The 496,923-nt window shown below is 37.9% G+C and overlaps 21 protein-coding genes across 68 annotated transcripts; 10 read left to right on the top strand and 11 right to left on the bottom strand.

Annotated features, from left to right (window-relative positions):
- Nucleotides 1-2,689: 2,689 nt before the first annotated feature.
- On the bottom strand, nucleotides 2,690-27,201 carry LOC131932499 (serine/threonine-protein kinase Nek10). Of its 2 annotated transcripts, none has more exons than XM_059289420.1 (32): nucleotides 27,064-27,201; nucleotides 25,227-25,287; nucleotides 24,937-25,049; nucleotides 24,598-24,696; nucleotides 24,273-24,399; nucleotides 24,107-24,185; nucleotides 23,719-23,786; nucleotides 23,177-23,256; nucleotides 22,926-23,012; nucleotides 22,623-22,712; nucleotides 22,401-22,532; nucleotides 20,291-20,384; nucleotides 20,100-20,136; nucleotides 19,695-19,843; nucleotides 19,428-19,595; nucleotides 19,139-19,312; nucleotides 18,905-19,046; nucleotides 17,437-17,558; nucleotides 17,049-17,151; nucleotides 16,866-16,944; nucleotides 16,548-16,677; nucleotides 15,680-15,750; nucleotides 11,606-11,755; nucleotides 11,401-11,518; nucleotides 10,963-11,059; nucleotides 9,698-9,856; nucleotides 8,905-9,078; nucleotides 8,687-8,790; nucleotides 8,321-8,431; nucleotides 7,293-7,404; nucleotides 3,131-6,241; nucleotides 2,690-2,982 (listed from the first exon to the last, which is right to left on the bottom strand). In XM_059289420.1, the coding sequence occupies exons 1-31, from the start codon at nucleotides 27,105-27,107 to the stop codon at nucleotides 6,108-6,110; spliced, it is 3,408 nt and encodes a 1,135-aa protein (XP_059145403.1). In that variant the 5' UTR covers nucleotides 27,108-27,201; the 3' UTR covers nucleotides 2,690-2,982; nucleotides 3,131-6,107. The 2 variants fall into 2 exon arrangements, with proteins under 2 accessions (XP_059145403.1, XP_059145412.1); XM_059289429.1 differs by having other exon boundaries at nucleotides 3,158-6,241.
- A 6,169-nt stretch (nucleotides 27,202-33,370) lies between these two features.
- Nucleotides 33,371-41,704, bottom strand: LOC131932678 (cobalamin trafficking protein CblD). 5 transcript variants are annotated; one of them, XM_059289631.1, is made up of 8 exons: nucleotides 41,657-41,704; nucleotides 38,846-38,897; nucleotides 37,750-37,876; nucleotides 36,163-36,386; nucleotides 35,684-35,780; nucleotides 34,903-35,039; nucleotides 34,581-34,667; nucleotides 33,371-33,931 (listed from the first exon to the last, which is right to left on the bottom strand). In XM_059289631.1, exons 2-8 carry the CDS (start codon nucleotides 38,855-38,857, stop codon nucleotides 33,734-33,736), a joined length of 882 nt encoding a protein of 293 aa, XP_059145614.1. In that variant the 5' UTR covers nucleotides 38,858-38,897; nucleotides 41,657-41,704; the 3' UTR covers nucleotides 33,371-33,733. The 5 variants fall into 5 exon arrangements, with proteins under 5 accessions (XP_059145614.1, XP_059145607.1, XP_059145611.1 ...); XM_059289624.1 differs by lacking the exon at nucleotides 41,657-41,704 and adding an exon at nucleotides 41,498-41,629; XM_059289628.1 differs by lacking the exon at nucleotides 41,657-41,704 and adding an exon at nucleotides 41,481-41,627.
- A 10,670-nt stretch (nucleotides 41,705-52,374) lies between these two features.
- LOC131932647 (progranulin) lies at nucleotides 52,375-71,533 on the top strand. 4 transcript variants are annotated; one of them, XM_059289587.1, is made up of 16 exons: nucleotides 52,375-52,503; nucleotides 54,097-54,222; nucleotides 55,285-55,404; nucleotides 55,522-55,677; nucleotides 57,039-57,149; nucleotides 59,503-59,724; nucleotides 60,113-60,334; nucleotides 61,317-61,538; nucleotides 62,528-62,749; nucleotides 63,731-63,952; nucleotides 64,930-65,151; nucleotides 66,134-66,355; nucleotides 67,336-67,557; nucleotides 68,541-68,762; nucleotides 69,741-69,962; nucleotides 70,348-71,533. In XM_059289587.1, the coding sequence occupies exons 2-16, from the start codon at nucleotides 54,097-54,099 to the stop codon at nucleotides 70,468-70,470; spliced, it is 2,856 nt and encodes a 951-aa protein (XP_059145570.1). In that variant the 5' UTR covers nucleotides 52,375-52,503; the 3' UTR covers nucleotides 70,471-71,533. The 4 variants fall into 4 exon arrangements, with proteins under 4 accessions (XP_059145570.1, XP_059145584.1, XP_059145587.1 ...); XM_059289594.1 differs by lacking the exon at nucleotides 52,375-52,503 and adding an exon at nucleotides 52,592-52,607; XM_059289601.1 differs by lacking the exon at nucleotides 59,503-59,724.
- Nucleotides 71,534-75,293: 3,760 nt separating this feature from the next.
- LOC131932302 (uncharacterized protein C2orf42 homolog) lies at nucleotides 75,294-99,161 on the top strand. Of its 4 annotated transcripts, none has more exons than XM_059289183.1 (9): nucleotides 75,294-75,379; nucleotides 89,806-90,558; nucleotides 91,256-91,382; nucleotides 91,494-91,655; nucleotides 91,794-91,955; nucleotides 94,233-94,337; nucleotides 96,827-97,035; nucleotides 98,335-98,485; nucleotides 98,876-99,161. In XM_059289183.1, the coding sequence occupies exons 2-9, from the start codon at nucleotides 89,833-89,835 to the stop codon at nucleotides 99,088-99,090; spliced, it is 1,857 nt and encodes a 618-aa protein (XP_059145166.1). In that variant the 5' UTR covers nucleotides 75,294-75,379; nucleotides 89,806-89,832; the 3' UTR covers nucleotides 99,091-99,161. The 4 variants fall into 4 exon arrangements, with proteins under 4 accessions (XP_059145166.1, XP_059145182.1, XP_059145156.1 ...); XM_059289199.1 differs by having other exon boundaries at nucleotides 75,294-75,447; nucleotides 91,497-91,655; XM_059289173.1 differs by having other exon boundaries at nucleotides 75,294-75,447.
- A 5,376-nt stretch (nucleotides 99,162-104,537) lies between these two features.
- LOC131932274 (regulator of G-protein signaling 12) lies at nucleotides 104,538-150,924 on the bottom strand. 4 transcript variants are annotated; one of them, XM_059289151.1, is made up of 20 exons: nucleotides 150,791-150,924; nucleotides 145,164-145,217; nucleotides 144,628-144,934; nucleotides 142,484-143,410; nucleotides 142,090-142,350; nucleotides 141,730-141,901; nucleotides 140,874-141,556; nucleotides 123,403-123,498; nucleotides 114,327-114,506; nucleotides 114,007-114,093; nucleotides 112,706-112,852; nucleotides 112,496-112,633; nucleotides 112,301-112,358; nucleotides 110,085-110,248; nucleotides 109,805-109,981; nucleotides 109,437-109,634; nucleotides 109,181-109,271; nucleotides 108,501-108,691; nucleotides 106,826-106,973; nucleotides 104,539-106,665 (listed from the first exon to the last, which is right to left on the bottom strand). In XM_059289151.1, the coding sequence occupies exons 3-20, from the start codon at nucleotides 144,907-144,909 to the stop codon at nucleotides 105,359-105,361; spliced, it is 5,307 nt and encodes a 1,768-aa protein (XP_059145134.1). In that variant the 5' UTR covers nucleotides 144,910-144,934; nucleotides 145,164-145,217; nucleotides 150,791-150,924; the 3' UTR covers nucleotides 104,539-105,358. The 4 variants fall into 4 exon arrangements, with proteins under 4 accessions (XP_059145141.1, XP_059145134.1, XP_059145126.1 ...); XM_059289158.1 differs by lacking the exon at nucleotides 145,164-145,217 and having other exon boundaries at nucleotides 104,538-106,665; nucleotides 112,301-112,355; XM_059289143.1 differs by lacking the exon at nucleotides 145,164-145,217.
- Nucleotides 150,925-151,043: 119 nt separating this feature from the next.
- LOC131932320 (5-formyltetrahydrofolate cyclo-ligase) lies at nucleotides 151,044-162,118 on the top strand. 9 transcript variants are annotated; one of them, XM_059289251.1, is made up of 4 exons: nucleotides 151,044-151,062; nucleotides 160,852-161,005; nucleotides 161,357-161,612; nucleotides 161,866-162,118. In XM_059289251.1, exons 2-4 carry the CDS (start codon nucleotides 160,895-160,897, stop codon nucleotides 162,108-162,110), a joined length of 612 nt encoding a protein of 203 aa, XP_059145234.1. In that variant the 5' UTR covers nucleotides 151,044-151,062; nucleotides 160,852-160,894; the 3' UTR covers nucleotides 162,111-162,118. The 9 variants fall into 9 exon arrangements, with proteins under 9 accessions (XP_059145234.1, XP_059145241.1, XP_059145228.1 ...); XM_059289245.1 differs by lacking the exon at nucleotides 151,044-151,062 and adding an exon at nucleotides 159,846-159,985; XM_059289235.1 differs by lacking the exon at nucleotides 151,044-151,062 and adding an exon at nucleotides 160,139-160,414.
- A 3,169-nt stretch (nucleotides 162,119-165,287) lies between these two features.
- On the top strand, nucleotides 165,288-178,373 carry LOC131932426 (small ribosomal subunit protein mS26). 2 transcript variants are annotated; one of them, XM_059289341.1, is made up of 5 exons: nucleotides 165,288-165,640; nucleotides 175,058-175,189; nucleotides 175,398-175,521; nucleotides 175,647-175,818; nucleotides 178,262-178,373. In XM_059289341.1, the coding sequence occupies exons 1-4, from the start codon at nucleotides 165,414-165,416 to the stop codon at nucleotides 175,815-175,817; spliced, it is 654 nt and encodes a 217-aa protein (XP_059145324.1). In that variant the 5' UTR covers nucleotides 165,288-165,413; the 3' UTR covers nucleotide 175,818; nucleotides 178,262-178,373. The 2 variants fall into 2 exon arrangements, with proteins under 2 accessions (XP_059145324.1, XP_059145317.1); XM_059289334.1 differs by lacking the exon at nucleotides 178,262-178,373 and having other exon boundaries at nucleotides 175,647-175,886.
- On the bottom strand, nucleotides 176,949-183,578 carry LOC131932383 (O-phosphoseryl-tRNA(Sec) selenium transferase). 5 transcript variants are annotated; one of them, XM_059289319.1, is made up of 10 exons: nucleotides 183,477-183,578; nucleotides 181,632-181,776; nucleotides 181,362-181,516; nucleotides 181,104-181,222; nucleotides 180,494-180,652; nucleotides 179,876-180,029; nucleotides 179,460-179,692; nucleotides 178,231-178,416; nucleotides 177,734-177,824; nucleotides 176,949-177,461 (listed from the first exon to the last, which is right to left on the bottom strand). In XM_059289319.1, the coding sequence occupies exons 2-10, from the start codon at nucleotides 181,743-181,745 to the stop codon at nucleotides 177,179-177,181; spliced, it is 1,494 nt and encodes a 497-aa protein (XP_059145302.1). In that variant the 5' UTR covers nucleotides 181,746-181,776; nucleotides 183,477-183,578; the 3' UTR covers nucleotides 176,949-177,178. The 5 variants fall into 5 exon arrangements, with proteins under 5 accessions (XP_059145302.1, XP_059145309.1, XP_059145311.1 ...); XM_059289326.1 differs by having other exon boundaries at nucleotides 183,403-183,572; XM_059289328.1 differs by having other exon boundaries at nucleotides 183,435-183,572.
- A 50-nt stretch (nucleotides 183,579-183,628) lies between these two features.
- Nucleotides 183,629-192,312, top strand: LOC131933041 (6-pyruvoyl tetrahydrobiopterin synthase). Its single transcript, XM_059289894.1, has 7 exons — nucleotides 183,629-183,647; nucleotides 183,830-183,937; nucleotides 186,204-186,283; nucleotides 186,663-186,685; nucleotides 186,883-186,939; nucleotides 187,406-187,476; nucleotides 191,681-192,312. The coding sequence occupies exons 2-7, from the start codon at nucleotides 183,852-183,854 to the stop codon at nucleotides 191,805-191,807; spliced, it is 444 nt and encodes a 147-aa protein (XP_059145877.1). The 5' UTR covers nucleotides 183,629-183,647; nucleotides 183,830-183,851; the 3' UTR covers nucleotides 191,808-192,312.
- Nucleotides 192,313-193,417: 1,105 nt separating this feature from the next.
- Nucleotides 193,418-203,906, top strand: LOC131931915 (phosphomevalonate kinase). Its single transcript, XM_059288748.1, has 4 exons — nucleotides 193,418-193,538; nucleotides 201,089-201,152; nucleotides 202,107-202,395; nucleotides 203,033-203,906. Exons 1-4 carry the CDS (start codon nucleotides 193,429-193,431, stop codon nucleotides 203,161-203,163), a joined length of 594 nt encoding a protein of 197 aa, XP_059144731.1. The 5' UTR covers nucleotides 193,418-193,428; the 3' UTR covers nucleotides 203,164-203,906.
- A 1,732-nt stretch (nucleotides 203,907-205,638) lies between these two features.
- Nucleotides 205,639-215,484, bottom strand: LOC131931871 (uncharacterized). Its single transcript, XM_059288711.1, has 8 exons — nucleotides 215,401-215,484; nucleotides 211,332-211,541; nucleotides 211,126-211,194; nucleotides 210,178-210,262; nucleotides 208,841-208,941; nucleotides 208,641-208,711; nucleotides 207,452-207,510; nucleotides 205,639-206,855 (listed from the first exon to the last, which is right to left on the bottom strand). The coding sequence occupies exons 1-8, from the start codon at nucleotides 215,410-215,412 to the stop codon at nucleotides 206,728-206,730; spliced, it is 735 nt and encodes a 244-aa protein (XP_059144694.1). The 5' UTR covers nucleotides 215,413-215,484; the 3' UTR covers nucleotides 205,639-206,727.
- A 1,106-nt stretch (nucleotides 215,485-216,590) lies between these two features.
- On the top strand, nucleotides 216,591-227,724 carry LOC131931840 (maspardin). Its single transcript, XM_059288709.1, has 9 exons — nucleotides 216,591-216,748; nucleotides 218,723-218,794; nucleotides 218,877-219,038; nucleotides 220,227-220,307; nucleotides 220,589-220,734; nucleotides 221,004-221,112; nucleotides 222,356-222,463; nucleotides 222,612-222,752; nucleotides 223,619-227,724. Exons 2-9 carry the CDS (start codon nucleotides 218,732-218,734, stop codon nucleotides 223,721-223,723), a joined length of 915 nt encoding a protein of 304 aa, XP_059144692.1. The 5' UTR covers nucleotides 216,591-216,748; nucleotides 218,723-218,731; the 3' UTR covers nucleotides 223,724-227,724.
- On the bottom strand, nucleotides 226,697-290,138 carry LOC131931886 (zinc finger CCHC domain-containing protein 9). Of its 4 annotated transcripts, XM_059288725.1 has the most exons (8): nucleotides 290,132-290,138; nucleotides 232,733-232,750; nucleotides 230,053-230,148; nucleotides 229,578-229,651; nucleotides 229,324-229,462; nucleotides 228,487-228,579; nucleotides 227,453-227,524; nucleotides 226,697-226,874 (listed from the first exon to the last, which is right to left on the bottom strand). In XM_059288725.1, exons 3-8 carry the CDS (start codon nucleotides 230,138-230,140, stop codon nucleotides 226,741-226,743), a joined length of 600 nt encoding a protein of 199 aa, XP_059144708.1. In that variant the 5' UTR covers nucleotides 230,141-230,148; nucleotides 232,733-232,750; nucleotides 290,132-290,138; the 3' UTR covers nucleotides 226,697-226,740. The 4 variants fall into 4 exon arrangements, with proteins under 4 accessions (XP_059144708.1, XP_059144700.1, XP_059144717.1 ...); XM_059288717.1 differs by lacking the exon at nucleotides 290,132-290,138 and having other exon boundaries at nucleotides 232,672-232,761; XM_059288734.1 differs by lacking the exons at nucleotides 232,733-232,750; nucleotides 290,132-290,138 and adding an exon at nucleotides 232,708-232,732.
- On the bottom strand, nucleotides 237,800-262,201 carry LOC131931832 (acid phosphatase type 7). The gene is made up of 10 exons (XM_059288699.1): nucleotides 262,096-262,201; nucleotides 259,943-260,052; nucleotides 257,339-257,452; nucleotides 247,303-247,395; nucleotides 246,812-246,961; nucleotides 246,477-246,552; nucleotides 245,905-246,025; nucleotides 244,494-244,685; nucleotides 238,255-238,448; nucleotides 237,800-238,029 (listed from the first exon to the last, which is right to left on the bottom strand). Exons 1-10 carry the CDS (start codon nucleotides 262,130-262,132, stop codon nucleotides 237,875-237,877), a joined length of 1,242 nt encoding a protein of 413 aa, XP_059144682.1. The 5' UTR covers nucleotides 262,133-262,201; the 3' UTR covers nucleotides 237,800-237,874.
- On the bottom strand, nucleotides 272,305-290,804 carry LOC131931796 (acid phosphatase type 7). Of its 6 annotated transcripts, none has more exons than XM_059288663.1 (12): nucleotides 290,748-290,804; nucleotides 288,402-288,465; nucleotides 287,550-287,687; nucleotides 286,099-286,208; nucleotides 283,951-284,064; nucleotides 283,310-283,402; nucleotides 282,659-282,808; nucleotides 281,997-282,072; nucleotides 279,343-279,463; nucleotides 276,701-276,892; nucleotides 273,778-273,971; nucleotides 272,305-273,686 (listed from the first exon to the last, which is right to left on the bottom strand). In XM_059288663.1, exons 3-12 carry the CDS (start codon nucleotides 287,659-287,661, stop codon nucleotides 273,316-273,318), a joined length of 1,533 nt encoding a protein of 510 aa, XP_059144646.1. In that variant the 5' UTR covers nucleotides 287,662-287,687; nucleotides 288,402-288,465; nucleotides 290,748-290,804; the 3' UTR covers nucleotides 272,305-273,315. The 6 variants fall into 6 exon arrangements, with proteins under 6 accessions (XP_059144646.1, XP_059144659.1, XP_059144650.1 ...); XM_059288676.1 differs by having other exon boundaries at nucleotides 290,728-290,762; XM_059288667.1 differs by having other exon boundaries at nucleotides 290,739-290,759.
- A 184-nt stretch (nucleotides 290,805-290,988) lies between these two features.
- Nucleotides 290,989-306,198, top strand: LOC131931773 (DNA mismatch repair protein Mlh1). Of its 5 annotated transcripts, none has more exons than XM_059288612.1 (20): nucleotides 290,989-291,109; nucleotides 293,760-293,912; nucleotides 294,458-294,548; nucleotides 294,840-295,012; nucleotides 297,303-297,375; nucleotides 297,590-297,681; nucleotides 298,499-298,541; nucleotides 298,855-298,943; nucleotides 299,216-299,328; nucleotides 299,446-299,539; nucleotides 299,744-299,897; nucleotides 300,494-300,551; nucleotides 301,433-301,550; nucleotides 301,892-302,013; nucleotides 302,835-302,943; nucleotides 303,075-303,138; nucleotides 304,155-304,316; nucleotides 305,449-305,541; nucleotides 305,760-305,870; nucleotides 305,966-306,198. In XM_059288612.1, the coding sequence occupies exons 2-20, from the start codon at nucleotides 293,794-293,796 to the stop codon at nucleotides 306,143-306,145; spliced, it is 2,058 nt and encodes a 685-aa protein (XP_059144595.1). In that variant the 5' UTR covers nucleotides 290,989-291,109; nucleotides 293,760-293,793; the 3' UTR covers nucleotides 306,146-306,198. The 5 variants fall into 5 exon arrangements, with proteins under 5 accessions (XP_059144595.1, XP_059144588.1, XP_059144624.1 ...); XM_059288605.1 differs by having other exon boundaries at nucleotides 291,005-291,105; XM_059288631.1 differs by lacking the exon at nucleotides 290,989-291,109 and adding an exon at nucleotides 291,267-291,285.
- Nucleotides 305,641-311,910, bottom strand: LOC131931855 (hydroxyacylglutathione hydrolase, mitochondrial). The gene is made up of 9 exons (XM_059288710.1): nucleotides 311,651-311,910; nucleotides 310,903-311,054; nucleotides 310,725-310,789; nucleotides 309,756-309,873; nucleotides 309,579-309,684; nucleotides 308,357-308,460; nucleotides 307,889-307,990; nucleotides 306,483-306,562; nucleotides 305,641-306,333 (listed from the first exon to the last, which is right to left on the bottom strand). Exons 1-9 carry the CDS (start codon nucleotides 311,718-311,720, stop codon nucleotides 306,240-306,242), a joined length of 891 nt encoding a protein of 296 aa, XP_059144693.1. The 5' UTR covers nucleotides 311,721-311,910; the 3' UTR covers nucleotides 305,641-306,239.
- A 998-nt stretch (nucleotides 311,911-312,908) lies between these two features.
- On the bottom strand, nucleotides 312,909-421,066 carry LOC131932995 (dmX-like protein 2). Of its 5 annotated transcripts, none has more exons than XM_059289872.1 (54): nucleotides 420,857-421,066; nucleotides 419,711-419,836; nucleotides 418,365-418,433; nucleotides 416,119-416,145; nucleotides 397,122-397,200; nucleotides 396,432-396,657; nucleotides 393,279-393,345; nucleotides 393,114-393,153; nucleotides 392,077-392,212; nucleotides 391,533-391,718; nucleotides 389,799-389,971; nucleotides 388,694-388,915; nucleotides 387,649-387,779; nucleotides 386,979-387,106; nucleotides 385,628-385,892; nucleotides 384,402-384,582; nucleotides 383,459-383,633; nucleotides 376,652-376,778; nucleotides 374,132-374,287; nucleotides 372,533-372,755; nucleotides 371,947-372,068; nucleotides 371,483-371,497; nucleotides 370,729-371,080; nucleotides 370,305-370,445; nucleotides 369,322-369,668; nucleotides 368,660-368,923; nucleotides 366,275-367,250; nucleotides 365,219-365,394; nucleotides 364,298-364,515; nucleotides 362,808-362,973; nucleotides 360,214-360,444; nucleotides 359,326-360,099; nucleotides 358,492-358,657; nucleotides 357,878-358,179; nucleotides 357,156-357,296; nucleotides 354,173-354,351; nucleotides 350,358-350,470; nucleotides 349,836-350,075; nucleotides 348,570-348,733; nucleotides 348,332-348,459; nucleotides 347,571-347,704; nucleotides 346,127-346,322; nucleotides 344,028-344,148; nucleotides 343,723-343,830; nucleotides 342,964-343,088; nucleotides 337,610-337,766; nucleotides 336,419-336,451; nucleotides 327,687-327,747; nucleotides 326,600-326,730; nucleotides 319,872-319,949; nucleotides 318,742-318,886; nucleotides 316,905-316,994; nucleotides 316,586-316,713; nucleotides 312,909-316,129 (listed from the first exon to the last, which is right to left on the bottom strand). In XM_059289872.1, exons 1-54 carry the CDS (start codon nucleotides 420,938-420,940, stop codon nucleotides 315,923-315,925), a joined length of 9,750 nt encoding a protein of 3,249 aa, XP_059145855.1. In that variant the 5' UTR covers nucleotides 420,941-421,066; the 3' UTR covers nucleotides 312,909-315,922. The 5 variants fall into 5 exon arrangements, with proteins under 5 accessions (XP_059145855.1, XP_059145859.1, XP_059145856.1 ...); XM_059289876.1 differs by having other exon boundaries at nucleotides 357,878-358,176; XM_059289873.1 differs by lacking the exon at nucleotides 371,483-371,497 and having other exon boundaries at nucleotides 371,932-372,068.
- A 1,016-nt stretch (nucleotides 421,067-422,082) lies between these two features.
- On the top strand, nucleotides 422,083-437,488 carry LOC131932111 (protein TEX261). Its single transcript, XM_059289004.1, has 7 exons — nucleotides 422,083-422,286; nucleotides 432,319-432,398; nucleotides 432,513-432,666; nucleotides 432,873-432,940; nucleotides 433,198-433,312; nucleotides 434,240-436,193; nucleotides 437,233-437,488. The coding sequence occupies exons 1-6, from the start codon at nucleotides 422,217-422,219 to the stop codon at nucleotides 434,356-434,358; spliced, it is 606 nt and encodes a 201-aa protein (XP_059144987.1). The 5' UTR covers nucleotides 422,083-422,216; the 3' UTR covers nucleotides 434,359-436,193; nucleotides 437,233-437,488.
- An 11,207-nt stretch (nucleotides 437,489-448,695) lies between these two features.
- On the bottom strand, nucleotides 448,696-463,716 carry LOC131932787 (ankyrin repeat domain-containing protein 53). 2 transcript variants are annotated; one of them, XM_059289705.1, is made up of 5 exons: nucleotides 463,598-463,665; nucleotides 460,010-460,235; nucleotides 459,566-459,765; nucleotides 451,316-451,480; nucleotides 448,696-451,226 (listed from the first exon to the last, which is right to left on the bottom strand). In XM_059289705.1, the coding sequence occupies exons 2-5, from the start codon at nucleotides 460,211-460,213 to the stop codon at nucleotides 450,191-450,193; spliced, it is 1,605 nt and encodes a 534-aa protein (XP_059145688.1). In that variant the 5' UTR covers nucleotides 460,214-460,235; nucleotides 463,598-463,665; the 3' UTR covers nucleotides 448,696-450,190. The 2 variants fall into 2 exon arrangements, with proteins under 2 accessions (XP_059145688.1, XP_059145680.1); XM_059289697.1 differs by lacking the exon at nucleotides 463,598-463,665 and adding an exon at nucleotides 463,666-463,716 and having other exon boundaries at nucleotides 448,697-451,226.
- Nucleotides 463,717-463,803: 87 nt separating this feature from the next.
- Nucleotides 463,804-489,052, top strand: LOC131932539 (enolase 4). 4 transcript variants are annotated; one of them, XM_059289469.1, is made up of 14 exons: nucleotides 463,804-463,908; nucleotides 465,714-465,866; nucleotides 466,025-466,069; nucleotides 466,337-466,420; nucleotides 470,687-470,868; nucleotides 471,805-471,921; nucleotides 478,009-478,189; nucleotides 479,967-480,086; nucleotides 480,264-480,326; nucleotides 482,917-483,081; nucleotides 485,843-485,968; nucleotides 487,172-487,367; nucleotides 487,712-487,779; nucleotides 488,136-489,052. In XM_059289469.1, exons 2-14 carry the CDS (start codon nucleotides 465,717-465,719, stop codon nucleotides 488,454-488,456), a joined length of 1,818 nt encoding a protein of 605 aa, XP_059145452.1. In that variant the 5' UTR covers nucleotides 463,804-463,908; nucleotides 465,714-465,716; the 3' UTR covers nucleotides 488,457-489,052. The 4 variants fall into 4 exon arrangements, with proteins under 4 accessions (XP_059145452.1, XP_059145466.1, XP_059145458.1 ...); XM_059289483.1 differs by having other exon boundaries at nucleotides 463,820-463,889; XM_059289475.1 differs by having other exon boundaries at nucleotides 463,824-463,965.
- The last annotated feature ends 7,871 nt before the right edge of the window (nucleotides 489,053-496,923 follow it).

Here is a 496,923-nt window from a genome sequence, read left to right as displayed (position 1 = left end):
ATGCTTCATAACTTTTTGTCTTTTGTTTTCTAATAAAGCTTTCTTTTAATTAGGTTTTTTTTTTTAAAGTTTTGTTGCTCACTTTAAGAAATACCTCCATTTTGTGATATTTCTCTTACATTGAGATCAACTTTTTTGTCACACTACCTGATGTAGCGCATAATTTTTTAAACATTAGAATTTAACATCCAGGATTGTATATTTGAACAAAAATATCACGCTAGAGAATGCATCAATTGTAATCAGTAAAAACAGGATCAACACAATTTGACTAGACAAAAGCATGGCTTTATAATAATAAGTAACTTGTTTACATTGCTGGAAAAAATGGCTACTTAAAGTTTTGGATTTATTGGCTCTGATGTGTAGTTTATACCTTAAAAATGCAACATCTTTTTGAATAGTTTTTTTTAAAGTCAAATTCTCCTTCCAACATAATTTTAAAAAATTTAAACTATGACTATAGTTATAAATTGGTCAACTAGTGGTAACCGTGCTAGTATTCTCCATTTTATTGCAATCGTTCAATATGTGTTGACCTTAAGCAAAAAAACTGAAGACATTTTTTTCATTCAAATGAGTTCTAAAAATATCATTATTGCCTGTATTTTTATACATTATCAATCAGATGAAAGATGATGTTTATTAAATGTTTTGTTTGCACTTGTACATAATGATTTTGATAGACAGAATTTTTTTTATTTCTACAAGCATGTGTCTGGTTGATTCTCAGTATTTTTTATTTGCATAAATTTAAAAGGTTTTTAAATTTATTAATGCTGTGTCTCATTGAAGTGTACAATCATCTACTACTAATCAAGATTGATTTTGTAAAGGCTTAAAGGAAGGTTGTGTAAGAAGGCAGGAACATTTTGCAATGTTTTCATTAGTTTCAATTTGTTCTATTTTATTGGCCCTTACATTTTCTTCCTCAATTTTATGAGGCCGTATTTCCATTCACGTCCATATTTAAGTAATAAGTAAAATATACTAGAAAAAAATAATTAAAATATACAAATACTTGAGAGCAAATAAGTAAGCCCAGTTTTGTGTAGTACAAACCTTGTCAGTCCATGATGCTACACCTTGCAGTTTGAGCTACAAGTTCCTTAGTGATACCTTATAATAATAATAATTTAAAATGAAACTCGCCAACTTATTTTTTTATAAAGCAATATATTTTTCTAAGTGCCTAGTTAAGTGCCATGTCATTGTCTTATGTACAAATATTTTATAAATGTCTTCTGAAAACGTTTGCAAACTAAAATATTACTTTACGCGTGTCTGTTTTTTATGCAGTTTAAATTAGAAATATAGAATAATTCCCAAAACTTAGTCCAAATTTAATTTGGCTCTAAATAGCGGCCAACTTTTTAGCATTCCAATTGAAAGAAAAAATTGAGTGCTGCTTGTAAGCCCTGCTATAGCTGTGTGCTTTTATCAAAATAATTTTTTAAGGAACTATCACAGGGAGAAATATTTGTACACTCCATTTGCATCTCCTTTTGTAGTCTACTGACTGGACTGATGTACACATGTACCAGTCCACTGACTGGTGTACACATGTACCAGTCCACTGACTGGACTGATGTACACATGTACCAGTCCACTGACTGGTGTACACATGTACCAGTCCACTGACTGGTGTACACATGTACCAGTCCACTGACTGGTGTACACATGTACCAGTCCACTGACTGGTGTACACATGTACCAGTCCACTGACTGGTGTACACATGTACCAGTCCACTGACTGGTGTACACATGTACCAGTCCACTGACTTATGTACACATGTACCAGTCCACTGACTGATGTACACATGTACCAGTCCACTGACTGATGTACACATGTACCAGTCCACTGACTGATGTACACACGTACCAGTCCACTGTCTAGTGTACACATGTACCAGTCCACTGACTTATGTACACATGTACCAGTCCACTGACTGGTGTACACATGTACCAGTCCACTGACTGATGTACACATGTACCAGTCCACTGACTGATGTACACACGTACCAGTCCACTGACTGATGTACACACGTACCAGTCCACTGTCTAGTGTACACATGTACCAGTCCACTGTCTAGTGTACACATGTACCAGTCCACTGACTTGTGTACACATGTACCAGTCCACTGACTGGTGTACACATGTACCAGTCCACTGACTGATGTACACATGTACCAGTCCACTGACTGATGTACACAAATGTCTTGCTCCTGTTGTACTTCCTGCTACCTGTCTCATAAGGTGCCTGGGTGTTCTTTCATTGGTTTTGTGAGCATCAATTTTTGCATTGTTTTTTTTTAAATTAAAACTTTTTTATGGCAAAATTTCTTTTCCCTCAAATAAATGTTTTGAAACTTCATAGTTTACTTGTGATTGTAAGAATGCCCAAATGAAAATAAACATTGTAAGCCATAAAAAAATAGCCTCCATGATGACCATTGAAAAGAGCTAGAAGATCATCAGACACAAGGATCTGAATCTGTGGATAGAAAATAATAGTCTTTCACCTGTGATTCAAGGGATCAAAAGCTAGGGATTATTTGTAGGTCATCATACTAGAGTCAAATATTTTTTGTTTTATGCTGTAGTGAGCAATATGGTGGCTTCACATAGCTACCACAAGGTTTTAAGCATGTCTTTAGACTGAACAAAAAAAGAAAACATAACAAAAAAGGAATGTGACCTTTCAGAATGTATTTACATATTTGTTTTTAATATACACAGTCCTACCTATACTTAGAATATACACACAAACTGCCTATTTTAAAATGTATGAAAAATAAAAAACTTAAGACAAAAGAAAAAACAAAACAAAAATACACTTATATTAAAGTCACAGACAATTTAATGTTCCTTACTCCAAGTGACAACACACAGTACCCACACATCCATGTCACCACACACAGTACCCACACATCCATGTCACCACACACAGTACACACACATCCATGTCACCACACACAGTACCTACACATCCAGTCAACACACAGTACACACACATCCAGTCAACACACAGTACACACACATCCAGTCAACACACAGTACACACACATCCAGTCAACACACAGTACACACACATCCAGTCAACACACATCCTAGTGACAACACACAGTACCCACACATCCATGTCACCACACAGTACCCACACATCCATGTCACCAAACACATGAACAGCTAAAATCAGCCATATGTTTCAAGTGTTGCCACATGGATGCCGCACTACTCCCTCTTACATTGCCAGAACAAAACTTAATCCCAAAAACTTAACTACTCCCTCTTACATTGCCAGAACAAAACTTAATCCCAAAAACTTAACTACTCCCTCTTACATTGCCAAAACAAAACTTAATCCCAAAAACTTAACTACTCCCTCTAACATTGCCAGAACAAAACTTAATCCCAAAAACTTAACTACTCCCTCTAACATTGCCAGAACAAAACTTAATCCCAAAAACTTAACTACTCCCTCTAACATTGCCAGAACAAAACTTAATCCCAAAAACTTACTCTGACAAGCTTCAAATGATTATGCTGATTATATTAATATAATAACACGATTGAATGGACGGACTCAAATATAATTTATTTAATTAGTTTAGGACTGACATGTCAAAAATGGACGGACAGTAGAATTAGCTATCAGCTACCAAATTAACTCATTTGAAAACAAAAGGCAGGAAAAGCTAAAAATAAGATTCAAAAAACATCTTTTGAAAGCTTTCAGTTAAAAATATTTAGACACACACAAATTTTAAATACTTTAAAACAAAATAAAATCATTTATCAACAGTAAACATTTTGAATGTGACATTTTATTACAAATAATTTAAAACATTGGAATGTTACTGCTGTAAAATTGGACGGGTAATCAAAATGAATATTAGCTATAAAAAATACTATTTTATAAGCTGTAAAAAATACAACATAAATAAAAGATTAAGGCTAAATTTTCTGTTTTTTAACAGAATGGAATGTCTTGGACGGAAAATAAAAAAAAATTAAACAAATGGTGATATTTTTGGTTTGACTGACCAAAGCTTAAATTGTAAAAAGATAGTTAATCCTAATTAAAATAATTTTACATAGACTGATCAAGTTTTCAATTCTAAAAAAGATAGTTAATCCTAATTAAAATAATTTTAATTAGACTGATCAAGTTTTCAATTCTAAAAAAGATAGTTAATCCTAATTAAAATAATTTTAATTAGACTGATCAAGTTTTCAATTCTAAAAAAGATAGTTAAACCTAATTAAAAGGAATGCTTTAAAGTGAAGGTTATAAATAAAATTGTACATATTGACAAGTGATTGCACCAGTGACTTTGTACACAAGTAATACTGTAGTTTTGACCATCTATGGATACAATGTATTTTACAGCAAACAGTTTTTGATGATTTGTTCACACTCCATTTGTTTCCTCTATGGAGCCACATTTTTTTCTCTATACAAATATCCTTGAAAAGTTCAAGTTTTTGTAAGATAAAAGATGACAATTTACTAGATTAACATGTGACTCAATGAGATATTCTATTTGCTAAAGTTTAAAATGTGTAAAAATGTTGCACATTAACAATACTCATGAACAAAAAATTGACATGAAAAGATGACCATCCTCAAGTAAAGATGCTTAGAATAAATACAATATTAAATAGGTTATCTGACAAAGAAATATATGTTACACAATATTATAGATCAATTTTAACATTGAGGTTTTTAAAAAAACATGACTATAACAAAAATATTTAACATGAATAGGCCTACTAAAAAAAAAACAATAGCAGACTCAGAAATTTGCTTCTGAGCCCCATGACAAGTTGTTATTAAACCTTGCTGTGTGTTTCAAGTTTGTGGATGGACCAAGATATTAAACCTTGCTATGTGTTTGTGGATGTACTAAGTACTCAATGCTAAGCATTGAACAAGTTACACCAGCAACCTTGTACAGCTTAGTTCTTTTGGTTACAGTCAATTGTATAAGTAATGCCCAGCTTGCTTCAAATAATTACTTTTAAATGAATACTAGAAAAATAGAATCTACTTAATATATCACAGAAATATACAGAACTCCAGGTTTACACTTAGAATATGATAAGTTGTGGGTAAACAGGACACAAAATGTCCAGCTGGTGCACAAAATGTCCAGCCAGACACAAAATGTCCAGCCAGGCACAAAATGTCCAGCCAGGCACAAAATGCAATATTTTCTCCTCTGGACTGTTTAAACTGGCTTGGTGTAAACAGTTACACACCTAGTTTTAGCCTGACCAAACACACTTGGACATTACAATATTGTCCAGGTTCAAAAGATCAATTTCTTGTATAATACAAATTTCTTGTATAATATACATTTCTTGTGTAATACAAATCTATTGTATAATACAAATCTATTGTATAATACAAATCTATTGTATAATACAAATCTATTGTATAATACTAATCTATTGTATAATACAAATCTATTGTATAATACAAATCTATTGTATAATACCATCTTATAACTGAAGGAACAGGAAGAGTAGGATCCCAACCTAGCTTTATGATTGTCTCTTGTTTCGTCATTTATTTCATTACTTCTCAATAAATGTTCAAACAAACGACTACATGAATATAAAGACTGCAAACTGAAAATATACAATAGGAACTCAGCTCTATTCTTAGCTGGTTTTTAGACAACAGCTGTTGATAAAAACCTAAAATTAGCTGTTTAGATCAAATTTGATGCAGGACTGTGTTCTAGATTAGTAACATCAATCATGTTCTAAGTGTAAACCCAGTGTAACACTCAGTAGTACAAGTAAAAAGGTCAATTTTAAAACTATTTTGGATAATTATTTCACTGGTACTTTATAGTTCTGTTAAAAATGCATTTTACTTTTTATAAACATATAGAAAATTTTAAATTATATACATAATAAAATACATATGTAATAAATATGAAATGACTGCTTTAGAAAATAAAATTTTGTTGCTTTTAAATAATTATGGAATGGAGGTGACTATCACAGTTCATGTAGGTAAAATTCTTGTAAACAATCATTACATTCAATTAGTTAAAAAAAAATCATTGACTGCATAAAGCTGTACATGTCTTCTATGGGGTCCAGTAGCGTGGTAGGGAATCAACCTTGTAATATCCAGCCTCCTTTAATGCAGCTTCCAGTACTGTTTGCATATACTCATAGGTTATTCCTACTTCTTTGTAGTCAGGGTCATAAAAAGACATGACTACAAAAATAAAATAAAATGTTAAGTACATTTAAAGTACATATTTACAAAATTGTACATAATACAAGCAACCAGTGGTACAAAATGTTCTAGCAACCAATGGTACAAAATGTTCTAGCAACCAGTGGTATAAAATGTTCTAGCAACCAGTGGTATAAAATGTTCTAGCAACCAGTGGTACAAAATGTTCTAGCAACCAGTGGTACAAAATGTTCTAGCAACAAGTGGTACAAAATGTTCTAGCAACCAGTGGTACAAAATGTTCTAGCAACCAGTGGTACAAAATGTTCTAGCAACCAGTGGTACAAAATGTTCTAGCAAGCAACCAGTCGTACAAGAAGGTTGGCTTTAACTCTGGTATTTTAATTCTGAGGATGTGCAATTCAGGTTAACCTAAACAAGATAGGGGATGCAACTTCTCTTACAAACTGATTTTAGGGGATGCAACTTCTCTTACAAACTGATTTTAGGGGATGCAACTTCTCTTACAAACTGATTTTAGGGGATTCAATTTCTCTTACAAACTGATTTTAGGGGATGCAACTTCTCTTACAAACTGATTTTAGGGGATTCAACTTCTCTTACAAACTGATTTTAGGGGATGCAACTTCTCTTACAAACTGATTTTAGGGGATTCAACTTCTCTTACAAACTGATTTTAGGGGATTCAACTTCTCTTACAAACTGATTTTAGGGGATTCAACTTCTCTTACAAACTGATTTTAGGGGATTCAACTTCTCTTACAAACTGATTTTAGGGGATTCAACTTCACTTACAAACTGATTTTAGGGGATTCAACTTCTCTTACAAACTGATTTTAGGGGATTCAACTTCTCTTACAAACTGATTTTAGGGGATTCAACTTCACTTACAAACTGATTTTAGGGGATTCAACTTCTCTTACAAACTGATTTTAGGGGATTCAACTTCACTTACAAACTGATTTTAGGGGATTCAACTTCTCTTACAAACTGATTTTAGGGGATTCAACTTCTCTTACAAACTCATTTATGAAGACAAATGGTGTACAAAAGTAACAACTGATCTCACCTGGCTTGTCTGGGTCTAGGGGAGAGTCCAGCTCACCTGCCACGGAACTACGCTTCAAATACTCAGGATTTCCAAAGTTTAAGTCAATAATGTCTTTGGATCCTTGGATAAGCTAATGCAAGGAACAATAAGAGTCATTGTTTTAACCATTAATGTCCCATTCATTCTACCAAAACTCCACCCATGACGGCGCAATGTAAGGAGCATAACTCTGTATGATCAAGTGAATAGTTTCACAAAATATTTGTTTTTGTCTAAATGAAATTGCAAATTAAGATAAAAACTACTGCTTAATGTTGGGAATAAACCTGGCTTTCCAACAGTATTAAATTGAATATATTATATTCGGTAAAAGTACAGTAAAAAAATAAAAAATGTCAGAGAAAATTCAAAACAGGTCATTTTCGGTAGTCAACTTTATTTATTTTTGTCTAAACAACTATGCATCGAATTTAACAGTTAAATATCAATTTGGTTATGTTTAAGATAAATAATTCATAAAATACATGCCTAGATATGTTTAGAGGCATTATTTTATTATATTCTTAATTTTAAATCTACTAAAAAAACGACAGATGAGTCTAAAATTTCGAGATAGAAAGAAACTATTATTTTTTATCTTTCAAAAGCGCCATTGAAATTATAAGACCGGAAAAGGATGCTGAAACAATCTGACTTCCTGTTTAGTTAAAAATTAGGATTTGTAGGCCAAATTTTAATGAAACAAATTTAATTTTTCTATGCGTATTTTAAGCGGGCGGCAGCGGGCGTTACGGGACATTAACGGTGTCGGGCGGCAGCGGGCGTTACGGGACATTAATGGTTAAATAAGCTATTTCAAGACAAATAAAACAAAGTTATTTAATAAGACAATAAAAACTAACCTATTTTAAGAAACAATGAAGACATAATTTTTATAATTGCAGAGTAAAAAAAAAGGATACTGGATATTAACAAAGGTATTTTTCATGTTGTTTAATGCAATAGAGATGTGGAATTTAGGTGGATATGACCTAAAAACAACTAACCTTTTGGATTTCACTTTTTAAGTTTAGAGAGGTGCTGTTAGTGGAGAAAAGAGCTCTTTTGTATTGCTCGATGATTCTGCGATTAGGATTTGGACTAAGTGTTGGTGGTAACTGTAACGATGAAGTTAATATCTTTTATCGTAAAACAATAAGCTAATTATTTAAAAATTGTTTTGTACAAATATTTTATGCATAGCAAATTAAATTACCCCCCCCCCCCCCCCTAGTTGGAAACTGCCTCACTAACTTACAGCAATGATATTTATATACACATATCTTAAACATATACAGCGCCTGTAAGTGGAAAAACTAAAAAAAAAAACAACCCTTCCCTAGTGAGAAAATACTGCCAACATCTTCTCCTACCTGTGTGATGTATATTAACTTATGCAGTTGGTGAAGCATCTGTTGTACCGGGTCATTGATTTCTCTCAGTCGATTAGGGGATATTGTCAGCATTGCAGCACTTCCTTGATCAAACATTTCATTGATTATATAGCAAATCCTATATTTATGTATGATAGCAACCTTGTTAAAATATATCAACTTTCATATAGAGGTAAAAGTGAGAAAGAAGAACTTACTGGATCTCTTATCCAATCTGTGGGCTATACTGGCAGCAGCTACTTCATTGGTACTAATAGATCTTGAAATATTTAGTCTGCGGCCATTGAGTTGCATGTCTGTATAGTGGAGTATTGGTGTGGCATTTGGAGATGGGTCTCCTGAGCTTAGACCAGAATCACGACTTGTTTTGGCTGTTCAATTAAATAGCTCTTTATTCAAATTATACTTTAAAATTTGAGAAATACAGTTTTTAAATTTTAACCATATCTTGAACTTTTATTTGATATCCAAATAAATCAGTCAGATGTTGTTTACTATATTTTTATTTAATAAATAGGAATGTTATTTATTTGTTAGTAAATTACATTTTTTATATAAAAAGACAAATACATATCCCCCCCCCCCCCCCCCCCAAGAATCTAAAAATTTGTCTTGTATGACAATATAACAAACCTATGGCTAGTATGTCCAGTAAAATTTGTCTTGTATGACAATGTAACAAACCTATGGCTGGTATGTCCAGTAAAATTTGCCTTGTATGACAATATAACAAACCTATGGCTGGTATGTCCAGTAAAATTTGCCTTGTATGACAATATAACAAACCTATGGCTGGTATGTCCAGTAACATTTGCCTTATATGACAATATAACAAACCTATGGCTGGTATGTCCAGTAAAATTTGCCTTGTATGACAATATAACAAACCTATGGCTGGTATGTCCAGTAAAATTTGCCTTGTATGACAATATAACAAACCTATGGCTGGTATGTCCAGTAAAATTTGCCTTGTATGACAATATAACAAACCTATGGCTGGTATGTCCAGTTCCAGATTATCAGGCATCACCTGCCTCCTCCTGTTGAGCTGAGGTCTATTCAGTTTGGGCATGCAGTGCCTCTGTGAGCGCACACTCCCTGCACTACTCTCCCTGCTTTCACTGCTGCTGCTAGGGTAGCTGTCTTCATCTGGAGAAAAACATCTTTTTTTTTTAATGGACACTTCACTAAACCATGGACTGCCAGAACATCTCAAATCTAGCAGCTTTCTTTATGGTTATGTTAACTAGTTAATGAAGAGACAGTCAGCATTCTATTACTAAGGTTTACAGTGATATCTGTCAGCATTCTAGTACTAAGGTTTACAGTAATTACGGCCAGTATTCTAGTACTAAGGTTTACAGTAATACAGTCAGCATTCTAGTACTAAGGTTTACAGTGATACAGTCAGCATTCTAGTACTAATGTTTACAGTGATACAGTCAGCATTCTAGTACTAAGGTTTACAGTGATATCTGTCAGCATTCTAGTACTAAGGTTTACAGTGATATGGTCAGTATTCTAGTACTAAGGTTTACAGTGATACAGTCAGCATTCTAGTACTAAGGTTTACAGTGATATGGTCAGTATTCTAGTACTAAGGTTTACAGTAATATGGTCAGTATTCTAGTACTAAGGTTTACAGTGATACAGTCAGCATTCTAGTACTAAGGTTTACAGTGATATGGTCAGTATTCTAGTACTAATGTTTACAGTGATATGGTCAGTATTCTAGTACTAAGGTTTACAGTGATATCTGTCAGCATTCTAGTACTAAGGTTTACAGTGATATGGTCAGTATTCTAGTACTAAGGTTTACAGTGATATGGTCAGTATTCTAGTACTAATGTTTACAGTGATATGGTCAGTATTCTAGTACTAATGTTTACAGTGATATGGTCAGTATTCTAGTACTAATGTTTACAGTGATATGGTCAGTATTCTAGTACTAAGGTTTACAGTGATATCTGTCAACATTCTAGTACTAAGGTTTACAGTAATTACGGTCAACATTCTAGTACTAAGGTTTACAGTGATATCTGTCAGTATTCTAGTACTAAGGTTTACAGTGATACAGTCAGCATTCTAGTACTAATGTTTACAGTGATACAGTCAGCATTCTAGTACTAAGGTTTACAGTGATATCTGTCTACTCTTGACAGAAAGGTAGGTGAACCACGTAACAGGATATTTTATAAACATATAGTTAAAGAAGAAAAATGTTGAACTATATAATTATTGAAAACAATCATTACCAGAAATATCACCAAAATGAATGGAACTAATGGAAACTGCTACACTGGAGCCTATGCCAGCATCACTACAATCTGCATAGGAATCTTTTGTATCTGTCTGCAAAACAGGTTTGTGCATTAAATGTAATGTTCTGTAAGGTATTCACATTTTTCTCTTACTCTAGCAAACAAATGGTGTACCTTGAAACCCTCAGCACCATCACTTCCTGCTAAGTTTGTCAATTTGTCATAACTCTTACACTGACTCTAGCAAACAAATGGTGTACCTTGAAACCCTCAGCACCATCACTTCCTGCTAAGTTTGTCAATTTGTCATAACTCTTACACTGACTCTAGCAAACAAATGGTGTACCTTGAAACCCTCAGCACCATCACTTCCTGCTAAGTTTGTCAATTTGTCATAACTCTTACACTGACTCTAGCAAACAAATGGTGTACCTTGAAACCCTCAGCACCATCACTTCCTGCTAAGTTTGTCAATTTGTCATAACCTTCTTGAGATGCCAGGAACAAACGGTGATAGTTTTGCATATTTCGATTCGCCTCCAAAAAATGCCTGTAAATCCAAATAATGTATAAATTTTGATATTGAAAATAATATTGTGTCATTTTAAGAGTTCTAGTTTTTAAACAATCCACTTACTTTTGAGTTCTTTTTCTCTCCCTTTCAAGTTTCCTCTCAAGAGCAGTTTGTGATATCCTCAGCTGATCCATGTGAGTGAGTAAGATGTCCGCCAGCTGGCCACTTAGCTGTAGAATATCTGGCCTGTCCTCAGGGTTTACACACAGACAGCTGAAGCACAAGACATTCGTTCATTGTATTTTAAATTAGCTACATCTAAAGATCAGGGTTTACACACAGACAGCTGGGGCACAAGACATTCGTTCATTGTATTTTAAATTAGCTACATCTAAAGATCAGGGTTTACACACAGACAGCTGGAAGCGCAAGACATTCATTCATTGTATTTTAAATTAGCTACATCATCTAAAGATCAGGGTTTACACACAGACAGCTGGAGCACAAGACATTCGTTCATTGTATTTTAAATTAGCTACATCTAAAGATCAGGGTTTACACACAGACAGCTGGAAGCGCAAGACATTCATTCATTGTATTTTAAATTAGCTACATCTAAAGATCAGGGTTTACACACAGACAGCTGGAGCACAAGACATTCGTTCATTGTATTTTAAATTAGCTACATCTAAAGATCAGGGTTTACACACAGACAGCTGGGGCACAAGACATTCGTTCATTGTATTTTAAATTAGCTACATCTAAAGATCAGGGTTTACACACAGACAGCTGGAAGCGCAAGACATTCATTCATTGTATTTTAAATTAGCTACATCATCTAAAGATCAGGGTTTACACACAGACAGCTGGAGCACAAGACATTCGTTCATTGTATTTTAAATTAGCTACATCTAAAGATCAGGGTTTACACACAGACAGCTGGAGCACAAGACATTTGTTCATTGTATTTTAAATTAGCTACATCTAAAGATCAGGGTTTACACACAGACAGCTGGGGCACAAGACATTCGTTCATTGTATTTTAAATTAGCTACATCTAAAGATTAGGGTTTACACACAGACAGCTGGAAGCGCAAGACATTCATTCATTGTATTTTAAATTAGCTACATCATCTAAAGATCAGGGTTTACACACAGACAGCTGGAGCACAAGACATTCGTTCATTGTATTTTAAATTAGCTACATCTAAAGATCAGGGTTTACACACAGACAGCTGGAAGCGCAAGACATTCGTTCATTGTATTTTAAATTAGCTACATCTAAAGATCAGGGTTTACACACAGACAGCTGGAGCACAAGACATTCGTTCATTGTATTTTAAATTAGCTACATCTAAAGATCAGGGTTTACACACAGACAGCTGGGGCACAAGACATTCGTTCATTGTATTTTAAATTAGCTACATCTAAAGATCAGGGTTTACACACAGACAGCTGGAGCACAAGACATTCGTTCATTGTATTTTAAATTAGCTACATCTAAAGATCAGGGTTTACACACAGACAGCTGGGGCACAAGACATTCGTTCATTGTATTTTAAATTAGCTACATCTAAAGATCAGGGTTTACACACAGACAGCTGGGGCACAAGACATTCGTTCATTGTATTTTAAATTAGCTACATCTAAAGATCAGGGTTTACACACAGACAGCTAGAAGCCCAAGACATTCGTTCATTGTATTTTAAATTAGCTACATCTAAAGATCAGGGTTTACACACAGACAGCTGGGGCACAAGACATTCGTTCATTGTATTTTAAATTAGCTACATCTAAAGATCAGGGTTTACACACAGACAGCTGGGGCACAAGACATTCGTTCATTGTATTTTAAATTAGCTACATCTAAAGATCAGGGTTTACACACAGACAGCTGGAGCACAAGACATTCGTTCATTGTATTTTAAATTAGCTACATCTAAAGATCAGGGTTTACACACAGACAGCTGGAGCACAAGACATTCGTTCATTGTATTTTAAATTAGCTACATCTAAAGATCAGGGTTTACACACACTAGAAGCGCAAGACATTCGTTCATTGTATTTTAAATTAGCTGCATCTAAAGATCAGGGTTTACACACAGACAGCTGGAGCACAAGACATTCATTCATTGTATTTTAAATTAGCTACATCTAAAGATCAGGGTTTACACACAGACAGCTGGGGCACAAGACATTCGTTCATTGTATTTTAAATTAGCTACATCTAAAGATCAGGGTTTACACACACTAGAAGCGCAAGACATTCGTTCATTGTATTTTAAATTAGCTACATCTAAAGATCAGGGTTTACACACAGACAGCTGGAGCACAAGACATTCGTTCATTGTATTTTAAATTAGCTACATCTAAAGATCAGGGTTTACACACACTAGAAGCGCAAGACATTCGTTCATTGTATTTTAAATTAGCTACATCTAAAGATCAGGGTTTACACACAGACAGCTGGGGCACAAGACATTCGTTCATTGTATTTTAAATTAGCTACATCTAAAGATCAGGGTTTACACACAGACAGCTGGAAGCGCAAGACATTCATTCATTGTATTTTAAATTAGCTACATCTAAAGATCAGGGTTTACACACAGAAAGCTGGAGCACAAGACATTCGTTCATTGTATTTTAAATTAGCTACATCTAAAGATCAGGGTTTACACACAGACAGCTGGGGCACAAGACATTCGTTCATTGTATTTTAAATTAGCTACATCTAAAGATCAGGGTTTACACACAGACAGCTGGAGCACAAGACATTCGTTCATTGTATTTTAAATTAGCTACATCTAAAGATCAGGGTTTACACACAGACAGCTGGAGCACAAGACATTCGTTCATTGTATTTTAAATTAGCTACATCTAAAGATCAGGGTTTACACACACTAGAAGCGCAAGACATTCGTTCATTGTATTTTAAATTAGCTGCATCTAAAGATCAGGGTTTACACACAGACAGCTGGAGCACAAGACATTCATTCATTGTATTTTAAATTAGCTACATCTAAAGATCAGGGTTTACACACAGACAGCTGGGGCACAAGACATTCGTTCATTGTATTTTAAATTAGCTACATCTAAAGATCAGGGTTTACACACACTAGAAGCGCAAGACATTCGTTCATTGTATTTTAAATTAGCTGCATCTAAAGATCAGGGTTTACACACAGACAGCTGGGGCACAAGACATTCGTTCATTGTATTTTAAATTAGCTACATCTAAAGATCAGGGTTTACACACAGACAGCTGGAGCACAAGACATTCGTTCATTGTATTTTAAATTAGCTACACTGAAGATCAGGGTTTACACACACTAGAAGCGCAAGACATTCGTTCATTGTATTTTAAATTAGCTACATCTAAAGATCAGGGTTTACACACAGACAGCTGGGGCACAAGACATTCGTTCATTGTATTTTAAATTAGCTACATCTACAGATCAGGGTTTACACACACTAGAAGCGCAAGACATTCATTCATTGTATTTTAAATTAGCTACATCTAAAGATCAGGGTTTACACACAGACAGCTGGGGCACAAGACATTCGTTCATTGTATTTTAAATTAGCTACATCTAAAGATCAGGGTTTACACACAGACAGCTGGGGCACAAGACATTCGTTCATTGTATTTTAAATTAGCTACATCTAAAGATCAGGGTTTACACACAGACAGCTGGAAGCGCAAGACATTCATTCATTGTATTTTAAATTAGCTACATCTAAAGATCAGGGTTTACACACAGACAGCTGGGGCACAAGACATTTGTTCATTGTATTTTAAATTAGCTACATCTAAAGATCAGGGTTTACACACACTAGAAGCGCAAGACATTTGTTCATTGTATTTTAAATTAGCTACATCTAAAGATCAGGGTTTACACACACTAGAAGTGCAAGACATTCGTTCATTGTAGTTTAAATTAGCTACATGTAAAGACAGCACCAGAGATATCTCTCTTATTTGAAACTAAGTGCACCAAAGTCTGCATATTTGAAGGGAAACTGGAGGTGACATTGTAACTAATTAATTAGTCAAAACTCAATCATTGTTTTCAACAACTTTCCTAGTCTCATGAAAGAGTAATTGATATCACTATTTACAGAGGGGTATGTGTTCATAAAAGTACAACCTATTGAGTTTAAAAAATCTAAATATTTTTAACCTTAAGTATAATTTACCTTTTTATAGTCTGTAACAATCTTGGTGAATATTCCTTTTCTGGAATAGGCTTGTAATCAGCAGCTACAATCTGAGTGGTAAATATATTATTTTATATTCATGTAGAAGCTGACCAATATTTCTTTGTTTTTTAAAACAAATCGTTGCAGTAATTTATACAAGCTTTTACTTTGTTCACATGTTTGCTTTTTGTGAGTTTGTGGCAAATCTTGTAATTCAATTTTGACCCACTTCTAATGAAGCGATTTCGTTCAAACTTTCTAGATACCTTCTTCTTCTGTGTCAATGATTAGCATTGATTTTTTTATCTAACAATATATTGGCAATTAGTCATTAGATTTTAATTTTAAAAATGTCTAAATTGAGTAACATATTTCAAGTGCTGATTTAATCAGCCAGTTTACAACAGTCACAGCTGGTTGATTTCTAGTCTACGTGTAGACCTATTTAAGGGACAGATAACTATTTCAGGGAATACAAGCTACTGGTCAGGTTTTAACGCAAATATGTTTAGACGTAGCCTACATAATGTCACCTTCATAGAGAACATATGACTAGAAAGTGAAAAATAAAACAAATATAAAAACCTTTAAAATAACTAGCTTTTAAATGCACTGAAAATTGAAATAATTTATTTTCTTTAATAAAATCTTTGCTCACTTAACTATGTAAGAGATCTCATGAGCATTAAAGAAAGCAAGTTAGTTTTATTTTCAGTGTATTTAAAAGCTTGTTTTTATAAAAGTTTTTATATTTGTTTTATAAAAAGCATGACTCCGCTAAACACAATAATTTCTCAGTTATGATGGATCAATATCAAATGACTCTGAATGAAAACTTTGTGTATGAAAATAGAAAGTTGTCTACCTTATTGACCAATGTAAGCATGTTGGTACTGTTAAATGGTGGCTCTAATGCACACATTTGGTATAGAATACATCCAAGGGCCCAAATGTCAGCTTTTTCTCCATATGCCATGTTTTGTACTACCTCAGGGCTTGAAAAAATATTTCAAACAGATTTTGTAAGTAAAATATACCAACATCATTTCAATCAGATTTTGTAAGTAAGATATACCAATATTATTTCAACCAGATTTTGTAAGTAAAATATATCACTATAATTTCAAATAGATTTTGTAAGTGAAACAGTTCAACACAAAAAATAGTGAGTGAAGAATTTTACCATGAGTAAAGGATGGTGCCTACAACAGATGTCATCTTGCTACATTCACTTCTCTTTTGCTTGGCTAAACCAAAGTCAGCTAGACAAGTAGATATTTTATACACGTTAGAGAGATAGACAGGTCCTTTTTTATATCTAAACCAAACTAAAGAGAAAATGAAGAGACAACTATTATGTACATACTTATAGTAACTTTGTCATTTTCTCCTAACATAATATTGCTTGGTGTGAGATCCCTGTGTACAATTCCTTTCTCTTTGTGCAGATAACGTAATGCTAAAATAAGCTGTAAAGATTGTAAAACTTTTAATACTTGAATACACTGAATTTTATTGTATAGATAATGTAATGCTAAAATAAGCTGTAATAATTGTAAAACTTTTAATACTTGAATACACTGAATTGTATTGTGTTAATGACTGTAAAACTTTTAATACTTGAATACACTGAATTTTATTGTGTTAATGATTGTAAAACTTTTAATACTTGAATACACTGAATTTTATTGGAAATATACAAATGTGAACAGTTATTTTTAAATAAAAAAGTTTTCTGCTAATTACATACTAACCTGCAATAAAATATTCCATATTCTGGCTTGCTGAAACTTGTCATTTTTTTCTTTCAAAGAGTTGAAGTGCTCCCCCAGATGGGCTCCTTCTATGTACTCCATCACAATGTAAAGTTTATCATCTGAAAATATAAAGGTTCCATGTAAAGTTTATCATCTGAAAATATACATCACAATGTAAAGTTTATCATCTGAAAATATACATCACAATGTAAAGTTTATCATCTGAAAATATACATCACAATGTAAAGTTTATCATCTGAAAATATACATCACAATGTAAAGTTTATCATCTGAAAATATACAGGTTCTATGTACTCCATCACAATGTAAAGTTTATCATCTGAAAATATACAGTTTTTATGTACTCCATCACAATGTAAAGTTTATCATCTGAAAATATACAGGTTCTATGTAAAGTTTATCATCTGAAAATATACAGCTTCTATGTAAAGTTTATCATCTGAAAATATACAGCTTCTATGTAAAGTTTATCATCTGAAAATATACATCACAATGTAAAGTTTATCATCTGAAAATATACATCACAATGTAAAGTTTATCATCTGAAAATATACATCACAATGTAAAGTTTATCATCTGAAAATATACAGGTTCTATGTAAAGTTTATCATCTGAAAATATACAGTTTCTATGTAAAGTTTATCATCTGAAAATATACATCACAATGTAAAGTTTATCATCTGAAAATATAGAGGTTCTATGTACTCCATCACAATGTAAAGTTTATCATCTGAAAATATACAGTTTTTATGTACTCCATCACAATGTAAAGTTTATCATCTGAAAATATACAGGTTCTATGTAAAGTTTATCATCTGAAAATATACAGCTTCTATGTAAAGTTTATCATCTGAAAATATACAGCTTCTATGTAAAGTTTATCATCTGAAAATATACAGCTTCTATGTAAAGTTTATCATCTGAAAATATACAGCTTCTATGTACTCCATCACAATGTAAAGTTTATCATCTATTGTTCTGTATTAAGTAGTTACAAAGCAATAAAATTATGAATGAAAATATTTTTGATTAGAATGTTTATTAGATAAATAAATAAGGTTCTTAATTATAATAAAAATATTTTATGATTCATTTTATTAGATTATAATTAAATTTTATTTTTCAAATGAAGGCCTATAGTGATGTCACTTAAATGAAGGCATACACACTGATTAACTTAAATGACGGCCTATAGTGATGTCACTTAAATGAAGGCCTATAGTGATGTCACTTAAATGACGGCCTATAGTGATGTCACTTAAATGAAGGCCTATAGTGATGTCACTTAAATGACGGCCTATAGTGATGCCACTTAAATGAAGGCCTATAGTGATGTCACTTAAATGAAGGCCTATAGTGATGTCACTTAAATGACGGCCTATAGTGATGCCACTTAAATGAAGGCCTATAGTGATGTCACTTAAATGAAGGCCTAGTCACTTACTCAGCTCAAAAGTTCTGTAATATCTAACAACATTAGGGTGTCTCATCTCCTCTTTCATTATCTTCAGCTCATTGGTTATTTCTCCAACACTCATCTCTTTTTCTTTTGCACTTTTTCCAAAAACCATATTTTGGAGATTTACCTATAGGTTGGTGAAAAAATTTCAATAATAAACTATTTTATACACATGAATTTTAAAGTAAAATGTCAGAAGTGAAATATACAATTACAAACCTCTTTTAGAGCAAAGAAAGATTGTCTTCCTGCTTTCTTTCTCACTTTATATACAGATCCAAAGGCTCCAGAACCAAGAAGTTCAAACACTGCATAGTCACCAATATAATAGTTTGGCTCTTTGTTTTGGTTGGTATTGCTTATATTTTCAGCTATTTCATTGACATCTTCCTTCTGCATTAAAGGTAAGACAAGACCATATATGCGTTAAACTATATATGAATAAGTGCAATGTGTTTTTCTTTATTTATGCAATATCAAAGTGAAATTTAAATTCTAAGTGACTTACTGGAAGACTGTTGATCTTATCTGCAAGTGGCATGTATGCACTGAGGTCTCTGTTATAATGACCTACATCAATAAACATTTCAAAAAGGTCTGGTGGAAAAAGCTGTTTAAAAAGTCGTCTGTTCCTCTCCATGCTAAATAAAAATCGAAGTGCTCGAAAAGCATTTTGCTGTAAAATTAAAGGGAAAAATTAGCCATAAGAACAGTTTTTTTAAGTGTTTAAAATCTAGTACATAAACCTAAACTAAAAGAGTTTGTATGTCATTACCTGTAATTTAGTTGCTCTTTTTTTCTCTTTCTCTGAAGTCCATTTCTGTGGTAATATCAAGAGACCAAGAGAGTATATGCCATTAGCTTGAACTATTTGTTGTGCATTTGTGTCATTTAAAACCAGTTCAGTCAAGGCAGCACAGCAGGCTGTAGAGACAACAGGCTGTTTTAGTCATGGCAATATATTGGTACTGGAGTAAAGCTAGGGCTCATGAAACGTTCAGAAAAAAAAAACTGGATAGATGAGTTTATCTATTGCTGAGATGGCAGCATAGAGGCAACTCTGTCATCAAAGTGATAACCAACAGTTTATACCGGCCTGACGTGAGGATATCATAAGGATATCAATCACTCAGCCACAACACACGACTTAGAGTCTTTTAAAATTACTATTATCTCTTACCTTTCTTTAAGGAAAACTGATGCTCAAAAAATTCTTCCTAAAATATAAATAAATAAATACTTTGCATTACTAAATTATACAGTTTATAGAAACAGATTAAAAAGTTTTTTTAAAAATATTTTTAGGGCTAAATGTACCGTATCAAACTTTTTTCTTATCTTGAACTAAAAGATTGTAATTAAACAACTTACATGTTCTTCATTAGATACAGTTTTCCTACTAAGACCTGCACTGAGAACAGCATGTTTGCTAGTATCAGTCCGTTCACTCACAAACTTTCTGTCACTGAAAATGTTTTAAACACATTTACAACTGAACAGGTTGTCAAGCACAACTGAACAGGTTGTCAAGCACAACTGGACAGGTTGTCAAGCACAACTGGACAGGTTGTCAAGCACAACTGAACAGGTTGTCAAGCACAACTGGACAGGTTGTCAAGCACAACTGGACAGGTTGTCAAGCACAACTGGACAGGTTGTCAAGCACAACTGGACAGGTTGTCAAGCACAACTGGACAGGTTGTCAAGCACAACTGAACAGGTTGTCAAGCACAACTGGACAGGTTGTCAAGCACAACTGAACAGGTTGTCAAGCACAACTGAACAGGTTGTGAAGCCACCCTTTGATGTTTGTTATATAGAACTAAGAAATAGTTTTATTTCATGAGCTCAACTTCAGAAAAACTTTATCCACTTTGAAAGCTTTGTTGATGATTAATTTTTTTTACAAAGGCGTATTTGTTAAATCAGGTCAAATGTTTACAAATATATGTCACACTAAACATAACATTAATGCTAGTAGTATTCCAGTCTCTATAAATTAGATAAATAACGGATTTCTGACATCTAAAAATTACATAAGCCAGATTTAGATAAATAACACATTTCTGACAACTAAAAATTACATAAACCAGTTCTAAGCTTAAAAATATCAAATTACTGCAACAGTTAGGAGTATTTAAAAACCCTAATATTGTTCTTAAATAAAACAATGAAAAACCTACTGTAAGAGAGCTAATATAAGTGGAATGCCTTAAACTAAATAAAACAATGAAAAACCTACTGTAAGAGAGCTAATATAAGTGGAATGCCTTAAACTAAATAAAACAATGAAAAACCTACTGCAAGAGAGCTAATATAAGTGGAATGCCTTAAACTAAATAAAACAATGAAAAACCTACTGTAAGAGAGCTAATATAAGTGGAATGCCTTAAACTAAATAAAACTATGAAAAACCTACTGTAAGAGAGCTAATATAAGTGGAATGCCTTAAACTAAATAAAACAATGAAAAACCTACTGTAAGAGAGCTAATATAAGTGGAATGCCTTAAACTAAATAAAACTATGAAAAACCTATTGTAAGAGAGCTAATATAAGTGGAATGCCTTAAACTAAATAAAACTCTGAAAAACCTACTGTAAGAGAGCTAATATAAGTGGAATGCCTTAAACTAAATAAAACAATGAAAAACCTACTGTAAGAGAGCTAATATAAGTGGAATGCCTTAAACTAAATAAAACTCTGAAAAACCTACTGTAAGAGAGCTAATATAAGTGGAATGCCTTAAACTAAATAAAACAATGAAAAACCTACTGTAAGAGAGCTAATATAAGTGGAATGCCTTAAACTAAATAAAACAATGAAAAACCTACTGTAAGAGAGCTAATATAAGTGGAATGCCTTAAACTAAATAAAACAATGAAAAACCTACTGTAAGAGAGCTAATATAAGTGGAATGCCTTAAACTAAATAAAACTATGAAAAACCTATTGTAAGAGAGCCAATATAAGCGGAATGCCTTAAACTAAATAAAACAATGAAAAACCTACTGTAAGAGAGCTAATATAAGTGGAATGCCTTAAACTAAATAAAACAATGAAAAACCTACTGCAAGAGAGCTAATATAAGTGGAATGCCTTAAACTAAATAAAACAATGAAAAACCTACTGTAAGAGAGCTAATATAAGTGGAATGCCTTAAACTAAATAAAACTATGAAAAACCTACTGTAAGAGAGCTAATATAAGTGGAATGCCTTAAACTAAATAAAACAATGAAAAACCTACTGTAAGAGAGCTAATATAAGTGGAATGCCTTAAACTAAATAAAACTCTGAAAAACCTACTGTAAGAGAGCTAATATAAGTGGAATGCCTTAAACTAAATAAAACAATGAAAAACCTACTGTAAGAGAGCTAATATAAGTGGAATGCCTTAAACTAAATAAAACAATGAAAAACCTACTGTAAGAGAGCTAATATAAGCGGAATGCCTTAAACTAAATAAAACAATGAAAAACCTACTGTAAGAGAGCTAATATAAGCGGAATGCCCCCAAGTTGCCTGATATCATCTCTACAGTCAGCATCTTCACACAACAAGACCAAGCACCAGACTATATGCCACAGGAGACTCACATTCTCACTATGGAGCTGACTGAAAAAGGGTCAGAGGTTGTTTTAACATCCAGACATGTTATTTTCTTAATTCATGTGCTTGTGTAAATAAATACATGTTGAGAACTACCTCAGCAGTAAAGGGACACCATCTTCTATTTTGACTTGTTCTCTTGCTTGTGAATCAGCACACAGAAGGCGGAGTAAATTGGCAGCAAGCCTACAAATAGTTATGTCAGCATGCCTTACTTTATTATCAAAGATAAACTCAACTTTTTGCAAAGAATCAGAAAAAATATTAGATCTAGAGCAAATTAAACTAAGCAACAGTTTCACAAAGAGCTCTTTTTATATGTCAATTCAAAGTTAACACTTAATGATTGTATGGAACAAACATATAAACATACTTTACAAAAATGTATAATCTACTTACTTTTTTGAAATGGTGTCATATTCTTCAATAATCCTAAGCAAAATGTGTACAGCACTTAGTTCTGTAATTTGTAACCTGGGACTTTTGCTGCGGAACAGCAATTGTTTTTATATATGTTTTCAATAAGCTACATGTTTTTAATTTTTAATTAGCTGGGATATAAAATAAATATCAGTTCAGTAAATTAGGCTAATAAATAACATTCAATCTAAAATTGTTATATTTTAGAAAAAAAAAATTTTCCCTCTCACCTTTGTGCTAAACCTATTAGTGCATACAAGGAACAGTGAAGAACTATCACATCTGTAGCTTCAAGTAAGCGCACCAAAGGCTAAAAAACATTTAGTTAGATAATCATATACATCCTTAGATTTACTGTCAAGATAGCAGCTGAAGTTATGAAAAATAAATTTCCCATACATTTCATCTATTTTAATATATTTTACTTTAGTTCAAGTATGAATTGATGATTGTGTAGAAACCTAATATAAGTAATGATTAAATAATAAATAAATTAGTTAGCCAAAATAACAAATGTGTATTACATTGGTGATAGATACTTCATTATACAAAGATGTGTAGGTTTTTATTGTAGATTTGAACTGCTTGTAATCATCCTATTTTTGTGTGTATGAAGGACCTAAATAATGTATATACAACTGTTTTTTAATGCTTTCAAATTCTCAAACCTAATTCTGTATTGCTAATATTGTATCAATGATCCAGTCAACAAGTGTGTACAATCTAATCACCAGACGTGTAGCCTGAAAAGCACATTGATAAGTCAACTCACCTTATGAGCTTCATAAACCACTAGCTTTTCAAATCTATCAACAGAGGCTGACAGCTTCTGGAAGATATCTAGCAAGTAATAACAAAATATTTTAATACTTTGATACATAGATTTAATCTTGATATCAGTCTAATACTTAAAAAGATTTAAATACAAGAAACAGATGAAGCTTTAAATCTTAACACATGGCTTTTATAAATTATTTATATATATATAGATAAGAAAAATTAACAGACACTTAAAATCTGTACGCATGGCATTTTTATCATAAGAAGAAAAATTTATTGGAGCTTAAAAGCTAAACTCATGGACATTATAAATTAGAAAAATGAAAAGGAGTTTAACATGTAAGCCTATATCTTCAAGTTTTTTACTCTGGACTACTAACTTGTAATTTCTTTGAGAATGTCAACTGAATATGGTCCATCTGTGCTATTAAAATATTCCTCTGTAACTTTGTGGAAATACTGCAAATAAATGTGGATATTTTAATTAGTTTAAAAGAAAAAAAAACTTGTCTGCCTAAAGTTGATAAAGAGTAAAACATGTCTTACTTGTGCTAAAGATTTTAGACCATCTGTTTTAAAAAATTCTTTTTGGTAAGATGGATCTCTTAAAAGTATGCGAAGGCAAATAAGAACTCTCAAAACATGTTCTGCTGATGCATAATTTAGCCATTCCCTGCAACAAAAAACACTTAATTATCAAAAGAATATGAAGACAAATTTATTATAAGTGTAATTTAAAAATCTAACAACAAAGATTTTATAAATGTTTAACCACAAATTAAGTTAAAGGATGTTGCATGCCACAGCATACATGGTAGATTTTAAACAATATTGATTTAAACATTTGTAAATATAAGCAGATTAAACTTACTGTGAACATAATCTATTTTTGGTTAATGTTAGATGTATTTCAGCAAAATAGTTATGCAATGGATGGACACTAAATAGTCTTTCTTCTTTGTACTTTAAACTGGATTTAAAAACAAAATTTCAGTTATCAATAACAAAATAAATATATTTCCTATCCTATAAATTTATTTAATGCTAAATCAAGTTTTAACAGAAAAAACCCTCTGAAATCAACTTTCCTAAAATCTTATAAATATATATATATATATATGGGTGTATGATTTGTATGTATGTATACATCAAAACCCTACAGAGTAAAATTATAATCAAAGCAGCTAGAAACTTCTGTATATTTCCTTACCTAAAATTTTCCAACTGGACAGCTTCAGCACGCTGGGACTGGACTGAACCAGATTGTGAAATGTTTGAATGAACTGGTGAATTCTTTTGCACAGAATACTTAAGGGAGGGCAGCTTGATTTGAAACAAAATGATATTCAACAAACTTATACTTACATTATTACTCATTAGTAATATACAACAAACTTATACTTACATTATTACTCATTAGTGAGTCATTCATTTAAAATAAAAAACAATATTATTTTTTGTGTAATGTTAGTTTTTGTAAAGATGTTCAAAGTTTCCAACCTGTTGTGTACTGGCTGGGGTTTTAATCAATGCTATAAGCTTGTGCAACTGTTTAGATTCTCTAGAAAAAAATGTATAAAACTTGTATACATATTCAAGACAAAAAAAATAATAGAAATAATGAAGTAAAAAATGAGTACAAATTTCATGTTTAGATATTTTATGAGGAATTTTTATGTTTATGAATAGAAGTTTATAATATGCTCAAAATGTTATCAGCTAACCAATCCTACTCTATGAAATTCTCTAACATTGTTTGGATGTGATTATTTTATTAAATTAAATTAAATTACATTTTATTTTGTTCTCTTCAGATACTAGATTTATTATTACCCCCCCCCCCCTCCCCCCAATACACACAAATAATTCCCATTGGAATTTTATTTTTTAGCTAATATTTAAAAACATACTGAGGATATTGTACTTGACCTAAAAAAATTCTTAAAAAGGGCAAAGAAGATAATGTGGTTTTTAAAAGTTTTATCTTAAGTACTTTGAATCACTTTTTGTTGACTTAAATGAAAAAAACTAATACTGTCAGTACAGAGTAACTCTTACTTAAAAGTATTTCATTACAAAAATACAGGCTTCTTAAACATATTTTATTCAATCAACTGTGACTATAGAAAGATCTGCCATGTTTTCATAAATAAGCCAATTAAAACCCAGTGGCTTAAACCTTTATGGCTGGGGTGCAGGGTTTTGTTGCAGTCATCACTTGGCTCTGGTGTTTTATCTTGCAAACTGTCAAGTCAATTACTTAACTGTGGGGTGTGGGGAGGGGGGGGGGGGCTATGTTCTGTAGATGTTAAAACAACACATTCCAACATGTCTAGACATACAAATTGCCCTAAAATAACATGTTCAGAACAAGAAGTAAAAGACAACCTCTAAATAATGTAATATCATTATACAAGTTTTTTTATCACTTAGTGTAGACCCCTGGTATTTAACATTTCTGGTTTTTTAAAATATAGACATAACATTAAATACTAGAGAACATAAACAAAATCTTCCTATTTAAACTGATTAGTTGGAAGTGCATTTTGACTGTGTTGTTTAAATGTTATTTTACTGGAACACACATAATAATTGCATAAGGAAAATAAACCAATAATTACAATGGTGCTTAACATGCTTCTTATAGATTAACACTAATGAAAGATCAGCCCACCATGAGACTAATTATATTGATTAACCCTTGTACTTAAACCACAGAGGAAAAAATCAATAATCCTTTAACAGTCACACAACATCAGTTATATAGGGTCAAGGGTAATACTTAGGATGGATTACCTTTGTTCAATGCATAATAAATCAAGAGTAAATATAATCAAAAGCTAATATTAATATTTTAAAAATTATCTTTAAAGATTCAATTAGAATGATTTATTTAGAAACAAGCAGAGAATAAATTTAACAATTATTTGTGAGGTACCAATGACATTAGTATCACCAATGATAAAAATTACTTTTAATTTTTAAAACTTTTTTAATAAATAATGTAAAAAACAATTCAAAATACAGCAAAAGTAGACTTTTTTTTTTTAAATTTAATCACAGAAAATCTATAAACCCCCCCTCCCCCACTTTAAGTATAACATTATTTATGAATGACCCATGAATATAATTGCTGTCAAGAGCAATAAAAATCTGTGCCATACTTTTAAACTGATGATAACAAGTTGAACAGATAATGTGACACTAAGATAACACTCAAAAAGTGAACCTCATGCTACTTTAGAGAGTAAGTTAAAGAAATAAAATATTAAAACATTTTTACTACATGTTTAAAAGAAAATTATTTTAAAAAAAAGACAGTCAAAAACAATCTTACTTATTTGACTCAGGTGACTTGTTTTGTTTGTCTCCTGTAGGCATGGTATGAATGGGCTGACATTTATGTCATGTCCTGAGTGAGACTATCTTACAAGCTAGTTGACATCTCAGCTACATCTTTTTCAAGTTGGATCTACCTAAAAAAGGATAGACAGAGAAATGTGACAATAGGAGATACCCCATTCCAACATGACAGCCACCAAAACAGACATGTACAGATTAAAGGTTTAATTCCACTAGATTAACCACTTGTATTTTCTAACATCTTGAAATGCTGAAAATGACATTTTAAACCTTTAAAGCAAATGTCTCATGATGAATTTCACTTCTTAACAATGTGTGTAAATGTTAGTTATAAGAAGATGAGAGAGAGAGTGTTGGCACCAAAATCCCTTTGGTTGAGAATGTAACCAAGTCAGTGGTAACAAGCAATCAATAGCTGACAGTGCTGACCTACAATTACTGTATACAAGTTACACAGCACACCATTTGTTCAATCATTGATTTCTTCATGATCAATTCATGATTTTATTTGAACTTGTTAAAAATAATACTATGTACAAATACCTAACTTTTTTTGGCAGTACATAGATTAAAATTTAGAAAGTTTATTTGATTTAAAAAATGTAAATAATTGCTAAAAGATTATAAGCTTGATATATTATGTTACTAGTTAAATAATCCTATATGATGCAGTGAAACCTGTTAAACATTCTATGGACAATGAAAGAGTGGAGCTCACTACCCACCATAGATGAAGTAGACAAGTTACAAGTAATACTTATTTTAAGAATTATTATTTTAGGAATCAATGTAATACATTTGCAAAGGCAGAGAACCGGAAAATATTTTTGCCTTTAATATATATATATTTTTTTTTTAAATCAACCCATTTTCTTTACTTTAGTAAGACAAACTTTGATTGGCTATATCATTGGTTCATGTATTTCATGTCAGTAAACCCCAATTTTTACTCACAACTTCTCCAGTAAATATTTTTAATAAACTTATACTTTTGAGAACAGCATGGCCAAATTAATTAATTAATTAATTCTGTGCTTGTTTACACTTCTCCATGTGAAAATAATTTTGAAAAAGTATTTTTGCCCTTCAACAAATGTTGTTTAGATACTAAAAATATTAAGAGCATCACATGTCTAATCTTTAGTAAAGTCCTACAAAAACCACATGATCAAGATTTTATAACCATAGCTGTTTTAGTAACAATAACAAAATGTTTAAAACTATTAAATTAGGCCTTATAGATGGTAATCATTAATGGTTTATCTAGAGAGATTTGTTTGGGGTAGTGCTGCAGACAGGTAACTTTTCCAACCTGCAACCAGGTGTTCTAATGATATATCTATCATCTCATATGTTCTATAGGCCTAATAGGGCCAAATAAAAAAATAAAGCATTGAATCAATAAGTAAAAATAGACCAACAATATAAAAATAATGTTGTTGCTCATACGTGGGGTATGAACTACGAGTAGAATCACTAGATTTTAGACAAGAATTGTAAATTAATACTATTAAAACAGTTCTGTTCTACGGAATTTCCTGCAAAACAATTAATATTACCTGCTATGTGCCATATAGGCTGTTGACTCCTATTTCAACCTGCTTTTCATTTTGGATTTGCTTACATAACCTTCATCCATCTAAGAACAAACTACAAGGCAGTAGGTGTTTTCTCTACTAGATGGGTTGCTCTTCCCAGATATTGTGTCTCATCTGCCCAAGGGTTCAAACTTGGGCCTTTTCAGTTTAGCAACAATGAGCTTTACTGACCCAACCACACCTATTACAATGACCTTGGCATATGAAGGGATAGTGTGGTCAACACTTAACCCAACTGTCTTAATTTTCCTAACTAGAGACTCAAACCAGGGATTCAAACTAAAAATATTCAAGCTGGCAGACAAAAGCTCTACCATCCGACCATGTTTTTTAAGTTACTATTGTAGAATTCAGCTCATTCTGCTAGTGTGTCTACACTATTTTATTAGACACTATATTTGTAGGACAGTGTCAGCGTTGGAGGTAGATTCTATATTCTAATTTAAATCTATCTAACTCTTAGTCTAGAGCTGCTAGAGAGGGAAGTTGAAGTTAAGTTGGATTCATAAAAAAATTGTTGTTAACAATATTAAATAGGCCTAGATATATAGACCAGACTATAATTTTTTAAATAATAATAGTAAAGCAAAGGTTTGAGTGGGGCTGTCACCATAGGCACTGACCCTAAGGAGCGCCAAACGTTAGGAAAATAATAAAAAGCTACTTTTGGGACATTTAGAGCTGCCTTATAGTCAAAGCTAAAAGAATTGACTACACTCTACTGCTTTGATTCATGACTGGTTTAAAATAATTTGACACCATAATAAATAATAAATACGGTTAATGGACAGTGACTGGTAAAAGTAAAAGGCACCCCCAACCTTTTCAGAGTCCACATTTTAATTATTGCCCGGGTCTAATTAAATTATTACCTAATAATATTATAATAAGCCTACAACTTATCACTAGTAGTTAGTAGTTACTAGTTAGTAGGCCTGTTTTCACTTAGATTAGCAATAAATAATAGTACTAATAGTAATAGAATAGTACTAGCATTATTAACCCAGTTTCTGGTGTTAGGGTCCTGGCTTGCAGCTTGTAGATTAATGTATAGGCCATAGGCCTACTGTAGATATATAAGTATATAGAATATAATATAAGTATGTTCATTTGTATACTAATACCTGACACCCCTGCCTTGACTAGCTTTACAAGCAGGAGTGTAAACTCCTGGTAGTCAGGTAGGTTCAACAAAGCTGGGAAGATCTTATATCCAAAAAAGAACAGAGAGCTGTGGTCAAAGTAATTGCCACCTAAATAGTAAATATTACTAAAAAATAAAATTAAAATAAATAAGCTATGCTCGTATGCTGGGTTAGCCTGTCGCCCCTCCTGGAAATACTAAATATTACTAGATCTAAATCTAGATCTAAATAAATAAATATTTATATTATAAAAAATAATTGTATTATATTAATGAAATGTTGCAATTGTTCACTCACCTCCACAAATTACCAGATTCTAGCTCCTTTCATCATTTAATAGGCCTATTATTTCGTATTTAATAATATTTTATTTAACAATAACAATACGAAAGTCTTATTACTTTTTATTTGATCTTTTATATACTTTACTAGATAGATCTAGATCTAGATCTACTAGATCTCTAGATTCTAGTAGCACTAGTATACAGTAACTTCTCTTCACAAGACAGCAGACAAGAATTTATATCCTACCAATCAAATTTACAGTAACATTTAGAACCCAATTTTTAACCAACCACGACAGGTTTCTTTCATTCCTGCAAGCAGTACCAATAATGCTCAATAACAACAGCTGATCGTGAATGAACTTGAATCAAATATGACGCGATCGAACAAGCATGAAGGAAAACTAATGCATTGATCTAGATCTAGACTAGAATTCTAGATCTATTAGCAGGTCGCTTCATATGTCACTCTGCTTTAGTACATATAAATGTACGCAGCAGGTTGAAATAATTTAAATGGAAACAATTTCAGAAAAAACACCAAATAAAACAAGTAGCGGAGTAGCATTAAACTAGCCGTTTCGTCCAGCTTGAGTGAAAACAGATGTTATGGATCGTGGCTTGTGTGTTTATTATTATTAAGCAATATTTAACCGGCGCTGCCCGTGTTTTGGGGAATAATAACACATTTAATTTTTTTAATTGAGTATTTTTATAACTTGATACGTCAAACAACGAATGGTGGTGGTGGTGGGGTATACCATATTTAATATTTTACGTTGAAAACGATTCTTTTTCCACTTAAATTATTCTGTTTTAATCCTAACATTTCCTCTGGCATGGAAGGGGGGGGGGGGGGAAAGCTGGGGTTGTGTTGTATTAGTACACCACAAATTAAAGACAATTACAAATACTATGGATGTTTCGACCCAAGGTCTTCGTCAGCACACAACAATGTGGTTGTGTGGTGTGCCTACCAGTGTTTCTTCCAGACTTTTTTCTCCGGGGGGGGGGGGCACTTGAAATTTTCGGAAGGGGGCGGTAGACTTTCTTCGGGGGGGGGGGGGGGGGGGCGGACACTGTTAAAAGTAGGCCTATATATTTTCTATATAAATTATATAAATTTCATTTCGTTCGGGGGGGGGGGCGGTAGATTTTTTTTCGAGGGGGGGGGGGGGGCTTTGCCTGGAAGAAACTCTGGTGCCTACTGTTACCGTAATTGAATAAATTAAATTGAATAAATTGTGGATTTATTGACCATAATTCTGGTGTCCAGAAAACAAATGCCTCTCTGAAATCTCGACGAGCAGCTACGAACAGGCCTGGCAGTGGCAACAATGCATCGGCTCCCTCAAGTCACTGCTCAGATAGAGGCAAAGCAGATGGGGAAAGTTGTTTGACTTAAGAGGGAAGACGGAGTTGTAAATTCGGTAGGCCTATAGTTTCTGCAGCAGAACTCTAGATCTACGTGATTTACAGATGTACAAAGAGTGAGAGATGATTTTCAGTCAAGAAATATTTTTTTTTAAATGTGCGAAGCAAAAATGATCGTGTATGTGATTCTGTTAATATTTTGTCTCAAAGTGAATACGAGAGCGAGAATGAACACATATTTAGTCTGGATGAAGATACGGGTGTGAATGTTGGCGATTCTGAAGTGGAATTTAATATCTCATTCTCAAGAAGAAACATTTTTAGGGTTGCCAGGTGTCCAGTTTTGAACTGGACAGTCCAGTATTTGAGCAGACTGTACAGGATAAAATAAATATAAATACTGGACAAGTATTATACTTGTCCAGTATTTATATTTCTTCTTCTGCTTTGCGGCATACCTGAGAAGGGAAGGATGGAAAGGTGTCCAGTATTTTCGGAAAAGGTATCTGGCAACCCTAAGCATTTTGGTGAGATAGCTAGAGGAGTTATGAAACATTTTAATGCATATTTTGGAAAGCTAAATATTGGCTGATATCTGTCAAGTTTCAAAATAAATGCAATTATTAATTTAAAACTTTCGTTTGCCCAACGTTTCAATTGTAGTTATTACGTCTACTTGTTCATCGGGGTCGTCCATAAATGACGTCACACTCGTAGGGGGGGGGGCGTAATTTTGTGACGGTGTGTGATGAGGGGGGGGGGATGTTCAGATGGTGCGACGTCACACTTTTGCATTACAAAAAAGCAATGTTAGAAAACGAATTTTAGGCGTTGTTTCGCGTTTTAGAAAATTGTTTAAATAATTTGGAATTGATTAAAATACTCTATTTTGACAGAGTTCAGACAAGATTTTAGAAAAATATCGATGTTTAAAAAAAAATTCAACTGCATTTTCGAGGGGGATTGTAGGCTGAAGTGTGATGTCATTTTAGGGGGGGGGGTCTGGCTTTTTGTGACGGATGGGAGGCTGAGGTTAAAAATCGTCCAAAAAAGCGTGACGTCATTTATAGATGACCCCTCCATCCCACTGACTTTCCCTATTCTCCTTTAGCCTGTCCAACCCCTGTTCCACCAATGTGATGACTTTGTGTCAGTCTACATTTTCTACCCAGCGTCTTATGTGGCTCCTACACCTCGAAACAATGAAGATTAAGATGTCATACTTTCAGGCTCTGTTGTGGCTGATTATGCAATTCTGGAGTGGCAATTTGTACCACTTATTGCCGATCAATGTTGCTGGAACCATTTGGGCAGATGACGTGCTCCATTTCCTGCCTCACCTCTTGTGCAGTGGGTATGCAAGTGTATGTCTAACCTTAAACAATATATTGTTTCGTGATAGTTTAGGATTATTCTAGACAGATAAAAGGAAAAAAGTAAGTATTTGTTGAGTGGTAAAAGTAATATCCACATTCTCACTTTAACTAGATAGCTGGCCAATGTGCAGATGTCATCACTCTTAGCCAAAGTTTGAAGTGCTCAACATAGCATATTTCAAATGTTGACCATTTGCAGACAGCATATTTCAGAAGTTGACTGGCCAATAACTGATAGTGCATAAGTACATTTGCTGACTAATGCAAGCATTGGCTGGGATGCCCTGGCCAATGTCCACTGTAGGCTACAGTGTGATGGTGTTGTAATTATCCTAGCTGGGGTTTTATTGTAATGTATTGATTACTTGTGTTTGTATAACAATGAGTCTGTTGTTAGGAGGGCAGGCACGAATGTGTGGTATGAGTGTGAGTACAAGTTTGTGTATGTGTGAATGTCAAAAAATGACTGGTGTTCAGGGGTTAATGAAAGGAAACAAAAATATGTTCAAAAAGAAATTTATTCCGTTGTATCAACATGACCACAACAATGAGAAATTCACAGGTAAACGGTTCCATGTACTGACCGGGCACATTCTCAGATTCACTGAGTTCTTCAAAGGTAACTCACTACGTTCTACAAGCTGGATTGCTCACAAGTCAACACACAACTCCACTTGAAACTTGAATGACAACTTGATGATGTTACTTATACACCCACCGCAGGCTTAAGAATGAATGTTGGCATCATTTTATAACCAAACTCTTTTTCTATGTATCTTTGGAAATGGTTGCCAGCTTTGTAATAATTATTTATTAGCATTGCGCCTGATTATCTATAAATACATGTGACATTCTAACCAACTAAAGTTAATGAGGGTAGCTCAGGTTCATCAGTATCGGGTGATTTAAAGGTGCATTTGTAAACAAAGAGCCAATATAAGAACGTGTTCCCCACACTGGATGACTGATGACCTTACAGCAGCCCAAATCACGAATGTCAAAACCAAGTTTCCTGTAACGTTCGTCTGTTTCAAACAATGTGAAGTTGGTGTGGGGGCTTTTAAACTGTGGACACAAGTAAACCAGAGCATCAAGCTACATCAAACATGTGAACTGTGACATCAAACTACAGTTGGATACATAGAACATGTGACATCAGACTACAGTTGGATACATAGAACATGTGACATCAGACTACAGTTGGATACATAGAACATGTGACATCAGACTACAGTTGGATACATAGAACATGTGACATCAAACTACAGTTGGATACATACAACATGTGACATCAAACTACAGTTGGATACATACAACATGTGACATCAAACTACAGTTGGATACATTGAACATGTGACATCAAACTACAGTTGGATACATAGAACATGTGACATCAAACTACAGTTGGATACATAGAACATGTGACATCAAACTACAGTTGGATACATAGAACATGTGACATCTAACTACAGTTGGATACATAGAACATGTGAACTGTGACATCAAACATCTGGATCATAATATGTGGAATGTTAAACCCAGTTTAAAGAATGAAGGTTTGTTTTTATATGACTTAATGAAATTGAAAATGTTTGGATAATGTATTGGCTTTTTTAACAGGTGCTCTTTGCAGTCAGCGTTAGGAAAAACAATGGAAATTTTTTTAAGTATTTTAAAAAATATAAGCAAATAAATGTTCACTAGCAACACCTACAGGTTTTCCAGATGATGGGTCAATAAAATCAGCCCAGAAGCCAGAGTCATCAAAAGCTTGACAAAGCTCAACAGCACCTTGGATGAACTAGATCCAAAACAAGAGTTGACCAGATTTTTAGCATATTTAGTTTACAATTTGGAGATTCATTTTTGACAACTAATTACTTTTTCTTTGTTCATACACTTTCCAAAAAAATGTAATTAAAAACACATTAACATTCATAATAATATATAAAATGTAACATAAATTGGAAAGATTTTTAACAAACATGAATGTAATGTAGCCATGGCCAAAAAAGGTTAGGGCTAAACCAGCATACCATTTCCAGAAGCTTCTCTCGCTCTTGCTCCACCTCTGAGGACCATATTGTCATATCATTTTCTGTCTTAAGTGATATCGTTATGATAACCAAGGTACCATCCATAATATTTCTCTGAGGGAATAGCTCCTTGAATTCTACACAAACAATTGAACATGTATGAAGTTTATGACCCAAACAATTGAACATGTATGAAGTTTATGACCCAAACAATTGAACATGAAAACTACAATTTTCAAAGAAATTTGCCACAACATTTTATTAAAGATAGTTCTATTTTGTTGTGTACAGACATGTACAAAAAATATATTTGTGTACAATAACTTGTGATCTTGTTACTTAAAGACTACATTTTTTTTTAAAGCTATCTTGCTACATATACATTTTGGGAATTGATTTAAGCTTTTAACTAAGTAAAATGTGTGTAATTTTGAAAGATTTAATATTATACTCCACAACTGGTTTTGATGGTGTTATTTCCCTTTCCTAAAGGCTGAAATAATTGAAGCACCTGGTGAACTACTAGTACCTAGAGCTATACAACATTCTGGTGAACTACTAGTACCTAGAGCTATACAACATTCTGGTGAACTACTAGTACCTAGAGCTATACAACATTCTGGTGAACTACTAGTACCTAGAGCTATACAACATTCTGGTGAACTACTAGTACCTAGAGCTATACAACATTCTGGTGAACTTTTAGTACCTAGAGCTATACAACATTCTGGTGAACTACTAGTACCTAGAGCTATACAATATTCTGGTGAACTATTAGTACCTTTCCTCAGCAAGGTGGGACAGTTGTGTGCTCTGTATTCAAGTTTGTCTGTACAAGTTGGCCCAGACATCTCTCTGTCTATAAAGTCAACATCAATCTAAGAGACAAACAGAGCTGTCTATAAAGTCAACATCAATCTAAGAGACAAACAGAGCTGTCTATAAAGTCAACATCAATCTAAGAGACAAACAGAGCTGTCTATAAAGTCAACATCAATCTAAGAGACAAACAGAGCTGTCTATAAAATCAACATCAATCTAAGAGACAAACAGAGCTGTCTATAAAGTCAACATCAATCTAAGAGACAAACAGAGCTGTCTATAAAGTCAACATCAATCTAAGAGACAAACAGAGCTGTCTATAAAGTCAACATCAATCTAAGAGACAAACAGAGCTGTCTATAAAGTCAACATCAATCTAAGAGACAAACAAATCTCTTTTCTAAAACTGCTTAGGAAGGGACCAAACTATTAACTAACCTCATCAATAGATGTTAAGAACTGCTCAGCTATATCACTGTGATGTAGAAACAATGTTTCTGGTAAGGCTGTATCGAGATCCAACACTGGCGACTCAACGGCCTTAACCTTGAACTGGTCTGTGACTTTCTTAGGGTTGACACAAGGCCCTACCTGACCTGGCAATAAAAACCTTTTGTCCTGCGGGCCCAGTAGTCCAAGTTTTTTGTCTGGCCACACAGTCTCTGGGGACAAGGTGGAAGCAGATTGTCAAATAACTACATGTAGCTACACAAAGGAAATAAACATGTCTAATAGCTAAAAGAACAAAATAGAAATAAACCTACATAGTTTAGGAACACCATGGACAGATTCCCATCTATACTATAAATGTGCTGGCTCATTACATGTTATCTAGTGATACATTTAAAAAAAATATGTGTTGTGAGTTTCTGTGTGACTGGTGTTCATTGGTATTGTTAGTCAGAGTTCACCACAAACACTTGGGTAGGGTTGGTTGTTTAGGTGTCATTTTTTATGCTAGTTTAGTGCACTTGTGGAGTTTACCCACAACTTGAGTAGTTACCCAAAGGTTACATGTCAATAGTTTACACACAACTGTGAGTAGTTACTCAAAGGTTACATGTGAATTTAAAAGACGTGTCAATTAGAGTTAGAGATTTGCTAGAGGTATTGTGATGACCATTTGTAGGGCAAATGTTGGACCTCTTGGTGTCACCAATTCCTTGTCACAGTTAGCCTGATGCTGTCCTGTCGCAGTTAGCCTGATGCTGTCCTGTCGCAGTTAGCCTGATGCTGTCCTGTCACAGTTAGCCTGATGCTGTCCTGTCACAGTTAGCCTGATGCTGTCCTGTCACATTTAGCCTGATGCTGTCCTGTCACAGTTAGCCTGATGCTGTCCTGTCACAGTTAGCCTGATGCTGTCCTGTCACAGTTAGCCTGATGCTGTCCTGTCGCAGTTAGCCTGATGCTGTCCTGTCACATTTAGCCTGATGCTGTCCTGTCACAGTTAGCCTGATGCTGTCCTGTCGCAGTTAGCCTGATGCTGTCCTGTCACAGTTAGCCTGGTGCTGTCCTGTAACAGTTAGCCTGATGCTGTCCTGTCACAGTTAGCCTGATGCTGTCCTGTCACAGTTAGCCTGATGCTGTCCTGTCGCAGTTAGCCTGATGCTGTCCTGTCGCAGTTAGCCTGATGCTGTCCTGTCAGTGTATGTCTCAAATTATTACCATGTACCCAGACTGTGAGTAATGTAGAGATTTCATTGAGAATTGATATAAATAACTTTTATTGCAAACCACTGATGTGTAACATCTGGAAAATGTAAATAAATTTCAGTTTGTACTGTTTCATTTTGTTAGTTTAATTGAAATTGGTTAGTTCAGGTTTTGTAAACCTTGTCCCAACACTGAAACACGGATGAGTGAATAACAGTACCTTGGTCCCACTTACATGTGTGATAAATGTGATAAAATGGATTTAGACAGATTGTAACTTGTATTTAACTACAACACTCCTAAGACATGATGAATAGATGAGAACGGATAGTAAGTTATGTTCAACTACAACAACTCAGATGAGTGACATACTTGCTGTATCTTCAGTCAGTTCAGGAAAATGATCTCGTATATCAGATGCTGAGGAGAAGGTCCTCCATCTAATTCTTGCTGCGTGAAAGCTAGGTAAATAAGCTACGGTTCTAGAACATTTTACAATCTGGAAAAAGTAGAGAAAATTATTCCACCTAAATTTAATGGGAATAAGAAACCAAGATTACACAGACCCATTCAAATCAGAGAATAACTCTAAAATAATAATTTGTAAACTTCCTGGCACAATAATAAGACACAAACACAGCTTATTGTATAGTAATATAATTACTCAAATGCTTCTGATCCATCTAGACATATTTTTTTCTTAAAATAAAATTGTGAATATTATTTTGTTTTCCAAATTAGCTTGATTTATATAGCAGTGTAATAGATAAGAAGAGACCAGTTTAAAGTACATTAACACTATTCACTGGGAAGAGCGTATCTTAAACATTTGTACTTTATCTAAGACAACAGCTGAAAATCTTATCACAGATCTCTCAACAGGCAATTTGTATTGAAATCAAGGCTTAACTTGAATTTAAGCTCAATGGTAATACACGAGTTACAGCCCACTCATACTTGTGTTCCATTCAAATATTGTATTAAATTGAGCCTACATTTAGTCTACATATTGCAATTGGCTAACAATCTTTTAATTTGCCAAAGAGAATAATTATTTTATGATTGGTTTCATTATTCTAGTGCACACACAAAAACACCAGTGGACCTTCTGTAGCCAACACACTTGAATTTTTAATGTTTTCACAACATTTAATGTAATAAATGAAGCACATTTATATAATGTGAAGGAGGTATGGGGTTGTTAGAGTTGGATGAACAGGGAAATACAACTGGTGTACAGATAGTTTTCAATCTCTAAATGAGGCTATACAAATGGTTTTAAATGAAGATGTAAAAAGTTATCTCCTCGCACTGATTTCCATAATTGATAAGGAAAATTACTTTTGGTCTAGAGGGTAGCCCTAGAAACATGAGGGGTAGTGATTTATGAACATTACATTTAAATGGGGCAGGAACTGGTAAAATTGTCACAATTCAAGTCATTTGAGCATTGCATAGTTAAACTCACTTTTGTCGCCATTACCGGTAAGTGACAGCAAATAATTTGACAATTATGTGATCTGTAGATGATAAAAGTATCTGATAACTGTAGAGCACAAGTTGTATAAATTAACAATCAGTAGTTATAACAATAATATTGTTTTGGATAGCAAATTAAAAGTGTCAAAAACCAAAACATGACAAATATGTTTAGTATTTCTAAAATCTAAAGTTGGATTGTCCTATACAAATAAATCTGTTCATTCATTTTTTAAATTCTAAATTGTTACATTTTGTTATGGGCATCAGGCATCTTTGCCTACTACTTGTAGTAAATAGTTGATTAGGCCTAATGGACTACTTGTAGTAAATAGTTGATTAGGCCTAATGGACTACATTTTTAAAATCAATTTATAATTACCATTAGGCTAATTTATTTACATCTACAAGCTAGTAAAATCTTGAAATTGAAGGGCTAATTTTTAATGTTTTAACCTTATTTTTGGCACTGACTTAAATGAAACTGCTATACGTAGTGTGATTGACAAAAAGTTTGAAACTTTCTTACTTTGGCATTGAGAAAGGTGTGACTGTTTTACTTTAAGTGTGATTAACAAAAAGCTTGGATCATAACAACCAAATTGGTCTCAGAGTGTGTGCCATTATTAGAATATACTAAGTTGTTCAAAAAAATACCTATATTTTCAACACTTTCAGGGCTCTACTTTTAATACTTAGATAAAGCCTTGTAAAGATATTGCTGAAAATACCAAATTTTTAGCATAGTAAGGTGTACGTCCACATGGGGGGGTCGTCGTCAAAAGTGGACGTGTGCAGACATGTATAGACAGGGGTCTAAAATTCCAAATTTTTGTAGACATCATAAATGGATGACCCCTTCTCTCATTGACAAAACAGAGCGAGCAAGCAGTCTGCCAAAGGTGGCCCATGTATGAAATGCATTTTTCTTGCTCGCTGATGGTTAATTTTAAAGAGATGACAGTTTTATAAAGAAAAATCTATTAGATACAAATCTTGATAAATATTTTATAGGCTACTCCACATTTAAATATTAATTACTATTAATTAGAGCCTAAAAATACTAAAAATAGTGAAAATAGCTCTATGTATTCTTGTCTTTTAAATCAAATAACTCTGAGATATCGCTTGACTCTTAAACCAGCTTATGTGGCTCATAAACTTTAAAGTATTAATTTAACACACATCACAATTAACTGGTAATAATTTATGGGGTTAATGAGATATGTTCGTGGGCAAACGATCACCCCCAATAATGCCATTTTATTATAATCTTGTTTAGTGAAAACGAGGCGCGGGAAAATGTGTGCTGCGCAAGAATCCAATCATTTGGCTAGATTTATGACTGTTTTTTTATGTCACACCTAAAAATAGAATGTTTACACTTTCTTCGTTGATGATCGTTATTTTTTAAACTGAAAGTATGTTTGCGAGCAGGATTTGCTATATAAAAAGCGGCCATCTGTAAGAGTGGCTTCCCCAGAATCTTGCGCTATGAGTTTACAAAAAAAAAATAAACAAGATCGCTGCTATAGTAAATGAACATGGTTGCATCTGTTGGAAACATTGCTAGTCTTCATTTATTACTGAAAAGTTTTCATTGAATTGTTTAAGAACAGGTACATAAATGAAACAAGGAAACATTTTTGTATTTTTCAAAACATATATCCTCCTCAAAATGTAAAATAATTATTAAAATTTAAGGAGTCACCTGTTTTTCACATTACTAGTCGTGGTTGATTTTACGCACCTAAAATGATAAATCACCCAAGTTTTTTTTCCTTCTGTCAAGTTCAGTGAAGGGTGCCACAGGCTGACCTGACTTTGGAATTTTTTTCAGTAATAATGACTTTGCACAGAAAGTTAAAATATGCTAAATTGGCTTAGTTTACTAGTGTGCTAGCTATTACTACTATTAGTATTATTGATACATTTTTAATTAAAAAATCATTCTGTAATTCTCATCAAAAAGCCTAGTAGTAGAATCTAGGGTAATCTATCGTTTTAGGTACGTAAAATCGTCCGCGACTAGTAATGTGAAAAACAGGTGACTCCTCACATTTTAATAATTATTTCACATTTTGAGGAAGATTTATGTTTTGAAAAATACAAAAATGTTTCCTTGTTTCATTTATGTACCCTTTTTTAAACAATTGAATTAAAACTTTTCAGTAATAAATAAATGACAACCAGCGATGTTTCCAACAGATGCAACCATGCTCATTTACTATAGCAGCCATCTTGTTAAAGTTTTATTTTTATAGACTTATAGCGCGAGATTCAGGCGGAAGTCACTCTATTTTACAAATGGCTGCTGTTTATATAGCAAATCTTGCTTGCAGACACTGCTGTTTAAAGTTAATTTCTGGCCTATATAATATATTGATATATTTAGCCATTGATTTAGGTTTATTATTCATTTATCTATAATATTTGACACAAACATATCACAATATACGTCTATTACAGCCTTGACAATGAGGTAACGTTTTCGTACATTAATAGCCGCGGGCGATTTTACGTACCCAAAACGATAGATTACCGAATCTAGTAGTTACTCCTAGATCTAGACTAGTAATAATAGAAATGGAGAAACAAAATCAAATGGGCTGCCTTGTCCTTACCTACCTACATTACTTACTAGATCTACATTGACATTAGGCCTAAACCTCTTCAATTTTATTAAATAGAATCTAGACTAGATTAGATTTATTACACACAGGTTACTTCTAACTTCTAGATCTAGGATCTAGAATCTAGATTCTATCATATTAACAAAGTTGAGGGCACATAGAACGACCTGGAAGTATTTTTAGTTTTATTACAGCAAAGACTGTACTATACCAAAACAAAATAGACCACGTAAAGCGCGCAGTTGAATTGCGCTATAATAATTATATATTTAACGTTTTGTTTTGGATTGCATTTTTCCAAGGGTGTGGGGAAATTGCGAAACGCGAAAAGCGAAATGGCGAGGCGGGAAAATGCGAGAAGGTAATGCGAGACATACCTGCGGAATTATGGGGAAATAGCGAGACACTTTTTGCGAAAAAAAAATGTTTCTTTTTTTTTTCCATCTTTATTTATTTAAATTATTTTTTTTTGTTTTAAAATAAACAAGCATTTAGCCATACCCTTTAACACGAGTGTTGTATGTTGTTATTTTTTATCTAGATACTAAGAAGATAGATAGATCTATATCTAGATCTATTTAAAAATCCTAACATCGTTGCTGTGCTATCTGTCATCGCCCGCTCTTGTTAGCGAGAGGAAAATCCCGTCTCAGTCAGCAGGAGAGATATTTTGCAACATCTATTTATGGATTTTTGTACTTGCAAAAAGTGTAAAAGTATAAACAATTCTAAAAAGTGCAATTTTTTTTATTAAGTAATTTTAATTACAAACAAAATTTACAAACAAAATCTTCTGAAACACTCCTTAAACACACCTCGTGACACCATCTTTCACACATAGTACACCCAACCCAGTTCATTAGACTCCCATTTATACATTTTTCTTTTGCTACTTCTTCCAATCCACATTCACAACATTTCACATTCTCATCACAGTTGACCTCCTCGTTCATCACACAAACAACACTGGCACCCATGTTCTCATCATCATCATCCGCACGCTCAACTTCTGTTTTCCGTTTTTTATAATTTGTATTTTTTATCTGTAATTTTGGCAATGTCTTGCTCATTGTTGTCACCAGCAGTTGAGTTTTTTTGAAACATCGATATTTTCCCAAAATCTTGTCTAAGTTTGGTCAAAATAGAGAATTTTAATCAATTCATATTACAATGTATTAAAACAGTTTTCTAAAACGCGAAAAAACGTCTAAAATTATTTTTCTAACATTGCTTTTTTATAGTGTGACTTCACATCTAACCCCCCCCTCCTCCCCCTCATCACACATCGTCATAAAATTACAGACCCCCCCCCTACGAGTGTGACGTCATTTATGGAAAACCCCAAATAACACCACCACAAAAACCAAAAAATTCAGATAAGTTCAACTTGGTTTTAAAAATATTTGAAGTAGGCCCATAGCTTACGATATAGCACGAGCAACTGACGTGTGACGTCACTTTATTTTGTTGTATCCAAATGATGTAGGCATTTCCTTGTGCTTAGATTTATATGGTAAAAAAAGCTAGAAAAAAATCGTAGGCGGCGGCTATAATACAAAATTTCTATGCAACAATAGAAAATATGTTTGCGGCGGCAGCGGATCCGGGCACGGCGATCTTCAAAGACGGTAAATCAGGCGGCCTCGGCGTTCCACACAAAAGACAGAAGTTGATCTATCGTCGGCGGTATTCCGTCGGTTTCGAACAAGGTGGTATTCTAAGTCGACACAAAAGATGGGGGGAGTTGACAAATCATCAGTATGTCTAGCGACGGAAAAATCGGAAGTTTTAACAATGTAAACGAAACGTCTTTGAAGTCTGGACCAAATACCATTGAAAATCGGGTGCGGTAAATTTTTCGCAGAAATCTTCGCATTTCAACACCACCCAGCGTACGTATCGGCTTGTGGTAAAATGCGAGACAAAAAAGTCACGTGACCGACTGTTTTCGCGCCCTTCTCGCATTTTCCCGCCTCGCCATTTCGCTTTTCGCGTCTCGCAATTTCCCCACACCCTTTTTCTAAACAATCCTGTATACTAGCGATCCCGTCCCGCCCGCTGCTGCGGGCTGATGCAATACTTTAAGAAGATTGCAACAAATTCAATGCGTTAGGCTACCAAACGTAACCTTGTTTTCTAAAACTGAGTTATTTAAATTTAAAGAAAGCAGGCGCTATATTTCTTAGATCTGATATGTTTTGGCGCTGGTTTGTACACGCTACCTCCCAGATGCCCCATTACGTGCTGTATAAAAGTCCTCTCTGAGGTAGACAACCTTCGGCGACGCCCCATGTGTCAGGGGGGTCGGGGGGCGCTCAGGTGAGCCACCGATTTCACTACCGCAGGGGCTCCTGGTACGGCCCCTGGTTCGGATTAATCATTGAATGGCATGTGCCACCGAGTCCATATCGTATTTATTTAAAATAAATGTAGGCACCATAGTGCTTGCGGGGGACCCCAGGACGCCAAATCGCAGCCCCTCCAAAACAGAATTATTTTTTTCGCAGAAACCTTCCTGTAAGTATTCTCTTAATTTTTTAGAACTGTAGGCTTTATTTTTATTACAGACTTTTTATGGACAAAGGGAAAAAACCCAAGTTAATATATTTTGCAAAACAATCTAAGCACAGTTAATTCCCCTGATTTCTTAAAATTCAATAATATTCCTTTTTTTTATGGAGCCCTCGGCGGGTCCTTGTGAGTCAATGTGAGCCACCGGGAACCAAAATTGCCGGGAGTATTCTCATCAATTCCCCAAAGTTTGATGTTGATAATAATGCATTAAGGACACACACACACAAAACTACATACTTTCACACACACATACATATATACATATATTACTATTAAACATGCACTGTCTAAAAATACCGAGGGGGAGAAAAGGGGTGACAGCAACTACAAAATAAAAAGTTGTGTTGAATAATCAACAATCGGTGGAGGGGGGGGTGACACCAAATCTAATAATTTACTCTAAAAGCTATGTTCTTTTAACTTTGAATTAATGGGAGGATTCATGTAATATGTACACAAATTGAAGTCATTAGGAGAAAAAAAAATCTGAAAGAAAAACAGATGGGGGTGGCACCAATCGCAACGATCACAGACAAACAATTTACTGATGGGAACAAAATACACCCTCCACCCAAGTGGATTGGGGCGACACTATATTGGAAATTTGAAAATCAACCTATCATTTGATGCTTTGGCGTGACTGCAAAGTAACGTTTCGATACTTAATTCCTTATCATAGTCCTTTGTTTGCGAAAGTGTGTGTATAAATTTGATTGTGCAAGTTGACTTCAATAATGTCGCCTTATATCGATATTAGACATTATATTCATATTTTTAAAAATGGTGTCTAACGAACTAGTCACACCCAGAGGCGTAGCGACCCTTCCCAGCGCCCGGGGACAAACTTTTCGATTTGCACCCCCCCCCCCCCCATTCGAGATTTTGATTTGCAACCCCCCCCCCTCAAACTTTTGATTTGCACCCCCCCCCCCCTCGAGATTTTGATTTGGGCGGCCTACTAATGTGGTCCTACTTTGGGAAAGTATATTAGCGGCCTTAACTTTATAATTCAAGCTATTGTTAATTTTCCTGACAGCTGTGAAGGGTTTTAAGTTGTATGCAATTGTATTACAGGCATAGATGAAATCAGCTAGCACAAAACGACATAAGTCCACCTTTGAATATGCCCGAATATGCCCGATTCCCTGATAGGCTAATGATGGAGTTGAAAGCAAATATTTTACTGGGGATGGGAATGTCCACTCATTTTATTTAAAAACTATGTCAATGACCTAACTTAAAACGTAAGCCTAAAGCCTCTGCTTATTTCTTCTTCTTCGTTCTTAATTTTAGTGTTGGAAGAGATCCCCTCCAACACTACGTGTAAACTGTTTATGAGCCATTTGACTCAAATTTCAGCCTGCTTTTCTTTTTGGATTTGCTACCATAGCCTTTGTTCGCAGGATCGGCTGGTGGTTGTCCCCAGCTAATGAGCCTCATCTGCCCATGAACTTTACCGACTCGACCACGCCAACCCGTATCTGCTTACGAGTGGAACCTATTTTACAATGAAAACATGATTTTAAAATCATCGTTAAATCCTTTACATCGGTTAAAGTTCAGCTAGCAACCCTTTACTTTCACAGCAAAGCATATTTTTAAAATTTTATTTTTAGTGCATTTTATAAAGCTTGTTATAATTCAAGTGTTTATCATGTTGTAACTCGGTTAACACTAAAATCCAGCAGTATTGACGTTATTTATGGAGGCAGCCTAACCTGAAGCCTGCTATTTTTAAATGAATTGATCTCTACCCAGAGCAAGTCTACCGCCCCCCCCCCCCCTCCCTCACAAAATAAAAAATACACCAAATTAATGTAGACAATTTATAGCCAGCGTTAGCCCCCATCCACAGGTAATGTAGACAATTTATAGCCAGCGTTAGCCCCCATCCACAGGTAATGTAGACAATTTATAGCCAGCGTTAGCCCCCATCCTCAGGTAATGTAGACAATTTATAGCCAGCGTTAGCCCCCATCCACAGGTAATGTAGACAATTTATAGCCAGCGTTAGCCCCCATCCACAGGTAATGTAGACAATTTATAGCCAGCGTTAGCCCCCATCCACAGGTAATGTAGACAATTTATAGCCAGCGTTAGCCCCCATCCACAGGTAATGTAGACAATTTATAGCCAGCGTTAGCCCCCATCCACAGGTAATGTAAGGAGCGAAATTTCTTCTTGCTCTCCCCGAGTAAATTGTATGAAAGAAACCCTCACACATACACCCACATGCTGCAGACACACCCACATATTCCAATGTTCCAATCATAATCATAAAGCGACACGAACACATCCCCGCCAATGGCTGTAATTTAACCACTTTTATCTTGTGGGCCCATGTGTGTGTGTGAGGAGGGGGGGGGGGGGTAATACACTTAATGCCTCGGCCACAACATAGGCTACATTTAAAACTAGATGGTAATTTTATTTGATGTTAGCTTACGTTGTCAAGGGGGCTCACGTGAATTCGATTAGTTGATTTGCTACCATGGATTATTACTGAGTTTGGATCATAGCCAAGGGAATCTGCGAATAGCAGATACGTATCTGTAGAGAGCGGTCTGTTTTAATTATGCGACCATTTCCAGGAGATTGGCGATGTTTCTGAAAACAAATTCAACTAAAAATGTAAAACTGTTTCCACTACAAAACTTAATTCGGCTTTCAAAATTACAATCTTTAGCGTTCAATAGTCATATCTAGATGTATACTTGACTTGAAATATCACATATTACAATTAGACCTACATAACAAATCTTAATTGATACTGTATTATATCGATAATTGTTATGCCTATTGTATTCAGTAACATTCGAATCATTTCCTTTTGTGTGGTTCACTCCATCTCAGCATGTTGATCTCAGCTTATAACTAGTTTATAACTGACGAGCCGACCGGCGGCATATCATACGCGGCTATTTTATTTTCTACTTTTCAGTAATTCATAATTTGTGAATTCGACAGTACCAATGCTGCCACTGAATATATTTGCTTTCAAACACTATCAGTAGGTCGTTAAGGACGATACTACCCCCACCCTCCTTTCCCCCAACCACTACCCTACCCCCCCCCCCCCCCGTGAAAGCAGCCTCCTCTTAGTCACCTTCCCTAAGCAGTGTTTCTTCCAGACTTTTTTCTCCGGGGGGGGCACTTGAAATCTTCGGGGGGGCGGTAAACTTTCTTCGGGGGGGGGGGCGGACACTGTTAAAAGTATATATTTTCTATATAAATTATATAAATTTCATTTCGTTCGGGGGGGGGGCGGTAAAAAATTTTCGGGGGGGCTTAGCCCCCCCCCCGAAGAGATGCCTGGAAGAAACTCTGTCCCTAAGTTTAAAATCGTTTCAAACTAAATTATCTGCCCCTAATAGCCGTCACTAAACCCGGCTCTACGATTGTAAACCATTAGCGTGAACCACAGCTCACCAGACCATGTAGGGGAGGTAGGGAGCGCGCTTAAGCTTGGTGTTTTCTAGCGTCTCAACGAAGAGAATTATATATATATATATATATATATATATATATATATATATATATATATATATATATATATATATATATATATATATATATATATATATAGTGTAATATCTTCCACCGTGCGGCGTCAAAACATCTCGTGACAAAAGGGCCCCCGCCAATAGATTACCTACAATAAGTTTTCCGGTGAAGCGGCCCCATTTTGATCATTAGCCAACACCCCTATTTAATAAAACGTAAGTTGCTCTTGGTCGGCATACCTTATTACAAAACTTTTAATCAACTGGCTTCCTTGTCAAGTCTGTCGTTCTCATGGGTGGAAACTAGCGAGAGAAATTTCAATCACTGCTAAATGACCGATTTGTTTCAAACTTGGCACATAGGTCAAGATACAATGACAATGCAATGTGACATCAAATTTGACTTAATTGGATGTTTAATTAATTCATAATCTGTGAATTCAACACTACCAATGCTGCGACTGAAAATATTTTGCTTTAAAACACTATCAGTAGCTCTTGAAGGACGGTTTTCATTCATTATTTTTCTGAGGTACACGATATACCCACTAATAAGTAGGCCTATGGCTAATTTTTTGCTTTCGTCGCTCGCTTTACCGCGATATCTTTTCACAGTATGAAGAGAAAGCCTTTTGGTTATCAGCTAGACCTTCGATTACTCTAAATAATTAATGTTTGATTTTTACGAGCGATGGCGAAATAGGGTTTTCAGAAGAGCCCTTAACAGATGGAGAATGTAGACCCTAATTATATCTTAAAGCAGGCGGTCGATTTTTACTTAATTAGTAATTAGTTAACAATTTAAAAGGCAGTCGCTTGATAGCACATCATAGTGACAGTATGCCTATAAATAACATTTAGTTCAATTTAGCTAACTATTGAACTGTTATGCAAAAAAAAAAAAAACACATTTAAGCAAAAAGGTCGATTTTTATATCGTCACACCTCTACAGGAATGCAATGGTCGAACTGTGTCCAACTGTAACTGAACTGTTGTCTATTATAGCTGTAACGTCTAACTGTGGCGTAGCCAGGATCGTCTCGGAGGGGGGGGGGGGGGGGAGTGGGTAAAGAATTAGACGTGTGTGTGTGTGTGTAAAGCAGTGGCGGCTGATGACTCGTGGGTGCCTTCGGCTAACCAGGAAACCCAGTATTTTAATATATTGTCTTATATTATAACATGTAGCCAATGTACAACATCCTAAAAAAATTAGACTTTAAATTTTATTATAACATGTAACAAATTCAGAAAACGCAACAAACAGATTAAAGGACATTTAAAATTATTGAACTACAAACGAAGTTCCAGTCTTTTTGGACCTTTGGCTAATTTACCAAGAGTCTCATCCGACTGAATTACAAAGGATTTCTCGGTCACTATTTAATAATCCCACACCGGTGTGTCTATCCTCGCAGATAGCATTTCGCAGGTACGTTTTTTAGTCGGCGTAGAGGGAGTCAGAGTGAACTGAAACAAATATAAAAACCTTTATGGTAACAGGCTTTTAAATACTTTAAAGATAAGAAAATAAAGCAAACTGCTTTCTTTAATTAAAGCGTTTGTCGCTAAAATATGCATGAGAACTCATGAGTGACCACAGCTTTTATTAAAGAAAGCAACTTTGTTTAAAAGCGTGTTATGAAGTGTTAAGAATTTGGAGATAACTCTAAGAGAACCCTTAAACTAATTGCTCCTTAAGGTTGAATCTTTGTTGAAGAAGTTGTTTTACAATGCCAGGATGACATATTTTCCAGTACATCAACAATAGCTTTTTGAAGTTGTACAAAAACGTTGACGGACTCATGACGTTCAATACATCGTGTAGCGAGATGCTGAAGCTTAAAGGGTTAATTTCTCTGTTGAATATGAAAGCAAAGATTGTCGTTTTGGTGTGTTAAAAACCGTTGCATGCGCTATCAAGGATTCTCATACAGCAGGCAGTTCAATGGCATCAGAAAGAGCTAGATTTAGACTGTGAGATGCGCAATGCACGTAAATATCCAAATCAAATTTCTCAGCAACATATTGTTGTTCCCCATGAAGTCGACCACTCATTGCTGTGACACCATCATATCATAAAATTACAATATATACGCAAATTTGGAAGACTGTCTGTTAAACAGTTGCAAGTCATTTGCTCTATTTACACTATAAACTGTACTATATCTTACCTTATTTTCTTACCGTTATTAAAGTAGCGAACACATAACGAAAATTGCTCCGTGCCAGCTATATCACTAGTTTCATCGCCTAAGACAGGGGTCGGCAACCTTTTGAAGCGGAAGAGCCAAAAGTTACAATTTTCAAAATTTCCCTGGTTTTAAAGAGCCACTAACATTTTTTAAATTTCAAATATTTAATTTTTTATTAAGATTATTAGTATTTGTTCAAGGAGCTGGAGAGCCGCATCTTGATATCAAAAGAGCCGTATGCGGTTCGCGAGCCGCAGGTTGCAGACCCCTGGCCTAAGACAGACTTTAATTTGACAGAAATAATTTTCGCAACAATCTTTTGAATGATTAATTTGTTGCACACATTTATAATTTCAATTTTGAATTATGAGACGTATGTATCTTGCGTTTTAATGAATTTTCTAGATGATGTTGTCTCTGCCCATAGCTCTGTATTGCAAAAGAGCTCGAACATTTCCATTATTTTATCAGGATCCCTGTGCCCCTTAAGTGCAAGACCTTGTCGGCTAGAAAAAAATTATTTAAATTAATATAGCTAGCCTAAAACGAATTTCTAAATGTGTTGACTCGATGATAAGTTTGAGGCTATGTTAATCTATATACCATTCTCTACGTCGCCCAACCATGCTGGACACCACCCCTCCCTCGCTCTCCAGGCATGTGCAACAAACCATATCGCTATCACCCCAGCCCCACCATCCTGGTGAGCTGTGGTTCACGCCGCATGTTTACAATAGTAGAGGAGAGTCGAATTAGTGATGGCTATTAGGGGCAGATAATTTAATTTTTAAACGATTTGAAACTAAGGGGAGGTAACAAGTTCTCCTTGATCTTTTCATTGTCGTCTATAAACTGTAGTCACGGACGGCTACTTTCGCGGGAGCGGGGGGGGGGGGGGGGAGGATAATCGTGCTTCACTAAATAAATGCATATGCTAAGTCGCGGGTCGACTCGCATTTAATAATAGGTTCAGTTGTTTATTTCCATAAAACGGATTTACCATTTTTCGAAAGTAAAATTGCTATTTAATGATACTCACGTAATTTGGAGTTAGCCAACCAGTTCCACATATGCCACAATGAATACTGAAACTTCAAATTTCTTTGTCCGCTTGCTGGAAATTTCAAAAGTTCATCGGGACGCTTTTTATTTCATAAGAAATAAAATAAAATAGGCCTACATATATATATATATATATATATATATATATATATATATATATATATATATATATATATATATATATATATATATATATATATATATATATATATATATATATATAACTTAAGTAATGTTTCAGATATATAGACGAAATGTTACTAATTTTCTGCCTTCTGTAAAATTTTGAGTAATTTCCGTTGACCGGAAGTAGGGATCTTGTTTTACGATATTTCCGATTTCTCAAAAAAAAAAAACGCATATGAATATATAAAGTACTAATATTCCGCACTATTATATAATTATACACACATTGTTTGCTGTTCACTTGGTACGCAATTATTTTTTCTACGATATTATATTTTAAAAAGTTTGAGTAAATAAAACATTGTTAAAAAATCGTGCATATCCCGAGTTGCCAACCCTGTAGTGCAGTGGCGTAGTGAGGTTGGGTGTCACCCGGTGTCATACCGCCCCGCCCCCCCCCCCCCCCGAAAGAAAAAATCATATATATATATATATATATATATATGTGTGTGTGTGTATATATATATATATATATATATATATATATATATATATATATATATATATATATATATATATATATGTATATATATATATATATATATATATATATATATATATATATATATATATATATATATATATATATAATTTTATCTCTTTAATCTTTAACCGTGCGCTACACGAATGGCTTGAACGTCAAGAGTCCGACTGGATAATTCAGTAATCCAGCTCAGAATGTGCTTTATGTACATTTTTCGACCCCGCTTAGCGCCCCCTATGTTCGGGACCCGAGCGGCCGCCACGCCCGCCCTGCCCTCGAAACTCTGATATAATGGGACTTTCTTTACCATTTTCAGTTTAACTTTTCTTTGTAAAGAAATCCCTTGATAAAGTACTTTTCAATTTCAGTTTCCTCGCCCTATCTATATTTAACCTACCCAGTTTCTATCTATCCCAACCTAGTCACACCCACGTGTCAGGTTCAGCACAAATCCCCCCCCCCCCCCCCTTCGACATACTTTAACTGATTGGCCTATGGCTATAACCTTGATCAGCTTTCCTATGGCCTACTACGTTCCAGTTAATTATAAATTAATTTCCCGCGATATTAATGATCGCATCTAAGATCTATCTAGATCTACAGACAATTCTCAACTTTCAATAAATTAAAAAGTTATTGCAATTATTTTAATGCAATGCAAGGAAGAATACCGTTTCTTCTTAGTAAAAGCAGAACCCAGAGCTACGGGTCGTTGGGCAAGTAAAATCGCGAGTCATAAACTTTGGTACAGATCTAGATCTAGCTCAAGGTCGTGTCTCTATGTTCAAATCTTATAATAATCATAGATCTAATTATTGTTTTCCTATCTAGGAATATATATTTCTAGGAGAGGTCGCTTACATAGGTTGGCCTAACTCGGTCAATCTAGTCACATGACAGTCACGTTCATGTGACTCGTGAAATCTATAAAAAGCTTCGTTTCAAGCTTTCCTTGAAATCGCACTGTCTAGTCTAGCTACAGAACTAGGCATACAATCGCCTGTATTAAAAGGTAGTAGACTATATTTTGCACAGTACTAGACTATAGACGTACGCTAAACTATACACTAAACTTGTTCTATCAGGAAGTTAATCAGCTGCACAAAGTAAAATAAAGTAGATATCTAGTCTACTTCTAGATTAAATATTTAATTTCACTTTCAGTAGTCTAGATCTAGAATCTAGTAAAAGTAGTATTTAGTATTTACTATTATTATTACTATAATAATTTATTATAATATTATTAGCCTATCTACTACTAGTGACTTGAAGTTTAGTTATAGATCTAGAATCTAGCTAGAGTTAGTTATTAATAATTACTAGATCTACATCTAATTTAAATAAATAGTAGGCAGACTAGCCTAGGTGCCCTGGCCTAGGGGCAGTCCTAGGGCCTACCTTACTCCTAGAGATACAGAATAGATAGATCTAGTCTAGATAAAATATGAATGCATCTATTCAATTCTATTCAGACCCAGGTCCTAATAGTTAAACTTAATATAATAGCCTCGGCCGCTATTTGGACCAGCCAATAAAATTTTATAAAATTAAGATTTAGTTAGGCCTATACAATAATTCTTTTAAGATGCAGAATATATCTTTTCTGTTGTTGTGATTTTTTTCTTGTAATTCTAAATGATTTATTGGGATCTTGCTTTAAATAATCGATATCATTCCTGACAAATGTCATGGCAAGCGGGAGCCGTTGGGTCTATAATATATATGACATGGTATAAACTTCTCTGGCCGACCGAATGTTGAGCACGCATGTAAAAATGTGTTGTTTTTTTCTTCTGTTAAATGTAATTTGATTTCATAGGCCTATCAGTCCAAATACAAAAATAAATAAAAATATAATTGTTAAAACTTAAAAATAGCTCATTATAGGCTATAGACTACAGCTCCTGGGTCTGTTTTCTTGAACATGAATATCTCGCATGCGTTGTAGCAGTGGGCGTTGTGAGTTCGGGTGTTACCCGGTGCGGCAACTAATGGTGTCACACCCACACCCCCCCCCCCCCCCCCCGTAAGAAAAAAAAGTATTTATGACGCATGTGTAGGGCCTATATGTATTCAAAACCATTTTCTTCTGGATGCATTTAATTTTTACCCCCCCCCCCCCCATACATGGATTAACATATAGGTTATTACTATTCCCAAACAAACCGTTTTCCTCAGGCATATATATTGCAACGTTAAGTTGATGTAAACCCCCCCCCCCTAACGATTTGTTTCTATATTTGGTTATAAATTCAGCTGGATGTAGCATGTTGATATTTAAGTTAAAGAAAAGTGAATTATGTTTATTAATTTGAGGCCACTCAGAAGACAAAATTGTCACAAAACACAGAGCTCTATTAAAATGAATAGGGCCAACTAAAGATGGACTTACTAGCCCAGTAGTTTCTGAACTAACCCAGAGTGTTTCTGGTGTAAGGGAATCGCACATGACTGCACATAATTCCTTTCATTCACATAAGATTAACTGTTTATCTTCCATGTGAGCCTCAGTGTTCTGGTGTACATAATTTGATTCACAGTTTTAACTATTGAAATGTAGTATCTTGATTGTTTATTGTCATGCTAATGAACACAATGTTTTCAGATGTTTCTCAGGTGTTCACTCCTGCTGCTCTGTCTGAGCCACTTGGCTTTCTCTAGAAACCTCCAACAACAGAACAAAAATGTGCTATATTTTCAAGCTCATGGTGTAAGAGAAGCTGTTCATTTTGTAAGTTTGATGTGGTTGAAGTGTGGCAATTCTTTATTAACTTTGAGTTTTGTGGAACTCTTGCCAGCAGAAAATAGAAATTTAACTAATATCTATATATATAATTCTCTTCTTGGAGATGATAGAAAACACCAAGCTGTAAGCGCGCTCCCTACCACCCCCACCCCTACATGGTCTGGTGAGCTGTGGTTCATGCTTAATCTATATAATCGTAGAGCCGGGTTTAGTGACGGCTATTAGGGGCAGATAATTTACTTTGAAATTATTTTAAACTTAGGGGAGGTAACTAAGAGGAGGCTGCTTTCACGGGGGTGGGGTAGGGGCTGGGGAAAGGAGGGTGGGGGTAGTATTGTCCTTAACGAGCTACTGATAGTGTTTTAAAGCAAATATATTCAGTGGCAGCATTGGTACTGTCGAATTCACAAATTATGAATTACTGAAAAGTAGAAAATAAAACAATTAAATAGCGGTGTATGATAGGCAGTGGGTCAGCTCGTACTAATTAAAAATCCAATTAAATGAATTACAAATTTGATATGCTTACATGTTGCATAACTCCTGCATGCTTTGTTACACTTAGTAATTTTTTTTTTTTTTTATCAAAGTTGACCTTAACCATATTTACAAAACATATCCCTGAAGTTTTGATTTGAACATCACTTTTATATTAACAAATGATATAATTTTAACAAAAAAAAATGTGCCTTTAACCTTGTCACTTGTTCAGTTCTTTATTAACAAAAAATCATTACTAAACTTCCCTACTATGATAGAGTAATGGTGAGGAGGGGAAGAGAAACATCAATTAGGCAGTTTCTTGTTACTGATACATAATTAATGTAATAATTGTACAAGAAGCCTTAAGCTTTGCCAGATGAGCAGCAATAGCTTTTTTTAAATTAATTTTTTATGTTATTTTACTTTTTAAATAATTGCAACACTATTTTCAATTAATATCTGTAATATAAAAACAAAATTTTGGTAAAGCTAAATAACCATTTTGTTATCTAATTATAACTGAATTCTTTGTTAAATACTACCCTGTCCTTATGCTGCACACAGTCAGTGAACTTACCAAATGGTACATGTCCCAATAACACTGCTTACTTCTGTTCTGTGAACTACACTTGCTGTAAAACACCACAGCCAACAAATCCATATGCCTGCTGTCCATATTTGGAGGTGAGAAGTCATACTTTCTCATGCTTATGAATACTGGATTTTTAAAATTTTTGATAAATAGAACAGAATTTAAAGTAATCATTCTGCTTTTTGAAGAAATGCTACTAATTTTATCAGGGAGACTGTTGCCCTGATGGTATACATTGTTGTCCTCGTGGTACAAGGTGCGACATGGTCCGTAGAGGATGTGTTTATGCATCTGACAATGAAAATGAGTCAACATTTGTGGAATGGGATACAATGTCTCCAGTCCAACTATTAACTTCTGAAAAGGTTTTGTTTGGTTTGAAAATATCCTTTCAATAATATTTTTTTAAGTTTGATAACTCCCCCATCCCCCTTCACCACCCACCCTTTACTAAAATTAAAAAAAAAATGAGTGAGGCCTAACCCTTTGATATCAGTCTAATATGCTTTTTTCTCAGCCATTTGCAAAATTTATTGTGTAATTGAACACAATAGCTTTACATTGCTTTCTTATTTTTGCACTTTTTAGTATGATCTGTATCAACTCCTTTGTCCTGGATGGTTTTAGATATGGATATGTATACTAGAATAATTATCTTGTAATGTACAATAGCTATTTATAAATAGCTATTGGCTTGGTTTGGGTGACCCCTGTGTCACCATAAAGTTAATTAATATCTTATCAAAGTCACAAGTTGTGCTGGTTGATACCATTTCAAAATCAGCTGACAAAATCAAGGTCAGAGGGAAGATTAGATTTTTTTTCTCTCAAAAAGTAGGCCAACTTGTTGAATTAAAATTTAGTGAGATACACAAGTGATCACTACTGATATACAATAATTGAAAAATAAATTGTTCTCATATCATCCATTTAAATCCTAAAATAAGTATAAAGAAGTCACCATTTACTTTTCAAAAAACTAAATGAAACTTGACTCTGATACATCACTAATTAAAATCTTTAATGATTGAAACTTAATAATATGTATTAATTATGGAAGATTCAACAGCTATTTAAATATAATTTCTTATAAAGATAACTAATAAGTTTTAAATTTTATTTCTGTTTTTCAGAATATTAATTAACAATTATCCTCTGTACACTTGTGCAGGAGGAGTTTAGTTTTGTCTTCAATTACATAAAGCACACCATAATACAACAAACAGTGATCAGTTTAGTTGCAACTGCAGCTTTCTTAATCTGCACTAGCATGTTTATGTGATAGTTTTTTAATGTAATATTATAGTTATATTTGGGATGTACCAAATTTTACTAGAATCACATTAGTGATCTAATAAATATTTCTAATCAATATTGACTCTCTACAGACATTGAATCAACTGTTTTCATCTAGCCACATACCTGGCAGTGCTAACCATTTATGCTGATAGTATATACACAAAACATACATATATTCCTTTTGTTAGCCTCAAGACAAGCCCTATTCCCCTATTCCATTTAAATATTGAATGTGATCACAAATTTACCACCCAAAACCTTCTATGACTTAAAATCTGCTGGCAAGTTGTTCCTTTTGTAATTAAACAAATAACTTAAATGAGGTATTCAAATTATATTTACAGAATGCGTTTTTGATAAAGCATTCAATGTTTAATGCATCTAACTATTAAGAATCCTATCAATCATGTGAATATTTTGTATTTAGACTCCAGAGAATGTAAAAGTTGTGTGTCCAGGAGGTCAATCTCAATGCCCTGATGGAACTACCTGTTGTAAAATGCAGTCAGGAGACTATGGGTGCTGCCCATATTCTAAGGTAAGTAGAGCCTCAGTCAACTAACTTGTTATTTTGTCCAATTTAACTTCTTAAGGGCATGGGCGGGTGATGAGTACCAACTTCTTTATTTCCAAGTCTAAAGATGCAATACTTGGCTAATAGTTATAACTCAAAGAGTTAAGCATAAAAATATTTTTTAAAATTTTTAAAATCCTCCGTTGCCATGGTGATGGCGGCCATATTGGATTTTATTGACGATTTTTAAATGGAAATAACCCAAAAATGGTTTGTTCAAATTTCATGAAAACTTAATATAGTCTGCAGACACATGTGTTTAAGACTTCTTATTGATTACATTTTAAAAAAAGAAGATAGTTTTTTTTTTTACTTTTTTTTTTCGATACATCACTGTAAAAATGTCATTATTTTGTCCAATTTTTTCACTATTTAAACAATAAAAAAAAAATCTTTACAAAAATTCCAAAAGTGTTCAATAAGTTTTATTTGAACATATATACAGAGTAACTGGAGCAAATTTAGTTCAGTTCTGATAATTATTAACAAAGTTATTTCAACAATTGTACAAAAAAACATCAAACTGAGAAAAACGCAAAAAACCAACAAAAAGTTGCAAAAAATGAAAATTTACAGCTGTATGTCACTAAAATCGACCACATTCATAGCCTGAAGTATGGTGCTGCTGAATATATTCCTTCTGAGCTTGTTCAGCTGTTAGTTTTCTTTTTTTCTGGCGCTCTTTGTTTTACCTAGAGCTGTAGAAAAGCTGTTGTCAACGCGTCTTTTTTGGCGTCCTTCACTGAGTCTTCGACTATGGTTTCCTTCTTTTGACAGCAATGCCATAGCATGCCTGGGCCCAAAATTGAATTATGCTATCGCAGAAACAGCAGTATATTTTGCATGGTCTCATGTCTAAAGCCCAGTGGCGTAGCCAGGATCGTCTCAAGGGGGGGGGGGGGGTTCCAATTTTTACCCGGGGACAAACTTTCCATTTGCACCCCCCCCCCTCAAGCTTTTGATTTTCACCCCCCCCCCCCCCCCCTCAAACTTTCGATTTGCACCCCCTCATACTTGTTATATATATACCGAGGGGTCTATGGGGGGGGGTTATGACCCCCTAAACCCCCCCCCCCCCCCCCTGCCTACACCACTGCTAAAGCCAATTATGATAGATAAGACGATGTCTTTGTTTATTGTGAATGGCCTTGTTCTGGATTCTTTTGCAGTTGTATACTTACGGTTTACAACATTTTTATTACTGCCACACCATGCTTGAAGAAAACACTTTACACTGTTTTCATCAATAGTAGCCACTACATCACAGTGGGCGAGGAAATGTATTGATAACATCAAGAAGCAAATCACATTCGACAATAATTCTGCATGGCTGTGGTTTACAATTAGCACTACCAGTACTAGATGTAACAGTGCTTTCTTCTGTCTGTAAAAACTGTGTCTTACATTGTTGCAGTTTCTTAGTAAATGTGCATATTACATCTGCACCAGTGCTTGTCTGAATAGTGCTAGATTGAGAAGAGGTAGCTGCAATCAGTTGCATTCGGACGTGCCCTTGCTTTAGTAAATTAGTTAGATAATTGTGTGTATCTATTTTTAGCGAGTGTTTTGTACTACCCATTATTGAAAGAGAAACAAATTAAATCGTCTCACTGCTTATGATAATTCACACAAACTAATCTAAACTGTTAATAGTATATTTAATTGAAATAATTATATGTTAAAATAATGTAAGTATTTCACAGAAGCTTAGAGAAACAAAACTAGATCAAACTTAGCAACGCGCTGAAACTAAGGGAATGTTTACTTCCAAAGCGAAACGACCAATCGCTAACTAGCTTCCGCCGTTGAACGCCAATGAAAAAATTGAGGTCAAAAATTTGCATACCGGAAAAACCCGACTGAGTAAAATAAACAACTTTATGACGTAGAAAAATAATCACATTAAAATAAGTATTTTGATTGGTCCTTTAATTTTAGAACCAATAAAGAAAGGAGGTCCCAGCCTTTCCATTGATATGAAACACATTAGGTTTACGTGAAGCCTAATAGTACTTTTCTACTCTAGGTCGAAAAATGGCTATTTTTACCAAAAAATTAACAAATGACCCTGTACACACTACTTTGAACCCGGTTTTTTATAAATAAATACTGTTTTTAGGGTCATAACAATGTCATTTTTAGATTCAACGATGGTTATTCTGTATAGATCAAGTAAAAGTGGGAAATCGATGATTTAGTGGATTTATGACGAAAAGTACACTCGCCCATGTCCTTAAGCTAGAAATGGCTGCTAAATATTGGAACCCTCACTTCAGGAAGACATGTTTTATTTTTGAGCTACTGTTGTCTTCCCAAGGCTGTGTGCTGCTCTGATGGCCTCCACTGCTGTCCAGAAGGTTATCGCTGTGATGTTGCTGCTGGACAATGCAAAAGAGGTTTTGAAGTTGTCCCTTGGCAAATAAAACAAACTTCTGAGCCAATAAACAGTGTCAAATGTGATGGCAGTTCCTCATGTCCAGATGGCAACACCTGCTGTAAATTAGCCTCTGGTGAATATGGGTGCTGTCCTTTACCCAAGGTATGATCCATAAGATATTTACAAATAAATGATCAAATTAAGATTGACACCGCATTAGATACCCTAAAGCTTCTAAATTGCCAGTTATGAAAAAGGCAAGGATTGCTAGTGTAATAAAAAAAAATCCTGGGAAAATGGCCTATGTGTTAAATGCCAAAATAAAAAAGTTGTCTAAAAATAGTCAAAACTTTTTACTGATCAAATTAATCCATTGAATGGAACAGATATTTAGATTTTATTTGATACAGCTTCATTTAAAATGTCAAGCATTTAAAGTCCTTAAAAGCTGCTTATGGCGTGTTAAAAAGTTACTTTGTTAATTAAAAGAACATGAAATGATTTTAAGTGGATTTGTTTTAACATGAAAATAAAATGTATTGTTACTAAGGCTGTATGCTGCAGTGACCACACCCACTGCTGTCCCAATGGCTACACATGTGATGTCTCAGCTGGAACATGTAACAGGGGCAATGATGTTGTAGCATGGCTCACTAAACAACCAGCCAAAACTGTTGGGGAAGTTAAATGTGATGGCAGTTCCTCATGTCCAGATGGCAACACCTGCTGTAAATTAGCCTCTGGTGAATACGGGTGCTGTCCTTTACCCAAGGTATGATCCATAAGATATGTACAATTTAATAATCAAATTAAGATTTACACCTCATGAGATACCCTAAAGCTTCTAAATTGCCTGTTATAAAAAGGGCAAGGATTGCTAGTGTAATCCAAAAAAAAAAATCCTTGGAAAATGGCAAATGATTAAAATGCCAATATTAAAAGGTCCCTGACAGTAGAGTGTATGCAAATTAGGATCCTGATAAAATGGCACCTATCATTTTAATATGTTATACTCAATCAGTTCCTATGAATAGGGTTCCTATTCAACTAATTCTATCAGTGTGCTCTAGAACAAAAGACTGACTTTTTAATAAGTCTTCACTCTCCTTTCATTAAGATAAAAACACAAATTAATTAATCTCTGGCTGACCACTAATCTCCTGCTTACTAAAATCCTTTTGTCTGCAAACTAATATCCTTTTGTCTGCAAGGCTCTTGCCATTCAAAAATCACTAACCAAATACTAAAGAAATCCTGCACACTTAGTTCCCACTAAACACCAATCTCTGGCATACACTGAGCTCAGCAGTTTTTAAGTAAGCTGCTGAACATGCTAAGCCCTTATAGTTAGCTAAGCTCATGCTGTATATTAATGTCTAGATATTTTTGAGTTACACGTATTATGCAACCATATTGACTGGAGGCATATTGGTGTGAGACATGTAGGTGTTGAGCTGTAATGGTGTGATTCATGTTGGAGTCAGCCATGTAGTAATTTGCCATTTTGACAAAAGCCATTTCGTCTTGGGCTTTAAAAGTTGTCAAAAAATAGTCAAAACTTTTTACTGGTCCAATCAATCCATTGAATGGAGCAGATATATAGATTTTATTTGATACTTCTTCTTTTAAAATGTCAAGCAGTTATACTAGTTATAGTCCTTAAAAGCTGCTTATGGCGTGTTAATTGAAAAGAACATGAAATGATTTTAAGTGCATTTGTTTTAACATGAAAATACAAATGTATTGTTACTAAGGCTGTATGCTGCAGTGACCACACCCACTGCTGTCCCAATGGCTACACATGTGATGTCTCAGCTGGAACATGTAACAGGGGCAATGATGTTGTAGCATGGCTCACTAAACAACCAGCCAAAACTGTTGGGGAAGTTAAATGTGATGGCAGTTCCTCATGTCCAGATGGCAACACCTGCTGTAAATTAGCCTCTGGTGAATACGGGTGCTGTCCTTTACCCAAGGTATGATCCATAAGATATGTACAATTTAATAATCAAATTAAGATTGACACCGCATTAGATTCCCTAAAGCTTCTAAATTCTCTGTTATAAAAAGGGCAAGTATTGCTAGTGTAATCCAAAATAAAATCCTTGGAAAATGCAAATGTGTAAAATGCCAATATTAAAAGGTCCCTGACACTAGAGTGTATGCCAGTTAGGATCCTGATAAAATGGCACCTATCATTTTAATATGTGATACTCAATTAGTTCCTATGAATAGGGTTCCTATTCAACTAATTCTATCAGTGTGCTCTAAAACAAAAGACTGACTTTTTAATAAGTCTTCACTCTCCTTTCATTAAGAAAAAAAAACACAAATTAATTAATATCTGGCTGACCACTAATCTCCTGCTTACTAAAATCCTTTTGTCTTCAAACTAATGTCCTTTTGTCTGCAAGGCTCTTGCCATTCAAAAATCACTAACCAAATACTAAAGAAATCCTGCACACTTAGTTCCCACTGAACACTCATCTCTGGCATACACTTAGCTCAGCAGTTTTTAAGTAAGCTGCTGAACATGCTAATCCCTTATAGTTAGCTAAGCTCATGCTGTATATTAATGTCTGGGTATTTTTGGCGTTACACGTATTATGCAACCATATTGACTGGAGGCATATTGGTGTGAGACATGTAGGTGTTGAGCTGTAATGGCGTGATTCATGTTGGAGTCAGCCATGTAGTAATTTGCCATTTTGACAAAAGCCATTTCGTCTTGGGCTTTAAAAGTTGTCTAAAAAATAGTCAAAACTTTTTACTGGTCCAATCAATCCATTGAATGGAGCAGATATATAGATTTTATTTGATACTTCTTCTTTTAAAATGTCAAGCAGTTAAAGTCCTTAAAAGCTGCTTATGGAGTGTTAATAAGTTACTTTGTTAATTGAAAAGAACATGAAATGATTTTAAGTGGATTTTTTTTAACATGAAAATAAAATATATTGTTACTAAGGCTGTATGCTGCAGTGACCACACCCACTGCTGTCCCAATGGCTACACATGTGATGTCTCAGCTGGAACATGTAACAGGGGCAATGATGTTGTAGCATGGCTCACTAAACAACCAGCCAAAACTGTTGGGGAAGTTAAATGTGATGGCAGTTCCTCATGTCCAGATGGCAACACCTGCTGTAAATTAGCCTCTGGTGAATACGGGTGCTGTCCTTTACCCAAGGTATGATCCATAAGATATGTACAATTTAATAATCAAATTAAGATTTACACCTCATGAGATACCCTAAAGCTTCTAAATTGCCTGTTATAAAAAGGGCAAGGATTGCTAGTGTAATCCAAAAAAAAAAATCCTTGGAAAATGGCAAATGATTAAAATGCCAATATTAAAAGGTCCCTGACACTAGAGTGTATGCCATTTAGGATCCTGATAAAATGGCACCTATCATTTTAATATGTTATACTCAATCGGATCCTATGAATAGGGTTCCTATTCAACTAATTCTATCAGTGTGCTCTAGAACAAAAGACTGACTTTTTAATAAGTCTTCACTCTCCTTTCATTAAGAAAAAAACACAAATTAATTAATCTCTGGCTGACCACTAATCTCCTGCTTACTAAAATCCTTTTGTCTGCAAACTAATATCCTTTTGTCTGCAAGGCTCTTGCCATTAAAAATCAGTAACCAAATACTAAAGAAATCCTGCACACTTAGTTCCCACTGAACACTCATCTCTGGAATACACTTAGCTCAGCAGTTTTTAAGTAAGCTGCTGAACATGCTAAGCCCTTATAGTTAGCTAAGCTCATGCTGTATATTAATGTCTGGGTATTTTTGGCGTTACACGTATTATGCAACCATATTGACTGGAGGCATATTGGTGTGAGACATGTAGGTGTTGAGCTGTAATGGTGTGATTCATGTTGGAGTCAGCCATGTAGTAATTTGCCATTTTGACAAAAGCCATTTCGTCTTGGGCTTTAAAAGTTGTCAAAAAATAGTCAAAACTTTTTACTGGTCCAATCAATCCATTGAATGGAGCAGATATATAGATTTTATTTGATACTTCTTCTTTTAAAATGTCAAGCAGTTATACTAGTTATAGTCCTTAAAAGCTGCTTATGGCGTGGTAATTGAAAAGAACATGAAATGATTTTAAGTGGATTTGTTTTAACATGAAAATAAAATATATTGTTACTAAGGCTGTATGCTGCAGTGACCACACCCACTGCTGTCCCAATGGCTACACATGTGATGTCTCAGCTGGAACATGTAACAGGGGCAATGATGTTGTAGCATGGCTCACTAAACAACCAGCCAAAACTGTTGGGGAAGTTAAATGTGATGATAGTTCCTCATGTCCAGATGGCAACACCTGCTGTAAATTAGCCTCTGGTGAATACGGGTGCTGTCCTTTACCCAAGGTATGATCCATAAGATATTTACAAATGAATGATCAAATTAAGATTGACACCGCATTAGATTCCCTAAAGCTTCTAAATTGCCTGTTATAAAAAGGGCAAGGATTGCTAGTGTAATCCAAAAAAAAAATCCTTGGAAAATGGCAAATGATTAAAATGCCAATATTAAAAGGTCCCTGACAATAGAGTGTATGCAAATTAGGATCCTGATAAAATGGCACCTATCATTTTAATATGTTATACTCAATCAGTTCCTATGAATAGGGTTCCTATTCAACTAATTCTATCAGTGTGCTCTAGAACAAAAGACTGACTTTTTAATAAGTCTTCACTCTCCTTTCATTAAGATAAAAACACTAATTAATATCTGGCTGACCACTAATCTCCTGCTTACTAAAATCCTTTTGTCTGCAAACTAATATCCTTTTGTCTGCAAGGCTCTTGCCATTCAAAAATCACTAACCAAATACTAAAGAAATCCTGCACACTTAGTTCCCACTAAACACTCATCTCTGGCATACACTAAGCTCAGCAATTTTTAAGTAAGCTGCTGAACATACTAATCCCTTATAGTTAGCTAAGCTCATGCTGTATATTAATATCTAGATATTTTTGAGTTACACGTATTATGCAACCATATTGACTGGAGGCATATTGGTGTGAGACATGTAGGTGTTGAGCTGTAATGGCGTGATTCATGTTAGAGTCAGCCATGTAGTAATTTGCCATTTTGACAAAAGCCATTTCGTCTTGGGCTTTAAAAGTTGTCTAAAAAATAGTCAAAACTTTTTACTGGTCCAATTAATCCATTGAATGGAGCAGATATATAGATTTTATTTGATACTTCTTCTTTTAAAATGTCAAGCAGTTTTACTAGTTATAGTCCTTAAAAGCTGCTTATGGCGTGTTAATTGAAAAGAACATGAAATGATTTTAAGTGGATTTGTTTTAACATGAAAATAAAATATATTGTTACTAAGGCTGTATGCTGCAGTGACCACACCCACTGCTGTCCCAATGGCTACACATGTGATGTCTCAGCTGGAACATGTAACAGGGGCAATGATGTTGTAGCATGGCTCACTAAACAACCAGCCAAAACTGTTGGGGAAGTTAAATGTGATGATAGTTCCTCATGTCCAGATGGCAACACCTGCTGTAAATTAGCCTCTGGTGAATACGGGTGCTGTCCTTTACCCAAGGTATGATCCATAAGATATGTACAATTTAATAATCAAATTAAGATTTACACCTCATGAGATACCCTAAAGCTTCTAAATTGCCTGTTATAAAAAGGGCAAGGATTGCTAGTGTAATCCAAAAAAAAAATCCTTGGAAAATGGCAAATGATTAAAATGCCAATATTAAAAGGTCCCTGACAGTAGAGTGTATGCAAATTAGGATCCTGATAAAATGGCACCTATCATTTTAATATGTTATACTCAATCAGTTCCTATGAATAGGGTTCCTATTCAACTAATTCTATCAGTGTGCTCTAGAACAAAAGACTGACTTTTTAATAAGTCTTCACTCTCTTTCATTAAGATAAAAACACAAATTAATTAATATCTGGCTGACCACTAATCTCCTGCTTACTAAAATCCTTTTGTCTGCAAACTAATGTCCTTTTGTCTGCAAGGCTCTTGCCATTCAAAAATCAGTAACCAAATACTAAAGAAATCCTGCACACTTAGTTCCCACTAAACACCAATCTCTGGCATACACTAAGCTCAGCAATTTTTAAGTAAGCTGCTGAACATACTAAGCCCTTATAGTTAGCTAAGCTCATGCTGTATATTAATATCTAGATATTTTTGGCGTTACACGTATTATGCAACCATATTGACTGGAGGCATATTGGTGTGAGACATGTAGGTGTTGAGCTGTAATGGTGTGATTCATGTTGGAGTCAGCCATGTAGTAATTTGCCATTTTGACAAAAGCCATTTCGTCTTGGGCTTTAAAAGTTGTCTAAAAAATAGTCAAAACTTTTTATTGGTCCCATCAATCCATTGAATGGAGCAGATATATAGATTTTATTTGATACTTCTTCTTTTAAAATGTCAAGCAGTTATACTAGTTATAGTCCTTAAAAGCTGCTTATGGCGTGTTAATTGAAAAGAACATGAAATGATTTTAAGTGGATTTGTTTTAACATGAAAATACAAATGTATTGTTACTAAGGCTGTATGCTGCAGTGACCACACCCACTGCTGTCCCAATGGCTACACATGTGATGTCTCAGCTGGAACATGTAACAGGGGCAATGATGTTGTAGCATGGCTCACTAAACAACCAGCCAAAACTGTTGGGGAAGTTAAATGTGATGATAGTTCCTCATGTCCAGATGGCAACACCTGCTGTAAATTAGCCTCTGGTGAATACGGGTGCTGTCCTTTACCCAAGGTATGATCCATAAGATATGTACAATTTAATAATCAAATTAAGATTGACACCGCATTAGATTCCCTAAAGCTTCTAAATTCTCTGTTATAAAAAGGGCAAGTATTGCTAGTGTAATCCAAAATAAAATCCTTGGAAAATGCAAATGTGTAAAATGCCAATATTAAAAGGTCCCTGACACTAGAGTGTATGCCAGTTAGGATCCTGATAAAATGGCACCTATCATTTTAATATGTGATACTCAATTAGTTCCTATGAATAGGGTTCCTATTCAACTAATTCTATCAGTGTGCTCTAAAACAAAAGACTGACTTTTTAATAAGTCTTCACTCTCCTTTCATTAAGAAAAAAAAACACAAATTAATTAATATCTGGCTGACCACTAATCTCCTGCTTACTAAAATCCTTTTGTCTGCAAACTAATATCCTTTTGTCTGCAAGGCTCTTGCCATTAAAAATCAGTAACCAAATACTAAAGAAATCCTGCACACTTAGTTCCCACTGAACACTCATCTCTGGCATACACTTAGCTCAGCAGTTTTTAAGTAAGCTGCTGAACATGCTAAGCCCTTATAGTTAGCTAAGCTCATGCTGTATATTAATATCTAGATATTTTTGAGTTACACGTATTATGCAACCATATTGACTGGAGGCATATTGGTGTGAGACATGTAGGTGTTGAGCTGTAATGGCGTGATTCATGTTAGAGTCAGCCATGTAGTAATTTGCCATTTTGACAAAAGCCATTTCGTCTTGGGCTTTAAAAGTTGTCTAAAAAATAGTCAAAACTTTTTACTGGTCCAATTAATCCATTGAATGGAGCAGATATATAGATTTTATTTGATACTTCTTCTTTTAAAATGTCAAGCAGTTTTACTAGTTATAGTCCTTAAAAGCTGCTTATGGCGTGTTAATTGAAAAGAACATGAAATGATTTTAAGTGGATTTGTTTTAACATGAAAATAAAATACATTGTTACTAAGGCTGTATGCTGCAATGACCACACCCACTGCTGTCCCAATGGCTACACATGTGATGTCTCAGCTGGAACATGTAACAGGGGCAATGATGTTGTAGCATGGCTCACTAAACAACCAGCCAAAACTGTTGGGGAAGTTAAATGTGATGATAGTTCCTCATGTCCAGATGGCAACACCTGCTGTAAATTAGCCTCTGGTGAATACGGGTGCTGTCCTTTACCCAAGGTATGATCCATAAGATATGTACAATTTAATAATCAAATTAAGATTTACACCTCATGAGATACCCTAAAGCTTCTAAATTGCCTGTTATAAAAAGGGCAAGGATTGCTAGTGTAATCCAAAAAAAAAATCCTTGGAAAATGGCAAATGATTAAAATGCCAATATTAAAAGGTCCCTGACAGTAGAGTGTATGCAAATTAGGATCCTGATAAAATGGCACCTATCATTTTAATATGTTATACTCAATCAGTTCCTATGAATAGGGTTCCTATTCAACTAATTCTATCAGTGTGCTCTAGAACAAAAGACTGACTTTTTAATAAGTCTTCACTCTCCTTTCATTAAGATAAAAACACAAATTAATTAATATCTGGCTGACCACTAATCTCCTGCTTACTAAAATCCTTTTGTCTGCAAACTAATATCCTTTTGTCTGCAAGGCTCTTGCCATTCAAAAATCACTAACCAAATACTAAAGAAATCCTGCACACTTAGTTCCCACTGAACACTAATATCTGGCATACACTAAGCTCAGCAATTTTTAAGTAAGCTGCTGAACATACTAAGCCCTTATAGTTAGCTAAGCTCATGCTGTATATTAATATCTAGATATTTTTGGCGTTACACGTATTATGCAACCATATTGACTGGAGGCATATTGGTGTGAGCCATGTAGGTGTTGAGCTGTAATGGCGTGATTCATGTTGGAGTCAGCCATGTAGTAATTTGCCATTTTGACAAAAGCCATTTCGTCTTGGGCTTTAAAAGTTGTCTAAAAAATAGTCAAAACTTTTTACTGGTCCAATTAATCCATTGAATGGAGCAGATATATAGATTTTATTTGATACTTCTTCTTTTAAAATGTCAAGCAGTTATACTAGTTATAGTCCTTAAAAGCTGCTTATGGCGTGTTAATTGAAAAGAACATGAAATGATTTTAAGTGGATTTGTTTTAACATGAAAATACAAATGTATTGTTACTAAGGCTGTATGCTGCAGTGACCACACCCACTGCTGTCCCAATGGCTACACATGTGATGTCTCAGCTGGAACATGTAACAGGGGCAATGATGTTGTAGCATGGCTCACTAAACAACCAGCCAAAACTGTTGGGGAAGTTAAATGTGATGATAGTTCCTCATGTCCAGATGGCAACACCTGCTGTAAATTAGCCTCTGGTGAATACGGGTGCTGTCCTTTACCCAAGGTATGATCCATAAGAAATGTACAATTTAATAATCAAATTAAGATTTACACCTCATGAGATACCCTAAAGCTTCTAAATTCTCTGTTATAAAAAGGGCAAGGATTGCTAGTGTAATCCAAAATAAAATCCTTGGAAAATGCAAATGCGTAAAATGCCAATATTAAAAGGTCCCTGACACTAGAGTGTATGCCATTTAGGATCCTGATAAAATGGCACCTATCATTTTAATATGTTATACTCAATCGGATCCTATGAATAGGGTTCCTATTCAACTAATTCTATCAGTGTGCTCTAGAACAAAAGACTGACTTTTTAATAAGTCTTCACTCTCCTTTCATTAAGAAAAAAACACAAATTAATTAATCTCTGGCTGACCACTAATCTCCTGCTTACTAAAATCCTTTTGTCTGCAAACTAATATCCTTTTGTCTGCAAGGCTCTTGCCATTAAAAATCAGTAACCAAATACTAAAGGAATCCTGCACACTTAGTTCCCACTAAACACCAATCTCTGGCATACACTAAGCTCAGCAATTTTTAAGTAAGCTGCTGAACATACTAAGCCCTTATAGTTAGCTAAGCTCATGCTGTATATTAATGTCTGGGTATTTTTGGCGTTACACGTATTATGCAACCATATTGACTGGAGGCATATTGGTGTGAGACATGTAGGTGTTGAGCTGTAATGGTGTGATTCATGTTGGAGTCAGCCATGTAGTAATTTGCCATTTTGACAAAAGCCATTTCGTCTTGGGCTTTAAAAGTTGTCAAAAAATAGTCAAAACTTTTTACTGGTCCAATCAATCCATTGAATGGAGCAGATATATAGATTTTATTTGATACTTCTTCTTTTAAAATGTCAAGCAGTTATACTAGTTATAGTCCTTAAAAGCTGCTTATGGCGTGGTAATTGAAAAGAACATGAAATGATTTTAAGTGGATTTGTTTTAACATGAAAATAAAATATATTGTTACTAAGGCTGTATGCTGCAGTGACCACACCCACTGCTGTCCCAATGGCTACACATGTGATGTCTCAGCTGGAACATGTAACAGGGGCAATGATGTTGTAGCATGGCTCACTAAACAACCAGCCAAAACTGTTGGGGAAGTTAAATGTGATGATAGTTCCTCATGTCCAGATGGCAACACCTGCTGTAAATTAGCCTCTGGTGAATACGGGTGCTGTCCTTTACCCAAGGTATGATCCATAAGATATTTACAATTTAATGATCAAATTAAAATTAATGTTTTATTGGAGTTTCTGAAGCTATAATTTGCCCTTTTTTTAAGTCTAGAATTTCAAAATTTAAGTAGCACTTTTCCATAATAAATGGGACGGAGTTGTCTAGTGGTAGAGAGCTTGACTGCTAACCCGTAAGTTTGGGGTTCAAATCCGGGTTCAAGCCAGTAGACCTTCCCTGAGTCCACCCAACTCTGATGGGTACCTAACTCACGTTAGGGAAAGTAAAGTTGGCTTGGCATAGTTGCTTGTGATATTTTTATTTCACTATTTTGAAACTAATCAATAGATTTAGAGATTTTTTTTTTTTATACTGAAATGCAAAATGTTTTTTTTTACTAAGGCTGTATGCTGCAGTGACCACACCCACTGCTGTCCCAATGGCTACACATGTGATGTCTCAGCTGGAACATGTAACAGGGGCAACGAAGTTATTAGTTGGTTTGCTAAAAAGCTGGCTAATTGATTAAAATGATGATATTCATATTGCTTGTTTCATTTTAGGAATTTCATTCGAAATTGTATATTGATAGAAACAAACTTTAGTGTTTAACATTTAAATAACTGATTCTGCATTTCACTAATTGTAAAATTTGTTTTTATAAAAACAAAGCTATTGCCCTGACATATTTTTTTTTTAATATTACTATTACTTTTAAATATATCTATCCCAAAATTAAAATCCCTAATTTTAAATCTACAATCATAGAAGTATTAACTTCAGGTTTTGAGTTCTAAAGCTCTTTTTGGTAAATATCTTTATATATCATACACAGCTATTTTGTGGGTTATCTATTTTAAACCACATTTAAATATTTTTTAAATGCTAAAGATAAAAAGAAACTGTTTACATAGTTTGTTCATGAGGTTTGTAGAAAAAAATTACTTACTTAGTCTTTTGGGGTGTGTTTTAAAACATTTTTAACATTCCGTAATAAATGGTGTGAATGTGTGCAATAGACATAGTAACAAACACTGCTGAAATCAGCATCAAAATACACGGTGGTCGTGTATGTTGAGTAGATCGTATGTAATTAAGTAAATGCATGATGGATCAATCATGGATTTACATTCCTCATATTTTAACTATGCAATGTTGGTTTGAACAATTTATAACTTGTATTCCATCCATAAAATAAAGACGCTCTAAGTGTTTTGCTGCAGCAGTTGTTCAATCAAATTGGTATTTTGTTTCTGTGTACACTTATCAGGTATTTCTGTATGTCTACTCTACAATACAGCTGGTATTCAACAATTTCATGTATAATTTTGTAACCTGTTTAGTCAATGAGCTTATCTTAAATGCAGTATTTTTTTGACTGTGTTTAATGTATCATGAGATTCTATTTCATTTCAGATAATTAAATTTACTATTTTTAGATAGTAATGTAGGGTACTGTAGTTTAATAAGCCATGTTGTAAATTTCTATAATTTGACAATGTTATTTCAGTACTTTGTACTTGTAGTAAGGTTTAAAATTATGATTATTGTGTATAGGCCTACTAATTACATAAAAGTGTTTTACTAATTTTGAGTTTTTGTTTTTAACTGTATTGTCAACTCAAGACAAGTAAAAATAATTAGAACATTCTATTTGAAATTATAAACTGTGTTATGTGTAAGTGGCCTCTTGGCAATTTCTCCATTTGACTGATGGATAATATATATTGGCCATATCAACATTCCTTTGACAAAAGGGTCTCTACTTAAATCCTTCCCTTTAATATACCTCTGAGTATAAAAATCTTCAAACAAAAGGGCCCCATAAAATTGGCCTCAGTCTGGTATTTGGTCAATCACAAAGGTCCCATTACGTTAGCTTAATTATAATTAAATATCTCACACCCGAGGCTATACTATTTGCTCATAAAAATTCAGCCAAATTGTTCTCTAACAAACCATATAACAATTCAAACAAAAACTACAATCACTCTAGTCTAAATATTTTATGAGTCTGCAGTGCTAGATTAGTACATCTTTTCTTGAGTAGTGCTTATAAATAAATATGTATACTTTCCTCTTTATATATTCCTCATTATGCCTTAAATGAGGAACTCGAAAATTAAAAATTAGTATTTTAAGTAGTAGATAGAAATTGTCCTTAAAGTGGTGGTTTTTTATTTTACTGAAACCTCATATGTTTGACACTTAACTGAGGAATTATGCAAGAGACAACAGTAAAGAAACACATTACTAATCATGTTCATCTATACCCAGTATTAATACTAACTAGTGTTATAATTATACTGTGGTAACTATTTAGTTCTATAAGATACTGTCTTTGTGAACAGACCTACTACTAATCTTATGATAAGATAATGTCTTTGTGAACAGACCTACTACTAATCTTATGATAAGATAATGTCTTTGTGAACAGACCTACTACTAATCTTATGATAAGATAATGTCTTTGTGAACAGACCTACTACTAATCTTATGATAAGATAATGTCTTTGTGAACAGACCTACTACTAATCTTAAGATTTGGATTGATTTTGCCTACAAAATGTTAGTAGTATTATAAGTACAGTTGCCACTCTAACCTGATGGTCAATGTGGCAAGTGAAGTAGAGCTCACCTGTTTCTGTGACCTCTGCATATGAAGGGATAGTGTGGTCATCATTTACTTTCCCTGAGTCAGGTCCCCATCAGAGCTAGGTGGACTCAGAGACTTTCTACAGACTTGAACCTCTATTCAAACTGGAGACTTAGCACTTGTATGCTCTACCATTTAACAATGCCATCCCATTAGTAGTATAATTAGTAGAGAATGTAATGTTAGTTCTAAAGATTTGAACTAATATTACTTTCTAATGTAGTTACTAGCCTAAACCTCAGTAGGTCTACCATAAATTGTATACATATTAATATTAGAAAGTAATACTAGTTCATCTCTATAAAACTTACAAAGTTTTCCTTCAGATTATATTGCAATTGCTGCTTGCATTATCTACTGTGGTGTGGGACGGCTTGGTCGAATGGTAGAGCATTTTGCTGCTAGCTCAAAAGCCTCAAGTCCTCAAGTTGGATCTTATTTCAGACTTGTGACTGTAGGATGCCCCTGAGTCCACCCAGCTATGATGGGTACCTGACTTTCATTGAGGAAAGTAAAAGCGGCTGGGCATAATGCTGACCACACCATCTCTTCATATGCCGAGGTCAAGAAACACATGAACTCTTACTTTATCTGTCCAATGCACTGCTAGGTCTAACAAGGAATCTTTCCTTTTTTAATCTAATGTGATAATGTAATTTGTAAATAGAATAGTAAAGTTTAGCACAAAAACCATGGAGCACATCTTTTTTAGACTGACAACCTCTTCAACTCCACTCTGCCCCAATCCCACCCCCCCCCCCCCCCCCCCCAACCCCTCCTTATTTATTTAAAACTTAAATAAGAGGCCAATATGTTCAGAAATTTAAAAAAAAAAACAAGCTACAGAAACTGCCAATACCCCAACCTAAAGTGTCAGGCTTAAGTGGGCCCAAATAAAGAGATCTGCCCAAAACTGGGTGCAGTGGTGTGGGGTTGCAGACACTCTGGGGCCACAAAGGAATACATCACATCTAGGCTTAAACTTTAAAATATTTCATTTACAATTCTTAATTCTTGCTTTTAAAAATCATTGTAAATATATTCTTTGGCTAAACCCTAGCATTATACCATAACTTAGATACACTGTCTTGGTAATTTATATTATTAAGGTGTTTGTTTAAGCACCACAGTCATACTTAGTTGCCAACTTAAAGCCTTCTTGATAGCTACCACCAACACTTGAAAAATTATCTAAATCTATCTATCTATATATTAAGCAATGTATCACCATGAAAATTTAGGGAGTTGATTAGAACACTCCAGGGGAGGTTTCTGCAAAACAATATTTTTTTAATTTCCTAAGGGTGGTGCCACAGGAGGGTGTGATTTTTCTCTATAAACGGTATATGAAAAAGTTTTCTGTGGAAAAAATATTTTTATTTCTTATGGCCGAAGCATAGGAGGGTGTGATGTTTGTCAATACACGGTTCCAGAGCGGCTATCTTAGCACTTGGTATATGTTAATCAGGCATCCTGTAATTATATTCAGCGTTAAAACTTCAACAGGCGCAGCCGCCGGCTCCTGGCTGTTGCGTGACCCAAAGCAGCCCGGGCTCCCCTGTGAGCACTATGATGCCTATGTTCATTCATATAGTGCCTACTTTTGTTTTAAATGCAATAGACTATGCATAGATATAGATGGAGTTCTGGAATTGTTCACTAATCATAATCGGCAGGGTGAGGTTTGAGCACTATTGCACCCACGTTAGTTTTAAAGAGCACCCTATGGCATACAATATGCGATGATTAAACCCATGCACAGGCCTTACGCTGCGCCCCTGTGGTGGTGTAATCGGAGGATCTAGAGAGTGTCCCTCTACGTCCCTGACACCTAGGCAGTGAGTGATTTTACAGTGAGCGATTAACATACACTCAAGGCGGTAGAATAGGTAACGCATTGATGAAACCCTCCTAATATATTTCATCAGACTTTATTCTATCCTCGCGAGCACGCTAGTATAATAAATAGCATTATATAAAATAAGTCAAACTTCTGTTCACAAGTTCTAAAAATATTTGCTAAAAAACTATAGATCACTATTGACCAAAATAAGCATGTTGCTTATTTCGTCTACTGTTGACCGAAATAAGCACTTCCCACAATAACAATTAAAAAAATTATCATTATTGGACACTGTTGTTTGATATACCATATTTAGGTCTAGATATCTAGATCTGTAATCTCTATTTTATATTAGACTAGTAGTATATTCAATATTCATAACACCCCCAAAAAATGGTAAAATCTCAGTTCTGTAAAGATTCTAGCCCATATAACATTTATTTGCATTACCAATTTAAACAAATTGAGGTGTAAGGTTAAGTGTTACTCTTTCTGGCATCTAGTACACTTAACTTTTAAATCAATTTACATTTAAGAGGTTGGCTGAGAAGTTTTAATTTCATCTTAGAACCCTTGGGCCTATATGCCCCAAAAGCAAGTCTAGCATTTTATAATTATAGATCTCTAGTTATGTGCCAGTTGTACCGTAACTTGCATAAATAACTCAAAACAATCAATAACTGCATTCGCCCCTTACTGCATTACTTTAGGCCCATAGACATATGGAATTTTTAAACATTTTCAAATGTCTTACTGTAGACTAGATCTATAAAGTGTACACCATATCTAGAATAACAATATTATTATTCATTTTGACCTTCTAACTGGATATATTACGCTGGCCAACGTTCAATATGGCGAATATATAAACATGAAAATGGAAACAAATGTTTCGCAGCATTAAATCTCAATACTAATGAGATTGCTAAAAAATAGTAAAAAATATTAATTTAATGCTGACGGAAGTAAAAGCTGAAGGAAACGATTTAGAATATTTATTAAAGTTTGTTTTACTAATAGATCTAGTAATAACTTATTACTAATAAGTAGATAGTAGATCTAGGCCTAATAATACGAGAATAGCTAGATCTAGATTCTAAATCACTAAATCTAAAAACTAAAATATTCTAAATCAATAGGCCCTACTTTTAAATTTTAAAAGAAAATTAAAAAAAAAATAAGTTAAGACTTAAGGCATAAGAAGTAGATCTAAATCTCTATTAATATTTATTATTATTAAAGGTAATCTATCGTTTTAGGTACGTAAAATCGCCCGCGGCTAGTAATGTGCGAAAAAGTTACCTCATTGTCAAGGCTTTAACTTTAATTATTAATAGAAGTATAGAATCTAGTAGTATAAGTATATTGTGATGTATTTGTGTCAAATATTATAGATAAATGAATAATAACCTAAATCAATGGCTAAATAATAAATATATCAATATTGAATTGAATATAGCCTCAATATAGGCAAGAAATTAATTAACTTTAAACAGCAGTGTTAGCTAGCAGGATTTGCTATATAAAAAGCGTAAGTTAGAGTGGCTTCCCCTGAATTCTGAATCTTGCGCTATAAGATTATAATAAAAAAAATAAACAAGATGGCTGCTATAGTTAGGGACTTGGATGACGTAGATTTTGAGGCACTAAAAACGAGAGTTTTCTGCCCATACCGAGTTTCGTCGATTTAGCCGTGCGGTCGCGGGTGATGATCGAAAAAATTTTTTTTTTATTATAAATCGCCGATGCTACTAATAATTTGATGACTGATTCTGAAAAACAAATGGATTTCATATGTTACGGTATTTTTGTTTTGAGATTTTGTTGAAGGTGAAAATGGATTTTTGGAGCCAAACTTTGGCTACGTAAAACTCTTTGTACCATAAAAACTTACTAACCAAGAAGGCCAATAAAAAGCCCTCCGACCATAATCACCATTTTTCTTTATGTGTGTAAATTTTCATAATGTTAATCGATAGCAAAGTATTTTTTTATAAATAGTTTAGAAAGTATAGGCTTAAGCCATTTTACGACTACCGGGAAAGACAGAGGTTTAAACCGGAAGTGTACTTGTGTTGTTAATGACGCCATTGCTCTCAATTGAATTGATTTGTAAATCCAGCAACATCCACACGAATCTGACTTTAAAATCATTTTAAATTATAGAATTATATTTTATATTGATAAAACTATGATTTTTTGTTGACTTTGTGCGCATATTTTCTATTTAGATTTTTTTTTTTGTAATTTTGAGTTAGATCTAAAAATAGATTTCTGCGAAATTTTTCAAGTTGAATTATTGTTTCATTTTAATTGTATGGCCTAGATATAGATCTATATTGTTCTTGAATGAGTTCTGTATTTTATATTAGCTATCATTATAGTAACTTGTGTACTTTCCACATTTTTCTTAAATTTTAAAGCTTGATATAGGCCTAGATCTAGAATCTAATATAAAATTCCATTTGCCTATCATTTGGTCTATAAAATATAGGCCAATAGGGTAATTCTATATTAAACATATAGCCTTTTGATTGCTTTTCAAGCGAATTTTTATTACCAATATTACTAATATTCAAACATTTTAGGAGTCCTATATTTTCTTTATAGCTCTAGGACTTTGTTCGTTTTAGATTTATTACTAAATTACTACAATCCTTGTACAATGTTCTGTCTTCATCTGTAGGCCTATTTGAAGTACATATGATACTACTGTATTTTTGCTGTAGTATACATCTCAGTTGCTTTTTTACTAGTCTTGGCCCTAGATAAAATGTACCAGTTCACAAGGGGATAGAGAATCAAAGGATGTGGATCTACTCATAAGCAACTTCAATGAAGGAGAAATAGGTCCACTTAAGAATGGATGTTGCTGGTTTTTATTAGTTCTAAAAGCTATCAGCCAGAGGAGACACAGCTTCAGTAGATGTTTAATCAGATTTCATTTTTAAATCATTGATGGTGTTATTTTCCCACGTTTTCTTTAACTTGCTTTCTCTGTTTGTGTGTTTGTCTTTCCAATCAAATCTTGCGATCGAAATTTCTGGCACTTCCCAGTTAGCTAGCGCGCTGAAATTTTCAGGGAAGCTTTCTTTTGGATGACCATTGAATATTCAATTGTTATTATTACTAAATTGATCAATGGAAACATTTTATTGAGCATTTTAGACCGCTATATAATCTATATATATAATTCTCCTCTGCTAGCCATTAGAAAAAAAACCAGCGACGCGTACCTCGCGCGCAGTGAAGCGAACGATCACATGTCGCCACAGGCTTAGGGGCAGAGAATTTAGCTTGAACCGAGTTTAAACTTACAGGAGCGACGCGTACCTCGCGCGCAGTGAAGCGAACGATCCCACTTCGCCACAGGCTTAGGGACAGATAATTTAGTTTGAACCGAGTTTAAACTTACACGAGGTAGGCCAGTTTGGGGGAGACGATATGGTCGAGTGGTTGGGCACACGATTGCTATCCCACTCGACACGGGTTCAAATCTATGTGTTCTAGTCAGTAACGTATTCACACAACGTGTTTTTTACGAGTTGTCTTTTTACGAGTTGTCTTTTTACGAGTTGTCTTTTTACGAGTTGTCTTCGTTTACCCAAAAAAAAGTGAAAAGATAAAATCGATAGCAAGATTTTAATGCAAACAAACAAAGACTAAAAAGTAGAAAATAATAATCATTAAAAAAGTTTTAAAAAACCCACGTTTTCTGATTGAACTAAAAAGTAGAAAATAAACGCTATACATCACAATAATGCAAGCGATCACTCTACTATAAGCGATCAAAAACGTGGGGCGCCGTGATTTTCTTACAGTTTCTAATACTGTTGACTCTCTACAAGCTCCCTAATAAAAGTCAATAGTATTATCTAATCAATAGTAATATAACTTTTACTTCGGCGCCCCACGTTTTTCATCGCTTATAGTAGAGTGATCGCTTGCATTATTGTGATGTATAGCGTTTATTTTCTACTTTTTAGTTCAATCAGAAAACGTGGGTTTTTTAAAACTTTTTTAATGATTATTATTTTAAAGTAAAAAAGTGATACAAGCTAACAGACTTAAACATGTTATCCACACAGCATGAGATGTCACTTAAATATATGACACATGTTTCTAAATTATAAAACTTACCTTTAACATTAAATGGTGATCATTACTCCACCAATATAAAATCATTTCAATTATTAAATTATTTGTTCAACAATAATTGTAAATTAAATTATATCAATTCTATGTAACATAGACATAACATGGATGAAATATCAAGCATATTGACAACATTTAGATACCATTTTAGTTATCTAAAATCAGTTTAGCATTGTACTTCTTTCTTGCAAAAAAGTAGTTGCGCAGAACAAAAATGACTTTTTAAATTTGACCAACATTGTAACAAAACCACATAAGCTAAGTGAAATATTTTTACTTTGTGTGGATGTATACAATGTTGGCACCAATTAGGCCAATTTTCATTAAGATATTCCATATAATAAAAATTTGGCAACAGATTATGTGTTGCCTATAGCAGAATTTATTGTTTAAAATTAAGGGGGGTATATGAGTTTAAACCCCTTTTTCATTAAATAAAATATTTTTAAAATCAAATTTGAACAAAGGAAATATCAAAGTATATAATAATGTTCATGTTTACAATATTTCTTGCATATAAGCAAAGTAATCTAAAATCAGCTCAACATTATACTTCTTTCTTGCAAAAAAAGTAGTTGCGCAGAATAAAAATGACTTTTTTATTTTGTCCAACATTGTAATAAAACCACATAAGCTAAGTAAAATATTTTGACTTTCTGTTAATGTATACAGTGTTGGCACTATTCAGGCCAATTTTCAGTAAGATATTCCATATAATAAAAATTTGGCAACAGATTGTGTGTAGCCTATCAAAGACGCTTATTAAAATTTTTTAGGGGGGTGACCCTCTTTGTTAACATTATTTTTTATGATCATTCTCATCCAATTCAATTATTTTTATCTTACTCTTTTACTGATATCATAAGCTTGATCTTAGTGAATTTTCATTAAAAAATACCTGCTATTTAAAAAGTTACAGAGATTTTAGTTCGCATCCAAAAAAGTAGGGAAGCAAAAAATTGAGAAAACCCCATATTAAAAAAACCCGAAAATTAAATACATTAAAAATTCATAACTTCGTAACCGTTTTAGCTAAAATTAAAATAAAAGTATCTTTGTTCTTGTCTAAATGAGCTCTATAAACTGGTGCTACTACATTATTTATTTTTTTTAAAATGAAATTTCATCCAAGTCCCTAGCTATAGTAAATGAGCATGGTTGCATCTGTTGGAAACATCGCTAGTCTTTATTTATTACTGAAAATTTTTAATTCAATTGTTTAAAAACAGGTACATAAATGAAAGAAGGAAACATTTTTGTATTTTTCAAAACATAAATCCTCCTCAAAATGTGAAATAATTATTAAAATTTAAAGAGTCACCTGTTTTTCACATTACTAGTCGCGGGCGATTTTACGTACCTAAAACAATAGATTACCTTATTAAATATAAGGAACGTAAGAAGCAATAGGCTAAATTAAATTGTAAATATTAGGCCCTACTAAATATTCTGGACTGTTGGTACACTTTTTCCACTTCTGGTAGTTGAGTGTGTGTAGTCGTTGACTAGATCTAGATTTTAGATTCTACTAACAATTAACATTGAGTTGATTCTGTGAGTGAGTTGACTCAATTTGACTGACACTGTAGAACTTAAGAGTGTGGATCTAGATCTAGCTAGATATCTAGCGCTGTACTCAGTCAACAGTACTGTAATTTTTTCAGTGTCTTCACTACTAGAACTAGACGAGTTAATTTGAGTAACTTACATTGCAGTGAACACTTTACAACTTAATTGTTGTTTTTAATGCATAAATCACAATTTTTTTTCCCATTTTTTTTCAAAATATCAAACATGTGCACTTTCGTATAAATACTAGTGTTAGCAACAAGGACGTGGTGGGGTTTATCTCAAGAGTACCAAAATTGAAGCCTTGAGGCCTTAGCGTGTTCCCAAATTTTAGGGACTCCCCCCAAATTTTCACTTTTTAACAAGAATACACACAAGTTGTTGATTTTCCTGTTGATTTTTACTATCTCAATTAATGTTTTAACATTCAAATATTTTTTTTACAAAACCCATAAATTTGACATTTATTCTCCCATGATAATATACGTTTGTCCTTTAGACAGACACAAAAGCACAAGCTGTACAGTGCTGTCATCGCTTCCCGTAAGACAATGTTTATTAAAAAGAGCTGCCCTTAAAATAATAAAACATGTGACACTGGACTAAAAAAATTAGTTTTTCATTGACCTCGCTCATAAAACACAACCAGAGAGTAAATAACATTAGGCTAGGCCTAACCTACATTGTCAGATCCGCATGTGTTCAGTGGACAGATCACATAAACTAACATCATACAAACTTGACATATCTCTGCTTGATGCATAAGTATATTTTAACTCTCTTACCAAATTAATATCAGTGAACATTTATGATGGAAGGACTGACACACTACCAGCCGGCTTATATATGTATGTATGTATGTATATATATATATATATATATAAATATATATATATATATATAAATATATATATATATATATATATATATATATATGTGACCTAGGCTAGTTGCATCTTTCCTGTTCGCAACGCCCAATGTGACCTTCCCCGAGTCTATCCTGCCCGACAACGCCAATTGTAACGAGTTGAACCACTCATGCTACACAACATCGACCACAGTAGAAAGACTCGAAGATGCAGGTTCGCTATTGATCCTTTTATTACATGAATCAAGAAATGCTTCAATATAACACAATGAATCAACAGAAATGTTTCACAATAATAGTCTGAATCAACTGACCCCCTAACAGTCCTCACTAGGCTTCATATAACTGAATCCACATGTCTATTGTCCTTCTTAACACAATATAACCAACTTGAGTATGTCACACAGACTGACTGATCTAAAGCAAGCGACGACGACGGAAGAGAGAGAACGAGTTCAGTCGTCCCCTCCTATTTATGCCTTGTATCCGTACTTGTCTCCGTACTTGTATTCCTCCGTAATCGATACTTGTAATCGATGTATCCGAATACTAATGTCGCAGTTTCTGACGTACCGTCCGATTTACTAACACATCTGCATCCCATCCATCAAAGTTGACAGCTCGTCTGAAACTTCTCGTACCGTTTCCCAAAATAGCACGCGTTGGCTTTGAGGTTGTTATCAGACCGATCCAATAAGCCACCTGTTATAGTTGCATCAGATTTCATACTGCGTCTCGGCTTCTCGTTCGTTATCAGATTTGTAACTAGTGGCTAGGCCTACCCTAGTCACATCCACCCCTGCCTTTTTTTGTGTGTTTTCAACCACAAACAACGCCTGGCAGGTGCACTCCTCCAGAGTCAATCGCATAATCGTAAAAAAATTTTATTGTTCCACTCACTGTCCACGACGTCCCATTCGTATACGATTGACAGTTATACCTATTTCACATCTCAACTGTGTCTACATCGTCTTCCTGAGACACAAAACAGTTCTAGAATTCACATCCACCTTTTCCGTTTGGTGCTTTCACCAATTCACCTTTATGACTTTTTGAACAGTCTGTTCTCCTACCAGCGCGACCATGAAAGAATTGATGGTTGCTGACAAAAAATTTCGTATTCTTCCTGTTCCTCAAGCTTCTCCGCGGACCACTATTCTGATGGTCTATTGTCTCTTTGCTTCTGGAGGGACCGGGATCCTCATTGTTGCCGATATCCTCCCGTTGTGTAACGCTGTTGTTCTGTTGATGGTGACATTGTTCCGGGATGGGTATGTGAATTTCCGTTGTAACTTCCGGTTCCCTAATTCTCTTGGGTTTCTCTGTGTGTAACTGCTCTTCTTGCCTATTCCAATATTTCTTTAATTGAGCAATATTCGCCCACCGATCCGGTTTGGTGTGATCGATGGGTCTTATCTTAAAGGGGCCACCTGCTACTTTAGGCATCTCCACGACTTGCCATATCTCCTGTCCCCAGAGATCGTGGATTTTGTTTCTGCCTAACGGGTGGCTACGCAGTAATACCCTGTCCTTCAGTTTGAGTGGCGGGTCCTTTGTCTGTACCGGCGGTTCCCTTCGCCGTGCTTCATGTTCTAGTCTTTCCTGTACTACCCTGTACATTTCTCTAATTCTTCTCATATGTTCATTCACATATTCCAGTGCGGTGTATGAGCCAGTCATACTCTCCCTTTTTCCTAGGAACAAATCAAGAGGGAGTCGAGCCTCCCGTCCGAACAGCAACATGTATGGCGTAAAGCCGGTTGTGGCATGGGGTGTGCAGTTGTATAGATATACCAACTCTGGGAGAAAATCAGGCCAACGTTTTTTCTGTTCAGGTTCTAGCGTACGCAGCAAATCATGCATGCTGCGGTTGAACCGTTCACATTGTCCGTTTCCTTTCGGATTAAATGTGGTTGTTCTAGATTTGTTGATCCCGTAGTGGCTGCACAGTTGGTTAATTACTTCTGACTCGAAAGCCCTTCCTTGGTCAGAATGTAATTGTCTTGGTATGCCATATTTGATGAACCAATGTTCTATTAAGACCTTTGCCACTGTTTTGGCAGTCTGATCTCGCGTGGGCACCGCCACCGTCCATTTGGTGAATACATCAGTCATTACCAACACATGTTCCGTCCCATCCGATGATTGCTCCAACGACGTAAAGTCCATAGCCACAATCTCTAGTGGTTTTGTCGCTAGTAGGTGTCCTGATGGCTGTCTCATTTTGACAACTGGCATTTTCGCATGCTGACACCTCACACAAGCCTCACAATGGCGTTTGACCTCCATTTCCATATTGGGCCAGTAACACCTCCGTCGTAATATTTTGTGCGTCCTGTCCTGACCCTGGTGTCCTGCCCTGTCATGTGCCAACCTTAGCACTTCCTCTCGTAACTGTCCAGGCACCACCACCTGGTGTATTGTCCCATCAATTTGGTCATGAATTCTCCGCATGAGAACACCATCCTCTATACTGAGACGGTCCCACTGACTCAGTATTTTCTTTGTTTCTCGACCAAATTGTTCTCTTTCCCTTCTTCCTGGGAATTTTTGTTCCTGGACGTATTTCAATAGCGGTTGTAAGCCACTATCCGTTCTCTGGGCATCTCTTATCTTTTGGTGATTAAGGCAATTAAAATCACTATTGTCCATATGTCCGGGTTCCGTGGATATGTGCTCCACCCCGGTCTGCCCGTTCTGCATCACTTGTACCCCATGAGGGATATCTGTTGACGCTCTGACCTCACATATTCCTGTCAGTGTTTCTTCCTCATCACCCGGTCTCTCGTAAGGATTCCTTGATAAGGCGTCCGCATTGCCATTGGACCGCCCCGGGCGATACTTTATCTCTAGGTCAAAGAGTGCCAATTCTGCTGCCCATCGCTGTTCGATGGATCCCAACTTTGCTGTCTTTAGGTGGCTCAAGGGGTTATTGTCAGTGTATACCACACATTTAGCACCTAATAGATAGTCCCTGAATTTCTCAGTCACAGCCCATTTTAATGTCAAAAGTTCTAGTTTCATGGCGCTGTAATTTGTCATGTTCCTCTCTGATCCCTTCAGAGCTCGACTGGCATACGCAATAACCCTGAAACCTTGCTTTTGTTGTTGTGATAGCACAGCTCCCAGACCTTTAGAGCTGGCGTCAATTTCTAGCCGAAATGGTTTGTCAAAGTCTGCGTATCCCAATATCGGCGCCTCTGTCAAAGCCTTTTTCAATAGCTTAAACGAGTTCAGGCATTCATCAGTCCATAATTCACCTATCAGTTGTGTTTTACCTTTCTTTTTCTCCTTACTGTGTTTCTTTGTCATTTTGTTTACCAAGTCATGCAATGGTGCGGCAATTTTTGCAAAACCAGGCACAAATTTTCTATAATAGGAAGCAAAGCCCAAGAATGATCTGACCTCTACTGTAGTTGTTGGCTGTTTCCATTCTTTAACAGCTGCAATTTTATCTGGGTCAGTGGCGATGCCATCCGACGAAATCACGTAACCCAAAAAATGTACCGATTTCAAACCAAAGCAGCATTTGTCTGGGTTCAGCTTTACTCCTATCTCCCTAAGACGGAGAAACACTTGTTCTAATCTTTTTAGATGGTCCTCCCAAGTTTTTGAGTAAACTAGAATATCATCCAAATACACCAACATTATTTGAAATAGAAAGTCACTCATAGCACTCTGCATTACTCGCTGGAATGTAGCAGGTGCATTAGTTAGACCAAACGGCATACGGGTCCACTCGTACAGTCCCAGTGGAGAAATAAATGCAGTTTTATGTTGATCGTTGGGGTGCATGGCCACTTGGTGGTAGCCACTAGCCAAATCCAAGGTAGAAAAAAATCTTGCTCCCCCCAACGCATCAAGACATTCATCAATACGAGGCAAGGGGAATGCATCCCTTCTTGTGATATTGTTCAATTTCCGGTAATCACAACACAGTCTTATCTCCCCTGACTTCTTTTTTACCACTACTATCGGTGCCGCATACGGGCTCGTACTGGTTGTAATAATTCCCTTTTTTAGTAGGTCATTCAGGTGTGCTTTCACCGCCGAGTAGTGACTCGGTGGTAATCTTCGATAAGGTTGCGCCACCGGCTTGTCTTGTAGTAAGGGTATCTGGTGTTTGATTACTTCCGTGTACCCCAAATCACCCTCATACGAGGCAAATATATCACTGTATTTATTCAGCAATTCATTTAGTTTTGGGTCCTCAGTTTCCGGGAATGTATATGATCGGCCATCCTGTTTCTTCACCTCGGCCGTCACATTGACCGACCTAATTGTTACTTCATTACTGCTGGTATTGCTCAGTTCGATACACTGTGCCGACCTTAGTACCTCGACGTTCTGTGGTACTCCTACCAGAGTATTAGGTGGTATAAAAATTTCTTCATCCAAAACATTTGCCACTAATCCTTGAACTAGTCCATTTTCCGCTGATGTGTATGTCCGCAGTAACACGACGCCTGCCCTCAGTGCGGCGCCACATGGTTCTATCATCACATCACCATTCACGCTTCTATCACCAATTTGTAATGTGATTGCCTTGACCGTGTTTGCCGGGACTGCTGTCCTTCCTCTGGTCTTGGCAAACCTGGCCAACTTGGATCCCCGACCTGGTGTGGTCGATCCGACAATATTTGTAAGAAATTCTGGCAACTGGCCAAGAATATTCATGCCCAACAGGCAAGGTATATTTGACACATTTGTCTCTAGGTTGTGTTTCGTAACGAACACCCCAACCTGCTTCAACCTATGTCCTGCCACCACGACATCCGCCAGAAAATAACCACAGTATGGAATGGTTAGTCCATTAGCTGCCGTCAGGCGCATGCATGTGTCAGACCTCAACCTATGGTCTTTTCCTTTCATCCATTTGGTGTAAAAATTTTCCGTGATTGTCGTCACCTGGGAGCCTGTATCCACAATTGCCTTCACCGCGATGTCCCCAATCTTAATCACCATTTCGGGACAGACTCCCATCAATTTGCTTCTTGGGCCATACCCTCGCCCCTCTGTAGCCTGGCCCTGCCTTACAGAGGACGACCGTTTCCCTGGCAGTACCGTGCCATATGTCCGGGTTGTGAACAAGACAAACAAATTGGTCGACCGTCGGCCGTCCATTGGAGTGATGGCTTGGCAGGACGCGGCCGTCCAACCCGTCCCTGTTTTGTCCCGTTCTTTTCCTGATTCTCAGCTGTTGACCTGCTTTCTAACCTCTCCAAACGTTGGTCAACCTTATCTAGGTGGGCCAACAGTTGAGCCATCATGGTCTCCATCGTGTCGGCCCCTGTGGGTGGGGATTGTCTCTGTTCAGGTACAGAAACTTTGTCCACCGAACAGTTCGATTGGTCCTCATCCTCGGACCTGCGGATCGCTGAGTTCCTGACCTGAAGGAAGGTCAACTGCGGTTCTTTGTGGACCTCCACTTTCAACTCTCTTCTTAGGATCGGGGTTGCCAGCCCCTCAATGAAATGGTCCCTCAGTAGGCGTACATCAATGTCCGGTGTTTTGACCTTTACCGAATCAAAGGCACTGTTCATCCGGTGTGAGTACTCCATCACACTCTCCGCCATTCTCTGCCTTAAGCCTACGAACCCTGCCAGCAGTTGCGATCCCGACCGTCTCTCCCCAAAGGTCTCCATAATCAGATCCAGCACCTTATCCGGATCTGATTGGATGGTTTTATCAAGGCATTTGACCTCTGCCCTAACCGTCTCTCCTATGCTGCCCATCAGCAGTCTTAATCTTTCCTCTGGTGACATGCCTCTCGAGGCCCAGGCCGCTTTGACCTCTTCACTGAACCTGTTGGTTAAAGTGGGATCACCGTCCCCGTAAAATTTGTTAATGTGGGACTCTCTGGGTAGGACCACTATATGGGTCTGCTTCTCGTCCAGAGTAGACATTTTATCCCGTAAGTAAAACAAAAGAGTTCTTTCTTACCGTGTGTGTATGAAAAAATTTTCCTCGTTCCTCAATTTTCACAGTTCCTGAATGTCCGAATTCACATACACACAAAACACAGTTATGCACAAGGTTGACTATGGGTGCCTAAATCGGCAAGTCTAGTTGAATTCATCCTGCTCGCAGCGCCAAATGTGACCTAGGCTAGTTGCATCTTTCCTGTTCGCAACGCCCAATGTGACCTTCCCCGAGTCTATCCTGCCCGACAACGCCAATTGTAACGAGTTGAACCACTCATGCTACACAACATCGACCACAGTAGAAAGACTCGAAGATGCAGGTTCGCTATTGATCCTTTTATTACATGAATCAAGAAATGCTTCAATATAACACAATGAATCAACAGAAATGTTTCACAATAATAGTCTGAATCAACTGACCCCCTAACAGTCCTCACTAGGCTTCATATAACTGAATCCACATGTCTATTGTCCTTCTTAACACAATATAACCAACTTGAGTATGTCACACAGACTGACTGATCTAAAGCAAGCGACGACGACGGAAGAGAGAGAACGAGTTCAGTCGTCCCCTCCTATTTATGCCTTGTATCCGTACTCGTCTCCGTACTTGTATTCCTCCGTAATCGATACTTGTAATCGATGTATCCGAATACTAATGTCGCAGTTTCTGACGTACCGTCCGATTTACTAACACATCTGCATCCCATCCATCAAAGTTGACAGCTCGTCTGAAACTTCTCGTACCGTTTCCCAAAATAGCACGCGTTGGCTTTGAGGTTGTTATCAGACCGATCCAATAAGCCACCTGTTATAGTTGCATCAGATTTCATACTGCGTCTCGGCTTCTCGTTCGTTATCAGATTTGTAACTAGTGGCTAGGCCTACCCTAGTCACATATATATACATATATATATATATATATATATATATATATATATATATATATATATATATATATATATATATATATATATATTTCATTGTCAAAATAAGTTAAATACCTTTGGAGATATCATACCGCAAAGTTGAACTAAGTTTCCTGGTCTATTAATGGACCTATTAAATTTGGACCCTGAGCTGTATTCCTGAAATCACGACGTTTATTTAAATTACCTCCTAATAAAGCCATCCATACATTCTAAAATGAAATGAAAATAAAAAATTAACACATCAGCCGCCATCTGACTGAAACGCTCTGTAGTGGTTATCAACACATTGTTCTGCACAGCGGAGTATGTGGTAACGTGACGCTAGGTGATTGATCTTGTTGGATAATGCTATAAAATATTTTTTAAGATACAATTCTGATGTGATTTGCGAAATGTTTAATTATTTAAACCCAAAAAAATAAATTTTAATTATTAAATTACTGTACAACAACGAATAACACTATCTAAATGCATATAATGTATATATTTATTCATTCAATAAGCTTTAAATTATTGTAAATAAACTTAATTTTCTGTGTTTGCAAGCAAAGTACAGGTGTTGGCTAACTTGTAAAAATTTGGAAAAAAAAAAAGCATTCCTAGCATGTAAGCTATTAAAACAAGAATATCTTAAATTCTATGCATAGGAATACAAAATGAAACATATTATTACAGTAGAATAGTTGCGGAGTATTACTATACATTTCTTTTTTCTAAGTCAAATAGCTACAATTGAAATCAGGACTTCTGATTTTTTTCACTATGTGTGTTCGCTATGTGTTCTCTACTAGCTGTCTATATCTAGAATCCAGGTCTACCCTTTTTTTTAACCACAGCTGCCATTAGATCTAATCTACTAGGACCTGGCATATAAACCATGTCAGCATTTTTCTTCCACTGACAAGCAATGTCGAGCGCAGATCATTGGAGCAATGATGTTTTGAATTGGCATGTTTAAAAATCTAAATCTAGAAATGATATTTTTTAAAAAAACATTTAGTTGAAAAATTTTCATCTTGCACAACACATTCTTCTGGTTTTTCCTGGTAAAAATACAAAATTTCCAGTGCAGTTGGGTTGCAAATCTGTAACTTCAGGTTTTAATAGGCACAGGGTTCTCCACCTGGCTGTAATGCCTCACATTAAATGGGCAATATTTAATACTTTTGTTATTAATATTTATTTTGTTATGGTTGAAACTTTGGTTATTTTGAAATCATAGGTCTTAGTACTAGCAAATCCACAGGGCTATTTAGCTCACAAAAAACACCAACAAAATACTAGCAAGACAATTCAAATAAACATGAAAGTTATACATTTGAAAATGGGTTATGAGAGTGACCAAACTTAATGCCGGGTCCAAAAAGCATCCATGGCCACAAGGGCCCTGGTTCTAATAGCAGCTTAGAAATATCAAGTAAAATAGAAATATCAAGTAAAATAGAAATATCAAGTAAAATAGAAATATCAAGTAAAATAGAAATATCAAGTAAATAGAAATATCAAGTAAATAGAAATATCAAGCAAAATAGAAATATCAAGTAAATAGAAATATCAAGCAAAATAGAAATATCAAGTAAATAGAAATATCAAGTAAATAGAAATATCAAGTAAATAGAAATATCAAGTAAAATAGAAATATCAAGTAAAATATCTTAGTATTTATAAATACTGTTTTTTAAAATGTGCTCACATTGATCTTAATATTCCTAAATACTGCTTATCATCCATGTGATAGACTGTAAATACAGGAAAACTACATCAAAATATGTCCACACATCACTTGAAAACTCTTCTTGTATCATCCACATTGATTATAATTGAATCATTTGAAATTTAAATGTGTTTTGATGAATCAAATGTGCTGGCAACATTTTAATATTCCTTTCACTTTGATTCTGATCATTGTATAGAGTTTTGAAGCTGTCCTAATTGAGTCAATGGCTAATACTCAACCAAGTGCTGGAGTTGACAAGCGAAAACATCCATTTGGAGACTTAGGTAAACCAACCCTTCGAGGAGTTCGCAAGTGTCCTAAATGTGGAACTTTCAATGGTACACGCGGAATCAGCTGCAAGAATAAAGACTGTGACGTTGTGTTTAAAGAAAGGGAAAGGAAAAAAGGCCATAGTGCTGAGTCAGTGAAGATTTTAACTGGTTCAAATTACCAGCTGTTTTCTGTGCGCTTGAGAGACCGTGGGCCTGATTACAGAGGCTTTGTTCAACTCCCATATATACAAGATGTAGACGGGAACCCGGCCACTGTATATGACACCAGTCTCCTTATAGCCACATCAATGTGTTACGTTGAGAGTTGTAATCGACACGAAACCCCTGATTCTAGTACCAATTTGAAAATGGGAATGGAGACATGTGTTCATATTCGCTCAGCAATAGAATGCACTCAGCAAGCACAACCTATAGGTTTAAAGAATTCAATATTAAACAGTTTACAGGTATCTAATGAAATGAGACAAGCTATATGGCTCCTAGCCACAGAAACATCAGGGCCTGTTGTACAAAGGGTGACCAAAAATATCATGGTAGTCAAATGTAAAGTGACTGCTAAACAGCCTTTAGGATTTTTACATTGTGCTTTCTTTGAAACAATGCGGAATAGACAACATCCCTACTATAAGTTCCAGTGCACATGTAGAGCATTTAAGGTGAATATAATCTCACTCAATTCTCTATATAATCTCCTCACTCAATTCTCTATATAAATCTCCTCACTCAATTCTCTATATAATTTCCTCACTCAATTCTCTATATAATCTCCTCACTCAATTCTCTATATAATCTCCTCACTCAATTCTCTATATAATCTCCTCACTATTTTTTTTATATAATCTCCTCACTCAATTCTCTATATAATCTCCTCACTAATTTATTTTATATAATCTCCTCACTCAATTCTCCATTTAATCTCCTCACTCAATTCTCTATATAATCTCCTCACTCAATTCTCTATATAATCTCCTCATTCAATTCTCTTCACATTCATGGCATCAAAGATATTTTTTGTTACATTCATGTGATCTAATATCTCTTTTTGTTTTGAATTTTAATATATTTTTTTAATAGATTGCACTCACTAAACCAAGATTTCAGAGTTTCAGTAGTGATCATATCAAGAATTGATCCTTTCTTTAGCAAGGCTACATGTCTGAGAGACTTTGTGTTGGTCTATCAGTCCTCTTTCATTCATTCAATGCTCACTCAAATCTTCTTTGCCTGCAAAAACACCACCCAATATAAGAAAAACATCTTATTTCCTGTTACTTAATTGTAAACTTTATTAACTAGATAATGTATTTCTGTAATATAAGCAATTAAAATATTCTAAAATTGTTCCAATTAAAGGTTAGAAATTCACCAGCAAGAGAAGATGTATCTAAGCGTTGTGTGCATTTTTATGCCTGCATTTGTGCTTTTGCTAGTGATGAAAAATTGATGGAAGAATTTTCACATTATATAAATTTAGATCAAGGTATGTATTCTTGTATTATTTCATTTTAGTTATATACTTGTCATATTCTCCCTATTTATAAGTAATTTAAGTTTGATTCAGAACTTTTAAGTGTGATTTTGTTTTTTCTAGTAGCAACTCTTAGCCCAGAGCATCAAGTGCTAGCCATGTACCAACAAGTGGAAGATACCCTTACAGTCACTGCTGATACAGATGCCATAGAAGTTATTAAATCAGAGGAGGATTTACTGGTACCAGCGCCAGATAAAAAGTTGAAAAAAGAAGACTCCATTGGTATGCCTTTAGATTAAACCTGGTTAGACAAGGTTGCAGTATGAAAGTTAATTAGAAAGCCTTATTATACTCTTGTATCAATATTATTATTTCTGCTTTTTGAAATAACGGTTGAATTTTGAACATTGGTTCTTGTAGCCCAAGCAAGCAGTGCACTTCTGACATTACAAGAACAAAAACAGCCATTACCAGTGAGTTTGTTCTCTGCCCAACAAGCCAGTCCAGTGAAGGAAACAACCCACGCAGTACAGTTTCAGTTTCAGCAGCAGACAACTAAGTATCAAGCCCCCAAAAGAATGGGTGAGATCTTTGCTGCTAATGTCTGACTACTTGATCAAGCAATTTGTGTCTCAACTGTTATTTGTTAAAATGATTGAAAGAAATGAGAAATGAGCAAATATTTTGAGAACTGAGTGAGTGTGAAATGAGCAAATATTTTGAGAACTGAGTGAGTGTGAAATGAGCAAATATTTTGAGAACTGAGTGAGTGTGAAATGAGCAAATATTTTGAGACCTGAGTGAGTGTGAAATGAGAAAATATTTTGAGACCTGAGTGAGTGTGAAATGAGCAAATATTTTGAGACCTGAGTGAGTGTGAAATGAGCAAATATTTTGAGAACTGAGTGAGTGTGAAATGAGCAAATATTTTGAGAACTGAGTCAGTGAGATGTGAGCAAATATTTTGAGACCTGAGTGAGTGTGAAATGAGCAAATATTTTGAGAACTGAGTGAGTGTGAAATGAGCAAATATTTTGAGAACTGAGTGAGTGAAATGTGCAAATATTTTGAGAACTGAGTGAGTGTGAAATGAGCAAATATTTTGAGAACGGAGTGAGTGTGAAATGAGCAAATATTTTGAGAACGGAGTGAGTGTGAAATGAGCAAATATTTTGAGACCTGAGTGAGTGTGAAATGAGCAAATATTTTGAGAACGGAGTGAGTGTGAAATGAGCAAATATTTTGAGACCTGAGTGAGTGTGAAATGAGCAAATATTTTGAGAACTGAGTCAGTGAGATGTGAGCAAATATTTTGAGACCTGAGTGAGTGTGAAATGAGCAAATATTTTGAGAACTGAGTGAGTGTGAAATGAGAAAATATTTTGAGAACGGAGTTAGAGAAATGAGAAAATATTTTGAGACCTGAGTGAGTGTGAAATGAGCAAATATTTTGAGACCTGAGTGAGTGTGAAATGAGCAAATATTTTGAGAACTGAGTCAGTGAGATGTGAGCAAATATTTTGAGAACTGAGTGAGTGTGAAATGAGCAAATATTTTGAGAACTGAGTCAGTGAGATGTGAGCAAATATTTTGAGACCTGAGTGAGTGTGAAATGAGCAAATATTTTGAGAACTGAGTGAGTGTGAAATGAGCAAATATTTTGAGACCTGAGTGAGTGTGAAATGAGCAAATATTTTGAGAACTGAGTGAGTGTGAAATGAGAAAATATTTTGAGAACGGAGTTAGAGAAATGAGAAAATATTTTGAGACCTGAGTGAGTGTGAAATGAGCAAATATTTTGAGACCTGAGTGAGTGTGAAATGAGCAAATATTTTGAGAACTGAGTGAGTGTGAAATGAGCAAATATTTTGAGAACTTAGTCAGTGAGATGTGAGCAAATATTTTGAGACCTGAGTGAGTGTGAAATGAGCAAATATTTTGAGAACTGAGTGAGTGTGAAATGAGCAAATATTTTGAGACCTGAGTGAGTGTGAAATGAGCAAATATTTTGAGACCTGAGTGAGTGTGAAATGAGCAAATATTTTGAGAACTGAGTGAGTGTGAAATGAGCAAATATTTTGAGAACTGAGTGAGTGTGAAATGAGCAAATATTTTGAGAACGGAGTCAGTGTGAAATGAGCAAATATTTTGAGAACTGAGTGAGTGTGAAATGAGAAAATATTTTGAGAACTGAGTCAGTGAGATGTGAGCAAATATTTTGAGACCTGAGTGAGTGTGAAATGAGCAAATATTTTGAGAACTGAGTGAGTGTGAAATGAGCAAATATTTTGAGACCTGAGTGAGTGTGAAATGAGCAAATATTTTGAGACCTGAGTGAGTGTGAAATGAGCAAATATTTTGAGACCTGAGTGAGTGTGAAATGAGCAAATATTTTGAGAACTGAGTGAGTGTGAAATGTGCAAATATTTTGAGAACTGAGTGAGTGTGAAATGAGCAAATATTTTGAGAACTGAGTCAGTGAGATGTGAGCAAATATTTTGAGACCTGAGTGAGTGTGAAATGAGCAAATATTTTGAGAACTGAGTGAGTGTGAAATGTGCAAATATTTTGAGAACTGAGTCAGTGAGATGTGAGCAAATATTTTGAGACCTGAGTGAGTGTGAAATGAGCAAATATTTTGAGAACTGAGTGAGTGTGAAATGAGCAAATATTTTGAGACCTGAGTGAGTGTGAAATGAGCAAATATTTTGAGACCTGAGTGAGTGTGAAATGAGCAAATATTTTGAGAACTGAGTGAGTGTGAAATGTGCAAATATTTTGAGAACTGAGTGAGTGTGAAATGAGCAAATATTTTGAGAACTGAGTGCGTGTAATAAATGCTTCTCTTGTCTATTGCAGCCTATCCAGCAACCATAGATGAGTACTCAGCCTCTGTCAGTTTCCAGCAGTGGTTGGCTAGTGTGACAGAAAGAATCAACCAGACTATGCACTATGGTTTCTCTGGTAAGTCTCCAACAGCATGTGACAAGACAAACTATCAACACATCTCAGGGACTCAGCTTTAGTAGAACATCCAGGGGTGCCACCTTTCTCAGATATCCCATATTTACTCATTTGAGAATCTAATACTTTTTTCACTTTCTGGATTTGCATGATTGGAGTTTTTAAATTTCTGGGTTTGTAGTATGAAAAAAAACAACTAAGAACATTTTAAACTTGAAAATTTTGTCATTCAAGAAATTGTATTTATCATCAAGACTCAATAGCATTTTTACCATTTATGGACTTCCTGGCAGTCGCCCATTTGTAGATGGTACAATATCCACTGCTGTGTTAACCTAGAATTATCATCATTACTACGCCGCCAGTTTTCTTAGCTGACACTGGAAACTTGATTAACAGATAATCAGATTAGTATAAGATTTAAAATTTAAATGTAGTAGTCTTTATCAAGTAGACAATAATTTTTAGCAGGGTACAAATTTGCAGGACTAAACAAATATTTTATAAATGCACCTTTGACCGATACTTGCCTTTGTCTACCTGACATCACACCGACATTTTGGTCAGTGCGACCTGAGATTTTCTTGTGGGCCTGTCTGAACTTGCTGTGACCTCACAGGGCAGTCTAGTGGTGGATCTAGATCTGGAACCATTAACTTTGAGAGTAAACCAGAAAAAAAACAGGAAAATTTGCTAATGCCTGCATTCATTATCATAAAGAAAATTAATAGCTAAAGACATTACTGAAAATCTGGAATGTGCTATAGGCTAACATACAAATCAGTTTTATTAGATACTTAACTATTCCATTTTTGCCACTGAAATCCACTTTTTACAATATGATCCTGTTTGCTCAGTTATTACTTTTTTGGATGAGGGGAATGGGAAATTGTTAGTTATTCTACGGCATGTAAACTTTCTATGATCAGGTTATGCTACAACTATTTAAAATTGTTATTTATTGAGTGATTGTGCATGGACACTTCTCAATTTGACCCCAAACTATTTGTCACGTTGGATCAATTGGTCAGAGGTTGCAGGCAATCGTTAAAAAATATTTTTTGTCAGGGTGAGGGATAATTGGGGCTTTGGACGGAACTTTTTAATGTCCTTCATGGTGTGGCTGTCAGACTATTAATAATGACAATATGGGCTGGGGTACAGTTAGCATAATTTACGTGAAGTCATTAATGGACTACTGTGTGCAATAAAAGTAATTCTTCTGCTTTTTTACAAAATAATTGTGTCCTGTTCCGCCGTCCCGTTTTCATGAAAGATTTAATAATTAATAAAGAAAAGTAATAAATTGAATTGAAAAAAAGGCGGGGGAAAGCGATTATCTCCGCTTGGCACATGTTTCCCTTTCCTAGTTTACTTACACTATTTAAATTATGCTTCCAATAACAATTAGGGAGAAAAATACAATAAAATCATGACTAACAAACACGCTAATTTCTAGATCTAAATACTTAATAGTAGATCTACTAGATACTGAAATAGTGAGTACTGTGAGTACTAATATATAGCAGAAAAAAGTTTGAGTGGGTGGGTGGGTAGGGTGGATGAGTAAGTACAAAACAAACTCTAGATTTATATGTAAGCAATTTGAATTTTGTTTTTAAACCTGTTGAAACAGGTGCAGAGAAATGATGGCACATAACAGCCCAATGTTGGTTTTATTATGATGACATAACATCCCAATGTTGGTTTTATTATGATGACATAACAGCTCAATGTTGGTTTTATTATGATGACATAACATCCCAATGTTGGTTTTATTATGATGACATAACATCCCAATGTTGGTTTTATTATGATGACATAACCGCTCAATGTTGGTTTTATTATGATGACATAACACTTACAACCCAATGTTGGTTTTATTATGATGACATAACAGCCCAATATTGGTTTTATTATGATGACATAACAGCCCAATGTTGGTTTTATTATGATGACATAACATCCCAATGTTGGTTTTATTATGATGACATAACAGCCCAATGTTGGTTTTATTATGATGACATAACATCCCAATGTTGGTTTTATTATGATGACATAACAGCCCAATGTTGGTTTTATTATGATGACATAACAGCCCAATATTAGATTTATTATGATGACATAACAGCTCAATGTTGGTTTTATTATGATGACATAACAGCCCAATATTAGATTTATTATGATGACATAACAGCCCAATGTTGGTTTTATTATGATGACATAACAACCCAATGTTGGTTTTATTATGATGACATAACACTTACAACCCAATGTTGGTTTTATTATGATGACATTACAGCTCAATGTTGGTTTTATTATGATGACATAACAGCCCAATGTTGGTTTTATTATGATGACATAACAGCCCAATGTTGGTTTTATTTTGATGACATAACAACCTAATGTTGGTTTTATTATGATGACATAACATCTCAATCTTTGTTTTATTATGACATAACAGCCATATGTTGGTTTTATTCACACAGGTACACCTGATCCCCTAGTTTTTCATGCCCCGCAAGTGTTTTTTGACTGCTTGCAACAAAGGATTTCAGCTGGGACTAGAAAAAAACGGTTGCCCAATTTCACCACAGGTTTTGTTAGAAAAGAAGCATTACCACTGGGAACTTTTACAAAATATACATGGCATATTACAAACATTGCACAAGTCAAACAAATCTTTGATTCCCAGGAGGCAAGTTGAAGAGATTTCTTGTTTTGGTATTGCATCATAATGCCGTGTTTACACTTGCGACATGTATACTAAACACATCTAGAAAAAAGAACTTGCTGCAAGTTAGTATACATGTTCTGCTGGGAAAAATGTTTTCATATAATATTAACTTGCTGGAGTTTTTTCCTAGATATGATTAGTATACATGGCGTAAGTTTAAATGCTGCGCAAGTGTTACATTTGTTTAATGCCAGTTTTCAATTTATTGTATCAAGGGTAGCCTTCACTGGGTATCATGGGTAGCCTTCACTGGGTATCATGGGTAGCCTTCACTGGGTATCATGGGTAGCCTTCACTGGGTATCATGGGTAGCCTTCACTGGGTATCATGGGTAGCCTTCAATGGGTATCATGGGTAGCCTTCACTGGGTATCATGGGTAGCCTTCACTGGCCATTGTATCATGGGTAGCCTTCACTGGGTATCATGGGTAGCCTTCACTGGTCATTGTATCATGGGTAGCCTTCACTGGCCATTGTATCATGGGTAGCCTTCACTGGGTATCATGGGTAGCCTTCACTGGCCATTGTATCATGGGTAGCCTTCACTGGCCATTGTATCATGGGTAGCCTTCACTGGCCATTGTATCATGGGTAGCCTTCACTGGGTATCATGGGTAGCCTTCACTGACCGTTGTATCATGGGTAGCCTTCACTTGGTTGTTCCTCACTGACATCAAACCACCAACACTTTCTAAAGAAATTATTCATACTTATTGCAGTGTTATTAAATTATATGAGATCATTTTAATATTTTTTGTCACCTTTGCACAAATATAAGACAGTTGACTTGATTTGTTCGATTAACTTACATTTTTTAATGCTATTGATTATTCAACTAGCTAAAAATGTAATGTGGTTTGTAAGTTATGTAACTAAACAGGATTTAAAGAACAAAAAGCTATTTTAAAAAATCATAACCACTTAGTTATGTGAATAAAAGCAAAAAACATTTATGGGAATTACTGACTGACTGAAAAATTGATAACAAAAATAATGTTGTTCCTGATTCAATAGTCATTCAAAACTTTGATTTCAAAACAGATCTGCATACATTATTTAATCATTTTTTATTTCTGGTGATTATATTTTAAAAAATGTTTTTGAGAATAAGACTTAGACAAAATGAAAATGTTTTTGTATTGGTTAATAATGGAAGTCTAGTGGTTTGATGTCTTAAAACTGGAAAAAATCATTTTACAATTGCCAGATCCATTGCTTGAACCTATTTTTATTGGTCTCTTTGTTTCTCATTGCCCTCAGATAACACTGGATCTCACTCGTAGTTTTGTAGAAAATAGAGATGGTACTTATGATCCTTATGAAGCGCCAAGAGCTGATGCGTTCAATGAAACTAAATTAAAAAATCACACACCAATTCGGCCTTTTGAATTGAAAACATATTTGAAAGTTGGTACGTAAGTAGACTAGTCTGTACTGTTTAGTTAAAGTTATATTAGTTTGTACTTGCTTCTGAAATGCACCCCAATAATAGCAAATGATTGTAAAACAAAACAACAAACCGGCTATTCCACTCAGTGCCTTATGGTTGAGTTTGTGGAGCACAGACATAGTTTTTTAATACAATATTAATGGAGCAAGTTAGATTTTGTTCCTTTAGCTTCAATGGGAGAAATATAAAAACCATTCTTGACTACTCTTTTCATTAAATGAATGATAGGGGCCTCATTTATTCTCTTCTAGTTTTGATTGCAGACATTTGCCTTTCTCTTACAATTTTCAACCCATTTCTGTTGATGAAACTATTGATGAATTCACATCTATTGATCTATTCCTTTACCAGGCCCATCGAATGAGCAGAAAGAATCCACACCCTTTATTATTGAATGGATTCCTGACATTTTGCCTCGATGTCATATAGGTGAGCTCCGCATCAAATTTGAATATGGACATCAACGTAATGGTCAGATAGAGCAACGAAATCCAAGTGGTATGACATCAGCAGATATATCTCTACAGTCTCAAGCCATTCAACTTAGAGAAATAATGCCCAGCTAGCTTTAGCTCTGCCAGAGTGGATCATTATGTTGGTAGAAAATCTACCAGAGTGGATCATTATCAGGGGCGTAGCGAGGGGGGGGGGGGGGGCGGGGGGTGCAGGCCGCTCCGGGTGACACCATTTAGGGGGGTGACACCAAGGCAAAAAATAGCAAAATATATAGAGAAAAACTCGGGGGGGGGGGTGCAAATCGAATGTTTGAAAGCTTGTCCCTGGGAAGGGTCTCTATGCCTCTGGGGTGGGGGGGGGGGGGGTGACACCATTAAGTGCCGCACCGGGTGACACCCGACCTTGCTACGCCACTGATCATTATGTTGGTAGAAAATCTTTGACTAGTCATTAAGAAATTTGGTCTTGGCTTTTGAAATTAGAGACTTCAAATCTTCAGTATTCATTTTATGAGTTGAATATTAGGTTTAATATTCTCACTTGAGTTAGCTATTTTATCATAACAAATGTGATTGTAGCAGAGAAGTTTTACACACAAAAAATGTGAGTAGAATCGACCCGTAATATATGTATAGACACTAATATTTCAGAGCTGCAATATGGCATCAGTTTTTTTGTTAGGACCTATCTAAACTATTCATTTTGATAGGAACTAACTAAATTGGACAGATGGAAGAAAATTTGTAATATTCCATTATTCTAAAGGATTATCTGTTATGTGCGTGGCTTTAATTAACGAACATTGTGATATTTTTGAGAGTGTGTAACCTCATGACATATTGTGCCTTGAAGTAAAGGTCTCTATTTTTCCAAAGTTCACTGTTGACTGTAATAAAAAAAAACTGAGTTTTGTTAGAACCCAAGTCCCACCACCTGAGCTCTACATGAGCTGTCTTGTAGAACAGAATTCTTTACAGTTGTTTGGACTTTGTCAGCTTTTACAAAAGTACATTTAATGTATCTTTTAAAGACTGCTTTTAGTATTGTTGTTTATAAGAAACCTTTAAAAGATCTCCTTTGATTAGGAAACCTTCCATTATGTGTCAACTATTGTTGTATTGTTTGATGAAATTGTACTTCTATTACTTGATAAATGATTTTTTTAAATGCATAGTGATAAGAGTTCTTTTTTATTTAATACTTAACTTAGTTGATATCTATGTTTTCATTGTGTCAGAAGTATCTAGAATATTCAGAAATTATGGAAACATTTGACTGGAAAAGCAATAGTAGAAATGTTTGAAACAGTTGGTTGTCTCCCTTACTCAACAGCAGGTGGACTGTGTAGAGCCACAAACTTGTGTAGAAATGTTTGAAACAGTTGGTTGTCTCCCTTACTCAACAGCAGGTGGACTGTGTAGAGCCACAAACTTGTGTAGAAATGTTTGAAACAGTTGGTTGTCTCCCTTACTCAACAGCAGGTGGACTGTGTAGAGCCACAAACTTGTGTAGAAATGTTTGAAACAGTTGGTTGTCTCCCTTACTCAACAGCAGGTGGACTGTGTAGAGCCACAAACTTGTGTAGAAATGTTTGAAACAATTGGTTATCTCCCTTACTCAACAGCAGGTGGACTGTGTAGAGCCACAAACTTGTGTAGAAATGTTTGAAACTGTTGGTTGTCTCCCTTACTCAACAGCAGGTGGACTGTGTAGAGCCACAAACTTGTGTAGAAATGTTTGAAACAATTGGTTAGACAACTGACTGCCATGATGAATGGATTTGTTCTTAAGTAATGTCTTAGCAGTGACAGTATTAAAATGTATTAGAGTTAGACCTGTAGTGGTTTGCCTAATTGCTTTGAGATAACCAATGATAAAGATAAAATACATGAAATAGGTAGTCCAAACTGAAATTAAGTATTGATTGCAGACTTCTGTAGTGAGTATTTTCTGAAAGAACTTTTAATTGTAAGCTCTATGACACAAATTTTATAAAAATATCTCAAAAAATAAAAGTTATGCAATTTTTAAAAAGGCAAAATTTAGTAAAAAAGTTATTTTCAAAAAGTGCCATTTTTGACTTTGTAAGTCTTGTTTCCCTAAACCTTGATCTTGTGGGGCATCAAAAGTAATCGATATGTTTTGGGAACTGGGGGGGGGGTGTGGCCTTCTTCCCTTCCCTTGTAAGGAAAGTTCTGGATAAGCCATCATAAATGTCTCCAGCTGTGGAATAAACAATTGATTTAGTGATTAATAAAATATAATTCAATTTACTACTAGCCTATTGTGTAGGCCAGGCCTACTATTTGTCCTATATCTATAGCTGGAAACATGAAAAAGCCTGAAAACACCTTTTCGTTAAAAATAATTCATACTTGATAGTATATTCTTATAGTGGTAGTAGGTCTACTGAATGAAATATTCGTTCCTTGTGCCACACTGGTTGAGATATCTAATGATGAAGGTGCCATACTGTGGTTCTCAACATCCTATTGGACAACTTAACTGTCCTTCATTGTTACTTTATGCATATAAAATAAATAATGAGAAACATTACTAGTACTACTTACACTTACAACTAATATAACATTTAAAACTAAGTCACATGTACAATCTTCATAAATTGCACCACCATTTAAAAATTGATCTGGTACATTTTATTAAGGAGACTGGCGCAGACCATTTCACATTATTCAGCAGGGGAATCAGAATCTGAGTGCACAACAGAAAATAAAAAATGAATTACATTAGTCCTTAAAAATTTAGTGCCTTTAGTTTTAAATAAATGAATACAAATCTATTTACAAAAATAGTTATCATAATTATAAATTTCTTTTGTGAAAGTTATAAGTTTTTAACCTTCGTTCCCTGTAAATAATTGACTCCGTCCACATAATAACCAGGATTGTCTGGTGGCCATTTTGAATTTGTCGATTGATAATTTTGACGTGATGGTCCAGATAAACTTTTAACTTTAGTAATACGACCCTATCATTAATCCCATTCGATAGATTTTAAAGAATTAGAATCTAGATCTAAATAACAATACTTACAATAGCATCTAATAGTTAAGTCACTTAAGTGCATCCATATTTTAAGTCCCTAGAATGTCCTGAATTAAATAGTTAATAAATAGCTTCACGTCTAAACACATCGGTCATCATGTGTACAAGCGTAGTTCACACACTTTCACACTAAAACCGTGGACTATCGTTCAAATTTACATTAATAACTTGTACTAATTTAACCAAACTGACATTCAAACTTAAAATTTATTTATTAAAATGGAAATGAAACTTTAAAAATGGTACTTACAACTTGTTTGAAGGCTCTAGCAAGGGTAAAATAGTAAAATCCGTTTAGTTTATTACTAGTTTATTAAATATTTATATTAGTATTAGCATCATCGGTCGTCAACCTTTAAAACCGTTCAGCGAGCTACTCACTCCGGGCTGAAAGTCGACTAATCGTCATTTAAAGTTTAAAAACTTATTTTTTTAAATGAAGAAAACAGGTTATTTTTCCAATTTATTCATCAAACGATAGGCTAGAATTTGCTCTTTGAAATGACATTAAGATTATGCTTCTACGATGCTTAGTCACGACCAAATGAAACAGTGTGGGGTCGATCGGTACTTGCAAATCGGTGAAATTTGTTGACGTAACTGATACTTTTCAAACAAATATAAAACACATGTGTTACAGATATAAAAATACCAGATTTCGACAGATAAAGACTTAAACTTAATTGACATTTAATTTTTATTCTTATAGCACAACTAGAAGTAGTGAATTATTTTTTTTGAAAACCGCTAAAAATCACCCCAAAACGTACTTTTTCGCCAGTTTGGACTACCTACATGAAGTATTTACAGGTACATAATTCAAGGTTTCAAAATAGCATTGTCCAGATTTGTTAAATGAAGCAGTTAGAGCATGTAATCACAGTGTGTTATTTCCAGACTAGGCTACGCCCAGATTGTTTACTGTGTCAAGTAGGATCATTTGCGTGTGTTAGCTGGCATACATTGAACAGCTGGTCAATGTAAAGATCAAAGCCCACATTCCCACCAAATGGGATCTCTCTACCCATTAACATTGAGGATGGGTCATCAGTTTGGTTAAACTTGAGTACATCCAACACTCAAGTTGATGGCCATTGGTATTTTATTCTGTAGATATGACATTACATTACTGCTATCTGTGCAAATCGTTTAGATTAAAGCATTGAGTTAACTGGTTATAGAGGTTAATTAATTACTCAGGCTTAGTCTTTGCAACTAGATCTATTGCATTAATTACAAGTAATTCAAACCAGTGTGGGATCTGTCAGCACTTGTGTAAAGGAATCTCACTACAGTGGAAACACATTTTGTTAGTGATCATTTGTTGCTCCTCTATTATGCTGATCTTTAAAGGCAAATAAAACTTACTTGCTTTAAATAAGGACAATTAAACAATCTTATTTTACAATTTTATTTTTTGTCAAAAGTAGACATTTGGTCCCTTTTTATAAAATCTATATACATTTTCCAAATGACCTTTGGTCTAGATTTATACAATTTATATACATATTAACAGCAAACTTCTAAGGCACTTTTAATATCAGTGATAGGACAATCATCTGGGACACATCACAACCCATACAGGTGTTAGGGCACAACCCATACAGTCCTAGTCAAATAGTTTAGACAACCATAACACAACCCATACAGTCTTGGTCAAATAGTTTAGACAACCATAACACAACCCATACAGTCTTGGTCAAATAGTTTAGACAACCATAACACAACCCATACAGTCTTGGTCAAATAGTTTAGACAACCATAACACAGTCCTAGTCAAATAGTTTAGACAACCATAACACAACCCATACAGTCCTAGTCAAATAGTTTAGACAACCATAACACAGTCCTAGTCAAATAGTTTAGACAACCATAACACAACCCACAGTCCTAGTCAAATAGTTTAGACAACCATAACACAGTCCTAGTCAAATAGTTTAGACAACCATAACACAACCCACAGTCCTAGTCAAATAGTTTAGACAACCATAACACAACCCACAGTCCTAGTCAAATAGTTTAGACAACCATAACACAACCCACAGTCCTAGTCAAATAGTTTAGACAACCATAACACAACCCATACAGTCTTGGTCAAATAGTTTAGACAACCATAACACAGTCCTAGTTAAATAGTTTAGACAACCATAACACAACCCATACAGTCTTGGTCAAATAGTTTAGACAACCATAACACAACCCATACAGTCTTGGTCAAATAGTTTAGACAACCATAACACAGTCCTAGTCAAATAGTTTAGACAACCATAACACAACCCATACAGTCCTAGTCAAATAGTTTAGACAACCATAACACAACCCACAGTCCTAGTCAAATAGTTTAGACAACCATAACACAACCCATACAGTCTTGGTCAAATAGTTTAGACAACCATAACACAGTCCTAGTCAAATAGTTTAGACAACCATAACACAACCCATACAGTCCTAGTTAAATAGTTTAGACAACCATAACACAGTCCTAGTCAAATAGTTTAGACAACCATAACACAGTCCTAGTCAAATAGTTTAGACAACCATAATACAGTCCTAGTCAAATAGTTTAGACAACCATAACACAACCCATACAGTCCTAGTCAAATAGTTTAGACAACCATAACACAGTCCTAGTCAAATAGTTTAGACAACCATAACACAGTCCTAGTCAAATAGTTTAGACAACCATAACACAACCCATACAGTCCTAGTCAAATAGTTTAGACAACCATAACACAGTCCTAGTCAAATAGTTTAGACAACCATAACACAACCCACAGTCCTAGTCAAATAGTTTAGACAACCATAACACAACCCATACAGTCCAAGTCAAATAGTTTAGACAACCATAACACAACCCATACAGTCCTAGTCAAATAGTTTAGACAACCATAACACAACCCATACAGTCCAAGTCAAATAGTTTAGACAACCATAACACAACCCACAGTCCAAGTCAAATAGTTTAGACAACCATAACACAACCCATACAGTCTTGGTCAAATAGTTTAGACAACCATTACACAACCTAGTCCTGGTAAAACAGTTTAGACAACCATAACACAACCCACAGCCCTGGTCAAAATCTGGGTTAATATATATGTATCAAGAATATAAAGGTTTTGTTACATGAATGGGAAAATGTGTGTTAAGGGTTTTGACATTGGATCCTTTAAAATACTTTAAAATTCATCTAGACATCACCGGATTAGTTTTCTATTAACGAGCTGATCAAAACTGCTAGTCTAGGAGGCTTCAAGTTAGCCTGACACAAACTTAAATAATGCCACCAAGTTGACAAGGAACAAAAGGAGTTTCACACAAATGTAACCGTTTCATCTTCTGGGTCTACTAGTTGATATGGGAGGTGTAGGGAGCTGGGGTGTGGGCTTGAGTGATGATTCAACTGATTTCTTTTCTCCACAAACTCCAGTGCTGATGGTGTGTGGAGTGGACTCTTCATTCCACCATTTTGTGTGGGTGAGTAAAATGTTGACTTTGGTGGAGACAGCTGGTCCCAGGTGGGTGAGTTAAATGCTGACCTTGAACATGCGGGAGACATCTCAATTATCTGCTTTTCATTTTGGTGAAATGAATTTGCAATGAATACAGCTTTCCCACTGGAAGAATTTGTATTGATTGAGGACAGCGATGTTCGTTTTTTGTAAGGTGGAGGATCAAGTTGTCTGTAGCTGGGAGGCTGGTCAAGCCTGGGAGAAGCGCGGACAATGTTGCTGGCCACACAAGTCTCACCTGGAGATATCCTAGGTGAAACCAGCTGTACAGGTAATCCATTTGTAGAGTCAGAGAGTTGCTTGGGAGAGTTACTAGCTCCTAGAGGATGGCTAATGTTGGAGCTAGAGGGAGCCTTGAGGGTGACAGAATAATTCTTGTCAGACACGTTGGCAACTGGTGAAGCATTGCTTGAGTTTGTTCTGGAGGAGTGTGGTGTGGGGGAGTGTGGTGGCAGCGGTGTGGGGGAGTGTGATGGGAGCGATGTGGGGGAAACTGACAATTGTCTGTTTGGTACAGCAGAGTTTTTAACTTGTGGACAACTTTTGAGCTTTTTGCTTTCAGGAGAAAAGTTTTCAGGGGATGCCACAGGAGCCTGGACAACAAGCCTCTCTGATCTGTGGGCTCTGTTGGGCTCTGAGTCAATGATCAGGGGAGACTTTTCAAAGTAACTGTCAATGTGAGCAGCTAATGACAAGTGGCTGCCATTTACCCTCCACTTGTCATTGATATGAGGCGCCAAATCTTGGGTGCTGTCTGATGTCTTCTTGATATGAGGCGCCAAATCTTGGGTGCTGTCTGATGTCTTCTTGATAGGAGACGCCAAATCTTGGGTGCTGTCTGATGTCTTCTTGATATGAGGCGCCACCTCTTGGGTGCTGTCTGATGTCTTCTCCACCTTCTTGCCTCGAGACCTCAAGAATCCTGCCTTAGAGATCTCAGCTACATCATCAAACATGTTCCCAGCCAGTGTGGTGCTGACGTCATGCCCTGCCCTAGCGTCAGGCTGACACAAAAATGAGGGCAGCTCTCCTGTGGACACCTGCACGCCACGCTGTTCTTCCAGACGTAACCTCTGGGCACTTGAAAGCATTTCAAATAATCGCTCACCTGCGCAAATAGTACAGCTCTTTAAATAGTATTCAAACATTGGAAAAGTTATCTAATAAAGCATGCAACATTCAATTAAAAATTTGCAATAATATATGCAACGAAATATTTTGACACATGACAGTGGAATAATACATGAAAAAAACAATATTTTAAATACCTTCTCTGGTGCTTCCCTTTTTCTTGGCTTCATTCCGTGGGAGGGCAAAGGTCACCTTGCCTTTTGTTCTGCTGCTCTTGTCTTTTACTGACTCTTTTCTCAGGAGCGCGAATAAACCCAAAGAGCGCACCTCTTCGTTTTTGTAACCCTGTCACAAAACAATCAACATATCAATCTATATACATTTGTCTCAATCAACAAATCAGTCTCTAGACAATTGTCACAATCAACAAATCAGTCTCTAGACAATTGTCACAATCCATGCATGAGTCACAGAGTGAAGGAGCAGTGAGGAGAGATTGTGTGAGGATGTTAGAAGATTGAGCACAACATGCAATCAACAAAAGATGTTACAGAAAGCATCTCAAACTTCTCATACAACATGCAATCAACAAAAGATGTTACAGAAAGCATCTCAAACTTCTCATACAACATGCAATCAACAAAAGATGTTACAGAAAGCATCTCAAACTTCTCACATATCCTAGGCCAGAGCTGCTGGTTCCCTTATTCTCATCAACTTGGTTACAAGAAGATCATTCACGTTAAGACCAATGCTAATGGCCAGGCTATTATATTTCATTCTAATGTATTTGAGGATTCACAAGTATGAGATTTTTCTATTTTTTTATTACAGAATCAGCAACAGTTGAACTTAGTAGATTGGTAATGATCAAGACATAAAGTAGGAGTAAAGGAAATTCTAACCACATGAATAGTTTTCTATAAATACATACTCTCCTCTCCATTAAATAAAAACCTACTCTCCCCACATTGGCCTAAACCTCTACCTTGGCCTAAACCTCTACTCTCTACCTTGGCCTAAACCTCTACCTTGGCCTAAACCTCTACTCTCTACCTTGGCCTAAACCTCTACCTTGGCTAAACCTCTACCTTGGCCTAAACTTCTACTCTCTACCATGGCCTAAACCTCTACTCTCCCCACATTGGCCTAAACCTCTACCTTGGCCTAAACCTCTACCTTGGCCTAAACCTCTACTCTCTACCTTGGCCTAAACCTCTACCTTGGCCTAAACCTCTACTCTCTACCTTGGCCTAAACCTCTACCTTGGCCTAAACCTCTACTCTCTACCTTGGCCTAAACCTCTACCTTGGCCTAAACCTCTACTCTCTACCATGGCCTAAACCTCTACCTTGGCCTAAACCTCTACCTTGGCCTAAACCTCTACTCTCTACCATGGCCTAAACCTCTACTCTCCCCACATTGGCCTAAACCTCTACCTTGGCCTAAACCTCTACTCTCTACCTTGGCCTAAACCTCTACCTTGGCCTAAACCTCTACTCTCTACCTTGGCCTAAACCTCTACCTTGGCTAAACCTCTACCTTGGCCTAAACCTCTACTCTCTACCATGGCCTAAACCTCTACTCTCCCCACATTGGCCTAAACCTCTACCTTGGCCTAAACCTCTACCTTGGCCTAAACCTCTACTCTCTACCTTGGCCTAAACCTCTACCTTGGCCTAAACCTCTACTCTCTACCTTGGCCTAAACCTCTACCTTGGCCTAAACCTCTACTCTCTACCTTGGCCTAAACCTCTACCTTGGCCTAAACCTCTACTCTCTACCATGGCCTAAACCTCTACCTTGGCCTAAACCTCTACCTTGGCCTAAACCTCTACTCTCTACCATGGCCTAAACCTCTACTCTCCCTACCTTGGCCTTGTCTAACTCCAGAACACCCAGCTCATCAAAGCCATGGGCCAATTGGCTTTTCCCTCGCATTAAATCATCAAATATTTGATTGGTTATCTCTTCCAGTGAGCCACCAGAGCCACCACGCGAGCCATTGTGTCCTACCTTGTGGCGGCCCACAGGTGCGCGGGAGGCCAGTGACCCCTGCCTCTCTGTTAGAACAAATACAACAACACAGGATGCAATGCATGCAGGTTAGGTCAAAGTTCAACAATCTTAACTATGCAGGTTAGTTCAAAAATTATGTTAGAACATGAAACAAATGTTTTAAAAAACGTGTATGATATTATAACAGATTTTAAAATATGAAATAAAACTGGTGTTAAATTACAGAGTTAGTTGTCCAATATTCAAGAAACAAGTGTTAGAGTAGTATCAATGGTAGCGTGTTAATTCATGCATGAAAACCATGAGAACACAAGGGGAGAGAAGCAAATCAAGGTCAAGCTAGAGCAGCCATTAATTACAAGAGAGATTTTAAAAACTTAGGTGATAAATGGCTTTTTGCATTATCATACTCAACTTTACTCAATTGCTATCCACGCAGATAAGATGTTGCTTCAATTAGGTAGGCTATGATTTTAGACAGTTTTTGCAATTTTTTTGGCTTTGTTGAAAGATAACCCATATTAAAGAATTACCTTCCAGATCTACACCCAAGACAACCACAGCTCGCTGGTTGTCCAGTTCAGACACTGAACCATCTAAATCCAAAAGTTCTTGAGAGCCAATCTGTAACAAGGGTTGCAAAACAAATCACTGGTCATTTTAACAGAAAACAAAATAATTTGAGTTGATGAGAAAAAATAATTTGAATTGAACAGAAAACAAAATAATTTGAGTTGAAGAGAAAACAAAATAATTTGAGTTCAACTGTAATTGTTAAAAACGTCTTACCAAATGAACGCCAACATTATCCAGACGTAAGCCATATTTGTTGAGAATAGGTTTGAAGACATCACGTATAGTGCGGTTAGGCTTGGCTTTGACGCCTATAGACTTGCCGTTTGGTAGGTCCAGTCTAAACAGCACTCGTCTCTCTATGACGATCTCCTTGGATCCCAGGGTAGATATGTCCTCATTTAAATCTAAGGGCTAGAAACAGACAAGTTCACGTTACTATAGGGACAGGAAGACAAATGACATCTGGCAAGCCAAAACTGGCAAATGACATCTGGCAAACCAAAACTGGCAAATGACATCTGGCAAACCAAAACTGGCAAATGACATCTGGCAAACTGCCAACTAAAAAAAGCATGACTAACCTGATCAGATCCCAGCAGGAAGACATCAACAGAGGCGATGGAGACGGATCTTTTCTCACAAAGTTTGCTCAGCACAGAGCGTGATGTTTGCCCAGGTTTGGCGCACACTACAGTGGTGGACCCATCAGGCATAACAATACGACAAAACTTGAAGTGGGATTCTGGGGCATCACGGATCTACAATAGACAAGCACTTCATTGAAAGATCAAAACCATTTGAAAATTCCAAGAAAATTGTCCACAATGAGAATAATGTTGAAATAAAAAAGCAATGGCTTACATCTTTAGGGTGAAAAACTTCTTTTCTCATTGTACTGAGGTCAATGCCTGGGCCTGGAGCCTTCTTTAGCACCACGCTGGCACTGGCACTTGCTGGGGCTGGATCCACACCTTTATCCACATCCTCTTTACCCTTCTTGCCCAAACTTTTCACTGATTTCTTATCTGCGGAATCAAGTTCCAGCATAGTAAACAAGCCCTTGCAGTTTGATTACATAAAAAGAATATTTCCTGCCCTATATACACAGGATTTGTAAACCACTTACAATCAGAGTGACCAGAACAGAGTACAGTACCTTCACATTTTATTTGTCATTGCTCAAGTCATACAGACAAGTTTAGTACATTTTTAGCAATGTACTATAACTTTAGTTAAATGTGTGGGGGTCCTTGACTAGTTCAGGTTTGATATTTTACAAGCTGTTATGAGGGGCTTATGGGTGGGTGTGTTGATTTGAGGGTGGGTAGCTTGCTTGATTGGGTAGGTTGATTGAGTGATTGGGTAGGTTGATTGAGTGATTGGGTAGGTTGATTGAGTGATTAAGTTGGTCGATTAAGTGATTGGGTAGGTTGATGGAGTGATTGTGGGGGTTGATTGAGTGATTGTGGGGGTTGATTGAGTGATTGTGGGGGTTGATTGAGTGATTGGGTAGGTTGATTGAGTGATTGGGTAGGTTGATTGAGTGATTGGGTAGGGTGATTGAGTGATTGGGTAGGTTGATTGAGTGATTAGGGAGGTTGATTTAGTGATTGAGTAGGTTGATTAATTGGGTGTGTTAATTTGTGGGTGGGTGAATTCAATTCTGACCCTTATTCCTTATAAAGAAATTTCTTTCATACATATTGTAGATAAGTCCCAAATGACGACAAAAATCTCACTTTCATTCTAATGAGAGATTTAATTAAATAGAAAATATCCAATAACAATGAGGGAGATAACCATGCAGTAGTAATCATTAAATCAGTTTTGCTCACAAATATTAGCGCACAGGTTAAAAATGGGAGAAAACACTTGTGAAAGTTTTTTTATAAGGGAATATTTTCACTTCTGCGTTTCAAGTTATAGTTTTTTAGGTTCATAGAAAAAAGTGCAAACATAAAACTGCACCAATAGAAAAATGCACAAATAAAAACTAATTATGTCAATATACTTTAATTTTGTCGAATTTCATGTCAAAATCCTAATATATAAAGCCCATGTGCGCATTTCTCTCTCTCTCTCTCTCTCTATCCACAAAATATTTTTGCGGGATATCACGTCAGAATCTTCAGCGATATATGGAAAAATTGATACCGATTTTTGTTGAAAATAATATGGTAGATGTTTTAAATGTATAACCACAATTTTATTTAAAAAAGAAAAATAAAAAATAAAGGCATATTCAAATGTAGAAAACAGTTTTAATTATGCAACAGGAAAATTGTTTATAGTTGTGAAAAAGAACGCATAAAACAATGACGTCACTCGCCAAATGTTTACACAAAACTCATGGCGCCATCTTCCGATTTTAGAATATAAAGAAATAAACTATTTCATTCAAATTTGATTTAGATCTACGCACGCTATGAAATGTATATAATACAATTTTCTCGGCCTAAACTTATAAAATTTACTTTATCTATTTGGATTCTAGATCTAGAGATTCTAGATCTAGACTAGATCTACGGAAAAACTAGACTTAGGCGCTAAGATCTAGATTTATAATCTATACAATACTATACATAAAAACCTAATAAAAATAAATCACTTTAAAAACACGAAGAATACAATTGAATAGTTGAGTTTTTAACGGAATCATTTAAGTCACTTAATCAGTGTGTGCCTATGTTATGTTAAATGTGTCGGATTTTTAGCTAATTAGTTATTTTTTTGCTTTGTCACTAATATCGTTCAGCGTGTAGTAAAGCACATTGCGTTTTGACCAATAACTATTTTATAAATTATTTTCTCAAACACGTACAACATTTAAAAATATATAGGCCTATAATTCACGTGAAACGGGTACAAATGGCTAGTGTTTTATTATGCTACAACGTACATGTTTTATTATGTTTTTATTATTCTTTGTGTGTCTATCAATGCTTGATTTAATAAAACAAAAATGCCCATGAATGTTCAAGTGCACAGTTTTCTGTTGTGCATATTTCCAGTCACCAGTTGTTTAATGCCCTGACAAAAAAGGGTTACATATTTTTGTTTAATAAATATCAACTCACTTTGTTTCCATGGCAATATAGAGCGCCGCCTCTTGTCATTGTCCACATTTTTTACCTGCTAAATAAAATAATGTGTAGTGGCAAAGTTAGAAAAAATAAAATGTGTAGTAACAAAGTGAGAAAAAATAAAATAATGTGTAGTGGCAGAGTTAGAAAAAATAATGTCTCAGGTGTTTAAACAAGCTAAGAACAAACCTTTTTCTTTTTCTCCTGTTGCATCCCATTCACAGGGACTTCCAAAGGCTTTCCTTCCATTTCTTCCATCAACTTTGTTTTATAGATCTCTGACTTTAGAAATCTGGCGTAACTGTCCTGTCTCATGAGTTGAAATATCTGTTGAAACAAATCCTGTTGGTTACAAGAGCATGACTGTTTAGGAAAGCATCTTCTGTGCACTTGACCTACCTGTTGTTGGGCAATGTCAAACATGATGGATGTTGGGTTGTCCAAGAACTTCTCCGAATAGGACCTGGCTGTGCTGTCCACATTGACTGGGTCACTGGCCTTGGCAGATAAATACTTGCTGTAGATGGCCCTGGCCTCAGACTTCCTCTGGGGTAACAAAGGGAAACTTTTTACAGGGGAGCTCTTATGGCAATATTAAAGCAGTCAAAAGTAGCACAGGAGAATGATTGGCTCAAGTGAAAAAGTAGCACAGGAGAATGATTGGCTCAAGTGAAAAAGTAGCACAGGAGAATGATTGGCTCAAGTGAAAAAGTAGCACAGGAGAATGATTGGCTCAAGTGAAAAAGTAGCACAGGAGAATGATTGGCTCAAGTGAAAAAGTAGTACAGGAGGATTGGCTCAAGTGAAAAAGTAGCACAGGAGAATGAATGGCTCAAGTGAAAAAGTAGCACAGGAGAATGCTTGGCTCAAGTGAAAAAGTAGCACAGGAGAATGAATGGCTCAAGTGAAAAAGTAGCACAGGAGAATGATTGGCTCAAGTGAAAAAGTAGCACAGGAGAATGCTTGGCTCAAGTGAAAAAGTAGCACAGGAGAATGCTTGGCTCAAGTGAAAAAGTAGCACAGGAGAATGATTGGCTCAAGTGAAAAAGTAGCACAGGAGAATGGCTCAAGTGAAAAAGTAGCACAGGAGAATGCTTGGCTCAAGTGAAAAAGTAGCACAGGAGAATGAATGGCTCAAGTGAAAAAGTAGCACAGGAGAATGATTGGCTCAAGTGAAAAAGTAGCACAGGAGAATGCTTGGCTCAAGTGAAAAAGTAGCACAGGAGAATGCTTGGCTCAAGTGAAAAAGTAGCACAGGAGAATGATTGGCTCAAGTGAAAAAGTAGCACAGGAGAATGATTGGCTCAAGTGAAAAAGTAGCACAGGAGAATGATTGGCTCAAGTGAAAAAGTAGCACAGGAGAACGATTGGCTCAAGTGAAAAAGTAGCACAGGAGAATGCTTGGCTCAAGTGAAAAAGTAGCACAGGAGAATGCTTGGCTCAAGTGAAAAAGTAGCACAGGAGAATGATTGGCTCAAGTGAAAAAGTAGCACAGGAGAATGATTGGCTCAAGTGAAAAAGTAGCACAGGAGAATGATTGGCTCAAGTGAAAAAGTAGCACAGGAGAATGATTGGCTCAAGTGAAAAAGTAGCACAGGAGAATGATTGGCTCAAGTGAAAAAGTAGCACAGGAGAATGATTGGCTCAAGTGAAAAAGTAGCACAGGAGAATGAATGGCACAAGTTTGTACTACAACCTACCTCCTGGTCATCAACCAGCTGTCTGTATTGTTCACAAGCTTTCCAGAAGATTATGTTTTCTTCACTGAACTCTTTTCTTAAGAATTCCTACAAGAAATACAAGCCAAAAATATTTAAATTAAGATGTAAATTAAGTGAATAAAATTCTTACAGTAAATATCTCTCAACAGTTGATCAAAGTGAGTAAAATTCTTACAGTAAATATCCCAATCCCAATAGGATCTCTCAACAGTTGATCAAAGTGAGTAAAATTCTTACAGTAAATATCCCAATACCTATAGGATCTCTCAAGAGTTGATCAAAGTGAGTAAAATTCTTACAGTAAATATCCCAATCCCAATAGGATCTCTCAACAGTTGATCAAAGTGAACGGCCCAACTGGCCACCCTGCCAGCCTTGTCCATTTGTCCATGCTCCGTCTGACAGGCAATGTTGCTGACACTACACGCACTCAGCAGTTTATGGTTGCTAGGGACAACTTCCTCACCTACAGCCAGTGACTGGACACAGGGGAGAAGAAACAAATTATGTGATTAAACAGGTGGATTGATTCAAAGAAACAAATTATGTGATTAAACAGGTGGATTGATTCAAAGAAACAAATTATGTGATTAAACAGGTGGATTGATTCAAAGAAACAAATTGTGTGATTAAAAAGGTGGATTGATTCAAAGAAACAAATTATGTGATTAAACAGGTGGATTGATTCAAAGAAACAAATTATGTGATTAAACAGGTGGATTAATTCAAAGAAACAAATTGATTCAAAGAAACAGATTGATTCAAAGAAACAGATTGATTCAAAGAAACAGATTGATTCAAAGAAACAGATTGATTCACAGAAACAGATTCAGTATAGAAACAGACTGATTTAGTATAGAAACAGACTGATTAAGTATAGAAACAGACTGATTTAGTATAGAAAGAGACTGATTTAGTATAGAAACTGACTGATTTAGTATAGAAACAGAATGATTTAAAAGCCAGTATAGTTAGGACAGAATTAACTGTTGTGTGACCAACCCTTCCAAAACACACTAACAGCTGTCTAAATGACCTAACATCAACTTACTGATAAACACACTAACAGCTGTCTGAATGACCTAACATCTACTTACTGATAAACACACTAACAGCTGTCTGAATGACCTAACATCTACTTACTGATAAACACACTAACAGCTGTCTGAATTACCTAACATCTACTTACTGATAAACACACTAACAGCTGTCTGAATGACCTAACATCTACTTACTGAAAACACACTAACAGCTGTCTGAATGACCTAACATCTACTTACTGATAAACACAGTAACAGCTGTCTGAATGACCTAACATCTACTTACTGATAAACACACTAAAAGCTGTCTGAATGACCTAATATCTACTTACTGATGAATGCACTAACACAATCCCATGTGGATGTTTAGACAAACTGTCCTGACTAAATGAAAACAATTGTCTCCGAACTATTTTTAAACAAAGCATGACAAGTTTGAAATAGTCCCATCAGAAAGCGAACAGTTTTTTAACAAAGCATGACAAGTTTGAAATAGTCCGATCAGAATGCGGCCCAAGTCAGGCCATACAGGGTGAGATAAGATCTGACTACCCGGTCTACAGCTGACAAACTCAGAGCCTAATGTTTACCAAACACTTGCTTCAATCAAACAAAAAACTTGCACTCCATGGGGGTGGGGGGGTGTGGGGGGGAGGGTTTAGGATTAAGGTAAAGCGTCCAGTTCTAAGGATTAAGTTGAGCTGTGAAGTGGAGTGATTGACATGACACAAAAACTGACCACAAAAGGTGAGCTCATGTGTAATCAAAGCTGCAATAGCCCATCTCTATAGGTTTAAGGTAGCCCATCTCTACAGGTTTAAGGTAGCCCATCTCTACAGGTTTAAGGTAGCCCATCTCTACAGGTTTAAGGTAGCCCATCTCTACAGGTTTAAGGTAGCCCATCTCTACAGGTTTAAGGTAGCCCATCTCTACAGGTTTAAGGTAGCCCATCTCTACAGGTTTAAGGTAGCCCATCTCTACAGGTTTAAGGTAGCCCATCTCTACAGGTTTAAGGTAGCCCATCTCTACAGGTTTAAGGTAGCCCATCTCTACAGGTTTAAGGTAGCCCATCTCTACAGGTTTAAGGTAGCCCATCTGTAAAGGTTTAAGGTAGCCCATCTGTAAAGGTTTAAGGTAGCCCATCTCTACAGGTTTAAGGTAGCCCATCTCTACAGGTTTAAGGTAGCCCATCTCTACAGGTTTAAGGTAGCCCATCTGTAAAGGTTTAAGGTAGCCCATCTCTACAGGTTTAAGGTAGCCCATCTCTACAGGTTTAAGGTAGCCCATCTGTAAAGGTTTAAGGTAGCCCATCTGTAAAGGTTTAAGGTAGCCCATCTGTAAAGGTTTAAGGTAGCCCATCTCTACAGGTTTAAGGTAGCCCATCTCTACAGGTTTAAGGTAGCCCATCTCTACAGGTTTAAGGTAGCCCATCTCTACAGGTTTAAGGTAGCCCATCTCTACAGGTTTAAGGTAGCCCATCTCTACAGGTTTAAGGTAGCCCATCTCTACAGGTTTAAGGTCATGGACCTGTATGTCAACAGTTGTGTAGACATATGTCATCATTAGGTCATGGACCTGTATGTCAACAGTTGTGTAGACAAATGTCATCATTAGGTCATGGACCTGTATGTCAACAGTTGTGTAGACAAATGTCATCATTAGGTCATGGACCTGTATGTCAACAGTTGTGTAGACAAATGTCACCATTAGGTCATGGACCTGTATGTCAACAGTTGGGTAGACAAATGTCATCATTAGGTCATGGACCTGTATGTCAACAGTTGTGTAGACAAATATCATTAGGTCATGGACCTGTATGTCAACAGTTGTGTAGAGAAATGTCACCATTAGGTCATGGACCTGTATGTCAACAGTTGTGTAGACATTTAGGAGCTGGCAAGCAGAGACCAACAGTAGGACCTACCAGGTTAAAAACAGCTGATCGTGTTGCTGGTTCAAGTCACGGATTTCTCGGTCATCAACACGACACACGGGGCAACACGGTGAGCAGCACTCTGTCACGGCAGGTCACATGGTAAACATCATAACACGACGACACGGTCACACGACGACACACGACCACACACGGCAACAAGACGACACACGGCCACAAGATGACACAGTTCCTTTTATAAAACCGCTAAAATCTACAAGTTTGTGTGGTCAAGCTAAACTTACATGATATGCCCTGTCTGTTGCCAGTCTAAACTTACATGATATGCCCTGTCTGTTGCCAGTCTAAACTTACATGATATGCCCTGTGGTCAAGCTAAACTTACATGATATGCCCAGTGGTCAAGCTAAACTTACATGATATGCCCAGTGGTCAAGCTAAACTTATATGATATGCCCTGTCTGTTGCCAAACTAAACTTACATGATATGCCCAGTGGTCAAGCTAAACTTACATGATATGCCCAGTGGTCAAGCTAAACTTACATGATATGCCCAGTGGTCAAGCTAAACTTATATGATATGCCCTGTCTGTTGCCAAACTAAACTTACATGATATGCCCAGTGGTCAAGCTAAACTTACATGATATGCCCAGTGGTCAAGCAAAACTTACATGATATGCCCAGTGGTCAAGCTAAACTTACATGATATGCCCAGTGGTCAAGCTAAACTTACATGATATGCCCTGTCTGTTGCCAAGCTCAAGTTGTGCAACATGGCCTGGTTCAAACCCCGAGGGCGGGTGAGTGCGGCACACACGCTCAGGTTTAACCTGGCGTCGGTACACTGGCCTCGCGCTGACCGGTGCCGCTGGTCAGCCGGCGCTCCTTCAGGCTCAGGTCTGGCACCATGAGAGGTCTGGTGCTGGCCGGAGGTCTGGAGGTCCGTCTGGTCCAGCTGAAGGCTGAAGTTGAGGAGCGGCTGACACAGCGACCTTTGACGGCTCACACAGGCGACACTTTTGTTCAAGTTATCGAAATATCCTCCGCGGTGTGGGGGCGAGGACACGACTACGCTCCTGCCCCCAGTGACGCTCCTGTGTTTCCTGACTTTGAGTGAGCTGGTGATGGACCGGGAGAGACGGGACAGTGAGGGCCCCCTATGTCGCTTTGGTGGGGTCACCGTAACGTCTAGAACAGGCTCGATACACTTCCGTTTGAAAAGGCTGGAGTTGAGTGCTATATGCACGGCCATCTCGCTTGCAGGGAAACGATACACAACCCTGATACAAGTTCATCAGTTGAGGCGATCCCCCTTCTAGCTCAAGTCACAGTACTGACTAGCAAGGATGGCTCGACTGGCTAGTTCGCCCTCGCTAGTCGTCTTTATGTATGGAGAAGACGCCACGCCCCGTATCACAAGCGGTTGTTACGTATGCCCCGCCCAGCGCTTAGTTCCGTATGGCTGGCTAGGCTCCACCCACCACGTGATGTAACTCGAACCTGCGGTCATCGTGGGTCAGACTCATGGTCAACACAAACTGGACAATAGATCACCTCGTCCTACAGTGTCGTGCTGAGATCATCTGCTCACTTGCACTGATGACACAGGTAGACAGTGACACAGGTAGACAGTGACACAGGTGCTCACTTGCACTGATGACACAGGTAGACAGTGACAGAGGTAGACAATGACACAGGTGCTCACTTGCACTGATGACACAGGTAGACAGTGACAGAGGTAGACAATGACACAGGTGCTCACTTGCACTGATGACACAGGTAGACAATGACAGAGGTAGACAGTGACACAGGTAGACAGTGACACAGGTAGACAATGACGCAGTAGACGCACTAATGTGTGGGACCATCACACCACGACCTATGTCAGCAAACACACAACACAGGATGTAACATGACGTGTTGCGGGTCAACACGGGATGTAACATGACGTGTTATTGGTCAGCACGGGATGTAACATGACGTGTTGTTGGTCAACACAGGATGTAACATGACGTGTTATTGGTCAGCACAGGATGTAACATGACGTGTTGCGGGTCAACACGGGATGTAACATGACGTGTTGTGGGTCAGCCCAACTCACACATCGACACGTCTGCATCAAAATTTCACCTAGCTACACACATTTTTTTCCAAGAGAAATGGACGCTAGTGGGAGGGGGAGAATAGGAAAAGTCTGTGATGGTCAGGGTTCATAGTGTGGTGTGTGTGTGGGGGGGGGGGGGTAACAAGATCTACTTAAAATCCGGAGGGCAGACATTGCAAAACAACAAACACAAAATCCACCGAAGAACAAACACAAAATACACAGCCAAGAAGAAGGGAATCAGCCGCTACCGCAGTCAATAGACAATTATCTACACAGTTTAATAAATGAGTTGTCCGCATAAAACACTGTATCATTGTCACGCTGTATACAACATACATCACTACTATATCATTGTCAGTGTATATCAGCGACTTTATACAACATACATCACTACTATATCATTGTCAGTGTATATCAGCGACTTTATACAACATACATCACTACTATATCATTGTCAGTCTATATCAGCGACTTTATACAACATACATCACTACTATATCATTGTCAGTCTATATCAGCGACTTTATACAACATACATCACTACTATATCATTGTCAGTGTATATCAGCGACTTTATACAACATACATCACTACTATATCATTGTCAGTGTATATCAGCGACTTTATACAACATACATCACTACTATATCATTGTTAGTCTATATAAGCGACTTTATACAACATACATTACTACTATATCATTGTCAGTGTATATCAGCGACTTTATACATCTCTACTACTATATCATTCTATATCTGCGTGGTTACCTGATGCAATGAATGCTCATGACGAGATAGAAATTGAACTAATCTGACATGATTATCCTAACTATTTCATGTATTGTGTGTGTAGTAGACGTGTCATATTTGTCACATTTTTACCGTGAGTTCCCCCCCCCCCTCCCACCGATTTACTGGGGGGGGGGGAGTAAGGGTGTGGGGTTGAGGTGTAGAAAAAAGGGGAGATGAGGGGGGGGGGAGTGGTAAATCATTTTCACAAGACGAGCTCTTTAAACCTGAACAGCCACTAATCCCCTGCCACGGCAAGCGCGTTACGTCATGACATGACACTGTAGGCTAGCCGACACGTTAGGTGGGTGCTACCCGTGACAGACCCGTGCCCACTGGTGGACCGAGATACTAGACGGCTAACCTGCTGACAGAAGCACCTGACGAGCCATCAGAGGGCGGGGTGGCTGGGAAACATACCACTCCTGTCGTGAGAGTAAGCCGAGGACACTGACCATTGTCCGGCGAGCCACTTGGACAGAGCAGGGTAAACACGGGGAGTATAACACGCCCTGATACTCGCCAACTTCAAAGGCCAGCAACTCGCGTCGAGAGTCTCCTGACGTCCTAGCCGCCCACCTCACGAGGTGTCTAACAGGCACTTGAGGCGCATGTCATCAACCCTGATTGTCACGTGACCATATAGATGAAGTCTAGTGGGCCCTAATCGATAGGTACGACAGGGCTTTGATCACGTGACCAGATTAGCAACTCGAGGGGTTTGTTTCATGTATTGACGGGCCACAAAACACCAATCTCATTAACCCAGGGGCTCAGCGGGACGCCAGCTGACGAAGCATTCAAGCGTCCCGCGGGTCCTACAGGGATACCTACGTCAAGTGCTGGCCTGACAGACACGCGACTTGCTGACGTACACGGACACGTCTTTTGATCTTTGGCTGGAACTTTGGTGTTCAAAATATGTGGGGGGGGTGGGGTATTGGGCTGCTTGTTACTAATGGTCACTCTACAATGCGACACTTGCAAAGAGTGCGGTAACTGCTGATAGGGGAAAACAACTAGACAAACCACACGCAACATCATGTTACTAATTAAAAATAAATAAAACGGGAGTGATCTCACCATAACTTGCTCGTATATTCTTATATAACATGGGGGGGGGGGCACCCACAGGGCTATGGACATGTTTTTATTGATTTTACAAGATGTTATTTAACTTGCTTCCTGGTCATGTCTGTCTGTCTTTCTATCTGCATCGAAACGGGCGGGCGAAATTTCGGGCACTTCTAACGGACTAATTTTTCTGAAATTCGGCACGTGGAACAAGACCCGATGATAATGCAAGCGGACATCAAATTTGACTTAATAGCATGACTAAACATTTTTAAATGAATTAATGGACACCAGCGAGTTGACGAGATTCCTTCCGTAATGTTGTTGACATGGAATAAAAATGTGCTTTTTACTTTCTCGTATATACGAAGTATAGAGAAAGTCTTGTAATCGTGTAAAAAAAAATAGAGATTTTTACAAATCTCGACGTTTTATACCTCACTGATACGGAAAAACATAATTTTGCAATCTTGTCCGTATGTCTGTGTGTCTGTCTGTGTGTCCGTGTGTAAACACGATAACTTGAGTACCGTTACAGCTAGGTTGATGAAAATTCATATATAAGTATTTTATCAAAAGCGTAGATCCGTATCAACTTTTGAGCGATTTCCGATAACCGGAAGTGGTACATTTTCTACTTTGAATTTTTCAAAAGCCTATAACTTGAGTACTATTTTAGATAGATAAATGAAATTTGATATGTAAGTAAAAGATCTAATTCTCTACCTTCTGTCAAATTTTGAGTAATTTCCGTTGACCAGAAGTACTAATTTACGCTATTTCCGATTTCTCAAAAAACGCATGTAAATTTATAAAGTACTAATAATATTGCTCACTATTATGCACATCTTTATTTAGCGTTCACTTGGTGTGCAATTCTTTTTTCTACGAGATTATATTCTATTTTAAAAAGTTTGAGTATTTAAAATGGATTAAAAATCATGTCTAGAAGTCTATATCCCGAGTTGCCATCCCCCGTAGTGTTATATTAGAATATTCGAGAAAGTTTAGGGGAGATCACTCCCGGTTTATTTAGATTTAGGACCATAAAACTAATAAAAGATAAAAAATTTATTAAAAACTTAAGCCTAAAATTAATTCAGAAATGTAATATTTTTAGAATCAATGCTATAGAAGTTGCAGATCCAGAGAACTTGAAAATAATTTGTTGAGTTTAAGGCTACATTTCTATTTATTTTCATCAAGCCTAAGTTATAACCCGATGTTTCACTTTCGTAAGACAAACATTGATTGGCTGTAAAGGAACTCCGTGATCGATTTCTGACAGCCCCACTTTATAGTTATTTTGTTTACAAAACTTTGCAGATCAAGTTTTTAAATAACTATGCAAATTTAAACACCATGACCTATTTTTTTCTATTTTTAGCTTACAATGTGTACAATAAAATTTATGGCGGCCATTGTTTATGTCGCCATTACACGTGAAAACCAAATTGTTTTTGCTTTTTTTTTTTTTATTTTTATTTAGTTACCGAAAATTTTAAAAACATCAAATACACCCAATCTTTAGTAAAGTCCGAAAAAACCATACAGACAGGATTTTATAACCATATTAATTGTAACTACGCCGTGCATGATTTTAAAATTAATTTATGCACCTCTCAAATACCTTTGAGACTTTTCTCGCTGGTGTCCATTAAAATGTTTAAACTTAGTAGGCTGACCTAATATAATTCCGCACTATTAAACGGGCAATTATCATGTTCATTTGGTGCGCAATTGGTTTTAGTAATGAAACTATTTGTTATAAAAATGTTAAAGTACTGGGAAAAAAACATAAAAAACGTTTAAATAACAAGCTTATATGTAGTAATGCACTAAAAAGTAGAAAATAAATGACACACTACTATTGGAATAGCTATAAAGAAAAGCGTGGGTCACTTTATTATCAATTGGATACCTTTACAAATATTTAGGAAAAGACCCACAATTACTGTACGTGAAATTTTGTCTACCTAGTTTTACTGGTACTTAAGTTATCAGCTTTTAAGAGGGCGTTTAAAGTAGAGTATGTCTCACTTCCCGTTACCAGCAAGTTGACAGAAAACTTCCAATTTGATACAATACTTGTATCTTAAATTTGTTCAACATAACTGAAACGGTAGTCAAGTTATTGTGATTATAGACACACATACACACACACACAAAGACGAATGGGATTGCAAAAAAAGTTTTTCTGGTTGTAAAACGTCAAAAATTGTCAAAATCACTATTACAATAAAATTTTGACGATTTTCGCCGCTTTATAACTATATAGATCTATATATATTATGTTAATTTTGTTAACAATAATTCGTCCATTTGATCATTACACCTGTGTTATCTACTATATCACCATTTGATCATTACACCTGTGTTATCTACTATATCACCATTTGATGATTACACCTGTGTTATCTACACTGTTTATAGAGTAGCTGGTAGCTAGAAGAGAAAGTGCTGGCTGTTACCTCGTGAGACTGGCTGAAGGATTGTTTGTGCATGCTGTACTGAGCTCGTCTTGATCCCGTCCACTTGCCTGGGTTTGTTACGTCATGTTTCTCTCGCTGTGGAAAGTAGAAATGGTGGCATTTAAATAGTAGCAAAGGCAGCTTTTACAGGTAGCAATGGTAGCATTTAGCATATCGCTGACCCAAACATGCAATTATTTCAGCTCAGACTTGAGAGAAGCAATTAGCAACTGTGTGATTCACCATTATAAAAAATTCGCCCATATCCCATGAAGTGACTCGTCCATATCCCATGACGGGACTCGCCAATATCCCATGAAGTGACTCGTCCATATCCCATGATGGGACTCGCCCATATCCCATGTAGGGACTCACCAATATCCCATGATGGGATTCGCCCATATCCCATGACAGGATCCACACACAGCTGATGTCAGCTATACAATTACATATCAAACTAGCTGCATACCTGTGCTTCGCCACGGTGAATCTTTTTTAAACGTACCGAAAGAAAAAAAAACCCAAACACAAATAAAAGCAAACAAAAACACAAAAAACACAACGCAAACGCAATACGTAAACACAAACGCAAAGACAAATAACAACACAAAAGAAAACACAAATTCAATACTAACGCAAACTCAAACAAAATCGCAAACACAACTCGAACAATAAAGAAAAAGCAAACACAAACGCAACTCACAAACGTCAACACAAATGGAAACACAAATACAAACACAAAAGAAAACAAACGCAAACAAACGCAAACTCAAACAAAAACCAAAACACAAACGCTTTATCAAATGGCTTTATGAAACGACCGTGCATACACACGCACCGCCGAAAAACACGCTTTCCTGAGCGTCCGCGCCCAGTGACCGCCTTTCCCACACGAAAAAAAAAAACCAATAGTATGAAAAGGAGTAAAAGGAGTAGATACTTTGTCAACAACTAAAAAAAAATAGTAAAAAATTCGTTAACAATCAAAAATGTAAGTCACATAAATAGATCCTACTCCAAAACTTACAATAAGACAATGCGATGCAAGTAAATGTACGGCAAGTGGTGTTTACTTTTATGGTTATAAGAAAACACTTTGGCAATGTTATTAGAATCACCGCCGAACAACACGCTTTCCTGGGCGTCGGCGCCCAGAGAGAGCCTTTCCAGCATTCTCTAATTTCACCATCCGTTTAAATAACACCGAAATTTTTTTTTTAATTAGTGATTTTGAGAGATCATAGAAAGTTTTTTTTTAAAAATGTATAAAACCCTGTGCCGACTAATTAGAAAATAATATAAATAATCTTAACATATATCTATTTTAATTATGAACCTTAACATATGCTAATCAATGCGGTAGTCATTTAAAAAAAAAATTAAACTATTGAGAGTTGAATTTATTTGTAAATTACCTCCCCTGACATAACTATTAAAATTTTTAATTAATTAGTTTTTCGACCCTACTGTTATTAAAATGTATCCCCTTTTTCTAGGAATCTAAGCGATAGTATTATTTGACATTGATCCGTTTAATAAGTTTTAGCAATGTGCGTGTATTTAATATTTTCTTCGCGTTATGCGAAAGATTAAAAACTGGCAACTATAAAATAAATTTAAGTCGTTATATAAACAAACCCTTCTCTATGATTATAATAAGACTATGCATGCAATTTAAAAGCACTGCATGATTTGATGTTTACTTTTATGGTTCCAAAGTCTATAGCGATGGCAGAAGGACTGACACACTACCACCAGCATTATATTATAGATATTGGCTTGTCCACTCAATTCCGCCTCTCTAGATCGTGATGATACTAGAGCGAAAACTATGGTGTCATATCGGCTGCACTAATGCCACGTGTCAACCGGTGGACCAGACGGCGGCCATGTGGTCACCTCCACGTGCCGTACAGTGACGTAATGGCGACTAGGCTTCGCACACCTATGTGTATCAAATAACAAGAGTGAAATACTATCAAAAAAGCATTTGAAACAAACGGTCGGTGGTTATCATATCCCCTCTTCACAACCATCAACACCATCATTAACTGTCCACCATCATCACCATCATTATCTGTCCACCCCGCACTATACGGCATAGTCAGCTACGCACCACCCATTAGTGTCGCTAAACTGCCGTTCAGTGTTTCTTTCAGGCTTCTCTTCGGGGGGATATATATATATATATATATATATATATATATATATATATATATATATATATATATATATATATATATATATATATATATATATATATATATATATATGTAACGAGTCCCCGAGTCTATCCTGCCGACAACGCCAAATGTAACGAGTCTCTGGCTACCCTGCCGACAACGCCAAATGTGACCTTCCCGAGTCTAACCACTCATTCCACACAACATTGACCACAGCATAGATACTCGAAGATGCAGGTTCATTATTGATCCTTTTATTACATGAATCAAAGAATGCTTCACAATAATATAATGAATCAAGAGAGATGTTTCACAATAATAGTCTGAATCAACGGACCCCCAACAGTCCTCACTAGGCTTCATCTAACTGAATACACATGTCTAACGTCCGTCTTAACACAATACGGCTAACCCGTTCAATAACCAACTTGATACTGCCACACAGACTGACTGATCGAAAGCGAGCGAGAGAGAGAGAGAGACTGCGAGCTCAGCCGTCGCCTTCCTTATTTATCCCCTTCATAATCGTACTCATATTCGGTCCTATCATACTCGTAATCGTAATCGTTGCATTACGCCGCTTCTGTTGTACAGTCCGATTTAATAAGCCATCTGCATCCTGTCACATCAAAGTTGACAGACCGTCTTTCGTATCGCTTCCCGAGATACTACGCCCTGGCTTTCTGATCGTTATCAGCCACCACCTGTGTTATTACATCAGTCGTGTCAAAGTTGACAGCGCTGTACCGCTTTCTTATGTCTGGTAACTTCCCCTAGTTACATCCACCCCTGCCTTTTTTTGTGTGTTATCAACCACAAACAACGCTTGGCAGGTGCAGTCCTTCAAAGTCAATCGCACCACCGTAAAAAAAATCCATTGTTCCACTCACTGTCAATGTCGTCACATTCGTATAAGATTGACCGTTATCCCTATTTCACATATCAAATGTGTCTACATCATCCTCCTCAGATACAAAACAGTTCTAGAATTCACATCCACCTTTTTTCGTCTGGTGCCTTCACCAGTTCACTTTTATGACTTTTTGAACAGTCTGTTCTCATACCAGCGCGACCATGAAAGAATTGATGGTCGCCGTGCTTCATGTTCTAGTCTTTCCTGTACTACCCTGTACATTTCTCTAATTCGTCTCATATGTTCATTCACATATTCCAGTGCAGTGTATGAGCCAGTCATACTCTCCTTTTTTCCTAGGAACAAGTCAAGGGGGAGTCGAGCCTCCCGTCCGAACAGCAACATGTGTGGCGAAAGGCCGGTTGTGGCATGGGGGGTGCAGTTGTATAGATATACCAACTCTGGGAGAAAATCAGGCCAACGTTTTTTCTGTTCAGGTTCTAGGGTACGCAGCAAATCATGCATGCTGCGGTTGAACCGCTCGCACTGTCCGTTTCCTTTCGGATTAAATGTGGTTGTTCTAGATTTGTTGATCCCGTAGTGGCTGCACAGTTGGTTAATTACTTCTGACTCAAAGGCCCTTCCTTGGTCAGAGTGTAATTGTCTTGGTATGCCATATTTGATGAACCAATGTTCTATTAAGACCTTTGCCACTGTTTTGGCAGTCTGATCTCGTGTGGGCACCGCCACAGTCCATTTGGTGAAAACATCAGTCATTACCAACACATGTTCCGTCCCATCCGATGATTGCTCCAACGACGTAAAGTCCATAGCCACAATCTCTAGTGGTTTTGTCGCTAATAGGTGTCCCGATGGCTGTCTCATTTTGACAACTGGCATTTTCGCATGCTGACACCTCACACAAGCCTCACAATGGCGTTTGACCTCCATTTCCATATTGGGCCAGTAACACCTTCGTCGTAATATTTTGTGCGTCCTGTCCTGACCCTGGTGTCCTGCCCTGTCATGTGCCAACCTTAGCACTTCTTCTCGTAATTGTCCAGGCACCACCACCTGGTGTATTGTCACATCAATTTGGTCATGAATTCTCCGCATGAGAACACCATCCTGTATACTGAGACGGTCCCACTGACTCAGTATTTTCTTTGTTTCTCGACCAAATTGTTCTCTTTCCCTTCTTCCTGGGAATTTTTGTTCCTGGACGTGTTTCAACAGCGGCTGTAAGCCACTATCCGTTCTCTGGGCATCTCTTATCTCTTTGTGATTAAGGCAACTAAAATCACCAATGTCCATATGTCCGGGCTCTGTGGAAATGTGCTCCACCCCGGTCTGTCCGTTCTGCCTCACTTGCACCCCGTGAGGGATATCTGTTGACGCTCTGACCTCACATATTCCTGTCAGCGTTTCTTCCTCATCGCCCGGTCTCTCGTAAGGATTCCTTGATAAGGCGTCCGCATTGCCATTGGACCGCCCCGGGCGATATTTTATCTCTAGGTCAAAGAGTGCCAATTCTGCTGCCCATCGCTGTTCGATGGATCCCAACTTTGCTGTCTTTAGGTGACTCAAGGGGTTATTGTCAGTGTATACCACACATTTAGCACCTAATAAATAGTCCCTGAATTTTTCCGTCACAGCCCATTTTAATGTCAAAAGTTCTAGTTTCATGGCGCTGTAATTTGTCATGTTCTTCTCTGATTCCTTCAGAGCTCGACTGGCATAAGCAATAACCCTGAAGCCTTGCTTTTGTTGTTGTGATAGCACAGCTCCCAGACCTTTAGAGCTGGCGTCAATTTCTAGCCGAAATGGTTTGTCAAAGTCTGCGTATCCTAATATCGGCGCCTCTGTCAAAGCCTTTTTCAATAGCTTAAACGAGTTCAGGCATTCATCAGTCCATAATTCACCTATCAGTTGTGTTTTACCTTTCTTTTTCTCCTTACTGTGTTTCTTTGTCATTTTGTTTACCAAGTCATGCAATGGTGCGGCAATTTTTGCAAAACCAGGCACAAATTTTCTATAATAGGAAGCAAAGCCCAAGAATGATCTGACCTCTACTGTAGTTGTTGGCTGTTTCCATTCTTTAACAGCTGCAATTTTATCTGGGTCAGTGGCGATGCCATCCGACGAAATCACGTAACCCAAAAAATGTACCGATTTCAGACCGAAGCAGCATTTGTCTGGGTTCAGCTTTACTCCTATCTCCCTAAGACGGAGAAACACTTGTTCTAATCTTTCTAGATGGTCCTCCCAAGTTTTTGAATAAACTAGTATATCATCCAAGTACACCAACATTATTTGAAATAGAAAGTCACTCATAGCACTCTGCATTACTCGCTGGAATGTAGCAGGTGCATTAGTTAGACCAAACGGCATACGGGTCCACTCGTACAGTCCCAGTGGAGAAATAAATGCAGTCTTATGTTGATCGTTGGGGTGCATGGCCACTTGGTGGTAGCCACTAGCCAAATCCAAGGTAGAAAAAAATCTTGCTCCCCCCAACGCATCAAGACATTCATCAATACGAGGCAAGGGGAATGCATCCCTTCTTGTGATATTGTTCAATTTCCGGTAATCACAACACAGTCTTATCTCCCCTGACTTCTTTTTTACCACTACTATCGGTGCCGCATACGGGCTAGTGCTGGTTGTAATAATTCCCTTTTTTAGTAGATCGTTCAGGTGTGCCTTCACCGCAGAGTAGTGACTTGGTGGTAATCTTCGATAAGGTTGCGCCACCGGCTTGTCTTGTAGTAAGGGTATCTGGTGTTTTATTACTTCCGTGTAACCCAAATCACCCTCGTACGAGGCAAATATATCCCTGTACTTATTCAACAATTCATTTAGTTTTGGGTCCTCAGTTTCCGGGAATGTATATGATCGGCCATCCTCTTTCTTCACCTCGGCCGTCACATTGACCGACCTAATTGTTACTTCATTACTGCTGGTATTGCTCAGTTCGATGCACTGTGCCGACCTTTGTACCTCGACGTTCTGTGGTACTCCTACCAGAGTGTTAGGCGGTATAAAAATTTCCTCATCCAAAACATTTGCCACTAGTCCTTGAACTAGTCCATTTTCCGCTGATGTGTATGTCCGCAGTAACACGACGCCTGCCCTCAGTGCGGCGCCACATGGTTCTATCATCACATCACCATTCACGCTTCTATCACCAATTTGTAATGTGATTGCCTTGACCGTGTTTGCCGGGACTGATATCCTTCCTCTGGTCTTGGCAAACCTGGCCAACTTGGATCCCCGACAATATTTGTAAGAAATTCTGGCAACTGGCCAAGAATATTCATGCCCAACAGGCAAGGTATATTTGACACATTTGTCTCTAGGTTGTGTTTCGTAACGAACACCCCAACCTGCTTCAACCTATGTCCCGCCACCACGACATCCGCCAGAAAATAACCACAGTAAGGAATGGTTAGTCCATTAGCTGCCGTCAGGCGCATGCATGTGTCAGACCTCAACCTATGGTCTTTTCCTTTCATCCATTTGGTGTAAAAATTTTCCGTGATTGTCGTCACCTGGGAGCCTGTATCCACAATTGCCTTCACCGCGATGTCCCCAATCGTAATCACCATTTCGGGACAGACTCCCATCATTTTGCTTCTTGGGCCATAACCTCGCCCCTCTGTAGCCTGGCCCTGCCTTACAGAGGACGACCGTTTCCCTGGCAGTACCGTGCCATATGTCCGGGTTGTGAACAGGACAAGCAAATTGGTCGACCGTCAGCCGTCCACCGGAGCGATGGACCGGCGGGTCGCGGCCGTCCAACCTGTCTCTGTTTTGTCCCGTTCTTTTCCTGATTCTCAGCTGTTGACCTGCTTTCTAACCTCTCCAATCTTTGGTCAACCTTATCCAGGTGGGCCAACAGTTGAGCCATCATGGTTTCCACCGTGCCGGTCCCCGTGGGTGGGGATTGTTTCTGTTCCGGCACCGAGACTTTGTCCACCGAACAGTTCGATTGGTCCTCATCCTCGGACCTGCGGATCGCTGAGTTCCTGACCTGAAGGAAGGTCAACTGCGGGTCTTTGTGGACCTCCTCTTTCAACTCTCTCCTTAAGATCGGGGTTGCTAGCCCCTCGATGAACTGGTCCCTCAGTAGGCGTACATCAATGTCAGGTGTTTTGCCCTTTACCGAATCAAAGGCCCTGTTTATTCGGTGTGAATACTCCATCACACTCTCCGCCATTCTCTGCTTTAAGCCTACGAATCCCGATAGCAGTTGCGATCCCGACCGTCTCTCCCCAAAGGTCTCCATAATTAGATCCAGCACCTTATCTGGATCTGATTGGACGGTTTTATCGTGGCATTTGACCTCTGCCCTAACCGTCTCTCCTATACTGCCCATCAGCAGTCTTAATCTTTCCTCTGGTGACATGTTTCTCGAGGCCCAGGCCGCTTTGACCTCCTCACTGAACCTGTTGGTTAAAGTTGGATCACCGTCCCCGTAAAATTTGTTAATGTGGGACTCTCTGGGCAGGACCACAATATGGGTCTGCTTCTCGTCCAGAGTAGACATTTTATTCCTTTAGTAAAAAAAAAGAGTTCTTTCTTACCGTGTGTGTATGAAAAAATTTTCCTCGTTCCTCAATTTTCACTGTTCCTGAATGTCCGAATTCACACACACACTAAACACAGTTATGAACTAGGTTGACTATGGGTGCCTAAAGCGGCAAGTCTCGTTGAATTCATCCTGATCGCAGCGCCAAATGTAACGAGTCCCCGAGTCTATCCTGCCGACAACGCCAAATGTAACGAGTCTCTGGCTACCCTGCCGACAACGCCAAATGTGACCTTCCCGAGTCTAACCACTCATTCCACACAACATTGACCACAGCATAGATACTCGAAGATGCAGGTTCATTATTGATCCTTTTATTACATGAATCAAAGAATGCTTCACAATAATATAATGAATCAAGAGAGATGTTTCACAATAATAGTCTGAATCAACGGACCCCCAACAGTCCTCACTAGGCTTCATCTAACTGAATACACATGTCTAACGTCCGTCTTAACACAATACGGCTAACCCGTTCAATAACCAACTTGATACTGCCACACAGACTGACTGATCGAAAGCGAGCGAGAGAGAGAGAGAGACTGCGAGCTCAGCCGTCGCCTTCCTTATTTATCCCCTTCATAATCGTACTCATATTCGGTCCTATCATACTCGTAATCGTAATCGTTGCATTACGCCGCTTCTGTTGTACAGTCCGATTTAATAAGCCATCTGCATCCTGTCACATCAAAGTTGACAGACCGTCTTTCGTATCGCTTCCCGAGATACTACGCCCTGGCTTTCTGATCGTTATCAGCCACCACCTGTGTTATTACATCAGTCGTGTCAAAGTTGACAGCGCTGTACCGCTTTCTTATGTCTGGTAACTTCCCCTAGTTACATATATATATATATATATATATATATATATATATATATATATATATATATATATACCTCCGTCCGCCCCCCCCCGGACGAAATGGAATTTATATGGAAAATCTATACTTTCAGCAGAGTCCGCCCCCCCCCCCTTCGAAGAGATGCCTGGAAGAAACACTGTTTACTAGAATACCCGTTATCCTAGGATAACAGTGGGTTTCGGGGGATCATCCACAAAGGACGTCACGTTTATTTGAAGATTGTTATCTTTCCCCTCCCCTTCCTACTGTAACACATCATCACAAAAAGCCAGACCCCATGTTCAAAAAGACGTCACACTTCAGACATGTTTTTGTCATTTAAAAAAAAAACGATTTCGGCTGAGCATGGGTCTGACCACACTAGCCCTTCATATCCTGAGGTCACAGGTGACTTCTACTTCACGTGCCCGTTTGAATAATAAATTAATAAATTATTAAAACTGACGTCAAACTAATATTAACGAATTAGAACAAATCACGTGTGCATTTAGCTTTATAATGCGTTAAACTTTTGAATGGGCAACATGACGTTCCATGGAAGCCGCAGTGTTTGTTATGTAAATAAGTAAATAAATCAAGTGACCTCACTAAACCAGTGTAGGTTTTTAATTTTTTTCTGAAAATAAGGTTCTTGTTCTAAGCTTTTATAATTAAAGGAGTCTTTCTACAATTGAATATATCAATACATTAATTAACTTCTTTAAATAAAGGTGTGAATAACAGTTTGAGGAAAAAGCACATTCTCTAAATAAATACGTATTTTACAGTTCTACACACAATGCTCATCCTCTCATGTAACGGCAGACCAGAAAATAAAAAATAAATACATATTTCTAGCTTTTAGTAGTATATAGATAAAGGAATCATTTTATGATAAAATTGGAAATAGTACTACTTCCGGTCACCGGAAATCCATTAAAATTTGTGAGAATCAAGATAATAAGTACTTAAACCTATGTATAAAATGTGGTCTAACTTACTTAAACGGTAGTTGAATGATCGGTATTTTAGAAATCAAAAATAGAGTTAAGTACCACTTCCGGCTATTGGAGTTCACTCTTCTTCTTCTTCGTTAATTTTAGTGTTGGAAGGGATCCCCACCAACACAATTAAGTATACGTGTCAACTGGTTATGCGCCATTGAACCATTGACTACGATTACACTGAGGCCATTGATTCCTGCTTTTCTTTTTGAATTTGCTTCCACAGCCTTTGTCCAACCAAGAGCAAACTACAAGGCAGCAGTTGTTTAATTTTGGAGTTGTCTCTCCTAGAAGAGTGACTGTCCCCAGCAAACGAGCCTCATCTGCCCGAGGGTTCGAACTCGGGAATTTTCAGCTTAGCAAGCTAAAACTAAACGTTCTCCAGTTTTAAAATGTTATACATACATATGAAATGTCGTCTTTTTAACAGAAACAGTACTCAAATGGCGTTTCCACAAAAATACAGTAAAATACCGCTTCAAGTAACAGGAAATTTTCAAAATTTGAAAGAGATATGCGCATAGAAAGTAATAATTATATGTGTAATTTCATCCACCTACCCAAGTAACTGGCTTTTCAGAAACCGGAAGTAGAAACCGGTTATGAGAAATCGTTCAAAAGTTGGTTTTAAATTTGATATAATACCTATATATGAAATGTCATCAACATGATTGCATCGGTACTCAAGTTATCTTCCAACGGAAGAGCCCAACACAGTTTTTTCTTTACCACATTTAAAGTTTAGAAAGCCATTCCACCCCATCCAAACAATGGGGCGATAAAGACAAATACTTTCTTATATTTAATGGTGGTATTCACGTTTGTCTTACATACTGACGCAATTGCATCTATACTAATTCCATAATATTTTTTACTTTTAAAAAAATTATTTAAAGTTTGTTGTTTTTTGTTGTTTTTTTGTTGTTTTTTTTTTTTTGTAAAGAAAAAGTCAGCCACAAACAAAATGTGTGTAAAGACATTGAATCTAAAACTGATTGAACATACCCGAAGTTTCCATGGGAGACAATCTATGTGCACGTCTTTAGTCATTGTACTACACCATTAGCAGAAGTCTAGCAACTATGGCATAACTAGCTCCACACAACTTCACAGGCAACAGTTAATGGCCATTAAACATTGGGCCATGCATGAATGCGGATTTTGGTGAAATAATGTCAAGAAAAATAGGCCATGCATGAATGGGTTGTTGGGTAAAAATTGATTGTATTTTGATCCAGTCAATGATTTCATGACTGTGCTTTTTGAAACCACCGGAGACTCCAGCGGAGTAAGATGATACCTAGTAGTCTTATCACAGTCAGGGATCTGACTCGCCAGAAGATTTACACTAAGGGAGCAGGCTTTAGACTATGGGAGCAGGCTTTAGACTAAGGGAGCAGGCTTTACACTAAGGGAGCAGGCTTTACACTAAGGGAGCAGGCTTTAGGCTTTACACTAAGGCAGCAGGCTTTACACTAAGGGAGCAGGCTTTACACTAAGGGAGCAGGCTTTAGGCTTTACACTAAGGGAGCAGGCTTTAGGCTTTACACTAAGGGAGCAGGCTTTAGACTTTACACTAAGGGAGCAGGCTTTACACTAAGGGAGCAGGCTTTAGGCTTTACACTAAGGGAGCAGGCTTTAGGCTTTACACTAAGGGAGCAGGCTTTAGACTTTACACTAAGGGAGCAGGCTTTACACTAAGGGAGCAGGCTTTAGGCTTTACACTAAGGGAGCAGGCTTTAGGCTTTACACTAAGGGAGCAGGCTTTACACTAAGGGAGCAGGCTTTAGGCTTTACACTAAGGGAGCAGACTTTAGGCTTTACACTAAGGGAGCAGGCTTTACACTAAGGGAGCAGGCTTTAGGCTTTACACTAAGGGAGCAGGCTTTACACTAAGGGAGCAGGCTTTAGACTAAGGGAGCAGGCTTTAGGCTTTACACTAAGGGAGCAGGCTTTACACTAAGGGAGCAGGCTTTAGGCTTTACACTAAGGGAGCAGGCTTTACACTAAGGGAGCAGGCTTTACACTAAGGGAGCAGGCTTTAGGCTTTACACTAAGGGAGCAGGCTTTAGGCTTTACACTAAGGGAGCAGGCTTTAGGCTTTACACTAAGGGAGCAGGCTTTAGGCTTTACACTAAGGGAGCAGGCTTTAGGCTTTACACTAAGGGAGCAGGCTTTAGGCTTTACACTAAGGGAGCAGGCTTTACACTAAGGGAGCAAGCTTTACACTAAGGGAGCAGGCTTTACACTAAGGGAGCAGGCTTTACACTAAGGGAGCAGGCTTTAGGCTTTACACTAAGGGAGCAGGCTTTAGGCTTTACACTAAGGGAGCAGGCTTTACACTAAGGGAGCAGGCTTTACACTAAGGGAGCAGGCTTTAGGCTTTACACTAAGGGAGCAGGCTTTAGGCTTTACACTAAGGGAACAGGCTTTACACTAAGGGAGCAGGCTTTACACTAAGGGAGCAGGCTTTAGGCTTTACACTAAGGGAGCAGGCTTTAGGCTTTACACTAAGGGAGCAGGCTTTACACTAAGGGAGCAGGCTTTACACTAAGGGAGCAGGCTTTACACTAAGGGAGCAGGCTTTAGACTTTCCAAGTCAAGGGATCAGGGATCCAGCATTACATATTAACGAGGAACATGTTTTACAAAGAGTATGGAGAAAATCTGTGCAGTGTTAGGTAAAAGGCTTCAGACTGGGCTATGGTATAGGTTTTACACGAGTTTAGGGAACAAGATTTGCACATTTCGCATTGCTAGGGAACATGTTTTACGAGTTGTTAGGGTACAGGCTTTATATTGAGTTAGGGAACAGGCTTTATATTGGGTTAGGGAACAGGCTTTATATAGAGTTAGGGAACAGGCTTTATATGGGGTTATGGAACAGGCTTTATATAGTTAGGGAACAGGCTTTATATGGGGTTATGGAACAGGCTTTATATAGAGTTAGGGAACAGGCTTTATATAGAGTTAGGGAACAGGCTTTATATGGGGTTATGGAACAGGCTTTATATAGAGTTATGGAACAGGCTTTATATAGAGTTAGGGAACAGGCTTTATATAGTTAGGGAACAGGCTTTATATGGGGTTATGGAACAGGCTTTATATAGAGTTAGGGAACAGGCTTTATATAGAGTTAGGGAACAGGCTTTATATGGGGTTAGGGAACAGGCTTTATATAGAGTTAGGGAACAGGCTTTATATTGGGTTAGGGAACAGGCTTTATATAGAGTTAGGGAACAGGCTTTATATGGGGTTATGGAACAGGCTTTATATAGTTAGGGAACAGGCTTTATATGGGGTTATGGAACAGGCTTTATATAGAGTTAGGGAACAGGCTTTATATAGAGTTAGGGAACAGGCTTTATATGGGGTTATGGAACAGGCTTTATATAGAGTTATGGAACAGGCTTTATATAGAGTTAGGGAACAGGCTTTATATAGTTAGGGAACAGGCTTTATATGGGGTTATGGAACAGGCTTTATATAGAGTTAGGGAACAGGCTTTATATAGAGTTAGGGAACAGGCTTTATATGGGGTTAGGAAACAGGCTTTATATAGAGTTAGGGAACAGGCTTTATATAGAGTTAGGGAACAGGCTTTATATAGAGTTAGGGAACAGGCTTTATATAGAGTTAGGGAACAAAAGTTTAACACTTAAAATCGCCAGAATAAAACTAATGCCAACAGACAAGAAATCTTAACGTGGTTGAAGCTAAAAGACAGAATACCGCAACGAGGCTACCACTAACAGACAACATACGATAACGAGGCAACAACTAACAGACAACATACCATAACGAGGCAACAACTAACAGACAACATACCATAACGAGGCAACAACTAACAGACAACATACGATAACGAGGCAACAACTAACAGACAACATACGATAACGAGGCAACAACTAACAAACAACATACCATAACGAGGCAACAACTAACAGACAACATACGATAACGAGGCTACAACTAACATACAACACACCATAACGAGGGTTCTACAACTAGCATACCTACATTAAAAAGACAGCTTATAAGTTATCACCACATGGATCTCTAAAAGATACAAACATGTTATAGTCCATTAGCCGACGTGCCAGAATAAAAAAAAACGGTCGCAGTAAAACCAGTGGTAGCTCCAAGAGGTGCCAGTGTGGAGTCGCGTGTCACACAGCACGGGAATACACATCCATTCATGGTGTGGAGTCGCGTGTCACACAGCACGGGAATACACATCCATTCATGGTGTGGAGTCGCGTGTCACACAGCACGGGAACACACATCCATTCATGGTGTGGAGTCGCGTGTCACACAGCACGGGAACACACATCGCGTGTCACACAGCACGGGAACACACATCGCGTGTCACACAGCACGGGAACACACATCGCGTGTCACACAGCACGGGAATACACATCGCGTGTCACACAGCACGGGAACACACATCCATTCATGGCCCCATTCTTGTGCTGGAACAACGGCCGTGCTGGTACAGCCGAGCGTGACATCCTCGTGTAGCTCGATACATACACCAAGACACGCCCAGCACATATTTACATGGAGGACACGCCCAGCACATAGGTTTTGTCACAGCACCCAAACGAAAGAATTGACGAAGGAATTAGGTACAGGACAACATAAGGTCACAAATATTAGGACTGAAGGCTGTCATAAATTAAGTCAGTGATCGTTTGAAGGCCTCATGTCGTAAATAACCTTATCGCCTTGTCTGCTGCAAGAAATGGCCAGAACAAAAATAGAAGGACTAACGAGCGACTGGGATGACGACTGAGACATACTAGAGACAAATAGCACGACTAACGAGCGACTGGGATGACGACTGAGACATACTAGAGACAAACTGGCCAACATTGGAGGCAGTAGCGTACGCAGGGGGGGAGCAGGGGGAGCGGCCGCTCCCCCTCTGGCCATTTTCAGCAAAGTGGCGCCTTTTTGGAAACTTTTTAAACTCAAAGTTTTAAACAATGATATTTGTTTAAAAAATATTTTTGGTCGGCACATCTATGTAAATCACAAGATTTCTTTTCATGCAGCAATAAAGCATTATTGTACTAGTCTAGTAGTGTCTACGTTTACAACACGTATTAACAGCTGTATCAGTTTGCCATTCTAAAAATAACCATTAAGATGCATTGCAATGTTTAAAAAACCTCTATTGTAGTACCACTTTTATACCCATAAAAGTATGTTTAGTGTCGCGTGACTTTTTTTTATCCCCCCCCCACCCCTTTCTCGACACCAAGTTCACCCTCCATCATTTAACTGACCGCTTGACCGTGTGAGTAGCTATTGATCACCCTACCGGTCAGATAACAGTGTTACAAAGTGCGGTCTGTTTGTCCAACGCCAATGGTGTTTTATGCCTTGACGGTTCGCCGTCCATCTCCATTGAACCACTTATCATTATGTTAAAAAAATGATCTTTAAAGAACACAAAAAATCGGTTGATTACTTTACATGTATGATCTGAAATGCAAGTCCTATATATTGGTTATCTGTAGGCTATTTATCCGGATTTTTTACTTGTAATCTGAAAAGCTGGGTTTTATACCAACTCTTATTAAAAAAAAACTTTCATTATGCTGTAATACTTTAGCATTTATAATAACAATATATTTAATTCTGATTGTAGACAAAATATTTTTGTAAAACCGAATAACGTTAAGCTTCTATATTAGATTATTAAGTAATTATTGAGTTGTTTTGATATTTATAATTAAATGTGTAGACATATACATATTTATATTAAAAGAGTGATTATTTCCCCTTTTCGCTAGTCTTGATGTCCCAAGAATTATTATGTAATTTGTTTTACAAGGATTACAAAACAGATTATGTTGCGTTCATTGTTTTTGGTTGTAGTGTGTGTATATTTGTCTTTTGTTTAGAGTGATTTTTTTTGTTTTGCCAGCCTACATTTTTTTGTTTTCTCGGCCTACAATGTGCATGTTTTTTAAATTTCTTCAGAGTGCTACTTTCAATTTATTTTACATCATAGCGAAGCAACAACATACAGCTAATATATATATATATATATATATATATATATATATATAGGCCTATATATATATATATATATATATATAATACACGTATATAGAACGTGTTAAAAATTCGGCGCTTTTTTTGCTCTTTTCGCTCCCCCTACAACGAAAACCTGGATACGCCTCTGATTGGAGGACACAGTTAGCAGTCTTGTGATGCACAATCAAACCGTTGTGAGAGCCTATTTAAGCGGCATGTCTGCATATCGCGTGATTAGCCTCTATTCTAGCAGACGACAAAGGAACACGAATGTCATTCAGTCATTCTGCTGTTTGAGACCTAAGAACCGTAACTCCAACTACGTCTTTTGTCCACCAGACAATGGCAATTTAAAAATGGCACAGGGGTAGATCTATAGAGTTCTCGATAAACTAGAGGTTTCAACCCCTGTTCAAATATTTCTACACTTGAAGCTTTCTGTTGGTCTATAAAACTGTAATCATGTGTACGTCACGTGACTAGGTAGGTTAGCCCATTCGTCACGACAATAAGAATCAGCTATTTGATATTACATTTTATTATGAGCATGTCATTTAATATTACTTTTGTTGTTATATGGCCATAATAGCAGACCCCCCCCCCGCCTCCCCACACACCAATACTCTCAAAAGGCCAATTAATATTTTTTTAATTGCATGCCGTGTTGTTAAAATATGTGATCATAAAATATTTATGTGTGGTTTTGTAGGAATTTTCTAAAGACTGAAAAAAAAATTGAATATAGTTGTTTGGAATATTATCCGTGACAAAACGAAGTTTGGTTAAGAAGCAAATCCATTTTTTGTGTGCAAATGGCACTTTGAATTTTCAAACAGAGCATAAGTCTAGGTCAATAGGTTGTGCTGTTTAGTTAACATTTCTTCTAGAAAACTAAAGCCAATAAAAGTTGGTCTAACTCAAGTCAATCCAGGTTCAAATGACAGCTTCATTTCAGTAATTAGAAATGTAGCCTTAAAGGCAAAAAGTATTTTCAAGTTATCTGCATATCATTTGCACACTTATAACTTTGATTCTTAAAACTTTTTACTTTCTCGTATATACGAAGTATAGAGAAAGTCTTGTAATCGTGCAAAAAAAATAATTGAGATTTTTACAAATCTCGACGTTTTACACCTCACTGATACGGAAAAACATAATTTTACAATCTTGTCCGTATGTCTGTGTGTCTGTCTGTGTGTCTGTCTGTCTGTCCGTGTGTAAACACGATAACTTGAGTACCGTTACAGCTAGGTTGATGAAATTTCATATATAAGTATTTTATCAAAATCGTAGATCCGTATCAACTTTTGAGCGATTTCCGATAACCGGAAGTGGTACTTTTCCTACTTTGAATTTTTCAAAAGCCTATAACTTGAGTACTATTTCAGATAGATAAATGAAATTTCACATGTAAGTAAAAGATCTAATTCTCTACCTTCTGTTAAATTTTGAGTAATTTCCGTTGACTAGAAGTAGTAATTTACGCTACTTCCGATTTCTCAAAAAACTAATGTAAATTTTAAAAGTACTAATAATATTGCGCACTATTATGCGCTTTTTTATTTGGCGTTCACTTGGTGTGCAATTAATTCGTCTACGAGATTTTATTCTATTTTTAAAACTTTAAGTATTTAAAATGGATTACAAATCATGTCTGTAGCCCGAGTTCCCATCCCCTGTTATTTTATATAAGAATATTCGAGAAAGTTTAGGGGAGATCACTCCCGGTTTATTTAATTCCATTTTTTTAAAACATAGCTACCCAAAAGAGAAAATTAACACAAATGTTTTTTTCAGTTCATGTCAACAATAATAATCAAAGCCTCTGATTGAACTTTGGTGATGCCATTCATTCAGTTTTTTAAGTGCTTGTATGTCTAATATGCATTTAATTAGTTATTTCATTGTCAAATGAGGGCTATCTAACAAAGAAAATGATAGCTATCCTACCTTTTTTGAAAGAGCAAATCCTTCTGAAAATCTGCGACTTTCTCCTTCTAAGGCAGAGATCTTGTCTCGGCTGAATTGTTCTAAAATCTGGCGTATGTAAGGGTCATCTTCACTTTTATCACTTGCATCATCATCCTCATCCTCATCAGAATCTCGATGTGGGAAAAATGGGGCCGGAGGTGCGGATGGAGAGCGAAAAACTGCCATGGGTGAGGCGCTGGGGTAGGCCCTGGGGCTGAGCTTGCCCAGAGTCTCCAAGTCCACAGTTTCTGGCTGGGTGTGGAACCTGTGCTTGACAGGTGGGGCTGACACGGGTCTGGGCACTTGGAAGGCTGACCTGACGGAGGCAGTGGATGGCACGCTAACAGGGGCAGCAAACAACGCCTGCACCTTCTGCCCAACGCTGCCCTCAAGCACAGCGTGCCCATCTTCAGCCACAGAGAGGGAGAGAACTGGGTCCCCCACGTGGGACTCGCCATCACTACCCAGCATGCAGTTCTGCTCCTGCAGCTGCTGCTGGCGAGCCTGCAACAGGCGCTGCATGCTTTGTCTCAAGTTTTCTGTAGACTGGGGCAGTGGGCTGACACTCTGCGCCCCGGGGTAGGCGGGGTCTGGCATGGCCCTGGGGTTCAGCTTGTTGACATGGTGCCAGCACTCCTCACTGCTGCTGGAGTTGTTCAAACCTGACGAAGGCAAGCAGACATTTGTTAGGCCAGGAACCCACCCGCTGGGACTTACCCACTAATACAAGAACTTTCATTCTCTGAGAACAAAGGAGCAAAGACTCTAGGATTTTAGGCTAGTGCTAATCTGTTACCAAGGCAACCGGTTGTTTAATAATGACCATCCAGCTCACCTCTTCTGGGATCAAAAGCTGACAATGGCCTCCGAGGTGTGGCTGACCCCTGCGTGTGGTTGACCACGTCCACTTCTGGAGAGAGATGGCCTTGAGTAGACAAGACACTTGTGTCTACTGAGAAACAGCTGGCGTTTAACTGTCTGTCACATGGGAGGTCCACAACACAGATCTGGAAATAATTGCAGTCAAAGTACACACATGATAGACATGCAAATCTCTGAGGTCAAAGTACACACATGATAGACATGCAAATCTCTGAGGTCAAAGTACACACATGATAGACATGCAAATTTCTGAGGTCAAAGTACACACATGATATACATGCAAATCTTCAGTTCAGTGTCAGACTTGAGTTACCTGTTCATTCTGCTCCAGGGGGGCCTCCTCTCTAGCTAGTCCCAGCCCACTGTCACTGGTGCTGTTGTTCCCATTGCTGCTAGCAATACTATTGCTGCGCTCTGCTTGCCTCATGGGGTCAGCAAAAGCTTGAGACTGAACTATTTCGCTGTCAAATTTTCTGGGCGGTCCATGACGGTACAGGCTGGCTATAGACAGGATCAGTGAGGTGGCCGAGCTGGGAAACTCTTCACAGACCAAGGACTGTCTGCTACACTTGATCTGAGGAAATGCAAGGCGATATCACAGTAACACTTCCAATGGGCTCAACAGATAAGACTGGGAAAACATGCAGCAAAACATAATTCATAAGCTTAAACTGGCCAAGACCCTCCACATAGAGATTCAGACTTACGTGGAAGGCTTCAGCTTGTTGCAGGTGCATACTGTGGGGACTTAACTCTGGTTCAATCATAAAGACATGACAGGAAGAGTTAGGGAAGCTTGTGTTTCCTCCCCCCTCCAGCAAGCTGCTGGTGTCATCATCAGGTAAACTCAGGGTCACCAGCCCAAAGAAGCGCTCGTCATCTGGACAGATCCCACTGAAGGCGATACGGTCACTGGGGTACAGGGCTAGCTGCTTGCCCAGTGCATTGGTTAGGGTAACAGCCGTCTGGCTGACCTGGATCAGCACCAGGGTGTGAACCTTCTTCTCTACTCTCAGCCTTCTAACTGCATTGCGTAAGGCTTGGAGGCGCTGGTGTGGGCGAGTGTGAGAACTTGGAGTTTCTATTGAACCAATGTAGCCCACAACAGCTTTTAGAGGCTCCACCAACGGCAGCAGGACCTCTTCACCATCCTTCTCTGCCCTAACATTCAACTTTTCTATCTGGGGAGTTGGTACTGGATCAACAATTTTATTGTGTAAGACGGAGGGGTGTGTCTCAGCTGACTGTCCTGACATGGGAGGGACCTTCTTGACTACAGCAGAGGCAGAGGAGACTTTCTTGGCTGTAGAGATGACAGGGCCATCTTGTACGGCAGTATAGGTGAACCCTCGCCCTGCTTCTGGGGCCGCTCTCTGGTTGACCCTGGGCCAGCCCTGGGTCCAGCCGTGGTCCTCCTGGGATGTAAGGCTGGAGGACAAGTCTGACTCTGTACCCTGGGGGGCGTACTGGCGCTGATGAGCTGGCAAGTTGTCAGCTTGTCGTGAAGCCCGGTCATATTTAGAAACTCTATCCCCATGATTCTTGCGAGGCCGAACTCTATTTGGGTAGCGTGACTTGCTGCGAGGTGGGTAGTCATCATCAGAGGAATCGGAGCTGTTTACATTTTCTGCAACCTGATAGGAAGTAACAAAATAGCTCTTGTTATATGACAGACTGTTTTCTAAACCAGCTTACAAAGAGTCTGTAGAAATCTACACTGTGGCAATCATGGCAGTAGAATTTGAGTGATTTTAGGAAAGAAATGAAGAGATTGGTGGGAAAATTGAGACACTTAAAGTGTAGATGATTTGTAAAAGATTTATACTTCAAAATATAAAATCTCCATACCATAACATTATTGTATAATAAACCACCTCCATACCATAACATTGTTGTATAATAAACCACCTCCATACCATAACATTGTTGTATAATAAACCACCTCCATACCATAACACTTGTTGTATAATAAACCACCTCCAAACCATAACATTGTTGTATAATAAACCACCTCCATACCATAACATTGGTGTATTATAAACCACCTCCATACCATAACACTTGTATAATAAACCACCTCCATACCATAACACTTGTATAATAAACCACCTCCATACCATAACACTTGTTGTATAATAAACCACCTCCATACCATAACACTTGTTGTATAATAATCCACCTCCACACCATAACATTGTTGGATTATAAACCACCTCCATACCATAACATTGTTGTATTATAAACCACCTCAAACCAACATGTTGTATCATTTGTTTCTACTTCATGTACTTAGGGTAGGGGGAGCAATTCCAAACTTTCCAACAGTAACTCATTTTTATAGAAGAGTTATTTTGTGTAGAGCGAATGTTTCAAAAACTAACCTGCAAAACTAATGATCCTGTGTAGAGCGAATGTTTCAAAAACTAACCTGCAAAACTAATGATCCTGTGTAGAGCGAATGTTTCAAAAACTAACCTGCAAAACTAATGATCCTGTGTAGAGCGAATGTTTCAAAAACTAACCTGCAAAACTAATGATCCTGTGTAGAGCGAATGTTTCAAAAACTAACCTGCAAAACTAATGATCCTGTGTAGAGCGAATGTTTCAAAAACTAACCTGCAAAACTAATGATCCTGTGTAGAGCGAATGTTTCAAAAACTAACCTGCAAAACTAATGATCCTGTGTAGAGCGAATGTTTCAAAAACTAACCTGCAAAACTAATGATCCTGTGTAGAGCGAATGTTTCAAAAACTAACCTGCAAAACTAATGATCCTGTGTAGAGCGAATGTTTCAAAAACTAACCTGCAAAACTAATGATCCTGTGGAGAGCGAATGTTTCAAAAACTAACCTGCAAAACTAATGATCCTGTGGAGAGCCCTACCATGCGCACAACATCATCATGGAAGGCTCTGCTGACATTCTGTCCGTTGACAAAGTAGAGGAGATCCCCAGGCTTCAGCCCTGCTGCTTGTGCTGGGCTACCAGCAACAATAGAGCTCAACATGCAGGGGTTTTGGCCAGATATAGTGAAACCATAGCCCAACTTGCCACGAACTACTGTCACTGTTTTTGTTGCTTGTAGTAAACGCTTCTTGCGCCGTTTAGTCTGGGAGTTTGAACTTCCATACATGACTCAAATTTTATTTTATACAAGTCTGTAAATATAACAAATATGGATTCTATTTAGTCAGTCATTAATCAGTTAATTAAGAAGATTGATTAAGCTAAACCTAATTTCTTTATATTACAAAAGACACTGCGTGAAAGTCTGTATAACAATTTGTCTTACACAAGGAATGCAAGTAAATGTCTTTCAAATAATTTTATTACACGTAGCAATAGTGAACGAATCAGTTGTAGAAATGTATTTAAAGTCAGGCCAACCTTGTTCTCAGCTCTGAGAAGCCTGTGTTATTTATCATCTTGTGCCATACACAACTGGGAATGATAGTTTACTAGATCTATAACAATTCAGGTGATGGGGGGAGGGGGGGGGGCACATTTATTTGTGTTTGGGGTCTAGGTCTGGTTCAGAAAATATAAATTTAACAGCAGCAAATTTTTTGAATATTTCAACAGTTTGGAATAAATTCCCAAATAAAATCTTGGAACCTTCAATCAATCATAAATTAATAATTGTGTGGGTAAAATTGAGACGCCAAACGGCAAAGATGCTTGTGATTGTGTCGAAAATCAGAAGAAATAAAATACAATACTAAATACACAGTTTCATTGTGAAAAAAAAGGTAACATTATCCTATAAAAAAAACCCCAGCGATAAATGTGTGTCAAACTCCATAAAAAAGCCAGGACTTAAAGCAACACTGCACCATGTATCTTGTGATATTTTAATATTAGGCCTAAAGCTATTTACAATATTATTATATTATTATATGTCCTACTCAATACAGTAGCATAGGTATCTAAATTTAATTTAAAATTAAAGGTAAGGAACAATACTTTTTATTAGAATTCATTTAAATGGATTGTTTACATTAGGAAAGGTGACCCATCAAAAGAGCGCCCACATAAGAGCGCAGACAAAAGAGCGCAAACTAAAGATAGAAATACCATATTCAATAAATAGGAACAAGAAAATTAACTCAGATCAGAAGGCATTGTTTGATGTTAACTCTTTATTGTTTCATTAAAAAACTAATTGTTCAGTTAATTTAACTAAAAAACTGGTATTGACCATTGATATTATCTATTGTTACGAACATCATCAATCTGTAAACGTCAGCCGGTCCGGAATCCCACAAGACGAAATTTTGCCTTCTTGTTCTCGTTTGAAGAGGTTCAGGAATTGTTATAACTGCAACGTTCTGCAGATTTGGTTATGGCAGCTGCTTGCGTTTTCTCTGTCTTTCTATTGCACGTTGTGAAGCGATGTATGCCGGCAAATGAGGTGCTACTTCCATCAAATTTCCTTCCCTGGCTTGTTGTATAATCTGCCTTGTTTTTTCCAACCCTTGACAGAACAACATCGTTCAACATTTTCATCCGTCCTCGGCAGCCATCTTTCTTGCAGCATCTCCATGTCGTACTTCCATCAGCATTTGATCTGTTCTTTTGATGTCTGTAGCCTTCGACCAATATCTTCTCCATGTTACTTGGGTTAGAGATATTTTCAAATTGCAATTTGCATTCATAACATATTAACCATAATATATAAATAAACACATGTCGTTTTATCGTACCGCCGATTGTTTAATTAAAACAAGTGTTAACTATGTCATATTCGTTTAGCGTACAACATGTGTTTTTTTAATTGGCTGCGCTCTTACGTCGGTGCTCTTTTGTCTGCGCTCTTTTGTCGTGCGCTATTTTGACGAGGTGCCATTAGGAAATGAATGCTGTAAATAATAACTGTAAAAAAAGTTATTTTTAAGATTTTTAAAACTTTTATATGAATAAAACAAACGCATAGTAGTATGATACTTTAGTATTTTGAAAAATGCAGATTTGAATTAATTTTTTTCAGGAATAAAATAGCAGGTTTTACTTCATAATGTGTATTTTAGATCAGTTAAACCATTAGTCCATCTAGGAAAATCAATATTTACTAGAAGCATGCACACATTATAAAGCATGACTCACCATTAAAACATGGGAGCATTAATTACAATTAAGTTTACTTTTAACTTTAAGCCATTTGTTTTAAATCAAACTGATAATGTAACCATTTCATAAAAAATAATATAAAAAAAAAAACCTTAGAGCAACAAGCTTTTAAATGCACTGAAACAAAAAGAAAACTTGTTTGTTTTTCTTTAATAAAAGCTTTGGTTGCACATGAGGGATAAGATCTTTTACATATTTCAGCAACCAATATATTGCCTAAATACTGAATATAGATATAGAATCTAGGCTATGTCAATATTTATTATTTTGAAAAATTACCAAAATTGACCCTAATAAATAGTGGTAATCTATCGTTTTAGGTGCGTCAAATCTTCCGAGACTAGTAATGTGCGAAAAAGTTGCCTCATTGTTAAGGTACGTGAAATCGGTCGAGATTAGTCATGTGAAAAAAAGGTGACTCATTAAATTTTGATGCATCTGATGGAAACATCGCTAGTCTTTATTACTGAAAAGTTTCAATTCAATTGTTTAAAAACAGGTACATAAATCTAAATGAAACAATGAAACTGAAACAACTGTATTTTTCAAAACATAAATCCTCCTCAAAATGTGAAATAATTATTAAAATTTAAGGAGTCACATGTTTTTCACATCACTAGTCGCAGGCGATTTTACGTACCTAAATTCAAAATTGCCTGAAACGATAGAACTAGATTTATAGATTACTACTCATTACTAGAATTGATTCTAGTAATGAGTAGTAATCTAGGGTAAAACCTTAGTGTTTATTAGCGTCGTAAATTCGGCCAAAACTAGTAATGTGGGAGAGAGTGAACTAATGTATGTCTTTAAATATGAGTTTATTTTCGTATATTTTAATAAAATATTATATATAATTGAATAATAGATCATCATTGATGGTTAAATTAATTTGAATACCCTGAAATTAATTTTTATCAACCCTGTTCGAGATAGTATATTTGCTATTAAAAACAGCAGCCATCTTAAGAAAATGTTGTTTAGAATAGCTTCCCTTTCATTTCTATTAGTATGAAAATGTATTTAAATATGATTGTCTTGTTGTATAGTCCGTCGTACACATTTTTTTTTAAATTCTGCCCTTTAAAAACTGAATTTCCTAACAAACAACTTTATTAATTCTAGAAGTATTGTGAGATGTAACTTGTATCCATGTATAAAATCACGTTTTTCTTGTACTAATGTTTATTTGATCATTACTATTATAGTTTGAGTTTTTTCTTATTGTTTGAATGTTCACTATTTTCATTTCAGGTTTTTCTTTTCATCAATTAGTGATTCTATCGTAACTTATGACAGTTTTTTTTTTACTTCTCTTTACCTTAATTAAAACCCAACCTCAATCATATTTTTGTTGTCAATGTCACAAGTCATAATGTAAAAAAATTACGCTTCGCTCTGCCTTAACTAAGATCTCTAGCCATAATTTTGACAATAATAAATGTTTGTCATCATTTATATATACAGAGAGACAAAATGTATTATCCACCAGCTTCCCTCGTAAAACATCATCTAAAACAATCAGCCACTCCATCCCTCAAGTGTGTGTTGTCATGATTCCAAGTCTCCATTTTTCAGATACATTTTGGTTATCCTGTTGTCAAAATGTCAATATCAAATGCCCAAATGAGTGATATGGGGTTGTCCATAAATGATGTCACATATGATTTGCTACGGGAGTGAGTGAAGATTTTTTATGTCAACTCACGCGACTCCGCAAATTCTAGGTGTTTGATGGAGAACCTCTATAATGCTTTGTTCAATCAAAATAATGATAAATAAGCATTAGTATACATATACCTTGCACAAAATGAATCATCATAAATGTTGCAAGTCTTCTAGTTTGAGACGTTTGGCAAAACGACCTTAACACAAATTCCAGTTGAAAAGGCTTGCCACGAAATGCCTGCAGACGAATATGCCATCAGCATGGGGCCCAGGTCTGACGAACCAAGCGAGGCCACATTAGAGCACCAGTAGACTATCGCGCTTTGTAAGATGACGTGAATACTTTAATTCAATTTCGCTAAACTGCGCAAAAATTTTCCATCGTTTGAGGAAATTTTTTTTCTTGGACTTAAATTAGAATATCATGTTGACTGTCTGGCTCTTAATTTTCAAATATCATTTTTAATGTATCAAGATTCAGAATTATGATTTACTTAAACATAAGTGTCATCTTATCGTTTATTGTGCTTTTTATAAAGCGCAGAGCAGCTTCAAAATCGGACAGCCATCCTGTTTTCACCAAGCTTCTTTTGGTGCTTAATATGGGTAGTCTAGTTCTATACATTTTTAAAGGGCTGAAAGTCTCAAGACAGAAAACTTGCAGAAATAACCACGTATGTTTAAATGGAAGAGGGATAGATGTGGGGGGTGAAAAGGTGGGGGTTCAAGAAATGCGAATCAGCATGCATTTTACATTTCTTGACCCTTCTTAATAGTTCTAACGTCCCCACTAAGAAAATGGATCACCAATGAATGACACGTCATACTTCTACAGCTGGTCTTTCTCCCACAACCATCCCGTTTTCAGAAGAAAAAACCTGACCGTCTCAAAATTAGATCGCTGAGTTCTACTCAACCTCTCCCCACCACAAATCACAATTTCTATCTGAAACAATATGTTCATATGTTTGTTCTGTAATAATGCACGCTGTCATTACTATCTTAAGAGTGACGTCATTTATGGGCGATCTAATATTGATTTGATGTCTGCAAATAAAGTGTTTAAAAGTTCGACCTCCCAACAATTGTTGTGGTCTTGGATGCACACTTTTAAGTCTGAAAAGGTCTATTAGTCATTCATGTCAACTATATTTAAAAAAAAGAAAAATTACTATAAAGGCATACATTAAAACAATACAAAACACCCATATTAAACCACAAAATCAACACAACAGACATGCGAATAGACAATTTTTTAAGGGAAACTACTCTATTATTGTTTTTGAAACATGGCTGCTGCTTGTATTTACTCATTGTTGTCTCAAACGGGGTAGTTTAAAGTTTATTTCAGGATATTTTTTTACTGGTTTGGTCATGGATTGTGGGATGATTATAGATACCTGTGTCTGATAATAGAATCTTCTTTAAAAAAGGGGTGTTGGGTTGTTAGTAGTATTGTAATGTCGACTAATTTTATGGTTAGAAATTAGGGTTAGGCGTATGGTAGGACCAGGGTTGGGGTTAGGGACAGGGTTAGCATTGACATTAGATAGCCATGTGTGCATTTAGTTAACTACCAGTAACCTAACACCCCTTTTTTAAAGAAGATTCCATTATCAGACACTGGTATAAACATTCTCCCGGATTGTGATTTGTTATTCAATTATCTGTTATATTATGTAAAATATCTCATAAATATGGCCAAATGAAAGAAATATTCATTAGTTAGTTACCTCCATCGCACATTACTAGCTATGTTGGAATTTACGACGCAAAACTAAGGTTTTACTTAATCTATCTCTATTCTCTAGTATCTACTATCTACTCTATCGTTTTAGGCAATTTTGAATTTAGGTACGTAAAATCGCCAGAAACTAGATCTAGTAATGTGAAAAACAGGTGACTCCTTAAATTTTAATAATTATTTCAGATTTTGAGGAGGATTTGTAACTACTACTAGGTCTAGATCTAGATCTAGACTCTAGAGGTACTAACTAGAGGATCTAGAATCTAATTTAGATCTACCTCTTGAATTCAATCATCACAATCACATCATCATGATAAAATATAAAAAAGGGCCTACTAAAGTTAAAAGTGTAAAAGTTTAAAGAAAAAAAAAAGTAGCCAAGGCAAGGGCCCTAAAAATTAATAATAATCTAAAATCTAAACTAAATAAATACCATAAAGTTGGCCTAGAGTAACTTATTTATAATATTTACCGACTTGAAGGTCAATATCACTTTAGCAATAGTACATGGTCAAATTTTAGATATGCTGTAATATTTTAAAAATAAATATTAAATATGCATTCGGTGCATTGTTTTCAAACTAGATAAACATCAGTGACGGAAACTTCCGGTAAAGGTAGACTATCTATTCTTATTGGATACTTTCAAATCTCATAGTTACTAGTTATAAAATATATAGAAATAAAACTAGATCTATCTAGATTCTAGATCTTGATCTAATCTAATCTAGATATATTATCATTGTTAGTTGTTTAAGGATTAAATAAGATTAAGAAGGGCTATCCAAATCGCATTTTAAAGTTTCGCAATAAATTAATATCTAAAATTTAATCTATCAGTCATAGTCTATGAGCAATAAATTCGTTCTTTTTACAAGCTTTTTAAAAAACTTGCTCTACTGTCTGTTTCTCTGTCGTCTGTCATGATTACAAACTGCCGAGCGAAATTTCGAGCACTTCTAAGGGGTCCATAAATGACGTCACACTCGTAGGGGGAGGGGAGTCCGTAATTTTGTGACGGTGTTTGATGAGGGGAAGGGGGGGGGGCATTAGATGGTGTGACGTCACTTTTTTGCATAATAAAAAGGTAATGTTAGAAAACGAGTTTTAGACGTTATTTCGCGTTTTAGAAATCGGTTTTAATAAATTTTAATAGGAATTGATCAAAACACTCTATGTAGTATGTTGATCTCCCCTAAACTTTTTCGAATAATCCTAATATATAATTCCCCATGTGCGCACTTCTCTCTGTCCGCAAAATATTTTCGCCGGACATCACGTCAGAAACGGCAGCGATATATGGAGAACTTTATACGGACTTTTGTTGAAAATAATATGTTAGATGTTTTAAATGTATAACCACAATTTTATTTACAGAAGAAAAATAAAAAATAAAGGCGTATTCGAATGTAGAGAAACAGTATTATTTATGCAACCGGAAAAGCATTAATACATGTGAAAAAAGAACGCATAAAACTGTGACGTCACTATTGCTTATATATTAACTAATGACGTCATCTGCCGTGTTTAGAATAAAAAGAAATGAACTATTCCAGGGGTCGGCAACCTTTTGAAGCGGAAGAGCCAAAAGTTACAATTTTCAAAATTTCCCTGGTTTTAAAGAGCCACTAACATTTTTTTTATTTCAAATATTTTTATTTTTTATTAAGATTATTAGTATTTGTTCAAGGAGCTGGAGAGCCGCATCTTGATATCAAAAGAGCCGCAGGTTGCCGACCCCTGAACTATTCCATTCAAATTTGATTTACATCTACGTACACTATGAAATGTATACAATACAATTTTTCCGGCCTAAACTCATAAAATTTATTTTATTTATTTGGATTCTAGATCTAGAGATTCTAGATCTAGACTAGATCTAAATCTACAAATCTACGCAATAACTAGATCGAGACGTAGACGCTAAGATCTAGATTTAGACTCTAACTTCTCTAGAATCTATTCCAAAAATAAATTTCTATATTAGGACTAAACTTCTTCTTCTTCTTCTTCGTTCTTAATTTTTGAATATGGTGGAGGATTCAGACAACAAGTCCAACTTCGTGGATAAACCGGACTGTGGTTTCCAGTTTGTCAGGTGTCCCATATAATTTTTCCCTGAGTGGGGTGGGCTGGGGCCAGTGTCTGACTCTTGCCTGGCTATACAGAGTACATTCCTGGAGTACGTGCTCCGTGTTTTCCGGGGCCTTGCCACAAGGGCACATTTCGCTACACCCAACCTTCAGTTTTTTGTGCATGTGTTGATTTAGTCTGTTGTGGCCTGTTCTAAGTCGAAAGATTATGTATTGTTGTTTTCGTGTTAAATTGTAATAGCCGTCGTCTTTAATGTAGTGAGGGTGTGTGACAGACCACATTTGCGTTTGTTTGTTTTTAATTATTCTTTTTATTTCTTTTGGGTGTAGCGAAATTTCCGGTTGTGGTTTCTTTCCCCCAATTTTTGCCAGCTGGTCTGCGATCTCGTTACCCTGGATCTGGCAGTGGCCCGGGATCCACTGCAGCACAATTCTGCTGCAGGTATTTTTTAGCCTCTCTAGTGCTGTCATAAGTGTTTGAATATAGGACTCCGGATTTTGAAGGGATTGCAGGACTGATTTGGCATCTGTAAGAAATACAATCTGACTATTCGGTGATTCAGGGTGTTCTGACAGGAGGTTTGCTGCGTGTTCTAAAGCTTCTTTTTCTGCCCTAAAATTGTCGGATAGGCTGCCTGTGGCTATTGCCTTTTCCAGGCTTTCTCCGCTTGGCCATTCAATAAGGATGCCAGCCCCGCCATTTTTTGTGGCATCTTCAGCTGAGCCATCTGTGAAAACTCTAATCCAGATATTGCTGGGGTACTGATCCTTAATGTGTTTATTTGTTATTTTCTTAATTTCTTCTAGATCATAGTCAGATTTTTTTCCTATGGTGTCTATTGAGTCAATAATGGTTAAGTGACAGTGGGAGATCCAAGGCGGGGAGAGGTTTTGAGTTTTTATTGCTTCAGGAATGATATTTTCGATTTCATATTTCTTTTTCAGATTCTTTGCTTCTTTGATTAAACTTGTTCTTTGTAGTCTGGTTGATGGACTGGGTTTCTGGAGTTTTTGTTTTAGGTTATGGTTTTCCAGTGCCTCTAGCTTTGTGTATTGAGTGAGGATTTTTGATTCTCTTCTTTCTTCTATTGAGCTAAGAGCGGCTATTTCCTCCATAGCTTTTATGGGTGTTGTTTTCATGGCTCCTGTCATTATTCTCAAACCAATGTTCTGAACTTTGTCAATTTTGCTAATATTTGTTTTTGCTGCTGAGCCCCAAGCCGAAGCACCATATTCTAACGTAGGTCTCACATAGCTGGTGTAGGTTTTTTTCAGGATGTGGTGATTTGCTCCCCAGTCTGTTCCTGCCAGTTTCCTCATTAGATTAAGTCTTTTGATCCCATTTCTTTGTGTGTTTTCTATTTGTTTTCTCCAGGTAAGTCGTGTGTCAAAAGTGACTCCTAGGTATTTGGGGTGGTCATTTTTTTCTAGCTCTTGGTTTTCTAGGGTAAGTTTCATTTTTTGATGTTTAGTTGATAAGGTGAAGATTGAATAAGTTGTTTTCTTGGTATTGATGGATAAGCCCCAGTTTTTAGTCCATTTGCCGAGCTTGTCAAGTGTTTCTTGAAGACGAAATTTTGAGGTACCAATATATTCCTCTGTGCTGATTAGTGAAAGGTCGTCTGCAAACATGCTTCTTTTTACTCTCCTTGGGATGTTTTCATTTAAGTCATTTATATAAATGAGGAAGAGAGTAGGAGACAAGACTCCTCCTTGAGGGACTCCATTTTTTATAGTTACTGTGTGACTTCTTTTTCCTTGCATGGAGACTGATGCTTTTCGGTTGCTTAGGTAACCTTTTATCCAGTTTAGCATGTTATGAGATACTTGATGGTTTATTAGCTTTAGAATTAAGCCTTGCTCCCAAACCTTGTCAAAGGCTTTTTCAAAGTCGACCCACACTATTGAGGTTGGTTTTTTTTTCTTGAAAGCCATCTTCTATTTCCTGAGAAATGAAGGTGATTTGGTCTTCAGTAGATCTGCACTTCCTGAAGCCTGCCTGTTCGTCTGCTAGTAGATTGTTCGATTCTAGAAACCAGGTCAGTCTGTTGTTTACTACTCTTTCCATCAGTTTACAAACGCAGCTTGTTAAACTTATTGGGCGATAGCTATCGACTTTGTTCCTGGGTTTTCCTATTTTTAGAACAGGTATCATGATTGCTTTTTTCCAAATATTTGGGATTTTCCCAGATTTCCAGCTTGCATTAAATATTTGGAGCAGTTTTTTCTTAGCATTGGGGCCCAGGTGCATGAGCATATCATTTGAGATTTTGTCAGGGTCTGGAGCTTGCTTAAGTTTGAGGAGCTTCATTGCTTCTCCGAGCTCCTTCTTGCTAATTCGAGCTACCATTCCAGTGGAGGAGGGGGGAGAGACTTTCTGTAGTTTTTCTTTAACTTCAGTTTGATTTTTAACCTCTTCTACTCTTTGGTGGCTGATATTTATTTGTCCCACTTTGCTGAAGTGGGTTATAAATTCTTTTGCTGCATCCTTTTCTGTTTTGATCATGTTTTCAATGTCGATGACTGTGGGAGTAGCTCTGTTTTCTTTTTGGTTTAGCCTTTTTGCAATACTCCATAGTTTATGACCATCTCTATCTACATTGAGGTGTTCTGTTTTTTCTTGCCAGCTTTTCCTCAATGCAGTTAGATACTTTTTTCTAAAAACTGCGTTTGCTGATTTTAATTTTATGTTATTTTCTACAGTGGGATTTTCTTCAACAATGTTTCTAGCATCTATTGTCTCGTCATGGAGTATCTGGAGGTCTGGAGTCCAGTTTGGGATATAATTTTTCCTTGCTCCCCTTGGAATAGATTTTTTGGCTGCTAATGTAACACATATGGTTACCAGCCAAAGGGGGATAAAACTATGAAGTTTTTATTCATTGGGTTGCGGCCCCTGTGGGACCGCAACTGAACTGTTGACGTTTTTTTTATGCTTTTGTGAGCGAAATTACCTGTGTTCCATGCCATGTGACATGTGCCTAGCCGTGTCGCACACGCAAGGCTGCTGTCTGTGGACCAAGATGTAGACCTAATGAAGGTAGTTATATAAATTATGTTTGTTTAAATACTTATGTATTCCTGCTAGTGTTGCATGTGCACACTAGTTAGGGTGAGTGTTAATATAAGTATTTATTTGAAGTACTACGTATTGGTACTTGTTGGCAGTACTGTGTACTGGCCAAAACATATTTTATTGTTACCCGTGTATATTGTAGCCTACACATGGTGTTGTCAGGAATGTAACTTTTTTTATTTACATTTGTTTTAGGGCTACAGTTTTTTTCTCTTTTGGTCTATTGGTTTTGGATCTTTTGGTTTATCTTGGCTAGTTCGTTTTGTACTACTGTGTTGCATCGCCGTCATGGCTCGATGCTATAAATAAACGAGTACTGGACAACAACTGTCGGCGTCGGTGTGTACTTAATCTCAGGGTCAGCCCGTCTTAAACCACAACACCTCAGTGGGTAAAAGCATCCCCACTGAGTGAGGGTTACATTTGGCGCCCAACGTGGGGCTTGACCTTGGGAGGTAGGATGGAAAACAGCGACCCGACGTTGGAGAAGTTGGCTCAGCAGCTGGCCAAGTTGAGGGCTACGATGGCGGAGCTAGAACACGCAAGTGCGCAGCGGCCCGTGACGGTGAAGGTGTGTGCTCCAGTACACAGCGATGAGGACGAGTTCACCGGCTTTCTACCCACGGGCGGGGTTGCAGGGGAAGCTAGCCCGAAGATGGAGACCGTCCTGAAAGCTGTTAAAAGGCTGGACGGGACAACTGAGTCCCCAGTCGTAGCCACGGCAGCAGCTAACAGGACTATCCAGGTCGACGCAGTAACGACAGTTGTTCGCCAAGAGACGACGCCGCTGATACTCACGGAGGAACAACTTGACTGTCTGGCGGAGAAGGTGGCAGCAGCTATCCTAGCCCGGAGACAACGGCCTTACAGAGGAGCTTGTTACGGGTGCGGGTCCAGGAAGCACTTCGTCCGCGACTGTCCGAGGAAAGCAGCTAGGCAACGGAGTCAGCAGCAGGGGAAATGCCAGTCTATCAGCGTCGGGGAGCGGATGCTGATGCGTGTTCTGCCAAGCTCCCAGCCCAAGTTTACGCCACCGAGATCATCACAGTGTCGAGCAACCACAGCTCAGGTTACCTCGCCTAGCGGCTGGAGGTACGGCTGTCGGGTGTTCCGCCGTGGAGGAGGGTTGCAGCCGGAGGGTGCGCGTGAGAAGGGTAGACAGCCACACTATGAATGTCAGTCTCAGCGCGAGCAAGATCGTCGCTTGGGAGACAGACATGACACAAGCAGAGGTCGGAGACGCCGCCGGAGGAGAGGCCGACGACGTGGTGGACGCCGCCGTGGTTGGCAGCGACCCGACTATACAATGTCGAGTGCTGAACCCACTGTGGCGGAGGGGGAGCGACGGAGAGAGGTCATACCAACCAGTGAGGCAGATGAAGGTGAGGAACTGACAATCAAGGTAGTGGTCCCAACTAGACTTCGGCCGGAGGCAACGCCTTTCGTGCCAGAGGTTGTCGCCCGGGACGGACAAGACAAGGTGATGGTCAGGCCAGCCCCACATCTGGATGAGGTGAATGCGAGGGATGAGGCATCGGACGAGGATGACTCTTTGATCAACCCAGAACCACCAGTGGAGCTGCGGAGGTCAACCCGTCAACGACGACCCGTCGAGCGACTCAACCTGGCGCATCAAGTGGTGACCAGTACCAGCACTGGAGCCAGCACCGGTTTGCCGGGAATAATGTATTTGAGTTGAAAGGACTTAATGTCTGGGTACTAGTGTACTGAACTTTTTTAGCGCAATTTCCATTCTGGAGAATTGCGTTTATTAACTCGTCTTTTCTGGGAATGGATGGATGGATGAATGGATGGATGGATGTGTGTCCGCAGCTTTAAGTCGTATCTCCTCCTCAACGAAGCAATATCGAGGACTAGTTCCAAAAGCAAATATGTTAAGCAAGTTACCAGGATGAACATAGGCCATAAAAATTCCGGGTTTCTTTCATGTATTTCCCGGAAAAGCCAAAAACCTCGAAAAAATGCAGTTTTTTGCCCATATCTCGGCAACCAGACCACTTAGCGACTTGAAACATGTACCAATCGCTTTCTGCCATAATTTAGAACAATATTGCCGAAGAAAGTTTTCAAAAATATCCTTTCGTTTGGTCACAAAAATTTTTTTGAATTAATTAAAATTTGGACCCAATTAGTAGGCATTTTTTCCAACCACACCACACGCGTCATCACGTTCAATAACTGCGCCATCACGTTCCATGGCTGCGCCATCACGTTCAGTAGGCGCGCAATGGTTTTTAGTCATGTTACTCTATTGTAAATAAAACATGTAAAATACAGAAAAAAATTTAATAAAAAACGTTTTAATAACTAACCAATGGTTTTACTAACCCTGCTCTTGATTTACGCTACGACAGAGCTATTTTTAGATAACACAAGGAAATTGCGCTAAAATTGTCACTAGACTTTTTTAAATTACTTGTTTAAAGTACTATTATGTATGAGTTGTAAATGTAAATGTAAATGTGAATTCCATTGTACATTTATTTGTGAGGGGGGCTGTGTAACACATATGGTTACCAGCCAAAGGGGGATAAAACTATGAAGTTTTTATTCATTGGGTTGCGGCCCCTGTGGGACCGCAACTGAACTGTTGACGTTTTTTTTATGCTTTTGTGAGCGAAATTACCTGTGTTCCATGTCATGTGACATGTGCCTAGCCGTGTCGCACACGCAAGGCTGCTGTCTGTGGACCAAGATGTAGACCTAATGAAGGTAGTTATATAAATTATGTTTGTTTAAATACTTATGTATTCCTGCTAGTGTTGCATGTGCACACTAGTTAGGGTGAGTGTTAATATAAGTATTTATTTGAAGTACTACGTATTGGTACTTGTTGGCAGTACTGTGTACTGGCCAAAACATATTTTATTGTTACCCGTGTATATTGTAGCCTACACATGGTGTTGTCAGGAATGTAACTTTTTTTATTTACATTTGTTTTAGGGCTACAGTTTTTTTCTCTTTTGGTCTATTGGTTTTGGATCTTTTGGTTTATCTTGGCTAGTTCGTTTTGTACTACTGTGTTGCATCGCCGTCATGGCTCGATGCTATAAATAAACGAGTACTGGACAACAACTGTCGGCGTCGGTGTGTACTTAATCTCAGGGTCAGCCCGTCTTAAACCACAACACCTCAGTGGGTAAAAGCATCCCCACTGAGTGAGGGTTACACTAACAGAACTGCTTTTGAGAAGGCTGTGTATGACTTGTTCACCTGTTTGGTTTTACAGTTGATTGGTCTTGTGTAGGAGTCTGTGAGGGTAGTTCCATCTAGGGCGGGGGTTGGCTTCAATTGGCCTGTTTGATGTTTCTATCTGGATCAGGATTGGTCGGTGGTCGCTAGTGGCTAGTTAGGACTAAACTATTTCAAGACATAATTATTTTATACAAAGTCTTTGTTTTTAACTGGCTAATTTGGGATAAAAAAAATTAATTTGAAAGAATAGGCATATTCGCGTAAGTTAAGATTTTAAAATACGTCTTTTATTCTCCGTGTTTTCTAAGGTGCCTATATAGCGGAGATGATAGTGTACTTAAACTCACACAGGTGGTGCGGGTTCGAGACACACCAAGTCAACTTGGTTAATCTATTTTTTTTTATTTTGCTCGGGCTAAACTTTAAAAAAATTCTATTAGGATTCTAGATCTAAATGATCTAGATCTACGGAAAAACTAGACTTACACAGATGTAGACCCTACCTAGATCTAGAATCTATTCAAACAAAAAAATGTCTATACTAAAGTATTTCAGGCCTTAATTACTTTATTGAAATCTTTGTTTATCTTTGCAATTTGCTAATCTCTATAATATATAAAGCAAAGTTGTCGGGTGTCCGATAGGGCACTTCCCGGCGCCGCAGGCGCTTCAAATTTGGCAGGATCTTGCCTTGGGGCGACAGAACACGAGGGCCGGTTGGCCGAAAAGACTACGATGAGGGGGTCAAAACTGACCTCGACTGACCGGCGCCTTATATGAGCTATAAATCGAAAAAAAAATTGTCCACGTAGGAACCTCTTCATAACTCCTGAGGTCGTAGACCGACCCTCGGGCGAATTAATTAAGCATTCAAATTCTCAATGTTTTCGAAAGCCTAAGCGAAGCTGGGCAGCATGCCTAGTCTTATATAAAACAACAGGGTATGACAACTCGGGATATAGACATGATTTGTATTCCATTCTAAATACTTAAACCTTTTAAAATAGAATAGAATCTCGTAGGGAAAAGAATTGCACACCAAGTGAACGCCAAATAAAAATGTGCATAATAGTGCGAAATATTATTAGTACTTAATAAATTCACATGCGTTTTTTTTTTTTTTTTTTTTTTTAGAAATCGGAAATATGAAATAGTACTCAAGTTATAGGCTTTTGAATAATTCAAAGTAGAAAAAGTTCCACTTTCGGTTATCGGAAATCGCTCAAAGGTTGATACGGATTTACGTACTTAAATATGAAATTTCATCAACCTAGCTGTAACGGTACTCAAGTTATCGTGTTTACACAAACATTCACACACACACAGACATACGGACAAGACTGCAAAACCACGTTTTTCTGACTCAGGGAGTTGTAAAATGTCTTTTTTTTTTTTTTTTTTTTTTTTTTTTTTGCACGATTACAAGACTTTTTTTTTTATAGATCTACTTAGTTTATACGAGAAAGTAAAAAGTGAAAACAAATTATTGTCTGTGTAATGAGCTATTATTTAAATAACTAAAAATAAAAGCATGTGTCGCCTTTTAAATTTTAGTAAAGATATTTTTATTTAAAACATCTAGTTTATATAGATCTAGATCTCTAGATCTATTCATTCTTTGAAACAGAAATTGGGCCGTAAAGACGGTGGAGGCATTTTAGAACCCTATTTTACTAAATCCCCTGGTGGGAGGGGTTAAATTTAGTTGACGGTGCGCTTATTATATTGCTTAGCTATTAGTAAAAATTATTCAAGTTTATTTTGGCTAAACTCTATAGGTATGCTGCTGGTATGCTACAGAAATTACAGTAGATCTAGAATCTAGTATGATTAGGCCTACAGCCTACATTAAACTACATTTTCAAAGGGGTTATTTCTAAGGAAAATAGATCTAGAATCTAGTTATTTGGTAAAATCACGATATAGCGTCGGAAATTATTGGGTAAATGCGGTGTTATACTAGATCTAGATTTCTACTAGTATGATAAGAATGATAATGAAACTCTATTTTAGACTAAGAATGTCATCATAGTATCTTAGTAAAGTAATGAAAAAAAAACAACAATGTCAATGTTCGGCAATGAGTTTGGCCAGGACCTAGGCTAGAAGTTAAGAAGTAGATTTAGATGTTTTAGATCTCTATTCCAGATCTAAACCCTGAGCTAGGTGGACAATATTACTAATAACCAGCATGTCTTCCTTACTGCAAGCTAAGGCCCTTCTTCGGCAGCAAATAAAACATGCATTAAAGGAGTTAACCGAGCAAGAAAAAGAACTTCAATCCAAGATCATATTGCAAAAAGTAGTTATTTATACTTCTTACACTTAGGAAGACTTATTTATATTTAGTTATTAAATGAATAATTAAAGCATTAATTTGGTCTAATTAATTATAATTTATTATAATGATTAATGTCTCTTACTCTAGAGTTAGTTAGACTAGGTGTAATTAATATTTGATAGACCAGTTATGAGTTATGTTAAACTAAAAAAAAAAAACTATTTTATTAAAAAAAGCAAACTAAAACAGTATCAATGAATATCATGGGTTTCATTTCTAAAAATTGTTAACCATAATATTCAGTTAGTTAAAACTTTTGAAATTAAAATGTCTATTGCGCTGAGTTGTATGTATACATTTTTTTTATTGTAGGTGTTATCTTCAGAAATTTATAAAGCCAGCCAGAGGATTTCAATTTTTCTTCCAATGAAGGATGAAGTTAATACTCTACCAATTTTGAAGTCTATGTTTGATGCAGGCAAGCAGTGTTATATTCCCCATTATGAAGGTCAGAGTATGATCATGGTGCAACTAGAATCATGGGCCGCCTATGAAAACTTGCCTATAAACTCCTGGGGTATCAGGCAACCTTCAGTTTTTGATTCCAAATCTGATGCCAACTATACAGGTCAAATTATTAGCAGCTTTTTATTTCAATATGAATGTAAAAAAACTTTGCCTTTTATATAACAGGCTTTAAAATGTACTAAGCGAAATATACTCAATTTTCTTTCCCGATAACATTAGAAGTGTTGCTCACTAAAATGTAGTAGATCAGATGCAAGTTGTATTATTATCATTTGCAGTGTGGTTCAGTTGTTTTTTTTTACTTAGAACAAAAATAATTTATTTAAGGAGACAATTGTGCATTTTATTTTCAGGAGGACTTGATTTAATCTTCATGCCTGGACTTGCTTTTTCAAGAAACGGTGCTAGACTTGGAAGAGGAAAAGGTTATTATGACAAATATTTGCAGCAATGTCTGCAGGCAGGGACACACCCAAAAACTGTTGCACTGATTTTCAAAGAGCAGCTAGTCAATCACATCCCCACACTAGAACATGATAAGTTTGTTGACCAAGTCATCTTTCCTACATCCGAAGAAATCAATGCAATTAAAACTTGAATTTATTACTTTTATTTTTGTTGTCAATAAAGTCGTACATGTAATTTGTTATGGTACAAACATTTTCATTAGTATCATACTAAAGTGATTTTTGTGAGGAGAATTGGTATTGATTGATTGTGGAAGTGGGTGTTAAAATTAATCAAAGTTATTGGCTGATATTCTTGGACAACCCCTAGTACAATGGGGTTGTTTTATTTGATGACCCTCTGCTCCACATCCAGTCAATGGAAGTTATCGTCAGGCAGCACATAATCTCAGGCTCTCAATCAGTGTCTTCAAATAAGTATGTACTTCAATAGTAACCCAATTTTAAATCTTTTTCAAATTGTATAGGTATATTATACAATCCTAACAGGTTCTAAATCAGCAGATCTCGCATTGTTTATTCAATGATCAGCTCTGTTTTACCGCTTATTGAAGAAAATTCAATCCTAATGACCATTTTTATTCATACAGAAGACTCTTCTTACAAGCTTTTATTTACTTGCTTCCTTGTACTTGCTTAATTTTTCACTATAATATAATAACCTTTACCAAAATTCAAGAAGCAACTGCACTTTTATTTTTAGTTATTTAAACAAGTTAATAAAAAGTCTAGTGACAATTTAAGCGCAATTTCCTTATTTATCTAAAAATAGATTATAGTACTGTAGTGTATTATGTTCATAACCCGTAGCTCTGTCGTAGCGTAAAGCACACATGGGGACAAAACACAAGACGTATAATGCTGGGGTGCGTTCAAGCTAGGAGATCGATCGGTTTGTAGGTGTTTATGTAATTTTTTAAAAAATTTTGTGACTGAAGGAAAGGATATTTTTGAAAACTTTCTTCGGCAATATTGTTCTAAATTATGGCAGGAATCGATTGGTAAATGTTTCAAGTCGCTAAGTGGTCTGGTTGCCGAGATATGGGCCAAAAACTGCATTTTTTTTGAGGTTTTTTGGCTTTTCCTGGAAATCCAGAAAGGAATTCCGGGAATTTTTTTGGCCCACAAGCATTCTCAGAACTTGCTTAACATATTTGCTTTTGGAACTAGTCATCGATATTGCTTCGTTGAGGAGGAGATACGACTTAAAGCTGCGGACACACATCCATCCATCCAGAAATGACGAGTTAATAATCGCAATTCCTGTAAGGAAATTGCGCTAAAAAGTGGTTTAATATTTATATATATATTCGTTTTCTTTTTTAGTGCATAGTTATAAAATTATATAGATCTAAAAGCTTGTTATTAAAACATTTATTAATATTATTTTTATGACTTCATAAAATATTGCAAAATCTTAATAATAATAATTACAATTTATAGCTTACATAAACACACCATTTTTGTTGCATTTAATGTAACAGTAATTTCTATTTAATTGTCAGTTCGGTTAGAGTTAAAACTCTTTTGTCACATTTTTACTTTCTTGTATACAAAAAGTATAAAAAGTAAAGGAAGTTTTGTAATCGTGCGAAAAATCAAAATCGAGATTATTGCAGATCTCGACATTTTATCCCTCCCTGAGTCGAAAAAACATAGTTTTGCACTTTTGTCAGTGTGTGTATTTCTGTGAACACAATAACTTGAGTACCGTTACAGCTACGTTAATGAAATTTCATATATAAGTATTATATCAAATTTTTAGTTTTGAATCAACTTTTCATCCATTTCCGGAAGTGGAATTTATTCTACTTTCAATTTTTCAGAAGCCTATGACTTGAGTACTGTTTTTTTTTTTAGAGTACTGTTTTTGATAGATAAATGAAATTTCACATATAAGTAAAAGATCTAATTCTCTGCCTTCTTTCAAATTTTGAGTGATTTCCGGTGACCGGAAGTAGTAATTTAGGTTATTTCCGATTTATCAAAAAATGCATTGAATCATTGAATTTATAAAGTACTAATAATATACGACGCTAAAATTCCTAAACTTTGTGGACGTCATAAATGGATGACTCCTTAGCATTGTAAAAGTATAATACGTTCTCGATTGTAAAGGCAAGATTGAAGAAACAATTCCTTTTAAGAGCTATTCTCATGTGACGGGGCTCTTATGTCGGGGTCGTTTTGACGCGGCATTTTTTTTAAAGAGCTGCAACTAAATTTGTTACTGTGCTTGGGGGGGGGGGGTGGGTAAATGATCTTGCTGGCCGGAGAAGTGAGATACTGCTGTACAAACTGGACAGACGCAGATAGGAGTATTCTAGATTTTTAGAAATCTATTTTAAAAAAAACAATTTACACTAGTAATTTGTTTAAAAAAAATAACAAAGGGAGAAGTTTATATTTACCAATCGATTAAACTTATTTAAATTATTTGCTGTCTAAGGGAAATAACGATGAAAATAAGAGTGATTTTTAAAGTAGTAAGAGTTGCAACCCCTAATATTAAATTCATGCTTCTTCGTTCTTAATTTTAGTGTTGGAAGGGAGCCTCTCCAATACAATTAAGTATACGTGTCAACTGGTTATGCGCCATTGAGGCCATTGACTCCGATTAAAATTTCAGCCTGCTTTTCTTTTTAGATTTGCTTCCATAGACTTTGTCATGTGACCAGACCGCATTGAGTGTTTGTTTTAATGAGCGCCATACAGTGTGATCTTCTTCTTCTGCGTTCTTAATTTTAGTGCCTGATTCGATTTAGCGAATGATTGTGCTAGCCCAGCGTATCTGTACTGTATCGCACTCTTTAAAGCGAACACTGGTGCTATAGTGCTCACGGGGGATCCCGGTGAGCAAATAGCACCCTGCCGATTGAAATTGGATTTTTTTTCACAGAAACCTCGGGAATATTCTCACTTTTAGAACTGTAGGTTTGATTTTTGTTACATAGTTTTTTTTATGGACAAAGAGGAATAACCAATTAATATTTTTTGTTAAATAATCTAAGCATGATTAATTCATTTGATTATTGAAAATTAAATAATATTACTTATTATTATTATGAGGCCCGCTGAAACATCCCAAAGTGTATCAACTTCCCAATGCTACATGGCGATTGGATGAAAATGTAGTTTTGAAAATTTATACATTATTTATTTTTCTTAGATCTAGATCTATTATTTTACTTTTTTTAAAAACCGCATTTGTTGGCTTAAGTAGCCAGTAGATCTAATACTAATAATAATAATAGTGCAATAATTATTATTTATAAAGTTAGTCTTCCGGCCTTATTTGCCACCACCCGGGAACTAGTATAACCAATAGCAATACGCTTGTAAATATACATTCTCTGTCCAAGTTTTTTGCTTTTGACATTGTCAAAAAACTTGACTGAAATCTAGATTTTAGATCTAAATCTTTTTAAATAATAATGTCAACGCATTTATATTGTGTTTTGAATTTCACTGTTAAAAACAAAATTTTAAATGTATCCACACTGCATTTAATAAAAAGTGTCAGATTTCGAAAACCGAGATGGGTTCCAATTGCAAAGTCAAAAGAATTTTATGTACGCAAACCAACTCCCATCGATCCTGTTGAATATGATATGCTAAATACACGATACAACTTGTACAGAGCTGAAGTTCTTAGTATTAGGTATGTATAGTATAAAGTTTAATCAGTATTTGTTGCACTAGGCCTACCGAACCACAAATAAAGAAAGATGCCTAGAGCTAGAATTAGAATTAATAATAATAATAATAATAAATATAATATTTAATAGGCCTAGTAGGGCCTAATTATTACTAATTAATAATACTTTATTACATACTACTTAGGCCCTTACAAGTTATTATATTAGGTCCTAATAATGGTAATCTATCGTTTTAGCGTAATCAATTCGGCTGCAATAGTAATGTGCGGGAGAGGTAACTGATGAATATATTTGTTTAAATAAATATATTTAAGTCAAATTTTACAAAATATAACAGATAATTGATTAAAAATAACAATCAGTGACCAAAACAATTTAAAATATCATGAAACGAACTTTAAACTAGGTCTTTGAGATAAATATTAGTAGATAAAAACAGCGGCCATCTTACCAAATAAAATTTAGAGTAGTTTCCCTTGATACAAATGTCTATTCGTATGTATATTGTGTTGACTTTGTTGTTGAATATACATAGTTGTCTTGTTTAATATAAGTAGGACAGAGGGCCATCTTCTTATCTTTAATTTCAATTGAAATGAAGGCTATGTATGTATGTATGTATGTACATCCAAGATCTCAAAAACTTTTGGGAGGTCCATCATTTATTAAACCCTTTTGTACTGATGAACTTGTCAATTATTAGGTCGTCCATATTCTTCATAAATGACGTTGGACTCAAAATATGGGACGGGGTAAAATATTTAAAAAAAAAAAATGATGAAGAATATATTCGTTTTCGTTAGAAATTGTGATTACGCGTTCGGGTATAGTAGAACTGCGATATGATATTAAATCATCATCTTGCTTTTAGTGACGATTGGGGGAAAGGGAATTCATCGGGAAAAGTATGACGTCATTTATGGACAGGACCGGCGCTACCTATAATGCGAACTAGGCTGTCGCCTAGGGTGCTGTCCGTAGGCGGGGGGGGGGGGGGGGACGGGCGCCAAAATGGGTTGGAAAAACAAATTGAAAGTTTGAGGGGGGTACAAATCGTAAGCTTGTCCCCGGGAGCCGGGAAGGGTCGCTACGCATCTGATAATACGGGGGCATGAAAAAAATTGCAGATGGGGGGGGGGGGGGCGCTTTTATTAACTAAATAACCTGGCGCCGGCACTGTTTATGGGTGATCCATTTAAGCCTAGTTGTTTATTTTGTCTGTGGACATTAGTCTTTGGCCTACACTTTTTCAGAATTAAGATTATTGTGTTTATAAAAATAGTTTTAAATTTTAATTAGTTACATCTGAATACCACATGGTTTTTTTCTTTGCCTTCTGCTTTCATCAGTTTTTTTATTTGTTCAATAGTCGATGTTTACCCATCCCCACCATCCTTTATTACAAAAACAAAGAACACCCACTATGTAGTGATATCTCCCCCTAGAAAAAAAAAAAAACTAGATCAACCTATAGTTCGTAGGAAAATTAGAATCTATCACTTATTCGTCTGTTTAAAAAAAGAAATTCGTCATTTTTCTCGACCCCGCCGTTTCATCCCCCCACTAAGCACAACGTCACCAAGTTCTCGGCGCGCGTGACGTCATTTGTCATTAGGCTAATGTTAAAGAAAGAGATACCGCGTAATTAAAAAAGTCAAAACAGGCAGTATTGCGTTGAGACTTTAGCGACGTTTAGTCTGACGAATAGATCAAAATGACTTTAGTACGGTAAATTATATTGGTGTTTAATTTATTACAGAGGCATGATGTTCTCCCTCTACTATACGAATTCACGTGCTTTTAATTTCTGCAACATGCTGCCCTGAGACGATCGGCTGTAAAATGCCTGTGACACAGCGGCTTCCGTAAATACATTTAGACTCCCGGTCCCACATATAAACTTCGTCTGTCCATTTAGCTCCACGCAAAACTTGTGATTGATATGTGGACATAAGCAGCGCTAGTGGTGGTGTCAACAGAGACCCCCTCCCCAAGCTCAGCTCTTAAAGGTGCTCCGCACTTTATAAAAGACAAACTTGATGTTCAGACATCGTCGGACTCGGGCGTTTAGCCGACTGCCGTATTCCTAATGCACCGTCCACTGCTAACACTATTTCTATATTAAACTCAAGCCTATACTGAGTTCTGAATTTTTACATTAGCTGCTGTCGTATTAAGGGTTGATCTTTTTTCTATTTCCCATGTCGCGAAACTTGCTGTTTTGTCAAATTTTACCTGCAAGCCAATAATTGTCTTGGATTCTTGTCGAATATCGTTGCCAGGAGCTAGTTGGTTTGAGCCTTATTGTCAGAAGTTATTTCATTCGGAGTCAATGTAGTGCGGTCTATTTTCGTCGGTAGGCATTTAGTGGCAGGCCCTTTTTGGCGGGGATGGTGTGCTGAGGTTGTTTAACACCGCTTAGGACAACAGGCTTGCAATAGTTATGATCATTCGTTATGAGCAAAGGTATGCATGAAAACGAACGCTTTATGTTCCTCATTTTCATTGAGCACAGCTTTATAGAAGTCTTCCATAATTGACGTCACTCATCCCCCCCCGATCACCCCTTCATTATATGTCATATATTGCGGTCCTACGTAAGTTGACGTCACATTAGCATAGCATATGTGACATCGTTTATGGACAACCCCATATAACTCATTTTGGGTATTTGGTATCAACATTTTGACAACAAAGGTTGTACAAAATGAATATTGGAGGTTAGGACTTGATATCTACCATAAATGACATCGCACACTTAAGGGGTGGAGTAACTGGTTTTGAGACGACGTTTTACGCGGGAAAGGGGAGGGGTAAGAAACGTGAAACGTTATGTATTTCACCTAGTACAAAAATGCCAAAAGAATTCTTTTTCGTTCGAATTATGGCTTGACTTTTTAACAGTAATAACAGGCAGGGCAAAAAGGTAATTTTCGACATTACGACTATTTCGTGACGGTGTTAAGGTGAAGAGATGTCAAAAAACGTGACGTCATTTATGATTAAATCCCTAATTAAAGGAAAAAAGCATGAAAATATGAAATGAAAATAGTAAACAAACAATAACACAAACAATAACAATTAACTCAAACTAATATTTAAATAAACATTAGATATGTAGGTAGTGGTAGCTCTATAAAAATAGGGAGTTTCTTAAAGTATAAAAATTGCATCTCATAATATTATAATAATAATAATAATAATAAAAATTCTAGAACTGATGTTTATTGTCAGTCAATTAAAGTTTAAATTGTTTAAAGGGCAGAATTTAAAATAAAAAAAACGCATGCTTTGTATTTAAACACAAGACAAACGTATTTAATAGCAAACATCAATACATTTCCATACAAATAGAAATTAAAGGGAAATGACTCAAAATAATATTTTCTTAAGATGGCCGCTGTTTTTAATAGCAAATTTAGTATCTGGAACATCGTTGTTAAACCTTAATTTCATGACATTTTTATTGATTTAACCCTTAAATATGGTTTAATATTCAATTATCTTTAGTATTTTAGTAGAATATGCAAAAATATATTCATATTTAAGCCATATTTATTAGTTACCTTATCCCTACATTACTAGTGACGACCGAATTGATTACGCTAAAACGATAGATTACCCTAATAATAATATTATAGTATAGACGAATAGGCTATGCAGCGTTGTCGAGGTTAACCACTGGCCACAAATTGAATTCAATGCAGCTACTGTCGGCCAATAGTGAAGAAAAAAATCAATGTACTAGGCCTAATAAAATTACTAATACAATAAAAATGTCCATAATTTTACTTTTTCTGCACATGCTAAAATTGAATTATAATTAAAATACTAGACAGTTAATTCCGCAAAAAACAAAAACTATTTGTTTCTGTCAGGCAACTAGCATAACAATGACATAACGATACTAAAAATAGCGGATAGAAATCTCTGCGTGGGTACCTCATCTTCGAGTAAGATTTTGGAAAAAGTAATCAATAATAGTGTAAATATACATGGTAAATATACATGGTAAATATATCAATTATATATTTATTTTGAGTTAGTCGGGCTGTTTTCCTGTTAGTCTGTCGTTTTTAGCGGCGGTTCAGTTTTTACGGAGAGTGCTCCACTAGAAATCCTGTCATTATTTACAACCACAAATCTCGTGATTTTTTTCTGGCATTCTAAGGCATATTATCCATTTTATTAGCATCTTGTATTAAAATAATGATGAGAATAATGATGGATAGGACCCCTAAAATAAACGTAAAAACCGCCAGAAAACGATGCGTGATGTTTCAGGGTCAGAGGTCAATCTAAGAAACCAGCTGGACTACCTAATAGACCTATATCTCTATATGTAATTCTCTTCTTGGAGATGCTAGAAAACAAGCTGTAAGCGCGCTCCCTACCACCCCACCCCTACATGGTCTGGTGAGCTTTGGTTCACGCTAAATGTTTACAATCGTAGAGCCGGGTTTAGTGACGGCTACTAGGGGCAGATAATTTAGTTTGAAACGATTTTAAACTTAGGGAAGATAACTAAGAGGAGGCTGCTTTCACGGGGTGGGGGGGGGGGTGGTGTAGGGTTTGGGTTGGGGGAATGGAGGGTGGGGGTAGTATCGTCCTTAATGACCTACTGATAGTATTTTAAAGCAAATATTTTCAGTGGCAGCATTGGTACTGTCGAATTCACAAATTATGAATTACTGAAAAGTAGAAAATAAAGCAACTAAATAGTGGCGTATGATATGCCACGGGTCGGCTCGTTTATTATATTAGGCCTAACACTAACAAAATAACAAGTCAACAAGACCCGATAATAATCTATCATTTTAATTTTATGCATGTAAAATCATCAGAGGCTAGTAATGTGAAAAAAAGGAGACTTATTAAATTTTAGTCATTATTTTACATTTTTATGATGATTTAATAAAGTTTTAAAAGTTACAAAAATGTTTCGAGATCTACCTGTTTTTAAACAGTTTTATTAAAAATTTCAATTATTAAATAAAGGTTAGCGAAGTTTTTATCCAATGTAACCAAGCTCGTTTACGTCAGAAGCCATCCTGCTGCTATTGCTATCTAGCATGCGTGGTACTAGATCTAAGTCTATAGGCTTGGCCTAAGCTTAAAATGACCAAAAGTAGGCCTGTTTGCTTGGATGGAGGAGGATAAGTGATGTCAGCAACTATCTCCAATAGTGTTCATTCCATGATGTATGCTGAACTCTCAGTGACCCTGCGACCGTGGTGGGATTTTTCGCCAGCAGGCAAGAAAACATGAGCAGGCAATCATCCAAGTGACAATGTTTGGAAATTTTTGAATAATTTAATTTGTCTTTAAAATTTAATAGATTAAAATAAGATTTTAAAAAAAAATCATACTCAACATTTGCATTTATTTGCCACTTTAAAAAAAATAAAAAAGACACTGATTACCGGTGGTCAGGGGCGGATTATGCCTCAGCGGGGCCCATGGAAGAAACTTTTTCCGGGACCCCCTTCAACTATATATATATATATATATACATACATACATGTAGTTTATATAACGACATCACAAAAGAGAGGCCTTCCCAGAAATAAAGGTCGAATGGAATAAACTAAAGGTTAACAGAAGCCATGGCATAGACAAAATATGTTACATTTAATGTAATGTTAAATCACATTGAGACATAAGGGGTCGTCCATAAATGACGTCACACTTGGAGGGGGGTCGGTAATTTTGTGATGAGGGGGAGGGGGGTTCAGATAAGAAACGTTAGAAAACGAATTTTAGACATTATTTAGTGTTTTAGAAAACAGGTTTAATAAATTATAATAGGAATTGATTAAAATACTCTATTTAGACATATTTCAGACAAGATTTTGGAAAATTATTTATGTTAAAAAAAATTCAACTGCAATTTTGAGGGGGGTTTTAGGCTGAGGTGTGACGTCATTTTAGGGGGGGGGGGGTTCTGGCTGTTTGTGACGACGTGTGACAAAGGGGAGGGGGGAGGTAAAAATTGGCAAAAAAAGCGTGACGTCATTTATGGATGACCCCCTAAGAGCATTTAAAGGAACCATTATTATTATTTACTAATGCAAAATAAATTATGAATACATACATTTATTACATTTCTTTTTACTTAGAACCAAAGACCAAGTAACTTTTATATGGAACATTTTCGAGCTTTCCTTATAGCTAACTCTTCTATTAGTTCTGTATAATTCAGTGAGCTTACAATGTCATTCTCTATGCTCATAAGTGAGAGCATACTAAGTCTCTGCTGTCCCATAGTGCTTCTAAGATCGCTTTTAAACTTTTTCATTTTGGAAAATGAGCGCTTTCCGCTGCAGTTAGACGTCATCATACTCAGATAAATTCGAAGAACAATTTGCACATTTGGAAAGCTCTGAATGCACTTGAATCTATTAATAATAAATTATCTTGAAGATAAACACTTAAAATTTTTAGCTGCGTACCCCAAAATATGAAAGAAGATTATGAATTCATTATTTATTGGGCAAAAAATATAATATTTTATCAATGGTGGAAAACCTACGAGGGGGTTATTTTTCAAGATGGCCGCCGTTGTCATAGTTACCAAGATTTTTCCACCAATTTTTTTTAGTGGAAATGCATATGCGGATGTATCTTAATAAAGCTGTAAAGAAATAACTGTTTTCTACGGGTATTAAAAAAGTTTTTTTTTTTTACCCCTTAAAAATTTTTTTACTTAAAAAACATTGACTACGGCTAAATTCCAAGGAATTCACAACTCAAATGTTTTAATGGGTGAAACTTCGGGGTGGGGAGACAATTGGGGGACATGTCGAGTATGTGGGGGGGGGGGGGGGTAGATGCTATGCCCTGCAATAGAGTCTCATCCGGTTTTGTATTACCGTGCGCGACAGCGGTAACACCTTTATTTATAGGCTTCTTCTCTCTTGGCCTGTTTAGCAATTCCTATTGTGCAATTAATACGGGTGAGAGAGTGTGCCTTGGACTAGAGATGTTTCTCATTTTTTATCTCTAAGCCACTCGGTCAAAAGGTCAATACTAAAAAAAAAAACACTTCTACATCCGTCCGTGTCTAACCATCCACTTCGCTATATCAGACCCTCCCTACAACGTTTTTTCCCAAATTTAACACCCATGTAACACATACTCTCAAAACAAATCGTCTACCATCAATTTTACACCGTCCTTATTAGTCTCTACTAGTCTAGTCTTGTTTTTAACTATCTGCGCTATGACAATACGCAAACAGCCCTTCATACAAATACCTCCACCCCCACCCTCCCTCAGCCTCGACACTATGAGTTTTTACATGGTTTTCAAAACATTTTCTATCTGCTGTTTAAAGAAGGCAAAATTAAACATTCAAGATCAGAGAGTATCTGATGAATCTCGCTTGTCTTGGCACATTCACTGATAAAGCTATTATTTAAGTGATGCTTGTTAATACTTGGTGAAATTTTAACTTATACTTCGGACATTAAAAAAATAATTTAACAAAGCTATTAAAAAATCAATAATAAAGTAATATTTGCTGTAGTTGAGAAATCAAAATTTGGGGGCTCCTGGCTGCAGTCCTTTCAGCACCCCCCCCCCCCCCCCCCCCCCCCTTAATCCGCCACTGCCGGTGGTGATAACCTCGTATTCAAACTCGGCGCTCCAGGGCTATCAAAGTTAGCTGCAGCACTGTCGACTCTACCACGCCCAGTGTTTTAGCAAATAAATTATTAGGCAATTTTAATCAGTAGATTACTAAAACGAAATAAACAATGCTTCATTTTCTTACCACAGTAGATTATTAGTAGACCTATTTTAGTATATTAGAGTTTATTAGTTATGTATGAATAACTTGTGCAGCGTCATTCAGGCATTTATAAGAGGTTATAGTGGTAGTGGAGATAAGACAAAATGGTTACTTTTGTGCCAATAGTGGTCATACAATTCATTTGTCTGAATATATCGGGAGCCCATTTGTCCAATATGTCTGGAGTCTATATGTCGCGAGTCAATATGACAGGAGCCAATAAGTCGGGGCCCTTTTGACTGGGTTGTTTTGTCGGGGGTCGATTTGACTGGGTGATATTAACAGGGCCAATTTGTCCCATGCCGTTTTGACAGTGCACCGAATAGTTTTACCCGATATCTATTTTTAGGATGTGTTCTATGGATTTCAAAAATATTCTGATCACTCGCGTTCCGTTTAGTCACTTCGGCAAGAAATATAAATTTGGCATCAATGCTTAATGCTCTCTCATATGGTTTCGGGGTAAAAATAACTAGGGCTAACTAGGATTATATTTAGAATTGACCCTTTGAATCACTTAATTTGATTTATTTTGCAAATGAACATAAGCGCAATTGCGCTTTTGGGAGAAGCACCACCCCTCCAAAATTATCTCATCAACTTCCCAAAGTTTCATGCTGATCATATAAAAGGTGTAGTTAGGCATAAAAGACACAGGCATACTTTCATTTATATATTATAGTATAGATAACATACTTGTCTGAACAAATTAAAAAGGAATCACTTTGGTGGCCTAAAGTTTTTTAAAGGAAATAGTAATTTTATACCCACTAATTGAAGAAAATAATACTCCATCAATATAAATAGAACAGACACATACAGAAAACAATAAATAATTTTTTTTTAAAAATATATCAAGCTAAATTTAAAAAACTTTACATTTATCAAGCTAAATTAAATTATTTTTTTACATATATCAAGCTTTTATTTATAGGCCTACAAATTACTATTTAACTATTTAAACAAACCTTTCAAAGGCTATTCTAAAATCATAAATAGTGAAGTTGTTTGGTTTTCAAAATAGTTAATTTTGGTTCAATTATTTTTACAAGTATTAATTCCAAAACTACTTTTTAAAATAATAGGCCTATCACTATGACCCTTTCTTCCGCTGATTTTATTTTCCATCACATGAACTCAAACTTTCAAATTACAATTATTATACTAGATCTATGCTTTTTACTTGCATCTTTATTATGCCATCTTTAAAAGAATATAAGGCATAATTTAAAGTTGAAAACAAGAGTACAATTAGATAATTAATATAAGTTTGTTTAATGTTAAAATAAAGTTTCATTTTTACTTTAATTAAATTGTAAAAAATTTTAAATAGTTGTTTATATTTTAAAAGGTAAACATTGAATTGAAATTAAAGTAATTTAAAGTAATAAAATTGCAATTAGACTACATTTTCATTGTTATTTTAGAGTAACATAAACTTCTTTTATTTAGAATATAAGTAAAAGCTATAATTCATTAGTACAATAGTGGTGTGAGGCTGCTTTAACTGCCATAAAACATTTAAAAATTGAGTTCTTGGTCACATCCCTGGGCAAGTTTATTACTTTTGATTGGCATGTTGCATTTCCATAAATTGCTTATGATACTGGGCTCTTTTTTTCTGCAGGCAATTCCTTAAACAGCAGCTTTCAGAAAGTGCAGTTAATTTAAAAGCTCAACAAAAATCTGATGATGCAGCAGATGTTGCTTGGATGGCAGAACAAGTGAAAAGTTGGAACAAATTAGTTGCTGTCAACAGGCAAGTTTATAGCTAAGTTATGGAAATATCTGAAACCAGCAAGTTTTTAATCACAAATATTCTTTTAAAATGATTTTATGATTATAGACGCCAAGACAAGTAAAGTGTGGAAGCAGGGTTTAAAATATTTATCATATATGCTAAGACCGGTTAAACTAAAGCGTGATAGCATGATATAAAATGTTTTTACTGCTGTTTATTTGTACAGGGAAGCACGACAAGTCAAAGAAATGCAAAAAGAGGAAAAAAGAATTGCAGAATTTATGGCCAAAAAAGAAGAAAACAGGTTGAAAGTAGCTAAAAAAGCAGAAATATTATTATTAAAAAACAAAGTAAGCAATTCTTTTCTATTCTATAAGTATGACTATTAAATCAAATAGCTTGAGAATTTGTTTGGTTAAAGCTGCTTTCTTTGTCTTCTTGTACATGTAACATCATTAAACTTTGTACATCATAGGAAATATCATCCAACTTTATCACTGACATCACCAAAGATAAACTGGATGAAGAAATTGAGAGGCTTCTGGACAGTCGGAGTGACTATAACTTTGCTATTACAAAGACAGGACAAATTTTAAAAGGGGAATACCCAGACACCACTGTAACACAAGACTCTACAAAGAGCTAAGGTGTGTTAGTGTTTGGTATTTTTTTTTTACATTTTAGTCACTGTAATTAATTAAAACTTTAAAACAAAAAATCAGTGTTTGTTAATAATTTTAACTACCATTATTATTAATCATAAGATACCCGCAGACTAGTTTTCATGTGATTTAGGTCACATGTTAGCAAGGACTCCATGCAGTTACAACTAAACTAGTTATCAATAGAATGTGACAAGTGCAGTCTACCTAAGCTAGTGCAGGAGAATGGGTTAAAGCTTTAGTAAGGGTGTGGCATTAGTGGCTGCAGTCCAGTTTCTTCCAGGCATCTTTTTTTTGGGGGGGGGGGGGGGGGCAAGTCTACTGCCCTACCCCAACAAAATGGAATTTATTTAAACATACTTTTACCAGTGTCTCACGCCCCAGAGAAATAAAGTCTGGAAGAAACACTGCTGTTGTCTCATACTCAACCTTAGGAAGAATAATGTAAGATGCTCTAAAAACTAAATGGGGACTGTTGACATTATCTGGAACAATTGTAATACTAACTTATGTATCTAATGACTGTTACCATTATCTGAAGAACATTGTATTACTAACTTGTGTATCAGGCATTTTTTGTGTGGTTGACATGGAACAGTTTCTAGCAAGCTTGACCAAAGATTAATGGAATGATAAAATTAAAAAAAAAAAACCTTTATATGTATAAGCAAAAAGCGTAAACACAAAACCACAAATAAAAATTGTATGGATTAATATAGTTCATATTTATTTACAATAATTTTTTGTTACATTCAAAAGAAGGATACTCGAAGAAGTCATGGTATGCTCTCTCTGTTCATGAAAAATGTTCATTCCACTAAAGTAGCACATTAGCAAAAGCTGATATTATAAAATGACGCCACTCTTGATTAAAAAATATCAGTTAAAATTCTGAGAAAACAGTTTTCTGCTTCTTTTGAAGAATTTCCGTTTGAACAGCTTTTGTTTGTGCATTGCTATTTTTAGGTGTGGGGATTTTTTTCAGATTATTTACAATTGTTTGACCTTGCATTATTTGATTTTAGGCAAAAGTAATAATAAATGTGGTTTATAATTTTTTTTAACTGTTTTAAGACAAAAATCCAGTAACAATGTTCAGAAATAAGGCAAAAAGATGCACCTCTAAGCTTTTAGTATTATAAATGTTAACTTTTAAATAAACTATTCAAACTGGAGTTGAGATAAGATCAGCATAAAATGACATTCAATTCAGCCAACATCTTTTACTGCTGACACTTGTGTGGATGTATTTTTTCCCACTTTTTCCAAAGGAAATGGAATGTTCTAAAAGGAAATAACCAATTAATTATGGTACACTGAGAAGTTTGTAAAATAACTCAGTGGTTTACTTGTCTGCTAGTGAGAGGCAAATTAAATTATTTAAACCCTGCTCAGAATCATTTTTTTCAGCTGGTAGTTGAGTGGTTTCAGTATTCGTTTCAACTAGCTTGTGTTTCATTCTTGTAAAAATTTTATCCAATCGGCCAATGAACAAGTCCACGTCAGATTTGGTCATCCCTATGGCAGCAGCAGCTGTCAAATATGTACAAGGGTAATTGTTGCTGTGGGAACCAAAGTTCTTGAAGCTGTGTCCACAAACCTCACTTTCTTGACCAGGTGCTACAACTCTACAAACACAAAATAATTGTGGCAATACCATTTTAAAAAGTGAAATATAAAAGCAGAGATCAAAGGCTGACAACACAGAGGAAAGATGTCTGGTCAGTTCCAGCTGTGGAAGTTCCTGCCATGCAAAGTGAAACATTGCATTGGGGATTAGAATCAGGAATAATTTGACATCAGAGTTTGTCATCTTTTATTATTACTAGTCTGAAGGTAATCAAAAACAGTAATGGTAGTAATATGATGAGAATTAAAAAAAATAATTATTCTCAAATACCTTGTACCAGAAACAAATCTTGTAAATAACATTGATCCGATTTCAGTAGCTTTTTCACCTTTGACACCATCCTCTAGAGTCAGTGTTATGCCTATAATGAAAGTCATTAGTTGACTAAATGTTATACTATGGTAAAAATGTATACAGAAAAAATATACTATGTATATATAGCACTGACCACACCATACTTCAAATGCAGAGGTAAAGAAACACAAAAAAAAGATAAACTCTACTTCAACTGCCCTCTAGGTGAAAGGTGATCTTTTCTCTATATACTTTAGCCAGAGCCTTTTAAGTAGTAATAAAAGCTAAATAACTTAGTCCAATGAGCTACTAAGTGTGATTTCTTTTTTGGCTAAAGATAATATAACAATTGAATTCATTGAATAGCCTAAAACTTGCTGAATTTTTTAAAATTCTGAGATGTTTTACTCTAGATGGTAATAATTATGGTAACTGCTTTTGGTAAAAAAGTAATTATGGTTGAAATAGCAAACCTAAAGAGATTTGATTATTTTTTGTTTGCAGTAATCGTTCACCAAATTTAGCAGCACACTGAGCCAGTGATGTGGCAAGGTAGTTGTACATCTGTTTTCTTTCCTGGAGTAAACTTTTATATCCCTGGGCCCCAAGAGACAACAAGGTAATAAACAAATCCATTGATGGTGTTGCTGAGGCTCTGCCTGGGAACAAGATAATAAAGGTTATAAATAAATCTATTGATGTTGTTACTGAGGCTCTGCCTGGGAACAAGATAATAAAGGTTATAAATAAATCTATTGATGGTGTTGCTGAGGCTCTGCCTGGGAACAAGATAACAAAGGTTATAAATAAATTTATTGATGGTGTTGCTGAGGCTCTGCCTGGGAACAAGATAATAAAGGTTATAAATAAATCTATTGATGGTGTTGCTGAGGCTCTGCCTGGGAACAAGATAATAAAGGTTATAAATAAATCTATTGATGGTGTTGCTGAGGCTCTGCCTGGGAACAAGATAATAAAGGTTATAAATAAATCTATTGATGGTGTTGCTGAGGCTCTGCCTGGGAACAAGATAATAAAGGTTATAAATTTTAAAAAAGAATTGCGCACCAGGTGAACGCCAAACAAAATGTGTATAATGGTGCGAAATATTATTAGTACTTTATAAATTTACATGCGGTTTTTTTAGAAAACGGAAATAGCGTAAATTACTACTTTCAGTCAACGGAAATTACTCACAATTTGACAGAAGGCAGAGAATTAGATCTTTTACTAACATGGAAAATTTCATTTATCTATCTGAAATAGTACTTAAGTTATAGGCTTTTGAAAAATGGAAACTAGAAAGAGTTCCACGCCCAGTTATCGGAAATCACTGAAAAGTTGATACATATCTACAAATTTGACATAATACTTATATATGAAATTTGATCAACCTAGCTGTAACGGTACTCGTGCCCAAGACGCATCGGGCAGCTGAAGTGGAGCTCATCTGTTTCAGTGTCCTGGACATATGAAGGGATATGAAGCTACCTTTATATTCCCAACATGAGTTAAGCACCCATCAAAGCTGGGTGGACACAGGGATGTTATACTGACTTGAACCGGGTTTCGAACTCTAGCCTTTCAGGTGAAACCACTCTATCGCTAGGTCACGCCATCCCTTCAGCTACTTTCTCAACTAAATTCAATCTAAATAATTTTTACCTGCTATAGCTAGTGAGCAAATGATAAAAAAACTTACCTGGATAAGATTTCCCAATTTCATCCACAAACTTTTGATCAAAGCCAGCAATAATAGAGCCACCAACAGGGACCATAAAATTTTTGTCCAAGCTTTGGACAAAGGCATCCACCCTTCCCACGCGGGCTGCCTGCTGAATGAGATGGGTACACTTAGAAGATTGAAGTCCATAGGCATTGTTTACTAGGTGAGGTATATCATTTTCCTTGCATAAAACACCAATCTCTTCTAACCTGCAACATCATTTTGTCATGTTAAGGAACTACAAAATTCACTGAATTTTTTTCTGGACAATTTTTTAAAATCATTCTGATGGCTCTGTCTGAAATCCATCTTTTTGAAATAACAAAACTCAACAAATGTGTCTAAACATTGAGACAAATCACAAATTGATGGGATAAAAAAAAGAACTGCACCTGTCTGGCACTCTTGGAGCAAAGCAGCTGGTTGTTGACATGATGCACAATATGTTTTCAGGCCCTAACTCTTTCACTTTGCTCCTTAGTGTGACAATGTCAGTTCTCAATTCATCTCCTTCCAGAACATTTTCAACAACTATTGGTTTAAATCCTGTCAAAAGTATGAATAATTAATTTATTGATAGTTTAAAATATTTTCTTGTGTCTAATTTGTCAAAAGCATGAATTAATTGTTAGTTTAAAATTATTTCTGTTTGTGTAAAATATTAATGAAATAAACCTACCAGCAGTGAAACAAGCCTTCCCCGAGTGAAACAAACATACCCACAGTGACCATAAACCTAGCCACAGTGACCATAAACCTAGCCGCAGTGACCATAAACCTACCCACAGTGACCATAAACCTACCCACAGTGACCATAAACCTACCCACAGTACCATAAACCTACCCACAGTGACCATAAACCTACCAGCAGTGACCATAAACCTAACCGCAGTGACCATAAACCTACCCACAGTGACCATAAACCTACACAGTGACCATAAACCTACCCACAGTGACCATAAACCTACCTACAATGACCATAAACCTACCCACAGTGACCATAAACCTACCAGCAGTGACCATAGATTTGAAACAAGATTTCTGATCTATTCGTGGCCAGAGAACATATTTTGCACTTGGCCTTTGTAGCTTCATAGTAAGCATGCATAGGACCAATGACATTCCTGTGGCCATAGGAACCACAAAACAACTTGATGCAGAATGAATACCTGTAAATGATTTTTTAATGACATTTAATTGAAAAGTGGTACATTCATATTTTTAAGGCACAATCATTATCTCCCAACCATTACATTCCTACCAATTTAATATCTTTTCCTCACCTGCCTGTTTAATTATATCTTTGCTCATCTACCTGTTTAATTATATCTTTGCTCATCTACCTGTTTAATTATATCTTTGCTCACCTACCTGTTTAATTATATCTTTGCTCACCTACCTGTTTAATTATATCTTTGCTCACCTACCTGTTTAATTATATCTTTGCTCACCTACCTGTTTAATTATATCTTTGCTCACCTACCTGTTTAATTATATCTTTGCTCACCTACCTGTTTAATTATATCTTTGCTCACCTGCCTGGTAAATGATATCTTTAGCTCACTTGCCAATTAAATTATCTTTAGCTCACTTGCCAATTAAATGACATCTTTTGCTTACCTGCAAGTTTAATGATATCTAATGCTAAACAGTTGGTGAGCTTCATTAGAATACTAGAGCCTGCAGCCTTTGGTTGGACAGCAGTGATGTCCCCTGACCGTCCTATACCGTGACACAACCTTTAGAGTTAAAAAAAATATTCTTCTAATTTAAAAACTAAGTTGTATAGGCCTACTGTTGCAATAGAAAAGAAACTTTGCTTACTGAACAATCAATAAATCACTCATTAAAAATCTACATGATAAATCACTATTTTACCTGTAATGTCTTTGTGCTACTAGAGGGGAAGCTATCCTACCCTCTCTCTCTCCAACCCCACAGTTGCCGGGGAAGTTGTTGCTGTCCATAACTGCCAGTTCTTGTAGTAAAAGTTCTATGGTTTGATTATCCCATCCTGAATCTGGAAGTTTCCGCTAATAAACACATCCCATAAGAAAACGCATTCAAATAATTTTTTATCAAAAGGCATGTAAAACAATGGAAAAAGTATCTACCACTATAAGGGCACTGTAACCACTTATTACTTACATGTTGGAGTAATTGTTTGATTTTGTTTTCGTGTGAAACTCTTGCTTGAGATCCCTGGGAGACATAAGCCATGGGAATAAGTTTTCCACACAGTTCAAGGTTGTCAGTGTTCATGACTCTTTGGTTACAAAACTTGCCTGTGCTCCTATAATAAAATAATTAATATTAATTAAGCATAATTTAATTATATTATTTTTCTCCTCATCCTGGTTTTAACTGTGTGTTATGTATATAGGCCTATGGAAGATTCAATTATGGAAGCCTTTAGTTCAATGTTGAACTTGGAATTTTTTAAAGATATAAAACATAGTTTTTATATTTTTCTCATATTCTAGTAATTTGGCAATTTTATACTATAGTTCAGTATAGTTACATAGTAGTATAATAGTATGTAAAATAATGTATCATACTTTATTACTTATACATACTTATTACAGTATTACTACATACAGTACTAGATCTACATTCTACATAGTATGGTAAAATCACGATATAGCGTTGGTTATTATTCCGGAATCGTATAGCGGTAAAAAACAGTAAAACCATGGCATAGTCTGTCGAGCCGTTCCGGAAACCACAGGAAATACTGTAAAACATCATTTATTTGCCACCATATTTTTTTAAATATATAATTTTAAAAATTTGCTTGGATTGATTTTATTTGCATTTAAATATTGTTTTGCTAATTATTTTGTATTTCAAATAATTTTAATTTAAGTGTATGAGCTAATTATTAATTATTGCTGCTACTAAACATTAGCATTTTGTTCTAATTCTTCTTACTACTACTTTTAACTTTCGTAAATCTTATTTTACTAGATTTCTAGATCTCGATCTAGTTGTCGCAAATCTTCTGCAAGTCTGCAAGTTTTTTTTTCCGTTTCTTAAAAAAACATTAATTACTAATTTACTACACTGGACTTAATAATTATTTAGTTAGATTTAGGAATCTACTAATTGTAAATGTAATTGTTACTCATTTTATGTCAATTAAACTGTAAATTTAAGTAAATTAAGTTGAAACATTAATTTAATGCACCTGTCTTTATTTTTATTTCAACAGTCAAATAAACTATGGGTAATCCCTTAGTTTAGCGTCGGTTATTATTCCGGAATCGTATAGCAGTAAAAAACAGTGAAACAATAACAAAGTCTGTCACACACTTCCGGAATTCACCGGAAGTACCGTAAACCATACTTTATTTGGCGTCTTCTTTTATTTTTAAACAGAATGTTTAAAATTTGGATAGATTTATTTTTGTAATCATTTTTACATTTTGTAATCATTTTTACTATTTTCGTAATCTAGATTTTTTTACTTGGCCTAGCAGCTAGATATCTAGCTAGATCTAGATCTAATTAATTAATGGTCGCAAATCCGCTGCAAGCCAAAAACATTAAATTATTACATTTGATACATTATTTATATTTATAATAATATATGTTTTTATTTTTAGATCTACTAATTTAAATCTACTATTATATTTATTCTTTTTTCCTTTTGTCGATTAAACTTAAAAAAATTAAACATTAATTTACTACAATCGACTTTCAATTTATTTATATTTCAATGGTCAAATAAACCATGGTTTACCGTAACTCTAATTACCGAAACTCAACAAACATTACCCGATAATTTCCGACGCTAAACTAAGGGATTACCAAACTATGTTTTACATTTTACAGTTTAGTTTACAGTTTGAGTTTACACTCCAGTTTACTTGAGTTTACAGTACAGTGACGAATGTTACTGAAACTCAACAAACATTACCAGATAAATTCCGACGCTAAATCGTGAATTACCCATAGATTATAGAGTACTATTATCAAGGCAAGCTGTCATACTTTGTAGGCCTCTAACACTTTAAAATTTAAAATCAGTAAATCATGTTACTGATGTTACTTTTGTTTTGTTAGTTTAGCAGTTTAGCCTATCTTCAGTATCTAATTATTTTTCATAGTGACCTCCCTTGAGCATGTAAAATAAAATAATAATAATGCACAGATCTGCTAGGCCTATTTCACTATTTTTAACACAGTGTAATTGATGTTTATAATAAATTCGCATTTTTGTTATAGCTCTAGAGATACAATATAATTATACTGATATAGATCGAGATCTAGATCTATGTGTTATATAGTTATACACTATTATATATTTATAACAGTCTGAATTTAAATTACTGTTAGATTTAGGCCTAAAATTTTACGGGTTATGTCATGGCTGAACCTAAAGAAACAAAAACAAAGCCCATTGTTTACCTACAGCGTTCAGAAACATTCAGTGCTTGTCACCGATTGCACAGGCAGGTTTTTTTTTTAAATAATTATTATTATTAGGCCTAGATCTAGATCTAGATTCTAATTAATATTTCATATCTTTACATGGGTGAACAGAAAAAAGTCACACACAAAAATTTTTATCGGAAAAAAAAGTCACAGAAATAAAGACTAAAGTCACGGAAAAAAAAAATCACAAAAAAAATCTTCTTAATAAAATAATAACTAATAAATCAATACTAATAACTATTGATTTGATGATTGAGAATTGTAAAATTTTGGGTGTTTATTAATATGGGTGGTGTTTATATAATATAAGTAGGCCTATAATAGTATATTTATAAACTTAAAAAGCATTATAATGGTTTATATAGTGCAATAATAAGTAAGTATACTTTTTACTTACTATTTACTATTTAAATATGGGACGGAGTGGTCTAGCGGTAGAGAGCTGGACTGCTAACCCGTAAGTCTTGAGTTCGAATCCTGGTTCAAGTCAGTAGACCGTCCGTAAGTCCACCCAACTCTTATGGGTACCTAACTCACGTTAGGGAAAGTAAAGGCTGCTGGGCATAGTGCTGACCACACTATCTCTTCATATGCCAAGGTCACAGAAACAAGTGAATTATGAGAGTCTTTGTACTGTGTTGGCTTTCCAACAACGTCCGGGGACAAAACAGCCCCGTTAATATGACCCCGTCAAAATAGCCCCGTCAAAAGGCCCCGACTTATTGGCTCCCGTCAAATGGGCTCCCTTCATAGAGCTTATATAAACGGGAGCCTATTTGTCGGCAGGCTATATGACAGGGTCAATATGTCGCTGGCCCTTTTGACGGGGTCCATGTGACGGGGCTCTTTTATCTGGGTCGTATTGACAGGGCCGTTTTGTCATTGGCCGCTTTGACAGCGCGTGGTAATAAGCATAATAAATATGGGCAGTACAGGTGGCTTAATTATTATTGCGATGTTGAAGATAGAAAGTCACGTTAACTACATCTTATTGCCATTTCACTTTAATTTAAAGTTAGTATTTTAAAAACATGATGAAAACTGAGATGGTTGGAATATTCTATTTAATTATATTAAATATTATATGTATACCGCAGTTAAAACCTACTTACTTCATATTAAATATTTTTACCAGTGTTATAAATATCATTTTACTTATACAACCTATACACATATATGTAAAATATTTACATTACATTTAATTAATCGTAAGTTGATTTAATATTGTGACTTTTTTCCTGCATTTTTTTTCCTGTGACTATTTTTCCTATAATCTATACATACACTCTACTTATGATGTTTAGTTTTTCCAACAAGGATAGTGCTTCAATGTAAAAACAAAATTTAAATTATTCCCCCCCCCCCCTCCCCCAGGCTAACACTGAGCATCTCACAATAGATTCCTACATTATTTGCATTATGGTATTACTTGTTAATTTTGTAATTTGTAATATTAACAAAGAGATATACAAAGAATGAGTGGTAGAAATTATATTTCATAAGCTAAAAATGTCAGAAAAAGTTTTTAGCCCAATGAATTACTTTGAGAAAGGATTATAGCAGATTGGTGGATATTTTGCTATTAAATATAATTTAAAACAATAAACGTATTGTCCAACGCATTACCATAAGCCCCCATATGTCAGACATTAATTTAATATGTATAGAAAAAAATCCATTAATGATTAATTACTAAGAGTCACGTCCAAGCATATAATGATATGTTGATTTGCAATTTTCACATGTGGTGTCACCCCAATCCACTTTGGTGGATGGTGTATTTCATTCCAATCAGTACATTGTTTTTCTGTGAAAGTTGTGATTGGTTTCACCCCTTCCTCACATTTTTCCTAATGCTTTTTAATTGTGCACTCATTTTATTAATCTATCTATTAAGTCAAGGTGAACAACCATGGATTTCATGGTATATTATTTGATATGGTGTCACCCCTACCTTGGTCATTGATTAACATATCAGTTATTGAAAATTTTCAATAAAACTTTTTTTTCCTCTGTAAATTTTGCAGTTTTTGGTGTCATCCTTGGGAAATGGGTTAACTTAATATTCCAAGATAGGCGGAGCCACACATTTTTTATTTAGCTATTTATATTAACCTATTTAAACTATTTGTTACTGTGTTATGAAAGTGTACTAAAAGAGTATTTTAGAGGACTGTTGCACTTCCAACTAAGTAGGTCTACATCAAGTCACGTAAAAGGTTCTGGACTGCAATGAAATTGATTACATTTTAAAAATGTACAGTTCAGATCTTTATATTTCAGTCCATATTTAACAGACCATGAGAACTCTTCTGTTTTTGGGAAATGCAACAATCCCCATGGCCATGGCCACAATTATAAAGGTATACTTTTATTATTTAAAATTTGAAAACAAAATTGTTACTGTTTAGCTAGTTTATCTTCATCTCATGTATTAGGCTTAGGGTTTGCTTTTAACGGGCACACTATTAAGGCTGTATCAACTGAAAGATGTTGTTTAATTAAGAATAGTCTCATATCTAATGTTATTAGTTGAGGGGGGGGGGAATTGATAAATAAGTTAGTAGACCATAAAACAAGCAAAAGAGAATATTTAAAATTTCATTGTATGTTTTCTTCCTGTTACTTTTATTATCAGTTTGTGAGAAACTGGAAATTACACAAATTTAGTGTCCACTTGAGCAGTGGCAAACAAAGTTTTAAAATGAAGTTAACAAAAAATGCCACTATTATTTCTTGCAGTTGAAGTAACTCTCAGAGGTCCAGTAAGTAATGATTAATGTGCTGTTTTATGCAAAATAATTTCAGATAAAGTTAAATATGCATTTAAGCACAATCTTCATCAACAAAACTGATAAACTCCAAGATTTATAGCTTAATATTCTAATAAATATAACTCGTTATCTCTCTTTATAAATATAAAATCAGAGACAAAGATACATAACTCTTATTTCTTCTGTAGGTTGATCCTGTGACTGGAATGGTATTAAATGTTGTTGACCTGAAAAAATATATTGAGGTATACAGCTGTACTTTTGAATTAACTGTTTATGTTTAATCACTTTTTTCCTCTTGTGTATGGTACGATATTGAGTAAATACTAATTTTAAAGGAAAAATTATAGGCCTAGTCATATTCAAATTTCTAAATGAAATTACCTTTTTACCTCCTTTGCTACAAATAGTCCTTAGGTTTTAGGCTTTGTGTATTACTTTTAGTCTTTTCCCCTGCTGTTTTATTTTGCCCCTTTGCAGCTACATTTTGTAACAAAACTTTACTTTTACAAATTATTAGAAAGCTGGCTATTTCAAATGGGTCATTTTAAAAATAGTTTTGTTTTCAAATCATACCCTAAATGTAACCAGAGCGACGCAATAGCTACACCACCTTTAATTATGTTTTTATGTAGTTGTTCTGTTTCTTTTTTCAAAACCTAAAATTAGTATTAGCCAAGTCAAATAATGCTAAATTATTTTTCAAACTAGGAAGCAATAATGAGTATACTTGATCACAAAAATATAGACAAGGAGGTGCCATTTTTCAAAGACCATGTCAGGTAATTTATGGTCCATTTTGATCAGTTGAAAAAATAAATAGCATTTTTTATGATCCATGTTTATCCCTATGTTTACAAATACATAACGATGGTCTCGGTCGCAAACCGTCTAACTTAAAAAAATTCGATTTTCTTTTTTTTACATAAATCAAAAGCCAATACGATTCCCCATAATGCCTGAAAATATTATAGAAATCTGTAGAATGATTATTGAGATATAATCATTTGAACAAACCGCCTATTATTTCTAGCGCTAAAAATCTTGGCGCAAAACGAATATCGCTATATTTGTCAGTAACCTTTTGCTCGGGAACGCAGTCGCACGCCGTAATCACACAATTTTACTGCACAGCAGTCACAGTACTTATAGGTAAGGATATTTGATTAATTATGTTCAACTATTTTATTACATTTTATCATTTTAAAGAATAATAAACAAATAGTATTTGTTTAATATAGCCTATTTCTAGATTGTCAATAACCAAACTGATTTGTTTACAATTTTTTGGGCTAACACAATGCTTTGAAACTAGATCTTCATTCTAGAATCTAAATACCAATCAAAACAATATAATTCGAATTATATTTCCACAAGAATGTGCAATTAATTTAATAATTGTTAATTCACTACTAGCATTAGATTGAGGGTTTAGATACGTGTTAAGAAATCTTTATATGGTAGGTTACAAAATGTTTGGCGTACATGTTCTACGACATGGTAAGTTGTCTTTAGTAAATGCTTTTATGATTAATTTTTCAACAGACAAGCCTATCTTAACATACCAGATTCTCTCAACAGACCAGCCTCTCTCAACATACCAGCCTCTCTCAACATACCAGCCTCTCTCAGCATACCAGCCGCTCAACATATCAGCCTCTATCAACAGACAAGACTTACCACAGAACAGACCAGCTTCTCTCACAGACCAGTCTCTCTCAACATACCAGCCTCTCTCAACATACCAGCTTCTCTCAACAGACCAGCCTCTCTTAACAGATCAGCCTCTCTCAAAAGACCAGCCTCTTGACATACCAGCCTCTCCCAACATATCAGTCTCTCTCAACAGACCAGCCTCTCTCAACAGACCAGCCTCTCTCAACATAGCAGCCTCTCTCAACAGACCAGTCTCTATCAACAGAACAGCCTCTCTTAACAGATCAGTCTCTCTCGACAGACCAGCCTCTCTCAACAGACCAGCCTCTCTTAACAGATCAGCCTCTCTCAGCATACCAGCCGCTCAACATATCAGCCTCTATCAACAGACAAGACTTACCACATAACAGACCAGCCTCTCTTACAGACCAGTCTCTCTCAACATACCAGCTTCTCTCAACAGACCAGCCTCTCTTAACAGATCAGTCTCTCTCGACAGACCAGCCTCTCTCAACAGACCAGCCTCTCTTAACAGATCAGCCTCTCTTATCAGACTAGCCTCTCTCAACATACCAGCCTTACTCGACAGACCAGCCTCTCTCAACATACCAGCTTCTCTCAACAGACCAGCCTCTCTTAACAGAGTAGCCTCTCTCAACAGACCAGCCTCTCGACATACCAGCCTCTCTCAACAGATTAGCCTCTCTCAACAGACCAGCCTCTCTCAACATACCAGCCTCTCTCAACAGACCAGTCTCTCTTTACAGACCAGCCTCTCAACATATCAGCCTCTCTCAACAGACCAGACTTACCACATAACAGACCAGCCTCTCTCAACAGACCAGCCTTTCTCAACAGACCAGACTTACCACATAACAGATCAGCCTCTCTCAACAGACCAGCCTCTCTCAACAGACCAGCCTTTCTCAACAGACCAGACTTACCACATAACAGACCAGCCTCTCTCAACAGACCAGCCTCTCTCAACAGACCAGACTTACCACATAACAGACCAGCCTCTCTCAACAGACCAGCCTCTCTCAACAGACCACTTACCACATAACAGACCAGCCTCTCTCAACAGACCAGCCTTTCTCAACATATCAGCCTCTCTCAACAGACCAGCTTCTCTCAACAGACCAGACTTACCACATAACAGACCAGCCTCTCTCAACAGACCAGCCTCTCTCAACAGACCAGCCTCTCTTAACAGATCAGCCTCTCTCAACATACCAGCTTCTCTCAACAGACCAGCCTCTCTTAACAGAGTAGCCTCTCTCAACAGACCAGCCTCTCGAAATACCAGCCTCTCTCAACAGATTAGCCTCTCTCAACAGACCAGCCTCTCTCAACATACCAGCCTCTCTCAACAGACCAGTCTCTCTTTACAGACCAGCCTCTTAACAGATCAGCCTCTCTCAACAGACCAGCCTCTCAACATACCAGCCTCTCTCAACATTCTATTCTCTCTCAACAGACCAGTCTCTATCAACAGACCAGCCTCTCTCAACAGATCAGCCTCTCTTAACATACTAGTCTCTCTCAACAGACCAGTCTCTATCAACAGACCAGCCTCTCTCAACAGACCAGCCTCTCTCAACAGACCAGCCTCTCTCAACAGACCAACCTCTCTCAACAGACCAGTCTTACCATACAAGACACCAGCATCTGTCAACTGACAAATCGTAAAGGCACCAGCCTTTCAAAACAGACCAGTCGTAACATTAAGGCACCAGTAACTCACAAGAGACCAGTCTCTCTCAGCAGACCAGTCGTAATATACAAAAGACCAATCTCTCTCAACTGACCAATCTTACCATACAAGAGACCAGCCTCTCTCAAAAGATTAGTCTTATCCTACAGTAGACACGCCTCTCTCAACACACCAGTCTTACCATACAAGACACCAGCCTCTCTCAACATACCAGTCGTAACATACAATAGACCAGCCTCACATAACAGACATTAGACACCAACCTCTCAAAAAGACCAGCCTTACCATACAAGAGACCAGCCGATCTCAAAAGACAAGTCAGACCTATCAAGAATTCAAAGCGACAGATATTCGTGCACTGCAGTACAAGCCTGATGCTACTGTCTACTTAAAAGTGAATTAGCAGATAGATGGCAATTGCTAAGCTAGGGTCGTAAGATTATGATCTCATTTGTAGCCCCTGTCAAGTTGTACAAGAGCAGAAAAAAAAAGATAAAAGCTGTCTTATTTGAGCACCTAAAAGAAAGTCATAAACACACCTTTTTATGATGATTTCCCTGAATTTAAAAATATGTTGCCATTTTAATTTTTCTTTATGTGACGTTTATTCAAAGAATAAATTTTAAAAATAAACACATTTTTTTGTGTTACATTTTTGTAAAATAAGTAAACATTAAGTCAGTATTAATGTGATTAGTGTGTTATGTCTCATTCATAATATATCTGACAATACGGTTTCTGTTTTTACTATTATCATTCTACAAACCCAGCACCCACCCGATTTAGTAAAATAAACTGTGAGAATAGAAAGATGTAATAAATAAAGCATAACCTTCAACAGTTAACCAGTCTAGTGCTAAATACAGACATAATGAATACAGTCGAAAGCGATAAAGCCACACTTAAACATCTCTACTAAAAATTAAACTGACCCCATAATGTAGAATAAACTCAAATAATTAAAATATGAGCCCAAAACTATAATCTAAATATTATGAAGTGTTAATTATAACTTAAAAACATAAACATAAGTAAATCACGTTCATTGGACAAAACGAACGAACGCGACTGAGACCGAAATTCTCGGCTCAAAACAGCTAAGTCTGCGCGCGCACAGATAGACGGTTTGCACCGAGAATTTTAGACCGAGCAAACCGTCTATCTTTTTAAACCTGCTATAATTTTGTAAATATCAACAAAACCCATTTTATAACGCTACAGTATAGTCGGTAGAGAGTTTCTTCGGAGATATCTTTAAAAAAAAATTGTATTAGAGCGATCGAGAAGGAAATAATCAGTTTTTTGTCTCTCCTGTAAAATTTACATTTTCGGAGTTAGACGGTTTGCGACCGAGACCATCGATAAGCTTTCCACACAATACTAATTGAATAATTTTATAATAGTATTTCTGTAATGTACGAGACTGTTGTGTTTTGGTGTGAGATGCACCATTAACAGCTCAAAAATATCAGATTTGGATCAGTGGCATAGCTAGGATTTTCGGGCCCCGATGCAAAAATTATCAGTGGTCCCCTTTGTCAGTTTTCTTCTATTTTTTGTTTTATTAAACTTTTAATGAAAGTATGCATTTGATCCATTGTCTCTTTATGTTTCAGTTCCTTGGAGAATATTGCAGTGTTTATCTGGCAGGGTATGAAGGAAAAGGTTGGAGAACTGCTATATGAAATCAGAGTCCATGAAACTGAGAAAAACGTTGGCTGGTACAGAGGAGAGAATGAGTAGCTGTCAGAAAAATTTATTCTTTTATTTTCTCAGGTTATTGCATACAGCTTTGTATAAATTAGCATACAACAACTATCAAATGAATGCACATTTAGCAACATAAGATTATAAGATTCAATTTTTCTTGTACATTCCTTTCCTATGCATTTACAAGTTGTTTGTAAGGAAATAAACAAAGTAGGAACTTAGGGGGAAAAACTAGTTAAGCTGATTTTCAGAGGCTATGTGAATCACATTGTGATCTTGATGTGAATGTGTGTATAAAATTGATTACAAGTGGTAAGTATGAAAATAAATGTCATGGCACCTTGCTTATACAGAGCCATGCCCCTAACACTTTTATAGACTTTTTTTCTTGTATCTTTCACTTTTAGTATTTAACATTTGTCTGTGATTCATTTTACAATGTAGTTAATAAAAATTTTTTTTCTTACACTGCTTTTCTAATTTATTTTGTCTTGTAATACATTTCCATTCATACACAAACCATTGATTAAAATCCACCAGCCAAACACATTTAGGCCAATGAAATAAAAATACTGAAATCGCATTCATTCATGTCCACCTATCAGAACATTGAAAGTAATTAGTAAGCTGCATCTATTCAAAAATTATTTGCTCTGTACAGCCAAGTATTCATTACTCTGTAACCTGTTTTTCCATTTTAAACCTGAAAAATAGAAATAATCATGCATCTTTTTTTTTTATAATTAGTATTAATTCGATCTGTCAGTAAAATTTGAATTAAAGAATAAGTTTGGAGAATTACATGTCAAAATAATGCCAATGTAGTATTGACCTTAATAGAAATTATTTTAATGTTTATTGCAACATAGAAGATATATTCTAATATACAGTTACTTGTTTAAATAAACCGGGAGTAATCTCCCCTAAACTTTCTCGAATATTCTTATATAACTTGGAATATAAACATGATTTTTAATTACTTAAACTTTTAAAAATAGAATAGAATCTCATAGAAAAAAGAATTGCGCACCAAGCGAACACAAAAAAAAATGTGCATAATAGTGCGCAATATTATTAGTACTTTATAATTTACATGCGTTTTTTGAGAAATCGGAAATAGCGTAAAATAGTACTTCCAGTTAACGGAAATTACTCAAAATTTGACAGAAGGTAGAGAATTAGATCTTTTACTTAAATGTGAAATTTCATTTATCTATCTGAAATAGTACTCAAGTTATAGGCTTTTGAAAAATTCAAAGTAGAAAAAGTACCACTTCCGGTTATCGGAAATCGCTCAAAAGTTGATACGGATCTACGATTTTGATAAAATACTTATATATGAAATTTCAGCAACCTAGCTGTAACGGTACTCAAGTAATCGTGTTTATAGACAGACATACGGACAAGATTGCAAAATTATGTTTTTCCGTATCAGTGAGATGTAAAACGTCGAGATTTGTAAAAATCTCGATTTTTTTTTTTTTTTTTTTTTTTTTGCACGATTACAAGACTTTCTCTATACTTCGTATATACGAGAAAGTAAAAATTAAAATGTTTTATACTTTTATTAGGCCTAATTAAATGGCGAAAATCAGCTCTTCAATTTCTGAAAACAATAAATTAGTCAATAGAACTAAATCTGATTCCACATCAAATGTCAACAACAATGGATGCCTCCATCAGTCGACAGCCGAAGGCTATAATTATACTCAGTGGTAAAAGAAAATCGGGGAAAGATTTCATTAGCCATTTATTACTTCAAAGGTGAATCCATCTAGTGTCTCATTTTAATATTATTGGTACCTAATGTGATTAATATTTAAAAAAAAGAAAGTGGCTATTTCTGAAATGGGAGGAAATCTGGGTAAAACTCGGCGTAATCTATCGTTTTGCCTTTGGGTACGTAAAATCGCCCGCGATTTGTAATGTGAAAAACAGGTGACTCCTTAGATTTTAATAATTATTTCACATTTTGAGGAGGATTTATGTTTTAAAAATTCAAAAATGTTTCCTTGATTTATTTATTTTTTCTTACTAAATCTAGAATTTACCCAAATTTCAAATTAAACATGACTACTGAATGATAGACATCCATATTTAATCCATTAGGCACTAATTTTGATGTTTTAGTTCGTTTTAAACAAAATTACTTAATTTAATATTTATTGACACTCACAAAAATGCACAACACACCTCTCCATGACAACTCTTCTTACGCTTGAAGCTAAAGAAAACCACAAATAGGTTAGACTTTTTAAGTGGCCATGTACCGGAAGTTCCCCACTAGTGATCATCAAATAGCGGTCACGTGGTTTAAAAAAATAAATAAATTTGGTTGTCATTCAAAAGTCGTGTCTTATTTTAAAAAGCTCATGCAATATTTGATTTATTTCTTCATATAATGATAAACCTAATAGTTCTACAACCTCCAATTCATTTTTGTGACCTCCGGGCTGATATTTTAGAAGTTCTATTAATTTTAATGAGACCGACTTTTAAATTTAGCCTTCATTCTCCAAAGCAAATTTTAAAATGCTTTTCTGGCATATTTAGCCTTGCCACCTATAGCATGTTTTTATAGCGTGAAAACCCGCCATTTTACTCGTGATAAACATTTTTAAAAGTAATTCTAAGAAGGTCTCTGGAACTAAGACGAAAAATCGTCGGAAGTCATGCATCCGGTCCCTACGCCATATTGTTGTTAGCAACCGGCCACGCCTCCGGGTTAGCGAGAAATACTATTATTTATGTACCTGTTTTTAAACAATTGAATTAAAACTTTTCCGTAATAAATGAAGACTAGCGACGTTTCCAACAGATGCAACCATGCTCATTTACTATAGCAGCCATCTTGTCTAAGTTTTATTTTTATAAGCTTTTAGCGCCAGATTCAGGGGGAAGCCACTCTATTTTACAAATGGCTGCTGTTTATATATATAGCAAATCTTGCTCTCAGACACTCCTGTTTAAAGTTAATTTCTGGCCTATATCGATATATTTAGCCATTGATTTATGTTTATTATTCATTTATCTATAACATTTGACACAAAAGTATGACAATATTTTTCTATTAAAGCCTTGACAATGAGGTAACGTTTTCGTACATAAATAGCCGCGGGCGATTTTACGTACCCAAAACGATAGATTACCAAACTCGGTAATCTATCGGTTTAGAGTTTAGGTACGTAAAATCGCCCGCGACTTGTAATGTGAAAAACAGGTGACTCCTTAAATTTTAATAATTATTTCACATTTTGAGGAGGATTTATGTTTTTTAAAATACAAACATGTTTCCTTGTTTCATTTATATTTTTATGTACCTGTTTTTAAACAATGGACACCAGCGAGAAAAGTCTCAAAGCCGGAAAGATATTTGAGAGGTCCATAAATTAATTTTAAAATCTTGCACGGCGTAGTTACAATTAATATGGTTATAAAATCCTGTTTGTCTGGTTTTTTCGGACTTTACTAAAGATTGGATGTATCTGATGTTTTTAATATTTTCGGTAGGCCTAATTAAATAAAATTTAAAAAAAAAGCAAAAACAATTTGGTTTTCACATGTAATGGCGACATAAACAATGGCATCCTGCTATTCGATAGGCCGCCATAAATTTTATTGTACACATTGTAAGCTAAAAATAGAAAAACTAGGTCATGGTGTATAAATTTGCAATGTTATTTAAAAACTTGATCTGCAAAGTTTTGTAAACAAAATAACTATAAAGTGGGGCTGCCAGAAATCGATCACGGAGTTCCTTTACAGCCAATCAATGTTTGTCTTACGAAAGTGAATCATCGGGTTATAACTTAGGCTTGATGAAAATAAATAGAAATGTATCCTTAAACTCAACAAATTATTTTCAAGTTCTCTGGATCTGCAACTTGTATAGAATCTAGCATTGATTCTAAAAATATTAAATTTCTGAATTAATTTTAGGCTTAAGTTTTTAATAAAATTTTATCTTTTATTATTTTTATGGTCCTAAATCTAAAAAAGCACATTTTTATTCCATGTCAACAACATTACGGAAGGATTTTGGTCAACTCACTGGTGTCCATTGAATTTAAACTTTTCCGTAATAAATGAAGACTAGCGATGTTTACAACAGATGCAACCATGCTCATTTAGTATAGCAGCCATCTTGTTTAAGTTGTTTTTTATAAGCTTATAGCGCGAGATTTAGGGGGAAGCCACTCTATTTTACAAATGGCTGCTGTTTATATAGCAAATCTTGCTCTCAGACACTGCTGTTTAAAGTTAATTTCTGGCCTATATCGATATATTTAGCCATTGATTTATGTTTATTATTCATTTATCTATAATATTTGACACAAACAAATGACAATACACTTCTATTAAAGTCTTGACAATGAGGTAACGTTTTCGTACATTAATAGCCGCGGGCGATTTTACGTACCCAAAACGATAGATTACCTAAAACTCCATCCATTTTGATAAGAATTTTAGAATGATTTTTTTATTAAAAATGTATCAATGATAGCTAGCACACTAGTAAACTAAGCAAATTTAGCATATTTTAACGTTCTGTGCAAAGTCATTATTACTGAAAAAAAGTCCAAAGTCAGGTCAGCCTGTGGCACCCTCCACTGAAATGTCTGAAGGAAAAAATACTTGACTTGTGACCTTCTTTAAAACAGAATTTACTTTTTTTTTAAATTATTAGTTTCACTATTAGTTATTAGTGCTTAATCTTACCCAATAAATAATAAAAATTTGAAAATTAATTTTAATTACTGTTGTAAAGTGAGATAAACAGCTTAATAAAAACATGCTTTCTTGAGGGGGTGTGGCCCGGGTGTGGCACATTGCAATTATAACTAAATGTTTCTGTGTTTTATGACTATATTTGTACACAATCAGCATGCTATACTTTTAAAATTGATAAATGGTGAGTATACCAAGTTACACAACCTGCAATAAATAATAAAAACGATCATCAATGAAGAAAGTGTAAACATTCTATGGATGCATCTATTCGGACCTGGGTCCTAATAGCCTCGGCCGCTATTGGGACCAGCCAATAGAATTGTTTAGATTTAGTTATACAAAAGTTCTTTTAAGATGCAGAATATTGCTTTTCTGTTGTGATTACCCGATATCATTACTGACAAATTTTATGATGAGCGGGTGTCGTTAGGTCTATAATATAATTATGGCCTATGGTATGAACTTCTATGGCCGAGCTAATCTTGAGCGCGCATTTTTCAAATTGTATATTCTGCATCTTAACCCTTTGAGCCTGACAAGCCGAAAACAGCTTCAAAATTTGGCATATACTAGACTACCCGTCATCCTTTGGATAACTGTGTGTTTTGGGGGTCATCCATAAATGACATCATGCCTGTCACTTATCGTCACACAAAAAACAGACCCCATATTCAAAAAGACGTCACACCTCAGATGTTTTTGTCTTTTAAAAAAACCGATTTTGGCTGAGCATGGGTCTGGCCACACTATCCCTTCATATGCTGACGTCACAGGTTAACTATACACCTACCCAACTCTACTTCACCTGCCCAGCGTCCCGCCAAGTCTCAGACAACATGTTTTTATCTTTTAGATAGATCTATCCCATGAATTCTCAAATTAAGATGATCATTGAAGCTAAAAAGCAAAGATTTATATAAAATATTTAAGGACTAACTTAGTTTTATAAAGAAACAATAATTTATTGTGATTTTATAATAGTTTTTATTTTTAACAAATTAATTTTGGCTTGACCTAGATTCTAGAATTTAGATCTAGGTTTGACTTTCTCACTAATTTGCATTTTAATCTCTGGAAACCTCGCTCTTAACGAGATAGTAATTTGTACTCAAAACTTTACCAAAAAATATTTTTTAAAGTTAGCTTTTTTAAACCTCATGACCTAGTTATGCCATGTTTATTTACATTTTCAGTAACAAAAATTTAAAAAAAAATTGTTTTTGGCTTTTAAAATTTTGTCTAGTTACAGGAAGTACTAAAAACATCAAATATGTCATCCAATACAGTATGTCAAAAACCACACAATCAAAATTATTTTAATAGCATCACACCCAATTTAAAAAATATGTAATAGAAACTTTTAGTCTTTTCCCGCTTTGGTCTATTGTCAAAGTGAGGGGCAAGCTAGCAAGTTCTCTAATCTTGATCACTCTGTGTTTGTCATTAATCAGTCAAGTGGTATTACTGTAATATGATTACTAGCCACATAATTAGCCTAACTTTAGTAGGTAGTAGCATTTGATTGTACTGTAGCAAGTTATCAAGCTTGATACACAACTTTTAAAAAAATGTAATTATATTTATTATTATCTATAATAATAGTTTCGCTGTCTGTGTATCTATCTGTGTATCTATCTTTGTATGTATCTATCTGACAAGAACGCTCTAGAGAAAACACAAGCAATTTAAAAAAGTTTAAACAAAAACCCACGTTTTCTGATTGAACTAAAAAGTAGAAAATAAATGCTATACATCACAATAATGCAAGCGATCACTCTACTATAAGCGATGAAAAACGTGGGGCGCCGAAGTAAAAGTTTTTTATCGGTCATTGTTATTATAAGATGTAAAAGTTATATTACTATTGATTTGATAATACTATTGACTTTTATTAGGGAGCTTGTAGAGAGTCAACAGTATTAGAAACTGTAAGAAAATCACGGCGCCCCACGTTTTTCATCGCTTATAGTAGAGTGATCGCTTGCATTATTGTGATGTATAGCATTTATTTTCTACTTTTTAGTTCAATCAGAAAACGTGGGTTTTTTTTTAACTTTTTTAATGATAATTATTTTCTACTTTTTAGTCTTTGTCTGTTTGTTTGCTTTAAAATCTTGCTATCTATTTTATCTTTTCGCATTCACTTTTTTTTTTGGGTAAATGAAGACAACTCGTAAAAAACACGTGCCTTGAACCCGTGTCGAGTGGGTTAGCAATCGTGTGCCCAACCACTCGACCATATCGTCTCCCCCATACTGGCCACCAGTTGTTACGTTCTGGTTGTTTGTACACAAACACCGCGTGACAACTACTCAGTAAGCAAAAAGAGGGAGAGTACCGAACCTTGTTTTCATCAAATTAAAATTACTGGGTTATGTCCCTTTTCCCCCACATTTTTTGTACAATTATATAGCGGTCTAAAATGATCAATAAAATGTTTCCATGGATCAATTTAGTAATAATAACAATTGAATATTCTATTGTCATCGGAAACAAAGCTTCCCTGAAAATTTCAGCGCGCTAGCTAACTGGGAAGTGCCCGAAATTTCGATCGCAAGATTTGATTGGAAAGACGCGAAAGCAAGTTAAAGAAAACGTGGGAAAATAATCTCAAGCCGGAGAGTGCACACAGTAATATGACGTCATTGATTCTCGAGTAAACATTGAATAAAAAGGCAATTTTGTCTAATCTAAATGGTTTGCGTGAAGAGTTTCTTTCATACAATTCTTCGGGTAGGGGCGAAGCCCCACCCCCGCATAAGAACGTCTGAGCCCCCTCCCCAACTCAAAAGAAATTTCTTCATCGATACTCTATAATAAAATTAACGCCTAAATAATGTGTCTAATCTAAAAAGTGGTTTTCTTGCAATTTCTTTAATGCAATTCTTCGGGTAGTGGCTAAGTGCGACACCAGTGTTTCTTTCAGGCTTTTTCCTCCGAGGAGAGGGGAACTTTAAATTTTCTAATCTAAAAAGTGTTATGTGTGCACAGTTTCTACCGTTAGTTTGAATGATCTACAAATGCGACCAGTGTTTCTTTCATTTTTTTATCCCCGGAGAGGGGAGGGGGGGGGGGTACTTGAAAATATTCGGGGGCAGGGGTGGAATTTTCTGGGAGTGGGCGGAAACTGGAAAATTTATATAATTTTATTTCGTTGAATGGGACAGTAGACGTGCTGTGGGGGGGGGGGGGAGCCCCCAATCCCCAAGTAGAGTCGCCTGAAAGAAACTCCAAATACGACTTTTGTCATGATTGAGATCAGGTGCATGGCTTAGGGGTGTGGCTACGACTGTATTTAGTATCAATGCGCGGTAACTAAGTGTAGATCAAGCTTAAATGACGATTCTTGCTAAAAATCCGTTTTCAAAGAAATTTTTCGTTTCCGATTCAATTTGAGGTTAAGGTGGTGGCTTTGGTTTTGGTTTAGAGAAAATAGACAGCACTATCAACCTAGCGCCCGTTGTATCCTTCCTCAATGGGCCATTTTTCTCGTTTATTATAGTTATAAAATGCATTTTACAATATGATTAAAAATGTGCTTGGGGTGATTTTGCCAAAATACAAATAAATATAGTTTATATAGTCCTTAGTCAATCTGTAAAAAATACAATAGTTATAAATTAAGTTATACTCACTTTTATTTTATTGCCAATTATTTCCGTTCCCTCCCCTTTGGTAAATTGATTCTTTTAAAAGGCAACTTTGGTGGTGGACTCTGTGGTTGTTGTATTTGATTATAAGGAATCTATCACTGATAATAATTATTTTATTGTGTTAGGCCTTTTTACTGTTTTGAAGTGTTTATTTTATCCTGAGAAATTTAAATCTTGTTCACAATAAAATTAGTCCAATTTATTTGCCTTGGAATACTTTTTAAAGATGTATGACCTCCTTTTGCTCAAGCAGCTCTCATGGAACAAAGAAATTTAGTTGAGTGTGAATCCAGGTCTTAATTAACAAAATATATTATAAACTTGCAGGTCGGGTTACTACTATAAAATCCCTACTGTTAAACATCAAATAGTTAATGAAATAGAAGATTAATGCCATTTTTACAACTGCTTTCAAAACTGTATGTAAACTGCATGTAAACAATGAAATGGATGAACACAATTACAATATTTGTCTACCTGAAGTAGACTAACAATTATTCACTATATTAGATAGTCAAAAAGAATTGAAGGGGAGCAGAGAATAGCTGACAGTAATCTGTTATCATTTATCATCAATTCAGCCAAACTTAGTTATCAGCATTTTAAGTAAATAGATGTAGCTATCATATGGATATATTTAAGGCAGATTTTACAACATGTAGACTAATTAAATATGCTATCCATACAACAATTATTACAGCAAAAATTATTTAACACAATAGAAGTGAGCAGTGCCAGCTCATTATCTATGAAACCAGCTGTATTAAAAGCATTTTTATCTGTTGTTAAATGTGTTTAGAATTTCAGTTAAAATTGACTTATCTGTAATTTTACTCTATTTTAAAATGCTCTTAAATGTGTGCTTGTTTGTTTTACACACTTGAATGAAACCAATATACCTGAACTTGCTTTAAAAATATGTATTTTTAGACTAGGAAGCAACAAATGTGGAGTTCTTCATTTATCAGGACCACTTAAAAAACAGTATGCCAAGGTATTACAACAATTATTAACACGTTTTTATTAACTCAGCTTCGCGTGTGTTTGTTGTTAAAATTGACATCGAAAATTAGCCCACTTCTGATTGCTCTACAGATCTGAAATTTGGCATACAGGCTACTTTCGCCTAACAATTTCAGATGCAATCATAAAAACTAGCAATTAGAGACCGTAATTAGCTTAATTTAATTACGCCCCAAGGACCATAAAATTGAGGACATGATTTCTAAAGATACCGACAAGACTGGAGGCTTATAGACACAGTTACTTCGGCCCCAATCGATGTGAGCGCGCTGGCCGTGATCGTATAGTGGTTAGTACTTCGCGTTGTGGCCGCGACAACCCAGGTTCGAATCCTGGTCGCTCAAGATTTTTTTAGTCCGTGTATTTATAAACACTTAGTCAAGTCATACTTAATCAAGTCATTAGATAAAGTAGAAAATAAACTATATAAACAACTTTTTTAAAAACCACGTTTTTCATGTGTAGCAACGGACTAAAAAGGAGAAAATAAAATACTTAAAAAAAACTTTTTAAAAAACCACGTTTTTCTTGTGGACTAAAAAGTAGAAAATAAATTTTTCTTTTGTGCTTCCTCGAGCTGTGCAGGTTCTTGTGATGACTGACAAAAAACGTGGGTCGGGCAGATGGGTCGGGAAATTTGATGGTGAACGTACCCACGTTTTTTGTCAGTCATCACAAGAACCTGCACAGCTCGAGGAAGCACAAAAGAAAAATTTATTTTCTACTTTTTAGTCCACAAGAAAAACGTGGTTTTTTAAAAAGTTTTTTTTAAGTATTTTATTTTAATTATTCTTTATAACATTCCATTTTCCGGAACGATAAAATTACATACTTAAATTTAAATGAATAGTAATTTATAATAGGGCTTTAAATGTATATAAAATATAACCATGTAAGTTTAAACCTTAATTAATTTGCTTTTTAGGAACACAACCTTGACTATGAAAAGCTGCTTGACGCATCAGATTATAAGGAGCAATACAGGCTGGATATGATACAATGGGGAGAAGAGAGAAGAAACAAAGATCCTGGATTTTTTTGTCGGTTAGCAACAGATGATAAAGGTTCTGAAAAAGATATATGGATAATCAGTGACGCTAGAAGAAAATCTGACATTTGTTACTTTAAGGATCACTTTAGTAAAGCTACAATCACAGTAAGGGTGCAGTCTGATCTAGCTGTAAGAAATAACCGAGGATTTGTTTTTACAGAAGGTAAATCTTTTACCATCAATTCATATTAGGATTTGTTTGAATTCTGAATTTGTGTATACATTCAACAGGTTTAAAATGATATTTGCAAAAAATAATTGTTTATATCCATATAGTATATTGAGAAAATAATTTGCTGTTAACAAATGAAATGAGTGTTTACACTCTGCAAAGCCAGTTCATCATGAACTGTTCCCCTTAGAGTTCTAACCTGCTTGTAACTAACTCTTCATAAACTGAGCACTCTGACAAGATTTGCAGAAAGAAGATTTTAAGTCTGAACGTTGAGCAACTGCTTATTTGTAGCAGTAGCAGTTGTCAGTTTTTTTTAGCAGAATGAAGTAGCAAAAAAATTTAAAATACATTTGTTTTTTTGTGGCTCGTATTTATGACCACCAGCTAACATCATCTATCTGTATTTATGTGTTTCGGCAAAATCCAATATTTTTGCTCAAGATGAAGAACCAGACATGTGGAGAATTATAGCGATATAATAGAGTTTTATATTGTTTTCAGCCACTAAAATTGAAAAACACTTCATGAATTACCAAACCCTACTTTTCCCCTCTTTCTTGTTCTCAAGCTAATAATAGTTTGGTGAATATACTCATGTTATTTAGCTGCAGAATTTATTTTCCAGGTATTGATGATGCAGAGTCTGAATGTGGATTGGATACAGGCATAGACTGGGATATTATTATAAAAAACAATGACAGTCAACAAGAACTTGAGCAAGGGTTGAATACACTTTTAAGTCTGATCCCCTTATAGTTATAGGTTGTTCTTTTTTTTTAAATTACTCAGAATTTATCAGTCACACCAATTATTGCAATTGTATAGCTTCAGGTTTTCTAAAGTACACTCGTTTTTCCAGTTCAAGGGCATTGATCTGCTGAAAAAATTGATTGGTATCTGATGCCCACCAAAAATTTGAAAGCTTATTGTCTATCAATTTTCTTGACTTTTTTCCTGCGCATTTTCAAAGAGATGATTTTTAATAGAAAATGTATTTTTTGCCATTAATAATTTTTTGCATTAATTAGTAAATAATTACTTTCCAATATATTTTTGTCACACATTTCTCTATAACATAGGCCACACCTCTCCCATATCACTGCTGAACTGTGAATGTAGGGCCTTAGTGACCTTACAGATATAATTGTGTTGCGGCTAGGTCTCAGATCTTGCAACGCCAATATTTAAATATAAAATTTTAACATGGCTAATTTAAGTTCAATTAGTTGTTTAGATTAAATAATAGGAGTCAGCGAGGGACTGCGTGGCCTAGCGGTAGAGAGCTAGACTGCTTACCCAAGAGTCTCGAGTTCAAATCCAGGTTCAATTCAGTAGAGCGTCCCTGAGTCTACCCAGATCTGATTGGTATTTCGCTGACCACTTTATCCCACATATACAGAGGTCTTTGAAGCAGATCATCTCTACTTCATCTGTCCCAATTTTAGCCACACTTCTAGTCATCAATCGTCTCCCTCACTCCCCCCGAAAAAATTCTACCCCCCCCCCCCCCCGAACTAAATGAAATTTATATAATTTATATAGAAAATATATACTTTTAACAGTGTCTCCCCCCCCCCCCCCCCCCCGAAAATTTCAAGTGCCCTCCCCCCCCCCCCCCCCCCCCCGAAAATTTCAAGTGCCCTCCCCCCCCCCCCCCCCCCCCCCCCCCCCGGAGAAAAATGTCTGGAAGAAACACTGAGAACCACTAATCATAACCATGGCATGTCACGTAGTTGGGCAGTTAGTGATGTTGGATTGTTTTTAATCTTCACAATTTTAAATGTATATGCAACATTTTATTTATGTTTTTTGAATAAATTTGTTCTATTGACAACAAATCAGCTACTGTGTTCTTGTTGGTGGTGGTGGATTGATTTTTGTGGCAGGTGAGTAACTTAACATTATTTTTTACTTGAACTCAGGCAGTTCACATGTCACCTGTTGTCATCATATTGAACTCAGGCAGTTCACCTGTTGTCATCTCATTGAACTCAGGCAGTTCACATGTAACCTGTTGTCATCATATTGAACTCAGGCAGTTCACATGTAACCTGTTGTCATCATATTGAACTCAGGCAGGTCACCTGTTGTCATCTCATGAACTCAGGCAGTTCACATGTAACCTGTTGTCATCATATTGAACTCAGGCAGTTCACATGTAACCTGTTGTCATCTCATTGAACTCGGGCAGTTGACATGTAACCTGTTGTCATCATATTGAACTCAGGCAGTTCACATGTAACCTGTTGTCATCATATTGAACTCAGGCAGTTCACATGTAACCTGTTGTCATCATATTGAACTCAGGCAGTTCACATGTAACCTGTTGTCATCTCATTGAACTCAGGCAGTTCACATGTAACCTGTTGTCATCATATTGAACTCAGGCAGTTCACATGTAACCTGTTGTCATCTCATTGAACTCGGGCAGTTGACATGTAACCTGTTGTCATCATATTGAACTCAGGCAGGTCACCTGTTGTCATCTCATTGAACTCAGGCAGTTCACATGTAACCTGTTGTCATCTCATTGAACTCAGGCAGTTCACCTGTTGTCATCTCATTGAACTCAGGCAGTTCACATGTAACCTGTTGTCATCTCATTGAACTCAGGCAGGTCACCTGTTGTCATCTCATTGAACTCAGGCAGTTCACATGTAACCTGTTGTCATCTCATTGAACTCAGGCAGTTCCCATGTAACCTGTTGTCATCTCATTGAACTCAGGCAGTTCACCTGTTGTCATCTCATTGAACTCGGGCAGTTCACATGTAACCTGTTGTCATCTCATTGAACTCAGGCAGGTCACCTGTTGTCATCTCCTTGAACTCGGGCAGTTCACATGTAACCTGTTGTCATCATATTGAACTCAGGCAGTTCACATGTAACCTGTTGTCATCATATTGAACTCAGGCAGGTCACCTGTTGTCATCTCATTGAACTCAGGCAGGTCACCTGTTACCTGTTGTCATCTCATTGAACTCAGGCAGGTCACATGTTGTCATCTCATTGAACTTGGGCAGGTCACCTGTTATCTCATCTCTGAGGCAACCAACTAAATTCTAAGAGATAAGTAACTGGTGGAAACTATGCTTGGTGTGACAAGAGCAAGTCTATAGCTTGTGACATAGCTATCAGCTCTACTAAAAGTTGTATTTGATGTAAAAGTTTTGATATTGACAGTTTAAACAACTATTTACCACACAAAAAGATACTAAACTTTCTGTTGATTGATGCAAGTAATTTATTTGTTAATATTCAAAACAAATGCCTCAAAAAACTGACAAAAGCTGCGTTATAAATAGATTTCGTGCAGACTTTCACATTCAGATATTCAAGCAAAAATCATACATCACTAAATGTCTCATATTAATTCATTTAAAATTAGTCTCATTCACTTTTTCCCAACAGTTTTATACAATATATCTCAGCACTCATTTAAAAAATGCCAATATCATTAACTAGTCTAAATTCTAATCTTCATTAATGCCTGTGAAAATTTTTCTTTTAAAATGAGTTTTATAAATAAAAATCCTAACTTAACTCTAAAAGTATGTTAGTGTTATTACAACAATTTTTTTAATTGAGATTTTTAAAAAAGCCCGGAAGATATTTTATAAAATCAAACTGTTTTATTTTAATAATAAATTAAAAATGTATTGAACAGTTTAATTCTTTAATCACTTAATTCCTTAAATAAATCTTAGTACCTATTTTACAAAGTTTTATCTATTTAATATAAAACTAAAAAAAAAATAATTTAAAAAATGTATCAAAGCCAAGAGCTAATTTAGCCATTTCTTTGAAATCAACTGTTGAGGCAAAACACTTTTTTTCTGGCTTGACATTTAACTGAGATTTACAGCAGGAATTACTGTTAAACTTATACATACTTATTATTAACTGCAGGCCATTCATTAAAGAACTTTTTCTGACTAGACTAGTAATAAAAAATGCAAGTCTGAATATATAAAAAAAAATCTCTAAGAAAACACACAGTGATCTCTGTATTGTAGAATAGTAAACATCTGTCACAGTAACTTTGACATGACTTTAAAAAGCTATGGCCACTAGCCCGGCCTAATACAGTCTTTACTGTAATCATTATTTTAAAACACCTCACCAGTTAGGAAGAATATTAGTTATAAAGATCCGAATATGAAGTGCTCTGCTAAATTAAATTACTTAACTAAAATCCAATAAATGAAAGAATAGCATTATACTAAGTGAAAATAATTTAAAATGTTAACTTGAAGTACTTGGTTTTTATACAAATGAGTCAAAATGTGTTTGGTAATGAAATAAACAAATATGCATCAGGCTAAGATTTTCCTTTCCTCATACGTTGCCTTCCTGCTGACTGACTATGTTTATTTGTTGATGATGTGGTTGATGATGTGGTTGATGATTTATTGTTATTTTTTTCCTCTCTTGGTACATCTCCCATCTCTGTAATGATTGAAAACATTGGAGGAATTCAGGAGACATTTTTTTAAATAATCAGTCATTTGAATTTTAGGAATAACAAATTACTTAGCCTAGCAGTGTAGTCATGAAAAAAAGGTTACACTTTATTAAAAGTGTCAACTTAAATTTTCCATTTGTGCCTTTTTTAATGACAACAAAAAAATATTTGTATGGGTAAATGAACAAAAAAAAAACTGGGAAGAAAAACATCTTGTAAATTTTTTTATGTAACTGTAACATAATTTACATTAAAATTAAAGATAAAATTTTAGGCACATTCAGAAATGTATCTGTTATGTACATGATAAAACATGTTTATAACCCATTTTCTTCTCCAGAAAAAACACTGATATGGTGAACATATTTTATTGCAAAACAGAACAGGTAACATAATTAAATAAAGAACATTTTTATCACAGAACAAAATATTATATTACAACAAAATAAAGAACATATCAAAAGAGAATCTGGCCATTATCCTACCGGCATAGATATAAAACTACATTATATCTGTTCATGTCTAATGATACAATAGTTCTATAAGAAAAATCAAATTATCTTTTCTTTATTTGACTTGCCTTTGAGCAGATCTAGTGGTTCTTCAAGAAGAGCTTCACGCTGGCTAGTTACTAAATACCTACAAATAGATAAACAAATAGAAATATATATGTGATTTTAAGCAATCAACAAGGTTAGTGTTGGATACCATTTTCTACATTGTACACATTTTTACAATAGGCTTTACAGCTGTGGGTTCTGATGCTAGCTATATATCAAAAGATACTTCAACTATCTAAAAACCAAATCAATCATGACAGCATCACAACAGAAATGGTAGATAAGTAAAGACAGATGGGCTTGTCTAGGCCATAGAACCCATGCAGTGGATAAAGAAAGACAGATGGGCTTGTCTAGGCCATAGAACCCATGCAGTGGATAAAGAAAGACAGATGGGCTTGTCTAGGCCATAGAACCCATGCAGTGGATAAAGAAAGACAGATGGGCTTGTCTAGGCCATAGAAACCATGCAGTGGATAAAGAAAGACAGATGGGCTTGTCTAGGCCATAGAAACCATGCAGTGGATAAAGAAAGACAGATGGGCTTGTCTAGGCCATAGAAACCATGCAGTGGATAAAGAAAGACAGATGGGCTTGTCTAGGCCATAGAACCCATGCAGTGGATAAAGAAAGACAGATGGGCTTGTCTAGGCCATAGAAACCATGCAGTGGATAAAGAAAGACAGATGGGCTTGTCTAGGCCATAGAAACCATGCAGTGGATAAAGAAAGACAGATGGGCTTGTCTAGGCCATAGAAACCATGCAGTGGATAAAGAAAGACAGATGGGCTTGTCTAGGCCATAGAAACCATGCAGTGGATAAAGAAAGACAGATGGGCTTGTCTAGGCCATAGAAACCATGCAGTGGATAAAGAAAAAGAACAGAATATAGTGTATAGAGCTTTCAACCAGACCACTAAAGAACGTGTTGGCCAAACTACCCTGAGATGGGCTGAGGTTGGCCAAACTACCCTGAGATGGGATGAGGTTGGCCAAACTACCCTAAAATGGGCTGAGGTGCACTAACATTTTTATATTATATTCAACAATTAATTATTTCAGTAAAGAACAATACAATGCATGTATTGTAAATGTAAAGAGACATGGAGAAGCTTTGTGTTGTATAGGGTTAAAGAATAATAGCATTATCAACAGTGTTATTTCAACACCCTAACGTAGACAGATGGTTTACTTGATCAAACAACTAACCTTTGAACTTTAGATGCAATAAAACCAACACCCCCACAACTGGCCACTAATAAAACTTGTAAAATAGCAAACTGGGGAGGAAAACAAGGCATTTCAAATAGAAATAGTGTAAACGTTTGTTTTCTTGTTTTTTATTATATAAAACAACTAAAAAAGAAATAAGCATACTATATTACTAATGCTGCCATTTAATTCTATACCTGGATGGATGGCTTAGTTGTTAACAACTGATCTGCAGCTACTACCATGACTCCAACTGCAAGACCTAGGCAGGTATACATTACTGGTTGGCGAACAGCATCTAGTTAAAAAAAACATGGGATATTCTAAATCAGGTTGAATCTGCCTTGTTTATTGCAATCAAATACTATTATATAAAAAGTAAGGTACTCTTTTGGTCAATGGGCAGGTGAAGTAGTGTTCAAAACTTTACTTTCTGTTATTTTAACATGACTACCGGTTCATTCATTCACTAACTGTCACCCCTTCTGGGGTACAGGCCATCAACCAAAGATCTCCAGTGTCCTCTAACCTGGGCCATTTTATCTATTACATTCCAGGTGTAGCCCATCTTTGAGATGTCTGTCCCAAGGTGGATTGCCTGGCGTAGTCGGGTTGGTAAAGCGCATGGTTGCTATGCCCAAAAGAACAGAGCATTAGGTTTGATAAGGCAGGCTGCCAACCAGTATCACCAGACCGTACTTAGCTGGAACCCCCAAGAAAAGCACAAAAGATTTCAACTTTCTTCTTTGACTCTGATTTTAGCTGCTTTACTTTTTGGATTTGCTTCCATAACCTTAGTCCAACCAAGAGCAAACAGTTGATTGATTTTGGAATTTTCCCTCCTTTAGTTTGAACCCTGGGGAGATGAGGTTCAATAGCTGGGTAGATGAGGCTCAATAGCTGGGGAGATGAGGTTCAATAGCTGGGGAGATGAGTTTCAATAGCTGGGGAGATGAGGTTCAATAGCTGGGGAGATGAGGCTCAATAGCTGGGGAGATGAGGTTCAATAGCTGGGGAGATGAGGCTCAATAGTTGGGGAGATGAGGCTCAATAGCTGGGGAGATGAGGCTCAATAGCTGGGGAGATGAGGTTCAATAGCTGGGGAGATGAGGTTCAATAGCTGGGGAGATGAGGCTCAATAGCCGGGGAGATGAGTTTCAATAGCTGGGGAGATGAGGTTCAATAGCTGGGGAGATGAGGCTCAATAGCTGGGGAGATGAGGCTCAATAGCTGGGGAGATGAGGTTCAATAGCTGGGGAGATGAGGCTCAATAGCTGGGGAGATGAGGCTCAATAGCTGGGGAGATGAGGCTCAATAGCTGGGGAGATGAGGTTCAATAGCTGGGGAGATGAGGCTCTATAGCTGGGGAGATGAGGCTCAATAGCTGGGGAGATGAGGTTAAATAGCTGGGTACAGCAACCCATCAGGTGACACTGGTTGGCAGCTTGCCTTATCCAACTAGCACTGACTTGAGACAGTAGATCTGTGTAAAGCAGGGACGACTAGCACTGACATTAAAAAAGCTAATGCTCACCTTGTTTCTCTTTTGCTATTTCTTTATTTGTTTTGGCTATTGCTGCTAGAATACCCTGGTCTGTAGGACCAAGAATCAAAGCTTGCTGGAATAAGGGTACAAAACTAGTGAATTAATGCTGAGTAGTTGCTTTTTTTTTATAAAGTAAATTCAACATTAATTATTATGGCTTCAATCAGTATTACTAACATACATAACAATGCTGGACAAGACTAAGCTAGGAGCTTTTTAAACATACAAAAAAAAACAAGCTAGGGCATGTACCATTAGAAGTTTTGCTGAGCTGTGAGTTAACCAAACAGGAAACTCAAGTTTTGTGCGTTTAAAAAACTGGAATGGTACTTCGGTAGCATGTTTTATTTCTATGATAAAAGCCATAGATTATTCCAGTATGACATTAGGAATCAACTTTTAAAAATTTGATATCCAAAGATGTGTGTGAGCTTGTCACAAAGAGAGGTGTGTATGTGGGGAAGGGGGGGGGGTGTCATAGCGTAGATATATACAATTAGACTAGACTAGTAGAGGTTACTAAGGACGGTGCGAACATGACGGTAGGCGATTTGGTGCAGTGTATTGTTAGCGTGTTCAATAAAATATTTGTGGTGTGAGTGTGACGTGAGCATGACGCGACAATGTACCGCTGACGTAAGACACAGCAGTGACGTTAGTTGGGGGTTAGCTATAGTTGAAGACTGACGTATTCTTTGATATTGTGTAAATGATCTTTAAGTGTATGTTAATAAAGTTAATGTTATTTCATAAACGAAGTTGTTGACATTGTTAATTAGTGTCTGCGGAAAATAAGAGTGATTCCCGTCCTCCTTCACAAGTGTAATAGTTCTAGTGTTAATAGCAGTATTCAGAACGTATAGAGATTATATATAACCCCCCCCCCCCCATCACAGGGGGAAGGGTAGAATGTAAATAGTATTGATTTCAACATACCTTGTAAGAAATTAAGGCTTTATTAAAATGCCCAGCCTTAAATTCTATTTCAGCCTTTCTAAAGAAACCCTGGAAAATAAAAAGTAGAATTTCTCACTCTGCATGTTTCAAAGATTAATAAATAGATAAAAAAGTAATAATAATAATTCTATACTTGAGCAATGACCAGATCAATATTTGACACTAAATTTCATATGAAGATGTACCTTAGGCCAACTTGGCTCTAACTGAACTGCTTTCTTAGCATCTTCCATGGCCAAATAGAGCTGGTCAATCTTGAGAAATGCCAGAGATCTATTGCTGTACAGGGCTGCCGTGTGGGGTTCATGTTTGATGGCCTCTGTGTAGTGGATCACGGCTTCTGTATATTTACCCTCTTTTATGCATTTGTTACCTTCGTCCTTGCATTGCTCTGCCTGATTTAATTTAAGCTTAATACATTATATCGTCAATGAATATGAATTGCTATTTTTAATCTAATGGGGCTCTATATACAAAGAAAAGTATGTCTGTCTTTTATGCATTACGACACAATTCATCTGATTGCCATGAAACTTTGGAAAGTTGTTGAGATTACTCCTGGGAAGGTATCTGCAAACTGCAATAAAAAAGAAATTGGGGACTGGGGGCGCCACTGTAGTCTGGTGCAGTTTGGGGCCCTATATCCCCCAGCAGCTGTCTTAGCATCTGGGATCTGTTGTTTGGTCTTCCTGCACAGGCGGTCAGGGTACCAGTTGACTCAAGAACCAAACTGCATCAGATATAGCCTGAGACACTCCAGCTGTCAAATAACCCAGAGCATTGGCCCCCACCACTATGGCAACAACGTTTGTCTTAAAGAGCGTCATAGATTGCAGATACAGTAGGCCACTAAAATCATTGACTACATTAACCAGGAGGTCCTCCAGGCAGACATATGAACTGTGAACACTATGATGCCAAACACCATCAATATGGTGGACTATGTCGTTGACTAATTAATTAACCGCATCGCCTGTGCCTCAATGACCAGAAGCGCCCTTTAGAGTAATATGGCATCTATAATCATTTTAATAAGCAACCTGACACCTGAATGGTCGCCGAGATGTGTTCAAACTCACTATTTGGGAGGGTGATTAATGTAGATTCAAGGTGTTCACACAGTACACCCGGGAGCATATGGGCAGGTGTGTGGACAACCCACATTCCAACAACCAAGATCCGATATAGAACAAGCATTTAGTGAACAACTATGATACCCATCTTATCCATTAATCTATCGCACTGTTTAAACCAATAGTGCTCACTGGAAAACCCGGGCCACCAAATAGCACCCTGCTAGTGCTAAGTATAAGTCAACCCACTAGGTCTAGAATTATTTAACTCATTTTGCTACTAATGAATCTGAATGCAACATGACAAGACCGCCATATCTTTATTTTACCTATTGTATTTCTGTTGCATTATTTCAAGCAAAAAGCTTCTACGCTATTTACACTTACTAAATATAGCACCAAAAAAAAAATGTGCAAGATTTTTTCCCAAATTTTTTAAATTATTTTTCTAATAAGTTTACTAAGTAGAGTTTCAGACACATTTTTACACTTGTTTTTTTTTGTAAATGGTCGCTTCTGCATTATCAATTAGTTTTAAAGAATCAGATAGTTACGTAGATTCTATCATATGTTAGATATTTAAGGTATTAAAATTAGCAATCAGAATCTATTGTAATTTTTTAAATATTAGAAATAATATTGAGGCACTCAGAGATGGTCTCAGATAACATGGTTGCATCACAAAATTCACTCTAAACAATAAATACTATTAGAAAAACATAGGCTATTAAATTATATATTTTCTTTGAGATAATACCTTGCTTTATTTAATAAGTAGCCTATACTTTGTGCCTTATTAATAATTAAATAAACAATAGACTTATTTTAAAACATTTTCAAAGAAAAGTTGTGGGGGGGGGGGGGGGCTTACCTCCTTTTGCTTAGTCTTAGGGACTAGGTAAGGGGTCATCAATTTATGACATCCACATGGGGAGGGTGGGGGTCCGAAAAAATTGACTTTTGCGGACATGTGTGGACTTTTATGAAGGAATTAAGTGGACTTTTGTGGACGGGGAGGGGGTCCAAAATAAAAAAAAATTGTGGACATCATAAATGGATGACCCCTAAGGGTTTTGTGAAAGGCTTAGGTAACAAATTTATAGGTATAGACTACTGTTATAGGCTGTAGACCCTATTTTAGTAGGCCTATCTTTATGTAATTGCAAATCCTACTTCTAATTCTATGTAGTAGTATGTAGGCTATCATGTGATAATCAGAAACATAGTTTTTTTTGTTGGTTGTAAGTGTGTTCCTGTGGTAGTGTTGGTTTCGTTTAGTCTAAAGTAAAGTCTAATTTTACTATATAAAAATTAAGCCTAAAATTTAGGCCGCCTAAATATTAGTAGTAAGTTTAGTAGACTAAATAAATAAATAGTAGAACTCTAAATAGGCCCTTGTGTTTTTTTTTGTAGGCCTAGAAAATCCTCTGCTGAACAATCAATCAATTAGGCCCGAGCTACTATAGCTAGTTAAAAACATATTAGAATTAGCAATAGGCAATTTGTTAGAATAGGCCCTAAGCCCTAATCTAGTATGTAGCATCACAACAAAGGGAGATAATTTTCAAACAAAAACCTGCCAGGAGCTCTTGACTGATTTTTCAATTTTTGTTTTTACCACTGTCTCTTATTAATTTGAAATCAATATCATATTAATTTCCAATAAACAAAGCAATTGAAATCAAATTTCAAAATCTACTGAGGTTCAGTTATAACCTAGTGAATTACTTTTCATTTTCTTTCATTTTTGCCTTTAAAAAAATTAATTTGAAAACAAGATAGGCCTATGCATTAAATAAACTTTATTTTAATATTTAAACACTTGCCTGCACAAAAAACGATACAAAATGAGTTAAATACACCACTTGTGGTTCTTACTTTATAAAGTACTTTATAAAGAAATTGTGATTTAGTTTTATAGGCCTAAATATATTTTTAATGAATATTTTAAGATTCAGACCTTCATCTGCTATGTGGTTTTTTTCCAATATACTATATAATCAGGGCGTCGCCTAATAATAATATTTTAAAATTCATTATTGTTCAAGATGACTTAAACAATTAGAAACTACATTTGTTTACCAATTTCATTAATCAAATATGATTGGTAGCCTAGAAAATGATTTGTGAAAAAATGCGTTTGTTTTTTAATAGCTACGATGATATGTTTAAAACAATATTAAATATAGCAATTCACGTTTTGCTTGTTTTTATTATGTTCTGCTGAATATTCTCAAAGATTAGCTAGACCAAAAAATGTACCACTGATGCGTGACCAAAATCGTTAATCGGGTGCCTTCACGTGGTTTGACACGTGTTGACATGGGCCTTTGTTTACATCAAAACATAACTCAAAACGGCCTTTTTTTAAAAATTAATTCTTCAAAAAAATGGCTGTCCATTTTTAAAAGGGTCATTTTTATTTTTAGGACCCAATTTAAAAACGTAAAAAAAAGGGTAATCTATCGTTTTGGGTACGTAAAATCGCCCGCGGCTATTAATGTACGAAAACGTTACATCATTCTCAAGGCTTTAATAGAAGTATATAGGCCCTAGAGTATATTGTCATATGTTTGTGTCAAATATTATAATAAATGAATAATAAACCTAAATCAATGGCTAAATAAAGTAAATATATCGATATAGGCCAGAAATTATCTTTAAACAGCAGTGTCTGAGAGCAAGATTTGCTATATAAGCAGTAGCCATTTGTAAAATAGAGTGGCTTCCCCTTGAATCTTGCGCTATAAGCTTATAAAAATAAAACTTAAACAAGATGGCTGCTATAGTAAATGAGCATGGTTGCATCTGTTGGAAACATCGCTAGTCTTCATTTATTACGGAAAAGTTTTAATTCAATTATTTAAAAACAGGTACATAAATGAAACAATGAAGCATTTTTATATTTTAAAAAACATAAATCCTCCTCAAAATGTGAAATAATTATTAAAATTTAAGGAGTCACCTGTTTTTCACATTACAAGTCGCGGGCGATTTTTACGTACCCAAAACGATAGATTACCAAAAAAAGTTTAATGTAGCCTAGGCTATTTTTTTATAATTATTTTAACTTGTTTTTCTGATGACTTTTTCATATTTTTTTAAAGAGATCATTATCGAGTGTTTTTCGAGTACTCAAGTCTCAGTTGGCTGTCAGATTGATGCCTCAAGTCAAACTCACCCTAGTTTTCATCTCTCAGCACCAAGATTGTTTATTATTTATTTTACGCAGGCATTAAACTTGGTTAGCCAGGTGCTTTGCCAGTTTTATTTTTTGCAAAGAGAGCCAAATATTATTTCAAACCAAAGTATTTTTTTTTCTATCGTTTCATCATTTTTACTGGGCCTACTGTTAGTGTTACAGACAATGATAAAATATAAATTTTAGCCTAATGAAAAAAAAACTAAAATTTCTAAATGGTAGGCCTATCTACTAATCTAGATGAAAGTAGTTGTTGATCCTACCACACCTATATTTTTCTTTAACTCTAGGGCTTAGACTTAGTTGCCTTAATTAACTAATACAGAGTAATGAATTATTACTAATAAGCCTAAAGTTTAAATAACGTCGGCCTGAAAGTAGAAGAAAACTTAAATAAACATAACACATGCCCAGGATAAGTGGCGTAGCTAGGAAGGGCGCACCCCCCCCCCCACCTGAGGTATTGAGCTGTACACAGTCAAAGTGTCGCACCAAAACAATAAAAGCAGTGACTGGTAAAAAGCCGGGGTGGGGGGACTTTTCACTAACATGAATAAATATAATTTAAATGGGAGGGGCACAAAATTAATAATTCGCCCTAGGCATCGGAATGGATCACTACGCCTCTACCCAAGAGGCGTAGTGACCCAATCTGATGTCTGGAGCTACTTTCTCTTTTTATCACGTTAAAAACAGTTAAATAAGTCCGTAAAGGCAGTTAGCAGTCTATTTTCTTAACCTCGACAGTGGATCATTCAGTAATGAGGCTTAGAATGAGCTTTTATTATATATTTTTCTACCCTTTTTTGCGCCCACTTAGTGTCGGCGCCCGGGGCGGCCGCCCCACCCACCCTCCGCTCGCTACGCCTTTGCTTTGTCCAGGATCAGATTAAAAAAACTGACCATATTAAATTATGCCCCTTTTTATATTACCTTTTGCGTCAACGCTAATTTTTAATTTTCAAAACTAGTTTTAAATGTTTCCCGGTATATTAGTGCAAATCTAGGCCTAGATCTAGTTCTAAATAAAACCAAAGGCTATATTTAAATTCAAGGGTCACATAATTTATTTTTCTAGAACTTGTTTCAGCAGTAGAAAATAAAGCTTATATCAAAACAGGTCCAAATTTACATTAAACTGAGCGATCTAATTATAGATTTGAGTGCAAATCAAATGACTTCCGGTTACTTGCAAAATGTAATCACTAGACTAGATTCTTAACTAGTCTAGATCTAGGTCTAGAATTCTACATCTACATAATGCTGTACAGTAATGAATCTAAATGAGTGTCAACTTTCAGAACTTACGCTTACTTTAGTATAGAGTGTAGGTTATCATATTATAAAATAATAAATGTGTGCATAAAATTATTGAGTATTATTTTATTGATCTATCATTCTTCTATCATTGACTGAAGTGTGAAGTCTGAGACTGTAGAACTACTACTACTATAGAATATAGATCTAGTATCTCAGTCTGACTCTTGAGTGTATCTGTATGACAGTTATGTATCATCTATCACAAATTGACAAATCTATGTCAATCTGAGATCTAAAAATCTAGATCTAGTCCTGATCTAGTCAGATCTAGATTAGATCTAGGGGCTATTCCAAGGCCATTCAGCTATCATTTCATGCAAAATAGTATACAACTGGGAATTAGATAAATTTAAAATATATTATAAATATATTTATAGATTAGGGCCTATTGAATGTATAACGAGCCGACCCGCGATGTAGCATACGCAGCTATTTAGTTGTTTTATTTTTTACTTTCAGTAGGCCCTAATTAATAATTTGACACTACCAATGCTGCGCCTGAATTTTTGTGTGCTTTAAAACACTATAAGTAGCTCGTGAAGGATGATTATCCTCACCCTCACTTTCCATCCCCACCCCCCTCCATTAAAGCAGCTGCCATGACAACAGTTTACAGACGACAATGAAAAGATCAAGCAGAATGTGTTATTACCTCCCCTTAGTTTCAAATCGTTTAAAAACTTATCTGCCCCTAATAGTAGTCACTAATTTGACCCGGCTCTACGATTGTAAACATTTAGTGTTAACCACAGCTCACCAAACTATTAGAGGATCAATGAGCACCCCCGAGTTAATGAGAATCCTGCAATCATATTGACAAAATTAAAAAAAAATTTTTTTGACTCCATCGCTTTTTTCCTGCAAATAAGAAGGCATTTGATGAGTTCAAACCCGCAACATCCAGCATGACAGCCACACACATATCCACTCGACCTCAATGTTTACAATCTTAGAGCTGGGTTAGTGACGGCTATTAGGGGCAAATAATTTAGTATAAAACAATTTGAGACGAAGGGGAGGTAACAATTTCTGATTCAGATTGATCTTTTCATTGTATGTAAACGGCTGTTTTCAATGGGGCGGGAGGGGGTAGTGTTATATTCACAAGTTATGAATTGCTGATAAGCAGAAAATAAAACAACTAGATGGCGGCATATGCTATGTTGCGGGTTTATACTAATTGTTAGACATATTAATTAAAATTAATGGATATGACCGAGAATAGTCTCAAAATTTTTTGAAAGGACAATTTTGTATATTTTAAAAATCATACATGATTTTATTAATGGATGTAGCCTTTGTGATGTTTTTAGTATTTTTGGTAAAGAAACAAAATTAAAAAAAAACCTAAAACTGTTTGTTTATATTTTTATCACAGAAAATGTAGGCCTATACAAAAATAGCAAAACTATGTCATGTGGTTTAAAAAAAATTATTTATTTTAAAAACTTTACCTGCAAAGTTTTGAGAACAAATTACTATGAAGTGGGGTTTTCAAAATGTTTACTATTTGCTGACACACATGACCAAAGCTTGAATTCCATCAGGCCTAGTTTTCTTACATTTTGATAATGATAATCTGAAAATTTACAAGTATTGTCAATAGGCCCTAAATAATAAAATTTAATAATAAAAGTAGTCGGCCTAATGACTTCATCTAAAGGTTGCTGTGGTAAAGATGTCTATTATCTCATTTAGTTACTACAAAATTGAAGTAGTATTAGTGTTAACTAATATAGCTTATTAATATACTATCAGTAGTATTGTGTATGTTAGTATTTGTACACTTGAAAATTTAATTTTTACCTGTCTTACATTATTATTCTGTATGCTTTATAGTTCAGTACTAAATTAGGTAATAATAATAATATTTTAGGTAATGATAATATTTTAATACTCAAATGGTAAAAAGTATACCATACAACATATTTACTTTCTACCAAAAAAATTAAATGATTAATAACTTCAATTTCTCATATAGATATTGATAATGGGTGAAATAGCAAGATCTCCTGAGTATTTGAGTTTCAGAAGTACCATTCCTCAAAGAAAAGTAAGTTATTTCTTCTTTTGCAATAACTCACAATTTTCTTGTGCTTCATTTCAGTTTTTATTTTCTCCTTTAATTTTTGCAGATTATTGTTGACGATGATAATAGTAAAGAATGGACGCTTTATGAAGCTGGTCCAAAGACAGTAAAAAGTCCTTTAATATGTTTTCCACCAGCAAGTGGAACAGCAGATGTTTATTTCCGTCAAATCCTTGGATTGTCTGCTTTGGGTTATAGAGTCATAGCAGTAAGTTTTATAATTTTCTCAATAAACTTTGTAGACAAAATTGTTGTTTTTATATTTATGATAATTTTTAGTTTTTTCTTTAAAGGAATGAGCGGGTGATTAATACCAATTAGCCAAAGTGCTTATTTCAAAACCTAATGCTATCACATCTAACATATAGTCATTACTCAAAGAGTTAAGTCTAAAAATTTAGAAATGGCTGAAAATGTCCTCTTGTTGCCATGGTGATGGTGTCCATCATGGATTTCTTTTTACCATTTTAACATGTTACTATGTTACTATGGTTTTTCTTTTACAGTTAAAATGGTGAATTTTTTGCTCAAATTTAGATTTCTTTAAAGTTTAAAGTGATTTTCCAAAAAAATAACTGTAAAATCAATGTATTTGAAAATGTAATCCATCAGGATTGCTACAAGCATGTGCCTCTATAATCCTGTAAGTTTTTATTGAATTCGCATAAGCCGTCTTTGAGTTATTTGATGTTGAAAAGGTAGAAAAAAAATTAAGAGAACTTGAAAATAATTTGTTGAGTTTAAGGCTACATTTCTATTTATTTTCATCAAACCTAAGTTATAACCGGATGTTTCACTTTCGTAAGACAAATATTGATTGGCTGTACAGTAACTTAGTGATCGATAACTATTTGTTTACAAAACTTTGCAGATCAAGTTTTTAAATAACAATGCAAATTTAAAACCCCATGACCTAGTTTTCTATTTTTAGCTTACAATGTGTACAATAAAGTCAATGGCGGCCTATCCAATAGCAGGATGCCATTGTTTATGTCGCCATTACACGTGAAAACCAAATTGTTTTTGCTTTTTTTTTAAATTTTTATTTAGTTACCGAAAATATAAACATCAAATACATCCAATCTTTAGTAAAGTCCGAAAAAACCCATACAGACAGGATTTTATAACCATATTAATTGTAACTACGCTGTGCATGATTTTTAAATGAATTTATACACCTCTCAAATACCTTTGAGACTTTTCTCGCTGGTGTCCATTAAGTATTCATCACCTGCCCATGCCCATAATAATCCTATACATTACATGTATGTCATTTTTAACTGATTTATGCAGCTAATTTAATTTGGTTAATATTTAGAAAAAGTATGTTATTACTTAACATTGGTTATTAGAAGAAATAACAACAAAACATTTTTCAAAAAATGATTGCTTACAGGTTGAATATCCCATATATTGGACCATGAAAGAATTTGTTGAAGGATTCAGAAAGCTTTTGGACCATTTAGTATTAGATAAGGTAAGTTATTTAATTTTCAATATTTTAAAACCAGCATTTAAAAGCATTGGTATCATCTTTTTGTTTCTCTGAAAATCACAGCATGTCTTTATAGAATTAGCAAAATACAATTAATACAATTCTTAAAAAATGGACTGGTATTTAATTTTAAGTGATTTTTTTTTTTTCTACATTCCTGCTTCAACTTCTTGTACTTGATATCAGCAGCTATCACACATAACCCAATCACCTCATTCAATTTCAATACCTTATCTAATAAGTACATTATTGTTTGTCTGTAGGTTCATATCTTTGGAGCATCACTTGGAGGATTCTTAGCCCAAAAATTTGCGGAACACAGTGCTAGATCTCCTCGAGTGGCATCATTAATTCTATGCAATGCTTTTTATGATACTACAATATTTCAGCAAACAAACTCTGCCCCAACGTAAGTTGATATTGTTTTATTTTTGTATGTCGGTCGTGTTTCTATCAAACTCTCCTCTATATTGCTGTAGTTTTGTTGTATTAAACACTTCTTGATACTAGTTTATCATAGCACAAGTAATTTTTTTTTAAAAACAACCTTTACTACAGTACAATCAATTATAAGCTTTTAAAAAAATGTAAATAATAATAACTAAATAGTATCTCAGAGATCAGCAAGTTTCAGGTTTCAGGAAGGTGGCTTGCATTTGTTCCAATTTTATTTTACAGATTCTGGATGATGCCTGCAGTATACCTTAAGAAAATGGTGATGGGGAGCTTTGAAAGAAAAACTTCGGATTCTGATATTGTTGACTCCATTGATTTCATGGTGGAAAAGGTAATCTGATTATTTATAAAACATTGAGTGTATCCAGAATGAGGCTTAGATGACTTAAACAATTTCATTGGTCTTGTCAGTTCTGGTCAGCTGTGGACTGGGTCTGGTTAGTGGTCAGCTGTGGACTGGGTCTGGTCAGCTGTGGACTGGGCCTGGTCAGCTGTGGACTGGGTCTGGTCAGCTGTGGACTGGGTCTGGTCAGCTGTGGACTGGGCCTGGTCAGCTGTGGACTGGGTCTGGTCAGCTGTGGACTGGGTCTGGTCAGCTGTGGACTGGGTCTGGTCAGCTGTGGACTGGGCCTGGTTAGTGGTCAGCTGTGGACTGGGTCTGGTCAGCTGTGGACTGGGTCTGGTCAGCTGTGGACTGGGTCTGGTCAGCTGTGGACTGGGCCTGGTCAGCTGTGGACTGGGTCTGGTCAGCTGTGGTCTGGGTCTGGTTAGTGGTCAGCTGTGGACTGGGTCTGGTCAGCTGTGGACTGGGTCTGGTCAGCTGTGGTCTGGGTCTGGTCAGCTGTGGTCTGGGTCTGTTCAGCTGTGGACTGGGCCTGGTTAGTGGTCAGCTGTGGTCTGGGTCTGGTCAGCTGTGGACTGGGTCTGGTTAGTGGTCAGCTGTGGACTGGGTCTGGTCAGCTGTGGTCTGGGTCTGGTCAGCTGTGGACTGGGCCTGGTCAACTTTGGACTGGGTCTGGTTAGTGGTCAGCTGTGGTCTGGGTCTGGTCAGCTGTGGATTGGGCCTGGTCAGCTGTGGATTGGGCCTGATTAGTGGTCAGCTGTGGACTGGGCTCAAAACCAAACCAGACTGAACTATACTGCCATGCCTTTTATGAACTATGAATTTTATTTTAGAGATTATAAAGCAGATTCTTACAGCAAAGCTATATGCATAATTGAAAAATGCAATTCTGTGAAAACAACACTGTATACACATAGATGAACAGTATTGAAAAGATGTAAACATTAGGGAGTGTCTGTAAATGATCATGTGACACAACTTTAGGTGATCTTCCCACCCAGCAACATCTTGTAAAGCCGATCGCACCGCTGAAAGGATATCACAAAGTTCCAACCACCTACCACTCATTAATTAATGAAATTATAATGAAAATTAACCTTTTTTTTTAGCATCTTTATTTTCAAGGACAAAGTGGTAAATAACAACTTAGGGTGAGGGTTAAGCAATAATTTTTATGTTGTATAATAATTGGAAGAACAATGAATGTTGTAAGCAATGAACTTTATTTCAGCTAGATGGTATGTCTCAACAAGCTATAGCATCTAGGTTAACCTTGAACTGTATGAACTGCTATGTTGAACCACAAAAGCTTAGAGATGTGGATATAACATTAATGGATGTAAGTAATTTCACATTACATTTTTGTAATTACAGACCTAGTGGCAAAAGAAGTACAGTTCATAATATGTGAATGACATCATCAAAGTATCTTTCATCATGATTCTTTTTGTTGCTCTTACTTATCTAGACCTAATATTTTGCCACAGGTTTTTGATGAATGTGCCTTGTCAGCCAGTGTAAGAGATGAAATGTGTAAATGTTACCCAGAAGCCAAAAGGGCACATTTAAAAAATGGTGGAAACTTTCCGTATCTTAGCAAGAGTTCAGATGTTAATGTTTTTCTTCAGGTAAACCAGTAGTCACTATTCATTTTTACAAGCTTTTATTTAACTTGTTACCTCTGTCTGTCATGCTATTGTTTATCTGTCATCATAGATCAAAACAGGCAAGCCAAATTTCAAGTAATTCTAACTGACAGAATCATTTCAAAGTTAGCACGTCGGTCTAGACTTGAAGACAATGCAATATAACATTAAATTTGACATAATTGGATGCCTAATTATTTTTTTTATGAATTTATTAAAATTTTCTGAAAATAGTAGGCAGTCCTGCTACTACTATTCCACACTATTGTACACACAATTTATATCATGTTCATTTGATGCACAATTGTTTTTAGTCATGAAACTATCATATTAAAATTTTTAAAGTACTGAAAAAAAAAATGCATTAAAAATATTTTAATAACAAGCTTTTATGTAAGAATGCAATAAAAAGGGTAAAATAAGTGATTTTCTTTAAATATATAATAATGCACTACTATTTAAGTTCAAATAACAGTAAAGAAAATCATTGATAGCAGTTAAGGTATTCAATAGATAATGTAGTTACCCAACGCTTTTCCTTACAGTTATTTAAATATATTTAAAATAATTTATTTTCTCCTTTTCAGTGCATTATTAATATTACATAAAAGCTTGTTATTAAAATGTTTTTTTATGGATTTTTTTTCACAGTTGAAAACTACATTTCTAACTAACAAGCTTTTGAATTAGCCAAGAATAATAAATGCTTCAGTATTGCTAACTTTATTTCATTCTTCTGTTCGTTATTTTGCCACTTTGTACTAATGTATTTTTATTTTTAAAAATCAAAATAACACAATAACTTTTTCTGGTATAATATTACTGATGGCGACTTGTTCTATTTTTAGATTCACCTTAGAAAGTATGACCTAGGCCCATTACGAGCCAGAGAGCTGACAGAGAGTGAACTTTCAATATTAACTGAGGCAGATGCAGGCTTAGCACAATCCTAGTATCAACAAATATTTTACTCTATTTTTTATTTGTAAAACAATCTGTGTTAAAGCTGGAAGAATTTACTTATGTAGGAAAGTAATTTCACAGCATTTGTACCTTGCAAAAATAAATCTTGTGTTTAGTTTCTAATCCTTCTGATTCTTTCAACCATGTATTTCTAACTTCCCAATTTTGTTATTGCCTTCATTATAAAAGTTACTCAGTATTATTTAAATCTCTTTGAAAATTAAACTTTATGTTGTACTATACATATAATTGTACTAAACATTTTCTAATCTTTGCAGCTAAGGAAACTATACAGATGTTAGCAAACAAAAGAAAATAAATTGTATGTGTTTAACTTCATTCCTCCTGAGATTTCATGTGCAACCCTAAGATGCAATATGATGTATTTTCAATATCAGCTATTTTGAGCATAATAAAATGGTGTGGGCTCTAAGGTTTGCTACAATCAATATCTTGACGGTCAAAGTTATGAGGAATTTTTAAGTGGTTTAAAAACTACTGGTCGTAATAGAAGTTATAGAATAAAGTGTGTTTAAACTTTAAAAAATAATAAAAAGTGACACACTTTGATATAAATCAAGTAATTATTAGATAGTGTAGTGCTTTTCTCTCTGTGTACATGATGCGTATCTTTATCCTGCAATCCTAATTTCAATAGATTTTTATATGCAAAACTTACTTTGTATTGTTATGAATTTTATGTGATTTATTGATCCATTTGTATTGATTTTTAATTTTATCATGCAGAAATCATTTAAGATTTGTATTTGATGACAATTGTAAAAAAAGAAAAAGTCTGACTGCATTTAAATGTGTACAAAAATTCCTTTTGTGTCATCCACTGTTGCTCTCTACGCTTGTCTTTCCTAAATGTATCTTCAGTTTTTAAATTTAACCTGGGGACAAGCCATGCACACAGCAAGGTGTATGGTGTGTCTGGGCTTTGAATGTGGCTGTTTATTTTCACTTAGATATGAAAGATGTTACATACATTAGTCTTCAAAAGAGAATCACATCTTAATTGTACCTTAAAACAGGTATCTTTTACTTCACCTTCATTTTTTTTTACTTCCCCTTGGTCAAACTTTGGCTCAATTAATAGTAAATACTAATTATTCTTTAAAAAAATTACATAATTATTTGAATTTTACATTTATTGATGGTTGTTTTGGTATTATATGTGATAATACTCTATTGTCTTTACATGATTACTTTTAGGTTATATAGCTGAGGTTTCATTCAAGTTTTAATATTACAATAACCGCACTAATTTTAACATTCGTTATGTCATCTACCAGTACATCATACAAGATTTTACGAAACAAGATGACTTATGAATATTTTTAAAATAAGGTTTCATTTATATTTGCTATTCATTTGCATTGGGAAATGACTTTTAAACTGTTGGTCATATCACCTATAGAGAACAGACCTGGATGAACTCCGACAGCAAGTTATCTCAAGTATTTACTTATAGGCTCAGGTGTGATAACAAGATTAGTGGACTAAAGTACTAGCTGGGAGATACCTGATTGCCCAAACATTATTAACACTCAACAGCTAGTCTAAAAGTTTTTAAGTAAAGGCACTCATTTCATTACAGTTTATATTGCAGTCGGAGGCTTGAGAACACTTGCTTTATAATAATTATAACTGAGAAAAAAACAGCTCATTCTGAATTGCTGTTGAAGACATTATTAGTACAGTGTAATCCAATGGTCACAGTGGGGGCCTCTTGTGTTAAGATAATAAAAACAGATAACACATACTTGCTTCTTCAGGCGGACTCTGGTCATGAAAGTACAGCTTTAGTTTGTTAGATGTTATTAGTATAGGTGGGTTTTTTAAAAATGAATTCTGTAGCCATAGTACCTTGTTTTGATACCACATTGGTCTCAGCACACAAGGACTGGTTTACTATTTCTTTTTACATTTTCATTTGTTAAATACAGTAACTTGAACAAAGATACATTTTAAAGGAAAATCTGTCAAGTTCGCAAATTATTCCTTAGTCTGTATGAAAGAGTTGTTTTTTTTTCTTGTCAAAATTTGTAACTCCATTTTGATTTAGTTCTGATGGAGCAGCTTCTTTCAAACATTCCAGATTTGTTTGTGTCCATGACAATAAGAGTATTCTGGATGTTAAATTAATCATAAAATATGAACATAATCATTAAGAGTACCATACTCAAAAAAGGGTGATGATTAAATAGGAAGTGGTGTCAGGCTGGTGTTCATCTCAAACAATTACAAATCTTAGACACAAGTTCACATCTGAGAGGTCATTCAATAGAACTACTCATCTTCTTCATCCTCAATTGTAATGTTGCGTTTTGCTGTAACACAATTATTACGTGTAAACTTGTTAAAAGATTTCAACCTGCTTTTCTTACTGGATTTGCTTCCACAACCTATGTCCATTCAAGGACAAACTACATGGCAGCAGTTGCTTGATTTTGAAGTTGTCTTTCCTAGAGGGTTGCGGCCCCCAAGTATCAAGTTTCATGTGCCCAATTTTTCAACTCAGGACTTTTTGGTTTCGAAACCATGAGCTTTACCAACCCAATAGAATTACTGAAGTTAGGATTATTAGCTACATTGATTCAATTTAGAGAGAAACGGTTTAGCCATGAGGGGTGTTGTCTCATGAATCATCAGCTAGCAAAGGATAATTAAAATATGGTAAATGAACTCTTATAAATCTTCAAAATACTTTAGTACAGAATATGAAACATGCCTAAAAACCTTTAGAATAGCATCTCTTTTAATGCAAATAAGAAAATAATCATACATAATTTTTAGCCAGAATACTAACAGTTAATGACTTACGATTTAAGCACTGATCACTAAATTTATAGAAATAGATTTTTTTATAATTGTTTACTTTCTTTAAAATTGTGTTAGTGATTTAATAAATTGTTATTTATTTCTTACTTTATTTGTAAAAACAAAAATCCTCAAAGTAAGTGTAATACTTTAAATTTTATTCCATTTACCAAATATAAACTTAAAACTTGACAACTTTGGCTGTTTTCTTTATACTGGTGCCTGTGTCACTGTGGGATTTTGAATGTGACGAGGAAGGTTGGTCATCAGCACTTTGACCCATCTCTATTGTGTCAACTGTCATCTCTGTATTCACTAAAATATAACAAAAGAGAAACTTTACAACATATTCATATTTGTCAGGTACTGTACACAAAGTCATTTCATCAATCCAATATATTTATTTAGTAATGGAAGTCTAGCAAATAACGAGATTTTTTTATATACCAGTTGGAGCAGGAAATGTTCTATTACTAGCAGTCCATTTTCTACAATTTTTTTATAGTTTTGAATTATTTTTTTTTATTATACTGTACCGTGACTAATATAGTGATATTACTAAAGAAAGTAGTTTAAAAGGCTACTTTGTGTTGAATTTTTGTTATTTCACTATAAATAACTGCTATTGTTAAAATAATAGTAGTTAATGAGGGTTTTTAATGGTTTTTTGGGACTGATATTATTTTTTAAATTATTTGTTAATTTAGATTATTTACCTTCATATTGCTTTTTGTTTTACTTCTAAAAATATATGTGGATTGGATATTTTTAAATAAATTTTTTGAAGTGTCATAGTCGGAGAAAAATATGCTGTCTCTTTGCCAGGCCATACAGGACTGTAAAATGTTAATAGAAGGAAGTACTAAGAGGTCTTTTTATAAAATTATTCTTACCTCTTTTTTGTAAAAATTCTGGACAATCTCTTTTCAGATGTTCCACAGATCCACACTGTTTACAACATCCACCTTTAAAACAAAAAGTTTAATCTGCTATATATCTTGTAAACACACAAAGTAAAACAAAAAGTTTAATCTGCTATATATCTTGTAAACACACAAAGTAAAACAAAAAGTTTAATCTGCTATATATCTTGTAAACACACAAAGTAAAACAAAAAAATCATCATACTTCCTGGAAGTTTAAAGTAAATGATTGCAATTGCTTTGGTGCTTGTCTTGTTTTTCTTTTGTTATCTAAAGATTAGTTTTATTATATACTAGTGTGTGCACCACTGCGATATCAGAAAAAGGCTGTTGCTAAATCATAAGAGGATTTCATCCAAGTGTATTTTTAGACACTTGACCATGTTTTTTAAAATTGAAAGTTTTAAATGTCGGCACCATATTTTTTGGATCTGAGTTGTTTGGGCCAGTTTTGTCCCCACTAGCCCCCAGGACGTGCTGTATCAAAGCCTCAGTGTGTTAATCAGCCTCAGTATTAGTGAGGTTACAATACCGCAGTGGTAGGGTGCATCCTCTGCTTCAGTTTAGTCATCAAATATAGTGGCTCATCATGTCCTATTGTAGGGTGTTCTTTAAAACAAATGTAGGCGACTAAGGAGCTCAGTGTGCTCTGGGTTACCCGATCCCCAGGCACACACCTGGTGCATTTTGACCACTGAATCAATCCCTAACCCCATGTGCAGGACGCCCAATCTACCGATCCCTGGTGCTTAGATAGCCACTGGAGAACTCTGGGGTCCTAATCATATCCCGCAAGGGCTCCACAAGACAAATTAAAGGAGGGATATTTAAGTCTTAGTCATTTTAGTGACTATCAGATGAATTGTAAAGTATTTGATCTGCATGCCTCCCAGATAAATAAAAGCTAAAATATTACATCTAGGTTGAGCATCGCCGCCAAATGTAGTTGCAGCCATCATGCATCAAACAACTGCCTTAACTGACCAGTGTAACAATAACACTACCTTTTGGATACAAGCCTCTAGGGTTGTCTGGACACTGCTTTGAAATGTGACCTTTTTCTCCACAAACAAAACATTGTGCAAATGGAAAAGAACCTGCAACATAATAAAAAGTTGTGACATGAAGAGGTATCTCAGATCAAATTTTAATATAATTTAAAGGCTTTTATATTGTATATCAAGTGTGTGTGTAGCTCAGCAAATCTTGGAATGTTGATTTAACCCTCTTCAGATTTAGCTGACATTAGACACGTGATAGATTTTAGATGACAATGCAAAAATATCTAATTTTTAATCTAATTAGATAGACAATTAGTCATTCAATTTTAAAATACTAGATTCGATAATAAAAAAGGGAGATAACAAGATAAAATACTAGCAATCACTTAATGCCAGGGTGAACTGTTTTCACTGTCAGCTGATTTCATGCCCTATCATTAACCAGTTATTAAATAGGGGCAGATAACAAAATTTTAGAGATCACAAGCTACTGGGTGGATTTAAACAAATATTTTTAGTTGTAGTCTAAGCAAAGTCAACCTAATTTTAAACAAATGACTAAAAAGTAGAAATAATCCTTTCATAATTTTTTTTACAGGAAAAAGGCTTCTATTATATTCACAATTGATGAAATCCCTCTCATAGGGAGTTCAGTGATAATTTTACATTCTATAACTAAAGACCTATGTTCAATTTACATCAAATGAAACAGGACAACACACACCTTAGTGTGTATATGAAACAGGACAACACAGAATAATCTTACTGTGTATAGTATATGAAACAGGACAACACAGAATACATCTTACTGTGTATAGTATATGAAACAGGACAACAGACCTTTGGGTATTTTGGCAGCACAAACAGAAGAGGAGTGTTCAGTTGAACCACACTTGAAACAAATGCCCTGCTGGTTTGTTTCTGATAAAAATGGACACTCTGACATCTGATGTCCAGGGCCTCGACAGTTAAAGCACACCTAACAAAGTTTATGCAAAAAAATTTTTTTTTTAAATTCTAAATATGAAAATCAATGAGCTAGAAAAAACAGCTATGGTAGTATTGATAGACAAAACAGAATGTTAAATACTTACTTTTGCAGCTTTACGATCTTCTTGCCTCTTTAACCGCCTATCTTCTCGTCTCTGGTCTTTAAAATTTGATTTACCTAAATTACCAATCAAATGTCTTTATCAGAAGATAAATTACAATATACTGATGTCAGTAATGTTTAAAAAACTGTATAACCAAAGCAACACTCTAGTGCCTTTTTAGAATTGTAAGCGAGCCATCCAGACACTATCTATAGGAAAAAAAAATGTTTTCCTGTATATGAAACTAGAGAAAAATGCACAAATAATGAAATTTTATTTGAAGATCTTTGCTTTTTGATTTTGATCACTTTGCCATGTAAGTACAACTATGTAAAGCAGGTTTTCAGGGTGTTCATTAAGCTGAGCTAGAGAAGCAACCAGGCTATCCATCTATGTATCATATGCATAGATTAGTGTTCAATATTGTGCATACACATCCAAATTCATGGCATTTTCTACAAGTTACTATTATTACCTTGTCTTTTTGTTTTTTTTAGTTCTGACCAAGGTGTTGCTTCATTTAATTTTCTGTTGTCAAAACCACGTTTTGCAAATCTAGTCATTCTGAGTTCTGAAATGAAAATACAAATGAAAGAGTTCAAACAGGCATACTGTTGAAATGAATAAATTACAAATTAGGAGATCTAACCCTGAAATTATCATGAGTCAATCATCTTTGTTGATGTTATTACTAGATTTCTACATTCTAATGTGTTGCTAGTAAATTTTATAACTAGGGCTAAAAAAAAATAACTGATGTGAAAGATGTGACACTTTTTTAAAATAATTAAAAAAAACACATTTACAACCTCAGCTACTCTGCTAGGTAATGAATATTAATATTATTAGCCTAATATAATAATAGTTGATGATTAAGGGTACTGATGTCCGATACTATAATAGTCTTGCTATTCTGTCTAGAGAAAACACAAGCAAAATAAAAACTTTCACAGTCAAACAAAAAGTAATTCTTCCATCGGCCGTGACATCACATGGAAAAAATAGGAAATTTTCAAAACGAAACGCCACAAAAATAATGTCATGGATACTTGATAATAATAATAATTTATTGGTCCAATAAAAGTTAAAAGTGGTCTGCATGTTGTTTCTTTCAGGCATCTCTTTGGGGGTGGGGGCAATAATTATTTTATAAATTATTTTTCTCAAACAAGTATAACATTAAAATATACAGGCCTATTTTAATAGTTCTGGCCTATAGTAAAGTAATTCTTCTTCTTCTTTGTTCTTAATTTTAGTGTTGGAAGGGATCACCCTCCAACACAATTAAGGATACGTGTCAACTGGTTATGCGCCACTGAGGCCATTGACTCCGATTTCAGCCTGCTTTTCTTTTTTGATTTGCTTTCATAGCCTTTGTCCAACCAAGAACAAACTACAAGGCAGCAGTTGTTTGATTTTGGAGTTGTCTCTCCTAGAAGAGTGGCTGTCCCCAGCTAACGAGCCTCATCTGCCCGAGGGTTCGAACTAGAGACTTTTCGGTTTAGCAACGAAGAGCTTTACCCACTCGACCACGCCGACACCCTAGTAAGTAAAGTAATTAATAAATAATTATTATTAAGGCCTATGGGCCCTATGCCGTATTACAGTAGTATTCATTTAGGTTATCTATCGTTTTAGGGATGGAAAATTGGCTGAGACTAGTAATGTGAAAACAAAGGTGACTCATTAAATTTTAGTCATCATTATTTCGCATTTTTAGGAGGATTTATATTTTGAAAGTTACAAAAATGTTTAAAAGTTTTAGGCTAAAACTATAGATTACCTTCATTTCTAATGGACCCTTGCGAGTAAAGTCTCAAAGGTATTCGATAGGCCCATTAAATATTTAGTAGTTAAATTTAATATGGTTATAAAATCCTGTCTGTTGGGTTTTTTATCGGAATTTACCAAAGATTGGATGTATTTGATGTTTTTAATATTTTCGGCAACTAAATAAAAATTTTAAAATATACAAATTTGGTTTTCAAGTGTAATGGCGACATAAACAATGGCATCCTGCTATTTGATACCAGCTACCACAAATTTTATTGTACAAATTGTACGCGAAAAAAAGGGAGAACTAGGTCATGGGGTTTAAATTTGCATTGTAATTTAAAAACTTTATCTGCAAAGTTTTGTAAACAAAAAAGCCAAAAACAAATAAAACGATAGATTACCCTGTTTTTAGTATTTAGGGTAATCTATCGTTTAGGTACGTAAAATCGCCCGTGACTAGTAATGTGAAAAACAGGTGACTCCTTAAATTTTAATAATTATTTCATATTTTGAGGAGAATTTAATAATTTAATAAGTGGGAAATCTATCGTTTTGGGTACGTAAAATCGCCCGCGGCTATTAATGTACGAAAACCTTACCTCATTGTCAAGGCTTTAAAAGAAGTTAATTGTCATATATATTATAATGGTAATCTATCGTTTTGGGTACGTAAAATCGCCCGCGGCTATTAATGTACGAAAACGTTACCTCATTGTCAAGGCTGTAATAGAAGTATATTGTGATATGTTTGTGTCAAATATTATAGATAAATGAATAATAAACCTAATTCAATGGCTAAATATATCAATATAGGCCAGAAATTAACTTTAAACAGCAGTGTCTGCAATCAAGATTTGCTATATAAACAGCAGCCATTTGTAAAATAGAGTGACTTCCCCCTGAATCTCCCGCTAAAAGCTTATAAAAATAAAACTTTAACAAGATGGCTGCTATAGTAAATGAGCATGGTTGCATCTGTTGGAAACATCGCTGGTGTTCATTTATTACTGAAAAGTTTTAATTCAATTGTTTAAAAACAGGTACATAAATGAAACAAGGAAACATTTTTGTATTTTTCAAAACATAAATCCTCCTCAAAATGTGAAATAATTATTAAAATGTAAGGAGTCACCTGTTTTTCACATTACTAGTCGCGGGCGATTTTACGTACCCAAAACGATAGATTACCTATTATAATATATATTTTACTATACACTACAGTTAGGCTAATACTAATGAGTTATCTATAATATTTGACACAAATATTTCACAATATATTTTATACAAGACAGATCTACTTCTTAACTTATTAACCAACCAGTCTGGTGTAATAAATTATTATTAGTAGGCCTACAGTGTTACACTGGAAAGTAGCCTACCGGTTGAGAATGGGTAGACTCTAGATCTAGATCTAGAATCTAGATTCTAATCTTTGATTCGTGTAGGCAATCGAAGTTAAATTTCATGTTTTTGTTTTTTTATAATACTTTATTAGTGTCGCATTTTTATTGTTTTATTTTTTTTTCTACAACAAACTTGCATTGTATTTTTAAATAATTATTATTTTTAAAAATATCTGTAGCCTGCTTATAAATGGCATACTGTTGTCTCGAGATAAAGTGTAATTAATAAATATTTGTTTAAATATAGATCTAGAATCTAGATCTAGTCTTTGACAATTAGAATCTAATATTAGACTAGTGTATATAGCATAACTCTCGAAAAAAGTTCATCTGGTGCTGGGCCTTGCCGTGGTTTGACAGCTTGTGTAGGCTACCTCGACGACCTCCCAGAGCTATACCAGCGGGAGTTTTAACTCCTGACAGGTTCAACCAAGCTGGGAAGGTCTGCGCGGGTATGGGTTCTGACGAAATCTAGCACCCCGGTCCTCCAGGTAGGGGGTTGAGCATAAGGTCAGCAACCTTATATCGTAAAAAACAACTCGCTACAGAAACGCAGACAAAGAGAAATACAGACAGCTCGGACCAGGGGAAGAATGGATCTCCCGATGGAGAATTTATGAAGCAGGGTGGTGAAAACCAATATGTATTGGAAACTAACATTAATCCACAGGGCAGGAGGAGGAGAGGAAGACCTGGAGACGTGACCTGGAAGAAGACACCTGGGAACAGTTGAAGACTAGCCCAGGACAGACGCGCCTGGAAAGCTCTTGTCAGCGGCCTATGTCCCAGGAGGGGCGACAGGCAAACCTAACCTAACCCTAAGAGTTAGATTTCCCCCCCCCCCCCCTCCGCATCTGGTGAGGTTTAAGGACAAAGCTGCTTAGATTTGCATGGGATCCGGACAAAAGGCCGACAAGGACAAAAGGTCGACACGGACTAAAGGCCGATATGGACAAAAAGGCGACAAGAAAAGGCAGACGGGAAATAAGGCCGACATCCAAAAGGCCGACAGGAAATAAGGCCGATAGCTAAAAGGCCGACAAGACAAAAGCCCGACAAGTTTTAAAAAGCAACAAACTACTATTACTACAGACATGCTAATTTTTAAAAATTAAAAACTAGTTACATAATGATAAGTTAAAGTACAACGTAGAACATAGAAACAAAATAGGGTCTAGTATGATAAATTGTATGCTATAGCACGAGGAAAATCAAGTCTGTTTTCACGTTCTGCAATGAATTTGCTATTCTGTCCTCTTTCTGTAAATATTGTTGTTTTTTTTCGTTCTTTTTGTGGCTCACCAAGCAATACTACATCCACCCTAACTTCCATTCTCCCATGTTCTTGGCACACTTGTATCACAATCACAACAGAATCAATCAACCCAATTAATTTAGTATACAATTTGTTTTACACAATCTGCAATGGACGAAACTGAAATATAATTCACATTTTTCGTTGTATTAACACATAGTATGGCCAAGGCACGTGATCGGTCAACTTCATTTTTTTTTTTTCATTTCTTTGCGAAATATGTAGGTAACGCCACCTATGTGTTTATCCTTTGTAAACTCCCGTCATCCCTAGTTGCATGGACCCCATTGTTCACCTTATAAGGATAGCTACTAGCATTGTCTCTTTGCGTTCAGACTTGTTGCATGTGGGCGGCTTTTGACTTTGTTCTTTGATGGTCGTCTCACCTTATTGACATAGAAGGAGCTATGAAAGACAGCTGTGACTGCAGTTCGCAATATTTAGGTGTTGATCCTGAGTGTTTAAGACTCACCCGTAATCTCCAGCCATGTGGACCTGATGGTTCACATTATAAGTATAGTAACTAGCATCGTCTCTTCTTTTGACATTTCCTCCTTTTTACATGCCTTATTTCTATGATTGTATAGATAGGAGCTATGTAGTAACACATATTTTGCGATATTAGTATTTTTAAGTTTGTGTGCATTATGTTGTGTCAGCCTGATGGTCAGTCAGCCTTTTGACTGTCAGTCTTTTGGCTGTCGGCCTTATAATTTGTAGGCCTTTTGTCCATGTCGGCCTTTTGTCTTGTCGGCCTTTTGTTCTTCACCCGATTTGCATTACTATCTATCTATATATATAATACTCTTCTTGGAGACGTTAGAAAACAAGCTGTAAGCGCGCCTTGCAGTCCCCTCTCTTCCTCTCTAGGAAGTCAGGTGCAGTGTTTCTTCCAGACTTTTTTCTCCGGGGGGGGGGGGGGCACTTGATATTTTCGGGGGGGGGGGGGGGGGCGGACACTGTTAAAAGTATATATTTTCTATATACATATATATTTTCGGGGAGGCTTCGCCCCCCCCCCCCCCTCCCACCCCGAAGAGATGCCTGGAAGAAACTCTGGTCAGGTGAGCTGTGGTTCACGCTAAATGTTTACATTCGTAGAGCGGGGTTTAGTGACGGCTATTAGGGGCAGATAATTTAGTTTGAAACGATTTTAAACTTAGGTGAGGTAGCTAATAGGAGGCTGCTTTCACGGGGGGGGGGGGGGGTATCGTCCTTACCGACTTACTGATAGTGTTTTAAAGCAAATATTTTCAGTGACAGCAGCGGTACTGTCGAATTCACAAATTATGAATTACTGAACAGTAGAAAATAAAACAACTAAATAGCGGCGTATGATACGCCGCGGGTCGGCTCGTTTGTTTTAATTAACGAAAGTTTAGAACTATGTACATTTATAAAGAAACAAGTAGTAATAGATCCCACAGAGAAGAGGCACTTTTTTCCGGCACTTGAAACTTCCGGGGAACGGACAAATTATAAGTAGGCTCATATATTTTATTTCGCCAATTCCTCACTGGGGAGTTGCATGGGATATATGAGCCTTATTAGAGGGGGCATTGTATTTGTAGCGTAAGGGCATAAGATGCTTTATCGCACTAGGGTCACAAAGGGGTTAGGGAGCGGCCTACACCAGGCGACACGTTATATTTTATTGGGGTGACATCAAGTCGAAAAATACCAAAATCTACTGAGAAAACAATTTGAAACCCATTTATATCAATAATTGACTGGACCTTTCCTCATAACAGAGGCGTAGCGACCCTTCCCGGCGCCCGGGGACAAACTTTTCGATTTGCACCCCCCTCAAACTTTCGATTTGCACCCCCCTCAAACTTTCGATTTGCACCCCCCCCCCCCGAGAATTGCCATTTGCACACCCCCCCCCCCCCCCTCAAACTTTCGATTTGCACCCCCTCAACCTTTCAATTTATTTTTCCAACCTATTTTGGCGCCCCCTAAGGTCGGCGCCCGGGGACATATGTCACCCCCCCCCTCGCTACGCTACTGGCAAGGCCCTAACACCAGATGAACTTTTTTTCAAGAGTTATGCTATATACACCCGGGGACATATGCCCCCCCCCCCCCCCCCCTCGCTACGCTACTGCCTCATAACCAACACAGATCAACATCATTTGCCAGCGGATTAGATTTAAAAACAGAATTTTATATTTAAAAAGTGTTTCAGCCCTGGCTAAGTAGCAGGTCTCATATCCAGCACATTCTGCAGCATACGAGAGCAGCAGCCATTTTTCTCCGGGATGGGGGCACTGCCCTAATAGATATAAGAAGATATAGCACCAGACCAGTGGCGTAGCTACCCGCTTCGCCACCCGGTTAACTTTCTATCTGGCATAATATATGTAACGATGAAGTCGACCAATACACGCACTGGTCAATATCAGATCCCATTGACCGCTCACTTTTTCTTGTTTTTAGCGCAATTTCCATTCTGTTTATTAACTCGTCTTTTCTGGGAATGGATGTCCGCAGCTTTAAGTCGTATCTCCTCCTCAACGAAGCAATATCGAGGACTAGTTCCAAAGCAAATATGTTAAGCAAGTTCCGAGGATGATTGTGGGCCAAAAAAATTCCGGAATTCCTTCCTGGATTTCCCGGAAAAGCCAAAAAACCTTTAAAAAAAATTCATAAAAAACGTTTTAATAACAAGCTTTTATGTAATAACGCACCAAAAAGTAGAAAATAAATTATAGACTACTATTTAAATTACTATAAAGAAAAGCGTGGGTCACTTTAGTACCGATTGGATACCTTTACTAATATTTGAGAAGAGACCCACGCTTTTCTTTATAGTAATTTAAATAGTAGTCTATAATTTATTTTCTACTTTTTAGTGCATTATTACATAAAAGCTTGTTATTAAAACATTTTTTATGAATTACAGTACTATATAGCAAAGAAGGCAGTGAAATGCGAAGGAGTAGGAGGGTAAATCATGTGACCTGGCTGGCTTAGCGGCGAACTGCGCGAACCGCAGGCGAAGGAGGGGTCGTGGAGGATAAGAATTCATTTTTTTTTTCAATCTCGTGTTTTGTCCCCGTGTGTGCTTTACGCTACGACAGAGCTATTTTTAGATAACATAAGGAAATAAATTGCGCTTAAATTGTCACTAGACTTTTTATTAACTTGTTTTTAACATTGGCCAGCCAGTTTGCGAACTGGCTAGGTCAAATTTGGATGAATATGTGCGCCGCATCTTGTTCAGCCTTTTAGTATTCTGAAGGGCTCAGGTAATTTTTTTTTTAAAGTGTAATATTTCCACCTACCTGGATATATTTGTTACCCTAAGTTGACAAAACATGAATCAACAACCCGTAAAGAGATTTTAAACTATGCATTTTAATGATGGAAATACAAGTTAGAATTTACAAGTTAATCAGCTGAAAATTAAGATAAAATTAACCATAGCCATAGGTCTATTATCACCGATTCTTCTAACTGTTGCTCCTCATCTACAATGTTTATATTTGAATATACTATTTATTTTCAACACTCAATGAAACGATCTTGTAATATAACTGTTTAATGCGACTGGATCGTCCGGATGTTTCAATTTTATGAGGGTATATTGTATATCTATGGTCACCTTAGGCCTCCCCCCCCCCACCCAAATAGGAAAAAATCCCCAAGGTAGCTCATTTATATATATATATATATATATATATATATATATATATATATATATATATATATATATATATATATATATATATATATATGTTTATCATAGCATTTTATTCTTTATGTGTTTGTGTACTCCATGCACATTTTCAACTTTAGGCTTAAACCTTTGGGTCCTTTATAATCCAGATGCTGTCCAGTTTAGCGTGGTTATAAATAGAACGTTGTTCCCAGTACAAGTGGCTAGCATTTTTAACTAACAAACGTCCATAACTATTGAAAGCATCTTTATCCAGACGAAACGCTGACCATTCATCTAAGGAAAAAAACAATGACACATGAAGCTTTAAAGACGTTATTGTACAATCGAAAATATGAAACTATTATTAATTAATCTATGTTGAATTTTTAAATTTAGAAATATTATCAACATTCCCGTCAATTTCAAACATGGGAAAGTCTCAGGCAAATCGAAGCACCAAGTTTGCAGGAAAAACAGAAATCGTTTCACCGAGTTTCAGAGATAAAAAAAAAAGCGTACTTGCGTTTCTCAGAAACTTATCCGTTCTCTCTATGCTGCCGGCGGCCCCTGTTATGATTTGAACTGGCAGAGGGGGGTTGATGTAGGACTTTGGCCCAACCTCCCAATTGTAAACTGGCCATAGCCGCTCATAGTTGTGTTCATGAGCTTGAATGATTAGGTCCACTTGAAACTCAACAAATATATCTTCTAGGCTGATGGAACCAATGGGGAAGAAAGAAATGTATCAACAAATATATCTTATAGACTGTAATAGATTGAGATAATTGTGAGGTCAAGGGAACTCACTCTTCTGTATTAGTATTATATTTATATTGTTATCTTGAGTGATGTCCCTTGTGCATTGTACTTCCTTCCTCTCTCTGATTGTCAACATGTAGTTAGACCCAATAAACGTTATATACAACCACATGCTTCTATCGTCAATCTATCACATTTTGGCGACGAGGATAAAGATCTACTAGAAAGAGCACCTACTTACGCAAAAAAGAGGTTTGCTAGAGCTTATTGGCTAATTATTTCTAGAATAATGGCGCTGTATGGCCAAATAAAGCAATTTGATTCGAATGATGAAATCATTCAGGATTACCTAGATAGGTTAAGCTTTTACCTTGAAGCAAACGACGTGACGATAGAAGCCAAAAAGAGAGCTGTGTTGTTAACAGTCATAGGGCCTCAACAATTTAGGCTACTAAAGGACTTATGCGCACCAGCTAGTCTAACTACCAAGAGCTTTAACGAGCTGAGCAAATTGCTAACAGACCACCATGCGCCTACCCCATCAAAGTTTCTATGTAGAGCTAGATTTGACAGTAGGACTCGTCAACCAAACGAGTCAATATCAGAATATGTTGCTGCTTTACGTCATTTAAGTAGATTTTGTGAATTTGGAGACACGCTGTCTGACAGATTATGTGAAAAGTTTGTGACAGGTGTAAACAGCCCTGATGTTCAAAGAAAGTTGCTGCTTGAGTCAGATCTAACATTAGAAAAAGCAATACAACTCGCAACTTTATTCCAGCAGTCATCCGAGGCGGCAAAATCTCTAGCACCTTCAGAGATCCATGCAGTAAACAGCAGGTTAGTCAATAAACATCAACCCCATCAGAGCATTCCAACTTATGTTAAACAGCCTGCTCATTCAAATCCTAGATCTAAATCTAGTAATAATTATCAAAAATGTCATCGATGCAAAGGTCCCCATGCATCTCATCGGTGCAAGTTCAAGTCTGCAACTTGTTATAAGTGCAGTAAGCAAGGTCACATTGCCAAGGCCTGCTTTGCAAAGTCTTCGTCTGTTGCTAAATCTAGCCAGTCAAGACAGTACCGCAACCAAAAGCAGCACTATGTTAACTCTCACCAAGACTACCTAACCCAACCAATGAACCACTCTACCTGTGAAAATGCTCAAACTGATTCGCAGCCGGATTTCAACCTGTTCTCTGTGAAATCAATAAGTCATGCTCCCATCAATGTACTAGTTAATATCAACGGTAAGAGCATCAGCTTCCAACTTGACACTGGAGCATCTCTAACAGTCATAACAAAGAAAGATTTTGACGCTGTCACAGGAGGATCAGTGCCTCTACAGCCATGTCACAAGTGTCTAACAACATACACTGGTGACAATGTTCCGGTAATAGGAGAGTGTATGGTTCATGTAAGTTATAATGGTCAAAGTGTTAAACTTCCTCTTCTTGTGGTTGAAGGAAATGGACCGCCATTACTAGGTAGGAACTGGTTAAGTGATCTTAAGTTAAATTGGGAGAGTATTTGTTCATTGAACAATGGAAAAGAATCTAGCCTTACTTCACTAGATAAAGTTATATCTGAAAATAAATGTGTTTTTGGTAACTCTGGATTACTAAATGATAGAACAGTGAAGTTAAGCATTAAAGACACAAATCCAAGATACTGCAAAGCTAGAGTTCCACCTTATGCAATGAGGAATAAAATTGAAAATGAGCTAAGTAGATTGGAATCTAATGGCATCATAAAGAAGGTAGACTATTCCGATTGGGCGTCGCCCATTGTGCCAGTGTTAAAGAAGGATGGTTCTATAAGAATTTGTGGAGATTATAAAACTACACTGAATAAGCAAATAGAGCTAAATAGGTACCCTATACCTAACATTGAGGAAATCTCTTTGAATTTGGCAGGAGGAGACAAATTCACTGAATTAGACTTTAGTCATGCTTACACTCAACTAGAACTGCATCCAGATTCAAAAGTCTATACGACAATAAACACACATAAAGGACTCTACCAATATGAAAGACTATGTTTTGGCATATCATCCAGCCCTGGAATTTTCCAAGCTGTCATGGACAGTATTTTTAAGGACATTCCAAATGTTTGTGTGTACTTTGACAATGTGTACATAACTGGTAAGAATGACACTGAACATCTTAAAACACTTGATAAAGTATTGAAAATTGTTGGTGAAAAAGGTTTAAAGATAAACAAAGATAAATGTCAATTCATGCTGACAGAAATTAGTTTTCTTGGTTATATATTAAGCAAGCAAGGTCTCAGACCTCAACCTGAGAAAACAAAAGCCATTAAAGAAGCACCCAAACCTGAAAATACCCAACAACTAAGAGCTTTTTTGGGCTTGATAAATTACTATGCAAAGTTCATAGGAAATCTGTCTGGTAAACTATCACCACTGTACAAGCTGCTACAGAAAAATGCAACTTGGCACTGGGGTAAACAACAAGAAGCTGCTTTTAATACAGCAAAAGAGGCTTTGTCTGCTGACACCTTACTAACTCACTATGACCCAGGGAAAAGACTTATATTAACATGTGATGCTTCACCAGATGGTGTAGGAGCAGTCTTGTCCCACATGGATGAGAAGGGTGACAGACCCATTGCTTTTGCCAGTAGATCTTTGAACCAGGCTGAGAAAAATTATTCTCAGTTAGATAGGGAAGGCTTAGGCATCATTTTTGGTGTTAAGAAATTTCATAAGTTTCTGTTTGGTAGGAAGTTCACCATCTTTACAGATCATAAACCATTGCTAGGTTTATTTGGAGAAAACAAAACCCTACCTGAGCATGCCTCACCAAGAATTCAAAGATGGGATATCACACTAACTGCATACAATTATGAATTGAAATACAAACCTGGATCTGAGAATAGTGCAGATAGTCTTAGTAGATTACCTTTAAAAAACCAAAGCCTGAGCTATGTACCAGAAGATGTATTTGTTCTCTTCACTATCATGGATAACTCCAATATAAATGTGAATGATATTAAAAGAGAAACACAAAAAGATGAGTGCTTAATAAAAGTATATGAGTATTGTAAGAATGGTTGGCCTGAAGAGTCTGTGAATGATGACTTAAGGCCATATTAAATAAGAAATAAAAACCTTTGTGAAGATAATATAAAAGATGGAGAAGATGCAGTCCATTATCAGTCAGAGTTGCCTAAACAAAGTATTTGTAACTTAATAAATGATTATGGTGTTATGGCAATTTCAAATGTTTTAAAGAGAATACATTAGTAAGAAGGAATGTGATCATCAAACAACTTTGCTAACATCTTTAGCACTTACAGAAACTAAAAGGGTAACATCAAAAGAAGAAAAAGATTTTTGCCATTTAATACACCCACTTCAAATACTGGATCACAGTTGCAAAGTGATATGGTCCAGAATATTACTCATAAACAGTATTTTTGGTTACCAGGAAAGCACTATCAGATTACCTGAGAAAATTGATCAATCAAAGAAATCTATGTCAATTAAGGATCTGAATAATAGCATAATACTTTCAGATGCCAATTCAAAAATAGTTCCATTAAATCATGACAAACATTCATTGAAAGAGAATTTGGTGTTAATGAGAATGTGTATCTAAGAAATTATGGGAGAAAGGAAAAATGGATACCAGGTCAAATTGTTCAATGTACAGGACCTGTGCCTTATAAAGTTAAAAATAACTTGTGCAGATAATAAGTGTGAATCTGTCAATCCCACCAAATCTGAACAGTTCACACCAACTCAGTTTGTTCCACAACCAAGTTCTGTTGATATGAGTGAACCAAGTTGTCTGGAGTCAGAAAATGTAAATTCTGGAGTTAATGATTTAAATCCTAGACCTCCTGAGATAGAGAATCCAGATGGTCAGAATTTTGAGTCACCAAATCAAAAGCCACTGAGAAGGTCAAGCAGGACAATCAAAGTCCCAAATAAGTTAGACCTATGATTTTAAAGGTCAAAAGGACTTTGACATCATTGTTTTGTATCTTGATTATGTTGTAGCATATTGTGCATTGTTTGTAAGGATGTAATCTACCATAGTGTTCATGTTACAATATAATTGGTGATTTTAGGATACTATCATTATTGTTCTATTGAGAGATGTGTTATTGTGTTCTAAGGATAAAGGGATGTAATAGATTGAGATAATTGTGAGGTCAAGGGAACTCACTCTTCTGTATTAGTATTATATTTATATTGTTATCTTGAGTGATGTCCCTTGTGCATTGTACTTCCTTCCTCTCTCTGATTGTCAACATGTAGTTAGACCCAATAAACGTTATATACAACCACATGCTTCTATCGTCAATCTATCACATAGACTGATGAAACCGATGGGGAAGAAAGAAATTTAACAACAAATATATCTTCTAGACTGATAGAGCCGATGGGGAAGAAAAAAAAATTGAATACATTTTAGTGAGACCAGAAAATGCGTAACTGAAAACATCGTCGAAAAAATGTGCTTGGTATTTTTATTTTTATAATTTGAAGTCGTAAAACCAAATAATGAGCCCATGTACATTGTAGTAGACTCTGTAATTAAACAATTTTCCACGATAGATGACCCAATGTAAGTCTGATTTGTATAGTGGGTTTGAATGTGCGCACTTTTCTGTATTTGCATTTTCGGCTACGCATTTTTTCGATGCGCATTTTTTTCTGGGAACCCACCAGTACTACCAAAATTGTTTAAGCATATTCTTGGCAAAGGTTCTTCATTGGCAAAGATAAGAACAAAGTTTGTCTTCATCAGTAAAAATTTTACGTGCAGTGATTTTTTCCACGGACGTCACACTTCTGTGTGTGGGATGGATCTCGTGAAGGGGGAAGGAGTGGAAAGATTAGCCAGTTTTGTAGCCTTAGAGGGTTCCGATGTCCCAAGTTCCAATTCTGTTTTTTTTCACTTGGTCGTCAGAAAATGTGTCGTTGTGCCAGCTTCTTGTGTCGGTGTGCCAGCTTCTTGTGTCGGTGTGCCAGCTTCTTGTGTCGGTGTGCCAGCTTCTTGTGTCGGTGTGCCAGCTTCTTGTGTCGGTGTGCCAGCTTCTTGTGTCGGTGTGCCAGCTTCTTGTGTCGGTGTGCCAGCTTCTTGTGTCGGTGTGCCAGCTTCTTGTGTCGGTGTGCCAGCTTCTTGTGTCGTTGTGCCAGCTTCTTGTGTCGGTGTGCCAGCTTCTTGTGTCGGTGTGCCAGCTTCTTGTGTCGGCTGTGCCAGCTTCTTGTGTCGGTGTGCCAGCTTCTTGTGTCGGTGTGCCAGCTTCTTGTGTCGGCTGTGCCAGCTTCTTGTGTCGGTGTGCCAGCTTCTTGTGTCGGTGTGCCAGCTTCTTGTGTCGGTGTGTCAGCTTCTTGTGTCGTTGTGCCAGCTTCTTAAATGTTTTCGCTCGAGGTAAGTCTTCTCGTTGGTTTTCTGTAGCGGGTTGTTGTTTTATAGGCTTGTTAAATCCAGCTCCAATCCTCCCTCTGTAGCAGGTTTTACGATTACAATACTTTCTCTATACTTCGTATATACGAGAAAGTAAAAAGACGATGTAGACAACAGATAAAATTCCATCCACGATTAAACACCAACCCACTTCTGATGAAGATATGCCAAATTAAAATTAAAATAGACACAATGAACACTAACTCTCTTTATTTGAAGGTAATTACACCAACCCTCTTCATGTGAAGGTAATTACAATAACCCACTTCATGCGAAGGTAATTACACTTACCATCTTCATGTGAAGGTAATTACACTTACCATCTTCATGTGAAGGTAATTAGACCATTCCACTTCATGTGAAGGTAATTACACTAACCCTCTTCATGTGAAGGTAATTACACTAACCCACTTCATGTGAAGGTGATTACACTAACCCTCTTCATGTAAAGGTAATTAGACTAACCCTCTTCGTGTGAAGGTAATTAGACTAACCCTATTCATGTGAAGGTAATTAGACTAACCCTATTCATGTGAAGGTAATTAGACTAACCCTCTTCTCACTCTGGAGTTTGGATACGCGCAGTCAGACCCGCGGCTACCACTGCAGTACATGGGCCTGTGGCCAAACGCTATCACCCACGGCGTCCGCTCACGGTTCACTCCCCGCAGGTTGTTCACCAGCCACCGTTTCTGGAGCTCAGCATTTCTACCCGAGCTTGCAAAAAACACCTCCGATGAATAACTGCATTCAAAGTGATAATGTTAGCATTATTACAAGCTACAATTATAATGGGTTTTTTTTTTTGGTGGGGTGGTGGTGAGGTTGGCGTGGTAACATGATCTAAATCGGGTGTTGGGGCGTAGTAGCATGATCTGATTCAATACTAACAACTGTATTGGGAGGGGGGAAGGGTAAAAAACAAATGCTCAAAACTTCTAATTTACTAAACACAACCATGGTTATTTTATCCGTTTTTAAAGGTCTAGGGCCTAGGCCTATAGCAATCCTTACTGAGGTTAATATTAAAAATTATGTTATTTGACAAGTTTATGTGAGTGTGAACGAAATGTTTAAAAAATGCTGTCGTGATTTTGTATCACGAAATCTTCAAATTTTCGTAAAATTTCAGATATTTTTTCATAAAAAGGAAATAGGAATTGCCCAAATGCCCCGTTAACATCAAAATACGGAGTTTCCCAGGAATATCAAAATTAGGAGTTTCCCTAAAATATTAAAATGAGGGGTTGCCCCGTTTCAAAATCACAATTAAAATATGAAAACTATAAATTGCATGTTATAATATCAAAATGAGGAGATAGCCCGTTATAATATCAACATTTGGAAGATAATAAAGAACACCCTAATGAAATTATGTTTCCTGAGACTGACCTGAAAACATGTATGACAGATGTCAGTACAGTACCACTGACCTGACAAAGTGCACAGGGCCGATGTCAATGCTGTACCACTGACCTGACAAAGTGCACAGGGCCGATGTCAATGCTGTACCACTGACCTGACACGATGTCAATGTTGTACCACTGACCTGACAAAGTGCACAGGGCCGATGTCAATGCTGTACCACTGACCTGACAAAGTGCACAGGGCCGATGTCAATGTTGTACCACTGACCTGACAAAGTGCACATGGCCGATGTCAATGTTGTACCACTGACCTGACACGATGTCAATGTTGTACCACTGACCTGACAAAGTGTACAGGGCCGATGTCAATGTTGTACCACTGACCTGACACGATGTCAATGCTGTACCACTGACCTGACAAAGTGCACAGGGCCGATGTCAATGTTGTACCACTGACCTGACACGATGTCAATCACTGACCTGACAAAGTGTACAGGGCCGATGTCAATACTATACCACTGACCTGACAAAGTGTACAGGGCCGATGTCAATGTTGTACCACTGACCTGACACAATGTCAATGCTGTACCACTGACCTGACAAAGTGCACAGGGCCGATGTCAATGCTGTACCACATCTTATGTACGGGAGTTGGCCAGTCCGAGCCCGGCATGGAAAAACGGTGTCTGTAGTGTTCGAAACTTTCTCTCTCACTTTCTGGAGAAAGGTCAAGGCTGATAGGCACTCTGTCCATACTGACCCACATGGGTCTAGCCCATACTGACCCACATGGGTCTAGCCCATACTGACCCACATGGGTCTAGTCCATACTGACCCACATGGGTCTAGTACAAACTGACCCACGTGGGTTTAGTACAAACTGACAAACATGGGTCTAGTCCATACTGACCCACATGGGTTTAGTACAAACTGACCCACATGGGTCTAGTCCATACTAACAAACATGGGTCTAGTACATACTGACAAACGTGGGTCTACTCCATACTGACAAATGTGGGTCTAGTCCATTTGTTGGCAGTGTGTAATTGTGTAAATTATGCTGTGTAGATGAAGATGAGTGAAGTAAAGTAGATTTATATTGTGTAAATGATTAAGAGTAAAGAAGATTTATACTGTGTGTAAACGGTTGATTGTAAAGTGGTTTTACCGTGGTTTCCTGGACACGTCATGTAAGGGATGAAGGCCGCCACAGGTTCTATCAGCTCCATGAAGTAGTCACCAACCTGCGAGTTCAAACTTACGTCATTAGATCTTTTGCTTTGGGGTCCAAGAAAACGCATTTAAAAATATTCTCTTAGATAAACAAAAATATAGCTGGTTAAGGTTAAAAAAAAATAACAGTTCACCTGAGAAACATAAGCAAGGCACCAAGAAAAAAGTACACAAATGTTAACTCGGGCACCAATGTATTCACCAAACCATTCTGAGCGTCCATAAAACTTACTTTAGGTAAGTCATGAATGAATTTAAAAAGGTATTCACCAAACCATTCTGATGATGCAAGTCGTAAGCAAAGTCCCCCACATGAAAGAGAGCTGTGTAGTTGCCAGAAAAAGCTTCGTTGATCAGGGATGGGGTGGTGTTGGAGTGGATGCCTAAATCTCCAAACATCAAAAAGTCAGGAGACCATTTCTGAAAGTTTTTATAAAAACATCGGAGGTCATGTAAGAGAAATATTGGACTGTATCAAGATTTCAAACAAAAACATCAGAGGTCATGTCAGAGAAATATTGGACTGTATCAAGATTTCAAACAAAAACATCAGAGGTCATGTCAGAGAAATATTGGACTGTATCAAGATTTCAAACAAAAACATCAGAGGTCATGTCAGAGAAATATATTGGACTGTATCAAGATTTCAAACAAAAACATCAGAGGTCATGTCAGAGAAATATTGGACTGTATCAAGATTTCAAACAAAAGGTTCAGAGGTCATGTCAGAGAAATATTGGAATGTATCTAGGATTTCCTACATTGCCTGCAGGTGGTGTCTGGAAGTAAAAGATTCTTGAATAGCTCTCATTGCTCACAGCCATGTAGTAGTACATTGTTTCTGGTAACAGATGCTGAAAAAATTGGGGGAAAAACACATTTTCAGCAACATGGTTTGAGAACAAATACATGTTAAAAATAAAATCCTACCATTAGGTGCGTGCAAAGGAAATTCTTTTCCACTAAACTTGGCACATAAAAACAACAAAGTTATGAGACAAGTCCTTTTATACAATGTGCAAAGCCACTACAGACTTTCTTCTGTGTCCTCCCTCCCCGAAGAAAGTCTACCCCCCCCCCCCCCAACAAAATGGACTTTATATCTTAGTTTGAGAACAATCACATGTTACAAATAAAATTGTACCATCAGGTGCGTACAGAGGAAGTAGTTTTCCACTAAAATAGTCACATAAATACAACTCAAGCCCCCAGCAACGAATGCAGAACAAAACTTATGAACTGGTCAGAACAAAACTTATGAACTGGTCAGAACAAAACTTATGAACTGGTCAGAACAAAACTTATGAACTGGTCAGAACGACAAATTTGATACAATATTTATATATGAAATTTTATCAACCTAGCTGTAACGGTACTCAAATTATCGTGTTCACAGGCATATACACACACATACACACACATACAAACGGACACATTTGGAAAACTTTGTTTTTCCGACTCGGGGAGGTGTAAAACGGCGAGATTTGTGAAAATCTCGGTTTCGATTTTTTGCACGATTATAATACTTCCTCTATAGGCCTACTTCGTATACGAGAAAGTACAAATTAAGTATTTGAAAATTTATTTTAAAAAATGTCTAGATATATCCCGACTGCACTGGAGTTACCATCTAAGAATATTCGAGAAAGTTTAGGGGAGATAACTACTGCTTTATTAGTTACTAATTTGATATCGTATTAGATTAAAAACTTGTTATTATAGCGTTGTTTTTGGAGACAAAATGATGTATCGGGGAAGTTGTATCAGTCTAAATAGTTACAACATTTGCCATAAACCCACTTGCGGGTGCCGGGTGAGTAAAAACAGTAATTTCAGTCCAACCCGTTAATAAGATTCCCGACCATTTGGCCTATGACAAAAAGGCTCCCGAAAAGAAAAAAATGGCCGATAACAAAATGAGATTTGCAAAGTATGCACGCCATGTACGTGCAATATGAGGTAAGTGCACGGCGGGTGCACCAAGCTATGACATGAACGTGACACGTGACCAGTCAGGATAGTGACGTCACGAGTCATGCACTTGGTCAGGATAGTGATATCATGAGTCATGCACTTGGTCAGGATAGTGATATCATGAGTCATGCACTTGGTCAGGATAGTGATATCATGAGTCATGCACTTGGTCAGGATAGTGATATCATGAGTCATGCACTTGGTCAGGATAGTGATATCATGAGTCATGCACTTGGTCAGGATAGTGAAATCATGAGTCATGCACTTGGTCAGGATAGTGATATCATGAGTCATGCACTTGGTCAGGATAGTGATATCATGAGTGATGCACTTGTCGCAGTGGCGGAACTAGAAAAAATGGGCCACCCCGCAAAAAGTTTTTTGGGCCCCCCATATATGTATATATATATATATATATATATATATATATATATATATATATATATATATATATATATATATATATATATATATATATATATATATATATATATATATATATATATATATATATATATATATATGTATATATATATATATATATATATATGTATATATATATATATATATATATATATATATATATATATATATATATATATATATATATATATATATATATATATATTAACACACAATACAAACATAGGATACTCATTTCTGGCCTGATCGGGTTTTGAAAAAAAAAATTCAATTAAATCTAATCACAACAACATGTCATGTGTATCAGTGGCGGAACTAGAAAAAAGGCCCCCCCCCCGCAGAATTTTTTTGGGCCCCTATATATATATATATATATATATATATATATATATATATATATATATATATATATATATATATATATATAGAGAGAGAGAGAGAGAGAGAGAGATAGATAGATAGATAGATAGATATATAGATAGATATATTATATATATATAGATAGATAGATATATTATATATATATATGTAACTAGGGTAGGCCTAACTACTAGTTACAATCTGATGCAACTGATAACGAACGATAAGCCGCGACGCAGTATTACAGTCTGATGCAACTGATAGCAGGTGGCTTATTAAATCGGACTGATAACAATCTCAAAGCCAACGCGTGCTATTTTGGGAAACGGTACGAGGGGATTCAGACGGCCTGTCAACTTTGAGTGATAGGATGCAGATGTTTTATTAATCGGGCTGTACGTTAGAACTGCGCAACTAGTAGTCGGAGACATCGATTACAAATATCGATTACGGATGAATACAAGTACGAATACGAGTACGAATACAAGGGATAAATAGGAGGGGACGGCGGAGCTCGCTCTCTTTCGATCGCTCGCTTTAGATCAGTCAGTCTGTGTGACAGTTGGTTATAGAACGGGTTAGCCGTCTTGGGTTAAGAAGGACGATAGACATGTGGATTCAGTTATATGAAGCCTAGTGAGGACTGTTAGGGGTCAGTTGATTCAGACTATTATTGTGAAGCATTCCTGTTGATTCATTGTGTTATTTTGAAGCATTTCTTGATTCATGTAATAAAAGGATCAATAGCGAACCTGCATCTTCGAGTATTTCTACTGTGGTCGATGTTGTGTAGAATGAGTGGTTAAACTCGTTACATTTGGCACTACAGGCAAATAATCTCGTAACATGTGGCGTTGCGAGCAGGGTAACTGTTCGCTCGTTACAATTGGCGTCGTCGGACAGGATGAATTCAACGAGACTTGCCGCGTTAGGCACCCATAGTCAACCTAGTTCATAACTGTGTTTTGTGTGTGTGTGAATTCGAACATTCAGGGACAGTGAAAATTGAGGAACGAGGAAAATTTTTTCATACACACACGGTAAGAAATGTCTTTTTTATTTGAAGGGAATAAATAAAAGGGAAGACTGAAATCAGAATTGAGGAAATTGAAAAGAACAGAGATGAGACACCTTTCATTATCATTCTGGCTTGGTGTCACATGCTCTTTTGCTGCTGCAAGCATGTGGCTCAGTATACCCCTAGTTGTAGCACCAACTACCCTGGGGACAGCTATGGGGCTGACCACCAGCATCCAGATAATTGGCATTGGTATCTCCAACTGGGTTGTTGGACAAATACTAGGCAAAGATGACAACCAAGAGATAGATGTAACCCTTAGACACTGGAAATGTGTCATGATCTCCCTTTTGGGCAACACTATCTGCTGCATAGCTGCAACATTTTTCCTTGGTGTGAGGGGCAGACGCGGGAGTGGTATTTTAGATATCGGAAAGGGACAGAGACTCCTGCTGGCCCAACAATCTGAGCCAGATGAAGAAAGCCCAGAGATAGGCAACGGTGAAGATGACCCTTTGCCTCCAGAGGGACCAGGACAAAATTTGGACAAAAAGCCGATCCATATTGTGGTCCTGCCCAGTGAGTCCCACATCAACAAATTTTACGGGGACGGTAATCCAACTTTAACCAACAGGTTCAGTGAAGAGGTCAGGGCTGCCTGGGCCTCAAGATACATGTCACCAGAGGAAAGATTAAGACTGCTGATGGGAAGTATAGGAGAGACTGTCAGGGCAGAGGTCAAATGCCACGATAAAACCATCCAATCAGATCCAGATAAGGTGCTGGATCTAATTATGGAGACCTTTGGGGAGAGACGGTCGGGATCGCAACTGCTGTCGGTGTTTGTAGGTATAAAGCAGAGAATGGCGGAGAGTGTGATGGAGTATTCACACCGAATAAACAGGGCCTTTGATTCGGTAAAGGGCAAAACACCTGACATTGATGTACGCCTACTGAGGGACCAGTTCATCGAGGGGCTAGCAACCCCGATCTTAAGGAGAGAGTTGAAAGAGGAGGTCCACAAAGACCCGCAGTTGACCTTCCTTCAGGTCAGGAACTCAGCGATCCGCAGGTCCGAGGATGAGGACCAATCGAACTGTTCGGTAGACAAAGTCTCTGTGCCGGAACAGCAACAATCCCCACCCACAGGGACCGGCACGGTGGAAACCATGATGGCTCAACTGTTGGCTCACCTGGATAAGGTTGACCAACGATTGGAGAGTTTGGAAAGCAGGTCAACAGCTGAGAATCAGGAAAAGAACGGGCCAAAACAGAGACAGGTTGGACGGCCGCGACCCGCCGGTCCATCGCTCCGGTGGACGGCCGATGGTCGACCAATTTGCCTGTCCCGCTCACAACCCGGACATATGGCACAATACTGTCCGGTGAAACGATCGCCCTCTGTAAGGCAAGGCAAGGCTACAGAGAGGCGAGGTTATGGCTTAAGAAACAAAATGGGACAAACAATGAAAGAGTCTCAAACAAGACTTGAAGAGAAATTATCAGATATCGAAAAAGAACTTCAAATCACAGCAAGGCTGGGATCCATCGAACAGCGATGGGCAGCAGAATTGGCACTCTTTGACCTGGAGAGAAAATATCGCCCAGGGCAGTCCAATGGTAATGCTGACGCGTTATCAAGGAATCCTTACGAGAGACCGGGCGATGAGGAAGAAACGCTGACAGGAATATGTGAGGTCAGAGCGTCAACAGATATCCCTCACGGGGTGCAAGTGAACAATTTGTTGGTAGAGAAAAATGATGATAAGCAGAAAATTGGTAGACTTAATAAAGGAATTCAAAGTCTAACCAGGAAACTGGATAGGAAAAGTTCATGCAAATCAAAAGCACAGGAGAAATGTTCATCTTTAAAGTGTCTGTTATCGGAAGAAGTAAATAAAAATATTAGACAACAGAACAGTGTTGGCAAACTAGAAGAAATGATAGACAAAGAAAGGCTAGTGATGCAAAACGGACAGACCGGGGTGGAGCACATTTCCACAGAGCCCGGACATATGGACATTAGTGATTTTAATTGCCTTAATCACAAAGAGATAAGAGATGCCCAGAGAACGGATAGTGGCTTACAGCCGCTGTTGAAACACGTCCAGGAACAAAAATTCCCAGGAAGAAGGGAAAGAGAACAATTTGGTCGAGAAACAAAGAAAATACTGAGTCAGTGGGACCGTCTCAGTATAAAGGATGGTGTTCTCATGCGGAGAATTCATGACCAAATTGATGGGACAATACACCAGGTGGTGGTGCCTGGACAATTACGAGAAGAAGTGCTAAGGTTGGCACATGACAGGGCAGGACACCAGGGTCAGGACAGGACGCACAAAATATTACGACGGAGGTGTTACTGGCCCAATATGGAAATGGAGGTCAAACGCCATTGTGAGGCTTGTGTGAGGTGTCAGCATGCGAAAATGCCAGTTGTCAAAATGAGACAGCCATCAGGACACCTACTAGCGACAAAACCACTAGAGATTGTGGCTATGGACTTTACGTCGTTGGAGCAATCATCGGATGGGACGGAACATGTGTTGGTAATGACTGATGTATTCACCAAATGGACGGTGGCGGTGCCCACACGAGATCAGACTGCCAAAACAGTGGCAAAGGTATTAATAGAACATTGGTTCATCAAATATGGCATACCAAGACAATTACACTCTGACCAAGGAAGGGCCTTCGAGTCAGAAGTAATCAACCAACTGTGCAGCCACTACGGGATCAACAAATCTAGAACAACCACATTTAATCCGAAAGAAAACGGACAGTGTGAGCGGTTCAACCGCAGCATGCATGATTTGCTGCGTACCCTAGAACCTGAACAGAAAAAACGTTGGCCGGATTTTCTCCCAGAGTTGGTATATCTATACAACTGCACCCCCCATGCCACAACGGGCCTTGCGCCACACATGTTGCTGTTCGGACGGGAGGCTCGACTCCCTCTTGATTTGTTCCTAGGAAAAAGGGAGAGTATGACTGGCTCATACACCGCACTGGAATATGTGAATGAACATATGAGAAGAATTAGAGAAATGTACAGGGTAGTACAGGAAAGACTAGAACATGAATCTCGGCGAAGGGAACCGCCGGTACAGACAAAGGACCCGCCACTCAAACTGAACGACAGGGTATTACTGCGTAGCCACCCGTTAGGCAGAAATAAGATCCACGACCTCTGGGGACAGGAGATATGGCAAGTCGTGGAGATGCCTAAAGTAGCAGGTGGCCCCTTTAAGATAAGACCCATCGATCACGCCAAACCGGATCGGTGGGCGAACATTGCTCAATTAAAGAAATATTGGAATAGGCAAGAAGAGCAGTTACACACAGAGAAACCTAAGACAATTAGGGAACCGGAAGTTACAACGGAAATTCACATACCCATCCCGGAACCATATCACCATCAACAGAACAACAGCGATACACAAGTGGAGGATAACGGCAACAAAGAGGATCCCGTTCCTCCCAGAAGCAGAGAGACAGTAGACCATCAGATAAGTGGTCCGCGGAGAAGTTTGAGGAACAGAAGGAAGACGAAATTTTTTGTCAGCAACCATCAATTCTTTCATGGTCGCGCTGGTATGAGAACAGACTGTTCAAAAAGCTATAAAAGTGAACTGGTGAAGGCACCAAATGGAAAGGGTGGATGTGAATTCTAGAACTGTTTTGTGTCTCAGGAAGATGATGTAGACACAGTTGATATGTGAAATAGGTATAACTGTCAATCGTATACGAATGGGACGACGTGGACAGTGAGTGGAACAATAAATTTTTTTTACGATGGTGCGATTGACTTTGGAGGAATGCACCTGCCAAGCGTTGTTTGTGGTTGAAAACACACAAAAAAAGGCAGGGGTGGATGTAACTAGGGTAGGCCTAACTACTAGTTACAATCTGATGCAACTGATAACGAACGATAAGCCGCGACGCAGTATTACAGTCTGATGCAACTGATAGCAGGTGGCTTATTAAATCGGACTGATAACAATCTCAAAGCCAACGCGTGCTATTTTGGGAAACGGTACGAGGGGATTCAGACGGCCTGTCAACTTTGAGTGATAGGATGCAGATGTTTTATTAATCGGGCTGTACGTTAGAACTGCGCAACTAGTAGTCGGAGACATCGATTACAAATATCGATTACGGATGAATACAAGTACGAATACGAGTACGAATACAAGGGATAAATAGGAGGGGACGGCGGAGCTCGCTCTCTTTCGATCGCTCGCTTTAGATCAGTCAGTCTGTGTGACAGTTGGTTATAGAACGGGTTAGCCGTCTTGGGTTAAGAAGGACGATAGACATGTGGATTCAGTTATATGAAGCCTAGTGAGGACTGTTAGGGGTCAGTTGATTCAGACTATTATTGTGAAGCATTCCTGTTGATTCATTGTGTTATTTTGAAGCATTTCTTGATTCATGTAATAAAAGGATCAATAGCGAACCTGCATCTTCGAGTATTTCTACTGTGGTCGATGTTGTGTAGAATGAGTGGTTAAACTCGTTACATTTGGCACTACAGGCAAATAATCTCGTAACATGTGGCGTTGCGAGCAGGGTAACTGTTCGCTCGTTACATATATATATATATATATATATATATATATATATATATATATATATATATATATATATATATATATATATATATATATATACCGAGGGGTCTATGGGGGGGGGGGGTTATGACCCCCCCTAACCCCCCCCCCCTGCCTACGCCACTGGCTAAATCACATATTTCCGTTAGGAGTCCCCACTCAAATATGTACAAATGTTAGGCCTATGACAGAAACCTTTGCGGGGTTGTACTCAACAGTTTTCTAAGTTTTCATGGCGATTGGGTGTATGATGCAGTAATGCATAATAATAATAGAGAGAAAAATGTTTTTCACATGTACAACTGTATGTGGCCAGGTCACGCGTTGGATAACCTTCTGATTTAGGGGAGGGGGGGATTAACAAAAAGCCAGACCCTCACACACCCCCACCTCAATGACTATTAATAATGTTCAATTAATTCTAAAAGTTCTAATTAATTTCTAAATAATTATATAAAAAATAATCTTACCTGCCCTGTTTTGTGAATTAGATGTGCCTAATACTATGAAAGTAAATTAATATGTGTTTACTAGATCTAGTGCTGTCTAGTGTCTGACAAAATGTGCTGAAGTGGTGAATCGTATGGTTAGGAAGTAGTTCATAAACGATACATTTATCTCCTCGATACTTGTGAGGTTGAGAAAGAGGGATGGGATAGGGGTCGGCTCGGGAAAAAACTTGAAAGGGACAACAAAACGCCTTGATCTATGTACGTCAGCATCGCCCATTGTAAAACTTACTCAGGGGAGATAATTTGAAGTATAGGCCTTAAAAGGTTACTATATTTCTTGTAAAATCAAAAACAAGTAAACGTATATAAAACTGAAGTTTCTAGTATTATATTATTTTTTAAAAATTATTTGTACGATACAAGATAGTACCGGATACAAATTCAACCACTATCACAAACACATATTAACATTGAAAAATGTACAATGGATTTCGGGTCCCTTACCAATGCCGCAAATAAGAACCGCGCATCATGAAAGCCCACTTCATATGTAGCGGCTTTTCGTGCTATGGACTTTGTTGTTTTTTTAAAAAGAATTTTGCCGGCGACATCGTGTGTTTGATTGTAGGGAAATAGAAATCGGCCTTGACGATGGTTAAAAAATACAACTATAAATAACTGTTTTAAATATGTAAAAAAATTGTCGACAATTTTTTAACCCCCTTTTTGGTCCCCATCCCCTGCCCCATCCGCCACAGTACACTTTGGAGGATCGGTCAAACAGTTACGTGTCCTCTTTTTAGCTATCAAAGGGAGGGGGGGGGGGCAACGAGTCAAAGAAGTCATTCAAAATTTGAAGAGTTGCCTGTATTTTACACTGTAGTTTGTGTAATGGATTTTATCTTTTGCGGAAGAGCGTGGTATAGTGACTGTAAAATAAAAATAATCGTACCGCAGCTACAGTGTTTTTCTTTTACAAACCAAATATTAAGGCAAAAATTAAATTCAAAATTTAAAAAAATATATTAATTTTGGTCAGCCGTGGGCCCCTAAAGGGCCTGCCCCCCCCCCCTTCCCGCGCATTGCAGGGTCTGGCGGGACTGTAGTTCCGCCCCTGTTCATCAGGTAAATGAACAACTACTGACTAGTGTCTTTAACAAAATGTGTGAACTGGTCAGTTTACAGTTCATAGACGGTTCGTTAATCAATGCATTACATCTTATTGTAAGAGTAAGGGTGTGGTGAGAGGTAGAGGTGAGGGGTAGGGGGCAGGGGGGGGGGAGAGAGTTGGGAAGGGAAGGGGACAAGAAAGCGTGCCGGCACAGTCAAATTTCAGATGCTTTGTCTTTGAAGTTGTTTATATGTCTGGCGGTCTCTCGAGCTATAGTCTTTGCATTTTTCTCAAAGACGTTTGCCGACTATCGTGTTTGTTTGTAACTGTAGAAGAAAGATAACTCGACTTCCACCTAATTTTTTTTTAAAAATAATTTTGCCAGGTTTTTTGGGCCCCCAATTGGTCTGCCCCCCCCCCCCCGCATTGCGGGGTCTGGCGGCACTGTAGTTCCGCCCCTGACTTGTCGGGGTCGGTGTGGTCGAGTCGGGTAGATGAGGCTCGTTAGCTGGGGACAGCCACTTTTCTAGGAGAGACAACTCCAAAATGAAACAACTGCTGCCTGGTAGTTTGTTCTTGGTTGGACAAAGGCTATGGAAGTAAATCCAAAAAGAAAAGCAGGCTGAAATCTGACTCAATGGCTCTATGGCACATAACCAGTTGACACATACACGTAATTGTAATTAAGAACGAAGAAGAAGAAGCACAATCTGTATGTGTAAGTAACCAGACACGTTTACTGCATAAGCCAAGTCATCTGTAAGGCATGGGATATCTTCGTACGTTGTATACTATTAAGATTAAAAAATCTAGGACGATTGAATGTCACAAATAAATTAGATTGACCTGAACTTTGACTCGATGCAAATGTTTAAGGCCGTGTTTGTTTCTTTTATTGAAGAAAACATTTTCCGCTTGAATTTCCTGCTCCAGTTTCCAAGGAAACTTGCCAAGCTTCGCCTGGAACAGTATTTCATTATTATGTAGTTTCTCGCTTACAGTAAATTCGATCTAGATTTATATAATACAGTGATTAGTGGAACCACCCCATTACTACCACTGTACCACCCCATGTCTCTAGGCCCTACAACAAAACAAACTTCACTAGAACTAGTTGATTCCCCCATTACCCTCTATGTCTCTAGGCCCTACAACAAAACAAACTTCACTAGAACTAGTTGATTCCCCCATTACCCTCTATGTCTCTAGGCCCTACGCCTACAACAAAACAAACTTCACTAGAACTAGTTGATTCCCCCATTACCCTCTATGTCTCTAGGCCCTACGCCTACAACAAAACAAACTTCACTAGAATTAGTTGATTCCTCCATTAACCTCCGTGTCTCTGGGTCATACACTGAGAGAAGTCAATCTAAAATGCGTTACCTTTTCCTGTTCATTTTCTTTTCTCCTGTTTGTTTTTGTCGTGCATTTGTGTATGTGACAAAAGGCAGAGATTGTCGGATAACACCACGTCTTCATTTGTTTCCATAGTAACGCTGTGTCTACATACATCAATTTTCTAAATCTCTAAGAAGTTGGCCTATATAATTATGACAGCTTTTGCCCTTTAATAATTCTCAATGCTGCATTATGTTCAGTTCCTGAATGCCTTTTGTTTTCTAAAACCAATCGCTGTTTCAATTTCAAGGAAAAAGGTTCACCTAGAGAGCTGCATGGGTATTTAGTATCTATAGCTTACATACATATGTATGTCTTGATGATTTGATTGCTTTTGCAAGTTTCATTGAATGTCATAACGTCCCAGGTCCTTCATAGAGGGAAGATGTTTCTTTTGTTGGCCTCCACTAGTGTCCATCTCGTTACTGATGGGTGTGTCCATCTCCTGCTACTGATGGCTGGGTCCATCTCTTGTTACTGATGGGTGTGTCTCTTGCTACTGATGGGTGTTTCCATCTCTTGCTACTGATGGGTGTGTCCATCTCCTGCTACTGATGGGTGTTTCCATCTCTTGCTACTGATGGGTGTGTCCATCTCCTGCTACTGATGGGTGTTTCCATCTCTTGCTACTGATGGGTGTGTCCATCTCTTGCTACTGATGGGTGTGTCCATCTCTTGCTACTGATGGGTGTGTCCATCTCTTGCTACTGATGGGTGTGTCCATCTCTTGTTACTGATGGGTGTGTCCATCTCTTGCTACTGATGGGTGTGTCTCTTGTTACTGATGGGTGTGTCCATCTCTTGTTACTGATGGGTGTGTCCATCTCCTGCTACTGATGGGTGTGTCCATCTCTTGCTACTGATGGGTGTGTCCATCTCCTGCTACTGATGGGTGTGTCCATCTCTTGTTACTGATGGGTGTGTCCATCTCTTGCTACTGATGGGTGTGTCCATCTCTTGTTACTGATGGGTGTGTCTCTTGCTACTGATGGGTGTGTCCATCTCCTGCTACTGATGGGTGTGTCCATCTCCTGCTACTGATGGGTGTGTCTCTTGCTACTGATGGGTGTGTCCATCTCTTGCTACTGATGGGTGTGTCCATCTCTTGTTACTGATGGGTGTGTCCATCTCTTGTTACTGATGGGTGTGTCTCTTGCTACTGATGGGTGTGTCCATCTCCTGCTACTGATGGGTGTGTCCATCTCTTGCTACTGATGGGTGTGTCTCTTGCTACTGATGGGTGTGTCCATCTCTTGCTACTGATGGGTGTGTCCATCTCTTGCTACTGATGGGTGTGTCCATCTCCTGCTACTGATGGGTGTGTCTCTTGCTACTGATGGGTGTGTCCATCTCTTGCTACTGATGGGTGTGTCCATCTCTTGTTACTGATGGGTGTGTCCATCTCTTGTTACTGATGGGTGTGTCCATCTCTTGTTACTGATGGGTGTGTCCATCTCTTGCTACTGATGGGTGTGTCGGTCAGTGTCGGGATAGGTCCGGGGTGGACGGCTGTCCTAACGGCCCGGTGGAAGACCCACACTACACTCTGCCCTACCCCAGCAACCCCCTACAGCAAACTCCCATGAAGAGATTTGAGAAATGATAACAAAGTTACCGAACTTAATTCATTTGTTAAATTCCTTATTTAATTAATACCTTTTTTTATTTTCCTTACTTTATGGACACCAAGTTACCTTAATTTATTGACATCAAATTGCCTTACTTTATTGACATCAAATTACCTTACTTTATTGACATCAAATTACCTTACTTTATTGACATCAAATTACCTTACTTTATTGACATCAAATTACCTTACTTTATTGACATCAAATTACCTTACTTTATTGACATAAAATTACCTTACTTTATTGACATCAAATTACCTTACTTTATTGACATCAAATTACCTTATTATTGACATCAAACTACCTTACTTTATTGACATCAAATTACCTTACTTTATTGACATCAAATTACCTTACTTTATTGACATCAGATTACCTTACTTATTGACATCAAATTACCTTACTTATTAACATCAGTTACCTTACTATTACATAAACCATGCGTGGCCCACATTATAGTGACGTCATGAACGCTTGTCCCAAAAGACAAGTGCACGTGTTGTGGCTTGCATTGAGCCGCAGGGAATTGGGCTGGGGAATAATTAATGATCAACTTAATTGATCAACTAAATGACACGGTTTTTGTCAAGGTACAATATTTGCTCAGCAGTGATTGCACGTGCATGCGTGACTTACTAATCTAATACATTCGTAATATGTCTATAGGCTTATATATATATATATATATATATATATATATATATATATATATATATATATATATATATATATATATATATATACTAGTTGCATACCCGTGCTTCGCCACTGTGAATCTTTTTTAAATGTACCAGCTGGGGAGCAGAAACAGATCAAACACAAACGCAAACAAAAACCAAAAACACAATACAAACGTACACACACACGCAAACATAAACTCAAACACAAAAGAAAACACAACGCAAACAAACGAAAACTCAAACAAAACGCAAACACAACACAAACACAAAAGAAAACACAAACACAACGCAACACGCAAACACAAACATAAATGCAAACACAAAATAAACCGGGAGTGATCTCCCCAAAACTTTCTCGAATATTCTTATATAAAAAAACAGGGGATGGGAACTCGGGATATAGACATGAATTTGAATCCATTTTAAATACTTAAACTTTTTAAAATAGAATAAAATCTCGTAGAAAAAAGAATTGCACACCAGTGAACGCCAAATAAAATGTGCATAATAGTGCGGAATATTATTAGTACATTATAAATTTACACTAGTTTTTTTGAGAAATCGGAAATAGCGTAAATTAGTACTTCCGGTCGATGGAAATTATTCAAAATTTGAAAGAAGGCAAAGAATTAGGTCTTTTTCTTACATGTGAAATTTCATTTATCTATCTGAAATAGTACTCAAGTTATATTCTTTTGAAAAAATCAAAGTAGAAAAAGTACCACTTCCGGTTATCGTAAATCGCTCAAAAGTTGATATGGATCTACGATTTTGATAAAATTCTTATATATGAAATTTCATCAACCTAGCTGTAACGGTACTCAAGTTATCGTGTTTACACACACAGACACACACACGCAGACACACAGACATACGGACAAGATTGCAAAATTATGTTTTTCCGTATCAGTGAGGTGTAAAACGTCGAGATTTATAAAAATCTCGATTTTTTTTTGCACGATTACAAGACTTTCTCTATACTTCGTATATACGAGAAAGTAAAAACACAACGCAAACAAAAAACGCAAACAAACACAAAAGAAAACGCAAACACAACACAATATAAACACAAACGCAAAAAACACAAACAAAAAACACAAACGCTAACGCAAACACAAAAGAAAACGCAAACGCAAACTTGACATGCAAACACAAAACGCTTTATCATATGGCTTTGTCAAACAAACGGCAATGTATAATGTATTCCAATAATAATACTCTCACGGATGTCCAATTTGCATTCACTTTGTACGTAAATAACAATATTTAGCGTGAGTTGAATTTCTTTTTCAATTACCTCCCATAGCAAAATCATAAAACATTTTAATTAATTAGTTTTTTTTTCGCCATTACTATTATTATTATTTTTCTAGGCAAATAAACAAAAATATTATTTGACATTGATGTTTTTAATATTTTTTTAGCAGCAATGTGCGTATATTTAATATATTCTTCGCGTTCTTTTATTGACGTATGTGAAATAGTAAACATTCTGCCGACTATCAAAAAAATTATCCAAAAGATTTTTTTTTTTACCTGAGTCTGCCCCTTTAAGTCGTAAACATAAACATCCCTACTCCAATTTTCGTAATAAGACAATGCGATGCAAGTAAAATCAAGGCATGTGGTGTTTACTTTTATGGTTCCAAAATCTATAGCAATGACGGAATGACTGACTGACACACTACCATCCCGCTTATAATATATATATATATATATATATATATATATATATATATATATATATATATATATATATATATATATATATATATATATATATATATATATATATATATATGTATATATAATTTCTGTATAGATGAAAATGTGGTACATCCATACTCTCGACTAGCATCCAATGTACGAGTTATAGATTAAGGTGATGGCTTACAGATCAGCTGGAGGTTGTTTTGAAAGTCGGAGCTCATTCCAGGCAAAATAGCTAGGCATCTTGCCAAAACGAAGGCATCTAAAACCAGACAAAACAGGTTCCTTAGCATCGTCTGCAAATGGAATTCAAATTCATGTTGTTAAATGCCATACATGGTTTTCTAAAAACTAACAGGAACAGTAGCGTACGCAGGGGGAGCGGCCGCTCTCCCTACGACCATTTCAAGGATAGTGGCGCCCTTTTCGGAAAATAATAAAATAACATTTTAAACAAGTTCCTCAAAACACAAAAAAAAAAAAACAACAACAACAGCAGCAAACACAAAGTGAAACTATGAATCAAAGAATTCAAAAATGTCATGTTTTGTACTTTTTTAAGAACTCATCGCAAGTATATGTACAGCCTACTTCTTGGCTTACTTATCACAAGTATATGTACAGCCTACTTCTTGGCTTACTTATCACAAGTATATGTACAGCCTACTTCTTGGCTTACTTATCACAAGTATATTATGTACATCCTACTTCTTGACTTACTTATCACAAGTATATGTACAGCCTACTTCTTGGCTTACTTATCACAAGTATATTATGTACATCCTACTTCTTGGCTTACTTATCACAAGTATATGTACAGCCTACTTCTTGGCTTACTTATCACAAGTATATGTTCAGCCTACTTCTTGGCTTACTTATCACAAGTATATGTACAGCCTACTTCTTGGCTTACTTATCACAAGTATATGTACAGCCTACTTCTTGGCTTACTTATCACAAGTATATGTACAGCCTACTTCGTGACTTACTTATCACAAGTATATGTACAGCCTACTTCTTGGCTTACTTATCACAAGTATATGTACAGCCTACTTCTTGGCTTACTTATCACAAGTATATGTTCAGCCTACTTCTTGGCTTACTTATCACAAGTATATGTACATCCTACTTCTTGGCTTACTTATCACAAGTATATGTACAGCCTACTTCTTGGCTTACTTATCACAAGTATATGTTCAGCCTACTTTTTGGCTTACTTATCATCTTTGGTTTGTGTTATTCCTGCTGTATATAGAACATCAACCACATACAGATTGATCTCAACTCACAAGTGTAGTTTTTGCTTGAGTTGTCAGGCTAAATTCAGCCATCTTTTTTTAATGCGGAAGGCCTATTATCTTAAAAGAAATTTAGTTAAAACAATATAAAAAACCCTGAGGATAAGAGTATAACTGCCTCCAACTATTGGTGTTTATTTTACTATCAGAATCATAGCTTTTGAAACCGGTCAAACTGTGTGACTAAAGTTTAAAAAAAAAACAGTAAAGATTTGCATGAGCAATAAAGTGATAAAAACCCATACCTTATCATCATGTTAAAAAATAATCTTTATAGAACATTTAAAGCAGTAGCTAATTAAAAAAGTAAATGTCTGAAATTCAAAACCAATTAATGTTTTTAGTTTGTTTTATTACTGTATCCAATAAACGGAATTATTCTGTATAATTTGCATAAATTAAATTTTTTACGATTTTATATCGACTCCTCTTTTAAAAACTTTTTAAAAATTCTGTATGGTTTTAGCATTTATAATAAAAGTATAATTAATTCGGATTGTAGACAGCTCTTGTTTATAAAAACGAATAGAAATAAAAATACTATCTATCTATATATATATATATATATATATATATATATATAATTCTCTTCTTGAAGACGTTAGAAAACAAGCTGTAAGCGCGCCTTGCAGTCACCTCTCTTCCTCTCTAGGCATATCGCAACCTCCCCCACCCCCACATGGTCTGGTGACCTGTGGTTCACGCTAAATGTTTACAATCATAGAGCCGGGTTTAGTGACGCCTATTAGGGGCAGATAATTTAGTTTGAAACTATTTTAAACTTAGGGGAGGTAACTAAGAGGAGGCTACTTTCACGGGGTTGGGGGGGGGGGGTTGTAGGGTAGGGGTTGGGGAAAAGGAGGGTGGGGGTATCGTCCTGAACGGCCTACTGATAGTGTTTTAAAGCAAATATTTTCAGTGACAGCGTTGATACTGTCGAATTCACACATTATGAATGACTGAAAAGTAGAAAATAAAACAACTAAATATCGGCGTATGATACGCCGCGGGTCGGCTCGTATTGTATAATAAAGAAACTATTGACGTGGTTGATTTGGACAGCGACAATCAAACGTGTATGCCTTTACATATCTATATTAACTTAAGAGAGTGATTATTTCCCCTACTTTAATTCGATTTTCTTATAAATTAATATTCTACTATGGTAGATGTTTTTTTACAAGGTTTACAGAATAGATTGTGTTGCGTTTATTGTTTTTGTCGTATTGTGTAGTGTATATATATATATATATATATATATATATATATATATATATATATATATATATATATATATATATATATAGTTTTTGTTTTGTGTGATAAATTGTTTGTAATGTCGGCCTACATTGTGTTTTGTTCTTTTGTTTTCTAAAGAGGGTTCTTTGAATGTTTACACTGTAGCGAAGCAATGACATTCAGCAATACAGTCTGACGCAACGATGTGGATTGATAACGAACACAAAGCCGCTGCGTAGTTCATAGTTCTGATGCAACGAATGGAAAGTATTACGAATACGTGGGTTATAATAGGACGGCACGACGATAAGGCGCAGAATCGAGTTGGAGACTGAACTGTGTAGACCTGTTGTGATTTGTGAGAATAGGAACGATGGACACGTGCATTCTGATATGTGAGGACTAGTGAGGACAGTGGGGGTCAGTTGGTTCATTGTATTCTTGTGGAACATTGATGCATTGTTATGTGGAGCATTTCTATTGATTCATGTAATAAAGAGATCAATGTAAACCTGCACTTCCGAGTATCTGTATTGTGGTCGATGTTGTGTGCTGGTCAAAGATAGCACGAGTGAATACATTCGGTAACATTTGGCACTACAAGTAAATAGACTCGGTAACATATATATATATATATATATAGGCCAATATATATATATATATATATATGGCGCCTTTTTCTCGACTCGCCGCTCCTCCTAATCCAGAGGCGTAGCGACCCTTACCGGCGCCCGGGGACAAACTTTCAATTTGCACCCCCTTCAAACTTTTAATTTGCGCCCCCGTCAAACTTTCGATTTCCACCCCCCCCCCCTCAAACTTTTGATTTGCACCCCCCCCCCCTCAAACTTTCGATTAATTTTTCCAACACATTTTGGCGCCCCCTAAAGGTCGGCACCCGGGGACATGTCCCCCCTGCCCCCCCCCCCCCCCCCCCCCCGCCATCGCTACGCCTCTGCCCTAACCCGAAAACCTAGTCTATATACGCCTCTGAACGGGACCCAACTTTTACTATCCTACAAGGTAAGTTGGTGGACAGACAACAGCACATGGATGCACGCAAGTCACGGCTAACTAGGTCTGACTGACTGAATCCCTTACCTAGACCATGGATCTTGTCAGGTGGGTGTTGTTGTGTGAGAACGATGGTGGAAAGTTTCGATGGATCCCAACTTCCTGTTCACAGTTGGTGCTGACAGGCACCGTTATAATGTTAGCATCATTTTCCCCACACTAGCGGAGGTCTACAAACTGTGCGCACTTTGTTTTCCCCACACTAGCGGAGGTCTACAAACTGTGCGCACTTTGTTTTCCCCACACTAGCGGAGGTCTACAAACTGTGCGCACTTTGTTTTCCCCACACTAGCGGAGGTCTACAAACTGTGCGCACTTTGTTAGACTGCAGCAGCCTTCCCTCTATTGGCTTTGTCAGTACAGAGGCGTCGCAAGATGGGTGCATGCGGATCGTACCGGGTGACCCCATTTTAGGGGCTGACGTCAAGGCAAAACAAAAATAGACTGAAGAAAATATGTTTTAAAGTTCAATTAATAATTAATACAAGTTAAATAATGTTTAAAGTACAAATTGACGATCCCAATGAGGAAGGGGGGGGGGGGGTGATGACACAATGAAGTAAATTTGCTAGAGAAAACATTGCTACCCCAGCTGTATGTCTAACCGACTGTAGGTAAACCTTGGCACAGTTTTGAAAGCTATCACAAATATTTTATACAGACGGAGAAAAGTTTTGTTGAACATTTACAATCAAAATCTGGGGGGTGTGACACCAAAGGACGGCATTAGGCAAAATTAGACGGCTGGGGTGACACCAAAGGACGGCATTAGGCAAAATTAGACGGAGGGGGTGGGGGTGACACCAATGGCAACTAACAGAACAAGCCATGTGCTGATCAGAACGTAATACATCGTCCACCATAGCAAACTAAGTTTTTTAGTTTTACATTATAATTAATGGCAAAATATATATTTTCGTGTCTGGTCTGCCTTGATCCTTTTTAAAGTAGTTTGGATGAACACACCATTCTGCCGTTTTTTGGCTTATGAATGACGTTTTTTTATTTTCTCGTAAACAGAGTATAGAGCAATTATTGTAATCGTGCACAAAAATCACATGAAATTTTGAGTTTTCACCGTTTTACACCGCAATACTTCATCATATACTAAGTATAGGGGACTTATTTTAATCGGGCAAAAATAATAAATCCATATTTATCAAAATTTAGGCGTTTTATGCGTAATCGAGTCGGAAAAACTGGGTTTTGCAACTCTGCCCGTATGTCTGTGTGTGTATGTGTATCTTTAAATGATAACTTGGGTACCGTTACAGCTAGGTTGATGACATTTCATAACATTTTTAAAAATTACTCAAAATTTGATAGAAGGCAGAGAATTCAATCTTTTACTTCAATGTGAAATTTTGTTTATCTATGTGAAACAGTACTCAAGTTACAGACATTTGAAAAAACCAAAAGTAGAATAATGTCCACTTCCGGTTACCGGAAATCGAGGAAAAGTTTATATAGAACTACAAATTTGATATCATACTTATACATATCGTGTTCACAGACATACACATACAAATTTGCAAAACTATTTTTTTCCGACTCTGGGAAAATTTTGTGATTTCGATTTTTTGCATGATTACAATAATTCCTCTATACTTTGTATACTAGAAAGTAAAAAGCAATAGTAATCTATCTTTTTGCATGATTACAATAATTCCTCTATACTTTGTATACTAGAAAGTAAAAAGCAATAGTAATCTATCTTTTTGCATGATTACAATAATTCCTCTATACTTTGTATACTAGAAAGTAAAAAGCAATAGTAATCTATCTTTTGTTCAGAGTACGGTCTGGATAATAAATATATTCTTTGGGGAAGGCGGGACAGTGAGGTGCCGCACCGGGTACCGCTGGACAAGTACATAGACAAGTGTATGTTGACTGGACAAGTACCAGAGATGTGACCAGACCAGTAAAAAAAATTAGGAAATTTTCTTCGGCCAAGAACTCAATATGTTTTATCTATTTTTTTATCGCAGTAAGCAGTCTCACGCCATTACTGTTCTAATTAATCGTTTAATATAGCTAATATTATAAATAAAAGAAGTTTATGTTACTCTAAGTTGACATTGAAAGTCTTGGCTAATTGCAATTTAATGTTTAACTTATAAACAACTTTTTAAAAAAAATTTACATTTGCAATGTAACAAAAGTGGCAAATAAGTTCAACATTTAGTTAATTTAAAGTGTACTAATCTAGTCTAGTTACACTTTTGTTTTCAATTTTAAATTATGCCTTATATTCTTTTTAAAGATTGGCGTGGTCAAAATGTTAGTCTTCAACTGTAAAATGCCTAGATTCAGATTAATTGTAATTTGTAAGTTTTGGGTTCAGGTGATGGAAAATGAAATTGACCAGATTAGCTGAAATTAGAAAGGGTCTGATATGTGAACCAAAGTTAACCATTTGGATAGCCAAACCACATGGTTATTTTTGTTTTTGGAATGGCTGTAAATTGTTTGAGGTCATCCATAAATGACGTCACGTTTTTTTTTTTACGATTTTTACCTCCCCTCTCCTCTCCATCACAAAAGACAGACCCCCCCTCCTAAAATGACGTCACACCTCAGCCAACAACCGCTCCCCCCCCCCCCTCCTCAAAATTGAATTTGAATTTTTTTTTTTTTAAACATCGATTTTTTTTCTAAAATATTGACTGAGCTCAACCAACATAGGGTATTTTAATTAATTTATATTACAATTTTAAAAAGTTTTCTAAAACGCGTAATAGCGGCTAAAATTCAGTTTCTAACATAACTTTTTTAATATAAAAAATATGACGTCACACTATCTGACCCCCTCCCCCTCATTAGCCTACACGTTACAAAATTACGGACCCCCCCCCCCCCCCCCCGAGTGTGACGTTATTTATGGAAGACCCCTTATTAAAAACAGTCCATATCGTATTTTTTTCTTCTGAGTCACGTTGAGTTCAGTTTTTTTTAAAATCTGTAGGCCTATAGCATAGGTATTACAGGAACAGCTATTTGAAATTACTGTGACGTCATTTTAATTTTTTCCCCACAAGCAGTACCAAACACGTACTTGGGGGTCAAGGTGAGGTCACAAGAGCCACGGTTGCTACAGGGGAGGGGGTGGCCGGAAAGAACCGCAACGGAAAAAAGCGCAACGGAAAAAAGCGCAAATCAAAAAGCGCAACGGAAATAAGCGCACACGGAAAAAAGCGCAAAGAGAAAAAAGCGCACACAGAAAAAAGCGCAAAGAGAAAAAAGCGCAAACGGAAAAAAGCGCAAAGAGAAAAAAGCGCACACGGAAAAAAGCGCAAAGAGAAAAAAGCGCAAACAGAAAAAAGCGCAAAGAGAAAAAAGCGCACACAGAAAAAAGCGCAAACAGAAAAAAGCGCAAACGGAAAAAAAGCGCAAACAGAAAAAAGCGCAAACGGAAAAAAGCGCAAACAGAAAAAAGCGCACACGGAAAAAAGCGCAAACGGAAAAAAGCGCAAACGGAAAAAAGCGCAAACAGAAAAAAGCGCACACAGAAAAAAGCGCAAACAGAAAAAAGCGCAAACGGAAAAAAGCGCAAAGAGAAAAAAGCGCACACGGAAAAAAGCGCAAAGAGAAAAAAGCGCAAACAGAAAAAAGCGCAAAGAGAAAAAAGCGCACACAGAAAAAAGCGCAAACAGAAAAAAGCGCAAACGGAAAAAAGCGCAAACAGAAAAAAGCGCAAACGGAAAAAACACAACGAAAAATGTGCAAAAGAGAAATTTAGCACAAAGACCGTATGGACTAGATGACACATTTATACATGACTGTTAGGGCTGCTGTGAGAGTGTCGTGTTTGATCACGTGATCTACTACCATTTAAAGCGTACCACTACCATCTGCATTCCCATCACCACGATACAGGCGATAATCACTTTACACAATGCCTATTATTTTCTTGGTCAATAATTATTCAACTACTATTCTCGTATAAACATAAAACTATCGACATTACACGAAGTATCTTTCACATTCTCCCTAGTCCGAACTACCTAGCTTGCATACTGTAACAACCCGTTCCTATGGCAAAACTTCACTCCCTTTCATCCGCGTCATCAAACATGCATTCGTCATATCTCTCGTAACAACATTCATTCGCACCAAAATAACAATTTTGTATTTAATATTTTTTCACATCATGACGCACCTACCTACCTACTACCCACCTACCCACCTACCTACCTACCTACCTAACTACCCACCTACCCACTTACCCACCTACCCACCTACCGCCTACATACTTACCAAACTACCCACCAAAAAAGTATCGGCGAAGTTCGTAAGCTTCGTAAACTGTACTAAACATCTTTTTTTAAATGAAAATTCATTGACATCATTGACATATGTTACATATATGTTACATTTTGCGACAACCTTAAATAGTGCGTTGGGCTTGTATGAAAACTCACTTCGAACTAACTCAATTACATGCTATTTATTTTAACATTAAACGGTAAGCGTCACCCAACTGTTGTGATGTGAGGCGAGGACAGGTTCGACAATAAACCAACACGAAAGTACGAAAGAGACAAAGATTGCCTATTAGAGAATGGACCCCTTAACTTTCCTAACCCCACCATTTATTATACCCTACCTAACCTCTAAATTTACTGCGCTAAATGTCACTTCCCTCCCAATCGTTCCTATTCTACAGAATTGTGTATACTATTTATTTACATTCTTTAATCTCAATATAACTAAAATAGACTTTTGTTTGAAGGGTAATGAAAACATGTAAACAAAAGGGACGCTACTCTAAATCTATGCGAATACTTATATGCAGTGTGGGTGGGTGGATGGATGTGTCGGTGGATGGATGTGTCGGTGGGTGGATGGATGTGTGGGTGGGTGGGTGGATGGATGTGTCGGTGGGTGGATGGATGTGTGGGTGGGTGGATGGATGGGTGTGTGGGTGGGTGGGTGGATGGGTGTGTGGGTGGGTGGGTGGATGGATGTGTCGGTGGGTGGATGGATGTGTGGGTGGGTGGGTGGGTGGATGGATGTGTCGGTGGGTGGATGGATGTTTGGGTGGATGGATGGGTGTGTGGGTGGGTGGATGGATGTGTGGGTGAGTGGTACGCTTTAAATGGTAGTAGATCACGTGATCAAACACGACACTCTCACAGCAGCCCTAACAGTCATGTATAAATGTGTCATCTAGTCCATATGGTCTTTGTGCTAAATTTCTCTTTTGCACATTTTTCGTTGTTTTTTTCTGGTTGCGCATTTTTCTGTTTCTGTTTGCGCTTTTTTTCCGTTTGCGCTTTTTTCTGTGTGCGCTTTTTTCTGTTTGCGCTTTTTTCCGTTTGCGCTTTTCTCTGTTTGCGCTTTTTTCTGTGTGCGCTTTTTTCTGTTTGCGCTTTTTTCCGTTTGCGCTTTTTTCTGTTTGCGCTTTTTTCCGTTTGCGCTTTTTTCCGTTTGCGCTTTTTTCCGTGTGCGCTTTTTTCTGTTTGCGCTTTTTTCCGTTTGCGCTTTTTTCTGTTTGCGCTTTTTTCCGTTTGCGCTTTTTTCTGTTTGCGCTTTTTTCTGTGTGCGCTTTTTTCTCTTTGCGCTTTTTTCTGTTTGCGCTTTTTTCTCTTTGCGCTTTTTTCCGTGTGCGCTTTTTTCTCTTTGCGCTTTTTTCCGTTTGCGCTTTTTTCTGTTTGCGCTTTTTTCTGTGTGCGCTTTTTTCTCTTTGCGCTTTTTTCCGTTTGCGCTTTTTTCTCTTTGCGCTTTTTTCTGTGTGCGCTTTTTTCTCTTTGCGCTTTTTTCCGTGTGCGCTTATTTCCGTTGCGCTTTTTGATTTGCGCTTTTTTCCGTTGCGCTTTTTTCCGTTGCGGTTCTTTCTGGGAACCAGGGGAGGGGGGGGGGGTTAGTCTAGTCTTCATAGTCACCTTTTGCTAGGATTTTAATATTAATTTTAGATAGCTAAATAAAATAAAATCAGAGAGAGACTGTAGATTTGGGTGGGTTAAAATACAGAAAGGTAAATTAGGCTATATTGATAGCTAGAATACCAGGCTTGTGAGATGCGAGTTTCATTTGAAGAAAGGCATTATTTTAGATTACTTTTCCCGCGTTTTTGATAAATATTCAACTGATTTCAGCGGAAAATTTGGACCAAAAATTTGCGTTCTGAAAAATACTGAAATTCTGAATCTTGACCTAGATCAATTTTTTATACTAAATTTAGCACCGTCAGACCTAGCGCAATCGTCTAATTAAAAAGAAATGTGCATATTTGACCTAAGTACTGTAATTCTCGATTAATATACGAATATATGGAATGCGCAAGTCGGCCGTTTCCGTAGATAACATTTTCGTTTTTTTTTCCCTAATTTTTTAAAACTTCGGAAAAAATCGAAGATCGGCGGAAAAATTCGGCAAAAATTAAATCAGCGGAGGAAAATTGCAGCTGAAACGGAAAAATCGGATTTCCGCTAAAATTCGGAAAAGTCACATCCCTGAAGTACATAGACAAGTGTATGTTGACTGGACAAGTACATAGACAAGTGTATGTTGACTGGACAAGTACATAGACAAGTGTATGTTGACTGGACAAGTACATAGACAAGTGTATGTTGACTGGACAAGTACATAGACAAGTGTATGTTGACTGGAGTGTAGAGATAAACTTCCAAATTTTGTTGTTCTTGGCCAGAAAAAACTTTTTTTTTGCCTGGTTATAGAAGAATGCATGTTATAGCCTGTCTTGTATGACTAATAAGATGACATCAGTAACCCTCCCCCACATTAAAAATAAATCAATTCTAGCAATGTTTTTATACTATAAATGCTTTAATTTTAATCTAATAAAAACATGGCAAAAGCTTGGAATGTAAAATGTATTTAAAATTAACAAAACAATTTGAACCTTTATTTAAATATGTACATACATATAAATAATTAAAACAAGATCACAGACCAGCCAAGATCATGCTTGATCACAGACCAGACAAGATCATGCTTGATCACAGACCAGACAAGATCATGCTTGATCACAGACCAGCCAAGATCATGCTTGATCACAGACCAGCCAAGATCATGCTTGATCACAGACCAGCCAAAGTTGGTAGTCAAAATGATAAATGCAAATTAGCTGGATAAAATGACTCATGACAAAAAGCTCTCAACAAAATGACCAGTGACCTGATAAACTGACATAAGCCAAGGGCTCTCTGCATATTGGCTTCACACGAACAGCTCGAAATCTTTAAACCAATTTTGATAGACTTCACCAATCTATTTAACAACCACACACTTTTACGGAAGTTTAACTGTAAGCTACACACTGTGTTTACAGGATGTACATTGTGTACTGGTCACGACAAGAATAATAATCAAAACGGACGTCTACCCCAACTCTTCCAACATGTGTACAGCCTGCTGCTGGCTTGTTTCACTGGACATTATAACTGGATGATACTTACATTTAAAACTATTTGATATACAAGATTGAATATTGTAATAATAAGGCCTGCCAACCAAAAGTGACATACATTATTTGAGGCTGTTGACTAAGCTATCTGTGAAGTGCATTGATGAAATAGTACTACTGGAAGGGGCCTTATTGAATCGGCCAGTTTGGCAGGAAACTTAGGGAGCAGTAGAGACAGGGGCCCTTTTGTCTGGAGTTCTAATGACTGGATCCTTTGAGGTGGGGACATATTTGTTGAAAGCTGTGATGACAGGAGTTGTTTAGGCAGGAGTCATAATGATGAGAGCAGCTTTGTTAGGAGTCTAATTGTCACTGTTCCTTTTGTCATGGGCCATTTTAATGCCACATAGCCACAATGAGATCATGTTTGATCAGCTACAGACATACCACCATGAGAGGGACCAGTCTCAAGGGAAGTGAGCCTAGTGTAGGGAGTCAACCTTGGGAACATACACGTATGTTTATTATATTGCTTGAGGAGAAGGCCAATGTACAAGGCACAGTTAATCAACAAGAGCGCAGCTAAAACAGTGCAGCTGACAACAACGACAACAACAAACTTGTAGGAGGGCGGGCTGGTAGTCTTTGTGTTTTTAACAATCCAAATGCTGTCTAGTATAGTGTGGTTGTCAATAGACCGTTGTTCCCAGTATAAATGGCTCAAGTTTTTCACAAGCAGACGACCATAGCTGTTGAGGGCAGCTTCATCTAGACGAAATGCTGACCATTCAGCTAAAAATATATAAAAAATTTCAGTACTTTGATTTTTTTGTACTCTCTTCACAACACAATCTATAAAAGCAAAAGTAAAGAAATGACTGACGTTTCAAAGTTGGAAAATGGTCTGTCCTCTCTATGCTGCCGGCGGCCCCTGTTATGATTTGAACTGGCAGAGGGGGGTTGATGTAGGACTTTGGCCCAACCTTCCACTTGTAAACTGGCCACAGCCGCTCATAGTTGTGTTCATGAGCTTGAATTATTAGGTCCACTTGAAACTCAACAAATATATCTTCTAGGCTGATGGAACCAATGGGGAAGAAAGAAATTTATCAACAAATATATCTTCTAGACTGATGGAACCGATGGGGAAGAAAGAAATGTATCAACAAATATATCTTCTAGGCTGATGGAACCAATGGGGAAGAAAGAAATTTATCAACAAATATATCTTCTAGGCTGATGAAAGGAAAAAGCATGAAGAGATAAATTCAGTGATGTGACCAGAGAACACACAAAAAGGACATTTTTTTTCTGACTTCTCAGTACACTTATTGCTTTTTCCTTTATCAAATTTGTTAAAAATGTATAATTTAACAAAGATAAAAAGTTCAACACCAAACAATGTTATTATCTATTTTTGTTTTCAAGTTATGGGTGACATCTTTTGAAAGACAGAGATGTGGTATCTGTATTTTAGAAATGTAAATCTCCAACAGTAAAGAGCCTTGTTTTAAATGTAACTATTTAGTTATAGGGATAATCAGATGTACCAAAATAGCTGACTTGAATAAGGCCTACTATTTATTATAGAAAAAAGTGTTTTTGGAAATATTGCTTTAAGAAAATCACGTGAGCCCTTATTGGATTTGATTCTCCCCCTTCACCCCAAACCTTTGTACAGCCAAAGGCTACACAAGTACTGGCCATACAAGAACAGGCCACGCAAGTACAGGCCACACAAGTATAGGCCACACAAGTACTGGCCACACAAGTACTGGCCACACAAGTACAGGCCACACAAGTACAGGCCACGCAAGTACAGGCCACACAAGTATAGGCCACACAAGTACAGGCCACACAAGTACAGGCCACACAAGTACAGGCCACACAAGTACAGTCAAAGGCCACACAAGTACAGTCAAAGGCCACACAAGTATAGGCCACACAAGTACAGGCCACACAAGTATAGGCCACACAAGTACAGGCCACACAAGTACAGGCCACACAAGTACAGGCCACACAAGTACAGGCCACACAAGTACAGGCCACGCAAGTACAGGCCACGCAAGTACAGGCCACACAAGTACAGGCCACACAAGTACAGGCCACACAAGTACAGGCCACACAAGTACAGGCCACACAAGTACAGGCCACACAAGTACAGGCCACACAAGTACAGGCCACACAAGTATAGGCCACACAAGTAGAGGCCACACAAGTACAGGCCACACAAGTATAGGCCACACAAGTACAGGCCACACAAGTACAGGCCACACAAGTACAGTCAAAGGCCACATAAGTACAGGCCACACAAGTACAGGCCACACAAGTACAGGCCACACAAGTACAGGCCACACAAGTACAGGCCACACAAGTACAGGCCACACAAGTACAGGCCACACAAGTACAGGCCACACAAGTACAGGCCACACAAGTACTGGACTTGCAAGTACAGGCCACACAAGTACAGGCCACACAAGTACAGGCCACACAAGTACAGGCCACACATGTACAGGCCATACAAGTACAGGCCACACAAGTACAGGCCACACAAGTACAGGCCACACAAGTACAGGCCACACAAGTACAGGCCACACAAGTACAGGCCACACAAGTACAGGCCACACAAGTACAGGCCACACAAGTACAGGCCACACAAGTACAGGCCACACAAGTACAGGCCACACAAGTACAGGCCACACAAGTACAGGCCACACAAGTACAGTCAAAGGCTACACAAGTACAGGCCACGCAAGTAATGGCCACACAAGTACAGGCCACGCAAGTACAGGCCACGCAAGTAATGGCTACACAAGTACAGTCAAAGGCTACACAAGTACAGGCCACGCAAGTAATGGCCACACTAGTACAGGCCACGCAAGTAATGGCCACACAAGTACAGGCCACACAAGTATAGGCCACACAAGTACAGGCCATGCAAGTACAGGCCATGCAAGTACAGGCCACACAAGTACAGGCCACACAAGTACAGGCCACACAAGTACAGGCCACACAAGTACAGGCCACACAAGTACAGGCCACGCAAGTACAGGCCACACAAGTATAGGCCACACAAGTACAGGCCACACAAGTATAGGCCACACAAGTACAGGCCACGCAAGTACAGGCCACGCAAGTACAGGCCATGCAAGTACAGGCCACACAAGTACAGGCCACACAAGTACAGGCCACACAAGTACAGGCCACGCAAGTACAGGCCATGCAAGTACAGGCCACACAAGTACAGGCCACACAAGTACAGTCAAAGGCAACACAATTAGTCTACCATCCACCATATGGAGTCTACCATCCACCATATGGAGTCTACCATCCACCATATGGAGTCTACCATCCACCATATGGAGTCTACCATCCACCATATGGAGTCTACCATCCACCATATGGAGTCTACCATCCACCATATGGAGTCTACCATCCACCATATGGAGTCTACCATCCACCATATGTAGTCTATCATCCACCATATGGAGTCTACCATCCACTATATGGAGTCTACCATCCACCATATGGAGTCTACCATCCACCATATGGAGTCTACCATCCACTATATGGAGTCTACCATCCACCATATGGAGTCTACTATCCACCATAAAGAGTCTACCATCCACCATATGTAGTCTACCATCCACCATATGGAGTCTACCATCCACCATATGGAGTCTACCATCCACCATATGGAGTCTACTATCCACCATATGGAGTACTATGTACTATATGGGCAGACCTTCATCAAAGCTAAAACCTGCTTATTATTATGAAAGAAATGTGAAGAAGATTCCTCTTACCCTGCTCTAACTCTGGAAAACCTCAAAGAACAATCATCTCCAATTTTGGTGCTGCAGTACATAGGCCTGTGGCCATACGCCACAACCCAGGGTGTCTTTTCACGACTGACATTCCCCAAATCACTGACTAGCCACTGACGTTGGACATCCACGTACTGGCCAAAGTGAGTAAAAAATACTTCGGACGAATAGCTAAAATACAACAGAGAATAGATTGTTAGCAACCAGCAAACACAAAGTGCTAGACCAACCACCCACCTGACAAGGTCAACTAGACCAACTACCTGACAAGATCAACTAGACCAACCACCCACCTGACAAGGTCAACTAGACCAACCACCCACATGTCAAGGTCAACTAGACCACCCACCTGACAAGGTCAACTAGACCAACCACCCACATGTCAAGGTCAACTAGACTACCCACCCACCTGAAAAGGTCAACTAGACTACCCACCCACCTGACAAGGTCAACTAGACCAACCACCTGACAAGGTCAACTAGACCAACCACCCACCTGAGAAGGTCAACTAGACTACCCACCCACCTGACAAGGTCAACTAGACCAACCACCTGACAAGGTCAACTAGACCAACCACCCACATGTCAAGGTCAACTAGACCAACCACCCACCTGACAAGGTCAACTAGACCAACCACCTGACAAGGTCAACTAGACCAACCACCCACCTGACAAGGTCAACTAGACCAACTACCCACCTGACAAGGTCAACTAGACCAACCACCCACATGTCAAGGTCAACTAGACCAACCACCTGACAAGGTCAACTAGACCAACCACCCACCTGACAAGGTCAACTAGACCAACCACCCACATGTCAAGGTCAACTAGACCAACCACCTGACAAGGTCAACTAGACCAACCACCCGACAAGGTCAACTAGACCACCCACCTGACAAGGTCAAGTAGACCAACTACCTGACAAGGTCAAGTAGACCAACCACCCACCTGACAAGGTCAACTAGACCAACCACCTGACAAGGTCAACTAGACCAACCACCCACCTGAGAAGGTCAACTAGACTACCCACCCACCTGACAAGGTCAACTAGACCAACCACCTGACAAGGTCAACTAGACCAACCACCCACATGTCAAGGTCAACTAGACCAACCACCCACCTGACAAGGTCAACTAGACCAACCACCCACCTGACAAGGTCAACTAGACCAACCACCTGACAAGGTCAACTAGACCAACCACCCACCTGAGAAGGTCAACTAGACCAACCACCCACCTGACAAGGTTAACTAGACCAACCACCTGACAAGGTCAACTAGACCACCCACCCACCTGACAAGGTCAACTAGACCAACCACCCACCTGAGAAGGTCAACTAGACCAACCACCTGACAAGGTCAACTAGACCAACCACCCACCTGAGAAGGTCAACTAGACCAACCACCCACCTGACAAGGTCAACTAGACCAACCACCTGACAAGGTCAACTAGACCACCCACCCACCTGACAAGGTCAACTAGACTACCCACCCACCTGACAAGGTCAACTAGACCAACCACCTGACAAGGTCAACTAGACCAACCACCCACATGTCAAGGTCAACTAGACCACCCACCTGACAAGGTCAACTAGACCAACCACCTGACAAGGTCAACTAGACCAACCACCCACCTGACAAGGTCAACTAGACCAACTACCCACCTGACAAGGTCAACTAGACCAACCACCCACATGTCAAGGTCAACTAGACCAACCACCTGACAAGGTCAACTAGACCAACCACCCACCTGACAAGGTCAACTAGACCAACCACCCACATGTCAAGGTCAACTAGACCAACCACCTGACAAGGTCAACTAGACCAACCACCCGACAAGGTCAACTAGACCACCCACCTGACAAGGTCAAGTAGACCAACTACCTGACAAGGTCAAGTAGACCAACCACCCACCTGACAAGGTCAACTAGACCAACCACCTGACAAGGTCAACTAGACCAACCACCCACCTGAGAAGGTCAACTAGACTACCCACCCACCTGACAAGGTCAACTAGACCAACCACCTGACAAGGTCAACTAGACCAACCACCCACATGTCAAGGTCAACTAGACCAACCACCCACCTGACAAGGTCAACTAGACCAACCACCCACCTGACAAGGTCAACTAGACCAACCACCCACCTGACAAGGTCAACTAGACCAACCACCCACATGTCAAGGTCAACTAGACCAACTAACCACATGTCAAGGTCAACTAGACCACCCACATTTCAAGGTCAACTAGACCAACCACCTGACAAGGTCAACTAGACCAACTACCCACCTGACAAGGTCAACTAGACCAACCACCCGACAAGGTCAACTAGACCAACCACCTGACAAGGTCAACTAGACCAACCACCCACCTGACAAGGTCAATTAGACCAACCACCTGACAAGGTCAACTAGACCAACCACCCGACAAGGTCAACTAGACCACCCACCTGACAAGGTCAAGTAGACCAACTACCTGACAAGGTCAAGTAGACCAACCACCCACCTGACAAGGTCAAGTAGACCAACCACCCACCTGACAAGGTCAACTAGACCAACTACCCACCTGACAAGGTCAAGTAGACCAACCACCCACCTGACAAGGTCAAGTAGACCAACCACCCACCTGACAAAGTGAACAGGACCAATATCCATACTGTACCACATTCCATCCAAAGGAATTGGCCAATTAGATCCTGGCATGGCAAAACGATTTCTGTAGTGTGCAAATGTACCCTGGTTAATCTCTGTGTGAGCAAGTAAGACATCACATATCAGATAACTTTACTGAAACTTCTGTCAGATCAGCTAGACTTTAGTGAAACTTCTTTTTTACATTTTATGCCATCTATAACAAAAATTTGTGCAAAAGTTTATTGTATCAGTATATTGTCCAACAACTCATAACATCAGTATATTTTCCAACAATTTATAACATGTTTGTTATCCTATCCTACTATATAAAAGCCCATGTGTGCACTTCACTCTCTCTGTCTCTCTCTCTCTATGTCTGCAATATTTTTGGCAACATGATCAGTATGTTCAGCAATATATGGAGAACTTAAAGATACGGACTTTTGTTGAAAATAATATGGTGGATGTTATAAATGTATAAACTAAATTTTATTTAAAGAAGGAAAATAAAAATAAAGGCACATTCAAACAAGAATGCAATGAACAATGATGTCACCTGCCACATGTTTAAACTAAGGAAAGAACACAAAACTAATTTCATTTAAATTTGATTTAGATCTACTTATCAAGACTTGTGCTATGAAATGTGTACAATTTTCTCGGCCTAAACTTATAAAATTTACTTTATCTATTTAGATTCTAGATCTAGAGCTATGGAAAAACTATTCTAGATCTAGACTTTATCTAAATCTAGAATCTATGCCAATAATGAGTTTCTATACTAAACTATTTCAGGCCTTAATTATTTTATATAAATCTATGTTTGTTTAGCTATGGAATTGGCTAATTTGGGATAAAATTTGATTTGAAATAATGGGGCCTCTTCACGTAGTCAAGTTTCTTACGCTGACTCTAAATCCAAGTAAAGTACCCCACTTATTCTGCACCTATACTGAAGTGCCTAAATAGCTGAGATGATAGTGTAATAGTTACCATGCTGGTGGTTTGGGGTCAAGACACACCGCGTCAATTTTGAATTTTTATTTTTCAATTTTTCTTTTAAAGATGTGAATGATAAAGTTGCCTATCGGGACTTGGCGGGACATGGGGCAGGTGAAGTAGTGTTTACCTGTTTCTGTCTTATCAGCATATGAAGGGATAGTGGGGTCAGACCCATGCTCAGCCAAAAACAACATAACTACCATTGAACAGCCGGGTTTTTAACTAAATCATCTCAGTTTCTTAATTCTAAGTCTCTTAATCAGGGTGTGCATTTAATATTGTGTTGTGCTGACTAATAATGTATATAATTTGGTTTTAATTTTTCTAATAGGTATTGGTAGTCTATGTTATTTTAAATGTGTCGGATTTTTTAGCTATTTAGTTATTTCTTTGCTTTGTCACCAATATCGTTCAACGTGTAGTAAATTACATAGTGTTTTGACCAATAACTTTTTATAAAATATTTTTCTCAAACAAGTATAACATTAAAATATATAGGCCTATAATTCATGTGTAACGGGTACCGACGGCTAGTTTTACTCTATGGAGCTGAGACATGGAGAATAACTGTCACAAGAAAGAAAAAGTACTATCATTTATAAACTCATGACTCAGAAAGATCCTAACATCAGATACGCCTAACATCATCAGAACTGAAGTACTACGGCAACAGACAAACCAACTCCCAGCTGAAGATGAGATCCTCCAGAGAAAATGGAGATGGATTAGCCACACACTCAGGCAGCCTGTATCCAGCATAACAAGACAGGCCCTCACCTGGAATCCACAGGGCAAAAGAAAATAGGCCAACCAATGAAGATCTGGAGACGTGACCTGAAGAAGATGGGATACACCTGGGGACAGTTGGAGACTAGCCCAGGACAGATGCCTGGAAAACAACAAAAGCTTAACCTGAAGCTTCAGGGAAAATGAACCAATATTATCACTTTCCATGATAGTCTCGGGGCATTTTTATCAAAGCTGCAAAATTGGCAAAGAAAATAAATCTTGGAAATATTGAAAATTTGAAAAAAAATCTGCAGTGTGGTAGATGAATTTAATTGTGAGATAATTAAAATTTAGCAAGAAGCGATTTCTGGGCATCTTGAATCTTTTGGAAATGAACTGCGGCGCTATTTCTCTGAGCTGACGCATTACACATTCTCTTCTTCCCTTGATGTTGCCAGCATTCTCGACAAATTACAAGAAGAATTCTTTGATTTGCAGAATGATTTCGCGTCAGATGAAAAGCTGCACACACAATTTTGGTGTAGTATTCACCATTCATACCCAAACGTAAAATTGATTGCCTTTCGAGAATAGATTTTCAACACTATTCTCCAATTTAAAAAAATTGAAATAAATTGAATATTGATAATGACATAGGTTGGCATTAACAAAAACGTAACAGAGAATGTTTAGTAAATAGCGTGCAATTTTACTCATCGTATTAAAACAGTTATCAAGATAAGTTCATATTGAAAGTCTACTAGAGAATTTTATTTTAGTGCTTATTAATTTCCATACTAATTTCGGCTTTTTAATTCTATGGGGGTCGCGGGTCACTTACTTTTTATAAAAGGGGGTCGCCACTTGAAAAAGTTTGGGAATTACTGTCCTAGAATATGTATGTAAGTTATCTACCATGATTTCCTGGACACGTCATGTACGGGATGTAAGCAGCCACAGGTTCTATCAGCTCCATGAAGTAGTCACCAAGCTAGGGAATCAAAGGGCACTGCTACAGCACCAGATTATAGGAATATATGCATCGGGGTCTAGTGCATGTCCTGGTCCTATTAAAGTCTGTAGTTCATGTCCTGGTCCTATTAAAGTCTGTAGTGCATGTCCTGGTCCTATTAAAGTCTGTAGTGCATGTCCTGGTCCTATTAAAGTCTGTAGTTCATGTCCTGGTCCTATTAAAGTCTGTAGTGCATGTCCTGGTCCTATTAAAGTCTGTAGTGCATGTCCTGGTCCTATTAAAGTCTGTAGTGCATGTCCTGGTCCTATTAAAGTCTGTAGTGCATGTCCTGGTCCTATTAAAGTCTGTAGTGCATGTCCTGGTCCTATTAAAGTCTGTAGTGCATGTCCTGGTCCTATTAAAGTCTGTAGTGCATGTCCTGGTCCTATTAAAGTCTCTAGTGCATGTCCTGGTCCTATTAAAGTGTGTAGTGCATGTCCTGGTCCTATTAAAGTCTGTATTGCATGTCCTGGTCCTATTAAAGTCTGTAGTGCATGTCCTGGTCCTATCAAAGTGTCTAGTGCATTTAAAATAACATCCATAATGAATTAAAAAAGGTATTCACCAAACCATTCTGAGCATGCAAGTCGTAAGCAAAGTCCCCCACATGAAAGAGAGCTGTGTAGTTGCCAGAAAAAGCTTCGTTGATCAGGGATGGGGTGGTGTTGGAGTGGATGCCTAAATCTCCAAACATCAAAAAGTCAGGAGACCATTTCTGAAAGTTTTTATAAAAACATCGGAGGTCATGTCAGAGAAATATTGGACTGTATCAAGATTTCAAACAAAAACGTCAGAGGTCATGTCAGGGAAATATTGGACTGTATCAAGATTTCAAACAAAAAGGACAGAGGCCATGTCAGAGAAATATTGGACTGTATCAAGATTTCAAACAAAAACGTCAGAGGTCATGTCAGGGAAATATTGGACTGTATCAAGATTTCAAACAAAAACATCAGAGGTCATGTCAGAGAAATATTGGACTGTATCAAGATTTCAAACAAAAAGGACAGAGGCCATGTCAGAGAAATATTGGACTGTATCAAGATTTCAAACAAAAACGTCAGAGGTCATGTCAGGGAAATATTGGACTGTATCAAGATTTCAAACAAAAACATCAGAGGTCATGTCAGGGAAATATTGGACTGTATCAAGATTTCAAACAAAAACATCAGAGGTCATGTCAGAGAAATATTGGAATGTATCTAGGATTTCCTACATTGCCTGCAGGTGGTGTCTGGAAGTAAAAGATTCTTGAATAGCTCTCATTGCTCACAGCCATGTAGTAGTACATTGTTTCTGGTAACAGATGCTGAAAAAAATTGGGGAAAAAAACACATTTTCAGCAACATGGTTTGAGAACAAATACATGTTAAAAATAAAATCCTACCATTAGGTGCGTGCAAAGGAAATTCTTTTCCACTAAACTTGTCACATAAAAACAACAAAGTTATGAGACAAGTCCTTTTATACAACGTTCACAACCATTACAGACTTTCTTCCAGGCATCTCTTCAGGGGGGTGAAGTGGTGGTGGAGGGGTGTCTGTGTTGTGCCCCCAAAAGAAAGACTAACACTCCCCCTCCCCCCCCCCCCCCCCGGCAAAAAAAAAGGAAGAAACACTGGCCATGTGGTAGTGCATTGTTTTTGGTACCAGATTCTACAGGATTGTTTTCTCAATTTATTTTTTTCACTCTGAAAAATGGAAGTGCTTATACAGATACAGGAATACAAAATCACCAACATGATTATTTTGGTGAATGATGATCAATATTTTTAAATTTTTAAACAAAAGTTTGGCTAGTTTCAGAAAGTGCTACTTGAAATGTTGGCAGACTTTTGGACAAAACAAAATGGCTACCTGCAGCTTGGCTCTATACAAATGTTGTTGACCAAAATAGTTCTGCTCCAGAAAATTGTTGTAGCTTGCTGGCACTTCACTATGTAGTTGCCATGCAGTTGGGCCAAATTTAACCTTTGACAAAATTCAGTTTTAACAGGTATTATTTTTAGATCATTTTAACAAAGTATACACTAATGTTTTAATTAAGACCAGGAAAAATAATTGGAAGACAATGACATAGGATATAGGCTCAATTAACTGCAGCAACAACTACATGAGAGCCACACAACCAACTGTGGGTCACACAACCACCTGTGGGAAACACAACCACCTGTGGGCCACACAACCAACTGTGGGTCACACAACCACCTGTGGGAAACACAACCACCTGTGGGCCACACAACCACCTGTCGGCCACACAACCAACTGTGGGTCACACAACCACCTGTGGGAAACACAACCACCTGTGGGCCACACAACCACCTGTCGGCCACACAACCAACTGTGGGCCACACAACCACCTGTGGGCCACACAAACACCTGTGGGCCACACAAACACCTGTGGGCCACACAACCAACTGTGGGCTACACAACCACCTGTGGGCCACACAACCACCTGTGGGCCACACAACCACCTATGGGAAACACAACCACCTGTGGGAAACACAACCACCTGTGGGCCACACAACCACCTGTAGGCCACACAACCAGGGCCACACAACCACCTGTGGGAAACACAACCACCTGTGGGCCACACAACCACCTGTGGGAAACACAACCACCTGTGGAAAACACAACCACCTGTGGGAAACACAACCACCTGTGGGCCACACAACCACCTGTGGGCCACACAACCACCTGTGGGAAACACAACCACCTGTGGGCCACACAACCATCTGTGGGCCACACAACCACCTGTGGGCCACACAACCACCTGTGGGAAACACAACCACCTGTGGGCCACACAACCACCTGTGGGCCACACAACCACCTGTGGGAAATACAACCACCTGTGGGCCACACAACCAGGGCCACACAACCACCTGTGGGAAACACAACCACCTGTGGGCCACACAACCATCTGTGTGCTACACAACCACATCTAATAAAAGCAAGTTGTCAAAGCATGAGATCATATACATTTAGACTGGTTTTTTTAAATGTATTGTTGGCTATAAACATTTTAGGAAACTGAACAATTTAAGAAATAAAACAAGTAAAAATAAAACAAACATGCTTTCTTTAGTCAAAAGCCTTAGTCTATACTGAAATCTCTACTTTCTTTTACACTGTAGCAACCAATGCTTCTTTTAAAGAAAACAAGTTGTTCTTTAATCCTCTGAGCTTTTGAAAGACCATAAATATAAAAGTATTACACATTTGTTTCATTTTATAGTTTATGAATTTAAAAACTGAAACTGTTAATTATGAATTAAGGTTTTAAAAGGTTTTTAAGGTTTAAAAAAAAACAGGCCTAATTTATTTTTAATTAATTTGTTTAATGAGGCTGACACCACACATGACTTAAAATATTTGCCTAAAAAGCTGATGGTATCTTAACTCAGACAATCATCTGCCCTTTATGTATGGCTGTGGTAGGCTCTCTGACCTGATCCAGCAGCATCTAGTACTTAATCCTGTTTTCTCCTTTTTTATCACTGAACATAATAACCTTAACATTTGATTTAAAAATATGTAATTAAACTTTAAAAAATTGATATTCTTGTGTTGTCATTGAAGTCACAAATACATGTAAAGTTTGAACCACAAACTAACAGACAGACAAGACACTATGACCCAAATCAAAGCTTATAAAAAACGAGCCGACCCGCGGCGTATCATACGCTGCTATATAGTTGTTTTATTTTCTACTTTTCAGTAATTCATAATTTGTGAATTCGACAGTAACAATGCTGCCACTGAATATATATGCTTTAAAACACTGTCTGTCAGTAGCTCGTTAAGGAGAGGGGACTGTTAGGCGCGCTTGCAGCTTGTTTTCTAACGTCTCCCAGAAGAGAATTATATATATAGATAATATTTTGTTGCCACATTGTTGGATTAAATAAAAATGTAATCCAACAAGCTTCACATATGTCATGCTGACATTTAAGTGTCTTAGAAGTTAATTGACCTCAGTCATTTAAGGAATCAACTCTAATTTACCTGGCTAATACACTTTTCAGCTGTTGCCCACACAATGTTGAAGTCATGAATGCTGTTGCCAAAAGATAAATGGACTTGGTGGGGCTTGCATGGAGCAGCTGGTTGTTCAGCTGTTGAAAAAGGTAATTTTATGTCTAGTTTTGTGTTAGAAGATTCACACATACACCTAGCTATGTTAGAATATTCACACATACACCCAGCTATGTTAGAATATTCACACATACACCTAGCTATGTTAGAATATTCACACATACACCTAGCTATGTTAGAATATTCACACATACACCTAGCTATGTTAGAATATTCACTCATACACCTAGCTATGTTAGAAGATTCACACATACACCTATCTATGTTAGAATATTCACACACACACACCTAGCTATGTTAGAATATTCACACATACACCTAGCTATGTTAGAATATTCACACATACACCTAGCTATGTTAGAATATTCACACATACACCTAGCTATGTTAGAATATTCACACATACACCTAGCTATGTTAGAAGATTCACACATACACCTAGCTATGTTAGAAGATTCACACATACACCTAGCTATGTTAGAATATTCACACCTACACCTAGCTATGTTAGAATATTCACACATACACCTAGCTATGTTAGAATATTCACACATACACCTAGCTATGTTAGAATATTCACTCATACACCTAGCTATGTTAGAATATTCACACATACACCTAGCTATGTTAGAATATTCACACATACACCTAGCTATGTTAGAATATTCACACACACACACCTAGCTATGTTAGAATATTCACACATACACCTAGCTATGTTAGAATATTCACACATACACCTAGCTATGTTAGAATATTCACTCATACACCTAGCTGTGTTAGAATATTCACACATACACCTAGCTATGTTAGAATATTCACACATACACCTAGCTATGTTAGAATATTCACACATACACCTAGCTATGTTAGAATATTCACACATACACACAACTTACCTGTGGGGGTCAGACAACTTACATGTGGGGGTCAGACAACTTACATGTGGGGGTCAGACAACTTACCTGTGGGGGTCAGACAACTTACCTGTGGGGGTCAGACAACTTACCTGTGGGGGTCAGACAACTTACCTGTGGGGGTCAGACAACTTACATGTGGGGGTCAGACAACTTACATGTGGGGGTCAGACAACTTACCTGTGGGGGTCAGACAACTTACCTGTGGGGGTCAGACAACTTACATGTGGGGGTCAGACAACTTACCTGTGGGGGTCAGACAACTTACCTGTGGGGGTCAGACAACTTACCTGTGGGGGTCAGACAACTTACATGTGGGGGTCAGACAACTTACATGTGGGGGTCAGACAACTTACATGTGGGGGTCAGACAACTTACATGTGGGGGTCAGACAACTTACCTGTGGGGGTCAGACAACTTACATGTGGGGGTCAGACAACTTACCTCTGTGGTTGGGTTCATGGTAATAATCATACAAAGCTGAAGCCTGAGGGTTAAGTGCTAGACAAGTGCAGCATGCCAGGATTGTTAGGACATGAGACAAGAAACATGGCATCTCCAAGCCTAGGCGCTGACATGCATCTGTGGTCAAAAAACCATCAGGTTTATAACTGTCACTAGATATGTACAAAACATTTGATATAATGTACCCTGTCAGACAAACTTACCTATCTACAGTGAAGATTCTGTTTTCATTGTCTTCAGCTATTACTGGATATGTTTTCACACAGTATTTCCTAAGATGTGTGTGGTGTGCCCAGTGCACATGTTGCTAACTACGTGAAAACAAAGTATGACCCACATGTTCTCCAGCTTAGTGTGTGTTCACACAGGGCTAATTTTATGTTTATATTATTGATTGCAATTCCCAATAACTGCATGTCATATATCATTACTGTGTATGACAGCAAACAGGATGTGATCAATTCACAGTGCAGCTGTTACAATTGGAGTTGGAATTTAAAGGCTCTCCTCTATACAGGATCCACACAAGCTGGTTCTAGTGCTCAACTACAGCTGCATGCAAGGAAACACTTCTCCCAATCTGTGGGGTCATTGGAGCAATCAACCAACAAACTTGTGGGGTCCTTAGACATCTAGACCTACTATTTTGTGGGGTCCTTAGACATCTAGACCTACTATTTTGTGGGGTCCTTAGACATCTAGACCTACTATTTTGTGGTTTTTTTTTTTTACATTTTTACAAATCTAGACATACTTATTTGTGGGGTTGTTAGAAGTAAATCCAATAAAAGAAACTGATAATAACAAAACAAGCTGCTTTTTTTTACCCACCTTCTAACTATCCTTTATAAGTTGCCCATTCTGAATTATGTCTTGTGCATTTTGAGGCAGGTATCTGAGGATAAATTATCCTAATCAGTATTGAATTCAATAAAGTAAAATTGATTGCACTCAACTAAATGAAAGCACTACTAGGCTTAACTTTAACACTTAAAGCATTAAATATATGCAGCCCCTACTATTTTTTGGAAGTGAAATTTCAGACGTTTTTGGAAAATTCCAGATTTTTATACAGAAGTTTTACGACTAATTTATAAATTGATGCAACATTATACAGTAATGACTTTGAGCTAGACTAATGTTTATATTATTATACTATATTGAACGTTCTCTAGCCAAATTGACAGAAAATAAGGTTGCCTTCCCCATGTCCTTTAAAGTTTAAATGATTAAAATAATGGATCAATATGATGAAACTATAAACTTTTATTTTGTTTCCAACATTACACTCATGTATTATTCTGTTCATGTTGAGTCAGTAAAGCTCATAGTTGCTAAACCGAAAAGTCTCGAGTTCAAACCCTCGGGCAGATTAGGCTCGTTAGCTAGGGACAGACAATCTTCTAGGAGAGACAACTCCAAAATCAAACAACTGCTGCCTTGTAGTTTGTTCTTGGTTAGACATGGTGGCGTAGCGAGGTTGGGTGTCAACCGGTGCGGCACTTAATGGTGTCACCCCCCCCCCCGAAAAAAATTATATATAAATATATATAGGCCCTATATATATATATATATATATATATATATATATATATATAGGCCCTATATATATAGGCCCTATATATATATATATATATATATATATATATATATATATATATACATACACTCAAAGATTTACTAGGCATACTGCCGACCTTCGCTATTGCCCCAAGGCAGGAGCCTGCCAAATTTATATATATATATATATATATATATATATATAAGTGAAGCGATTCTCAGGCATATTTTGCAACATTGAGTTAATGTAACTTCCCCCCCCCCCCCCCCCCCCACGGCGATTGCTTTAAACTGTGCTCAGATATAATACTAACGATTTTTATCTATAGTCGGTTAAAAATACAGCTTGATGTTACATGTTTTCTTTATCATTACCAGTTTTACGTCTACTCTAGGTGTCATCCCCCCCCCCCTACTCCACCCTTGTCGGATTTGTCAAATTTGCTCTTAAAAGATTATTTAACACTCTAATTAATCACTTAATAAAGTGGAAATCATTTTTCTGTATATATTTTGATATTTTTTGCCTTGGTGTCACCTCATTAATTGGTGTCACCCAGTGCGGTCCGCACCCCCCCTCGCTACACCCCTGGTTAGACAAAGGCTATGAAAGCAAATCCCCCCAAAAAAAGCAGGCTGAAATTGGAGTCAATCTAAATCTAGATTGCATTGTTAATTTCTCATTATGTTCCTACCACTACTAAAAAGAATAATAAAGTTAAACTTAATTAGTTTAGTAGGCCCTCTAATAATATATTTATTAATTTTTCATAGACTCTAATTAATTACTAATTAGTATAATTATTAATTAGGCCTAAGCCTAGTAATTTATTAGGCCTAGCCTAATTATTACTATATTAGCCTACATATTAATAATTGAATAATTGGCATACTGGCTTATACACTATTGATTGACTATACTACTATAACAAATCTAGTCTAGAGTAGTCTAGACTCTAAAAATACTAAAATCAATCTCAATCTAGACTACTAGATTCTAGTTCTAGATTCTAAATTTAATTAATTTAATAATTAGGCCTAATAGATAGATCTAGATATCGTACAGTAGTAGATCTGATATTAAATTTAATATAGATTATCTACTAAGTTATTACTAAATAGTAATAATAGTTAAATTAGTTATTACTTTACTAACTATCAGAATAGATCTAGATCTAGATTCTATATTTCTAGATCTACTAACTCATCTTAGTATTTTAGATCTCGATCTATTCGGACTATTCTCTAGACTAGAGAATCCACCCCCAGAATAGAATCGATTCTAGGCTAGATCTAGATTCATTTGGACTGATTGATATAGATTAGGCCTATATTCCATTATAATAATAATATTTATATAAATCTAGGCCTAAGTAGTTATTAATTATTTAATATTTCTAGATTCTAGAAATTATAGACTCGAGAATCCACCCCCAGAATAGAATCGATTCTAGAATGTAGGCTAGATCTAGATTGAGATTCTAGATCCATCTGGGCTGATTGATATAGATTATAATTAGATCTATATTCCATTATAATATTATAAAATAATAATATTAGTAATTTTATAGAGATCTATTTCAATATCTAATCTAACTTTAACAGTACAGTCAGTACAGTCAACAGTGGTAGTCTGCTATGGCACCCTTGCCTAGGCCTATGGGCCAAAAATCATGTAGTTTTCTATATTATTGTAGATTCCTAGATAGATCTAGATTCTAGATCTAGATCTAGATCTATCTAAAATCTATAGACTTAGAATCTAGATCTAGGCTACGTATAACAATAACTGACTAGATCTAGATCTAGATTCTAGGCCTAATTCTTCAACAGTGGATCAACAACTAGACTCTAGATCTAGATTCTAGATATCTAGACACTCAGTCATTTTCGTTCTAAAAATTCACCTGTAGTTTTTTAAAATCTGGCTTACCCGCGCAAAAAATGTTTGTAAACAAAAACTGAGATTTAGAATGTATGTAGATCTACTAAGTATGTAGTATGTAGTGTATGTAGATAATATGTCATTTGATGGTCTTTTTTTCCTTCTTGAGCCCTAATCTTTAATTCCTAATGATAAAAAAGTAAAACTAAATGAATGTTGAATGTTAAGTCGTTAAGTCAAAATAGCTTAGAGGGTAATCTATCGTTTTAGGTACGTAAAATCGCCCGTGACTTGTAATGTGAAAAACAGGTGACTCCTTAGAAATCTTTATTATCTTATTAGTGACTTAGTCCTTCCTTAACTATTAAATTTTAATAATTACTCAATAATTAGTTCACATTGTGAGGAGGATTTATGTTTTTTAAAATACAAACATGTTTCCTTGTTTCATTTAGATTTATGTATTATGTACCTGTTTGTAAACAATTGAATTAAAACTTTTCCGTAATAAATGAAGACTAGCGATGTTTCCAACAGATGCAACCATGCTCATTTACTATACTATAGTATAGTTGCCATCTTGTTAAAGTTTTATTTTTATAAGCTTTTAGCGCGAGATTCAGAGGGAAGCCACTCTATTTTACAAATGGCTGCTGTTTATATAGCAAATCTTGCTCTCAGACACTGCTGTTTAAAGTTAATTTCTGGCCTATAGACCTATCGATATATTTTTTTATTTAGCCATTAATTTAGGTTTATTATTCATTTATCCTAATTTATAAAAGGCCATGTGCGCTCTTCTCTCTCTCTCTCTCTTTCTCTGTCCGCAAAAAATTTTCGCCGGACATCACGTCAGAATCGGCAGCGATATATCGAGAACTTTTTACGGACTTTTGTTGAAAATAATATGTTAGATGTTTTAAATGTATAACCACAATTTTACTTAAAGAAGAAAAATAAAAATTAAAGGCGTATTCGAATGTAGAGAAACAGTATTATTTATGCAACCGGAAAAGCATTAATACATGTGAAAAAGAACGCATAAAACTGTGACGTCGCTATTGCTTATACATTAACTAATGACGTCATCTGCTGTGTTTTGAATAAAAAGAAATGAACTATTTCATTCAAATTTGATTTAGATCTACGTACACTATGAAATGTATACAATACAGTTTTTCCGGCCTAAACTCATAAAATTTATTTTATTTATTTGGATTCTAGATCTAGAGATTCTAGATCTAGACTAAATCTAAATCTAAATCTACGCAATAACTAGATCTATAATCTAGACGTAGACGCTAAGATCTAGATTTAGACTCTAACTTCTCTAAAATCTATTCCAAAAATAAATTTCTATATTAGGACTAAACTATTTCAAGACTTATTTATTTTATACAAAATCTTTGTTATGAACTGGCTAATTTGGGATAAAAAAATAATTTGAAAGAATAGGCATATTCGTGTAAGTTAAGATTTTAAAATACGTGTTTCATTCTCCGTATTTTATAAGGTGCCTAAATAGCGGAGATGTTAGTGTACATTAAACCACGCAGGTGGTGCGGGTTCGAGACACAGCAAGTCAACTTGGTTAATGTATTCTTTTTTATTATGCTCGGGCTAAACTTAAAAAAAAAATTCTTTTAGGAATCTAGATCTAGATCTAGATTCTAGATTGTCGGGTGTCCGATAGGGCACTTCCCGGCGCCGCAGGCGCTTCAAATTTGGCATGATCTTGCCTTGGTGCGACAGAACACGGGGGCCGGTTGGCCGAAAAGTCTACGATGTGGGGGTCAAAACTGACCTCGACTGACCGGTACCTTATATGAGCTATAAATCGAAAAAAAATGTCCACGGAGGAACCTCTTCATAACTCTTGAGGTCGTAGACCGACCTTCGGGCGAATTAATTAAGCATTCAAATTCTCAATGTTTTCGAAAGCCTAAGCGAAGCTGGGCAGCATGCCTAGTCTTATAATATTTGACACAAACATATGACGATATGCTTCAATTAAAGCCTTGACAATGAGGTAACGTTTTTGTACATTAATAGCCGCTGGCGATTTTACGTACCCAAAACGATAGATTACCTCCATTTGTTTTATCAACTTGCTTAACTTACATTTTAAAAAAAAAGCTTATATTTTAAATTTTATTTTTAAGGTTCCCTGTTTTTTGTCTCTTTGTTTTTCTCTGTTTTATTAAGTTAAAATCCACTCCTTCAACAGTTAACTGTGCTAATTAAATTAACAAGAAGTACCAGCTGTGTATCGGATACAGTATTTCTTCCAGACTTTATTCTCCGGGGGGGGGGGGGGGGGGGTTACTAGTAAAAGTGTATGCTTACTATATAAAATCCATCTCGTTCAGGGGGGGGGGGTGGTAGACTTTTTTTGGGGGGGGGGGTCTGTGCCCCCCCCCCCCCCCCCCCCCCCCCAAAGAGATGACTGGAAGAAACTCTGATCGGATACATAGCTGGTACATTGTATCCTGCAAACATATTATTATAGTGTACTATTGGTGATGGAGGGGGGGGGGGGGGGTTTGTATACAACATGGGTTGATATTTCTGTCAGTGAAAGCAAGCCTCTGCTTTTGTGGTCTTCAAAGTGATTGGCAATCTGAATCATTTACACTTCATGTACAAATACATGTTTCTTGTAATTTGTTTTAGAATAGATCTCTATAGATCTAGTCAGTGCTTGTCCACAATAGACTGGTATTAATTCACTTGTTTGTTACTAGGTGACTTTGATGAGGAGGAGAGCACAGTGTTAAGATGGGCGAGGAGAGTGCCCCAAAAATCAGACGGCTGGATGAAGTGGTTGTCAACAGGATAGCAGCAGGAGAGGTCATCCAGAGACCAGCTAATGCGCTGAAGGAAATGATTGAAAACAGGTACCCAATCAGCAGGATCATGATGGCAGCTGGTAGCCAATCAAATGCTAGTGTTCATACTGCTGTGGTTGACTCATAAAATCAAGAAAAATAGACATAAACAAAGCAGTTTTTAATGGAATTTTTAGGGGCTGCAAATAGACCTACATTAGTTATTAATTAATAATAGTTACCTATGGTTTTTATTTTGTCTACACACATCATAATATTTGTGGCCTGACCATTTGTAGTCCTACATTCTGGCATGAACTCACCATCATATTTTCCAGTTCGTGGGGCGGATGAAGTAGAGTTCATCTGGTACAGTGACCTCGGCATATGAAGGGATAGTGTGGTCATCACTATTTTTGCTAACGTGAGTTAGGTACTTATCAGAGCTGGGTGGACTCAGGGAATTTCTACTAACTTGAATCCAGATTTGAACTCAAGACTTTTAGGTTAGCAGTCTACTGCTCTACTACTAGGCCACGCTGTTCCTCACCTGATGTAGTGCGCTGAAAAAACATTTGTAGGCCAACATTTAAAATTTTTGAATTTTTATTTAGTATTGATGCAGGAGCTACCAATATCCAAGTAACAGTGAAACAAGGGGGGCTTAAAATGCTCCAAATTCAAGATAATGGATGTGGTATTAGAGTAAGTTGCTTCCCTTTTCTTGTTGAGACTTTATTTGACATCACTACTGTAGCGCTTAACACAAGACTGCAGCTCTCATGCTGGAAATTAATGCACACACACACATCCTAAAATTTTTATGTGTAACCAGCAAATATATATGCACCAAATTAATTCATAAAAATGATGAAAAGTGCATGCTAAGTAGTATTTCGATCTATAAATCAACTGTACACCTGAAACCACACACACACACACACACACACACACACACACACATAAATAAAAGCAATGGTTGTGTCTATTGTTTAGAAAGAGGATATGGAGATAGTGTGTGAACGTTTTACCACCAGTAAACTGCGCCAGTTTGAGGACCTGGCAAGTATCAACACATATGGTTTCAGAGGGGAAGCTCTGGCTAGCATCAGTCATGTGGCTCATGTCACCATCATCACCAAGACTGTCTCATCCAAGTGTGCTTTTAGGTCACTCCTTTTTTCTAGTATTGTTTCATGGGTGTTGTTACATGAGTGTTGTTACATGGGTGTTGTTACATGGGTGTTGTTACATGGGTGTTGTTACATGGGTGTTGTTACATGGGTTTGTTACATGGGTATTGTTACATGGGTGTTGTTACATGGGTGTTGTTACATGAGTTGTTACATGGGTTTGTTACATGAGTGTTGTTACATGGGTGTTGTTACATGGGTGTTGTTACATGAGTTGTTAAATGGGTGTCTGCTTACTGTTACATGGGTATTGTTACATGGGTGTTGTTACATGGGTTTGTTACATGGGTGTCTGCTTACTGTTACATGGGTGTTGTTACATGGGTGTTGTTACATGAGTGTTGTTACATGGGTGTTGTTACATGGGTGTCTGCTTACTGTTACATGGGTATTGTTACATGGGTGTTGTTACATGAGTTGTTACATGGGTGTCTGCTTACTGTTACATGGGTGTTGTTACATGGGTGTTGTTACATGGGTGATGTTACATGGGTGTTGTTACATGGGTGTTGTTACATGGGTGTCTGTTACATGGGTGTTGTTACATGAGTGTTGTTACATGAGTTGTTACATGGGTGTTGTTACATGGGTGTTGTTACATGGGTGTTGTTACATGAGTGTTGTTACATGAGTGTCTGCTTACTGTTACATGGGTGTTGTTACATGGGTGTTGTTACATGGGTGTTGTTACATGAGTGTCTGCTTACTGTTACATGGGTGTTGTTACATGGGTGTTGTTACATGGGTGTTGTTACATGGGTGTTGTTACATGGGTGTTGTTACATGGGTGTTGTTACATGGGTGTTGTTACATGGGTTTGTTACATGGGTGTTGTTACATGGGTATTGTTACATGGGTGTTGTTACATGAGTGTTGTTACATGAGTTGTTACATGGGTGTTGTTACATGGGTGTTGTTACATGGGTGTTGTTACATGGGTGTTGTTACATGGGTGTTGTTACATGAGTTGTTACATGGGTGTCTGCTTACTGTTACATGGGTGTTGTTACATGGGTGTTGTTACATGAGTTGTTACATGGGTGTTGTTACATGGGTGTTGTTACATGAGTTGTTACATGGGTGTCTGCTTACTGTTACATGGGTGTTGTTACATGGGTGTTGTTACATGGGTGTCTGTTACATGGGTGTTGTTACATGGGTGTTGATTCATGAGTTGTTACATGGGTGTCTGCTTACTGTTACATGGGTGTTGTTACATGGGTGTTGTTACATGGGTGTCTGTTACATGGGTTTGTTACATGGGTGTTGTTACATGAGTTGTTACATGGGTGTTGTTACATGGGTGTTGTTACATGGGTATTGTTACATGGGTGTTGTTACATGAGTTGTTACATGGGTTTGTTACATGAGTGTTGTTACATGGGTGTTGTTACATGGGTGTTGTTACATGAGTTGTTACATGGGTGTCTGCTTACTGTTACATGGGTATTGTTACATGGGTGTTGTTACATGGGTGTTGTTACATGAGTGTTGTTACATGAGTTGTTACATGGGTGTCTGCTTACTGTTACATGGGTATTGTTACATGGGTGTTGTTACATGAGTTGTTACATGGGTGTCTGCTTACTGTTACATGGGTGTTGTTACATGGGTGTTGTTACATGGGTGTCTGTTACATGGGTGTTGTTACATGCGTGTTGTTACATGGGTGTTGTTACATGGGTGTTGTTACATGAGTTGTTACATGGGTGTTGTTACATGGGTGTCTGTTACATGGGTTTGTTACATGGGTGTTGTTACATGGGTGTTGTTACATGGGTGTCTGTTACATGGGTGTTGTTACATGAGTGTTGTTACATGAGTTGTTACATGGGTGTTGTTACATGGGTGTTGTTACATGGGTGTTGTTACATGAGTGTTGTTACATGAGTGTCTGCTTACTGTTACATGGGTGTTGTTACATGGGTGTTGTTACATGGGTGTTGTTACATGGGTGTTGTTACATGGGTTTGTTACATGGGTGTTGTTACATGAGTTGTTACATGAGTGTCTGCTTACTGTTACATTGGTGTTGTTACATGGGTGTTGTTACATGGGTGTTGTTACATGGGTGTTGTTACATGGGTGTCTGCTTACTGTTACATGAGTGTCTGTTGTTTTAGGGGTGTTTCGTGGGTGTCTGTTTATTGTTTCAGGGGTGTCTGTTTATTGTTTCAGGGGTGTCTGTTTATTGTTTCAGGGGTGTCTGTTTATTGTTTCAGGGGTGTCTGTTTATTGTTTCAGGGGTGTCTGTTTATTGTTTCAGGGGTGTGTATTCTGATGGGAAGTTGAAAGAACCAGTTAAACCTTGTGCAGGCAACTTGGGAACTCAGATTACAGTAAGCAGATTTGAATGTTGTTTGTTCCCATCTCAACTGATAGCATTGAAATAGATGTCTTGTGTTCTCATTACATCTTACATTCCATAACTAACCCATACCTAAACCCAATTCCCCCTAGCCATCACCTTTAATCCTAACCCTCTATATGATCCAATTGATAAGAAAAACCCATTGAAAGTACCAAAAGTCTAATAAATGCTTTACCCTTGAGGCTGAAGATTTGTTCTACAACATATCAACACGGCGAAAAGCTTTGAAGAGCCCTTCAGAGGAGCACAGCAAGATTGTGGATGTTGTTAGCAAGTACGTACAACTCAAAGTTTAGGTGATATAACAGTAGGTACAGTGTACAACTCAAAGTTTAGGTAATATAACAGTAGGTACAGCGTACAACTCAAATAAAGTTTAGGTAATATAACAGTAGGTACAGCGTACAACTCAAATAAAGTTTAGGTAATATAACAGTAGGTACAGCGTACAACTCAAATAAAGTTTAGGTGATATAACAGTAGGTACAGCGTACAACTCAAATAAAGTTTAGGTGATATAACAGTAGGTACAGCGTACAACTCAAATAAAGTTTAGGTGATATAACAGTAGGTACAGTGTACAACTCAAATAAAGTTTAGGTAATATAACAGTAGGTACAGCGTACAACTCAAATATAGTGTATGTAATATAACAGTAGGTACAGCGTACAACTCAAATAAAATTTAGGTAATATAACAGTAGGTACAGTATACAACTCAAGTATAGCTTAGGTAATTTAAAAGTAAGTACACTATCTACAGGGAAGGAGTTGTCTAGCGGTAGAGAGCTGGACTGCTAACCCGTAAGTCTCGAGTTCGAATCCGGGTTCAAGTCAGTAGACCGTCCCTGAGTCCACCCAACTCTGATGGGTACCTAACTCACGTTAGGGAGAGTAAAGGCGGCGGGGCATAGTTCTGACCACACTATCTCTTCATATGCCGAGGTCACAGAAACAAGTGAACTCTACTTCACTTGCCCCATAGACCGTCAGGTGTGAAAGAGAAACTTACTTTATACTATCTACAATTACAACCAAACTTTAAAAAAAGTTTGTTACTCAAATAAAAAAACACGGCCAAATCTGTTTTAGGTATTCTATTCACAACAGCAAGATTGGATTTACTTTAAAAAAGGTATGTATTAGATAACGAAACTTTTTTCTGATGCCAGCCCTGCATCATACATTCACTATCAGTTGTGCTTCATATTATAATTTGCTGCTGTATTCAAGATAAAGGCAAACTCATTGATACACCACATTTTCTACCTGTTCACATTTTTTACTGGTTCACATTTTCTACCGGTTCACATTTTCTACTGGTTCACATTTTCTACTTTGTTCACATTTTCTACTGGTTCACATTTTCTACTGGTTCACATTTTCTACTTGTTCACATTTTCTACTGGTTCACATTTTCTACTTACCACATTTTTTATTTTGTCCAGCAAGGGGAGAGCATGGCTGATGTGCGTACATTGCCAGGATCTTCATGTGCTGATAACATACGAGCCATATATGGTGTCACTGTTAGCAGGTAGCATCTTGTCTTTGTTAGCAGGTAGCATTTTGTCTCCATTTCATTAGCAGGTAGCATTTTGTCTTCATTTCATTAGCAGGTAGCATTTTGTCTCAGTTTCAACTCAGTTTTTTAATGTTGCTGCAAAAGTTGTCAAGTCTTTGTTAACAATGATAGATATGCTTGCTGTAGCCATCTATGATTTAAGGAAAACACTTATGCATGCAAGATTGTTTCATGTTGATGATAAACTGTAGCCAAGTGTACATAATATGACAAATGTTTTTCAGAGAACTTTTAGAAGTGAAACATGAGGACAGTAAGCTGGGATTCCATCTTTCAGCACAAATTAGCAACGCTAACTACTCTGTAAAAAAAGCCATATTTTTACTCTTTATAAATCGTAAGTTATTGTAATTTTTGAATAAAAACTGGATTCTGCTAGTTAAGTTTACTGGTCAAGTTCTAACATTTTATTTATTTTAAAATACAAACCTTGATATTTGAAAATATTCATCAGACAGATTGGTGGATTCCTCGTCGATTCGAAAGGCTTTAGACACTGTATACCAAGCTTACTTACCCAAAGGTTCACACCCATTTATTTACTTGAGGTATACTTTATTTTATATCTAGTTATTTCAAAATCCCCACAAAAATATGTGGACCTTTATTTTTATGAACAATTTTACTTTGGCATTTGTTGCTAGGTTTAGTTGTTTTAAAATCCTAGTGTACATGCTACTGTGTTTTCTCCTTGGTTTCAAAAGATCTCAAAATGTGGAAGTGAATTTATATCCTTCTGAATTTTTTCTCAGTTTAGAAATATCTCCTCAAAATGTGGATGTAAATGTACATCCTACTAAGCATGAAGTTCATTTCCTCCATGAAGATTCCATAATAGCCTCAATACAGTCTGTGGTGGAGGCCAGGCTATTGGGATCAAACGCCTCAAGGACATTTTTTACACAGGTATGTCTATAGAGTAGCTAGGTGCACGACATTTGTTAACTAATTCAAATTTAGCTAAAAATTGAACCAAAAATCGCAGTCTCTCTAATCAAAGCTATTGTCATTATTTTTAGTTTTAAGTCTTCCTTTTTATAACAAACACTAATTTCTACTTTCTGTTGAGTTATTGTTTGCCTAATTGAGTCATTAGTAGCACCTTGCACACATTTTTTTGTACTATTTTAAAAAGGTTCATTTATTATCTTTGAATTTACTTTTTTAGTAGTTAAATTTTACATTTTCAATTCCAAATTATCAAAATTCTATGAGAATTTCTTAAAAATTAAATTTGGTGACCTATAAATATAAAACAAAGGAACATGAAAATGGGTTATTGATACTGCTAATATAGTGCCTAGTTTGTTAGACATTTTTCATAATCTTCTAAACTGATTAGGTCATATTGAAAAATGTTTTTTTTTTTTACATTTGTCTTGTACATACTATGTTAGTGGCTTAGTGTTGGGTTGATATTTGCTCACAAAATATTTGGTTGCTGTCTGCTCTCAAAATGTTTGTTTCTTGTTTTATTCACCTGTTGAGCTTTTCACCCCCAGAAAATGCTGCCTGGCCCAATTGTTCAAGAGACTAAACACAAGCAGGACAGTGAAACTGGTATTATGCTAATATTTAATAAAAAAATAATAATACCAATCAATTCTTAAAATGGGGCCTGCACCTTTTTTTGATTTCTTGAAATTTTTGTATACAAAATGTTAGTTTATTTCTGAATTTAATTAATAAAAAATAAAAAATTTATAAAAGTAGGTTTTCCAACACTTAAAAATGACATAACAAATTTTAAAAATTTACATAATAAAAAATATCCAGGGATAATCAAAATAGGTTATTTTGGGTCAGTCTTCCATTATTATTTTTGTTTAAATAAACAAATATTACACAAGTTAACAGTTCACATCAGAATGGCCATGTCCAATAAATATACATCTAGATGTGTTTTATTAGTTTTAAAAAACAAAATATTTCAGTTTTAAAGTAGCTTTAAAATCATTGGATGGGTAAAAATGAATGGAATTGTAAAATGGGTAAAAATGGATGGAATGGTAAAATTGATGGAATGGTAAAATGGGTGGGTAAAAATGGATGGAAGGGTAAAATGGATGGGTAAAAATGGATGGAAGGGTAAAATGGGTGGGTAAAAATGGATGGAATGGTAAAATGGGTGGGTAAAAATGATCAATATGGAAAGCATCTAGTGTTAGAAATAGTTGAACTTGATTATTGTTTGTAAACCATCAGAATTGGTTTGATACTGGTAACATGAGGCAAATTATACATTAAAAATTCAATGGAAAAGAATAGAAAAAGTAATGAAAGCTGGTAATCTTTGGTATTAGAGTGTGCTAGAGAAAATAAACATTTTGACAAAGCCAAGCAAAGTTTTTAAATTGAGATTGTTAAAAAAGTAAACAACAGCTAAAAAATATCACAATTATGTAAGTATCAGCAAAAACTAAAACTAACATTTGTTTCAGCAACGCCGTCAGTGCGGGCACAAGACATGGTAAGAACAGATAGCAGAGATCAAAAGCTTGACGCCTTCATGTGCCAGCCTGTGTCAGTCACGTCTGCTAGAGCTGGACACAAGCCTGGGTAAGTGGACACAGATCTGCCTTGCTATCTCACTCTGTAGCTAGAGCGGGACTCCCAGCTCTAATGGGTACCTGACTTTCATTGGGGAAAGTAAAGGAGACTTGGCATAGTGCTCACTATCCCTTAGTATGCTGAGGTCAATAAGCAAACTACTTCATCTGCCCAATGGATGGCCAGGTCTATAGACTCAGAAGAATCTTTAACTTTTTTTTTCAGTATTGTACTCTGCATGACAAAGCACAAAAAATTTCTTCAACTCATTCAGTATTCTACTCTGCATAACATTCTGTATTCTACATTACAAGAGCCATGACTAAAGTTTTTAACTGCTGTGCTTACAGACCAAGTGTAGAAAATGAAGCAGAAAACTCTGCCAGACCAGGTGTGAAATCAAAAAGGAATGAAGTCCATTTAACCAGCATTCTGGAGCTACGTCAGGACATCAAAGATAGTTGCAGCAGTAGTAAGAATTTTCATCAGATTGACTGTTTGTTTGACTTGACTGCTGTGACAAAGATTCACATCTTGTTTGACTTAACTGTTGTATCAAAGATTAACCTCTTGTTTGACTTGACTACTATATTTAATTTTATTACTATATTATTATCTCATTTGCAACAAATGCCTTTCCACAAAACCTAATTAAGGTAATAAACAAAAAATGATAACACCATTATAAATTTAAAAAATATGTTTATCATTTGCCCAATTATTATAAATCATGAAACCGATGCTACTTGATAAAATAAAAATATTTAAACTAAAAAAACTGTAGTTAAATATGTTATTATAGCAGCATTGATAAGTGAGGGCTCTGCTGGTGGTGCAAGAATGTGGTCCCAAGTCTTCCTCAGTAACATTACTAACAATATCATTCTAACATGGGGTCCCAAGTCTTCCTTGGTACGCCTCAGTAACATTACTAACAATATCATTCTAACATGTGGTTGCAAGACTTCCATGGTATGCCTCAGTAACATTACTAACAATATCATTCTAACATGGGGTCCCAAGACTTCCATGGTATGCCTCAGTAACATTACTAACAGTGTCAAGAAGTGTCTGTAAGGTTCAGTAAAAGTAATATGAAGTCATGCCCCACCTCCCTTCATGTCCCACCTCCCTCCATGTCCTACCTTCCTTCATGGTCCGTCCCACACCCCCCCCCCCCCCCCCACTTCCTTGCCATGGCCTACCTTCCTCCATGATCTAATCACTTATTAAGTGCCTCCTTTTAAGAGATTTTATTCAAGACAGCTTGCTTGAAATTGCCAATCCCTGCAGGTATGCAAGAGATTTTCCAGAACCATTCCTTTGTTGGTTGTGTCAGTGAAACACATGCCTTGTTGCAGCACAGCACACGCCTATTTTTAGCAAACACAACAGTCTTAAGGTACAATCTTCTGGCTCTCAACTCTACCATTGATCATTTCATGTGATAGAAAGATGCATTTTTTTCTAATTCTTTTTGTAAGGGCCAGTAGTTATGTTCTGTTTTATAAAAATGTGATTTCATTTTTCCAGTAAACATTTGTTTTATCAAATTCTTCTGGAAGACTTCAGTAATTTTGGAATTTTAAGACTTTCAGTAAGTGCTTTTGCTACATTTTAATGTTATAAGCTTTTACTTAAGTCAGTGTTTGTGGTCAAATCTTTCTTTTACTTAGGTCAGTGTTTGTGGTCAAATCTTTCTTTTACTTAGGTCAGTGTTTGTGGTCAAATCTTTCTTTTACTTAGGTCAGTGTTTGTGGTCAAATCTTTCTTTTACTTAGGTCAGTGTTTGTGGTCAAATCTTTCTTTTACTTAAGTCAGTGTTTGTGGTCAAATCTTTCTTTTACTTAGGTCAGTGTTTGTGGTCAAATCTTTCTTTTACTTAGGTCAGTGTTTGTGGTCAAATCTTTCTTTTACTTAGGTCAGTGTTTGTGGTCAAATCTTTCTTTTACTTAGGTCAGTGTTTGTGGTCAAATCTTTCTTTTACTTAGGTCAGTGTTTGTGGTCAAATCTTTCTTTTGCTCCAACTTTCCAGATTAAATATTTCCATTGAACTTGAAATAATATCAAATTTTCCATCTAATTGTATGTATATTTAGTCATTGTTAAAAACCTATCAAGTTTTCAATCTAATTGGATGTATGTTTAGTCATTGTTAAAAACCTATCAAATTTTCAATCTAATTGGATGACCTTTCACACAACAACAGCACAGATGACCTTTCACACAACAGCACAGATGACCTTTCACACAACAGCACAGATGACCTTTCACACAACAGCACAGATGACCTTTCACACAACAGCACAGATGACCTTTCACACAACAGCACAAATGACCTTTCACACAACAACAGCACAGATGACCTTTCACACAACAGCACAGATGACCTTTCACACAACAGCACAGATGACTTTTCACACAACAACAGCACAGATGACCTTTCACACAACAGCACAGATTACCTTTCACACAACAACACAGATGACCTTTCACACAACAGCACAGATGACCTTTCACACAACAGCACAAATGACCTTTCACCTGACTGGATGTGTAATAAGTTGAGTGTTGTAAAAATGTCACCAAACAATGTACTGCCCACCCTGACAGGAGCCTGCACCTATAGGAACTCTGGCCTTGTTGGCTTTAGACTGTCCAGACTCAGGATGGACACCAGCTCACGGCCCTAAAGAAGAAATGGCTGACTACGTGCTCACATTTTTAACTTCTAAAGCAGAAATGCTGCAAGATTATTTCAGCATTGAAATAGAGGTACATTTTCACACAACTACTTCATAGTAAAACCATTGCTTGCCCCATTTTCACACAACTACTTCATAGTAAAACCATTGCTTGCCCCATTTTCACACAACTACTGCATAGTAAAACCATTGCTTGTCCTACCTTGGTTACCCCACCTGCCTTTTTCACACACTGACATGAAGGGGGACAACACAGGAGATTGACTCATACAATTTATCACGGTGTGGGTTTTCTGCAGTGATGTTGTGTCCCTTGTGGGACTGCATTATTGTATCATCCGCACATTATATTTTACATTTGTCTACTTGCACAAATACATTCTTACATCCCCCTATACACACATTATATTTTACATTTCTCTGCTTGCACAAATATACCCTTACATCCCCCTATTCTACTGTACACATTCTATTCTTACATCCCCCTATTCTACTGTACACTTCTTACATCCCCCTATTCTACTGTACACATTCTATTCTTACATCCCCCTATTTATACCCTTACATCCCCCTATTCTACTGTACACATTCTATTCTTACATCCCCCTGTTCTACTGTACACATTCTATTCTTACATCCCCCTATTCTACTGTACACTTCTTACATCCCCCTATTCTACTGTACACATTCTATTCTTACATCCCCCTATTCTACTGTACACATTCTATTCTTACATCCCCCTATTCTACTGTACACATTCTATTCTTACATCCCCCTGTTCTACTGTACACATTCTATTCTTACATCCCCCTATTCTACTGTACACTTCTTACATCCCCCTATTCTACTGTACACATTCTATTCTTACATCCCCCTATTCTACTGTACACATTCTATTCTTACATCCCCCTATTCTACTGTACACATTCTATTCTTACATCCCCCTGTTCTACTGTACACATTCTATTCTTACATCCCCCTATTCTACTGTACACATTCTATTCTTACATCCCCCTATTCTACTGTACACATCTTATTCTTACATCCCCCTATTCTACTGTACACATTCTATTCTTACATCCCCCTATTCGACTGTACACATTCCATCTCCTACCATGCACAAAATCCCTCAAGAAAAGAATTGAACTGTATCTACTGGATGCACCTCATGATATAATTCATGTGTTACATGTCTTCATCAGAATGGCAACTTGTTAACTCTACCCATGTTGCTGGAGAATTATGTTCCACCCTTAGATGAACTCCCTTTATATTTGCTGCGACTTGCTACGGAGGTTGAGTTCATTAGCTTACTCGCATCACACACAATAAAAATAAATAAAGTACACCTGAATGTAATCTCACCACATACAATAAAAATAAATGAAGTGCACTTTAATTTTTTATTTATTTTAATTTCAAAATCTTACAATTATAAAGTTATCCATGCCCAACAATGCTCAAATTATGAATTAAAATGATAATTATTTTTCTACTCCATCTACTTGTATAGGTGGACTGGGAATCAGAGAAAGAATGTTTTCAGTCCTTCTGTGAGGAAACAGCTCAATTTTATGCTCTGAAGAAATCAATGTTTGATTCTTTACAAGACAATGATGGCATGGTAACAAATGAAAAAATCCTTTAGCAATCTTTAAACTTTTCCAATATTTCTGTAAAGCTAATTATAATAAAAGGTGAAACTTTTGATATTTTTAGAGTAACTTGGACGAAGCTGCTTCACAAACTACAAATCATGATTGGAAATGGACCACAGAGCACGTCATTTACCCAGCCATGAAACAACACCTGCTGCCACCATCTTGCAGTGAGAGTGACAGGAGTCTGATACAGCTGGCCAACTTGCCAGATCTGTACAAAGTTTTTGAGAGATGTTGACAGCTTGTTTTCAGTTACAATAATAAAGTATTCCTGGCTTGTGAGTAAATAAACATCCTCGTGATTTTTTCCTTGTAGCAAGCAGCCTTGTAGTTTAACTGGCTCTAAATACATCCTTGGCTGCCCTCAGCGCTCCCATAGTCTGGACTGGATCAGATTTTTCAACATGTTTTTGTACAGAAGATTCTCTGAAATGGAATGTGCCAGGCATTCAATGGCTAAACAAAAACAAGTGTACAAAGACAATTTTGTTAATGAAAGTACAACAAAATTAGGTTCAGCTGTGGCCCACAAACAAAACATTTGCAAGAAATAAAGATGGATCAATTGAATGTACCTGACTCTCATGAAAGGGTTAAACAGAAGCTCATCTTTGATTGTAGATGGAATGGTAGGCTCTCCATTCTGGCGCTGTTTCTGGACATACAAAAAAAAAAACAACAACCGATGACTAAAGTTTCTTCTAGTAAACTGAACGTACAAAGAAAAACAAATGACTAAAAATCAGACTTGCTTTAACTAAGATGACTAATTTTAAGCTCTCTAATAATGCGTAATTTTTATGGTTGTTGATATTACACAATATATATCCCATTTATCGATTGAAAACTATCACAGAGATGATTTTTTATATAGCAGTTGAGCAATGGATTTTGACGCCCCCCCCCCCTCACATTGAACTCAAGGGCCTTTTTAGATGATCATTCAACATATTTCTTTACAAATACCTTTAAAATGTGCAGAACTGAATAGCCTTTGTGGGATACTAAACAAAATAAACCGGGAGTGATCTCCCCTAAACTTTCTCAAATATTCTAATATTACACTACGTGGAATGGAAACTCAGGACAAAGACAATATTTTTAATCCATTTTTAATTACTTAAACTTTTTATTATAGAATAGAATCTCTTAAAAGAAAGAATTGCACACCAAGTGAATGCCAAATAAAATGTGCATAATAGTGGGGGATATTATTAGTACTTTATAAAATCACATGCGTTTTTTGAGAAATCGGAAATAGCAAAAATTACTACATCCGGTCGACGGAAATTACTCAAAATTTTGATAGAAGGCAGAGAATTAGAACTTTTACTTACTTATGAAATTTCATTTATCTATCAGAAATAGTACTCAAGTTATAGGCTTTTGAAAAAAATCCACTTCCGGTTATTGGAAAACGTTCAAAAGTTGATCAGGATCTACTATTTTGATAAAATACTTATATATGAAATTCATCAACCTAGCTGTAACGGTACTCAAATTATCATGTTTACACATATACATACACAGACATACGGACAAGATTGCAAAATTATGTTTTTCCAACTCAGGGAACCCTAAAACGTCGAGATTTGCAAAAATCTTGATTTCTTTTTTTTTTGCACAATTACAAGACTTTCTCTATACTTCGTATATACGAGAAAGTAAAAATTCTTATGATACACCGCTATTTTGTTGTTTTATTTTCTACTATTCAGTACTTCATAGTTAGTGAATTCGACACTAGCCTCCCTACCATTGAGCTTAATTGATGGTGCCACCTGTGCTGAGTTTTATTGATGGTGCCACCTGTGCTGAGTTTTATTGATGGTGCCACCTGTGCTGAGTTTTATTGATGGTGCCACCTGTGCTGAGTTTTATTGATGGTGCCACCTGTGCTGAGTTTTATTGATGGTGCCACCTGTGCTGAGTTTTATTGATGGTGCCACCTGTGCTGAGTTTTATTGATGGTGCCACTCACCTGTGCCAGGTCAAATCTTTTGGCCAGGTCAACATTTCCTGGCTCAACTGTTGCAGCAAACTTGAGGTTGTTCACAGTGTACTCATGCCCACAGTACACTTTCTACATACAGCAGCGGCAAGACATTAGTGGTTCATACATTAGAGGTACATACATTAGTGGTACATACATTAGTTTTTCCTCCCAGGCAACACAATACTTTTAAAACTGCTTTTGAAATATTCTATTTAGGAACTTTTTGTTTTGGATTAAAGACATTCTTGAATATCTTTTAGAAACTATATTGTAAAATAACGTTGAATGACACTTATTGTAAGAGTAAAATTTTTTTTTATGTTTTCTTTAAAGTAAGTAAAATAAATTGCTTTTACTTTAGTGACTTAGTTAGTAATGTTGATAATTTAATAAAAAAAATTGTGATTGAAGATGAAGTGTAATTGAGGTTGGCTAAAAATAGAAATGACCTACAGTTTCAGGTGGGAGGTGACTCAGAATGTCAATCAAAGCTTTGTACATCTGGTCTGGGGTGCCTTCAAAGAATTTTCCACATCCTGCTACAAACAAGGTGTCTCCTGGGGTGAACATGAGAAATCAGTGAACGTGTTGAGCTTAATACACAGCAATATTGAACATGTTGAGCTCAATACACAGCAATATTGAACATGCTGAGCTCAATAGACAGCAATGCTGAGCTCAATACACAGCAATATTGAACATGTTGAACTCAATACACAGCAATATTGAACATGTTGAGCTCAATAGACAGCAATGCTGAGCTCAATACACAGCAATATTGAACATGTTGAACTCAATACACAGCAATATTGAACATGTTGAGCTCAATACACAGCAATATTGAACATGCTGAGCTCAATACACAGCATTATTGAACATGTTGAGCTCAATACACAGCAATGCTGAGCTCAATACACAGCAATGCTGAGCTCAATACACAGCAATATTGAACATGTTGAACTCAATACACAGCAATATTGAACATGTTTAGCTCAATACACCGCAATGTTGAGCTCAATACACAGCAATATTGAACATGTTGAGCTCAATACACAGCAATATTGAGCTCAATACTCAGCAATATTGAGCTCAATACACAGCAATGTTGAGCTCAATACACAGCAATATTGAGCTCAATACACAGCAATATTGAACATGCTGAGCTCAATACACAGCAATATTGAACATGCTGAGCTCAATACACAGCAATATTGAACATGCTGAGCTCAATACACAGCATTATTGAACATGCTGAGCTCAATACACAGCAATATTGAACAAGCTGAGCTTAATACACAGCAATATTGAACATGTTGAGCTCAATACACAGCAATATTGAACATGCTGAGCTCAATACACGGCAATGTTGAGCTCAATACACAGCAATATTGAACATGCTGAGCTTAATACACAGCAATATTGAACATGCTGAGCTCAACACAGCAATATTGAACATGCTGAGCTCAACACAGCAATATTGAACAAGCTGAGCTCAATACACAGCAATATGGAACAAGCTGAGCTCAATACACAGCAATATTGAACAAGCTGAGCTCAACACAGCAATATTGAACATGCTGAGCTCAATACAGCAATATTGAACATGCTGAGCTTAATACACAGCAATATAGAACAAGCTGAGCTCAATACACAGACCACCACTGTGCAGACCTACCTGTAAAAACAGCAGGATCAGTGCCAGACGGACCAGTCACAAAGTAACAAATATGGCCTGAGGTGTGGCAGGGTGTGAACAAACACTTGACATCCAGGCTGCCAATCTGGAACCAAATTCAGGAATTAAACTTTTGGCCAATTATAGTCACATGTATCTGGGCCCATGTTAACACACCTTGATATGATCTCCATGCGTAACCTGATGGTTGAGTGCACCGATCCTTGAATCCCCGCCAACAACTGTCAAAGGTCCAACATTTTTTACCAGCTGCTCGTTGCCTCCTGCATGATCCCTAGTAAAAACATTTGGAAAAAAATGACATGTACAGCATGTACAGCATAGAGAATAGCTTTCTCATTTCTATTTCTTTTTTTGCAGACGTTACTTTTTTAACAACAAAAAATTGAAAGAGTTCCAGCTGATACTAATACTTTTTCAAAAAATTTTGGCACTTTCTCTGCAGATGATTTTTAACTGATGAACTAATAATTATTTTGTATTTGTAAGTAAAAATTATTCTTGTACCACTTTCGAGAACCTTTGCTATATGCGTCTCCGTAACCTAAACATCTCTAAATCTAAACGCTTCACATGGCTATGATGATGGTTTAGGTTGCCTTGATTCTACTCTATACACTATTTAACATGGTTATTTTGAGTTGATTGGTGAAATGTCATATTATTAAGGAGGGGGTTACTAAGACATGTATGTAGCATAAGCTTTACAGAGTAATAAGACTAACTTGGGTACCAACATTTCTTGCTAATAAGTTGACTGAGCTAAGTCAACATATAGCATATAAATCAATTACAATTTTAAAAAGTTTCTAGCATTACTTTTTTAAAATGAAAAAGTGTTATGTCACACTATCTGAACCCCTCTCCACACACTGTCACAAAATGACATATCCCCCCCTTCCCCCATGGGAGTGTGTTGTTATTTATGCATGACCCCTTAGGTTGTTGGTTACATCTTGCAATGTGTACAGGATGGGACAAAGCTAAGAGTAGTCCTACATGAGGAATGTGTACAATGATGGTGGGTGGTGAGTACATTACCAATGATGGTGGGTGGTGAGTACATTACCAATGATGGTGGGTGGTGAGTACATTACCAATGATGGTGGGTGGTGAGTACATTACCAATGATGGTGGGTGGTGAGTACAGTCTCTAGGTGCACACCTTCCTCTCTAACAGCTGCTTGAACCTTGGTTAAATCAAAACTTAAGATCAATAAAAGAAACAATTTGTGTCATAAAGCGAATATCTCTCGCACATTTTTTCTTCATATTTCACTAAACTGCAACTTATCTGTATAACCTTGTCTGGCTCAACTGGGTCAACCACAGCACACTTCCTGGTTGATTCATCAATGATCAGGTACATGTAGTTGTCCTCAAGAGCGGGCAGAAGCTTCACCTTCATGTCTCTGTGTAATGTGCTGCTAGTCCACAAGGTTCTCACATACAACACTAGACAAAATTGTATCAACTGTGTAATGTGGTGCTAGTTCACAAGGTTCTCACATAATACTTTATAGTACATAGAATCTAGATCTACATTTTTACACTTTCTGTGTGATTACTAATACTAGTTTTGGCCGAATTTACGACGCTAAAATAAGGTTTTAACGAATCTAGATTTAGAATTTAGACTCTTAAAAACTCTAAACTAAATCTGAAAACTAGATCTGGATCTTTATTCTATTTCTGATCTAGATTATAGACTAGCGACTAGATCTAATTCTAATCTTAGGAGAATCTAGATTTCTACTTCTAGACCTAGGGTCTACTTTAAAGTAAAGTTTACACTGATTTAATACTAGATCTAGAGAATCTAGATTAGATCTATAATTAGTAAATTACTAGACTATACATACAGTGTATAGTAGTATACACTAGTATAGTTTATAGTTAAGTGTAAGTAAAGTATACACTATACACTAAGTGTATTATTACACTAAGTGTAATAATAGTAATAGATATAGTATTACTATTATTACACTTAGTGTAATTAAGTGTAATAATACACTTTTTACTTACTAACTATTACACACACTTTCACTTACCTTCTCTTGAAAGTGAAACTAAATGCAGAAATGTAGATCTAGATCTAAGTGACTTTCGGAGGTATTGCATTAATTTTGAGCGCACACTAGATCTAGATCTACTAAGTAACTGCACTTAACTTGTGTTTAATAATAAAAGTCAGTTCCACTAGATTTAGATTCCGTGACTTAAGTCTAAAATGTTGAAACAAACTGTGAATGTTTATACTTCGTGACTTGTCCTATAGCATACAAAAATTGTTGTAGTAGTCTCCCCTGTCTGTGTAACGAAAAAAAACAAACAATAACAGACCCTTACTAGCCCAGCTCTTAGTAGTGTCTGAAGTACATTATTAGATTTTTTTTTGCTAAGAAAATTCTGCGTTTCTTCGAATGATATTCCTTTGTTAATTATCTAGATTCTAGATCTATAATATCGAATGCATTGAGGGTTGGAAATCGAGTTTCTTTCAGGCATCTTAGGAGTCATCCATAAATGACGTCACGCTAATTTGGACGATTTTTACCTTCCCCTCCCCTCCAGAGTTTCTTCCAGGCATCTCTTCGGGAGGGGGGGGGGGGAAAGAAGCCCCCCCGAAAATTTTTTACCGTCCCCCGAACGAAATGATAATATATATAATTTATATAGAAAATATATACTTTTAACAGTACCCCCCCCCCCCCCGGAGAAAAAAGTCTGGAAGAAACACTGCTCCCCTCCGTCACACATCGTCACAAAAAGCCAGACCCCCCCACCTAAAATGACGTCACACCTCAGCCAACAACCCCCCTCAAAACTGCAGTTGAATTTTTTTTTTTTTAAAAACGATATTTTTCCAAAATCTTGTCTGAACTCTGTCAAAATAGAGTATTTTAATTAATTCCTATATTACAATTTATTAAAACAGTTTTCTAAAGCGCGAAATAATGTTTAAAATTCGTTTTCTAACATTGCTTTTTTATAATGCAAAAGTGTGACGTCGCACCATCTGACCCCGCCCCCCCCTCATCACACACCGTCACAAAATTAAGGACCCCCCTCCCCCCTACGAGTGTGACGTCATTTATGTGATGGAAGGATTCTCATCAACTCGCTGGTCTCCATAAAAAAAAAAAAAAATTGAACTTATGCTAACTAAAACTCCCTCTGCTAGGTAACTTTTCTTTATAGTAATTTAAATAGTACTTTTTTTATTTTATGTTTAAAGAAAATGATTTATTTTCTTAGTACATTTTTACCTAAAAGCTTGTTATTAAAACGTTTTTTATGCATTTATTTTTTTTCAGTACTTTTTATTTACAATAGTTTCATGACTAAAAACAATTGCGCACCAAATCAACATGATAAGGCACATATAATAGTGTGGAATACTATTTCAGAAATTTAAATTAATTCTAATTAGTCAAGTCTTGACCCACTTGCCAACTTTGAAACGAATCTGTCAGCCAGAAATTTTGCTCGCATGTTTCTATCTATGTGGACAGACAGACAGAGGAAGCAAGTTAAATAAACGCTTGTAAAATGACACATTTTCAGACAATAAATTTTATTTGTTTAAAAAGAAATTAAAATTTTACTCCCCCCCCTCCCAATAATGAATAAAATAAAATGTAATACTAATGAACATGACTACATCTCATGAAGTAAACTCCAGCTACATTCTATACAATTATTTTATGTACAAATTAAATTGATTGAAAGACACATATGTGAAAAAAGGAGTTACAAAATGGTTGAATGAATATTGCTAAACACTCACACAATGTTACCAGAAACAGTTTAAAAATGGAATTAATTGATGGAGCTACTCAAACACTTTGCCCTGTAGAATCGTCTTTGCTAAAACAAAGTTTTGTTAAGTAAAACAAAAACATTTTCAAATGTATCTTAGTTATTGCATAATTTAAGGTAAATTAAAATAAAATGTACCTTAACAATAAGAGTGAATTAAATGTTTAAAATATTTGATACAAAACGAAAAAAAAAAGCCAAAACTTGATGTAAAGCTCTATGAAATGAAAGTATTCAAAAATGCGTAACACTTTTCAACACTGAAAAAAAGATAATGTAGGTACACTTTAAACAGTTCTTAATCTACAAGCAATTAGATGACAGAGATCACTTTATGCATAGCAGTTACCATTCACAAAATAAGAATACACCAACATTCCTTTCTCTGCCAAAAAAAGCCCACATGTCTGATGACTGAAACAGTCTCTCTTTAATCTCTACCAAAAACACTTTTGAAAGGATACAATTTATGAAAGGTTTTTAGCCAAACTTGTTTAAAGGTACTATTTTTAATCACTTGAATCTTAAGAAAATTAGCAAACAGATCAAATTAATCCAGTTAAGAATATAACTAAAAATTAAAAAAATAATTTTTACAGAGGTACAAAGCCTTTAAACAAATGAAAAGTTTCCAACAGGCCTATACAAAAAACCCAATAATATAATATATTAATTCAAACTCAAAAACATAGGTAAATTAAGGATCTTGCACATACAGCAGAAATAAAAACATTTTTTGACCAAACTAGCTCCCCCATAGTATGTATGCCTTGTACACCCTACCTTGGTATTTGAAAATACTTTCAAAATAAAATTTTGACAATCTCATCCCCCATTATTTTTAAAAAAAAGTTGTAAAAGCTTTTTGTCTTTCCAATGGAGTAATATTATGTGCATGATCCCCAGTACTCATTTAGTTAATGACAATTATTCCAATAGAGGTCAAGAAGTATTGACCTTAAATAATTGTTTTGCCAAATCCACCATATAACTACCCTCACTCTCCCCATGTTTTTGACAAAATAAAAAAAATTCTTGAGTACAATTGTTGGTGATACTATTTTCAAGAAACACTCTTAGAAATGATTTTTTTTTACACATATCACATTCTAAAGCTGTACAAATATTTAACATGCGTATGAATGAGCCTTTTGGTTATCACAAGTTGGCTCATCAGATAGAGCCTATTACAGTCAGTATGCAGGGACAACTGAGGATTCTTCCATTTAGACAGCCTTTATCATACAGAATAAACAACTGGCAAAGTTAAATCCTCAAGTCCCACTAGCCTCAAGCTAATAATTACATTTCAGCTCAAATATTAAGTACACTAAGAACTTCAAACAGCTGCAGCAAAAAATCTTTTCAGTAACACAGTTACATTATTTATGCCTCCCATGTATTAACTAATAAACATTTTTTTATGCTAAGTTTGTATACATCAAATAACTTCTACATCCAATTGTACAAGTTTGTATACATCAAATAACTTCTATGTCCAATTGTACTCTTTATGGTTATCTCTAAAAATTAATAGTGCAAATAAAAAAAAAAATAAAAACTTTTTATTGAATTGTATGACTAATTCTTCAGATAAACATAAATAAATTAAAAATAAAATCAAGTTACGTAAGCTTTTTCCTACAGACATTTATATAATTATTTTTTTAATTAATCTAATCCTATAAATGAGAAATCTTTGAGCTGACCACAACCAAGATTGGCATCACAGCAGGCAGTGAGCAAGATCCCACTTTGGTCCCAGATCAAAACAAATTCATATAATGACCAGATACACAGCATTTACACATAAGAAAATCTCATGCAGGCCACACTCTTCTAGCACAAGAAAAACAGACAGATATCATAGGGTGGACTGACCCAACCCACCCACTACAGATATCATAGGGTGGACTGACCCAACCCACCCGCTACAGATGTCTTAGGGTGGACTGACCCAACCCACCCACTACAGATATCAGAGTGGACTGACCCAACCCACCCACTACAGATATCATAGGGTGGACTGACCCAACCCACCCGCTACAGATGTCTTAGGGTGGACTGACTCAACCCACCCACTACACAAGTACATGTTCAGCACTAATTCTACTCTTAGAATTAAATACTAAACTCATCAAAGATGAACTAGGCATGCAAAAAAAAAAATAATTTACTCACAAGTTACATGATTTGAAACAGATATTATGTCTTAGGAATGTACACATCAGTATGAAAAACATTTAATTCATCAAATAATGCAACTGCCAGTTTCTATTGCACATCAAGGGAACACAAATCTGTTTATAATATTTTAAAATAAAAGATATCAACTTTACATTTCTATCAAATATTTAACCATGCATAAATCAAAATTATCTAGAGACAAGTTTTAAAAGTTTGGAAATAAAGTTTTAAAAATGTGAATGAACTGCTACAATGACTGGCTCTAAACTCTAGATTCAATAAGCTAATCTGGTGTATACCAGCACTAAGGGGACTTAAGCCCAGTGATGTACAACAAGCTCCCTTTCCTTGAGCTGTCTGAACTTCATGGAGCCATCCACCCCACACGAGTACATGTGATTTAATGGGCCGATCTGCACCTGAGCCACACCTGATGTTGAGCCAACATTCTTGAAGAAAGTGTTCTTGCTGTGTTCCATGGGAAAAGAGAAGATTAACTGGTGGATCTTGAGGCCCCAGACCTGAATGTAGAGGACAGTTATATCAGTGTAACGTGGAGGTAGACGTCAGACATAAAGTATTGTTTGACCACCTCCCCTACAAACCTTGATATCCCCATCAGCTGAGCCTGTTATAAAGTAGTTTGACCCCCACCCCCCTACAAACCTTGATATCCCCATCAGCTGAGCCTGTTATAAAGTAGTTTGACCCCCACCCCCCCTACAAACCATGATATCCCCATCAGCTGAGCCTGTTATAAAGTAGTTTGACCCCCACCCCCCCTACAAACCTTGATATCCCCATCAGCTGAGCCTGTTATAAAGTAGTTTGACCCCCACCCCCCCCCTACAAACCTTGATATCCCCATCAGCTGAGCCTGTTATAAAGTAGTTTGACCCTCACCCCCCCTACAAACCTTGATATCCCCATCAGCTGAGCCTGTTATAAAGTAGTTTGACCCCCACCCCCCTACAAACCTTGATATCCCCATCAGCTGAGCCTGTTATAAAGTAATCCTCATCTGGATCTATAGCCAAACATTTGATGGGAGCTTCGTGGGCCTGGAATGTGTGCTTCAATATGCGCTGACGTAGATCAAATATACCTGGTGCTTTCTTAAAGAAATTTTACTTTTTTCATGAAATAATGCCAACAAACAGAACAGGACAGTCAACAAGAATTCATTGAACCTCACAACTCAATGAATTTTTTTCTAGACTTGATATTTGTTGAAAGTCACATTAGTTTGTGAGTTAAAGTGGTGTCGACACCTGTACAAATAAAAGTCAAGGATACATATTTCTCCTTTCCTGCCCCCACTAATCAGCAAATGTTGGCGTGAAGCGTAGACAAGAGCTGGGCTGCCCTGTTCATGGCACTGGAATGCTACAAGAATTACAGGGACAAATTCAAAAACTTGCTCAAAGTCAGGCTGAGAAATTATTCAGGAAAAACAAGCATACATTTAAAAACTAATAGTTGGGGAATTGAGAATCCATGTGTGTCAGCAAGGTGTCCCAGATGATTGTGTGAGACTTACCATGGACCATAGAACTCATGCAAGGTGTCCCAGATGATTGTGTGAGACTTACCATGGACCAGAGAACTCCTATGGGGCAGCAAGGTGTCCAGATGATTGTGTGAGACTTACCATGGACCAGAGATCTCCTATGGGGCAGCAAGGTGTCCAGATGATTGTGTGAGACTTACCATGGACCAGAGAACTCATGCAAGGTGTCCCAGATGATTGTGTGAGACTTACCATGGACCAGAGAACTCATGCAAGGTGTCCCAGATGATTGTGTGAGACTTACCATGGACCAGAGAACTCCTGCAAGGTGTCCCAGATGATTGTGTGAGACTTACCATGGACCAGAGAACTCATGCAAGGTGTCCCAGATGATTGTGTGAGACTTACCATGGACCAGAGAACTCCTGCAAGGTGTCCCAGATGATTGTGTGAGACTTACCATGGACCAGAGAACTCATGCAAGGTGTCCCAGATGATTGTGTGAGACTTACCATGGACCAGAGAACTCCTGTGGGGCAGCAAGGTGTCCCAGATGATTGCATGAGACTTACCATGGACCAGAGAACTCCTGCAAGGTGTCCCAGATGATTGTGTGAGACTTACCATGGACCAGAGAACTCCTATGTGGCAGCAAGGTGTCCAGATGATTGTGTGAGACTTACCATGGACCAGAGAACTCATGCAAGGTGTCCCAGATGATTGTGTGAGACTTACCATGGACCAGAGAACTCCTGCAAGGTGTCCCAGATGATTGTGTGAGACTTACCATGGACCAGAGAACTCCTATGTGGCAGCAAGGTGTCCCAGATGATTGTGTGAGACTTACCATGGACCAGAGAACTCCTGCAAGGTGTCCCAGATGATTGTGTGAGACTTACCATGGACCAGAGAACTCCTATGGGGCAGCAAGGTGTCCCAGATGATTGTGTGAGACTTACCATGGACCAGAGAACTCCTGCAAGGTGCCCCAGATGATTGTGTGAGACTTACCATGGACCAGAGAACTCCTATGGGGCAGCAAGGTGTCCCAGATGATTGTGTGAGACTTACCATGGACCAGAGAACTCATGCAAGGTGTCCCAGATGATTGTGTGAGACTTACCATGGACCAGAGAACTCCTGCAAGGTGTCCCAGATGATTGTGTGAGACTTACCATGGACCAGAGAACTCCTATGTGGCAGCAAGGTGTCCCAGATGATTGTGTGAGACTTACCATGGACCAGAGAACTCCTGCAAGGTGTCCCAGATGATTGTGTGAGACTTACCATGGACCAGAGAACTCCTATGGGGCAGCAAGGTGTCCCAGATGATTGTGTGAGACTTACCATGGACCAGAGAACTCCTGCAAGGTGCCCCAGATGATTGTGTGAGACTTACCATGGACCAGAGAACTCCTATGGGGCAGCAAGGTGTCCCAGATGATTGTGTGAGACTTACCATGGACCAGAGAACTCCTGCAAGGTGTCCCAGATGATTGTGTGAGACTTACCATGGACCAGAGAACTCCTATGGGGCAGCAAGGTGTCCCAGATGATTGTGTGAGACTTACCATGGACCAGAGAACTCATGCAAGGTGTCCCAGATGATTGTGTGAGACTTACCATGGACCAGAGAACTCCTATGGGGCAGCAAGGTGTCCCAGATGCAAACATTCTTGTGCTCAGATGACTGTCCTGCTGTGGCTATCAGACTGGAGGAGCCAACAAACTGGAAGTCACTTGTGGTTTTGTTGTGGCACTGAAGGCTCTATAGGTGGACAAAGTCATTTGGTCAGACAATGGCACAATGTGGGGGGGGGGGGGGGGGGGAAGGGTCAAACAATGGCACACCTGGGGGGAAGAGGGGAGGGTCAAACAATGGCACACCTGGGGGGGGGGGTCAGACAATGGCACAATGTGGGGGGGGGGGGGAAGGGTCAAACAATGGCACCATGTGGGGGGGGGGGGGGAGGGGGGAGAGGGTCAGACACTGGCACAATGTGGGGGGGGGGGATCAGACACTGGCACAATGTGGGGGGGGTGGGGTCAGACAATAGCACAATGTGGGGGGGGGAAGGGTCAGACACTGGCACAATGTGGGGGGGGGGGGTCAGACAATGGCACACCTGGGGGGGGGGAGGGTCAAACAATGGCACACCTGAGAAGGGGGGGGGGGGGTTCAGACAATAGCACACCTGGGGGGGGAGGGTCAGACAATGGCACACCTGGGGGGGGGGGAGGGTCAAACAATGGCACACCTGGGGGGGGGGGGAGGGTCAAACAATGGCACACCTGGGGGGGGAAGGGTTAGACAATGGCACACCTGGGGGGGGGAGGGAGGGTCAGACAATGGCACACCTAGGGGGGGGGGGGGAGGAAGGGTCAGACAATGGCACACCTGGGGCGGGGGGAGGGTCAAACAATGGCACACCTGGGGGGGGGGGGAGGGAGGGTCAGACAATGGCACACCTGGGGGGTCAGACAATGGTACACCTGGGGGGTGTTGTCAGATTGAATGAAACAACTACACCTGCTACTGTTAAACTGTATTATAAAAAAATAAAAGTATAAAAAAAAACTACATTCCAGATGAACACCAGCTCAAATTGAAAATAATTTTTTTATAGAAGTTAAAGTGTGGACTCACCATAATGGGTTTATTGTAGTTGCTGCCAACTATAAGTTAAAGTGTGGACTCACCATAATGGGTTTATTGTAGTTGTTGCCAACTATAAGTTAAAGTGTGGACTCACCATAATGGGTTTGTTGTAGTTGCTGCCAACTCCCACTTGCCACAGACAGACACTGCCCTCTGTGTCACTCACACAACACTGGGGGAGGAAAGTCAACAGTAGGGGAGGTAAGTCATTTCAACAGTAGGGGAGGTAAGTCATTTCAACAGTAGGGGAGGAAAGTCATTTCAACAGTAGGGGAGGTAAGTCATTTCAACAGTAGGGGAGGAAAGTCATTTCAACAGTAGGGGAGGTAAGTCAACAGTAGGGGAGGTAAGTCATTTCAACAGTAGGGGAGGTAAGTCATTTCAACAGTAGGGGAGGTAAGTCATTTCAACAGCAGGGGAGGTAAGTCATTTCAACAGTAGGGGAGGTAAGTCATTTCAACAGTAGGGGAGGAAAGTCAACAGTAGGGGAGGTAAGTCAACAGAAGGGGAGGAAAGTCATTTCAACAGTAGGGGAGGTAAGTCATTTCAACAGTAGGGGAGGAAAGTCATTTCAACAGTAGGGGAGGTAAGTCAACAGTAGGGGAGGAAAGTCATTTCAACAGTAGGGGAGGTAAGTCATTTCAACAGTAGGGGAGGTAAGTCATTTCAACAGTAGGGGAGGTAAGTCATTTCAACAGTAGGGGAGGAAAGTCATTTCAACAGTAGGGGAGGAAAGTCAACAGTAGGGGAGGAAAGTCATTTCAACAGTAGGGGAGGAAAGTCATTTCAACAGTAGGGGAGGTAAGTCATTTCAACAGTAGGGGAGGAAAGTCATTTCAACAGTAGGGGAGGAAAGTCAACAGTAGGGGAGGAAAGTCAACAGTAGGGGAGGAAAGTCAACAGTAGGGGAGGAAAGTCATTTCAACAGTAGGGGAGGAAAGTCATTTCAACAGTAGGGGAGGAAAGTCAACAGTAGGGGAGGAAAGTCAACAGTAGGGGAGGAAAGTCATTTCAACAGTAGTGGAGGAAAGTCATTTCAACAGTAGGGGAGGTAAGTCATTTCAACAGTAGGGGAGGTAAGTCAACAGTAGGGGAGGAAAGTCATTTCAACAGTAGGGGAGGAAAGTCATTTCAACAGTAGGGGAGGTAAGTCATTTCAACAGTAGGGGAGGAAAGTCATTTCAACAGTAGGGGAGGAAAGTCAACAGTAGGGGAGGAAAGTCAACAGTAGGGGAGGAAAGTCAACAGTAGGGGAGGAAAGTCATTTCAACAGTAGGGGAGGAAAGTCATTTCAACAGTAGGGGAGGAAAGTCAACAGTAGGGGAGGAAAGTCAACAGTAGGGGAGGAAAGTCATTTCAACAGTAGTGGAGGAAAGTCATTTCAACAGTAGGGGAGGTAAGTCATTTCAACAGTAGGGGAGGAAAGTCAACAGTAGGGGAGGAAAGTCAACAGTAGGGGAGGTAAGTCAACAGTAGGGGAGGAAAGTCAACAGTAGGGGAGGAAAGTCAACAGTAGGGGAGGAAAGTCAACAGGTCAACAGTAGGGGAGGTAAGTCATTTCAACAGTAGGGGAGGAAAGTCATTTCAACAGTAGGGGAGGTAAGTCATTTCAACAGTAGGGGAGGAAAGTCAACAGTAGGGGAGGTAAGTCATTTCAACAGTAGTGGAGGAAAGTCATTTCAACAGTAGGGGAGGTAAGTCATTTCAACAGTAGGGGAGGAAAGTCAACAGTAGGGGAGGAAAGTCAACAGTAGGGGAGGAAAGTCATTTCAACAGTAGGGGAGGAAAGTCATTTCAACAGTAGGGGAGGAAAGTCAACAGTAGGGGAGGAAAGTCATTTCAACAGTAGTGGAGGAAAGTCATTTCAACAGTAGGGGAGGTAAGTCATTTCAACAGTAGGGGAGGAAAGTCAACAGTAGGGGAGGAAAGTCAACAGTAGGGGAGGAAAGTCAACAGTAGGGGAGGAAAGTCATTTCAACAGTAGGGGAGGAAAGTCAACAGTAGGGGAGGTAAGTCATTTCAACAGTAGGGGAGGTAAGTCATTTCAACAGTAGGGGAGGTAAGTCATTTCAACAGTAGGGGAGGTAAGTCATTTCAACAGTAGGGGAGGTAAGTCATTTCAACAGTAGGGGAGGAAAGTCATTTCAACAGTAGGGGAGGAAAGTCAACAGTAGGGGAGGAAAGTCATTTCAACAGTAGGGGAGGAAAGTCATTTCAACAGTAGGGGAGGTAAGTCATTTCAACAGTAGGGGAGGAAAGTCATTTCAACAGTAGGGGAGGAAAGTCAACAGTAGGGGAGGAAAGTCAACAGTAGGGGAGGAAAGTCAACAGTAGGGGAGGAAAGTCATTTCAACAGTAGGGGAGGAAAGTCATTTCAACAGTAGGGGAGGAAAGTCAACAGTAGGGGAGGAAAGTCAACAGTAGGGGAGGAAAGTCATTTCAACAGTAGTGGAGGAAAGTCATTTCAACAGTAGGGGAGGTAAGTCATTTCAACAGTAGGGGAGGAAAGTCAACAGTAGGGGAGGAAAGTCAACAGTAGGGGAGGTAAGTCAACAGTAGGGGAGGAAAGTCAACAGTAGGGGAGGAAAGTCAACAGTAGGGGAGGAAAGTCAACAGTAGGGGAGGAAAGTCAACAGTAGGGGAGGAAAGTCAACAGGTCAACAGTAGGGGAGGTAAGTCATTTCAACAGTAGGGGAGGAAAGTCATTTCAACAGTAGGGGAGGTAAGTCATTTCAACAGTAGGGGAGGAAAGTCAACAGTAGGGGAGGTAAGTCATTTCAACAGTAGTGGAGGAAAGTCATTTCAACAGTAGGGGAGGTAAGTCATTTCAACAGTAGGGGAGGAAAGTCAACAGTAGGGGAGGAAAGTCAACAGTAGGGGAGGAAAGTCATTTCAACAGTAGGGGAGGAAAGTCATTTCAACAGTAGGGGAGGAAAGTCAACAGTAGGGGAGGAAAGTCATTTCAACAGTAGTGGAGGAAAGTCATTTCAACAGTAGGGGAGGTAAGTCATTTCAACAGTAGGGGAGGAAAGTCAACAGTAGGGGAGGAAAGTCAACAGTAGGGGAGGAAAGTCAACAGTAGGGGAGGAAAGTCATTTCAACAGTAGGGGAGGAAAGTCAACAGTAGGGGAGGTAAGTCATTTCAACAGTAGGGGAGGTAAGTCATTTCAACAGTAGGGGAGGAAAGTCATTTCAACAGTAGGGGAGGTAAGTCAACAGTAGGGGAGGAAAGTCATTTCAACAGTAGGGGAGGAAAGTCATTTCAACAGTAGGGGAGGAAAGTCATTTCAACAGTAGGGGAGGAAAGTCATTTCAACAGTAGGGGAGGAAAGTCAACAGTAGGGGAGGAAAGTCATTTCAACAGTAGTGGAGGAAAGTCATTTCAACAGTAGGGGAGGAAAGTCATTTCAACAGTAGGGGAGGTAAGTCATTTCAACAGTAGGGGAGGAAAGTCATTTCAACAGTAGGGGAGGTAAGTCATTTCAACAGTAGGGGAGGAAAGTCATTTCAACAGTAGGGGAGGAAAGTCATTTCAACAGTAGGGGAGGAAAGTCAACAGTAGGGGAGGTAAGTCATTTCAACAGTAGGGGAGGTAAGTCATTTCAACAGTAGGGGAGGAAAGTCATTTCAACAGTAGGGGAGGAAAGTCATTTCAACAGTAGGGGAGGAAAGTCAACAGTAGGGGAGGAAAGTCATTTCAACAGTAGGGGAGGTAAGTCATTTCAACAGTAGGGGAGGTAAGTCAACAGTAGGGGAGGTAAGTCATTTCAACAGTAGGGGAGGTAAGTCAACAGTAGGGGAGGTAAGTCAACAGTAGGGGAGGAAAGTCAACAGTAGGGGAGGAAAGTCAACAGTAGGGGAGGAAAGTCAACAGTAGGGGAGGTAAGTCAACAGTAGGGGAGGAAAGTCAACAGTAGGGGAGGAAAGTCAACAGTAGGGGAGGAAAGTCAACAGTAGGGGAGGAAAGTCATTTCAACAGTAGGGGAGGAAAGTCAACAGTAGGGGAGGTAAGTCATTTCAACAGTAGGGGAGGTAAGTCATTTCAACAGTAGGGGAGGAAAGTCATTTCAACAGTAGTGGAGGAAAGTCATTTCAACAGTAGGGGAGGTAAGTCAACAGTAGGGGAGGAAAGTCATTTCAACAGTAGGGGAGGAAAGTCATTTCAACAGTAGGGGAGGAAAGTCATTTCAACAGTAGGGGAGGAAAGTCATTTCAACAGTAGGGGAGGAAAGTCAACAGTAGGGGAGGAAAGTCAACAGTAGGGGAGGAAAGTCATTTCAACAGTAGGGGAGGAAAGTCATTTCAACAGTAGGGGAGGAAAGTCAACAGTAGGGGAGGAAAGTCATTTCAACAGTAGGGGAGGAAAGTCAACAGTAGGGGAGGAAAGTCAACAGTAGGGGAGGAAAGTCAACAGTAGGGGAGGTAAGTCAACAGTAGGGGAGGAAAGTCAACAGTAGGGGAGGAAAGTCAACAGTAGGGGAGGTAAGTCATTTCAACAGTAGGGGAGGTAAGTCATTTCAACAGTAGGGGAGGAAAGTCATTTCAACAGTAGGGGAGGTAAGTCAACAGTAGGGGAGGAAAGTCAACAGTAGGGGAGGAAAGTCATTTCAACAGTAGGGGAGGAAAGTCAACAGTAGGGGAGGAAAGTCAACAGTAGGGGAGGAAAGTCATTTCAACAGTAGGGGAGGTAAGTCATTTCAACAGTAGGGGAGGAAAGTCATTTCAACAGTAGGGGAGGAAAGTCAACAGTAGGGGAGGTAAGTCAACAGTAGGGGAGGAAAGTCAACAGTAGGGGAGGAAAGTCAACAGTAGGGGAGGTAAGTCATTTCAACAGTAGGGGAGGTAAGTCATTTCAACAGCAGGGGAGGTAAGTCATTTCAACAGTAGGGGAGGTAAGTCAACAGTAGGGGAGGAAAGTCAACAGTAGGGGAGGTAAGTCATTTCAACAGTAGGGGAGGTAAGTCATTTCAACAGTAGGGGAGGAAAGTCATTTCAACAGTAGGGGAGGAAAGTCAACAGTAGGGGAGGTAAGTCATTTCAACAGTAGGGGAGGTAAGTCATTTCAACAGTAGGGGAGGAAAGTCATTTCAACAGTAGGGGAGGTAAGTCATTTCAACAGTAGGGGAGGAAAGTCAACAGTAGGGGAGGAAAGTCATTTCAACAGTAGGGGAGGAAAGTCATTTCAACAGTAGGGGAGGAAAGTCAACAGTAGGGGAGGAAAGTCAACAGTAGGGGAGGAAAGTCAACAGTAGGGGAGGTAAGTCATTTCAACAGTAGGGGAGATAAGTCAACAGTAGGGGAGGAAAGTCAACAGTAGGGGAGGAAAGTCAACAGTTGGGGAGGAAAGTCAACAGTAGGGGAGGAAAGTCATTTCAACAGTAGGGGAGGAAAGTCAACAGTAGGGGAGGAAAGTCATTTCAACAGTAGGGGAGGTAAGTCAACAGTAGGGGAGGAAAGTCAACAGTAGGGGAGGAAAGTCAACAGTAGGGGAGGTAAGTCATTTCAACAGTAGGGGAGGAAAGTCATTTCAACAGTAGGGGAGGTAAGTCATTTCAACAGTAGGGGAGGTAAGTCAACAGTAGGGGAGGAAAGTCAACAGTAGGGGAGGTAAGTCATTTCAACAGTAGGGGAGGTAAGTCATTTCAACAGTAGGGGAGGAAAGTCATTTCAACAGTAGGGGAGGAAAGTCAACAGTAGGGGAGGTAAGTCATTTCAACAGTAGGGGAGGTAAGTCATTTCAACAGTAGGGGAGGAAAGTCATTTCAACAGTAGGGGAGGAAAGTCATTTCAACAGTAGGGGAGGAAAGTCATTTCAACAGTAGGGGAGGAAAGTCATTTCAACAGTAGGGGAGGTAAGTCATTTCAACAGTAGGGGAGGTAAGTCATTTCAACAGTAGGGGAGGAAAGTCAACAGTAGGGGAGGTAAGTCAACAGTAGGGGAGGTAAGTCAACAGTAGGGGAGGAAAGTCAACAGTAGGGGAGGTAAGTCATTTCAACAGTAGGGGAGGTAAGTCATTTCAACAATAGGGGAGGAAAGTCAACAGTAGGGGAGGTAAGTCAACAGTAGGGGAGGAAAGTCAACAGTAGGGGAGGTAAGTCATTTCAACAGTAGGGGAGGAAAGTCAACAGTAGGGGAGGTAAGTCATTTCAACAGTAGGGGAGGTAAGTCAACAGTAGGGGAGGTAAGTCATTTCAACAGTAGGGGAGGTAAGTCATTTCAACAGTAGGGGAGGAAAGTCAACAGTAGGGGAGGTAAGTCATTTCAACAGTAGGGGAGGTAAGTCAACAGTAGGGGAGGAAAGTCAACAGTAGGGGAGGAAAGTCAACAGTAGGGGAGGTAAGTAATTTCAACAGTAGGGGAGGTAAGTCAACAGTAGGGGAGGAAAGTCAACAGTAGGGGAGGAAAGTCAACAGGTCAACAGTAGGGGAGGTAAGTCATTTCAACAGTAGGGGAGGAAAGTCATTTCAACAGTAGGGGAGGTAAGTCATTTCAACAGTAGGGGAGGAAAGTCATTTCAACAGTAGGGGAGGTAAGTCAACAGTAGGGGAGGTAAGTCATTTCAACAGTAGGGGAGGAAAGTCAACAGTAGGGGAGGTAAGTCATTTCAACAGTAGGGGAGGAAAGTCATTTCAACAGTAGGGGAGGTAAGTCATTTCAACAGTAGGGGAGGAAAGTCATTTCAACAGTAGGGGAGGTAAGTCAACAGTAGGGGAGGTAAGTCATTTCAACAGTAGGGGAGGTAAGTCAACAGTAGGGGAGGAAAGTCAAGTTTGAACTATGACTAGACAGTACCTTGATACCCAAGAAGAAATCAAGCTTACCTTGTTACCCTGTGCATTGAAAAGTACTTTGGTGACTTTAGGAAAGGAACCAGATTGTCTCAGTGTGGTGATAGGCTGGCCATGGCCCCACTCCCACAGGCGCACCGCCCCATCAGCACCCCCAGTCAAGTCTTAAAATTGATGGGAGATAAAGTCAACATGGGATGGTGGTGAGATAAACTTAGTCAACATGGGATGGTGGTGAGATAAACTTAGTCAACATGGGATGGTGGTGAGATAAACTTAGTCAACATGGGATGGTGGTGAGATAAACTTAGTCAACATGGGATGGTGGTGAGATAAACTTAGTCAACATGGGATGGTGGTGAGATAAACTTAGTCAACATGGGATGGTGGTGAGATAAACTTTGTCAACATGCGATGGTGGTGAGATAAACTTAGTCAACATGGGATGGTGGTGAGATAAACTTAGTCAACATGCGATGGTGGTGAGATAAACTTAGTCAACATCGGATGGTGGTGAGATAAACTTAGTCAACATGGGATGGTGGTGAGATAAACTTAGTTAACATGGGATGGTGGTGAGATAAACTTAGTCAACATGGGATGGTGGTGAGATAAACTTAGTCAACATGGGATGGTGGTGAGATAAACTTAGTCAACATGGGATGGTGGTGAGATAAACTTAGTCAACATGGGATGGTGGTGAGATAAACTTAGTCAACATGGGATGGTGGTGAGATAAACTTAGTCAACATGGGATGGTGGTGAGATAAACTTAGTCAACATGGGATGGTGGTGAGATAAACTTAGTCAACATGGGATGGTGGTGAGATAAACTTAGTCAACATGGGATGGTGGTGAGATAAACTTAGTCAACATGGGATGGTGGTGAGATAAACTTAGTCAACATGGGATGGTGGTGAGATAAACTTAGTCAACATGGGATGGTGGTGAGATAAACTTAGTCAACATGGGATGGTGGTGAGATAAACTTAGTCAACATGGGATGGTGGTGAGATAAACTTAGTCAACATGCGATGGTGGTGAGATAAACTTAGTCAACATGGGATGGTGGTGAGATAAACTTAGTCAACATGGGATGGTGGTGAGATAATGAACTTACAGTGAGGTAACACTGGATGAGAGCCTATTCGTCTGACACCCATCACAGGTCTTCTAAGTATCTGAGATGACAAATTTCATTTTTTTTAAAGATCCAACACTGTAAGTTACTGAAAGCCTGACACACTTATTATGTTCAAAAACCTATGTTAGTCTTAGCCCTAAACTTGCCAAACATTATGTTCAAAAACCTATGTTAGTCTTAGCCCTAAACTTGCCAAACATTATGTTCAAAAACCTATGTTAGTCTTAGCCCTAAACTTGCCAAACATTATTTTCAAAAACCTATGTTAGTCTTAACCCTAAACTTTAAAAATTGTTATATACTGCTCCCCCCCCCCCCCCCCCCACCATACAATCACTCACTCAAAATTGTTTGGGAGTGAAAAATATTAACAGAATACCATTCTTTCAACACTTATTATCTAAAATAGCTACAAACAATGAGTACACAGTTCTATTTTTCAACACTGATTCTCTAAAATCTACCAGTCTACACATTTATTTCTTATCTTTCAAAACCAGTTATCTAAAAATACACTCATTCAATGGTACATTGTAAGACATGCTTAGAAAATGTGTTCTAAGACTACACGATTTAATGAACACATAATATGTGAAGAGAAGAAATAACAGAAGAAAGGAAATTACTGGGGTTATCTTCATGGTTGTACCTAACCCAAGGCTGTACCTAACCCTAACCCAAGGCTATACCTAACCCTAACCCAAGGCTATACCTAACCCTAACTCAAGGCTGTACCTAACCCTAACCCAAGGCTGTACCTAACCCAAGGCTGTACCTAACCCTAACCCAAGGCTGTACCTAACCCTAACCCAAGGCTGTACCTAACCCTAACCCAAGGCTGTACCTAACCCTAACCCAAGGCTGTACCTAACCCTAACCCAAGGCTGTACCTAACCCTAACCCAAGGCTGTACCTAACACTAACCCAAGGCTGTACCTAACACTAACCCAAGGCTGTACCTAACCCTAACCCAAGGCTGTACCTAACCCTAACCCAAGGCTGTATCTAACCCAAGGCTGTACCTAACCCTAACCCAAGGCTGTACCTAACCCTAACCCAAGGCTGTATCTAACCCAAGGCTGTACCTAACCCAAGGCTGTACCTAACCCAAGGCTGTACCTAACCCTAACCCAAGGCTGTATCTAACCCAAGGCTGTACCTAACCCTAACCCAAGGCTGTACCTAACCCTAACCCAAGGCTGTACCTAACCCTAACCCAAGGCTGTACCTAACCCTAACCCAAGGCTGTACCTAACCCAAGGCTGTACCTAACCCTAACCCAAGGCTGTATCTAACCCAAGGCTGTACCTAACCCAAGGCTGTACCTAACCCTAACCCAAGGCTGTATCTAACCCAAGGCTGTACCTAACCCAAGGCTGTACCTAACACTAACCCAAGGCTGTACCTAACACTAACCCAAGGCTGTACCTAACCCAAGGCTGTACCTAACCCTAACCCAAGGCTGTACCTAACCCTAACCCAAGGCTGTACCTAACCCTAACCCAAGGCTGTACCTAACCCTAACCCAAGGCTGTACCTAACCCTAACCCAAGGCTGTACCTAACACTAACCCAAGGCTGTACCTAACACTAACCCAAGGCTGTACCTAACCCTAACCCAAGGCTGTACCTAACACTAACCCAAGGCTGTACCTAACCCTAACCCAAGGCTGTACCTAACCCTCACCCAAGGCTGTACCTAACCCAAAGCTGTACCTAACCCTAACCCAAGGCTGTACCTAACTCTAACCCAAGGCTGTACCTAACCCAAGGCTGTACCTAACCCAAGGCTGTACCTAACCCTAACCCAAGGCTATACTTAACCCTTACCTATATATATATATATATATATATATATATATATATATATATATATATATATATATATATATATATATATATATATATATATATATATATATATATAGGTCTATAGTTCAAAATATCAGACATACAAAAAGAGAAAAATTTGACAACTGTTAATTAATTGTGACACAGCTATATACCGCTACAAATAGAAAACAAGTTAATTAAAAAGTCTAGTGACAATTTTAGCGCAATTTCCTTATGTTATCTAAAAATAGCTCTGTCGTAGCGTAAATCAAGAGCAGGGTTAGTAAAACCATTGGTTAGTTATTAAAACGTTTTTTATTAAATAAACCTAACTACTAACTAAACTAAGCACCTTGAAATCAAGAGGAGGGTTATTAAAACCATTGGTTAGTTGAACTTGATTATCAACATGATAATCATTAAGATGATAGATCTCTACTTCCGGCATGTATATACAACCACACCACACGCGTCATCACGTTCAATAGATGCGTCATCGCGTTCCATGGCTGCGCCATCACGTTCAGTAGGCGCGCAAGTTAATTAAAAAAGTCTAGTGACATTTATGCGCAATTTCCTTATGTTATCTAAAAATAGCTCTGACGTATAATGATGGGGTGCGTTCAAGCTAGAAGAGCGATCGGTTTGTAGGTGTTTATGTAATTTTAAAATTTGTGACCGAACCAGAGGATATTTTTGAAAACTTTCTTCGGCAATATTGTTCTAAATTATGGCAGGAATCGATTGGTACATGTTTCAAGTCGCTAAGTGGTCTGGTTGCCGAGATATGGGCCAAAAACTGCATTTTTTCGAGGTTTTTTGGCTTTTACGGGAAATACATGAAAGAAACCCGGAATTTTTATGGCCTATGCTCATTCTCGTAACTTGCTTAACATAATTGCTTTTGGAACTAGTCATCGATATTGCTTCGTTGAGGAGGAGATACGACTTAAAGCCCGGACACACATTCATCCATTCATTCATCCATCCATCCATTCCCAGAAATGACGAGTTAATAAACGCAATTCTCCAGAATGGAAATTGCGCTAAAAATAATAAGAATAAACTGCTTATGATTTTTTTGCCTAATTGAGCCATGTATACTATATTTTGAATCATGTATATTATAATCTCTAAGTGAAAAGTATATGAAATTATGTTTATAGCTTAACCAATCATTTTAACTCTAGAAGTTTTTTGGTGAGTCAATCTCAGGGGTTTAGTGAGTCAATCTCAGGGGTTTGGTGAGTCAATCTCAGGGGTTTAGTGAGTCAATCTCAGGGGTTTGGTGAGTCAATCTCAGGGGTTTAGTGAGTCAATCTCAGGGGTTTGGTGAGTCAATCTCAGGGGTTTAGTGAGTCAATCTCAGGGGTTTAGTGAGTCAATCTCAGGGGTTTGGTGAGTCAATCTCAGGGGTTTAGTGAGTCAATCTCAGGGGTTTAGTGAGTCAATCTCAGGGGTTTAGTGAGTCAATCTCAGGGGTTTGGTGAGTCAATCTCAGGGGTTTGGTGAGTCAATCTCAGGGGTTTGGTGAGTCAATCTCAGGGGTTTAGTGAGTCAATCTCAGGGGTTTAGTGAGTCAATCTCAGGGGTTTGGTGAGTCAATCTCAGGGGTTTGGTGAGTCAATCTCAGGGGTTTAGTGAGTCAATCTCAGGGGTTTGGTGAGTCAATCTCAGGGGTTTAGTGAGTCAATCTCAGGGGTTTGGTGAGTCAATCTCAGGGGGTTTGGTGAGTCAATCTCAGGGGTTTAGTGAGTCAATCTCAGGGGTTTGGTGAGTCAATCTCAGGGGTTTAGTGAGTCAATCTCAGGGGTTTGGCCTAGGTCTAGACACAAACCAGACTCATATGATTTACAATGGGATACAAGTACTAAGAAGAATTCAATACGCATATGAAACTGGTGGGGTTTTGATATCTTAAAAAAGGTTCAGAACCACCAAATTTTATAATTTATTAATTTAACAGTTAAGGCTTACAATTATTAGGTCACAAATAATTTAAAAACAATAAAACTTGTTAACCTATACATTATACACGCTAGACTAACAAAAAGTATAACTTGTTAACCTATAAATTATAAATCCTAGACTAACAAGCAGTATAGTTTATTAAACCAATTTTAAAAAATATTGGAAACTTAAAATATGATGAAGTCATAAGAAAAAAAAATCTAAAAAAAGTACTGGTACACAGAGGTCCTTTATGTACTGGTACACACAGGTCCTTTATGTACTGGTACATAGAGGTCCTTTATGTACTGGTACACACAGGTCCTTTATGTACTGGTACACAGAGGTCCTTTATGTACTGGTACACAGAGGTCCTTTATGTACTGGTACACAGAGGTCCTTTATGTACTGGTACACAGAGGTCCTTTATGTACTGGTACACAGAGGTCCTTTATGTACTGGTACACAGAGGTCCTTTATGTACTGGTACATAGAGGTCCTTTATGTACTGGTACACAGAGGTCCTTTATGTACTGGTACACAGAGGTCCTTTATGTACTGGTACATAGAGGTCCTTTATGTACTGGTACACAGAGGTCCTTTATGTACTGGTACACAGAGGTCCTTTATGTACTGGTACACAGAGGTCCTTTATGTACTGGTACACAGAGGTCCTTTATGTACTGGTACACACAGGTCCTTTATGTACTGGTACACAGAGGTCCTTTATGTACTGGTACACAGAGGTCCTTTATGTACTGGTACATAGAGGTCCTTTATGTACTGGTACACAGAGGTCCTTTATGTACTGGTACACAGAGGTCCTTTATGTACTGGTACACACAGGTCCTTTATGTACTGGTACACACAGGTCCTTTATGTACTGGTACACAGAGGTCCTTTATGTACTGGTACACACAGGTCCTTTATGTACTGGTACACAGAGGTCCTTTATGTACTGGTACACAGAGGTCCTTTATGTACTGGTACACAAAGGTCCTTTATGTACTGGTACATAGAGGTCCTTTATGTACTGGTACACAGAGGTCCTTTATGTACTGGTACATAGAGGTCCTTTATGTACTGGTACACAGAGGTCCTTTATGTACTGGTACATAGAGGTCCTTTATGTACTGGTACACAGAGGTCCTTTATGTACTGGTACACAGAGGTCCTTTATGTACTGGTACACAGAGGTCCTTTATGTACTGGTACACAGAGGTCCTTTATGTACTGGTACACAGAGGTCCTTTATGTACTGGTACACACAGGTCCTTTATGTTCTGGTACACAGAGGTCCTTTATGTACTGGTACACACAGGTCCTTTATGTACTGGTACACAGAGGTCCTTTATGTACTGGTACACACAGGTCCTTTATGTACTGGTACACAGAGGTCCTTTATGTACTGGTACACACAGGTCCTTTATGTACTGGTACACAGAGGTCCTTTATGTACTGTTAGATTGATGACCTATAAGTACTGGTACACAGAGGTCCTTTATGTACTGGTACACAGAGGTCCTTTATGTACTGGTACACAGAGGTCCTTTATGTACTGGTACACAGAGGTCCTTTATGTACTGGTACATAGAGGTCCTTTATGTACTGGTACACACAGGTCCTTTATGTACTGGTACACACAGGTCCTTTATGTACTGGTACACAGAGGTCCTTTATGTACTGGTACACAGAGGTCCTTTATGTACTGGTACACAGAGGTCCTTTATGTACTGGTACACAGAGGTCCTTTATGTACTGGTACACAGAGGTCCTTTATGTACTGGTACACAGAGGTCCTTTATGTGAGCAGAGAGTGCTTGTGACATGGATACACCTAGAACAACAGGCTGACATGGATTGAAAACAATAGCAACAATCCAGGCACGTCCCAACACTGGCTACATCTGTCTGCTCAAGCCCCTAGCCTACAAAAATATATGGGCTACTCTGGTGGAGTTGACAAGTGATGTCTGGTGGAGTTGACAAGTGATGTGTGCTGTCTGGTGGAGTTGACAAGTGATGTGTGCTGTCTGGTGGAGTTGACAAGTGATGTGTGCTGTCTAATGAAGACAAGTGATGTGTGCTGTCTGGTGGAGTTGACAAGTGATGTCTGCTGTCTGGTGGAGTTGACAAGTGATGTGTGCTGTCTGGTGGAGTTGACAAGTGATGTGTGCTGTCTGGTGGAGTTGACAAGTGATGTGTGCTGTCTGGTGGAGTTGACAAGTGATGTGTGCTGTCTGGTGGAGTTGACAAGTGATGTGTGCTGTCTAGTGGAGACAAGTGATGTGTGCTGTCTGGTGGAGTTGACAAGTGATGTGTGCTGTCTGGTGGAGTTGACAAGTGATGTGTGCTGTCTGGTGGAGTTGACAAGTGATGTGTGCTGTCTGGTGGAGTTGACAAGTGATGTGTGCTGTCTGGTGGAGTTGACAAGTGATGTGTGCTGTCTGGTGGAGTTGACAAGTGATGTGTGCTGTCTAGTGTGCTGTCTGGTGGAGTTGACAAGTGATGTGTGCTGTCTGGTGGAGTTGACAAGTGATGTGTGCTGTCTAGTGGAGACAAGTGATGTGTGCTGTCTGGTGGAGTTGACAAGTGATGTGTGCTGTCTGGTGGAGTTGACAAGTGATGTCTGGTGGAGTTGACAAGTGATGTGTGCTGTCTAGTGGAGACAAGTGATGTGTGCTGTCTGGTGGAGTTGACAAGTGATGTGTGCTGTCTGGTGGAGTTGACAAGTGATGTGTGCTGTCTGGTGGAGTTGACAAGTGATGTGTGCTGTCTAGTGTGCTGTCTGGTGGAGTTGACAAGTGATGTGTGCTGTCTGGTGGAGTTGACAAGTGATGTGTGCTGTCTAGTGTGCTGTCTGGTGGAGTTGACAAGTGATGTGTGCTGTCTGGTGGAGTTGACAAGTGCTGTCTGGTGGAGTTGACAAGTGATGTGTGCTGTCTAGTGTGCTGTCTGGTGGAGTTGACAAGTGATGTGTGCTGTCTGGTGGAGTTGACAAGTGATGTCTGGTGGAGTTGACAAGTGATGTGTGCTGTCTAGTGTGCTGTCTGGTGGAGTTGACAAGTGATGTGTGCTGTCTGGTGGAGTTGACAAGTGATGTCTGGTGGAGTTGACAAGTGATGTGTGCTGTCTGGTGGAGTTGACAAGTGATGTGTGCTGTCTGGTGGAGTTGACAAGTGATGTGTGCTGTCTGGTGGAGTTGACAAGTGATGTGTGCTGTCTGGTGGAGTTGACAAGTGATGTGTGCTGTCTGGTGGAGTTGACAAGTGATGTGTGCTGTCTGGTGGAGTTGACAAGTGCTGTCTGGTGGAGTTGACAAGTGATGTGTGCTGTCTGGTGGAGTTGACAAGTGATGTCTGCTGTCTGGTGGAGTTGACAAGTGATGTGTGCTGTCTGGTGGAGTTGACAAGTGATGTGTGCTGTCTGGTGGAGTTGACAAGTGATGTGTGCTGTCTGGTGGAGTTGACAAGTGATGTGTGCTGTCTGGTGGAGTTGACAAGTGATGTGTGCTGTCTGGTGGAGTTGACTAGTGATGTGTGCTGTCTGGTGGAGTTGACAAGTGATGTGTGCTGTCTGGTGGAGTTGACAAGTGATGTGTGCTCTCTGGTGGAGTGGACAAGTGATGTGTGCTGTCTGGTGGAGTTGACAAGCGATGTGTGCTGTCTGGTGGAGTTGACAAGCGATGTGTGCTGTCTAGTGGAGTTGACAAGTGATGTGTGCTGTCTGGTGGAGTTGACAAGTGATGTGTGCTGTCTGGTGGAGTTGACAAGTGATGTGTGCTGTCTGGTGGAGTTGACAAGTGATGTGTGCTGTCTGGTGGAGTTGACAAGTGATGTGTGCTGTCTGGTGGAGTTGACAAGTGATGTGTGCTGTCTGGTGGAGTTGCCATTGTTTTCTCTAAGCTACACAGTGCCAGCTACAACTTACCATCCTGATGAGCCCCAGCTACAACTTACCATCCTGATGAGCCTCCTACTATGATCAATTACACAGTGATTATAACTAGGATTGTTCACACCTAAGCTACTCAAACTTTTCACCTGTTAGCCCAAGCACAGCATTTCAAGAAAAAAATAAGGAAGGAACAAGAAATGGGTTAATGAAGGTTTTAAAAGGATAAAAAAGCAAAGCATGATAACAACCAATCCTGCAGCTTTTACATGGGCAATACAAGTGACCTCCACCAGGGGGGTTAGTTAGCCATGCATCCGCCATGACAGTAGATGGACAGACAGCCATGACAGTAATGGACGAACAAAACAAATATTGTGCCATCACCTTGGATGCACCTCCAATGCACGATATGAGTCAAGTTAGGTCAAGTTGAACTAAAGTAACACAAGCAGACTATGACCAAGTGTTAGCTTACTTGAGTGGGTACCATTCAAATTGGTCAGAGTTTAGCTATTCAAACATCTTGATCAGATAGTGTGCACAAAGCTTATTATAGCTTGGCTATTCAAACACATCTAGTGTGCACAAGGTACAGTGTTAGTTTGAGTCTGCTACTAAAACATCTGTTGTGTGAACAAAGTGTATCTTAGTTTGGCTATTAAAACAGCTGGTGTGTGTCTTAGTTTGGCTATTAAAACATCTGTAGTATGTACAAAGTATATCTTAATTTGGCTATTAAAACATCTGGTGTGTGTCTTAGTTTGGCTATTAAAACATCTGGTGTGTGTACAGTGTGTTTTAGTTTGGCTATTAAAACATCTGGTGTGTGTCTTAGTTTGGCTATTAAAGCATCTGTTGTATGTACAAAGTATATCTTAGTTTGGCTATTAAAACATCTGGTGTGTGTTTTAGTTTGGCTATTAAAACATCTGTACTAATGTGTAGGGATAAGAAGAAAAGCACAAACAACAAAAGAGGATAAATATAAAAATATCTGGAATATTGCAACTGAATCATAGCACATCTCACCGTTTTTGTATGAGTTCTAGCTTGGTATAAAGGCTGAAATAAAGATAAGATTACCCCAATCAAATAAAAGGGAAGGAAATCTTCTAAGTTTTTTTAGGTTTGGTATAAAGGCTGGAATAAAGGTTGCCCCAATCAAACAAAGGGGAAGGAACTGACTGAAATTTTTAGTGGGCTTAAGCCTGGGCTGCTGCATGGGACTTTTCTTTTTTCAAGTAGACTGAATTTAATTACTTAAAAACTGAATTTTGTTTTGTCATTTGGTAGGTCAGAAGTTAAATGTCAGTATCTCTAGCTGTCATGTAAGCAGGTCTGAACTTAAGACAGCTGTCATGTAAGCAGGCCTGAACTTAAGACAGCTGTCATGTAAGCAGGCCTGAACTTAAGACAGCTGTCATGTAAGCAGGCCTGAACTTAAGACAGCTGTCATGTAAGCAGGCCTGAACTTAAGACAGCTGTCATGTAAGCAGGCCTGAACTTAAGACAGCTGTCATGTAAGCAGACCTGAACTTAAGACAGCTGTCATGTAAGCAGGCCTGAACTTAAGACAGCTGTCATGTAAGCAGGCCTGAACTTAAGACAGCTGTCATGTAAGCAGGCCTGAACTTAAGACAGCTGTCATGTAAGCAGGCCTGAACTTAAGACAGCTGTCATGTAAGCAGACCTGAACTTAAGACAGCTGTCATGTAAGCAGGCCTGAACTTAAGACAGCTGTCATGTAAGCAGGCCTGAACTTAAGACAGCTGTCATGTAAGCAGGCCTGAACTTAAGACAGCTGTCATGTAAGCAGGCCTGAACTTATTAAGTCAACTGTCATGTCATCATGTCATGAGGTAAAAAGCCAAATGCCAGCAAATGCGACTAGAGGGGGAAGCCACTCCACCAACCAGAGGCCACTACTACCAAGAAAGCTTAATGATGCTGTTAGTGCTTTCAATAGTTCTTCACACAAAGCAGAAAAATGGAATTCATTGTCAAAAGGAAAGCGCTAGTTAAAGAAAGCTGGAAATGTCTAATCATACAAACTTGTGCATGTGTACAAACCAAAGCTTGGACAAGAATGGAAATATTCTCTTGCTGCCATACTTGGTGTAGACTAAAAATTTTTCTTCTAGTTCCAGCATTAGTCAGCTGAACAGGTGAGGTAGAGCCACACCCCTAAGAGAGCCAAGAGGAAGAAGGGTCGTCACTTACCACAGTGGAGCCCCGCCCTGTCTGCAGGTTGAACTGGCTGGAACTGGGGGAGGGCATGTAGGAGGTGCTGGGTGTCTGGGTGCCACTCATGGGCTGCAGGGTGTCCATTGGCGTCTGGACCACCAGGAAGTCTGGGTTCTCTGAGCCTGGGTTGGGGCTAGACATAGACAGAGGTACAGCGTCAACGTTCTGACACAGATACAACATTCTGACACAGATACAACATTCTGACACAGGTACAACATTCTGACACAGGTACAACTCTGACACAGATACAACATTCTGACACAGATACAACATTCTGACACAGATACAACATTCTGACACAGATACAACATTCTGACACAGATACAACATTCTGACACAGGTACAACATTCTGACACAGATACAACATTCTGACACAGGTACAACATTCTGACACAGATACAACATTCTGACACAGATACAACATTCTGAAGCAGCACAAGACAGTAACAAACTCAGGTTAACCAGTTCACATTTTTGTTAAATTAAATTTAAATGATTTTCTCATTACATAAATAGATTGTTCAACGCAATAGTTTACTACAGAGGACCATTTCATTGAATCCCCCATCTTGTGTTACTGGCATTGAAATGAAAATTATGTTTAGCAAACAGCACACTGAAATAATGACAAACCAGAAGCTATCTGGCACAACTGCACAGACTAAATTATAGTTCCAGTTAAAATTGGCCATGACATTAAAACAAGTCCCAGTTAAAATTGGCCATGACATTAAAAAAAGTCCCAGTTAAAATTGGCCATGACATTAAAACAAGTCCCAGTTAAAATTGGCCATGACATTAAAACAAGTCCCAGTTAAAATTGGCCATGACATTAAAACAAGTCCCAGTTAAAATTGGCCATGACATTAGAACAAGTCCAGTTAAAATTGGCCATGACATTAGAACAAGTCCAGTTAAAATTGGCTCTTCTTTTAGCTTGATGTAAATGAACATTTGATTTCATTTCTTAAAGTTTGTTAGTAAAGCTGTGATAGGGTTACAAGCTAGACTGATCCAGCAGTAGAGATGTTATTAAAACCTGCAGCATTAGTGCCATACAAGGTAAAGAATAGACATGCTTGTTAGTGTTACCTCCCTTGTATTATGTATATGTTAGTGATGTCCCTTGAGTGTGTAATCTCTGTGTAGTGTGTAAGCTGTGTGTTTACATCAGGCTGTACTATGAACCTGATCTATTGATTGTAATTGCTGTCAGAGACTGATCTGTTAAATGAAACTTGATGGCTTCTATTGTTGCCTTCTAAATACTACCAGTTAGTGCTACTGTTTGACCAGTTGAGTAATGGAACAGTTAGTGCTACTGTTTGACCAGTTGAGTAATGGAACAGTTAGTGCTACTGTTTGACCAGTTGAGTAATGGAACAGTTAGTGCTACTGTTTGACCAGTTGAGTAATGGAACAGTTAGTGCTACTGTTTGACCAGTTGAGTAATGGAACAGTTAGTGCTACTGTTTGACCAGTTGAGTAATGGAACAGTTAGTGCTACTGTTTGACCAGTTGAGTAATGGAACAGTTAGTGCAGCTGTTTGACCAGTTGAGTAATGGAACAGTTAGTGCTACTGTTTGATCAGTTGAGTAATGGAACAGTTAGTGCTACTGTTTGACCAGTTGAGTAATGGAACAGTTAGTGCTACTGTTTGACCAGTTGAGTAATGGAACAGTTAGTGCTACTGTTTGACCAGTTGAGTAATGGAACAGTTAGTGCTACTGTTTGACCAGTTGAGTAATGGAACAGTTAGTGCTACTGTTTGACCAGTTGAGTAATGGAACAGTTAGTGCTACTGTTTGACCAGTTGAGTAATGGAACAGTTAGTGCTACTGTTTGACCAGTTGAGTAATGGAACAGTTAGTGCTACTGTTTGACCAGTTGAGTAATGGAACAGTTAGTGCTACTGTTTGACCAGTTGAGTAATGGAACAGTTAGTGCTACTGTTTGACCAGTTGAGTAATGGAACAGTTAGTGCTACTGTTTGACCAGTTGAGTAATGGAACAGTTAGTGCAGCTGTTTGACCAGTTGAGTAATGGAACAGTTAGTGCTACTGTTTGATCAGTTGAGTAATGGAACAGTTAGTGCTACTGTTTGACCAGTTGAGTAATGGAACAGTTAGTGCTACTGTTTGACCAGTTGAGTAATGGAACAGTTAGTGCTACTGTTTGACCAGTTGAGTAATGGAACAGTTAGTGCTACTGTTTGACCAGTTGAGTAATGGAACAGTTAGTGCTACTGTTTGACCAGTTGAGTAATGGAACAGTTAGTGCTACTGTTTGACCAGTTGAGTAATGGAACAGTTAGTGCTACTGTTTGACCAGTTGAGTAATGGAACAGTTAGTGCAGCTGTTTGACCAGTTGAGTAATGGAACAGTTAGTGCTACTGTTTGATCAGTTGAGTAATGGAACAGTTAGTGCTACTGTTTGACCAGTTGAGTAATGGAACAGTTAGTGCTACTGTTTGACCAGTTGAGTAATGGAACAGTTAGTGCTACTGTTTGACCAGTTGAGTAATGGAACAGTTAGTGCTACTGTTTGACCAGTTGAGTAATGGAACAGTTAGTGCTACTGTTTGACCAGTTGAGTAATGGAACAGTTAGTGCTACTGTTTGACCAGTTGAGTAATGGAACAGTTAGTGCTACTGTTTGACCAGTTGAGTAATGGAACAGTTAGTGCTACTGTTTGACCAGTTGAGTAATGGAACAGTTAGTGCTACTGTTTGACCAGTTGAGTAATGGAACAGTTAGTGCTACTGTTTGACCAGTTGAGTAATGGAACAGTTAGTGCTACTGTTTGACCAGTTGAGTAATGGAACAGTTAGTGCAGCTGTTTGACCAGTTGAGTAATGGAACAGTTAGTGCTACTGTTTGATCAGTTGAGTAATGGAACAGTTAGTGCTACTGTTTGACCAGTTGAGTAATGGAACAGTTAGTGCTACTGTTTGACCAGTTGAGTAATGGAACAGTTAGTGCTACTGTTTGACCAGTTGAGTAATGGAACAGTTAGTGCTACTGTTTGACCAGTTGAGTAATGGAACAGTTAGTGCTACTGTTTGACCAGTTGAGTAATGGAACAGTTAGTGCTACTGTTTGACCAGTTGAGTAATGGAACAGTTAGTGCTACTGTTTGACCAGTTGAGTAATGGAACAGTTAGTGCTACTGTTTGACCAGTTGAGTAATGGAACAGTTAGTGCTACTGTTTGACCAGTTGAGTAATGGAACAGTTAGTGCTGCTGTTTCATGCTTGAGTTACTTTGATTACATCATAGGGTATGGGTGTATACACAGTTAACCATGCAGTTAAAGGTAAGAAGTTCAGAGCCTAACAGCCAAAGGTAGGGAGCTCAGAATTCAGTTTGACGTTAGGTGGTCAACAGTTCAACAGCCAAAGGTATTGAGTTAAAAAAAGAATGAGTGAAAGAATGTAATCAATCCAGAGACCCACACTAAGTTACAGCCAAACACTTGAAGTTCTAGTGTAAAACAATCCAGAGACCCACACTAAGTTACAGCCAAACACTTGAAGTTCTAGTGTAAAACAATCCAGAGACCCACACTAAGTTACAGCCAAACCACTTCAAGTTCTAGTGTAAAACAATCCAGAGACCCACACTAAGTTACAGCCAAACACTTGAAGTTCTAGTGTAAAACAATCCAGAGACCCACACTAAGTTACAGCCAAACCACTTCAAGTTCTAGTGTAAAACAATCCAGAGACCCACACTAAGTTACAGCCAAACACTTGAAGTTCTAGTGTAAAACAATCCAGAGACCCTCACTAAGTTACAGCCAAACCACCTGAAGTTCTAGTGTAAAACAATCCAGAGACCCACACTAAGTTACAGCCAAACCACTTCAAGTTCTAGTGTAAAACAATCCAGAGACCCACACTAAGTTACAGCCAAACCACTTCAAGTTCTAGTGTAAAACAATCCAGAGACCCACACTAAGTTACAGCCAAACCACCTGAAGTTCTAGTGTAAAACAATCCAGAGACCCACACTAAGTTACAGCCAAACCACTTCAAGTTCTAGTGTAAAACAATCCAGAGACCCACACTAAGTTACAGCCAAACACTTGAAGTTCTAGTGTAAAACAATCCAGAGACCCACACTAAGTTACAGCCAAACCACTTCAAGTTCTAGTGTAAAACAATCCAGAGACCCACACTAAGTTACAGCCAAACACTTGAAGTTCTAGTGTAAAACAATCCAGAGACCCTCACTAAGTTACAGCCAAACCACCTGAAGTTCTAGTGTAAAACAATCCAGAGACCCACACTAAGTTACAGCCAAACCACTTCAAGTTCTAGTGTAAAACAATCCAGAGACCCACACTAAGTTACAGCCAAACCACTTCAAGTTCTAGTGTAAAACAATCCAGAGACCCACACTAAGTTACAGCCAAACCACCTGAAGTTCTAGTGTAAAACAATCCAGAGACCCACACTAAGTTACAGCCAAACCACTTCAAGTTCTAGTGTAAAACAATCCAGAGACCCACACTAAGTTACAGCCAAACCACTTCAAGTTCTAGTGTAAAACAAAAGCTCAGTTACTTACAAAATCCTGCACAGCAACCACAACACAATGATGGAAAGGGAGAAGTGATCATTTGACAAGCACATACAAGAAACACTTTGTTACAGGATTTTATTATGGGACATTTTATTATGGGACATTTTATTATGGGACATTTTATTATGGGACATTTTATTATGGGACATTTTATTATGGGACATTTTATTATGGGACATTTTATTATGGGACATTTTATTATGGGACATTTTATTATGGGACATTTTATTATGGGACATTTTATTATGGGACATTTTATTATGGGACATTTTATTATGGGACAGCCCAGAAGCTCTGGTGCTAGGTGAACCTGCTGACCTGTGTGTTAGCTTACAACAGTGCTCACATAGAAGCTAGCTAACATCCCTAGCTAACACCAGGTACCCACCAGAGCTGAGAGGACTCAAGGCTAACCAACCAAACATATACATCACATATTTTGATATTTTGTAAGTGTTAGTTTCATTTAAGTTAAATGGTTGCAGTAAATCTGTGCATGTAAGCTAATTATATATCAACGTCAAGGATATATTACAATAAACAAATGAGAATTTCAATTTAGAAAACCATTACAATCTGATTGTAAAGAAATTAAAATGCAGAGTTTATAATAAGTGTCAGAAAAGTCAGTCTTAGATAACTAACATCATACACACAATTCATTTAAGTCAGTCTTTGATAACTAACATCTCAATATCATACACACAATTCATTTAAGTCAGTCTTTGATAACTTACTTCTTTAACATCTCAATGTCGTATTCATTTTCATCCTCCAACCATACTGGTGGCTGCAGCAAGTAGCCGATGTCTAATTCAACAATTTCTTTTTGTGTAGCTAAGGTCAGCAGGTTGGTGTTAGCCTGGGAAAATTGAAGGAAAATCTCAACCATTCGCCGTGACGCTATTTATCTCATCCATTCATGTCATAGGAACCCAATGAATGGCATCAAGTCATACAATAAATCTTTCTTTAGGGAACCCAATGAATGGCATCAAGTCATACAATAAATCTTTCTTTAGGGAACCCAATGAATGGCATCAAGTCATACAATAAATCTTTCTTTAGGGAACCCAATGAATGGCATCAAGTCATACAATAAATCTTTCTTTAGGGAACCCAATGAATGGCACCAAGTCATACAATAAATCTTTCTTTAGGGAACCCAATGAATGGCAAGTCATACAATAAATCTTTCTTTAGGGAACCCAATGAATGGCACCAAGTCATACAATAAATCTTTCTTTAGGGAACCCAATGAATGGCAAGTCATACAATAAATCTTTCTTTAGGGAACCCAATGAATGGCACCAAGTCATACAATAAATCTTTCTTTAGGGAACCCAATGAATGGCATCAAGTCATACAATAAATCTTTCTTTAGGGAACCCAATGAATGGCAAGTCATACAATAAATCTTTCTTTAGGGAACCCAATGAATGGCATCAAGTCATACAATAAATCTTGAAATGACTGGCAAAAGAAAACAACGGCACCTGGTTAATGGCAAACGATGTAATGATATCTTGTTCTTTGTGGATAATTTTCATTGGATCTCTGATTTGTTGTTCATTGTCACTGCTAGATGTTCTCATGGAGGCCATCTGAGGCGTTGGGTGAAAACAAATTTAGTTTACGCATCTAATTTAATTCATAGTAAATAGCTAATTGAGTTGACAGTAAACATTTAATTTAGTTGACAGTAAACATCTAATTGAGTTGACAGTAAACATCTTATTGAGTTAACAATACACATCTAATCTATTGAGTTGACAGTAAAAATGTAACAGAAAGAACTAACTTCACTATCCTCTGGTTCCTTCTTCCTTTTGTAAACAAATCTGAGGAAAATTTCCTTCAGGTTTTCCTGTTGTAGCAAGTAGAACCAGAGTCTTCTGATGGGGAGAGTCGAGCGGTTGGAGCTGAAAATATTTCATTTAAAAAAAAAAAAAGCTTTACATGGTCGTCCATAAACTGATTCAATATTTGATCTATGGACTTATGACCATTGTATTTTGGGTGGACTCAAGACCATTGTATTTTGGGTGGACTCATGACCATTTTGGGTACGGTCAAAACAAAACTGACATGGACTTAATGGAGGCCATAACTCACATGAATGGGCCGTTATACAAAACTCACATGAATGGGCCGTTATACAAAACTCACATGAATGGGATGTTATACAAAACTCACATGAATGGGATGTTATACAAAACTCACATGAATGGGCCGTTATACAAAACTCACATGAATGGGATGTTATACAAAACTCACATGAATGGGCCGTTATACAAAACTCACATGAATGGGCTGTTATACAAAACTCACATGAATGGGCCGTTATACAAAACTGACATGAATGGGCTGTTATACAAAACTCACATGAATGGGCCATTATACAAAACTCACATGAATGGGATGTTATACAAAACTCACATGAATGGGCCGTTATACAAAACTGACATGAATGGGCCGTTATACAAAACTCACATGAATGGGCCATTATACAAAACTCACATGTATGGGCCGTTATACAAAACTCATGAATGGGCCGTTATACAAAACACATGAATGGGCTGTTATACAAAACACATGAATGGGCCGTTATACAAAACTGACATGAATGGGCTGTTATACAAAACTCACATGAATGGGCCGTTATACAAAACTCACATGAATGGGATGTTATACAAAACTCACATGAATGGGATGTTATACAAAACTCACATGAATGGGCCGTTATACAAAACTCACATGAATGGGATGTTATACAAAACTCACATGAATGGGCCATTATACAAAACTCACATGAATGGGATGTTATACAAAACTCACATGAATGGGCCGTTATACAAAACTGACATGAATGGGCCGTTATACAAAACTCACATGAATGGGCCATTATACAAAACTCACATGTATGGGCCGTTATACAAAACTCATGAATGGGCCGTTATACAAAACACATGAATGGGCTGTTATACAAAACACATGAATGGGCCGTTATACAAAACTGACATGAATGGGCTGTTATACAAAACTCACATGAATGGGCCGTTATACAAAACTCACATGAATGGGCCGTTATACAAAACTCATGAATGGGCCGTTATACAAAACATACATGAATGGGCTGTTATACAAAACTCACATGAATGGGCCGTTATACAAAACTCACATGAATGGGCCGTTATACAAAACTCATGAATGGGCCGTTATACAAAACTGACATGAATGGGCTGTTATACAAAACTCACATGAATGGGCCGTTATACAAAACTCACATGAATGGGCCGTTATACAAAACTGACATGAATGGGCCGTTATACAAAACTCATGAATGGGCCGTTATACAAAACTCACATGAATGGGCCGTTATACAAAACTGACATGAATGGGCTGTTATACAAAACTCACATGAATGGGCCGTTATACAAAACTCACATGAATGGGCCGTTATACAAAACTCATGAATGGGCCGTTATACAAAACTGACATGAATGGGCCGTTATACAAAACTCACATGAATGGGCTGTTATACAAAACTCACATGAATGGGCCGTTATACAAAACTCACATGAATGGGCTGTTATACAAAACTCACATGAATGGGCCGTTATACAAAACTCACATGAATGGGCCGTTATACAAAACTCATGAATGGGCCGTTATACAAAACTGACATGAATGGGCTGTTATACAAAACTCACATGAATGGGCCGTTATACAAAACTCATGAATGGGCCGTTATACAAAACTGACATGAATGGGATGTTATACAAAACTGACATGAATGGGATGTTATACAAAACTCACATGAATGGGCTGTTATACAAAACTCACATGAATGGGCTGTTATACAAAATTGACATGAATGGGCTGTTATACAAAACTCACATGAATGGGCTGTTGTCTGGGCTGTACAAGGCTTGCAGCTTGGACTGAGGCTGACCATTAGCCAGGTCCCCCATGATGTTGGGGATGTAATTGTCTGGAGCCCCCCCATACTGGTTCAGCTGGGACTGGAGCAGCTGGTCCCACTGTTCCAGGACTTTGATCAGCGCATGCAGTGCTGGGGATGCATTGGGCAGCTCTGTCAAAGAGAAACCCAAGCATTTAGCTGTGCTATCAAACAAGTGCTGGAACCTTTTAACTTGCTCCAAGCATCAAGCAGGGGAAACAAACTGAACTTTGCTAGTGAGTAAAGTAACCTGAACTTTGCTAGTGAGTAAAGTAACCTGAACTTTGCTAGTGAGTAAAGTAACCTGAACTTTGCTAGTGAGTAAAGTAACCTGAACTTTGCTAGTGAGTAAAGTAACCTGAACTTTGCTAGTGAGTAAAGTAACCTGAACTTTGCTAGTGAGTAAAGTAACCTGAACTTTGCTAGTGAGTTAAGTAACCTGAACTTTGCTAGTGAGTAAAGTAACCTGAACTTTGCTAGTGAGTAAAGTAACCTGAACTTTGCTAGTGAGTAAAGTAACCTGAACTTTGCTAGTGAGTAAAGTAACCTGAACTTTGCTAGTGAGTAAAGTAACCCACCTGACAGTTCAATGCCAATCTCAGGCAAGTAACCTGAACTTTGCTAGTGAGTAAAGTAACCTGAACTTTGCTAGTGAGTAAAGTAACCCACCTGACAGTTCAATGCCAATCTCAGGCAAGTAACCTGAACTTTGCTAGTGAGTAAAGTAACCCACCTGACAGTTCAATGCCAATCTCAGGCAAGTAACCTGAACTTTGCTAGTGAGTAAAGTAACCTGAACTTTGCTAGTGAGTAAAGTAACCCACCTGACAGTTCAATGCCAATCTCAGGCAAGTAACCTGAACTTTGCTAGTGAGTAAAGTAACCTGAACTTTGCTAGTGAGTAAAGTAACCCACCTGACAGTTCAATGCCAATCTCAGGCAAGTAACCTGAACTTTGCTAGTGAGTAAAGTAACCCACCTGACAGTTCAATGCCAATCTCAGGCAAGTAACCTGAACTTTGCTAGTGAGTAAAGTAACCTGAACTTTGCTAGTGAGTAAAGTAACCCACCTGACAGTTCAATGCCAATCTCAGGCAAGTAACCTGAACTTTGCTAGTGAGTAAAGTAACCCACCTGACAGTTCAATGCCAATCTCAGGCAAGTAACCTGAACTTTGCTAGTGAGTAAAGTAACCTGAACTTTGCTAGTGAGTAAAGTAACCCACCTGACAGTTCAATGCCAATCTCAGGCAAGTAACCTGAACTTTGCTAGTGAGTAAAGTAACCCACCTGACAGTTCAATGCCAATCTCAGGCAAGTAACCTGAACTTTGCTAGTGAGTAAAGTAACCTGAACTTTGCTAGTGAGTAAAGTAACCCACCTGACAGTTCAATGCCAATCTCTGGCAAGAATTTGGAAAGGTTGCTGATGACAGACTTGAGGACAGCATGACGGATGATGCACCAGCTGAAGGAACCTGAGTCACAGTGCTCACTGTTGGCGGCCTTCTTACCTCTGTAAACACAAGAGGGCTTTGTTACATGATTCAAACACATCCTTCTTACAATCTTTGACCATTTCAACCCTATCTTTCTTACAATCTTTGAACGGATCAACCCTATCTTTCTTACAATCTTTGAACGGATCAACCCTATCTTTCTTACAATCTTTGAACGGATCAACCCTATCTTTCTTACAATCTTTGAACGGATCAACCCTATCTTTCTTACAATCTTTGAACGGATCAACCCTATCTTTCTTACAATCTTTGAACGGATCAACCCTATCTTTCTTACAATCTTTGAACGGATCAACCCTATCTTTCTTACAATCTTTGAACGGATCAACCCTATCTTTCTTACAATCTTTGAACGGATCAACCCTATCTTTCTTACAATCTTTGAACGGATTAACCCTATCTTTCTCACAATCATTCTTCTAGGGTGAGTTGGTACAAATGTTTACAGTTGAGTCAGGACCACATAAAAATGTGAGTTGGTACAAATGTTTACAGTTGAGTCAGGACCACATAAAAATGTGAGTTGGTACAAATGTTTACAGTTGAGTCAGGACCACACAAAAATGTGAGTTGGTACAAATGTTTACAGTTGAGTCAGGACCACACAAAAATGTGTCACTCACAGAGAAGTTGGAGGTTTTTTATAAGGAATATCTTCATCATCGTCCTCATCTGTAGATGACCAGTCCTCCTCTGACTCAACAGAATCATCTGAGTCGTAGTCCAAGATGGTGTCAGAAGACACAAATGGCTGTTGATGAAACAATGATGGGGGGAGGGGGGTTTATTGGATTTGCTAATTGAGTGCAATTAGAGGTTTGTAAGTAGCTGTGTCTAGTTTCAGGCAAATGTCATGCTGACCTTGGTCATGAAGTAGTTGACCATGCTTAATTCCGGTGGGATAAACTTCTCCCTGTAAGTTTCCTTGACCTCAATAGGTGAGCTGGTGGGCGGGGCCACCCCACTGCTGGACATGACTTTATAGTTGAAGTTCATTCGGTGCTTGCTGACTTCATCCTGAGACCCTGCTCAAAGAAAACATTCAAACATGACTTCATCCTGAGACCCTGCTCAAAGAAAACATTCAAACATGACTTCATCCTGAGACCCTGCTCAAAGAAAACATTCAAACATGACTTCATCCTGAGACCCTGCTCAAAGAAAACATTCAAACGTGACTTCATCCTGAGACCCTGCTCAAAGAAAACATTCAAACGTGACTTCATCCTGAGACCCTGCTCAAAGAAAACATTCAAACATGACTTCATCCTGAGACCCTGCTCAAAGAAAACATTCAAACATGACTTCATCCTGAGACCCTGCTCAAAGAAAACATTCAAACATGACTTCATCCTGAGACCCTGCTCAAAGAAAACATTCAAACGTGACTTCATCCTGAGACCCTGCTCAAAGAAAACATTCAAACATGACTTCATCGTGAGACCCTGCTCAAAGAAAACATTCAAACATGACTTCATCCTGAGACCCTGCTCAAAGAAAACATTCAAACGTGACTTCATCCTGAGACCCTGCTCAAAGAAAACATTCAAACATGACTTCATCCTGAGACCCTGCTCAAAGAAAACATTCAAACGTGACTTCATCCTGAGACCCTGCTCAAAGAAAACATTCAAACATGACTTCATCCTGAGACCCTGCTCACACCACATACAAAAAAAAAAAATCTTTAAATCTCTTATACATACATTTAACATTTTTAAAAAAAAATTGTTTTTCAAGTTTTTAAAAAACATTTGCTATTTCCCAACAAAATTAAAAAATGTATTCACATCCTTTACAATGTAAAATAATCACATTTTTGTCAAAGTTTTATTGTTATCCAACTGAATAAAAAAATAATATATAACCAAATATTTTGAGGCAACCGCACAGAATAAACATAAAAAATCATTTGAAAAAGTGAGCGGCCCACAAGTGCTTGCCCCCCCCCCCCCCCATACCACTCTATAAAACTGATAACTGAGGCTACTTCCTACTTGGGATAGTTTTCTCTGACTTGATGGCTGTTTTGTTGGCCCCACCAAAGTGAGCGTCCCGCAAGTGCTTGCCCCCCCCCCCCCCCACCCATACCACTCTATAAAACTGATAACTGAGGCTACTTCCTACTTGGGATAGTTTTCTCTGACTTGATGGCTGTTTTGTTGCCCCCACCAAAGAGAGCGGCCCAGGTTCGCCTGTCCAACTTGTTGGCCACCAGCCTGTAGATCATCTGAGGGTCGTACATGCTGAGTGCTGAGACCAGCAGACTTGTGTACACTGCCAGCAGGGACTCTGTCAGCAGCACTGTCAACTTGGGGGCGTCTTCGTCTCTCTCTCTGGCTAACAGAACCTTCAGAGATGCCACACCTGAAAATATGACATTTGTAGAGATGCCACACCTGAAAATATGACATTTGTAGGGATGTGACACCTGAAAATATGACATTTGTAGAGATGCCACACCTGAAAATATGACATTTGTAGGGATGTCACACCTGAAAATGACATTTGTAGAGATGTCACACATGAAAATATGACATCAGTAAAGATGTCACACCTGAGAATATGACATTTGAAGAGATAGCACACCTGAGAATATTTGTTTTAACAAAAGCTCTTTATCCATTAGAATAAGATTGTAATAAGTACCTGGCCACTTCCCCGGGGGTGTGTTGACAACTTCCTCCCCACTGCTGACACTACGCTGACGTATACGCTTGACACCTGCCATCAGATGGCTTGACGGGTAGGAGAACTCAGGGCTAAAACACACAAGTACATCAGTTCAATATTTCAGATCAGAGGGTAGGAGAACTCAGGGCTAAAACACACAAGTACATCAGTTCAATATTTCAGATCAGAGGGTAGGAGAACTCAGGGCTAAAACACACAAGTACATCAGTTCAATATTTCAGATCAGAGGGTAGGAGAACTCAGGGCTAAAACACACAAGTACATCAGTTCAATATTTCAGATCAGAGGGTAGGAGAACTCAGGGCTAAAACACACAAGTACATCAGTTCAATATTTCAGATCAGAGGGTAGGAGAACTCAGGGCTAAAACACACAAGTACATCAGTTCAATATTTCAGATCAGAGGGTAGGAGAACTCAGGGCTAAAACACACAAGTACATCAGTTCAATATTTCAGATCAGAGGGTAGGAGAACTCAGGGCTAAAACACACAAGTACATCAGTTCAATATTTCAGATCAGAGGGTAGGAGAACTCAGGGCTAAAACACACAAGTACATCAGTTCAATATTTCAGATCAGAGGGTAGGAGAACTCAGGGCTAAAACACACAAGTACATCAGTTTAGATCAGAGGGTAGGAGAACTCAGGGCTAAAACACACAAGTACATCAGTTCAATATTTCAGATCAGAGGGTAGGAGAACTCAGGGCTAAAACACACAAGTACATCAGTTCAATATTTCAGATCAGAGGGTAGGAGAACTCAGGGCTAAAACACACAAGTACATCAGTTTAGATCAGAGGGTAGGAGAACTCAGGGCTAAAACACACAAGTACATCAGTTTAGATCAGAGGGTAGGAGAACTCAGGGCTAAAACACACAAGTACATCAGTTCAATATTTCAGATCAGAGGGTAGGAGAACTCAGGGCTAAAACACACAAGTACATCAGTTCAATATTTCAGATCAGAGGGTAGGAGAACTCAGGGCTAAAACACACAAGTACATCAGTTCAATATTTCAGATCAGAGGGTAGGAGAACTCAGAACTAAAACACACAAGTACATCAGTTCAACATTTCAGATCAGAGGGTAGGAGAACTCAGGGCTAAAACACACAAGTACATCAGTTTAGATCAGAGGGTAGGAGAACTCAGGGCTAAAACACACAAGTACATCAGTTCAACATTTCAGATCAGAGGGTAGGAGAACTCAGAACTAAAACACACAAGTACATCAGTTCAACATTTCAGATCAGAGGGTAGGAGAACTCAGGGCTAAAACACACAAGTACATCAGTTCAGATCAGAGGGTAGGAGAACTCAGGGCTAAAACACACAAGTACATCAGCTCAATATTTCAGATCAGAGGGTAGGAGAACTCAGGGCTAAAACACACAAGTACATCAGTTCAATATTTCAGATCAGAGGGTAGGAGAACTCAGGGCTAAAACACACAAGTACATCAGTTTAGATCAGAGGGTAGGAGAACTCAGGGCTAAAACACACAAGTACATCAGTTTAGATCAGAGGGTAGGAGAACTCAGAACTAAAACACACAAGTACATCAGTTCAATATTTCAGATCAGAGGGTAGGAGAACTCAGGGCTAAAGCACACAAGTACATCAGTTCAATATTTCAGATCAGAGGGTAGGAGAACTCAGGGCTAAAACACACAAGTACATCAGTTCAACATTTCAGATCAGAGGGTAGGAGAACTCAGGGCTAAAACACACAAGTACATCAGTTCAATATTTCAGATCAGAGGGTAGGAGAACTCAGGGCTAAAACACACAAGTACATCAGTTTAGATCAGAGGGTAGGAGAACTCAGAACTAAAACACACAAGTACATCAGTTCAATATTTCAGATCAGAGGGTAGGAGAACTCAGGGCTAAAACACACAAGTACATCAGTTCTATATTTCAGATCAGAGGGTAGGAGAACTCAGAACTAAAACACACAAGTACATCAGTTCAACATTTCAGATCAGAGGGTAGGAGAACTCAGGGCTAAAACACACAAGTACATCAGTTTAGATCAGAGGGTAGGAGAACTCAGGGCTAAAACACACAAGTACATCAGTTCAACATTTCAGATCAGAGGGTAGGAGAACTCAGAACTAAAACACACAAGTACATCAGTTCAACATTTCAGATCAGAGGGTAGGAGAACTCAGGGCTAAAACACACAAGTACATCAGTTCAGATCAGAGGGTAGGAGAACTCAGGGCTAAAACACACAAGTACATCAGTTCAACATTTCAGATCAGAGGGTAGGAGAACTCAGGGCTAAAACACACAAGTACATCAGTTCAATATTTCAGATCAGAGGGTAGGAGAACTCAGGGCTAAAACACACAAGTACATCAGTTCAATATTTCAGATCAGAGGGTAGGAGAACTCAGGGCTAAAACACACAAGTACATCAGTTCAATATTTCAGATCAGAGGGTAGGAGAACTCAGGGCTAAAACACACAAGTACATCAGTTTAGATCAGAGGGTAGGAGAACTCAGGGCTAAAACACACAAGTACATCAGTTCAATATTTCAGATCAGAGGGTAGGAGAACTCAGGGCTAAAACACACAAGTACATCAGTTCAATATTTCAGATCAGAGGGTAGGAGAACTCAGGGCTAAAACACACAAGTACATCAGTTCAATATTTCAGATCAGAGGGTAGGAGAACTCAGGGCTAAAACACACAAGTACATCAGTTTAGATCAGAGGGTAGGAGAACTCAGGGCTAAAACACACAAGTACATCAGTTCAATATTTCAGATCAGAGGGTAGGAGAACTCAGGGCTAAAACACACAAGTACATCAGTTCAATATTTCAGATCAGAGGGTAGGAGAACTCAGGGCTAAAACACACAAGTACATCAGTTCAATATTTCAGATCAGAGGGTAGGAGAACTCAGGGCTAAAACACACAAGTACATCAGTTCAATATTTCAGATCAGAGGGTAGGAGAACTCAGGGCTAAAACACTCAAGTACATCAGTTTAGATCAGAGGGTAGGAGAACTCAGGGCTAAAACACACAAGTACATCAGTTCAATATTTCAGATCAGAGGGTAGGAGAACTCAGGGCTAAAACACACAAGTACATCAGTTTAGATCAGAGGGTAGGAGAACTCAGGGCTAAAACACACAAGTACATCAGTTCAATATTTCAGATCAGAGGGTAGGAGAACTCAGGGCTAAAACACACAAGTACATCAGTTCAATATTTCAGATCAGAGGGTAGGAGAACTCAGGGCTAAAACACACAAGTACATCAGTTCAATATTTCAGATCAGAGGGTAGGAGAACTCAGGGCTAAAACACACAAGTACATCAGTTTAGATCAGAGGGTAGGAGAACTCAGGGCTAAAACACACAAGTACATCAGTTTAGATCAGAGGGTAGGAGAACTCAGAACTAAAACACACAAGTACATCAGTTCAATATTTCAGATCAGAGGGTAGGAGAACTCAGGGCTAAAACACACAAGTACATCAGTTCAATATTTCAGATCAGAGGGTAGGAGAACTCAGAACTAAAACACACAAGTACATCAGTTCAACATTTCAGATCAGAGGGTAGGAGAACTCAGGGCTAAAACACACAAGTACATCAGTTCAATATTTCAGATCAGAGGGTAGGAGAACTCAGAGCTAAAACACACAAGTACATCAGTTTAGATCAGAGGGTAGGAGAACTCAGGGCTAAAACACACAAGTACATCACATCAATATTTCAGATCCAAAAGGAGACAGACAAAACTTACTTTATAAAACCATCAATGCCAACATGAGTGACGTCGACATTGAAAGTGTCACTGTCACACAGACTCTGGTAGATGCATGAGGACAGTGCCACTGCCAGGTCCCTGACCGTGCTGACCAGCACAATGTCCGTGTTGATGTCTGGTGGCTGGGCCATCTCAATCACAGCCTGCAACAGGTCCTGTAGTGGTGGACAGTCAGGGTTAAACTTTGGGGGCTGGTGGGGGTTTAACTGTGTGGGCTGGTGAGGGTTAAACTGTGGGGGCTGGTGAGGGTGAAACTGTGGGGGGCTGGTGAGGGTTTAACTGTGTGGGCTGGTGAGGGTTAAACTGTGGGGGCTGGTGAGGGTTTAACTGTGTGGGCTGGTGAGGGTTAAACTGTGGGGGGCTGGTGAGGGTTAAACTGTGTGGGCTGGTGAGGGTTTAACTGTGTGGGCTGGTGAGGGTTAAACTATGGGGGCTGGTGAGGGTTTAACTGTGTGGGCTGGTGAGGGTTAAACTGTGGGGGGCTGGTGAGGGTTAAACTGTGTGGGCTGGTGAGGGTTAAACTGTGGGGGGCTGGTGAGGGTTAAACTGTGTGGGCTGGTGAGGGTTTAACTGTGTGGGCTGGTGAGGGTTAAACTATGGGGGCTGGTGAGGGTTTAACTGTGTGGGCTGGTGAGGGTTAAACTGTGGGGGCTGGTGAGGGTGCAACTGTGGGGGGCTGGTGAGGGTTAAACTGTGTGGGCTGGTGGGGGTTTAACTGTGTGGGCTGGTGAGGGTTAAACTGAATAGATTTTCAATTCTTTAAACATGCCATAATTTATTAATTTATACTGTTATTTCACCTTAGATTTGAACCTAAAGCAGAAATAAAAGGTGACAAAACATAACTTTTTTGTTCCAGTTGTCATAAACAAAAACTATCAAAGGATGAAACATATCCAGAGAATGAAAACACAGATTTTTTCATTGACTGGTTGAGTACAGGCAACACTCATGTGAAAATCTTGTTATGTTAAAGAGCCATAAAGTTTTCTCAAAAAATTATAATTTAATATTTATGTTAACAAAAAAACAAAAATAATTTCCTCTCAATCACAAAATAAAATTAACTTGAAACTACTCCATTTACCCTAGTCGTAAAACTCCACCACACCGCAGAATAATGTCCCCCTCCTCCCGAACAAATACAATTTATATATAAAATATATACTTTACCAGTGTCAGCATTCCCCTCCCTGGAGAATTTAAACCCCCCCACCACCCAAAACAAAAATTTAAAATGCCCCCCCCCCCCCCCCGAAAAAAAGTCTGAACGAAACACTATCTGCATGATAGAGGGAGACTAAATTTTCTGGGGAGGGGGTGGACACTAGTAAAAGTATATTTTTTATATAAATTCAATATCGTTATTGAAGAGCTGCCTGAAAGAAACTCAATATGCTACTTTTTTCAAGCTTAGGAGCAAGATTTAGGGGTATGACTACGACTATATTATGATTATATTTATGACTATATGAATGTGCAGTAACCCAAATGTACCAACATGTGGATCAATTATATCAGTTTAAAATGCTGATTCTGGACAAAAATCTGTTTTCAATTACATTTTTGTTTCCGGTTAAATTTGAAGATGAGGTGGTGATTATGGTTCCGGTTTTGAGAAAACGACAACACTATCAACCTAGCCATTTATCTAGCTAATTAAAATTTTTAATATGCTCACATTTTCAAAGTATACTGATATATATATATATATATATATATATATATATATATATATATATATATATATATATGAATTAAAAACTAATCAAGCACCCAAATACTAAAGGGAAAATACCACCTAGTTACTAAGGTAAAATAAAAAGGTATCAAAAGTCAAGTGTCAAATCACGGATGGTAGGAAAACGTTGGGTGAAATGAATTAATGGCTCAGTAAGTTTCTTATTCAAATGACCAGCTTTATGCATACCCGTATGCTGCTTTACCCTACCCATATGCTGCCCATACATACCTGTATGCTGCCCTACCCTACCTGTATGCTGCCCTACCCTACCCGTATGCTGCCCTACCCTACCTGTATGCTGCCCTACCCTACCCATATGCTGCCCATACATACCTGTATGCTGCCCTACCCTACCCATATGCTGCCCTACCCTACCCGTATGCTGCCCTACCCTACCTGTATGCTGCCCTACCCTACCTGTATGCTGCCCTACCCTACCTGTATGCTGCCCTACCCTACCCGTATGCTGCCCTACCCTACCCGTATGCTGCCCTACCCTACCCGTATGCTGCCCTACCCTACCTGCATGCTGCCCTACCCTACCTGCATGCTGCCCTACCCTACCTGCATGCTGCCCTACCCTACCTGTATGCTGCCCTACCCTACCCGTATGCTGCCCTACCCTACCCGTATGCTGCCCTACCCTACCTGTATGCTGCCCTACCCTACCCGTATGCTGCCCTACCCTACCCGTATGCTGCCCTATCCTACTCGTATGCTGCCCTACCCTACCTGTATGCTGCCCTACCCTACCTGTATGCTGCCCTACCCTACCTGTATGCTGCCCTACCCTACCTGTATGCTGCCCTAACATACCTGTATGCTGCCCTAACATACCTGTATGCTGCCCTAACATACCTGTATGCTGCCCTAACATACCTGTATGCTGCCCTACCCTACCTGTATGCTGCCCTACCCTACCAGTATGCTGCCCTAACATACCAGTATGCTGCCCTACCCTACCTGTATGCTGCCCTACCCTACCAGTATGCTGCCCTACCCTACCAGTATGCTGCCCTACCCTACCTGTATGCTGCCCTACCCTACCCGTATGCTGCCCTACCCTAGCCGTATGCTGCCCTACCCTACCTGTATGCTGCCCTACCCTACCTGTATGCTGCCCTAAAATACCTGTATGCTACCCTAACATACCTGTATGCTGCCCTAACATACCTGTATGCTGCCCTAACATACCTGTATGCAGCCCTAACATACCTGTATGCTGCCCTGCAGGTACTGGATGGGGTCAGCTATGACACTGCGACTGCTGGTAATGCTGGCTGAGAGGAGGGGCAGGGTTGTGGGATAGGGCAATGGTGACAGCAGCTGTTGCTGGGGCCTCTCTTGTTGGAGCTCCTGATGTCAGATACATTCTTGTTTAATTCATGGGTACACACATCTAACCTAGTGTATGTGTACACACATCTAACCTAGTGTATGTGTACACACATCTAACCTAGTGTATGTGTACACACATCTAACCTAGTGTATGTGTACACACATCTAACCTAGTGTATGTGTACACACATCTAACCTAGTGTATGTGTACACACATCTAACCTAGTGTATGTGTACACACATCTAACCTAGTGTATGTGTACACACATCTAACCTAGTGTATGTGTACACACATCTAACCTAGTGTATGTGTACACACATCTAACCTAGTGTATGTGTACACACATCTAACCTAGTGTATGTGTACACACATCTAACCTAGTGTATGTGTACACACATCTAACCTAGTGTATGTGTACACACATCTAACCTAGTGTATGTGTACACACATCTAACCTAGTGTATGTGTACACACATCTAACCTAGTGTATGTGTACATATCTAACCTAGTGTATGTGTACATATCTAACCTAGTGTATGTGTACAAGCCTAGCTAAGGTAACATGCACTATTGCCGTATATCAAGTGAGTTGACTGACCTGCAGCAAGAGCAGGATCTCCATGCGTACTGAGGCCAGGCCGCCACCACCAGAGCCTTGAAGGATGCAGTAGGATGCCAGTGTACGCAGCAGATGCTGGTTGGCCCGCAGCCACGCCTTCCTCCTGGCCACACGGGCCACCTTACTCTGGAGGTCCTGCTTCTCTGCTTTCATCACTTCATACAAAGATGCTTTCCCTACAGAAGCATCAGACCTGATGGAAACAGTTCGACCGCGCTTGGCTGAGCTGAAATAGTCTTCACTCTCATCAAAACTTGGTTCATCTAAGAAACTTTCATCTGCTGTGTGGGATAAAAGAAATTGTCAACACATAGAGGAATATGATACATAGGCTAATGAGTTAGACAATATCCAGTGGGATCCAGTAGGAGACTAGACATTGGGGGGGGGGGGGGGGGGGGGGTGAGATGTAGGAGATTAGACATTGGGGGGGGGGGTGAGATGTAGGAGACAAGATATTGGTGGGTGAGATGTAGGAGACTAGACACTGGGGGGGGGGGGGGCGGTGAGATGTAGGAGACTAGACATTGGAGGGGGGGGAGGTGAGATGTAGGAGACTAGACACTGGTAGGTAAAAAAAATAATCAATTTACTTGTGTCAGGTAGAGGTAAAGGTGTGCTGTCCAAACTTTTCCCATAGTTACATAAAACTCTGAGTATCTCAACCTCCTTCTCAAGCCATATGTACAACTGTTGGCGGAGTTGTCCCCCATCAACTTCAAACCCTGTTGCTAGGTTACCCAGTTCTTCACTCAACACCTGATCAAATGTACACAAACTTTTTTAAGGGGATGACAATAGCTCACCCAAATGTAGCTTTAATGCCCTCATTACAAACACACAAAAAAACCTTATAATTACATGCTTTATCAGCTCAATCTGAAGTGCTCACACAGATTCAAGCTATTCTATTGTGCTACACAGATTCAAGCTATTCTATTGTGCTACACAGATTCAAGCTATTCTATTGTGCTAACACAGATTCAAGCTATTCTATTGTGCTCACACAGATTCAAGCTACTCTATTGTGCTACACAGATTCAAGCTATTCTATTGTGCTACACAGATTCAATCTATTCTATTGTGCTCGCACCGACCTTCCAGCTACTAACAACCACTTTCAACATATTCAAATTTGAGACCACACCCACCTTCAAGTTATAAATACAAGACCACACCCACCTTCAAGTTATAAATACAAGACCACACCCACCTTCAAGTTATAAATACAAGACCACACCCACCTTCAAGTTATAAATACAAGACCACACCCACCCTGAAATGACGATGAAACATTGTAAAAAAAAAAAAAGGAATCACGGTATTGTTGTTTTCGGCTGCCATCATTACCATGACGACGGTAAAAAAAAGTAGGTCAAGCGACAGACTACTTCTAAGCAAGCTATAAAACTTAAGACCCCACCCACCTTCAAGCAAGCTATAAACTTGTACTGTTGTGACATAATATCAATGTGGTTTCCTTCCTCTGTCATTTCCTCATCCTCATCGTGGCCATTGACAAGTGAACTTTGACCTTTAGACTTGACCTCTTCAGATATATTCTCAGCTGGCTCATTCTCGTCCTCATCATCCTCACCTAGTCCCAAGTCCAACTCAAGGTCAAGGTCATCTTGAAAATGGACACGACTTGGAGTGCTCCAGTCCATGGAGACAGCTGTCTGTTTGAGCTGTCCAAAGCTGTCTGCCCTGCTGTCTTGAAGTTCAGCAAATGGGTCAGGAGACTTGAGAGGTGAGAGTTTTTCTTGCGCCATGATGTTCAGGTCCTGGAAGGTTCCAGTGGTGTTGTCTATCTCATAGAGTGACTGGCGCCTCCTGTTGGCGAAGTATGCCATCTTCTGGAGATCCTCCTCCACTAGCAGCGGACACTTGGGCAGCTTTCTCATCACCTCAATGGACACCAGCGGGCAGCCATTCTGGAAGTGAGCATGGGCTGTGGCAAAGAAGAGCTGGCGCTCCGAGGGTGTGACCTGGTCCAAGGTGGTGATGCCCTCAGAGACAAGCGAGTCTGTGTGTGTGAAGCCAGTGATGAGCTTGGTTCGTCTCTTGAGTGAAGAGGATGCCAGGCGTAGACGAGTTATCAGGGGATGTGTCCTTAAATAATTGTAGAAGTTAAACACTTTGGTTATCTGCAACAGCTTGTCCATGTCACCATACTCTGCATGGGATTTACCAACATTTTTCTACAGAAAAAAAAGAAAGCAAAAATTACAATTGCTAGAACAACCAATGATTTCATTTAAATAATAAATACACCCTTTGTAGTGAGTGATCCAAATTTAAAGAAGAAAAATGACCTCAAGCAAAGTTTGGAGGGACGACTCGTAGTCTTTGATTTGCCAGAGTGCCATGGAGCGCAGGAAGGGATCTGGAGAAGCTTTCCTGGCATCATAGTTGTGGCCATCTTTGTCCAGTCCCAGAATTCTCTCATAATACAAGTTTCTGACAGTGTCAGGCAGCAGAGTGTCGTCAAACAGACGACACAAGACAATGGCCAGCTGGACATCTTCTAGTTTGTCCAAAATTACCTGCACAAAAGTAAACATTCAAGTACAACCTGCGCAAAAGGAAACATTCAAGTACAACCTGCACAAAAGTAAACATTCAAGTACAACCTGCGCAAGAGGAAACATTTTCACCCCTGCGCAAAAGGAAACATTTTCACTCAAGTACAGCATGCACAAAAGGAAACATTTTCACTCAAGTACAGCATGTACAAAAGGAAACATTTTCACTCAAGTACAGCATGCACAAAAGGAAATCTTCACTCAAGTACAGCCTGCACAAAAGGAAACATTTTCACTCAAGTACAGCATGCACAAAAGGAAACATTTTCACTCAAGTACAGCATGCACAAAAGGAAACATTTTCACTCAAGTACAGCCTGCACAAAAGGAAATCACTCAAGTACAGCATGCACAAAAGGAAACATTTTCACTCAAGTACAGCCTGCACAAAAGGAAATCACTCAAGTACAGCATGCACAAAAGGAAATCACTCAAGTACAGCCTGCACAAAAGGAAACATTTTCACTCAAGTACAGCCTGCACAAAAGGAAATCACTCAAGTACAGCATGTACAAAAGGAAATCACTCAAGTACAGCCTGCACAAAAGGAAACATTTTCACTCAAGTACAGCCTGCACAAAAGGAAACATTTTCACTCAAGTACAGCATGCACAAAAGGAAATCACTCAAGTACAGCATGTACAAAAGGAAATCACTCAAGTACAGCCTGCACAAAAGGAAACATTTTCACTCAAGTACAGCATGCACAAAAGGAAGTATTTTCACTCAAGTACAGCCTGCACAAAAGGAAATCACTCAAGTACAGCCTGCACAAAAGGAAACATTTTCAATCAAGTACAGCCTGCACAAAAGGAAACATTTTCACTCAAGTACAGCCTGCACAAAAGGAAACATTTTCAATCAAGTACAGCCTGCACAAAAGGAAACATTTTCACTCAAGTACAGCCTGCACAAAAGGAAACATTTTCAATCAAGTACAGCCTGCACAAAAGGAAACATTTTCACTCAAGTACAGCATGCACAAAAGGAAACATTTTCACTCAAGTACAGCCTGCACAAAAGGAAACATTTTCAATCAAGTACAGCCTGCACAAAAGGAAACATTTTCACTCAAGTACAGCCTGCACAAAAGGAAACATTTTCACTCAAGTACAGCATGCACAAAAGGAAATCTTCACTCAAGTACAGCCTGCACAAAAGGAAATCACTCAAGTACAGCATGCATAAAAGGAAACATTTTCACTCAAGTACAGCATGCACAAAAGGAAATATTTTCACTCAAGTACAGCCTGCACAAAAGGAAACATTTTCACTCAAGTACAGCCTGCACAAAAGGAAACATTTTCACTCAAGTACAGCATGCACAAAAGGAAACATTTTCACTCAAGTACAGCATGCACAAAAGGAAATCACTCAAGTACAGCATGCACAAAAGGAAACATTTTCACTCAAGTACAGCCTGCACAAAAGGAAACATTTTCACTCAAGTACAGCCTGCACAAAAGGAAACATTTTCACTCAAGTACAGCCTGCACAAAAGGAAACATTTTCACTCAAGTACAGCATGCACAAAAGGAAATCACTCAAGTACAGCCTGCACAAAAGGAAACATTTTCACTCGAGTACAGCATGCATAAAAGGAAACATTTTCACTCAAGTACAGCATGCACAAAAGGAAATCACTCAAGTACAGCATGCACAAAAGGAAACATTTTCACTCAAGTACAGCCTGCACAAAAGGAAACATTTTCACTCAAGTACAGCCTGCACAAAAGGAAACATTTTCACTCAAGTACAGCCTGCACAAAAGGAAACATTTTCACTCAAGTACAGCATGCACAAAAGGAAACATTTTCACTCAAGTACAGCCTGCACAAAAGTAAATCACTCAAGTACAGCCTGCACAAAAGGAAACATTTTCACTCAAGTACAGCATGCACAAAAGGAAACATTTTCACTCAAGTACAGCCTGCACAAAAGGAAATATTTTCACTCAAGTACAGCCTGCACAAAAGGAAACATTTTCACTCAAGCATTTGAAATGGCCCTGACAAAACAAAAACAGACATGGTGCGCAATTAAAGGTCCAATAAAAATAAGGTCCCCAAAAATAAGGCTCTTAACTTTTGGCTGCCAATAATATATATCTTTTTGAGGTCCCTTAATGTAGGGTCTGTGATAAAGTGGTGGTAGACTTAATGGCAGCTACTGTTGTGTTCTACATGCTAGATAAAGTGGTGGTAGACTTGGCAGCTACTGTTGTGTTAGAGAACTACAGGTTGATTCATGGAAAATCTAATGCTGGTCTACAACACTGACCCCCCCCCCCTCCCAGCCCATTACCAGCCCCCAGGAAATCTTACATTGATGGCGTTGTCCACTTGTCCAGCCAGAAAAAACAGAGCAGCTGCGTGCTGGTACTGACCCTTGGACAGCAAATGGAAAGCATTTTTCATGGCCACACGGCGGTGAGTTTCTGTGCTGAAGTCTTGGCCAAAAAATGATTCCATTTTACTATCCTGAACTGTCCTGTGGGGTGAAAAAATAATGGGACATTTTAACATGGGAGCAAACATATTGCCAAAAGTGGTCACCTAACCCTAACAACTGACATGAACATGACCTAACCATAACAACTGACATGAACATGACCTAACCTTAAGGGGATATGCTATGTTTTTTTCTATTTTTTACAGTTTAAGATCTAAAGCCTTTTGAATACTTTAATCATATTTGTCATATAAAAGTAAGTATTAAACAGCAAAAAAAAAGGATCGAAAATAATTTTGGTTGTCATGGAAACCAAAAAACCTCCGCCATTTTGAATTTTTCGGTACTTTTAAAAATGCTAAGGCTTTTTTATTTATCCATGTATAGCAATCAAATTTAAACTGCTTATATTTCAGTATATATTAAAACTTTTGTCATGACAACTTTTTGAAATAATTACTAGTAAGAATTTTACAAGGTCTAAAAAATCGTACCCTTTTTAGTATTCAAAAGTTTCAAAATGTGCATATTAATTACCAAATACTTTTTTTCTATGAAAGCAATCACAATTCCCTCGTGACAAAAGTTGAATTTTCGCATCAAGAACATTTACTGAAAATATGGTTGGCATTGTTTAATAAATAAAAAAGTAGTAGGCTTTTTAGTGTTAAGAACCTGCGAACTGAGAAAAACAGCCAAAAGTAACTAAAACTGGGTCAGGAAAGTACCATATCTGTGTAAACTGCAAAGCCGATTGTAAGCTTTGTGTGTTTCCGAGATGTAGGAAATTAAGTTTATTAAATACATGAGAAATCCAGCTTTCCAATGATGGTAAATATAATATAATGACGGATATAAAACTTTTCATAGAGAGCTTGTAAGATTGGGAAAAATTGATTATTTTTTAATTAATAGGGTCATAAAAATCGTAATTCAAACTCATAAAATATTTTTTTCTCTTTAAAGTTATTATTTTCTATATACAAAAATGGACAAAGTATCCAAAAGTGCAAGAAACCCATCATGACAAAAAACAAGAAATTTTGTGATTTTTTTCCGCGCATATCCCCTTAACAACTGACTTATATATGACCTAACCATAACAACTGACTTGAACATGACCTAACCCTAACAACTGACTTGAACATGACCTAACCATAACAACTGACATGAACGTGACCTAACCATAACAACTGACATGAACGTGACCTAAGCATAACTAACATGAACGTGACCTAACCATAACAACTGACATGAACATGACCTAAGCATAACTGACATGAATGTGACCTAACCATAACAATTGAAATGAACGTGACCTAAGTATAACTAGCATGAACGTGACCTAACCATAACAACTCACTTGAACATGCTTTTAACAATTGTTTTCTTTTTCATGGCCAGATAGTAGATAGCAGCATCCATAGGTTTTTTACTTTTCTTAAAGGCTGTGTTTGCCACCTTGACCATCAGAGTTTTCAGCTGGGTGATGTTGTTGAGCCACCAGCCTATGCCATACAGTTTCAGCTCTTCCCACACAGGTTCTTCTGCCTTCACACAGGGGATAGCTGACAGCAGTTCCTGAAATTATAAGTTTTGTCAAGTTTACTGGGGATAGCTTTGTCAAGTGTACTGGGGATAGCTGACAGCAGTTCCTGAAATTATAAGCTGTGTCAAGTTTACTGGGGATAGCTGACAGCAGTTCCTGAAATTATAAGCTGTGTCAAGTTTACTGGGGATAGCTGTGTCAAGTTTACTGGGGATAGCTGACAGCAGTTCCTGAAATTATAAGCTGTGTCAAGTTTACTGGGGATAGCTGACAGCAGTTCCTGAAATTATAAGTTTTGTCAAGTTTACTGGGGATAGCTGTGTCAAGTTTACTGGGGATAGATGACAGCAAGTCCTGAAATTATAAATTTGTCAAGTTTAATGGGGATAGCTGTGTCAAGTTTACTGGGGATAGCTGACAGCAGTTCCTGAAATTATAAGCTTTGTATAAGAGAGTTAAATTATAAGAGAGTTAAATAGTGTGACTTCAGTACATGTTTCATATGTAGGTATAAAATGTGAAATAGTCATGTCATAGATCTTTCTGTCATGTGACTGATATGGCATGTGACTGATATGGCATGTGACTGATATGGCATGTGACTGATATGGCATGTGACTGATATGGCATGTGACTGATATGGCATGTGACTGATATGGCATGTGACTGATATGGCATGTGACTGATATGGCATGTGACTGATATGGCATGTGACTGATATGGCATGTGACTGACCTGGATGGACTCTGAATGGAAAGCCCAAACCAAATGGAATGTTCTGATGCCTTTCTCTAACAAAGGAACCCGCTGTATAGGAGGCAGAGTCTTGACCAGACACTGGTACTGTCGTATGGCCAACAGGAACCTCAGGCCACATTCATCAACACTGTCCTGCTGTTCTTTCTTCTCAGCTGCAAGACACAACACAGCTCAAGTTTGGTGACTAAAGTCGATACAAGTGGTCAAATTTGGTGTCAAAAGTTGATACAAGTGGTCAAGTTTGGTGACAAAAGTTGATACAAGTGATCAAGTTTAGTGACAAAAGTTGATACAAGTGATCAAGTTTAGTGACAAAAGTTGATACAAGTGGTCAAGTTTGGTGACAAAAGTTGATACAAATGGTCAAGTTTGGTGACTAAAGTTGATACAAATGGTTAAGTTTGGTGACTAAAGTTGATACAAATGGTCAAGTTTGGTGACTAAAGTTGACACAAATGGTCAAGTTTGGTGACTAAAGTTGATACAAATGGTCAAGTTTGGTGACAAAAGTTGATACAAGTGATCAAGTTTAGTGACAAAAGTTGATACAAGTGGTCAAGTTTGGTGACAAAAGTTGATACAAGTGGTCAAGTTTGGTGACAAAAGTTGATACAAATGGTCAAGTTTGGTGACAAAAGTTGATACAAGTGGTCAAGTTTGGTGTCAAGTGATTAGACAAGTAGAAAAATATGAGGTTAACAAAGTTGATTTCTGGATTTGAATAGATGACCCAGAGTTTACCCATCCCATCAATAGATGGCCCAGAGTTTACCCATCCCATCCATAGATGGCCCAGAGTTTACCCATCCCATGAATAGATGGCCCAGAGTTTACCCATCCCATCAATAGATGGCCCAGAGTTTACCCATCCATAGATGGCCCAGAGTTTACCCATCCCATCAATAGATGGCCCAGAGTTTACCCATCCCATCAATAAATGGCCCAGAGTTTAGTGAGAAATTATCAGATCAAGTTTGTCATTTGGAAGAGATAAGATACAAATACTTAGAAGTTATTAGACAGCATCGTTACCATGTGTGGCATCTCTGAAGTCTAAGGTTGTTGATCCCACGACCTCGGCTAGTGCAGCCAAATAGAACTGGTCGTTGCCAGATAGGCCAGGCAGGTTGAGCTTGAAGAGATACTCCCTGAGCACCGCAGCCTGCGCCAGGTTAAAGCTGTACGGGTCTGTGTGGGGCTTGCTGCCACTGGAGGGCAGGCGAGGACGGCGGGCGCTACCTGTGCTCTCTGCTGATGTAGAGAGGAGCTGCTCATCCAGATCATCTTCAGTTTTCTTCATGTTGCTTTCTAGAATCTCAGAGTAGTCTTTCTCTGTGTTGGCGTGGCCAGCTTTGATGTCAGAGTGGAAGGACGAGGTGTCTCTGTCAGCAGCTATCAGGGCATACAGCGGCAGGGGGGGGATGGATTTGATCTCCACATAATTGATGGAAGCCGCGTCGCCATCTCCCAAGTCTTGCTCACTGCGCACTGATGAACTTCTTTGTCTTGGCAACTTGACTGACAAATGGCCGTTGTCCAAGTGTTCTTCAGAGTACATGGTCTGCACACCACTGGAGCAGCTGATGCAGCGCACCAGGTGAGCCAGGATGGCCTTGACCCTCTTGGTCTTGCCAAAGTTGAGCAGCTCCATCAGCAGCTTGGGGTGATATTGGGGCAGGACAGGGTTGGCAAACCTGCCAGCCTCAAACAAACCGGTGTCAAAGAGCACCGGCAGGTTGGAGATGTTTTGAGGCTGGCTTGGCTTTACAGCTCCCACTGGCATTTTCTTGGCTACTGGCAGCTGGGCACTGCTGGCAGAGACGTGCTTGAAGTTGGACATGGACAAGGAGGTTTTGAAGTTGGACTTGGACTTAAAGTTGCTACACAAGTTCAGGCTGGAGGCTGCGGTCACAAGTTTGGCCTCAGTCAAGGTGCGCCAGTCATCTGTCGCCACTTCTTCTACCTGCTCTTCAAGGTCAAGGTTGGTGGGCTTCCACTGGGTGAACACCTGAAATAGGAGAGTCAAACAACACCTGACATGGGAGAGTCAAACAACACCTGACATGGGAGAGTCAAACAACACCTGACATGGGAGAGTCAAACAACACCTGACATGGGAGAGTCAAACAACACCTGACATGGGAGAGTCAAACAACATCTGACATGGGAGAGTCAAACAACACCTGACATGGGAGAGTCAAACAACATCTGACATGGGAGAGTCAAACAACACCTGACATGGGAGAGTCAAACAACACCTGACATGGGAGATTCAAACAACTGACATGGGAGAGTCAAACAACACCTGACATGGGAGAGTCAAACAACACCTGACATGGGAGAGTCAAACAACTGACATGGGAGAGTCAAACAACATCTGACATGGGAGAGTCAAACAACATCTGACATGGGAGAGTCAAACAACACCTGAAATAGGAGAGTCAAACAACACCTGACATGGGAGAGTCAAACAACACCTGACATGGGAGAGTCAAACAACACCTGACATGGGAGAGTCAAACAACTGACATGGGAGAGTCAAACAACACCTGACATGGGAGAGTCAAACAACACCTGACATGTGAGAGTCAAACAACTGACATGGGAGAGTCAAACAACATCTGACATGGGAGAGTCAAACAACACCTGACATGTGAGAGTCAAACAACAACTGAAATAGGATTTTTAATATTTTTAAATATTCTACTTGGGATATTTTGTCCTGCAACCGCCCCAGCCACTACCTATGACTTCTATCTACCAGCAACTGACACTACCTATGACTTCTATCTACCAGCAACTGACACTACCTATGACTTCTATCTATCAGCAACTGACACTACCTATGACTTCTATCTATCAGCAACTGACACTACCTATGACTTCTATCTACCAGCAACTGCCACTACCTATGACTTCTATCTACCAGCAACTGACACTACCTATGACTTCTATTTACCAGCAACTGACACTACCTATGACTTCTATCTATCAGCAACTGACACTACCTATGACTCCCATCTACCAGCAACCAACCCAGCCACTACCTATGACTCCTATCTACCAGCAACTGACACTACCTATGACTCCTATCTACCACCAACCAACCCAGCCACTACCTATGACTCCTATCTACCAGCAACCAAACTAGCCACTACCTATGACTCCTATCTACCAGCAACCAACCCAGCCACTACCTATGACTCCTATCTACCAGCAACTGACACTACCTATGACTCCTATCTACCAGCAACCAACCCAGCCACTACCTATGACTCCTATCTACCAGCAACCAACTCAGCCACTACCTATGACTCCTATCTACCAGCAACCAACCCAGCCACTACCTATGACTCCTATCTAGCAGCCAATACTACAGATGAGAATGAATCAGCTGGTCAAGTCAATCAAACAAACCTGCATCTCGTTGTCCATGCCCACCACCAAGATTCCTGCCCGCACCCAACTCATGTGCATGGGTAGGGGAGGTAAGCCATCAGCCGTGGAGAGTTCTATCCCCTTGAGCTGCATCCATCGGATCTCCTCCTGCACCTCCTCTGCCACCATGGACTTGTTGATGGTCAGCAGTTTGCTGCTGGCAAAGGCTGACCTCTTGTCCTCCTTGGTGCTCTCACTCTCATGGTTCAGTGACCTCAGGGATCTGGCAATCTCATACGACACCTGGTTTTTACAAAGGTCAACCATTTAGGTAGCGATATAAGATACTTTTATTGAATCATTTGACCATTTAGGCAGCGATATAAGATACTTTTATTGAATCATTTGACCATTTTGGCAGCGATACAAGATACTTTTATATAATAATTTGACCATTTTGGCAGCGATACAAGATACTTTTATCTGCCATGATGTCATTAGAATGGCCTGAGGTAAGAGCAAGTTGTACCTGTCCATAAATGAAGATCTGTGAAACAAGATACTTTTATCTGCCATGATGGCATTAGAATGGCCTGAGGTAAGAGCAAGTTGTACCTGTCCATAAATGAAGATCTGTGAAACAAGATACTTTTATCTGCCATGATGGCATTAGAATGGCCTGAGATAAGAGCAAGTTGTACCTGTCCATAAATGAAGATCTTGGATCCCACGCCAACAGTGAGCAGGTGAGAGCCATCTTCAGTGGAGACCCAGTCAAGCTGCACCAGACACTTCTGCTGGAGGAGTCCCTTCTTGTTACCAGCCTGGGAGATGGACTTCCTGACCGACTGGATGGTGCTCAGGCTGGGCACGGACTTGGTCCTGGTCATGAAGGCTGTGGCTGTTTGCACAGCGGGCTTGTCCAGGGGGTCGGCCATCTGGGGGGTGTCGTAGCTGTGGAGCAGGCACAGGTCAATCTCATGTTTGGGGTCCGGGATTTTGGTGTTGTTCAGCTCTATGATGTCTTCTTGAACCCACTCAGATCCACCTGGGGAAACAAAATTTGTTCAGCTACATCACAAGCAATGTAACATGACAAGCTATGTGACATCACAAGCTATGTGACATGACAAGCTATGTGACATGACAAGCTATGTGACATCACAAGCTATGTGACATGACAAGCTATGTGACATCACAAGCTATGTGACATGACAAGCTATGTGACATGACAAGCTATGTGACATCACAAGCTATGTGACATGACAAGCTATGTGACATGACAAGCTATGTGACATGACAAGCACATATACAGACACCAATGTGACATCACAAGCACATATTCAGACACCAATGTGACATCACAAGCTATGTGACATCACAAGCACATATTCAGACACCAATGTGACATCACAAGCTATGTGACAACACAAGCACATATTCAGACATCAATGTGACATGACAAGCAAATATACAGACATCAATGTGACATGACAAGCAAATATACAGACATCAATGTGACATGACAAGCAAATATTCACACATGGCTGGAGCTCTACAACTTAGAGCTTCTGGCTGGACTAGGATAAATCATTCATTTATTGAAGTGTAAAAATAGATGACAAGTCAATTCATAGGGTGCATGGTAGTCATTGGGTTAATGTTAGTAAAGAGAAATACTGACCGGTAGATTCACATTCGTAGATGATGACGCGCAGGTTGACAAACTTGTTCTCTGGATGTTGGGGCTGACTTCTGACTGGCCCAGACCTGAAGGCCACAGCCAGGCGACCACTGTAGGCACAACATACAGCGATGGGCTTGCCTGGGGGAAACAGACAACAGGGGTCAGACAACAGGGGTCAGACGGCCGGGGTCAGAGAGCAGGGGTCAGACAGCAGGGGTCAGACAGCAGGGGTCAGACAACAGGGGTCAGACAACAGGGGTCAGACAGCTAGGTCCCCATGTTCAATGAATGCAGTTGTCAGCAGGAGAAATGACATTACAGCTAAACATGTCTAGGACATGTCAAAATGTGCTAAACCTGACATGTACAAAGTGACCTGCACTGACCTTGTGCTAAACCTGACATGTACAAAGTGACTGACCTTCCACCTTGACAGCGCTGGACTTGTTGAGGGAGGAGGTGGTCAGCTCCCACTGGCTCCAGCTGTAGCTGTGCTCTCTCCTCATCTCCTCCCTCCTGGACCTGACCTGGGGCTGGACCTGGGTCTCATCCATGGAGAACTCGTAGCTGGTCACGCTGCAGCTGCTGGTCTCTGCAGGCATGCTGGCCACGCTGCACCTCCAGAAGCGCACCTTCCCATCTGAACAGGCCGTGACAAACTGGTAGGGGGCCAAGCAGGCCGGGTAGATGGAGGCAGAGCTCAGATGGCCACCTGACACAGCGGCAGACACCACCTCCACATCAGTGGGCAGTGAGAGCTTTTGGGTGCACACCTGACAGGATCAAGTGGACACGGTATCAAACTAGTGGACACAACTAGTGGACACAACTAGTGGACACAACTAGTGGACACATCTAGTGGACACAACTAGTGGACACAACTAGTGGACACAACTAGTGGACACAACTAGTGGACACAACTAGTGGACACAACTAGTGGACACAACTAGTGGACACAACTAGTGGACACAACTAGTGGACACAACTAGTGGACACAACTAGTGGACACAACTAGTGGACACAACTAGTGGACACAACTAGTGGACACAACTAGTGGACACAACTAGTGGACACAACTAGTGGACACAACTAGTGGACAGGGCATCAATCTAGTGGGCACAGCATTAGACTAGTGCAGGTAAACATTTGACTAGTGGTCCTAACCTTACGCCTACTTTAGTGGTCCTAACCTAACCACCTACTTTAGTGGTCCTAACCTAACCACCTACTTTAGTGGTCCTAACCTAACCACCTACTTTAGTGGTCCTAACCTAACCACCTACTTTAGTGGTCCTAACCTAACCACCTACTTTAGTGGTCCTAACCTAACCACCTACTTTAGTGGTCCTAACCTAACCACCTACTTTAGTGGTCCTAACCTAACCACCTACTTTAGTGGTCCTAACCTAACCACCTACTTTAGTGGTCCTAACCTAACCACCTACTTTAGTGGTCCTAACCTAACCACCTACTTTAGTGGTCCTAACCACCTACTTTAGTGGTCCTAACCTAACCACCTACTTTAGTGGTCCTAACCTAACCACCTACTTTAGTGGTCCTAACCTAACCACCTACATTAGTGGTCCTAACCTAACCACCTACTTTAGTGGTCCTAACCACCTACTTTAGTGGTCCTGACAGACATGGTCATGACGTGGCTGGATGAAGACTTGGGGAAGACAGCGCTGTAGTCCACTCCATTGGGACTGAGTTCATCGTTGTAGCTGTCCACAAGAGACTTGTATTGGTCCCACTCACCAGCTAACCAGACAAATGAGGTCATGGCAAGTTTACAGCAAACCAAACTCATCATGTGTTACATGCTATTAAAATGTGTTACCATTGCCTGTCATAGAGTGCTATGTCATAGAGTGGTATTAAAATGTGTTACCATTGCCTGTCATGTCATAGAGTGGTATTAAAATGTGTTACCATTGCCTGTCATGTCATAGAGTGCTATTCAAATGTGTTACCATTGCCTGTCATAAAGTGCTATTAAAATGTGTTACCATTGCCTGTCATAAAGTGCTATTAAAATGTGTTACCATTGCCTGTCATAAAGTGCTATTAAAATGTGTTACCATTGCCTGTCATAGAGTGGTATTAAAATGTGTTACCATTGCCTGTCATAGAGTGGTATTAAAATGTGTTACCATTGCCTGTCATAGAGTGCTATTAAAATGTGTTACCATCGCCTGTCATAGAGTGCTATTAAAATGTGTTACCATTGCCTGTCTTGTCAGCAGAGGGCTGGGAGTCGATGGTGATTTTCCACATGTGCAACAGACTGCCATTTGTCTCCACCTTCTCCAGCACAAGCAGGTAAAAGTTCTCATCAAAGGTGTGCTGGGAGCTCAGGTCAACGACCGCCTCGATGGAGCCTTCAGCGTCCTCACCAGTGATCAGCTGTTCCTGGTACACGTGAAGCAGCTCAATGTTCTGCCAATCCTGCACAAAACATCAACAGCTACAATCTTCACAAGAATTCTCATTTAGGGCATCACTGATGGCATCTAACTTTAGCACACAGGTACAAAAACTGACCTGTGGGGCATCTAACACAAGAACTGACCCGTAGGGCATCTAACACAAGAACTGACCTGTAGGGCATCTAACACAAGAACTGACCTGTAGGGCACAAGAACTGACCTGTGGGGCATCTAACACAAGAACTGACCTGTAGGGCATCTAACACAAGAACTGACCTGTAGGGCATCTAACACAAGAACTGACCTGTAGGGCATCTAACACAAGAACTGACCTGTAGGGCATCTAACACAAGAACTGACCTGTAGGGCATCTAACACAAGAACTGACCCGTAGGGCATCTAACACAAGAACTGACCTGTAGGCATCTAGCACAAGAACTGACCTGTAGAGCATCTAACACAAGAACTGACCCTTAGGGCATCTAGCACAAGAACTGACCTGTAGGGCATCTAACACAAGAACTGACCTGTAGGGCATCTAACACAAGAACTGACATGTAGAGCATCTAACACAAGAACTGACCTGTAGGGCATCTAACACAAGAACTGACCTGTAGGGCATCTAACACAAGAACTGACCTGTAGGGCATCTAACACAAGAACTGACCTGTAGAGCATCTAACACAAGAACTGACCTGTAGAGCATCTAACACAAGAACTGACCTGTAGGGCATCTAGCACAAGAACTGACCTGTAGGGCATCTAACACAAGAACTGACCCGTAGGGCATCTAACACAAGAACTGACCCGTAGGGCATCTAACACAAGAACTGACCTGTAGGGCATCTAACACAAGAACTGACCTGTAGGGCATCTAACACAAGAACTGACCTGTAGAGCATCTAACACAAGAACTGACCTGTAGAGCATCTAACACAAGAACTGACCTGTAGGGCATCTAACACAAGAACTGACCCGTAGGGCATCTAACACAAGAACTGACCTGTAGGGCATCTAACACAAGAACTGACCTGTAGGGCATCTAACACAAGAACTGACCCGTAGGGCATCTAACACAAGAACTGACCCGTAGGGCATCTAACACAAGAACTGACCTGTAGAGCATCTAACACAAGAACTGACCTGTAGGGCATCTAACACAAGAACTGACCTGTAGAGCATCTAACACAAGAACTGACCTGTAGGGCATCTAACACAAGAACTGACCTGTAGAGCATCTAACACAAGAACTGACCTGTAGAGCATCTAACACAAGAACTGACCTGTAGGGCATCTAGCACAAGAACTGACCTGTAGGGCATCTAACACAAGAACTGACCCGTAGGGCATCTAACACAAGAACTGACCTGTAGGGCATCTAGCACAAGAACTGACCTGTAGAGCATCACTAATGGCATCCAACTCCAGCACACAGCCAGGTCTGGCGGAGGACTGCAGGGACACAATGTTGAAGAGGTCTAGACATGTTTTTTTAGGCAGCTCATGGTAGCTGGAGCCTGAGCTAGTACTGGCATTAGACAGGCTGGCTTTCTGTAACACAAATACTGGCATTAGACAGGCTGGCTTTCTGTAACACAAATACTGGCATTAGACAGGCTGGCTTTCTGTAACACAAATACTGGCATTAGGCTGGCTGGCTTTCTGTAACACAAATACTGGCATTAGGCTGGCTTTCTGTAACACAAATACTGGCATTAGACAGGCTGGCTTTCTGTAACACAAATACTGGCATTAGGCTGGCTGGCTTTCTGTAACACAAATACTGGCATTAGACTGGCTTTCTGTAACACAAATACTGGCATTAGACAGGGTGGCTTTCTGTAACACAAATACTGGCATTAGGCTGGCTGGCTTTCTGTAACACAAATACTGGCATTAGGCTGGCTTTCTGTAACACAAATACTGGCATTAGGCTGGCTGGCTTTCTGTAACACAAATACTGGCATTAGGCTGGCTTTCTGTAACACAAATACTGGCATTAGGCTGGCTTTCTGTAACACAAATACTGGCATTAGACAGGCTGGCTTTCTGTAACACAAATACTGGCATTAGGCTGGCTGGCTTTCTGTAACACAAATACTGGCATTAGACTGGCTTTCTGTAACACAAATACTGGCATTAGACAGGCTGGCTTTCTGTAACACAAATACTGGCATTAGGCTGGCTGGCTTTCTGTAACACAAATACTGGCATTAGGCTGGCTGGCTTTCTGTAACACAAATACTGGCATTAGGCTGGCTTTCTGTAACACAAATACTGGCATTAGACTGGCTTTCTGTAACACAAATACTGGCATTAGGCTGGCTGGCTTTCTGTAACACAAATACTGGCATTAGACAGGCTGGCTTTCTGTAACACAAATATTGGCATTAGACAGGCTGGCTTTCTGTAACACAAATACTGGCATTAGGCTGGCTGGCTTTCTGTAACACAAATACTGGCATTAGACTGGCTTTCTGTAACACAAATACTGGCATTAGACAGGCTGGCTTTCTGTAACACAAATACTGGCATTAGGCTGGCTGGCTTTCTGTAACACAAATACTGGCATTAGACAGGCTGGCTTTCTGTAACACAAATACTGGCATTAGGCTGGCTGGCTTTCTGTAACACAAATACTGGCATTAGGCTGGCTGGCTTTCTGTAACATAAATACTGGCATTAGACTGGCTTTCTGTAATACAAATACTGGCATTAGACAGGATTTCTGTAACACAAATACTGGCATTAGGCTGGCTTTCTGTAACACAAATACTGGCATTAGACTGGCTGGCTTTCTGTAACATAAATACTGGCATTAGACTGGCTTTCTGTAACATAAATACTGGCATTAGACTGGCTTTCTGTAACACAAATACTGGCATTAGACTGGCTGGCTTTCTGTAACACAAATACTGGCATTAGACAGGCTGGCTTTCTGTAACACAAATACTGGCATTAGGCTGGCTTTCTGTAACACAAATACTGGCATTAGGCTGGCTGGCTTTCTGTAACACAAATACTGGCATTAGACAGGCTGGCTTTCTGTAACACAAATACTGGCATTAGGCTGGCTTTCTGTAACACAAATACTGGCATTAGGCTGGCTGGCTTTCTGTAACACAAATACTGGCATTAGGCTGGCTGGCTTTCTGTAACATAAATACTGGCATTAGACTGGCTTTCTGTAATACAAATACTGGCATTAGACAGGATTTCTGTAACACAAATACTGGCATTAGGCTGGCTTTCTGTAACACAAATACTGGCATTAGACTGGCTGGCTTTCTGTAACATAAATACTGGCATTAGACTGGCTTTCTGTAACATAAATACTGGCATTAGACTGGCTTTCTGTAACACAAATACTGGCATTAGACTGGCTGGCTTTCTGTAACACAAATACTGGCATTAGACAGGCTGGCTTTCTGTAACACAAATACTGGCATTAGGCTGGCTTTCTGTAACACAAATACTGGCATTAGGCTGGCTGGCTTTCTGTAACACAAATACTGGCATTAGACAGGCTGGCTTTCTGTAACACAAATACTGGCATTAGGCTGGCTTTCTGTAACACAAATACTGGCATTAGGCTGGCTGGCTTTCTGTAACACAAATACTGGCATTAGGCTGGCTTTCTGTAACACAAATACTGGCATTAGGCTGGCTTTCTGTAACACAAATACTGGCATTAGGCTGGCTTTCTGTAACACAAATACTGGCATTAGACAGGCTTTCTGTAACACAAATACTGGCATTAGGCTGGCTTTCTGTAACACAAATACTGGCATTAGACTGGCTTTCTGTAACACAAATACTGGCATTAGACAGGCTGGCTTTCTGTAACACAAATACTGGCATTATTGTCCAAAGTGAACAAGTAAATAAATAGAGCAGTGCAGACAAAAGACTTACTGTTGGTTGTGTCTTGTCTAGCAGAAGTGACCTGGCGTCTATGACAGCCTGGAAGAGCCGCAGACAGTTTCCATCTGATGCCACAAACAGAGCACTGGGACTGTTGCTGTAAGAACCCAAACTGGTGCTGCAAGCATCAGACATCACCACATTATTAGAGGACACACAAACAGGGGACACAAACTGGGATAGGACACACAACCACACAAACTGGGATAGGACACACAACCACACAAACTGGGATAGGACACACAACCAGGGGACACAAGCTGGGTAGGACACACAACCACACAAAAACTACGACAATTCAATAGAGAAAAGATCAAACTAAAATCTAAAATTTTTAGCACGCTTAATCAGGATTTATTGCTTAAAAAAGAAAAGAATATACAACCAACAATTAAAATAACATAAGGGATAACATACAAAAATTCAAAGATAATTTGATCAATTTACCACCCTATTTGGTGTCAGAGGTCAATTGTAAAAATAAAAGATACATTTGAAAATAAATATCTATTGCTTAAACTAATTTTTAAAAATTTAATTAAGCAGTTGAAATAATTGGATGTAGTACAAAGCTTTTTGGTAATGTTCCACAAACAAAATGTCAGACACTACAAACTAGCTTAGATACAAGTTGGTACTGTTCCACAAACAAAATGTCAGACACTACAAACTAGTTTAGATACAAGTTGCTGCAACCCCATAAAGCTACGAGATAAAACCAGCAGAGAGCAGGTACAAATCTGGACCACTCAATGAAAAAAAAATCTGGACCACTCAATAAAAAAAAATCTGGACCACTCAATAAAAAAAAAATCTGGACCACTCAATTAAAAAAAATGGATTATAGAGCCTAGTATTTTTGTGGAGCCAATTCTAAACAAACATTTTATAATGCTTGTGTACAACATGCAATGAAGGCAATAACAATTTGATGAACTACAGCAGTTCTCAAACAAGTGATCCCAGCACAGTCTAGCTTCTGAGTCTTTAAATGGTTGAGTTTTTTTTAGAGAAACTAATAAAACATGCTGAACATATGGGCTAATACAAGATTGTGCTGATATGGGCTAATACAACATTGTCCTGATATGGGCTAATACAACATTGTGCTGATATGGGCTAATACAACATTGTGCTGATATGGGCTAATACAACATTGTGCTGATATGGGCTAATACAACATTGTCCTGATATGGGCTAATACAAGATTGTCCTGATATGGGCTAATACAACATTGTCCTGATATGGGCTAATACAACATTGTCCTGATATGGGCTAATACAACATTGTCCTGATATGGGCTAATACAACATTGTGCTGATATGGGCTAATACAAGATTGTCCTGATATGGGCTAATACAACATTGTCCTGATATGGGCTAATACAAGATTGTGCTGATATGGGCTAATACAACATTGTCCTGATATGGGCTAATACAACATTGTGCTGATATGGGCTAATACAACATTGTGCTGATATGGGCTAATACAACATTGTGCTGATATGGGCTAATACAACATTGTCCTGATATGGGCTAATACAAGATTGTCCTGATATGGGCTAATACAACATTGTCCTGATATGGGCTAATACAACATTGTCCTGATATGGGCTAATACAACATTGTCCTGATATGGGCTAATACAACATTGTGCTGATATGGGCTAATACAAGATTGTCCTGATATGGGCTAATACAACATTGTCCTGATATGGGCTAATACAACATTGTGCTGATATGGGCTAATACAACATTGTCCTGATATGGGCTAATACAACATTGTGCTGATATGGGCTAATACAACATTGTGCTGATATGGGCTAATACAAGATTGTGCTGATATGGGCTAATACAACATTGTCCTGATATGGGCTAATACAACATTGTCCTGATATGGGCTAATACAACATTGTGCTGATATGGGCTAATACAACATTTTCCTGATATGGGCTAATACAACATTGTGCTGATATGGGCTAATACAACATTGTGCTGATATGGGCTAATACAACATTGTCCTGATATGGGCTAATACAACATTGTGCTGATATGGGCTAATACAACATTGTGCTGATATGGGCTAATACAACATTGTCCTGATATGGGCTAATACAACATTGTGCTGATATGGGCTAATACAACATTGTCCTGATATGGGCTAATACAACATTGTCCTGATATGGGCTAATACAACATTGTGCTGATATGGGCTAATACAACATTGTGCTGATATGGGCTAATACAACATTGTGCTGATATGGGCTAATACAACATTGTGCTGATATGGGCTAATACAACATTGTCCTGATATGGGCTAATACAACATTGTCCTGATATGGGCTAATACAACATTGTCCTGATATGGGCTAATACAACATTGTGCTGATATGGGCTAATACAACATTGTGCTGATATGGGCTAATACAACATTGTGCTGATATGGGCTAATACAACATTGTCCTGATATGGGCTAATACAACATTGTGCTGATATGGGCTAATACAACATTGTCCTGATATGGGCTAATACAACATTGTCCTGATATGGGCTAATACAACATTGTCCTGATATGGGCTAATACAACATTGTCCTGATATGGGCTAATACAACATTGTCCTGATATGGGCTAATACAACATTGTGCTGATATGGGCTAATACAACATTGTGCTGATATGGGCTAATACAACATTGTCCTGATATGGGCTAATACAACATTGTGCTGATATGGGCTAATACAATATTGTGCTGATATGGGCTAATACAACATTGTCCTGATATGGGCTAATACAATATTGTGCTGATATGGGCTAATACAATATTGTGCTGATATGGGCTAATACAAGATTGTGCTGATATGGGCTAATACAACATTGTGCTGATATGGGCTAATACAACATTGTCCTGATATGGGCTAACAAAACTTGCCAGCAATAAAGCTACAGCCTGCTGGTTGGGGACACTTGTTTGACAGCAGCCAATGGTGTGGTGCACACAGTAAACACAACAACACATGACACACGTGTAGTGTGGGACTGACACACGTGTAGTGTGGGACTGACACACGTGTAGTGTGGGACATGACACACATGTAGTGTGGGACTGACACACGTGTAGTGTGGGACTGACACACGTGTAGTGTGGGACATGACACATGTGTAGTGTGGGACATGACACACGTGTAGTGTGGGACTGACACACGTGTAGTGTGGGACTGACACACGTGTAGTGTGGGACATGACACACGTGTAGTGTGGGACATGACACACGTGTAGTGTGGGACTGACACACGTGTAGTGTGGGACATGACACACGTGTAGTGTGGGACTGACACACCTCATATAACAGTGTGGGACTGACACACTTAAGGTGGACCTGGTTGGGCTATGTTAGACTATATTGGACTACGGTGGATCTGGTTGGGCTATGTTAGGCTATCACTGTATTGGACTAAGGTGGATCTGGTTGGGCTATGTTAGACTATCACTGTATTGGACTAAGGTGGATCTGGTTGGGCTATGTTAGACTATCACTGTATTGGACTAAGGTGGATCTGGTTGGGCTATGTTAGGCTATCACTGTATTGGACTAAGGTGGATCTGGTTGGGCTATGTTAGACTATCACTGTATTGGACTAAGGTGGATCTGGTTGGGCTATGTTAGACTATCACTGTATTGGACTAAGGTGGATCTGGTTGGGCTATGTTAGACTATCACTGTATTGGACTAAGGTGGATCTGGTTGGGCTATGTTAGGCTATCACTGTATTGGACTAAGGTGGATCTGGTTGGGCTATGTTAGACTATCACTGTATTGGACTAAGGTGGATCTGGTTGGGCTATGTTAGGCTATCACTGTATTGGACTAAGGTGGATCTGGTTGGGCTATGTTAGGCTATCACTGTATTGGACTAAGGTGGATCTTGTTGGGCTATCACTGTATTGGACTAAGATGGATCTGGTTGGGCTATGTTAGGCTATCACTGTATTGGACTAAGGTGGATCTGGTTGGGCTATCACTGTATGAGACTACGGTGGATCTGGATGGGCTATGTTGGGCTATGACTGTATTGGACTGAGGTGGATCTGGTTGGGCTATAACTGTATTGGACTAAGGTGGATCTGGTTGGGCTATGTTGGGCTATGACTGTATTGGACTGAGGTGGATCTGGTTGGGCTATAACTGTATGAGACTACGGTGGATCTGGTTGGGCTATGTTAGGCTATCACTGTATTGGACTACGGTGGATCTGGTTGGGCTATTACTGTATTGGACTACAGTGGATCTGGTTCATAAATAGTGTTTAAAATGAGAGGATGCCAATGTCATCCACTTGTGCACCAGTCAACAGTTTTGTCAGACATTTTCAATAGCACAACGGATGTTACGGATAGCATTTGTTGTTCCATGTTAAGTCATGTGACCATCTCTGTCACTCCATGTTCAGTCATGTGACTATCATGTGGAGCAACTCAGTGTTTTAGCAACTTGTTGCAGTAAACAACTCAAAAAAGGGATGTTAAAAAATGTTTATCAATGTTTTCTAGTGATATTGTGTTGGCAGTTTTAAATATTTGAATAAACAAACACAAATGTTTAATTGTGCAAAAAATAAATTTAAAAATTAGGCAAAATAAATGGGATTTAGAATGTTAACCTTTATAATTTACCTCCAGTCAAAGTATCTGAAACAATCAACACATTTGACACTAAGATTGAAACAATTGCATTTCACACTAACACGTTAACAACCATGTTAACAGAAAACAAAATCACATTTCACGTAATGACCATGTTAACTGAAGAAAACAAATTCACATTTCACATAACTAACATGTTAACTGGAAAAACCAAATTCACATTTCACATGTTCTAAGTGAAAATATTTCAAGCAGAGCAGGGGAATTTCTTACACCTGTTTTTGGGTCACAGCAAACTTTTGTCAGTTTTTTGGGCTCAAGTTTCAGATACTGAGCTCCATTATTTAATCAGTTTGTCAGGGGATGTATAATCAGCTAAAAGTAATTCTGCAAGGGAATGTGAACTCAGCTGTGAGCCAGCAAGGGAATGTGTAATCAGCTGTAAGGGGCCAATCTTAACTTAGCAAGGGAATGTGTAATCAGCTGTAAGGGGCCAATCTTAACTTAGCAAGGGAATGTGTAATCAGCTGTAAGGGGCCAATCTTAACTTAGCAAGGGAATGTGTAATCAGCTGTAAGGGGCCAATCTTAACTTAGCAAGGGAATGTGTAATCAGCTGTAAGGGGCCAATCTTAACTTAGCAAGGGAATGTGTAATCAGCTGTAAGGGGCCAAACTTAACTTAGCAAGGGAATGTGTAATCAACTGTAAGGGGCCAATCTTAACTTAGCAAGGGAATGTGTAATCAGCTGTAAGGAGCCAATCTTACATAGCAAGGGAGGTAAGAGCAAATGGAAGGTGTGAAGACCCAGACCAAGCTTTACAAACCTTTGATTAGGCAATGATGTGAAGAGAACAAAACTGAAAATAAGATATCATGTAATGTCATACAGATGTCGTGTAATGTCAATTAATGTCTTACAGATGTCATTCAGCACATGTAGGTATGCTGCTAGCTACTATGTAGCTGCGTATTTTTAAACCTAATGCTATCATATCTAGCATGTAGTTATAACTTATAAAGAGTTAAGTCTAAAAATAAAAAAGTGGCCGAAAATTCCTACCGTTGCCACGGTGATGGCGGCCATCTTTTTTAAAAACAATTTTAACATTGAAATAACTTTCTTAATAATTATTGAAATTGATCACAATTTACTTTAGTTATTCTGTTTACATATAGATCTACCAATTAAACTGACAAAACAAATTTTTTAAAATTTGTATGGTTTTCTTATACAGTTAAAATGGTGTATTTTTTGCACAAATTTCGATTTTTAAAAGTGTTTTTTTAGGAAAAAAAATGAAAAAAACTAAAGTATTTTAAAATTTGAAAATGAAATCACGATTGTTACCAACATGTATCTCTATAATCCTGTAAATTTTTATTGAATTCACATAAGCCATCTTTGAGTTATTTCAATGTTAAAAAGGTAAATAAAATCAAAGATGACCACCATCACATATCAACGGCATACAATTTTCTGCCATTTTTGTATTTTTAGACTTAACTCTTCGAGTAAATATTATAGCATTAAGTTTAGAAATAAGCATTTTGGTTACTTTGGTTTTCATCACCCATCCATGCCTTTAAAGACAAGCTTAATAGTCAAATAATTTTTTTTGTACAATTTATATAAAACAAAATAGCTGAATATATGAAGAACGTTTGGTTCTTATAATTTTTTTCTTTTTGATGTTATGAATAGTTGAGCTATTAATTTACTGAAGATAAAAGCCTTGACAGAAACAGATAAAACTAGAGCTATTGATCAACTAGAGATTCAAGGGAAAACAAACATTTGTGTACCTATAAAACTAGAGCTATTGATCAACTAGAGATTGAAGAGAAAACAAACATTTGTGTACCTATAAAACTAGAGCTATTGATCAACTAGAGATTGAAGAGAAAACAAACATTTGTGTACCTATAAAACTAGAGCTATTGATCAACTAGAGATTCAAGAGAAAACAAACATTTGTGTACCTATAAAACTAGAGCTATTGATCAACTAGAGATTCAAGGGAAAACAAACATTTGTGTACCTATAAAACTAGAGCTATTGATCAACTAGAGATTCAAGAGAAAACAAACATTTGTGTACCTATAAAACTAGAGCTATTGATCAACTAGAGATTCAAGAGAAAACAAACATTTGTGTACCTGGGCAGCAAGGTGGGCACCCAGGCAACACTGGTGAAAGCTGAGGGGCAGGAGTTGTTGATGCGACACAGTTCCGTCAGCCCACCTGACTTGGACAGTGGCCCCACAGGCACCACCTGCCAGAGTATCAGCTCACTGCAGAAGGTTGGGCCAGTCTGTCTCCAGTCTTCAGCGTCTGAAACATTCAGGTCAAACATCTTTCAAGGGCTGAAACATTCAGGTCAAACATCTTTCAAGGGCTGCCTCAAATCTTTTTATCATTACAACTGAAACATTCAGGACAAACATCTTTCAAGGGCTGCCTCAAATCTTTTTATCATTACAACTGAAACATTCAGGACAAACATCTTTCAAGGGCTGCCTCAAATCTTTTTATCATTACAACTGAAACATTCAGGTCAAACATCTTTCAAGGGCTGAAACATTCAGGTCAAACATCTTTCAAGGGCTGCCTCAAATCTTTTTATCATTACAACTGAAACATTCAGGTCAAACATCTTTCAAGGGCTGAAACATTCAGGTCAAACATCTTTCAAGGGCTGCCTCAAATCTTTTTATCATTACAACTGAAACATTCAGGTCAAACATCGTTCAAGGGCTGCCTCAAATAGTTTCATCATTACAATTATTTTATTGGAAGCTGTTTGCTGTTTTACCATTCCCCTGTTTAGACAAGTGCATAAAGTTTACCATTCTCCTGTTTAGACAACAAGTGTATAAAAATTACCATTCTCCTGTTTAGACAAGTGCATAAAGTTTACCAATCTCCTGATTAGACAACATTTGTATAAAGTTTACCATTCTCCTGATTAGACAACATGTGTATAAAGTTTACCATTCTCCTGATTAGACAAGTGTATAAAGTTTACCATTCTCCTGATTAGACAACATGTGTATAAAGTTTACCATTCCCCTGTTTAGACAACATGTGTATAAAGTTTACCATTCTCCTGTTTGGATGTTGGCTCGTCACTTCCAGGCAGGTTGTGGTGGGATGTGGTCAGCATCAGTGGCAGGACTGGGTGGCAGGCGGCCGAGTTGGTGCGGAAGCGGTGACCACATGCACGTGACACGTGGGAAACACTGACAATATTTTGGAACTTGGTTTTTTCAGCAAAACTGACCTGAAATGGACAAAAAAATTAGGTCAAAGAAACAAGTCAGAATACTACATGTGAGTCACTTGCCACTGTTTGAGTGAGTGAGTGAATGAGTGAGAATACAACCTGTGAGTCACCTGTCAATGGTTGAGTGAGTGAGTGAATGAGTGAGTGAGTGGGTGAGTGAGTGAGAATACAATGTGTGAGTCACTTGCCACTGTTTGAGTGAGTGAGTGAATGAGTGAGTGAGTGAGTGAATGAGTGAGTGAGTGAGTGAGTGAGAATACAACGTGTGAGTCACCTGCCACTGGTTGAGTAAGTGAGTGAGTGAGTAAGTGAGAATACAACGTGTGAGTCACCTGCCACTGGGTGAGTGAGTGAGTGAGTGAGTGAGTGGGTGAGTGAGTGAGAATACAACGTGTGAGTCACCTGCCACTGGGTGAGTGAGTGAGTGAGTGAGTGAGTGGGTGAGTGAGTGAGAATACAACGTGTGAGTCACCTGCCACTGGTTGAGTGAGTGAGTGAATGAGTGAGTGAGTGAGTGAGTGGGTGAGTGAGTGAGTGAATGAGTGAGTGAGTGAGTGGGTGAGTGAGTGAGAATACAATGTGTGAGTCACTTGCCACTGTTTGAGTGAGTGAGTGAGTGAGTGAGTGAGTGAGTGAGTGAGTGAGTGGGTGAGTGAGTGAGTGAGTGAGTGAGTGAATAAGTGAGAATACAACGTGTGAGTCACCTGCCACTGGTTGAGTGAGTGAGTGAGAGAATGAATGAGTGAGTGAGTGAGTGAATTAGTGAGAATACAACGTGTGTCACCTGCCACTGGTTGAGTGAGTGAGTGAGTGAGTGAGTGATTGAGTTATTGAGTGAGTGAGTGAGAATACAACATGTGAGTCACCTGCCACTGGTTGAGTGAGTGAGTGAGTGAGTGAGTGAGTGAGTGAGTGAGTGAGTGAGTGAGTGAGTGAGTGAGTGAACAAGTGAGAATACAACGTGTGAGTCACCTGCCACTGGTTGAGTGAGTGAGTGAGTGAGTGAATGAATGAGTGAGTGAGAATACAACGTGAGAGTCACCTGCCACTGGTTGAGTGAGCCGTTGCTGTGTTTGGTCACCATATGGATGCTGGGGACCAACATGGTGCCCAGCTTATGGCCAGAGCTTGTCTTGTCTCCCACTGGACTCTTGCTGTCCATCTTGCTGTAGTTGCAGTACATCAACAACTTGCTGGACATGCTCCGCGCATCAGGGATGGGGACGGCACGCGGCAGACGGGAGGAAAAACTGGCTTGTGCTTGATGGAAGGTGAAGGGTGTGCTTTCATCAAGGTGGTCAATTAGCCTAGAGTAAACACAGTTAATTAGCCTAGAGTAAACACAGTAGGTGGTCATTTAGCCTAGAGTAAACACAGTAGGTGGTCAATTAGCCTAGAGTAAACACAGTAGGTGGTCATTTAGACTAGAGTAAACACAGTAGGTGGTCAATTAGCCTAGAGTAAACACAGTAGGTGGTCAATTAGCCTAGAGTAAACACAGTAGGTGGTCAATTAGCCTAAACACAGTAGGTGGTCAATTAGCCTAGAGTAAACACAGTAGGTGGTCAATTAGCCTAGAGTAAACACAGTAGGTGGTCATTTAGACTAGAGTAAACACAGTAGGTGGTCAATTAGCCTAGAGTAAACACAGTAGGTGGTCAATTAGCCTAGAGTAAACACAGTAGACGGTTAATTAGCATAGCCTAAACACAGTAGGTGGTCAATTAGCCTAGCCTAAACACAGTAGGTGGTCAATTAGCCTCAAGTAAACACTGTTCTGATGAAAGCAATCAATGTTTACTGTTTGTTATACATTTCCACCTGCTGAGTAATTGTTCAATCATTTCAGCATAATGGCGTTCAAGATATAAGCAATACACCCTCACTATATTTAAATCTTTGCTATGAGATGATAAAACTTTGCAAAAAGTAAATAAATGCCCTAGCGGAATAATTTGTATCATTAAAAAAAATTTGAAGAAAATTTCAAAACAGAAGATCTTTTGTGTTGAGTGACAGAAACAGCCTATTGGCTCACATTAACATTGTACCCAATTTCTAAACAATTTTTTTTTTCAGAACTGCATTTTCAAGGCTACTGATTTATTATGGTATTTGAAATCAATATCAAATTAAAGGTAAACAAAAGTAATTTTTTTACAGTTTAATTCATTTTAAACAACTTTGGCCACACCTCCCTGATATGCCAGCATTAGGTATGGGCTTAGACGTAATATTTAGGCCCCACCCCCCATGATATGCCAGCATTAGGTATAGGTTTAGATGTAATATTTAGGCCCCACCCCCCATGATATGCCAGCATTAGGTATGGGTTTAACGTAATATTTAGGCCCCACCCCCATGATATGCCACCATAGGTTCTACCAGTTTACCAGACAAGAAAGCTGCCATCCACAGGGTGAATACAGAAGACATAGTCGGGGTTACTGTGCCAGTCCAGGAGGAGAGCATCAATTTTACGGTCCAGGCGGTCAATCAGGCCAGACTGTAGCAGGTGGATCTGGGGGGTAAACAATAGCATTCAGAGACAACCCAGCAACCACATGCTGTAAGACTAGATCCTGACAACCCAACAACCACATGCTGTAAGACTAGATCCTGACAACCCAACAACCACATGCTGTAAGACCAAACTAGATCCTGACAACCCAACAACCACATGCTGTAAGACCAAACTAGATCCTGACAACCCAACAACCACATGCTGTAAGACTAGATCCTGACAACCCAACAACCACATGCTGTAAGATTAGATCCTGACAACCCAACAACCACATGCTGTAAGACCAAACTAGATCCTGACAACCCAACAACCACATGCTGTAAGACTAGATCCTGACAACCCAACAACCACATGCTGTAAGACCAAACTAGATCCTGACAACCCAACAACCACATGCTGTAAGACTAGATCCTGACAACCCAACAACCACATGATGTTAGACTAGATCCTGACAACCCAACAACCACATGCTGTAAGACTAGATCCTGACAACCCAACAACCACATGATGTAAGACCTGACAACCCAGCAACCACTTACAGGAAACTCAGGAGGATGGTCTCCGTCTGGGTTGATGTCCTCATTGGATGAGAAGCTGGAGTGATGTGAGGAGATGCCATTCTCCTTCACTCTGTTTCTCTCTGTCTTTAGCTTGGCTGGTCTGTGTGAACCTGGGGAGAACAGTGACACAACACTAGCACATCAGTGGGGACGGGGGCATGTCTGATAAGGGAGGGGGTGTGAAGAGGGGCTGGGTAATGGGAGGGGGGGGGGGGACTGAAGAGGGGGGAGCTGGGTCTGGGGGGGGGGGGGGACTGAAAAGGAGGGAGCTGGGTCTGGGGTGGGGACTGAGGGGGGTGGGGAGCTGGGTCTGGGGACTGAAGAGGGGGGGGGGAGAGCTGGGTCATGGGGTGGGGACTGAGGGGGGGGGAGCAGCTGGGTCATGGGGTGGGGACTGAGGGGGGGAGCTGGGTCTGGGGGGGGGGGGACTGAAAAGGAGGGAGCTGGGTCTGGGGTGGGGACTGAAGGGGGTGGGGAGCTGGGTCTGGGGTGGGGACTGAAGGGGGTGGGGAGCTGGGTCTGGGGTGGGGACTGAAGGGGGTGGGGGGGGAGAGCTGGGTCATGGGGTGGGGACTGAAGAGGGGGGGGGGGGAGCTGGGTCTGGGGGGGGGGGACTGAAAAGGAGGGAGCTGGGTCTGGGGTGGGGACTGAAGGGGGTGGGGACTGAAGGGGGTGGGGAGCTGGGTCTGGGGTGGGGACTGAAGGGGGTGGGGAGCTGGGTCTGGGGTGGGGACTGAAGGGGGTGGGGGGGGAGAGCTGGGTCATGGGGTGGGGACTGAAGAGGGGGGGGAGCTGGGTCTGGGGGGGGGGGGGGGGGAGAGCTGGGTCTGGGGACTGAAGAGGGGGGGGGGGAGAGCTGGGTCATGGGGTGGGGACTGAGGGGGGGAGCAGCTGGGTCTGGGGGGGGGGGACTGAGGGGGGGGGGGAGAGCTGGGTCATGGGGTGGGGACTGAAGGGGGTGGGGTCTGAATCATGGGGTGTGTTGTTGTATGACAACATGTTTATACAGCTTAATGCGACTCACTGTCTGCATCCAGCTGCTCATCTTCATCCTCCACATCACTGAGCAGCTGGTTGGGTGTGGATGACTGCTGGTCACCTTCTTCTGCTATCAACCTCTGGTGTAACTCCTGCAGAAGCTTCTCAGCCTCCATGGTGAACTCCAGCTCTTTGTTGTTCAGCCAGTGCAGCCTGAAGTTGTTGTCTACATCCTCCTTGTTGCCAACTATGGGCAGTAGGGGGATATCTGTGGGAGACAACAAGTTGACTCAATGGGCAGTAGGGGGATATCTGTGGGAGACAACAAGTTGACTCAATGGGCAGTAGGGGGATATCTGTGGGAGACAACAAGTTGACTCAGTGGGCAGTAGGGGGATATCTGTGGGAGACAACAAGTTGACTCAATGGACAGTAGGGGGATATCTGTGGGAGACAACAAGTTGACTCAATGGACAGTAGGGGGATATCTGTGGGAGACAACAAGTTGACTCAATGGGCAGTAGGGGGATATCTGTGGGAGACAACAAGTTGACTCAATGGGCAGTAGGGGGATATCTGTGGGAGACAACAAGTTGACTCAGTGGGCAGTAGGGGGATATCTGTGGGAGACAACAAGTTGACTCAATGGGCAGTAGGGGGATATCTGTGGGAGACAACAAGTTGACTCAGTGGGCAGTAGGGGGATATCTGTGGGAGACAACAAGTTGACTCAATGGGCAGTAGGGGGATATCTGTGGGAGACAACAAGTTGACTCAATGGGCAGTAGGGGGATATCTGTGGGAGACAACAAGTTGACTCAATGGGCAGTAGGGGGATATCTGGTTAGGTGACATGACATCATCTCCTGTGTGAGACTAACATACCTGTGTGAGACTAACATACCTGTGTGAGACTAACATACCTGTGTGAGACTAACATACCTGTGTGAGACTAACATACCTGTGTGAGGCTAACATACCTGTGTGAGACTAACATACCTGTGTGAGACTAACATACCTGTGTGAGACTAACATACCTGTGTGAGACTAACATACCTGTGTGAGACTAACATACCTGTGTGAGACTAACATACCTGTGTGAGACTAACACACCTGTGTGAGACTAACACACCTGTGTGAGACTAACATACCTGTATCAGGATTAATACTGCAGGCGAGATGGAAATGTAGTACAGGTGAGACACCATTGTGATGAATGGCAAACTTGTGGAAGTCGTGTACACTGGAGGAGTTCTGTAGAGTTTGGCCATTCAACAAGTTATCTGAGCCCAACTTGGACTGTTTTCTGCGCTTGTGAAACACCCTGATGGTACACACATTAATTAGAATAATTTAAACACTGATGGTACACACATTAATTAGAATAATTTAAACACTGATGGTACACACATTAATTAGAATAATTTAAACACTCTGATGGTACACACATTAATTAGAATAATTTAAACACTCTGATGGTACACACATTAATTAGAATAATTTAAACACTGATGGTACACACATTAATTAGAATAATTTAAACACTGATGGTACACACATTAATTAGAATAATTTAAACACTGATGGTACACACATTAATTAGAATAATTTAAACACTCTGATGGTACACACATTAATTAGAATAATTTAAACACTGATGGTACACACATTAATTAGAATAATTGAAACACTCTGATGGTACACACATTAATTAGAATAATTTAAACACTGATGGTACACACATTAATTAGAATAATTTAAACACTGATGGTACACACATTAATTAGAATAATTTAAACACTGATGGTACACACATTAATTAGAATAATTTAAACACTCTGATGGTACACACATTAATTAGAATAATTTAAACACTCTGATGGTACACACATTAATTAGAATAATTTAAACACTCTGATGGTACACACATTAATTAGAATAATTTAAACACTGATGGTACACACATTAGAATAATTTAAACACCCTGATGGTACACACATTAATTAGAATAATTTAAACACTGATGGTACACACATTAATTAGAATAATTTAAACACTGATGGTACACACATTAATTAGAATAATTTAAACACTGATGGTACACACATTAATTAGAATAATTTAAACACTCTGATGGTACACACATTAATTAGAATAATTTAAACACTGATGGTACACACATTAGAATAATTTAAACACTGATGGTACACACATTAATTAGAATAATTTAAACACTGATGGTACACACATTAATTTGAATAATTTAAACACTGATGGTACACAAAAAGATAAGAATAATTAACATCCAGTAGTAAAAAAGAATTGAAAAAATAAACGACTGAATGTGTATCTTTGTCTGTGGGAGAAAGGTTGCCTGAAAGTTGTGTTTACAGTGAGATTAAGATTTACTTTAAGTTCTTGAGCTTGTGAGATAAAGGTTGCCTGAAGGTTGTGTTTACAGTGAGAGTAAGATTTACTTTAAGTTCTTGAGCTTGTGAGATAAAGGTTGCCTGAAGGTTGTGTTTACAGTGAGAGTAAGATTTACTTTAAGTTCTTGAGCTTGTGAGATAAAGGTTGCCTGAAGGTTGTGTTTACAGTGAGAGTAAGATTTACTTTAAGTTCTTGAGCTTGTGAGATAAAGGTTGCCTGAAGGTTGTGTTTACAGTGAGAGTAAGATTTACTTTAAGTTCTTGAGCTTGTGAGATAAAGGTTGCCTGAAGGTTGTGTTTACAGTGAGAGTAAGATTTACTTTAAGTTCTTGAGCTTGTGAGATAAAGGTTGCCTGAAGGTTGTGTTTACAGTGAGATTAAGATTTACTTTAAGTTCTTGAGCTTGTGAGATAAAGGTTGCCTGAAGGTTGTGTTTACAGTGAGATTAAGATTTACTTTAAGTTCTTGAGCCTCTGAACAAATCTTTTCTTGTGTCTTTGTGTGTGGTACTTGGGGTCTGACGACATGGCCGGGTCAAACTGCTCCAGGTCCAGCAAGCCGGCGTCAGGCAGGATGGTCTCAACAAATATGCGACAGACATTATCCTCACAAGACGTCACCATCATGTTGGCCACAGAACCCCTGAAATGGCACAGCAGTTGACCAGTTTATTCTGCTGACCAAGTTTGAACTGAATACAATGAGCTATGTTTGACCTATGCTGACCAAGTTTGAACTGAATACAATGAGCTATGTTTGACCTATGCTGACCAAGTTTGAACTGAATACAATGAGCTATGTTTGACCTATGCTGACCAAGTTTGAACTGAATACAATGAGCTATGTTTGACCTATGCTGACCAAGTTTGAACTGAATACAATGAGCTATGTTTGACCTATGCTGACCAAGTTTGAAGTGAATAATTAATGAGCTATGTTTGACCTATGCTGACCAAGTTTGAACTGAATACTTTATGTTTGACCTCTGGTCATGTTTTACCTTGGCATGTATTTGCTGGTCTGTCTCCACTCAAAGCCTGTGACAGCCCGCGGGTGGCTTATGTAAACAAACGTGTAGTGGATGGAGCACTTCTTGGGGCTCAGCACACTGTCATGGCGCATCAGTCCTTGGGATACTGGGTGGAACAGCACATAACCATACAAAGTACAGCCACAAATTACAGACAACCCACAAATTACAGACACACAAACCACAAATTACAGACAACCCACAAATTACAGACAACCCACAAATTACAGACACACAAACCACAAATTACAGACAACCCACAAATTACAGACACACAAACCACAAATTACAGACACACAAACCACAAATTACAGACACACAACCCACAAATTACAGACACACAACCCACAAATTACAGACACACAACCCACAAATTACAGACACACAAACCACAAATTACAGACAACCCACAAATTACAGACACACAACCCACAAATTACAGACACACAAACCACAAATTACAGACAACCCACAAATTACAGACACACAACCCACAAATTACAGACAACCCACAAATTACAGACACACAACCCACAAATTACAGACACACAAACCACAAATTACAGACACACAACCCACAAATTACAGACACACAACCCACAAATTACAGACACACAACCCACAAATTACAGACACACAAACCACAAATTACAGACACACAACCCACAAATTACAGACACACAAACCACAAATTACAGACACACAACCCACAAATTACAGACACACAACCCACAAATTACAGACACACAACCCACAAATTACACACAACCCACAAATTACAGACACACAACCCACAAATTACAGACACAACCCACAAATTACAGACACACAACCCACAAATTACAGACACAACCCACAAATTACAGACACACAACCCACAAATTACAGACACAACCCACAAATTACAGACACACAACCCACAAATTACAGACACACAACCCACAAATTACAGACACACAAACTTCAAAATGTAGGTTATAACCATAAAGTTAATAACTACAAAGTACCTTTTTGGTCCTCATACCAGATTTTCACAAGTCGTTCATTCTGTGGTGTAAAAAAATCATTTTAATTTCTGCTTACAGTATCTAAAACTAAATGTATGGTATTACCTTGCCTAATGAATAAATGTATGGTATTACCTTGCCTAATAACTAAATGTATGGTATTACCTTGCCTAATGAAGCAAACACAAAACTGTCAGGAGAATATTCTAGATGAGTCACAGGAGACGCAGGTCTGAGGATAACATCCAGTTTATACAGTGGAATTAGTGCTACATTTTACACAGTGGAATTAGTAGTACAGTTTACACAGTGGAATTAGTGGTACATTTTACACAGTGGAATTAGTGGTACATTTTACACAGTGGAATTAGTGGTACATTTTACAAAGTGGAATTAGTGCTACATTTTACACAGTGGAATTAGTGGTACATTTTACACAGTGGAATTAGTGGTACATTTTACACAGTGGAACTAGTGGTACATTTTACACAGTGGAATTAGTGGTACATTTTACACAGTGGAATTAGTAGTACATTTTACACAGTGGAATTAGTGCTACATTTTACACAGTGGAATTAGTGGTACATTATACACAGTGGAATTATTGCTACATTTTACACAGTGGAATTAGTGCTACATTTTACACAGTGGAATTAGTAGTACATTTTACACAGTGGAATTAGTAGTGCATTTTACACAGTGGAATTAGTGCTACATTTTACACAGTGGAATTAGTGCTACATTTTACACAGTGGAATTAGTGGTACATTATACACAGTGGAATTATTGCTACATTTTACACAGTGGAATTAGTGCTACATTTTACACAGTGGAATTAGAAGTGCATTTTACACAGTGGAATTAGTAGTGCATTTTACACAGTGGAATTAGTGCTACATTTTACACAGTGGAATTAGTGCTACATTTTACACAGTGGAATTAGTGCTACATTTTACACAGTGGAATTAGTAGTACATTTTACACAGTGGAATTAGTGCTACATTTTACACAGTGGAATTAGTGGTACATTATACACAGTGGAATTAGTGCTACATTTTACACAGTGGAATTAGTAGTGCAGTTTACACAGTGGAATTAGTAGTGCATTTTACACAGTGGAATTAGTAGTGCATTTTACACAGTGGAATTAGTAGTGCATTTTACACAGTGGAGTTAGTGGTACATTTTACACAGTGGAATTAGTGGTACATTTTACACAGTGGAATTAGTAGTGCATTTTACACAGTGGAATTAGAAGTGCATTTTACACAGTGGAATTAGTAGTGCATTTTAAACAGTGGAATTAGTAGTACATTGTACACATTGGAATTAGTAGTACATTTTACACATTGGAATTAGTAGTACATTTTACACAGTGGAATTAGTAGTGCATTTTACACAGTGGAATTAGTAGTGCATTTTACACAGTGGAGTTAGTGGTACATTTTACACAGTGGAATTAGTGCTACATTTTACACAGTGGAATTAGTGGTACATTTTACACAGTGGAATTAGTGGTACATTTTACACAGTGGAATTAGTGGTACATTTTACACAGTGGAATTAGTGCTACATTTTACACAGTGGAATTAGTAGTACATTTTACACAGTGGAATTAGTGCTACATTTTACACAGTGGAATTAGTGGTACATTATACACAGTGGAATTATTGCTACATTTTACACAGTGGAATTAGTGCTACATTTTACACAGTGGAATTAGTAGTACATTTTACACAGTGGAATTAGTAGTGCATTTTACACAGTGGAATTAGTGCTACATTTTACACAGTGGAATTAGTGCTACATTTTACACAGTGGAATTAGTGCTACATTTTACACAGTGGAATTAGTAGTACATTTTACACAGTGGAATTAGTGCTACATTTTACACAGTGGAATTAGTGGTACATTATACACAGTGGAATTATTGCTACATTTTACACAGTGGAATTAGTGCTACATTTTACACAGTGGAATTAGTAGTACATTTTACACAGTGGAATTAGTAGTGCATTTTACACAGTGGAATTAGTGCTACATTTTACACAGTGGAATTAGTGCTACATTTTACACAGTGGAATTAGTGCTACATTTTACACAGTGGAATTAGTGCTACATTTTACACAGTGGAATTAGTAGTACATTTTACACAGTGGAATTAGTGCTACATTTTACACAGTGGAATTAGTGGTACATTATACACAGTGGAATTAGTGCTACATTTTACACAGTGGAATTAGTAGTGCAGTTTACACAGTGGAATTAGTAGTGCAGTTTACACAGTGGAATTAGTAGTGCAGTTTAGACAGTGGAATTAGTAGTGCAGTTTAGACAGTGGAATTAGTAGTGCAGTTTACACAGTGGAATTAGTAGTGCAGTTTACACAGTGGAATTAGTAGTGCAGTTTAGACAGTGGAATTAGTAGTGCAGTTTACACAGTGGAATTAGTAGTGCATTTTACACAGTGGAATTAGTAGTGCATTTTACACAGTGGAATTAGTAGTGCATTTTACACAGTGGAATTAGAAGTGCATTTTACACAGTGGAATTAGTAGTGCATTTTAAACAGTGGAATTAGTAGTACATTTTACACATTGGAATTAGTAGTACATTTTACACATTGGAATTAGTAGTACATTTTACACAGTGGAATTAGTAGTGCATTTTACACAGTGGAATTAGTAGTGCATTTTACACAGTGGAGTTAGTGGTACATTTTACACAGTGGAATTAGTGGTACATTTTACACAGTGGAATTAGTAGTGCATTTTACACAGTGGAATTAGAAGTGCATTTTACACAGTGGAATTAGTAGTGTATTTTAAACAGTGGAATTAGTAGTACATTTTACACATTGGAATTAGTAGTACATTTTACACATTGGAATTAGTAGTACATTTTACACATTGGAATTAGTAGTACATTTTACACATTGGAATTAGTAGTACAGTTTACACAGTGGAATTAGTAGTACAGTTCACAGTGGAATTAATAGTACAGTTTACACAGTGGAATTAGTAGTACAGTTTACACAGTGGAATTTTACAAAGCTTAGTAAGGATTATTCATTTAAACCCACCAGATCTTTACAAAATGTGTACATACATGAAGGCCTAGCCAATGTTTATGTGTACATACATGAAGGCCTAGCCAATGTTTATGTGTACGTACATGAAGGCCTAGCCAATGTTTATGTGTACATACATGAAGGCCTAGCCAATGTTTATGTGTACGTACATGAAGGCCTAGCCAATGTTTATGTGTACGTACATGAAGGCCTAGCCAATGTTTATGTGTACGTGATGAAAGACTCACTTTGTTTTCCAAACACATTCCCAGGAGCCAGGGTCAGGCTGGAGGTCAGTGACATGGTCAGGGTCTGCTATAGCCTGCACCAGCCTGTGGGTCACTGGGTCGTCATCATCACAGTGGCCAACACCCAGGGTGAAGGACACCTTCTGTGGGGTGGCTGGTGGGGGTGGGGCATTGTGCACAAACTCCCACATTTGGATGTACTCACCACCAGTCAGGAGACGGGAGCCTGAAACACAAGTAGACAAAAACATTTAGGGAGCCTGAAACACAAGTAGACAAAAACATTTAGGGAACACAAGTAGACAAAAACATTTAGGGAGCCTGAAACACAAGTAGACAAAAACATTTAGGGAGCCTGAAACACAAGTAGACAAAAACATTTAGGGAGCCTGAAACACAAGTAGACAAAAACATTTAGGGAACACAAGTAGACAAAAACATTTAGGGAGCCTGAAACACAAGTAGACAAAAACATTTAGGGAACACAAGTAGACAAAAACATTTAGGGAGCCTGAAACACAAGTAGACTAAACATTTAGGGAGCCTGAAACACAAGTAGACAAAAACATTTAGGGAACACAAGTAGACAAAAACATTTAGGGAGCTTTAAATACATATCCACAAAAACAGTACACTTTCACTGACATAGCCACACAATGTGACAATTGAAAGAGGTGAATGAAGCCCTACCTTCCACATTCCAACTCAAACAATCCACATAACAGTCAGCATCCAGCTCAGCAGTAGGAAACCATCTATAGTCTAGCTTCTGCAACAATGCAAAGGGAACAAATTTAGTCAACCTTTTTTTTTCTTACATTTTGTTCAAACTTCAAAATAAATTTCAGTTTAAAAGCTTTTTTCTTCCACATTAAAAAAAATTCTAAATGTGATCAAGCATGCGCACAATAAACAGCAGCCAAGAAGACAAGAATCAACCACTGCCACAGGATATTGACTTCAATATCATCTACTTAGAAGCAAACTATCAGATGACAACATTATGTGCTATTTCATGAAATTTAATTCCACCGTATCTGAGCTAGACTATTGATTACTTAATAAAACCTGCCACATATCAAGGAAATGTCAACTTAATAAAACCTGCCACATATCAAGGAAATGTCAACTTAATAAAACCTGCTACATATCAAGGAAATGTCAACTTAATAAAACCTGCCACATATCAAGGAAATGTCAACTTAATAAAACCTGCTACATATCAAGGAAATGTCAAAGACAAATTGCAGTTTAAACTAGACGACTGATTACTTAATAAAACCTGCCACATATCAAGGAAATGTCAACTTAATAAAACCTGCCACATATCAAGGAAATGTCAACTTAATAAAACCTGCCACATATCAAGGAAATGTCAACTTAATAAAACCTGCTACATATCAAGGAAATGTCAAAGACAAATTGCAGTTTAAACTAGACGACTGATTACTTAATAAAACCTGCCACATATCAAGGAAATGTCAACTTAATAAAACCTGCCACATATCAAGGAAATGTCAACTTAATAAAACCTGCCACATATCAAGGAAATGTCAACTTAATAAAACCTGCCACATATCAAGGAAATGTCAAAGACAAATTGCAGTTTAAACTAGACGACTGATTACTTAATAAAACCTGCCACATATCAAGGAAATGTCAACTTAATAAAACCTGCCACATATCAAGGAAATGTCAACTTAATAAAACCTGCTACATATCAAGGAAATGTCAACTTAATAAAACCTGCCACATATCAAGGAAATGTCAACTTATTAAAACCTGCCACATATCAAGGAAATGTCAATGACAAATTGCAGTTTAAAAAATTGTCAATGTGAAAATACTATAAGTATTTAGAGAATTATTAAAAATCAAACAATGCTGCTAAAAAAGACAATACACTGGTCAAATTAAAAATTGAAGGAACTATAATTTCATGAACAACAACAAATGAAATTGTGTTTCATTCAATGTGAGAAGCCTTGATTGAATCAGTTTGAAGAAGCTCAACAGCAGACTAGTTCTAGTGACAGATTCAACTCAGTGTAAGGTAGGATACCCTGAGCAACACTAAAGGGATATGGCCAACTAACAGACAAATGGCCAACTATAGGGCCAACTATCTGACAAGTGGCCAACTATCAGACAAATGGCCAACTATCAGACAAATGGCCAACTATTAGCCAAGTGGCCAACTATCAGACAAATGGCTAACTATCAGACAAATGGCTAACTATCAGACAAATGGCCAACTATCAGACAAATGGCCAACTATCAGACAAATGGCCAACTATCGGACAAATGGCCAACTATCAGACAAATGGCCAACTATCAGACAAATGGCCAACTATCAGACAAATGGCCAACTATCAGACAAGTGGCCAACTATCAGACAAATGGCCAACTATCAGACAAGTGGCCAACTATCAGACAAGTGGCCAACTATCAGACAAGTGGCCAACTATCAGACAAGTGGCCAACTATTAGACAAGTGGCCAACTATCAGACAAATGGCCACTTATCAGACAAGTGGCCACTATCAGACAAATGGCCAACTATATGGCCAACTATCAGACAAATGGCCAACTATTAGACAAGTGTACCCCAGTACTTAGTGCTCATAGAAAAAGGTATAGAATAAAAAAAGATGTATAATGGTGGCACAGCTGAATACATGGAAGCTGTTGACAAGACAGTGTGCAGTATACAGGTGCAGGAGTGGCTGAGGCACAGAAGCAGGGGGCAACAGAGGGGTGGGCCAAGCTTGGAGACTTAAGTGGGCCTGTTTGATAGGGTACCTGGCCAACCTTGGAGACCTAGGTGGGCCTGTTTGATGGGGTACCTGGCCAACCTTGGAGACCTAAGTGGGCCTGTTTGATGGGGTACCTGGCCAACCTTGGAGACCTAAGTGGGCCTGTTTGATGGGGTACCTGGCCAAGTATGGACAGATGGGCCTGTTTGATGGGGTACCTGGCCAACCTTGGAGACCTAAGTGGGCCTGTTTGATGGGGTACCTGGCCAAGTATGGACAGATGGGCCTGTTTGATGGGGTACCTGGCCAAGCTTGGAGACCTAAGTGGGCCTGTTTGATGGGGTACCTGGCCAAGTATGGACAGATGGGCCTGTTTGATGGGGTACCTGGCCAACCTTGGAGACCTAAGTGGGCCTGTTTGATGGGGTACCTGGCCAACCTTGGAGACCTAAGTGGGCCTGTTTGATAGGGTACCTGGCCAAGCTTGGAGACCTAAGTGGGACTGTTTGATAGGGTACCTGGCCAACCTTGGAGACCTAGGTGGGCCTGTTTGATGGGGTACCTGGCCAAGCTTGGAGACCTAGGTGGGCCTGTTTGATGGGGTACCTGGCCAAGTATGGACAGATGGGCCTGTTTGATGGGGTACCTGGCCAACCTTGGAGACCTAAGTGGGCCTGTTTGATGGGGTACCTGGCCAAGTATGGACAGATGGGCCTGTTTGATGGGGTACCTGGCCAACCTTGGAGACCTAAGTGGGCCTGTTTGATGGGGTACCTGGCCAACCTTGGAGACCTAAGTGGGCCTGTTTGATAGGGTACCTGGCCAAGCTTGGAGACCTAAGTGGGACTGTTTGATAGGGTACCTGGCCAAGCTTGGAGACCTAAGTGGGCCTGTTTGATAGGGTACCTGGCCAAGTTTGGAGACCTAAGTGGGACTGTTTGATGGGGTACCTGGCCAAGCTTGGAGACCTAAGTGGGACTGTTTGATGGGGTACCTGGCCAAGCTTGGAGACCTAGGTGGGCCTGTTTGATGGGGTACCTGGCCAACCTTGGAGACCTAAGTGGGCCTGTTTGATGGGGTACCTGGCCAACCTTGGAGACCTAAGTGGGCCTGTTTGATGGGGTACCTGGCCAACCTTGGAGACCTAAGTGGGCCTGTTTGATGGGGTACCTGGCCAACCTTGGAGACCTAAGTGGGCCTGTTTGATAGGGTACCTGGCCAAGCTTGGAGACCTAGGTGGGCCTGTTTGATGGGGTACCTGGCCAAGTATGGACAGATGGGCCTGTTTGATGGGGTACCTGGCCAACCTTGGAGACCTAAGTGGGCCTGTTTGATGGGGTACCTGGCCAAGCTTGGAGACCTAAGTGGGACTGTTTGATGGGGTACCTGGCCAACCTTGGAGACCTAAGTGGGCCTGTTTGATGGGGTACCTGGCCAAGTATGGACAGATGGGCCTGTTTGATGGGGTACCTGGCCAACCTTGGAGACCTAAGTGGGCCTGTTTGATGGGGTACCTGGCCAAGTATGGACAGATGGGCCTGTTTGATGGGGTACCTGGCCAACCTTGGAGACCTAAGTGGGCCTGTTTGATAGGGTACCTGGCCAAGCTTGGAGACCTAAGTGGGACTGTTTGATAGGGTACCTGGCCAAGCTTGGAGACCTAAGTGGGCCTGTTTGATAGGGTACCTGGCCAAGCTTGGAGACCTAAGTGGGCCTGTTTGATGGGGTACCTGGCCAACCTTGGAGACCTAGGTGGGCCTGTTTGATGGGGTACCTGGCCAAGCTTGGAGACCTAAGTGGGCCTGTTTGATGGGGTACCTGGCCAAGCTTGGAGACCTAAGTGGGCCTGTTTGATGGGGTACCTGGCCAAGTATGGACAGATGGGCCTGTTTGATGGGGTACCTGGCCAACCTTGGAGACCTAAGTGGGCCTGTTTGATGGGGTACCTGGCCAACCTTGGAGACCTAAGTGGGCCTGTTTGATGGGGTACCTGGCCAACCTTGGAGACCTAAGTGGGCCTGTTTGATGGGGTACCTGGCCAACCTTGGAGACCTAAGTGGGCCTGTTTGATGGGGTACCTGGCCAAGTATGGACAGATGGGCCTGTTTGATGGGGTACCTGGCCAACCTTGGAGACCTAAGTGGGCCTGTTTGATGGGGTACCTGGCCAAGTATGGACAGATGGGCCTGTTTGATGGGGTACCTGGCCAACCTTGGAGACCTAAGTGGGCCTGTTTGATGGGGTACCTGGCCAAGTATGGACAGATGGGCCTGTTTGATGGGGTACCTGGCCAACCTTGGAGACCTAAGTGGGCCTGTTTGATGGGGTACCTGGCCAACCTTGGAGACCTAAGTGGGCCTGTTTGATAGGGTACCTGGCCAAGCTTGGAGACCTAAGTGGGACTGTTTGATAGGGTACCTGGCCAACCTTGGAGACCTAGGTGGGCCTGTTTGATGGGGTACCTGGCCAACCTTGGAGACCTAAGTGGGCCTGTTTGATGGGGTACCTGGCCAAGTATGGACAGATGGGCCTGTTTGATGGGGTACCTGGCCAACCTTGGAGACCTAAGTGGGCCTGTTTGATGGGGTACCTGGCCAAGTATGGACAGATGGGCCTGTTTGATGGGGTACCTGGCCAACCTTGGAGACCTAAGGGGCCTGTTTGATGGGGTACCTGGCCAAGTATGGACAGATGGGCCTGTTTGATGGGGTACCTGGCCAACCTTGGAGACCTAAGTGGGCCTGTTTGATGGGGTACCTGGCCAACCTTGGAGACCTAAGTGGGCCTGTTTGATAGGGTACCTGGCCAAGCTTGGAGACCTAAGTGGGACTGTTTGATAGGGTACCTGGCCAACCTTGGAGACCTAGGTGGGCCTGTTTGATGGGGTACCTGGCCAAGCTTGGAGACCTAGGTGGGCCTGTTTGATGGGGTACCTGGCCAAGTATGGACAGATGGGCCTGTTTGATGGGGTACCTGGCCAACCTTGGAGACCTAATTGGGCCTGTTTGATGGGGTACCTGGCCAAGTATGGACAGATGGGCCTGTTTGATGGGGTACCTGGCCAACCTTGGAGACCTAAGTGGGCCTGTTTGATGGGGTACCTGGCCAACCTTGGAGACCTAAGTGGGCCTGTTTGATAGGGTACCTGGCCAAGCTTGGAGACCTAAGTGGGACTGTTTGATAGGGTACCTGGCCAAGCTTGGAGACCTAAGTGGGCCTGTTTGATAGGGTACCTGGCCAAGTTTGGAGACCTAAGTGGGACTGTTTGATGGGGTACCTGGCCAAGCTTGGAGACCTAAGTGGGACTGTTTGATGGGGTACCTGGCCAAGCTTGGAGACCTAGGTGGGCCTGTTTGATGGGGTACCTGGCCAACCTTGGAGACCTAAGTGGGCCTGTTTGATGGGGTACCTGGCCAACCTTGGAGACCTAAGTGGGCCTGTTTGATGGGGTACCTGGCCAACCTTGGAGACCTAAGTGGGCCTGTTTGATGGGGTACCTGGCCAACCTTGGAGACCTAAGTGGGCCTGTTTGATAGGGTACCTGGCCAAGCTTGGAGACCTAGGTGGGCCTGTTTGATGGGGTACCTGGCCAAGTATGGACAGATGGGCCTGTTTGATGGGGTACCTGGCCAACCTTGGAGACCTAAGTGGGCCTGTTTGATGGGGTACCTGGCCAAGCTTGGAGACCTAAGTGGGACTGTTTGATGGGGTACCTGGCCAACCTTGGAGACCTAAGTGGGCCTGTTTGATGGGGTACCTGGCCAAGTATGGACAGATGGGCCTGTTTGATGGGGTACCTGGCCAACCTTGGAGACCTAAGTGGGCCTGTTTGATGGGGTACCTGGCCAACCTTGGAGACCTAAGTGGGCCTGTTTGATGGGGTACCTGGCCAAGTATGGACAGATGGGCCTGTTTGATGGGGTACCTGGCCAACCTTGGAGACCTAAGTGGGCCTGTTTGATGGGGTACCTGGCCAAGTATGGACAGATGGGCCTGTTTGATGGGGTACCTGGCCAACCTTGGAGACCTAAGTGGGCCTGTTTGATAGGGTACCTGGCCAAGCTTGGAGACCTAAGTGGGACTGTTTGATAGGGTACCTGGCCAAGCTTGGAGACCTAAGTGGGCCTGTTTGATAGGGTACCTGGCCAAGCTTGGAGACCTAAGTGGGCCTGTTTGATGGGGTACCTGGCCAACCTTGGAGACCTAGGTGGGCCTGTTTGATGGGGTACCTGGCCAAGCTTGGAGACCTAAGTGGGCCTGTTTGATGGGGTACCTGGCCAAGCTTGGAGACCTAAGTGGGCCTGTTTGATGGGGTACCTGGCCAAGTATGGACAGATGGGCCTGTTTGATGGGGTACCTGGCCAAGCTTGGAGACCTAAGTGGGCCTGTTTGATGGGGTACCTGGCCAACCTTGGAGACCTAAGTGGGCCTGTTTGATAGGGTACCTGGCCAAGCTTGGAGACCTAAGTGGGACTGTTTGATAGGGTACCTGGCCAAGCTTGGAGACCTAAGTGGGCCTGTTTGATAGGGTACCTGGCCAAGCTTGGAGACCTAAGTGGGCCTGTTTGATGGGGTACCTGGCCAAGTATGGACAGATGGGCCTGTTTGATGGGGTACCTGGCCAACCTTGGAGACCTAAGTGGGCCTGTTTGATGGGGTACCTGGCCAAGTATGGACAGATGGGCCTGTTTGATGGGGTACCTGGCCAACCTTGGAGACCTAAGTGGGCCTGTTTGATGGGGTACCTGGCCAAGTATGGACAGATGGGCCTGTTTGATGGGGTACCTGGCCAACCTTGGAGACCTAGGTGGGCCTGTTTGATGGGGTACCTGGCCAACCTTGGAGACCTAAGTGGGCCTGTTTGATAGGGTACCTGGCCAAGCTTGGAGACCTAAGTGGGACTGTTTGAAAGGGTACCTGGCCAAGCTTGGAGACCTAAGTGGGCCTGTTTGATAGGGTACCTGGCCAAGCTTGGAGACCTAAGTGGGACTGTTTGATGGGGTACCTGGCCAAGCTTGGAGACCTAGGTGGGCCTGTTTGATGGGGTACCTGGCCAACCTTGGAGACCTAGGTGGGCCTGTTTGATGGGGTACCTGGCCAACCTTGGAGACCTAGGTGGGCCTGTTTGATGGGGTACCTGGCCAAGCTTGGAGACCTAAGTGGGCCTGTTTGATGGGGTACCTGGCCAAGCTTGGAGACCTGAGTGGGCCTGTTTGATGGGGTACCTGGCCAACCTTGGAGACCTAGGTGGGCTTGTTTGATGGGGTACCTGGCCAAGCTTGGAGACCTAAGTGGGCCTGTTTGATGGGGTACCTGGCCAAGTATGGACAGATGGGCCTGTTTGATGGGGTACCTGGCCAACCTTGGAGACCTAAGTGGGCCTGTTTGATGGGGTACCTGGCCAAGCTTGGAGACCTAAGTGGGACTGTTTGATGGGGTACCTGGCCAACCTTGGAGACCTAAGCGGGCCAAGTATGGACAGATGAGCCTGTTTGATGAAAGGATTTAATACTATAAATGCCATGCATATTTTAATAGGATGTACTGCCCTCTAGGTGTGATACCTCTAAATATTCCTTAAGTTTAAAATAAGATCTGCTCAGTTAAACTTCTGTAGCTTTGTTATGATGTAGTGTTTCAACAAATAAAGCAAGGACAAAAATTGGTTGGTCAATCATAACATCCCAGGAAGATGAGCAGTTATGAGAGGTTGGTCATTTGATGAGGTCATGAGAGGTTGGTCATTTGATGAGCAGTCATGAGAGGTTGGTCATTTGATGAGCAGTCATGAGAGGTTGGTCATTTGATGAGGTCATGAGAGGTTGGTCATTTGATGAGGTAATGAGAGGTTGGTCATTTGATGAGCAGTCATGAGAGGTTGGTCATTTGATGAGCAGTCATGAGAGGTTGGTCATTTGATGAGCAGTCATGAGAGGTTGGTCATTTGATGAGGTAATGAGAGGTTGGTCATTTGATGAGCAGTCATGAGAGGTTGGTCATTTGATGAGGTCATGAGAGGTTGGTCATTTGATGAGGTCATGAGAGGTTGGTCATTTGATGAGGTCATGAGAGGTTGGTCATTTGATGAGCAGTCATGAGAGGTTGGTCATTTGATGAGCAGTCATGAGAGGTTGGTCATTTGATGAGCAGTCATGAGAGGTTGGTCATTTGATGAGCAGTCATGAGAGGTTGGTCATTTGATGAGGTCATGAGAGGTTGGTCATTTGATGAGCAGTCATGAGAGGTTGGTCATTTGATGAGGTCATGAGAGGTTGGTCATTTGATGAGGTCATGAGAGGTTGGTCATTTGATGAGGTCATGAGAGGTTGGTCATTTGATGAGCAGTCATGAGAGGTTGGTCATTTGATGAGCAGTCATGAGAGGTTGGTCATTTGATGAGCAGTCATGAGAGGTTGGTCATTTGATGAGCAGTCATGAGAGGTTGGTCATTTGATGAGCAGTCATGAGAGGTTGGTCATTTGATGAGCAGTCATGAGAGGTTGGTCATTTGATGAGCAGTCATGAGAGGTTGGTCATTTGATGAGCAGTCATGAGAGGTTGGTCATTTGATGAGGTCATGAGAGGTTGGTCATTTGATGAGGTCATGAGAGGTTGGTCATTTGATGAGCAGTCATGAGAGGTTGGTCATTTGATGAGGTCATGAGAGGTTGGTCATTTGATGAGCAGTCATGAGAGGTTGGTCATTTGATGAGCAGTCATGAGAGGTTGGTCATTTGATGAGGTCATGAGAGGTTGGTCATTTGATGAGGTCATGAGAGGTTGGTCATTTGATGAGCAGTCATGAGAGGTTGGTCATTTGATGAGCAGTCATGAGAGGTTGGTCATTTGATGAGCAGTCATGAGAGGTTGGTCATTTGATGAGCAGTCATGAGAGGTTGGTCATTTGATGAGGTCATGAGAGGTTGGTCATTTGATGAGCAGTCATGAGAGGTTGGTCATTTGATAAGGTCATGAGAGGTTGGTCATTTGATGAGCAGTCATGAGAGGTTGGTCATTTGATGAGCAGTCATGAGAGGTTGGTCATTTGATGAGCAGTCATGAGAGGTTGGTCATTTGATGAGCAGTCATGAGAGGTTGGTCATTTGATGAGGTCATGAGAGGTTGGTCATTTGATGAGCAGTCATGAGAGGTTGGTCATTTGATAAGGTCATGAGAGGTTGGTCATTTGATGAGCAGTCATGAGAGGTTGGTCATTTGATGAGCAGTCATGAGAGGTTGGTCATTTGATGAGCAGTCATGAGAGGTTGGTCATTTGATGAGCAGTCATGAGAGGTTGGTCATTTGATGAGCAGTCATGAGAGGTTGGTCATTTGATGAGCAGTCATGAGAGGTTGGTCATTTGATGAGGTAATGAGAGGTTGGTCATTTGATGAGCAGTCATGAGAGGTTGGTCATTTGATGAGCAGTCATGAGAGGTTGGTCATTTGATGAGCAGTCATGAGAGGTTGGTCATTTGATGAGGTCATGAGAGGTTGGTCATTTGATGAGGTCATGAGAGGTTGGTCATTTGATGAGGTCATGAGAGGTTGGTCATTTGATGAGGTCATGAGAGGTTGGTCATTTGATGAGCAGTCATGAGAGGTTGGTCATTTGATGAGCAGTCATGAGAGGTTGGTCATTTGATGAGCAGTCATGAGAGGTTGGTCATTTGATGAGCAGTCATGAGAGGTTGGTCATTTGATGAGGTCATGAGAGGTTGGTCATTTGATGAGCAGTCATGAGAGGTTGGTCATTTGATGAGCAGTCATGAGAGGTTGGTCATTTGATGAGCAGTCATGAGAGGTTGGTCATTTGATGAGCAGTCATGAGAGGTTGGTCATTTGATGAGCAGTCATGAGAGGTTGGTCATTTGATGAGCAGTCATGAGAGGTTGGTCATTTGATGAGCAGTCATGAGAGGTTGGTCATTTGATGAGGTAATGAGAGGTTGGTCATTTGATGAGCAGTCATGAGAGGTTGGTCATTTGATGAGCAGTCATGAGAGGTTGGTCATTTGATGAGCAGTCATGAGAGGTTGGTCATTTGATGAGGTCATGAGAGGTTGGTCATTTGATGAGGTCATGAGAGGTTGGTCATTTGATGAGGTCATGAGAGGTTGGTCATTTGATGAGGTCATGAGAGGTTGGTCATTTGATGAGCAGTCATGAGAGGTTGGTCATTTGATGAGCAGTCATGAGAGGTTGGTCATTTGATGAGCAGTCATGAGAGGTTGGTCATTTGATGAGCAGTCATGAGAGGTTGGTCATTTGATGAGGTCATGAGAGGTTGGTCATTTGATGAGCAGTCATGAGAGGTTGGTCATTTGATGAGCAGTCATGAGAGGTTGGTCATTTGATGAGCAGTCATGAGAGGTTGGTCATTTGATAAGGTCATGAGAGGTTGGTCATTTGATGAGCAGTCATGAGAGGTTGGTCATTTGATGAGCAGTCATGAGAGGTTGGTCATTTGATGAGCAGTCATGAGAGGTTGGTCATTTGATGAGCAGTCATGAGAGGTTGGTCATTTGATGAGCAGTCATGAGAGGTTGGTCATTTGATGAGCAGTCATGAGAGGTTGGTCATTTGATGAGGTCATGAGAGGTTGGTCATTTGATGAGGTCATGAGAGGTTGGTCATTTGATGAGGTCATGAGAGGTTGGTCATTTGATGAGGTCATGAGAGGTTGGTCATTTGATGAGCAGTCATGAGAGGTTGGTCATTTGATGAGCAGTCATGAGAGGTTGGTCATTTGATGAGCAGTCATGAGAGGTTGGTCATTTGATGAGCAGTCATGAGAGGTTGGTCATTTGATGAGGTCATGAGAGGTTGGTCATTTGATGAGCAGTCATGAGAGGTTGGTCATTTGATAAGGTCATGAGATGTTGGTCATTTGATGAGGTCATGAGATGTTGGTCATTTGATGAGGTCATGAGAGGTTGGTAATTTGATGAGGTCATGAGAGGTTGGTCATTTGATGAGCAGTCATGAGAGGTTGGTCATTTGATGAGCAGTCATGGGAGGTTGGTCATTTGATGAGCAGTCATGGGAGGTTGGTCATTTGATGAGCAGTCATGAGAGGTTGGTCATTTGATGAGCAGTCATGAGAGGTTGGTCATTTGATGAGCAGTCATGGGAGGTTGGTCATTTGATGAGCAGTCATGAGAGGTTGGTCATTTGATGAGGTCATGAGAGGTTGGTCATTTGATGAGGTCATGAGAGGTTGGTCATTTGATGAGGTCATGAGAGGTTGGTCATTTGATGAGCAGTCATGAGAGGTTGGTCATTTGATGAGCAGTCATGAGAGGTTGGTCATTTGATGAGGTCATGAGAGGTTGGTCATCTGATGAGCAGTCATGAGAGGTTGGTCATTTGATGAGCAGTCATGGGAGGTTGGTCATTTGATGAGGTCATGAGAGGTTGGTCATTTGATGAGCAGTCATGAGAGGTTGGTCATTTGATGAGGTCATGAGAGGTTGGTCATTTGATGAGGTCATGAGAGGTTGGTCATTTGATGAGGTCATGAGAGGTTGGTCATTTGATGAGGTCATGAGAGGTTGGTCATTTGATGAGCAGTCATGAGAGGTTGGTCATTTGATAAGCAGTCATGGGAGGTTGGTCATTTGATGAGGTCATGAGAGGTTGGTCATTTGATGAGGTCATGAGAGGTTGGTCATTTGATGAGGTCATGAGAGGTTGGTCATTTGATGAGGTCATGAGAGGTTGGTCATTTGATGAGCAGTCATGAGAGGTTGGTCATTTGATGAGCAGTCATGAGAGGTTGGTCATTTGATGAGCAGTCATGAGAGGTTGGTCATTTGATGAGGTCATGAGAGGTTGGTCATTTGATGAGCAGTCATGAGAGGTTGGTCATTTGATAAGGTCATGAGAGGTTGGTCATTTGATAAGGTCATGAGAGGTTGGTCATTTGATGAGCAGCCATGAGAGGTTGGTCATTTGATGAGCAGTCATGAGAGGTTGGTCATTTGATGAGCAGTCATGAGAGGTTGGTCATTTGATGAGGTCATGAGAGGTTGGTCATTTGATGAGCAGTCATGAGAGGTTGGTCATTTGATAAGGTCATGAGATGTTGGTCATTTGATGAGGTCATGAGATGTTGGTCATTTGATGAGGTCATGAGAGGTTGGTCATTTGATGAGGTCATGAGAGGTTGGTCATTTGATGAGCAGTCATGAGAGGTTGGTCATTTGATGAGCAGTCATGGGAGGTTGGTCATTTGATGAGCAGTCATGGGAGGTTGGTCATTTGATGAGGTCATGAGAGGTTGGTCATTTGATGAGGTCATGAGAGGTTGGTCATTTGATGAGGTCATGAGAGGTTGGTCATTTGATGAGCAGTCATGAGAGGTTGGTCATTTGATGAGCAGTCATGAGAGGTTGGTCATTTGATGAGCAGTCATGAGAGGTTGGTCATTTGATGAGGTCATGAGAGGTTGGTCATTTGATGAGGTCATGAGAGGTTGGTCATTTGATGAGGTCATGAGAGGTTGGTCATTTGATGAGCAGTCATGATAGGTTGGTCATTTGATGAGCAGTCATGAGAGGTTGGTCATTTGATGAGGTCATGAGAGGTTGGTCATCTGATGAGCAGTCATGAGAGGTTGGTCATTTGATGAGCAGTCATGGGAGGTTGGTCATTTGATGAGGTCATGAGAGGTTGGTCATTTGATGAGCAGTCATGGGAGGTTGGTCATTTGATGAGGTCATGAGAGGTTGGTCATTTGATGAGGTCATGAGAGGTTGGTCATTTGATGAGGTCATGAGAGGTTGGTCATTTGATGAGGTCATGAGAGGTTGGTCATTTGATGAGCAGTCATGAGAGGTTGGTCATTTGATGAGCAGTCATGAGAGGTTGGTCATTTGATGAGCAGTCATGAGAGGTTGGTCATTTGATAAGGTCATGAGATGTTGGTCATTTGATGAGGTCATGAGATGTTGGTCATTTGATGAGCAGTCATGAGAGGTTGGTCATTTGATGAGCAGTCATGAGAGGTTGGTCATTTGATGAGGTCATGAGAGGTTGGTCATTTGATGAGCAGTCATGAGAGGTTGGTCATTTGATGAGCAGTCATGAGAGGTTGGTCATTTGATGAGCAGTCATGAGAGGTTGGTCATTTGATGAGGTCATGAGAGGTTGGTCATTTGATGAGCAGTCATGAGAGGTTGGTCATTTGATGAGCAGTCATGAGAGGTTGGTCATTTGATGAGCAGTCATGAGAGGTTGGTCATTTGATAAGGTCATGAGAGGTTGGTCATTTGATGAGCAGTCATGAGAGGTTGGTCATTTGATGAGCAGTCATGAGAGGTTGGTCATTTGATGAGCAGTCATGAGAGGTTGGTCATTTGATGAGCAGTCATGAGAGGTTGGTCATTTGATGAGCAGTCATGAGAGGTTGGTCATTTGATGAGGTAATGAGAGGTTGGTCATTTGATGAGCAGTCATGAGAGGTTGGTCATTTGATGAGGTCATGAGAGGTTGGTCATTTGATGAGGTCATGAGAGGTTGGTCATTTGATGAGGTCATGAGAGGTTGGTCATTTGATGAGGTCATGAGAGGTTGGTCATTTGATGAGCAGTCATGAGAGGTTGGTCATTTGATGAGCAGTCATGAGAGGTTGGTCATTTGATGAGGTCATGAGAGGTTGGTCATTTGATGAGCAGTCATGAGAGGTTGGTCATTTGATAAGGTCATGAGATGTTGGTCATTTGATGAGGTCATGAGAGGTTGGTCATTTGATGAGGTCATGAGAGGTTGGTCATTTGATAAGGTCATGAGAGGTTGGTCATTTGATGAGCAGTCATGAGAGGTTGGTCATTTGATGAGGTCATGAGAGGTTGGTCATTTGATGAGCAGTCATGAGAGGTTGGTCATTTGATGAGCAGTCATGAGAGGTTGGTCATTTGATGAGCAGTCATGAGAGGTTGGTCATTTGATGAGCAGTCATGAGAGGTTGGTCATTTGATGAGCAGTCATGAGAGGTTGGTCATCTGATGAGCAGTCATGAGAGGTTGGTCATTTGATGAGCAGTCATGAGAGGTTGGTCATTTGATGAGCAGTCATGAGAGGTTGGTCATTTGATGAGCAGTCATGAGAGGTTGGTCATTTGATGAGCAGTCATGAGAGGTTGGTCATTTGATGAGGTAATGAGAGGTTGGTCATTTGATGAGCAGTCATGAGAGGTTGGTCATTTGATGAGCAGTCATGAGAGGTTGGTCATTTGATGAGCAGTCATGAGAGGTTGGTCATTTGATGAGGTCATGAGAGGTTGGTCATTTGATGAGGTCATGAGAGGTTGGTCATTTGATGAGGTCATGAGAGGTTGGTCATTTGATGAGGTCATGAGAGGTTGGTCATTTGATGAGCAGTCATGAGAGGTTGGTCATTTGATGAGCAGTCATGAGAGGTTGGTCATTTGATGAGCAGTCATGAGAGGTTGGTCATTTGATGAGCAGTCATGAGAGGTTGGTCATTTGATGAGGTCATGAGAGGTTGGTCATTTGATGAGCAGTCATGAGAGGTTGGTCATTTGATAAGGTCATGAGATGTTGGTCATTTGATGAGGTCATGAGATGTTGGTCATTTGATGAGGTCATGAGAGGTTGGTAATTTGATGAGGTCATGAGAGGTTGGTCATTTGATGAGCAGTCATGAGAGGTTGGTCATTTGATGAGCAGTCATGGGAGGTTGGTCATTTGATGAGCAGTCATGGGAGGTTGGTCATTTGATGAGCAGTCATGAGAGGTTGGTCATTTGATGAGCAGTCATGAGAGGTTGGTCATTTGATGAGCAGTCATGGGAGGTTGGTCATTTGATGAGCAGTCATGAGAGGTTGGTCATTTGATGAGGTCATGAGAGGTTGGTCATTTGATGAGGTCATGAGAGGTTGGTCATTTGATGAGGTCATGAGAGGTTGGTCATTTGATGAGCAGTCATGAGAGGTTGGTCATTTGATGAGCAGTCATGAGAGGTTGGTCATTTGATGAGGTCATGAGAGGTTGGTCATCTGATGAGCAGTCATGAGAGGTTGGTCATTTGATGAGCAGTCATGGGAGGTTGGTCATTTGATGAGGTCATGAGAGGTTGGTCATTTGATAAGCAGTCATGGGAGGTTGGTCATTTGATGAGGTCATGAGAGGTTGGTCATTTGATGAGGTCATGAGAGGTTGGTCATTTGATGAGGTCATGAGAGGTTGGTCATTTGATGAGGTCATGAGAGGTTGGTCATTTGATGAGCAGTCATGAGAGGTTGGTCATTTGATGAGCAGTCATGAGAGGTTGGTCATTTGATGAGCAGTCATGAGAGGTTGGTCATTTGATGAGGTCATGAGAGGTTGGTCATTTGATGAGCAGTCATGAGAGGTTGGTCATTTGATAAGGTCATGAGAGGTTGGTCATTTGATAAGGTCATGAGAGGTTGGTCATTTGATGAGCAGCCATGAGAGGTTGGTCATTTGATGAGCAGTCATGAGAGGTTGGTCATTTGATGAGCAGTCATGAGAGGTTGGTCATTTGATGAGGTCATGAGAGGTTGGTCATTTGATGAGCAGTCATGAGAGGTTGGTCATTTGATAAGGTCATGAGATGTTGGTCATTTGATGAGGTCATGAGATGTTGGTCATTTGATGAGGTCATGAGAGGTTGGTCATTTGATGAGGTCATGAGAGGTTGGTCATTTGATGAGCAGTCATGAGAGGTTGGTCATTTGATGAGCAGTCATGGGAGGTTGGTCATTTGATGAGGTCATGAGAGGTTGGTCATTTGATGAGGTCATGAGAGGTTGGTCATTTGATGAGGTCATGAGAGGTTGGTCATTTGATGAGCAGTCATGGGAGGTTGGTCATTTGATGAGCAGTCATGAGAGGTTGGTCATTTGATGAGGTCATGAGAGGTTGGTCATTTGATGAGGTCATGAGAGGTTGGTCATTTGATGAGGTCATGAGAGGTTGGTCATTTGATGAGCAGTCATGATAGGTTGGTCATTTGATGAGCAGTCATGAGAGGTTGGTCATTTGATGAGGTCATGAGAGGTTGGTCATCTGATGAGCAGTCATGAGAGGTTGGTCATTTGATGAGCAGTCATGGGAGGTTGGTCATTTGATGAGGTCATGAGAGGTTGGTCATTTGATGAGCAGTCATGGGAGGTTGGTCATTTGATGAGGTCATGAGAGGTTGGTCATTTGATGAGGTCATGAGAGGTTGGTCATTTGATGAGGTCATGAGAGGTTGGTCATTTGATGAGGTCATGAGAGGTTGGTCATTTGATGAGCAGTCATGAGAGGTTGGTCATTTGATGAGCAGTCATGAGAGGTTGGTCATTTGATGAGCAGTCATGAGAGGTTGGTCATTTGATGAGGTCATGAGAGGTTGGTCATTTGATGAGCAGTCATGAGAGGTTGGTCATTTGATAAGGTCATGAGATGTTGGTCATTTGATGAGGTCATGAGATGTTGGTCATTTGATGAGGTCATGAGAGGTTGGTCATTTGATGAGGTCATGAGAGGTTGGTCATTTGATGAGCAGTCATGAGAGGTTGGTCATTTGATGAGCAGTCATGGGAGGTTGGTCATTTGATGAGCAGTCATGGGAGGTTGGTCATTTGATGAGCAGTCATGAGAGGTTGGTCATTTGATGAGCAGTCATGAGAGGTTGGTCATTTGATGAGCAGTCATGGGAGGTTGGTCATTTGATGAGCAGTCATGAGAGGTTGGTCATTTGATGAGGTCATGAGAGGTTGGTCATTTGATGAGCAGTCATGAGAGGTTGGTCATTTGATGAGGTCATGAGAGGTTGGTCATCTGATGAGCAGTCATGAGAGGTTGGTCATTTGATGAGCAGTCATGGGAGGTTGGTCATTTGATGAGGTCATGAGAGGTTGGTCATTTGATGAGCAGTCATGGGAGGTTGGTCATTTGATGAGCAGTCATGAGAGGTTGGTCATTTGATGAGCAGTCATGAGAGGTTGGTCATTTGATGAGGTCATGAGAGGTTGGTCATTTGATGAGGTCATGAGAGGTTGGTCATTTGATAAGGTCATGAGAGGTTGGTCATTTGATGAGGTCATGAGAGGTTGGTCATTTGATGAGCAGTCATGGGAGGTTGGTCATTTGATGAGGTCATGAGAGGTTGGTCATTTGATGAGGTCATGAGAGGTTGGTCATTTGATGAGGTCATGAGAGGTTGGTCATTTGATGAGCAGTCATGAGAGGTTGGTCATTTGATGAGGTCATGAGAGGTTGGTCATTTGATGAGCAGTCATGAGAGGTTGGTCATTTGATGAGCAGTCATGAGAGGTTGGTCATTTGATGAGCAGTCATGGGAGGTTGGTCATTTGATGAGCAGTCATGGGAGGTTGGTCATTTGATGAGGTAATGAGAGGTTGGTCATTTGATGAGGTCATGAGAGGTTGGTCATTTGATGAGGTCATGAGAGGTTGGTCATTTGATGAGCAGTCATGAGAGGTTGGTCATTTGATGAGGTCATGAGAGGTTGGTCATTTGATGAGCAGTCATGGGAGGTTGGTCATTTGATGAGCAGTCATGGGAGGTTGGTCATTTGATGAGCAGTCATGGGAGGTTGGTCATTTGATGAGGTCATGAGAGGTTGGTCATTTGATGAGGTCATGAGAGGTTGGTCATTTGATGAGCAGTCATGAGAGGTTGGTCATTTGATGAGCAGTCATGAGAGGTTGGTCATTTGATGAGCAGTCATGGGAGGTTGGTCATTTGATGAGCAGTCATGAGAGGTTGGTCATTTGATGAGCAGTCATGAGAGGTTGGTCATTTGATGAGCAGTCATGGGAGGTTGGTAATTTGATGAGGTCATGAGAGATTGGTCATTTGATGAGCAGTCATGAGAGGTTGGTCATTTGATGAGGTAATGAGAGGTTGGTCATTTGATGAGGTCATGAGAGGTTGGTCATTTGATGAGCAGTCATGAGAGGTTGGTCATTTGATGAGCAGTCATGAGAGGTTGGTCATTTGATGAGGTCATGAGAGGTTGGTCATTTGATGAGCAGTCATGAGAGGTTGGTCATTTGATGAGCAGTCATGAGAGGTTGGTCATTTGATGAGCAGTCATGAGAGGTTGGTCATTTGATGAGGTCATGAGAGGTTGGTCATTTGATGAGGTCATGAGAGGTTGGTCATTTGATGAGGTCATGAGAGGTTGGTCATTTGATGAGCAGTCATGGGAGGTTGGTAATTTGATGAGCAGTCATGGGAGGTTGGTCATTTGATGAGGTCATGAGAGGTTGGTCATTTGATGAGCAGTCATGAGAGGTTGGTCATTTGATGAGCAGTCATGAGAGGTTGGTCATTTGATGAGCAGTCATGAGAGGTTGGTCATTTGATGAGCAGTCATGAGAGGTTGGTCATTTGATGAGGTCATGAGAGGTTGGTCATTTGATGAGCAGTCATGGGAGGTTGGTCATTTGATGAGGTAATGAGAGGTTGGTCATTTGATGAGGTCATGAGAGGTTGGTCATTTGATGAGCAGTCATGAGAGGTTGGTCATTTGATGAGGTCATGAGAGGTTGGTCATTTGATGAGGTAATGAGAGGTTGGTCATTTGATAAGGTCATGAGAGGTTGGTCATTTGATGAGCAGTCATGGTCAAGTGTGAGCAGAGAAGCACAGAGCCAAGTTTCAGTTAGGACAGTGTAGAGTTGGTCAAGTTGGTAGTTGTAGGTAGACATTACAGTCAGAGGTGCAGCTGATTCTGGGTCCCGTGTTTGTAAAGGAATAAACTTTGCTCTTTGTACTGGTGTTGATTGAAGTGAAGGCTAGTCTTACATACATAGCACCTAGGGGAGCTGACCAGTTTTGATGACTACCATAGGATAAGACAGGTGATAGATATGGGGACAGGGGAGCTAAGTGCTGCCACAAACAAGAAGCTGGGAGGAACAGAAGACAAACCTTTGGCTTTCTCCCTAATTGTGAGCCCTAGGGAGGGAAAACATATGTCAAGTACTCAATCAAATAACTTGACAACATACATGTGTCAAGTACTCAATCAAATAACTTGACAACATACATATGTCAAGTACTCAATCAAATAACTTGACAACATACATGTGGCAAGTACTCAATCAAATAACTTGACAACATACATATGTCAAGTACTCAATCAAATAACTTGACAACATACATGTGTCAAGTACTCAATCAAATAACTTGACAACATACATGTGTCAAGTACTCAATCAAATAACTTGACAACTTACATATGTCAAGTACTCAATCAAATAACTTGACAACATACATGTGTCAAGTACTCAATCAAATAACTTGACAACTTACATATGTCAAGTACTCAATCAAATAACATGACAATATACATGTGTCAAGTACTCAATCAAATAACTTGACAACATACATATGTCAAGTACTCAATCAAATAACTTGACAACATACATGTGTCAAGTACTCAATCAAATAACTTGACAACATACATGTGTCAAGTACTCAATCAAATAACTTGACAACATACATATGTCAAGTACTCAATCAAATAACTTGACAACATACATGTGGCAAGTACTCAATCAAATAACTTGACAACATACATATGTCAAGTACTCAATCAAATAACTTGACAACATACATGTGTCAAGTACTCAATCAAATAACTTGACAACATACATGTGTCAAGTACTCAATCAAATAACTTGACAACTTACATATGTCAAGTACTCAATCAAATAACATGACAATATACATGTGTCAAGTACTCAATCAAATAACTTGACAACATACATATGTCAAGTACTCAATCAAATAACTTGACAACATACATGTGTCAAGTACTCAATCAAATAACTTGACAACATACATGTGTCAAGTACTCAATCAAATAACTTGACAACATATGTCAAGTACTCAATCAAATAACTTGACAACATACATGTGTCAAGTACTCAATCAAATAACTTGACAACATACATGTGTCAAGTACTCAATCAAATAACTTGACAACATACATGTGTCAAGTACTCAATCAAATAACTTGACAACTTACATATGTCAAGTACTCAATCAAATAACATGACAATATACATGTGTCAAGTACTCAATCAAATAACTTGACAACATACATATGTCAAGTACTCAATCAAATAACTTGACAACATACATGTGTCAAGTACTCAATCAAATAACTTGACAACATACATGTGTCAAGTACTCAATCAAATAACTTGACAACTTACATATGTCAAGTACTCAATCAAATAACATGACAATATACATGTGTCAAGTACTCAATCAAATAACTTGACAACATACATATGTCAAGTACTCAATCAAATAACTTGACAACATACATGTGTCAAGTACTCAATCAAATAACTTGACAACATACATGTGTCAAGTACTCAATCAAATAACTTGACAACATATGTCAAGTACTCAATCAAATAACTTGACAACATACATGTGTCAAGTACTCAATCAAATAACTTGACAACATACATGTGTCAAGTACTCAATCAAATAACTTGACAACATACATGTGTCAAGTACTCAATCAAATAACTTGACAACATACATATGTCAAGTACTCAATCAAATAACTTGACAACATACATGTGTCAAGTACTCAATCAAATAACTTGACAACATACATGTGTCAAGTACTCAATCAAATAACTTGACAACATATGTCAAGTACTCAATCAAATAACTTGACAACATACATGTGTCAAGTACTCAATCAAATAACTTGACAACATACATGTGTCAAGTACTCAATCAAATAACTTGACAACATACATGTGTCAAGTACTCAATCAAATAACTTGACAACATATGTCAAGTACTCAATCAAATAACTTGACAACATGTGTCAAGTATTCAATTTAAAAACTTAACATACTTATATGTGTCAAGTACTCAATCAAATAGCTTTCATATGGTACCTACATATGGTAATTAACATAATACCAGACAAATTCACATGTACCTCCAACATAAAACACAACATAAACATGACAGACTTAAATTAAACATGACAGACCAACATAAAACATGACATACTTACCTCAAACATGACAAACTTAAACATGACAGACGTACATAAAAAATGACAGACTTACATCAAACATGACAGACTAACATAAAACACAACAGACTATCATAAAATACATTATAAAAATGACACTCACATGGCCGCTCTCTGTGCTGGATGGTGTGGGTTCAAAGATATGAATTTTTCTGCCAAAACTTGCAGCAATCTGAGGAAATTTATTTTTTGACCAGTGACAGAACTGCTTAGTTTCTCTTCTATATTACTATTATTACTAGTGACAGACCTGTCTAGTATCTCTTCTATAAGACTAGTGATAGAACTGTCTAGTATCTCTTCTATAAGACTAGTGATAGAACTGTTTAGTATCTCTTCTATAAGACTAGTGATAGCACTGTCTAGTATCTCTTCTATAAGACTAGTGATGCCTAGTTTCTCTTCTTTAAGACTAGTGATGCCTAGTTTCTCTTCTATAAGACTAGGGATGCCTAGTTTCTCTTCTATAAGACTAGTGATGCCTAGTTTCTCTTCTATAAGACTAGTGATGCCTAGTTTCTCTTCTATAAGACTAGTGATGCCTAGTTTCTCTTCTATAAGACTAGTGATGACTAGTTTCTCTTCTATAAGACTAGTGATGCCTAGTTTCTCTTCTATAAGACTAGTGATGACTAGTTTCTCTTCTATAAGACTAGTGATGCCTAGTTTCTCTTCTATAAGACTAGTGATGCATAGTTTCTCTTCTATAAGACTAGTGATGCCTAGTTTCTCTTCTATAAGACTAGTGATGCCTAGTTTCTCTTCTATAAGACTAGTGATGACTAGTTTCTCTTCTATAAGACTAGTGATGCCTAGTTTCTCTTCTATAAGACTAGTGATGACTAGTTTCTCTTCTATAAGACTAGTGATGCCTAGTTTCTCTTCTATAAGACTAGTGATGCATAGTTTCCCTTCTATAAGACTAGTGATGCCTAGTTTCTCTTCTATAAGACTAGTGATGCCTAGTTTCTCTTCTATAAGACTAGTGATGCCTAGTTTCTCTTCTATAAGACTAGTGATGCCTAGTTTCTCTTCTATAAGACTAGTGATGACTAGTTTCTCTTCTATAAGACTAGTGATGCCTAGTTTCTCTTCTATAAGACTAGTGATGCCTAGTTTCTCTTCTATAAAACTAGTGACAGAACCTCCTAGTATCTCTTCTACAGCATGTAAAAATGGTGGGACAATCCTGCACTAAAGCATGTAAAAATGGTGGGACAATCCTGCACTACAGCATGTAAAAATGGTGAGACAATCCTGCACTACAGCATGTAAAAATGGTGGGACAATCCTGCACTACAGCATGTAAAAATGGTGGGACAATCCTGCACTAAAGCATGTAAAAATGGTGGGACAATCCTGCACTACAGCATGTAGACTGCAAGTCTACAGCACAGAAAAAAGCTTGCCATATCAACTGCCACAGGTCACATGACCCAGATGACCTACCTTGCCTGTATCTGTAGAACAGTCCACACAGCTGACCTTGATACTCCCTCTGAGCACACCAGGGATGGTGACCACCCGCTCAAAGTTGCTGGCTAAAATGACGATATCACATCCTGAAGCATAAGCCTGCAGACACAAACAGTTATTGTCATACACAAATATCAAGTCTCCTAGCTAGTTTGTAACACAATGACCACTACTAGATCTAGTGTTGTAACACAATGACCACTACTAGTGTTGTAGCACAATGACCACTACTAGTGTTGTAACACGATGACCACTAATAGTGTTGTAGCACAATGACCACTACTAGTGTTGTAGCACAATGACCACTACTAGTGTTGTAGCACAATGACCACTACTAGTGTTGTAGCACAATGACCACTACTAGTGTTGTAGCACCATGACTCACTATGCATTGTGCATGTGTATTTCAAAGCAAAACTACCATTCCAGATCTTAAACATTTTTTTGAAAATATTTATATTTATTCAGTCCTAGTTAAAGAAATGGAAAGGAATTTAATTTAACTAGGGCTTAAGGTATAAAATTTAATAGCGAGACTTTTTTCTTATTGATATTTATTATTGATTGAAGTTGTTAATTTAAAATTGATAGGGCCTAGGTAGATTCTAGGCCTGCAACAGTTTTCTCATTGAAAGGAAAGAAATGAGCCATGAGTGCTATGGACAGTGGTTTGTTTAGGCCTAACTACTATAAAATTACAACTAGAATCTAGATTTAGATCTATAAATTATAAGGCCTAGCTTAAGTTTTAGCCTAGTAATTTTAGTAGGCACTTGGGCAGTTGTTAGTAGTTGTGATAACTTTAACTTAGGTCTCGTCTCAGGTCCTAAAGGTAGCAGAGTCTTCAAATGAAAATATCATCCAATAATTGAATAGAATCATCACATCTAGATCTAGATCTAGGCCTAAAATGTTTTAAAATTTAGGCCTTAGAAAACTAACTGTAAGTACTAAGTAAGTCTACTAACTTACCACTAACTAACTAAGTTACTAGTAGACTATATGAACTATTTAGTTAGTTAGTCTAGCTAGTATTTTATTAGTAAGTTAGTAAGTGGAGAAAAAATATTTAGGCCTAAAATCTAAAATAATTTAATTAATATCTGAAACTGAACTCACAATAAAAACGACACCTTCAACACTTCCCAGAGCATAACAGTATCCCCCATTGCAAGCTCCTGTGAGGATTTGGTGTCTGTTCATATTAGCTGTAGTGTTCTATACAAATTAAAATCGTTTCAACTCTGTAACCACATACATCTCATGGTAAACAAAAAAAGTTGCTCAGATGATCAGATGATTTTACTGCTTCCTGCCCCTGAGCGGCCATATTGGAAAAATTAAATACATCATCAAATAGCCAGATTAGCCAAGCAGGCCAAATTAAAATTGTTCTTTCGGTTCTTTCTCACCTAAGAGACGTAATTTTTTGAGATATGATATGCAACTTGAGTGGGATGAGTGACATTAATGCAATGTATACAAAACAAAGATAAGAAAATAGCAGTGATCTTTGGGGGGTGGGGGTGGAGGGGGTGAAGTGGGGGTACAGAACAAACTTAAGCAAGTACAGCACTCAAGTACAGTATCTCAATATAAGCTAATTACTCAAACAAGTTAATAACATTAGAACATCGATTTTCCCCCTCTAAGATATTCACTGAGCTCGATCAACATATAGCATTTTAAAGAGTTCATTACACTTTATTAAAACAGTTTTCTAAAACGGGAAATAACGACTAAAATTCAATTCCTAACATTACTTTTTAAAATGCAAAAGTGTGACGTCATACTATCTGAACTCGCCACTGTCATCACACATTGTCTCCAAATTACGAACTCCCCTCCGCGCGTACGCGAATATAAAAAAATAATTGAAGTATCTAAATAGGAGCAGATATTTTATATTTTAAATGTCTTTTACAAGAGTTTTAGTTCGATGCAGGCTGTAGTCATAGTACACAGCTTAGGGTTAGACAAATAGGATATTAAAATGTTTTTCAACAATAGTAGTTGTAGAATAGATTTTTAGATCTAGATCCAGTGTTTCTTTCAGAATAATTTCTTCGGGGGTGGAGGGGGGGTGGTGGCGGTACACATGCTCGGAGATGCCTGAAAGAAACAGTGTCAAGATCTACATTCCTTTCAAGAAATAGACTGTTCTTTATAAACCTGACAGAGAAATGTTTGCCCGTGCAAAAAAATATAACATAATATAATATTATCTGATCTTACACCGATATGGACGTTGCCTAATTAAAATTTACATTCATCAATAGACCTACATTTTATTTAGAATTTTTAAAAATCTGCATGCGCCGGAATTTATGAAACTAGCAGGGGAGAGCGCTCTGATTTGTCAACAATGTCGGTGATGCAGTGCTGACAACAAATTAATTTTTACGTTGATTTATAACTAGATCTACTAGATCTAGAAATCTAGCTGTTTACTAATTTCGAACTTAAAGTTTGCAGGGAAATGGCATTCCTCTACTTGTTAAGTTGGATTGCTTTGCTTATCCAGCTATGCATCATCACACTTTCAATCGGTAGGCCCAAACAAAAAATACTTGTCAAGTATTATTATAGCGAGGCTCACTAACTTGAAAGCGTCTCTGGTTGCTAACAACAACATGGCGTCCTACACCGGACGCTTAGTTTCGGACATTTTTCTTGTCTGCCCAAGTGACTTTCTAGGAATTCGTTTTTAAAATGTTTACCTCGTGAAAAATGGCGGTTTTTTCACATAATGTAAACAAACTATAAATGGCAGTGCTAAATATGCCAGAGAAACGCTATAAATTGCTTTGGATAATGAAGACCGAAGCTCAAAAAGTGGTGCCGACAAACATTCGTAGATCTTTTTAAATATTAGCTTCTACGATGTAGATCGGAAACCGAAAGTACATCAATATTAGATTTAGCAGTCTGTGTAAAAATAAATCGAATATTACATGCGCTAATTTTTAAAAAAATTCTCCAAAACGGTCACCACCAAAAGTAAAAATTCCATAACCCACGTGACCGCTATTGGGCGGGAGACGTTTGCCTAGGTGGCTCTATCGACTCTTTACTACGTTTGTGTTGTTATTTATGTTGACAAGCGTTAAGTGAATATTTTCCAATTTTGATTTTTACATTGCTGGACAAATTAATTAAGTATTTCGATCTGAACATGGGAAGATAGGAATTAGTTGGTATTTCTGTAAAAGCCCGTAAACCGGTGATCTCGTGGTGAAACGCGATCTCGATACGTCTAGTAAAGTCTAGGTGCTAAATTATTTACTTGATTTTATTATTACTAATTACGACTTGATCGAATTATAGTTAATATTATTTTCATTTGCTTTCATTTTTTATATAATTGATTATTATGATTTAGATCCAGAAGGACTTGGCTAATAAATTATAATAATCATATTAGAGGACAGCCTGCATAAACAAAAGTTGATCTAGATCTAGTTGACACAGTACTTGGACTTGCGCACACGCTCGCGTGACGAAAGAACGCAAGCGGGCTCGTGACGAATTTGCATAATTTTTCACTCACAAGTGATCAACGTTAATGTGATAGGCGTAGCCTAACAATCTTTAAATAGATCTAGACACCAGCTCTAGATACAAATTTAAGTATTAAAACTCCGCCTGGATATGTCTAGCTTCGGACGGGCGATGTTTCTCTCGTTGACAAAACAACGCGAGCGAGCCGTCACTACGCACAGCCTATGAGTGGCGATGTTTGGAATGCATTTCTCGCTCACATGTGATGAAATTTAATGCAACGACAGTTTTAAAAATAAAAACAGATATTTTATTATGTCTATATAGATTCTAGATCTACTTTTTTTAATATTTAAAACTCAGCCTGGACAAAGCTTCCATGCTGGATAAGGGAGGAGGGTTAGATTCCGCCGTTAACTCAATCTATTATTATTAGGCCTAATTGTCCTAATTAAACATTCCTATTTACACTGATTAATCAAGACTGAATAAAAGTGAAAATGAATACCTTTAAAAAGTTTAGATCTATATATTTTTAAACATTTATACGTGATTTTTTTGGTTCATTCCTTTGGCGTTTACTAGAAATACAGTAAATAGATTACATAACCAAGTTACGAGTATCCTTTCGATTTCGTTTTATTGCAGCATACCTCCACTTCCCCCTCCCCACACATGATCCTTACGAACCTCCTTGGTCGTTTTCAGGTCAACTTTAGGAACCAGATCTTTGAATGGTTGTCATGGAAAAATCTTTCCCAGCTAAGCTGTATGGCACCAATAATTAAAATCATGTATTTTAGTTCAAAATGAGCTAAAATCATCAAATGTAGTGCCTGGTTAGTTAGAGAAATATCTCTAGCTTTTATTGGTATTGGTTAAAAAAATAAATAATTAAAATTAAGATTTAGTGAGCCTCGCTAAGTATTAAGTATTACTTCAAGTACTTGACTTCTACTAATTAACTACTAGATCTACTACCCTAGTATTACTACTAGCAGGTGATAGAGGTCTAGATCTAGAATTCTAGGCCAGGCATATCTACTAGATCTAGATGTATCTAGTATCTTTACTAGTAGATTAGATAGGCCTAGAACTAGATTCTAGAATTAGGCTTGTCGGTATCGGCCGAGATCGCGGTAAAAACATGACCCGAAATCTCCCATTACTTTCTGATACCGGGCGCACGAGATTTAGTTTTGCATACTAATAAGTTTTTAATTTATGGTAATTAATTAAGTTTAAAAGGTCATTTCCTAATGTTAAATGAAAAGTAGAATGGTTTTCCAGTTGTTTTGATGGCTTAGCGATCTGATTGCATGCTGTCTCTGCTTTGGTCTTACCGCGGTATAAAGGTTAACTTCAAATGCTTTAAAAATGCGATTTTTGAAAAGTTTCCATTTAGATAATGAAAGTTTCCAAAGCAGATACATCCCATTTTTATAGAAATGATATTTATTTTTGGATATTTTGACTTTGACATTAGTAAATACTCATTTGAAAGTAGTCACCGTAAGTAGGTCACGTTGCCCCCATTGACTCCAATGTTATATTTCTTCATCCCGATCTGCCGGCTTTTAGTTTTGATACACTAACAACAGTATTCTTATGTAATGTACAAACAAATCTCCTACTTGTTGTTTTAAACATATTTTAATATAGATCTACCTGTCTTTCATTTTTTCAACTCTGGTTCTAGTTTTGCTTGAAGTAAAATTTTGCTGAGTCAGACATAGGTTACCTGTCTGTTGCTAGAATACACTACACTAGCTATGTGCTAACTGTAATTTTAAGTATTCAAATTCTACTTACCCTTACTTAGTTATATTTAGATCTATATGCTGAAAATCAGAATTCATACACAATACACACATAAAAACATTGATCAGATAACTTCAGTTCACTTTTAACAAAATGGCTTAAAGATAGACTCTACTTCACCTGCCCAAAATAATAAGGCAATTATATGCACATTACAGTGTTCAAGTCATTTACTTTAGATTGCTAACTATGTAGTTCTTTCATTCACTGTATTTATATAAAGCATTGCTTTAGAAACTTTTTCATATTTGCGCAGCAGTTTTATAACAAAATGTCTTAAAGATGGACTCTACTTCACCTGCCCAAAATAATGGGGCAGTTATATGCAGTTATATGCACATTTCAGTGTTCAAGTCATTTACTTTAGATTGCTAACTTTGTAGTTCTTTCATTCACTGTAAAACATTGCTTTAGAAACATTTTCATATTTGCGCAGCACAGTTTTTTTGGGGTTATGAAAGGAAGCCAACACAAAAATATACTTCTGTATTATTTTTATTTATTTCAACAGCATATACAAGATCTATATATCATTCTAGCTCAACTCTGCAAATATGAACAAAATACAACTGCAAGTAAAATAACTATGCTCAATTTATTCAGGTATACCATGACTTGTCACAATTGGCCAATGCAAAAGCAAGGGCATTCCACCCCTCACAAAAAAATTCGCTAAAAAAAAACTATTTGAGCTAGACAGAAAATCTTTTTTGTTTTGTTTTCATATAGTTGAGCTCTACAAGAGTATGTAATTTTTATTTTTATATGATGATTAGTGTTTTTTTACCAAAATCCCTACTAGAATCTACTCGCTAAATCCGCTAAATAAAAATTTTGGTAATCTATCGTTTTGGGTACGTAAAATCACCCGCGACTAGCAATGTGAAAAACTGGTGACTCCTTAAATTTTAATAAGTATTTCACATTTTGAAGAGGATTTATATTTTGAAAAATACAAAAATGTTTCTAAAACAATTGAATTAAAACTTTTCAGTAATAATTGAAAACTAGCGATATTTCCAACAGATGCAACCATGCTCATTTACTATAGCAGCCATCTTGTTTAAGTTTTTTTCTAAACTTATAGCGCGAGATTCAGGGGGAAGCCACTCTATTTTCCAAATGGCTGCTGTTTATATATAAGCAAATCTTGCTCACAAACACTGCTGTTTAAAGTTAATTTCTAGCCCATATTTATATATTTAGCCATTGATTTAGGTTTATTATTCATTTATCTACAATATTTGACACAAACATATCACAATATACTTCTATTAAATCCTTGACAATGAGGAAATTTTTTCGTACATTACTAGCCGTGGGCGATTTTACGTACCCAAAACGATAGATTACCAAAAGGATGCATCTATGTGGACCCGGGTCCCAATAGCGGCTGAGGCTATTGGGACCCGGGTCCTAATAGCCTCGGCCGCTATTGGGACCAGCCAATAGAATTGTAAAGATTTAGTTATACAAAAATTCTTTTAAGATGCAGAGTATCTTTTTTGTTGTGATTTTTTTTCTTGTAATTGTAAATGATGTATTGCGATCTTGCTTTAAATACCCGATATCATTACTGACAAATGTTTTGATGAGCGGGTATCGTTAGGTCTATAACGTAATTATGGCCTATGGTATGAACTTCTATGGCCGAGCGAATGTTGAGCGCGCATGTAAAAATGTGTTTTATTTATTTTTTCTTCTGTTAAACGTAATTTGATTTCATAGGTCTATCTGTCCACACACATATATATATATATATATATATATATATATATATATATATATATATATATAATATAATTTGATTATTTTTATTTTAGGCCTTCTAAACAATAACAATGAAAACTACAGTTACAGATCTAGATCTATCTCTAACCAACCAGTTAAGACTTACGACTAACTTGACAAAGAGTACAGTTGATTTTGATGTTTCTAGCTCATTTGGGGCTTAAGAAAATGGATTTTGATATTATAAATATAATTATTAGTCCTAGGCCTAATTAGTAATTGGATGCATCTATTCGGACCCGGGTCCCAATAGCCACGGCCGCTATTGGGACCCGGGTCCTAATAGCCTCGGCCGCTATTGGGACCAGCCAATAGAATTGTTTAGATTTAGTTATACAAAAGTTCTTTTAAGATTCAGAATATTGCTTTTCTGTTGTGGTTTTTTTTCCTTGTAATTCTAAATTATATATTGAGATCTTGCTTTAAATACCCGATATCATTACTGACAAATGTTATGATGAGCGGGTGTCGTTAAGTCTAAAATATAATTATGGCCTATGGTATGAACTTCTATGGCCGAGCGAATGTTGAGCGCGCATGTCAAAATGTGTTTCATTTTTTTTCTTCTGTTAAACGTAATTTGATTTCATTGGTCTATCCGTCCAAATATATATATATATATATATATATATATATATATATATATATATATATATATATATATATATATATATATATATATATATATATATATAGTCCTATATATAATTGTATAAAAAAAGCTCTATAGGCTGCAGACTACAGCTCCCGGGTCCGTTTTCTTGAACACGAATATCTCGCATGCGTTGTAGTACGCTTTAATAGAAGCAATATGTAACATTTGAACTCACAATGACCCCAAATCCGTTTTTCCCTCTTGCTGGGTTGGGGGGGGGGGACTACGACGACGACAAATCTCGACAAGCTCATAGCAATGGTCTTGCTATGACGTATGCTATACGCCTACACTGTTCACATCTAAACCAAAGTGAACTCACAGTGACCCTGTCTAGACCATGTCGGTATTTTTCTTGCGCTGACCAGAAAACGCGAGCGGGCAATCAATAGAGCAACGATGTTTTTTTTATAATTGGTGTGTTTAAAAACCTAAATCTAGAAAAAAAAATATAATCTATTTAAATTTTAAAAAAAAACAATTTAAAAAAGACACTTATGCAAACAACTCAATGGATTGTTAAACTTAGATAAATACACTTTACTTCACGCAGTAACGAGAGGTTTGATAGGTTCCGATCCTGTAACTGATCGAGAACCGGGAAGTACTGCGTTCTCCACTCGACCACGACGTCTTACGATTTTCCTAAAAATTTAATTATTTTGTATACAGAGCTAAATATAGGGTATTTAGAAATAGCAACGCAAGAACTAACGCTAGCTAATCCGCATAACTAATTACAATAAAAGACAACTAAATACGAGCAAATCCACAAGTAATATCAAATAAACATAATAGGTATAATTTTAATACAGGTTGTACAAGTGCTTAACGAACTTAATGCCGGGTCCCAATAGCGGCCGAGGCTATTAGGACCCGGGTCCCAATAGTGGCCGTGGCTAATGGGACCCGGGTCTGAATAGCCACTTCCTTAGTAATTACTAAATTAGTTAGGCCTATGGCTGCATCTATTCGGACCTGGCAGACTATAGATTTTCTCACAAAATCTAAAATTTACTCAGGTTGCAATTTATTTAAACATATTAAACATGATCACTGAATAAATAGACATCCATATTTATTATTTAATCTATCAGGCACTAATTTCGAGGTTTTTAGTTAATTTTAAACTAAATTACTTAATTTAGGCTAATATTTATTGTCACTCACAGCTATGCCTATGGTACAACACACCTTAATAAACTCCATTTTTGCGTATTTTACTCCCCGCTTCACGTTCATCTCCTGTTGAGCGTATTTTATTATCAACACAACCAAAACAACTAAAAATGTTTGGCCTATTTCTTTATGAATTTTTGTTTTAATTTTTGATAATTTACTTTTGTCAAAACTTTAGAAAAATCCAAATTTGGAATATTGAATGTGCACTAGATTTAGCTTTTTTTTTCTCTTAAAATTAGGTTCGTGATTTAAGGAGAAACTCATAAATGCAAGTCGGTTAAGTTTGTATTATTAAAAATATCTCCCACTCATGATACTATAAATAAACTTACATGAACTCACAATGGCCCTAAGACCTAAGCTAATGCTGTATGTTGATAATTAAAATCAATGTGAACTCACGTTGAACCCTTGACCATGTAGGGATTATACCCCAGCCGACGATCACACACTATTTAATTGAAACTGTTATGCGTATTTATAACCTTTTTTTACCTTTTCTAATTAAAACACACATTTATAAAAAAAAAAAAAAAGTTTAATACGTCATTTTTTTTTTCACAGACTGATAAAACTAATAATGCTTTACTTTCTCCCTCATTTTCGCACCCACACCATTGATATTTTAAAAGTTCTATTAATTTTAATGAAACCAACTTTTGAGTTTAGCCTTCTTTCTCGAAACCAAATTTTAAAATGCTTTTCTGACATATATAACCCTGCCACCTATGGTTTGTTTTTATAACGTGAAAATCCTGTCATTTTGCTCGTGGTAAACATTTTAATCAGTAATTCTAAGAAGGTCACTGAAACTAAGAAGAAAAATCGTCCAGTGTGGTCGCCATATTGTTGTTAGCAACCGGCCACGCCTCCAGGCTAGTTAGCAATGCTACAATAGCAACAGCTGCTATTGGGACCTAGGTCCTCATAGCCTCTGCCACTATTTTGGACCAGCCAATAAAACATTAAGATTTAGTTAAACAATCATTTTAAGATGCAGAATATAATACCTGATATCATTCCTGACAAATGTTACAGCGAGCGGGAGTTGTTTTCTTGAACACTAATATCCTGCATGTGTTGTAGTACGCTTTAATAGAAGCAATACTTAACATGAACTCACGATGGGATGGGGGGGGGGGGGGGGATGGACGACATCGACAAATCTCAACAATATCTGATAGCAATGGTCTTGCTATGACGTACGCTATACGCCTACACTATTCATATCTTCAACCAATGTGAACTCACCCTAGCTAGACCGTGTTGGTATTTTTCCCAAGCTGACAAGAAAACGTGATGATTTGAGCATTATTTTAATATAGCAGGCCAGTGGACCTGCGATTTTAAAGAGTTAATAACCAAAATTGTTGATCTCTTTCAAACTCTTGTACTTGATCTTGTTACTTAACATTTGATTGTACTTGATCTTGTTACTTAACATTTGATTGTACTTGATCTTGTTACTTAACATTTGATTGTACTTGATCTTGTTACTTAACATTTGATTGTACTTGATCTTGTTACTTAACATTTGATTGTACTTGATCTTGTTACTTAACATTTGATTGTACTTGATCTTGTTACTTAACATTTGATTGTACTTGATCTTGTTACTTAACATTTGATTGTACTTGATCTTGTTACTTAACATTTGATTGCCTTTTTGTTAATGTCTTTTAACTCTTGTATGTCATCTTGTTACTTAACATTTGATTGTACTTGATCTTGTTGCTTAACATTTGATTGTACTTGATCTTGTTACTTGACATTTGATTGTACTTGATCTTGTTACTTAACATTTGATTGTACTTGATCTTGTTACTTAACATTTGATTGTACTTGATCTTGTTACTTAACATTTGATTGTACTTGATCTTGTTACTTAACATTTGATTGTACTTGATCTTGTTACTTAACATTTGATTGTACTTTATCTTGTTACTTAACATTTGATTGTACTTGATCTTGTTACTTAACATTTGATTGTACTTGATCTTGTTACTTAACATTTGATTGTACTTGATCTTGTTACTTAACATTTGATTGTACTTGATCTTGTTACTTAACATTTGATTGTACTTGATCTTGTTACTTAACATTTGATTGTACTTGATCTTGTTACTTAACATTTGATTGTACTTGATCTTGTTACTTAACATTTGATTGTACTTTATCTTGTTACTTAACATTTGATTGCCTTTTTGTTAATGTCTTTTAACTCTTGTATGTCATCTTGTTACTTAACATTTGATTGTACTTGATCTTGTTGCTTAACATTTGATTGTACTTGATCTTGTTACTTAACATTTGATTGTACTTGATCTTGTTACTTAACATTTGATTGTACTTGATCTTGTTACTTAACATTTGATTGTACTTGATCTTGTTACTTAACATTTGATTGTACTTGATCTTGTTGCTTAACATTTGATTGTACTTGATCTTGTTACTTAACATTTGATTGTACTTGATCTTGTTACTTAACATTTGATTGTACTTGATCTTGTTACTTAACATTTGATTGTACTTGATCTTGTTACTTAACCTTTGATTGTACTTGATCTTGTTACTTAACCTTTGATTGTACTTGATCTTGTTACTTAACATTTGATTGTACTTGATCTTGTTACTTAACATTTGATTGTACTTGATCTTGTTACTTAACATTTGATTGTATTTGATCTTGTTACTTAACATTTGATTGTACTTGATCTTGTTGCTTAACATTTGATTGTACTTGATCTTGTTACTTAACATTTGATTGTACTTGATCTTGTTACTTAACATTTGATTGTACTTGATCTTGTTACTTAACATTTGATTGCCTTTTTGTTAATGTCTTTTAACTCTTGTATGTCATCTTGTTACTTAACATTTGATTGTACTTGATCTTGTTGCTTAACATTTGATTGTACTTGATCTTGTTACTTAACATTTGATTGTACTTGATCTTGTTACTTAACATTTGATTGTACTTGATCTTGTTACTTAACATTTGATTGTACTTGATCTTGTTACTTAACATTTGATTGTACTTTATCTTGTTACTTAACATTTGATTGTACTTGATCTTGTTACTTAACATTTGATTGTACTTGATCTTGTTACTTAACATTTGATTGTACTTGATCTTGTTACTTAACATTTGATTGTACTTGATCTTGTTACTTAACATTTGATTGTACTTGATCTTGTTACTTAACATTTGATTGTACTTGATCTTGTTACTTAACCTTTGATTGTACTTGATCTTGTTACTTAACCTTTGATTGTACTTGATCTTGTTACTTAACATTTGATTGTACTTGATCTTGTTACTTAACATTTGATTGTACTTGATCTTGTTACTTAACATTTGATTGTACTTGATCTTGTTACTTAACATTTGATTGTACTTGATCTTGTTACTTAACATTTGATTGTACTTGATCTTGTTACTTAACATTTGATTGTACTTGATCTTGTTACTTAACATTTGATTGTACTTGATCTTGTTGCTTAACATTTGATTGTACTTGATCTTGTTACTTAACATTTGATTGTACTTGATCTTGTTACTTAACATTTGATTGTACTTTATCTTGTTACTTAACATTTGATTGTACTTTATCTTGTTACTTTTTTGCAGCTGCAGGGCTCTACTATTTAGCAGAATTAGTTGAAGAATACACAGTGATGGCTGGGAAAATCATTAAATACCTTGTTTATGTAAGATTGCACTATTACATTTAAAAATTTGTAGCTTCTAAGTTTATTTTAGTCATACTCTGTCATATTTACTGTATGATGTGTTGAGCCATTTACTTTTTTTTGTCCAAACAGTGCACAATTTGTATTTACATTGGCATGCTGGTTTTTGAAGATTTTGGAGTAACAATGATTGGTGGAGGACTTGCCAGCTGTGTCGCTCATTTGTTTATTCTTCAGAATTTTCCATATTTCTTTTTGTCATCCCCCTCATTCATCAGTGGGGTGGGTAAGTATTAAAACACTTAATTGCTTGTGGCTTTTACAAATATGACAACATGTCAGTTAATAGCTTTGGATCATATCTTCACCTCATAGTTTATCTTTTTTTTTTTACATGTTACCTAATTATGATATATCTGTTATCAAGATCTGTATTTGTTTCTTATAAAAAATGAGTATAATTTATTCCAACTTTTTTATTACCTCTTGCAGTGCTCTTGTTGATTAACCACTACTTGGCATTTTCACATTTTTCAACACATTATTATCCTTTTACAGAGGTAAGTATTGTACATCTTACTTCAGGATTGTCTTGTAGTATATACACTTTTAAAATAAGAGTTTAAGCAAATATTTCTGTGTGAGAGAAATTTAAAACTAGTTGTGTTCGGTGTATTGACACATTTTAAGCTGTACATAAATACGTTTAAATTATTATTCATTTCATTGAACAATCATTATGAGACTGAAATGTATTTGACTAGTAAATTAGTCCTATTTTGACATTTTTTCAAGTCCAGACTTCAAACAATTTCAGGTTCTTGCGTACTTCACGCTGTGCTTGTGGTTGGTTCCTTTTGCATTTTTTGTCTCACTCTCAGCCAATGAGTTTGTTTTACCAACTACATCAGGTGCAGGAGTCTTAGAAACAGGTCAGTGGCACTATTTCTCAACTAGCCCAACCTTGGTCTCACTAATGTCTCACTAGTCCAACCTTGGTCTCACTAATGTTTCACTAGCCCAACCTTGGTCTCACTAACGTCTCAACTAGTCCAACCTTGGTCTCACTAATGTCTCACTAGTCCAACCTTGGTCTCACTAATGTCTCACTAGTCCAACCTTGGTCTCACTAATGTCTCACTAGTCCAACCTTGGTCTCACTAATGTCTCACTAGTCCGACCTTGGTCTCACTAATGTTTCACTAGACCAACCTTGGTCTCACTAATGTCTCACTAGTCCAACCTTGGTCTCACTAATGTCTCACTAGTCCAACCTTGGTCTCACTAATGTCTCACTAGTCCAACCTTGGTCTCACTAGTCCAACCTTGGTCTCACTAATGTCTCACTAGTCCAACCTTGGTCTCACTAGTCCAACCTTGGTCTCACTAATGTCTCACTAGTCCAACCTTGGTCTCACTAATGTCTCACTAGTCCAACCTTGGTCTCACTAATGTCTCACTAGTCCAACCTTGGTCTCACTGTCTCACTAGTCCAACCTTGGTCTCACTAATGTCTCACTAGTCCAACCTTGGTCTCACTAATGTCTCACTAGTCCAACCTTGGTCTCACTAATGTCTCACTAGTCCAACCTTGGTCTCACTAATGTCTCACTAGTCCAACCTTGGTCTCACTGTCTCACTAGTCCAACCTTGGTCTCACTAATGTCTCACTAGTCCAACCTTGGTCTCACTAATGTCTCACTAGTCCAACCTTGGTCGCACTAATGTCTCACTAGTCCAACCTTGGTCTCACTAATGTCTTACTAGTCCAACCTTGGTCTAACTAATGTTTCACTAGTCCAACCTTGGTCTCACTAGTCCAACCTTGGTCTCACTAAGCTTATCATTTCTATTTTCAGATGACAGTGACGTAGTTAGCAATTACTTTAGAAAGAATAAAAAGAAACTTGGGCTGTTGTCTTTCCTTAAAACAGCCCAGGAGAGTGTTTTACCCCAGAGGATGAGGAAACAGTTTTAGACCAGATTTTATTCTCTTATGGATTGGGCAACTTCTTTTATTATCATAGGAAAGTTTTTCATCAGAATTTGTAATTTTATAATACGTTGAGATAGTTTTTTTAATGATGTAAAAACTGGTGTATAAGAATGTCTTGGACTGCTTTTAGTGTGATTTATTATTTTGTTTTACAGCCAACCATAATTCACTTCCTTTAGTCTGAACCAGCAGGATTAACCCGGCTTTGTATTCACTCATTACATCCATTGGCAGAAATGTCTTCTCAGCTAGGCACCTGTTGCCATGACTTCAGAAATGTCTTAGACTGGGGTAGGCATCTGTTGCTATGACTATGCAGGAAGGTGTTTGTATTTCTCATATTAATTCTATAAATTCATTTCATTCATTCATTTTGGTCAACTTTTGCATTTGTTGATCTTAAAAAGATACATACTAGTATTCTTGAATTCTTTGTTTAACTTTTTGTGCTGACATCAATTATAAAAATAAAATCAGTTTAAACTTTTAAACCCTACAGATACATTTTAAAAAATGTATTATTTGGGCAAGTTTTCTCTCTTGTTTGTGAGAAAAGTATTTAACATGTGTGCTAAGAAATGAAGTGTAGGCCTATAGTTAGTATAATGTAAGTTGTAAGATGTCTGATTTCCAACTTGGGTTAGAATTTGGGTGTAGGCCTATAGTATAATGTAAGTTGTAAGATGTCTGATTTCGGTAATCTATCGTTTTAGGTACGTAAAATCGCCCGCGACTAGTAATGTGAAAGACAGGTGACTCCTTGAATTTTAATAATTATTTCACATTTTGAGGAGGATGTATGTTTTGAAAAATACAAAAATGATTCCTTGTTTCATTTATGTACCTGTTTTTAAACAACTGAATTGAAACTTTTCAGTAATAAATGAAGACTAGCGATGTTTCCAACAGATGCAACCATGCTCATTTACTATAGCAGCCATCTTGTTTAAGTTCTTTTTTTGCAAACTTAAAGCGCCAGATTCAGGGGAAGGCAACTCTATTTTACAAATGGCTGCTGTTTATATAGGAAATCTTGCTCGCAAACACTGCTATTTAAAGTTAATTTCTGGTCTATATTGATATATTTAGCCATTGATTTAGGTTTATTATTCATTTATCTATAATATTTGACACAAATATATCACAATATACTTCTATTAAAGTAGGTAGTCCAAACTGGCGAAAAAGTGCGTTTTAGGGTCAGTTTTTGCGGTTTTCAAAAAAAAAAATTTCACTACTTCTAGTTGTCCTATAAGAATAAAAATTATATGTCAATAAAGTTTAAGTCTTTATCTGTCGTAATCTGGTATTTTTATATCTGTAACACATGTCTGAATGTGTTTTATATTTGTTTGAAAAGTATCAGTTACGTCAACAAATTTCACCGTTTTGCGTGTACCGATCGACCCCACACTGTTTTATTTGGTCGCGGCTTCGCGACGAAGCATCGTAGAAGCATAATCTTAATGTCATTTTAAAGATCGAATTCTAGGCTATCGTTTGATGTATAAATTGAAAAAATAACTTGTTTATTTCATTTAAAAAATACAGATTTTAAACTTTAAATGACGATATATACACGGAAACAAACTAATTCTGTTTCAATTTTTACACCGATGTAAAGTTCAGTTTTATAACTACTTTGTGTTGTAAATTCAAGTATTTCTGATTTACGGTCGCGAAGCCGTACCCCCAATAAACATATAACCCTCGAGTCGACTTTCAGCCCCGAGTAAGTTGCTCGCCGAACGGTTTTAAAGGTTGACGACCGATGATGCTAAACGGATTTTACCCTTGCTAGAGCCTTCAAACAAGTTGTAAGTATCATTTTTAAAGTTTCATTTCCATTTTAATAAATGAATTTTAAGTTTGAATGTCAGTTTGGTTTAATTAGTACACGTTATTAATGTAAATTTGAACGCTTCAAGTCCACGGTTTTAGCGTGTGAACTACGCTTGTACACAGGGTGTGTTTAGACGTGAAGCTATTTAATTCAGGACATTCTAGGGACTTAAAATATGGATGCACTTAACTATTAGATGCTAGTGTTTACTAATTCTTTAAAATCTATTGACTGGGATCAATGATAGGGTCGTATTACTACAGTTTATCTGGACTATCACGTCAAAATTATGAATCGACAAATTCAAAATGGCCACCAGACTATCCTGGTTACTATGTGGACGAACTCAATTATTTACAGGGAACGAAGGTTAAATACTTATAAAATATTAATGAAACACAAAAGAAATGTATAATTATAATAACTATACATTTTTATCGATTTATTTAAAACAAAAGACACTAAATTTTAAGGACTAATGTGATTAATTTTTTTTATTTTCTGTTGTGTGCTCTGATTCTGATTCCCCTGCTAAATAATGTGAAATGGTCTGCGCCAGTCTCCGTAATAAAATGTACCAGATCAATTTTTAGACGGTGGTGCAATTTATTAAGATTCTACATGTTGTGACTTAGTTTTAAATGTTATATTAGTTGTAAGTGTAAGTAGTACTAGTAGTATTTCTCATTATTTATTTATTTTATATGCATATAATAGTAACAATGAAGGACAGTTAAGTTGTCCTATAGGATGTTGAGAACCACAGTATGGCATCTTCATTATTGGATATCTCAACCAGAGTGGCACAAGCAACGAATATTTCAAATTTCATTCAGTAGAATTACTCTTAAAAATATATATAAAGTATAAATTACTTTTAACAAAAAGGTGTTTTCAGCCTTTTTTATATGTTTCCAGTTATAGTCATAGGACAAATAGTAGGCCTACACAATAGGCTGGTAGTAAATTTAATTCTATTTTATTAATCACTAAATCAATTGTTTATTCCATAGCTGGAGACATTTACAGTGGCCTATCCAGAACTTTCCTTACAAGGGAAGGGAAGAAGGCCAAGACCCCACTCCCCCCTACAATTCCCAAAACATATTACTTACTCTTGAAGCTCCACAAGATCAAGGTTGAGGGAAACAAGACGTACAAAGATGTGGAGTTGTAGTTTTAAAAACTGTTCCCCCAAAGCAGTTATCAACCGTATAGGTTTGAAAAGAAACCAAAGCATGTGGCATCAACTGCTGCATCACTTGTAGGCATCACGTCTTTATTAAACTACATTACATTACATTTACTCTACTAAATTTTGATTCTGTTTCTCCTGCACTAGATAACTGTGGTATTTTTTAAAATAATATTTTAACTCATGTGATTTTTGAAAATAATTAACACATTTTTCCACGTTGATGTTACCAACACAATAGTTTTAGAGTTATTCCAAAGCAAAAAAAAAAAAAATTGAATTTTTTTTTTTATGAAAATAAAAGTGACCAAAACGCATTTTTGTCATTTTCAATTATTTTTTTACCTTAGAAAGACTCATTTTAGATGACTGAAAAAAATTGGGCATATATAACAAACTTTGCAGCAACTTTACCAATTTCTACACTTCTATGTTATTTAGTTTAAAAAATATGGGTTTTCAAAAATGGCACTTTTTGAAAATCAGTTTTTTACCAAATTTTGCTTTTTTAAAAATCGCATAACTTTTTTATTTATTGAGATATTTTTATAAAATTTGTGGCATAGACCTTACAATTAAAAGTTCTTTCATGACATACTCACTCCAGAAGTCTGCAATCAATAGTTAATTTCAGTTTGGACTACCTAATTAAAGCCTTGACAGTGAGGCAACTTTTTCGCGCATTTCTAGCCGCGGGCGATTTTACGTACTCAAAACGATAGATTACCCTGATTTCTAATTTGGGTTAGAATTTGGGTGTAGGTCTATAGTATAATGTAAGTTGTAAGATGTCTGATTTCTAACTTGGGTTAGGATTTGGGTGTAGGCCAAAATGTCAAGGGACTGTTGCGTCACTTAGGTTTGATATTTGAATCTAGGACACAGCTAACCACTTTAATGTAGCTACAGTTGAACCATTTGTTTTAACATTCTTCTTCTGTGAGTTTGAATGAATTAGCGTATTGGTGTTAATATTTCTGCTTTATTCATGTTCCTCGTTTGTTGTTTTTAATTGGAAAGAAATTCTTTTTAAAATGTTGAGTAAGCTAAACTTGACAGAAAATCATGTTTGACATCTTGAAGGTTATAGATAGCAACAATCCTTTGTGACAATTAAAAAAATTTATGAGTTAATCTCTACATAAAAGTATTAAATTTAATCCAAACGATTTTTTTAGATTTTCTTTGACTGCATGTTCAAAAGTTTGGTATCTGCTGTGTTGAGCTTGGTATAAACTCCACTTGGCCAATATAAACCTTGGTGCTAAAATGCAAGTGTGTCATCACCCTCATTTTTGTAGGCGGCATCATCCTTCCCCCCCCCCCCCCCCCCCAACCATGAGTGTGATGACCCGCCTATGGTCATGGACTTGTATTGTGCTTGCATGGTTCATCATAAAATGCCCTCTGCATTATACTATCTCAACTGTATCTGGATTTGAAAGCACATTTTGTTGTGTATGGTTGAAAGGCAAGCTACAGGACCATGGATAACTTGATATAAAAGATAATGTGCTTTTTTTAACGTATTCACTTCTACTAATAAAATTATTGTGTTGAGAGTTGTGTATTCAGCACAGTATTTGTGGGATGAAAACAATGACCTTTCTCTATTTTGGTATTTCCTGTGTAATGTTGTGAAGCATTATCATTTTTTAAAACTTGTATTACTTGTATCAGTTGACAGCAAAGATTGTATTGATTACTTGAGTAATGACAGCAAAGATTGTATTGATTACTTGAGTAATGACAGCAAAGATTGTATAGATTACTTGAGTAATGACAGCAAAGATTGTATTGATTACTTGAGTAATGACAGCAAAGATTGTATTGATTACTTGAGTAACGACAGCAAAAATTGTATAGATTACTTGAGTAATGACAGCAAAGATTGTATTGATTACTTGAGTAATGACAGCAAAGATTGTATTGATTACTTGAGTAATGACAGCACATGATTGTATTGATTACTTGAGTAATGACAGCAAAGATTGTATTGATTACTTGAGTAATGACAGCACATGATTGTATTGATTACTTGAGTAATGACAGCAAAGATTGTATTGATTACTTGAGTAATGACAGCAAAGATTGTATTGATTACTTGAGTAATAACAGCACATGATTGTATTGATTACTTGAGTAATGACAGCAAAGATTGTATTGATTACAGGGTTCGTACGAAGTCTGGAAAGTCTGGAAAAAGTCTTGAATTTAGAAAAGTGAATTTAAGACTTAAAAAAGTCTGGAAAATCGCTAGTTTTTGGGCTGGATTTTTTAAAAGTCTGGAAAAAGTCTGGAATCTAGTTTTAGTAACAAAACTTCGTAGTCCTAATTATTTTCCAAATAAAAAAATTGCGATTTTTAAGTGAATTTACTCCATTTTTTTCCCCGCGCTATCGCGCGGGTTTACACTGTGTTGTGACGTTTTTCGCGGGGTCGCAGAAAAAAAAAACGGATGCTCAGTTACTACGTCATTGGGACAAGAGGGAAAGGGAGGGAAGAGATATTTTGTGGCGCGACTGACCGTGTGAATGTGTGACAAGTACTTACAATTGTCGTTTATTAAAAGAATGATCGCCGTCATGATTGTTAGGCTCTCGATTTTACCCGCTATTTTTTCATCGTTTGAGTTTGCATGCAGGCAGTCATAACAAAAAGTTATGGGGGAGATGTGTGAGTGGTAGTTTAGATATAATGTATCAGTCTGTAAGGCGTCATCCATTTATGACACAACAATTTTTCGGATTTTAGACCCCCCCCCCCTCCCCCCCGCCCTCTGTCCACACGCGTTCACTTACTTTGGATTAAAATTAACATTTAAAAGATTAATAAGTCGCAAGGCCTCCTTGGGTTCATACCTGTATTTCTGTTTGCTTCAGCTTAACAAAGAGGTACTATTTTTTATTTAGGAGTCGTCCATAAATGACGTCACACTCCGGAAAGTCGGGAGGAGGGTTTTATAAAGTGTGATGACACGCTCTTGTAATAATGTTAGAGCAGATATAAATACCGTGTTTTGTTTACACGCTGTGATGGTTTTTAAAACACCAGCAAAGTCGTCTTAATTTTACTTTCTACTCGCAAGTTACACGTTTTATGTTTGTTTTAGAATGTAATCACAAAATCTTCCGACCCCTTTCCCCCCTCCATGTTTACGTCATAATGGGATGACCCCTTTAATTTTAATCCACCTTCCATTAAACTGTTTTTGAAATCTTTGCAAATGCTGACGATTAAAGTTAGACTACCCCACCCCTCCTTGTAACAACGGTCACTTGTGTGAACTCACCGTGACCCCAAGTGGGTAGTTGGTACTGCTTGGTACGTTGGGTGGGGGAGGGGGTATAAGTCACAGCACAGTTCATGTTATGACGTATTAAACAGGCATACTGAAGTCTAGACTACTATGACCTCACAGTGACCCCTTCACCGTGTTGTGTGTGTCCGTGGGGGGGGGGGGAGGATACCGGCTTTTTTTTTTTATTGCAGACCCGTTTCTCAGCTATTACTATAAGCACAAACAGTGAATGATGTGGGTTTTTTTTTCTCCACATTTTTTTTTACAAGTAGCCTATATTAGGCTACTTAACAAGAGCAGACCTAAATTAATACATTACATTATTATTCTTTAAAGTAATTAACTCTCACTATTATCAGTATTATGCAATACCATTTTAATGATAGTTTAATTGAAAACATAAGCAATCAGATCATGAATGAACAGATTACATAAGTCTAATGTTTAAAACAAAATAGCTGCACCATTTTAATCAATTATTTTAATTATTAACGTTTTAGGTGGAGTGGAGTAGGCAAACTTAGAAAAGTGATTTTCTGTCAATTTGGTTAGAGAAAGTTCAATATGAATATAGCTCAATTGCCTAAAATAAATGTCAATTTAGTATAAGTAATTATAATGACAGTACAAATAGTGCATCAATTTTTTAAAAATTATTCGCTAACACATTATGTCTAAAGTCTGGAATTTTTCCAAAAAAGTCTGGAAAATGTCTGGAAAAAGTCTGGAATTTCATTTTCAAAAAGCAGTACGAACCCTGTGATTACTTGAGTGTGCTGGTGGATTATGAGCTTCAACGTGTGAATCTATACAAAATAATCTTGCGTTTCTACAAATCCCTGGAGTACTTAAATATTTTGCTGAGTTTTTCTTCACAGAGCTATGTGTTTAAACAATTGTGGAGGGGAGTAAAAAAAAAATTTGATTTCATTAAGATTTAGAAACTGGTACAAAATGATTTTAATATATTTCTCAAACAATTAAAAAGATCAAGTTTATTTTATTTGTTCAGTTTGTTGTTTAAATGTATGTGGCACCTAGTACAGTCTAATTAGTAATGATTTACTCTAAAGGTGTCCAATTTTACAAACAGAATTGTGACCTTTAGCTTCACCTGGTGTTTTATTAAATTCCCCTCCCAAAAAGTCAAATGTGAGTTGGAGAGATTTAGTTTATTAAGGTTGGTATGAGATGTGTTATAGTTAGAGAGATTTTGTTTATTAAGGTTGGTATGAGATGTGCTATAGTTAGAGAGATTTAGTTTATTAAGGTTGGTATGAAATGTGTTTACAGTTGGAGAGATTTAGTTTATTAAGGTTGGTATGAAATTGTGTGAACAATAGTTAGAGAGATTTAGTTTATTAAGGTTGGTATGAAATGTGTTTACAGTTGGAGAGATTTAGTTTATTAAGGTTGGTATGAAATAGTGTGAACTATAGTTAGAGAGATTTAGTTTATTAAGATTGGTATGAAATTGTGTGAACTATAGTTGGAGAGATTTAGTTTAAATTAGTTAACTGTGAAGATTGTAGAGGTCAGAATAAAATTATAGAAAAAGATGGGCTCATTGTTGTGTTCATGTGACGCTACTGGTAATGGGATACTATATCACTAATGTATACTGAACTCTATCATTCCTATCATGAAACACTGCATGCTCAACCTATGGATGATGTCATTCTTACTTCTATGTATTTTTCTATTAAGTTTCTAGATCAGTGGTTCCTAAATTTTTTCGAGTGGCGACCCCCTTTTATCAAAAGTAAGTCACCTGTGACCCCCTTAGAATTAAACAGTCTAATTTAGTAAGGAAATTTATAAGCACTAAAATTAGATTTTCTATTAGACTTTAAATATGAATTATTCTTGATAACTGTGTTTTTAGCTAGCCTAAAGTTCAAAGTTGAGTTTTTTGTTAATGCCAACTTCATGTCGTTCTCAACATTTAATTCATTTCTTTGTTTTGATTTTAATTGGAGAAGTCTTGAAAATCTATTCTTGCAAAGAATTAATGTAGACACAACTGGAACTAAATCTCGAAAGGCAATCAATTTCACGTTTGGGTATGAATGGTGCATACTACACGAAAATTGTGTGAGCAGTTTTAACATGGTATGTGACGTGGAATCATTCCGCTAATTTAAGAATTCATCTTGTAATTCATCGGGAATGCTGACAACATCAAAGGGAGCAGAGAATGGGTTACGTGTCAGTGCAGATTCTTCTTCTTATACTTTTAGCTCAGAGAAAATAACGCGGCAGTTCATTTTCAAGAGATTCAAGTTGCCCAGAATCCTCTTTCAAATTTTTATTTATCTCACAGACTGCAGTGTTTTTTTTTTTTAAATATGGCAATATTTCCAAGATTTATTTTTCTTCCGACAATTTTGCAGCTTTGATAAAAATGCCCCAAGATTTCTTTTCTCCATGATATCTTCATAAAATAGTTAAAAATAGCGACTCTTCTTTGTTATCATCTGAAGGAGTATACTACTTCTCAAAGCAGAGGCGTAGCGACCCTACCCGGTGCCCGGGGACAAACTTTTCGATTTGCACCACCCCCCCCCCCCCTCAAGATTTCGATTTGCACCACCCTCAAACTTTCGATTTGCACCCCCCCCCTTAACTTTCGATTTGCACCTCCCTCAACCTTTCAATTTATTTTTCCAACCCATTTTGGTGCCCCCTAAGGTCGGCGCCCCCCCCCCCCCCTCTCGGTACGCTACTGTCACAAAGACATACAAATGCGAACACGTACTCATGTCTGTTGATTAAACAGACAAGCCTGGAAGAAACTCTGTTTGAAAGATTTCCCAAATGCAACACCTAGATCTAGACAAGTAAAACTATAGGGGGGGGGGGGGGGGGTTGAATGCTCTCGATTGCTGCTGGGTTAGGCCTACCAGTTGCAGATGTAGATCAGGGGTCTCCAAACTTTTCAGCCCGAGGGCCGCATTAACTATCAAATATCAGTTCGGGGGCCAGAGTTTCTTCCATGCATCTCTTTGGGATGGCGGTGTCCCCCCCCCCCCCAACGAAATATAATTTATATAGAAATATATACACATTCATTTTAAATCCCCCCCCCCCCCCCCCAGGAGAAGAGAAAAAGTCTGAAAAAAAATTCTGTCGGGGGCCGAAAACACACTCGAGGTCCAAGTTTGTTCTCCTTGAGCAAACACAAAAACCCACCCGCTATTTTTTTTTTAAACTTGTCTCAAATGAAGTCATTTGCTTGCAATTCGATGACCTCAATCCGCAGTTCATCTGGGCAACTAGTTACATTTGCTTCAAATGGGTTTTGAAAAAGTTTCACTTCTTCTGCCTTTGAATCCGCCAGAAAACCTCTACTGAAACTGCGGCTGGAGGTCTTTGATGATCTCGCATGCAATTGAAGTGGGGAACTCAGCTGTTGCTTCATCCATGAAGACCTTGCACGGCTGAAAGTGCGTCAAGTTGTTGCCCTGTACTTGTTCCAAAAACATGAAACAGCTGTCCAGCGACTTATCCATTGCAATTGAAAAATTGCGAAACTTGTTAGCAGTTTTCACTATTTCAGTCACAATTTTTTCATCAATTTCTGCAACACGGAGGGCAATGGTGTTTGCGCCCAAAGCTACATTTTCAAATTGTTTTGAATTTTCTGGGCAAAGTTCTTCAGCCACCTCTAACATTTTTTTTCTGTGAACAAAAAGATTTCCGCTGGCCGGATGAGAGGACCTCGCGGGCCGCATGCGGGCCGCAGTTTGTAGATCCCTGATGTAGATCTAGGGTAAAACTCCACTTTAGCGTATTTTATTCCCCGCTAACCTTCACCTCCGACTGAGCGTAATTTATTAATAACACAACCGAAACACACAAAACCGTTAGGAAAACACTAGTGTCACTAGAATTCGATCTACTTATTTTTATGATTGTACGTTTTAATTAGAACAGGTAAAAAACATTAAAACTAAGCATTAGGCCTACAGTTCCAATTTAACAGCGTGTGATAGCATGCTCGCGTTTTCTCTTCAGTTGGAGAAAAATCCTAACTAGGGCAAGGGTTCATCGTGAGTTCATATTGACTCGAATTATCAGCATACGTCATAGCTATTTGAAATTGTGGTGGCGTCTAAGCCGCCCTCCCCCCAAAAGAAATTTCTTCATCGATACTCTATAATAAAATTACCGCCTAATTAATGTGTCAAATCTAAAAAGTGGTTTGCTTGCAGAGTTTCTTTCATGCAATTCTTCGGGTAGTGGCTAAGCGCGACACCAGTGTTTCTTTCAGACTTTTTCCTCCCCGGGGGGAGGAACTCTTTCTAATCTAAAAAAGTGTTTAGCGTGCAGTTTTTTTCATGCATCTCTTCCGGTAGGGGCGAAGCCCCGCCCAGGTTCTTCCTTTAGTTTGTATGATCTACAAATGCGACCACTGTTTCTTTCAGACTTTTTCCACCCCGGAGAGGGGCGGGGGTACTTGAAATTTTCGGGGGCGGGGGTAGAATTTTCGGGGAGGGCGCGGACACTGGAAAAAGACGTATATAGTTATATTTCGTTGAATGGGACGGTAGACATGTTTTGGGATGTGTGGGGGTTGGGGAGGGGGGGGGGGGGCGGGGGGCTCCTCCCAAGTAGAGTTGCCTGAAAGAAACTCTAAATTCGACTTTTTTCATGAATGAGATTAGGTGCATGGTTTAGGGATATGCCTATGACTATATTTTGTATAAATCAAAGTACCGATTCTGGATAAAAATCCGTTTTCAATGTAATTTTTCGTTTCCGGTTAAATTGAGTTAAGGTGGTGATTTTGGTTTTGGTTTTAGTTTAGAGAAAATAGACAGCACTATCAACCTAGCGCCCGTTGTATCCTTCCTCAATGGGCAATTTTTCTCGTATATAATAATACACTACTATTTAAATAACTAAAGAAAAGCGTGGGTCGCTATATTATCTATTGGATATCATTAATTACCAAAAATAGGAAGAGACCAGGCCCACGCTTTACTTTAAAATTATTTAAATAGTAGTGTATTATTATATTTTTAAAGGAATTTATTAATTTTCTACTTTTTAGTGCAATCTAATATATAAAGCTCAATTCTGTATGTAACATGTAATTACTTTGTTTGTCGTGGACATACTTCAATGGATTTAAGTGTTAGATTATTATCGTGCTCTTAGTCTAAATGTATGAGTTAAAAAATTACTATTGAAAGTGTTGGGAAATAATTTTCATTTTTCAAATAATAAGTAATAATTGTCGGCATGTTCATTAAACACAATTTTAAAAAAAATATCATCTTTTACAGAAATTCGAATTATGTCTGAAAATTATTTATATTTAGTCCTTTAGCACTTACTTCCCTTTGATAAATTAGGAAAACACAATTACTTCCCTTTACAAAACATTGCATTCGCTGAAAAGAATTTACTTTTTATTACTTTGTTTTGGTGTTGGAAAAAAAAATAATTACATAATTAGCGGGGATTGATCAAGTGCAAATGTTGTAGGTATTTTACGGATAAGCTTGGAGGATTATAATTGTTTATTTGGTTTGGTTTGGCACCTACGTTCGTTTAAGGGAGTGCAAAAGACTATGAATAAGTTGGGGTACTATAGTCGTTTATTAAGCTGAAACAGGCGATTCTGCCCCGGGCTAGACTGTGAGCACTTTGCGTTTATGTTCGCGTTTGTGTTTTCTTTGTGTTTAGGTTGGGTTTGCGTTAGTGGTTGCGTTTTGATTTGGTTCGTTTTTGTTCTTTCTTTTTTCGTTTTCGTTTGTGTTTTTTTCTTTGGGTTAGTGTTTGTATTTGAGCCAGAGCTCAGCAACCAACACTTTGTCTACCCCTCCACCGTAAACCTGACAGTCCCTAGAGAGTGGATGTGTTCACCCCTCCACCGTAAACCTGACAGTCCCTAGAGAGTGGATGTGTTCACCCCTCCACCGTAAACCTGACAGTCCCTAGAGAGTGGATGTGCTCAACGATGGTTGTTTGCAGGCAGGATCGATAGGGTTTTTGGAACGTATAGAACTCATTAACATCAACAGGCATGAGAGAAACTTCATCCTCTGCTGTGGCGGGACAGCGCTGAAAAACTCAAACAACTATTTACTTTTTAAAATTAAGATAAAAATTACTATTAAATCTAGAAGGTGATAAATATTACAATCTTATTATTATAATTTTTGCAAAAGTCAAAGAGAAATAACTGAGCATTTATTATAAAATTTGTTAATATTATTATTGTTGTCTTTCCTTGAATATGTTACACAAAGTGAATGGTCAAAGGGGAACAAACATGAAAATGTTTTTAGAATATAGTTTATCCTAGGTTACCGCGCTTAAATATTTTCAGACGTAGAAATAACTAAAAATAAAATTTATTATAGTGTTGAAATATTTAAAAAAAAATTAAAATGCTAATGAAATTAGTTGCAATTAATGTAGAATGCAAATAATGTATTAAACGTTTCAAATTTCATTTGATAAAATATCTCGCTTTTGCATTCTAGTCATAGAATTAGATCACAAAACTTGTAGTCAAGGGGGAACAACCATGAAAATATTTCACTTTGAAACTACAATTTAAGTCAATTTTACTTTTAGTCGGGTAAAAAGGTAAATTTAACAAATAATAAAGATGCATAATATTTACTAAATGTTACTCTATTTAAATTTTCATATATATATTAACTAGCATTATAAACTTAGAGAAAGCGATTTTAAGTTATAAATTACTTTAAGTACACTATGGATAATATTTTTTTTTTAATATTGTTAAAATTGATATTTTAAAATTTAATATATTAAGAAACATAGCCACGGCTGAACTAAGAAGAAAAGAAATTCCATGTATGTTTTCTATGAACATTATTTGCAGTTTTGTTCTTAAAATTAAATGCGGGATAACTCATAGAAAAATAAGCGATGAAAAAATAAAAACATGATTACCTCTCTTAGATCGATTTCTCAAAGATTTGCATAAATAACATTTCTAATAAAAAATTGAATTAGTTTTTCTTTTTATGAATAATAACCATTGTTTTGAAAATAATTTTAATATAATAGAAAAATAATACTTTTACTTATAATATAATGCCTAATTATAATCTGATAAATGTAAAATGTAAGAATGTTTTCAATAACATTTTTATTTTGTACGTCCGCCCCGCCTCTGATGTGATGTGTCTCCATCGTCAGGTGATTTGTCTGAACAGCAAACAACGTAATTGCAGGATTTGTCAACATCTCATAACAAAATCTATTTGGTTGAGAGTGGTAACAACTTACGTGTTAATCCATGTCTGGAGTGGGGGGGGGGGGGGGTGACACTAAATTTTTTAATTTACTACATAAACAATGTTTTTTGCAAATGAATTAATAACTGTTAGAGTTGAAGCCCTTAAAAGCTTTTTGTAGGTAGATTAATAGAATGTTCGCACAAAATTGTCGCCATTCGACATAAAGTTAGGGAGGGGGTGACACCAAATACAATGTCCACTAAAGTGGATTGGGGGTGAAACCACATATAAATTTACAAATAGGCATATCATTCGATCAAGCAAATTATTACACAACAGCCCACGAGTGTGTAATATGTTACTCATCTTCCTATACATTAAAAAAGGACGAATTTCAGTCAAAAGTGCGTAGCTTAAAAAAAATTAAATACATCCAGAAAAAATATTTATACATATACACATGTTTATATGGAATATATATATATATATATATATATATATATATATATAATTTATTTTCTTTGGGGGGGGGGTGACACCATTAGGTGCCGCACCGGGTGACACCCGAGCTAGCTACGCCACTGTCTTCAACCACTATTTTCTCAACAAAATCATTATCCTACATAGAAAAAAAGATGTATAAAAAATAGTTTCAACAAAGTTGTTTTCAAGTTTTTTTTTTACCTTAAAAATTTTACATTGTTTTCAGTGCACACAACATCTCTCAGCCATTAAAACAGACTTTATATTTGTGCCAAAGGTTCACTAAAACAGACTTTGTATTTTTGCTGAAGGATCATTAAAACAGACTTTATATTTGTGCCAAAGGTTCACTAAAAAAGACTTTGTATTTGTGTCAAAGATTCTGAGGCTAGTATCTCAATAAAGGTCTAACCCATTGAATTTCACAAGGGCTTTAAAAAATTATAATTATTTCTTGCTTTGCTGATTCTGATTCTATGCTGAACCCTTTAGCCAGAAAACCAACTAAAAACAGCATTTATATAAAAAAAAAATATAAAAATTCACACTAAAAACAGAAATAAATATTTAGAATTGCCTTTATTACAGAAGCAAGTTTTAAGCCACAGAGTGTAATGTAAATACATTTTTAAATATTTGAAAATTTTTTGGCATTCATAATGTTTGGTTAAGCTTTATCAGTTGAATTCATCTTTGGGACACCATCAATAGTTACAAGTTTTGTATATTAAAAGCTAAGAGTTTTACCATAAATAGTTACAAGTTTTGTATATTAAAAGCTAGAGTTTTACCATCAATAGTTACAAGTTTTGTATATTAAAAGCTAGAGTTTGGCAATTGAATTTATCTTTGAGATACCACCAATGGTTACAAGGTTTATATATTAAAAGCTAGAGTTATAAAATGGCTACTGAATGCACACACTTTATTATATCTGATCTTCAGATGTGTAGATAACACATGTTTTAAATACTTTGATAAAATGTGGTGATTTGTCTGCTCGTATAAATCTGATTTTAAAATTGATAGAATTGGCATAAGTCTGCATTTCAAATACAGACATTATACCAGGCAAATACTATTTGTTTTAATGATTTGTTTTAATGATTTGAAATGAACCATGTGACCTTTAAAAATGAAACAAAAAACAAAAAAACAAATGTACAGTGTGTAGAAACAAAAAAAAAAACAGAAGTTGTATTAGACAAGTGACCTTTGAACTTCAGCCACAGCCACAGGTTTTCATCAGACAAATTGATAAAATCGATTTGAAAAATGTTTCAACTGTGAGTTTTGCTAGAGGTTTTGTCTGTACAAATAATATTCTAGATGACATCAACAGTCTGCATTAAACACAAGCAGTCATCCCATAATTAATGTGGGTTAACAAAAGTCTAACTAAACAGATGAGGCCTTCAATTAAAGTGTATCATGACTGGAACAAACAGCAATTTTTACTGACCAATCAATGGTCAATGGTGGCTCAACAATTTTTACTGACCAATCAATGGTCAATGGTGGCTCAAACTGGACCTGGAACTATGTACTAACATTTATTGAGTCTTGAATTTACAAAAAAAACAACATCTAATATAATTTTAAACAAGTTGATAAAATCTTAAAACATAACTGGTAACATGTAGGCCTATAGTATTATAAATAGTATCAAAGATGCTGATGTCCTTTTCCTAGCATTGTCTCCCTTGGCTTCATGCTGCTGAGATTTCTTACTGCAACTGTTTCCAACTTTTACATTGTTAGCATTGTCAGTTAATAAATAATCTTTCTTCACCTTTGATATTAGGAAAGTGGTTAGGCCTGGACATGTTCTTCAATGTCTGCAGCACTAACGGACGGGGAAAGTTTGCTTGAGTCCACTCAGTGGTGGGGAGACTTGCAGTAGACTCTGATTTAGAACTGCTGGTTTTAGGTTGGCACTGCAACACGTGTAAGCTGTTTTGAAGCAGGAAGGACCTGATATCATTGGTCAGATGGAATGGGGTCTCTGGCAGGCCTTTGGTGCCGGCATCAAACTTCCTCTTGGTGTGGACGTCATGGATGTGCTGGCACTTGAAGATCATCCCCCTAGCCACGCCCCCCTCCTCTCTGCTCATCACTGACTTGATGACGTCTGCTGGCAGCTTTGGTTTCCTCAGTTTAGCGCTCACTCCTTTTCTTTTCACATCCTCATCTACGTTGTTGGCATTTAAAACTGTGAGAAATTTACCCTCAAAATATTTGGGTGCGCCTTTAACTTTGGGCATGAGTGTGTATTCATCCCTGGGGAAGTGGTCGGCCAGCCCAGGCTGGTACGGGTTTTCCTCGGGTTTGGTGGAAACATTCCATTCATCCGGGATATAGAACTTGGCTGCTTGACTGTTTTTCTTGCTAGTTTCATCTTTGGTGTCATGGTACTTCACATCACATTCTCTAATTAAATGGACATCTTTCTTTGAGAAATCTTCAAATCTTTCATCTAATGGATCAGCTTTCTGCTTTGGGGTGTGTAGTGCTGGAGTGTGTAGTGTTTTGGTGTCACCAGATCTAGCAACACTGTTAGGTTTGTGCATGCCAAAAGACTTTTTCTCAGTTTGTCCATTCCCAGGCTCTGAAGCTTTCTCAGGCTGATTGCCAGAGTTCGACAAGTGATGAAATGTTTGATGCTCGTAAAGATGTTCTGATTTTATTTTCTCTTCTTCTTCAAAATCTTTTAAAACCTGCTGCATTTTCATCTTCTTTAACTGTAGCATTTCTTTAGCAACAAACTCTTTATCATGGTGCCACATTTCAGCTGCCAGGATCCTGAAACAGACAGTATGGAGATAATCAAATCAGATTTACAAAAGACTTCCATTTTTTCTTTTATTTTAAAACGGATGAAATATTCCAACCTGGCACATTTGCGATGGCCCCAAAGTTTGGCCAGATCAAGTGGGGTGTTGCCTCTGCAATCTTTGCCATCTATTTTAGCACCAAGTTCTAGAAGAATCTTTAAGCACTGCACATGGCCCTCACTTGCTGCCTGGTGTACAGGGGTGACACCATCGTCATTTGTTCTGGTTGATTGAGGAAAATTGACATTTGTTTGAAATTATTGACATTTGTTTGAAATTACTGACATTTGTTTGAAACTACTGACATTTGTTTGAAATTACTGACAATTTGTTTGAAATTATTGACAATTTGTTTGAAATTATTTACAATTTGTTTGAAATTAAAAATTCTGAAAATAAACTGGGCTCAAACTGTTTTAATTAAGAAAGAATTTTAAAATATATTTTTTTATATGAAAGTAGAAAATTGAATATGATAATTTACCCATAGGTGATTTTCATATAATTAGGCCTCAATTTATTAGTGTGTGATAGTACAACGACCTCCCTAACTTACATAGATGGATCTGCTCCACTAACTTACATAGATGGATCTGCTCCACTAACTTACATAGATAGTTCTGCTCCACTAACTTACATAGCTGAATTTGCTCCACTAACTTACATAGATGGATCTGCTCCACTAACTTACATAGATGGATCTGCTCCACTAACTTACATAGATGGATCTGCTCCACTAACTTACATAGATGGATCTGCTCCACTAACTTACATAGATGGATCTGCTCCACTAACTTACATAGATGGATCTGCTCCACTAACTTACATAGATGGATCTGCTCCACTAACTTACATAGATGGATCTGCTCCACTTGTGACCTACTTAGGTCGAGTCATTTTTATTTTGACATTGTATAATTCCTTATATGGAATGATGGTGTAACACCTGGGGTTTTTCCATTGACTATTAAGGTGTTTGAGACATAGAAAATTTTCCATTAAAATCTGATTGAATGATTCTGATCAGATGATTATCCCAACCAATGGCGACATGAGTTGAGGATAACCTCCCCTGTCACAGAAGTCTTTAATTACACTGCACACCCTCAACACGAGGCAGTTTATCTTGACCTGGCAGTCTACGAGGCCGTTTTACCTTGATCAGGCAGCCGTCCATATTGTCCGGCTATAGACTCTGACCATTTGAACGTGAGAGTACTTAAGACCTGTGTGTGCCTTGCTTTCTTCAGTTGATTTAGTCTTCTAGTTTAATATTACTTGTCGCTAAGTAATTCTAGAAACTACAGCAGTGTTGTGTGGCCTGTAGCTGTTTTTTAGACAGTGTAGAAATCTGTGATAGTGTTTTTTCCTACATTGTGTAAGTTGGGTTTTGATATTTTATACATTAAATATTTTATTTAGTTCAACCTTGTGTTCTGCCACTTCTGAGTTCGCTGATTAAAAGGTCGTATGTAGATTGGATGAGTGTTAATTACAATAGTATCACTAGTTTCCCTAGACATTGAATGCGAGCCCTAGTGTGTCGTTGTGTTAAGTGTTCATCCACTTAGGCCGTAAGGCATTTGCATATGACCCCGAAAAAAGAATCCGGGGACGTTCTCCTTCTATTTGGCTGATAGATAGGTTAACGTTACAAAGTGGGGGCCCGTCCGGGATTTAATCTGTCGTTCCAGTTGTTGGTTATATCAGTAAATACTAAGGTTAGTCTGATCTAGTTGTTTTTATATCCAGTATCGCAGTGTTCTTACAACACGCGCTCAGGCTAGAGTATCTAGGTCAAATAAGCAGACGTGTCGTCCTACATTTAGAGGTCAAGTACACGGCCCAACGCACCGTGTTAAGTTAGTGAACCTAGGCTTGTTGTGATTTGAAAGTTAGTGTTATGGAGTCTTTTTTGGCTAATCCTACTTTTGAAGGTGTAGAAAAGTTGAGTAGAAAAGTGTTGATTAGTCTTGTTAAGGAATTGAAATTGGATTATTCTGTTACGCAGAAGTCAGAGGTGTTGAGAGATAAAGTTGTTGTTCATTTTATTAATGAAGGGGTATTTGATGAAAGTTTGTTGGCTGGTGTATTACTCCGCGAGGAGAAAGTTGCTTTAGAGAAGGCATTAAAAGAACAGGAGTTAGAGGTTAAAATTGCTTTAGATAGGAGGAGGTTGGAATCAGAATTTGGTAAAGTTAGTGATGTCACTTCTCTGGTAGATCCAAAAAAGTTGTCGGTAGGGCAAGTGATTGCCAAATTTGGGAAATTAGTTCCTAAATTTGATGAAACAGATTTGGTCGTTTTCTTTAACTCGTTTGAGAGTTTAGCGAAGACATGTGAATGGCCCGAAACTTCCATTACTGCTTTATTGAGCTCTGTCCTTACTGGGAAAGCTGCAAAAACATACCAGGCACTCTCTCACGACGTTCAAAATAACTATAGTTTGGTCAAGACTGCCATTTTAAAGGCCTACGCACTGACGCCCGAGGCCTATCGGACAAAATTCCGAACACTCCGCAAGTTACCCACACAATCATATGTGGAATTTCTCTTTGAAAAGGAGAAAATATTTTCAAGGTGGCTACACTCGGAGGAAGTTTCTGAGTTTGAGAAGCTCAGGTCACTTATCCTAAGGGAAGAATTCCTATCGTCCCTGCCTGAAGAGATACGACTACACATTCTGGATAACAAGATAACTGACATCCAGAAGGCTGCTGAGTCGGCTGACACCTATATGTTGGTGCATAAGAAACCACCGGTGTCAGGAAACCGCCTCAACCCCGTGCTTCCCCTTTTTGGCAGCAATCATCCTGTTGGCCAACATTTGAAGGCATCACAGTCCAGAGAGAAACCAAGATCAACTCTCAATCGTCGAGCGGTATGCCAGTTCTGCAAAAGGCCTGGTCATCTTGTCAAAGACTGTTACAAACGTCTTCAGAATAACAGAGAGGTGGTGCGTACTTCTGCGCACTATGCTCTATCCCCTCAAGCAGCCAGTTCAACTATGAACTCTAGAATTCAAAAGGACTCTAACCCTAAGTGTCCGCAAGAAGGTAGTCAAATCTCCACACATTATGTGCAGTCACATTTTGACTGTTCTCGCCACCATCCAGTTTCTTCCGAGTCTACCGATCTCGAGGGATCGAGAAAAGTTGACTTTTCATCTTTTATTGCCGAAGCCATCATTAGCAAACCAGGTGACCCGTTGTCTCAGAAGAATATCACCGTCCTAAGAGACACAGGAGCGTCACAATCACTCCTTTTGAAAAGTTCAATGGACATTTCACCAGAGACGAACACCGGAAGGATTTCCATTATCCAGGGAGTAGGGACGAAATCTACTGTCGTCCCTCTACACAAGTTTGCCCTGAAACATCATCTCGTCGAAGGTGAGGTCATTTTAGGTGTGATAGATAGTATTCCTGTCCCAGGAGTACACCTACTTCTAGGGAATGACCTTGCGGGAAGCAAAGTATACCCCTGTACGGTTTCAGACCCTTTGTCAACAGTTCCAGATAATGATTATGAACTGTATCCTGCATGTGCGGTGACAAGAAGCCAGACCAAACAATTGGCTGACACAACGTCTGAACCAAACCCGCCATCATCATCAAGAAATTCGACTCCCAAACTGGAGTCTATGCTTCCAGAAAACACAAGTCTGGGCTTACCCCTGAGAATATCTCAGGAAGACATCATTAAAGCTCAACAAGTCGACGCGGAACTCAAAGCAACGGTCGAAAAATCTCTATCATCTGACGATGGAGAATATTTCTCCGAGAACGGCCTCTTCTTTCGTCGCGCTATATCAGTGATTGCCTCACCAGCCGAACCATGGTTGGGTAAAAACCAGCTGTGGATCCCTCCACCTTATCGGCATGAAATACTTAAGCTGGCACATGACCATCCAATGTCAGCGCACCCAGGAGTCACTAAAACGACGGCTAAGATCAAAGAACTGTTCTTTTGGCCCAAAATGAGAAAAGATGTGTCGCGTTACTGTAGAAGTTGCACGAACTGTCAGTTGGCCGGAAAGCCAAACCAGACAATTCCTAAGGCCCCTTTGAGTCCGATTCCTGTATTAGAAGAACCCTTTTCTAAAATCGTCATGGACTGTGTAGGTCCCTTGCCTAAAACCAAGGCGGGCAACGAGTACCTACTTACCTTTATGTGTTCAAGTACCCGTTTTCCCGAGGCGATTCCCTTACGGAACATTAAGGCAAAGACTGTAGTCAGAGCCATGACCCGGTTCTTCACTACCTTTGGATTACCTAGAATCGTGCAAACAGATCAAGGCAGCAACTTCACCAGTCACCATTTTCAGGAAGCGCTAGCCAAGCTAGGCGTTACCCACATCACCAGCTCAGCCTACCACCCTCAGTCTCAAGGCGTACTTGAGAGGTTCCACCAAACCCTCAAAACCATGCTAAGGACATTCGCTAACAGTAACACCCAATGGGATGAGTCTGTTCCTTGGATTATTTTCGCCGCGAGGGACTGTGTCCAGGACTCTTTAGGCTACTCGCCTTTTCAACTTGTGTTTGGACATTCTGTCCGTGGCCCCCTGAAGCTGATACACGAACGTTGGACAGGTACCAGTGATCATCCAGTGGAAAACTTCGACGATTTTCACGTTCGACTGAAAGCCGTGTGCGAAATGGCTCACAAGAACTTAAGAAAGGCCCAAGTTAGAATGAAAGAACTGTATGATAAGAGTTCTTGTAAACGAACATTCAATCCAGGCGACAAAGTTCTTGTGCTAGTACCTAATCTGAACAATGCGTTATCCTTGAGATATTGTGGACCCTTTACTGTGCATTCAAAATTAAGTGATTTGAACTATGTTGTCAATACGCCCGACAGAAGAAAGAAACAGACAGTGTATCATGTCAACTCACTGAAAAAGTATTATGGTAATGGTAACAATTTTCAATCCACAGCTAAAATTACTTTACCTGTATGTTCAAATGTTTCTGATGATGTGATACATGATAAATTGAAACCCCCAAAATTGGTAAATTCTTCCTTTTTAGATAATTTGAATGTCCACCTTATGCATTTGTCCACAGAGGAAAGCCATAGATTGTCTCAGTTATTTGAGACATTTCCCTCTATTTTTGGGGATGTCCCCAAAGAAGCGAAGGTTCCACCTCATGATGTAGACGTTGGTGACGCAAAACCCATTAAACAACACCCCTATAGAGTTAACCCGGAAAAAGCTGCTTTGATAAAAGATGAAATTGATTATATGCTCAAGAATGATATCATTGAGCCCAGTTTCAGCAACTGGAGTTCCCCATGTCTCCTAGTCCCGAAAGACGGTGGATCTTTCAGGTTTGTGACCGACTTTAGGAAGGTGAATGCGCTCACCAAAGCTGATTCTTATCCTTTACCTCGGATAGAAGACGTTATTGATAAAGTTGGTCAAGCTAAGATAATTTCCAAAATTGATTTACTTTCAGGATACTGGCAAATCCCCTTATCTGACCGTGCAAAAGAAATATCTGCTTTTGTAACCCCTAATGGTTTTTATAGATACAAACGTATGCCCTTTGGTATGCGAAATGCTGGTCAAACTTTCCAGAGAGTCATTAACTCTGTCATTGCTGACATAGACCAATGTGAGGCCTACATAGATGATATAGTTGTATTTTCTAATACTTTTGAAGAACATATTGTTCAATTGACTAACCTTTTTAGAAAATTGTCTGAAGTTAATTTTACTGTAAACTTACATAAAAGTGATTTCTGTAAAGCTTCAATTACCTATTTGGGTTATCAAGTGGGAACGAACCAAGTTCGGCCCATTGAAGCTAAAGTAGATGCTATTGTAAAGTTGCCACCTCCCAAAAATTGTAAAGAGATCAAAAAGTTCCTTGGGATGGCTGGTTACTATAGGCGGTTCTGTCAAAACTTTTCAGCTATTGCTGAACCTCTTACTGCATTATTGAAAAAGGGTGTTAAATTTGAATGGTCCAATAAATGTCAAGAAGCTTTTTTAACCATTAAGTCATTTTTATCTAATGCTCCTGTTATGGCTGCACCAAATTTTAGCAAACCCTTTAAACTTGCCATTGATGCTAGCAACTTAGCCATTGGCTCAGTCCTATTTCAAGAAGACAATATGGGAATTGACCATCCCATTGCCTTTTTTTCCAGGAAGTTAAATGAAAACCAAAAGAATTATTCTACTATTGAAAAAGAAGCTTTAGCTTTGGTTTTATCATTACAACATTTTGAAGTCTATGTCTCTTCTTCAACCAATCCAGTCAGAGTGTTTTCTGACCATGATCCCCTGAAATTTACCTCTAAGTTAGGACAGACAAATCAAAGAATATTGAGATGGTGCTTATATTTCCAAAATTTTAATCTGGAAATTTCACACATTAAGGGTAGTGATAATGTTGTGGCTGATTGTTTGTCAAGGATGTAAAATCTTATTGTACACTTTGATCATGTGACATGCTTTGTGGTTCATTAGGACCATAAACAGGTTTTGTTTGAGTGTCACTCATATGAAAATGAGTGGTGTGAGTTTTGAATTTTTTTTCAAAATTCCAATCCTGTTGAATATTTTGTTTATTTTCAGGTGAACCTTAATTAAAGGTGGTTTTTGATTATATGTAATCTTTTATAATAATATGTCTCATATGACTCAATTGATATTGTAGCTAGTCATTGAAATAAAGGTCTTACCCTGGCGGGTTTACCACTTTTAATATTCTCATGGAAATATTGTAATATCCTTTTTTGAGGGATTTTGATGTATAATTACCTTTTGAAGGGTTACTCCCCTTTCACCAATTGTAAAAGTTGGAGTTACTTCCCTTTGATGTTCAGGGATATTTTCATCTGGTATTATGATTTTGATTGCCTACATTTGTAAAACATTTTTGTTATTTCATTGCCAGATTGGTTCCTTGTGTATGTTTTTGTGGAACCTATCTGTCACTTCCAAAAAGGGAGGGGATGTGACCTACTTAGGTCGAGTCATTTTTATTTTGACATTGTATAATTCCTTATATGGAATGATGGTGTAACACCTGGGGTTTTTCCATTGACTATTAAGGTGTTTGAGACATAGAAAATTTTCCATTAAAATCTGATTGAATGATTCTGATCAGATGATTATCCCAACCAATGGCGACATGAGTTGAGGATAACCTCCCCTGTCACAGAAGTCTTTAATTACACTGCACACCCTCAACACGAGGCAGTTTATCTTGACCTGGCAGTCTACGAGGCCGTTTTACCTTGATCAGGCAGCCGTCCATATTGTCCGGCTATAGACTCTGACCATTTGAACGTGAGAGTACTTAAGACCTGTGTGTGCCTTGCTTTCTTCAGTTGATTTAGTCTTCTAGTTTAATATTACTTGTCGCTAAGTAATTCTAGAAACTACAGCAGTGTTGTGTGGCCTGTAGCTGTTTTTTAGACAGTGTAGAAATCTGTGATAGTGTTTTTTCCTACATTGTGTAAGTTGGGTTTTGATATTTTATACATTAAATATTTTATTTAGTTCAACCTTGTGTTCTGCCACTTCTGAGTTCGCTGATTAAAAGGTCGTATGTAGATTGGATGAGTGTTAATTACAATAGTATCACTAGTTTCCCTAGACATTGAATGCGAGCCCTAGTGTGTCGTTGTGTTAAGTGTTCATCCACTTAGGCCGTAAGGCATTTGCATATGACCCCGAAAAAAGAATCCGGGGACGTTCTCCTTCTATTTGGCTGATAGATAGGTTAACGTTACACACTAACTTACATAGATGGATCTGCTCCACTAACTTACATAGATGGATCTGCTCCACTAACTTACATAGATGGATCTGCTCCACTAACTTACATAGATGGATCTGCTCCACTAACTTACATAGATGGATCTGCTCCACTAACTTACATAGATGGATCTGCTCCACTAACTTACATAGATGGTTCTGCTCCACTAACTTACATAGCTGAATTTGCTCCACTAACTTACATAGATGGATCTGCTCCACTAACTTACATAGGTGGATCTGCTCCACTAACTTACATAGATGGATCTGCTCCACTAACTTACATAGATGGATCTGCTCCACTAACTTACATAGATGGATCTGCTCCACTAACTTACATAGATGGATCTGCTCCACTAACTTACATAGATGGATCTGCTCCACTAACTTACATAGATGGATCTGCTCCACTAACTTACATAGATGGATCTGCTCCACTAACTTACATAGATGGATCTGCTCCACTAACTTACATAGATGGATCTGCTCCACTAACTTACATAGATGGATCTGCTCCACTAACTTACATAGATGGATCTGCTCCATTCTCTAGGAGGTAGAGCAAACACTGCAGTGAGCGTTTGCCGGTTTGGTTACTGATACAAAGGTGTACAGGCCTCCAGCCAGTTTTGCTGGGAAGGTTAACGTCAATTTTAAACTTTTCAATGCACAGTTTCAGGCACTCTAGACGTCCGTGTATTGCTGACAAGTGGAGAGCTGTCAAGCCCTGAAAATAGGAAGCATTTGGTTTTCTGATTGCTGTCAGTATTGACTCATTTGAGAGGTGGTAAAAAGATTGTCATTGAATTTTTTTTAATGGTCAGACAAAAAAATTCTTTCATTTTTGTTAGAATTAATGTTAACAAGGCGATGATATTTTCTGACATCATTTTAAGGAAGGGGGAGGTTTGGGGTTGGCTTATGACCTTTTTTTGTTAGATCAATAAAAAGCTAGAGTAGACCATATTTACATTTTTGTCAAAGTTCAATTCTGGTCCAGCATCTTTTAAACTTTGCTTCAGCCATTCAGGATCACCAATAGCTGCAGCCATAAACTCATCATCTGCTATTTTTTTCTCTGTTGTTATTTTGGTTCTTCGCCTTCGGAGTGACATCCCCTGAGTGAAGTCTGATAGGCTTGAGCTTGTTCGTGTCTTGGAGTGACTTAATGGCATTTCAATTTCTTTTGTTGCATTCCTGCAAAAATCATCAAGTCACAAAAACATTAAAAATTTTTTTAGCTAAAACTTAAGTGTACTTGTACGTAAGAAAATACCTAAGCTCAATTTGAAGAAAACAAAATCAGTGAAATCACATAAGGCACTGCAGGCAGCAAGATGCAGACATGGATGGTCTCTTGAACTATTTGAGCTCTGAAATTAATTGTTTTAAGTCGGGTGGGGCAGTAAATTGTAAAACCTGAAAGGGCGAAGCAGTATAATGCTAAAAGAAAGGGCAGTATAACGCTAAAAGAAATGGCAGTATAACGCTAAAAGAAATGGCAGTATAACGCTAAAAGAAATGGCAGTATAATGCTAAAAGAAAGGTGATATATTACCTGTGGAACTACAGGTAAATAATGTAACCACTTGCAAGACATCGAAAAATATTGAGAATACTGTTAAATGCTATATTTATCTTGCTGTCCTAATTCCTAAGATCTTTAGCACTGTTGTAGTGTACATTTACTGAGCAAATTAAAGAGTAATTTAAAAAGTGTCTAATTACTTTTTTTTGAAAGAAAAAAGTTTTTTAAAAATGAAAAAAATGGTCGACCACACATTTGAAAACTGTGTGGTTGACCTCGGACAATTAATCATGTTAGGCTTAAGGCAGAAACCTTTGCGGGGGCTTACGCAACAACTTCCCAACGTGTTTCATGGCAATCTGATGAATGATGTAGTAATGCATAAAAGACAGAAGCATGCCTTTCACATGTACAACTGTAGTGGTCAGCTCAAACTTCGGATAACCTTCTGGTTTAAGAGCCATCCACAAATGATGTCACACTTTTTAAAACTATTTACAAAAAGCCAGACCCTCAACCCTAAATGATGTCATTTAGGAAGTTAACAAAGGATACATTTATCTATTTGAAACTAGCGAGGCTAAGAAAGAGGGGTGGGATGGCGGTCAGCTCAGAAAGAACTTGATAGGAACATCAAAGCACTGATGTCAGTCAGTTAGGGATGGCTACAACTAATTTTCTCAAAGCCTACTATAAAACTTATTCAAGGGAGATAAATTCAAAGTATACAAGCTTACTATCACATTTCTTGTAAAAACAAAAACAAAGAAACATATATAAACCAAAGTTAGTAGTACTACATTCTTTTTTAATTATATGTAGGTTACAGGATAGTATAGGGTGAAATTATACCGATATCACAAACACTATTTTACATTGAAAAATGTGCAAAGGATTTCGGGCCCCTAACCAATGGCCCCCAATGCCACAAAGAGGTACCATACATCATGATACTACATATCAAGTGGCTTCTTGAGCAATGAACTGTTTGTGTGTTTGATTGTAGGGGAAATAGAACTCGGTCTTAACAATGGTAAAAAAAAATGCAATTATAAATAAATAGTTTTTTTTTAATATATAAATAAATTTGGCAACAATTTTCAAGCCCCCTATTTGGCTATGCAATACTGTACATTAGGCTTATTTATTATTAATATTATAATAAACTAAGGGGTTGGCGTGGTCGAGTCAGTAAAGCTCATGGTCGCTAAAAGTCTCAATGAGGGCAGATGAGGATGGAACAGCCACTCTTCTAGGAGAGACAACTCCAAAATTAAACAACTGCTGCCTTGTAGTTTGTTCTCGGTTGGACAAAGGCTATGGAAGCAAATCCAAAAAGAAAAGCAGGCTGAAATTGGAGTCGATGGCCACAATGGCCCATAACCAGTTGACATGTATACTAATTGTCAATGGATGCGAACGAGTTGACGAGAATCCTTCCATCATGTTGTTGACATGGAGTAAAAACATGCTTTTTTTTTAGATTTAGCAAACAAAGCCACCGTAACAATAAAAACTTAAGCCTAAAATTAATTCAGAAATTTTCATTTTTTAGAATCAATGCTATAAAAGTTGCAAATCCAGAGAACTTGAAAATAATTTGTTGAGTTTAAGGTTACATTTCTTTATTTTCATCAAGCCAAAGTTATAACCGGATGTTTCACTTTCGTAAGACATATATTGATTGGCTGTACAGGAACTCTGTGATCGATAATTATTTGTTTACAAAACTTTGCAGATAAAGTTTTTAAATAACAATGCAAATTTAAACCCCATGACCTAGTTTTTCTTTTTTTAGGCTTACAATGTGTACAATAAAATTTATGGCAGCCTATAGCAAGATACCATTGTTTATGTCGCCATTACACGTGAAAACCAAATTGTTTTTGCTTTTTTTAAATTTTTATTTAGTTACCGAAAATATTAAAAACACCAAATACATTCAATCTTTAAAGTCCGAAAAAAACAGACAGACAGAATTTTATAACCATATTAATTGTAACTATGCCATGCATGATTTTTAAATTAATTAATGGGCCTCTCGAATACCTTTTCGCTCACGTGCATTGTGTTGGAGGGGATCCCTTCCAACACCAAAATTAAAAATGAAGAAGATACTAAACTAAATATTACTAAATAACTTTATAAAATAGGGCAATAAATTAATTGGCAATATAGCAGCAGCTAGATCTAGTAGATCTACTGGTAATCTATCTTTTTGGGTACGTAAAATCGCCCGCGGCTATTTATGTACGAAAACGTTACCTCATTGTCAAGGCTTTAATAGAAGTATATTGTCATACTTTTGTGTCAAATATTATAGATAAATGAATAATAAACCTAAATCAATGGCTAAATATATCGATATAGGCCAGAAATTAACTTTAAACAGCAGTGTCTGAGAGCAAGATTTGCTATATAAACAGCAGCCATTTGTAAAATAGAGTGGCTTCCCCCTGAATCTGGCGCTAAAAGCTTATAAAAATAAAACTTAGACAAGATGGCTGCTATAGTAAATGAGCATGGTTGCATCTGTTGGAAACATCGCTAGTCTTCATTTATTACGGAAAAGTTTTAATTCAATTTTTTAAAAACAGGTACATAAATGAATCAAGGAAACATTTTTGAATTTTTTAAAACATAAATCCTCCTCAAAATGTGAAATAATTATTAAAATTTAAGGAGTCACCTGTTTTTCACATTACAAATCGCGGGCGATTTTACGTACCCAAAACGATAGATTACCGATCTACTAGCTATCGCCTTTTTTAAGTAGTTTTTTTTAGTGATAGATCTAGTGAGTAGTTAGAGTCACATTAGTAATTAGTTAGAATTTCTCAGTTTTTAGATTACTGAACTGCATTCTAAAGTTTAGTTGTATTTAGGCTAGCCTTTCCTTTAGTCTTTAGTTTTAGAACTTTACTAAAAAAGTCTCTTTAAGACTTTAGGCCTAATTAATTTAATAAATACGCATCGGCCTAGTATTTAAACATTGGTATTAACATTGCTATTATAATTATTCATTGTTTACTCTTTTTATGTACTCATGTACGCGAAATTTAGATATGTAGAATAGTTCAAGTGTGTTTATGTTCTTACTGAGAATTTTTCTTGGCATTTATATTGTGATCGGTCGCTAAAGACGCGAATTGGTAGTAATGTCGTAAAAGTAATAACCAGGAACTGAGTACTAAAATAGAATTATAGAATGTCGCAAAATTATATACAAAAGCCTCATTTCCTTGGAAACGAAACAGCTGTTTCACTGTCTGCAGATTATAGTTTAATAAGAGAAAGTATTTAAAAGTAGCCTTACATTAAAAGTAAAACAACTGTAGCATAGTACGTTGAATTTGTCTGTAGACTAAAATATTTAAAAATAAATATTTTCTAGTTTAAGTTAGTTAACCATTGATTGTTCATTGTCCCTGAGCCCTGGAACTGAAGATGTCTCAACTCAGTGACCTCAGTCTGAGACATGATTGAGACATCTGACATTTTTTACCGTCCACCAGTCCCAGGCCTCTAACTTAGTTTAAACTTAGTTATAGTCTAATATAGTTAGTTACGCAATTCATTGAGTGACTAATAATTAAAGTTAAAGTAATTAATATAATCATGTCAATACTGCTACTACGTTAAAATTTAATTTTATATTACTCTTTAAAGTTATAAACTATATATATATTAATTATTATTATATTCTATATATTACTATAACTATATAAACTATGCATAAACTTTGAGATTCTGTAATTAGTAATTAATTCATTAGGCTTAGGCCTATATAGTACTATATACTATACTATATAAATTATATGGTAATTTATCATTTTAGATTTTAGGCTTATGTATAAGGCCCTATAATTATATGTAATCTATTCACTAGATCGCACATGTCATAAGCCAAAAATATTTAGATCTACCCAAATTATCTAAAAACTAAAATTAGATCAGACAGGAGTTCCTGATTATTACCCGAAGCTACAAGTTACTTAAAAAAGGTAGGCCCATGTAAAAAAAAACAAAAAATAAATAAAAGCTAGATCAAGACTAGATCTAGTCCTTGCAAAGCTAGTACAGCATTAGCCTTCAGGTCAGATGATAGATCAACTTTGTGTCTTGTTACACTGGACATTACTTGACAATACTTTCTGATGGTGTGGCCAATCCATCTCTAATCTCTGTGGATGATCTCTCCTTCGGCTGCCAGTTTCTGCTTGACACATTGACTCTGTTAGTGAATGTCAAAAAATTAGAAAGACGTTGGCTTTATCTTGCAATTGCTGCTGTGGTTGAGAAAGGAGGACCAAGTATAAGTCCAGGTCATCCAGCTGTAGACTGTTTCTCTTTTCTCTGTGGACATCTTCGTGATCCAGTCAATGGCCAGCAAGAATGTTGACAATTGGCAACATTGGCTTTCTCCAGTGCATACGGGGAAGGCCAGTGCTGGCCATATAGACCTTCATATGAGGCCACAATAATGTTAACTATTTTCTCTGGCACCCCATAGTTTCCTCATCTACCTTAGACTATTAAGAAAGAAGAGTTCATGAAATAAAACCCTCAGACTTTAACTAATCAATGAGTTCATTGGGGTCGGCATGGTCGAGTCAGTAAAGCTCATGGTTGCTAAACCGAAAACTCTCGAGTTTGAACCCTCGGGCAGATGAGGCTTGTAAGCTGGGGATAGCCACTCTTCTAGGAGAGACAACTCCCAAATCAAACAACTGCTGCCTTGTAGTTTGTTCTTGTTTGGAAAAAGGTTATGGAAGCAAATTCAAAAAGAAAAGCAGGATGAAATTGGAGTCAATGGTGCATAACCAGTTGACACATACTTAATTGTGTTAGAGGAGTGGTAGAGTCGGTAAAGCTCATGGTTGTTAAATTTGATAAAGAATCAAGTTTGAAGCCTCTGGCAGATAATGGCCGATCACTTCCAACACTAAATAATTAAGAACGAAGAAGAATGAGTTAATTAAATAAAACCCTCAGACCTAAACAGAACCGGTGTTCTGATCATGGGATTTGGATATATTTTACACTGCCTGCCACTGTAGCACCTAAATAGTTCCCCAATGTAAGGGTATATATTTATATTTGTATGTTTATGTTGGCCTTATACAATACAATTTTTATTTGACTAGGCAATGGCATCAGCTGTCAAGGAGAAAAAAGACTTGAATGCTTTAAGACTTAAAGCAATGGCTTATTTCAAAGAAAATGGAATTCCAACAAAGATAGAGGAAATACTCAACAAAATGTTCTTTGAGAATCCAACTGACCCTTATGGCTATTTGGTAATTTCTGACAAACTAACTTATACACTTGTCTCACCTAATACAACCACACATAGTCCACTTGTAAAAAAAAATAATTATTATAATCCATTTTTCTCAGCTTATAATGTTAAGTTTTTTTGTGATATTTTCAACTGAAGTTTTTTTTAAATCTCTAGGCTAGCAGCTTTAGTAGACTTACTCAGCCAGCAGTAATTAGTGAGGTAGGTAATTAGTGAGGTAGGTAATTAGTGAGGTAGGTAATTAGCGATGTAGATAATTAGTGAGGTAGGTAATTAGTGAGGTAGGTAATTAGTAATTAATTTAGGTTGGGCTATGATGAAATGGTTTTTAAATTTTAGGAAAGACAATCACTTAATGAGCTTATCATATGTAACTTCAAATAACAGTCCCTTGATTAAGAACATGTAAGTAGCTGTATTAGCTTGCAACTGATGTTTTCCTTGATGTAAGAAAATTTATTCTTGTAGATCTCAGCCATGGCAGCGTATGATGGTCTGGGAATGCCCACTATTCAAACAAATGTTTTTTGTACAGTTAACAATAACCCAAAGGTAAATTGCTCAAATTTCTTGCCACACACTTCACATTTGTTGCCACACACTTCACATTTGTTGCCACACACTCCACATTTGTTGCCACACACTCCACATTTCTTGCCACACACTCCACATTTGTTGCCACACACTCCACATTTGTTGCCACACAGTCCACATTTGTTGCCACACACTCCACATTTGTTTCCAAAGTCCACATTTGTTGCCACACACTCCACATTTGTTGCCACACACTCCACATTTGTTGCCACACACTCCACATTTGTTGCCACACACTCCACATTTGTTGCCACACAGTTCACATTTGTTGCCACACACTCCACATTTGTTGCCACACACTCCACATTTGTTGCCACACACTCCACATTTGTTTCCACACAGTCCACATTTGTTGCCACACTCCACATTTGTTGCCACACACTCCACATTTGTTGCTACACACTCCACATTTGTTGCCACACACTCCACATTTGTTGCCACACAGTCCACATTTGTTGCCACACTCCACATTTGTTGCCACACACTCCACATTTGTTGCCACACACTCCACATTTGTTGCCACACACTCCACATTTGTTGCCACACACTCCACATTTCTTGCCACACACTACACATTTGTTGCCACACACTCCACATTTGTTGCCACACACTCCACATTTATTGCCACACACTCCACATTTGTTGCCACACACTCCACATTTGTTGCCACAGATTTCACATTTGTTGCCACACACTCCACATTTGTTTCCACAGTCCACATTTGTTGCCACACAATCCACATTTGTTGCCACACAGTCTACATTTGTTGCCACACACACCACATTTGTTGCCACACACTCCACATTTGTTGTCACACACTCCACATTTGTTGCCACACTCCAAATTTGTTGCCACACACTCCACATTTGTTGTCACACACTCCACATTTGTTGCCACACTCCAAATTTGTTGTCACACACTCCACATTTGTTTCCACAGTCCACATTTGTTGCCACACAATCCACATTTGTTGCCACACAGTCCACATTTGTTGCCACACACTCCACATTTGTTGCCACACACTCCACATTTGTTGCCACAGTCTACATTTGTTGCCACACACTCCACATTTGTTGCCACACACTCCACATTTGTTGCCACACAGTTCACATTTGTTTCCACACAATCCACATTTGTTGCCACACAGTCTACATTTGTTGCCACAGATTTCACATTTGTTGCCACACACTCCACATTTGTTTCCACAGTCCACATTTGTTGCCACACAATCCACATTTGTTGCCACACAGTCTACATTTGTTGCCACACACACCACATTTGTTGCCACACACTCCACATTTGTTGTCACACACTCCACATTTGTTGCCACACTCCAAATTTGTTGCCACACACTCCACATTTGTTGTCACACACTCCACATTTGTTGCCACACTCCAAATTTGTTGTCACACACTCCACATTTGTTTCCACAGTCCACATTTGTTGCCACACAATCCACATTTGTTGCCACACAGTCCACATTTGTTGCCACACAGTCCACATTTGTTGCCACACACTCCACATTTGTTGCCACACACTCCACATTTGTTGCCACACACTCCACATTTGTTGCCACACAGTCCACATTTGTTGCCACACACTCCACATTTGTTGCCACACTTCACATTTGTTGCCACACACTCCACATTTGTTGCCACACACTCCACATTTGTTGCCACAGTCTACATTTGTTGCCACACACTCCACATTTGTTGCCACACACTCCACATTTGTTGCCACACAGTTCACATTTGTTTCCACACAATCCACATTTGTTGCCACACAGTCTACATTTGTTGCCACACAGTTCACATTTGTTTCCACACACTCCACATTTGTTGCCACACACTCCACATTTGTTGCCACACATTCCTGCGTCATGTATATTTGTGTTTTAACTCAGAGCCTTTCAAAATTTGTCTCCTGTTATTTACATCCCTGTCCTGTCATTGATTGCCTGCCCTAACCTGCTATATGTCATTGATTGCCTGCCCTAACCTGCTATATGTCATTGATTGCCTGCTATATGTCATTGATTGCCTGCTATATGTCATTGATTGCCTGCCCTAACCTGCTATATGTCATTGATTGCCTGGCCTAACCTGCTATATGTCATTGATTGCCTGCCCTAACCTGCTATATGTCACTGATTGTTTTGTTTAGTTGATCAGCACTTCATTGATTGCCTGCCCTAACCTGCTATATGTCATTGATTGTTTTGTTTAGTTGATCAGCACTTCACTGATTGCCTGTCCTAACCTGCTATAAGTCATTGATTATTTTGTTTAGTTGATCAGCACTTCACTGATTGCCTGCCCTAACCTGCTATATGTCATTGATTGTTTTGTTTAGTTGATCAGCACTTCACTGATTGCCTGTCCTAACCTGCTATAAGTCATTGATTGTTTTGTTTAGTTGATCAGCACTTCACTGATTGCCTGCCCTAACCTGCTATATGTCATTGATTGTTTTGTTTAGTTGATCAGCACTTCACTGATTGCCTGCCCTAACCTGCTATATGTCATTGATTGTTTTGTTTAGTTGATCAGCACTTCACTGATTGCCTGGCCTAACCTGCTATATGTCATTGATTGCCTGCCCTAACCTGCTATATGTCATTGATTGCCTGCCCTAACCTGCTATAAGTCATTGATTGTTTTGTTTAGTTGATCAGCACTTCACTGATTGCCTGCCCTAACCTGCTATATGTCATTGATTGTTTTGTTTAGTTGATCAGCACTTCACTGATTGCCTGTCCTAACCTGCTATAAGTCATTGATTGTTTTGTTTAGTTGATCAGCACTTCACTGATTGCCTGCCCTAACCTGCTATATGTCATTGATTGTTTTGTTTAGTTGATCAGCACTTCACTGATTGCCTGCCCTAACCTGCTATATGTCATTGATTGTTTTGTTTAGTTCAGGGGTCTCCAAACTTTTCAGCCCGAGGGCCGCATTAACTATCAAATATCAGCTCGGGGGCCAGAGATTTTTAAGGCATCTCTTCGGGTTGGTGTTGCGCCCCCTTCACCCCCTCCCCCCCCCCCCCCCCCCCGAAGAACGTCTATCTCCCGCCGCCCGCTCCATCCCCCCCCCCCAACGAAATATAATTTATATATAAATATATACAAATTTCAAGTGTTCCACCCCCCCCCCCCCCCCACACTGAAGAAAAAAGTCGGAGGTCCAAGTTTGCTCTCAAATTGTTCTTATTGTATTTCATTCTTGAAAATGTACTTGCTCCAAAAACATGACAAGTCTGAAGGCCTCTCTTGCCGCTTTTAGGTTCAGAAAATTTGAAAGACTTGTTATGTCTGCAGCATAGGCCAATTTCTATACCCACTCTTCATCAGACATTAATGGCAATGGCTTGCCTTTACTTTTCAGGAAGTCACCTATTTCCTTTCTTTTCTTAAATACTCTGCTCAGAACTTTCTCGCAAAATTAGCCATCTTACTGATGTGAAATATGGCAAATCTTGCAATTTTGTGTTTGTCTCTGAACTATCTATGGTTAGATATCTTCTTCGTTAACAGTGTCATACATTCTATGTAGGGAAGCCAGCTCTTGTGTTATGTTCTTGTCTTCATCCATACCTCTAATAAACACAAGAAGTTGAGTGGTGGAACAACTGTCCAGCGACTCATCCATTGCAATTGAAAAATGGCGAAGCTTGCTTGCATTTTTGCTATTTGAGTCACGATGTTTTCACCAATGTCTGCAATACGGCGGGCAATGGTATTTGCACCCAAAGCTACATTTTCAAATTGTTTTGAATTTTCTGTGCAAATTTCCTCAGTAACCTTTAACAAATTTATTCAGTGGACAAAAAGATCGTCGCGGGCCGGATGAAATGACCTCGCGGGCCGCATACGGCCCGCGGGCCGTAGTTTGGAGACCCCTGGTTTAGTTGATCAGCACTTCACTGATTGCCTGCCCTAACCTGCTATAAGTCATTGATTATTTTGTTTAGTTGATCAGCACTTCACTGATTGCCTGCCCTAACCTGCTATAAGTCATTGATTATTTTGTTTAGTTGATCAGCACTTCACTGATTGCCTGCCCTAACCTGCTATATGTCATTGATTGTTTTGTTTAGTTGATCAGCACTTCATTGATTGCCTATCCTAACCTGCTATATGTCATTGATTGTTTTGTTTAGTTGATCAGCACTTCACTGATTGACTGCCCTAACCTGCTATATGTCACTGATTGTTTTGTTTAGTTGATCAGCACTTCACTGATTGCCTGCCCTAACCTGGGCCACCACTTAGAAGATCGAGACAAGGCAGAACTGGAGGCCAGAGCCTCTCTCAAAGCTGCCGCTAGCTTCGTCCAATCAGATTTAAATAATCTCCTCAAGGGGAAAAACCCACAAAACCAAACAGAAATTGATGCTCTCCTTATGTAAGTCTTTTCTTTGTTTAAACTTAATTTGTGGCTGCATAATGTGACAACAATAAAAATGACATTGACTATAATCTGTTGCTGGATAAAGTGAATGACACGGACTACAAATGTGTTGCTGTATAAAGTGAATGACACTGACTACAAATGTGTTGCTGTATAAAGTGAATGACACTGACTACAAATGTGTTGCTGTATAAAGTGAATGACACTGACTACAAATGTGTTGCTGTATAAAGTGAATGACACTGACTACAAATGTGTTGCTGTATAAAGTGAATGACACTGACTACAAATGTGTTGCTTTATAAAGTGAATGACACTGACTACAAATGTGTTGCTTTATAAAGTGAATGTGCATAGTGCTCACCACATAGGATCAGTAGAGGAGACTTTTGGTTAGTTGTATAATATTTGTAAAATATTAATTTTAGATCTATAATATTTGCAAAATATTTATTTTTAGGACTATAATATTTGCAAAATATTTATTTTTAGGTCTATAATATTTGCTAAATATTTATTTTTAGGTCCATAAATTTTGAAAAATATTTATTTTACGTGTATAATATTTGCAAAATATTTATTTTTAGTTATATAAATTAAAAAAAAAATTATTTTAGGTGTATAAATCTTTAAAAAAAATTATTTTTATGTCTTTAAATCTTGAAACATATTTTTTGTCTATAAATCTTGGTAAAGATTTAGGTCTATAATCTTTTTTATTTTTAGGTTTATAAAAAAAGTCTTCTAAAACATTGAGATCTATAAATTCCGAAAAAGGGCAACGTTACATTTTATTGTTAATTCACATTTTGTTGTCACAATTACAGTCTACAATCATCCTAAATTTTAAAAAATATCTCAAAAATTAAAAATCTCCAGCAATTAGTAAGCAAAGAAAAAAAAAATTGTGAGTGACAAAAATTGTTTCAGTTCATTTATGGAGGATCAGAAACAGATACAACTTAAAAAAAAAGAATCAGAGAAATGTGTGGAACAAATACCATCTCCAGTTTTACCAGCCACTACTTTAAAGAAAAAACAATCCAGGTAAGTACTGTAAGAAAGTCTACAGGCCTCATTCAGCTATTTATGTAGTATAGTTTTGTATGTGACATTTCATTGGCCATGGTAAAAACATTGTTGTGTTTTAACTACATTTGAAAGTGTTCTTTTATGTACTCAAAACTGTTAGTGCCTGATAGTTGTTTATAAATCAATTTAAAAGAACAGCCAGTATTAAACAAATTTATCAGAAGCATTTTTTCTATTTCAGTCTAGAGACACACATTTATTAATACGCACATATTTTATTTTTGATTGGTTTCAATCCAAAACAATTTTCAAAAATACATTATAAATACATTCTCATTCTGTTTAAATATATATGCCTATATATATATATATATATATATATATTTATATATAGGTGATATATTTACATTATGATTTTAAAAACCAATCACCTTATTTCTTCTGTTACATTTTAAAGGGACTTGTAAGTAAAATAAAATAGAAAAAACAAATTAGTTTTTTTATACTTTGAACTAATTTTTTTTTAATGTTTTAAAACTGTTCTTTGTGTTTTATTAGATTTGAGCGTGTATTTTGTTGAAACAATTGTTACTGTTTTTCTTAATAAGAGTTTACATTTAAAATATAATCTAACTGTGAATTGATTCACTTTTAATGCTTATTAAGCTTTTATTTTTATTTATATTTCTAAAATTGAAACCTTACAGTTTCACCTTTAACCTCAAAACAACAAAACTTAGTATAAAATTAAATTTCAATTTGTTAAAAATAATCAATCAAAACATTAAACAGTTTGTTTTTACTCCAAAACAAAATATGGATAAATAGTTTAAGTTTGAGATGAGTGAGTGAAAGGGTTCCAATTTATTTCTTCCATTGAAGTTATTGAAGGCTGTCCTAAATGTTCTCCAGATAATTGGTCCAGTAGGCCCTATCTGGGGCAGATGCTTGTTAGAAGACATTCATCCTATACATTTATTACATTCTCAACAAATCTATTATTTTATGCCCTATAATTAGAAAAATGTTCAATTATTAGAAATTGTTTATAGATCTATAACCAGCTTGTAATAGATTGAGATAATTGTGAGGTCAAGGGAACTCACTCTTCTGTATTAGTATTATATTTATATTGTTATCTTGAGTGATGTCCCTTGTGCATTGTACTTCCTCCCTTCCTCTCTGTGTGGTCCCGTTATATACAACCACATGCTTCTATCGTCAATCTATTATATCTGGCGACGAGGATAAAGATCGACTAGAAAGAGCACCTACTTACGCAAAAAAGAGGTTTGCTAGAGCTTATTGGCTAAGTATTTCTAGAATAATGGCGCTGTATGGCCAAATAAATCAATTTGATTCGAATGATGAAATCATTCAGGATTACCTAGATAGGTTAAGCTTTTACCTAGAAGCTAACGACGTGACGATAGAAGCCAAAAAGAGAGCTGTTTTGTTAACAGTCATAGGGCCTCAACAATTTAGGCTACTAAAAGACTTATGCGCACCAGCTAGTCTAACTACCAAGAGCTTTAACGAGCTGAGCAAATTGCTAACAGACCACTATGCGCCTGTGCCATCAAAGTTTTTATGTCGAGCTAGATTTGACAGTAGGACTCGTCAACCAAACGAGTCAATATCAGAATATGTTGCTGCTTTACGTCATTTAAGTGAATTTTGTGAATTCGGAGACACGCTGTCTGACAGACTATGTGAAAAGTTTGTGACAGGTGTAAACAGCCCTGATGTTCAAAGAAAGTTGCTGCTCGAGTCAGATCTAACATTAGAAAAAGCAATACAACTCGCAACTTCAATCCAGCAGTCATCAGATGCGGCGAAATCTCTAACGCCTTCAGAGATCCATGCAGTAAACAGCAGGTTAGTCAATAAACATCAACCCCATCAGAGCATTCCAACTTATACTAAACAGCCTGCTCGTTCAAATCCTAGATCTAAATCTAGTAATAATTATCAAAAATGTCATCGATGCAAAGGTCCCCATGCATCTCATCGGTGCAAGTTCAAGTCTGCAACTTGTTATAAGTGCAGTAAGCAAGGTCACATTGCCAAGGCCTGCTTTGCAAAGTCTTCGTCTGTTGCTAAATCTAGCCAGTCAAGACAGTACCGCAACCAAAAGCAGCACTATGTTAACTCTCACCAAGACTACCTAACCCAACCAATGAACCACTCTACCTGTGAAAATTCTCAAACTGATTCGCAGCCGGATTTCAACCTATTCTCTGTGAAATCAATAAGTCATGCTCCCATCAATGTACCAGTTTATATCAACGGTAAGAGCATCAGCTTCCAACTTGACACTGGAGCATCTCTAACAGTCATAACAAAGAAAGATTTTGACGCTGTCACAGGAGGATCAGTGTCTCTACAGCCATGTCACAAGTGTCTAACAACATACACTGGTGACAATGTTCCGGTAATAGGAGAGTGTATGGTTCATGTAAGTTATAATGGTCAAAGTGTTAAACTTCCTCTTCTTGTGGTTGAAGGAAATGGACCACCATTACTAGGTAGGAACTGGTTAAGTGATCTTAAGTTAAATTGGGAGAGTATTTGTTCATTGAAGAATGTAAAAGAATCTAGTCTTACTTCACTAGATAAAGTTATATCTGAAAATAAATGTGTTTTTGGTAACTCTGGATTACTAAACGATAGAACAGTGAAGTTAAGCATTAAAGACACAAATCCAAGATACTGCAAAGCTAGAGTTCCACCTTATGCAATGAGGAATAAAATTGAAAATGAGCTAAGTAGATTGGAATCTAATGGCATCATAAAGAAGGTAGACTATTCCGATTGGGCGTCACCCATTGTGCCAGTGTTAAAGAAGGATGGTTCTATAAGAATTTGTGGAGATTATAAAACTACACTGAATAAGCAAATAGAGCTAAATAGGTACCCTATACCTAACATTGAGGAAATCTCTTTGAATTTGGCAGGAGGAGACAAATTCACTGAATTAGACTTTAGTCACGCTTACACTCAACTAGAACTGCATCCAGATTCAAAAGTCTATACGACAATAAACACACATAAAGGACTCTACCAATATGAAAGACTATGTTTTGGCATATCATCTAGCCCTGGAATTTTCCAAGCTGTCATGGACAGTATTTTTAAGGATATTCCAAATGTTTGTGTGTACTTTGACAATGTGTACATAACTGGTAAGAATGACACTGAACATCTTAAAACACTTGATAAAGTATTGAAAATTGTTGGTGAAAAAGGTTTAAAGATAAACAAAGATAAATGTCAATTCATGCTGACAGAAATTAGTTTTCTTGGTTATATATTGAGCAAACAAGGCATCAGACCTCAACCTGAGAAAACAAAAGCTATTAAAGAAGCACCCAAACCTGAAAATACCCAACAACTAAGAGCTTTTTTGGGCTTGATAAATTACTATGCAAAGTTCATAGGGAATCTGTCTGGTAAACTATCACCACTGTACAAGCTGCTACAGAAAAATGCAACTTGGCACTGGGGTAAACAACAAGATACTGCTTTTAATACAGCAAAAGAGGCTTTGTCTTCTGACACCTTACTAACTCACTATGACCCAGGGAAAAGACTTATATTAACATGTGATGCTTCACCAGATGGTGTAGGAGCAGTCTTGTCCCACATGGATGAGAAGGGTGACAGACCCATTGCTTTTGCCAGTAGATCTTTGAACCAGGCTGAGAAAAATTATTCTCAGTTAGATAGGGAAGGCTTAGGCATCATTTTTGGTGTTAAGAAATTTCATAAGTTTCTGTTTGGTAGGAAGTTCACCATCTTTACAGATCATAAACCATTGCTAGGTTTATTTGGAGAAAACAAAACCCTACCTGAGCATGCCTCACCAAGAATTCAAAGATGGGCTATCACACTAACTGCATACAATTATGAATTGAAATACAAACCTGGATCTGAGAATAGTGCAGATAGTCTTAGTAGATTACCTTTAAAAAAACCAGAGCCTGAGCTATGTACCAGAAGATGTATTTGTTCTCTTCACTATCATGGATAACTCCAATATAAATGTGAATGATATTAAAAGAGAAACACAAAAAGATGAGTGCTTAATAAAAGTATATGAGCACTGTATGAATGGTTGGCCTGAAGAGTCTGTGAATGATGACTTAAGGCCATATAAAATAAGAAATTAAAACCCTTTGTGAAGATAATATAAAAGATGGAGAAGATGCAGTCCATTATCAGTCAGAGTTGCCTAAACAAAGTATTTGTAACTTAATAAATGATTATGGTGATATGGCAATTTCAAATGTTTTAAAGAGAATACATTAGTAAGAAGGAATGTGATCATCAAACAACTTTGCTAACATCATTAGCACTTACAGAAACTAAAAGGGTAACATCAAAAGAAAAAAAAAAGATTTTTTGCCATTTAATACTTTCAGATGCCAATTCAAAAATAGTTCCATTAAATCATGACCACTCATGCATTGAAAGAGAATTTGGTGTTAATAAGAATGTGTATCTAAGAAATTATGGGAGAAAGGAAAAATGGATACCAGGTCAAATTGTTCAATGTACAGGACCTGTGCCTTATAAAGTTAAAAATAACTTGTGCAGATAATAAGTGTGAATCTGTCAATCCCACCAAATCTGATCAGTTCACACCAACTCAGTTTGTTCCACAACCAAGTTCTGTTGATATGAGTGAACCAAGTTGTCTGGAGTCAGAAAATGTAAATTCTGGAGTTAATGATTTAAATCCTAGACCTCCTGAGATAGAGAATCCAGATGGTCAGAATCTTGAGTCACCAAATCAAAAGCCACTGAGAAGGTCAAGCAGGACAATCAAAGTCCCAAATAAGTTAGACCTATGATTTTAAAGGTCAAGAGGACTTTGACATTATTGTTTTGTATTTTAATTATGTTGTAACATATTGTGCATTGTTTGTAAGGATGTAATCTACCATAATGTTCATGTTACAATATAATTGGTGATTTTAGGATACTATCAATTGTTCTATTGAGAGATGTGTTATTGTGTTCTAAGGGTAAAGGGATGTAATAGATTGAGATAATTGTGAGGTCAAGGGAACTCACTCTTCTGTATTAGTATTATATTTATATTGTTATCTTGAGTGATGTCCCTTGTGCATTGTACTTCCTCCCTTCCTCTCTGTGTGGTCCCGTTATATACAACCACATGCTTCTATCGTCAATCTATTATACAGCTAATAATAATAGATATATTCAGTGAACAATGCTTGCTTTTAAACAGTTTAATCCTTGTGTTTCAAACTTTAAAATTCACCCAGCAGTTTTTGGTTGATGTGTTGTAGGCTAGAGTGTCTAATTAAATGACTGTATATAAAACAAAGTTGTCTCTAAACAGTTTGAGATAAGTTTGACAGTTCAATGGCCAAACCTGTGTAACATGACATCTTCACATTGAGTGTCATATAAAAACCCACAGTAAAAAAACAAATATGTTTTGATTTTATTTAGTTGGCACTAACTACCCAGACATTTTGTTTTGGTTAAAAACCTCTGAAAATAATAACACACACTTGTCTGAGTTATAATGAAATCACATCAAATATCTAGAGATTTTTATTAAACCACATAAAATATCTAGAGATTTTTATTAAATCACATCAAATATCTAGAGATTTTTATTAAATAACATCAAATATCTATAGATTTTTTAAAAATCACATCAAATATCTAGAGAATTTTATTAAATCACATCAAATATCTAGACATTTTTAATAAATCACATCAAATATCTAGACATTTTTAATAAATCACATCAAATATCTAGAGATATTTAAATAAATTACATCAAATATCTAGACATTTTTAATAAATCACATCAAATATCTAGACATTTTTAATAAATCACATCAAATATCTAGACATTTTTATTAAATCACATCAAATATCTAGAGATTTGTATTGAATATGTTAAAGATTTTAATGAAATCACCTCACATAAGCCTCCTTAGATATTTTAAAATCACCTGCAAGTCTACATCACTAGGTCTAAATGAGCATCACATTTTCATTCTACAGAGTCTAAAAAAACTTGATGCACGCTCTGTATGAAAGTAATTTTGTTTGTAGGGGCAGTGCAAAGTTACCCAAATCAGGGATGGTATTCGGCTCAGTTCAAGACAAAGCCGTTGAAATGTTTCCTGAAGGGAGTGAGGCAGTTTCAGCAGTCAGCCAAGCTGTTTGTTTGACTTCTGCCCTGACGCAGGGGGTCCCTGCCTACAAGCATGTCTGCAAGTTGGCAGGGAACAGTGTAAGCATTTGTAAACTGTAACTCACATCTGTGGCATTGTACAACATGTTCATTCCTCTACTACATTCCTTTACATTATTGTCCTACCTTCTACCAATAATCTCCACCAACTACCTAACCACTACCTTCTACCAATAATCACCAACTACCTAACCACTACCTTCTACCAATAATCTCCACCAACTACCTAACCACTACCTTCTACCAATAATCTCCACCAACTACCTAACCACTACCTTCTCTATAATCTCCATCAACTACCTAACCACTACCTTCTCTATAATCTCCACCAACTACCTAACCACTACCTTCTACCAATAATCACCAACTACCTAACCACTACCTTCTACCAATAATCACCAACTACCTAACCACTACCTTCTACCAATAATCTCCACCAACTACCTAACCACTACCTTCTACCAATAATCTCCACCAACTACCTAACCACTACCTTCTACCAATAATCTCCACCAACTACCTAACCACTACCTTCTACCAATAATCTCCACCAACTACCTAACCACTACCTTCTACCAATAATCTCCACCAACTACCTAACCACTACCTTCTACCAATAATCTCCACCAACTACCTAACCACTACCTTCTGTCAATAATCTCCACCAACTACCTAACCACTACCTTCTCTATAATCTCCATCAACTACCTAACCACTACCTTCTGTCAAAAATCTCCACCAACTACCTAACCCTATCTTCTACCAATAATCTCCACCAACTACCTAACCACTACCTTCTCTATAATCTCCACCAACTACCTAACCCTATCTTCTACCAATAATCTCTAACCACTACCTTCTACCAATAATCTCCACCAACTACCTAACCACTACCTTCTACCAATAATCACCAACTACCTAACCACTACCTTCTACCAATAATCTCCACCAACTACCTAACCACTACCTTCTACCAATAATCTCCACCAACTACCTAACCACTACCTTCTACCAATAATCTCCACCAACTACCTAACCACTACCTTCTCTATAATCTCCACCAACTACCTAACCACTACCTTCTGTCAATAATCTCCACCAACTACCTAACCACTACCTTCTACCAATAATCTCCATCAACTACCTAACCACTACCTTCTGTCAAAAATCTCCACCAACTACCTAACCACTACCTTCTCTATAATCTCCACCAACTACCTAACCACTACCTTCTCTATAATCTCCACCAACTACCTAACCACTACCTTCTACCAATAATCACCAACTACCTAACCACTACCTTCTACCAATAATCTCCACCAACTACCTAACCACTACCTTCTCTATAATCTCCACCAACTACCTAACCACTACCTTCTCTATAATCTCCACTAACTACCTAACCACTACCTTCTACCAATAATCACCAACTACCTAACCACTACCTTCTACCAATAATCTCCACCAACTACCTAACCACTACCTTCTACCAATAATCTCCACCAACTACCTAACCACTACCTTCTACCAATAATCTCCACCAACTACCTAACCACTACCTTCTACCAATAATCTCCACCAACTACCTAACCACTACCTTCTCTATAATCTCCACCAACTACCTAACCACTACCTTCTCTATAATCTCCACCAACTACCTAACCACTACCTTCTACCAATAATCACCAACTACCTAACCACTACCTTCTACCAATAATCTCCACCAACTACCTAACCCTACCTTCTCTATAATCTCCACCAACCACTTGGAAGCTAAACTACAGCAGTAAAAAATAAAGCTGCTTGTCTTATCCAGGTACCAAAGGTCCCCCTCCCCATGGTAACCATCATCCAAGGTGGGAAAATGTTCCCTGGAAAACTGAACTGCATTAAAGAGTTTTTGCTTATACCAGGTGTCAAAATGCCATTGACCAAGGTAAAAAAATTGTGATCCATTAATAATTTGCTAATTGTTTTTTTAGCTGTTATTTTCAAGCCAAAGCAAAATTATTGCCGGTGCTTTAATGTCTAATTAAGTTTAGTTACTGTATAGTTCAGTGAAGAAACTCTGAATATGACATGCACGTTTTATTTGAAACATTTCTCTCTACAGTACTTTGAGCATGTCCATTTCATTCATCAACATGTTGCCAGGGTTTGCTCGGCTAAGTATGGGGTAAGTTTGACAACTGCACTAAGTGACTTTCTCACATTTGACAAGTTTTCACAAATATTTTTTTTTTAATTTGGAAACAGCAGGCATACACTTATGTAGGCCTAGAACAGTAGAGTAATGGAGGCCGCCCAGTTTGAGATGAGGTTGACAGTATTGGTGACATGAATAAAAAAACCATTTTAAAATATTTTCAGTGATAAAATCAAATCAACCAAATTGGATTTTAAAATTGTCCATTGTAATCTATCCTAAACCATACTATTGATGTCCATTGTAATCTATCCTAAACCATACTATTGATGACCATGTCTATTGTAATCTATCCTAAACCATACTATTGATGGCCATTGTAATCTATCCTAAACCATACTATTGATGTCCATTGTAATCTATCCTAAACCATACTATTGATGGCCACTTCCATTGTAATCTATCCTAAACCATACTATTGATGGCCATTGTAATCTATCCTAAACCATACTATTGATGGCCATTGTAATCTATCCTAAACCATACTATTGATGTCCATTGTAATCTATCCTAAACCATACTATTGATGGCCATTGTAATCTATCCTAAACCATACTATTGATGTCCATTGTAATCTATCCTAAACCATACTATTGATGTCCATTGTAATCTATCCTAAACCATACTATTGATGGCCATTGTAATCTATCCTAAACCATACTATTGATGTCCATTGTAATCTATCCTAAACCATACTATTGATGGCCATTGTAATCTATCCTAAACCATACTATTGATGTCCATTGTAATCTATCCTAAACCATACTATTGATGGCCATTGTAATCTATCCTAAACCATACTATTGATGGCTATTGTAATCTATCCTAAACCATACTATTGATGTCCATTGTAATCTATCCTAAACCATACTATTGATGGCCATGTCCATTGTAATCTATCCTAAACCATACTATTGATGTCCATTGTAATCTATCCTAAACCATACTATTGATGGTTATGTCCATTGTAATCTATCCTAAACCATACTATTGATGGCCATGTCCATTGTAATCTATCCTAAACCATACTATTGATGTCCATTGTAATCTATCCTAAACCATACTATTGATGGTTATGTCCATTGTAATCTATCCTAAACCATACTATTGATGTCCATTGTAATCTATCCTAAACCATACTATTGATGGCCATGTCCATTGTAATCTATCCTAAACCATACTATTGATGTCCATTGTAATCTATCCTAAACCATACTATTGATGGCCATTGTAATCTATCCTAAACCATACTATTGATGGCCATTGTAATCTATCCTAAACCATACTATTGATGGTTATGTCCATTGTAATCTATCCTAAACCATACTATTGATGGCCATTGTAATCTATCCTAAACCATACTATTGATGTCCATTGTAATCTATCCTAAGCCATACTATTGATGGCCATGGCCATTGTAATCTATCCTAAACCATACTATTGATGGCCATTGTAATCTATCCTAAACCATACTATTGATGGCCATTGTAATCTATCCTAAACCATACTATTGATGGTTATGTCCATTGTAATCTATCCTAAACCATACTATTGATGGCCATGTCCATTGTAATCTATCCTAAACCATACTATTGATGTCCATTGTAATCTATCCTAAACCATACTATTGATGGCCATGTCCATTGTAATCTATCCTAAACCATACTATTGATGTCCATTGTAATCTATCCTAAACCATACTATTGATGGCCATGTCCATTGTAATCTATCCTAAACCATACTATTGATGTCCATTGTAATCTATCCTAAACCATACTATTGATGGCCATTGTAATCTATCCTAAACCATACTATTGATGGCCATTGTAATCTATCCTAAACCATACTATTGATGTCCATTGTAATCTATCCTAAACCATACTATTGATGTCCATTGTAATCTATCCTAAACCATACTATTGATGTCCATTGTAATCTATCCTAAACCATACTATTGATGTCCATTGTAATCTATCCTAAACCATACTATTGATGGCCATTGTAATCTATCCTAAACCATACTATTGATGGCCACTTCCATTGTAATCTATCCTAAACCATACTATTGATGTCCATTGTAATCTATCCTAAACCATACTATTGATGGTTATGTCCATTGTAATCTATCCTAAACCATACTATTGATGGCCATTGTAATCTATCCTAAACCATACTATTGATGGTTATGTCCATTGTAATCTATCCTAAACCATACTATTGATGTCCATTGTAATCTATCCTAAACCATACTATTGATGGTTATGTCCATTGTAATCTATCCTAAACCATACTATTGATGGCCATTGTAATCTATCCGAAACCATACTATTGATGGTTATGTCCATTGTAATCTATCCTAAACCATACTATTGATGGCCATTGTAATCTATCCTAAACCATACTATTGATGGTTATGTCCATTGTAATCTATCCTGCCTGCCCCACAGATGGCGCTGTGATTGATGGCTAGAGTGGCGTCAAGTCTGGTAGTGGAGAGAGGATTTCCACAGAATTTAAAATATTTTTGTACTTTTCTATTTACATCGATCTACCCCCATAGGCGAGCGCCAAAGTGACCAATGAATATGGAGCACTGACCCCCCCATTTGACCAGCCGAGCCAGGCCCTGGATCTCTTGCAAGAAGCCATCAACACCAGGGGACTGGTCCCAGGCAGAGATATGTATGTGGCTCTGAATGCGGCAGCCCATGAATACTTTGATTATGTAAGAAACTTTGTCATAGTGTTTTTATATTGGTGTAGTAGTTACTTTTTGCATAAGACAGAGACAAATGTTCAATAAAATGTTCATATGACAGAGAGTGGGTGGTAGAGAGTGGGTGTGGTATGGTGGTAGAGAGTGGGTGTGGTATGGTGGTAGAGAGTGGGTGGTAGAGAGTGGGTGGTAGAGAGTGGGTGGTAGAGAGTGGGTGGTAGAGAGTGGGTGGTAGAGAGTGGGTGTGGTCTGGTGGTAGAGAGTGGGTGTGGTCTGGTGGTAGAGAGTGGGTGGTAGAGAGTGGGTGGTAGAGAGTGGGTGTGGTCTGGTGGTAGAGAGTGGGTGTGGTCTGGTGGTAGAGAGTGGGTGTGGTCTGGTGGTAGAGAGTGGGTGGTAGAGAGTGGGTGGTAGAGAGTGGGTGTGGTCTGGTGGTAGAGAGTGGGTGGTAGAGAGTGGGTGTGGTCTGGTGGTAGAGAGTGGGTGGTAGAGAGTGGGTGGTAGAGAGTGGGTGGTAGAGAGTGGGTGGTAGAGAATGGGTGTGGTCTGGTGGTAGAGAGTGGGTGGTAGAGAGTGGGTGTGGTCTGGTGGTAGAGAGTGGGTGGTAGAGAGTGGGTGGTAGAGAGTGGGTGGTAGAGAGTGGGTGGTAGAGAGTGGGTGGTAGAGAGTGGGTGGTAGAGAGTGGGTGTGGTCTGGTGGTAGAGAGTGGGTGGTAGAGAGTGGGTGGTAGAGAGTGGGTGGTAGAGAGTGGGTGGTAGAGAGTGGGTGTGGTCTGGTGGTAGAGAGTGGGTGGTAGAGAGTGGGTGGTAGAGAGTGGGTGGTAGAGAGTGGGTGGTAGAGAGTGGGTGGTAGAGAATGGGTGTGGTCTGGTGGTAGAGAGTGGGTGGTAGAGAGTGGGTGGTAGAGAGTGGGTGGTAGAGAATGGGTGTGGTCTGGTGGTAGAGAGTGGGTGGTAGAGAGTGGGTGTGGTCTGGTGGTAGAGAGTGGGTGGTAGAGAGTGGGTGTGGTCTGGTGGTAGAGAGTGGGTGGTAGAGAGTGGGTGGTAGAGAATGGGTGTGGTCTGGTGGTAGAGAGTGGGTGGTAGAGAATGGGTGTGGTCTGGTGGTAGAGAGTGGGTGGTAGAGAGTGGGTGTGGTCTGGTGGTAGAGAGTGGGTGGTAGAGAGTGGGTGGTAGAGAGTGGGTGGTAGAGAGTGGGTGGTAGAGAGTGGGTGTGGTCTGGTGGTAGAGAGTGGGTGGTAGAGAGTGGGTGTGGTCTGGTGGTAGAGAGTGGGTGTGGTCTGGTGGTAGAGAGTGGGTGGTAGAGAGTGGGTGGTAGAGAGTGGGTGTGGTCTGGTGGTAGAGAGTGGGTGGTAGAGAGTGGGTGGTAGAGAGTGGGTGTGGTCTGGTGGTAGAGAGTGGGTGGTAGAGAGTGGGTGGTAGAGAGTGGGTGTGGTCTGGTGGTAGAGAGTGGGTGGTAGAGAGTGGGTGGTAGAGAGTGGGTGGTAGAGAGTGGGTGTGGTCTGGTGGTAGAGAGTGGGTGTGGTCTGGTGGTAGAGAGTGGGTGGTAGAGAGTGGGTGTGGTCTGGTGGTAGAGAGTGGGTGGTAGAGAGTGGGTGGTAGAGAGTGGGTGATAGAGAGTGGGTGTGGTCTGGTGGTAGAGAGTGGGTGTGGTCTGGTGGTAGAGAGTGGGTGGTAGAGAGTGGGTGGTAGAGAGTGGGTGGTAGAGAGTGGGTGTGGTCTGGTGGTAGAGAGTGGGTGGTAGAGAGTGGGTGTGGTCTGGTGATAGAGAGTGGGTGGTAGAGAGTGGGTGTGGTCTGGTGGTAGAGAGTGGGTGGTAGAGAGTGGGTGGTAGAGAGTGGGTGTGGTCTGGTGGTAGAGAGTGGGTGTGGTCTGGTGGTAGAGAGTGGGTGTGGTCTGGTGGTAGAGAGTGGGTGGTAGAGAGTGGGTGTGGTCTGGTGGTAGAGAGTGGGTGTGGTCTGGTGGTAGAGAGTGGGTGGTAGAGAGTGGGTGGTAGAGAGTGGGTGTCGTCTGGTGGTAGAGAGTGGGTGGTAGAGAGTGGGTGTGGTCTGGTGGTAGAGAGTGGGTGGTAGAGAGTGGGTGGTAGAGAGTGGGTGTGGTCTGGTGGTAGAGAGTGGGTGGTAGAGAGTGGGTGTGGTCTGGTGGTAGAGAGTGGGTGTGGTCTGGTGGTAGAGAGTGGGTGTGGTCTGGTGGTAGAGAGTGGGTGGTAGAGAGTGGGTGTGGTCTGGTGGTAGAGAGTGGGTGGTAGAGAGTGGGTGTGGTCTGGTGGTAGAGAGTGGATGGTAGAGAGTGGGTGTGGTCTGGTGGTAGAGAGTGGGTGGTAGAGAGTGGATGGTAGAGAGTGGGTGGTAGAGAGTGGGTGTGGTCTGGTGGTAGAGAGTGGGTGGTAGAGAGTGGGTGTGGTCTGGTGGTAGAGAGTGGGTGGTAGAGAGTGGGTGGTAGAGAGTGGGTGTGGTCTGGTGGTAGAGAGTGGGTGTGGTCAAATGAACAAATGTTAACTTTAAAGTCTCAAGTTTAGATCCTTGGCTTAAGTCTATTTCCCAGAGTCCACTCAGCTCTGATGGGTACCTGACCCAAATTAGGGAAAGTAAAGTCAACAGTCTATAGTTCTGACCACCTTTTCCCTTCATATGCTGACATTGTAGAAACAGGTGGACTCCATCACCTGCCCCTAAAAGGTCAAAAATGGTAACATGAAGACAAAGTGAATCATTTGACTAGAAGTTAGTTAAGCTGTATTTGATAAACAAATGATAGAATTTTTCTTGTCTGAAGGAAAGAGGTAAATATGAGGTGATGGAAGGTCTGCTGAAAAGTCCAGATGAAATGATCGGCTTCTGGTCAGATATCTTTGGCAAATATTCCTCCGTCCTGGCCATTATTGATCCTGTAAGGAGTGAGGTGAGACATTGCTAATGTTATCTGTAAGGTGTGAACTTTCTAATGTTATCTATAAGGCATGAAGTTTCTAATGTTATCTATAAGGTGTGAACTTTCTAATGTTATCTATAAGGCGTGAAGTTTCTAATGTTATCTATAAGGTGTGAACTTTCTAATGTTATCTATAAGGCATGAAGTTTCTAATGTTATCTATAAGGTGTGAACTTTCTAATGTTATCTATAAGGTGAGACATTGCTAATGTTATCTATAAGGTGAGACATTGCTAATGTTATCTATAAGGTGAGACATTGCTAATGTTATCTATAAGGTGAGACATTGCTAATGTTATCTATAAGGTGAGACATTGCTAATGTTATCTATAAGGTGAGACATTGCTAATGTTATCTATAAGGTGAGACATTGCTAATGTTATCTATAAGGTGAGACATTGCTAATGTTATCTATAAGGCGTGAACTTTCTAATGTTATCTATAAGGTGTGAACTTTCTAATGTTATCTATAAAGTGTGAACTTTCTAATGTTATCTATAAGGTGTGAACTTTCTAATGTTATCTATAAGGCGTGAACTTTCTAATGTTATCTATAAGGCATGAACTTTCTAATGTTATCTATAAGGTGTGAAGTTTCTAATGTTATCTATAAGGTGTGAGCTTTCTAATGTTATCTATAAGGCGTGAACTTTCTAATGTTATCTATAAGGTGTGAAGTTTCTAATGTTATCTATAAGGCATGAAGTTTCTAATGTTATCTATAAGGTGTGAAGTTTCTAATGTTATCTATAAGGAGTGAAGTTTCTAATGTTATCTATAAGGTGTGAAGTTTCTAATATTATCTATAAGGTGTGAACTTTCTAATGTTATCTATAAGGTGTGAAGTTTCTAATGTTATCTATAAGGTGTGAAGTTTCTAATATTATCTATAAGGTGTGAAGTTTCTAATGTTATCTATAATAATTGAATTGCTAGGATTTTAGTGTACTAGACTGGCCGTAATTTTATTGTACTAGATTTGTTAGGATTTTACTGAATTAGAATTGTCTTTCTAGTCACAGGTTTTATTTTTTTCTTTGACCAATCATACAGAAATTCTTTTATTGGATAATTCATTCATTGTATTTTCATTAAATTTTGTTTTGTTTCTATTAGAATGTACTGATCATTTGAAATGTACAAATGTAACATCTCAAAACTTGATCTCATTAGGAACTGGACATTTGGATGAAACTTTGTGAAAAACTCAGCAACTTTGTCTACATTATTGGCAGCCATTTTTATGACAGACCAGGCTCCCTGATCAAGGAAGTGGCGCCCAGATACGCATCATCGAGTGGCATCGTCATGTTCCTTGAGAGGTTGAACACAATCTCAGACATCATTACGTGCGCCAAGTTGTATCAAGGTCACTCACTCATTACACATGGCTAAACATGTGGGCTAAATATTTGGGCTAATTTTTCGGAGTAAACATTTGGGCTAATGTTTAGGGCTAAACATTTGGGCTAAATATTTGGGTTAATGTTTAGGGCTAAATATTTGGGCTAATCTTTTGAGCTAAACATTTTGGCTAATCGTTCGGGCTAAATATTTGGGCTAAACGTATATGGCTCTAGCCCATTCTACAGTCATAAAAACATTGTGTGTTAAAGTAAACTGATTTTCCTGGTGAGACCATGTAGACACGTTTCGTGTTTAAGCTTTTAGCAACTATTCAAATAATGCCAATAGCTGACTCTTCTCTTTCAGGGTTAAAAACTGAAATAGTCATCTCTACAAATGACATAGAAACTGCAGAGACTTTTATTGTGGATTTGGTGAGTAGCACAGTGTTTAATTTACTCACTAAAAAGTGTACAATTTACGGTCTATAAACTAATATAAGCTATTTGATACAATTTACTCACTAAAAAGTGTACAATTTACGGTCTATAAACTAATATAAGCTATTTGATACAGTTTACTCTCTAAAAAGTGTACAATTTACAGTCTATAAACTAATATAAGCTATTTGATACAATTTACTCACTAAAAAGTTTACAATTTACGGTCTATAAACTAATATAAGCTATTTGATACAGTTTACTCTCTAAAAAGTGTACAATTACGGTCTATAAGCTATTTGAAAAAAAAATGTCTTTTCTGACGTTGCTAAAAATGTTTGTCTCCTCAGGCTGTTGGTTTAAATGCCAGGTTTCTCAAATTAGGAGGACCATGCAAGGGTGAAAGGTCATGCAAAATAAATCGTCTGCTGCAGATCTGCTATGATCTCGAGCGTGAAGAGCACTTACGTATTCGCCCCGTGGGTTCTGCCAGGTCAGGGGTGGGTGAGGCGGAGGAGCCAGGGGAGGACATCCTGGAGGGGAGGAGTGACCTTGATCTTCCAGCCAAGTCGTATCAGCACACGCCATTCGTGTTCCCTCACATCAGCATCCCCACTGATGAGAAGATCATCTCAGAGGAGTCCATTCAGTCTGGCTCCTCAGGGCACTAACTCTTGCCTGACTCTCTTGGCTGACTCTCTTGGCTGACTCTCTTGGCTGACTCTCTTGGCTTGAAAAGTAATAAAGTACCAGACATTTTTCAAAGCAAATTCATTTTAAACTAATCAAATACACGAGTGCAAATCATTTTGAATGGGAGTAGAAATGTATGGACCTGAGTTACCTTTTTTTTTGTCTTGTATGATCTTGTCAAGCTCGTATTCTCGATATGTGAAAGAATTCATGTTGGCTTTTTCAAAGGTTTATCATCATTCAAATTTGAACTGACATAAATAATGGGAAATATTCAAGTAAAAATTATCTCAATCATGTGGCTACTGCCTTGTAGTTAACTACAATGTTATCTGGTGTGGCACATTTAGCTACACTCTGCTGTACCTGCACTGGACATCAGTTCAACCAAACATCATGTGATGAAGTCATGTGATGAAGTCATGTAATGAAGTCATGTGATGAAGTCATGTGATGAAGTCATGTGATCTAATGTCTCATGGCTAGAGTATTTCATACTGTACTGTTATTTATTTTCATCTAGCTGAATGTTTTTTTTTGTATGATCAAATAAAATGACTTTAAAATATGTTCAGTCAAAAGTTTTTCTATGGTTATATATGATACACAGGTTTGTGATATAAGGCCTACAGGTTTGTGATATACATATTTGTGATATACGGCCTACAGGTTTGTGATATACAGGTTTGTGATATACAGATTTGTGATATACAGGTTTGTGATATACAGGTTTGTGATATGGGGCTTACAGGTTTGTGATATGGGGCCTACAGGTTTGTGATATACAGATTTGTGATATACAGGTTTGTGATATACAGATTTGTGATATACGGCCTACAGGTTTGTGATATACAGATGTGTGATATACAGGTTTGTGATATAGGGCCTACAGATTTGTGATATACAGCTTTGTGATATACAGGTTTGTGATATAGGGCCTACAGGTTTGTGATATACAGGTTTGTGATATACAGGTTTGTGATATACAGGTTTGTGATATACAGGTTTGTGATATACAGGTTTGTGATATAGGGCCTACAGGTTTGTGATATACAGATTTGTGATATACAGGTTTGTGATATAGGGCCTACAGATTTGTGATATACAGGTTTGTGATATAGGGCCTACAGGTTTGTGATATACAGGTTTGTGATATAGGGCCTACAGGTTTGTGATATACAGATTTGTGATATACAGGTTTGTGATATAGGGCCTACAGGTTTGTGATATACAGATGTGTGATATACAGGTTTGTGATATAGGGCCTACAGATTTGTGATATACAGGTTTGTGATATAGGGCCTACAGGTTTGTGATATACAGGTTTGTGATATACAGGTTTGTGATTTACAGGTTTGTGTGTGATATACAGGTTTGTGATATACAGGTTTGCTAAAAGAGGATGAAACCTCCAGAGAGAAAGCTTTAGTGTACTCAGGGTACCATCGGGGTACCACCATGGTACCATCAGGGTACCATTAGTGTACCATCTTGGTACCATCAGGAAATCAAGATCCAAGCAAGAAGATTTTAAACCAAAATAAAACCTAAAGTGTTGCTTAACTTGATCCAGTTTTCTAGGCTAGACCTGGATATGCCTCGATCTCAAACTTCCCGCACAATCTTGCCTGCAGAGTTTCTTCCAGGCATCTCTTCGGAGGGGGGGGGGGTGCGAAGCCCGCCCGAAAAAATTCTACCGCCCCCCCCCCCCCCACCCCAACGAAATGAAATTTATATATATATACTTTTAACAGTGTCCGCCGCCCTCCCCCCCCCCCGAAAATTTCAAGTGCCCCCCCCCCCCCGGAGAAAAAAGTCTGGAAGAAACACTGCTTACCTGGAAGCACAAAAAAAGTTTCAGACACGCCTCTTCAAGTCCTTTATTCTTATGCTAAATTTGTGTATACAGCCTTTGATAGCTGCTGTTCAAAAACCATTGATCAAAACATTCATTTCACATTAGCGGGCCGTGTGAAATGGATGACCTTTTGTCGACTTTCAAATTGTCGTCTAAAAAAGATAACTCTTTGGGTGGGACTAGAGAGTTATTTCCTTTGGCACCCAGAGTTCATGTTACTAATCGAAAAATGTAAACAATAATTAAAAAGGGAAGTAATTCTAATAATAGTACTTGTGACTTGTAGCATACTGGAGCTACCGATAATGCACTGTACTGTGGTGAGGATAGTTCTATCGGTTTGTGTTTTAGAAGTTCAGTTCACTATTTCAGTGACGACCTAACGGACAAGGAGCGACCCGGTGCACGCAGGCGCTGCATTCAATCCCAAATTTGGACACGTAAACAAGTCGTTACGCGTTCGCTTCTTTTATTTCTATACAAGTCCTAGGCTGAACGATCTCAGAGAACGGGCGGATTGAGAAAAAAAGATTTCTGTAGAAAACTGTCTACAAACATGAATCATATTTTAGAATTCAATACTGGCCGTTGATTGAATGTATGAGACGACATCTTGGAAAAATTATCAAAACAATCTTTGTGCACGGCACGTCAAAACTACATGTTGAAATTAAGTTTATAAGTGGTGCACAATATATTGGTTGGGGATCATGAAGATTATACCTCAGGCCTATATATATATATATATATATATATATATATATATATATATAGGCCTGCAGTATAATATATATATATATATATAAAAAGACCCTTAATGTATACATACATATATATAGCTGCGCATCTGACGTAACAACAGAACGAAGGACGGGCAACCCAGATTTTAAAAACCTGATGGGAGCCTTAGAAAGAAATTGTAAAGAAATTCTATGGTCTATTTCAGTCACCGACATTAGTGTCTTCACACACCGGAGCACCACAAGGTTGTGGTTACCCATGGGTTGTGGTTATCCTTAGGTTGTGGTTATCCATGGCAGTGGGTTGGATTAGGGTTGGCAGTGGGTTGGATTAGGGTTTCATGTATCATGAATTTACGGTATAACACATTTCATGTATCATGAATTTACGGTATAAGCATTGGGAAAAGATTATTATTGTGAACCTGAATAAACAGTTATAACCGTGACGGGAAAGATTAGCAACGGAAAACAGCGCACAAAAAAAGTGCGCAAAAACATTTTTGTTTTCTAAAATTGAGCATTTATAGACACAAAGAATTCCCAAAATTAAGGGCTACACTGTAGCAAAATAAAGCACTTTTACACAAAATATGACGAAATTAAATTGTATTAGGATAATTAGTTTACATTTGCGCATTTTTACTTTCTCGTATATACGAAGTATAGAGAAAGTCTTGTAATCGTGCAAAAAAAAAAAATCGAGATTTTTGCAAATCTCGACGTTTTACATCTCACTGATACGGAAAAACATAATTTTGCAATCTTGTCCGTATGTCTGTGTGTCCGTGTGTGTGTGTGTGTGTGTGTCCGTGTGTAAACACGATAACTTGAGTACCGTTACAGCTAGGTTGATGAAATTTCATATACAAGTATTATATCAAAATCGTAGATCCGTATCAACTTTTGAGCGATTTCGGATAACCGGAAGTGGTACTTTTTCTACTTTGAATTTTTCAAAAGCCTATAACTTGAGTACTATTTCAGATAGATAAATGAAATTTCACATGTAAGTAAAAGATCTAATTCTCTACCTTCTGTTAAATTTTGAGTAATTTCCGTTGACCGGAAGTAGTAGTTTACGCTACTTCCGATTTCTCAAAAAACTAATGTAAATTTATAAAGTACTAATACTATTGCGCACTATTATACACACCTTTATTAGGCGTTCGCTTGGTGCGCAATTGTTTTTTACTGAGATTCTATTCTATTTTTAAAAGTTTCAGTATTTAAAATGGATTAAAGATCATAACTATATCCCCAGTTACCATCCCCTGTTGTTTTATATAAGAATATTCGAGAAAGTTTAGGGGAGATCACTACCGGTTTATTTCTATTTGCGCATTTTTCTGGGAACCATAACATACACTTTTCCATTCTTAATTCTTGAAACGGTTATGCCTTAAGAGTGGGTGGTCGAAGGATATCTATTTGATCTTACACTCAAGAAGTCTGTGTGCGAACGTGGGTGTGTAACTGGAACAACAAATCCAATAATCCACTTATCAGGCAGCGCTATAATGACACTAATGCTTAGTCGAGTGTGGGATTATGACGTCATTAAAACTGGGACAAGAAACACATGTTCAGATGTACATACATCCACCTACCCACATACAATAATCTACATCCATCCACCTACCCACATACAATAATCTACATCCGCCTACCCACATACAATAATCTACATCCACCTACCCACATACAATAATCTACATCCATCTACCCAAATACAATAATCTACATCCGCCTACCCAAATACAATAATCTACATCCGCCTACCCAAATACAATAATCTACATCCATCTACCCAAATACAATAATCTACATCCGCCTACCCAAATACAATAATCTACATCCGCCTACCCAAATACAATAATCTACATCCGCCTACCCAAATACAATAATCTACATCCATCTACCCAAATACAATAATCTACATCCGCCTACCCAAATACAATAATCTACATCCGCCTACCCACATACAATAATCTACATCCGCCTACCCACATACAATAATCTACTCCATCTACCCACATACAATAATCTACATCCATCCACCTACCCACATACAATAATCTACTCCATCTACCCACATACAATAATCTACATCCATCCACCTACCCACATACAATAATCTACATCCATCCACCTACCCACATACAACAATCTACATCCATCCACCTACCCACATACAATAATCTACATCCATCTACCCACATACAATAATCTACATCCGCCTACCCACATACAATAATCTACATCCATCTACCCACATACAATAATCTACTCCATCTACCCACATACAATAATCTACATCCACCTACCCACATACAATAATCTACATACATCCATCTACCCACATACAATAATCTACTCCATCTACCCACATACAATAATCTACTCCATCTACCCACATACAATAATCTACTCCATCTACCCACATACAATAATCTACATCCATCTACCCACATACAATAATCTACATCCATCTACCCACATACAATAATCTACTCCATCTACCCACATACAATAATCTACATCCGCCTACCCACATACAATAATCTACATCCATCTACCCACATACAATAATCTACATCCATCCACCTACCCACATACAATAATCTACATCCATCTACCCACATACAATAATCTACATCCGCCTACCCACATACAATAATCTACTCCATCTACCCACATACAATAATCTACATCCGCCTACCCACATACAATAATCTACATCCACCTACCCAAATACAATAATCTACATCCATCCACCTACCCACATACAATAATCTACATCCATCCACCTACCCACATACAATAATCTACTCCATCTACCCACATACAATAATCTACATCCGCCTACCCACATACAATAATCTACATCCATCCACCTACCCACATACAATAATCTACTCCATCTACCCACATACAATAATCTACATCCATCCACCTACCCACATACAATAATCTACTCCATTTACCCACATACAATAATCTACATACATCCATCTACCCACATACAATAATCTACATCCATCTACCCACATACAATAATCTACATCCATCTACCCACATACAATAATCTACTCCATCTACCCACATACAATAATCTACTCCATCTACCCACATACAATAATCTACTCCATCTACCCACATACAATAATCTACATCCATCTACCCACATACAATAATCTACATCCATCTACCCACATACAATAATCTACATCCACCTACCCACCTACAATAATCTACTCCATCTACCCACATACAATAATCTACATCCATCTACCTACCCACATACAATAATCTACTCCATTTACCCACATACAATAATCTACATCCATCTACCCACATACAATAATCTACTCCATCTACCCACATACAATAATCTACATCCGCCTACCCAAATACAATAATCTACATCCATCTACCCACATACAATAATCTACTCCATCTACCCACATACAATAATCTACATCCATCTACCCACATACAATAATCTACATCCATCCACCTACCCACATACAATAATCTACATCCATCCACCTACCCACATACAATAATCTACATCCATCCACCTACCCACATACAATAATCTACATCCACCTACCCACCTACAATAATCTACTCCATCTACCCACATACAATAATCTACATCCATCTACCCACATACAATAATCTACATCCATCCACCTACCCACATACAATAATCTACATCCACCTACCCACCTACAATAATCTACATCCATCTACCCACATACAATAATCTACATCCATCTACCCACATACAATAATCTACATCCACCTACCCACATACAATAATCTACATCCACCTACCCACCTACAATAATCTACTCCATCTACCCACATACAATAATCTACATCCATCCACCTACCCACATACAATAATCTACTCCATCTACCCACATACAATAATCTACTCCATCTACCCACATACAATAATCTACATCCATCCACCTACCCACATACAATAATCTACTCCATCTACCCACATACAATAATCTACTCCATCTACCCACATACAATAATCTACATCCATCCGCCTACCCACATACAATAATCTACATCCACCTACCCAAATACAATAATCTACTCCATCTACCCACATACAATAATCTACATCCATCCACCTACCCACATACAATAATCTACTCCATCTACCCACATACAATAATCTACATCCATCCACCTACAATAATCTACATCCATCCACCTACCCACATACAATAATCTACATCCATCCACCTACCCACATACAATAATCTACATTCATCCACCTACCCACAGACAATAATCTACATCCATCCGCCTACCCACATACAATAATCTACATCCATCCGCCTACCCACATACAATAATCTACATCCATCCACCTACCCACATACAATAATCTACATCCATCCGCCTACCCACATACAATAATCTACATCCATCCGCCTACCCACATACAATAATCTACATCCATCTACCCACATACAATAATCTACATCCATCCGCCTACCCACATACAATAATCTACATCCATCCACCTACCCACATACAATAATCTACATCCATCCGCCTACCCACATACAATAATCTACATCCATCCACCTACCCACATACAATAATCTACATCCATCTACCCACATACAATAATCTACATCCATCTACCCACATACAATAATCTACATCCATCCATCTACCCACATACAATAATCTACATCCATCCACCTACCCACATACAATAATCTACTCCATCTACCCACATACAATAATCTACATCCATCCACCTACCCACATACAATAATCTACATCCGCCTACCCACATACAATAATCTACATCCATCCACCTACCCACATACAATAATCTACATCCATCCACCCACATACAATAATCTACATCCATCTACCCACATACAATAATCTACATCCATCTACCCACATACAATAATCTACATCCATCCACCTACCCACATACAATAATCTACTCCATCTACCCACATACAATAATCTACATCCATCCACCTACCCACATACAATAATCTACATCCGCCTACCCACATACAATAATCTACATCCACCTACCCACATACAATAATCTACATCCATCTACCCACATACAATAATCTACTCCATCTACCCACATACAATAATCTACATCCATCCACCTACCCACATACAATAATCTACATCCATCCACCTACCCACATACAATAATCTACATCCGCCTACCCAAATACAATAATCTACATCCATCCACCTACCCACATACAATAATCTACATCCATCTACCCACATACAATAATCTACTCCATCTACCCACATACAATAATCTACATCCATCTACCTACCCACATACAATAATCTACATCCATCCACCTACCCACATACAATAATCTACATCCATCCACCTACCCACATACAATAATCTACATCCATCTACCTACCCACATACAATAATCTACATCCATCCACCTACCCACATACAATAATCTACATCCATCCACCTACCCACATACAATAATCTACATCCGCCTACCCACATACAATAATCTACATCCATCTACCCACATACAATAATCTACATCCACCTACCCACATACAATAATCTACATCCATCCACCTACCCACATACAATAATCTACATCCATCCACCTACCCACATACAATAATCTACATCCACCTACCCACATACAATAATCTACATACATCCATCTACCCACATACAATAATCTACTCCATCTACCCACATACAATAATCTACATCCATCTACCTACCCACATACAATAATCTACTCCATCTACCCACATACAATAATCTACATCCATCTACCCACA

This window comes from Physella acuta, unplaced genomic scaffold, assembly GCF_028476545.2.
Source record: "Physella acuta isolate Inbredline_101_S28 unplaced genomic scaffold, ASM2847654v3 ptg000105l, whole genome shotgun sequence".
NCBI classification, from domain to species: domain Eukaryota; kingdom Metazoa; phylum Mollusca; class Gastropoda; family Physidae; genus Physella; species Physella acuta.
Note: the sequence above shows the minus strand (reverse complement) of the source record. Positions and strands in the feature narration are given on the sequence as shown.

Coding starts and splice junctions, on each gene's coding strand:
- LOC131932499 (XM_059289420.1), bottom strand. CDS start 27,107: ATGCCTACAGGAGACAAACAAAACAAGTCACCTGAGTCAAATAA. Junction 19,047..19,138: donor CTTTCTTTGCTCTAAAAGAG/GTTTGTAATTGT, acceptor ACCAACCTATAG/GTAAATCTCCAAAATATGGT. Junction 9,857..10,962: donor TCATTTTGGTGATATTTCTG/GTAATGATTGTT, acceptor GTTTTTCTCCAG/ATGAAGACAGCTACCCTAGC.
- LOC131932678 (XM_059289631.1), bottom strand. Junction 36,387..37,749: donor ACTGACTGAAGATACAGCAA/GTATGTCACTCA, acceptor CCTTGTCCCCAG/AGACTGTGTGGCCAGACAAA. Junction 35,781..36,162: donor TCTTAACATCTATTGATGAG/GTTAGTTAATAG, acceptor TTTGTCTCTTAG/ATTGATGTTGACTTTATAGA.
- LOC131932647 (XM_059289587.1), top strand. CDS start 54,097: ATGTTTCTCAGGTGTTCACTCCTGCTGCTCTGTCTGAGCCACTTGGCT. Junction 55,405..55,521: donor CCTGCTGTCCATATTTGGAG/GTGAGAAGTCAT, acceptor TAATTTTATCAG/GGAGACTGTTGCCCTGATGG. Junction 67,558..68,540: donor GGTGCTGTCCTTTACCCAAG/GTATGATCCATA, acceptor ATTGTTACTAAG/GCTGTATGCTGCAGTGACCA.
- LOC131932302 (XM_059289183.1), top strand. CDS start 89,833: ATGGCTAATACTCAACCAAGTGCTGGAGTTGACAAGCGAAAACATCCA. Junction 91,656..91,793: donor GAAAAAAGAAGACTCCATTG/GTATGCCTTTAG, acceptor TGGTTCTTGTAG/CCCAAGCAAGCAGTGCACTT. Junction 91,956..94,232: donor TCAAGCCCCCAAAAGAATGG/GTGAGATCTTTG, acceptor TGTCTATTGCAG/CCTATCCAGCAACCATAGAT.
- LOC131932274 (XM_059289151.1), bottom strand. CDS start 144,909: ATGTATGGAAGTTCAAACTCCCAGACTAAACGGCGCAAGAAGCGTTTA. Junction 141,557..141,729: donor AGCTTTTGATCCCAGAAGAG/GTGAGCTGGATG, acceptor TGCCTTCGTCAG/GTTTGAACAACTCCAGCAGC. Junction 114,094..114,326: donor TTGGGATTGGGATATTTACT/GTAAGAATTTTA, acceptor TATTTCTTGTAG/GAATTCTTAAGAAAAGAGTT.
- LOC131932320 (XM_059289251.1), top strand. CDS start 160,895: ATGTCTTCCTTACTGCAAGCTAAGGCCCTTCTTCGGCAGCAAATAAAA. Junction 161,006..161,356: donor CCAAGATCATATTGCAAAAA/GTAGTTATTTAT, acceptor TTTTTATTGTAG/GTGTTATCTTCAGAAATTTA. Junction 161,613..161,865: donor ATCTGATGCCAACTATACAG/GTCAAATTATTA, acceptor TTTTATTTTCAG/GAGGACTTGATTTAATCTTC.
- LOC131932426 (XM_059289341.1), top strand. CDS start 165,414: ATGTCAACGCATTTATATTGTGTTTTGAATTTCACTGTTAAAAACAAA. Junction 165,641..175,057: donor GCTGAAGTTCTTAGTATTAG/GTATGTATAGTA, acceptor TTTTTTCTGCAG/GCAATTCCTTAAACAGCAGC. Junction 175,190..175,397: donor AAATTAGTTGCTGTCAACAG/GCAAGTTTATAG, acceptor TTATTTGTACAG/GGAAGCACGACAAGTCAAAG.
- LOC131932383 (XM_059289311.1), bottom strand. Junction 181,223..181,361: donor GTAGCACAAAGACATTACAG/GTAAAATAGTGA, acceptor TTAACTCTAAAG/GTTGTGTCACGGTATAGGAC. Junction 178,417..179,459: donor AATTGGGAAATCTTATCCAG/GTAAGTTTTTTT, acceptor TCTTGTTCCCAG/GCAGAGCCTCAGCAACACCA.
- LOC131933041 (XM_059289894.1), top strand. CDS start 183,852: ATGGCTGAACCTAAAGAAACAAAAACAAAGCCCATTGTTTACCTACAG. Junction 186,686..186,882: donor AAGTAACTCTCAGAGGTCCA/GTAAGTAATGAT, acceptor TTTCTTCTGTAG/GTTGATCCTGTGACTGGAAT. Junction 187,477..191,680: donor TTTTTCAAAGACCATGTCAG/GTAATTTATGGT, acceptor TTTATGTTTCAG/TTCCTTGGAGAATATTGCAG.
- LOC131931915 (XM_059288748.1), top strand. CDS start 193,429: ATGTCAACAACAATGGATGCCTCCATCAGTCGACAGCCGAAGGCTATA. Junction 193,539..201,088: donor AGCCATTTATTACTTCAAAG/GTGAATCCATCT, acceptor ATGTATTTTTAG/ACTAGGAAGCAACAAATGTG. Junction 202,396..203,032: donor AGGATTTGTTTTTACAGAAG/GTAAATCTTTTA, acceptor TTTATTTTCCAG/GTATTGATGATGCAGAGTCT.
- LOC131931871 (XM_059288711.1), bottom strand. Junction 211,195..211,331: donor TAGAGCCAAGTTGGCCTAAG/GTACATCTTCAT, acceptor TTTATTTTCCAG/GGTTTCTTTAGAAAGGCTGA. Junction 208,942..210,177: donor AATAGCAAAAGAGAAACAAG/GTGAGCATTAGC, acceptor TTTTTTAACTAG/ATGCTGTTCGCCAACCAGTA.
- LOC131931840 (XM_059288709.1), top strand. CDS start 218,732: ATGGGTGAAATAGCAAGATCTCCTGAGTATTTGAGTTTCAGAAGTACC. Junction 218,795..218,876: donor GTACCATTCCTCAAAGAAAA/GTAAGTTATTTC, acceptor TAATTTTTGCAG/ATTATTGTTGACGATGATAA. Junction 220,735..221,003: donor CAAACAAACTCTGCCCCAAC/GTAAGTTGATAT, acceptor TTTATTTTACAG/ATTCTGGATGATGCCTGCAG.
- LOC131931886 (XM_059288725.1), bottom strand. CDS start 230,140: ATGACTAGATTTGCAAAACGTGGTTTTGACAACAGAAAATTAAATGAA. Junction 229,652..230,052: donor AAAAAAAACAAAAAGACAAG/GTAATAATAGTA, acceptor TTGGTAATTTAG/GTAAATCAAATTTTAAAGAC. Junction 227,525..228,486: donor TAGAGGCTTGTATCCAAAAG/GTAGTGTTATTG, acceptor TTTGTTTTAAAG/GTGGATGTTGTAAACAGTGT.
- LOC131931832 (XM_059288699.1), bottom strand. CDS start 262,132: ATGAGCTCCGACTTTCAAAACAACCTCCAGCTGATCT. Junction 246,962..247,302: donor AGACACCACCTGCAGGCAAT/GTAGGAAATCCT, acceptor AAAAACTTTCAG/AAATGGTCTCCTGACTTTTT. Junction 244,686..245,904: donor GGCCCTGTGCACTTTGTCAG/GTCAGTGGTACA, acceptor CTTTGAATGCAG/TTATTCATCGGAGGTGTTTT.
- LOC131931796 (XM_059288663.1), bottom strand. CDS start 287,661: ATGCCATGTTTCTTGTCTCATGTCCTAACAATCCTGGCATGCTGCACT. Junction 282,809..283,309: donor AGACACCACCTGCAGGCAAT/GTAGGAAATCCT, acceptor AAAAACTTTCAG/AAATGGTCTCCTGACTTTTT. Junction 273,687..273,777: donor CCATTTTCCAACTTTGAAAC/GTCAGTCATTTC, acceptor ATATATTTTTAG/CTGAATGGTCAGCATTTCGT.
- LOC131931773 (XM_059288612.1), top strand. CDS start 293,794: ATGGGCGAGGAGAGTGCCCCAAAAATCAGACGGCTGGATGAAGTGGTT. Junction 299,540..299,743: donor CACCCATTTATTTACTTGAG/GTATACTTTATT, acceptor ATTTTTTCTCAG/TTTAGAAATATCTCCTCAAA. Junction 305,871..305,965: donor TACAAGACAATGATGGCATG/GTAACAAATGAA, acceptor TGATATTTTTAG/AGTAACTTGGACGAAGCTGC.
- LOC131931855 (XM_059288710.1), bottom strand. CDS start 311,720: ATGCAATACCTCCGAAAGTCACTTAGATCTAGATCTACATTTCTGCAT. Junction 309,874..310,724: donor CTCACCACCCACCATCATTG/GTAATGTACTCA, acceptor TGTTTTTACTAG/GGATCATGCAGGAGGCAACG. Junction 306,563..307,888: donor AAAGATTTGACCTGGCACAG/GTGAGTGGCACC, acceptor TTGTATGTCCAG/AAACAGCGCCAGAATGGAGA.
- LOC131932995 (XM_059289873.1), bottom strand. CDS start 420,940: ATGAACAGACACCAAATCCTCACAGGAGCTTGCAATGGGGGATACTGT. Junction 354,352..357,155: donor ACCTGCAGGGCAGCATACAG/GTATGTTAGGGC, acceptor CCACCACTACAG/GACCTGTTGCAGGCTGTGAT. Junction 326,731..327,686: donor TCATCCAGTGTTACCTCACT/GTAAGTTCATTA, acceptor ATCAATTTTAAG/ACTTGACTGGGGGTGCTGAT.
- LOC131932111 (XM_059289004.1), top strand. CDS start 422,217: ATGGCATTCCTCTACTTGTTAAGTTGGATTGCTTTGCTTATCCAGCTA. Junction 432,399..432,512: donor TCATTAAATACCTTGTTTAT/GTAAGATTGCAC, acceptor TTGTCCAAACAG/TGCACAATTTGTATTTACAT. Junction 432,667..432,872: donor CTCATTCATCAGTGGGGTGG/GTAAGTATTAAA, acceptor TACCTCTTGCAG/TGCTCTTGTTGATTAACCAC.
- LOC131932787 (XM_059289697.1), bottom strand. CDS start 460,213: ATGCCATTAAGTCACTCCAAGACACGAACAAGCTCAAGCCTATCAGAC. Junction 459,766..460,009: donor AATTGAACTTTGACAAAAAT/GTAAATATGGTC, acceptor TCCTATTTTCAG/GGCTTGACAGCTCTCCACTT. Junction 451,481..459,565: donor AATGGAGCAGATCCATCTAT/GTAAGTTAGTGG, acceptor TCAATCAACCAG/AACAAATGACGATGGTGTCA.
- LOC131932539 (XM_059289469.1), top strand. CDS start 465,717: ATGGCATCAGCTGTCAAGGAGAAAAAAGACTTGAATGCTTTAAGACTT. Junction 471,922..478,008: donor TTAAAGAAAAAACAATCCAG/GTAAGTACTGTA, acceptor TTTTGTTTGTAG/GGGCAGTGCAAAGTTACCCA. Junction 478,190..479,966: donor GCAAGTTGGCAGGGAACAGT/GTAAGCATTTGT, acceptor TGTCTTATCCAG/GTACCAAAGGTCCCCCTCCC.